The sequence below is a fragment of the Heterocephalus glaber genome, unplaced genomic scaffold, assembly GCF_053883595.1.
Source record: "Heterocephalus glaber isolate CG9 unplaced genomic scaffold, H.glaber_assembly_v1.0 deba00001429, whole genome shotgun sequence".
Classification (NCBI taxonomy): domain Eukaryota; kingdom Metazoa; phylum Chordata; class Mammalia; order Rodentia; family Bathyergidae; genus Heterocephalus; species Heterocephalus glaber.
This window is the reverse complement of record NW_028258294.1, coordinates 4,255,943-4,832,658: the sequence shown is the minus strand read 5'-3', so window position 1 is coordinate 4,832,658 and position 576,716 is coordinate 4,255,943. Positions and strand designations below refer to the sequence as shown.

Here is a 576,716-nt window from a genome sequence, read left to right as displayed (position 1 = left end):
AAATCTTCACCTGCTCTTCCTCAGACAAAGGTCTACTACCTCAAATCTATAAAGAACTTCAAAAGATCAGACCTCCCAAATTTAAAGACCCAATCCAAAAATGGGAATCTGAAATGAACAGACATTTCTCACACAAAGAAGTAGAAATAGCAAATAAATACATGAAAAAAATGTTCAACATCACTGGTCATTCAAGAGATGCAAATGAAAACAATGCTGAGATTCCACTTCACTCCAAAAAGAATGGCTGCTATCATAAAATCAACTGATAACAAATACTGGCAGGGCTGTGGGGAAAGAGGAACCCTGCTCCACTGCTGGTGGGAGTGTAGACTGATGCAACCACTGTGGAAATCAGTATGGAGATACCTCAAAGAACTAGGCCTGGAAGTCCCAATTGACCCTGATGTTCCACTGCTGGGGATCTTCCCCAAAGAATTAAAAGAATCATACCACAGTGATATATGTGCACCCATGTTCATAGCAGCACAGTTTGTAATAGCTGAAACTTGGAAACAGCCCAAATGCCCATCAACTGGAGACTGGATCAAGAAAATGTGGTTTTTTTATAAAATGGAGTACTACTCAGCCATAAAAAATGAGAAATTACAGACATTTATAGCTGAGTGGATGCATATTGAGGCAATACTCTTAAGTGAAATGAATAGGACACACATGAATAAATACCGAATAGTTTCTCTGGTGTGAGAAACTGAAAGTGTAAATAAGGACTAAATGTATAATAGGTAATGTGAAATAGGAAGAAAAGGGGCAAAGGGGAAGGAAGTGGGAGGGCTAGGGCAAAGGATAGAAGGGAATGGGATTAATATGAGAAAATGAAAAAATAGGAACAAAATCTTTGTAAATAAGGAGGAATGGAGGGGTTGAAGGGAGGGCTGGGCAAGGGTGAAAAATAAGAACCAAGAGAGATTATGTAAAGGTGCAAATTTCCAATGATGAATGTCATTATATTGTATACCTAAAAAGTACCAATGATTAGAATGAATAATCAATAATGTAAAATAGGAAGAAAAGGTCCAAAGGGGTAGGGGTATTGGGAGGGGCAGGGGAAAGGAAAGAAGGGAAAGGAAAAATGCTGAGAAATGGAAAAAATTGAAATAACGTCCTTGTAAATACGGAAGGGTGAAGGGGGTGAAGAGAGAGCTAGGAATGGGGAAAAAATAAGAACTAAGATGCATTATGTAAAGGTACAATTCCCAACGAGAAATGTAATTGTGTTGTATACCTACAATGTACCAATAAAAGAATTTAATTTAAGAAACAAAAGAAATAGTTGAATAGAATGCTTGTGATCAGATCTTGGTTCTACCACCTAACACCCCTATGTAACCTGGCGCAACTGACAATTTCTTTGACCCTGGAATTTCTCAACTGAGAAAAATATAATAATAATATTACATCATAGTCATTGTTAAGGAAGAATTACACAGAAAAATGAAAGATGAACTTGTTAAGGCTAGTGCTTAGAATACAGTAGACAATGCATAATAAATTGTAACTTACCATTAAATATCATCTAACAAGTGCATATCAAAAGAGAATAAATAAGCACCAAGAATGAAGATCCATAACTTTAAAGTTGGAGAACTAGTGATGTCTACAGTAATCAGGGAAAGAGCTTTTCTTTATTGCTTTGTTCATTTCACCTGAAAAGTCCTAAATCTGTGGAGAAGATAAGGGAAAATGAATAAGATACATTGTGAAATATGTGATGGGAACATGGGCACTCTGACAACATGAAATATACATTTAATGCATGAAATATATGCCTACATATAAGCCATTACATATTTCTTTTGTATATACACACAAACTAGTGGGCCAACACATAAAAATATGTTTGGAATTTTGCATAGTTTCTAAGTGAGATATCACAAAGATTTGAAAGAAAGGTACTGTAAGCAGGAATGAAAAGGAGAGGATAAAAGCAAGAACTATTTGGCAAGTTGTTATTATTGAGCATGCTCAACTCTATCCTCATTTAACTTGTCAACAGCATTCTACACAAAGTTGATCATTCCTTCATCATTGAACGCCGCCCCCCATATTGGGATCAACCCAGAGCCTTGTGGCTACACAAGTGCTCTACCACTGAGCCAAATCCTCAGATGCACTTTCTTCTCTGGATCACATTCTATGTTTCTGCCTGCTGTACTGACAGCTCCTTCTCAGTAGAGTTGCTGGGGGTTTTTTTCCTCTTTTCCCTGTTTTCTTAACCTTGGAACTTCTAAGGTTATGTACTAGTATTAGTAATTCTCTTCTATAGTAACATAATCCCTTTGAGATTCCCTTCAATCTCATAGCATTGTATTTCATCTGTATATTACTAACTGTGTTAAGTCAGTTTCCTCTTATTGCTGAGACAAAAACCCAACATCCAAAGTTAAAAGAGGAAAGGTTTATTTAGCTCACAGTTTGTAGAGGTTTCAGTCCATAATTATCTGGCTCCAAGGCATGGTGGCACATGGCAAAGGAGAAATAGTTCATGGCAGCTGGCAGAGGTAGAAAAACAAGAAGGGAAGACAGCTCCCAGAACAGCAGAGACTTTCGGGTAGACATGCCACAGCTTCCAGTGCAGAGGTGGCTTCCGGGTCAATGAGCCACAGCTCCCAGCACAGAGGAGGTGATCTGCACAGATGCCACCAGCAACCCCCCCCCCATCGAAATGAGAAGACACATAAACAAGCCTCAGAATCAGACTTCCAGGTAACCTACAGCAACCCCAGAGGGAAATAAGATGAAACACTCTGATACTCAAGCACCTGGACTCCCTGAACTGGCAACAAAAGAGGATATGGAAAAAATGAAATCAGAAATAATTTCTTACATAACAGCAGAGATTATGCTCTTAGTGCAAGACATGATTAATAAAGCTAGAGAGGACACAGATTAAAAAAATAGAGGAGCTGAGGAACATGATGGAATCTCAACATAGGAAACAAATGGAATCCATAACACAGATACAAACAGATTTCCAAGAGATTAAAAACTCCATCAAAAGTCTGTGCAGCAGAATGAAACAATGTGAGGATAGAATTTTAGATATAGAAGATAAGATTGCAATTAGTGACCAGGAAGAGAAAAATTTCTTTAAAATTGTAAGGGACCATGAGAAATCAATCCAGCAGCTGCTAGACAATGGAAAGAAGAATAACATAAGACTGATTGGAGTCGATAAAGAAACAGGAGAGAATGCAGATGACATAAAAAAACTGTTCACAGAAGTGAGGGCAGAAAACTTCCCAAATAGGGGAAAAGAAGTTGACATACAGATAAGTGAGGCATATAGGACTCCACATAGCCTTGATCAAAAAAAAAATCTACACGTAGGCATATACTTGTTAAGATTCCAGAAATCTAATGGAAGAACAAAGTTCTACAAGCAGTAAGAGAAAAGAAACAAATCACATACAAAGGAAAACCCACCAGAATTACAGCACATCTCAATGCAAACCCTCAAGGCAAGAAGAGCTTGGAGTGATGTATTTCAAGCACTAAAGGAAAACAACCTCCAACATAGATTGATGTACCCTGAAAAACTATCTTTCAAAATCGATGGTGAAATAAGATACTTCCATGATAAAGAGCACCTTAGGAACTTCATGAATACCAAACCAGCACTTCAAAAAATTGTAGACAAAATCCTAGGAAAAGACAATGAGGATCACAACCCCAGGAAGCACAGCAGAATGAATCCACTGGGAATGACAAGAAATTAAAAGCTAAGGGGGAGAATCCAACAAAAAGACAAAGTCATGACAATGACAAGTCAATATGTATCAGTTATAAGCATCAATGTTAATGGTCTCAACTCTCCAATCAAAAGAAATAGACTGGCAGAACAGGTCAAGAAGCAATATCCAAGAACATGCTGCATGCAAGAAACACACTTAATTCAAAAAGAAACTCATAGACTCAAAGTTAAAGGGTGGAAAACAATACTTTTCATGGCAGGAACCCGAAAAAGAGCAGGAACAGCTATTTTCTTTGCAGGTCAAGTGTATTTCAAACCCACACAGATTAAGAGAGACAAAGAAGGATAATACATACTTGTAAAGGGAAGAATCCAAGAGGAAGAGATGACAATCATAAATATCTATGCACCAGAAACTAGTGCACCCAACTATAAAAAACAAATGCTAACAGACATGAAAGATCATATAAGCACTAATTGAGGGGGACCTCAATATCCCATTGACACAAATATATAGATCAACTAGACAAAAAACAATCAATTAAATACTAGAACTCAATCAAACTCTTGAAGAAATGAACTTAACAGATGTTTACAGAGTATTCCACCCCACAAAATCAGAATGCACATTCTTTTCAGCTGCACATAGGTCGTTCTCCAAAATAGACCACATACTCACTCATAGAACATATTTAGGTAAGTTCAAAGGAATTGAAGTTATCGCCTATGTATTATCAGACCATAGTGCAATGAAATTGGAGATCCATAGTAAAGGAAACCACAAAAATTTCATAAAATCATGGAAATTGGACAACACACTTCTGAATAACCAATGGGTCACAGAGGAAATTAAAGAAGAAATCAGACAGTTCTTTCAATTAAATGACAATGACAATACAACATATCAGAATCTATGGGACACAATGAGAGCAGGCTTAAGAGGGAAATTCACAGCAGTTAATTCTCATATTAGAAAAACAGAGTGAGCCCAATTAACCAACCTGATGCTGAACCTCAAGCTTCTAGAAAAGAAGAGCAGGACAAACCCAAAGCCCATAGAAAGGAGGAAATTATAAAGACCAGGGCAGAAATGAATGCAATGGAGACTAAGAAAACAAGACAAAAAAATCAATGAAGCCAAGAGTTGCTTCTTTGAAAGAATCAACAAAGTTGACAAACCCTTAGCCAACCTTATCACAAAAAGGAAAGAGAAGGACCAAATCCATGCAATTAGGAATGAAAAGGATGAAATTACAACAGACCCAGCAGAAATCCAGAAGATCATCAATATGTACTTCGAGAACCTATATGCCAGTAAGATGGGAAAAAAAGAAGAAATGGACGGATTCCTAGACATGTATGAATTACCAAAGTTGAACGAAGAAGACCTAAAAATCCTAAACAACCCAATATCAATCAATGAAATTGAAAACATAATCAAAAACTTACCAACTAAGAAAAGCCTAGGTCCTGATAGCTTCACTGCCGAATTCTACAAGACATTTAGAGAGGAACTACTGCCACTACTGTTTAAACTCTTCAATGAAATTGAAATGGAAGCAATACTCCCAAATTCATCCCTGGAAGCAAGCATCACCTTGATCCCCAAAGCAGAGAAAGACCCAACCAAAAAAGAGAACTATAGGCCAATCTCACTAATGAACATAGATGCAAAAATCCTTACTAAGATACTGGCAAATAGAATGCAGAAGATCGTCAAGAAGATCATACACCATGACAAAGTGGGATTCATCCCAGGGATGCAGGGATGGTTCAACAAATGCAAATCAATAAATGTAATACACTATATCAATAGAGCCAAGGACAAAAATCATATAATCATATCAATAGATGCAGGAAAGGCATTTGACAAAATCCAATATGCATTTATGATTAAAAAAACCTTATAAAAAATTGGAATAGATGGTCTCTACCTCAATTTGATAAAAGCCATCTTTGAAAAACCAAGAGCCAATATCATACTAAATGGTCAAAACATGAAATCCTTCACACTAAAATCAGGAACAAGACAAGGATGTTCACTATCGCCACTCATGTTCAATATAGTTTTGGAAACATTAGCCACGGCAATGAGACAAGAGAAAGAAATATAAGGAATAAAGATAGGAAATGAAGAAGTCAAATTGTCATTATTTGCAGATGACATGATACTCTATATAGAAGACTCCAAGAATCCCACCAAAAGTCTTCCAGACTTAATAACCAAATTCAGTCAAGTAGCTGGATACAAGGTCAACAACACAAAAATCAATAGCTTTCCTCTACACGAACAACAGACTAATTGAGACAGAAATAGGGCAAATAATTCATTTTACAATAGCATCCCAAAAACTGAAATACCTAGGAATCAACCCAATAAAAGAAATCAAAGACCTCTTCTCTGAAAACCATGGCACTCTGAAAAGACAGATTGAAGACAATATCAGAAAATGGAAAGACATCCCTTGTTCCTGGGTAGGAAGGATCAACATAGGGAAAATGGCCATACTTCCAAAACTGCTATATAGATTCAATGCAATCCCAATTGAAATCCCAGCAGCATACTTCATGGACCTTGAGAAAACAATCGAAAAATTCATTTGGAACAAGAGACCCAGCATACCATAAGCAATTCTAGGTAACAGAGACATGGCAGGGGGTATTACAACCCCCAACTTGAAACTATACTACAAAGCTACTGTGATAAAAGCATCTTGGCACTGGCAAAGAAACAGACCTGAGGACCAGTGGAACAGATTAGAAGATGCAGAAACAACGCCAGACACACTCAGCCACCTCATCTTCAACAAAGGAGCCAAACACCCTCACTGGAGGAAAGATAGCCTCTTTAATAAATGGTGATGGAACAATTGGGTTTTAACTTGCCAAAGACTAAAACTAGACCTATATCTCTCATCAGGCACTCAAATAAAATCAAAATGGATTAAAGATCTAAATATTAAATCAGAAATGCTGAATCACCTGGAACAGAGATTAGGTAGAACTCTTGAAGACATTGGTGTAGGAAAAGATTTTATAAACTAAACCTCAGTTGCCCATGAACTAGAACAAATAATCAACAAGTGGGATCTCTTCTTACTAAAACACTTCTGCACAGCAAGAGAAACCACCAGCAGTATGAAGAGATAACCCACAATGTGGAAAAAATTTTTCACCTGCTGTTCCTCAGACAAAGGTCTACTATCTCGAATCTATAAAGAACTTTAAAAAATCAGACCTCCCAAATTTAAAGACCCAATCCAAAAATGGGAATCTGAAATGAACAGACATTTCTCACACAAAGAAGTAGAAATAGGAAATAAACATATGAAAAAATATTCAACATCACTGGTCATTTGAGAGATGCAAATGAAAACAACACTGAGATTCCACCTCAACCCACAAAGAATGGCTGCTATCATGAAATCATCCAATAACAAATGCTGGCAGGGCTGTAAAGAAAGAGGAACCCTGCTCCACTGCTGCTGGGAGTGTTGACTGGTGTAACCACTGTGGAAATCAGTATGGAGATACCTCAAAGAACTAGGACTGGAAGTCCCATTTGACCCAGCTATTCTGCTGCTGGGGATCTTCCCCAAAGAATTAAAAGAATCATACCACAGTGATATATGTGGACCCATGTTTATAGCAGCACAGTTTGTAATAGCTAAAACTTGGAGACAGCCCAAATGCCCATCAACTGGTGACTGGATCAAGAAAATGTGTTGTTTTTTTTTTATAAAATGGAGTACTACTCAGCTGTAAAAAGTGAGAAATTGGAAATATTTATAGCTAAATTGATGCACATTGAGGCAATACTCTTAAGCGAAATAAACAGGACATACATGTAAATACCAAATAGTTTCTCTAATGTAAGAAACTGAAAGTGTAAATAAAGACTAAAAGGTATAATAGATAATGTGAAATGGGAAGAAAAAGGACAAAGGGGAAGGGGAAGTGGGAGGGGTAGGTGAAAGGAAAGAAGGGAATGGATTTAATATGAGAAAATGAAAAAAAAGCAAACAGTCTCTGTAAATAGGGAGGGATGGAGGGGTTGAAGGGAGTGCAGGGGAAGGGGGAAAAATAAGAACCAAGAGAGATTATGTAAAGGTGCAAATTTCCAATGATGAATGTCATTATATTGCATACCTAAAATGTACCAATAAAAGGATATATAAAGAAAAACAGCAGTGCTTGCCCTCGAGAACGTCGTGGGGCCAGGGTGCTGGTCTGGTGCTGACCCGTCCAAAGCCCTAGCCAGGAGCAAGCCCCAGTTCTCAAGTCTCCCAAGTGTCCTGTGTCTCCAGTCTTGGGTCCTGGTGGAGTCACGTGGCAGTTTTTGTTTTGGGGTCCCCACACTTGAAAAAAAAAACAAAGGAAATTTAACAGCATCTTTCTGCCCCTTTTATCTTATCCGAACTACCAGGATTAGGGTGGTTCCAAACCAATCAGTGTACTGGTTTAGTAATCACATGCCTTTAATCTCAGCATTATGCACTCTAAATTTACGTACTTCTGAAAAAGCCACCTATGATCACATGAGGCTTTGGAGGGACATCTAGACCCAAACCATAACAGTAACACATAAGTTTTTATGTGTTAAAACTTGGTCAAAACTTTCCCTTAAACTCCAGATTTGTATGTCCAATTTCTCTATATACATATGCACATGGATAGAAAATAGATGTCTCCAACTTGGCCCCAAACTAGCTTCTAATCTTCCACCCTACATGTGCTCTACCCAAGGTTTTCTGCAAATCAGTTATTCACAATGTAACTTTTTAAGTTGCTCAAAACATCAATCTCAGAGTGGCCTTTGACTCTTCTATTTCTTTCATACTCATATCCAATGCATCAGAACAAACTATCAGTTCTATCTTCAATCCATTCCCCAAATTCCCATCTAATCTAAAACAAATTCCCATCTAATCTAAAACTATTATCCTAGTCTATCTAACTTCTCATCATATCTCATCTGAATTTTTGCAGTGACCTTCTACAAGGTCTCACTGCTTCCACATTTGGTCACCTTTGGGCTAGCCTTCCACCCAGTAATCAAAGTCATCCTTTCTAGATTTAAGTCACATAATGCCTCTCCTTTGCTGAAAAGATTCACAAACCTCTGACTTATTCAAATTCCAAGTGAAAGAATTTCCAATACCTATAAGCCCCTAATCAATCTAATCTTCATTTTCTTGTCCATATGTTCTAATTCCCTCAACTCCTCCTTACTATTCCCCCTTTTCTAGAGATAGCCCCAAAACACACCTTCCTGATGGCTTTTGCTCCAGTTGTTCTATTTGAATCTTCTCCTTCACTTGCTTCAAATCATTCCTCTGATGTCATCTTTTCAATGAGAATGTCCCTCATCGTATCATTTAAAAAGAGCATCCCCACCCCTTCCATTCTCTTCCTTCTACCCCTTTCCTGCTTTCTTTTCTCCATAGTACATAACACCTCAAACATTTATATAACTTGTTTACATGATCTACTTCTCCCATAAGATGGTAAACTACAAGAAGCCATGTATTTTATCTCTGGTGTTCATTGAACATTTTCAGAGTCTCCAGTGGTTGCTGAAAGGAGTATTTAATACACAGATAATAGATGCTCAATAAAAAGTTACTGGATGAATAAATTGGTTACTAATTGAATGTGAAGAGTGAAGGTTGAGAGATAAAGATGACTCTACAGAGTATGTTACTGTTATTGAATAGAGAAAGAACGTCAATTTAAGCATAGAAGATGGCAAATTGAGTTTGAAATATTTTTATTTGATGTTCCTTTAAGCCATTCAAATAAAGATGGCTATTTTGACTAAGAAGTACCAACCAAAGAAGAAAAATTGTAGAAACATAGTGAGAATGATGATGGACAAAAATCCAAGTACAAGAAGGAAGAAGCCTGAGGACACACTTTTTAGTGACAGCAGAGAAAAATGAGCTAAGTTGTCTTCCCCTCCACTCAGTCCCTAGTGCTTACTGTAATACATTCATTATTGACCATCACAGTTCAGATATGCTCCCTTCTGAATGAAGGAGTAACAGGGACGGAATTTATCTTTCAATCTTTAGAAACACAAGGAAAATTTATGAAACAATGAACATTGGACAACAAGTTAAGCAGGACAATTAATCCCTAGTGGTGGGAAACCAGCTACATGAACCCTATAATAATTCCATTTACTGACTAGAGAGAGTCTGCAGGCTGTAGCATAGTGATGGTGTACCCACAATTCTATGATCTCCTAACTTTAAGAAGACATTCATGGAGTTCAGGATTCAGGGAGGCAAAGGTGGAAAGAATTTGCAATGCAGGGAACCAAGAAAAGAGTCACACAGAGAATCTTGGCAATTTGAAAAGAGTACACCTCAAAATTTCAACTGAATACTAATAATTTATTTGTGAAAAATACCCTAAGTGTATGTGTATGTGTGTGAGAGAGTGGACACCAGATAGTGTCAGACACGATAATCCAAGGAGCTCACATATGGCTAGAAATAGTTCCTGTTCCCACCAGCCTAGGACAAGTACACAGGTGGACATTCTGGTTACATGATATACCAAGCAGAGTTTTCAAAGTAGTATTGCCTCGGTAAAGGGGAAACTGCTAAATTAAAGAGAAGGAGAGAAAATTATTCTCCAGAGCCATCCAGATTTTTCTGTTTTCAAGAAGAAAAAATGTTAAGTGCAAGGTAGCAGCCTAAGAGAGTTCCATGGCTCTGGCTATTAAGAAAACTACTGACTGTAGTAATAATAAATTTAGTAGGATCTGGGTAAGCATAGGGGAGAGTGGCTGGTGTGGATGAAACGGGGAGCATGCTGAGTCCACCAAACTGTACAGAGCAGTTGTGAAAGTATGAGAATCAACTGGTTTATGACTCCAGTTTACATTAACAAGGGTCGAGCAAACTTCAGTCAGTCTCTGTGAGGGATAAGGCAGGTAAAAATGGGATAGGATCCATGTAGTTCACAGGGAAAGTCTCAAGCTAATATTTGAATTTTTATTTCAAGCAGGCACAAACAACAACAGGTATAATTAAAAATTCAACTGATATTTTGAAATCACTACAAGAGAAAAGCAAATAAAATATATAATTCAGAAGAAAGTATAAGAAAATACATAAGCATAAAACTAGGAGACAACTAAATCTCAGCTATGACAATGAATGTATTTCAATGAAGACATCAGATTTTGTTAAAGAAGAAACTCTTTTTTTTCAAAAGAAGGAAAATTACAGCAGAACTGCAAATTTTATCTTAAAGTGATTGCCCAAAGGGAAAGCAGAAGTGGCTTTTGTGCAGATCTCTTTGCATAGATTCTATAAATGGTTCTGTTAGTTCTTCTGGCTAAAGGTAGAAGAATTGATTAAATGACTTTCAAACATTCCTTCCATCTGTGATCACAACAAAATAGATGGAATATAAACAATTAAAATCAAATATACCAGTACTTCCAGGATAGCATGTCAAATTTCTAGGAGAAGTAAATCTGAGAAAGAATATCTTTTGGAAAGATTTATTGTATTGGAGAAAATATCCATCACATGAGAAGGCAAGATATCCATCTCAAATAAACAGCAAATGAATTACAATTGAATAGTCAACAATTATTATTATTTATTATTGCTGAACAGTCAACAATAATAAATAATATTGCAGCATCATATGCCAACTGTTTGAACATTTTAGAACATGTTTAGTTGAAGAAAAAAATAGATTTCCCTAAAACAAAATATCAACTGCAAACCTTTTTATAAAAAAGTAATGATGTAAATTTGCTCCAGTGTGGTTTATGTACTCATTAAAGAAGAAACAAAAAAGATCTAGTTGTTTTAATTGTGCATCTCTATAGAGGCAAGAACAATAGTATAAGAATTTTCATGTTGAAAATATGTCTCATTTCAAAATGTGGAGCAATGTAAAAGAATGAAAAATCAAAATGTCTGGAAAAGGAAATGAAAGAGTTAAAACACATTCTTGTTTGAAAAGTATCTGAAAGAGAAATAACCAAAATCGTGAATTTGCAAGTATCAAGATCATAATTTATTCCATTTGTCCCCAGGGGGACACATAAATACAAAATTAGTATAGATACAATATGCTTTTAGTATGACATTTTGGCTCTAAATCGTTGGCCCTAATGTTAAGAATCACAGTGATTCAATACAATAAGGAATTATTTATATACCATTTGGAATAGGTTAATGGTTTTTCCCCCAGGAAACAAACTTTCAAATAATTGTATAACAGTTTAACAGAAAGCATTTTGGCCTGGATTATGCTCCAATTAAATATATGAAGTGCGCAAAGTTGCTTTTGTAACACAAAACATCAATAACAGGCTGGAGCTTAAATCTATTTCTCCCCACTCTAACTTTCTGGTGTCCTGAAGAGCAGCCTGCATTAATAAAAGATTTATTCTGCACCATACACATCAAGATGATGTGTGTGCAGTTGCTATTGATCCAGAGGAGACGAAGTCAGTCAGCTGTGAGAGAAGCCAGGGGAATAAGTTAGGGGAACCCAGAGGAAGAGATGTGTGAGCCCAGGCATGCTTCTAGAAATCTGTTCTAAAATCAATAGAGGAGCCAAGTTTTATGGCAGGGCAATTAGAAAATCAAAAGTCTGATTTGAAGGTGGGCATGTGGTTAAAGATATGTCTTTAAGAGAGAAGTTAAGAAGCTACCCAGAGTTCAGAAGGGCTAACTCAGAGATAACAGGGTTTTCCCATATTAAGTTAAAGGGTATCTTGCTACTCATTAGATGGGGAAACTGAGGCGTAATAGGGTTTGGTGAACTATCTCTGGCAGTCAGGGACTGAAAAGGGAAAAGTACCCAATTCTACCATCATTATGTCAATAGAATAAAGGTGAAATAAAGAGAAAATGCAAAGTATGCAGTAAATTTTTATATCAACTCCTTCTACTTCCTGAATAGGGTCTCAGAGATAAAAGGAAACAGAAAAGTGTTTTATTCTATAGCTGAGTAAAGCCTAGTGTTATGTACATATACCAACTCCTCACAAGAAATATAATATTTTATGCACTGCAAATATATACCAATAAATATAAAAATAATAAAAATAGATAAAAACTATGGAGATTTGGATATTTTATTAGTATTTGCTTGGTTATTTCAGAATTATTTCAATATGACTATTCATAGGTTTGCTCTCTTTGCTTTTCTATGTGAAAAAAAGAAACTAAGGAAAAGTCAAGGTAGACATGGGAAGCAGTGTCTTCAAAGGGTGAGATTGGGATAGAAGAGATGACACTTGCTCACCCAAACAACAGGTCAGAGTATGATTTGGTTACCTTTCTCTATAGTTTTTGGAGAAAAACAACTTTAAGCAGGAAATACTACTACCAATGTGGGGTTAATTATAACAGAGAAAAAGAAGCCAGAGTAAAAAACAAAATGAAGCCTAGGAGAATGCAGGCTGACCACCAAGGGATAGAAGAAAAATTAGACTGGGAAACTATCTTCCAAGGGAAATTAGAGGAACCCCATTGCTGGAGTAATTAAAACATACACATGGTGCTTTACAGAACATACTTGAGGTGATAGAGGAAAAACAGTACGGCTCATCTGAGGATCCTGAGCTTTCTCATGAAAAATCATGAAAAGGAAAACGCACTGCTTGAAAACAGGTTTATTACAGATAGAAAATAATCCATCACTTCCACTGAAGTTGCTCTGACTTTAAGATGCATTTCACACCCACAGCAACCAGCTTAGCCAGGTGGGAAGAGAGCTCCCTGGCTGCCTGGAGCCCCGCTCCATCCAACCCATGCCACGCCCACAGCAACCAGTTTAGCCCTGCAGGTGACTGCAGCCCACCCCTGCTTCCTCTGGTCTTCTGGCTATGCTACTACCTAGTTCCACACTACAAAGTCACAGGGGGGCAAAAAGGCCATTGTTCTGAGCTCCAGAAGATAGAGCAGAATTGAACAACAGATAGAGGGCCTCTCTCAGGCTCCTTGGTGAACACAGAAGCCCAATGGAAAAGTGAAGAGAATCTCTGCAATAAGGGCACACCAGACCTCAGTACTTAGTAAGTTGGAGGGATCATCACCTCCCATCAGAACCTGAACTATCCGCAGGGGAAGGGCAGCTGGAACCTGCAGTAGAACCTTGCAGAGTTCAACCCTGCAGGAGGACAGGAAGCTCAACTTGGGACTTGCAGCCAGAAACCTGCCTGAATCTCACAGATCTGTAACTACCTTGCTGAGACTCATTGACTTATATCTGCACACTCCTGCTCACGTTGTCTATTGTGACAGCAGAGACATACCCTGAAGGAGGCCCTTCATTTTTATTTTTTATTTGTTTTCAAAAAATATTTTGCTCTTATTTTTAATTTTTTCTTTTTCTACTCTTTTCAAATTTTTATTTTTCTCTTTTTTCTTTGTCTTCTCTTTTCTCTCTCGCGCGCGCACGCGCGTGCTGTCCCACATGGTTCATCTCCCTTTTTGTTCCTGTTCTGGCCATAATTCAGATTTGTTCTTTATTTTTCTTCTCTTTTTCCTTCTCTCAGTTGTGTCCTCTGGCCTCACTGCTAACCTTCCCCTATCCTTCTACCTAGATATCACTACCTCCCCAACTCCTTCTAATTCCCCATCATGAAGGGTAAAGTTGCTACATTGAAGAGTTTATCCACTATAAACATATGTTGGGATGGTCCTCAATTTTGATTTAATTCACACAGTGAAAGATGATAGGATAATAACTACCACAAATTGTCATTTTCTAAGACGTACTTGATGCTATGGTATTGTTGACCATATCACTTGGGCTAAGGTGTTGTCCTTAATCAGTTGTCCTTCCTGGTATAATGAAAATGAGATGGCCTCAGAGCCATTCAAGACTCAAAACCTAAAAACCAGCTATATGTGGAAGACACCTCTGAGAAGCAATCATTCCATAAGGGTTATAAATGCATCAACAAAGATAATTACAATAAGCAATTTCAAAGTGTCAACCCAGGAATTAAACCAAGGACAGTACCAAAAACAAAACTGAGAAGACAATTAAGCAAGGCACAAATTCAGACTTCTACCTCACCAAAGGCAAATTTTGGGGGAAACAAGATGGAAAAGTCTCATAATCAATCTCCTGGACACCCTGAACTGATAACACAGGAAGAAACAAAGCAGATGAATGAGGCTCTAGAAAAATTCAAAGCAGAAATAATCTCCCCGATAATTACAGAGATTGTGAGTAGAGTGAAAGACATGATTAGAAGCTCTAGAACAGAAACAGATAAAAAAGTAGATGAGCTCAGAAACATGCTGGAAGCCAGGAATACCCAGCATAAGAAATGAAAACCATGATTGTCCCACATAAGAAAGAAATGGAATCCATGAAACAGATTCAAACAGATATTCAGGAGATTAAAAACTCCATTGAAAGTATGCACAACAGATTAAGGGAATGTGAAGATAGAATATCAGATATAGAAGACAGGATTATGGTTAATGACCAGGAAAACAGAGATTTCTTAAACATAGTAAGGGACCATGAGAAATCAATCCAGCAGCTGCTAGATGATGCAAAGAAGAATAACATAAGACTGATAAGAATCCACAAAAAATAGGAGAAAGTACAATTGACATTAAAAAAAACTGTTCACAGAAATAATAATAGAAAACTTCCCTGGAGAGTTGGACATAAAGATAAATGAGGCATATAGAACTCCAACTAGCAACAATCAAAAAAAATCTCTACACCTAGTCATATAATAGTCAAGATCCCAGAAACCCAACAGAAGAACAAAATCCTACAAACAGAGAAAACCAACAAATCACCTATAAAGGAAAGGCAATCAGAAGCACAGCAGACTTCTCAACACAAACACTCAAGTCAAGGAGAGCTAGGAGTGAAGTATTTCAAGCCTTAAAAGAAAATAACTTCCAACCTAGATTGTTGAATCCTGAAAAATTATCTTTCAAAATTGATGGGGAGATTAGATACTTCTATGACCAAGAACACCTGAGAAATTTCATGAACAACAAACAAGCACTCCAAACAATTCTAAGCAATATGCTAGAAAAAGACAATGAAGGCCACAACTCCATGAGTCTCAACAAAGGGAAGCCATCAGGCAAGGTAAGAAACTAAAGGGAAAGGGGGAAAAATAAAAAATAAAAGAGCCAACAACAGTAAAACATCATGACAAGGATGAGTCAATATCTATCAATTATAGCCATCAATGTTAATGGGATAAATTCACCAATGAAAAGAAATACACTAGCAGAATGGATTAAGAAGCAAAATCTAACAACATGCTGTATACAAGAAACACACCTAACTCAAAAAGAAATTCATAGACTGAAAGTAGAAGGATGGAAAACAGTTCTCCACACCACAGTAGAAAAAAGCAGGGGCAGCAATCTTATTTGCAGACAAAGTAGATTTCAAACCAAAACTAATTAAGAGAGACAAAGACGGTCACTACATCCTTGTGAAGGGAACAATCCAAGAGGAAAACATGACAATCCTAAATACATATGCACCAAATATGAATGCCCCCAACTATACAAAACAAATATTAATGGACATGAAAAATCAAATAAGCACTAATACAATTGTAGTGGGCGACCTCAAAACCCCACTATCACAAATAGACAGATCATCTAGACAAAAAATTAACAATGAATTTCTAGAACAGAACCAAGCTGTTGGACAAATGGCCTCAATAGATGTTTACAGAGTGTTCCACCCCACAAAATCAGAATACACATTCTTTTCAGCTGTACATGGCTCATTCTCCAAAATAGACCACATGCTAGCTCATAGGACATGTCTAAGTAAGTGTAAAAGAATTGAAGTTACCCCCTGTATATTATCAGACCATAGTACAATAAAATTGGAGATCAATTACATAAGAAACTGCAAAAACCCCACAAAAACTTGGAAATTAAATAACACCCTCCAGAACAACCAATGGGTCACAGAGGAATTTAAAAAAGAAATTAGATAGTTTCTACAAGTAAATGATAATGCCAGTACAACATACAGGAATCTATGGGACACAATGAAAGCAGTTCTATGTGGGAAATTCATAGCAGTGAATGCCTATATTAGGAAAACAGAGAGAACTTAAATAACCTAAGGCAGAACCTCAAGCTCCCAGGAAAAGAAGAGCATAACAAACCCAGAGCTAGTACAAAAGAGGAAATTATAAAGATCAGGGCAGAAATCAATGCAATGGAGACTAAGAAAATGATACAAAAAAATCAATGAATCAAAGAGTTCGTTTTTGCAAAGAGTAAATAAATTCAATAAACCTCAAGTCAACCTTATCAAAAAAGGGAAGAAAAAACACAAATACATGAAATTAAGAATGAAAAAGGTGAAGTCACAACAGATCCAACACAAATCCAGAGGATCATCAATACCTACTTCAAGGACCTGTACTCTAATAATATGGAAAACACAGAAGAAATGGACAAATTTATAGATACATACGAATTGCCAAAGTTCAATGAAGAAGATACAAAAATCCTGAACACCCAAATTACAATAAGTGAAATTGAAAATGCAATAAAAATTTACCAAGAAAGAAAAGCCCAGGTCTGGATGGCTTCACTGCTGAAATCTGCAAGACATCTAGAGAAGAACTATCACCATTACTCTTTAAACTCTTCAATGAAATTGAAAGGAAAGCAATGCTTCCAAATTCATTCCTGGAAGCAAGTGTTACTTTGATTCCAAAACTAAGGAGAGACCCAATCCAAAAAGAGAACTACAGGCCAATCTCCCTAATGAACATAGATGCAAAAATCCTCAACAAGATACTGGCAAACAGAATACAGAAGGTCACCAAGAAGACCATACACCCTGACAAAGTCAGATTTATCCCAAGGATGCAAGGATGGTTCAACATACATAAATGAATAAATGTAATACACTATATTAAAGAGAGTCAAGATCAAAAACTATATAATCATCTCAGTAGATGCAGAAAAAGCATTTGACAAAATCCAACACCCATTCATGATAAAAAAAAAAAACCCTACAGAAAATTGAAATAGAAGGTCTTTATCTCGACTTGATTAAGGCTATCTATGAAAAACCAACACCCAACATCATACTAAATGGTCAAAAACTGAAAACTTTCACACTAAAATCAGGAGCAAGACAAAGTTGCCCACTATCACCACTCCTGTTAAATATAGTTCTGGAAACATTAGCCACAGCAATTAGAAAAGAGACAAAATAAAAGGAATAAAGATAGGAAAGGAAAAGGTGAAACTGTCATTATTTGTTGATGATATGATACTTTATATAGAAGACCCAGAAAACTCCACCAAAAGAGACTTAATTGACAGATTCAGTAGAGTAGCTGTATACAAAGTCAACACTCAAAAAATGATAGCCTTCTTATACACAAATAACAGACACACTGAGAGAGAAATTAGGGAAACAATTATTTTTACAATAGCATCCAAAAAATGAAACATCTAGGAATCAGTCTAACAGAGGAAGAAAAAGACCTCTATAGTGAAAACTACAGCACTCTGAAAAAAGGAGATTGAGGAGGATATAAGAAAATGGAAAGACATCCCTTGTACCTGGGTAAGAAGAACCAATATAGTGAAAATGGCCATACTTCCAAAACTGCTATATAGATTTAATGCAATGCTGATTGAAATTCCAACAGTATATTTCACAGAATTAGAGAAAACAATCCAAAAATTCATTTTAAACCAGAAGAGACCTAGAATAGCAAAAGCAATTCTAGGCAACACAGATATGGCAAGGGGCATCACAATTCCCTACTTGAAACTATACTACAAAGCTACTGTGATTAAAAACAGCATGGTATTGACAAAGAAACAGACCCAAGGATCAATGGAATAGATTAGAAGACACAAAAACGACTCCAGACACACTCATCCACTTCATCTTTAACAAAGGAGCCAAGCACCCTCATTGAAGGAAATCTAGACTATTTAATAAATGGTGTTGGAAAAAATGGATCTCATCCTCCCAAAGACTAAAACTAGACCCATACCTATCACCATGCACTAAACTAAGATCGAAGTTGATTAAAGATCTAAATATTAAAACAGAAACACTAAACTTGCTGGAAGATAAGTTAGGTAGAACTCTCAATGACATTGGCATAGGAAAAGACTTTATGAACAAAACCTCAGTAGCATGGGAACTAGCACAAAGAATCAACAACTGGGATATCATCTTATTAAAAATCTTCTGCACTGCAAGAGAAATCACCAACAGAGCTAAGAGACAACCTACAATGTGGGAAAAAAATTTTAGCAGCTGAACCTCAGACAAATGACTATTATCTAGAATACATTAAAAAACTTACAAAAATCAGTCCTCCCAAATTCAAAGACCCAATTCAAAACTGGGCATCTGAAATGAACAGACATTTCTCAGACAAAGAAGTAAAAGTAGCAAATAAACATATGAAAAAATGTTCAACATCACCGGTCACTCAAGAGATGCAAATGAAAACAATGCTGAGATTCTACCTCCCCCCAGAAAGAATGGCTGCTATCATGAAATCAACTAACAAATGCTGGCAGGGCTGTGGGGAAAGAGGAACCCTGCTCCACTGCTGGTGGGAGTGCAAACTGGTGCAACCACTGTGGAAATCAGTATGGAGATATCTCAAAGAACTGGGACTAGAGTTCCCATTTGACCCAGCTATTCCCCTGATGGCTATCTTCCCCAAAGAATTAAAAGAATCATACTACAGTGATATATGTGCACCCATATTTGTAGTGGCACAGTTTGTAATAGTTAAAGCTTGGAAACAGCCCAACTGCCCATCAACTGGAAACTAGATAAAGATGTGGTTTTTTTGTAGAATGGAGTACTACTCAGCCATAAAGAATGACAAACTAGAGACATTTATAGCTAAATGGAAGCATATTGCGGCCATACTCTTAAGTGAAATAAATAGGACACACGTGTAAATACCGAATAGTTTCTCTAGTGTCAGAAGCTGAAAATGTAAATAAGGATTAAAATGATTAAAATGAATAATTGATAATTTGAAATAGGAAGAAAAGGTCCAAATGGGGAGGGGAAGCGGGAGGGGAAGGGGAAAGGAATGAAGGGAAAGGAAAAATTATGAGAAAAGGAAAAAATGGAAACAAAGTCTTTGTAAATAGGGAAGGGTGGAGGGGATGAAGGGAGCACAGGGAATGAGGAAAAAAATAAGAACCAAAATACATCATGTACAGGTACATGCACCCAATGATAAATGTAAACGTATCGTGTACCTAAAATGTACCAATAAAAGAAATTAAGCAAAAAACTAAAATAAAATAAAAGAGATTCAAGTAGCAGTCTCCTACCCTTTTGTTGCAGATCTTTGAGTTCAAACTATGTCTCCTGATTGTATCAACATTCCATATATGTTCATCCCGCTTCTCAATGATAACTATTTATACAGTAGAAACCAATCACAAGGTATAGCCTCATGAACTTACGATAATCAGAGAAACAAGTTCTAGAGTTAAAATTCTAACTTCCCTATTTGTGATTTTTTTGCCAATCTCATTAACCTTGCTGCCATTTATTTTATGACCATCTCTAAAATGAGTATAAAATATCTTTCCTTTAAGATTACTATGAAGAATAAGAGAGATAACAAATTTCTTTAAAAATTAACACAATAACTGGAAAAGGTTTGTCACAAAACTTCTTAATAAATACTATTGATGATAAGGAGGAGGACTATGATGATGAAATATGCAGCCCCAGACATTAAAGATTAGAGAAAAAAATAAAAATACTTTTAGTGCCTAGAACTAGGTAATAAAATTGGATTATATTCCGTGTTAAGTGCTGAAAGGTACTCAGTGACTATTGGATTTTGTCATATACAGGGATTATAGAAAAGTATTATCATTCAAGCATTTTTACCCAGGGTCATTTTAGGAAAGATATGAAATAAAGAGATGAGAAAATGTAGTTTTTTGTGTAGCTATGGGTAAGATAAAGTTATATGATGACTTTTCTCTTCCCAGTTAAAATCCTGGCTAATATCTGTAACACTAATAAACATAAAGGATTTGTTCATTTTTACTGCCGATACAATCTTGGCTCTTGTAATAAGTTTGTAATCAGAGAATGGAAGTTTGTGTCCAAAGACCATGACTTCCTCCTTAGTTTAGTCAAAGCTTTTGTGATCTCTCATTATGCTTATTACAAAACAATTAATTACCTCTTCCTAAATACTCTGAGTTGTTATGAGAATATAATGCATGTGGAAATGCTTTGCAATAATGTCAAAATATTGATAAAAAAGTAAAAATATTACCACATTATTATCTCATATGAGAGTAAAGATCATTCTTTTTAAAAAAAAATAAGGATTCAATATGGTGGACTCAACATGAAAACTGCAGTCTGGTATACCTACTTATGACAGGTGATCCACCCGTACAATCCCAATATGTAGAAGTACAGGATGATTGTAAATCTAGTTATCTACCTCCACTCTGCCCTCCTTCACCTAGTACATAACAAGGATCTGATACAAGTTTCTTGAATAGATTTCAAAATGATTTCTCCTAAAGACACATAACCTAGCAATTTCTGCTCTTATAAGGGTCTACTTTCTAAAGTCTGAACATTGTTTGGTGTGTTGGGGACATAAGTGTTTATTGATTGAATGAATACACAGCCTACTTTTTACAGTGTACTGGTTTTGTGGCTCATGTGAAAATCTGCCACCTTGCTTTGGTCTGTTCTTCACACTTGGTTGACATGAATCAACATTTAAGGCACAGCAGATGTAAAAATTCAACATAAATAACAGATTGTCTAAAACAAACCACCTTCCTGTAAGTAAAGCAATCATTGGAGTAGTGAATTTTTAATATCTCTTTTTCAGTGATTAATTGTCCAAAGCAGAAAGTCATTCTCCTAGTCATTTGAGTTAACTCTTCCCTATTTATTGTCACCTACAAATCCTGTGTTCATTTTTGTTTGTCAAATAGGTAATAACATAGTCTCTGTTTAAAGGCACTGACAAGAGTGCTAATATGGCCATTGGTTTCATTCTCAAAATGGAAAATAAGAATTATGTTATACATTTTTTGACTCTTTACAGAGGGAGAAAATATCTATACCATGCATTGGTAATTTAGTAGATAGAATCAGATATATCTTACCAAAAAATAAAAAGAAGCTACATGCTTAGAATGTAGTGCAAATCATTGTGATCATAAGAAAGCTGGCTTAAACCTTGAAGAGGTTTATTAATAATGCCCACACCTTCCCTGAAACTATCTCAACACTAGTGGGGAAGAATGTTTTTCACTGACCATGCTATAAATACAACTGGAAGGAGAGGGAGTTTTATGGCCTCTGAATGATGGTATGGCTCACTGTGAAAAGTTGCTCCCACAACCAGAGGGAATTAAACCCACAGCTCTGAGAGTTCTCAGAAGGCCAAAATCTGCTGATGTGCCTATATTATGTTTCACAGTTAATGCAGGCAGTCCACTGCTTTCAGCTACACATGAAAACTAATCAAGTTTGGCCATTTAAATGAGCCAATTTAAAGGCAGCCTTGACAACTTTCATGGGATTTACAAACTTGAAATCAGGTCATGCCTGCCAAGGTCACAGCATTGTCAAGGGGGTCCTGATCCTTGAACATAAATAAACTAAGTAGGCAACTCCATGTGAGAAGTACTAAATAAAACAATAGAGGGAGAAATTAAAAAATAACCAGAAAGAAAAATTACATTCAGTTGTTGCTTTAGAAGGCTTTTGGAAGAGTGGAATGTAGGTGGGGCCATGAAGGACGAGTATACTTTGGCTGTGTGAAGAAAAAGGCTGAGCATTGCAGAAGCACATCACAGAACTAGTTAATATGTTAAAGAGAGATGAAAAGATGTATAGGAAGAGAATTAAGCTCTATTTGGCTAAAATATATTTTCATGCAGAAAGCTGTGAAAAGTAAAGCTGGAAAGGTAACTAAGACTAGAGGCAAGGGCCTCAGACCTTTCCCTGTCTCTCTCCAGTGAATGTTCTTGTGCCTGGAGTCTCTGCCTTGCTTTGATGGCTTTCTCCTCAGTGAGAAAAGACCAAAAGCTCCATGTACTGGGGACTATACTGGAACATAAACACAAGCACCCAGATATCAGTAGGCATGGAGAAGCTACTGAAAGTAGCAGTAGAGTGATTAATTTGTTAGTTGTTCTGTCTGTTTCAGAAGAGCAATGTTTTTCAAACTTTCAGAGCTTATGAAAGTTTTAGTTTGAATGAAATTTATGTGTAATCTCAATAAGCAGAATGGAGTTGCCTTGCATGAGCTCAGGACAGGGAGTCCCGAGGACACTTAGTTAGCCTTTCTTGCATAAGACAGCATGGAGGGGGGGGGAGGTGATCTGAAAATCTCCTATTGCCTATAGAACAGCTATTATAAAGTACTTCCTTGAAGTAAAGGGTATACAACAGTGTAATAGAAAACAGAGGTTTGAGTAAACCTGGAATTCAGGTTACATGTTTGCTCTCTATTCTGCAAGAAATTGGTATAATTATTGAGACTTCTTCAGGTAACAGGTAAACATGAGTGAGGTATTTATATAATGGAGTATTTTTCAGCCATAAAGAAAGATAAATTCAAGTCATTTGTAGGAAAATGGATGGATCTTGAAATAATAATGTAAAGTGAAACAAGTTAGACACAGAAGGTTAATTATTACATGGTTTCTCTTACATAAGAAACCCAAAATATAAATCAAGCTTAAAATAGATATGGTAGGAAACAAGGAGATAAACTTCTTGGAGATGGAGAAGGGGATGAAGGACAGGGAAGAGGGGGTAAGGGTATTGGAAAAAAAAATATATATATATATGTATATATTAGGGCTATACATATAATTCCTAAAACATATGTAATTATCTTGTATCACAAACATATATCAATTTTTAAAACACAAAAATTTAATAAAGAAGGGCAAAAAAGTGATAGAGGAGATAATAAGGAATTAATAGTAGAAGGAATACATCATTGAGAAGAAAAACTCGACAAAATTTAGGAAGGGAATTGTGGAAGGCAAGGAACCTGGAGAAGTCCTCAAGATAAGATGAGACTTCACCTTTGATGAATGAAGTAGTAGGGAAAGTCAGTGAAGGGCACAGGCTGGGAGGAAAACTGGAAAATTCTGTTCAGGACTCACTGTATTGCACAGATCAGGCACAAAGGTGAGGATGATCAACCAATAAAGAGATGCGTGACACTGGACCTTGGTAAATGCAGTCAGCACTTCTGGGGGTGATTTCAGCTTGTAAAGTACAAAAGCTACTGTGCTCTACATGTAAAAGGGTCCATGTGTGAAATATAGCTTCTTGGGAACAAAATGGTGGAGTGAGTGATCCCCACACACTGAAAAATGAGCTTGTCTAACAGTTCCTCTTTCCATGGCTCTCTTTTGTTGCCTGATTGAATTCCTCAAACTTAAATCTGTTTCTTTATATTTCCTTCTTTCATTCATTTATTTGACCTGTATTAACTAATTGCCATTGGGTCTTTGATATCTTGTTAGGTACTGTATACAACACAAAATGTGATGTTGACATTTTTGGGACAGCCTAGAACAGTATGCAAGAGCACAGTTGCCAATATGGTGGTGCACACCTGTAATTCCAGGAGGCAGGAGGATCCCAAGTTTGAGCTCAACCTGAGAAACAGGAACTCAGTGAGACCCTGTCTCAAAATAAAAGACAAAATTAAAATGGGGCTGAGGATGTAGCTCATTGCAAAGGCCCTTGGTTCAATCTCCAGTACCACACATACACACACACACACACACACACACACACACACACACACGCACAGATATGAACATCAGAGACATCTAGACTTGAATCCTAGCTCCACATCTAAACATCTGTGACAACTTCGCCAAATTAACTTCTCTGTAAAATGATGTTTGAGTCTACAGTTCAGGAAGACACCAGACATCAGATACAAGCAATATGATAGAATGAGGTCAATTCAGAGAGTGTATTGGTAGAGAAGACAGTACAAAAGTCTAAGCCCCAGGGCCTAAATACCCCAGCTCCTCTATCCTCTCTTTGCTGACACATGACACGTGGTTGTGCATGTAACAGTACAGTAGTGGTTACCAGTACCAGCATTGGAGCCAGACAGTCTCAGATGAAAATTCCACCACGTTGCTCCATTTCTGCTGGTAAACCAGAAAGTGTAAACAAGGTGCAAAATATCTCCAAGCCTCCCAAATTCCCTAATCTACACAATGTGTGCAACACAAACTTGTAGGGCTGTCATTAGGTTGCAGTAGGATGACATACCTACAGCACTGAGTACAGGCTTGGGGATAGTAAATGAGAGTTTACCTTCTGGGAAGCCAGTCTCTGGCTTTAAGGCAAAGGAAATCTCTTGCCCTTACTTTTACTTTTGCTAAGACAGACAGAACTTCCCTTGCAGCTGGAGAAGCCTCAGGGAAGCTTTGTGAGGCTGAAGCATTTCAGATATCATGAGGCAATGCAACAGCACAGGCACAGAAACATCCTTATGAGACATACAAGATTCCCAGAAGGGATTCTACCACTCTCACCCCTCTACTAAAGCCCCAAGCCTCTGGCTCTGACTCATCCTCTGGATGGAGCAGTGCTTGTGCATGTCCTTTTCTCTGAGCCTCTCCCTCTAGCATCTCTGATGTTTGCAAAGAAAAAAAATCAATGGTACTTTCAGGCGTAATTTTCTTTTCTCATCTATCTTCTTCATTCAAGGTGCTAGATATTTCTACTTATGGCATTCCAACTAGCACTGTTTTTTTTAGGACTACCTCACCCAAGAATTGATGCCTAGATGGCCACACTTGTGTTCTACAAATTAGAAAGTGTAACAGATAACATTCAAATTTCCAAGTCTTTAGTTCTGTTGGCCCAACTTACTAGAATAATGAGAGGAAAATTGATTCCCAACACAAGTGAAATATTCCCTGTCATATAAGTACCTGTGACTTCTTGTCAGAGCTCAGGAGTCCTGACTTCAAAAGTTGAATCAAATGTGCATCATTCCCAAACTCCCATTGCCCCAGCCTTGAGTTCAGTTCTATTCCAATAAAATAGATGATGACATTTTCTCCACTTTGTCACGTGAACTTGCTATGTTACCATGAAAATTGTAATTGCTCCATAATTAGAAGCCAAGGCAAAATGCCCCCGAGAATATTTTACTACAAATTGATTGGTATTAACTTGATTAAGGCTGCTATAGTGTTCTAAACTTTACACTGCAAAGTATTCCTAAGCTTTTGTTTCTCACTTATCCTTTCTTCTTTTCTGTTAAATGTACTTGCTTTCCTTCTCTTTAGATGAATATAAAAAGTTTCAAGTTAATCAGAATTCTTTCCATTCTCTCAAATAATACAAGAACCTTAGGACTTTGTCTGGAAAGCTTCCTCCACTCTTAGTCCTTTTTTTTTTTTTTCTGTAACAAAATGACGAAGGCTAGATAATAAATGAAGAAAAGAGAGTTATTTAGCTTATAGCTTTGGAGGCTGAAGTCTGGATCAGGCCCCGAGTAAGGACCTCCTATGGCTATATCACAACAAGGCAGAGTAGCAGAAAGAGAAATGTCTGCACACAGAAGAGGAGAGCAGTCACATGGAAAGTCAAGAACCCTGGGAGATTCAGAGATGAAGCTTGCTGTTTTTATAACAACTTCATCTCACCAGAGCTAATTCATTCCTTAAGATGTACATTATTTCCTTTCAGGGGCAATGCCTCACATAAGGTATAAATTCAGTTCTGACACATCACGCGTTAAGTTGTAGTCTCTGCTAACCATAAAATGGTTTCTACACCTTTCTTCTGACTTTATAGTGAGTTTCTCTGTACCATCAGTCAGCATCATCCCTCAGACCCATGTGCTCAACATGCAGAACGCATGTTGGAAGCTTATACTTCTCGCTCAGCATTAGAGAAACAAGCCACTGTGACACGATTCTGAGTATTCTATAGTTCAAAGATCCTGGGTGGGCACAGCATGCAACTTTTGTGTCAGTCTCAGTTCTCCTATTCTGCTGAGACCTGGAAATCTGTAGGAAATCTTACCTGCCTCTTTCTAAAACTATTCATCTCAGTCTCTCTTCCAATATATTTCCTGCCTATAACTTTTTTCTTTTTCTACCATCTTTGGTCTCTCCCATGCTTTACTATATATTATGAGTACACTAAATTGTAGGATGAAATTTTTTGTTTTGTTATAGGAGAGAAATTCAATCACAGTTGCACAGACTTCTGTAATCTCAATACTGTTGCCTCTGCTTTCTTAAATTCATGCTTTTTGTATTCACACAAGAATTCACTTCCTATTCCATACAGTCTATAGAATGTGAAATTCAGTATGGCTTTTCTTACTACTTCTCTCCTAGCAGGGAGCCTACCAACTCAGTATGTCTTTTTCTGGCTTCCCAGGTAGGCTGGGTTTAAAACATAAAGGATTGGAAATGAAGAAATAAATTTTGGGCTTGGTTTCTTATACTTTCTGACCCAAACTATAGGGTTTATAAAATTCCCGAAGGTAGTTTCTGAGAATGAAGAGAAGCCCAGATATGTTGGCATTTTGGCTGCAAATAGCTCAACTTGCCAGAGATCTTCCAGTAGTGGATCAAATATGCAAAATTGCGATCTACAGTGATGAAATTTCAATGCAACCTATTATAACTATGCTGACTATGTCACCATTTCATTGTGAGAACTGCAAGGTGAGACAGTGGGGGCTGATGACTTTCTTTCACAACAGGTAACAGAAAATTCCTCCCTTTTACATGGTCCTTGAGCGGGAACAGTGGTGAAGAAAAATATTCAGAAGAATATAAATAAGACCCTTCAGGCATTATGAAGCCACACTGATGTTTCCCTTACGTTATAACTGTCTTTTGCCACTGCCTCCTTAATGACATATTGCCACAGATTGTTTTCTCATTTATTCTTTATAAGATTTGCTTTATCTCCCAGGCAGCATATAATACTGGACCTTAAAGACAAAAAAAAAAAAAAAAAAAAAACTGGAGCTTCATTCATTCTTTGGTACTTTTTTAGTAGAGATGTGAAACAACTGACCTGAAATAAACAACCTTTAACTGATCTGAGACAATAGTCATTATCCTCCACAGAGATGTGCTCGACTGGACTCAGCAGGTTTTAGGAACTTCAGAGGATTTGCCAAACTAAATTCTGGAAAAATGACAGAAGTTAAAAAAAAATTTTTTTTCCTTATTTTCTTCACACTGAGAAATGTTTCTCATTTTCCTAAACCATAGGAACTTGGAACACTTAAGAAAAACAAGAGAAATTCAAATGCTAACCCATTTTGTGCAGCAGTGGGAAGCCAGCATATGAAACCATGGGGCTCAGGGTCCATACGTAGAAAGATGAATTTTAACATTATTACTTGATTCACATTGAAAGGAAAAAAATGTATTTGAGTAACTAAGAAGTGATTATAGATCCTATTATTTACAAAATGAGGAAATACTAGCAGGTATGAAATGATTCTATGTCAAAAGAGATAATACAAGATATTATTCTAAGTGAAATTTGTATCATTTAAATCAGACCTAAGGGTCCAGAAAAAAGAAAATAAATCTAGATCTTATACAGAAAATTGGTTATAGATGTAGAAATCTCTTTTCTTTTTTTGGGGGGGGGGATTAAGGGGCAAGGGGACCAAACACATCTTCAGTGACAATAAGTAAACTTTTGAGTGGAGAATAGGCCATATAACAACCCTTCCCCTCTTGCCTTTGGCTGCATCCTCAACCCAACCAAAGCTGAGTGGACCGTGAATAGAGAACTGACTCAAGCAGTAAATTTGCTGACTCCTCAATGACCAGTTTCTCTTTATTCTTATTGTCTATGAGACAAAGTTGAGCAAATGTGAAGGTGAGGGACACAAGCACTGTGAGGTCATGAACTTTTTTCCTCCAAGGCAAGCTATAGAGATAAGAATCCCCCTTCCTCAGAGCTAGCCATAAAACCTAGAAATATTATTCTAACCTTTTCCTGCCTTTCTTTGTAAGAGGTGGCCATAAAAAATTCTCCAAACTACTTTGTCTGATAGTAAGTCTGAATACCTTTACTCCAGAAGGGTTCCTTCCCCACACCTAGGAGAAAAGAATGCTACAGAGTCCAAAAGAACCTGAACTGATAGACTTTGCTGGATTCTCCACAACCACTCTCAGTCTATCCCCATTAAATCATATGCTTTTTGTCTAATCACATTTTTAAACTGCTGTTCATGCTTCATCAAACCTAAAAAAAAATTCTCCCTGTTTTAGAATCTCCATCTCTGAAAGCTCCTATGTAATATAAAACTATGATTAAATAAATTCATTTTGCATTTATCTTGCCTTTTGTTATACAGATGTTAACTGTGACTTTTATACCCGTTTTTATATGGAAAATGAGTCACCATTTCCAATATGGGGTCTTTCTTCATGATTGGACATTCAGTGCTTTAAATACAATTGAAGTACTCTGTCTTAAAGCAAAGCACTAGTCAAAAATGCCCAGAAAGGCTTTTCAGAGGAAAACAAATGAAAACTCATTAATGAATTTACTAGAATAGTACATTCCACAAGAATTTTGGAATAGAAATATGAAATAGGAAACATCCCTGCTCTTTCTGAGTTTATATTGAGAGACAAATAAAAGGTACATGTGTGTGTTTATGTATGATGCATTATATTGTTATTTATACAATGTATAAAACATCATTTTATTCTATAGATAATGAATACAAAGAAAAGCACAATCTTTACATGTATTCTTCCCCCAAAGATCTTTTCTGCATAATTTTACCTGGTTATACTAGATATATTCCTTAATTTCTCTGAGTCTGTTTTCTGAACTGTTAAAAACAAACAATTATAATTACTTTACAAAGTTTCTATGAAAATTGAATAAAGATAATATGTTAAGAATGTTTGGCATTTAACATATGGTAAATACTATTGTTATTCTTTGCTTTATCATTTTTATTATTACAATAAATAACGAATTTTATTTGCTATCATTAATGTAAACTGATCATGACCGTAAACTCAACAAATATTTGAGTACCTACTCAGTGCCAGGCACTGTGATAAGCAATACAATATAAGCAAGAAAAATAAAAATTGTTACAAAAAATAAAGTTAGGATGTCCAGCAAAGAGAGAAGGGGAACAAAATCAACAGCCAGAAGCTCTCCCAGATTCCACTGGTAAATGCGCACAGATCCCAGTGAGAAGCCAGCAAGAACTAGAGCTGTGCTGATGAGGGCAGGTCCCAACCAAGGCCCCACCCAGAACCCAGAAGCTAGGGCCCAGAAGCCCCAGCCAAAGGCCGGTCTGGAAAAGAGCTACACAGGTGAGCAAGTAACAGCCCAGACACCACTGGTAAGTGCCTGCAGACCCCAACCAGAAGCCCACTCAGACACCAGCAGCTCAGGTACAAGGTCCCCAGCCAAAGGCCCTGTCAGACAACAGCTAGGCAGGCCACAGCCAGAGGCATGCTCAGTTACCATCCCGAGTGTGCACAGACCACAGCCAGGACCCCACTGGGATAACAGGGCAGTGCAGGGATCCAGAAGGACACCATTCTAAACGCAGGAAGTGGCACAGTGGTGATCAGCAGAGGAAAGACCCCTCAGTGGCTTGCTGAGCATTGAAGACCACTGGGTGAGCAAAAAGTTCCCTCAACAAAGGCACAGCAGGCTGCATCTGTTGAAATGAGAAGATACATAAACAAATCTCAAAGCCAGATGTCCAGATGACCTGGGGCAATCCCAAAGGGCAAAGAGATGGAACAATCTGATACTCAACCACCTGGACTCTCTGAACTGGCAACAAAAGAAGATCTGGAAGAAATGAGAACAGAAACAATTTCTTAGAAGACAACAAAGATTGTGTCCATAGTGTGAGAAATGATTAATAACTCTAGAGCAGACACAGATAAAAAAAAATTAGAGGAGCTGAGGAACATGATGGAAATCCAGCATAGGAAACAAATGGAATCCATAAAACAGATGCAAACAGATATCCAGGAGATTAAAAATTCCATAGATAGTTTACACAGCAGAAGGAGCCAATGTGAGGACAGAATATCAGACATAGAAGACAGGATTGTGATTAGTGACCAGCAAACGAAAAATTTCTTTAAAATAGTAAGGGACTATGAGAAATCAATCCAGCAGCTGCTAGACAACACAAAGAAAAATAACATAAGACTGATTGGAGTCAATGAAAAAAAGGAGAGAGTGCAAACCACATAAAAATTTGCCCACAGAAGTAATGGCAGAAAACATCCCAAGGAAGGGAAAAGAACGTGACATACAGATAAGTGAGGCATATGGGACTCCAACTAGCAGTGAACAAAAAATATCTACACCTAGGCATATAATAGTTAAGATTCCAGAAACCCAATAGAAGAATAAAATTCTACAAGCAGTTACAGAAAAGAAACAAATCACATACAAAGGAAAGCCCATCAGAATCACAGCAGACTTCTCAACACAAACCCTCAAGTAGAAAACAGCCTGGAGTGAAATATTTTCAAGCCCTAAAAGAAAACAACCTCCAACCCAGATTAATGTACCCTTTAAAACTATCTGTCAAAATTGATGGAGAAATAAGATACTTTCGTGACAAAGTGCACTTGAAGAACTTCATGAATACTAAAAAAAATTTTATACAATATCCTAGGAAAAAACAATGAGAATTATAACACCATGAAGCCAAGCAGAATGAATCCATCAGGCATGACAAGAAATTAGATGCAAAGGGGGAGAATCCAACAAAAAGAAAAAGTCATGGCAAGGACAAGTCAATATGTATCAGTTCTAACTGGTCTCAATTCACCAGTCAAAAGAAGTAGAATGGCAGAACGGTTCAAGAAGCAAGATCCAACAATAATCTGCATACAAGAAACACACTTAATTCAAAAAGAAACTCAATGACTGAATATTAAAGGATGGAAAACAGTACTCCATGGGACAAGAACCCGAAAAGAAGCAGAGGTAGCTATCCTCTTTGCAGATCAAATGGATTTCAAACCAACACTAATTAAGAGAGACAAAGAAGGCCACTATATCCTTGTATAGGGAACAATAAAAAAAGAAGAAATGACAACCATAAATATATATGCACCAAATACTAGTGCACCCAGCTATATAAAACAAATACTAACATGAAAAATCAAATAAGCACTAATACAATAGGAGTGGGGAAACTCAATACCCCACTGTCACAAATAGAATAGCTAGACAAAAAAATAAACAATGAAATACAAGAACTCAATCAAAGTCTTGAACAAATGGACTTAACAGATGTTTACAAAATCAGAATATGCTTTCTTTTTGGCTGCACATGCGTTGTTCCCCAAAATAGACCACATCCTAGCTCATACAACATATTTAAGTAGGTACAAAGGAATTGAAGTTATCCCCTGTATATTATCTGACCATAGTGTGATGAAATTGGAGATCAATAGCAATAGAAACTGCAAGAATTTCATAAACACATGGAAATTGAACAACACATTTCTGAATAACCAATGAGTCACAGAGGAAATTAAAGAAGAAATTAGACAGTTTCTACACCTAAATGACAATGCCAATACAATACATAACAATATATGGGACACAGTGAAAGCAGTCCTATGAGGGAAATTCATAGCAATGAATACTCATATTAGGAAAACAGAGTGTGCTCAAATAAAAAGCCTGATGCTGAACCTTAAGCTTCTAGAAAAAGAAGAGCAGGACAAACCCAAAGCTCGTACAAGGGAGGAAATTATAAAGATCAGAGCAGAAATGAATGCAATGGAGACTATGAGAATGATACAAAAAAAATCAATGAAGCAAAGACTTGGTTCTTTGAAAAAAATAAATGAAATTGACAAACCCTTAGCCAAACTTATCAGAAAAAGGAAAGAAAAGGACCAAATCCATGCAATTAGGAATGAAAAGGGTGAAATTATAATGGACCCAGCAGAAATCCAGAGGATCATCAATACCTACTTCCAGAACCTATATGCCAATAAGATGGAAAACACAGAAAATAATAGACAGATTCCTAGATATATATGAATTACCAAAGTTGAACGAAGAAGACCTAAAAATTCTAAACAACCTAATATCAATCACTGAAATTGAAAACATAATTAAAAACTTACCAACTAAGAAAAGCCTAGGTCCTGATAGCTTCACTGCCGAATTCTACAAGACATTTAGAGAGGAACTACTGCCACTACTGTTTAAACTCTTCAATGAAATTGAAAGGGAAGCAATACTCCCAAAGTCATTCCTGGAAGTAAGCATCACCTTGATCCCCAAAATAGAGAAAGACCCAACCGAAAAAGAGAACTATAGGCCAATCTCACTAATGAACATAGATGCAAAAATCCTCAATAAATCCCTGGCTAACAGAATGCAGAAGATCATCAAGAAGATCATACAACCTGACCAAGTAGGATTCATCCCAGGGATGCAGGGATGGTTCAACATATGCAAATCAATCAATGTAATACACTATATCAATAAAGCCAAGGAAAAAAAACATATGTTTATCTCCATAGATGCAGAAAAAGCATTTGACAAAATCCAACACTCATTTATGAAAAAAACTATATAAAAATGGGAATAGACAGTCTCTAACTCAATTTGATAAAAGCCATCTATGAAAAACCAACAGCCAATATCATGCTAAATGGTCAAAAACTGAAATTCTTCACACTGAAATCAGGAACAAGACAAGGACGTCCACTATCACCACTCCTGTTTAATATAGTTTTGGAAACATTCGCCACAGCAATTAGACAAGAGAAAGAAATAAAAGTAATTAAGATAGGAAATGAAGAAGTTAAATTGTCATTATTTGCAGATGACATGATACTCTATATAGAAGACTCGAAGAGCTCCACCAAATGTCTTCTAGACTTAATAACCAAATTCAATGGAGTAGCTGGATACAAGGTCAACACACAAAAATCAATAGCTTCCCTGTACAAGAACAACAGACTCACTGAAAGAGGAACTGGAGAAACAACTACCTTCACAATAGCATCCAAAAAATAAAATACTTAGGAATCAAACTAACAAAAGAAATCAACAACCTCTATTCTGAAAACTATAGCATTCTGAAAAAAGAGATTGAAGAGGATATCAGAAAATGGAAAGACACCCCTGGTTCCTGGGGAGGAAGAATCAATAGAGTGAAAATAGCTATACTTCCAATACTGCTATACAGATTCCATGCAATCCCAAGTGAAATTCCAAAGCATACTTCACTGACCTTGAGAAAACAATCCAAAAATTCATTTGGAACAAGAGAAAAACCTAGAGTAACAAAAGCAATTCTAGGCAACACAAACAAGGTTGGAGATATCACAATCCCCAACTTGAAACTATACTACAAAGCTACTGTGATAAAAACAACATGGTACTGGCAAAGAAGCAGACCCGAGGATCAGTGGAATAGATTTGAAGATGCAGAAACAACTCCAGAGACATTCAGCCACCTCATCTTGACAAAGGAGCCAAGCACCCTCAGTGGAGGAAAGGTAGCCTCTTTAATAAATAGTGCTGGAAAATTGGGTTTCAACTTGCCAAAGATTAAAACTAGACCTATATCTCTCACTATCTGCTAAACTAAAATCAAAATGGATCTAAATATTAAAACAGAAACGCTGAAATGGCTGGAACAGAGGTTAGGTAGAACTCTTGAAGACATTGGTGTAGGAAAAGATTTCATGAACAAAACCTCAGTTGCCTGTGAACTAGCACAAAGAATCAACAAGTGGGATCTCTTATTTAAAAGCTTCTGCACAGCAAGAGAAACCACCAATAGTGTGAAAAGACAACCCACAATGTGGGAAAAAAATTTTACCAGCTGTTCCTCAGGCAAAGGTCTACTATCTAGAATCTATAAAGAACTTTTAAAAAATCAGACCCTCCAAATTTAAAGACCCAATCCAAAAATGAGCATCTGAAAATAACAGACATTTCTCAGACGAAGAGGAAGAAGGAAGCCTTACCCACTGTTGATGGGAGTGTAGACTCATGCAACCACTGTGCAAATCAGTATGGAAATACCGCAAAAAACTAGGATTAGAGGTCCCATTCGACCCAGCTATTCCCCTACTGGGTATCTTCCCAAAATAACTAAAAGAATCATGCTACAGTGATATATGTGCACCCATGTTCATCTCGGCACAGTTTGTAAAAGCTAATACTTGGAAAGAGCCCAATTGCTCACCAACTGTAGACTGGATTAAAAAAACCTGAGTTTTGTTTATATATATATATAAAATGGAGTACTACTCAGCCTTAAAGAAGAAGAAATTAGAGACATTTATAGCTAAATGAATGCAAATTGAGGTGATGCACTTAAGTAAAATAAATAAAACAGGCATGTCTATATACTGAGTAGTTTCTCTGGTGTGAGAAACTGAAAGTGTAAATAAGGATCAAAAGGCATACTAAATATTGTGAAATAGGGAGAAAAATTCTAAAGGAGAAGGGGAACTGAGAGGGATTGGGGAAAGAAAAGAAGGGAATGGAATTAACATGAGAAAATGGAAAAATGGAAACAAAGTCTTTCTAAATAGTGAGGGGTTGAGGGGTTGAAGGGAGGGCAGGGGAATGGGGAAAAATAAGAAATAAGATAGATTATGTAAAGGTACAAATTTCCAATGATAAATGTCATTATACTGTATACCTAAAATGTACCAATAAAAATAATTTTTAAAAAAAGACAGAAGGGGAGAAAGCTGGATAAAAGGTTTGGAGAGGGTTTAGGTATTAGAGTCAACAGCAGCCCTACTCCTGTGTTATAAAGCAGCACAAGTGGTTTCTTTGCTGTTCTAGGTCCCCTGGATGCACAATACACAACATGGCAGAGCTCAGAATTCTAATGTGAGGTTATGACTCTTACAGTCGTTTGTAGAAGAGGAGTACCTTTTATCACCTGGGATCCATGAGAATGACACTAGCATTGCTTTGCTGGCTTCTTGCCTCCAGAAATTGTTATTATAATTCATTCAAATGAAGCTATTTACCTGCTCTTCCTCTCTGTCCTATTGTCTGTGTTTCATCATCATGTACATTCAATTAGGATTGATATCTATACTAAGGGAATCTGAGACTTCACCAAGCCCCAAAGAGAAATCAATCACTGGAAATCAAAGTAACTATGGCTCAATTGTGTTCTGGGGTCAAATAGCAGTTGAATGATAAATTACATACTGTATTTATTTGTGGTTGTAGTGAAGTATATTTCAAATGATAATCAAGATAAAACTCAGCTAAAGCACATTAGTAACCACTGTAAAAAGGCTACTCTATTAATGGATGTAGGTCCTTACATTCTTTTCCACTGTATTTTACAATTATTTTCTCTAAAAACAAGAAAAATTAACTTTTATTTAGGCATATTTGAATTAACAAGATATATTTCCTTCTCAATAAATTATGTTGAATTAATCCTTTTGGACAGCACCAAGAAGAAAATATTAGATGAGCTACTTAATCATGAGCCCTGTCAGAGCCTCAGTCCAGCCCAGACTTACTAATGGTAAATTGGGAGAATTGTGTCACTGCTGACAGAACAGATGAACCCCCAAGGACATGCGAGAAATGCCCCTTTAGAGTGTGTTTCAGACCTTTGCACACACATTTGTTGTTATAAGTTAGGATAGTGTATATTCACAGTTACAAATTCAGGTTTGAGGGAAGTTTGAACCTTATGCAACTTAGGAGGATTTTTTTTTAAGACAATTGAAAATACAAGTGGGATATTAGGGTCAAATTAGAGATTTAGACTTAAGAAAAACCCAATAAAATTGGGATTTCAAAACAAAAATTTTTATTTTTATTTATTTATATATATTTTTTGTACCAGGAATCAAACTCCGGTCCTTGTACTCGCGAGGCAGGCAGCAGAACCACTGAGCTAAATCCCTGGCCCAAAACAAAAATTTTTAAAGTTTACAAATACCACAAACCTTACCAAATTCAGAAAAAAAATACTATGTTTACTTAAATAACTGCTTGATGCACTTCAATAATACTTTCTTCATCCTTTTTTTGTTTTTGTCTGCTTACTCCTTGATCAAAAGATCACTCCACAGACTGGTTTCTAGCTGCCTCTAAGGACCAGGCATGGTTGGACATACCCACACTGTGTTGTGATATCTAGCCTTTCTCACAGTGCTTGTTACAGTAAGTTTTAGGAATATTCCTGGAAATCATACCTCTGCCGGCATGGTTAACAACTATTTAATTATACACAGAAGTGGTCTTTGTCAAGAAAAAGCTATTAGCAGCCCTAAGGACACTGGTGACAAATACTGGTCTAGATCCCACACATGGCACATTGAGCCTCTTGTTTTCCTCTGAGTATATATCCAAAATATTTCTTGTCCACAGCATCTGAATTCAGACCCATTGATTTCCTTATTGATATTTTTCCCAATCTTTTCTAAATTGAGGAATCAGCAATAGTCACAAAGCCTTCCTAAGCAGAGTATTCCTGATCCCTATAATAGGATTATCCTGTAATCCATTAATGTCAGAGTGCATATTTCTGATAATTACCACAAATATAATCATTGAAAAATATTTTCATTAAAGCTACTATCTTCAGGTCTGGGATTTAGCTCAGTGGCGCAATGCCTGCCTCACAAGCACAAGGTTCTGAGTTCAATCCCTGGTACAAAAAAAAGTACAATCTTCAAATTAAAAAGGTAAAAAATGGCAAGAAAAATATGATTTTTTTAAAGCTAATACAGCATTTGACCTGTGAATGCAGCTGACAAATTCTTGGATGATTAACCCTATATTAAAGATTGTGCATCTTAACTTTGGCCTGAAATCCTCAAATTTTAAAGAAAATATGGTCGAAACCACTAATCTTCAAATATCTGATAATTACATGGCTTACAGCCTTTTCTTCCTTTTCTCAAATTCCCTTGATAGTTTTGTAACCTTAAACAGTGCTAGATTTGAAAGCAGGGATAAATTTAACACTTACAAAGAATTCCTTAATGTCATTTCTTCTACTAACAAGCTTAGTGAGAAATGAAAAGATGCAAGAAAAGATATTTCTTACTTTCCTCCAAGCAAAGCAAGAAAATACTTGTAACAGAATCCAGGCATTTAGTGAACACTCTATTACCCCATTTTGTGAAGAATCAAATCAAAAGGGCCATCTGTTCTTGATAGATTCTTTTTCTTATGTCCCAGCAAATTGTCCCCAGGCTTGGAGGAATTCCACAGCACCATAAAGAATTCCTCTGGCTTCACAGACCATTGCATGAAGGTCATGTCTATATACTTACCAAAATAGTTTATGCAAGAGAAAGAAAAGAGTGGATGACAGCTAACCTTCTATTACTCAGAATCCTCAAGAAGTCTCGTTAAGTTGAATTTTGCAATTAAGTGAAGAACAACATCCTTGTTGCTGCACATTCCTTTATAGGATCATGCTTCTCAATGCTTTTAAACCTGAGCCCTCTCTTGATAAACATTAAAAAAACCTCATACCCCAGAGCTTCTGCTCCAATTATTATCAGTTGAGATCTTGCCATCATCTCTGTAATGGAGTCACTGACAGAGTTTATTTCTCAGCTGCTTAAAAGTTTCCTTCAGCTTTTCTGATATTGTTTACTTTTTAAACATAATGTATTTTTATGCTGCTTCAATTTTAAAATTTTATAATGTTAAATATGTATTTTTAATACACCCTCTGGGGGAATGTGGTATTTTCTTGGGGGAGGCATCTCTCAGTGCCCTCTCCACCCTCAAGTGAAAAACATTGCTCTAAGAGTAGCGATTCCAATTTTATGCTTTAGTAAATAGGATGGAGAGAACATAATTGAATTCCCATTTAGTGCTTTACAATTTAATCATGCCTCGAGCTTGGAATGATAAGCTTAAATCTTCAACATACGGCATTATGGTTACAGATTCACAAAATAAGCAGACTTGACTAAAAGGTATACCACAAAATCTGGAAACAGCACAAGGAACTCACCCCTCTCCTATTTTTCAAGAGTCTCAATTACCATAACCATTTTTCGTTCAGAAAATACATCAGCTAAATTACACGATGCATCTTATCTTTGGTGATTTTCCCCCACAGCATATTCTGTCATTTATGAAGAAAGAAGCCAATCTCTTTTTATCACTGCTTTAGAGCCCTCTTATGTTTGCAGATATGTGACCACTTCCCATGTTGGTATTTGTTCAAGCTCTGAGTATTAACTGCCATAATTCTTCTCACACACTCCTGGCAATTAATCCCTCATGCAATATGCATGTTTTAGTGCCCTTCTCCTGCATAATCTCCACCCTCACATCTCCCCCAGCTTATGTCATGCTAACACTTGGATTCTGCCTCCCAATTTTAAGAGATATTGAGTTAAGAAACAAAATTAGAACAGGCTTGAACTGTTCTATTTTCATTTCATCTTTTAATGATCCCTTTGAGTTTCATCTTGAAATTAATTAAGAGAGGACAGTGAGGTGAAATTGTTCCATTTTATCTAGGTGGTAACCTGCTTCCTTTCCTTTTTGGTTGGCTCCTGAAATGCTAAGATTTCAGATTTGATATTCAAACAATAATTAAAGGATCATAGTTTATTACAGCATCCCTTGACCATCCAAGAATGCACCTCCTTCTCAATTTATTTGTTCATAAGTACATAGAATTATGATAATAGTATAAGTTTGCCAATAGGGGAAATTTTTTAAAAAGTTGTTTGTGAAATGAAAAAGTGCAGTTAACTTTCGGTAGACAACACAAAAGAGGGTTTGGAAAGGAGTGACTTTAAGAGAGAAACAGATGATCCTGTATCCCATAAGAAAGGATTATTATATTTATTACAGAATAGGGGGCAATGGTGAATGAAAACTTGTATCTGCAAAGAGATAAAGAAACTAAGATATTTCTGCTATTATTCACAGATGAAAAGGGCAGCAATTAGGTATACCTGAATATAAAAGCACATGGCAGTGAATCAGAGAGACAAAGTTAAAAATGTTTATCTCTTTAAGAATCAGTAATGACAGTTATGACACCAGCTTGCTGTTTTCAGTTAAAAACCAGTATTAAAAAAAAAACAGACACAATAATATCCAACAAGTTCATTTTACTAGGGAAAGTAGTTGCACTTCACAAGACTGTAAACAGTAAAAGTAAAGAAATCAAAAAATGTAAATGAGCTGTGACTGTCCATTATTGGGAACCCTGAGAGAATCTGGCATCAGCCAGATCAGAGTATGACTTTTAAACAAGCAATGCTAAATGATGTACAAGGCAGGCTTTCCCAGAAGATTCCCTCACACTCACATTAAGCCTATTTTAAATTCTCCAAACAAAGGTGTGCATGCTCATTTGCAGAACACGGTGGCCACTCCCCAACTTACACAAGATTATTGAAAGACCACCACTCAGAGACCTGCACTGTGCTGGCCATGGGTGAAGTGGAGTACAGATCTTGAAGCAACCAATGACCACACACTGTCCTGAATGAAGTCCCAGGTGCCAGTGAGAGGAAGAATAAACTCATTCTAGCAGGATCAGGGACAGCTACAGAGGTGATGTTTTTGAACTGGGTTCTGACCATATGGCATAGATTATTTTTGCTTACCAACAAGAAGAATAGCATTTGGCTAATTTAAGCAGTAAATAAATTTATCAGAAGAAGGCTGATGGCATTTCTAAGAGTATATGCAGCCAGAAATAACACCCTGAATCTCATCATGAAACTGCTCCAGTGAACACACCATTGCCACCTCCCTTGGATTCCAATCCCGCCACTTGGCCACAGGAACTGAATGATTACTGCTTCCAGGAAATGGATGAAGCTGCCACCTTGCACCAGAGTGGTCCCATGCCACAGCTATTTTTGCACAGCTCTGACCTTTGATTCTAAGACTGTTGATAGAACATTTGATTGAAGGAGCCTTAGCCGCATGCCAGAGGGAATTGGAAACCAGGTTTTCTAAATTTGGAACTTAGGAAGTACAGAATATCTTTTTAAGAAGAGTTTTGGCATTTCTGGCCTTTCAAAAAGAGCAATAGTTTACTGTTGAAATCTAAAAAGATAAAGCAAAGAGGCATAGCAGGAGTGAAGTCATCCAGAGTGGAAAAGCATGACTTTATAGAAGAAGTGAGAAGTCATTGCTTTAGACTTCTCATGGTATTAAAAAGGAAATTCAACAAGGAACAACTCAACCATGTATAGTTCAGAGATGAAACTTTGCTGTTATTATTTGTACTATTATTCCCAGATGACTGATACATCTTTTTTTGAATGCTCTGCCAACAATACAGTGTCATTAACCAAAGGCTGGTATTTAAGTATCAGGATCTGAGACAGCAGAGACTTCATCCACCGATCTCAGGGCCTAATATATTTGAAGCTATGAAAGCTAAAAACCTTTAGAATCATTAAAAAACATTTCCTTATGCCTCCTCAACTAAAGCTGTTTTGTAAATTTTTCATATTAGAAATTTAAAATCAATTGCACGTAATTCCATGCTCTACAAACGTGTTTTTATTGACTAAGACAGCAGGTATGTTATATGCATTATATAACTACCTGCTACATAATCCAATCACAGTAGACACTTGCTTAGTACAAATACTTCATCATCATAAGCTATGCTTCCTCTGTAGTAGCTGCCAGTGTGGTTTGCATTTACACTCCCATAGCTATTCCTTTTCCGGTTAGGAAACAGGCAGAGGAGGATAAACAGGGAGAGAATCTTTTCTATCTGCTCTAGCTTTCTCACTGAAAATGTAATGCTGACTCAGATAGAAGACTTTCAATAGATTAATGACCAATCAACAATTTTATACAATGTCAAATTGCATAACAGCTCAGCATAGACACTGGCAACACCTCAGGGATCAGCATAGTTTATTACTTGGTGTGCACACTTTTGTCTGGTTTCTAACACTTTAGAGCTGGCTAGTAGAATATCTCCAGTTACAAACCTGCTTCATCAAAAAGTATTTCTCATAATGCTAGAAGCAAAACAAAACCTTTATAACTTCCTGAAGTTTTCATATTTTTAATAGTTGACAACTTTGAAACAATCAGGAAAGATGTGTAATTATAGAAAGACAAATTATACTACACAAAATAAAAATATGATATAGTTTAGATAAATTGCTCTCCAAACATTTACTAAAAATTCTGCTAAGACCACATTAGAAAAGAAATGTAGGATCATTTTAGGTAAAATGTTTCAATAAGTCTATTCTGTGCTTACCACAAGGCACAATTTCATATTTTAAAAGAAAGAAATCTAATTAGCAAGGAAACAAACCCACCTCACCTTACCCTACTCACAAAGATCTCTAGCTTCATAAGATAACTTGAGTTTTATAAGGCACATTCACAGAAACTGCCTCATCTGATTCTCATATCAGGCAGGTAAGATCTTCTACTGTACACTTCAGTGACAAAGAAGCTAAGTTCAATATTATTTCCCCTGATTTCATAGATAATTAATGAGAGAGTCAGACCTATAATCTTCAGTCTTCTCGCTTCTTAATTCTGCCCATTCTCTTTCTCCTGCCCCTCACACTGACATTTACCATCATTCATTTCATAAGAGCTAAGAATCTTATTATTCTGGGCCCCCAAGAAGAATTTAAAGCAACCTCTGTCCAGGTCTTCCACCTTTGGCACCACAGAGAATGAAGGGAATAACAAAACAGTCCATCACACTCCAAACACAAGACAAGGCAGCCAAGAACATATTTTCCTTGCTATCATTTTCTTAGTCATCTTGCCAGTGAAAGGGGTCTCAGCAAGAGTACTTCTTCAACCAATCTTAAAACTGCATAGTGCCTGTCACTACTCCAAGTCAGCTCCTTTTACCAATTTTATTTCTCTAGCTTTTTATCCAACATTCTGTTTTAGTTGACTCCATTTTACAAAGATTATATTTCCTACTTGTTGTAGTCTAGAGATAAATATTTAGAAAAATAAAGGTATGTTTATGAAATGAGAAGGCCACAAAAACTTTCACTTACTTTAGAAGCAATAGCAATTAAAACCAGAATCTACTATGACCTTGAGGAAAATTCAAATGTCCATCCACTATCCATCTTGTGCTAATGGATTTCTCTCTTTGCAACAGAAGATCTTCAAAGAATACAGAAATGTCTCTTGCCTTTTCTAACTTACCATTTAGGTCTTAACAAAGAATCTCTAAGAAATATAAAACTGTGTTACCTTTGGCCTCTTAAGTCACCACCCTTTGCCTTGTCCACTTTATGCAAAATGAGTAAAACACAGCCTATGTTCTCATGCGACTTATTTGAAATTGAGCCCATGAAGAAGACAAATTTTGTGTGAATTATCAGTGCCTACTCAATCCTAATACCATGCCCTCTATTTATAACTCACTAAATATGTATTAAAATGAACTGTAATTATGGAAAGAGCCAGGCATAGACATTCTGTTAAGATGTTTGTTATAATCACAGCTCCAGGAAAAATATAAGGTGGTTGTTATATAGCATAGAGAAGAAAGCTGACGATAAGATTTAATGAACTGCTGAAAAGGTTTAAAAGTTAACCGGCTAACCTAAAATGCTTCAGATGTCTCTCATTACTGAGTTACCTCATTTGTTCTTAAAAAACAGTTTTATACAAATGAGACAAATAGTTCTAAAACTCATTTTTTAAAACAAATTTAAATAAGTTTTTCCATATTTGTTTCAGAAATCTATTTTTACTCTTTAGTTTCAGCCACTTCCTTCTCATTTTTCTAAACCTTTCCTTTTTTGGTGGGGGTGGCACTGGGGATCAAATTCAGGACCTTGTGCTTGCAAGCCAGGTGTGTTGTCACTGAGCTAAATCCCCGGCCCCTCTTCTCATTTTTAATCATTTAATTTGCCTAATAGTTACAATTTTGTTTTCAAGGAAGCAAAATCTCTTTTTTAAAAAAATTATAAATTAAGTTTTCTGGTGTTAATTTTAAAGCCAGCAATGATTTTCAAGGTTGCAGACGTTTTTCTTCACTATCAAAATTTTTTTTTTTTTTTTTTTTTTGGAAACAGGGTCTTGCTATGTAATTCAGGCTGGACTGAAACTCACTGCATATCCCAGGTTGGCCTTGAACTCACACCAATCCTCCTGCCTCAGAGTCCTGGGTGCTAGGATTACAGGCCTGCTCCACCATACCCGGCCACTTTCAAGAATTTTATAAACCGTGACTAATACCTGTTTATCAGATTTATGAGAAAATAATCATTAAGGAATTTATTTTTTAAATACCACATAAATTATATCCTTATATCACCATCAAGCAAGCCCATGAGTTAGTTTTGTTATTCCGAAATTACTGATGGAGAAGCTAGAGCTCATGAAGAGACTTCTCAGATGATCCTGAGAACAGCACTTAACGAAGATGGTGACTAGATGCAGTGAGATGGTAAGCAGGACAGTTAAACACTCCAGAAACAAGAAAACCTGTCTCAGTATAAGTGGAAATGTAGGGCTGAAAACACTCCCAACTGGCCCAGGGTCTTGCAATCCTCCTTTGTCACCAGGAGCTATCTAGCTCCAAGGCACTATCTTGTAGCTCTTGTTCTGAATGACAGATTTAGGACTACTACATGAAATATAATACGTGTCTGCTTGTAACATGTTATAAAGGCAATAGAGAAAAGGCTCCTGTACTCTTTTACCACTGTGATCCAAGTCATAATTTGTGCCATGATACATAGAATCAATACATGAGTTTATCTTGTCTTCTGTGACTAATAAACTACATAACTTTATTAAGACTCACCTATGAAACAGAGATAACACATGCTTCATATGGCTGCTGTGATCATGACACAAGGCCTTAGTCCATGCCTGCCACAGAGTATTGGCTTTGTCTGCTAGCAATGAATGTTAGCGCCTGCCCTTGATACCCTTGCTCATCCTGACTTTTCAAAGATCTGCTACTGTCTTTGACATTGAGAAATAACTAGTGTCTACAACTCCAGCCTAAAACGGGAGAAGAAAGACAGCAAGTGGAGGCTTTATGCAATAACTTTTGATAATCCTTTTTATTTTGTTTTATGTTTGTTTGTTTTTGCTTCTCATTTTGATACAGTCTCTTGCTAAGTTGATAAATTGCCCAGGCTGAATTAGAGCTTGCTGCCTTTCTTCCTCAGCCTCCCAGAATAATGAGATCACAGGTATGTGCTACCTGGTACAATAATCCTATTTTTAAATCAGTATCTAAGAGAATAAATTATGCCCACTGTTTTTGAAAGTTCTAAAATATTTTATATTTTCCTCCAATATTGTACTGACTTCTACAAAAGCACATTTAAAATTCTGTACACAATTGTGTTGGAGTAAATGGCTTAAATATTTAAAACTTCCCTTATGATGCATCAGCTAAGCAATAACACCAAGGGAAAATATGGACTTCTCTCTAGGAGTCCATCTGCTCCCCAGAACCTGTTTTAAACCATAATATACTTACTCTAAAGGGGAGATGTTCCTATAACATTAAGCTAATATGTTATAAACAGTTTAGGGCCCAGTTATGCTGGATGAGAACTTAAGAAGGAGGATAATTTCAACTTCAGGTATATATACTGGGAGTTGAGAGGAGTAGAAACAGTCTTGTAGTACAGATCAAAGTCATATGTCAATTAGGAGGCACTGATAGTCTAAAGGAGCAAACATAAAAAGGAACAGGAAAGGGGCCAGACGGGAACTAGAGTCCAGCAATCAACAGATAAGTCAAGGGTGAAGAAGGCAGAGACTAGGAAGCGAGACAGAGGCAGGGAGCAGACTCCAGCAAGGACATAGTTGATAAGGTATTTGCTGGCAGAAGGTTCCACATTCAGTGATAAGAGTGGTTGAAAGGTAGCATTTGAAATCATCCCAATGGAAGATTCTAAAATTGGGAGGAAACAGTTCCTAGCCAGGGCCCCTAGCCAAACAACTAGAGGTCTACTGGCTATAAAATTTAAGGAAAAATTCAGTTTTATGTCTCTAATCTTTATTATCTGGCCTTAGCTTAAAAAATTCAAACACTTCTTCTGAGAACCTAAGGTCCTCAAGCTGACTCCAAGCTTTTCTTTTATGGCTCTTTTAACTGTCAGCCAGATTCTAAATAGGAGTGTTCCTCCTACTCACCATGGATGATTTTATAGCCCTCAGGCTTTGTCTACCACCTATTCAGAGATCCCTTCCAAATTAGCATTCCTCCCTAGATCTCATTCCTGAATGCCAGTCCTATTTATCAAGTGTGTAAAGAAAATCACATGTATTTCATTACCTCTAGCTCATATTTCTCAGAACCAACCAATCACTGTTTTTCTCTTTCCCTTCCTCTTTTACTTGTATCTTCCTTATCCCCAGTCTAGCTTCTCCTTCCATTTTTCCCATTGCTAACCCTCCACCATATCCTTAATGTGCACACACACCTTCAAATACTTGTATGAGGAAAACTTGTATGAGTAAAAGCTCAAAATAATATCAAACTCTTCTTCTTAAACCTTAATGTGCACATAAATTACCTGGATATCTTGCTACAATTCAGATTCTGATTCAGAAAGTCTGGAGTAGGGTCCCAGATTCTGTATTTCTAAAATCTTCAAGTTTCACTTGTTCTACTGATCCTTGGGCCACACTTAGAGTAGCAAAGTAAAGAGAATTAGGCTACCCAAATTAGATTTTCACCTCTGCCACTGCCTGGCTTCAGACACTGAGATATTACACTTCCCTTTCTGACCTTCAGTGTCTCCATCTGTAAAATTAGGAGACTGGGCTCAATTCCTGAGGTTTTTATCCAGTTCTAACAACACAAATGAAGAACTGAAATATATAAATGCAGTAACCCCATGAAAAAGTAACCAGGATTGACTAGAAATGTTAAACTAAACTAGGATTTACTAGTGATACCAAATTGAAAAGAAAACTATCTATAAAAGATAATTCCAGAAAACACACATTTTAAAAGGCATTAGACCAGGGAAACATTGGCACAGTTAAAACATAATGCTTGACCAAGGATTTATCTCAGTGGTTCTGCTGACTGCCTCACAAGTGCAAGATCCCAAGTTCGATCCCTGGTACCGAACAAAACAAACAACAGCAACAACAAAAAACCCATAGTGCTATTTTGTAAAATTGTAATAGTCTGAAATTACTTTTCTCAATGGATCTATAAATCAAATAATAGCCATCACTAAAATCACTAAAGATCACTAAATAAATAGTACTAAAACAGAGCTCAAAAATAAGGTTATTTGAGATCTAATGGTTATTTTTATGGCTTAGGAACAAGGTATTTGGAGTTGTTCTGTATTTTTACCCTGGTTTGTGTATGACACACAGGGTCTGTGTTGTTTGTTATTTTCTTTATGATGATGGTGCATGGAAAAAACTGGACATGACTTAGAGTACTATGATTTGAGTTCAAGTATAAATTCTGCTTCTTATTCAATATATAATCTTGGACAAAGTATGTAAGCCTCTGTTTCCTAGTCAATAAAATACAAGTAGTAACAATACTTGTATGTTGCTTTGGGGTCGAATTACTTAATGAAAAGAGAAGTTTAACCAAACTACAGAACTATAAAAATGTGAGATGAGAAAGAGGTGAGAAGAAAGAGGGAGGACGGAGAAAATATGGTATTATGTAAATAAATTGGAAAAGGAATATGTTCTTATTATTCCCTGCCTAAAGAACTTTCAGTTGTTCCCCTCTCATTTTCTCCAGAAGAGCTTATTCTTCAAGGACCACCGTGATCTGATTTCTGCCTGTGTTTCTGCCCACTTTCTCATGTTGCACATTGGCCTCTCCATGCTGAGTAATGACTGAGTTACTAAATGTGTTCTGCTTTAAGAGGAAACTGAAACTACCATTTAGAATTGCCTACCATGTGCTAGACATTATATATTAGTTGTTTAGTTTTTACAGCCACTCTGCGAGGGGTTGCACATGGCCTCGGGGCTAATACGGAGCAGAACTGAGATTTCAATCTCTGAACCATATTACATTTTATGGTTCCTTTGGTGTAATGACAGAATCTGCTCCCTAATACTGTTAATTGCCTCATTTTTTCACTGTGTACCTTCTCTTTGGTTTAAGTACAGGGTTTTGTAAACATTTCAAAGTTTGGGAATGTAATTTATTTTCTTTTCATTATACGCCAATGAAAAGAAAACTTCTGTCATGCTCCTCTATGGACAATTTCTACAGCTAAATCCCTGCTGGATTTATGATACCATTCATTTATTTAACACCTAAGTATGATGACACACCTGCTACATGCCAGGAAGACTTCTCAACATATACCTTCTGGGAACACTGGGATTTTCTGAAAGAATCACTTTATGCAGATGAAGATTCATACTCACATGTTCAAGATAATGTGTTGTTTCAGCATTCAATGTCCATTTGGACCAAGAAATTTACCAATATTTAAATGCCATCATAAAATGATAATAAATTTGACATCTGTTGAGTCTTTTCATGTTTTAAATAATTTCTGTGATCAGTAATTTCTAAGAAAACCATCAACATGCTTAAAAAGATGATGATTATTTCTTTACCCTCCCTGATTTTGTCAGCCAGAAAGAGAAAAATTCATAAATGCAATGGGGAATGAGAACAACACATGAAGTGAGGAATTAAGAACTCTATAACTCTTACCTCCAGGTTTTTACAAAAGCACTCATCTATGCTCTTGATTTACAGATTCATATGCGGCAGAAAAGAAACCTGGAAAATGGACTCCTGGGAAAAGATATCTTAAACCAGGAAGGAAGGTCCTAGAGTATGTGGTTAAGATTATGATCACAGAAGCTAGACTACATACTTCATAGTGTCCGATTCCAGGTCTGTCACCTAGTAGCTGTGAAGCCTTGAACAAATATTCTATCTTCTCTATGCATCACTTTTCCCACTGCAAAAGAGTTTGCTATAAAGGATAAATGAAGTATAATGTGTAAGATGCTTGAAAGAGTACTGGGTAAATAGTAAGCATTGTTTAAGTACAATGATTATTACCACTCCCTGATGCAACAGCAGTACATAGTAAATTCTCAGTCCCAGTAGGTTTGATCCACACTCCTTGACCTGACATCTGCCATCCTAAACCACATCTTCAGCTTTGTTTCCGACTATCAATTTAATAGTCCATCCTGATCAATCACTTCTGAGCTCTTCTTGTGTGCTTAGTACTGTATTCAACACTAGAAGGACAGAGAGCATGAGACACTCACTAAACTCATAGTTTCTCTGGTCCAGCCATCCCAGCCTCCTTGTTCCCCTTTGATGTGTCTTGTTTATCTTGAACTTTCCACAAAACACCATCCACATGGAATGCTTGAGAAAAAGTTAGGACTCTCTTCTGCAACTCATCCTCCTCTGTGAGGCATTCTGTAACATTTCAACTAAAAGCACTCTATTCTGATTTCCTATGTCCTAGCACTTAATTAACTACTGTCTTCTACTCCTACAAAAATATTTACCTATGCTATGGACAGATCATGGCTTTACCAGTCAGAAAACCTTGGGTGGAAAGTCCAGGTCCACCTCTTCCTAAGTATATGACCTCAAATAAATTTTTAAATCTCTGAAAGCCTCAGCTACATCATCTCCAAATGGAAATAAGAAGACTTTCTTCACGGTGTTATTGTGAGAAATGAACGATGTGATTACTCTGATTTCTGATATGTACAAGGCACTAAATAAATATTGGTCTCCTCCGAACTCACATATGAGTGTCTTTCCATCTAATAGGCAGTCCTCAGACTTGGCAGACAATGTTTACCATAAATATTATAATACCAACAACACATACTCCAATATAATACATTATATTAGGAACTCAAGAAATAAGAGGCAGAAGAGAAATCCATCTTTCTATCTAGAATGGACAGAGGACACTTGTGCCCTGTCTTGACAATGTCATTCTCTTAGCTAATAGCACCTGCTGTGAAACACCTTCACAGGACAAAAGTTTACATGCCAAGCACTGACTTTCCAATTCCCACATCTCCACATCTATAACAATAATAATAATAATAGTAACATGCACTTAATACCTTAAGCTTTGCCAAGATAGTTTACATATATGATTTCCTTTCATATTTCTACAACACTGTAAGATGATACTATTATTTTCAATTTATAGATAAGAAAATAAGCTTAGTGAAGTTAATATACATATGCTAACCAGGCTAGAAAGCAACACCACAAGAATTTAAATATAGTGTCTGGCACCAAAGCCATAATAATACTGAACATCCATATTGCATCAAATCTAAGATGCACTCTTGCATAATTTTACATCTCTGGGATCAGAATGAGCTGTATAACTGATAATCTTTCATTTCAATTGTTAACATTTTTATTTCTTACTGAGTCATAAAATGGAGCATATTTCTCAATCAACAATGTCTTTGATTCAACAAAACATATCAATAGCACTTTTTATGCTGCAAGCATCATTCCAAGTATTTTACATTTACAAATTCATCTAATCCTAACCCAAATCCTTTGAGTTACTCTATTATTATCATTTTGATCCTCTAAGTGAGAAGACTGCACCAAGAGGCTATTAAGTAACTTGCCTCCCTTTCCCAGTTAAACAGCTAGAGTATATTGAAGCTAATATTTAAAGCCCAGGAATTCCTGATCTAGACTCTGTGGTCATAATCACAAAATTCTGTTCTTTAGGCTATAACTCTTTATCACTATGCTCTTTCCACCCTATTCACACTGATTTTCTATTCCAAGATATCTGTATGAGCTCTTTTACACTCTTTTATATTGACAGTGGATTTCTTCAGCTTTCCATAATTCCACAGTGCCTAGCACAATCTCTTATTCATTTTCTCATAGGCAGATGTGCAATATTATGTTTATTAAGTCTAATTAATTTTAACATCAAATCAAAAATTTTAAACATAATCATGGATTGAATCCAGCATTTTAGCTTTCCTGACATGTTTATTAATTCTTTCACTTAATTCAGTAGTTCTCAATGGAGCAATTTTGTCTTTCAGAAAACATTTGTTGATGTCTAGAGACCTTTTTCATACTGGGATTGGGGATGGCATCTATTAGGGAGAGTCTAGGGATGAAGTTAATTATCCTGGACTGCAGAGGCTGACCCTGACAACAAAAGATTATCCAGTGCAAAATGTCAAAAGTGCTGAGATTAAGAAATCCTCTATTCCTTAAAAACTATGAAGACATATCTCAGACTCACTCTTGTCTAAAATCTTGAAATTCATAGTACAAAAACAACCTTTCATCTGAAAATATTCCTATTTAATGAATGAGTTTCTTTTTCAGCAACTATATCAGGCAGCCTTTAGCCTCTACCTGAACAGCTTTAGGAGCCAAAAATGTATAATGAGTGAGCCAAGAAAGCACACACATTTCTGGAACCATCAATTACAATTCATGATGGGGATGCAGAAATGCGGTGATGGTTCTGTTTAATGGGCATCAAATAAACCAGCCTCTACTATCATGGGCCAATAAAAGTACTATATTTAGAAGTTGCCTATGACATTTTCCAGCAGGTTTTCTTTTAACATCCAGTCTCAGTTCACGAGCTAAACTCTTCCTTTATCTTAAATGCAATTTTTAAAGCAGAATCTTCCTGACAAGTATTTCTTAGAGAATGCTTTAAAATGTCAATATACTTCAGTAATTCAAGATACCAGGGGAAAGCAAAGCTCAAATAAGAAAATTTCAAATTTATAAAATTATCTCTTCATTACTTTCCAATGTTTTTGCTCATCCATGTAATGAACTATTTTCCAGCCCCATTTTGTAGCTGAACTTTAGAAATATAAAGATAAATATTTAAAGATAAATATATCTCTTTATATGAACATAAATATAAAGATATGAAGGTATAAAGATAAATAAAACAAAATCCTTGTGCTTATGTAACCCTGAGACTATTGGAGGAAACACATATACTTTATGCCTGCAACCAAGAAAAGCAGTGAATGAGGGATCACCATCTCTGCCTGGGGAGCTTGAGCAAGGTACTACAGAAGAGAGAGATTTGGAGGATTGGTAACACTTTCCAGGAACAGCAGGGGAACAGCATGTGCATAACCACTGAGTCTGAGCGGGGGTAGGAAGCTTGTTCAGCAAGGCTGGCACTTAGTCCTATGTAGAGACTGAGTGAGGCTGTGGCAGGAGAAACTGTAAAATCTCTTATGTGGCTCCCTGAAAAGCTTGGACTATGTCTGTGGGCCTGAGAGCCATCCAAAGTGAAGAGACAAAGTGAGAATCAACTTTCAGAAAGATCATTGGCAAAGTAAGGATGCAGATTGGAACTGGGAAAGACTTGTGTCCTGGGGTCACGATTATATCCAGACGACCTAGCAGAGAACAGTGCTTACTACTGCTACATTTGGGTTGCACAGCTTAATGAAAACTAGGGTTTATTTTAAGTTGAACGATCAACTGTTATCACTGTATTAAATTGTAGAAGGCCATGGAGAACAATTTCTGATTTTATAAGGAATCAACTGAGGCCCATGGAGGGAAAGTGGTATATTTAAGTGACACAGTTGTTAGGAAGGAGCTAGGATAAGGACTCAGAGCTCTAAACATCCAGGCTTTACCATTATCTGCTGCTCTGAAATTGCTCTTACTGGTTTGTAAAAGGCTGTTTTTATCATGAGAGCAATTAAATGCTTCTTTCTCCTTCAGCTTTTTTTCTCTCATCATTTACCTGACATTCTGTTTACCCAATTAATTTTCACTGTGTAGGAAGAAAGCCTTTTCAAAGCAAAGGTAAATTTCAGCCTAGACTATTGTCAGCCTGATGGCTGATTCCTAATTAACTGAGTTGAAATGAATAGAGGTTTATTGTTATTGAGCTTTTCAAAGCCCTCTGCTTAGATTGGATTACCAAGCATTTGGCAAGGGGAATGTGTGTTTCGTCCTCCTAGGATCTGGAATTGACAATGGCTAGATGACAGACAGCAAGAGAATCATCACTGGGCCACAGGACCCACCCTGTCAAGGTGTTTCTCAAATCCCTTACCAAATACTGCAATGATATAGGGAAACATTCCAGAAAATGACATTGTTAGAGCCATGTCTGAGTTCAAACATCATATTGGTGACATCCCTGTGTGTATGCCAGAAGTGAATAGGTCTGAGAATCTCAACATTAGGATAAGACAGGATTTTTGTCTGTAGAGAGGAGAAAATCAATGGCAACTTTATTACCACTGTGATTTTCATTCACACAGCTGTGAAGCTGGTTATGATTCTGTGGAGGTGCGAAGTAATGAGGCTATCACAATTTCATATGCCCTTATAAGCTGGTATTATCATAACAAAAGGACAGACAAAAAGAGAAGAAAAGATAGAGAAAGACAAAGAGAGAAAGAACATGCACTACATAAATCACCAGAGAATGTGGGACAGCTTCAAATAAGAAACAAGGCTAGGGGAACGTGTAGTTCAGTGGTAGAGTTCTTGCCTAGCATGTACAAGACCCTGTGTTTGATCTCCAAGACTACAGAAATTTTTTTGAAGTTTTAAAAAGAATAAGATTAGGAGTTAGTTTTTCCAAGGTTACTCGAGAGACCCAAGACCCACCTGCTCCTAAGACTTCTCTCTTCATAAGTACATTTATATTCTCCCCTAGTTCCCAGTTGGGGATAATATTTAGAGTGACATTTGATGTCTCTTTCAAAGGATGCATTCAGCTTGGGAGGAAGATATTTGCTTATCTGGAGAGTTTGGGAAAGAATCTCCACCAGTCCCTTCTTCCTTATTTTTATGACACTTCCCTACCTGCCTCAATCCACCTTAAGTTGGTCAACCTTAAATTGCAGGTTTGCCTTGGTTGGGCCTTGAGGCTAGCCTATTTCTGTTCAGGATACCTGTGAATGGCTGGCTAAGTCTATCTAAATTAAAGTGAAACATAGTAAGCTGCCTGAAAACTTTAGCTACTGCTATAGTTCGGTTATTGAAGACCCATGTGCTAAATGCTAGGACAAGAGAAGTAATGGACCCTTTATGAATTGGCACCTAGCAGGGGCATACCTCAAAGTGGACAATTGGAGCCCAGCCCCCTCATCTGTCTGTCTTTATATCTCCAGCCATGGCGTAAGTGGTTTTGCTGCAGCACATGCTCCTACCATGCTTCACCATAGATCTAAACACGATGGATCTGCCTAATTGTGGACTGAAACCTCTAAGGCCATAAGCCTAAATAGACAATTTTTTCTTTATTTGTTGATTATTTCAGAAAGCTGACACAGCTACTTTGTCTAATTTGATTTTATCAGAAAGATATGGACCTCATAATCTCCATCTCTCTACTCTAAAACTATCCTAATTCATTCTAAAATGAGCAAAGAAAAGATTTATATTCACTAGTTGTTCCTAAAACACTTAAATTTTTGACTACTATACTTTAGGATACCTACTGCCTTGAAGAATATGCACTCTTTCCAGTTGATATAGAATATTCCCTGAAACAACCAAAAGTGGACAAAATGTATAACATAATTACTTTTAAAACACTGGAAATCAGTGGAGGTCAGTGGTCCTCAAACATGAGAAATAAATCAGGTAAGGGCTACAAATGTCCCAGTCTCTTGAGGTGATTCAGTGAAGGAACAAAGAAACCAAGGAGAATTCACTGAATTGGAGAAATAAGGCTGAGTCCTAAGGGATGGAGGCAGATGGAGAACAGACTAAAGTAAAAGAGAGAACTTCACAGACAAAATTCCAGAGATCTGAAACAGTTCCCTGTAGATTATTTAGCTCAGTACCAACCAATTTATGCCTGTGAAGAAACCACCTGAAAGGCAGGGGACAATGATCTGAAAGGACTAGAAGGAGCAGACTCAACCTCATGCAGGTAGACTGGAAATCTCCATATATCATGCAGGATTGAGTGTAACATTAAAAAATCTAGCATCAGGAGTGAAAGTTGTGATCTTTAGACTGAGCAGGGCTTCAAACCTACCTAACAAATCTTAAAAGCAAGACTCTAAACAACACCACTGCATTCCTGAACAAAGTTCAGGAACATTTAGAGGAATATAAAAAAATTCAGCACCCAATAAAACAAAACAAAAAAAACCCATATCTGCCATCCAGGCACACATATAAAGAACAGGAAAGTATACTCATAATGAAGAGAAAAATTAATTATTCAAAATCAGCCCAAAACTAAACTAAAATGAAGGTTAAAGTCAGCAGAAAAAGAAAGTACAGCAGTTCTATAACTGCATTCCATATACTAAAATTTTAAGTAGAAAAATAGGAGCTATTCTTAAAACACCCAAACTGTTCTTCTAGAATTGAAATCTAAAAAGTGTGAGATGAAAAATATACCAGTTAAAACAAATAACCAATTAGACACTGCAGAAGAGAAAACTAACAAAATGGAAGACATGTCAATAGAAAGTCTTTTAAATGAATCGAAGAGAAAATACATAGGAGAAAAAAGAGGAAGAGGAAAGGTTCCAGAGGTCTGAAAATATTTTTGGTATTTGGCTAAGTACTGATCAGTACATGCATATACGGAAACTACCTGAAAAGGAAGGAGGAGAAAGACAAGAAAGTAGGAAGAGAAGGGAGAAGAATAAGAGAAGAGGAAAAGAGTAGGAAGATGAGGAAGTAGGGGAAGAGGAGGATATGGAAGCAAAGAAACCATCAAAAGCTCTAAAATTAGTCAGTACAAATATATGGCTTTCCAAAAGAGAAGGCAATTTTTGAAAAATAATATTCATTTTTTTATATTTGATGAAAGCTATAAACTCATAGAGCCACACAACTTATTGAACTTTAAGACAAAAAAAATTTTAAACTACATGAAAGCAAATCATAATCAAATTGCTTTTAAAACCAGTGATGAAGAGAAAAATCATAAAAGTAGCCAGAAATAATTCATTTTATAACATTAAAGTGGCTAATTAATGAAGAGGACATAACAATCTAGACATTTATGCAACAATATGAAGCAAAAACTGATAGAACTGAAGGGAAAAACAGATACATCATTATGGAGGTGACAGGGAGGGGCTAGCAAGAGAGATTACAAAGCGCAATGAGGATAAATGTACTCATTATTTTTTTTTTTAGTTCTTTTATTGGTACATTTTAGGTATACAATTCATTTACATTTATCATTGGGTGTTTGTACCTGTACATGCTGTATCTTGGTTCTTATTTTTTTCCCCATTACCTGTGCACCCTTCACCCCCTCCACCCTTCCCTATTTACATAGATTTCATTTCAATTTTTTTTCTTTTCTCATAGTTTTTCCTTTCCCTCTTTTCCTTTCCCCTTCCTCTCCCTTCACTCCTTCATCTTTGGACCTTTTTTCCTATTTCAAATTATCAATTATTCATTTTAATCATTTTAATCCTTGTTTACACTATCTGTTTCTCACTCTAGAGAAACTATTTGGTATTTACACATGTGTGTCCTATTTATTTCACTTAAGAGTATGGCCTCGATATGCATCCATTTAGCTAAAAATGACTAGTTTTTCGTTCTTTATGGCTGAGTAGTACTCCGTTTTATAAAAAAAACAAAAAAAAACAAACAAAAAAAACACTTTCTTTATCCAGTTTCCAGTTGATGGGCACTTGGGCTGCTTCCAGGCTTTAGCTATTACAAACTGTGCTGCTATGAACATGGGTGCACATATATCTCTGTGGTATGATTCTTTTAATTCTTTTGGGAAGATACCGAGCAGGGGAATAGCTGGATCAAATGGGACCTCTAATCCTAGTTCTTTGAGGTATCTCCACACTGATTTCCATAGTGGTTGCACCAGTCTGCACTCCCACCAACAATGGAGAAGGGTTCCTTTCTCCCCACACCCCCACCAGCATTTGTTATTGGTTGATTTCTTGATAGCAGTCATTCTTTCTGGGGTGAGGTGGAAACTCAGTGTTGTTTTCATCTGCATCTCTTGAATGACCAGTGATGTTGAACATTTTTTCATATATTTGTTTGCTGCTTTTACTTCTTTGTCTGAGAAATGTCTGTTCATTTCAGATGCCCATTTTTGAACTGGGTCTTTGAATTTGAGGGGTCTGATTGTTTTCAATTCTTTATGTATTCTAGATAGTAGTCCTTTATCTTAGATACAGCTGCTAAAAATTTTTCCCATATTGTAGGTTGTCTGTTAGCTCTGTTGATGGTTTCTTTTGCAGTGCAGAAGCTTTTTAATAAGATGAGATCCCAGCTGTTGATTCTTTCTGCTAGTTCCTGTGCTGCTGAGGTTTTGTTCATGAAGTCTTTTCCTATGCCAATGTCTTCAAGAGTTCTACCTAACTTATCTTCCAGCCAGTTTAGTGTTTCTGTTTTAATATTTAGACCTTTAATCCATTTAGATTTTAGTTTAGTGCATAGTGATAGGTATGGGTCTAGTTTTAATATTTGGCAGGTTGAAATCCAGTTTTTCCTACACCATTTATTAAATAGGTTATCTTTCCTCCAATGGTGGTGGTTGGCTCCTTTGTCAACGATGAGGTAGCTGAGCATGTCTGGAGTTGTTTCTGCATCTTCTAATCTATTCCACTGATCCTCAGGTCTGTTCCTTTGCCAGTACCATGCTGATTTTATCACAGTAGCTTTGTAGTATAGTTTCAAGTTGGGGATTGTGAAACCCCCAGCCATGTCTCTGTTGCTTAGAATTGCTTTAGCTATTCTAGGTCTCTTATGGTTCCAAATGAATTTTTGGATTGTTTTCTCTAGTTCTGTGAAGTATGTTGTTGGAATTTCAATTGTCATTGCATTGAATCTATACAGTAGTTTTGGACGTATGGCCATTTTCACTGTATTGTTCTTCCTGCCCAGGAGCAAGGGATGTCTTTCTATTTTCTTGTATACTCTTCGATCTCTTTTTTCAGAGTGCTGTAGTTTTCATTGTAGAGGTCTTTTGCTTCCTTTGTTAGATTGATTCCTAGATATTTCATTTTTTTGTATGCTACTGTAAAAGGAATTATTTCCCTAATTTCTCTCTCAGTGAGTCTGTTATTTGTGTACGAGAAGGCTATTGTTTTTTGAGTGTTGACTTTGTATCCAGCTACTCTACTGAATCTGTCAATTAAGTCTAGAAGTCTTCTGGCAGTTTTTTTGGTCTTCTATGTATAATATCATATTGTCAGCAAATAATGACAGTTTAACTTCTTCTTTTCCTATCTTTATTCCTTTTATTTCTTTCACTTTTCTAATTGCTATGGCTAATGTTTCCAGAACTATATTGAACAGGGGTGGTGATAGTGTTCCTGATGTTCCTGATTCCTGTCTTGTTCCTGATTTTAGAATGAAAGTTTTCAGTTTTTGACCATTTAGTATGATGTTGGCTGTTGGTTTTTCATAGATAGCCTTAATCACGTTAAGATAAAGACCTTCTATTCCAATTTTCTGTAGGGTTTTTATCATGAATGGGTGCTGGATTTTGTCAAATGCTTTTTCTACATCTTGAGATGATCATATGGTTTTTGTCCTTGACTCTGTTAATATGGTGTATTAAATTTATTGATTTATGAATGTTGAACCATCCTTGCATCCCTCGGATAAATCTGACTTGATCAAGGTGTATGATCTTCTTGATGACCCTCTGTATTCTGTTTGCCAGTATCTTCTTGAGGATTTTTGCATCTATATTCATTAGGGAGATTGGCCTGTAGTTCTCTTTTTGGGTTGGGTCTTTCCCTGGTTTTGGAATCAAAGTAACACTTGCTTCCAGGAATGAATTTGGAAGTATTGCTTCCCTTTCAATTTCCTTGATGAGTTTAAAGAGTAATGATGATAGTTCTTCTTTAAATGTCTTGTAGAATTCAGCAGTGAAGTCATCAGGACCTGGGCTTTTCTTTCTTGTTAAATATTTTATTACATTTTCAATTTCACTCACTGTAATTGAGGTGTTTAGAATTTCTATATCTTCTTCATTTAACTTTGGCAATTTGTATGTATCTAGGAATCTGTCCATTTCTTCTGTGTTTTCCATTTTATTGGAGTAGAGTTTCTTGAAATAGGTATTGATGATTCTCTGGATTTCTGTGGATCTGTTGTGACTTCACCTTTTTCATTCTTAATTGCATGGATTTGAGCCTTTTCTTCCCTTTTTTTGATAAGGTTGGCTAAAGGTTTATCAATTTGATTTATTCTTTCAAAAAACCAACTCTTTGATTCATTGATTTTTTTTGTATTGTTCTCTTAGTCTCCATTGCATTGATTTCTGCCCTGATCTTTATAATTTCCTCTCTTGTACGAGCTTTGGATTCGTTATGCTCTTTTTCTAGGAGCTTGAGGTTCTGCCTTAGGTTCTTTATCTGAGTTTTCTCTGTTTTCCTAATATGGGCATTCACTGCTATGAATTTCCCACATAGAACTGCTTTCATTGTGTCCCATAGATTCCTGTATGTTGTACTGGCATTTTCATTTACTTGTAGAAACTGTTTAATTTCTTCTTTAATTACCTCTGTGATCCATAGGTTGTTCAAGAGGGTGTTATTCAGTTTCCATGTGTTTGTTGGGGTTTTTCAGTTTCTTATGTTATTGATCTCCAATTTTATTGCACTATGGTCTGATAATATACAGGGGGTAACTTCATTTCTTTTACATTTACTTAGACATGTCCTATGAGCTAGCATGTGGTCTATTCTGGAGAATGACCCATGTGCAGCTGATAAGAATTTGTATTCCGATTTTGTGCAGTGGAACACTCTGTAAACATCTATTAAGTCCATTTGTTCAATAGCTTGGTTCAGTTCTAGAATTTCCTTGTTAACTTTTTGTCTAGATGATCTGTCTATTTGTGATAGTGGGGTATTGAGGTCACCCACTACAATTGTGTTACTGTCTATTTGGTTTTTCATGTTTATTAATATTTGTTTTGTGTAGTTGTGGGCATTCGTATTTGGTGCATATATATTTAGGAATGTCATCTCTTCCTCTTGGATTGTTCCCTTCACAAGGATGTAGTGACCATCTTTGTCTCTCTTAATTAGTTTCGGTTTGAAATCTACTTTGTCTGCAAATAAGATTTCTACCCCTGCTTTCTTCTGGATTCCTGTGGCATGGAGAACTGTTTTCCATCCTTTTACTTTCAGTCTATAAGTTTCTTTTTGAGTTAGGTGTGTTTCCTGTATACAGCATATTGTTGTATTTTTCCTTTTTAATCCATTCTGCCAGTCTATTTCTTTTGATTGGTGAATTGAGGCCATTAACATTGAGGGTTGTAATTGATAGATATTGATTCATCCTTGTCATGATGTTTTAATTTTGTTGGCTCTTTTATTTCATATTTTTCCCCTTTTCCCTTTAGTGTTTTACCTTGCCTGGTGGTATCCCTCTGTTGGGCCTCATGGAGTTGTGACCTTCATTGCTTTTTTCTAGGATATTGTTTAGAATTCCTTGTAGTGCTCGTTTGGTGTTCATGAAATTTCTCAGGTGTTCTTTGTTGTGAAAGTATCTAATCCATTTTGAAAGATAATTTTGCAGGATACAACAGTCTAGGTTGGAAATTATTTTCTTTTAGGGCTTGAAATCCTTCACTCCAGGTTCTCCTTGATTTGAGGGTTTGTGTCGAGAAGTCTGCTGTGATTCTGATGGGCTTTCTTTTGTGGGTGATTTGTTTCTTTTCTCTAACTGCCTGTAGGATTTTGTTTTTCTGTTGGGTTTCTGGGATTTAGACTATTACATGTCTAGATGTAGATTTTTTTTGATCATGGCTAGTTGGAATTCTATATGCCTCACTTATCTGTATGTCCAATTCTCTACCTCTGTCTGGGAAGTTTTCCACTATTACTTCTGTGAACAGATTTTTTATGTCAATTGTGCTTTCTCCTGTTTTTTCATGGACTCCTATCAGTCTGATGTTATTCTTCTTTGCGTCGTCTAGCAGTTGTTGGATTGATTTCTAGTGATCCCTTACTGTTTTTAAGAAATCTCTATTTTCATGGTCTCTAACCACAATCCTGTCTTCTATATCTGATATTCTATCTTCAGCTTCCCTTAATTTGCTGTGGATACTTTCAATGGAGTTTTTGATCTCCTGAATATCTGTATGAATCTGTTTCATGGATTCCATTTCTTTCTTATGTTGGACAATCATGGTTTCCATTTCTTTCTTATCCTGGGCATTCCTGGCTTCCAGCATGTTTCTGAGCTCATCTATTTTTTTATCTGTTTCTGTTCTAGATCCTCTCATCATGTCTTTCACTCTGCTCACCATCTCTGTAGATATCTGGGAGATTATTTCTGCTTTGAATTTTTCTAAAGCCTCATTCATCTGTTTTTGTTACTTCCTGTGCTGTCAGCTCAGGGTATCCAGGTGGTTGGTTATGGGACTTTTCCATCTCATTTCTCCCAGGATTTACCCATGGTAGGGTGAAAGTCTGAGTTTTTGCCTTGCTTAAATGTCTTCTCATTTTTGTTTTTGGTACTGTCCTTGATTTAACTCCTGGGTTGATAGTTTGAAATTGCTTATTGTAGGTATCTTTGTTGCTTGTAATTAGAACCCTTATGGAATGATTGTTTCTCAGAGGTGTCTTCCAGATATAGCTGGTCTTTAAGTTTTGAGTCTCTAATGACTCTAAGGCTATCTCATTTTCCTTATACTAGGAAGGTTCATTGACTAGATCAATAACAACACCTTAGCCCAAGCGATACAATCAGCAACACCATTGCATCAAGTACATCTTCAAAAATAACATTTTGTGGTAGTTATTAATTTATCACCTTTAGCTGTGTGAATTAAATCAAGATCGAGGGCCAACCCAACATATAGTGAATAAACTCTTCAATATAACAACTTTACCCTTTGGCATGGGGAGTTAGAAGGGTTTGTGGAGGGAGGGACAGATGGGAAGAAGGATAGAGGAAGGTTAGCAGTGTGGTCAGAGGACACAGGTGAGAAGGAAAAAGAGAATAGGAAAATAAAGAAGAACTCTGAATGAGGACCAAAACAGGGACAAAAAGGAAACAATGTGGGAGAGCAAGAGAGTGAGTGTAAGAGAGAGAGAGAGAGAGAAAGGGAAGAGAAAAGAAAGAAGAAAAGAAAAAAAGGAGAAGAAAAACAAATAATTGCAAAGAGTAGGGAAAAAATTACAAGTAAGAGGAGGAAAAGAAAAGAGAAAAAAACAAACTAATAATACTAATTTGGGGAATAAAAAATAACAATGAAGATGAAGGGCCTCTTTCAGGGTATGTCTCTGCTGTCACAATAGACAATGTGGGTAGCAGTGTGCAGATATAAGTCAATGAGTCTCAGCAAGCTAGTCATAGACCCGTGAGATTCAGGCAAATTTCTGGCTGCAACTCCCAAGCTGAGCTCCCTGTCCTCCTGTAGGGTTGACCTCTGCAGAGTTGTATTGTAGTTTTCAGCTGCCCTTCCCCTGAAGATAGTCCCGGTCCTGATGGGAGGTGGCTAATTCATTGTGGTCCACAGGACTCGCGACCTTACTGCGGCATCCACAGACCTGCCTGTCTGCAGCGGGCTGATTCAGCGTGTTCTGCGCTACTCTCATTATTTTAATTATAGTGATAGATTCATGGTTATGTGCTATGTCAAAACTTACAAAATTGTACACTTCATGTCTGGTTTTGCAAACATCTATCATACCTCAATAAAGCTGTTAAGAATATAAGGTGTAAGGAGGAAATCATGATCTATGCGAAAGTCAGCCAAAAGCAACATGAAAGGGCCCATAAAGCACAAGCACTGTGTTTGCAAAGAAGCATAGATACAGTAATTCTGTAGTGACCAGATCTTTTTCTTTCTCTGTATTGATAGCCAAATCTATTCACAAACTCATCTTGCTTAGTCTCTGAAAAGGGCAAACTCTGTATTTTCACTATATAATGTATTCAATCACATTTCCATTTCCGAGAGCAGATGAAAAGTAGAATATTTGGGATCCTAAATTGATTCCTTTTATTCTTTTTCAAGACATAGCTTCTGTGCTGTATAACGGTATTACTGTTCCCTTCTCATTTCTTATTCGTAAGTCAAACTCTCCATCCAAATAATCTCCAACTCTTCCTCAAAGCTAAACAACTTCAAAGAAACTAAAGTTTGGCACATCTTTTGTAAAATCCTTACCATTTCACTCTTTAAGTACTCATATTTACCTTGGAATTAAATAAAAAGCAAGTAAAGTTAGTACATCCAAGGATAATTCTATATCCCTACCACAGTTTGTTATTTTGACTACTAGCTCAGTGTGTTGTTGAAACAGTCAAAACTCTTTGACTGAAAGCTATAGAAACCCAACTCAAATTTGTTTACTCAAAGAAGGAGAATAAATAAAATGACAGAAAGCAAAAAGCCTCAGGAAGAGTTGTGTCCAACCCCCACCCCCACCCCGCTTCCATGTGCTTGAGTGGGTGCTTTAATCATGCTTGCTTTCCCTCTGTGTTTTGGCCTGTTCTCCTCTATTAAATGTGAGGCTTGTTCATAAGCAACCCTAGGCTTACAGTCTTCCAGTTAATGGCCAGAAATAAAAGAGAAAGCTTTCTGCTCACTTCTAATTAAAAGGATGCTAGGAAGAGACAGATTTCTCTACCCCCAAGACTATTATGTTATGATTTTCAATCTCCACTAGAAGCACATACTTTGGATGAGGAAAGGAAAAAAAGAATGAGGAAGGATAAGGGGAAGGAAAAGGGGAAAACAAAGGAGAAGGGTAGAAGCAGTTAAGGTGGATAAGACTTCTAGAATAACAGAAATCACAAAAGCAGTCTACTATGGTCATTGGTCTTAGACTTTATAAGTATGTCCTTAAAACTGACTGAAATTATTTACATGTTTAGGTTTGCTTATTCAATTTACAGACCTTTTTGACCACCACAAAAGGTAGCACTGACTTGTAGGCATGCCGTATGATGTGTGTGTCAAGAAATGGTATGTGTCTTAATCACATGCCCCAAAGAAATAGTTATATTGGCACTCTTATTTGAACTACAGATAAGAATTTTCTAAGAGAACAATAAAAAAATTAATGAAGCCAAGAGTTGGTTCTTTGAAAGAATAAACAAAATTGACAAACCCTTAGCCAAACTTATCAGAAAAAGGAAAGAAAAGGCCCAAATCCATGCAATTAGGAATAAAAAGGGTGAAATTACAACAGACCCAGCAGAAATCCACAGGATCATCGATACCTACTTCGAGAACCTATATGCCAACAAGATGGAAAATACAGAAGAAATGGACAGACTCTCCTTAACTTTTTTAAGTTGAAAAAGGCCAAAATTATGGTACATAATTATGGTACATAATATGGTATGATAATATATAGAATTTATGTTTCAAACAAAAATATAACCACTACATAAAATTTGATACTCCTTCAACTACTTCATAACTATTAGAATTCTAAGGTTTCTGCCTTCTTTGACTTAATAATTTCAAAGAGCAAAATAGCTTCTCTCATATTTGCCTGTAAGTCTCAAAACTTTATAGTGTGAACAGCAATTTTCCACAATACGTTTTTCATATTGATGGATTGTGGGATTTTTCCTGCGTCTATCTCAGTTGTGGGAATAATGCTGTCTAAATGAGAAAGCGCTGTCCTCTGTAGTATTTGAAAAAGGCACAAGAAACTCAAACTCACCAAGTACCATTATCTTTGCTATGTCCTCCCATTGGATCCTCCATCTTCTTATCTGGAGTGAGACATCCCTTCCCTGGGGGACACATCCAGTAGATCCTGTGGCAGCTCATACACACACACACACACACACACACACACACTATAACACAATGATACTCCATTTGAAGACAATTCCTTTTGAACATTTGTAAGTTATATTAGCAGAAAGGAGCTAACATTGCTCCTTTCATAAACACCTATTACCTTTTTCAGTACAAAATATCATAGTAATCTTTACTCTTTATGTAAAAAGTTTGTTGTTATAAAACACGGAAAAAATACAGAAAATAGAAAGAAAACATTTTATGACATAATAAATGTTAACTTATTCTCATTATACTGTAAACATTTTTATGCAATTAAATTTTCTGTGAAAATATGACAGTATTGGCTGTAAACTATAATTCAGTTACATAAATGTCATAATTTGTTTAATTATCATTGTTCAATATTTGCTGCCAACACTTTCTATCATAAATAAGCCTATTAAATATCCATACTTACAAACATTTTCTGTAGTACTGAGTATTACTTTGGGATGAATTTCTAAAAATGGAATTACTATTAGAAAAGATAATTTTTAATCTCTTTATATATATATTACTAAATTCCTTGCCATCGATTAATCTTCACTCTTACTAGCTAAATGTAAGTGTGATCATTTCCTATTGTCTTTGCTATCACTGGTATAATTGTGTGAACAAATATTTTAAGCAAAATATTTTAAAAGAATTTTTAAAAGGAAAATTAACATGGATTCATATTTTACCAGCTGGTTTAATTTCTACTGTGACTATTATTCCATTAATCAATATTTATTTTAACTACAAAATTACTTATCAACAATGTAAATGTCTATCAAAGAGTGGATACCTAAATTTTAGTACATCTGTATTATGAGACAATACATAATGATTGAGGAATATCTGCTCCTTCTAATGTGGAGAATATCCATGCACTATCATTCATAGAAATTTTTTAAAAATGTCTGAGGAGATGAAGAGATGCCAAACTACTATCAATGGTCTTGACTTAGGAGTGAATTTGTTGAGCAAGGGGAGGGATTTTTAAGTTGGAAACTTCTATTTATATTTTTAACTATGAGCATATGTTATGTTTGCAATTATGCTCCAGGGAGAGTAGATACAACTATCCTCTAGAATTAATAGATATTTTTATTATTTACTAAATAAATTATATTTTATAAATTTTGAAGCCATGAAAAACTCCTGAAAGGAATGGAAGAGAATGTTAATTTTTTTACATCTATCTTTACAATCTTGTAAGAGCCACCTGGCAAATTTAGAAATAAAAATAAATTGTGAAAACAATTTGATTTGATCTTAAATTAATACTACTTAGTATCTGATCATGAATGCAAAAGGAAACAAAAAAGATTTTTAAAAAATTCTCTTGTTTTGGAGTATAACCAATCATTGGAAAGGGATCAGGACTTTAAAAAATTAAAGCTTTGGTGCTTCTCAATTTTTCTTTTCTCCAATTATTTTCAAATATTTAAAAACAGTGCAACCTGAGGATAGGGCACATGTTAGAAATTAAGCCAACGTGAGCTGGCAGGAGCACCCACTTGGGACCTTAGTGAATGGAAAACATTCTCAGGGATTCAGACAAACAGCCTCCTCCATTCATTTACTTAACTCTCTAGGAGTGATATTGACTTTGACAAATTAATACACTCTCTTTTTGCAACAAGCCAGCTTCACTAGTGATTTTTCATCCACAAAAGACATCTTGGAGTCACCATTAGAAAGTTTACACAGTAACATGAAATATATGTTAGTGGACATCATTTCTCTATGTCAAGAATAAAAACTATCCTCTGAATTTATATATATTATTTTATTTGACCATCTTTTTAATGGGGACTGCTAACCTATCCTCTGAATTTGCGTGCCTTTTTCAATACACAGATAGCATGCCACCACTTATTTGCTCTGTTGCCTTCTTAGACCTAACAAATCCAGAAGAGAACTTCTTATCTCTCTAAAACTAGTTTACTGCCTATTTTTGCAAGAGACTTCCAATCTTCTCAACTGTTTTGGGTATAAACCTTGGCATTACTTTCTATTCATTTGAATGCAATACTGGGTTGGCTACCTTGAAGAAGCTATGAAAGAGGCATAATAAATCATAAATTTCCAGTCCATTTCCTTGCACCCATTCACAGCAGTGAAAAATGCAGATGGTGACAAATGAGTGTATACAGGACAGGATTTGTGAGCTTGGCTTGCATTGTTCACAGTAATCATTGTCCTACTTGATATATTCATAGGAATTCTCACAGCTACCAATATATTCATGACATTTCTAGTACTCACATGACATATTCCTGAAATTTACTTATTTTCAGTCCCACAGTGGTAACAAAAGTTATTACAAATAGATAAGGTGGGAAAGGTAACCTGAGGCCAGAATACATGCACATCCCTCAAAACTGTTAGTATCTAGTCAAGAGCAAAAAATATCCAATGAATTTTGACTTCTCTAGATATCTAATACCATGCTTCACACACAATAAAGTTTTATAAGATTATATATTTGATAATCAAGTCATTTCTATTAGACATAAATGTTACCAATAAAGGATGAACTGACTATGTCACTGAAAAATTATTCTCTACAAAATGCCAGTATTATCAAAGCAATGATGTGTGAAAAAATAATTAAACATACATAGTTACTAGCCACATAAATTTGTTCATCCTGTTTGAAAAACAAGTTAAGAATTTTTATCAGAATTTTACTATACATATTCTGGGATCCAGCAATTCAACCTCTGAAAATTAATCTTACAGATAAATATATACAAAACAAAAAAGAATGTCCAAAAATATAAATTTTTGCTGCGTTTTTCAAAAGCAAATGAAAAATAACTTCGGGGTCCACTACCAAATTAAACTAAATAAGTAAATTATATTACTTCCACAGTTTTAGAGTATAATACAGATATTTCTATGTAATTGACATGAACCAAAATATGGAAGTATATAGATAGATTCATAGATAGATAGATATAGATATATAGATATATAGATACAGATATATCTTGATGTAAACAGTTCTTCAAAATAAACTGGTACTTGAGAGAAAATTAAGAAACTAAGACATGGAACAGACCAGGAATAGAGGCTTATGCCTATAATTCCAGCTATTGGAGAAGCTGAGGTAGGAGAATAATAAGTTTGAGGACAGACTGAGCAACTAAGACCCTGTCTCAAAATTTAAAAAATAATTAAAAGGTCTGAGGACTTAGCTCAGTGGTAAGGTACTCCTGAGCTCAATCATCATTGCTGACAAAAAAGATATAGAATAGTATTTTTCGAGTAATATTATGTTTTTTTCATAAAAGTAAACACATACATACATATACGCACAATCAGATGGTGTGAAATTTTCCTAAAAGTATACACAAAAAACAGTTGATAGTGTTTAACCTAGAATTTTGTTGAGAAATATCCACATTCCCACTCCTGTTTAAATTTTCATTCTGTATTATTGTCTTTTTAGTATTTAAAAAAAACTGGCAGCAAGCCATACCATTGCAAAGGTAGGAGGGACATTAATGGTCAGTACTTCAGGAAGGAGAAGTAATAAGTACCGTATTCAAGGGCACATAGCTATTTAGTAATAAAACTCCAGTAGGACCACGTCCTCTGACTTCAAGACCCTTAACCAAATTTCCTAATGTTATTCATGCTTGCTACCATTAGTTGAGCATCTACTATGTGCAAGCCATTATGAGCACTTTCTAAATAAAATCTCTGATTCTTATAAGAACCATTTAAAGTAGGCGTTGAAAGTGTTACATTACACACTTGCAAAGAAAATACAACAAATTATTAAAAAGATCAAACATCATACTGAGACGGTTTCATCCCAGGCATGCAAGGATGATTCACCATATATAAGTCAATAAATATGACCCAGCTATTCCCTTGCTGGGTATCTTCCCCAAAAACTTAAAAGAACCATACCATAGTGATAACCCATGTTCATAGCAGCACAATTTGTAATAGCTAAAACTTGGAAACAGCCCAAATACCCATCAACTGGAGACTGGATAAAGAAAATGTGGGGTTTTTTATACAATAGAGTACTACTCAGCCATTAAAAATGAGAAATTAGAGACATTTATAGCTAAATGGATCCACATTGAGGTGATACTCTTAAGTGAAATAAATAGGACACACATGTATAAATACTGAATAGTTTCTCTAGTGTGAGAAACTGAAAGTGTAAATAAGGACTAAAATGTATAATAGATAATGTGAAATAGGAAGAAAGGGGGCAAAGAGGAAGGAAGTGGGAGTGGTAGGGGGAAGGTAGGAAGAGAATGGAATTAATATGAGAAAATGAAAAATGGAAAAAAAGTCTTTGTAAACAGGGAGGGATGGAGGGGTGGAAGGGAGGGCAGGTGAAAGGGAAAAAATAAGAACCAAGAGAGATTATGTGAAGGTGCAAATTTCCAATGATGAATGTCATTATATTGTATACCTAAAATGTACCAATGATTAGAATGAATAATTGATAATGTGAAATAGGAATAAAAGGTCCAAAGGGGAGGGGAAATGGGAGGGGCAGGTGAAAGGAAAGAAGGGAAAGGAAAAATTATGAGAAATGAAAAAAATAGAAACAAAGTCTTTGTAAATAAGGAAAGGTGGATGGGGTGAAGGGAGGACTAGGAATGGGGAAAAAATAAGAACCAAGATGCATCATGTAAAGGTACAGTTCCCAATGAGAAATGTAAATGTGTTGTATACCTAAAATGTACCAATAAAAGAATTTTTTAAAAAATAAAATAAATATATATAAATATAATATGTCCCAAAATAGGACAAAAATCACATGATCATTACAATAGATTCAAAAAAAGCCTCTAACAAAATCCAAGATCCACTCATGTTTTTAAAAACTATGTAATAAAAATAGGCATAGAGGCACCATAACTCAAACTGACAAAAAGCCATTTATAGCAAACTCATGGGTAATATCATACTAAATTCAGAAAATCTGAAAACTTTCCTTCTAAAATCAGAAACAAGACAAGGGTGTCCACTTGCACTATTCCAGTTCAATGTAGTATTTAAAACTTTAGCCATGGCAATAAGGCAAGAGAAAAAATAAAAAGGATATGCATAAGAAAGGGAAAACTATCTTTTTCTGCACATCATATAATCCTTTATAAAGATGATCCAAAGATTTCACCTAAAGATTCTTAGAAGTAAGAAACAAATTCAGCAAAGTGGCAGGATAAAAAATCAACACACAAAAGTCAATAGCATACTTGTACACCAATAATGAACCTACTGAAAAAGAAATCAGAAAAATGATCCCATTTACAGTAGCTCTAAAAGAAAATTAAACACCTAAGAATCAACTTAATCAAGGAAATAAAATACCCCTGTAATGAAAACTATAGTACTCTGAGGAAAGATCAAAAAAGACCTTAGAAAATTGAAATACATCCCTGTTCCTGGATAAGCAGAATCAATATTGTCAAAATGGCCATATTACCAAAAATGATGTCAATTTAATGCAATTCCACTCAAAATACCTCCAGCATTTTTCACAGAACTACAAAAAAAAATAAAATACTAAAGTTGATATAGAGCTAGAAGAGAACTACATTAGCAAAAACAATCCTAAGCAAAGACAGCAAAGTAGAGGACATTACAATTCTGGATTTAAAGTTATAATACAAAATTACAATAATAAAAACAGCATGATACTTCCATAAAAGAATAGACATGTAGACCAATGGAATAGAACAGAAGACACAGAAACAGCTTCATACACATTTAGCTATATGATCTTTGATAAAGTGACTAAAAAGAAATGCTGGAGAAAGCACAGCCTCTTTAACAAATGGTGCTCGGAAAACTGGTTATCCATATGCAAAAGAATAAATCTAGACCCATATTTCTCACTTTGTATAAAAATCAAATCAAAATGATGGAAGAGTATGTATAAAAACAGAAACACTTAATCTGCTGGAAGATAGAATAGGTAAACACATGAAGACACAGGCATAAGTAAGGTCTTCCTGACCAGTACCCCAATTGTACAAGACATAATATCAAGAATCAACAAATGGGATTATATCAAACTAACAAACTCCAGCACATTGAAGGAAAAATTTAACAGATTGAAGAGATGACCTACAAAAATGGGAAAAAATTATACTATCTATGCCTAGGGCAGAGGACTAATATCTAAAATACAGAATGAACTCAAAAAATTAGAGCCCCCCAAACATAAAAGACCTAATCAAAAAATAGCCAATTTAAATGAATAGATACTTCTGAAAGGTAGAAGTACGAATGGCCAACAAGAACATGAAAAAAAAAGTGTTCAGCCTCTTGGGCCATTAGAAAAATTCAAGTAAAAAAAAAACAAAAACCACTGAGATTCCATCTTACTTCTCTTAGAATGGTTATCATCAAGGACTCAAAGAACAACCAATTCTGGTAAGTACTGTATGTAAGGAAAAAGCAACTCCTCTATATTGTTGGTGGGAATGTAAACTAGTACCATAGTAGAAATCAGTATGGAGTTTCCTCAAAAACCTAAAGATAGAAATTTCCTTTGAATTTCCTCTCATGGAATTCTTCCTGAAAGAGTTTAAGTCATCATATTACAGTGGTACATGCAAACCCATACTTATAGCAACCCAATTCACAAAAGCTAAATCATGAAACCAGCCTAGACATCTATCACCAGATGAATGGATAAAGAAATGTGTGTGTGTGTCATAAAGAAGGATATATTTGAATCATCTGTAAGAAAATGGATGGATCTTGAAACTATGATGTTAACTTAAATTAATCAGACACTGAAAGTTAAAGAGCCAAATATAAGTAAATTTAAAAGAAAAATAATGAAAAGATATTAGAAAACAGGAATATAATATTTTGGAAATGAGAAAGATCTAGGGAAGGGGGAAGGGGAGGATCCAAATCACTGTTATATATCCTCTGTTGTATCTGTCATATATCCTCTGTTGATCCTATGTTCTACTCCTTGAGACCATGAACACTCTGAGACAACTTGATTTTTTTTACTATGGTAATTTGTGAGCTGGATGTTACCAAAAATTCATCAGTATTGCTCCTCTGTGTTCTATATACTCTATTCTGATTTCTTAGCCAAAATCTTCGGTCACAAGCATTGCTAACATACAAACCCCTGGCTTGCTACAGGAAAAAAAGGAGTCCTAAAAATACTGCACATTCTAAATCAAATTCTGTGTGCCCATAGCTACTTCTCTTTTTTGGAAGGTATTGCAAAAAATCACAAAACAGAAGTCTTCATGTTACAAACTAATTACTATACATCTGCCACAATAATTACTATATTCAGCAATTTACAATTACAATTCAATTCCTTTATAATTGGGCTCCACACAGTTCCCAGTGATAGTTATTTTAGTTTTCAGACTTAAAAATTCAACTCAACAATTTTGTTCATCATTAACAGTATGAAAAAGCATGGTTCCAACTATAATACTGACAATGTGCCAGGGGAATCTAAGGCATCAGCTCCTTGAACCTACATTTTTCTGCTTTCCATCTTTAAGCCTGAAATCATACTATCTGACTTAGTCTTATTTCCATATAGATTTTAAACAATGATAATATTTCCAAACTTGGTTAAATTTATTTTGCCTAGCATATATCTCTCTCTTCAGTCAAGCTATGTATAATTAATTTCTCATGATATTTGCACAATTTTAATAATTTCTCTAGATTCTTGTTCTATTTTCATACATTTTTCTTTGTTATCTACTATAATTCTAATACTACATGATTATTTTTATTTCAGTTTTAGGCTTTAAATGCTTGGTAAAGATTTTGAATAATAAAAAAAAAATCTCATATACATTTATTTAGTTTCCAGATCTAATTTTCTTCATTCCTTTGTGTGTATTTATGTTTTTATCCAGTATCATTCAGCTCTTGCCTCAAGGATGCCCTTTAATAGTTCTTCTAGTGCAAGTTTGCTGGTGAAGAATTCTTTTCAGCATTTATATATAGGAAGAAGTCTTAATCTCATTTTCATTTTTAAAAGATATTTTTTTCTGACTTCAGAATTTTAGATTGAGTTCTCTGTTATTTTGAAAATACTTTATGACTACTACTTTCTCATTTGTCTTTCTTGTGGTGAGAGGCTGAATGTTTCTCATCTTGTCCATCTGTGTGTGATTTGTCCTATATTCTCTGGACAATTTTAAGGTATTTCCCTTTACCATTAGTTTGGGGAAACTTGACTGGATCTTGTTTTATGTAGTTATTTTTGTGTTTCTCATGTTTGATTGAGCTTATTGTATTGACTGGTTTTTAGTTTTTCTCAAATTTGAGGAATTTTTTGTCCATTGTTTCTTCAAATTTTTCTGTCTCCCCTCACTTTTTTTTAGGGATTACAATTACACATATATTAAACAACTTCAAATTGTCTCCAAAAATCACTGATATTTTGATGAGGTTTTTTTTCTAATTAGATCTTATTTTGTGTAGTTTTTATTGCTATGTCAAGTTCATTTAAGAAGCGGTCAGCAGGTTCACTGGAATATCTAAATGTCTACTACAGTAGAGTTTAGGTGCTTTTAGCTCATAGGTTCTGGAACTAGAAAGCCTGAATTCAAATTAGAGAAGTAGTGCCACTTCTGCTTAGCAATTGTAAAAAGATAGGAAGTTGTTTTACTTCTCAATGCCCCTATTTTCGTATCTGTGAAGTGGAGATAATGAGAGTATCTTTTTTCCAAGGTTACTCTGAGGATTACATGAGTCAATACATGCAAAGCACTGAAGGCCTACTGTGTAATAAGTATTAATTATTACTGAGGACAGGACTTTTGCTTTATTCACTATTACTTTCTCATTCAAAAAAATACACTAATATTTAATAGGGCTTCTAATTTTCTTAGTCAAAGAGTTAATCATAAATAATTTCCTCTAAAAAAATCATCATCTATTTTGCTGTTCTCCCAGGAGTCCATTGTAAGTTGTTAATAGATATTTATCAGTTGAATGGCTGGGCAGAACTTTAAGACAAAACCTGCTTTGGAGAACTGGAAATAGTTCAGAATGGCTAAACCACACAGTATGAGGTGGGAAATGGAAAGAAATGAAGCTAAAGACCAGACCAGACCACAGGCTAGGCCATACTGTCTCTCCCTCCTTTAATCTCAGTGACAAGGCTTGGTACACAAGGCCACAACACAGTTTCTTAGAATATTATTCTATGTACTCAATTAGGTGCCACTTTAACCTCTATCATCCTTTTTGTATTGTTTTAGTAATGCTTATTATTTGTACTTAAGCAAAGATTTAATGAAAGTCATTATAGAAAATATTTAAAAATTCAGAAAAGTATAAACTTTTTAAAAAGATATATGATTAATAGCCCTCTTGTATAAATATTGCTTCTGAAAATATATTATCATACTTTATTTTTTCTATGAATATATTCATATTTCACATAGTTTATGATCTACCTTTTCACTGATTGTAAACTTCATGGCCAGGAAAGAATATTATTCACATTTATAGTATTCAGAGCAAATGACCAGCACTCCCATGGCACTTTTTCCATGCCACACCCTATAGGCGTCACTTTACATGTATGAAATTATTTAAAGCCAACAGAAACTTATGAAGTGGCTATTATGTTCCTTTCACACATAAGGAATCTAAGATTCAGCTAGTAAATAGTACAGCTGCAATTGCAATTCTCCTACTTGCCATACTAACCTGACTCTCTGATTCTGATTTTATTAGAACTGACCTCCTTAACCAGAAGCCTTAGTAGGGTCGGAAAACAACTGACCTAGTCAAACTACCTATTCTTCAAGAGAAGGCAACTGAGAAGGCAACCCAGAGAGGTAAGATATTTTGTCCAATGTTACATGGCTTGTTATCATCAAACCAACATAGATATCCATTAACAAAGATGTATAGAGTAACAAATGCATATCTTGTATTAGGGGAGCTCTAGAGCTTCAGAGAGAAAGAAGAACGAATGAGGGCCCAAGACACTAGTCTTCCACCTGATAATGCTTCCTCCTCTAAGTGCCTCAAAGGAGAAGTGGATGGGGTGTGTCCAAGGGAAAGACCAGAAATAGCAACAGGAAGAATATGCATTGGATAAAAATGGGGGCAATTGGATAAATCTCCTAAGTAAGTTTTACATAGAGTCTTTGTGTGTCCTATGATGGATAGTGAGATTTGTCCACAGGAGGATCTTCTGCATAAGAAAAGGAATGTGTATATATAAGTGAAATGGAATTTACAGAATAAATTGAGACAGGAAATGTGGATGTCCTCTTGGTGGCAGTAGTTGAATTACCCTCCCCTGGATCTGCCTGATCTTCAGGTGAACAAGAAAGAATTGAGACCTTTTTTCATCCTCTGAAGCTGATAGCCAGAAGTGACCACTTCAAGTGATCAGGGGCTCACCTGCAAAGCAACTCTAGCTGAGTAGATGTCATCCTCTTTCTAAATCCTTAGGAGCACTAAGATGATCTTCACCCTCCCTAGATAACAACAGAAATTAACCCTGCTGAAGGATTAAAAATGGCGGAATAAAGACTTGCAGCAAAATATAGCCTTTTGGGGACCTGGCATCAAAACACCTGAAAAACAACAATGTGGTGAAGAAAAAGAGAAGCTGGTCTCCAGGAATCAGGAGGGAACTGATAGCAAAACTAGAAACTACAGAGAAGCTGGAGAAAAAGAGCACAATGCAGAGAAAAAGACAAAGCAGTCTAGAAAGCTGACCCTGGCTCCCAGGGAGGGGGATTTATCTAAACCCATAGGCCCTAAAGCTAGGCAGAGAAGGCTGTGACTTGGAGCACACAGTTTTAGGATGAACACTATTGACCAACCACACCCAGCAGGAGATGCACAGCAGGATTCAGCAGTCAGACACTAAAAATATGTGACTATGGAGACAAAACAGGTCTTGGTAGTGACCCACTATCTTTCCCTCACATCTGTTGGTTTCCAATACTGCAGACCCCAGGAGGAAAAAAAAAGTTATTCAAAAACATAGAGGAATTTTTTTGGATGCATTTTTTTTTTCTGCATTAGTTTTGGGGTTTTATGGGGGGGGGGTCCTGTTTTCTTTTTATCCTTAATTTTGATGTCTCACTTTCTTTTCTTTTTCCTACTTGCTCTTTTCTGTTGCTTTTATCTAATGCTATTGATTTCTTTTACTCCCAGAGCAACAGTGATAAAGACAGCATGGTACTGGCACAGAAACAGGTATGTGGATCAATGGAACATTATAAAGGATGAAGATACAACCTCAGACAAATTCAGCCATCTTTGAAAAGATTTCAAATTCTGATCTTTGAAAAAGGTACCAAAAACATGCTGAGTAAAGATGGCCTGTTTAACAAATGGTGCTGGGGAAACTGGCTATACTCACACAGAAGATTGACTTTAGATTCGTATCTTTTTTATTTTGGTGGGGGAGGGGTGGGTACTGGGAATCAAACTCTGGACCTTGCGCTTGTGAGGCAGGCACCAGCACCACTGAGCTAAATCCCCAGCCCTAGATCCATATCTTTTATCGTGTAGTAAAACAAAATCAAAATGGATCAAAGATCCTAATACTAAAACAGAAACATTTAATCTCCTGGAAGATAAAATAAGTAAAACCCTTAAAGGCATAAGCAAGGACTTTTTGAATACAACCCCAATTGCACACAAAATAACATCAAGAATCAAAAAATGGGATTATATCAAATTAAAACCCTTCTTTTGACAGAGGTAACAATGAGAGAACGAAGAGACAACTTACAGAATGGGAGAAAAATGATAGCTACTCCTCAGACAAAGGACTAATATCTAGAATATACAAAAAACTCAAAAAACTAGACTCTCCAAAGAAAAGACTCAATCAAAAATGGGCAACTAAAATGAATACTTTTTAGCAGCAGAAGTACAAATGGCAAATAAGTACATGAAAATATGTTCAAAATCACTGGCCATTAGAGAAATGCAAATTAAAACAACACTGAAATTTCATCTTACTCCAAAAAAAAAAAAGATTGCCATCAAGATACCAATAACAGAAAATGTTGGCAAGGCTCCAGGGAAAAAGAAATCCTTCTACATAGTTGATGGGATTCTAAACTAGTACAACCACTTCAGAAATCAGTATGGAGAATTTTCAAAAAACTAAAACTAGAAATCCATTCAACCCAGCTCTTCCCCTTTTAGGTATCTTCCTGAAAAAGTTAAAGATATTATATTCTATGGATATATATTTATAGCAGTACATGCATAATAGCAAAATCTTGGAAGTGCCTTACATGTCCATCAACAGATAAATGGCTAAAGAAAATAAGATATTTAAACACGGTGGAATTTTATTTGTCATACAGAAGGATAAATTTGAATCATTTGTAAGAAATTGGATGCACCTTGAGATCATAATGTTAAGTGAAATAAATAAGACATATGAGCTTAAGTATTGCATGGTTTCTCTTATATGAGAAACCTAAAGTATAAATAAATTAAATAGCAAAATAAAAGAAAGATAATAGGAATCGGGAGATGGATCTTTTTGTAAAATGGAAGGGGAACAAGAGATAGGAGGAGAGGGGAGGGAGGGGAGGGAAAGAAGACGTATAAAAAGAACCAAGATGTGTTATGTACCTGTACCAACTCCTCATGATGAGTGCAACTATTATGTACTGTAAATATGCACTAATAAAAATTAAAATTTGAAAAAAAGAGAATAGACTGAGACAGCTAGAATGGAAGCAGAAGGACTGAATTGAGGTGGAATGGAAAAGCATAGAAAAGAACTAAATGTGCTCAAATTGAATGGAATAACATTAAACTTAATCCATGGTGAATGTACAGAAATCTATGCTTATCCATCCACGCTGTCACTTTTCTCCTTTTAGCAGAAAATTTCAGAAGCCTGGGCAGCTTCTCACAGAAAGAGGTATCACATAGCATCTTAGCCTGCCAGCCTAATATAATAAACCAATGAGTGCACTAGTCCCACTTAGAAAGCACAAGACCTCTATCTAGTATATCCCAACAATATGATACTGGGGAAACAGAACTACTGAGCCTATTTTCATGCCTCTCCCTCAGCAACACAAACTAGAAACACAAAGGCATCAGGTTCTCAATCTGCTTTCCCCACACCCACTCCCCAAAAAAATTTCTGATCACTTTCTGAGGGCAACTTTATGTAGTTGAATAAGGTATTCATTAGATGAAGAAAAGTGATCAGAATTTCTGTGTGTTCTCAAGCAAGAGAGGTATGAAAGAAAGGTACCTGACAGGGGCCAGGGATTTAGCTCAGTGGTTCCGCCACCTGTCTCACAACCGCAAGGTCCCAAGTTCGATCCCCAGTACCAAAAAAAAAAAAAAAAGAAAGGTACCTGGCAGAGTCCAGAACCTTGTTCAATTTCATCTCAACCTATGTCTGGGGGCAGAACACTACATACATTTGTGTCAGGATCTTCATAAACCTGAAATCTAAGGCTGTGATTGATTCATCATTACCTCATCAAGTGTCTTTCCACACTCATTTCAAAGTTCCCAGCACCTTCTTACTTCTGCTTTGATGGCAAGAGTCACTTCATGTAAGAAAATCATCTTCATCTACACAGAGGCCTGTGGCAGCCTACCAGAGCATAGTGTCTGAGTCAAGGCAGCTTCAGACAGAGGATTATTTTGCCTTTGCTGCAATTCCTTGTGGCTATTGTGAAATACTCCTTCTGAATATTTTAGATGCTTTGTAATTCAGAACATGCTTCTTTCCTCGGAGCAAAAATTGTGTGGCAGACACAAGCTTTGACAGCCAATCTTTCTTTCCACCCCTAAAATTCGGGGTCAACTCACTGCCTGGATCAATCTTCCTGCCATGCTTTGGGGCCAGTAAGCTCTCAACAAATCCTGTATCTAGGCTGCTTTCTTTAATTCACCTATTTGCTAAGCCCTAGAACATAGTGGAACATCACTTCTCTGCTCTCCTTATCTTTGGATGGCAGCTGAGAATCAGTTTTTGCAGAGTTACAGCATCAGATGTTGGTAAACCTTACAAAGCAAAAGGATGACTCTGTTAATGGTTTGGTTTATCTTGGTGGTTTTCAATGGAAGTGAGGTGGGGCAGCAAATTTGGAGAATAGGCATTCAGTCATATCTGCACTGATCCTTTTATGATTATTACATTCACCACATTATTGTTATCTCTGCTTGTGGTAGTTCCCATTGTAGTACTTTTAGAGGAGGGAAATTCTTATGAGACTGTCTACAGTGCTTTTATCACCCTGAAGGCTATGTTAACTGAGTTACTTCCCTTTACTTTCCTCCAGACTCATGAACCATTTAGACAATGGTTTTTAACTCTTTCTAGAGTCACAGATAAACCATATAGAGCATGACTGAGCTTGATCAGAATCAAGCTAAGGAGACTTCATTACACTTATTTTTCTCCCCTCAGACACCCTAACACTTTTCAAGTTATGTCTTTTATATCCTTCCTGACATTTGATCCTAATAGCCTGAGAAACAGCAGTATCTTGTAAAATAGACATCTTGTCAAAGTAAATCAAGTCAGAAAAGTGTAAAAAGGAAAAGAATCATGAAAGTAATGAGAATATATGAGTGTCTTTCAATATTTCTGTCCAGCTATCACCAATCCAGTGTCAATCGCCTGCATTAAACTTTCTTTGAAATGACACAAAAATTCCACCTAGAATTTTCCCATCTCCACTGGTACCTATAACTGGGATTTCTACTCCTGCTGATACAAACCAGAGTTTGCAGTTCTATTTATTTTGGCAAAGCCTGTAAAGATAACAGAAAGGTACCAACAAGTCATTTGTAGCCTTCAGGTGTGTCCTGGCCTGTGGTCCTACCTGCTACTTTACTACCAAATACAATTGCTTCTAAGTGATGGTGAAACAAAAAACTCAATCCAAATGACCTACCATCCCCCATCAAGGTATACCCCATAACTGCTCCCATGAAACAATAGGTAAATTAAAGAAAAATGGCTATAGAGCCTTTGTCAATCTTCTTGTCAAGGCAGGATCTTTGTCCTCCTCCTTTGAATCTGGGCAGGTTATAACCTACCTATAACTCCAAAAGAATGTGGTAAAACATAGATCGAAGACTTCTTACCTTCTGAAGTACAAACTCCAACTTCCTTGGGGCTACCATGCTGTTGGAAAGTCCGGGTCACATGGAGAGGCCACCTGTGGCTATTCTGGTAAACAGCACCACCTGAGGTCCGGTGTGATGACCAGCATCAACTGCCAGCCATGTAAGCAAAGATACTTTCCTGTGAATCTAGTCCGAGCCATAAAGTCACCTCTATTCATCAAGAGAAGACACAAGGCACTCTCACATGCCTTGTCTAGAATTCTGACCCAGAGAATCCACTGGCATAATAAAATGGTTGTTTTAAGTATCTAACTTCTTTAATTTGTAAGTAGCAATATAGTAAGTACAGAAAACAGTGTGATGTGATGTTTAAAGCAAACAGTTCTGTAGTTAAATTTCAGCTCTACTGTTTACTTGAAGTTAGCAAGCTACATATCCTCTCTGAGACTGTTTCTGGTCTATAAAATAATTGAAATAAGTCTTCTAACAGAGCTTTTGTGAGGAATCAACTAATATATAGGGAAAAAATATTCTTCCCACAAGTGCTTGTTCCCTTGCTCCTCTGCCACTATTCCTTATTCTCAGTTTTGATGATCCAATTACTGTCAACAGTGCTAATGAAACAAATCTATTATCATTCGTCTGAAACCTAATCCATTCACAGAGATAAAGAGCAACTGAAGGGAATGCCTTACCCAAAGGAGGATTAAATAATGGGGGTGTTTCCCCTCTTCGTGGCCAATTGACAAGTGGAACTTTGGTTTGTGTTAAAATTTGCATCATTATTCAAATTAGAAGCCAGCTTCCTAGGGTTTATACTGAATTGTAGTGCTCCTTAAATATCAGGATATGTATAAATCTGCTAAAATACGGATTTTAATTCCCTGGGTCCTGGGAAAAACTCTGAGATCCTTCATTCCTAATGATCTCCTAAACAATACCCATACTGCTGACAAGTAAGTCACTTGTACCAACTGGATTTGAGGGGGCACTTAACCCTCTGAAGACCAACACCATCTTGGGCAGTGGCAGCACGTCCTAAAGAACTCTATGAAAGGTTCATAGTAATTATTGAATAAATAGTTATGCCTTCCCATTCTATAATAGTTCATCCTCATCTTCCTCAAGCTTCAGCAGAGTGTGACTGTTGGTTCCAGATTCAGACCCTGCCTCCCTGCAAGGATAGCTCACCTAGCTTCAGAAGGAACAGTCATTCCCTTCTGCAGCCTTCAGTTGGGAGGGCGTTACAAGGGCCTAACCTTTTTTTCTTAAGCATTTTCTCATGCAATCATCACAACAACCTGTAAGCAGGGATGATGCTGCTGTTTCATGGTTGAGAGGGGTTGAAGAAGAGGCCCGACTCAGCACTAGAAAATAAATCTTTTAGCCTCAGGCTAGCAGACATTAGCTTACTGTGTAGGTTCAACTACTGAGTATTACTATGCTACACCTAGTACACATGTTAACTGAGCTGATGGGTGGTAGCTATTTGGGAAAGTAGATTTAAATGAGACAAGGGCTGAAGAAATAGTGCAGAATTAGAGACTCATCAATGATATAGGTCCTTTTATGCAAACTTAGATATTGATTGTGATGGGATAAAAGATGGGATTGCTACTGGGAAGAAATATATTGAGCATTTACTATCTTATGAGTATTCTATGCACTTTCTCTGTATTAGTCATTGTAATACCCTTAACACATTTTAAAGCAAATACAGTAAATCTTGTTTTACAGATGAGGAAATTGAGGTCCAGAAGAGTTAAGTAGATTTGTTCAAGTTCCAGAAGGAAGAAGGAATGAAACAGGCATCAATGTTGATGTGTCTAACTCTAAACCTGTAGTTTATTCTTCAGCACTACTTGTTTCCAACCATAGTATTTTATTGGTGTGTTATGTCAGTCAGTGAACTTGTACAGATTTGATGGGTTGGCTGATTTATTGACAGATTAGTTGATACTGCTGGCAGAAATCAATGTATCTTTTGGCCAAGTCAACTCACAGTTTCCCAGCTGACTTTTATGGGATCAGTTTGTCCTATAATTGATGTGACTTTTGTTCTCAGGGTATTTTATACAATAGGAGAACTATACTCAGTCTATATTTTACTGGAGTCTGCTCCTTGAAGCTTTGTTAAGATGGTCTCGCTTGTTGGGTTTGGTTTGAAACAGAGATTCTAAGTAGAGGCAGAAAACCTATAGGAATTCTGAGCCTTGGAATGCAAATGATTTTTAATCTTTTTATTCTGAGTTTGGGTCATAGTATAGTCTCACTGAAGACCAAGGCTAGATGTTAACATCTGAGCCAGAAGAGGGAGAGAGAATAACTTGAGTCCAGAATTGAATAGAAAACTTATGAAAGTTAGATCCAAGATGGCAGCCTGCTGTGAGACCTCTAATGGCAAGGAGAAATGTGGCAGCAGATGGCCTTATTTATGCCAAGATCAGTGTGTAGGTCTTTCATTTGCTTGCTGTCTTAGGTGCCAAGGAACAGATTCAGGCTAGCTTAAGTCAACCAGAGTTGATTATAAGGGGCAGAAGCACTTTATAAAATGCAATAGCAGGAAATACAGCTGAGTCATATAAGAACAAAAAAGATCAAGGAGCTGCTCATCCCTTTGCCTATTGTCCATCTAGCTGTCTCTCCCTGGAAACTCCCCACTCTCTCTCTCCCTCCCTCCCTCCCCCCTCCCTCTCTTCCTCTCTCCCTGAAATCACAGAGCATAAACTTGTATGGTGCTGTGTGTTGCCATGGTGCTGGCTCTAGTTGCCAAAAGACCCTACAGTTCTCCTGCCTGTTACCATCTGACAATATCTGGAACTCTTGGTTCAAGTTTTGAGGAGAGAATTTGATATTCAGCTCAGGGTCAACTGTGACTCAAAGTTGAATTCTCCTCATATAAACATTAATCTATCTTTTCAGAGTCTGGGGTGGCAACTAGATTTGAGGGGGCACTTAACAAAGAAAGGAGCATGACCTTAGCAGATTCCCCCAATGTAATTACTACATACCCAAGTGGATGAGGTAGCAATAGCCAAGATAGAATTTAAAGAAGCATAAACAGAGCAAAAAAGATTAAGCCTAAAACACTCCCATGAGTTTATATTTTATGGTTTTTCTCCTCTTTTGTATAAACTATATTTTTGTATGAAACAGGTCTCATTCCACAGCTCTCAGACTCAAGTCTGAGTTTCTATGTTATAAATGGAGGATTAGTAAAATCAGTAAAGTGACAGTCTTTCTCCCTAACTGCCTAGAATTGTGAGGAGCTGCTATGTACCAGACCCTGTGCGTGGCTCTGGAGATGTAGTCTATACACAGCAAGTAACGGCAGGCAAAATAGACTAGCTAAAACAAATAATTCTACCTCAGAGATTTTCAAAGTGTGATGCTATGGTTTAGATATGGGATGTTCCCCCAAAGCCTCATGTGTTTGGGAGACGATTCAAACCACTCTACTCCTCAGTAGCTGAATGTGCCTTTAGAAGGTGGGGCCTGGTCGGAAGAGGTGGGTCTCTGGGGGCTGGTTTGGTGTAGCTCCCATCCCAGCTCCTCCCTTAGATCTCTGCTTCATAGCTGCCATGACCTGAGCAGCTTTCCTCCACAGCAGGCCCTTCCATCATTCTGCTTCTGTGTTTGAGTCTGCTGACAATGGACTAAAACTTCTGCAACTGTGAGCCAAAATAAACTTTTTCTCCTACAAATTGCGAGTGTTGAGTATTTTGTCCCAGGGATAAAGAAAGTGACTAAGACATAGTCAGGTGACTCCCCATATCCTATGATACACCAGTGAGGTTCCAATATAAGGTAGATAAGAATAGCCTAGGATCTGCTTAAAATGATCTGGGGTTAGAGCTCAGGAACAAGTACTTTAAATAATCCCCAGGGTAATCCTTTGAGTGCAATGTTTCAACCCCACTCCTTTATCTCACTAGAAGTATCACAAGTGAGGCCATGCCACAGTCATGGAGAACAGTGACACCCTACGGAAAGGAGTAACAGGAGACTTGTCCAAGTTGAGTGTGAAATGTGTTTACTAGCAAAGAATGGGGATAAGAGAACTCTAGGCGAAGGGAAAGGCAAACTCTACAAACATGAAAACCATGTCAGGCCTTGAAAGGAAAGAGAATATATTCATCCAATTAAAGTATTTAACACTTATAAGAAAAATAGAAAGATATGCAACTGGATTCTTATTTTTTCCCCATTCCCCTGCCCTCCCTTCAACCCTTCCATACCTCCCTATTTACAAAGACTTTGTTTCCGCTTTTTCATTTCCTCATATTAATTCCATTCCCTTCTTTCCTTTCCCCTACCCCTCCCACTTCCCCTTCCCCTTTGCCCCTTTTCTTCCTATTTCACATTATCTATTATGCCTTTTAGTCCTTATTTACACTTTCAGTTTCTCACACTAGAGAAACTATTTGGCATTTACACATGTGTGTCCTATTTATTTCACTTAAGAGTATTGCCTCAAGGTACATCCATTTAGCTATAAATGTCTCTAATTCCTTATTTTTTACAGCTGAGTAGTACGCCACTTCATTAAAAACACACACACACACACACATTTTCTTTATCCAGTCTCCAGTTGATGGGCAATTGGGCTGCTTCCAAGTTTTAGCTATTACAAATTGTGCTGCTATGAACATGGGTGCAGGTATATCACTGTGGTTTGATTCTTTTAATTCTTTGGGGAAGAATTGGGAAGGGCCATTTATGCATAGCTAAAAAACATTAAAAGGCTCAAGAGGTCCCTTAAAACAGTTTCTGTAACTTGTAGTTTTCTTTATACCTTTTCTCTGAAATTTACTTTTCTTCCCATTGTGCTGGCCATTGAAAGGCCTCTAGAATATCAAAGGAACTGCTTATCCAACAAAACTGTTGAAATGAAATAGAAATGGAAGGCCCAGTGCTGATTACATCTAATGTCACTCACATGAAGGAGAAGTCAACAGCATCCTGAGATCTGCTGGCATCCCAGGCCATCTTTTACAGAACAGAAATGGGTCCAAGGGAAAAGGAGTCCATACCTCTACCATCTCTGGGAAGATGGAGCATGTGGTATATTGCCTTGGCAGGAGGCATTGGCCTTGAAGTCCAGGAGCTGTTTTGTTTCCTTGTTAGACAGAAGAGGCTAGGAGTCTCCAAAAACCTCTCTTGCCAGGAATTTCAGCTGACCTTACCTCAAACTTTCCTCTGCCTACTTCCCTCCCACAACCTGGCATTTCCACTTAAATCTTCCAAATAGCCATGTGCAGTGTTAGGTTAAGGGCAAAAACCCACACCCAAAAATGTTCTTTCTTTTCTTTTCTTTTTCTTTCTTTTAATGTTAACAGCGACAATTTTCCTTTAAAATAGACACCTGAGGTGTGATTGACAGAAAATCAGTACTTGTCATTTCCGGCACCATGGGAAATGTCAGTTAGTCAAACTTAACTAAGCCTTTTATTTTCTATATTTGCTCTTTCATGAATTGGAGCCTGTCAGCCTTGCATTTGAGAAACAGCAGAGAGCCTATGTCCTGTGGCATTTTACATACAGCAATTCCTCCAGCCTAACAAATCAAATTTCCAGGTCTTTTGTTCTCTCTCCATTAAAAGACACCCCTCCCAGAGCTGCATGCCCAACCCTGTTCAGGTAAAATTTAGAACAAAGAGTAAGGCTTAATGTTCTGCTTTTCCCTCTCTGTTCCTTCTCTATCCACCTCCTCCACTCAGCAGCACCACAAGAAACCCAGACTTCCTAAGAGAAGCAAGCATTTTCTGAGGCCCTAACATTTTCTTTCTCATACTTACAAGATGTTCAGGAACTGCTTTTAGGGCTGCAAACGTAGCTCCTCACACCCTGAAGATGTGCACATCCAATAGTTGCTTGAGCCTCCCAGGGCTCACATGAAGGAGAGAGGCTTTGGAATCAAAAAGACTGAAATTTAAATTCTAAATCTCCTAGATATCAGCTATTTCATCTTGATCAATTTATTTCCCTACTGAAGCCTCTGCTTTTTCCTCTGTAATATTGAAATGATATTAACATCTGTCTAATTTTAATGTGAGAAGTAAATACAGTAATTGTAGCAGATACTGTTGGTTGTCTTTCCCAGTTTTATTATCTCTTGGCACCTTCTGGAAGAACTTAATACTTTCCTGATCTCCCTTTCAGCTAGAGGTAGCCAGATGACACAGTTCTGGAAAGTTTTATATAAGCAGAAGTCTGAGGAGGGGTTCTGCAAATTTTTCTGCTTTCCTATAAAAAGGGGGATGAGGTCGACTGCTCTCCCTTTTCTTTTCTCTTTTCTTCTGGCTTTTAACAAAATTATTGTATCTGGAGCTGAGGAGCCATCTTGTGATCAAGAGGATCTCTCAGTCATAAGCTCTAAAATCAAGACACAGAAATGATGCTGAAGCTCCCACATTCCAAAGTTCTCATGATATGGAGAAAGAACAGCATCTCTTTATTGAAGCCACTACAAGTTGCATTTTGTGTTTCTTGATTCAAAATGCATTCCTGATTATGTAAAAGAGAGGTAGGTTAAGGAGCTACAGAGTGACTTGTATTTTATACTTATTAGTTCTGTCCTCTTCACCTCACTCCCCAGTGTCTTCTCAAAATATTTCAACTCCTAATCTTAATATGAATACCATAACACTAAATCATTTATATTCAGAGTGGGTTCTGGGCCCTAAATATAGATGCAGACTGGCGGCTTTTGCAGCTGCTAAAATCTGCCTGCCCTGTACCCTCCTCAGTGAGACAGCCAGTCAATGAAAATCAGGCCAACTGCTTTTACCCCACAGGAATCCTACTGGTTTTGTCCTCAACTATTCTACTCTAAATTCCCCACCTTTCCTCACTCTCTTCCCTCGAATTCTTCCACCCTGCTTGACTCTTCTTCATGTTCACTTTCTGATATGGTCAGCCACAACCAGGAGAGAGAATAGGGACAGTATGGCCCCATTTCACAACTGTGATGAGCAGACAGAAAAACTTGGCTCCACGTGGAGCCATTGGAAAGGAGGGATACAAAGTTTTCATAATCAGAAATAAAAGAAAAATCAGACCTCTACATGGAAGAGGCAGAGCAGCCACTGAAGCTTGGGTTTTGGCTTTGGTAGTCATAAAAACAACAAAGAGGGAGAACAAAGATCACCTAGGAGCTATTCTGGAAGAGGTAAGGAAAAGCATCTCAGGAATACACAGGAAAAAAAAGGTGGGAAATGCAATGCAGATGGCGGTCCTAAAATTCCACAAAGTTTCTGGCCGAATACAAGAAGGATTAACTTGGCCAAAGCCTTGGAATTAGTCCACCTGCCACATGCCTCAGTTCCAGGTGGGGTGGCAGACTACCTGGAAGTTGACCAGACAAACAATGAAGGATAAGAGGAGAATCCACATCAGCCCTTCTATTCAATTCCTAGGAAGTCAGCAGCTACCATACAGACCCCTTTTGCTCTTCTTGAGTAAATTGTGACACCTGCTGGCTCAGAATGGGGAAAACCCAGGTTTCACTTCAGGAAAAAGTTGCCTGGTGCTATTGTAGCACAAATGTTCCACCCACAGGAACGTTTTGGTTTTTGGCCAGGAACATATGAAGTGAGCATCTCTGAGGGAGGGGCTGTGGCTATGCTCAGATTCCAAAGTTAGGAATGTGTCATAGACAGTGGACTGGGCACAAAAAGATCTGACCTCATGTTCTCCCTCTGCCTCTTTGTGGCCTGGAAACATTAAACAAATCACTTTTCTTTTATTAATTTTGCCATTATTGTTGTTGGTTAATTTTGCAAAGGAATTTATTCTCTTTATTTTACTTACCTTAAAGTTTTGGGTGTAAGAAATCAAATGAGATAGATTTATTGAGGTAATAAATATGTTTTTCAGTAATTGCCTGAGCATCTAATGTGCTAACTACCATACTACTGGAAATACACACATATAAATACACAAGCCTACATAAACACAGTAGCCTCCCTCTGCCTTATCCATGGGAGATTCCTATAATGGATTCCTGAAATCATGGGTAATATGGAACTATGACACCCATTTCCTAGGGTTTCTATAAGGATTAAACAAATGGCATACATAAGGACCCCCTATATATACTATACTTGTCCTATATATAAATAGGATACAGTTTAACTCATATATGAGGGACTATAAGAGATTAACAACAATAACTAGAAATAAAATAGACCAATTATAGCAATATACTGTATCAAATGTTATTTAAAATTTCTGATTGTTTGTTCCTGAAAATTTCCATTTATTTTCAGACCACAGTTGACAACTGGTAACAAAAATCTCAGAAAGCAAAACCACAAATAAAGAGATCACTGAATAGGGTTGGTACTGGTAACAGAAAAAAATGAGTAAACTGCAATTCCAATCTAGGAGGAGACACACCTGTAGACCAAGGAATCCTGTCCTCTCAGCCCAACCCCACCCACCACATTTTCTCAGCTCTTCCTTCCAGTCTCAGCTATCAAGTCACTGCCTCTGGGGAGCCCACCATTTAAGGCCCTCAAATGTCCCACCATTCTTCACAAGCCCAAGGCAGCACAGGACTGTTGTCAGGTGATCAAAGGTTTCAAATCCAGCACCATCTTCGTTGACTATGGGCTCTTGGGCAGGTATCCAAGCATCACTAAACTAGAGTATGTTCTCCTATAAAGTAAGGGCAATAACACCTAGTGCCTAGGTTTTCTATAAAGATTAAACTAAATTAAATGGTAGGTGTAAGGTACTTAGAAGAGTGTCTGGCTGTGGTGGTTAATCTTGATTTTCAATTGGATTGGTTGAGAAACACCTAGGAAATTAGTAAAGTACCCTCTTCTGGGCATTTCTTTGAGGGTATTTATTTGGGGGTGTTTCCAGAGATCATTAGTTCAGCAAATTTATGGAAGAGACCTGCCTTGAATATGAGCAAGATGATCCAACAAGCTGGAGGTCTGGATGGAAGAGGAAGCCCTCTAGTATAGGCTATGTCTCTCTCTTTCTGCTTCCGGCTGCCATGAGGTGAACAGCTTTGTTTCACCAGGCCCTTTGACCATGATGTCCTGCTTTACTAAAGGCTCAAAAGCAATAAAGTCAGCTGACCATAGACTGAAACCTTTGAAACCAGAAGCCAAATAAATTTTTCCTCCTTTAAATTATTTCTCTGTGTATTTTGTCACAGATGCGGAAAGCTAACTCACTGATAAATAATAAAGTCGTGAAAAACATTAGTTTTGAACAGTTGTTTCTAAAATTTATCATTTAATGTCTATTTCGCACAGGAGACTATTAACTTTAAGAAGGCAGAGACTCTGTCTTTGTTGTTCATGTCATGTCTTCAGTGCCTAGCATAATACCTGGAAAACAGTTTTCCCTCTATAAAATGCAAATAGTCATAGTAAATTCTTTATAGATGTCATAGCCCACTTTTTTCTATAACAAAACATCTATGGTTGAATAACTCATAAAATAAAGAGGTTTATTTGGCTCCTAATTATGCCAACTTGAAAATCCAAACATGTCTCCAGCTTCCTGGTAAGCCCCCTGACTACATCATAGAATGCTAGAGAAGCAGAAAGGAAACCAACCACATGCAAAAAGGGCCAAGTACATGGCTTGGCCTTGCTTAATAACAACATACTCTTATGAGACCTACTCCAGTTCTACAAGAACTACATTAATCCCTCCAAGAATGGTGCCCCATAACCCAATCACCTGCCTCTAGGTCCCACCTTTTAAAGATCCATTATCTCTCAATATTGTTACATTGGAAAATTAAACCTCCACATGTGTTTTGGTGAAGACAAGCTACATCAAACAATATCAATAGGTGTGCTGTAAAGATAAAAGTTTATAATTTCTCCAGTCAGCAGTAAAGCAATTAGCATATGAGCAAACACACAGGTACAGTTTATGTTATTATTATATGTTATTATTGTTATGGTTAGTCATAATAATATGAGTGAAATTAACATAGTGTTCACAAATAGTATAGAAAAGATAGTAATTAAATTTATCTGGGAACAGAGGTGACCTTGCCTAGGGGAGAAATGACTGAGAAGGGTTTTAAAGAATGAAAAGAAAAAGAATAGCCAAGCAGATTTCATCAACTCAGTTAGTCTTGATTGTCAGTTTAATTGGTGTGAGAGATACCTGGGATATTAGTAAAGTACACTTCTGGATATGTCTGGATGGGTCATGGGGGCAAGACCTTGGGGTCCATATCTGGTCCCAGGCCCCTTCCTCTCTGGCCCTTTCTTATCTCTCTGCTTCCCAGATCCATGACTTCAGCAGCTTTCCTCCACCAGGCCCTTCTGCCATGATGCTTCTGCCTTGGAGCCAGCCAACCATACACTAAAACCTCTGAAAATGTAGCCCAAATAAACCTCTCTTCTTTTAAGTTGTGTGTGTCAGGTATTTTGTACACCAATAGAAAGCTAACTGATACAGGCAAGATTGAAAAAAATGGAACTGGAGCCATCCAGAGCCAGAAAATGAAAAGCCTTATAAATCCTGTTAAGAATTTTGGATTCTGTTCAGTGGGCTTCAGGAATCATTGAGTGATTTCAAAAAGGTGGTCACATTTGTATTTTAGGTCATTCTAGGATAGGCAGGCAGTAGCTAGAAGATTAATTAAGAGCCTTTTGAAAGAGTCCCGACAGGCCATGGTCATGGCCTGACTTAAAAACAATGGAAGTGATTAGGGAAGCCTAAGTTAAATCAAAAATATAATTAAATACATTCCATGGAACTTAGGAATTCATTTAAAGGAAGCAAAAGTAAAAATGTTCCCAACTTTGACTGGGTGACCAGATAGATTATGGAGCCATTTACTGCTTCAGAGTTGACCAGCAAGTTTGCAAAGGGGAAAGGATCAGCATGGTCTTACACATATTTCATTTGGAGTGTCTACAGAGCCTATGTCAATCTTGTTCTTTGATATTATATAACACATTATTTCTTCATGTGCAGGCCACCTGCAGGATCATACAGTCATCCAAATGTTTATCTCTCTTTCTTCCAACTTACACATTGGTCCAGCATTGCCATTGGTTCTTTACAGCTTCTAAGGATTTTGTCACACAATTAAACTGTCTTCTCCAGCTTTTCCTTGGTCCACCAACTCCTCCAAGGGGTAACTTATGTTATTAGGCAACCAAGTCTCCAGGCAGTAGTTACATGAATGGAGCTGGAGCTCACAGCAGAGATCTGAGCCAGAAGAATGCATGTGAGAGTAATCAGCATGACATTTGTATAAGGGCAGCACTGAGAACAGATGAGTTTACCCAGGAACACTGTGAGAGGTAAGAAGATTTGGACACAGATGGAACCCTAAGGAAGACAAGTAGGAGAAGAGCAAGGCAGAGGGAGAAGAGCTGGCAAATGCAAATGGGGAGTGGGCCAGACACATGAAGAGAAAAGCATGAAGAATGGAAAGGAGGAGGAAATTGAACAAGCAGTGGTCAGAGACATTGTGTGCCACAGAGATATCAAAAACTATCAGAACTGAAGACCAAATATGGGCTGTGTCCTGGTGTTGTCAGAGGACTGGTGGGAGAAATTGAAGAGGGAGTAAAAAGTGAAAATCATGTTTTGTAAAAACTCAAGAAATTTGTGAGTGAGGCATATATCAGATGCTAAATTTGGAAAGAATGGCTGTTTTTCCCCCTTTCTTGAACTCTCATGTATTAAGTGAAGCAGAAAGTAGTAAGGCAGTATATTGTAGCAGTCAGGAGCTCAAGATCTAGAGCCAGACTCTCAGCTCCATCTAGAAGCTGAGTAATCTTGGGTATGATCCCTGACTTCTCGGTATCCCATTCTGCTAATGTGACCATGAATATAATAATACCAACTACAGAAAGTTGTTGTGAGTATTCAAAAAGATACATGATGTCAATCACCTAGTAACTGATTCATTGTAAACACTCAAAAAGTATTGGCTCTCTTGTTTGTATTTATATTTGATAAAAGTAAAGAGTCAAAAAAAGGAAGATAGTGACTGATGATACAGGAAAGATAAGGAGCAAAGTTCCCAAGGTGATGAAGGTGGAGCAGAGCACAGAGGGAGAGTCTAGCTTCAGACAGGACAAGGGACCACCTTCCTTGCTTCCTCTGAGAGAAAGTCAGAGGAACATACCAATGGGTTCAGATTGAGGTATATTTATCTTAGAGAAACAGAGTGCAAAATGTTAATAGCTCATTTATTTTTCTCTGTGAAGTAGGAAACAAGATCGTCTGCTGAGAATGAAGAAGCAAGTTGTGAGATAGGGCAAGAATTGGTGTCAGAAGAGTGGGGAAGTTCTGATACTGCTGCTGTAAGTTGGAGACAGAGCGTGTTGGTTTGAAGAGTGGTTCTGGGGTGAGGTCTGAGATCCCCCAGACCAGCAGTGCATGGTGCTCTCAATAGTCTTTGAAGGAGTGGCCATGGATATTGTTTGGGTTTCTTCATGGTTGAGACTTTGCTGAGAGGTCATACCAGAAGGTTAAAGGAACAAGGTCAATGAGTAGTGTAAAGTGTTGGACATGGAAGTTCAGACTGAAGGGAGAGAAAATAAAGCTGAGAAGAGAAGAAAACATACATCAAAGGAGCTGAGGTCTCAACCAGGAAGCACATTAAAATAAGAGAATGACAGGTGGGAGAAAAGGAGCTGGTAGCCAATGGAGTCAAAAATAGTGCACGTGATAGTTTATTTTATATGTCAACTTCACTGGCCACCAAATGCCCAGATGGCAGGTTAAACATTAGTTCTGTAAGTCTATTACAGTGTTTCTTAATAAAAGTAGCTTTTAAATTGGTTAACTCAATAAAGTAGATTTCTTCCCTAGTGTAGGTTAGCATTATTCTATCCATTCAGGGTCTGCCCAAATAAAAGGCAGAGGAAGGAGGAATTGAGGAAATTTCCCCTTTGAGCTGAGATACCTCATCTCTTCTGCTCTCAGCTGCTCTGGTTCTCAAGATTTCAGAATCACACTAAATTATAGTACCAACTTCCCTGGGTCTCTAGCCAGCAGATAGTGAGATCTCTCAAACTTTGTAATCACATGAGCCAATTCCCCATTTTATTCATTTAAAAATAAAATGTATTTCTATAGTTTTATATTAATATATAAAATATTTTATACTTTTATTATATCTTATTTCTTATATATTCATTTTATATTGTATTTATATATTCATTTAGAATTGCATGAATTTTATAGATATGAATTTATTTATATGTTTATATATACATATCATCTTGATTCTGTTTCTCTAGAGAACATTGACTAATACAATATATATAGTAGATTAAAGAAGGCCATAAATTCTTCCTTTCTCCACCATTGAGAGGTAAAGTCCAATTTCTCTCCACTTGAATCTGGACCGGCATAATGACTACCTGGACAAATAAAATGTGATATAAGTGACCTGGGGCTACAGAGGTTGAGTATGAGAAAGAAAGCTTTTATTTTTATTTTTCATTTTTTGGTACCAGGGATCAAACTCAGGACCTTGTGCTTGCAAGGCAGGCAGCGGAACCACTGAGCTAAATCCCCAGCCCAAGAAAGAAACTTTTTAGCTTCCATCTGGATTCCTGGAACACTTCCTCTTCTTTTCTGAGATCCTCCATGCTGAGGAGACCATGAGTCCCAGAACCATGAGACAAAAAACATGGCTCAACAGCCCTCTGCCATTCCAGACCTAGCTACTTGAATGATCCAGCGTAAGTCTCAGATATCATGGAACAGAACAAGTAGTGTTGGTTGAGTCCTGACAAACTTAAAGACTCATAAGCAAAATAAATGTAGTTGTTTGGAGGAGTTTATTATACTTTTAGCCCAAACATTTGGAGTTAAGGTTACAGGTGTGACACAGTCTAGACTGAAGACAAGACCCAAGGAATGGCCCAATGATATCAGTGGTTGAAGATGAAGGAGAATCTCACTGATGTCAAGGGGCTACACAGGAGAAAAAAGGACTCTCACTTAGGACACAGAGGAAACAGATTGGAGAGATAGCCAGAAAGAAACTTTTGAGAATGTGCAACCCCTCCTTAAGAGAATAATTTTATTCTCAAACACTATAGAAACATCTATTTTTATTTTAATGTACTTACTAGTTATTGGTTTGTACAAAGAAACACACTCAGCCACTATTTAAATTTAGAGTGTATGATGTTGCCCTAGGTGATCACTTAGAGACTTGCAATGACAAAATGGTATACTTAAATATAGATGTCCTATTACTCAACTAATTCCACCACCTCCCCCTCAACTCCCATGAATTGCCACATATAGTCCTTTTCTGTCTTATAATGAAAAATATTCAACAAGTTTGTTGAACAAGCATCTGCTATGTGCCAGGCTCAGTGTTAGTTGCTGGACTTAGACTTGTTTTAGTTGAATTATGTCCATCTTTTGAGAATGCAATGGAAATGTTTAGCAAGCACTCAATACTGTAGACTATGCACTTTAAAAGCCACTTAAGACAACAATGAGTAGGTACTGTCCATTGAGATTCAATGAAAGAAATAGATTATTGTACATATAGGAAGAGACTTCTTGCAGAGGTTTGATCTTATCAGTTGTGAAAGCTGTTGTCATCACATCTGATGATGGAGTGTGAAGGTGTGAAGTCCTTAGAGGACACAGACAGAAAGAAAAGTTGTTTATGAAGCCGGGGAGAGCAAGGCTAAGCTGGAACCCACAAGAACAGCACAACTTGGCCAGTTGTTTTCATTCTGATCTTGGTGAAATGAGGGTCCTACAGAACGGGGCCTCTCCTTCCTGTAGCTAAACAGACACACCTGGCTCAGGAGAAGAGAAAGGAAGGAAGATGCAGGGAAGAGTAGAGCTGGTGCAGGCCTGGGATCTACCTCTCCAGCCAGGTGATCCAGCAGCAAAGGAAACATCGTGTGAACTGCTGCTTCACTTCATGTTACTCATCTCCACTGGGATTGGTCTTGTGGCTCACCTTCTGTAGCCAGAGACATCCAGGGAAGAGAATTCTGAAATCTGTAAATCAGTCCCACCAGGTTGGCACATTACAAAACTGCAGCAGCTGCTATTCAAGTAGTAATCATAAGTATGCACTAACACCACCCAAATTTTAACAAAAGCAGAAAAAACTGCAGCCTTGGTCAGATAAACTCCAATCTGATGCTACAGTCTGCGCTCTGAGCCATCACATACCAGCACTCCTTGCTTGTACTTTAGGAAATTTCAAAATCACAGGTAGATAATAAAACACTGATCTTGTTAGCCCCTAGTTAGGCCCACCCTTGACCAGTGTCCTCTTAGTCTACGGGTATAGAACCTAAAGTCTGTGAGCTTTTCAGAGGTCTAAAACAGAGCATAAATTCTGACAACTAAAACACATTGGCCACAAAATACAAAGAGAAAACTTAAAAGCAAAGTGACTATGTACTAAATTTTATGTCTACAAATCTTTGACTCAACTACAATTTACAATACAAAATTTTAAATGAATTGTATATCATACAAAATTTAGACAGAATAATGTGTTTGATGTAATGTGAAATAACAGCTCCAAAACTGAGAGCCTAAGATTTACCAATATTCTTCTGGACAGAGCAACATTTGGGGAAACCTAATATTGTTAAAATTGTTTTCACCATTTGGGCAGATACTGCAGCCCTGTCTGTCTGCACAATGGAGGATTGCAGATGTGGAGACAAAAGGAAAAATGTTACCTGATATTCACTAAGGATATATTATGTATAATGAAATGAAAATTGGCAGACTTGATTTTGGCACACTGCCAACTTTGCTGATGTGTCCAGAGCATTTTAAACATATCACTGCAGGTGGCAAATGAGAATAGAAAGCAGAAATGTACAGATTAAATTTAGCAGCAGGTTGAAATGCACTCACCAAGATGTTTGCCTCCCTCCCTGTTCCCTTCTTCCTCTCAGCTCAGACTGCAGAACACCTAATCACAGAAGGCAGCCTTCAAGTGAATTCAATTAGCCACAGAATGCCTTTCATGGGTTAATGACTAAGAGAAATGGAAGTAGACATAACTTATTCACTGAAATGGCCATGAGCAGGGTGGGAAGGATTTTGCACCAGGCCAGGTAAACTTGCCCTTCTCTGGTGACCAGATATTACACAGGGTGGCACCTCTACATCACAGGTAGGGGGAGACAGGGTTCTAAGATAGACCAGATTCTTCTGATTAAGTTCTTGCTGCATCAGAACTTCATTCCATGAGAATGTATAAGCACTATTAGGTCCTGATCTTTGTGAACATGCAGCATTTGATCTGAACCCTTGAAATTCTCTCAAATGGTGATAATGGATAGCTGTCAAGGACAGAGCATTTATCATGTGTCAGACCTTGTTCTAAGACAGGCTCTCTGCCTTTATAAAAATTGCTCTCAAATACTACAATAAATGATTCTGTGATCCCACCACCACTGCCACTTACTAGGTGTTCTCTGCTTCCCCAACACAAGCACATTCCTCCACCAAGGAGGAACTTGGTGCTTCCTCCTCCTCTGGATACCCACATTCTAAGGCAAAATGGTTTGTGCCTACTTGGCCTGTCACTGGGCTGTTCCTATCTCACTTCCTTACCTTGTCTAAAATGGCTTGTGTCTCTTTTTCTTAAGTGCTCAGAAAGGGCTTACTTATTAATCTCAAATAGAATAAAATCAAAACATACTAAGAGGTAGTAGTGGTTCAAAGTTCAGTCTTTGGAGCTATACAGCCTGAGTTTGAATCTCTGCCTTTCCCTTTACAGTCTTATATGAATGATCTTTAGCAGATAGTTAAAACTCCTATTACTCTGAGTTTTCTCACCATATATATGTGTGTGTGTGTGTGTGTGTGTGTATATGTATATATATGTATGTATATGTATATATGTATATTTCTCCTATAATTGACATATACATATATGTATATGTATATATGCCTATCTTACAGGATGTTGAGAGGATGACAAATTTTATGTAAAATGTTTAGTATAGTATGTGACACATAGTCAGAAATCCACAAATATTAGCAATTTTAATTTAAATGAAGTACCACTAAATGTGCTAGATAATGAAAAAGACATTACTCCTAACTCTTACAGATCAGTAGAGGAAGTAAATATGAAAATATGAAGTTATAATATCACAGGATGAGCACTAGAATAGAAATCTGGATATATGGTAGATCACAGATTTCTTTCTGCAATAAGGAATAAGATGAACCTCTATCTGGAGCATGCTTACTATAGGAGAGGCAGGAATGATGCCTATCACGGTGGAGGAAACAGGTGGCTGCCTATGTCCTGTTTTCCACTTTCCAACCAGTCCAAATGACATGAGTAATTCTGGTGACACAATGCAGGAGATCATAGCTTTGTTTGAAAAGCATCTGTTAGAATCAAATGTATTGTTTTAGATAATGCATAGCATTTGGAATCCAGTCAGAAAAAATTGCACAAAACATTGCAAGTGTGCTGAACATCAGGAAATAGAGATGTTGGTGCCAAGAAGCTGAAAACTCTTGAGGACATGAAATGAAGGGTGGGTAGGAGTTAGTTCAGAGAAAGAAAGGAGGGGCTTTAAAAATATGACCATCAAAATAAAGATGCCTCAATATTATAATCCATAATATCCTCACAAAATTCAGATGCATAACCTCATAAAATGCAAACTGAGGACAGACTTCTAGTTCTTTCTTAATAGTTTGAACAACTATCTTAGGAATAAAACTAGCAGCTAAAATCTTAAAAGATACCATTTTAATTTATAGCCTTTAATATGGACAAGGAAAATTACAGATATATATAGTAGGTAAGTATACAGTTATACACAAAATTGGCTATAATTTCAGTCATTAACAAGAACATAAAACATGCATATAGGCAAGTATGCATACTATATCTTGGATCTCTTCTCTATACCTAGAATTTCTCCTATAATTGACAATGAACACTTTTAGCCCATGGGTTATCAAATAAGTTCATTATATATTCACTATATATAATGAATCAATAAACTAAGACTTTCTGTTTGCTTTTCCTCCTCTACTGAACTCTCCGGTCGTAAGCAAGACACTGCAATTTAAATTCCAGTGATGTTCTTCTCAATTTCTTTACTATCCTGTAAGAATTGCTGTCTAAGGCAGTCACATCCTCCCTTGCAGTCTGGGAGATTAATGGACCCATCAAAGAATGGGATAGAGGCACCATAGCAAGGAGTTTTTTCATGGTCCCTGAGTTACATAGAAAAGCAGTTATAATGCAAAAATATACAAATAATTTTGAATTAGACAAAGTGGGAGCTGAATATACAAAGGTGCTCCCACCTTTGATTCTATGAAAACAGGTTGGCAACGTGCCCAGGAAAAGGACAGCACCTCCTCATCTACCCACTGGCATGTAGGAAGATCAAGGCCACAAGCAAGTACCAAAGCCACAGGTCAGCAGTCAAGGAGACAAGAGTTTTAGAATCAAGCAGATATGAATTTAAAGCCAAGTTTTGCCAATTAGACTCTCTGATCCTGGCTTCTACATCTGAAAAAAAAAGAGAGACAGACAGAGAGAGAAATAATGTCTATCTCATAGGGTGGTCATGAGGACTATAAAGTATTTATTCAATGTAATGAGTCTTGAAATGAAAAAAAAAAAGTAGATTGCCTACAGAGGAAGTCCAAAGGGAAAATAGGCTTCAGGGACACAGATACTGTCAAGATTCTGTTTTCTCCTTTGTGCCGACCCCATCCTAGCCTATTATAGATGGCTTTGCTCCCTGCCGCAGTGAAAGGAGAGGAGGAGAATAGCTGCAAGCTGATAACCTCCTAGCAGAGAGAAGAGGCTTCCTCACCCAGTCTGTCATATAAATTCCAAGAAACAACTTGAACCGGTGCAGCTAGACCCTGTACTCACTGAAAATAGCTGCTGTTGCCTGGGATATAAGATACAAGGATCCACTAAACCAAGCCTCAAGCTCACTCTGAAGGTGAGGGGATAAGACCACTGCATTCCAATCAGTACACTCCATGAAGTATTTTAGCTTAGTCTTTTATAATTTGAAAAATGGGGTTCCCACCATATTTAGTTAAGAGGAAATCTGAAAAAACAATATCTCCCTTGATACTTCAAATTACTCACTAAATGTGAAGCTATTAATCTTAATGTCAAGATTTAAATTGTCAAATAATCACTATCTAGTAACCAAACAAATGAAGTAGATGCCTTTTACCTTGAGCTGCTCTTTTATGCATGCTTGTTATTTCATTTATTTGCCCTTTCATCATGTATTGAGCATTTTCTCTTCTTCAGGTATTATACTAAGCACTTCATGTACGGCACATCATTTAGTCTTCACAATAACATTATAAGGCACTGTTATTATTCCATTGCATAGTGAGTGAACTAAGACTCAGAGAAATTAATCAATTTTCCTACTGTTTCACAAAAGTAGACTTGAACATAGGTCAAGTCAAATTCTGTGATTTTTACCACTAGGCTACCACTTGGTAAAGCATTGGGGAAAATTAACTTTATCCAGAGTGAATCTTCACAGTGGAGAAATGACATTTGAACTCAGTCTTATAGGATGTTGGAATTTGCCCACCACAAATTATAATAAAAGACACTAAAAGCAGAGGAAAGATGATGTAAAAAGATGTAATATATGCAGCAAATGCTATTGTCCAACGTCTCAAGTCAACCTCCAATGAATCTTCCTAGCTCAAACTACTTCAGGAGACAGTTTGAATTCATAAAATATCTGAAATATATTCATCTGTAAACAAAAATAAATGCAGTTTTGTTTTATTTAGGATGCTTACAAACATAGTAAGTTTATTTTAAAAAGAAACAGACAAGCCAAAAACTTTCTCCAACATTTACCTGTTTAATTTACTGCAAACTGTTTTGGTCCCATGCATGTGAGGAGATAGACCACAACCTTTCCAAAGCCATCTTGTCAGACATGATAAATCTTTTCTCTCCTTGATTTCCCCTAGATGCCTTTCCCAGCTTCTTATTAAATGGTTGCTACATCAGTAAATCTGCAAATGAAGGGATATATTAGTAGGATACCACCTATTTCAGATAATGCAAATCAAGTCATCATTTTAACAGAGGAAAGGAAAAAACCATATGATCCTGTGACTAGTTGGAGAAAAAGTATTGGACTAAATTCTACAAATGCTCATGGTAAAAGCTATCAGGAGACTAGAAGTAGAACAGAACCTTCTCAACAGATTAAAGACATGTACTCCATACTTCCAGTGAGAATGCCTTATATGAATGGAGAAGATACAATGCTTTCTCCTGAAGGTGGGGAACAAGGGCAGATATGCTTACTCTTTATCTGTCCATTAAACTTTGAAACCTAGGCCCCACCAAAATAGTCTGGCAATAAAAAGACACAGTTAGGATAGGATTGGCAGGGTAGAAGCAAAATCTTTATATGTAGATGAAATGATCATCTACAGAGAAAATACTAAGAAATCTCTAGGAGCCCCTAGAACTCCTATTTGAATTTAGCAGGATTCGAAAACACAAGGTATATATAAAAATTCAGGTCTGTGTATACTTGCTATAAATGAAGAATTGGATATTGAAATTTAAATGTTATGTAGGAGTACAAAGGACCTAGAAAAGTTTTAAAAAAAAAACAAAAACAGTGTTGGAAGACGTTTAGTACCTAATTTTAAGACTTCTTCTAAAGCAACAGTAATGAAGGCAGTGTGGTGTAAGGAAAGACATATAGATCATTGGAATAAAACAGAGAATCTACAAATAGAACCACACATATATGGTCCACTGAGTTTTGAAAGATTATTTAACATTAGCATTTTATAGAATATAAACTTAATTCAAGAGCTGAGGAAGAGATAGTGTTTTCAGCAAATGGCACTAGAACACCTGATATCCGTACATAAAAAATTAACCTCAACCCTTTTTATCCATACATGAAAATAACTTGAAGGGATCTATGAGCCTAATAAGAAAGGCTAAAAGTATAAAACTTTAAGATGAAATTATAAGGGAAAATGTTTATGAATTCAGGGTAGGCAAAACTACCTAGGATACAAAAGACATGATGTATAAAAGAAAAAAATTGATAAATGAGATTCCATCAAAATTTAGAACTTTAAATGACATCATTAAAATGAAAAGTAGTCCTTAAACAGACCATATTTCCAATGCATATAACCTATGACCACAATATATAAAGAACTCTTACAGCTCATTAATATACAACCCAATTAAAAAGTAGACATAAGAAGATGATAAATAGCCAGTATAGCACAAGAAAAGGTGTGCAACTCTAGAATCAGAAAAATACTAATCAAACAATAATAAGATTGAATTATACACTCATTAGGGAGATGAAGTTAAAAGTTTTAAAAGCCTTGTCATGACTTTTTCTTTTTCTTGGATTCTCCCCGTTTGTGTTTAATTTGTCAAACCCAATGGATTCATTCTGCTGGGTTTCCTGGGGTTGTGATCCTCATTGTCTTTTCCTAGGGTATTGTCTAAAATTTTGGGGGTTGCTGGTTTGATATTCATGAAGTTCCTGAGGTGCTCTTTATCATGAAAGTATCTTATTTCTCCATCAATTTTGAAAGATAGTTTTGAAGAGTACATAAATCTGGTTTGGAGTCTGTTTTCCTTTAGGTCTTGAAATACATCACTCCAAGCTTTTCTTGCCTTGAGAGTTTGCATTGAGAAGTCTGCTGTGATTCTGATGGACTTTCCTTTGTCTGTGATTTGTTTCTTTTCTCTCACTGCTTGTAGAATTTTGTTCTTCTGTTGGATATCTGGAATCCTAACTATTATATGCCTATGTGTAGATTTTTTTGATCAAGGCTAGCTGGAGTCTTATACACCTCACTTAACTGTATGTCAAATTCTTTTTCCCTCCTTGGGAAGTTTTCTGCCAACACTTCTATGAATAGTTTTTTTATGTCATCTGCACTCTCTTCTCTTTCTTCATTGCCTCCAATCAGTCTTACGTTATTCTTCTTTGCATCATCTAGCAGATGCTGGATTGATTTCTCATGTTCCTTTACAATTTTAAAGCAATTTTTCTTTTCCTGGTCACTAATTGCAATCTTTTCTTCTATATCTGAAATTCTATCCTCACATTGGTTCATTCTGCTTTGCAGAGTTTTGATGGAGTTTTTCATCTCCTGGAAATCTGTTTGCATCTGTTTTATGGATTCCATTTGTTTCCTATGTTGGGATTCCATTATGTTTCTCAGATCCTCTATTTTTTTTATCTGTGTCCTCTCTAGATTTATTAATCATGTCTTGCACCATGAGCACAATCTTTGCTGTTATCTGAGTAATTATTTCTGATTTCATTTTTCCCAGATCCTCTTTTGCTGCCAGTTCAGTGGGTCCAGGTGGTTGAGTATCAGATTGCTCCATCTCATTTCCCTTTAGGGTTGCTGTAGGTGATCCAGAAGTCTGTTTTTGAGGCTTATTTATGTGTCTTCTCATTTCCATGGGGGTGGGGGGCAGGTGCTTCTGGCGCCTGCACAGCTCACCTTCTCTGCCCTAGGAGTTTGGGATGGTGGTCGGGGAGCTTCCTTCTGGGTGCTGGGACTGGCTCAGCTTCTCTGCCCTAGGAGTGTGGGATAGCAGTGGGGGAGCTTCCTTCCAGGTGCTGGGACTGGCTCACCTTCTCTGCCCTAGGAGCTTGGGATGGTAGTGGGGGAGCTTCCTTCTGGGTGCTGGGACCCGCTCAGCTTCTCTGCCCTAGGAGCTTGGGATGGCGGCAGGGAAGCTTCCTTCCAGGTGCTGGGACTGACTAACTTTCTTTGCCCTGGGAGCTTGGGATCTCATGTCTTCTCATTTTGACTGGGGGGGGGGGAGGTGCTGCTGTGGGTGCCCGTGCAGCTCTCCTCCTCTGGGCTTGGAGCAGTGGAACGGCAGCCCAGGAGCCCCTTCCTCTGGGCTGGGAGTGGTAGGAGGGGGCCTGGAAGCCCCTACATCTGGGCTGGGAGCTGTGAAATGGTGACCTGGAAGCCCCTTCCTCTGGGCTGGGAGCAGTGGATGGCAGCGTGGCACTTAGCAATTTTTCTATGAACCCAAATATGTTCTAAAAATAAAGCTTATTAATAAAAACACTTTTTTGTCATATGCATTCACCAAAGAAATCAGTTACAAAAAGTAATGGATTGTTCTGAATGTGTAAAATTTAATTTATTAAACTAGTCCTCAATTTCTGAATATTAATTTTTTATTGTAATTAATAGGACTGCAATTAACTTCCATCTACACAGATTTTATTCACATCTTTTCATATAGTTGTCTGTGTTGCCCCTAAACTGTAAGTCTCCTGAAAGCAAGACACAATTTAATTAATCTTCATAACCTTAGAGTCTAGTAAAGTGTGAAGACCCCAGAAGATATTTAATAGATTTTTTTTTTGGTACCTGGGATCAAACTCAGGACCTTGCACTTGCAATGCAGGCATGTTGCCACTGAGCTAAATCCCTGGCCCTTTAATAGATATTTTTTGATTAAGTGAATGCACTTTTATTTTCTCATGTTTAGAGACATCACAGGTTTTCATAGTGGTCTGTATACCATATAGGGTGCATAATTCCATAAGATTTTATAATTGTTAAGCACACACACACACACACTCACACACACACAGAAACTTTGAAAGTCAAACATGTGTCTGAGAGCATTACTTTATTCACAGATTCATCTAACAAAATTAGAGGCTGGAATACAATGAAACAAAGAAGCCATACAATGTGCTCTGCCATCTCAAATTCCATGTTTCTCTCTCTCTCTCTCTCTCTCTCTCTCTCTCTCTCTCTCTCTCTCTCTCTCTCTCTCTCTGTACCAAGAATTGAACTCAGGGACTCGTGCTTGCCAGGCAGAGCTACACTCTGGCCCCATGTTTCTCTCTCTCTCTTTTTTTTTAAGTAGGCAGCACATACTATCTCTGTGTTAGAGCACATGAGTTGGACGTGGACTACAAATGCCAGACTCTAGGACAGACTTAGCTGAGTTTAAAGAAGACTGGAAGGAGAATTGGAACAAATGTTAGGAGACCATTCCTTCTAGCTCTTGCTTTACTGGATGAATTTCCTTCTAACAAGGGCATTTGTGCCCTTCCCACTGCTATGAGATTCTGCTTGTTTGAAAATTCCTTCTGATTAACCTCTATTCTATAAATGCTGAATGTGTACTGAATGTTGGAAAATAGATAAATAATGTATTTTCCTTTCCCTGACTAGAATCACAGTTTTCTGGCATCTTCATATAAAGAAATCTAGTTTAATCTCTGTTTCAACAAAGGCCAAGCTTATTCATATGTTCAAGGGAGACTTTTCTGAAGGTCAGAAGACTCTTGCCTGGAGAATACTTCTCTCCTTCCTTATAGCTTTTCTCTTATCTTTGCTATGGACCTTGATGCAAAACAGAATAGGGTTTTTTTTATTCCTCACAGATCTAGACATTCAAAGAAAGAGAATATGTTCCTCCTAAATCTCCTGTACTTTAGGCCACTCATCTCAAATTCTTCAAAACTCCTCTTAGTATCTGTGTCACTTTCCATTGGCTTTTCTCTTATTGAAGGCTTGTGCTTTTGTTATGTTCTCTATGGAGTATAGGATTATTAATTTTCTTGATCTACAAATACTCTTTTATTTTTTAAGTTAATACAGACCACCAGTGAGTTGGAATTTTTGCCAACCAAAGTACAATATTGATTCTTACTGAGCCTAAGATCATAAACCTTTCTGTGTATGAATTTCTATTAATTTCTGAAATTTAAGTACAAGAAATTATACTTGAACTCTTGAGATGTATCATGTTAGACATATTTAGCCCTTAATACCAATCTATTGAAATGCTTTTTATTTTGTATTGGTCATCCATTATATTGATTAACTTTCTCAACCTCGTTTCATATTAATAGATTTTAATTAATTTCCATGATTATGAAAATGATGGTCGTGTTCCTGTTCATGCAGGAAAGATGGCCACAGTTGTGTTCATCATGTGATGCAGAGTTTGCAAACAAAAACAAAATTCTGCCAAACGATTCTGTTTGTGAACCAAATTGTTCACAAACAAAAGCATTCATGAACTGAGGTGCTACTGTATATTGAAGGATAAGCTAGTCCAAAATCACAGAGGTTAATAAAATTCAAATGATTGCTTGTTGCTTGTGTTATGTGTCCATCATGGATTGAATGAGACTCTACTCCTTATCTCCTCATTCTAGAGATCAGGCTGGATAAAACCTTCAATTCTAACTTTGCTGACCAACATGGAAGAAGGAAGAAGCCATTGAAGGTTTCACACCAGCAATTTGATGATCCATCTTGGAAGTAATATACATCATTTTTGCTCATTAGCTAGAATTTGTCTTACCAAGCATGAGGTGGTCAGAAATTGGGATTTGATCATGGGTTCAGAGCTACCTGGTGGCAATCACAGCATGATCTTTATGTTTTTGACATAGTTTTATTTAAAAAATGTTAACTAAGTAAGATAAACTCTAGAGAATATTTCTATAGTGTATTTCTAGAGATCTCTTTTAGGGTAGGCATGGAAGCATTAATAAGTAGTCTTCAGGGAAGTTCTTTCAACAAGATACAATTTCACTTGAGTGTATTCAAGTGTATTCACTTGAGTGTATTCAATCACATTTTCCAATGTTTTGCAGCAAATTTTGAGAGATGAAGGTAAAGCTGTTGCTGACATTTATATGCAATAGATTAAATGATTTGGGATGATGAAAAGGGCCTTTTTAAAAAAAATCTGATTTATGGTCTTTGGTTTATCACTGTATTGCTTTGTGAGTCTTAGCAAATAAATATACCTCTCTGTGCTTCAAGATTTGCTTTTACATTGTTTACATTTACAAAACTAAGTCAAAATATTAAAATATCTCTTATAATTCCACTCTTTAAAAAACCTTGTTTTGTTCATTTAATTGCATAATTTTTCATAAAATAAATAAGTTTCTTCAGGCATTCTTAAATGAAAGAACATTGTCATTACTCCCAGATTTCACAAGAGAGGTGAAAGACGAAGACACAGAACTTTTGTGGTGGGGCACATATGGGAGAGGATAGAGTTTATGATACTGATACCATATTCAGGAAAGAAAATGGAGTATTGTCTTCAAATAGCACCATGGGCTTCTTGGAAAGTGAATATTAGGAAGGCATTCCAAGTGCTGTACAATAGTTTACATTACTATTTCCAATTATTTATTGCCTTTCCTGTAAGATTATACTTCTGTGTCCCATTGACACTAGCTTGGACTTTGTCTCTTATTTTGGCCAATAAAATGTGAGTAGAGGGCATCTATGCTGAGGGGAATCATTAAGATATATCATATGTCCCTGTCATTGCTCCTTTCTCCACTGCACAAGAATGACATGTCTCAGATTGGTCTTTTCTTTCAGTATGGATTCAAAAAAGAAGACATATGGAGTAGAGACAACCTTCAGGTGACATGTAATATTATTGAGAAATAAACTTTTGCTATAAGCCACTGAGATAGTGGATTGTTTATCATCACAGCATGAACTAGTGAAAGCTGAACAATATATAGGCTGGCTGGTGAATGGGTAGAACATCCCAACCTGGGACCCGAGGTATGGAACTATTATAAGGTTTAAGAGAGGGGGGATTTTAAAGATTACTACGATTGGTAAATGCAATGATGAAATCAAGAAATACATTAAGAAGCCATTTGTTTTGATAGTGCAAATGAAAAGCTTTTAAATAAGTTATTTAATGACAAGACATTATCATTAAAACATCAATAAATTTTAGCAAATAAATTCAGTGTTGGTTATAGAAATATTGTCAGTGAACTAGCAAAACAGATTAAATTAAGGAGGTAAAAAAGAACACAGAAATCAAATAATGAAGATGGGCAGATGAGTGATTTTTAGGAGAATTTCTCTTCTCTTAGATTAAGAGCTTTGTGGATATAATATTTTGTGTTGAGCTTGGAGTGGAAAGATGTCTGGATCCCAGAAACTGTCCAAAGTGGACTCCTGATGCTTTTTTACCAAAATGAGTATTGAAGCCTTGCTACTAATAGCCTTGTCATACAAAGAATCTTTTTTCTTCATGCAGAGAGGCAACAGACAGAGACAGGCCATTGAGAATTCAAACATCATTCCTTGACTGATTGTAAACTCTCAGTAAGATTGGTAGAAAGTGTCATGGTGGGGGGGGGGAGGCTTTCTCTTTAGGATTAATAAGACCGGATGATAAAATATGTTCTGCCAAACGTCTTGGTAGTTCCCTTTCTCAGAAAAAAAATCCTTCACAGCCTTCATCATCACATTTCTCCTGTCATTGGAGCTATGGGGTTGAACTACATTAATCTTTGCATAGTTAGGTTAGACAGGGTCCTCAGCAACATCCAAGAGGCCAAAAGAAATGGAAATCTCAAATGGGAGAAATGCTATCTCAGTGAATGTGTGAATACAGTGATCCACTGATAGTAAGAGGGATTTAGCACTTGTGTAGAAAGCAAATCTTACCCTGATACTCTCCTATGAGGGTTCTCAAATCTTTTAAGGTAAGTACTCATTTTCCTAGAGTCAATACTTCGTGATAACTTCTGAGAGAATAGGAGAGCTGGAGAGAGGGACAAAGAATATCCTCAGAGGTCCTGGGCCCCAAGCTTCTGTCTTTAAGGGGAGTAACAGTTTGCGAGGCACATGAGTTAATAGGAAATTACTTGCAAAGACAGAGAGGATGAAATAGCATATTAAAGCATCAATTTTACCATTTACCATTTACTGATTCTTATTGGGTATTTCTAATCCACATCTCTAAGTCCAGCAAAAGACTTAACAGTGGCATACAACCTTTGCAGGATTTCAAAGTGAAAAACCATTTAAAGAATGATTTGTTACTCAGAGAAGCTCAATGATATACCTAAAGCCACACAGCTGCTGAATGTCAGAGTTGGAATTCCACCCCACTGAGTTCTTTTCACCACTCAAGGTTGTAGACATAGTTTGAAATTATTCTGTCTCTTACAGAGTTGAAATAATGTCATATAATCCCCAAATTCTAAGGGCAGATCTTGAAATCAAGCCGATCTCTATTAAGGTCCAGGTTTGTGGTATACTAACAAAGTCATTAGAAGTTCTCTATGCCTCTCATTCTTGGTAAAATAGGGGTACTAATACCTCATAGTGCTGTTAGGAAGAGTCAAACAGATGGTATGTGTGAGAGGCTTAGCACATGGTACATAGTGGTACTCTGAAGGTGGAAGCAAACAAGGTCACATGAGACTGATACCTACCCCTACCTCTTATTTGCCCCTCTTCCAAGTAGATGCTGCAGGTTTTTAAAAATTAACTTTATTGATACATTTTAGTTATACATTTTTGGATCACATTCATCATTGGGAATTTGTGCCTGTACATGATATATCTTAGCTCTTGTTTTTTTCCATTCCCCTTCCCTCCCTTCCACCCCTCCACCTCTCCACCTCTCCCTATCTACAAAAGCTTTGTTTCTGGTTTTCCTTCTTTTCTCATATTTTTTTCTTTCTGGTCTCCCTCTTCCCCCTAATTCCCCTTCCCCTTTGATCTTTACTTCCTATTTCACATTATCTATTATACATTTTGACCCTCATTTACACTTTCAATTTCTCATACCAGAGGGACAATTTGGTATTTACATATGTGTGTCCTATTTATTTTACTTAAGAGTATGGCCTCCATATGCATCCATTTAGCTATAAATGTCTCTAGTTTATCATTCTTTATGGCTGAGTAATAGTCCATTTTACAGAAAAACCATATCTTCTTTATCCAGTCACCAGTTGGCAAGCATCTGAGTTGTTTCCAAGATATAGCTATTACAAACTGGGCCGCTATAAACATGGGTGTGCATATATTGCTGTGGTATGATGTTTTTAATTCTTTTGGGAAAATACCCAGCAGTGGAATAGCTGGCTCAAATGGGACCTCTAATCCTGGTTTTTTGAGGAATCTCCACACTGATCCCACAGCCCTGCCAGCATTTGTTATTGGTTGATTTCTTGATAGCAACCATTCTTTCTGGAGTGAGGTGGAATCTCAGCATTGTTTTCATTCACATCTCTTGAATGACCAGTGATGTTGAACATTTTTTCATATGTTTATTTGCTGTTTATACTTCTTCATCTGAGAAATGTTTGTTCATTTCAGATACCCAATTTTGGATTGAATCTTTAAATTTGAGGCAGGGGTATGTGTGTCTGATTTTTTTAAGTTCTTTATATATTCTAGATAGTAGACCTTTGTCAGAGGAACAGCTGGTAAATGTTTTTCCCACATTGTGAGTTGTCTCTTCACACTGTTGGTGGTTTATTTTGCTGTGCAGAAGATTTTGAATAAGAAGAGACCCCACTTGTTGATTCTTTGTGCTAGTTCACGTGCAATTGAGGCTTTGTTTGTGAAATCTTTTCCTACTTTAATGTCTTCAAGAGTTCTATCTAACCTCTCTTCCAGCTGGTTTAGTGTTTCTGTTTTAATATTTAGATCTTTAATCCATTTTGATTTTAGTTTACTGCATGGTGAGAGATATGGGTCTACTTTTAATCTTTGGCAAGTTGAAACCCAGTTCAGCACCATTTATTAAAGAAGCTATCTTTTCTCCAGTGAGTGTATTTGGCTCCTTTGTCAAAGATAAGATAGCTGAGTATGTCTGGAGTTGTTTCTGCATTTTTTAATATGTTTCATTGATCCTCAGGTTTGTTTCTTTTCCAGTACCATGCTGTTTTTATCACAGTAGCTTTGTAGTATAGTTTCAAGTTGGGGATTGTGATACTCTCTACCTTGTTTTTGTTGCCTAGAATTGCTTTAGCTATTCTAGGTCTCTTCTGGTTCCAAATGAATTTTTGAATTGTTTTCTCTAGTTCTGTGAAGTATGCTGTTGGAATTTCAACTGGGATTGCATTGAATCTATATAGCAGTTTTTAAAGTATAGCCAATTTCACTATATTGGTTCTTCCTACCCAAGACGGTGCAGGTTTGAAATAGAGCCAGTCCTGGATGTGTTCCTGAAATACACTTGTCTTTTTGGTTTGGTAGTGCCCCAGCTAAGGTAATTTCTGTCAACCAGGAAGGCAAATTTTCCTTTGAATAGATCTGGCTGAGCTGCTTTGCCAGCTTCTTGCAATTTGGGAAATGCCCCTTTCCTAGCTATTTTTTCCCCAATTGTGTCTCCATTACTGTGGGCTGAATACTTATGCCTGTGAAAGCTTTCCACCTCTGGTAATCTAATTGAAGAGGCACTTTTGTTTTAATTGTTGGGAGGGTCTCACTAATGGCTACTTATCATCATCAGTGAATGAAAAGCTAATATATGCCTATGTTTGACAAATCTTACCTTGGGAGATTGTAATTCAACAGTATTCATAATTTATGTTTTGAAAACTCTAGCAGTTTAATGCTTTCTTGCTGAGTATTCCAGGTGCCATGTTACTGCTAGAAAAGACAGACACAGTTTTCCCCTGTTCTCATTGAGAAGAAGGCAGAAAAGTAAATAGAAGTTTATATAGCCTTGCTGAGAATCACTGAGAGAAGCATCTTGTCCAAGGAGGTTTGATTGTTTCTACCAGACATCCTCCTTTGACTATCAGGTAACTTTTTCAGTCATGGCTGTACACAGTGATTTGAACAGCAATTGAATTATCACATATGTCAGGTCATTGAATTCTTTCTACCCCATATAAGGTAGGTAATATGTATTGTCTTCATTCTACAGATACAAAAACTAAAACTCTGAAAAAAGCTGTAATTTTCATGCTATTCAGCAAACCCAGAACCCTTACACAGTTTTCCCTGGCACTAAGGCCAGATCTTTTCTTCTATATTTCAGAGATGTGAACTAAGAGGATGTGTCCATGTGCTAAGATCATGAGCTAGATCAAACTAATCTGAAAGTCATGCATAAGACATCACAGCAAGAATGTTTTGATAAGCTCAGACATTAATAATATCTGCTAAGTTTGGACAGCTTTTCTGGAAGATAATTTCTGGCCTGAGGTTTGAATGGAGGGAAATATTTGAATTGGAGGTAAAGAGGTGAGAATATGGTACAGGAGCATGAGGAAAAGTAGAATGAAAGAATCCCATATCAGTCATGACTACTGCTTTGGGAAGGGAAATGAAGAATGCAGGAAATTTTGAGAAAGTGTCAAGGAACCATATTGCTTTTGGAGTCATTTAAAAAAAAACCCTTGAAATGGTAAGCTCTTAAAAGGTATTCAAGTAACTGCTCAGCATTCTCTTTTGACAAGCTAATGGAAATGACATCTCCTCTAGCGATTTGACTGTTAGAGCACAAAAAAGCTTAATTAAATAGAACTGTTGAATTGATTTCACCTCTGTTGATATGCACAGGGGTTTCTTCCTTTGCAGTTATTAAAATACTACTTAGATGGCAGTATGTAATAATAGTTAATATTAACCTCTTTAAGAGACTTGGCTTAATCATAAGAAAATTTAAACTATGAGTTAAATATATCTATATTAAAGTGTTCAATAATATAAGAAGTGACATTCAAACTTGGTATTAGCTATGGAAATTTTAAAACAAGGAGATAGAGTATAATTTTTGAGATGTCCAAACAGAAATGTCCCTGTGTATTCATGAATTATTCATTTGGCAAATTTCTGCATGTTCCAGGTGTCACATTAGTTCTCCCTGGTTTCTTTGAGTAGAAGAAGGCAAAAAAGTAAACAAAAATTTATAAAATAGTATGGTTATTTTGCTACAATAGAGTTGGGTTTAGAGGCTAAGGTTGCACAGAGAAGGTGGTTCAGTCTGGAGAAAGCTTTTCGAAGGATCAATATAATTTACTTAAACAGATGAAAGCCTGGTTATTTACAGTGCAGAGGCCTAGTACAAAAGAAAGTATGGTGAAATCAATGTGTCTTCAACAACAGTTAGAACAGCAATTCCAACGACTAAATGCGGCCCAGTGTGTACACTGCTTTGAAGCTTGAGTATAGTAAAGACAGTGTGAGAAAATAAGATGGAGAAGGGAGACAGAAGACATGATGGCTGAGTTTGCCAGGCTCACAAGATAGTGAAGAGTCACTGAAGATCCAGGGATGGACGCAACCAGTATTATTTTCTGTTTGTTTTTCTTTGTAAGCATAAAAGTAATTTGCTGGCTTCAATAAATAGGTGATAAAGAGACAGGGGTAACATGCTGGGAAGGGGAGGAAGGACGGGTGTAAGGAGTATGATGTTGCCATTTTCCTGCTTACCCAACTGAGTAGTATTTGTTGAGGTAGGGGGGAAGCAGTTTATCTGGAAAAGAGGAAATTAAATTTTATTTCCTATCTTACCTGTAATCATTATTTAAATCTTTTCTCTGATTTTGTCCAAAGGCAATGATTGTCACTTTTGATTTAAAATTTGGGGTTCTTGTCTGGGTTAATATGTATCATTCATTTAAAATATCATATTTCAGAATTCATTAAATTACTATACTCATCTGAAAACCCCCTCACAACATTCTTAATATATAAACTGAAACATCCAACTTATTTCTATAGTCAACTTCTTTTCTATAACAAGTGCATTTTACTACTGTGACCTTAGAGCATTGGAGATGGTCAGACCTGCTCAGCATTGTCAACTACAGCTCACAGAGGCTTGCACCTAATCAGTCTCTAGGAACAAAGTAAGGGTCAATAAGCCCCCTCTCACAGTCCTGTACAGTCACGCCTCTGTGCTCATGGGTTCCAGAGCCCCAGATTTAGCCAAGCACGAATGGAAAATTGCACCTGCATTGAACACATACAAACATTTTTCTTATCATTATTCCTAAACAATCCACTATAACAACAATTTACATAGTTTAAAATATACAAGAGGGTATGCATAGGTTATGTGCAAATATTGTGCCATTTTACTTAACAAACTTGAGCATCTGCAGATTATGATATCCACAATGGTGGAGGGAATCTTTGAAACCAAAGGATGGGTATAGTAGAATAATTTTTCTGGATATTCAGTGCTATGCCTAAGTTATATTTATTAATGTCCAAGGGTTTACTTTTTTATTCTCTTTTTCAGTTATAGGATTGTTGGCTATATTGTACTGCTGAAGATCTATTATTTCCTTCATTTCACAGTTATCACCTTTCCTTTTACATACAATCACTGTCAGATCAAATAAGTAAATATGCCTTTCTTGTTTTGTACGTTTGTCCGGAGCAATTATTCGAATTTCACCATCTTCACAGACACTGGGACAAACGCAGCCCCAGGCGGACTGATCTCCTTCAGGTTGATGGGGTGCGCCAGCAGGTGGCTGAGCAGAGGTGGCAGAGCAGGACTCCATGGCAGAGGGTCTGCACCAGGTGGAGTCTCAGGTCACCTGATGGTTGGTGGGCAGCACCTTGCAGTGGATCAGCCACTGGCTGCGCGCCCTCCTTCCACGGTACCATGCCCGAGGGCTCCAGGATGCATTCTCTGTGCACCCCTCAAGTTTTGAATTAATTATTATCAAAGGTATAAGTCTGTGTCTTTTTTTTGCATGCATGCATTCAGATACCCAATTGTTCAAGGACCATTTGTTGGAAAGACCATTCTTTCTCCACTGAAGTGCTCTTGCTTCCTTATCAAAGATCAATTGACTATGTTTGTGTACTTCTAATTTTGGAATCTCTATTTTGTTCTATTGATCTATTTGTCTGTTATTTGCCAATATCATTCTATCTTTATTACAAATGTGTTCAACCTACAGACCACTTGTCCTCTTTTTTCAATGTTATAATAAAAATTATACAAAAAGCTTTTTGTTACTTATATAAGTTAATTGTATATTTCATTTGCAGCCCAAGAAAATCCCTCTTCATTCAGTGTGGCTCAGGCAAGCCAAAAGGTTAGACATCCATGCCAGTGTCACACTTTTGTTCTTCAGGGCTCTCTTGGCTGTTCTGGCTCATTTCCCTTTGCATGTCAATGTTAAAGTTTGTAAACACTCACAAAATAACTTGCTGAGATTTTTATTGGAATTGTATTAAATCTATAAATCAAATATACAAGAAATGGACATTTTAACACTACTGAATCTCTGTATCCAAGAATATGAAATGCCTGTCCATCTATTTATATCTGCTTTGATTTTTTTATCAGAGTTTTATGCCTTTCTTCATGCAGTTCCTGTGCATATTTTTTAGATTTATACCTAAGTATTTCATTAATTTGGTGGTAATGTAAGTGAAATTATTTTATTTATTTCAAGTGTTCATGGCTGGTATATATGAAAGCAATTGAGTTTTGAATATTAATAGCATATCCTGTCATTTTTATAATCAATTATTAGTTCGAAGAGTTTTTGTCAGTTGTTTGGGACATTCTATATGGATGATTCTATGACCTGCAAATGAAAATGGCTACTTTTCCTTTCCCAATCTGTATTCCTTTTATTTTCCTTTCCTTGTCTTAAAGCATTAAGTAGGACTTCTAGTACAATATTGAATAGGAGCAGAGAGAGTTCCTAATCTTAGAAAGAGAGCATCTAGTTTCTCACTATTAAGTATAATGTAGTCTACAGATTTTTTTATCACATTGAGGAAGTTGCTCTCTACTTCTAGTTTTCTGAGGGGTTTTTTTTCTTTTTAAAAAGAATGAGTATTGGATTTTGTAAAATCCATTTGCTGCATCAAGATGGCATGATTTTTATTCTCTATTATGTTGGTGTGGTAGGTTATAATGATTTATTTTTCAAATGTTTCATCAGCCTCACACACCTAGATAAACCCCACTGGGTTGTGGTGTGCAATTCTATTTTATACATTATTGGATTTGACTTACTATTATTTTATTGAATACTTTTGCATCTATGATTGTGAGAAACAATGTTCTGTAGCTTTCCTTTCTTGTAATATCTTCACCTGATCTTAGAATTATGGCAGTGCTAGATTCATACAGTGAGTTAAGAAATATTCCTTCTGCTTCTATTTTCCAGAAGACATTGAAGTAAATTTGTCATCATTTATTCTGTATATATATGGTAGAATTAACTAATGAAAACATTTGGCCTTGGTGTTTTTTGTTTAGAGGTTTATTATAAATTCAAATTCTTTAATAAATATAGGCCTATTTAGATTACACATTTCTTCCTGTGTGAGTATTGTTAGTTTCTTTAAAGAAATAGATTCCTTTCATGTAATGTCAAATTTACAAGAGTAGTTATGTATAATATTCTTTACAAAGTCTCCAGAATAAGTAGTGATATTTATCATTATATCAGATATTAATAAGTTGCATCTTCTCTCTTATTCTCGGTTAGTGTGGCAAGAAATTTATCAATTTTATTAACATTTTCAAAGAACATGCTTTTTTTTGTTGATTTTTTCATATTGCTTTTCTATTTTCATTTCATTGATTTTTATTATTTCTTTTCTTCTACTTGTTTTAGGCTTGTATTTCTTTTTGTTTAGTTTCCTAAGGTGAAGCTTAGACTATTGATTTTCTTTCTTTTCTAATGTTTGCATCCACTGCTACAAATTTTTCCCTAAGCACTTCTTTTGCTGTATTTCACAAATTTTGAGAAGTTCTATTTTCAAAATATTTTTTGAAAATTTCTCTTGAGATATCCTTGACTTGTGTGTTATTTAAAAGTTGTGACAAGAAATTGGGTTATCAAATAATCCTGCCCAAGGGATTAGTAAAGTGTACTTCTGGGCATCTCTGGGTGGGTCATAAGGGGTCCTATCACTGGACCGTGGACCCCTCCTCTTTGCAGTTGTTCCTCTGCTCTGCTTTTCTGCCACTATAAATTGAGCAGCTTTATTCTACCATATCCTTCTGCTGTTATGTTCCTTACTTGGAACTGGCTAGCCATGGACTGAGACCTCTAAAATCATAAGCCAAATAGAACCTCTCCTATAAGTTGCAGTTGTCAGGTATTTTGCGCCACCAACAGTATAGCGATTAATACACCAAGTATCTTTCTGTTATTGACTTCTATATGATTTCACTGTGGTCTAGGAGCATGTTGTCTCTGGGTTTTCTATGACCTCCTTCTTAAATAGAATGTTTCTTGAAGATGTATCTGTTTTAATCTAATATGATTATATTAGAGTGCTGTCAGGGTCAAGGGGAAGCATATGGGTATTCTTGGGGGGCAACTGAAGAGGTTTGTTTGTGAGTGAGTCCCCATGGTAAAGAAAGCACATGGAGCCGAGATCAGTAAAAGTAACAAGAGCAGTGTGTCTTCATTTCTTAATCCTTATATTAGCTGTTATTAGACATTATCTGACATTACAACATTGTGTCCTGACATAACCATGTTGTATATGCGTGATTGCCTATGTTAAGTCATTCTTACATAAGCATATCCCACTGTGTACATGTGCCTGACAGCAGGGTTGTGTCCTTACAGGGTCCTCAGGCTTTGAATCAATCAGCAGTTGTTCCCCACAAGTGCTGTTCTGGTATTAAAGTATTAGGAAGCTGAAGCATTTTATAATCTCAAAATATCTTATCAGATTTTAGTGGCCCTGTTTCCTTGAGCTATGCCATTCATAAATATTTCTTGGACAATCTAGAAAAGAAGGATACATGAGGGTAGAATTACCTAAGTAGTATTTCCCCAGATCAGAGAAGGCCTTGATAGAGTAGTTTTCTTTGGATGATAGGCCTTTCATTTGAGTGTATTTCAAAATGGTTACTTTCCCTTCCACCCTTCATGTAATTTGAGGTGATTTTTCTCCACTCTCCCCCAAAAATCTGGGGTTCTTAGAGGTAACCCAGGAAAGAAAGTGTGGAGCTCCCCTGTGCTACTGAGTCTGAGCAGTTTTTAACTTTCAAGCTAGTCTACACTCAGCCTCTATCAATTTGTTAAAATTGCCACTTAATTGTTCTTAGCAGTTACTTTGTCTAACAGTATCTGACTCATGTAAAATGATCTTGGTTATGAATATTTATATTCCCTATCTCTCCACATTTGGAGATAGTGGTTTGCTTTGCAACCTTAATTCTCAGATGAGCTTAAACACAAAACTATTTTTTCTGTTTGTTCTTTTTTCATTGAGAGGATGATAGGAATGATTTCTAAGCTCTTTATGTGTCAAAGGTAAAGCCAGAAGTCACTAGTAAACACAAATAATGCAAATGTATATTTTAAAATGTTTTAAAATATATCTCATAACAAGAAAATGTTTAATCTTCTATCTAAACAGCATATTAAAAAATAGTATATCCATAAAAAGATGAACTTTATAAACCAAATAAAGCCTATGTGTAGGGAAAAAATCAGTTATTTCAGAATTATGCCTCATCTAAGTGCTTTTCATTTTATTTTTGTAATACTGTGCTTCTTTTCAAATATGTTACAATGAGCATATATGAATTTTATAAGGGGAGAGAAGCAATGAATGTCATTTTGGTAGAAGGAAGTTTTCAAAACAAGATGGTATCAAATGCTGTGATGGAGAGTGTGCTAGATGCTATGGGAATCACATGTTCAGATCATAGAAAAGTATCACAGGACCTCCTTAAGTCAGCCCCAAAGTGCACTTGCCTCTAATAATGGTACCAAGGCGGATGACATGGCCCTTTAGAATCCCACCTTGATGGCTTGAAAAGCACATCAAACATCTTTGTTTCTATTAGCAGAGCATGCATTGCTATGTCCAAACTTTGCATCTTATTTTAGTCAATAAAATACCTTGATGTAAAAAATATCTCTGGACTTCCACTTGTTGTACAGAGTGGTAGCTTTTCTTAAAATTTCCCTTCGTATTGCCTCTTTTATTATGTAGAGCTGTTTGTTCATTCCATTCCCAAACTTACATCTAGTATGCAGTCACTTACACAGGACACCATGCTTTTCAAGTCCTTTGTAATAGACCACAGGATTAAATCAAAAGGAAGTGACACTATGCAGATCAATGCAAAGCTGGCCCATTTCAAAAGAAGCAGGTATAGGTAAAAGAAAATTTCCAATTCATAGTCAAACAGAGTAGAAATAGACTCCTAGAATCAGAAAATACTTTTGGAATAGCCAAAATTCAGTGACTAATACTAAATCAGCTGGAACTCTATTTCAAATTTATTTTTCCTTCAATATAAAGTCTGTAAGGAAGGAGGGGGTAGGAGAAGAGGAGGAGAAAGAGAAATTTAGTTAAAAGAGGAAACAATTCTATTTTACTATCATATTTGGTATGATTGTAAAGTGACATATAATAGAAAATATCTCTGGCATGACAGAATTAAATTGCTTTAATGAAATGTTCATCTGGACTTTTAGTTTAAATGATGGATTGAAACATCTATTTGTCACTCTTTTCTTCCTCTAAGCTTTTCTAAAATAATAGTACAGGAATTCAAAAAGTATAAACCTACAGGGGAAAGGAATGAGAAAGAGATAAGAATGAGAAACAGATGTCAACAAATTTTTGGAAGACAGGAAGTAAAAAACATGTTAATAGACATGAGAAAGCTGAATACAAGGTACTGTAGAAAAAGATGTCAAAAAGATATGCCCATCTGAGCTGTGCATCCGAGAGAGACTAGTGCATGGAATACCAATTTCTAAGATGGTCTAGTGAGAAGAAAGCAGGTTAATCAAGTCTCTTCGGCAAGCTATTAGAATCCCAGTGAGACAAAAGACTCCTCACTATACTAGTATAACCCAGCTCCAGAAATACTGTGGAGCAAGTATGTTATTCAAGGCAAGAGACTAGTTCCTCAGAGAAACCAAATAGCCCACTGAAAAAATCTAGAAGTACGGATATTTGAGAATTTCCCAACAGAAAGGCTGCTAAATTAATCTAGCATGATATGCACATACTAGTTCTTAACCCTGTCTCATGGATGCTTAAAACTTCTAATCACCTGTTTCAGATATCAATAAATAAACCAGGTGTGGTGGCCCATGCCTGTTATCCCAGCACTCTGGGAGGCTGAGGCAGAAGGAGGGCAAGTTCCACCCTAGCCTGGGCAATTTAGCAATGTAGTAAGACCCTGTATCAAAATAAAAAATTTAAAAGGGGATAATGGTATAGCTCAGTGGAAAAGCCCTAGGTTCAATCCTGGTACTGAAATCAGTCAACAGGTTTCAGTAAATGGACAGCTAACAACCATCATACATTTGTGTAAAGTCTTCAACATGAAAACAGAGGCTGAAATAACCATTTTTTAAAGTAACTCTCCTCAGAAGAAACAGAAAAATAAAAAAATTTTTAAACTATAAGTGATATCCATAAATATCCAGATAAAAAGAATGTGATACAATTTTATGAAAGAATATTTGTAATATAACATAGAAAGCATGATAGCAGAAGTACAACACCAATAGAATGGTGGGAATTGGAAATAGAGGATGATATCAGAAAAGTAAATCAAGTGATGGAATATATAGAAAAAAGATATCAATTAGAGGATCGACCCAGGAGATTCAACAGATAGTATTCCAGAACCAGGAGAAGAAAAAGAGGGTGATGGAAAATAATTTTATATAATACTAGAAATTTTTCCCCAATTAAATTTGGAGTATTTATTTTGAATGTTCTCTTACATTGTTTGGGAAAACTTACAGGAAAAAAAATATTACTATTAAATTTCAGAACTTTGCAGATAAGGAGATTTCAAAACTTACACAGGCAAAAGAGCAAAACACAAGTGACAAACCACAGACTAAGAATCAGTATTGTGTTTCTCATGGCAACATTGGAAGCCAAAATCCTTTCTAATTCTGAAATTCCTAGTCTAGAGTCATAAAAAGACATACTGTCATATTACTAGGGAAAAAATACATTTTCATACATACAACATCTCAAAAAATTACTTTCTTAAACCCCTTTGGTGGGAACTATCACATGATATTCTTCATCAAAGCAATAAAATAAATCCATTTTTTAAAAAGTAACATATAGGAAACAAGAGAGAGCTGGAGAGAAGTATCAGGATGACAACTGAGAAGTGAGTCTGGACAGTTACCAGAAAACAGATTGATAGAACACTTGGTGAGTTTGACCAAGAGACTGAAGAGTTTTAAAGAATTAAAAATATCATTAAAATATAGTCAAAAGAAAATTACAATTAAAAATTCCAGGGAAAATCCAAAAAACTACTCAAAAAGGTTATTTAATTACAGTGGATTATTTATCTCTGCATATAAAGAAACTCCATTTGACCCACCTTACACTGCTGCAACAATAACTTAAGACTCTTGTCATTTCCGCTCTCAAAACACTTCAGTAACTCCACATATCTTATCTGGCTCTCAGAGTTTTCAGAACCTACAGGAACTCTGTCACTTTTCAATGAGTAAATTCAGAACGGTGGCCTAACTTGTTGAGTTTGTAAATGAAGTCGGGGTAAACCTGAAAGACCTCAGGTCTCTGTCTTCCTGTCTGCTGCACTTCTCCCTCCAATGCATCTGACAAAAACACATCTCTGGTATTTATGTTACAGTGGTCTGTGTTTTGAAATTACCTAACATGTTTAATTTCCAATTAGAATATACATACAATTCTGATCTATTTGCTCTTACTCAACATAAACCAGAGGATTGTTCCTTCTGTACAGTTCTTTTAAAGCCTACAGAGAGACTTGAGAAACTATAATGAGCCACCATGAGATGTTCATTGACCATGTGCAGGCTCCTGTCAGCCTTTGTCATGTTACAATGCCCATCCTTCCACATTCCCAGTTGACCAAAGCATAAATCAACGGGTAGCTTTAAGAAAGATAAAATTTGGGGACAAGTGGTAACTGAACCACAGGGCTCATAACTTAACACTCTCTTGATCCATCTCAGAGCACCCACGTTTATTTCCCACTTGCCAAGGTCCAGGCTACTGCTGCAGCAGTAGATCACTCTAGGAATGGTGTCCTTGGAATTTACTCTTCAGACACTGAATCTTTATGAGTGTCTGCTCTGTTGAAGCAATGTGTTAGTACTAAATGTACAGTGGCAAGCAAGAGAAACATGGTCTTCTGCAAAGCTTGAAGCTCTAGTGAAGGTTGACAGAGGATACATGCGAATGTGGAGGGTACTGGGTCAGAACAACTCATATAAAGCCTCATATACCCCTTGTAACAACCATGTTCTGCCTGACCAACCTGATCTCAAGCCAGTCACTCTTCTCTACTTTACAACTGAACCATCCTCAAAGAGCCTGTTCACATGCCCTGAAATATACCAAGACCAGTCTCACTCTCTAACCTTAGTTTAGGTTATTTCCTTTACCTACAATATTCTCTCATCTTCCATTTTTCAAAAAGTATTTTTTTGATGCCACCTTTGGGCCAGACACTTTTCCAAGCATAGACAGACAGCTCCCTAACTCTCCCACGAAGTGTATATTCTAGAGAAGCAAATCAGTGAACATGAATTATAAGTTGGCATAGTGAGTAGTGACATAGGAGACAGAGATATCGCCTGTCAAATCTCAGGGATTTGGAAACGCGTCACCCAAGGAGAAGTCACTGTTCCTGGATCTGGAAGGCACATTAAGAGTCAGCCAGGCCAAGGAGTAGAAAGAGTTTTAGTGCACATCCTTCTTACGCGTCTTCTTCCCTTAAGGTCAATCTGTTCCAGGATGCCAGCACCCAGGCCTCCCATCCACTCTGGCACACACTGAGTATCCTTTTCATTGTATTTCTACATTATCTGTGAGTGTGGTTCCACTAAGAAATTGACACGGTGGGTTTCCTGAGAATTCTCCAAGGGACTGTAAGAACAAGAAAACCAGAAGCAAAAAAAACTGCAGTGTAAACTGCAGAAAGGTTCTGAAAAAAAAAAAAAAAAGAAAGAAAACTAAAAGCAAAATGCAGATATCCCATTCTATTCACACATATGCTAATATAATAGGAACTATGTTTTCTATAGTCTCCCCAGGTAAACCTAATATCGACCCAAGTCTGGGAATCAATGCAATACATCATTTTAAATTTGTAGAATGTCTCACATAAAGCTATGTTTATTTTCTAAGGAAATGATAATGTCATTTTCTCACCTCTGTTAGAATCTTTTTGTGTTAAAATTGACATCAATTTGTCACATCCACTGTCAACCCTGCTTCTAGCATGATGCTGTCATCAGAATAGGCATTCAATAATACATATCTTAAGTCAATGAAAATGAATGCCTAAGATTCAGAAAGATAGAAAAAGATAGACATTTGTCCTTCAAGACTAAAATTCAAGGCTTTTAGTGTAAAAAAAATAAATAAATAAACCAATTTAGGAACAATACTCCCCACCAAGAAAAATACAAAGGCAAGTCATTTGTACTAAAATTTCTCGATTTTTTTCTAAGTTATGGAGGTGGTAAGAGACAAAAATCAATTTTCAGCAAATAAGTTTTGACAAATACTCTGAAACGCAAGTAGTATAGAGTGAACCAAGGACCACTGGCCAAAATGAAGGGAAATTTAAACCCCAATAAATTCACCAAAATTAGCCCAGTAGTTGCATGGTCAGTTGGTACAGAACCCTGTTGCTTATTCTTGTCACTAATGCAGAAAAGGGAAAAGAAAGCAGCTATGGATATTATCTTCATCAAAATTATTCCAAAGAAAATTCTTAAGGACAGTTTTGTGAGAAACTGCTGCTCTGTCTTTTACATCAAAGGATATAAACAGGAGTGCCTCTATCTTAGACTCCAGTCCACCTTAGGTGGCCCCTCTGGAACACACTGAAATTATGGAAATGCCTGCTCAGTCTAAACTCTGGGAACATAGCTACAGACCAAGATAGCTTAGCAATAGCCAAAGACCTTCTGTTCCCCACACTGTCTACTCTCCCATTCTTCTTCCCTTAACAACACTGCCCAGCAACTGCTCAGCCCCACTTCTTGCACACTTAAACTAGCCAATCACAATAGAGGGTAAGCCTTTGAATTCAGCCAATGAATTTAAAGGACAGCTGCTTCCCATGCTAGGGCTTAAAAGCCCCCACTTCCTCACCACTGGAGGCACCTGCTGCCTCATGTCTGAGTGCACTTGTGCCTTTCTGCACAAGTAAACTGTAAACATTGAAAAAAAAAAGACCAAAATTCATACTTTGACATTGAATAATTGTGAGAGGTAAAATTTATCTATTGTTTTATAATTTATGAACTGTCTTCCCAAATGTTACTGTAATTGATCTGAACACCCCATGGGGCGGATAAGCAGGATGATGATGATGATGATTATCATTATTACCACTGTAATTTATAAATTAGCAAACTTTATTAGTTAACCTAATTTTCAAAACTGAAATGTTATTGGCCAGAAATGTTGTCTTTCCCAAGTTCAACAGAGGATCAAAGTCAAGTAATACAAATTCAAAAGACTTCCTGTCATTTCTTCCCCACCTCACCACTTTTTCAAAGGACTTTATGAGTAAAGTAAATATGCTGTTCTCTTAGTTTAGATATAGTGCAAAAATATTGGATGTGAAAATAAATCTCCTGAAAGGAATAGGAGCTAGCTGGTGATGAATTTGTGAGTACCAGGGAATCATTCCTGCCTGGCCACAGGAAGATAAATGTGTGCATTTGGCAAGAGAAAAAGGATGACTATAGAAGATAAAAGCCAAAGAGTCTCCAAAAGATTTTGTCATTGCCTTCTGTGACATGATGTCTGAAATGATTAATGGAAGCTTTTTACACAGTGGTACGTAATCTCTGAGTTTGATGAGTTAAGTTTAAACATACAAGCAGTAGATAAAATATCTCATCAAAGATGAAACCTTAGGTCACAGGCCCAGTTCATAAAAGGCGTGTAAATGGGAGAAATTTGGATGGCAAAGCAAGATTACAGAAGAATGTGGACAGTCATCCCTCAGTTTACACCAACCACTAGTTCTGATTGGATTTTTCAAGGATGAGGCCAGTGTGTCCATTTTGCCCACAGAATATTCTTATCCTAAAAGTGACATAACCATGAATTGGATGGCCCCAAATTGGGGTTTTCGATTTATACAGGAACATGTGCTTAGAAAGGGAGACTTTCAGGCATCATCAGAATGTTGCTGGATCATTTTCGTATGGAAGGAACATAATGCACTTGAGAACTGTGAGTCTCTCAGAGAGTCTAGGAGACAAACCTTCCATCAATTTAGCTAGTATGCAATTCATACCCCTGGGAGTTCCTCAGTTTCTCCCTCTTACTCAGCACCAATTGAAAAGGAAGATATGTCATCAAATCTCCTTCTTTTCTTCCTCATACTGCTCATGCTGTGGCCCTTGTTTTCACTTTAGGGTTTTTGCTTGTTTGTTTGCTTCTTGTTTTTGTTTTATTTTATTTCTGTGGTATTGAAGATTTAATTCTGCACATTGAGCTACATCTTCAGCTCATGTTTGTTTGTTTTTTATTTTGAGACAAAGTCTCACTAAGTTGCTAGGTTGCCCAGGCTGGGCTCAAACTTGTACTCCTCCTGCCACAGCATCCCAGAGTGTTGGAATTATAGGCATGTGCCACTGTGCCCAGCTTCACTTTAGAGTTCTTTGTTTTAAGTGGGGAGAGGATGGGTGATAAGCATTGTAACAACCTGCTAAGCTTTCCTCCCTTCAGGTTTTACTCTCTGTGTCTTCCTCCACTTCTTTCCTGAAGCATATCTCTGAAGCAGATATGACCAACTTGCTTCTCTACTTAAGATCCTTCAAGAGCTCTTTTATTCTGAGAGTGAGAAAGAGAATCCCAAGATGCTTATGTGCCTCTCAAGTCCTTGGTACTCTGAACCCAGGCTACGCATCCGATTGTGCCTGGCACTTGCTCTCCTGAGCTGTGTCCTTTAGTGCTCCCTGGGCCTTGTGGGTCCTGAGTTCCACTCACCATCCTTGCTATACACACACTCCTCTGTGCTTCAGGCCTTTATTTCTATTCATAACCCCATGGTCCATGATTTACTGCCTGGAATACAGCTAGATTACATTTCCCAGCCTCCTCTATAACCAGGGGAGGGAGGACACATCCTAGGTTTGGTTTTAGGAATGTTAGTAAGTAGTCATATGTGCCATTTCCAGAACTGGTCCAGAGTAACCATCCATAAGTGATTTTCCATGCTCTTCCACAAGCCAGTGACTGTGAAAACCAGATGGTGATAAACTTAAATGCATAAAAGCTTAGAAACAGAAGTCAATTTTAAGCAATGTAATTAAGTTCATCACATTTGAAAAATTCAACTAAATAGCTTAGGCTGTTTTGATTACTGGACTGTGATTCTCTGTCTGCTGTATCCCTGACGCTGAATCATAAAGCTGTTTCAAAAGGATCACTGATAATTTGACAAATTTTCAGTGGAAAAGTACTATGCCTCAAGCATTGATCTTGCTCTGGAGAAAGCAAGAATGTGACACAGATGTTGCCATCAAGATGCTCAAGTAGTAGTGGGAGAGACAAAGAAGTAACCAACTAGACAACAGAATGGGATGTGTGCTTTCATGAAGGAAGAAATCCAGTGCTCAGAGGAGATTTGGGTAATATCATGTGCCTTGACGACCCTGGTCTCTTAATATCTACCTGCCAGCTTCTGGAACTTCATTTATCTTGAAGCAGTTAATGAAACTGGGCCTTCAAGACCTCAAGACACCCTATGAGAGTAAACCCTGGATTCTTGAGGATACAGAGAGCTCACTGTTTACCCAGGCTGATAGTCACATCAACAGATGCCTGGAAGAGATACCCCATCTGCCCAGAAAAATCAGTCTAGGAAGACTCAAAGCAGTGAAAACACACCTCTGTTCTTACCAGGGCTATCACTACCAGGACAAGGTGTAGGGCCAGAGAGGTAAGGATCATAAAATAAAATCAGAGATGGTGAAAGCTGTAGGGATCTTGATCATTATCAAAGCTCAGGATTTTTGTTTGTTTGTTTGTAGATGGAGAAGCCTCCCCCAAAGTCCTATTACTTGTTGAATACATATCTAACCTTTAAATCTCAGCTTAGACATTGTCACTCACTTCAGAAAGTCTTTCCTAACTCTTGTAAACTAGGATGGGATCTCCTGATATGTGTGCCCATAGTCCCAGCATTCTCCCTAAGATTGATTTACTTCTTTGTCTGTGTGATGACCTGTCTAATAAACTTGAAGTGTCTTGTTAGTCCTGTTCACAGCTGTAGCTCTAGAACCTAGCACAGTAGCTGGTTCTTAAAAGACATCCAATAAACACTAGCTGAACCTGCTCACTTGGGAGCTGGGACTTAGGATTCAGTAATGAATGTTAGTCACAGTCTCCTTTCTGTTCACTCCAAGGCCCTTGAACCCCTCTCCCACACTGCCAAATCCTTATAGGACCCTCTGTCTTCCCAGAGACCCCCAAGGTGCCCTTATAGCCTTCCTAGGGTGACAGGCCATTCCGCAGGATGCCCCCCCATCCTTTCTGTCCTCTGCATGGTGTAAAGCCATATCTCACAGTCTCACAGAGAATAATCCAATGAATAAATGCTTAGAGGACTCCAATGCCTGATAAAACAGAAATGCCACCAGGAATATTTTCATGAAAAGAGAGAAGTTGTGGGCATAGGACATGATGCTTTCATCAATTTTTATGCTCAGTTCTTCATTCTTTATTGTCCTTTGTGACCTTAATAGCTCTGAAGTTATTTGGTAAAATGCCTCTCGGCTCATGTTTACCAAATGTTTCTTCATGATTGTATTCAGAATTCGCTTTTATTTTAGGAACAACACCTTTGCCCTTCTCAGTGGATCATTTTAGGAATTACATTATAGTGTCAAATTTAAAACTTTTATATTTCACATCTCTTCATTCAGGGCAGGCAATTTTCATCCTATTAGGCAGCTCCAGCACAGCACTGGGCTACACACAGCAGAGTAGTAAATGGAATCATGGGACCTCACCAACACTTGTGGGAGCTGGGCCAGTGCTGTCGGCCTCAAGTACAGATTACCAAGGGGTGGGGGGAGAACAGTGCCAGCATAACAAATATGCTGTCCCTACTGGAATACATCCAGTCTTGATCAAAAACCTGAGAGGTAGACAAGTCAGGAACCCAAAGCCATCTACCCATACACACTTACCTGAGACAGGCAAAGGTAGAGCCCCACATTGGCTACATTGAAGGTGGGTAGAAAGTGTGATTGAATTATGCCCATGGCAAAGCAGGTGCCCTTGTGAATGGAGGGGCAGTGTGTTCCCTTCATACTCACCAAAGGCTTTTTTGGGGGGTGAATTTTATGAACAAAGTTAAATGACCTTTCATATCCCTTCTATAAATAGGCATTTAAGGAAATGTACTATTGCAATTAAAATGAGAAAAATTTGAGTAAGTTGCTAAGAAACAAGAAACTATCTGTGCCTATAGAAGCTCATGACAGTAACATTTGGTTATAGACAGGTTTCCTTGGAAATGTTTCCAGGATTTTTAAGTATTAATGCTGAGCAAGAGTAAGGTCTTAATAGATAGAGAGGTGAACAGTAAAAATTGCTAATTGAGCAAAGGTAAAATATGCCAACAATAACCTCTTTCCAATTCATTTTCTGTACTGTTTTATTCTACTTTCTTAGATAAAAATAGTACATGTTCATGAGGAAATATTTCAAACAGTGAAGAAGAGAATGAAGTTAAAAGTAGAACTATCCTTTTCTGCTACTATCCTTTTGATTAATTCTCAGAATTAGCCACCTTTAACTGTTTTTCTTAAGGGTCCTTTGAGGAATTTTCCATATTGACACAAGCATTGCTACAATATACTTACTGTATACAAATGAAAATTGTATATCATATTCACAGAATTGGTTTTTTTCTTCTCACAACATCTTAGATATCTTTCCATGTCCAGACATAGAGATCCACTTCATTTTCCTTTGCCCCTTCACACTAGGTTGGACAAAGTTGAAAGAAAATTGTATAATCTTTTTACTAATATTGACTTAGAGTATTTTCATTATTTGACACTTATGAACAATGTTACAATGAACATCCCTGTGTGTATATTTGCAAATTCATCTATATCTATCTTTAGGACATGTTCCTAAAAATAAAATTCCTAAGTCAAATTTCATATGTATATTTTATCATTATTGTTAAAATTACTCTATAGATATAACACTAATTTATTTTCCTTCCAATGGCACAGAGGGCTTCTTATTTCTAGCCCCTACTCCCATCCCTAAGCAATACTGGTTACTATGGAACATAAAAGTCTTCATGATTGTTTACAGCTTGCATTTCTTTCATTTGGGATATTGTTATGCATCTTTTTGTTGTTGTTGTTGTTGTTGTTGTTCATTTACATGTTTCTCTCAAAAGATTGCCTGTTTATGGCTTTTTATCCACTTTTAGGTTGAGTCATTCTTCTCTTATTGATGCCTAAACACTCTTTGCTCACTAAGAAAGCTATCCTCTTATGTTTTTAAATATTTCTTTACCTGTTTTCTTTGAACAAGACTCTTAGTTCTGCCATCATTGCAGAGTTCTTGTAAGCCTTGATGAAGATGGTGTTTTTATTTATGCAAAATCCTAATTATTAAGACATAAGACAATGTACTTGTGCATAAGACAATGTACATTGTCTTATCTTGTTTTTATTACCGAACCAAGAGTACCTATAGAAAACAAAAACCATACACTTTGGCATCTGAAAGGTTCAGCTCAAATCCTGGCTCTGTCACTACTTGCTAAGGAGTGTGATTTAATGGCCCTGATTAGTAGCCTCACTGTATCTGTGCATTTACCCTTAGTAAGCTTTAGTTCCCTCTCACTCTCACTCTGGCCTCAGTAGTGTTGCTTGATTTTTCCCATGAGGCAGTAAAAAAAAAAATACAGAAACTTGGGAAATACAGAAATTCACATATTTCTGCTCCCTCCAATATTTCTCTGCCATTACTGTGAGAATATGTTCAAGTTAGGTGCTGGCTTTGGAAAGGTTTGTCTTTGTCACTGTCCAAAGACCCAAGTACTCCCACACCCTGACCCTCCTCCTAATTGTATCCCTCAACCTTCAATCAGACTGATATTTCTAAAATGAAAATTTCCTTTGCAATTAACCACTTAGCTTCAGTGGCTTTCCTTATCCTTGAGGAAGAAATCCACTTTTCAATTCTAGAAACCCCCACAACTCAATAAACCTCTGCTTCTTCCTCTACCACCTGTGCCAGCTGCACACGCAGCTCCCCAGATGTGCCAGCCTGGGGTCTCTAGGCCTTTAGAAGTGCTGTTTCTTCTGTCTTGGAGTAACCTTCCCATCATCAACTCCCCACTCCGTATGCCTGGTTAGTTTTAACCCCTAGAATCCTTTCCCAATTCAGAGTTTCTGAAGCTCAATATTATTGATGTTTTGGTCATAAAATTCATTGTTGTAGGGTTCTTTCCTGTACAGTGTAGGGTTTTTAGTAGCAATGTTCTCTGGTCTTTGTCTATGCAGTAGATTCTAACAGTAACCCCTCCCAGCTTGTGACAACCAAAAGTACTGATGACATTAACAAACATTTCTTGGCGGCAAAATCACCCAAACTGAAATCTAATACCTTACCCATCCCCAAAAGCATGTCCAATGCCCTCAGCCCTCCTGGGCCTAATTCTACCTAAGCAATTATGACAACTATGCTAAACATGTTGCCAATCTGACTTTCTCTTTAAACTAGACCACCTTGGGACAAAAAGTTTGCCTTTTATCCTATACGCTGTTTCAGAAACTAGGACTTTGCCTAGTTTCTGAAACAGGGAAAGTGTTAAATGAATATAAAGATACATAGGTAGAGATAGAGAGAGTTAGAAACATAAGAGCAATATAAAATCTGGCTGCATGTTATAATCACCTAGGAATATTTTTTAAAACAAAGTCCTAGACCTACACCATTCTTTTGAATCAGTAACTCAGGAGTGGGAGGCTAGGCATGTTTCCTGTTTAAACTACAAGGCGATTCTCATGCTGCTGGTCTATAGAACAACTGGTCCATGATGCAAATATCAGTGATCAACCTTTACTACCTTTGCAGACCATCTGACAATGCCCACCTGCATGACTGGGGGAAATAAAGGTAATATATTCCCCCAGAGAAATCCTTCTGCACCAAATGTAAGCTGGTTGTTTTATAAGGGGACAGAGGAAGTCCCCAGGAAGCCTCCAGAAAAGGCTCAGAGAGCCTCTACCTGTAATGAGAGGGAGCCCCAGCTGAAGTGACATCCACCATTTATGAAAACATTCCTCTGTGGTGTAGAGCATCTGAATCAGCTTTGATTTTCTGTCTCCATGGCTTCCCATGGCCAGCAGAGCTGTTTCTCCATAGAGCATAGATGATAGATGGCTGCTTCCATGGGTGGCCTGCTCCTTCTCAAAGGCTTTTCTTCCATCAGAACTCAGAGGATTTTGTGGTAGAGAGTACATAATGTCTTCTTGCTGCTGAAAGAAGTGGATGAGAGCCTATGGCTAAAATGGAACTATTTATTCAAAAGTATCCACCACCCAAAGCAAGGCTTAAAATACATTTAAGGCTAATGGGCTTGTGTCTATTGACAATCTCTTACCAACAAGGCTATGAAGATTAGGCCCAAAAGAATGACTTGTAGCCAGAAATTCATCTGGAGGCAGAGCACTGGGAATGTAACCAGATTAAAAATTTGACAAGCTTACAAAATCATCCCCATTCCTTCTGCCCTGACAGTCTGGTAAGAAAATGTTAATGGTATATCAGCAGTATGGGCAGGGAGCAGATCTTCTCCCTCTGGGTGTAAATAGCTATCCCTGGAATCTTTTCTAATGTCACACTCTGGATCCATCTGCCCAGGATGTCTCTATGAGTTTGCTACAGATAGTATAACAAAGTACCACAAACCAGGTGGGTTGAACAACTGAATTTCATTGTCTCATAGTTCTGGTGGCTGGAATTCCAAAGTCAAATTGCCAGCAGGGTTGGTTCTTTCTGGAGATTATAAGGAAAGGATCTTTTCTAAGTCCCTCTCAGGTGTGTCCAACTTGTAGTCCATGGTTTGGACACCCCTGTGTTAAAATAACAAATTTTTTAAATAAAGGAAGATTTATTACTTATCAATGTTAACTATATTATATGTTTACATAAGGCCCAAGATCATTCCTCTTCACTCAATATAGCACAGGCAACCCATGACTCCACATTGGACACACCTGCACAGTCATCTCGTTGTGTCTTTTCATATCATCTCTCTTCTATATGTATCTCACTCCAAGAGTCCCCCTGTTTGTAAAGATACCAGGCATACTGGATTAGGAGTCATGTGAATTATGATGATTTTAACCTGATTAGCTCTGAGAAGACCCAGATTCAAGGAGGTCACATTTTGAGATACTAGGGATTGGACTTTGACATGTGAATGAGGGTGGGGAAACACTTCAGCCCATAACAGTGTCTGATAGCTATGACTCATTTCTCTACCTCCTGAGCATGCCTGATATCTTTCTCCACCCTACTGCCTTCAGCCCCTTTAGCTCTATGGAGAAACTGTGTGGTGTGCCTTGCAAAACTGGGAACCAGCCTCATCCTGCCAATAATTGTGTTACTGCAAAGGCCATGAGCTCTTGGACAAAACAGACCTGAGTAAAACCTGTTTCAAAGCTTTACAAGCTTTGTGCCAAGACAAGTTACTTAACCTCTCTAAGCCAGGGTTTCCTAACTTATGGTAAAGACCTGCCTGGTTTCTTTGTCCCCACAGCCCCAGCAGCATTTGTTATTGGTTGATTTCTTGATAATAGTCATTCTTGCTGGAGTGAGATGAAATCTTAGCATTGTTTTAATTTGCATCTCTCAAAAGGCCAGTGATATTGAACATTTGTTTTTCATACACTTATTTGCCATTTCTAATTCTTCATCTAAGAAGTGTTTATTCATTTCAGATGCTCATTTTTGGATTGGGTCATTAAATTTGGGGAGTCTGATTTTTATAAGTTCTTTATACCCTTTAGATATTAGTGTTTTATCTGAGGAACAGCTGGCAAAAACTTTTTCCCACTCTGTGTGTTGTCTCTTACAAAGGAACATTTCTGGGGCTTAGGACTCAGTGGTGCCATACCTGCCTGGCAAGCACAAGGAAAAGAGTTTGATTCCCAGTACTGTGCAGAAAAAAAAAGGTACACTTCTCCACTGTAGGTGGCAGTGTAGACTGATGCAACCACTGTGGAAATCAGTGTGGCAATTACTCAGAAAACTAAAACTAGAGGTTCCATTTGACCCAGCTATTCTCCTTCTTGGTATCTTCCTGAAAGAATTAAGAACATCATACTACAGCAATATATGCACACCCATGTTTATAGCAGCACAGTTTGTAACAGCTAAATCATGGAAACACTGCACAAATGCCCGTTAAAGGGTGAACGAATAAAGAAGATGTGGTGTTTGTTTGTTTTTTTACAATGGAGTACTACCGAACCATAAAGAAGGATAAACTTAACACATTTCTAGGTAAATGGATGCACTTTGAGACCATACATTTAAGTGAAATAAATCATACATATATGTGAAAATACCCCATTGTTTCTCTAGTGTGAGAGATCAAAAGTGTAGGTTCCACCACACCCAGCCCAGAGGTAGGGGCTTCCAGGCCACAGTTCCACCACTCCCAGCTCAGAGCAAAGGGCTTCTGGGCCACTGTTCCACCACTCCCAGAACAGAGGAAGGGGGTTCTGGGCTGCCGTTCTACTGCTCCAAGCTCAGAGGAGGTGACCCAAGTGGGTGCCAACAAAAACCCCCCTGCATCGAAATGAGAAGACATGTAAACAAGTCTCAAAAGCAAACTTCCAGATGATTTAAAGCAACCCCAAAGGGAAACGACATGGAACACTCTGATACTCAACTACCTGGACTCCCTGAACTTGCAACAAAAGAAAATCTGGAAAAAATGAAATCAGAAATAATTTTGCAGATAACAGCAGAGATTGTGCTCATAGTGCAAGACATGATTAATAAATCTAGAGAGAAGCTCAGGAACATGATGGAATCCCAACATAAGAAACAAATGGAATCTATAAAACAGATGCAAACAGATTTCCAAGAGATGAAAAACTCCACTGAAAGTCTACACAGCAGAATGAGCCAATGTGAAGACAGAATTTCAGATATAGAAGATAAGATTGCAATTAGTGACCAGGAAAAGAAAAATTGCTTCATAATTGTAAGGAACCACAAGAAATCAATCCAGCAGCTGCCAGATGATACAAAGAAGAACAACATAAGACTGATTGGAGTCAACAAAGAAACAGGAGAGAGTGCAGATAACATAAAAAAAACTGTTCGCAGAAGTGAGGGCAGAAAATTTCCCAAGCAGGGGAAAGAACTTGACATACACATAAGTGAGGCATGTATGACTCCAAATAGCTTTGATCAAAAAAAAAATCTAAATATAGGCAAGTAATAGTTAAGATTCCAGAAACTCAACAGAAGAACAAAGTTCTACAAGCACTGAAAGAAAAGAAACAAATCACATACAAAGGAAAGCCCATCAGAATCACAGCAGACTTCTCAATGCAAACCATCAAGGTGAGAAGAGCTTGGAGTGACATATTCCAAGCCCTAAAGGAAAACAGCCTCCAACCCAGATTGATGTACCCTGCAAAACTATCTTTCAAAATGGATGGAGAAATAAGATACTTTCATGACAAAGAGCACCTTAGGAACTTCATGAATACCAAACCAGCACTCCAAAAAATTTTAGACAATATCCTAGGAACAGACAACGAGGAGCACAACCCCAGGAAGCACAGCAGAATGAACCCATCAGGCACGATAAGAAATTAAATATAAAGGGGGAAAATCCAACAAAAAAGTAAAAGTCATGACAATGATAGGTCAATACATATCAGTTATAACCATCAATGTTAATGGTCTCAACTCACCAATAAAAAGAAATACACTGGCAGAATGGGTCAAGAAGCAAAATCTAACAATATGCTGCATTCAAGAAACACACTTAATTCAAAAGGAAACTCATAGACCGGAAGTTAAAGGGTGAAAAACAATACTCCATGTGACGAGAACCTGAAAAAAAGCAGGAGTAGCTATCCTCCTTGCAGGTCAAGTAGATTTCAAACCAACACTAATTAAGAGAGACGAAGAAGGACACTACATCCTTGCAAAGGGAACAATCCAACAGGAAGAGATGACAATCATAAATATCTATGCACCAAACACTACTGGACCCAACTATATAAAACAAAGACTAACAGACATGAAAAGTCATATATGCACTAATACAATTGTAGTGGGGGACCTCAACACCCCACTGTCACAAATAGATAGATCAACTAGACTAAAAATAAGTAATGAAATACTAGAACTCAATTGAACTCTTGAACAAATGAACTTTACACATGTTTACAGAATGTTCCAACCCCCAAAATCAGAATACACATTAGTTTCAGCAGCAACAGGTTTTTCTCCAAAATAGACCACATATTCACTCATAGAACATATTTAGGTAAGTGCAAAGGAATTGAAATTATCCCCTGTATATTATCAGACCATAGTGCAATGAAATTGGAGATACATAGCAAAAGCAACCACAAAAATTTCGTAAACACATGGAAATTGAAAAACACACTTCTAAATAACCAATGAGTCACAGAAGGAATTAAAGAAGAAATCAGACAGTTCTTTCAATTAAATGACAGTTACAATACAACATATCAGAATCTGTGGGACACAATGAAAGCAGTCCTATAAGGGAAATTCATAGCAGTGAATACACATATTAGGAAAACGGAATGAGCCCAATTAAACAACCTGATGCTGAACCTCAAGCTTCAAGAAAAAGAAGAGCAGGACAACCCCAAAGCTCATACAAGGGAGGAAATTATAAAGATCAGAGGAGAAATCAATACAATGGAGACTAAGAGAAAGATACAAAAAAATTAATGAAGCCAAGAGTTGGTTCTTCAAAAGAATCAACAAAATTGACAAATCCTTAGCCAACCTTGTCAGAAAAAGGAAAGAAAAGGCCCAAAAGCATGCAATTAAGAATGAAAAGGGTGAAATTACAACAGACCCAGGAGAAATCCAGAGGATCATGAATACCTACTTCAAGAAGCAATACATCAATAAGATGGACAACACAGAAGAAATGGACAGATTCCTAGATACATATGAATTAACAAAGTGGAATGAAGAAGACCTAAAAATTCTAAACAACCCAATATCAAAAAATGAAATTGAAAACATAATTAAAAACTTACCAAGTAAGAAAAGCTCAAGCCCTGATGGCTTCACTGCTGAATTCTACAAGACATTTAGAGAGGAACTACTGCCACTACTGTTGAAACTCTTCAATGAAATTGAAAGGGAAGCAATACTCCCAAGTTCATTCCTGGAAGCAAGCATCACCTTGATCCCAAAAGCAGAGAAGGACCCAACTGAAAAAGAGAACTACAGGTCAATCTCATTAATGAACATAGATGCAAAAATCCTTAATAGGATAATGGCAAACAGAATGCAGAAGATCATCAAGAAGATCATACAGCCTGACCAAGTGGGATTCATTCCAGGGATGCAGGGATGGTTCTACATATGCAAATCAATCAATGTAATACACTATATCAATAGAGCCAAGGAAAAAAATATGGTTATCTCCATAGATGCAGAAAAAGCACTTGACAAAGTCCAACACTCATTTATGATAAAAACCATATAAAAATGGGAATAGACAGTCTCTAACTCAATCTGATAAAAGCCATCTATGAAAAACCAACAGCCAATATCATGCTAAATGGTCAAAAACTGAAATTTTTCAGACTGAAATCAGGAACAAGACAAGGATGTCCACTGTCACCACTCTTGTTCAATATAGTTTTGGAAACATTAGCCATGGCAATTAGACAAGAGAAAGAAATAAAAGAAGTAAAGATAGAAAATGAAGCCAAATTTTCATTATTTGCAGATGACGGGATACTCTATATAGAAGACCACAAGAACTCCACCAAAAGTCTTCTAGACTTAACAAACAAATTCAGTAGAGCAGCTGGATACAAGGTCAACACACACAAAAAAATCAATAGCTTTCCTCTACACAAATGACAGACTCACTGAGACAGGAATAGGGCAAACAATTCCATTCACAACAGCATCCCAAAAACTGAAATACCTAAGAATCAACCTAACAAAAGAAATCAAAGACCTTTTCCCTGAAAACTATAGCACTCTGAAAAGGGAGATGAAGATGATATCAGAAAATGGAAAGACATCCCCTTCTCCTGGGTAGGAAGGATCAACATAGTGAAAATGGCCATACTTCGGAAACTGCTATATAGATTCAATGCAATCCCAGTTGAAATCCCAGCAACATAATTCATGGACCTTCAGCAAACAATCCAAAAATTAATTTGGAACAAGAAGAGACCCAGAATAGCAAAGGCAATTCTAGGTAACAGAGACATGGTAGGTAGTATCACAATCCCCAACTTGAAACTATACTACAAAGCTACTGTGATAAAAACAGCATGGTACTGGCAAAGAAACAGACCTGAGGACCAGTGGAACAGATTAGAAGATGCAGAAACAACTCTAGACACACTCAGCCATCTCATCTTCGATAAAGGAGTCAAATACCCTCACTGGAGGAAAGATAGCCTCTTTAATAAATGGTGCTGGAAACATTGTGTTTCAACTTGTCAAAGACTAAAACTAGCCCTATATCTCTCACCATGCACTAAACTAAAATCAAAATGGATTAAAGATCTAAATATTAAAATAGAAACTCTGAACCAGTTGGAACAGAGGTTAGGTAGAACCCTTGAAGATATCAGTGTAGGAAAAGATTTTATGAACAAAACCTCAGTTGCCCGTGAACTAGCACAAACAATCAACTAGTGGGATCTCTTCTTATTACAAAGCTTCTGCACAGCAGGAGAAACCACCAGCACTGTGATGAGACAACCCACAATGTGGGAAAAAATCTTCACCTGCTCTTCCTCAGACAAAGGCCTACTATCTCAAATCTATAAAGAACTTAAAAAGATCAGAACCCCAAATTTTAAGACCCAATCCAAAAAATGTGCATCGGAAATGAATAGACTTTTCTCACACAAAGAAGTGGAAATAGCAAATAAACATGAAAAAATGTTGAACATCACTGGTCATTTGAGAGATGTAAATGAAAACAACTCTGAGATTCTACATTCCTCCAGAAAGAATGGCTGCTATCATGAAATCAACCAATAACAAATGCTGGCGAGGCTGTGGGGAAAGAGGAACCCTGGTTCACCACTGGTGGAAGTGTAGACTGGTGCAACCACTGTGGAAGTCAGTATGGAGGTACCTCAAAGAACTAGGACTGGAAGTCCCATTTGACCCAACTATTCCCCCACTGGGTGTCTTCCCCAAAGAATTAAAAGAATCATACCACAGTGATATATGTGCACCCATTTTCATAGCGGCACAGTTTGTAATAGCTAAAACTTGGAAACAGCCCAAATGCCCATCAACTGGACACTGGATAAAGAAAATGTGTTTTTTTAAATAAAATGGAGTACTACTCAGCCATAAAAAAATGAGAAATTAGAGACATTTATAGCTAAATGGATCCACATTGAGGCGATACTCTTAAGTGAAATAAATGGGACACACGTGTAAATACTAAATAGTTTCTCTAGTGTGAGAAACTGAAAGTGTAAATAAGGACTAAAAGATACAATAGATAATGTGAAATAGGAAGAAAAAGGGCAAAAGGGAAGGGGAAGTGGAAGGGGTAGGGGAAAGGAAAGAAGGAAAAGGAAAAATTATGAGGAATGGAAAAAATGGAAACATAGTCTTTGTTAATAGGGAAGGGTGGAGGGGGTGAAGGGAGGGCAGGGAATGGGGAAAAAATAAGAACCAAGATACATCATGTACAGGTACAAGTTCCCAATGAGAAATGTAGATGTACTGTATACCTTAAATGTACCAATAAAAGAATTTAAGGAAAAAAAAACAAGAAAAGAAATCAAAAGCGTAAATAAGGACCAAAATGTATAATAGATATGTTAAAATGAGGAAAAAATGTTTAAATCAGAAGGGGAATGAGGAAGAGTGGAGGAATGGAAATGAGAAAAGAAGGAAAAATGGAAACAAAGCTTCTGTAAATAAGGAAGGAAAGTGGGGTTGAAGGGAGGGAAAGAGAATGGGGAAAAAGAAGAATCAAGATATATCATGTACAGGTACAAATTCCCTATGATACATGTGATCATTACGTATATCTAAAATGTACCAACAAGCTTAATTAATTTTTTTAAAAAGGTCTGCCTGGTCAGCCATATATTTAAAATGTTGCCAGTTGTTTCTGTTTGCAATTAGAAAATAAGTCTACACCTAGTACCCTGGGGAGAGAGTGTATGAGTCCACCCATGGCCTACCCAAGTCAAGTCCTTTACCATACATCATGATGTGATCCCTGAAAAGGAGATGAACACATGTTCATAGGACTAGGAAGGACCTTTAGCCTAGAAGGCTAGAATCATCCATTCCCTCCCTTTCAAATATACAGCAGGACTTCTGAAATAACCCTTAGAGAATGACTTTTTCTTTCCAATGTACCACAGACTCATACTAAAAATGCAATTGAAATATAGTGTAGCCAGACATGGTGGTATATGCCTATAATCCCAGCTACTCAGGAGGCTGAGGCGGGAGGATCACAAGTTTGAGGCCAGCCTAGACAACATAGTGAAACCTTGTCTCAAATGAAAAAAATTAAAGGAGCTGGGAATGTAGCTCAGCCCTCTTTGGGTTTAATACCCAGTACCTCCACCCTAGCCACACTCCACCACACACAGGTATTGTAAAAAATATATAAAGGAAAAACAAAATGCTAGCCATTATTTTTTATTCTTAGATTCAACAGACATAAAAATTATCATAAAATTGCTATTCAACATTTCTCAATGGTTACTGTCAGCTTCTAAATTTATCTTTTACAGGCTAGCAACTAAAAGTTTGTGCACAGGCCCCTGTCCAAAAACTACATTTTGATTAGCACAAGTTTAATGTGTAATGGGGAAGTCTTCAGCCGAAGGCCTCTATCTGAGGCATTATGGGTAACTTGAATTTAAAATACAATATTCAGCTTCTGACATTCAAAGTCAGTTTTTCTCATCCATAGCAAGAAAACAGGATTGAAAGTCAAGATTCATCAAGGTCAGAAAAACCACAGTTGTTCCTTTCCACTTTCAAAATAGCAAGGTGCAAACACAGGAGATAAGAATACAGTTATGCTCAGAGTAAGTGTGTGAGCATTGCTATTAGTATTCAATGTCAGAATATTAATAAAAAGAGCATGTTCCATATGAATTAACAACTCCGTGCTTTCCCATCTACTATGTGCATTTATGTCTCATTTTCCCTAAAGTCATATTTGATTTCCATTTTACATATAAGGAAACTGAAGTGACAATAGAATCATGACACTATCTTCTTTCCCAGACATGGCAGGTGGATGAAGTATTTTTCAGAGTCCCTAATTGGAAGATCTTTATCAGGATGACACCTGGGGAGAGAGTATAGGAGTAACTGGTGGAATAACACAGACCTCTCATCTTAGCCCAAAGTCATTACTTGTCATCATCGCCTCCCCGACCCTTCCCCAGCATTGGCTTGGCCAGTAAACAGAGACAGTGTGAGTCAGGGCGAGATTCCTGCCCTCGAGGACCTTAGCTGTGTGCTTTTGGGCATATCACTGAGCCTGTTTCCACAACCACAAGTTGTGATTTAAAAGAAAAAGTGTTCACTTTGGAATGTTGCATTAAATAATAAAAGCATGTAAAATACTTAGCACAGTGCATGGTCCACCAGGCCCAAAAACCGTCTTCTAAGTATTTGCAAATTTGTGCTTTGTGAATTTTGACCAAATAACTAATTAACAAAATATAGATCCATTTGCTAATTAGAATGACTAGCATTTTTCATTTAGTAATTTTCTGCATGTTTTCAATGTCTTTGAAATACCTACATTTTCAAGGACATACAAAATCATTAAAGGAAGGATTCTTCCAACTGCTGAAGTTAATAAGCAAACACCAATTGAGGAGGAGAAAGACTAGAAAAACAGCAAAACATATCCCGGGAGCTTCTTTATATCATATCTGTTTTCCAGCAAGCATTTCAAAGTTAGATAGTGAGCTGTTTCCATTCTGTGTTTACAGTGGTAAAACAAGAGATAGCTGCTCCCCATCTGCCCCTCTGTGTTAGAACCAGAGTGGGGAAGGAGGAGCTAGTGAGAAGTCGGTGGAAAAGTTAGGCAAACAAAGCATCCAGTCTGAAAGGAAAAATGCATGTGGAAAACTGTAGCCAAATCTAGGGTCACAGAAGGAAGCTCCCTGGACTTCCCAGGCGGTACTGGACCTTCATACCAGGCAGACAGGAAACGGGTGGAGACAACTCTGCTGCTCTTCACTGGGAGACAGAGAACAGGCCCTCCCAGCCAAAGCCTCTTGATAGGAGCCCCTATTTCCTCGCAGAGCCTTTCCCCAACTCCACTATTTACATGTGATCTCCTTTCCTTCCATTGTGGCCATCTTGGAAGCTGGTGGTAAGAAAATCCCCTGTAAATGCCTCAGCCCCTCAGAAACTTTAATATATCCCAGGATTTTCACCACTGCCCTTACAGAGAATCATCTGCAGCATATCACTAATGCAGACCATCCAGTCTCCTTCAGGTGAGGAGACCACAACTGCACTTGGCCCTGAACATTTAGGGGAGGAGGGAATCATGTGAGTACTGAGCAGCATGGTGAGGAGGAGAGATTTCTCCAGTGAGCTCCAGCCCACTCATACTTTCATTCTCCAGGCAGAAAAAGTCTTCCCCTCCCTGATACATCCTCAAGCATCCCCTCCCATGGATTTGTTTCTCTCCAAGACTAGCTATCTGCTTTACTAACATACTCCCACCTTATCAAAATCAATCAGAAAAGAAAGGGACAGAGAAGTTTCTTTCTGAGCAGCAGGATATCTGGCTTCTGCTCCCTGCTGTCTGATTAATTTGCTATGTGTCTTTGGGTTCATTCTTTTCCACTCAGGATTTAGAAAAAGTTGAACATTATATTCCTAGTTCTTATTGTGTAACAGAATCGGTCTGAATTTTGCTTTGCTTTGCTTTGCTTTGCTTTGTGGTGTGGCTTTATGGGGTATGTGTCTGATAAGAACATTTAACATGAGATCAACCCTTCTAACAAAAATTTTGTGTATAATACATGATTATTAGTTGTAGGCATGTTATCTGGTTTCTCACCCACTCACTCATCTATCCTGGAGAGCAGCAGATCACAGAGGTCCTATGTAAGGCTGAAATAGTGCACTTTCTGCTGCTTTTCCCTAGTGTCATCAAAAGTCTCCACCTGCTAAGAGTTGAGTTGGACGTCCATCTTGACAGGGAAATATCTTGGAAGTCCTTCTTCCACCACTAGGTGTCACTGTCCTGCCTTAAATGCCCTTCTTATATTCACCACCAGAATAAATGGATACTCTCAAGGCCTTTTGAATTTAATTTGCATCTGCCTTTCCAGACCCTTCCCCAAAAGATTCAACTCTACTACTTATAGGTCTCTGCTCGCCTCACCTCCCTACCCTTCAGGTCTCTAGGCTTGACTAATAATGTGGAATGTGAGGGGCACATCTGCCCAAGCTAACTGGCCCACCCCTTCTCATTCATTCTTCCAGTCAGGAACTTAATGAGAAAGTTCTGTGCTGGGAGCTGAACTCAAAGAAAAGCACTTCCTTCTTCCTTAAGAGTTCACAGCAGACAGCACTAACACTGTAAGCTGGCGAAATGGTGCTAAAATGCAGACCTCATGCTATCTTAGTCTTTTTTTTTCTTAAATGCTTTTATTGGTACATTTTAGATATACAATACATTTACATTTATCTTTGGGTGCTTGTACCTGTACATGATGTATCTTGGTTCTTATTTTTCCCCCATTACCTGTGCGCCCTTCACCCATAAACCCTTCCCTATTTACATACTTCGTTTCCATTTCTTTTTCTTTTCTCATAATTTTTCCTTTCCATTCTTTCCTTTCCCCTTCCCCTTCCACCACCCTTACCCCTTTGGACCTTTTCCTATTTCAAAACATGAATTATTAGTTATTAATCCTTTCAGTCCTTACTTACACGCTCAGTTTCTCACACTAGAGAAACTATTCGATATTTACACATGTGTGTCTTATTTATTTCACTTAAAAGTATGGCCTCAATATGCATCCATTTAGCTATAAATGACTCTAGTTTCTCTTTCTTTATGACTGAGTAGTACTCCATTTTATAAAAAAAAACCACATCTTCTTTATCCAGTTTGCAGTTGATGGGCACTTGGGCTGTTTCCAAGCTTTAGCTATTACAAACTGTGCCACAATAAACATAGGTACACATATATCTCTGTGGTATGATTCTTTTAATTCTTTTGAGAAGATACCCAGCAGGGGAATAGCTGGGTCAAAGGGGACCTCCAGCCCTAGTTCTTTGAGGTGTCTCCACACTGATTTCCCAAGTGGTTGCACCAGTCTGCACTCCCACCAACAATGGAGAAGAGTTCCTTTCTCTCCACACCCACACCAGCATTTGTTATTGGTTGATTTCTTGATAGCAGCCACTCTTTCTGGGGTGAGGTGGAATCTCAGTGTTGTTTTTGTCTGCATCTCTCCAATGACCAGTGATGTTGAACATTTTTTCATATGTTTATTTGCTGCTTTTACTTCTTTGTCTGAGAAATGTCTGTTCATTTCAGATGTCCATTTTTGAATTGGGTGTTTGAATTTTGGGGGTCTGATTTTTTTCAGTTCTTTATATATTCTAGATAGTAGCCCTTTGTCTGAGTTACAGCTGCTAAAAATTTTATCCCACATTGTAGGTTGTCTCTTAGTTCTGTTGGTGGTTTCTCTTGCAGTGCAAAAGCTTTTCAATAAGATGAAATCCCAGTTGTTGATTCTTTCTGCTAGTTCCCATGCTACTGAGGTTTTGTTCATAAAGTCTTTTCTTATGCCAATATCTTCAAGAGTTCTACCTAACTTATCTTCCAGCAAGTTTAGTGTTGCTGCCTTAATATTTAGATATTTAATCCACTTAGATCTCAATTTAGTGCATGGTGATAGATATGGGTCTAGTTTTAATCTCTAACAAGTTGAAATCCAGTTTTTCCAACACCATTTATTAAATAGGCTATCTTTCCTCCAATGAGGGTGGTTGGCTCCTTTGTCAAAGATGAGGTGGCTCAGACAGGCAGGTCTGCGCATGCCCTACCAAGGTCCTAAGTCGGGTGGAACATGCCCAATCAGCCCACAGCCCAGCAACAATCTACTGGACACCCCCCCCCGCCCCCCGCCCCTCTGTACAGCCACCTGGTTCCACACTACAAAGATGCAGAGAACACCGGACCACCAGACCACAGTAATGAGTCCCACTGCTCCTGGCCCAGAGGTAGGGACTTCTGAGTCACCGTCCCACTGCTCCTGGTCCACAGGAAGGGGCTTCCAGGTCACCATACCTCCCGCTGCTCCCAGCCAAGAGGAAAGAGCTTTTGGGCCACCTTCTGTCCTGCCTCTCCTGGCCCAGAGGAAGGGGCTTCTGGGCCACCATCCCTCCCAATGCTCCCGGCCCAGAGGTAGGGGCTTCTGAGCCGCCATCCCACCGCTCCTGGACCAGAAGAAGGGGCTTCCCAGTCACTATCCCTCCCTCTGCTCCCAGCCCACAGGAAAGGGCTTTGGGGCCACCATCCCTACCGCTGCTCCCTGCCCCTGTCCCACCTCTCCCAGCTCAGAGGAAGTAATCCATGCAGGCACTAACAGCCCCGCCCCACCCCCCCGCCCCAGTCGAATGAGAAAACACGTAAATAAGTCTCAAAACCAGACTTCTAGATTACCTACAGCAACCCCAAAGGGAAATGAGGTGGAACACTCTGATACTCAACCACCTGGACTCTCTGAACTGGCAGCGACAAAAGGGGATCTGGAAAAAATGAAATCAGAAATAATTTCTCAGATAACAGGAGAAATTGTGCCCCTAGTGCAAGACATGATTACTAAATCTAGAGAGGAGCTCAGGAACATGATGAAATCCCAACATAAGAAACAAATGGAATCCATAAAACAGAGGCAAATAGATTTCCAGGACATGAAAAACTCCATTGAAAGTCTAGACAGCAGAATGAGCCAATGTGAGGACAGAATTTCAGATATAGAAGATAAGATTGCAATTAGTGACCAGGAAAAGAAAAATTGCTTCAAAACTATAAGGGAACATGAGAAATCAATCCAGCATCTGTGAGATGATGCAAAGAAGAATAACATAAGACTGATTGGAGTCAATGAAGAAAGAGGAGAGAGTGCAGATGACATAAAAAATCTCTTCACAGAAATAATGGCAGAAAACTTCCCAAGCAGGGGAAAAGAGCTTGACATACAGAGAAGTGAGGCATATAGGACTCCTAATAGCCTTGATCAAAAAAAACCTACACATAGGCATATACTTGTTAAGATTCCAGAAACTCAACAGAAGAACAAAGTTCTACAAGCAGTTAGAGAAAAGAAACAAATCACATACAAAGGAAAGCCCATCAGAATCACAGCAGACTTCTCAACACAAACCATCAAGGCAAGAAGAGCTTGGAGTGACATATTCCAAGCCCTAAAAGAAAACAGCCTCCAACCCAGATTGATGTACCCTGCAAAACTATCTTTCAAAATGGATGGAGAAATAAGATACTTTCGTGACAAAGAGCACCTTAGGAACTTCTTGAATACCAAAGCAGCACTCCAAAGAATTTTACACAATATCCTAGGAACAGATATTGAGGATCACAACCCCAGGAAGCAAAGCAGAATGACCCCATCTGGTATGACAAGAAATTAAATGTAAAGGGGGAGAACCCAACAAAAAGAAAAAGTCATGGCAATGACAAGTCAAAACGTTTCAGTTATAACCATCAATGTTAATGGTCTCAACTCACCAATAAAAAGAAATAAACTGGCAGAATGGGTCAAGAAGCAAAATCCAACAATATGCTGCATTCAAGAGACACACTTAATTCAAAATGAAATTCATAGACCAAAAGTTAAAGGGTGAAAAACAATACTCCATGTGACAAGAACCCGAAAAGATGCAGAAGTAGCTATCCTCCTTGCAGGTCAAGTAGATTTCAAACCAACACTGATTAAGAGAGATGAAGAAGGACACTACATCCTTGTAAAGGGAAGAATCCAAGAGGAATAGATGACAATTATAAATACCTATGCACCAAACACTAGTGCACCCAACTGTATAAAACAAATACTAACAGACATGAAAAGTCATATATGCACTAATACAATTGTAGTGGGGGGCCTCAACACCCCACTGTCACAAATAGATAGATCAACTAGACAAAAAATAAGTAATGAAATAGTAGAACTCAATTGAACTCTTGAACAAATGAACTTACCAAATGTTTACAGAGTCTTCCACCCCACAAAATCGGAATACACATTCTTCTCAGCTGCACATGGGTCATTCTCAAAAATAGACCAGACCACATACTCACACACAGAACATGTTTAAGTAAGTGCAAAGGAATTGAAGTTATCCCCTGTATATAACCAGATCATAGTGGGATGAAATTGGAGATCCATAGCAAAAGAAACTGGAAAAATTTCATAAACACACTTCTGAATAATCAAAGGGTCACAGAGGAAATTAAAGAAGAAATCAGACAGTTCCTTCTATTAAAGGACAATGACAATGCAACATATCGGAATCTATGGGACACAATGAAAGCAGTCTTACTAGGGAAATTCATACCAGTGAATACACATATTAGGAAAACAGAATGAGCCCAATTAAACAACCTGATGCTGCGCCTCGAGCTTCTAGAAAAAGAAGAACAGGACAACCCCAGAGCTCATACAAGGGAGGAAATTATAAAGATCAGAGGAGAAATCAATGCAATGGAGACTAAGAGAATGATACAAAAAAATCAATGAAACCAAGAGTTGGTTCTTCAAAAGAATCAACAAAATTGACAAACCCTTAGCCAACCTTGTCAGAAAAAGGAAAGAAAAGGCCCAAATCCATGCAATTAGGAATGAAAAGGGTAAAATTACAACAGACCCAGCAGATATCCAGAGAATCATCAATACCTACTTCCAGAACCCATACGCCAATAAGATGGACAACACAGAAGAAATGGACAGATTCCTAGATACATATGAATTACCAAAGTTGAACGAAGAAGACCTAAAAATTCTGAACAACCCAATATCAACCAATGAAATTGAAAAGGTAATTAAAAACTTATCAACTAAGAAAAGCCTGGGCCCTGATGGCTTCACTGCTGAATTCTACAAGATATTTAGAGAGGAACTGCTGCCACTACTGTTGAAACTCTTCAATGAAATTGAAAGGGAAGCAATACTCCCAAGTTCATTCCTGGAAGCAAGCATCACCTTGATCCTCAAAGCACAGAAAGACCCAACCGAAAAAGAGAACTATAGGCCAATCTCACTAATGAACATAGATGCAAAAATCCTTAATAAGATACTGGCAAACAGAATGCAGAAGATCATCAAGAAGATCATACACCCTGATCAAGTGGGATTCATCCCAGGGATGCAGGGATGGTTCAATATATGAAAATCAATCAATGTAATACACTATATCAATAGAGCCAAGGACAAAAACCATATGATTATCTCCATAGACACAGAAAAAAACATTTGACAAAATCCAACATGCATTTATGATAAAAACCCTACAAAAAATTGGAATAGGTGGTCTCTACCTCAAACTGATAGAAGCCATCTATGAAAAACCAACAGTCAATATCATACTAAATGGTCAAAAACTGAAACCCTTCACACTCAAATCAGGAACAAGACAAGGATGTCCACTATCACCACTCTTGTTCAATATAGTCCTGGAAACATTAGCCATGGCAATTAGACAAGAGAAAGAAATAAAAAGAATAAAGACAGGAAACGAAGAAGTCAAATTGTCATTATTTGCAGATGACATGATACTCTATATAGAAGACCCCAAGAAATCCACCAAAAGTCTTCTAGGCTTAATAACCAAATTCAGTCAAGTATCTGGTTACAAGGTTCACACAAAAATCAATAGCTTTCCTCTACATAAATGACAGACTCACTGAGAGAGAAATAGGGCAAATAATTCCTTTCACAATAGCATCCAAAAAACTGAAATACCTAGGAATCAACCTAACAAAAGAAATCAAAGACCTCTTCTCTGAAAACTATGGCACTCTGAAAAGAGAGATTGAAGATGATATCAGAAAATGGACAGACATCCCCTGCTCCTGGGTAGGAAGGATTAATATAATGAAAATGGTCATACTTCCAAAACTGCTATATAGATTTAATGCAATTCCAATTGAGATCACAGCAGCATACTTCATGGACCTTGAGAAAAGAATCCAAAAATTAATTTGAACAAGAAGAGACCCAGAATAGCAAAAACAATTCTAGATAACAGAGACATGGCAGGGGGGTATCACAATCCCCAACCTGCAACTATGCTACAAAGCTACTGTGATAAAAACAGCATCGTACTGGCAAAGAAACAGACCTGAGGACCAATGGAACAGATTAGAAGATGTAGAAACAATGCCAGACACACTCAGCCATCTCATCTTCGATAAAGGAGCCAAACACCCTCACTGGAGGAAAGGTAGCCTCTTTAATAAATGGTGCTAGAAAAATTGGGCTTCAACTTGCCAAAGATTAAAACTAGACCTATATCTCTCACCATGCACTAAACTAAAATCAAAATGGATTAAAGATCTAAATATTAAAATAGAAACTCTGAACCAGTTGGAACAGAGGTTAGGTAGAACCCTTGAAGATATCAGTGTAGGAAAAGATTTTATGAACAAAACCTCAGTTGCCCATGAACTAGCACAAACAATCAACAAGTGGAATCTCTTCTTATTAAAAGGCTTCTGCACAGCAAGAGAAACCACCAGCAGTGTGAAGAGACAACCCACAATGTAGGAAAAAATCTTCACCTGCTCTTCCTCAGACAAAGGTCTACTTTCTTGAATCTATAAAGAACTTAAAAACATCAGAACTCCCACATTTAAAGACCCAATCCGAAAATGGGCATCTGAAATGAACAGACATTTCTCACACAAAGAAGTAGAAATAGCAAATAAATACATGAAAAAAATGTTCAACATCACTGGTCGATTGAGAGATGCAAAGGAAAACAATGCTGAGATTCCACTTCACTCCAGAAAGAATGGCTGCTATCATGAAATCAACTGATAACAAATGCTAGCAGGGCTGTGGGGAAAGAGGAACCCTGCTCCACTGCTGGTGGGAGTGTAGACAGGTACAACCACTGTGGAAATCAGTATAGATATACCTCAAAGAACTAGGACTGGAAGTCCCATTTGACCCCGCTATTCCACTGCTGGGGATCTTCCCCAAAGAATTAAAAGAATCATACCACAGTGATATATGTGTGCCCATGTTCATAGCAGCACAGTTTGTAATAGCTAAAACTTGGAAACAGTCCAAATGCCCATCAACTGGAGACTGGATAAAGAAAATGTGGTTTTTTAATAAAATGGAGTACTACTCAGCCATAAAAAATGAGAAATTAGAGACATTTATAGATAAGTGGATGCACATTGAGGCAATACTCTTAAGTGAAATAAATAGGACACACATGTATAAATACTGAATAGTTTCTCTGGTGTGAGACACTGAAAGTGTAAATAAGGACTAAATGTATAATAGGTAATGTGAAATAGGAAGAAAAGGGGCAAAGGGGAAGGAAGCGGGAGGCCTAGGGGAAAGGATAGAAGGGAATGTGATTAACATGAGAAAATGGAAAAATAGGAACAAAATCTTTGTAAATAGGGAGGAATGGAGGGATTGAAGGGAGGGCTGGGCAAGGGTGAAAAATAAAAACCAAGAAAGATTATGATTATGTAAAGGTGCAAATTTCCAATGATGAATGTCATTATACTGTATACCTAAAATGTACCAATGATTAGAATGAATAATCGATAATGCAAAATAGGAAGAAAAGGTCCAAAGGGGTAGGGGTAGTGGGAGGGGCAGGGGAAAGGAAAGAAGGGAAAGGAAAAATGATGAGAAATGGAAAAAATGGAAATAAAGTCTTTGTAAATAGGGAAGGGTGGAGGGGATGATGGGAGGGCTAGGAATGGGGAAAAAATAAGAACCAAGATGCATTATGTAAAGGTACAATTCCCAATGAGAAATGTAATTGTGTTGTATACCTACAATGTACCATAAAAGAATTTAATTTAAAAAAAAAGATGAGGTGGCTGAGTATGTCTGAAGTTGTTTTACCATCTTCTAATCTATTTCAGTGCTCCTCGGGTCTGTTTCTTTGCCAGTACCATGCTGTTTTTATCACACCAGCTTTGTAGTATAGCTTCAAGTTGGGTATTGTGATACCCCCTGCCATGTCTCTGTTGCCCAGAATTGCTTTTGCTATTCTAGGTCTTTTTTGGTTCCAAATGAAGTTTTGGATTTTTTTCTCTAGCTCTGTGAATTATATTGTTGGAATTTCAATCAGCATTGCATTAAATCTATATAGCAGTTTTGGAAGTATGGCCATTTTCACTATATTGATTCTTCCTACCCAGGAACAAGGGATGTCTTTCCATTTTCTTATATCCTCCTCGATCTCCTTTTTCAGGGTGCTGTCATTTTCAGCGTAGAGGTCTTTTGCTTCCTTTGTTAGATTGATTCCTAGATATTTCATTTTTTTGGACACTTTGTAAAAGGAATTGTTTCTCTAATTTCTCTCTCAATGAGTCTGCTATTTGTTTATAAGAAGGCTATTGTTTTTTGAGTGTTGACCTTATATCCAGCTACTCTACTGAATCTGTCAATTAAGTCCAGAAGTCTTTTGGTAGAGGTTTTTGGGTCTTCTATGTAAAGTATCACATCATCAGCAAGTAATGAGAGTTTAACCTCTTCCTTTCCTATCTTTATTCCTTTTATTTCTCTTTTCTAATTGCTATGGCTAATGTTTCCAGAACTATATTGAACAGGAGTGGTGATAGTGGACATCCTTGTCTTGTTCTTGATTTTATCATGAAAGTTTTCAGTTTTTGACCATTTAGTATGATGTTAGCTGTTGGTTTTTCATAGATAGCCTTAATCAGGTTGAGATAAAGACCTTCTATTCCAATTTTCTGTAGGGTTTTTATCATGAATGGGTGTTGGATTTTGTCGAATGCCTTTTCTGCATCTATTGAGATGATCATATGGTTTTTGGCCTTGACTCTGTTAATATAGTGTATTACACTTATTGATTTATGAATGTTGAACCATCCTTGCATCCCTGGGATAAATCCAACTTGGTCAGGGTGTATGATCTTCTTGATGACTCTCTGTATTCTGTTTGCCAGTATCTTGTTGAGGATTTTTGCATCTATGTTCATTAGGGATATTGGCCTGCAGTTCTTTTTGGGTTGGGTCTTTCCCTGGTTTTGGAATCAAAGTAACACTTGATTCTAGGAGTGAATTTGGAAGTATTGCTTCTCTTTCAATTTCCTTGATGAGTTTAAAGAGTAATGGTATTAGTTCTTCTTTAAATGTCTTGTAGAATTCAGCAGTGAAGTCATCAGGACCTGGGCTTTTCTTTCTTGGTAAATTTTTTATTACATTTTCAATTTCACTCATTGTAATTGGGGTGTTTAGAATTTCTATATCTTCTTCATTTAACTTTGGCAATTCATATGTATCTAGGAATCTGTCCATTTCTTCTGTGTTTTCCATTTTATTAGAGTACAGGTTCTCGAAGTAGATATCGATGATCCTCTGGATTTCTGCTGGTTCTGTTGTGACTTCCCCTTTTTTGTTCTTAATTGCATGGATTTGAGTCTTTTCTTTCCTTCTTTTGATAAGGTTGGCTAAAGGTTTATTCTTTCAAAAAATCAACTCTTTGATTCATTAATTTTTTGTATCATTCTCTTAGTCTCCATTGCATTGATTTCTGCTCTGATCTTTATAATTTCCTCTCTTTTGCAGGCTTTGGGTTTGTTATTCTCTTCTTTTTCTGGGAATTTGAGGTTCTGCATTAGATTATTTATCTGAGTTCTCTCTGTTTTCCTAATATGGGCATTCACTGCTATGAATTTCCCACATAGAACTGTTTTCATTGTGTCCCATAGATTCCTAAATGTTGCACTGGCCTCATCATTTACTTTTAGAAACTGTCTACTTTCTTCTTTAATTTCCTCTGTGACCCATTGGTTGTTCAGGAGGATGTTATTCAATTTCCAGGTGTTTATGGGAGTTTTGCAGTTTCTCGTGTTATTGATCTCCAATTTTATTGCACTATGGTCTGATAATAAACAGGGGGTAATTTCAGTTCTTTTACATTGACTTAGATATGTCCTGTGAGCTAGCATGTGGTCTATTTTGGAGAATGACCCATGTGCAACTGAAAAGAATGTGTATTCTGATTTTGTGGGGTGGAACACTCTGTAAATATCTATTAAGTTCATTTGTTCAATAGCTTGGTTCAGTTCTAGAATTTTGTGGTTAATTTTTTGTCTAGATGATCTGTGTATTTTTGATAGTGAGGTATTGAGGTCCCCCACTACAACTGTATTAGTGCTTATTTGGTTTTTCATGTCCATTAATATTTGTTTTGTATAGTTAGAGTCATTCCTATTTGGTGCACAGATATTTAGGATTGTCATCTCTTCCTCTCGGTCTGTTCCCTTCACAAGGATGTAATGACCATCTTTGTCTCTCTTAATTAGTTTTGGTCTGAAATCTACTTTGTCTGCAAATAAGATTGCTACCCCTGCTTTTTTCTGGGTTCCTGTCACGTGGAGAGCCGTTTTTCATTCTTTTACTTTCAGTCTATGAATTTCTTTTTGTGTTAGGTGTGTTTCTTGTATACAGCATATTTCTGGATTTTGCTTCTTAATCCATTCTGTCAGTCTACTTCTTTTGATTGGTGAATTGAGGCCATTAACATTGATAGTTATAACTGAGAGATATTGACTCATCAAGCAGGTCCCGGTCAGGCTGCAACCGCTCGGCCCCACTCGGCCCCGCCAGCTCTGTTCAGCCCAGCCGTCAGCCGGTGGGCCTGCCCGGGGCGGGGGGTCGTCCTCACCCTGTCCTGGTGGCTGGTGGAAAGCTGGTGGAGCAAATGCTGTCTCAGTCTTGTTCTCATTGCTGGGACAAAATAACCAACACTCACAGCATAAAGAAAGAAAGGTTTATTTTGGCTCACAGTTTCAGTCCAGGTCAGCTGGCTCCAAGGCAGAAACAGCATGATGGAAGAGCATGGCAAAAGAGAGGTCATAGCAACCAAGAAGCAAAGAGAAAGGAGGAGCCAGGGAAGAAGATACACCCCTCAAAGCCACGCCTCCAGGGACCCACCTCCAACAACCCCCCATCTCCTAACATCACATTCAGCTACTGAACTCTAGTGGATGAATCCACTGATGAGTATAGCACTCTTGTGATCCAGGTACCTTTCAAACACATGAGACTTTGAGGGGACATTTTTTATTAAACCATCCTGCCTAAGAATAGACAGAGAAGAAAGCTTTGGGCCTGGCTTGGACAGGCTTCGACAGGCAGGGAGCCCTCACAAGGGAAGGAGCATTCAACCTGAAACTTGAGAATTGCATCAATTGGATGTGCAAACCATTGGGACAAGGTATCCCAGAACTATGGGACAGTGGGCCCAATAGACCAGCCTATTAGGCTGAAAGTAGGCTTTCCCTATTGAAAGACTAAACCATACTGGAATCAGCTTGGACCTAATTACCTTGCATGGGAGACAGAGCAGGATCCAATCTCCACTTGCATGTAATCACCATTATCTGACTCACCCTTGAGGACAGAGATATGACTTTCCATTTTTTGTACCCTCAAAACTGACCACAACGGAGATGTGCAATATATTGTGAGTACATAAGTGAATAATTTACTTTATCATCTGATCTCAGTCACTGAAAAGATCACCAGATCTTAAAGAGGTCATATGCAGAGGAAAACTGAGACCAGGCGCCAATACAAGAGCCATACATGCTCTTGGCTCCTGCTCACAGAGGCAGCACCGCTTGGGTCTCTTTCACTTTTAAATGAGTCTGCAGACTTCTCAGACCCAGGGAATTAGACACACTCTTTTTTAATTAACAGAGATTCTTTCTATTCTTCCTTCAGGAACACTGCTTCTTCATAGTGTAATGAGAACTTAGAAGCTGTGTGTTCTCAACTAAAGTTGAGGCAGAGCAGAGAGCAAAGTCATCTATATGCTAATCTTATAACATAAACCCCCCATGGCCTTTGGCTTTAGAAGTTAAGCAGCTCAACAATTCCATTTCTAGGGTGATATTTTCTCCCCAGAAATTATTATTGTTTGTTTCTGTCAGAATTTATTAGGAGCTTTGACAGTTAGAAAAGCTCACATTAGAGATGAGGGTAGGAATGGAATGTACAGGACAGGACAGAGGAAGTAAAGGGAAGTGTGACTACCTCTGGCTCTGACCAGGATGCTGCTGTGGATGTTGCCTGTGGACGGTTTGGTTATGGGTATGAGATGAAAGATGTCAAAGTAGGCCGAAATAAATTCTGAATCAGAGTGATCACATCCTGTCTCTACTGAAAACTTCCACAGGTAGCCCCATATCCAGTAGAATAAAACCCAAACTCCTTAGCCCAGCATTCACTGCCACTATGTAGCTCTAATCTATCCTTACAAACTTCACTCCCACTACTTTCACTGCTTGCCACCAAGGCCATACAAGTGGGCCCATGGGCCATCACCAGAAAGGCCCATTTGTACCCAGCTAACCTCAAGCTCAGCTCCCAGAAATCTTCCCATAGGCACACCTCAGACATCACCTCTTCAGATGCACCTTGCTCTCTCATTAATTATCAGGCTCAAATTTAATCTTCAGCATATATTAGAAGACTTTGCTGACCATTCCCCTAACTGAGCTTAGGACCCTTACCTTGCAGACTTTGTAATTCACTTATCATAGCTCTTAATACTCTGCTGAGAAATTGCTAGCCTGTGTGTCTCTGACCTCCTAGCCTATTTCTTAATGATGTTTGCTATGTTTTTCATCTGTTGAAACAGCAGCTCTAGCATAAAACTTAAGACACACTAGATACTTAATATTGCAGCATGGAGCTCTCAGGAACACAGCCTTGATATTATCCATCTTTGTGCCTCCAAACTTTTGACCATTATCTGGCATGGGGAAAAACTTCAACACATACTAGCTGAATTAATGCATGGAATGATACAGGAATAGTATAAAATAAATATCTTTCAATTCATTTACAGGTTTTATTACAGCTTAAGTTCTTCACTCTGATGTATTAGTTGAAAGGATTACCCACTTCTTGTGTCTAGTCTTTTCTATACTAGAGCTCTTAGCCGCCTGAGCCAAAAGGACATCTTATATAATTTCCTGCTTTCTGACTATGCCTCACATCCTCTTTTGTGGAAGACAGGGTCAGTTAAGAGAAATTGATTCTACATTTGTTTTACTACTATTTGCTGTATATACAAGGCAATATGCTGATATCAGGGGTACAGGAAGAAATAAGACAATTCTAGCCTTTGCCTTTTTTGAAATGTATAGTCTAGAAAACAAAGACATTAAACCAATAAATGAAAGTATGAAGTGTATCTCAGTGGCAAAGTAGAGGAACACCAGACAGAGAACCTAAACTGGTCTTGAGAAATTCAGGAAAGGCCAGGGAAACATACTCTAGGATAAAATGAATAGATATTAGCTAGGCTTAGAGAAGAGAGGAAAAAATGAAAGAAAGAAAAAAGGATTAACAAGTTAATTCAGTCACCACTCTAGGCTGGTCAGCTGCCTTTCTTGTTCCCCCTGCTCCATTTTCAATCCAATAATTTACAGCCACTTTTATTCTAAAACATATCACTTACTCCTATTATTTGCACTGGACATGTTTGGACATTCACATGAAAAAAGGTCATTACAGTTACAACCAACTCACACCAGGGTAAATATCAAGAGTCCCAAGTTCCTAGAAACCCCTCAGTCCTAGGAAAACAAAGCATCCCCTTACACTTGGGCCAAGCCACTTTCAGGAGGGACCAGTAGTGGTTTAGTCATGATATTTATCCATTCTTTCATTTGTTCAATCAACAAGTGTTCTGTAAACATATATAGTGTGATAAAAAATGGTGAATATTGCTCCTATGTACTGTCCAAAAGAGGATTTTTAATAGCAACATGTGGAACCTTAGTAACAGTGTGTGATGAATTTCAACTCATTCATTATGGTCAGTGAGTTATGAGATACGTTTGACAGTTATGTTTTAAAGTGTGTCATAAATCAAGGATCATAAAGTGTTAACTTGAAATATTGTCAGTTTCACTGGAGATGCTTGATTGTGCCATTTTAGATTCCAGCTTTTTGAGAAATGTTATCATGAGAGATAAAATTTGGGTCTATGGTTATTATTTTGAGAACAAGTTTCAGAATTCTCAATGGAAATCACCCAGTTCTCCTTGTGTGAAAAACATTGCATCAATCAGGATTCAATAGCATGATGATGTTTATGGTGGGTATTTTTTTAAACTTGATGGATTTGCGTGAACCAAGTTTGTGCCCAAGAAACAGTGAACTCTGAATATGACATGGGCTTACCAGAGCATTTAAGAAGCAATGTTCAGAACGAAAAGTCATACTTTTGATAAATGTGAGAATGAAAAGTGACTTTTTCATGAAGAACACATGTAAGTTATTCCTGTGTTGCTAAATTAGTTAAGTTCATTTTCATGAACACCAACTTTCATTAAAGAGTACTTATACATTTTAAAAAGAAAAAAAGAAACAATGTGCAAAGAAAATGGCCTGAGAAACGGGCAAATGATTTCACCCTGCATCGTGACAATGCTACATATCACACATTGCTTCTTGTACAGCAAGTTCTGCCACATAAAATCATTATGATGTATCCTCATCCACTTTATTCACTGGATGTGTCACCATGAAATGCCTAGCTCTTCCTCAAAGTCAAAATGACCATGAAAAACAAACATTTTGAATCTATTTGGGACATAGAGGCATCCAGGACAATGCTTCAACTGGAAAGAGGGGACTACTGTAATTTAGTGGGTAGAGGTCAGGGATGCTGCCAAAATCCTACAATTCACAGGACAGCCCTTTATGTCAAAGAATTGTCAAGCCCAAAATTTCAGTAGTACTGATATTTAGAAATCCTATCTTAGGATGGTTTTTGTCTCTTCTTCTGATTTGGCTGTGATAGAATGCATTCTTGTCTATCAAGCATATGTTTCTACGTGTAAACTCCAAAGTGGATAGAACTGAAGTCAGGGCCCCAGTCCTTGACCCTTATATAACTCAACAGATAAAAATAGTTAGGTAGTAAGGCTTTCTCCTAACACTCTTACCTGACACATCTAAGTTCCAGCCCTTGCCCATCTGAGTTATATTCAAAGTAAGTCATTTCAGATTCTTTCCAACAACTATTCTATGAGTAACTATTATAAGGTTGGCATAATATTAATCACTAAATATAAAGAATTACCAGAGAGCCCCTGCTGTCATGGAGCTTCCAGTATGGAAAGAAAATAAGATAGTGAATAAATTCATAATTACAAATTTTAATACATGCCCTGAAGGAAATGCATAAGGTATTATAATGGCAAAAAAAAATGAAAAGGACAAAATTTAGGAAAGGCAGAGAATAACTCTAAAGAGTCTCTAGGTTGAGTCTAGAGGAAGCATAGAAGTTAGTCCAGTGAATAAAGAGGGACAAAAAGAAAATATACAAAAGCTCTTGTGTAGGAAAGAGATTGACATCATCAAGCAGCATGAAAAAAGAATGTGTGGCTGCCTGCAATGTGATCTCATTTATATTTTTATAAAAATCACTCTGAGTGCTGTATGGATGACAAGTTAGAGGGTCACAAATGGCAGTGGGAGATGTAGGAGAAGGCAAATGCCATGGTGCAGGACCCAATGGAGGTGGTCTTGTCTGTAGGATAACAGAGCAGATGGGACCAGAGGTCTTTAATGAGGTCTCCCCTCTAGGGTAGAAGAAGACTATATGCAGGGATTGGCAGTGGCTGAGACACTATTGCAAAACCAAAATATCACCATTGTCTGAATAACTTCTCAGAGTTGCAGTTGATCAAAAATCAATACTCACTTTTCCTTCTTAGCAATTCTACTGGGGAGGAACTGCACATGTCAAGAGTAGGTATGTTTTCCTACACTGCAGTTGTTCATTTTTTTTTTTTTGCTACCTCATCAATTGGTTGAAATTCTGAGTGATATGTATGTATGTACGTTGTGAGAATAGAAGGAGGGAGGAAATAAACAACTTGTCACAAAACCCAATTTCCTATGTCTTTAAGAGCCATTTATCGCCATCTTGACCCAGTTCCATTTCTTTCTCAAGTCAAGCTAACCAACAGCAGGCCATAAGCCAGGGTCTTAGGTTCTTTTCTCAGAAAGCCTTAGTGTTGCACCTGGCTAAGGCCTTCAGAGAGTTAAGCATCCTTAGCTTCAAGTTGAGCTCCAGTGTGAGCAACTTGGTGGATTATAGCTCTCAGTGTGATCCTGGCGAGCCTACTCTCAAGGGAGCACACCAGCACCAAACAGTCTAAACTTAAGAAAATCAGCTCACCTAACTATATCAACAAGGGTGGCAATGTCACCACTACAGAGGGCTCCATCCTTCATGTCAGGGCCATGCTCATCCTGGCCAAAAGGGATAAACAAGCATGGACTGAGATTTATAAGACAGGAAAGACTGGCTCCAGCAGGGATGACCTACCTAGGAATCACTGAGCCCCCAGGGCAGCATGCAGAGGAGGTCCTCCCCTCATCACTCAGCTGTGCTCAGGAAATGGGAAGCTTGGGCCCATTAGGGGGACATCTAGGAAGGAAGACTAGGTGAACATGAACTGATAGCAAGAGTAGATAGAAGATAAAAAACTTTAGTTCCTGCCCTCAAGGAGTTGACATTTAGTATATGAAACAGACAAGCAAATTAATAGTGCCAATATAATGACTCTAAGCTGGGAGTGAACATGTAGTAGTGCAGGGAGTGGTAGGAGAGAAAGGAAGAAGATCCATTTCTGCCTGGAGAGTCACAGAGACTTGGGAAACAGTTAAAATGCTCTGTACCACAGATGCCTCACTGTAATCCCCAAGTTTAATTAAGAGCACTTAGGAAAAAAACAACAACGGAAATGCTAACAGTACATTTTTAAAGCTACACCTGCTGTTACCTATTTAAAAAGAACGATCAAGTGAAGTTAATTTCCTTCATGTATTTTTTCTATAAAATTATTTCTGAAGGATAGTTTCCACTTAGAAAATAATTTCTTTTAAGGTAGATTTCTTTAGACTTGGCATTTAAATCCAAGCTCCAGAAGTATTGTTCTATGCCAAAGCCTGTCATTCAGGAGTACTTGAAGACAGTTCAGGAAACAGGAGGCTAGATGGGAAGAGATAACAGACAGATAAAATGTGGACCTCTCCCCAGCATAGGTATCCTGTTTCCAGGATTCATGATGTGGAGCGGGTTTGGAAAGCAGTAGTATTTTCCACTGGGTGCACATGGCCTTGCTGGGACACCTGAAATTCCTGGAGCCCTGATCTAAGGATCCTTTTCAGAAGTTAGGAAATTCTGCAATTATGTTTTCCAAAAGGATATTTTAAAGAAAAACTTTTAAGTGTTACGTGAACTTCATCATGTTTATCCTAGAGAGAAAATGTGACCCAAACTTACATTGACAAAAAGGAATAATTATTCTCTTCTCTTCTCCCAGGGTTTAGAAACAAAACCAGTAAATCAACTCATAGATCTTTACTTCTCACTTACAACAGGAGTTGCACTCTGCTGAGTCCCAGGGTATGCAAGAGGTAGAGGGCCTATGGGAGAATTATATCAATGAATAAGCCATAACATTTTGTCACTTTTAAAAAAAGCTTTGTCACTCACATAACTCTATAAAATTCTCTCTAACACCTCCCTCAAATAGTAAAATCAATACAGATCATGGATTTATTAAAGAACTGAGAGATTTAAATAAATAAATTGGCTAAGGAATCAGTAAAAATTATTCTGACATTGAGATGCAATTACAAGAAAAATAAAATTAAAATGGCAAGAAAATGTAGTTAATTTTGAAAGGGACAAGATAAATTTCAAATAGAAATAATAAATAGGCTTCTAGAGTATTTGATAATCAAATTAATAAAGAGGAGAAATTATGAATGCATGGGAATTTTTTGCTGATTGACACATTGACAATGACAATATTAGACATTGATAACAAACTAAATAATATTGTCATTTCAGAGAGTGTTTAATGCTAGTACTGTGCAAGAGTAATTGAAATCTTACATACATATATACAGAAATTTTGTGTGATAGTTAATTGTAATGTCAAGTTGAATAAGAAGTGCCTAACAGATGAATCTTATCATTATGAATATCTAAAATGTACTAATAAAATTAATTTTAAAAAAGAAAAATAAATGCTTAACAGATTATAGTTTAGCACAGTTCTGGGTGCATCTGGATGATGGACTTATGAAGAGGGAAGACCCACCCTGGATGTGATTGACACAAACAAATAGACTTATAGCCTGGATGGAATAAAAAGGAAAAGAAGAAAGTTTCTCCTTTATTCCTTGTTTGGAGGAGCTACAGTCTTTGCTATTGCCTTTGGACATCAGTCTCCAGGCTCCCAGCTCAGACCCTTCACCTTCCAGATACAGACTTGCCTAGGACTCTGCACTAAGATCCAGGCCTTAGACTTTTGACCACATCCTCTGGCTCTCCAGTGCACAGACAGCCTTTTTGCATTCTTCCACCCCTGACCATTGTAAGCCCACCTTGTAAATCCTTTATATATCATATCTAAACCTGTTCCTCAAGTGAACCCTGACACAGATTTTATATAATATGTATGGCACCAGTTCTGAATTAATGCTGACTCTAGGAGATCCAAAATGTCACTGTGGCCCTCCAGTAAGAGTAGGATCCTATGGAGGTCAGGTGATCAATGGAGTTTTAGCAAAAGTCTGACTCAGGTGGATCCAGCAGGTCCCTGAGTCCACTCTAATAGTCCCCCATTCCAGAATTCATAATTGGGATAGGTATACTTAGCACTTGGCAGAATCCTCACATTAGCTCCCTAATTTGTACTGCAAGGAGTATTATGATTAGAAAGGCTGGATGGAAGCCATCAGGGTTGCATTTGCCTGGGAAAATAGTAAAGCAAAATCATCACATGCCTTGAAGGATTACAGAGATTACTGCCACTATCTAGGACTTGAAAGATCCAGGGATGGTAGTTCCCACCACATCCCAATTTAATTCTCTTATTTTGCCTCTGCAGAAGATGGATGGATCTTGGAGAATGATGGTGGATTACCATAAATTTAATCAAGTGGTGACTCCAACTGCAGCTGCTGTACAAGATGAAGTTTCCTTGCTTGAGCAGATTAACACATCTCCTGGTAATGGATATGCAGTTATTTCTTTGGCAAATGCTTTCTGCTCTGTACCTATCCATAAGGCCCACAAGAAACAAATTGCTGTCAGCTAGCAAGGACAGCAATACACCTTCATGGTCCTGCATCAGGGTTATATTAACTGTCTAGCCATGTGTCATAATTTAGTTCACAGGCATCTTGTCTTTCTCTTCCAGAAAGTATCCTACTGGTTCTTTACATTGATGATATTATGCTGATTGGATCAAGTGAGATAAAGGCAGCCACCACTCTAGGTTTGCTAGTAAAGCATTTGTGTGCCAGAGGATGGGAAATAAATCCAACTAACATTCAAGACCCTCTACCTCAGTGAAATTTCTAGGAGTCCAGAGATACCTCTTCAAGGTGAAGGGTAAGTTGTTATATATGGCTCCCCTAAAACCAAAAAGGAATCACAATATCAAGTGGGCCTATTTGGATTTTGGAGACACATCACTCACTTAGGTATTTTACTCTGGCCCATTTACCAAGTGACTCACAAAGCTGCTTAGTTTTGAGTGGGACCCAGAACACAAAAAGGGTCTGCAACAGGTCCAGGCTGCTATGCAGACTGCTCTGCCACTGGGGCCATATGAACCTGCAGATCCAATGGTACTTGAGCTGTCAATGGCAGATAGGGATGCTATTAGGAGTCTCTGCCAGGTCCTCATAGGTGAATCATTGTGGAGGCCTTCAGGATTTTGGAGCAAGGCTGTAACATCATATGGAGACAACTACTCTACTTTTGCAAATCAGCTCTGGGCCTGTTACTTGGAAACTGAACACTTGACCCTGGGACACCAGGTTACCATGTTACCTGACTTGCTCATAATGACCTATGTATTATCTGATCCAGCACGTAATAAAGTTGGACATGCACAGCAGTAGTCCATCATTAAAGAAAATCATACGTACATGATAAAGCCCAAGCAAATCCAAAGGGCACAAGTTACATGCAGAAATTTCCCAAGTGCCCATGGCTCCTACTCCTGCTATATTGCCTTTTGTCTACCAGAATGTGCCTATGGCCTCATAGGGTGTACCATATGATCAGTTAACAGAGGAAGAGAAGACTAGGGCCTGGTTTAGAGATGGTTTTGCATGTCATGGAGGCCCCACACAAAAGTGGACAGCTGAAGTACTATACCCTCTTTCCAGGACAAACCCAAAGGACAATGGTAAAGGGAATCTTCACAGTGGACAGAACTTCAAGCAGTGCACCTGGTCATACATTTTGCTTGAAAGAAAAAAAGGCCAGATGTGTGATTATATACTGATTGATGGGCTTTAGTTCATTGTCTGGCTGGATGATCAGAGACTTGGAAGAAATATGACTGGCAATCTAGTGACAAAGATATTTGAAGAAGAAGGATTTGGATGGATTTCTCTATGTGAGTAAAGATATTTGTGTCCCATATAAATTCTCACCAAAAGGTTACCTCAGCAGAAGAAGACTTTAATAATTAAGTGGATAAGATGACCTATTTTGTAGATAACAGTCATCCTTTCTCTTCAACCACCCCTCCCATTGTTCAATGGGCTCATGAACAAAGTTACCATGGTGGCAGAGACACCAGGTAAGCATGGGTTTATCAACATGAACTTCCACTCACCAAGGCTGATCTGGCAATAGACCCTGCTGAATGCCCAATGTGCCAGCAGCAAAGATCAACAGAATCACTGATGTGGCACTATTCCCTGGGGCTCAGCCTGTGACTTAGTGGCAAGTTGACTATATTGGACAGCTCTCATCATGAAAATGGTAGTTCTTTGTCCTTACTGGTATAAACACTTATTCTGATATGAGAATTTGCCTTCCCTGCACATAATGTTCCTGCCAAAACTATCATCCATGGATTTATAGAATGCCTTATCCAATGCCATGATATTCCATATACCATTGCTTCTGGCCAAGGAATCCATTTTACAGCCAAATAAATGAGCCAATGGGCTCATGTTCATTGAATTCATTGGTCTTACCATGTTCTCACCATCCAAAAGCAGCTTGCTTGATAGAAAAATGGAATGGCCTTTTGAAAATGCAGTTACAAAGCCAGCTAGGTGGCAATACATAGCTGGACTGGAAATGGTTTTTCCAAAAGACTGTATATGTTTTGAAACAGTGTCCACTTGATGGTATGGGGTCTCCCATTGCCAGGATTTATAGGTCCTGGAATAAAGGGTGGAGGTGGAAATGGTACCACTCAGCATTACCCCCAGTGACCCACTGGCAAAATGTTTGCTTCCTGTTCCCATGACCTTATGCTGTGCTGGCCTAGCAGTCTTAGTTCCAGGGGGACTGCTTGTACCAGGAAACACAATAATGATTCCATTGAACTGGGACCTTAGACTTCCACCTTATCATTTTAGGCTCTTCATACCTCTGAGTAAACAAGCTAAAAAGGGAGTTATGGTGTTGGCAGGGTGATTGATCCAGATTATTAAGGGTAAATTTGACTATTACTCTATAATGGAGGGAATAAAGAATACAGTTAGAGTGCAGGAGATCCCTTAGGGCACCTCATAGTATTACCATCCCATTATTAAGGTCACCAGGAAACCAAGCAGGATCACAAATAGCCCAGAACCTTCAGAAATGAAAGAATGGGTCACCCAATGAGAAAAACAAAGCCCAGGCCTGCTGAGGTGCTTAGTGAATGGCCAAGGGAGTGCAGAATGGCTATAAAAGAAGTTAGTTATAGGAGCAACAGGAGGACCCCGGCACCCAGCATGGCCACAGCTTAGTGCTGTGCCACCAGGGAGGCACCTGGTGAGGTTCTACTGCTCCCAGCCCAGAGGAAGGGGCATCTGGGCTGCCCTTCCACAACTTCCAGACCAGAGGAAGGGGCTTCAGGCTGCCTTTCCACTGTTCCCAACCCAGAGTAAGGGGCTGGGCGGGCCACCATTCAATTACTTCTAGTCCAGAGGAAGGGGCTTCCAGGCCACCTTTCCACTGCACCCAGCACAGAGGAAGGGGCTTCCAGGCCACCTTTCCACCACTCCCAGCCCAGAGGAAGGGGCTTCTGGGTGGTCATTCCACAGCTCCCAGCACAGAGGAGGTGAGCTGAGCAGATGCCAACAGCAATCCCCCCATGCCCCACCCCCATCAAAATGAAAAGATATGTAAACAAGTCTCAAAAGGAGACTTCCAGATTACCTACAGCAACCCCAAAGGAAAAGCTGATGGAACACTCTGATACTCTACCACCTGGAATCCCTGAACTGGCAACAAAAGAGGATCTGGAAAAAATGAAATCAGAAATAATTTCTCAGATAACAGCAGAGATTGTGCCCATAATGCAAGACATGATTATTTAAATTTAGAAAAATCAGAGATTAAAAAATAGGGGACCTCGGGAACATGATGGAATCCCAACATAGGAAACAAATGGAATCCATAAAACAGATACAAACAGATTTCCAGGAGATCAAAAACTCCACTGAAAGTCTATAGAGCAGAATGATCCAATGTGAAGACAGAATTTCAGATATAGAAGATAAGATTGCAATTAGTGACCAGGAAAAGAAAAATTGCTTCAAAATAGTAAAGGACCATGAGAAATCAAGCCAGCAGCTGCTAGATGATGCAAAGAAGAATAACATATGACTGATTGGAGTCAATGAAGAAACAGTAGAGAGTGCAGATAACATAAAAAACTGTTCAGTGAAGTAATGGCAGAAAACTTTCCAAGCAGGGGAAAACAATTTAACATACAGATAAGTTAGGCACATAGGACTCCAAATAGCCTTGATCAAAAAAAACTTCACATATGCATATAATTATTAAGATTCCAGAAATCCAACAGAAGAACAAAGTTCTACAAGCAGTGAGAGAAAAGAAACAAATCACATACAAAGGAAAGCCCATCAGAATCACAGCAGACTTCTCAGCGCAAACCATCAAGGCAAGAAGAGCTTGGACTGGTATATTCCAAGCCCTAAAAGAAAACAGCCTCCAACCCAGATTGATGTATCCTGCAAAACTATCTTTCAAATTGATGGAGAAATATGATACTTTCATGACGAAGAGCACCTTAGGAACTTCATGAATACCAAACCAGCACCCAAAAAAATTTTACACACTACCCCAGGAACAGACAAGGAGGATCACAACCCCAGGAAGCACAGCAGAATGAACCTATCAGGCATGACAAGAAATTAAATGTAAAGGGGGAGAATCCAACAAAAAGAAAAAGTCATGACACTGATAAGTCAATATGTAACAGTTAGAACCATCAATGTTAATAGTCTCAATTCACCAGTCAAAAGAAATAGACTGGCAGAATGGGTCAAGAAGCAAAATCTAACAATATGCTGCATATGAGAAACACACTTAATTCAAAAAGAAACTCATAGATTGCAAGTTAAAAGGTGGGGGTCGGGGATTTAGCTCAGTGGTTTCCCACCTGCTGCACAAGCGCAAAGAACTGAGTTCAATCCCCAGTATGAAAAAAAAAGAAAGAAAGAAAGAAAGAAAGTTAAAGGGTTGAAAACAATACTCCATGCGATGGGATCCCAAAAAAAGCAGGAGTAGCTATCCTCTTTGCAGAGCAAATGGATTTCAAATCAACACTTATTAAGAGAGACAAAGAAGGACACTATATCCTTGTAAAGGGAACAATCAAATGGGAAGAGATAACAATCATAAATATCTATGCACCAAACACTAGTGCACCCAACTATATAAAACAAAGACTAACAGACATGAAAAGTCATATGCACTAATACAATAGCAGTGGGGGACTTCAGTAACCCACTGTCACAAGTAGATATAGATCAACTAGACAAAAAATAAGTAATGAAATACTAGAACTCAATCGAACTCTTGAACAAATGAATTTCACAGTTGTTTACAGTGTTCTACCCCACAAAATCAGAATACACATTCTCTTCAGCTGCACACAGGTCCTTCTCCAAAAGAGACCGCATACTCACTCATAGAACATATTTAGGTAAGTGCAAAGGAATTTATCCCCTGTATATTATCAGACCATAGTGTGATGAATTTGGAGATCAATAGCAAAAGAAACCACAAAAATTACATAAACACATGGAAATTGAACAACACACTTCTGAACAATCAATGGGTCACAGGGGAAATTAAAGAAGAAATCAGACACTTCCTTCAATTAAATGACAATGACAATACAACATATCGGAATCTATGGGACACAATAAAAGCAGACTTATGAGGAAAATTCATAGCAGTGAATACTCATATGAGGAAAACAGAACGAGCCCAATTAAACAACCTGATGCTAAACTTCAAGCTTCTAGCAAAAGAAGATCAAGACAAACCCAAAGCTCATACATGGGAGGAAACTATAAAGATCAGAGCAGAAATCAATTCAATGGAGACTAAGAGAATGATACAAAAAATTAATGAAGCCAAGAGTTGATTCTTCAAAAGAATAAACAAAATCGGCAAACCCTTAGCCAGCCTTATCAGAAAAAGGAAATAAAGGGCCCAAATCCATGCAATTAAGAATGAAAAGGGTGAAATTACAACAGACTCAGCAGAAATCCAGAGAATCATCAATATCTACTTCCAGATCCTGTATGCCAATAAGATGGACAACACAGAAGAAATGGACAGATTCCTAGATACATATGAATTACCAAAGTTGAACAAAGAAGACCTAAAAATTCTAAACAACACAAAATCAATCAATGAAATTGAAAACGTAATTAAAAATTTACCAACTAAGAAAATCCTGGGTCCTGATGGCTTCACTGCTGAATTCTACAAGACATTTAGAGAGGAACTACTGCTGCTACTGTTTAAACTCTTCAATGAAATTGAAAGGGAAGCAATACTCCCGAATCCATTCCTGAAAGCAAGCATCACCTTGATCCCCAAAGCAGAGAAAGACCCAACTGAAAAAGAGAACTATAGGTCAATCTGACTAATGAACATAGATGCAAAAATCCTGAATAAGACACTGGCAAATAGAATGCAGAAGGTCATCAAGAAGATCATACACCCTGACCAAGTGGGATTCATCCCAGGGATGCAGGGATGGTTTAACATACACAAAGCAATCAATGTAATACACTATATCAATAGAGCCAAGGAAAAAAACCATATGATTATCTCCATAGATGCAGAAAAAGCATTTGACAAAATCCAACACTCATTTATGATAAAAAAAAAATTCTACAAAAATTTGGAATAGATGATCTCTACCTCAATCTGATATAAGCCATCAATGAAAAACCAACAGCCAATATCATACTAAATGGTCAAAAACTGAAACCCTTCACACTCAAATCAGGAACAAGACAAGGATGTCCACTATCATCACTCTTGTTCAATACAGCTTTGGAAACATTAGCCATGGCAATTAGACAAGAGAAAGAAATAAAAGGAATAAAGATAGGAAAAGAAGAAGTCAAATTTCATTATTTGCAGATGACAGGATTCTCTATATAGAAGACCCCAAGAACTCCACCAAAAGTCTTCTAGACTTAATAAACAAATTCAGTAGAGTAGCTGGATACAAGGTCAACACACAAAAAAATCAATAGCTTTCCTCTACATGAACAACAGACTCACTGAGACAGAAATAGGGCAAATAATTCCTTTCACAATAGCATCCAAAAAACTGAAATACCTAGGAATCAACCTAACAAAAGAAATCAAAGACCTTTTCCCTGAAAACTATAGCACTCTGAAACGAGAGGTTGAAGATGGTATCAGAAAATGGACAGACATCCCCTGCTCCTGGGTAGGAAGGATCAACATAGTGAAAATGGCCATACTTCCAAAACTGCTATATAGATTCAATGCAATCCCAATTGAAATCCCAGCGGCATACTTCATAGACTTTGAGAAAAAAATCCAAAAATTCACATGAAACAAGAAGAGACCCAGAATGGCAAAAGCAATTCTAGGTAACAGAGACATGGCAGGGGGTATTACAACACCCAACTTGAAACTATACTACAAAGCTACTGTGATAAAAACAGCATGGTACTGGTAAAGAAACAGACCTGAGGACTAGTGGAACAGATCAGAAGATGTGGAAACAACTCCAGACACACTAAGCCACCTCATCTTTGACAAAGGAGCCAAACACCCTCACTGGAGGAAAGATAGCCTCTTTAATAAATGGTGCTGGAGAAATTGGGTTTCAACTTGCCAAAGACTAAAACTAGACCTATATCTCTCACCATGCACTACACTAAAATCAAAATGGATTAAAGATCTAAATATTAAAATAGAAACACTGAATCACCTGGAACAGAGGTTATGTAGAACTCTTGAAGACAATGGTGTAGGAAAAGATTTTATGAACAAAACCTCAGTTGCCCATGAACTTGCACAAACAATCAACTAGTGGGATCTCTTCCTATTAAAAAGCTTCTGCACAGCAAGAGAAACCACCAGCAGTGTGAAGAGACAACCCACAATGTGGGAAAAAATCTTCACCTGCTGTTCCTCAGACAAAGGCCTACTATCTCATGTGAAAAAATGTTCAAAATCACTGGTCATTTGAGAGATGTAAATGAAAACAACACTGAAATTCCACCTCCCTCCAGAAAGAATGGCTGCTATCATGAAATCAACCAATAACAAATGCTGGCAGGGCTTTGGGGAAAGAGGAACCATGCTCCACTGTTGGTGGGAGTGTAGACTGGTCCATCCACTATGGAAATCAGTATGGAGATACCTCAAAGAACTAGGAAGTCCCATTTGAACCAGCTATTCCCCTGCTGGGTATCTTCCCCAAAGAATTAAAAGAATCATACCACAGTGATATATGCACACCCATGTTCATAGCAGCACAGTTTGTAATAGCTAAAACTTGGAAACAGCCCAAATGACCGTCAACTGGAAACTGGATCAAGAAAGTGTGGTTTTTTAATAATATGGAGTACTATTTAGCCATAAAAAATGAGAAATTGGAAACATTTATAGCTAAACAGATGCACATTGAGGTTATACTCAAGTGAAATAAATAGGACACATGTGTAAACACCAAATAGTTTCTCTAATGTGAGAAACTGAAAGTGTAAATAAGGACTAAAAGGTATAATAGATAATGTGAAATAGGAAGAAAAGGGGCAAAGGGGAAGAGGAAGTGGGAGGGTTAGGGGAAAGGAAAGAAGGGAATGAAATTAATATGAGAAAATGAAAAAATGGAAACAAAGTCTTTGTAAATAGGGAGGAATGGAGGGGTTGAATGAAGGGCAGGGGAAGGGGGAAAAATAAGAACCAAGAGAGATTATGTAAAGGTGCAAATTTCCAATGGTGAATGTCATTATATTGTATACCTAAAATGTACCAATAAAATAAAATTAGAAAAATAAATAAGTTAAAAAGCAAAAAACAGAAGTTAGTTATAAATACCAACTATGACCATGTGACTAGTTTCAGACATGAATATTATAACTGTAATTGTTCTCTTTAATTTTGTTAATATGCTTGAGCATATATACACATATATTAAGCAGGTATCTTTATCTTCTTCCCTTATAACAAAATGTTAATAGGACTTCATGTTGGTTTTTAAGTATTATTAAATTTACACTGTAATGTTTAAGTTATCAAATATTAAGAAAAAGCATGCCAAAAGAAAACTTTTGTCTTCTATTCTGGGGAGGGAATTAGTGCACTTCCATTTGTATGCAGAATAGTTTGTATCATGTTAGGTGTAATTACAAAGTTGCTACTGTATCTTGAGATTATATACAGTTTAAGAAAATGTGTTTAGTTGTCAATTTGACAAGGGTGAATTGTGATAGTTAATTATAGTATCAACTTGAACAAGAAATGCCTACTGGCTTAATTTAGCATAGTTCTGTATGTTTCTGGATGATTGACTTACTGAAGAAGGAAGACCCACACTGAATGTGGGCGGCACCAATCAATAGGCTTGTAGGTAGCCTGGATGGAATAAGAAGGGAATGAAAGAAGTTTCCTTTTTTGTTTTTTGTTTGTTTGTTTTTGGTTTTGTTTTTGTTTCTTTGGAGGAGCTCCAGTCCGCACCATCACCTTTGGACATCAGTCTCTAGGCTTCCAGCACAGATTCTTCAGCTTTCAGCAGTCTCTGGCTTCTCAATATGGACTCTCACAGAACCCTACAATGAGATACAACCCTTCAACTTTAACTAGATCCTCTGGCTCTCCAGCACACAGACAGCCCTTTTGCATTCTTCCATCCCTGACTCTCACCAACTCTAGAAGTGGGCATTGTTAGATTTTCTTGTAAATCTTTTACGTAGTGTGTGTGTATATAACATTAGCTCTGTTCTGCTAATGAACCCTAACTTACACAACTTGATATAGGGTTTTTTTTAATAAGTGACCATTCCAAATATTTACACAATAATTATTGAAGCTAAAAAACCTCTCAGTACTTTCAATAACAAATTTAAAATTTTGATCAGCATACATGAGGAAAACATACACTATCCTTCTATTCTTTCTATAGACAAGGAAATTACAAAATCAGATGAGAGGGTAATCATCCAAAGAAAGTATTATGGATATTTGTCTAATAGTTAAATAATAAAAATAGTATACTGTTTTCTAAATTATACAGTATTTGTGGTGTTTTTAAAAAGTTTTAGTTTCTGTTGACATCTTTTCTTATTCTAAATGTAAGTTTTGTAGCCAATAGTGTACTTCTAATTTTTTATTCCTTTGTTTAGAGAGCCCCCACCCCCACTCCAACTGCATAAATTTCAGGCTCTACAAAAGCTGGGCCTTGCCCTGATTTATGCCTAATTTTTGGATGAGAAAACAGACTCAAAAAAAAAAATCAAATGCAGGTTCACACTGTGAGAAAGTGACAGAGTTTGGACTACAAGTCAATGTTTTTAATTCTCCATGATGTTGTCTCTGAGTTAGAGAGCCTAATGCATAGGACAGAGCCTCACATATTTCTTTTGGTGAGGCAAAAACAATATAAGGTAGACTTCTAAAAATCCACAGGATTCACTCATGTTTCTCAAGAGGGGATCAAAGGGGCTTACCATAAATTTCTCATATCCTCCCTCCAGGACCTGTTTCTTGATAGAAGAATTCAAATTACAATTGGCACCAACATTCCAGGCTCAAAATAACTCCAGTTGGAAGTAAAGATGGGTCATATCAAGCACAGCCTGGAAGTACAGGCTAACTATATCTTCCCTAGAATCTATGCATGTCAAGCTTTAGTACCTGTATTTTTCTTTATCTACATGAGCAATTCTCAAGTTTTCTAAGAACAAGAAAATAGAAACTCAGAAGGAATTTGCCCAATCATCATAGAGGTTGTTAAAAAAAAATAGTCACAAGCTACAAAGCCAGGTCTCTTCTACCCCCAAATCCATCTCTAGTACTCCAGGAGTAGTGTTTCCTCTATAATTAAGACAGGTACAAGCACATCACTTCTAATCAAGTAAATATTGACCATGCCAAGGATCCTTGTCTCTTTGTCCCACACATGTCAAAGCAATCAGGTGGTTGGGATTTGCTGCCAAGCCAATAGGAGCAGATGAAAACAAATCCCTTTAATCCACGTCTGCCACTGACTTGTCCACAGACATGGCATGATTCCTCCCTACATAAACCAAGAGCAGAACCCTCTGTACAGGGTAAGAGGCACCAAATCACAAGGATAACTGCAGTGTCCTCAGGCCATGCTATTGTGATCAAGTAGGGTCACATTACCTACAAATAGTAGCTCTTTGCCTTCTTTCCACCTAGAATAAAAAGTGAAAGGTCAGACTCAAAGCTTTGGTAAATATAGCCTCACATTATTTCTGAGATTCCCCAGGGACTTCTCACTAGTTTGTCCTCTCAGCTTGCTCTTTCCTGGCTCTTACCTCTTCTGTTATGCTGTGGCTGTCTTAGCAGACTGCATGTGAAAGTGCTCAAAATCCCAGCAAAGAACTATCAGTGTCTTCTCTTGACAGAGATTCCTTCTGTGCTAGTCTTCAAACTTCATGTTCCTCAGTATGCCATCCAGGACCCTTGTCATGTCCAGTACACCTTCCCTGGATGACCTGATAATTGGCCAGGACTCTAATCACTTCAGGTACCTTGATGACCCTCAGAACTACCTTGCTGGAAGCACTCTCTTGAATGGTTTTTAGTCATCTCAAATTGGGTGTCCTATTGGTATCTCAAACTCAGATTATCCAAAACTATCCATATTCCTCACCAGTTTGCTTCTCCTTGGGTATTACCTACTTCAAACAATGATACCTTTCTTAGCTACTTTCTTCATTACTGGGGTAAAATACTCAACACTAACAAGTAAAAGAAGAGGAGGTTTATTTTGTCCCACAGTTTGTAGAGGTTTCAGTACATAGTCACCCAGTTCCAAAGCAGAATGGCATGGTGGAAGGAGCTGAGTGGAGGAAAGCTGCTCACAGCATGGCATCCAGAAAGCATACACCAAAGGAAGGAACTAGGGAGGAAGATCAGGTCAAGGGCTAATGATCCATCTCTTCTGACCAACCCCAACACCTAACAGCAAGTCAGCTAGCTAAAAGCTCCCATAATCCTGGCCTTCCAAATGCCTTGCCATGATGGATAGCATGAGGCACTAGGGAGATATTGAGATATAAACCATACAGTATCTCTCTCAACACAGATACTGACTATCTAGGCCAACCTATGTCTTCTCAGCTTTTCCTAGAGGTCCCTCATGTTAATAACATTTTTTCTCACAAATTTTCTTGGTATATATTATGTCATCAGCTTCAACTTCCTAACCAAACTTTATGAGGAGGCCCATTCTGCTTTGCAGAAGAAGTGTAAGCCCTGATGACCTACATTTGGCACACACATTTACACAGCTACACTGGAATCCCTTTAATGTCACACAATTTGTTGTCACTTTCAGTTCACTAGGTATATTCCCATTTGTACCAATTTGGCCAGGAATGGATTCTCACTAATTACATTTCTGCCGAAATGAAATATTTGACAAGAAACAATCTAGGAAGTTTAGAAAATGTCTCAGGGACAGGGCAGTGACTAAATTTCTTCTTGTGATATCCTCTCACTCCTACCTTCTAACTACATATCCTGAAAGAGGCTGTTACCAGCCGCTTCAACAATTAGTAAGAATAATGGCTACACAAAACACTTAGTGCCAGATATTGTGGCCAGTATTTTAAACATATTGATTCTTTACATCTTCAAAACAATTCTCTGTGGTAGGTACTATGATAGTCATTTACATTGTATGAATTGTAAATGAGCATTAATGAGATTTTAAAAGTAGTTTAAGGTTTTCAGCCAGAAAAAAAAGTAGATCCAGAACTCAAACCCACCCCAACTTCAATGCGTGGACTTATAACCACCATGTTCTGCTACACCCGCTAAGACATTTTGGAATCCAGGCAGGAGGGACAGGGACTCCTTCAGTCTTATATATAAATGTATGTAACAGGAAACTTTAAGCTTAATAGATTAGAGCCTTGTTCCCTCTAGGATGCAAGGCCCTATCACTGGGGCTCTGACCACCCTCCACTCAGCCCTTGGGTGATAAGTGGCTGATGTCTAATTGTGAGCTCAGGCCTAACCCCAGGCCTCCTCTTTAAGATGTCATTAAATAGACACCACAACCCACAAGAAGTATAAATGTCAGCAAGGGGCTTAGGTCACTTTCTGTCAGTAGGCACTTCTCACTCCACTGCTGTCGTACTGTGAATCTTCGTCATCTCCATTTCAATTGCTTCAACCCTTCCTCATCTCTTCACCTCTACCCTTATCCCCCATACACTGTTTCTATGATACAGCAGCAAGAATAATTTCTTTTTTATTGTGGCAAGAACACTTTTGATTAGCTATTCCCAATTTCCCTTCCCCCTACCACACACCTGGCCACTGGTAATCCCCATTCCACTTTCCATCTGTATGAGTTTGAGTATTTTAGATTCCTCATATAAATGAAGCATCTCATGCAGTATTTGTCTGTCACTGGCTTATTTCACTCAGCATAAAGTGACATGAAATCACTCCTCTGCTTAGAATTCTTCAATGACTCCTTAGGATAAAAACTGAAAGCCGTAAGTTATCCCTGCTTGCTGCACCTGTGACCTCTGTGACACTGTCTCATCCCACCTCAACCATGCTGGCCTCTGCTAATTTGTGACCCTGACTGTGCTGTCTTCATGCTGGCGGCCCCTTCTGCCTGTAACCTTCCACCTCCAGGTAATCTCACAGATGTTTGCTTCACCTTTGAGTTTTTGCTTAAGAGTCACTTTCTCAATGAGACCCAGCCTGACCGCCCTAATTAAAATGGTATCCTGGATACTCTTCACCTTCCATTTCCTGGCCCCCCATTTGTTTGTTTTTCTTTGCTAATTTCTTTCCATGACATTTATCACCCTTGATGTGAAATCTCCAGCAGGACAGTTTTGTTGCTTTGTTTTGTTTTGTTTTTTTGTTTGTTTTGTTCTATATATGTCAGACTCCTAAAAGATAATATAGCACATAGTAAACAATCAATAGATTGCTATTAAATGAGTACATGGTGGTGTGAAATATAAGAGCTCTGGCTCTGAAGTTCTAATTCTGTCACTTATAAGCTGTGTGATTTTGGACAAATATCTTGACCTATTTGTGCTTCCGTTTCCCCAAATAAAGGAAGTCCTGTTAGCTTAAAGAATGTTAGTACATCAGCTTCCTTATTTAATCCTGAATACTACCTACCTTGCTTCAGTACTGAGCAGAATGATTTTCTGAGATGTTATGTAACCTACACAGAGATCCACAACTAGAAATTTATGGCTTGGATTTGTCCTTTCTCATGCAAGAGGTTGCTATTGTTCCCTCCATAACATATTAACTTCATATGTATCTTAAAGGCTCAATACAATATAGACTTGTAAACAATACTAATAATCATTGACATTTGCATAGAATTTTATAATTAGAAGAAGGCAGCAGTTTGGGGTAGATTGAAGTGCATCTGAATTACCTAGAGAAGTTTTATCTAAATGCACAGGGCTATTTGCACCTCCAAGACTCTGGGGTGGGAATCTATGCACAAGCATGTTTAAAAGTTTCTCAGATAACTTTTATATCCTTCCTGGATGAGAATTTCAGCTTTAAGACACTCAAGTAGGTCCTAAGTGAATCTCAGGATTTACCTGGTTGTTATCCCAGGTTTAAGAATTGGGAAACCAGGAGTCAGGAACGTGAAAGGATTAATGTCCAACTGAAAGACAGAAGAGTGGTGGGGCTGAGCAGCCCAACTCTGCTCATCTGGTTCCAATGATGTTTGCTAGAAAGTTTGAGATCACAAATCCGTAGGTCTGTGCTCAAAAGCTAAGTGAATATAGCAAGTCATTTAACTGCTCATGCTTCATCTTCGGGGAAAGGAACATATTTTTACTTCTTTGAGATAAACACAGTGAGGAACAAATGGGATAATGCTGTAAAATTATAGACAGTATTTATCGATTGCCAATCAAAGAAGATAAACAATGCATTATTATAATTAATCTTCATGTAGACAGAAATGTAAGCATACAGCCAGTGTGTATTATAGTGTACATTATTATTACAATGTATCATTATTATTATTATTATTATTATTACAGTATATATTACATATTCAAATGTATGTCCTTTGGATCCCAAAGCCTCAGTATATTCCAATCTACCATACTCCTATCACAAAGGAGATGGAGGAAATTAATAGCTGCAAGATACACAATAGATATAAAAGGGTTGGCAAGCCATATCTATTGGTGAGAGCACATGAACAATGACTTACAGTCATAAAGCATACCTTGTTAAATTCAAATAGCATTTACAGAGGACCTTCTAAACTCTGTGGTGGTTCAAAAGATGAAAAAGATTTAATTCTTGCTGTAACTGGCCTAACAAATTTTCTCAGCAATTGCATGTATAGCACAAGTCCTTTTAACATCATTCCCTTGTAACTCTTTCTTAGGAATAGCAAATATAGATTTGTTGGCTGACTTTAGAAAACAACTGTTTCCCGATTGTAGGATTCTATTAGACCTCATGATCTCTGACCTATGTCCTCTGAAGCTGTAGGGTTCAACAAGATATTCATCTAACTATACCTGAAGACTAAACCAGGAACTACCAGTGGAAGACAGAGCTGGATAAGGTGAATATTCTTTCCATTATCTCTGGCTCCCATTCAGAGGCTGAAGCAAACTCAAGACTGGCCATGACTTTCAAGGTTCTCAGAAATCAAACAGGAGCATAAGAACCCTTTACCAGGAGCTAACCAAAGCCCACAGCCAAGGGGGATCAAATGAGTTCTCCACAGGGCTGATGTAATCATCAGTCTCTGATGGGAGTATTGAGGATTAAGACCAAAATCAAAACAAGAAAACTTGAACTGGGTTCAGAAACAAGTTGGAAAGAGAAGTCAAAAGTTTCAGAAAGCAAGTTGTCAGTAACTTATCTTTCAGAAAGTCATCAGCCAATAATTTCTTGGTTTTTGGTGGGGTGGGATGGGGTGGGGCAGAGATGGAAATCAATATGATGAATACCATGTTTCTGCAGATAATGGAAATAAAGAAGATGCTTTGTTTTCCATTAAGTAATGGCCACCCATGAATCTTTCAGGCTGATCACATAAGGCATCGTGAGGAGTGTTCTACTGGGCCTTATACTTACTATAACCCATTAAACATGGACACAGGGAAGGTTGCGTCAGGACATGTCCATGGAATACCTTCTCTCCAAAGAATCCCAAGGCTAAAATCATGAGATTTGATCCTCAGTTCATAATAAAATTTTCCAGTAACTCTATGGTCATTTTTACTTGTTTTGTCCAGTGCTGGCCATGTTCCTATGGTCTTATTAATGATACAAATCCCAGTAGATACCATGGCCTTAATAAACACTCCTCAACTGGGCTGAACTTAATGCAGTGTTTGCAGACTTGAAGTTAGAGCCATTGGGGAGACAAATAACTGACTTCCAAGTGCCATAATTGACACATAACCTTGGAATTCAGACAAGAAAAGCCTGCAGGGAGACATTACTCTGTAAGGGAAATGGAAAAAGGCCTGGGAGCCTTTCCAAGCCTGAGGAACTTGGATAGATCCAGGGGATGATGAAAGGTCATTCCTTTCCAACCCTAGCCAGAGCCCTAAGACAGCTTGGGGACCTTGACAGTCAAGGTCAAGAAAGGAACACTTTGTCCTCTGACAGAGTCAAGTAGGAGCTGTTTTGTTTATATTTTCCAACCATTACCTACCAATTCAGAAAGACTTTCCTTCTTCTCTATTAGCAGCTTTGTGGGGCAAAAGGCTGGTCCTTTGCTTTATAGCTTCAAACTACTCCTAGGAGAAAGAAAAAACTCCAAGTATTGTGGGACATACTGCCTATGGAAGCCATACTACTAGGTATGTGAAATGCTTTAACCCACCACTCCCCAAAAATTTTATACTTTTATCTTTCATGTATTATTGGTTTGCTGCAAGAAAATAATACAAATGAACAATATTTTTCCAATTGATAACAAGAATTAGTGATAGAAAGAATCATCATAAAACACAACAATAAAACTGATGATAATGAAAACTCCATAGGCTAAAGTTGTTATAGGGAAAAACTAACTGAAAAATCATGTATTATTGAGCGTATCATAAAATTCAAAAATAACCTAGTTTTGGAGAGGAAAAAATCTGATTAGAAGATTTCAGGGCTGAGGGTGTAGTGCCTGGGTAGAGTGTGCTTGCCTACCATATACTAAGTCCTGAGTTCAATCCCAAGCACTGGAAAGATAAAAAATTTAAAAAACAAATAATCCAAAATAACAAAAAAATAAAACTGTCAACAGCTACAACCAAACTCAGAAAAACTCGCAAGAGGACAAAATCCTCTTGCAAAATTTCTACTTCAAAAATTTTATCTAAAAAATTGACTTTAGTAAATACAAGGCCTTAAAAGAAGGGGGAAGAGATAGAAGACATGCTGATCAATACAATTTGACAATAATAGAACAAAAGACATAACAGAAATTATTGACATTATCAAAGTTATTATAAAATATGTGTAGAAAAAAAACCTAGATCAATACCAGTAAAACTAGAACTGGTTTAACTGCATTGGATAAAAACATTGATCAAGGAATTAAGATAGATTAGTGCAGAACACTCCAAAAGAAAAACTACTTTTTCAATGGATATTCACTTATTAAGGCAAAATTCTGATTTAGATTTTTTAAAATATGGACATTAAATATCCTTAAAGCCAAAGCAGCCAGATTAAAACACCCAGGCAGTTCAAATAAAAGTCAATATCACAGGATCAAAATATCTTGCACTCAACTCCTGTGACTGAATCTTGGCTCTAAACACATGATTTTGATACCAGTATGACTTGGAGAAAATTGTTCAATGCCTCTAAGCCTCCATTTCCTTTCTGTAAAATGAACAAGTTAATTTCATAATACCTTTCCTTTCTGGGTCTATACTGGCCTATGAAAATAGAACCATGAGCAGCTTTGTAAACATCTGAGAACTTCCTTATCCCTAAGTTTCCATACATTGTATGATATAACCTCTGGTTCTAACTATGACTTTAGAACTAAAGATGGGTTACCTCTTCCAAAGATAGCTAGGTTTAGATTGGCTAGTAACCTGTCAAAAGCATCATCAAACAGTATACTTTATACTCAGTGGTCACTATTTAATACAGTGCATTAAAGCCACTCTTGGGAAATTTTAATCAAAGATGTTCAAAAAAGTGAGGAAAGAGTAGAACTGGCAGAAGCAAAGAGAGGCAGTGAAAGAGAGAGAGACAGAGAGAGAGAGAGAGAGAGAGAGAGAGAGAGAGAGAGAGATGAAGTGAACTGATGTGTTAGTAAAAACCATGAGTAAACAAACTAAAACCAAAATGGTTGAGACAGAAGAACCCATCAGGAATGAAATAGGAAAAAGATGATGGAAAGTGATGCAGCTATAAAACTGCTACATTGGCATATTAGGGTTCTCTAGAGAAATAGAACCAATTGAAAAATTGTACATATATAGGGGAAGGTTTATTGTGGGAATTGGCTCACAATTATGGAGGTTGAGAAGTCTCAGCATTTGTCATCTTCAAGCTGAAGAATGATGAAAGCCTGTGGAGTTATTTGTCCAAAGTCCGAAGGTCTAAAAAGAAAGAACTCTGATGTCTGAGGTTAGGACAAGATGGATGTCCCAGCACAGGAAGAGATGGGGAATTCACTCCCTCTCTACCTTTCTGTTCTATTCCTTTATTCAGACAGACCTTCAATGAACTGTATAATGCTCACCCACACTGGTGAAGGTGAATCTTCTTTATTTGGTCTACTGATTCCAATACTAACTTCATCTGGAAACACTTATGGATATATCCAGAAAAATATTTTCCTAGCTCTCTAGGTATTCATAAAATAATCTAGTTGTCAAATAAAATTATCCATCACAGTCATGAGCTCAGAAAACTTCAAATTATTATCAGAGCCATGAGCTACTAACAAAGTCATGCTGTTACGGCTGAATAATATATGGGATACACAATGTCTCAGGTCTCCAGAGTCCCACTTGTAAAGCCTTTCTGCTTTTCCCATATGTCCTTGAAATTAACCTCCATGGCTAGGGATACAAAGAACAATAACAACAAAAGCAAATGATCTTTAAATACATAAAAATGCATTCACCCTTTCTCACAAGATAAGAATTAAAAATTAAAACTTAATTGAGATTTTATTTTTCACCCATCAGAATGGCAAATATTCAATAGTCTAATAAGTCTTTTGATCAAGTCTATGCGAAAACGGGCATTTCTCTGCTAATGGGAGAACAAAATAGTACAACTTCTTTGTAGGAGAATTTGGCAATATCTAGCAAAAAACAAGGGGTGATCAAAAATGAGGTGAATGCTTAATTTTTTACATTTATTATAGTAAAAAACAGATGACCACTAATCTCCCTCAAAATACTCCCAGTCATTTTGAACCAGCTTATTCACTGTTGCTCCCACTTTCTGAAGCAGTTCTCCTGGAAGGCCTCTTTTGAGTTTCTTTACCAGATGTGATCAAGAATGAAGTGAGTAGGAAGTTCCCTGCCTCCATCCCAGGCTCCTAGGGCAGAGAAGCTCAGCCAGTCCCAGCACCTGGAAGGAAGTTCCCCACCTCCATCCCAGGCTCCTAGGGCAGAGAAGCTCAGCCTGTCCCAGCACCCAGAAGGAAGCTCCCCTGCTGCCATCCCAAGCTCCTAGGACAGAGAAGGTGAGCCATGTGGGCACCAGAAGCGCCCCCCCCCGCCCGTGCAAATGAGAAAACACATAAACAAGCCTCAAAAACAGACTTCCAGATCACCTACAGCAACCTCAAAGGGAAATGAGATGGAACAATCTGATACTCAACCACTTGGACTCTCTGAACTGGCAACAAAAGAGGATCTGGGAAAAATGAAATCAGAAATAATTACTCAGATAACAGCAAAGATTTTGCTCATGGTGCAAGACATGATTAATAAATCTAGAGAGGACACAGATAAAAAAATAGAGAATCTGAGGAACATGATGGAATCCCAACATAGGAAACAAATGGAATCCATAAAACAGATACAAAAAGATTTCCAAGAGATTAAACACTCCACTGAAAGTCTGCACAGCAGAATGAACCAATGTGAGGATAGAATTTCACATATAGAAGATAAGATTGCAATTAATGAGGAGGAAAAGAAAAATTGCTTTAAAATTGTCAGGGAACACAAGAAATCAATCCAGCAGCTGCTAGACAATGCAAAGAAGAATAACCATAAGACTGATTGGAGTCAATGAAGAAAGAGGACAGAGTGCAGATGACACAAAAAAAACTGTTCGCAGAAGTGATGGCAGAAAACTTCCCAAGGAGGGGAAAAGAACTTGACATACAGATAAGTGAGGCATATAGGACTCCAGATAGCCTTGATCAAAAAAAAAATCTACACATAGGCATATAATAGTTAGGATTCCAGAAATCCAACAGAAGAATAAAATTCTACAAGCAGTGAGAGAAAAGAAACAAATCACATACAAAGGAAAGTCCATCAGAATCACAACAGACTTCTCAATGCAAACCCTCAAGGCAAGAAGAGCTTGGAGTGATGTATTTCAAGCCCTAAAGGAAAACACCCTCCAACCCAGATGGATGTACCCTGCAAAACTATCTTTCAAAATTGATGGAGAAATAAGATACTTTCATGATAAAGAGCACCTCAGGAACTTTATGAATACCAAACTGGCACTCCAAAAAATTTTGGACAATACCCTAGGAAAAGAAAATGAGGATCACAACCCCAGGAAACCCAGCAGAATGAATCCATTGGGCATGACAAATTAAATGCAAAGGGGGAGAATCCAACAAAAAGAAAAAGTTATGACAAGGCTTTTAAAACTTTTAACTTCATCTCCCTAATGAGTGTATAATTCAATCTTATTATTGTACTGATTAGTATTTTTCTGATTCTAGAGTTGCACACCATTCCTTGTGCTATACTGGCTATTTATCATCTTCTTATGTCTACATTTTAATTGGGTTGTCTATTAATGAGCTCTAAGAATTCTTTATATATTCTGGTCATAGGTTATATGCATTGGAAATATGGTCTGTTTAAGGACTACGTTTCATTTTAATGATGTCATTTAAAGTTCTAAATTTTGATGGAATCTCATTTATCAATGTTTTTCTTTTATACATCATGTCTTTTGTATCCTAGGTAGTTCTTGCCTACCTTGAATTCATTAACGTTTTCCCTTATAATTTCTTCTTAAAATTTCATACTTTTAGCTTTTCTTACTTAGGTTTATAGATCCCTTCAAGTTATTTTCATGTATGGAAAAAAAGGGTTGAGGTTAATTTATATATACGGATATCAGGTGTTCTAGTGCCATTTGCTGAAAACACTATCTCTTCCTCGGCTCTTGAATTGAGTTTATATTCTATAAAATGCTAAAGTTAAATAATCTTTCAAAACTCAGTGGACCATATATGTGTGGTTCCATTTCTAGATTCTCTCTTTTATTAAAATGATCTATATGTCTTTCCTTACACCAACATTGCCTTGATTACTGTAGCTTTAGAAGAAGTCTTAAAATTAGGTACTAAACATTTTCCAACACTGGTTTTGTTTTTGTTTTTAACTTTTCTAGGTCCTTTGTACTCCTACATAACTTTTAAATTTCAATATCCAATTCTTCATTTATAGCAAGTATATACAGACCTGAATTTTTATATATACCTTGTGTTTTCTGATCCTGCTAAATTCAAGAACAAATTCTAGGGGCTCCTAGAGATTTCTTAGTATTTTCTCTGTAGATGATCATTTCATCTACATATAAAGATTTTGCTTCTGCCATGCCAATCCTATCCTAGTTGTGTCATTTTATTGCCAGACTATTTTGGTGGGGTCTAGGTTTCAAAGTTTAATGGACAGATAAAGAGTAAGCATGTCTACCCTTATTCCCCACCATAAGGAAAAAGCATTGTATCTTCTCCATTCATATAAGGTGTTCCCGCTGTAAGTATAGAGTACATGTCTTTAATCTGTTGAGAAGGTTCTGTTCTACTTCTAGTCTCCTGATAGCTTTTACCATGAACAGCTGTAGAATTTAGTCCAATACTTTTTCTCCAACTAGTGACAGGATCATATGGCTTTTTCCTTTCCTCTGTTAAAATGATGACTTTTGGGGGTGGATCTTCCAATGCTGAACCAACACTGCCATCCCTATAACAAAACCACTTTCTACATACTGCCAGATCTGACTTCTAATAGTTTGTTTTGTTAAACAAATTTCTACCTACGTTCATACTTTTTCTTCTATTATCTTTATCCAGTTTTAGGATTACCACAATGTTGAGTTTCTAAAATGAGGGGAGAAGTGTTCCTTCTTTTTTCTGCTTTAATTGTTTGATATAATTTATCAGTTAAAGTGTTTATGAGCCTGCTGTTGTCATATAGGTAGGTTTTCAAGCTAGGAATATTCTTTCTTTGTTAAGTGCTATTCAAATTTTATATTTCCTCCAGAGTTAGTTTCATAAATTTGTCTTCCAAGGTACTTCTTAGAAGTTGTCAAATTTATTTCAAAAAAGATTTTTGTAATATGCTTTCTATATCCTTTTAAATTCTGTAAAATCTGTGGTAATGTCTCCTAGATCTTAATATTGTAATTTAAAAAATGTATAACTGATATTGTGTAACAGGAAGAAAAGGTCTAAAAGAGTAGGGTAATTGGGAGGGGTAGGGAGAGGGAAAAAAAGGGAAACAAGGTCTTTGCAAATAGGGAATGGTGGAGGGGGTGAAGGGAGGGCAAGGGAAGGGGGAAAAAAATAAGGACCAAGAGACTCATGTAATGGTACAAGATCCCAATGATGAATGTAACTGTATTGTATACCTAAAATGTACCAATAAATTTAATGGGGGGGGGGGGAGAATGAAGTGAGTGCTGCCACCTAGCACCACCCAACAGAAAGGCAGGTTGTAAAAGCATTATGGCCTGTCCTTAACTACCTTCCTCACTTCTGCAACTTCTGACTCTTCCTCAAAGTCACGCTGATTATGAAAGATGAAAGTTGAAATAGATTCAGGACACCCAGGCAGCCACAACAGCACAACTCACAAAGGGACGTTTAGAACTGCTTCGGAAAGTGATGAGAATGATGGGATAAGTGTGTTCTAAATAAGAGGGCATATTTTGAGGAAGATTAATAGCGGTGAGTCTTTTACTGGAATAAACTTTTAAAGGTTTTTAATATCCAGCATATTTTTCAATCATACCTTATACATATGTAGTATTTGTACTTTGACCTAGTAATCTTACTTCTAGGAATTTGTACAAGTATACACTGACAAGAATATAAAAAGATGTATACATATATTTTAAGCAATAAATTTTAAGTAGTGAAAATTATCACTGCAAAATAAATGTTTATCAATAGGGATTGATTTAATAACTGATATATCCATATACTTTTGAGTAAAAGATAATGAACGTTTTATGCCATTGAATGACTATAGGATTTAATATTAAATAAAATCAAGGCAAAGAAGAATATATACAGCATTCTATTTGTTATGTTTAGATATAGAATGTCCCCTAAATGGCTCATGTGTTCAGAAGTAAGGCTTTTGGAAGGTGAATGGATCATGGGGGTTGGGATGTTCATCAATGTTCAAAGCTGAATGTGCTATTAGGAGGTGGGGCCTGGTCAGAAGAGATTGGCCCCTGAAGATGTGACCTGGGAGAGTACATATCTCTCCCCAGCTCTTCCCTTCTCTCTCTGCTTCCTGGCTGCCATAGGTTGAACAACTTTCCTCCACCAAGCCTTGCTACTATGCTGTTTCAACCTTGGAGCCTGCCAATTATAGATTGAAACTGTGAACTAATATAAACCTCCCTTCCTCTAAGTTGTAGGGTGTCACATATCTTGTCCCAAGGACAGGAAAGTAACTGAGATACTATTGTTTTTCTAAAAAGGGTGGGTATGAAGTATGCACATGTGCACATCCACACATAAGTATACACACACACAGTGAATTCTCATAAGTATACACACACACACAGTGACTTCTCATTATTTATAATATATAAGCATTCTGTCTGTTTAAAGAAAGAAACAAGAAATTTGAACCCTAACTAGACATTTGATGTTATTAAATGCAGTTTAGGTTATCTTTTAAATTACTGATATAATATGATATCTGGGACTAGCTACAAAATCCAACTGTGTGGTAGTAGAGAATGAGAAAGACATAAATAAATAAAACAAGGACAGCAGTGAATTAATATAAGAATTATAGTGGATACACAGGTTTTATTGTACTGCTCCAAGTTTAGCATTAGTTTGAAATTCTTTGTATTAAAATTTTCATTTAAATTCCTACTTAACAGCAAAGTGACAATATCCCTGAAAGAAACCAATTAGCATAGAATTGTCAGATTAAATGAAGAAGCTCTCATGTAAAATGTAGAGAACAGAGTGGCTGGCAAAAAAAAAAAAGACAAGGGGTCCAGAAATGGTGGTTAAATGTTGTTACAGGATTTAAGTCAACCTCAAATTTTCCTGTGCAATTATTTTAAGTTCCAGATTAAATATATGCATGTAATATAGACAAAATGGAATTCCCATACATCTAGAATACATTAAGAAATAGAGTATGAACAACTATCTCTTTAGTTGCAAATAGTATTCAGTGTTTTCCTGCCAGGTATCTGGCCCAGGGAGGCCTAACCAATGCATACTTTATTCCCCAGCTCAACCCCTAGTAATTCCCTGAGTAGTTTTGACATCACTAATTTCACTGCTCCTTTTCCTACACAACAAGCAGCTGTTCATTGACTTCAGGCTCAACACACCAAACTGCCTTTCCATCTTACCTTGTCTTCTCTCAGGACTAATCTAATTTTCCTACCTAGGTTAGGACAGGCCTTCCAATTCCTAAGGCATGGGAAGCTCTATCATTGGCTTCACCCTGACTTCCCACAGAAAAGCTGATACATCTTCAAAACACCTCTTTCCTGCCTGTCTCCCTTCCCCTCACCCTGTTGTCTTGCTATCTGACTTGAGTGGGGTCAAGACTTCAAATCATCCCTGTAACACCTCTCACTCTTTCTCTGCTGACACTTTGCTTCCACTTTCCCATATACTTTGTTCAGATTTTGTGATCACCAATGAGCTCAGGACAAGAAGTACTGCAGTCTCATATGGCCTCCCTAAGAAGAGTACCATGTTGTTTACCCAGTTATTACATTTCAGTGTTACCAGAAATCAACTGATTAAGCAATTTGGGAAAATTTTTTTTTAATTTTATCTGAGTACAATGACCTTCTAGAACTCAATTGGTTATTCCCAAAAGTAGGCCTAATGGATGGCAATCTTAATGCTTATGTAATTTCCAAGAAAGCAGAATTCTGTATTCTCTTGGAAGTCAAAAATGCAAACCTCTAATTTTCCACCACTGTCAGTTACAACCGGACCAAAAGATTTAGAATAATTTATTACCCAAACAGGCAATATATTTAGCATAGAAATAACATATTAACATTAAATCTTTGATAAATCATATCCACTACTCTACAACTCAGGTTCATTACCAAAAATGTGTATCTTTTTTTTATCTATACCCTAAAAGCCTAAGAGTCCATTAAGATCAAGAATTTTAGGCATTAGATTTATCTTGGGTGGATGAATGAGTATCCAAGGTTGTGTGAAATGACGTCTACAGTAATACCTCAAAGCTTTGACACCATCAACAGCTCTACAGGACAGTTAGAGACAATTATTTATGGTGCAAAAAAGACCTCGTGACATTGCTAAACACACTTAGTAGGGGCTACAGCAATCTACTTTATGGAACATGGTGATTTTACCAAGGGATTTAAAATGATCAGATCCCATTTCATGGAGCCCATGCTAGCAGAAGTATCCAAGACCAAGAGATCAGTTTAGTGGGAGTTGCTTTAACCTAGAAAAGAAATGGTGACAACTTAAAATGAGAAAATCTATCAGGAAAATAGGAGGAAATGAATGTGAGAAGTATGAAAGAATGAGTGATACCATAGGGATGGGAGAAACACAGAATCCTGGGGTCTTACCTGCTATGTATGAAAAGTGTGAGCTGTATCTTCTTCTGGGACAGTCAGGGACTTAAAAGTCATTTGTGGTAAAAACCGTGATTTTTCATTTGGGCCTACAGTTGGCCCAAACAGATCCAAGTTTGATCATTTTGTATCCTTCATTACTGTAAATCTTGGGTCAAATCTCTTCTCAGCTCTGCCCAGGGGTATGTTGATCACTTAGGGAGTGTCTGTCTAGGAACTGACCAGACAAGGCTGATTAGCCCTGAATTTACACGATCTCATCAGCCTTCAAGACTATGGACACCAAGATAAGAGATGTACAGGGACATTTAGCCATGCCCAGAAATCTCCAGCAATTGTTCTAAACCCGGGATTACCTGGATTCAGGAAAAGAGGAGCCCTATATGACTGAAACCACCACTGAGACAATCCTTTCAAGGGAAAGGAACTACCCTTCCCTATGAGTTATGAAACTGGGATGAGATAATGGTCAACCAAACCCAGCCCACCAGCTAATCCTTGAAAGCTGCTTCCTGCCTTTTCAGGTAGGCTGATCTGATCCCCTTGATTAGTGTGCCCCTCCAGCTGCTTGAGCTGGATTTTCTTCCCATTTTTCTTACTTTCTTGTGTTAAGGGCCAGCCTGGTTTTTGTCAGCTCCCAAAACTAGAATCCTTTACCATTTACTCTTACTTTCTAATTAAAGCTTTCCTTGTAAATTTGTGCATTAGTTTTAATTTCCATATTACTAAAATCAAGGGCCCCTACTAGCCAGTGACATTAGAATCACATAATCAGATGTGGGAGATAAGAAAGAGAGGTTTTCAGAGAGCATAGAACAGCAGAACTGAACATAAGAACCAAGAAAAATGACAAGCTTGAGTGAGGTTGGGGAAAGGAGATAAACTAAGGTATCATATTTTAGAGAAAGATATCAAAGTAAGGTAGAGAAAGGATGGCATATAATGATCAGTTAGGAACACATTTCTAATCATATTATTGTACAGATTAATACTTTTCAGGGACTTCTATTACCAAGAATAAAAATCCAATCTCTTATGCATGTCAAAGATCTTCATTTTATAGCCTCTGGCTATTTCTCCAGCCTAAGCTGTAACCACAACAGCAACAAAATAGCTGCAGTTCCCTGGGTGCGCCACCTTCTCGTGTCTGCTCCACATGTTCAGACAACCTGTTTGCTCTGCCTAGAGTACCCTTCCATCTTTAGCTGCTTTGATGCTCTTTGTCCTTTAAGACAGCTCAAAACACTTTACCTACCCAAAACTGCCTCACATGCTCTTTTCACTTGGCTACCTCTGGACTCTTCCTTCCTGGCCCCAAACAAACTGCTAAATTGCAATCTCTGACATTTTGTTCTCTCTCCCCAGACTATAAACCCATGAATTCAGGAAATGCCTCTTGCATTTCAGTATTCCTAATGCCTTGGCATAGTAACACTTAGGGAATGTTTCTAAACAGCTGTCTTCAGTGAACTCGGTGAACTCCCTGCTAACAATCAGCTTTTCCTCACAAAACACCTTTTCCTGATTCTCCTGTTCAAGCAAAACAAATATTCTTATCCTGTACTTACACATTTGTAATGCACACATTTCTCGGTGTACTTATGCCTTCTGACTCCCCAGAAGAATGTTGTACAGTGAAGGGGGTGGTGTGTGCCCAGTCATAATATCTGACAACATTTGAGTGATGTTAAATGAGTGAATGAGGAAAAGAGGAGCCATTGAGCTTCAAGATCTTGAAGATGGGTAAGAAGAAAGGCATGGGCCATTTTGTGCTGAGAAAGATGGATGGGCTGAAGACTGCAGGGAAAATAGAACCATCCAAAGCAGCCTCTGCTGGGAATTCAGTGGGAAGGTAATTAGAAATGATGACAGGATTTGGAGGCACAGTGAGAGCCTAGCTGGAGTTTGCATGCCAATGGCATCAATTAATAAACAGAAATCCACAGAATTGAAGTCCATGGTTTTCCTGTAAAACAAAAAACAACTTATTTCACACTGAGTCAATAGCTTTATCTTGGAAATAAATTAAGAGTACTCAAGCAGATTTGTGAGACCTCTGAGGCAGAGTGCCTCAGACAGCTGGAACTTTCTAAAAGGCACAAATATCCATATTCTGTCCAAATCCATGATCAAAGGCTTGCCAGACTCACTCATGAAGAATGAAGTGCGATTAACAGGATTAAGAAAAACTTGAATTCTTAATCCATTGCTGTGTGAAAATATGAGTTTTGTCCATCAAATAAAATTAAGCATCAATTAAAATGGGTTTAGAAATCTGTATTGTAATTATGATGTAGCAATATCTGATACTTATATCTAGTGACAAATCATCAGATTTAAATCTACTATAAACTTGAGTGAACTTTTCTCATTTTATTCACTTTCCTGGAATTGTATAATCCCAGAACATCACAGAATGTTAGAACTGTGAGAAACCTTGAACATCTAGGCCAACACCTTCATTATACAGTATTAGAGGTAGGGTAGGGTAAAAAAGTGAATTTCTTAGGCTGCCCACCTTGTTAGTGATAGAACTGAGCCAAAAACAATTTTTCTCGTCTTTATATTAAATGGTCTTCTCTCTAGCATGTTATGAAAATAAGGTTAAATTATGTTCAATCTTCTTTTTTCAATTAGTGAATTATTCAGTATATTTTTAAAGGTTTCTCCTCCAAAATATTAAGCTAAATAATGGTATCATGTGAACAATGAAAAGTTCACATATAGCCACAAAAATACTGTTTTCTGGAAGCATTCATTGTCTAAGAGTTACAGAAAGTAGAAATTTTACTGAACAAACACTAAGTCCTCTAATGGTTTTGAAGCACAAAACTATGATTGACATAAGAGATGGTAGGTAGATTATGGGGGAGAGAAGGATTGAGCAGAAAGCATGGAAGAATGGATAGAATCCATGGGATATAAGATAAGGAATGGCATTCCTAAGATAAAAGAAAGTATTACAGTGAATGATTTAAGGGAACCCTATTACCAAATCTAAATTAGAATTACTTTGATGAGAAAAAAATCCTCAGCATATTCCACAGAACACCATTTCAAAAATATGCTCTCTTAAAAAAATAAAAAAGGGGGAATTCTGTGTTCAAACAAGATTGTGAAATGCTGTATACCCTCTTTAAAAAATCTCAGAGCACACTGACATATTAAATGTGCCAAGTTTTCCTGTACTGTAATCAAGAAACTTGTTTAATATATTTAAAACTTGTGGTTGAAGTATGCAGACCATATGCTACTGCTTAATTGATTTTCACAACTGAACATACCCAGAATTTAGATTATAGAACAGCACTCCAGAAGTATATAGTCCTTTCCAACCAATTCCAAAATGCATTTGACCATAGAGCAGAGGACACTGAAGTTTTTCTGTAAGGGATATGATGATAAATATTTTAGACTTTGCTGCTATATAAGGCTCTGTTCTTTCTTCTCCTTGTCCTTCTTCCTCTTCTTCCTCTTCCTCTTCTTCCTCTTCCTCTTCCTCTTCTTCTTCTCCTTCTTCTCCTCCTCCTCCTCTTCTGCCTCATCCTCCTCTTTCTCCTTGTCCTCCTCTTCCTCCTCCTCCTTCTTCTTTTTTTGAAAACATCTTTTAACATTGAAATACCATTCTTAGCTCAAGGGCCACACAGGAAGAAGCCACTGTTTAATTTGTAGTTTTTTGCCACAGGCCTAGCTTTCATGCTTCATTTTTTAAATGATACTTATTAATATCCTATTACTTCTGGTTTTCCTATAGATACTTTAGAACACATACCTTAGAGAAACTGTTTTTAAACATTGAACATAATCACCAATTAAAAGACCAATGCAGATTCCTGGACCTGAAATCTGCATTTTCCTCAAACATCCCAAGGGATCCCCACACAGATGAAATGATACATATAAGGGAAAGTTAACCTTAATGGAAAAACAAGGATGATGGTGACCTCGGGGTTGTCAATCAGGGTCACAAGGAAAAGAGGAAGGAGGGGCTCGGTGATCTCAGAGGGTATTTTCAAACTAGATCAGAAATGTGAAAGCCCTGAAACCCCACGATTCCTGTAACTTTGAGGACACCTCACTCACCATCTATGCCTCCATTGTACACTGGTGGTGGCAGGCAGGGGGAGGCTTCCTCCTTTTCCAGAATTTATCGCGGCAGAGTTGAGCAAGAAAAACCATTCATTCCAGGTTTCAGTAAAGGCTTCTAGAACGTGACGTAAAAAGAGCAATAGATACCAAAATAAATTATTAAGATTTTATGTAACTCCATAACAGGCTTTATTCTCCAGAACTTATAGCTGTCACCTCTTGGGAACATCTAGCTTATTCCTATGGTGTGGATGACTGCACTGCACACCAGTAGCGAACTGTCACCAACTCCCTGTCCAGTGAGTACCTTCACAGTGGTGGCTTGAAGTTGGTCACAATGGAAGTATTTACCCTACAGAAATTGGTTAAAAAAATCAAGATTTACTTATTTAATTTATTGAAATCTGCTTGTTAAACAAGTACCACCACATCATTTTCTCCTACCCAATGCTCAGAATGCATAACAGCTCCATGAATAAAAGTGTAGGTTATATGTTAAAGTAGACTTTGTCTGGCTTCGTTTTGAGCTTTGAGAACATTCCTTAGTAACTGCAGTATCCTTAAGCTCTCAGTGTTTCAACTTACTTGTCTGTAAAAATGGAAACAATAATCCCTTCCATTTTACAGCTGAGAATATTGAAAGGAGTACTCTATGAAAGCTGCTTGATGCTGATGAGGTATCCACAGGTGAATTAGATATGTTAACATGTTAAAAGGACAACCACGAGAGGCCCTGAGAGGGATGGGAAGTCTCCATGTCACCTCCCTAAAGCCTTCTGAGGTTACTTTCCTGTGTGAGAGAACTGCCCTTTCTTTGAGTTACAGTGAGAATACCTTCAGAGAGCTCTCACCCTATACTAAAGACCTTTTCCTACAGACAAAATTGACTTCCTTTCCAAAAATGACCCAATAAACCCCAGTTATCACAAAAGAGATACATATATATAGTAGCAGATGGAATGTATTTTATACAGCATCTCCAAATCCGTAATTATTCCTGCTCTGGGACACTTCCTACTCCATTCATGACATGTAGACCTCAAGATACTTTTTGGTTCCTCTTTGTATACCATTCATTCAAGAAACTGGTAAAGCAATTGATATAGAAATTAGTGAGGAAAACATAAAATTTTCATAAATTTTGATACAGATTTACTTTTTCTACTGAAATAGAGCATTCTGCATCCAATCAAGTTATTCTCTGGTTAATAAGGGTAGAATAGAGTCTCCAGGTCCTCAGGGTCAGCATCAGCTCACTGCCTGGTGCAGTAGCTAGAGGAGAAAACTGCAGGGAAGCTCTACAGACAGCACTGAGAAGCTGATTGTTGACACTAAATCCCTGAAATCCAATTGTGGTCCTGCTATTTGCGTCTCCTAAGGGCTAAAATGAGCCAGAGTGGATTGGGAAGTTCAGTTCCACAATCCAAATTAATTAAGGTTTAAAAACTGACATCATGTTCACTTGCCCCTTCCTGGAACAAAGCAGAGCTGTAGGACCTGCACGGTGACTTCGTTCTGTCCCTTCCATCCCTCTGCAGGAGTGTAATTGTCTCCCCTGAGTCTCCAAGAATTTCTTACATCTGATCTAAAAGGAGAAAGAGTTTTTTCCATGGGACCCTAATTGATTTCAACTAAAACATCAGTATGCAAAACACAGTCTCAGCTATGTAAGCAGTGAGACTGATCCTGTCACTTACTTCATTAGGCCATAATTCAATTATAAGCAGAAATTCTTTTCCGTTTCCCACAACCTTTGATATTCAGAGTGCAAGGACAACCTTATTTGGATGAGGAGGAGTTACTGAGAGAGAGAGAGAGAACTTCCAGAAATGTAAGCTTGGAAAATTCAGGTGTCCTAGTTAGTAGCTACTTGTACAAAGTCCACCAGGCATATGGCATTGTCATAGTCCACTTTATGATGCTATGACAGAATACTACAGACTGAGTAATGTATAAACAATAGAAGTTTACTCCTCTCACAGTGCCAGAGCCTAGGACATCTGATATCAAGGTGCCAGCATGTGATGATGGCCACTTGCTGCATTATGACATGGTAGAGAAACTACAGAAGAGGACAAGAGGGCACAAGAGAAAGCCAAAGAAGCTGAACACATTTCTACTCAAACTAATCTATTTCTTCAATAATGCCCTTCATTCTTTCATGACCTTATAAGCTCTGAAAGATCCTACTTCTTAACGTTGTCACAATGGCAATTAAATTTCAACATGAGTTTTGTAGGGGACAGTCAAAGCAGACTGTCTTACTAAGCAGACTGCTGAGGGCAGGGAGTCCTGCCCCATGCCAAAGCTTATATTCCAACGAGACAAAAATACTGAAACATAAATAAACAATACTATGCACTAATAAATATATGATGTTAAATTGTAATGAACATAAAGGAAAAGTATAAAGAGCCACAAGAGAAATTGATTTACCTCTGCAGGAGTTAGGTATGGTTCTTTGAGAAAGGGATATGTAAGCCAGAACTTTAAAACTGGGGAGGGATTGTCTTACTGTGGCATAGAGAATATTTTACAATAAAGTGATACCATCACCAAAAGGGTCTGCAGTAGAAAAGAGCAAGTCATGGAACCAAAGAATCAGTGTGGCCAATACCCAGAGTGAGGGCAGGCAGGTGCTCCCATGCAATGGTGAAGGCAGGGATTCAGGCCATTAGCTTAAGAGTAATGGGGACCATGAAAGGTCTTTCAGGGACAAGTGACATCATCAGCTTCACTTTTAGGGGGATACTGGGGATTGAACTCGGGACCTTGCCCTTGTGAGGCAGGTGGCGGAACCACTGAGCTAAATCCCTGGCCCATCAGCTTCACTTCTTAAACTCATCCTAGCTGCTGTATGGTGAATGGGCTAGAGGAAGGCAGGAGAAATTCTAGGGGCCTAGTTAGGAAGCATTGCTGCAATGGGGAAAGTAATCTAAATGTTCTCTCAAGCACCAGAACATGAGAGGGGCAGTCCACCCAAAGGAAAATCCTATTTATTTGTTGTCATTTGAAAACCTAAAAACAAACTCTTACTTGTGGAGGAGGGATAGAGGAGATTCTATTGAACAGGAAGTTCCAGAGGTACTAGGGAGGAGCTGTGCCCTGTGGCTCCCTGACAGATTTCCAGACTGTGAGACTCACTGTCCCCAGAGTCCCTGTGGGAGGGTGTGAGAGACAGCTACAAGCTGTCCCAAATCATTCGTCCTCGAGCAGACACTTATATTGTGCTGTTTTGTCTTTTGGTGAGTGAAGGGACTGCAGGCAGAGAAGATGGAGGCACAGACAGAGATGGGTCAGACGTTGAATCTATTAGCCCTGTGACCTTACACTAGCTGCTTCCCCTCGTGTCTCAGTTTCACCTTAGTGTAAAATGGACTAATATACTTGCCTCATCAGGGTTTGGGATGGTTAATTTAAAGTAAGTGAACATGTATGTGTCAAGAGTTATTTTGCACAGAATGTGGCCTAAGAAACCCTCAATAGAGGAGTAGTTTCTGATTTTCTTATCTGGATGGTGCTGTGAACTATCAGGGAATTTGGACCCAGGCTCATGTTTGTTTGATTCCTACTTCTGTAATTTAATCTTTCTGATTTTGGACATGCTAATATAATTCGTCGCATCTCAGTTTTCTTGTTCTAATAGGGATGGTAAAACCTACTCAAAAAGATGGCGGGATTTAAAGAGTTGATGCTGGGCCTGGGGATTTAGCTCAGTGGTTTCACTGCCTGCTGTGTAAGCACAAAGACCCGAGTTCGATCCCCAGTGCCCCCCCAAAAAAGAGTTGATGCTATTCACTTTTATTTCTACCTCCACTTATACACAGGAAGCAGCCTTTTCTCAGAACAAGAGGGCAGCTGCAAAGGCAATGGGTGGAGGGACTTGAAGTGAAACAAAATGAGTACAGATCAGAGGCAGTGAAAAGCATTCAGGTAACACTCTCACTCCATACCTGCATCTCTCTGCACAAAAAGAATCAAGATTATTCAGAGTGAAATTGAATCATTTTGCCAGATATCCTTTGGGGGAGATTCTAATTAGCATTTAAAGAGATGCTGGAAATGGATATTGCTGATAAGGCAAAACCCTGTGGCTTGGAACTCTCACTAAAAATGTGCATCCTGCTCTGACAAGGGAAAGAAAGAAAGCCTCCACAAATTGCTTTCCTGTTTTTCAAGTGAGGAATGGTGACTTGTGCTTATTCTGCCAGCTCCAGACTCTGCAAAGCAAGCTTGCTCCATACACTTTTATTTGCTTATTCAATACAGTCATGGAACACCCACCATGCACTTGGCATCTTGCTATATAGATGAGTGAGACATGATGTGTACCTTGAGGAATTCATAAGAGCAAACAGACCAAAACAGTGCAATAAAACCCTTAAGGGCCAGTAAATTGAGCTGCAGAATACACCATATTACAGATAGGAGAAGGGACCATACACTTTTATTCACTTATTCAATACAGTCATGGAACACCCACAATGCACTTGGCATCTTGCTATATAGATGGCTGAGACATGATGTGTACCTTGAGGAATTCATAAGAGCAAACAGACCAAAACAGTGCAGTCAAACCCTTAAGGGCCAGTAAACTGAGCTGCAGAATACACCATATTACAAACGGGAGAAGGGAAAGCAAAATGGGCACTCCAAAGGGAACGTTGCACATATATCATTTCAAAGTTGGGAAGAAAAGCAATGCAAGTAGAGGAAACCATATGGGCAAAAGCAGGGAGGTGTAGAAGCAGATCCCACCCTGGGCTGAGTGACAAAACATCCTCAAGAAGAAAAGTCAGCCTGGAAGAGTAGAATAGAAGGAGAGTGACATGATAATTCTTCATACAAAGGCAAGTTAGAGATGAGATAAAGCTAGAGAACAGCTAGGGGGTTTCATAGATTAGCCATTCTCTCAAATCACCTCAGAAAACAGGGGTTCAATGAAGGGAGGCATATGCTTAGTATCACACAGTGGCTAAGTGACAAAGTAAGGACTGGAAGCTAGGTTTCCTCTTTGTCACCTAGCCCTGGATTTGGTCTGGTGCACTAAAGCAAAAGTCTCATGGGAAGGGGACAAAAATGTCTATTCTGGCCAATAAACCAGAGCTCCCTGCACATCTGAGGAGACTCCTGGGAGTTACACACCCTGCAGCTGCCACTGCTCATGCAACTGAGTTAGCAGGATGCTTCCAAGACCTTCACACTGTGATTTTATGAAACCTTTCAGTGGCTGTGGGATATACAGTATCTCTAATTCCCTGTATTCCATCCCTTCCTACTGTAATAGCTGAAGCACTTCTGTTCTAACCAAATCCTAACATAGTCTTCATATTATGAAATACAAGACAGAGCAGACTGTGGTGTTTCTCAGGCTCTAGGGATGGTACCAAAGTCAGAATCACAGGATTCTTTCTAAGCCAGGAGAACCAACTAGACATGTAAATTATGTATGTGTATGAATATTTCTCCTTCTTGGTTATTTCATTCAAATATCTCCTCAGTCCTTCCCTCACTAATTCAAGTTTCTCTCTCCCTTCTCTATCATTAGGACATATGAGAAAATCATGTCATGGACTTTTGTTAATAACAACTGCAAATAAATATTGATTCTCCCCAAGAGGATCTCATTTGGGCAATTAATAGTTTAGTTTCCTACCAGGGGTGACCAAAACCCTGAGGTAAGCTTAAGGAAATCTTTATAAAGTCAGTGCAACATCTTTAGCCAAGGCCACCCATTTCCAGGGATGGCTTCCAGGTGAATACAGCCTTTTCATCCACAGGGACTATAGAGGGGTGACACAAAGTCCACCCCAGTCTGCCAAATCTACTCCAGACCAAGGGCAACTTTGAACATCTCATTCTTATTCATTTCTCATCCATTCAATATATGTGCTAAATATCTAATATGCACTAGCCTTGATGGTAGGTAACATGGTATGATGCACCAAGTCCCTGAGGGACTCAGACAGCCTAGCACAGCAACAAATGCTAATATTTTACTCATAGAAAGGTACTTATTTGAGAGTCAAACAGTGTTTTAGCCTAAGTGCTGTTATAAAAACAAAATAAAAATCAAGCATTTGAAGTTTGAATGCTGAATGGAAACAATTTTACTTTCAAGCAGGAAATATCCCACAGACTGCTGAGATTTTAAAGGAGGAAGCCTGGGAAAAGGAAATGAAATTGGTCTTTTAAAAACAAGAACCACAACCGTCTCTGCCCCATTTATGATTGCAAAGCCTCTGAATGCCACTGACCAGCCAAGTGAAGCTTGGACCACCTTCAAATGCATCTCCATGCCAAGATGGCTGCAGTGGTTTCTGCTATGTGTAGGATGAGCCTACTTTGGAGCTATGCCTTTCAGTTATCTTTGCTCCTTACCTAGAATTGTCTAATTTGGGATTATGGTTCCCAGTTGTCATTTTATCAGAAGTCAGGTTTGCGTTGTTGCACTGCACTGTTAGATGTCATATCAGGGTTTACAAGTGGGACAAAAATTTAATTCCTCATCCCAACCCAAGCACCATTTTGAGTAAAAGAGCACACTACTAATGTAATTACAACAGGACACACAAGAGCTGTAACCAAAACTGCCCCAAGGAGAACCATCGCCTACCTAAAATGCAAGTAAAGGGACACAACATGTGCTAAGCATGCTATGTAATATTCTGCCAGTTGTTTACATGTGCTTTCTATTTTTAATCTTTATCATTTTATGAAATGATGTTAATTTCTCTCATTTTACAAACAAAAATTCAAAACTCCAATAATTAGGTAAATTGTCCAGGGTTGAAAAACTAGTGAAAGGTGAAGTTGTAATCTGAACTCAGCATGGTCTAGCTTTAATATCCATTCTCATCACAACGATTATACTGGGTCTAAAAAATGGTGACAGTGGTCGTCGGAGGCCTTCACTAACTTTAGGCTAAAGATACAGGCTTTTGTTGACAAGTGTGATGTGCCTGTATACTACTGTGTTCCAAGACTTTGTTGAAATTCAACCACCAATTGATTAAATGCAATTTGATACCCATTTAGACTGAACTTGGCACTGTGGTTACATGGTTTAAGAGGTGGTTCTGACCATGAAGTATCTCATAAAAGACTGGAATGATAGACAAGGAAAGCAATAGCTATAGACCCATGTAAGTTCTGAGATAGAGAAACTCCTGAGGTCTCCTGGAACTACCACAGGAGAATCTGCTCCACTGAGGGTAGGAAAGAAGCCTTTTCAAAAGAGATGACCAACCTGATCATAAAAGACAAACAAGAACCGGATAAGAAAACACTCAGGAATAAAGCACTGGTGCAGAGGACCATAATATCAATTATCCCCAAAGCTGGCTGTAAAGAGTTAACTCCACAATTGGCTTGAGAAGTGAGTCTGGCCAAAGCCTACATGCCAAGGTCAGAGTAACTCACACCCAAATTCCGTTCCAACAACTAAAACCTTCTGACTAGAAGGACAACATTCTAATTACAACCATATATTTTGTCTGTTCTGTTCCTAATTCGAGAATGCATTGTCTTGTCCTTTCTGAGCCTTGTTTACATGAATTTCCATAGAAAATGCACATACTTTGCCTTTACCCCCATAGATTGTCAATAAAAGTCAGTGCCTGGGACTGCCCAGGGGCTTTGTTGGTTGCACCACCACTGGTCACTGGCACCCTGCTTTCTCTCTCTTAGTTCTACCTTTTAGTGTATTTTTTGTCCTCAGGCCTGGGTCATATACTGGACAGGTGGGTACTAGAACCTAACTGCAGGGGTCTCCGGCACATTGGAAGTATTGTGTGCAAAGGAATAGTGATGCAAAAGACTCTTTAAAGAAACAAATAAACAACAAAAAAAACCCCAAATGATTGTGTTCATCTGGAGGGAAGGGGACAGAAACCATATACCACGTCCAGGGGTCTAAGCTCAACCTTTCCATAGAGGAGCCCACCTTTACTCGGACATGTTAGCTGCAGCACTCCAATCACAGGGCATGAGTTACCAGTGGCCTGGGACTCTAGAGAACCAATAGTAATCTTCCTGGAATCTTTTCTTCCAGTTCTACTGTTTTTTAAAAAACCTTCATTCAGATAAGGTTGCTGATTTCGTAGCATATGAGTGGAGGCAGCTAGGGCCATCTTGCCACTGTGCAGAGAAAGTCTGCTCCTGATTGAAGCCAAGATGAGAACACTGAGAGATACACAGAAATAAACAGAGCCAGAAAGAGCACCCAGAGAATACAGCTTGAAATCCTGATCTGGGTATGCCTGTTATTTGGAATTTGCACATTTTGGGATTTCCAGTAACATGCATAATTTATATTTTCACTTAAATTCAATAGGCTCTTTGTCCTAATAATGTGAGCTCCAAATATTTCCAGGCCATCCAAATGGGGGTATCTAAAATATGTCTATAGCTCAAGAGATAAGTCAGGAGGCATCAATAAATATAGAGCTATCACCATGGGAATGGATGCCTTGGAGCAAATGCCTCATCAACAGAGGGTACAAGTATTTAGTCAGCTTTCTGTTATTGTAACAAATACCTGAGATTGTCAATTTATAAAGAGAAATGGTTTATTCTGGCTCAGAATTTCAGAGGTTTCAGTCCCTGATCAACTGGCCTTGTTGCTCTTGTTTCTGTGATGAGGCAGCACATAATGGAAGGAGTACATGGTGAAGCAAAACCACTCATCTCATGACCAGAAGGAAAGGAAGAAGATAAAGGGCTGAAAGGGGCTGGGGTCCCAAATCCCCTTTAAGAGCATAATTGCAACGTCCTAAAGACCTTGCACTATTCCCTTCCTCTCACAGATTCTACCACCTCTTGATAGTGCTACCTAGGGGACCAAACCTTTACCACATTCCAGATCAAAACTATTTCAAGAATGAAAGAGCAATAGACCTTCTCTCTGTAGGGTACATGACTAGCCTTAGGGGGAAAAACAAGGAGAAACTTACCCAGTAGACTACCATCTGAGAAGTAGAAAGAGAATGAGAGTGTATGTTGGTAAATGAAGGGGGACAGCATGAGAAAGGAGGTATTGCTCATCAGGAACAGTGACAGGAACTGCCATCTCAGGAAAACTGGAAAAACTCCTCTCCCTCACCCTCTTGCTTGACTTCAATGATGTAAGGTAAATTAAGACTGTGGCTGTAAGAGGATCAGAATATAATCACAAATATAAGGCCAAATTCCATGGCCCTTTCTGTTTCCATCCTGCTTGACTTCCTGTCACCATGTTAACAAATCCCCCCCTTGACTGTCTCTTATCTTGGTTTCAGTGCTACCCCTTCTGATCCCTCTCTCCAGTATCATGTCGCTACCTTCTCAGCATTCTTTAATAATTCCTCATTTCTACCCAACCTCTTAAATCCATGTTTCTTCAGGATCTAGGCTTTTTTGGTATACATTACTCTGGAGCCATCCCATTCATTTGCTGGCTTTGCCTCAGTCATATCTGTGAAATCTCCTCCTACAATCTCAAGGTCCCCAAATCCACACCTAAAGGATAGGAGCTGCTAATGCTGTTCAGTCGGGGAGAGAGTTCTATGCTCTGACACACCTCATGTATGTCCATAGAGGATTATGAACAAAGATCTTCCCAGAAATGGGGGTCAAGGACATCCAGGGCCACCTACAGATGTACATGTTCAGCTTCAGTACTATTCTCTGAAAACACCCAGTTGAGGGACAAGTAGGGGCTGAAACTTAGCATGAACTCACTCTCCAAGCCACTCTACACAGTGCTGGTGCACCTGAGAGAAGGACTGTCATTTCCTCTTTAGCAGAAAGGCACTAGATAATTACCTCAGTCACCCAGCAGGGTAGCAACAACCAAGAGGTTCACCTTTTTCTTTTTTATATAAAAATGAAGTCTGGACCATCATTAGCTCAGGGGACCCTTGAAACAATGAATAAAGGAGATTTTTCCTGAAAGCAGACTGGAGGGCTGATAGATAAGACAACCAAAGAATTTCCTCCTGTTCAATGGTAGTGAGTCTCCAGAAATCCTATCCAGTAGGATTGACCATAGTTTCAGACCAGCGACTATGCCATGTCCTTTCTGGAACAATGTCTATAGTGATAACCCTGTTACTACTTCACTATTATGTACCAGGTATGCTAAGAGATGCTAAGATGATGGACAATAAAGACACCAAATGTATGGGAAGTTGTGATATTATTACATTCTGTTCCTAGTTCTTTTTTTCCCCTTAGATTCTTTTACTGGTACATTTTAGGTGTACAGTACATTTACAATTCTCATTGGGAACTTGTACCTTTACATGATGCATCTTGGTTCTTATCTTTTCCCCATTCCTAGCCCTCCCTTCACCCCCTACACCCTTCCCTATTTACAAAGACCTTGTTTCCATTTTTTCCATGTCTCATCATTTTTCCTTTCCTTTCTCTCCTTTCCCCTACCCCTCCCACTTCCCCTACACTTTTGGACCTTTTCTTCCTATTTCCCATTATCAATTGTTCCTAGTTCTTGACGCAATGTTCCTAATACCATTGTAGATAGGACCAGCAAGAGAAACTTTTGTCCTAACATTTGGCCTTTTACCCTAGTTCCTAACACATTTCCTCTGTGATTTCTGTATTGATAGGAGCATCTGACACATAGCTTCTGAATCCCTTGGAATTTCCTGGGTGAAGGGAGCACGCTTTGTTCTAACCATGGAGTTCTTGATGGTGTTCTGGACAACATAGGATGGTACTGGTTGCCAGGGAAACCAACCATTTGATCAGAGGTTGGGATTTTCAGCCCATTCCCCTGATTCTAGGGAGGGGAGGGGAGTTGGAGGTTGTGTTGATCAGCAATGGCCAATGGTAATTAATACATCCATGAGGCCTACATAACGAGTGAGGCCTCATAAAACCAAAAGAGTCTGGGTCCAGAGAGCTTCCTGGTTGCTGAACATCTGAAGGTACCTGGTTCGTGGCTTCCTCCGATAGCTAAGAGAAAAGGAGAGTTAAGTGTGCATATTTAACACCTAACCTGCAAATTCCCAAAGGGCCTTATAGCATGGGGAGGCCTTCTGGGTGCTAAGTCCCTGATCCTGAGGGGAGTGGAAGTCAGGAGCTCATTCTGGATGTCTAGAGACACTGGGGAAGCTGGCATTCATTGGAAGGCTCAGAGTGTGTCCTGCTGGGGTGGACCTTTCTGGGGCCAGCACCATTCCTCACCCCTCTCACCCAAGGCATGCCAGGCATGGAACAGACTGATTCCCCGAGTCCATCTCCACCCTCAGATGAGTCTGTTCCTCTAGGGGTAAAGGTCAAGGAAATGAAGAGCTGAGAATCAATAAGCACAGGGTCTCAGAGAAAGGGACATGTGCCAATGTCACTGGGTGGGGGGGGGGGTGCTACTGCTCTGCTGGAACTCACAGCTACCAGAATCCTATTGAGATCATAAACTTGGCAACAGTAATGAATTAAAGAGGCAGCATTTAAAATAAAGGAAGACGATTTATTCGGAAAAGAGTAGAAAAAAAAGAGAAGCTAGATAGCTACAGTATAGCCCCAGAGAAATCACATTTCAGAGTTTGAGGCCTCAATCTTTTGCAGATTTTTCCTTAGAACCTAACTAATAATTTTTTGCAGAAACCCCCGCAATTTTGAGGACACCTCAAATATACTCCCCAATGCGGGTGGGGGTCCAAGTAGCCAATCCAGGAGTGTTAAGTTCTCCTTGCTGCTGATTGGCTGCTGCCCTGTGACCTATCTGCAGCAGATGCACCAGTATTCCCCTCACCATAACAGGTTGCTGTGCTGCATGTAGCTATCTTGAGTGTCCTCAGTTTTGTTCTTCTTAAAGCTCTAGGATCCCTAAGATGCTGCCAAAACGCCCTGCACCTTCTAAGGCTTCTGGCAATGAACCTAAGTGCCAGAAGAAATTTAAAACACTCCAGGAATTGAACTACTGTACAGTATTTTTATTAAATTAAATTAAATTATTACAATACTGTGTACAGTATATTATTAAATTACATAATTGAGGAAGACATAGCATATTTAGGATTTAAACTATAAAGCATTTTTCTGGGGGTGGTTTCCTTTGGCTTTTTGAGACAAGGCCTCAATAGGTAGTTCAGATTGACCTTGAATTCACTGTGTAGCCTAGGATGGCCTCGAACTCACAGTGATCCTCCTGCCTTAGCCTCCCAAGTGCTGCAATCAGAGACATGCACTACCACTCCTGACTATAGGCATTTTTCTGACCATATCTGAAATTCAAGGTTTTCACAATTCACGGATGTTCTAGAAATGGAGCCCCTGTGAATTTTGAGGGTCTACTGTACTTTGGAAGAGTAAGGAGTGTCAGAAAGTGAATACCCATGGATTTTTGTCCTCAGCTCCTTTTTATTTAGGACTAATTTCTCCCATCTCCCATGTGGGCACCTGGAAGTTGTCACCATCTGATTGGCTCTCTGCCTTTGATCCTAACCTGGGTACCTCTGTCTACATTCTTTCTGGCCATTGATTCCTTCCTGCCCTTTTGTGATGGATAAGTGTGGGGCAAGGGAGCCTCATAGAAGGACAGCTTAGAGTTAGAAATTAAGTAAAGGGGACCTGTGGATATCTGGTGCAGTGGTACAGTGATGTTAAAGCGAGAATATAAATGTAAGTATATATGTATAGGTGTGTGTCTTTTATATATTAGAGTCCTTAGGTGGCTGCCCCTTATCTCCTTTGTATTTTATCAGGTGAGGGGGTCGGGGTTACCCTGGCCTTTTATGTTCCTGGCTACATCCCTGTTTTGCCAGTTGACTCTTCCTGTTAAATTCTTGTGTTGTGTTACCTAATGCCTTTCCAGATCTAGTTTCTTCCTTTTTCTTTACCTTTGTCTTTCTAATTGCTGGAGACTAACTGCAGAGGCAAAAGCTCCCTTCAGTAAGATTTCCTATTAATTTGTTTAATAAAGCTTAATGAGATTCTATTTTATCTTTTTTCCTCCCTATGACCCCTGTCCCTACACCAGGACTGGCCACTTGGAGCAAATGGATGAAGCATTCCCAGACACAAACCAGGGACCTTCCTGGACTAAAATTCCACTGGGACTCATGTCAAGAGCAGTCTTCTCCACACTGAGGGCCTAAGGGTTGTAAATGTCCACCATGAGTAGGGGGAATCAGGATTAAAAGCCTGCTCGCAGGAGCCCCCATATGTTCTTCATGAATGTGAGAAAAGCACAGGCTAGTTATTACCACTGGAAATGTCCACTAATACTTTATGAAGAAACAACTATGGAGGAAATAATGAGAAAATCTCTGAAACATGTGACACAGGTAGCAGCTAGAAAATGGCCATGGATTCAGATTGCTGGGCTTGAGTAAGAGACTGTAGGTGTTATGGCACTTGTGCTCCACTTGTGTTGGATGTGGGCAGTGTGTGCACAGTGTGAGCATCTACACCTGTGCAGGAGCCTGCTGTGTGTGCAGAAGGTGAGAGTGGAGAGGGGTTGCTGAGCAGAGTAGTGAAGAAGGCCAGTGCTGCCTGCCCCACAACAGCTTCTAACATTGTGATAGATAACCTTTACAAAGCATCTTTTGTCTACACACTCATTTGGGATTCATAAAAATGTGTAAAGAAGGGATTAATATTGCTCTATTTCTCAGTAGAGTGCCACTAGAAAGAACCAGCTTCATGAAGGCATCACAGTGCGGGCTTCCCCCAGGTGGGCAATGTGAAGGGTAGTAACCCTGAAGAGAGGAAGCATCATGCATGTCATGGAGACGCTAAGTGTCCACTTGCCTGTCCAGTGCTCTCTTATCCACCCATACATCCCTTCATTCTCACATGTGCAGTCTGAAACACAAGTGCAGACTTTCTTGCAGGTCAGAGACACACATTGGCTGTGCAAGGAAGAAACAAGGTGAACCCGGGGTCCACAAGGTGACCCTAGGGAAAAGAGGCACAAGTGGGAAGTGAGAAAAGAAAGGCAGATGAGTTAAAAGAGAGGAGGTAGAATTTAATGGAATCATGAATACATTCCCAGCTTTCTTTTCTTCACATTCAGATTCTACCTGATTGAATTTCAGAACCCTAGAGTTTGTATTCAAAATGCCTTCTAAAATTAAGCATGCACAATTCACCTTGCAATTTCTCATTACTAACAACACCTTCCCTGCGCAGACACTGCCCACTTTTGCAGCACTCTCTTCCAGAAGGAGAGGAGTGGAGAGTTACCAGGCTCTAACGTCAACTTTGTCAAGAAGAAACTTTGTCAAGAGAAACCTGGGCAGCTTAGGGAGGAGACTCCTCCTCTCTGGCTTTCCATTTATCCCAAGTAAAGTCAGCAAGAAAGTAAAGCTGCTCTTTCTTGGATTTAAGGTGAAAGCACATTGACCTTGGTGTCAAGCCTATTGGCCTCTGGCCCAACAACCACAGACCTTTGTCTTGTTGACTTTCCATGTGCCTTCACATCTTTTCCTTAGGTCCTCATCTTCCCTTCAGCGTGGGGATCTTTTCCCATTCCATTCTAAAAGTGAAGTTCTAGGCTTGCTGGAGGCCTCAGTGTAAGTCAGGGGAGCCCCCAGACAGGGATCTAATCATTTCTTCCTCCCTTCTTTCCAGTTACTGCACACCTTCTATGCATCAGGCACACAGCAATAAACTAGTCCCTGTGCCTGCTGGCAGAGGGGTGCCCTCTAGGGGTCCAGAGGCAAGAGCACGGGCAGTCACACTGGGACAAGGACCTTTCCAGGGCGAGACAATTAGCAAGCTGTAGGGATGCAGGAGGGGGCTTCAACTCTATCTGCCCAGGGGCTCTAGGAACCACTCTGTGAGGTGCCTGGCACCCCTCACCTGATCCTGATCTGAGGAGGCCCATTGCAGCAGGCCTCAGAACCTCCCAACACCCATTTCCCTATTTTCCCCCAGAGTTCCCAGACATGTAGGATGAACCCTGGCCTCCACTACCACCAGGAGCCTCTGTTTGCAGGAGACCCCCACCCAGAAGACCTCTCCATATCACAAGGCCCTGGAGAGATTTGGAGAGTGGCTATTAAACTGGGAATGTGCACACTTGCTCCTCTGGCTGCTTGGATTCCTGGGAGCATTTTCTCTCCTTCCCTCTAAGTCATTCTGAGTTTTCTTTATAATTTCATTTGTTATTTTTCCCAGCTCAAGTCTTTCACCTACATCAAAAGTGTTGAAAACATTTTTGGATTCTTCCATGGAAAAGGTTATGAGGTGAAAACCTTATCTTAGCAGCTGGCCCCGAGTTCTCCTTAGGAAAGGGACCACCTCTATTTTGGGAGACGCCTTGACAGTACCTTGGGATAGAGGAGAGACTGACAGAAACCTCAGCTACAAAGCCACTGGCTAATGTGACCTGTGGAAAAAGAGAGGAATTTGTTTTTTTCTGGAGAGAAAGAAGCATATTAAACCAGGGAAGGAGACTGAAAGGAGAGGAAGAAGGAGAAAGAATAGAGATTAAGAGAGGTTAGCTCAGTGGTTCCGCCGCCTGCCTTGCAAGCACAAGGACCGGGAGTTCGCTCCCTTGTATCAAAAAACAAAAAAAGAGAGAGAGAGAGAGGCCTACACATTACGTCAAGGCCACTGTATTCATGCCCCTAGGCAGAGTGAAGCCCAGATCCTGATGGCAGATATAGTTTCCTACCAACAAATGGAAAGAATAGGGATGCGGATTGTTCTGCTTGAGAGTGAACTGCTGCTATGGAGTAAATCCATCTATCTCCCCACAAGCCTTCAGGAAACTCATGCTCAGGAACACTTTGTGGGCAGGCAATTTTTTTTTAAGACCTTGAAGGAAGGGCTGAGTTTCACTGTCTGGATCCACGCCAAGTTAATATGTGACTTCAATAAGTGTTAAGCAAAGATTAAAGAAAGTGATACAGACCATTGGGACACGGATCGACTTGACTAACCCTCGCCAGTGAGTGAGACCAAGGCTTTCCAACTCACAAAGTGCCTTCTCACTTGGCCTCACACTTCCCCCAGGAGCCACCCCAATGGAGGGGAGGTTCCCTATTTCATGGGTGCACAAGACTTGCTCTCTTTCCATACCTGTTCAAATCTGAACTTTCTCACAGAGGGAACGGATCTCCTTGAAAGTTCACCAGGAATAATGTCAAACAGCTTGTTGGGCCACAGGAATTATGAAGGGGCAGGTATGAGGAAGGACTGATATTTTCTGAAGTCCTAAAACATGTTTTATTCAATTGTAGTTTGGAAAGAAACACTGCCCATTGTTTCTGAGTTTTCCCAGGGTCCATTTTGGACCAAGGCTCCCCTGGTCCCAACATCCCAAAGTGAGCAGTGGGTTCTAAGATACACTCCCAACTCCTCCTCAGGGCCTGGGAGAGCCCTAACACTCCTGCCCCAGAGACAACTCTGCTGAGGTCCACTTCACCCTGGTGGGCCCTGAATTCTGCTGATCCTCCCTGGGCTGGACTGCTCTCCCATCCCTCAGCATTGGGCATCCTTGAGGGGGATTCACAACAAGAGCTCTGCTTCTACTGTTGCTTTCTCTCGGGTTCAGCTGTTTGTCCTCAGAGCTGCTGGGGGTTTGCTCTTTCAGGTTCAAGGCATGGTTGGCAGACACAGTGCTATCTCCAAACTGTGTGTCATGGGTTTTTTTTTCAGATGTATTTACATTCTGCCAGTTTTTTGGTGGGGGAGAAGAAGGTATTTTAAGCTGTTGGCAGGGGTAGGGGTGGACAGAAGAGTAAATACCTGATTGTAATCTGGGCTCTAAATGGCTTTCTATGCCCTATCTTCCCCCAGTCCTTCCATGACTCCTCATACCCCAAGGCAGGACCCTTCCTAGTTGGCTCTTCCCGTACCAGGGTGTACGGATGTGGGATGGGGAGGCATTCAGCCCCTTCTGCCATGTCATATCAGCCACATCCCCACCTCAAAGGCATCATCTCTTTCCAAACTGTACACAGTGGTTCATGCAATACACAAATGAATATGAGGGCTCTAACCACTGTGCCTTGAGCTGGAGCATGAACTGGACTGACTAAATCTTTTTATTTCCATGAGCTCATTTGCACTTGGAATACAAATTCTGTTTTTCAAATCAGAGCCAACGGTTCCTAACAGCCTTCATCTGGGAGGTGGGCAGTCCACAGAGACTGTGCCAAGAGCTGAGGGACTGCTACCATTGAGCACAAGGTCTAGGTGTCCACAGAGCCTACTCCCTCCACATACAGGCCTGGTGTGGCAGAGATGGGTCCAGTGTTGAGATGGCTCTGTGGCCAGCTGGTCCCAGCAGCTCACCTGGTGCAACTCATCTGAGCACACTCGTTGCAGGAGGCCACCTTGACTTTCCCTTCAACTACGCTGACAGCCATTTCTTGTACAGCATCTGTTGTCAGAGCAAAAGCCAGGTAAGGGCTGGATCATGAATGACACTGGTGCACACGCGCGCGCGCGCGTGTGTGTGTGTGTGTGTGTGTGTGTGTGTGTTCTGAGGGTGGAGTTGGGTGCAGAGAGGCAAGATGAAGGAAGGCTGCCGACAGAAGACATTTTCCACATCTGGGACTCTTGGTATATACTACTGGAAAGGCTGACTCCATGACTGAAAGAGCTTTTGTCTTGTCAAGGCTGAGACTGAGATCTCTGCGCTTCCTGCCAGCCCTACAGTCAAGCTGTCAGGGAGAGACGGTATCACCCAGTCTGCAGCCGGCAGCAAATACAAATCAATTCTGTGGAGGCAGGTGGAGCCTAAGGTTATAAATGTGCAGAAATGCAGTGGGCTCAGTGGGGTGTGTGGTTCGGAGAGTCTGGGGCTGGGTTTGTGACCCTTTCAACCCCAGGCACTACTGTGGGGCCAGGCTAAACCCCCACCTAGCTCGGCAGGTGCCACTGAGAGGGAGCCAGAAACAAACATTAAGGTTGCGGTCTGACCAGCACTCATGGGGCGTGGGTGCCACCTGGTGGCCGGAGTTGGCATGACTGACGTGACCACACACAGGACTTGGGAAGCAGCCTGAGCAACAATCACAATGGTCATCCTCCCAATGACTGTAAAGATGCTCACACACAATGTCTACAGTGCACTTATTTAAGCTGTCCTGCCCTCTGTCCTCTCTTGGATTTTCTCCAGTTGGTCCTTCTGGCTTCACAATCCCATTAATCACAGTAAGGGTAGCATCTCTATCAAAAGTAGCTACGGCTGGGGATTTAGCTCAGTGGTGCCACCACCTGCCTTGCAAGTGCAAGGTTCTGAGTTCAATCTCCGCCCCCCCCCCGCCTCCCGCCAAAAAAAGTAGCCAGATTCTTCACTTTGTATTGGACACTCACATTGTGTAATACTCTGAGCTGCCAGGAGAGATTAAAAATTACCAAGTTGTTGTCCCTTTCTTCATGGTATTCATGGGCTCATATGTTTTTCATTAACCAAAATACTAGACATAGGTGACAAAGCAGATTCAATAAGCTGTGGGGACACAGAATAAACAGGCAACAACCTGCTGAAACTGCAGATCTCTCATGGTGCATCCAGATGTGAGGAATCTGTCAGATCTTAGGTGACAAAGGAAAGGACATGTTCCAAGCATAGAGATTGTTCATGAAACAGTAAACCCAGCAAGCAGCAAGTGTGACTGCAGATATTATTGTGTGGCAGGAGAGAGAGGCTGGTCTACAGAACAGTTGGAACTTGAAGGATATCTTGTGATGTAAGCCAGGTTCCAAGCATGACCATCTTAGGGCTAAGATAAGCCACTCAAAAGTATGAAGCAAGGAGTAACTGAGTTGATGTTTTATTTCAGAGGCAAGCGCGAAGGGAGACTGGTTAGGGAAAATGCATTCCAATGATGACATGACTCACTCAACAGCCAACACAGTGACAAGACTATTTTTTTTGCCAGGTGCTGTTCATACACAATCCCTTCCCTTAGGAAGCCTACAATTCTGGAGCCTGATGAGGCAGTGGGTAGGAAGAAGACAGGTACAAGATGCAGAAATCACATCTGCAGGATTTTGATGCTCAATGGGTAAGAAAGAAGGAAGAGTCAAAGATCTCACCTACATGACAGGGAGAAAAGTGAGGCCACCCAAGGCTGTAACAGAGGAGAAAGTGAAAGCCTCTCAGAAAGGAAAGGAGTCTGCTTCTGGAGGTCATAAGTAAATATGACAAGACATTTGGAAACAACAGTATTGAGTCCATAAAAATCAACAGTACAACAGTCTGTCTCTCTCTCATCCCATCCATTCAGGGCATGTTTCCCAGAAAATTCTCTTGCCACTAAAGGTTAAAATTGTGTTGAATCACAGAAAAAGAGCATTCCCTTGGAGAAGAAATGAATTGTTCAAGTTCACCAAAGGAATGATAAGCTGCCTGTGAATAACTGGAGCTGGAGACCCCTAGAAATAATCTAACTCCTCACTAGCAGGCCCAGGGTGCCATTCACTGCCAGCAATCCATATCTTTCTTTGGCTAATTCCTGGTCCTTAAAAATTCATCCCTGTTTCTGTCCTCTAGAAAGTTTTGTCTGAGCATCCTTCTTCCCCTTTGCTCTTGATCATGAGCTGGATGTAGTGCTTCTCTCCATCTCCAGTAGTACCCTGAGCTTCCATCTCTCATGAAAACTTTAACACTAGACTCTAATGTTTGCCTGTGTGATGGCAATTTTATGCCCGTGTTGTAAAATGTAACCCTAAAATTATTTGGCATCTCCCTGTCAAGAGGTGGGATCTATCCAGGCAAGCCTATGACTACTGATAAACACTGAGTTACTCAGTGACTTCTGAGGCTAGAAAAGACCTGGAAGTATCTGCCTAGTCTTCTGGAACACTAGCTTTCCGGGGATGTTCTTTTGCAACTCCCTCTCTGAACTCAACTGTCATGAAAGAAACTCACACTGTAGAGAAAGGCCACAAGTGGGTGTTCTGGTTGCCAGGCTCAGTTGAATGAAGAGCATATGAATCATCCCAGCCCGGTCCTCAAACCTGTGGGTGAAGCCACTGTGGAAGGGGAACATCCCCCTTGCCAGCTGTCTGGTTCCCTAGCTCAATTGAGGGCTCACATATCAGAGAACATGTTTTCTGTGGCCTTTCTGAATTTCTGATCCACAAAGTATGTGATTATGAAAAAATTGTGTTACACACACCAGCATTCCCACAAGAAAAGTGTTTGTGCAGCTTCCCCAACTGGAAGGCAGCAAGTCTTGTGAAGAATTCTAGCCAGCCACGCAGGGCCCGGGCCCTCCTGGCTTACAACTCAAGGAAAAATGATGCTTGAGTCTTACCTGAATTTCTTATCTTTGGCAGTTTCAATTTCCCACTCTTCTTATTTTTATTGTCATACTGAAAAGATCAATAAAAAAAAAATACTGAAAAAAATATAATTGAGTGAAGCCCTTATAATGATAGTGATAATAATATATACTTAAAATAACCTCCAGAAAATTTAGAAAGCCTGACCTTTATGAGTTACTTCATCAGTATAGAGAATAAACATGGTCATATTCCTTTTTCTTTTTTTTTTTTCTCCAGTCAATTACTCTTGCAGTTTAGCAACTCCAGAAACCATTTACCAAATACCAGCTATGATCTCAGATGCTGGGGATGTGTCAGTGAATGAAACAAAGATCTTTATCCTTAGGGAAATTTTCTTTAGCAGAAGGACTTAATCAAACAATAGATATAATAAGTAGGTCAATAATTAACATATTGAAGGGTGATCAGTGTTAAACATTGAAAAAAGTAGAGCAGGTTAAATGGGTGTGAGATGCTAAAATGAAGCAGCCCTCACTGAGAATGTGACATTTAAGCAAAAGCTTGAAGGTGACTGTGGCCTTCACGAAGCTACAAAAGTCCTAGTTATATCCAGTCTCAAGGACAATGAGTGTGCAGCATGTTAGAGCTACACTATTAATGGATCTCTCAAGTGGTGGTTGGTTTTACTCTGAAAAGACCTGCTGAATAAGCTTACACCAAAAAGTACCATGTTTCCCTCACTGTAAAGGTCAAGTACAGTATTGTATTGTTGGTTGGAGTGATCTATAAATATCAATTGAATAAAGATGGTTGATAGTTTTTATCTACTTACTGATTTTCTGTGTTTTATCAATTATTGAGGGCATTAAAATCTCCAACTATATGTCTGAATTAGTTTATTTTTCATTGCAGTTCTAATCTTTTTCTTGTTTTATTATTATGCACATAAACACTTAAAATGGTAAATTTTCTCTTGTTGAACTGACCCATTTATCATTATAAATGATAAAGTATTGTGTTAATTCTTGATGTTGGTAATATTCTCAGCCCAGAAATCACTTATTACTATATATATATTTTTTGTTAGTGTTAACATGATATTTCTTTCTTAAACCTTAAAACCTAATTGTGTCTTTATATATAGTAGGCCTTTTTTTTTCTTTTTCTCAATCCTACAATCTCTGCCTTTTAATTGTATGTTTAGATCAGTTATGGTCAGTGTGATTTTGATTATGATTAGGTTTAAATATATCATCTTTCTAATTGTTTTCTTTCTGTCCCATCTGTTCTTTGCTCCCTTGTTCTCTCTCCCCTTTTCTTTTTAACAAACTAAATATTTTAAATGATTTTATTGTATCTCCTTTATTGAGTTATTAGCTATAACTTTTTGGTGTGGGGGAGAATTACTTTGGGGTTTATGTTATACATCTTTAACTTATTGTTGTTTTCCTTTTTTGTAATATTATACTTAATATAATAACCTTCCAATAGTATAACTCCATTTGCCCTTTCCCGAACTTTGCGTGATTGCTGTTTTATTTGGCTATACGTTGCAAGTTCCATGATAAATTGTTACTACTTTTGCTGTAAGCAGTTATCTTTACAAAACATTTAAAAATAATAAACATGTATATTTATCCATATATTTACCTTATTTCCACTTGGTATCATTTCACATCTCGGTTTTTAAAAACATTTCTTGCAGTGCAGATCTTCTGGTGATATATTCACTTAAGTCTTTGGATGTTCAAGAGTCTTTAGTTTTTGTTGTTTGAAAGATATTTTCACTGTTGCCAGGCATGGTGATGCACACCTGTGATCCTAGTACTAGGAAGGCTGAGGCAGGAGGATCACTGTAAGTTTGAGGCCACCCTGGGCTACATAGTGAGACCCTGTCTCAAAAGAACAAAACAAGGATACTTTCACAGTGTATTGAACTCTATAGTATTGATGTTTGTTTTTTGTTAGTTTTTGAAACAAAGTCTATGTAGTTCAGAGTAGCCTGGAACTCACTGTTTAGCGAGGCTGGCCTTGAATTCTCAGTGATCCTCCTGCCTCAGCCTCCCAAGTGCTGGAATTACAGGTGTACACCTCCATACCCAGCAAATAGGTGGATTTCACAGATTTTCTTCTGACTTCTACTATGTTACAGATATTGCTCCATAGTCTTCTGGCTTCCATTGCTTTTACTGAGTATGTTCTGTCATATTTGGGCTTCTCTATATATAGTATGCCTTTTTCCCCTGATGTTATTAATACGTTACTCACTTAAAGCAATTTTGATTCAGGTGTACCTTGATGTAGTTCTCTTCAAATTTTTTGTCCTTGGTTCACTGAGCTTCTCGAACCTGTGAGTTTACAGTTCACATCAAATTTGAAAAAACCAAAGTTGGCCATTATGTCTTCACGCACTTTTTTCTGTACCTGCTTCCTACATCGACATTTTTGTTAAGCAATTCAGTCTCTCATGTGTCAGTCTGCCTGAAGCTGACCCTCTGCTTACTGCAGCTCTGCTCAGAGTGCTGTTTTGTTTCCAGTGCTTTGTCTTCAAACTCTTATCTTTTCTTTTACTATCTAAACTATTAAGCCCAAACAGTGCATTTTAAAATTCATATACATTAGTTTTTCTTTATCTCTTACAAGATATTTTCTGGTTCTTATTACATCTTCATCTCCACTTACACACAATCTGGCCTCCACCCTCTCAACTTCTACTTTCCTATGATATTTACTACTTTCCTATTACATGTTTTTGTAGTAATTCTGTTACCTGTCAGAGCTTAGTCTATTTCTATTTATTTCTTCACCTTGTGGCTTATATTTTTCTGGCTTTCTGAATATCTGGTAAATCTTGATTGGATGCCAAATATTTTTAACTGTTGTATATTGAATATTTTGTATTCCAATTAAAATTTTTTTGTAGTTTGTTTTAGGAGAGTATTCTTGAAACAGGCTAACATTATAGCTTCAACAGGTAAGATCTGGACAGCTTTCAGTCTAGGATTAATTTTATTTCCCTCATTACTTTTCGGACTATACAGTGTGCTTTGAATTATGAAATTCTTACTCTGGCTAGCACTGCTTTCCATGAATTTACTATTGGATGTGGTAGTGACCAGTTGGTCCTTTCCAAGCTCTTACTGTTCTGTTCAAAGAAATGGGCAGAACCAGTGATGAAGGTGAAAATTTATCATTTATTTAAGGCTCACAACTGCCATGAGCTTAATGGTTGCCATCTTTTATATCCTTATTCTGATATCAGATCTAGGCCACCCATGAAAAACCCACTTTATCTCGTGCTAGAACACTGGCACCAGGTGCAGGGCTCAGGAACTACTGCTCTGCCCACCTGTGTCTCCGTAGTTAACAAGTCTCTGTCACTGACAGGTCATGCCCAACTGCCCCAGCCACACTGCTATACCCAAGTCTTCTGCCTCAGATTCAGTGATTGTTCCTTCAGCTCCTTTCAGATGCTTCTTTCTCCAGCCTTGGTGATTTTCTACCCAAGCACTAAGTACTCAGCTTGAGTACCAAAAGAGACCCATTAGATCACCAAGCTTTCTGTTCAGCTCTCTCCTCTTTTGGGCTCTACTTGCATTATGAACCCATTTTGGCCTGTGTGGACTTGCAATTGTTTTCTCAACTCAGGAAAACCTCTGGATTCTGCCTTACCTCTTACTCCTCGAGCTGCCATTTGGAAGCTCTCTCCTGGCACTGGCTGGAGCAATAGTAGGATTCAGCTCATTTGTGCCCCTTGTTTCAGGGATCACTGCCCTGCACTGCTCAGTGACTGGTGTCTAAAAACTGCTGAGAGTCTGGTTTTCAAGTTATTTTAGGTGAAAAAAGTAAGTACTAGTTTCAGTTCTATCTAGACTGGAAATCAGTATCAAAACCAGTTTTGGAGACGAAGTTTATATTTCAGTGTTAGATGATTATTTTTAAGAGAAGCAGGTAAAAGATGCTATATCAAACTTTCAACTCTTGAGACTCTGAGTTCAAATTCCAGTTTTGTCCCCCCGGGGCAAAATACCAGCTTCTTTAATTCCCACTGAGAAGTAAAAAAGAATAAGGCCTACCTATAGGGTGTGAGAAATGAAAGTGACACAAATAACCTGCCATATAAGAGAGGCTCACCTGTTACATCTTCTTTCTTTTCCCCTAAAAATGAGTATCAGTAGAAGCTATTTTTGGAGCCTAGTCTATATTGGAAGGTGAGCCCAACCCTTAACTTTTTTTTTTTTGGTACCAGGGATCGAACTCTGGTCCTTTTGCTTGCGAGGCAGGCAGTGGAACCACTGAGCTAAATCCCCGGCCCCCCAACCCTTAACTTCTAATATCTAAGATCTTGTTATAGAAAAAAATGATACTTGATTGAAAAGCCAGACACAAAATGCAATTCTGGGAAAACTGCCTGTAAGTTTTACCCTGTGAAACTGAGTGGGAAGGGAGAATTTTGTATCCCACCCTGTCTACTTCTGATTTGGCTCTGGCAGTTTTTAAGTGGAAAACAATCCAGAATTCCAGCTCTGTCATAAAAAAATCAAACAGATGACAAATCATGTGTCTAAGACCTGAAGCCAAATTGGCTCCAGTAGCTGCTGGAATAGTGGTAGGAACCAATTTCCTGGAGTGTTTACAAAATCATTTGTAAGGATAATATTTTCCAGATTTTCACAGGTCTAGCTGAAGGTTGATTTTTGGTCTTCCGACCATAAAGTTAGTGGCCATTTAAGAGGCAGGTTCTGAGAACATCTCCCATCCTAACTTTACTCCCCATATGAAAGTCTTACATAGGAACTGAGACCTAAGATGTAGCCTTTGGTCTTAAAATAACCACAATTTAAAGGAGCAATAGGTGAACTCAGTGCTCATCAGAATCAAATGAAATGTGCTTTATGGGGGTTACTAGCAAGCCACAACAATAAGACAGAGATAAAAGATCAGTCAAAGGGCTTCTGAGTAAAGATGGCAGAGCGTGAGTATAGCGTTTCACTGGGCACTTTCAGCCTCTCTGGTAAACTGGCCCAAACTGAATATGCTTCGACTGCTGTAGCCAGAGCAGCCTCTTCATTGGGCATTAAGTCTGCAAATGGTGCTGTATTGGGAAATGAGAAGAGGAAAAATTCCTACTATATGATGAGGCAAATGTCCACAAAGTGGAACCAATGACCAAGCATATAAATTTGGTGTATGGTGTCATGGGCCCAGAACACACTGCTTGAGCACAGCACTCAAAAAAGCTCAGCAGTACTCTCATGTTTGCTTGCCAAATACCCATTCCCACAACTCAACTAGTATAGAAAGTAGATTCTGGGATGTAAGAACACTTCCAGTCAGGTGGGAATGGTCCATTTGGACTTCCTTTGCATTTCTGTGGTTGGAATATACTGCCAGTTTTACCTCAGCCAGATATACCCAGTTTTCTTTGCCTGAAAAGCTACAGCAATGGGAAAGAACTATGTGAATGGGAAAGAACTATGTGAATGGGAAAGAACTATGTGAATGGGAAAACTCTCCTTGAGAAATGACATAACAAGGATCTGTTAAGATACTGTTATGTTCTTTATCTATATGAGCCACATGTGCTCAGAATTGGGGCTTTTTAAAGGGGACTACAGCTAAATGTGATGTTAGGAGGTGGGGCCTAATGGGAAGATGGCCCCCTTTGTGTGTGACCTGGTAGGGTGCATCGCTCTCCCTGGTTCCTCTCTTCTCTACTTCCAGGCTGCCACAACATGAGCAGCTTTCCTGTGTCCAGGCCCTTCCACCATGCCTTTCTGCCTTGGTGCTGGCCAACTATGGACGAAAAATGTGAGCCAAAATAAACCTCTGCTCCTTTAAGTTGAGGAGGTCAGGTATTTCATCCGAGGGGCAAGGAAAGTGACTAAGACACATGCTATTCATATGACTATATTAACCCTAAAGGAAGGTTATAAATGGCAAATGACAGAATTTAATATAGAACTTGTAATCTGCAAAGCAGCTAATTTAGGAAATATACTTCAACAAAAGTGAAGACACCTGGCTGTCACGCCATGACAAAGTGACTGAAAAAATCCAGAATTTCAGATTATTTATTGTCTCAAAATGTTAAGATATGTGATTATTGGCATCAATTCAGTGGCTAAAAGTCATCTGGAAAGCAGGTTCTTTCCATTTTTCTTCCCTGACATCTTTAACAGAGTGGTTTTTCATCTTTGTATGTCTCACCTCATACATATAACATTGTTGCTACAGATCTAGACTCAATAACAACTAATGTCCTAAACAAGGGGAAAAAAGGCACTGAAAACAGCTTTCCTTTAAGAGAGGATGGGGCACTTTTTCTAAGATTCTTCCAGATCTTCTATCACACAGCCAAAACTGGGTCATATGAACCTTTCCTTTTAGGAAAGGCTGTTTGGAAAAATATCTGAACAAGAAGAAAGCAGTGGATGTGAGGGCAATCTGGATGTGACATCTGTCACCCCATTGATAGCCAGGGTTGATTCAGGTGATCTGGTTGGCTAGGTAGGGGTCTCCTTCTTCCCTCACCACTCCAGGTGCACCATTCCCAAAGCTCTGTGCTGGGTGGAAAAGGACAACTCTTCCCCATAGAGGAGGACCATTTCCTCAGTCGAGGGTATATGAGTAGCTGCGTTCCCCTGCTAGAAAGCAGTGATGTAAAAGACCTAGAATATCTTTTCTCACATTTCTGCAATTATCCTCCATGCCATCTATATATTAAAAAAAAAAATCAGTGCTCCCAGAAATGTTTATTCCATTGTTATGACCCCCTGTTATGATCAAGAGATCCTCACTTGATCAGCTGGTATCAAAGGTTGCAGAGGAGCTCTTGATTTCAAGAAGCATAGAGTAACACCAGAAAAATGAAGATGGGCAAAGGAGCAACAAGTGGTCAAGCATAAAGATTTGGGCTGAGGATGCAACTCAGTAGGACACATGCCTGACATGAGCAAAGCTTGGGGTTCAATCCTCAGCAATGAAAAGAAAAACCCAAACTTGGGAAGAAGCAGAAAGAGAGGGAGGGGAAGAAGGAGAAAGAGAAGAGTACAGAGAAATAGATATCCATAGAGACAGACACAGGGAAGTTAAAAGAAAGGGCACATCTAATCAATGTTAGCCTCACAAAAAATTCATTCATTTATTTTTCTTACATGTTTTCTTAGTCACTCATTTTCAGTGACCTAAATTCTTCATGAAATTAAAATGAATACTAGGATATAAGCAGCAAAAGGTGAGGTCAAGGCGTTAGCAGAGATAAAGTTTATAAGTTAACAAGGCCAAAGTTCAGAAATGAATACTTTTGCCTTCATGGAACAAAGAACAACTTCATTGCTCCATCACACTACTTGATATTTATATAAAAATAAATCATAGGCAGAATTAAATGAATTTGTGGATTGCTAGCCTCTCTACTCCAAATGCAATGAGAATATCTGGGTCCTTATTCTCGGTGGACACTTCCTCTCTGCCAAGAGGCCTCTCAACCACCACCGTGGGAGGGATTTGACATCAGCAACTGGATGAAGTTTCTTTAGAGTTAAGGACATTGATTTTCATTACCTGTGCACTGGCAGAGGATTCCGAAACTTAGGAATATGATAAAAATTAAGCAGAAACTTTGAGGGGGATTATTAACTAGGTCAAATGTTAGCTCAGAATCTACAGGGAGATGTATATTCAGTTGCAACAAGAAAATACTGTGCAACCCATACCCAATGTGGGTTGTGTCATAAAAGATATGTTCATTCTGGATAAAAGAATTATAAAACCTGTGGGCAAACAATACATTGATAATATTGTAAAGTAACATTTGACTAAACAGCAAATGAAGGCAAAAATTAGGTATAAACTAAATGACAACTATGTCTACAGATCAAGAAGTTACAGAACCAAGACAGAATTCATGAAAAATGATAACAGAAGCAAAGATATTATTTCAGAGATGAGTAATAGGATACTGAAATTAGCTAATAAAAACCTGAAAGAATCTAAAGGGGATATTATTGGTTGCAACCTCAATCTTGTTTGGGACCAGTTCTTGGATTTTATTAATACAGGAACTAGCAAGGAAATGACCTCAATACTACTGCTCCAAATGCACTGTTTTCAGTCCACATGATGATGCTGGAAAGATTAAGGGGGAAGATTATTGTTTACTATAATCATGTTTGGTGGAAACTTACTAAAAGCATGATTTATTCACAATTTAAAAAAACTTAAAAGATGATTTGTGCTTTGGAATGGAGATATCTAATTGACTTTTTTTATGAGGCCAAGAAACTGTCAATCAATACCTGAGTAGAGGCAGAAAGATTCACTTTGTCTTTCAGAAACACAAAATTTGTTTTATGTTTGCTAGAACAAGTACCTTGAGTCTATCCTAACAAAATCAAACTGAACTGCTTGATTCATCACTGCAAACTAGTTAACTACCCATTCAAGCTACATATTCTCTTGTTCTCTTCATGATGGTTATTTCATTTTACATTTTATATAAAATAAAAACATAAGTGCAATTTATTAAAAAAACTCACTGAAACGCAACTTTTTGACCAGCAAATTTTTACTATACAATGTCACCAAGTTGAAACAGAATTTGTCTTTCAGTATCAGTCTTTAATTCAGTGAAAATAACAACTTATGGATTAAAATATATTTTTAACCTAACAGGAAAAATATTATAAACATAAATTCTGAACAGAAAAAAAATGAGGTGTAGGTAGCTGTGCTTTTTCAGTGCTTTAATACTTCAATTTTTAAATGTAAACACAGTACCAATCATCATTTTGATTCCAGTGAATAAAAATTTAAATTTACACTTACTAATCAAAGTTGAAGTCTGAAACCAAAATGATCTTTTAACAGTATTGCCAAAGAGATAAGTCCACTCTCAAAAGTTAATCACTATGTGAAATTTTCACAAACAGCAGCTCTCTGTTACCATAGGAATAGAGTCTGTCTTTTTGCTGGGTTTCAATTTGCCATAGCAACCAAGGGTAAGATTATATAGAAACAGAAGTGTACAATGCTTGATAGAATCAAATATGGGATTAATTATTTTTAACACCTGGATTATCATTCCTGCTGCAACACATGTTCTACTGAATAATTTACAATGGCCTAAAACTTTTAGCAACAAAATTATATTTAAAAAAAGTACCACCATTCTTATATGTTACATTAACTGTAGACATCACAACCATGTAAGCTTCTTATTTAGAGATGTATAACCTTTCCCTGAAAAACTTGAAATGGTGATCATATTTCCATCAGCTGTCCTGAATTACTTTTATAATCAACAATGACTATATTTTGTCACTTCTTTAATCCACAGTAAAAACAATGACAGTGATTTCTGAAAAGGAAGCTGGAGAATATGAATCCAATTAATAATAAAATGGACTTTTTAATAACCACTGGATTTGAATACTGTTTTTAGTTGTAAAACATCCATTACTTAGGAGAAACAGTTGAGAAGGTACAAACTGCTAAACTTGACAAGACTTTTGATCTATAGGACTTTGATCTCTTCCAAAACAACACCATACAAACTGAACAATAAAGAATTCAGTCTCTATAAATGAAAAATATATATATATATATTTCTGTAGGTTTAAAATATTTGTTTTAAAATATTCAAGTGTAATCCTATTGTAAAAGATTAAAACATACATTTCAACTATATCAGATGTGTGGCTTTCCATTTGTCTCTAACCAATCAATATGTAGGTTCACTGGGCTGCCAAACAGCTTAGCTGGTCATGGAGAAATGGTGTTATCAGTTGACAGAAATAGTACGGATACCACAACATTCACCTATATGGGATAAGACCCATTTTAACATCCCTGAAATACAAATGGCTGCTTTCTTCTCCAATTATATTGCTCTATACTGAAGCAGCACTGTCGATGGAGATTCCTTCAAACCTAACATTCCACTACTACAAATAACAATTCAAATTTAAAAAAATACAGACCAAATCCATGTACCCGTGATCCTTTGTAAATCCTAAAATGTATAAATATTCTTAGTTTTAACCAGGAATTATATTGGAATGAACCAAAAGTATCTTTTAAAGTAATTTTAAGTATACTCTACATAGATCACTCCAGATTGTTTGTGGACATAATTTAATCAATAATACATCATAATGTCAACCACTATTGTGATTTCAGAATTATATTCTGGCTATAGAGGAAGCTTAATTATTAAGCAACACCTTCCTAAAAAGCTTCTGTATTTCTGATTGGTAAAAAAACAACAACAAAAAGATCTCTCAATGAAATAACACTGAAGTTTGAGCTTGGGCCCCCTTCTTTGTGTTAAACATAATTAACTCTTCAGCATAAAATGATGAGACATATAGCCACATAAATAAATTATAGTTGTCTTCAAGAAAACTCTATGGGTAATTCTGGTGTTACAACTGTATATCTTGGATCCAATCTGGGGATGAAATCCTGAAAATGTTTAGATGCACCAGTACCAAAAACATCAAGGGCTTTTCGATTCATTATAGCAAATCTGTAAAACAGAGGACATAATGAAGAAGTATTTAGCAAAGTTTACAAACAATGTGGTTCATTGTATGTGACTTAGTTTTCCTGAAATGGAGGAACAGAAAGAGCTGACTTGGCCAATGACCCAAACTCAGTGGCAGGTTTAGGTCATATGGATAATTAACTAATATTTTATTTAAAGTGATAATTCTTAAGACATGAAACCACAGATTACAATCATTATTTTTAATCTTTCTGGAGTTCTTTTCACTATACCGTACCAAATAGAAAATTAGGCTCATTACTATTTTTCTTTTTTTTTTTGTATATCCTTTTATTGGTACATTTTAGGTATACAACATAATGACATTCATCATTGGAGATATGCACCTTTGCATACTCTCTTGGTTCTTATTTTTCCCCCTTCCTCTACCCTCCCTTCAACCCCTCCATCCACCCCTCCACCCCCCGCCTATTTACAAAGACTTTGTTTCCATTTTTTCCTTTTCTCATATTAATTCCATACCCCTCTTTCCTTTCCCCTACCCCTCCCACTTACCCCTCCCCTTTGTCCCTTTTCTTCCTATTTCACATTATCTATTGTACCGTTTAGTCCTTATTTACACTTTCAGTTTCTCATACTAGAGAAACTATTTGGTATTTACACATGTGTGTCCTGTTTATTTCACTTAAGAGTATCATCTCAATATGCATCCATTTAGCAATAAATTTCTCTAATTTCTCATTGTTTGTGGCTGAGTAGTACTCCATTTTATTAAAAAAAACCCCACATTTTCTTGATCCAGTCTCCAGTTGATGGGCATTTGGGCTGTTTCCAAGTTTTAGCTATCACAAACTGTGCTGCTATGAACATGGGTGCACATATATCACTGTGGTATGATTCTTTTAATTCTTTGGGGAAGATCCCCAGCAGAGGAATACCTGGCTCAAATGGGACTTCCAGTCCTAGTTCTTTGAGTTATCTCCATACTGATTTCCACAGTGGTTGCACCAATCTACACTTCCACCAGCAGTGGAGCAGTGTTCCTCTTTCCCCACAGCCCCGACAGCATTTGTTGTTGGTTGATTTCATGACAGCAGCCATTCTTTCTGGAGTGAGGTGGAATCTCAGCGTGGTTTTCATTTGCATCTCTTGAATGACTAGTGATGTTGAACATTTTTTCATATATTTGCCATGTCTCCTTCTTTGTGTGAGAAATGTCTGTTCATTTCAGATGTCCATTTTTGGATTGGGTCTTTAAATTTGGGAGGTCTGATTTTTTAAAGTTATTTATAGATTCAAGATAGTAGACCTTTGTCTGAGGGACCACTGGTGAAAAATTTTTTTCACACATTGTGGGTTTTCTCTTCACACTGCTGGTGGTTGCTCTTGCTGTGCAGAAGCTTTTCAATAAGAAGAGATCCCACTTGTTGATTGTTTGTGCTAGTTCACAGGCACCTGAGGTTCTGTTCATAAAGTCTTTTTCCTACCCCAATGTCTTGAAGAGCTACCTAACCTCTGTTCCAGCCTGTTCAGTGTTTATGTTTTTATATTTAGATCTTTAATCCGCTTCAATTTTAGATTAGTGCATGGTGAGAGATATAGGTCTAGTTTTAGTCTTTGGCAAGTTGAAACCCAATTTCTCCAGCACCATTTATTAAAGAGGCTAACTTTCCTCCAGTGAGGGTGTCTGGCTCCTTTGTCAAAGATGAGGTTGCTGAGTGTGTCTGGAGTGTTTTCTGCATCTTCTAATCTGTTCCACTGGTCTTCAGGTCTGTTTCTTTGCCAAGTATCATGCTGTTTTTATCACAGTAGCTTTGTAGTATAGTTTCAAATTGGGGGTTGTAATACTCCCTGCCATGTCTCTGTTACCTAGAATTGCTTTTGCTATTCTGGGTCTCTTCTTGTTCCAAATGAATTTTTGGATTGTTTTCTCAAGGTCTATGAAGTATGCTGCTGGGATTTCAACTGGGATTGCATTGAATCTATATAGCAATTTTGGAAGTATAGCCATTTTCACTATGTTGATCCTTCCTACCCAGGAGCAGGGGATATCTGTCCATTTTCTGATATCCCCTTCAATAGCTTTTTTCAAAGTGCTATAATTTTCAGAGAAGAGGTTTTTGATTTCTTTCATTAGGTTGATTCCTAGGTATTTCAGTTTTTTGGATGCTGTTGTGAAAGGAATTGTTTGCCCTATTTCTCTCTCAGTGACTCTGTTGTTCATGTAGAGGAAAGCTATTAATTTTTGTGCATTGACCTTGTATCCAGCTACTTTACTGAATTTGGTTATTAAGTCTAGAAGACTTTTGGTGGAGTTCTTGAGGTCTTCTATATAGAGTATCATGTCATCTGCAAATAATGACAATTTGACTTCTTCATTTCCTATCTTTATTCCTTTTATTTCTTTCTCTTGTCTAATTGCTGTGGCTAATGTTTCCAAAACTATATTGAACAGGAGTGGTGATAGTGGACATCCTTGTCTTGTTCCTGATTTTAGTGTGAAGGATTTCAGTTTTTGACCATTTAGTATGATATTGGCTGTTGGTTTTTCATAGATAGCTTTTATCAGATTGAGGTAGAGACCATCCATTCCAATTTTTTTGCAGGGTTTTTATCATAAATGCATGTTGGATTTTGTCAAATGCTTTTTCTGCATCTATTGAGATGATCATACGGTTTTTTCCCCTGGCTCTATTGATATAGTGTATTACATTGATTGATTTGCATATGTTGAACCACATTACTATTTTTCTAGTAAATGAAATCATAGGAAACCAAGTGAACAAGGAAGAAGCTAACATTTACCAATGGAGCCAAGGTGTTAAATTTAATTTCTCTCATAATTGAGATTGTAATGTCTCAAAATCATAATGAAACACATTCAATTATGCAAATGTCTAAAGATTAAAAAGCAAACAGCATACAGGTTTTTAAATTTCTAGTAGATACAGCACAGCAAAAGTATAGCCTTCTTACCCATTGCATACAAGATACACATTTTAAAAGACAAATATTTAGCTAATGTACAGGATGGACCTTTATGCCTCTATCCCTATTCACAAGCATTTCCTTTCTTGAGGAGAAGACAAAGTAAAATTAGTTTTGAATCATTGTCCAGCAGCAATATTCCAGCCAATAAATGTGACTTTCAGTTCTTTTCCAAACTAAGTTCACTTCTAGAATAATTAACTGGTAAAACTCATTAATGTGAAGAAAATTATATGACAAAAAATGCTGAAACAATAGAAAAAGAATGCTGAAGCCAGACTGCTTTTCATTTATTAGCCTATTTAGTATCCCAGCTCTTTCATTTATTAGCTGTGTGACTCTGGTAAGCCATGTAACCTGTGATCCTGTTTCCTCATATGTAAAACAAGGATGATAACAGTACCTATCTCAGGAAACTATTTTAAGGATTAAATATTGAGGTAACATGTATGTGTATCTTAAAATCATATGTGGGACATTTTAAGCACTATGGAAGCATCTGCTATTATTATTATTGATAATAATATCAATAGCCTCTGTAATTTAGTGTCTATAGAGTACTGACCACTGGTACAAACATCCTAAATTTCCCACAACCATATAATAGTATGAGCTGTGGTTTAGATATGGTTTGTCCCCCTAAGGTTCATGTACCAGAACCCTGGTCTCAGTGTAGCAGAATTGGAGCGGTGAGACTTTTAAGTGGTGGAGCCCTAGTGGAAGGAAAATAGGTCACAGAGACTCTACCCTCAAAAATGGATTCATGCTAGTCCTGGAAGACTGGATTAGTTCCCACAAGCACAGGCTACTACAAAGCAAGTCACATCGTGTGCTTGGCCCCTCTACATGTGGCTAATTCCCTTTCTGCTTCTCTGCCACACTGTGACACAGACAGAAGACCCGTACCAGAATGCCAGTGTCATGGTGTTTGGACCTCCCAGCTACTAGAATCATGAGCCAAATTAGCCTCTTTTCTTTCTACATTACCCTGTGTCAGGTATTCCATTATAACAATGCCAGACTAAGACAACATAAATTATCATTTCATTATAGAGAGAAAGAAACTTAGTCTAAATAAGTAAGTTGTCCACAGAAAAAACAACTGAAGGTACTAGTATTGCAGTCAAACTTAGGTCTGTCTGACCTAAAGCCCATATTGTTTCTGTGAGGTCAAGCTGTCTCCCCAAAAATTAGATTAAGACTAGGAAAAAACGGAAGAGGGAAGGGGAGAGAAAAGAGAGGAGAGGGAGAAAGGGAGAGAAAGGGAGAGGGAGGGAGAGGGAGGGAGAGGGAGGGAGAGGGAGAGAGAGGGAAAGAGAGGGAGAGAGAGGAAGGGAGAGGGAGAGGAGGGAGGGGGGAAGAGAGGGAGGGAGGGAGGGGGAAAGAGAAAGAGCAGAAGGAGGAGGAGGAAGAAGAGGAGGAGGGGGAGGAGGAGGGGGAAGAAGGAGAGGGAGGAGAACAGGAGGAAGGAGGGAGAGGAGGAAGAAGCAAGGGAGGGAGAAAGAGAAGAAGGAGATGAGAACATGATAGGAAAAGCCGAGGAAACTACACTTACAATAGAAAAAATATAAGTCACTCAAAGGATGTCCCATTTATTTCTTGTAAGTTGGTAATACTGAATTTGTACATAAGTACCTACAGTGCTACTGAAAGGATACTCCTTCAAGAAGACAAAAAGTTTTATAATCTTTTCATAGAAGTTGCTATTTTTCTATAAGCATTCAAAGCATCTCTGTCACTTACCTTCCCTTGGTGAGCCTTAAAAGGAACTTCCAGTAAGATGGTCGCAAGTTCTGAACTTCCATTACAGCCTAGGATTATTCAATTTGAGATTTCTTTTAGTAAACACAAATATTATCCACAGTCCTAGGCAATAGGACTAAATCTATTTCTAGATTTATTGCTCGCTGTATTATTTCAATGATAGTAATGACAGTAATAATAAAAACATGCATTTGTGTTTAAGTCAACAGCCATCAACAATCTTTGAAAATACACCTTAATCAAGTCAACTGTCATTATTATCAGAAACCATTTACTGAATCCCCATCTAGGTGACACTTCACTGATTTTTATGAGTTTATCAATTTAGTAGCATTCCTGTGAGAAAAGAGCAAATAAAAGCTCTCCCCAAAACTCTGCAACAGCCCTTTACCATTAACACAAATGATCATTACAGAATAAAAAGAGATCAAACAGCACAACCAGTTCGTCCCTCATCATTCTCTAAATCATGTTGGGAAAATGTAATCATTCACATTTGTGCCCAACGTATCTTTTTTCTTGAAGAATAATTAAATTATGGCATTCTACTCACTGTATTAGAAGAAAGGTTTATGTACAGACTGTGTTCTATTTTAAGCCTAAAAATCGGTCTGCTCATAAAACGAGGCCTGGCTAATGTTAATAGGTGTAATGATTTGAAACATTTGAGCTATCTTGCTGGGAAAACAACAACAAAATAAACATAAAATAAACATAAATATGTTTCCAAGTTGTTATTTTCCCTCACTGGATTGATGTAGATTAAAAACAAATTTCTATTTCTCCTTTCAAAAGCTATACTTACTGCTTGGAAACAAATTGCAGTAGAGATCGAGTAAATGATAGTATCTGCATGAGGAAAATAGGGAACCTTCCCTGCTTGGATGCCTTTGAAATATATTGTCTGCAAAACAAGCATAAGGCGAGAGTTATATAAAGAATAGCCTTAACTACTATTGGACAGTATGTCCCCTACCCATAACTATGTCCTCTACCTTTCTGAATCCTATTCCTTCCCTCAGAGCTCAAATCATGTTATATTCTCTATGACAATGTCAAGTGTCAGCCCATCCCTTACCTTCATTCCTTCACTCCAACCCCCAGCTTCAAATAGCAATACTTTTCTGTGAAATCAATAGCACTTTATTACTATTGACTCTATTTATTCTCCAGTGCTTTTATAAGTGCTCAAATCCTCCCTTCCTTGTTAGATCTGTTCATTCTTTTATTCATTCATTCAGGAAGAATTTAGTAGTATTAACAACATGCTGAACACAGCATTAGGAACAAAGGATTTAACATGAGCAAACTACAATGCATAGTAAGTATCACTAATGCATGAATTGTGTGAGTGTGTGTGTGCGCGCATGTGTGCATGCACATGCATGCATGCAAGTAAAGCTTGGCTCCTCAGAGGAGGAAGTAACTACTTTTTCTGGAACAGAAGAATTACAGAAAAGACTACATTTGAGAAGGAAGAACCACTTTTTTCTTTAACTTATAATTGTCATGACTTGATGTGATTACAATACAATAAAATGAATTACTAGAAAAATAAATTTTAAAAAATGAGAAAAGAAGGAAAAAACAGAAACAAACCTTTTATAAATAGGGAGGGGTGCAGGGGTTGAATGGAGAGAAGAGAAATGGGAAAAAATAAGAACCAAGATATACCATGTACAGGTACAAATTCCCAATGATGAATGTGATCATAATGTATACCTAAAGTGTATCAATATATTTAATTAGAAAACACATAATTGAGCCAAATTTATACTATGAAATTCAAAAGATAAAACACTACTTGGTCAAATTGCCATAAAAGTTTTTCAATGCTTAATCTCTACTACTATGCTTATATTACCATGGAATGGTAGTAAACAGTTCATGAACTAACACACTAGTCGGCTGTTGACACTTTTTTATAGTATTGCCTTATAAGATGCATTGGGATTAACTAGATAAGAGAGAAAATGTAGGGTTAAGCAGCAGGCATGAAATGTACATCTTATATACATATCTCATCTCTCTCCCTCTCACTTCCTCTTTCTCTGAGCCAAAATAAATCTTTACTTTTTATAAATAAATTATCTCAGATATTACAGTCACAGAAAGCTAACACAATGCAGCTGATTTGATACCATTTTCATTTTCACTATATAAAAATTTTTTTATTCATTAGCTTTATTGGTACATTTTAGGTATACAATATGATGACATTACCTAACATTAACTTAATTCATAGAAAAATGATTGCCTTTAAGACTATTTTAATTAACTTCACAAAGGGCATGGTAAGCTTACATTTCTATTTTTCTTTAAGAGAAAATCCTCATCAGCACATTCCATACAAGTTTAATTTGCCAAAATCAGCCATGACCAGGTGACATAAAAAACAGAGCTAACATTAGTTAGCTTAAAAAACTCCACACACACAAGGAAACAACTATAAAACACCTCTTACAAACCAGATTTCAATATTGGTTTCCTCTGTGTCAAAGAATGTATTTTACTGCCTTGGAGTTATTTTCTACTTCTTATTCCTCTTTTCTTCTTCACTAGCAGGTTTGATAACTCTACTCCTAAACAAATGCCAACTCTGTGTAATTCTGTTTTAGTTTTCCATCGCTGTGACAAAATAAATGAGAAAATCAACTGAAAGGAGGAAAAATTTATTTGGCTCATGGTTTCAGTCCATGGTCACTGGACCTGCTGCTGTTTCTGAGTCTGTGGTGAGGCAGAGTATTACAGTGGTGGAGCAAAGCTACTCACCTCATGGTGGCTGGGAAGCAGAGGGGGCAGGGAGGAGAGAAGGAGGAGAAGGAAAGAGAAAGAGAGAGAAGGGGGGGGGGATGCAGACTGCCAATATCACCTTCAAGAGAAAAGAGAGTAGAGATCTCACTTCCTTACCACGCCTTTAGCACATGGGCTTTGGGGCACATTTCAGGTTCAAACCATAACAACTTCTCTCCATCTCTGCAACTGGAACAAGCTACCATCTCCTGCAGGAGATTATGCTCTCCTAGCTTCCAGAAGTCTTATCTCCCTCTAATACACTCTATATAATAATCAGAATGACTCTTCTTAAAATGTGAATTAAATCATGTCATTTCATCTTTTGAGCTCTTCAGGGCCTTCCAACTACATTGAGAATAAAACCAAAGTAGTTACTCTAGCTTTTAAAATCCTACAGGATGTGTCTTTGTCATCTTCCTTATTTCATGATGTATACAATCTCTGCCTCTGTCTCTCTGTATCTGTCTCTGTCTCTCTCTCTCTCTCAGAATAAAGGAGAAAAAAGGATTCTCTATTCTCTAGCTCTGTTTACTGAGAAGGTCAAGAAACAATGAATAGGCACCCAGATTCCCAGATTGAAGTCTCTAAATAGCTTTTCCCACTAAAAGAAACTAGGAGCCATTAGAGAACAGACTAATTCTATGTCTGGGAGAGAAAATATCCCAGATGAGCCAGAATATCTTGATTTACAGCAAGAAAAGTATCGAAGATAATGGTCTATGTCAAAAAATAGGAGTAAAGCCAGGCATGTAGCTCGTGCCTGTAATCCTAGCACATGGGAGGCTCAAGCAAGAGGTCAAGGACAACCCGAACTACATAGTGAGACTCTGTCTCAAAAAAATAGGCAAAGATGGGGACAATCTGAGCATAATAAATACAATAGGTTAAAATAAACCAGGTATGTTAAAATACACAGCTTCATAATAGTACCTGAAAATAAAGACTCACAGGTTGGTGAGATGCTAAGGTACTCATTCTGAATGCTGATTAAAAAAGAGAAATAATTAAGCATTTTGTTTTCACTTTCCTGAACAAACTATTTCAGAGTAGCCAAATATTTGAAAAGGGAAAGTTCTTTTAGGGCCATTTTAGCTAATGAATACAGAAGAGACAATAATAGTAGACTGAAATAATAAATCCCAATAATGAGCATTAATGGCTGCTAAAACTATTAAATGAAAGGCTACTGGGGAACCTTAAATTGCTTCTCTCAAGACCTGGTCCAGTGATTAATCTTAGCCATACAAAAAGAGAGACAGCCAGACATTACTGAGGTTCTTAATGCAGTGAAATAGGACATTCACACACAAAGTAAATGTGAACTATTTCCACCACCTTACCCCCTAAAAAATTACATTTGAATTTGCGTAAGCCTATAAATCTGGTTAACAGTTTACAGGAAACAAGTGAGTTAAAGAAACATAATAAACACCAGCAGGAATGCAATTAGCAAAAACCAAAATGTAGGAAATTCCATGGGACTAATTCTGTACTTTCAAAAAATAAGTGGCAAGGAAAAAAGAAAGGAAAGGAGAAAAGAGAAGGACAAAAGAGGAGGGGATATTATTACAAATTAAAAGAGGTTTCTTGAACCTTGATTCAAAGAGATTGCACAGACATTTATAAGATAATCAGTGAAGATGAAATTGTTTAACTCAATATATGATAATATTAAGGAATTATTAGGATTTTCTAAAATGTATGATAATGGTATTGTGTTTATATTATGGTGGAATTATTGATTTACTTTTAAGAAGTCTTAATCCCAAATTTTTTACAGATGAAATGCTACCATGTCTGAGATTCACTTTAAAATAATTTAGTGCCTGGGGGAGTAAGTACAGATTAAAGGAGATGGGCCAAATCCTGATATTTAGAGCTGCATGATGGATGCATGCGGGTTAATGCCACTGTTCTTCCTACACAAGTGTATATTTGAAAATAGCACAAACACACACAAATGAGAGAACTGACTTTATAAATACTTTTATAGAATGTGAATTTGTTATTGTAAAGCGGATACATGTATTTGCCACTAAATACATTAGCAACTAAAAACACTTCAAATTTTTTTGAGATTCTTTTTAAAAACTTTTATTAATACATGCTTGTAGTACACACGTAATGATTACTGTGAGGAGCTGGTGGGAAGGGGATAAAAAAATGTAAAAGCTCTATTCTTTTGGAACTGTTCATGCATAAAAATGTTAGCTTACCTCCACCAATTTGGAAGCTAAATACATGGAAATTGTTGTGCTTTTATAAAACATCATTGATATTCCTGCCAAAAATCCTGAAACAAGTAAGGAAAAGCTGATCAGATTGTAATGCATTCAATCAAAAATCAAAAAAATCAAAAATGTTAATTTACTTATACAGGAAAGAAATCACTTGTACCACTGCTTCTTGTTACAGCATAATCAAATATAGTAATACACCTGATAACACTAAAAGACTGAGTCCTTATACTCACACATTTTTAAAATTTAAAAAAACTGAATTTCAGTTAAAAATGAACAATTCTAACTTACATAGAACAAGAAACTTTACATTTCAAGAGTAACTTTAAAAAGTTTTAGTCTTGCCAAATACAAACAATTTTTCAAAATAAGTTTTATAAAGCTATTGGTATCACTGCTGATTTTAAGTGAGAATATTCATCTATAAATGGAAAATAAGGGGGCAAAATATTAATAGTAGCATTATCACTAATAAATTATCTGATAAATGACCTATTTAACAAGTAGTGTACATACAGTACTTTGAAAAATAATCTTTAGTTTTAAAATTTATAAAATAATTTAAGTTTCTTATAAAATTAATAAAATATATCATTTTCCACTGTTAAAAAGAAATTTTAAAGAAATCTGCCTGAAATCCCATTAATCACTTTTACAATATTTAACCTTTTTGCCCTTTTGTGACATCTTCTCTAGGATTTCTGTCCTATAACAGCACAGATCCCATAGTCTCCCACTGCCTACCCAAAACACCAGATGAGAAGACTGCCTTGATATGATTAACTGTGCAGACAAAATGTTTGGGCAAGTGTCTCCAGAGTGATTCTATGCAACAGAGAAAAGAAGATAATAGAAACTGGAAGAACTTGGAAGCATTCATTGCTTGCACTGACTTATCCAACAATAATCATTCTTTTTTATTATTATTATCATTGCTTTACCAGCTATAATAGCATGTAGTTCATCATCCAGATTTCTGATCCAGCGCAGGAAGCAACTAGTACCCTGTGTTAAGGAAAAAATAATACAAAGACTTCAAAGACTTCAGTTATTTTATTTGTAAAAACTCATGAAAACAAAAACAACTGGTATGATTCACTAGATGGCCTTGGAGACAAACTAGTGATCTTATATCAATTAAACTGAATACATGATTGAGGAAACTATGAACAACAATCTGTTTAAGTCATTGCTCTGGATAGACTCTATGAAGAAATTACATATTACACTTTTATTGCCCTTATTTTTCAAAATAAACCCATAAATTCTACTTTTGCCCAAATGTGGAATGCTGAGGAAAATGTCATTTCCACCTATAAAGGGAAAAAAGCTAGATAAACTAACTAGGCTGTCAAGCCCGAATTCTATATTCACAGAAAATATATTCTTAATACTGAGGGTGAAACAAAGACCTTTTCCAAACAGATAAAAGCTGGAGAAAATTCATCAGCAGTAGATCTGTGCTACTAGAAAAGGCAGTTCTTCAGGCAGAAAGAATATGATACCAGACAAAAATTTAGATCTATAAAAAGAAATGAAGAGCTCTGAAAACAGAAAAATAAAGGCAAATTTAGAAGACATGTTTCTCATCTTTAATTGCTCTAAAAGTGAATTAACTGCCTAAACCAAGGTCCAACAAATTATGTCCCACTAGCCAAATCTGGTCTGCCACCTAGTTTTATATGGCTCAGGAGCTAATGCTGTCTTCTTGTTTGCTTGTTTTATTTGGTTTTATAAGACACAGTCTCACTATGTTTCCCAGACTGGCCTTTAACTCTTGGGCTCAAGTGAACCTCCTGCTTCAGCCTCCCAAGTAGCTGGACCTGCCCCAGCTTTTCATATAGCATTTTATGGTTCAAGTGGATGAAAAATAAATCAAGAGTAATATTTTGTGATATAAAAATTATGTGAAATTCTAATTATAAAGTGATAGAGTTTTATTGGAAAGCAGCCATGTTCATTCATGTATGTATTGTCTATGCCTGTTCTTGCACTATAACAGCAGAGCTGACTAGTTGTGACAGTGACCACATGATCAGAAAGTCAAAATATTTACTATCTGGCCCTTTACCGAACAAGTTTGCTGATCATTGGTCTAAAGCAAAAATAGTAACCATGTATTGTGGAGTTTATAACATTTGTAAGCATAAATGTACGGCATAAAAATGGAAAGGAAGAAATATAAGTATAGTGCTGTAAAGTTCTAAATCTATATATGAGGTGATATAATACTAAAGATATATTGATAAATTTCAAATGTGTATTCCAAAAGTTAAGGGAAACACTAAGTTAGAAAAAGAAGTATTAACAATGAGCCAACAATAAAGACAGAATGGAGCCATGCAAAAATACACAATCAATCCAGAAGGCAGAAAAAAAAGAGAAATAAGAAAAAATGGGACAAATACAAAACAACTAGTAATAGACTAAACATACCAATTAAAGATATAGATGACCACACTTGATGAAAAAGGAAGAACAAACTATATACAGTGTAAAAGAAACCAACTTTTTAAACAAAGACAGAAATATTAAAAGAATATAAACACTATACCATCAAACACTAATAAAAGAAAGTTGGAATAGCTATATTAATATCAGACATAGCACATTTCAGAACAAGGATTATTACCAGAGATGAAAAGGAACATTACAATCCAGACATGGTGGCACATGCCTGTAATCCCAGTACTCTGGCAGGCTGAGGCGGGAGGATGGCAAATTCGAGCCCACCCTGGGCAACTTACCAAGATCCTGTCTTAAAATAAAAATACAAAAAGGGATTGGGATCTAGCTCAAAACCAAGGCTCTGGGTTCAATCCCCAATACCAAAACCAAAAATAAATAAACCAACAAACAAAACCCAAAAGGAACATTAAAAATGAAAAAAGTCAGCTCACCAAGAAACAGATAAAAAACAGTGATTTATTTGCCTGTCCTTACTTATTTATATTTCTATAGAGATACAGTGCCATGGAAAATTTGTTTCAAAAAATCATACGTAGCTTTGGAACATAATATATGAGTATGTTCCATGAAATTTTTTGATGCAGTTGTATTTTCTTAGTTCATATTACCTTAGCAAATAAAGAGTAAAAGAAATTTTTTTAAATGAAACATAATATACACTGAGATTGTGGAGATGGTGGAGAGTAATGAACCTGGGACTAAAAATATTTAAGATAATCCACAAGGAAACATATAAAGGTTTGTGTATGAATAACACGGGAAAGGAAAATTAATGTGAATATAAACATATAATTACCAATAATCTGTCCGTAACTCATATATTCAAAGAGATGAGTAATGCTTCCTACTCAAACTGTATTTTATATCACTGATATTTTAAAACAAATGATAAATTATCTGTAGTTTATCTATAGTCTGGTTGCACCTTTCCATTTCAAGTATTTTTTCATACCTACCTTTTTATGAATAAAGTTTTACATAAAATGATATATAACCTTTTTACCTAAAATAACTCAATTTGAATTCTTTTCAGCATTAATTTTGAGTTTAACTACAGTATATATATAATATATAATTATATATATACACTGTATATGCATTTTTACAAGTCAATCTTAACACATTTTATCATTTAGAACCTATATTTAGGTTCTGAATCTCAATTTTATGTAATAGGATATGTCAGTAATATTAACATATTAGTGATTCCTATTAAACAAAAAGCTATCACTGACAATATGTTAAGAATGATCTTTGTGTTCAGGTGTGGTCTTACACCTATGAGGGCACATTTAAAGAAACAGAAAGGAGTACAAGAATGTTAACTGGTTATTTCAAACAATGTAGCATGAATAGTGACTGGACAGAAATGAAAATCAGTCACTGCTTATTTAAATTACAATAGAAAATTTTTATTCAATCAATTATTGACTTGAAGGGTCTGAAGTAATAATAACCAGATAGTAAATAGGATTAATAAAAACAGCTAGGGCCAGGGATTTAGCTCAGTGGCACTGCACCTGTCTCACAAGTGCAAGGTCCTGAGTTCAATCCCAGGTACCAAAAAAAAAAAAATAGTTATCTTCAAAAACACCCCAGGTGTATTACCATTTTTGCCATTAGAAATATCAAAAACTTCCTATTTTCTCAGTGTCTGTGTATTCAAAAAAGAAAACAAGTCTGGGAAGTTTTAGAATTACATATAAATATAATGTGTCTACATATTCAAGCTATTAAATAACTCCCTAAAAGAAGAAAATTCTCCAAAATAAATTCCCCATATATTATATATTTAGTCATGTAGAGATATCTGAATGACAAAAGGAAGCACTAAATAAAACAACAGCTGAATTAAACTCATATCTCATTCTAACAACAGCCACATTATTTATTTCTCACTTTTCTTTTCTCTTCTGACAACCTTACCTTGTATATACTAACAAAAGAGCCAAGAAAAGCTCCGAGCTGGAAGTTTTCTTTATTGTAGAATAGGGAAAGTAGCCGGGATGGCTGTGTAAACAGATGCCTGAATGCAGAGGGGATTCTGAGGCAGCACTGGATCAAATATCCCACACTGAACATTCTGATAAAGCCCTAGAGAAAATTGGAAGGAAATTCTGATTTACAACCAAATTTTGAAGTTTGATAGAATATGAACTTTACTATCTCAAAATCAAAGCAAAAGTCAAAAATATTCACTACAACATTATATAACAACAATTTTCAAAATAAAGTCTTAAAACTTGAAACAATAATTTTAAAATAATGACCTACAAATAAGGAGAAGATCTTGGAGTAAACTTTCCTGGATTTACAAAGACTCAGCAAGTCTCATGAGCACTGCCAAAACTTGCCTGTGTACCAAAATTCCATTTCTTGACATTTTGTTGACAATGATAATAATTTTAAAAATTTCTAAACCATAAATGAATTTTAGAAACAAAAAAAAATAGTTAACAAAAACAAACGCTTTTGGAAATTTTAACAGAAAACTATTCCTAATCATTCATACAAGCAGGGATTCTTCTGATAGATAATTTCATCATTTGTTTAGATCTCTGATAGCAAAATTTTAAATTAACAGAGTTGAAGAATCTTCCAGGGAATAAAAACTGTATCTAAGTTTTTATTCCTGTGTTCAACTGTGTCAGGTTACAACATCTCTAAGGAAAGGCTGCTTTAATATATACTAAACTAAACTGAAAACAACAGTGTAATACTGTTCTCACATCCTCCTGCTCCTCTCTCACCCACAACAGAATGGGGAAAGTGTCAGCACTCCTAGCCTTGCTTCCCTGCTAAGTTCCAAAAGTCAGTTTTATTTTTACCAGATTGCAGCTTTCTTTTTTAAAAAAATTGAATTACAATGAAGTAATATTGGGTAGTCTAAAACCCACCTACTACCCGATTAAAACACAAAAATTAAATAGGCCAATTACAGTAAATTACCAAGTATTTGTATAGCTGTAATTGCCTTCTATTTGTTCACTATGTAAAATGATCACACTTTTATCTTACCAATGATACCCTGTAATATTATTCTAGGGCAGTGATGGCTTTTTAGAGTTTTCAATGATACAAGCACTTGCCTGGCATGTGTGAAGCCATGGGTTTGATCCCCAGGACAAAAAAAAAAGTGAAGCAGAAGACCAAATTTGGAAAAAATATATCAGAAACCACTGTACAAATGAAAAAAGTACTCTATTGCTTTTAACCCTTCTCATATCTTTGGGGATGCTAAGATAAGTGTGGGGTTGGGTAAATGCCATGGTAACACTAGGCTTCATTCACATTCATAAGCACTGAAGTGGTACAGTTCCTCCTTTCTATAGTAACCATAAGAGACTGTTTGGGGGGTCTTGCACAACTTAGCTCTTCTCATCATCACAGAGTGGGGATTAGACACTGCAAGAAATTTTTTAAAAATAGCTTTTAAAAGCACCAGAAACTGTTAGAGGGTCATCCAAAACTAAGGAACTTGCAGCAGGTGTTCCCACCTGTGCCAGAATAACGGCAGTGAAGTAACTTTCTTCCCAGAGCTGGTGGTGATGAGAGAAGTGGGGAGAGCAGAGTGGAGGGAGAGGAAGTGTCAGACCATTAGGAAGTAGGGGATTTATGCCACTGGGCACAGCTAACTTTCTTAATGTAATGTAACTGTGAACATGCTCTACTTAGCTTGATGTCTTTAAGAACACATAATAAATTTATTATTTTATTCATTCCAAAACCAAAGACCACTGTGCCAGATTGGACAGTGTATCTAGTGCATGTCAATGTATACACTCATCCAGTTAGCACATCACATAGTCCAAGAGCATTTTCTAGGATGTGCTTGTAAGAGAACACTTTAGTATAGATTTTAATGAGTTTTTTGTTCTTACTTCATTATCTCTTACCTCCTAAGTTTTAGATGAGTTTTGTTTTTGCTTTTGTGGTTCTAGAGATCAAACCCAGGGGCCACTCACATGCTAGGTGAGTGCTTTACCATTCGGCTATAGCCCCAGGCCAAGATAAGCTAATTTTTAAACAGGCTAAATTAAAATTCTTTAAGGTTCTGATAAGTGAGTATTAAAAGGTAAATTATTACCTGTTCTCACAGAGTTATTTTTCAAGTCAAATGCAATGAATGATAACAATTATTAATCTTAAATTTTCCATTTACTTGGTAAGTATTTTAATAAGTATTATTGCTACAGATATTTTTCTATTGTTAAGAAAATAGACACTTTTATGCACTTACTTTAATGCAATAAGAGATGCAATTATCTTCATAGTGTTTGCAACACCTATGCCTTGGTCCATGCTTACATCTGAAATTAAACCGAAAAAAATCTAATTAAAATTAATACATGCATGTGGGAGCACCAGTGTGAGTATTTGTGCCTGTACATGTTCAGAACTACCCTTAAAAGAGAAAAATCACTTATTTCTAATTGTATCTAAATGCAACTAAATGTAACTTTTGTATTTTAGAACATACTGAAGTAACAGCTTTTTGTGGATTTTTTTTTATTGCTTACCATTTGACACATTGTATAGAATGCATAACTACAGTAAAAATACTTGAATGTGGACTATAAAACCACATTAAGTATTTGTGACTAACTACGAAAACTATGTGTATATTGCGTATATATACTGCCAAATCTTTGGAAGCTTTAAATCGCTCATTGCATAGTATAATGGTCATAAATCATCCATGAAGCCCATACTTGAGCAAAAATTATAATGAGAATGTGCTCATGTTACAGAAATATATACTTAATTATATTTGAGAGAAAACATCTGGAAAAGAAACATAATACAGTATTAGAATTCAAAATTCAGTTTTTAAATAAATATAGAAATAGAAATCATATGAGACTTCAAAAAGTAGGTTATTTGTAATTTAACTGTAAGCCACTTAACCCTCCAGTGTTTAATAAAAACATTTCTGATGAGAGGACTACTGTTCAAGACATGTTCATTTTAATTGTTTGGTGCAATGGCTCCACCCTTGGCATAAAAAAATAAGTAGGCTATCTAATGTGGGTCTAGCTCTCTCCCTTTCTCTCTAAAGGGTTCATGTTCCAAAATAAGCAGCCCTTATAACTTCTTTATGACTGATTAATTATTTTCATGGTTGAAATACATAATCCCTTTCCTGTTTATAACAAAAACTCACAAAGCAATGTTCTGGCTCTGTACCTCTCTCATTTGCAAAGTGATTAACATCTTTCCAGAAATCCCACCCTCAACTGTAGCTGCATTATACAGGCAGATTTTCCTTGTCAAAGGTGACAGTAACAGTTCACAGAGATTTAAGTGCCGATACTATTAGAATGATATGACAGATCTGGCCAAGAAAAGTTGTTGAATGATTAAAGCTGGAAGCATGAGAAGAGAAGAATAAGAGGATGCCTCATGCAAACTATCACTCTTCATACTTCTAAGTGTCCTCTTCAAAACATTTCAGTCTGTGCTGCCAGAACTATACATAAATTATTAAACTCTGACAGTGATTTACTACTGTCATTTAATCTTTCTTTAGCCACCCATTAAAAATGGCTTCCTAAGTCCTGGACAGTTTGCCTCTTATACTGCTTTGCTTCTGCATTATTCTGCATCAGGTTTACTCTGGGGGACCCACTGAGACAACAAGATCTGCCATGACCCTATCATTTCTGATATCCAAGCCATCATTTACTGTATGATTTACACTCTCTGATTTTGGTTGAAATGATTCCCATTCATGGGAATCCTTTCTCACTTTTCTCCACTAAAGTAACTCATAACTGTTTTTGAACTTAATGAACCCTTTCATCCATCATTCCTTTCTTCACTCCTATGTTCTGAATGCAGTATATGATAAAATCAAGGAAACAATATTTAAATTCAGTAAAAATCTGAGTACTCACTCTCTGCTTATACATTATTATCGGGTGATTTTATCTTATTTCATTTAAGGCTTACAACAATTGTTAATAGCAATTATTAACCTCATTTATATAAGGACGCTGAGATAGACAGGGGTTAAATTACTTAAAGTCACAAATCTCGGAGGGGTAAAATAAGAGTCAAAGGCAGGTTCTCTGATTTCTTAAAGGGCTTCATCTCCCTATCAATGATCCTTCACTTTTAATATTGCCTACATTTTCTGTCCTCTCTAAAATAATCATTACCACAATTATTTTTACTCATTGACGTTCTAAACTTCAAACCATTAAATTTATTAAATGTCTACACTGGAAATTACATGAATGAATGAAACATAAAGATTTCTTTTTCTGAATAGCATAAAAAGAAAGATTTATTTCAGTCTGAGAATCCTAAAACTTTACACTCTTACAAGATGTCTTTACTTAAGGCTTGTTCCTTATTATTTCTATATCTTCTGAATTCAAGAACTTTTCTTTCTCCTTTCCATAGGTGGAATATTCAATTAGCACATACTAATACGTTTCTTGAAGTTCTTGCCTAGTTTGAAAGAGTATTTCAATTTCATACAAATCTACTTAAAAGGCATGTGATGGTTTACCATCCTGTGAGAAAGACTAAAACACATTTACTTGCCATTATCTGCCTTTTTAAAAAATAAAACTTTATACCGTTTCTGGTGAAAGAAAAAAAGTAACAGTGTTGCCCAAAAAGAAAGCAAAAACACCTTGGCATGGTACAAATATCATATAAAACAGTGACAAAGCATGCTAAAATATTAAAATAAAGAACTCACATTGAATCCACAAATTTCTTAACTACAGCGATTATATTCATTCTTCTTGGTTTTTCCTTATGTTCCTCTCTCTTTTGTTCCATTTTTGCATATGCTGCCTCTGGTGAATAAGAATGTGTGGGAATTTCTTCCTTCCCTACAATAAACCTAAAGAAAAGAAGAAAACTATAAGACATTTTTCATTGTTGAAAAAAAATAGGGGCTGTGGACCAATGAAATATGAAAATTTAAGCACTTAGAATGTAAAAGCCATTACTATCAACAATAGCAACCCATTCTGTTGGACAAACTTGGTAAGACATCCAACTTATTAAATCAAAATGGGTGTGCAAAGGATTTGTTTGTCACTTGATGTTATCTGTGAAACCTTGGTCCCTGTTAGCCCAAAAGAATTGGTTTCTTACTCATGGGTATGCATAGAGAGTTTAAGATCTGTACTACTATTTTGTTGTTGTGGCTGCTGTTGCTGTTTGGAGGGTTTTATTTGCTTTAATTTTTATGGTACTGGGGCTTGAACCCCAAGCCTTTGTGTAGGGCTACATCTCCAGTTCTTTTTTTTTTTTTAATTTTTCTTATTTTGAGACAGGGTCTCACTAAGTCACTAAATTGTCCAAGCTGAGCTGGAACTTGTAATCTTCCTGTATCAGCCTCTCAGAGTGCCAGGATTACAGGCATTCACCATCACACAATAAGGATAAAACTATCCAGAATAAATGCAACACTTTTTCATGTCTTTCACAATAACACTGTTTCTCTTTTGGCCAGCGCTGGCTATCTTGGATTAGTGGTCACTCCCTTGGAGAAGTTGTTCCTGTCTCAAGGCAAGAGGAGTTGGTGATCCTTCTTCTATGTTCTCACAGCCAATGAACCTCTATGATGGTAAGCCCCACTTTAGTGGTCTGCGTCCTCCACTGAACTGTGGGGATTGTGAGACTAGCATGGCATCTGACGTAAGTAAATATTTAACTAATATATACAGAATGAAGGAATGTAGTAGTAGTTAGCATTTTTGGAGTACTTACTACACAACAGGCACAGTGCCAATTGAGTCTTTTACAAATATTAAATTATTTCAGCCTCATAGAAACACTATAGGCATCATAACTCCTATGAGAGTTAGTATGAATAAGTATCTTGTCCACAGGCAATAAATCGTTAGTAATTATTTGAACACAGAACCATCCAACTCGAAAGTCTGGCCCCTTAATCACTGCACTAAGTATACTTCCAACTATGTCTTAAACTGTGGTGAGTCCACACAGTACACCTTAAGATACTATACTGTTTTCTCTCTCATGGTTCTGTCCTTGACTGTTTCTATCTATCCTCATGATTTTAATCTATAAGGCAGATAAAAGCCAAATCATCCTAGATACAATTTTCAGAGGAAGCTTCTTAAAGCATAGATCTGCATTTGCTACTTTGACACTCAACAAATTTCACTGACTTATGACCTACTGAATTAACTATAAACTTCAAGTTTAAAACAGTACCTGGGACAGAGAGAATGCTCACTATGTGAGGTATTATTATACGATACAGTTAAATGAACTACTGGCCATACTCCAAAAACAAAAAACAACAACAAAAAAACAGTGCCTCAGTCCTGTTCTTTTTATCTAGATCATTCTTCACTACATCTGTGCTAACATCTTATCTGTCTTTTGAAATCCATCTTAAATGCTCTTTCATTTCACCTTCTTCTGCCCATCCTCCTTACAGAAAAAAAGTAATTTGTGAACTCCATAGCACTCAGTTTCTATTCTCTCATAGCACTGAGCTTTTCTATTCTACAAATATTTCTGTGCAGTTTTTGCTTCCTTCCCTGTCTATTTCTAGACTTGGGGACAGACAGTAAGCTAGGTCTGCCTAACATATATTGCAGAAATAACCTACACTTCTCTTTTGTAATATTTGGCATAATTACAATTGATACTGTCTTCCTTACTAAACCATAAATACAAAAGACAGAGATTGTATCTGACTCATTCACCAATGTATTCTTAACGTACAAGTCCTGGGGTAAAAAGTAAAAATATACCAAATAAACACTGAATGAAAGTTATCTTTGTAGCCCACATATTATCTTGCAAATGTTTAGCACTTAAAATATAAGTGCCGAGGGGCTGGGGATTTAGCTCATCGGTTTTGCCGCCTGCTACGCAAGCACAAGGACCCGAGTTCGATCCCCGGTACCAAAAAAAAAAATAAGTGCCAAACTGAAGTAAAGATTAGTATTATAAAGCTACTCTATGTCTAATTAGGAGATATTAAACTCGGATATTTTGTGACTACCCATACTTTGTGATTAAAGGATAATTTTCCTTAGTTGAAACAATGTGTTTTCATGACAGAGTAATTATGATCTGTATAAATTAGCACTTCCTCCAAGTGACTGTATTCATTTAAATTTGGGAATGTTGATCATTGTCCTATGTATCAGACACTTTATTTCAATCTTTTTTTTTTTTTTTTTGGTACCGGGGATTGAACTCGGGTCCTTAAGCTTGCGCAGCAGGCGGCGAAACCACTGAGCTAAATCATCCCCGGCCCATGTATCAGACACTTTATATCTTTTCTTTATCAAAGTTTAATATTCCCAGGAAATAGTATTAAATTTGGCTACAAGTATTTTTTGTAACCTCTCCTTTTTGTAATTACTACTAAATGTTTTATTTACATGGTATAAACTTATAGCATATGTCTGCATAAATATCAGGACAGCCAAAAAATGAAAAGATGTAGAGTTAGAAAGTCATGTAAGATAATACTTCTTGGAAGCCTACAAAAACAACAAACAATAACCCACATAACTTTTTGACAATGAAATTTGACAATAAGTACATATGGCCTTTGGTACTACTCTTCTGAGTATGAATTTAATATCTTTGAGAATAATCAATTCTCAGTGCAGGAAATCCAAAATGAAATCACATCTGTTTAATGAAAGGAGATATACAAAATAAATAAAATGACAATTCATAATACTTAACAATTTTCTTTGACAACAAGAATACTACCATGAATAAACATTTTCCATAACATTTTTCTATAATAATTTATAGAGAAAAATTTTAAGGGCAAACAGTCCAAACTACTCTCTTATTACAAATGGATTTGAAGAAGACACACAAAAAATATATCTGACAAATGCTGAGTTGCTGCATAGTTTCTGAGTTTTCATTTCAGAAAAATCACCTTTTTGTTTTCTTACCAACTCTCAGTTAAAACAGAATGCTTTAACCCAATCCAAAAATGGGCAATTGAAATGAACAGACATTTCTCAGATAAAGAAGTAGAAAGAGCAAATAAACATATGAAAAAAATGTTCAGCATCACTGGTCATTCAAGAGATGCAAATGAAAACAATGCTGAGATTCTACCTCACCCCAGAAGGAATGGCTGCTATCAAGAAATCAACAATAACAAATGCTGGCGGGGTTGTGGGGAAAAAGGAACCCTGCTCCACTGTTCGTGGGAGTGCAGACTGGTGCAACCACTGTGGAAATCAATATGGAGATGCCTCAAAAAACTGGATTAGAGGGCCCATTTGACCCAGCTATTCCCCTGCTGGGTATCTTCCCAAAAGAATTAAAAGAATCATACCACAGCAATATGTATATACCCATGTTTATAGCAGCACATTTTATAATAGCTAAAACTTGGAAACGGCCCAATTGCCCATCAATTGTTGACTGGATAAAGAAGATGTGGATTTTTAAAAAAATAAAATGGAGTACTACTGAGCCATAAAGAATGAGAAACTAGAGACATTTATAGGTCAATGGATGCACACTGAGGTCAGACTCTTAAGTGATATAAATAGGACTCATGTGTAAATACCGAATAGTTTCTCTGGTGTGAGAAACTAAAAATGTAAATAAGGATCAAAATGTATAACAGATAATGTAAACTAGGAAGAAAAGGTCCAAAGGGGAAGGGGAAGGGGATGTAGAAGGGGTAGGGGAAAAAAAAGAAGGGAAAGGGAAAAATATGAGAAAAGGAAAAAATGGAAACAAAGTCTTTATAAATATGGAGGGGTGGAGGGGTTGAAGGGAGGGCAGGGGAATGGGGAAAAAAATAAGAACCAAGATATTATCGTGTAAAGGTACAAATTCCCAAGGATGAATGTCATCATATTGTATACCTAAAATGTACCAATAAAATTAATGAAAAAAAAAACCAGAATGCTTCATAGTCAGTGTAAGAACAACAGCAATAAAGTTATTTTCTAACAAATGTATGGGTTTTTAGTGAAAAACATAAGGTAAGAAAATTACTGTTGTGGATTATGACTTAGAAAGTTTTTGTTACCATAAAGCTTCCACAAGTAAAACTACTCTAAATCACACAGTGGACTTGATTTTTTTTCCCCTCCAAAACCAGTTTCCTTGCATGTCATCTGACTTTGTTAGTAAGACTTTCTTTTAAGTGCTTCAGTATTTTTCTGGAATTGAGAGGTACAGGTAAAGAGAAATACTGAACATATCAGTCACTAGGTCTTCATTTCCTTTCAAGTCTCAAGTTTGTCTTTTTTTCTTTAATCCTCCCCCTGTCACTCAAATTCCAGTCTTTATTATTTTGTCTTTCTACCTTGAAGTTCTCTCTTTTTCAATGTCCCAAAGACTGTGGCTAGACTAATCATTCTGCAAGACTGTCAACAACCTGCTCAAAATCCTTTGGTGGCTCCCTACTGACCACTTTATCAAATCCAAGTTTATCTTCTCCACACACAACCCCTTTCTGCAATCTGATTCTACTCTACCTACCCAAAATATCTTATATTCCTTAATATAAAATTTTCTTACTAATTAAATAGATTTTCTCACTCCTGTGCCATATTTCACGTTTACAACTTTCAACCTTTTGCTAATATAATTCACTTCCACCTAAGGTGCTTTTCTCTTTATCTAAAATCCTCCAAATATAGCTTAAGGCATATAATCTACAAGATTGATAGCAACAATAATGGCCCACATTTTTACTTATAATTTGCCAGGCACTGTTCTAAATATTTTCATGTACTAACTCATTTGACCCTCAGAAAAATTTTATGAGACAATCACATAAAACTTCTCCAAATCCTGAGGACAACCCTAATTTTTCCCTCTAAGACTTGTAGTAAATACCATGTAAATAAGCTTCACTAAGCGTCTATCACCTACACTTTGGAGAACAAAATAGCGGAACACTTAGAACATAAGCAGGAAGATCGCTGGGTTTGGTGTCAATGTATATAGTTACTTGTGTGATGTTAAATTAGTCAAACATTCTAAGTATTGCTTTCTTCATCATATTTCATGGGGATAAAAATATTCATCTCACAGAATGGACGCAGAAATTGAACTTTCTAATCTATGTAAAAATGCTTGGTGAACTACAAAATATATTGCTAATGCTAACTAACATTTATAGCTTATATACCATGTGCCAATTACTATGCTAAGAGATGGAGTATGAGGTAAAGAAAAGACTACCTATAATTAAGATCTAACATGCAATTGACAGAATGTCATACTCATAATTTGGTACCACATAATCAATTCCTTAAATTTTTGGTAATTGTTCATGTGCAGCTTCATCTTTCAAGCTCCTATTAATATAATAAGAGGGTTCTTGTCTTTCTTTACTAGCAACTTACAACACAAAGCAGACAACAGGCCCAAAAAGTAGTGGGTGATTAATTTTTAAGGGACAATAATCTAATAAATTGCTCTTTCAGTGAACTATCCATAAAGGCTTGTAATTATTGATATGACTTTAAAAACTGCTATTGACTTAAAAATGTACTCAACAAATATTTATTATAATCATATATATTTTAATAGTTAACTCACAATTTCTCACTCAATATAAAGGTAAATAAAATGTTACTTACCTAAGTGCTGAAAATGTAAATCCTTTCAAACCATCTTTGCACCTAAAACAAAAATTCAGTTATAAAATGTGTTTCGAGATATAAAGTAGTAAATTTGTATATATCAAATTTTTTTCTAAGACTGATGCTCTAAAAGGTGTAACTCTTAGTATAATGATCTCAGCATTGCAAATGGTTAAACAAACAACGAAGCAACTCATCTTACACAGTTATTAATATAATACTTTGCTACATCATATTAACGTAACTTAGGGCTCAGTTCTCAGATCTTCTAATTGCTCTATCTGGACTTAAAATGATGGCTGAAAGCAGAGAATTCTTCATTTTACCCAATCCCTTGGGGAGTGATTTTTATGACTATAAAGGCTATATACACTTTCTGGGTATTATATACAGATCAATTCAAGGTCCCTATTTCTCTCTTAATTCAATAAATGCAAAGCAACATAAGAGTTAGCAGGCTCAGAAAAGCTTCAAGTTCAGTGCAACCATTTTACCTTCTGATTTAGTCCAATCAGAACAAATAACATAGCACAGGGAACAGGATTGGGGTGAGGGAGCGGGCACAAAGAGAAAATTCCAATTAGTATTTTGAGCGCTTACTCTACGAATTGAATTTTCTCTACTCCATACCTGTACAGAGGTTCAAATAATGCAAGACCTTCCCAGAGGTCACAATATTAATAGCAGTCAGAATTTAGTGTGGGAGGAAAAAAACTTGATCTTACTTTAAAAGTCATGCTTTTCTCCTACCTATCCTCCTAAAATTGTATTGTTTTTAATTGGGGAAGATACAAATTACATTGCAATTAAGAAAAAACAAAAATTCTCAGATTTGCAAAAATAAAAATATTTAGGATCTGATCACCTTACATAAAGGGTCTCTGAGATTTATTATCAAAATCCCTTAATGAAATCTAAAAGACTAATGATATAATAATCCTTATACAAGATATGAGCAAAACATATGGTGCATGCTTACATTTTTTAGAAACATTACAATAAAAGACATTGCCATTACTCCTCCTCGCGATAGTTCCTTGCTTCAAAAACACTTCACCTATGTTTCTTGCCACTTTTTGAAGTAGTACTAGAGGTCCTCTTTCATGAGTATCTTTAGTTGCACTATTATGGTTGCCTGAATGCTTAAACTGATGCAAAATATTTACCTTTCATGGTCATTTTGACTTGGAGGAAGAGCCAAAAGGCACACAGAGTCAGATCCGGTGAATAAGGTGGATGAAGACATACCACAATGTTTTTGACAAAAATTGCCACAAATGCATGATCAATGTGGGATGATCATAAAATATGGTGTTTATATTTAAAAATTTATTACTGTAAAAGGCACATTGCCATTAATCCCTCTCAAAATATTTCCCCTCGCTTTCAACATACTGATCCCACCGCTCTTGGCAATATGTATTTTATTGTAATAAGAGTTTTAAAAATTTAAACATTCATCATATATTTTCATCATCCCTTGTATGTTAATATTAAGACCTTGGGTATCCTTGAATAAACAGTACAACTTCAAATATAACTGATCAATTCTTTTTGTATGTCTTTGGTATGAAGGGTCACAAAGGAAATGCACAAAAGAAATCTACATTACTTTAAAATGTATATATACATATATGTATATGCATATATATGTATACCTACATATACACATATACACACATATATACATTATATGTGTGTATATATGTACATGTATGTATATATTTTACATAAATATATGTATATAAAATATATGTGTAAAACGTAACAATCTCAGAAAAAAATTAACCCATATGTTATAGTTTGTGTTTAGATGTCCCCTCAAAACCTCATGCAGATGAGATGGGATTTTCTTTTTCAGAGGTAGTTGAGTCTGGAATGTATGCTACTGGGGTTAAGGGCATGTGATTACTAAACCATTACACGAGTGATTGGTTTGGCATCGCCCTAATCCCAACAGTTTGAATAAGATAAAAGGGGCAGAAAGAGGCTGTTAAACTCTCTTGTTGCCTTTGCTACCTTCTGCGTGCCATGTTGTTTCTCCTCTGTGATGTCTGTTTGCCATCCCTGTCTTGGAGCTAGCCGATTATGGACTGAAACCTCTATGAACTGTAAGCCAAATAAACCCCTTTCCCTCTAATTTTGGGTGTTGGGTATTTTGTCTCAACAACAAGAGAAAAGTAACTAACGCAGCATGCACACAGAAATGTTTTAAAACACTTAAGGATTTATTCCAGTTAAGGACATGGTCTCCCTTGTGGTCATGTTAACAAAGAGAAATGTAACCAATGAATTGCAGAAACATACTACATAATTATCTTCCCGACACAGAATGAAAGTAAAGGCAAAAGAATTTGTATGTCCAGCTAGAAGATGTGCATGGGAAATTATAGCATTAAAATTCTTAAATTTATATTTTCTAATCTGAATAAAGTGTTTCACAATAATATAAAACCCGTCAGTAGTATAGCCAGGCTTGGTGGCCCACACCTATAATACTAGCACTCTTGAAGGCTGGAGTAGGAGGATGGCAAGTTCCAGCCCACCTGGGTAACTCAGGTATTCTGCAAGACAGTGTTACAAAATTTTAAAAAATAAAAAAGGGCTGGGGATGCAGCTCAGTGGGAAGGCCCTGGGTTCAATCCACAGTACACAAAATTTAAAAATCCAATATGGGCAGAGTGGTAAAGCATAAACTAGGTGCCTACTGACTAGAAAAAAAAAACAGTAGATTAATTAAAAGATTATGTACATCTGGGAACCAATTTTGGCTTTGGTATCTTATTGTTAAAAACTTCCCATTTATCTTTGTGCAATGCTGAATAGATAAAAGATTCTGCCAACTCTGTCTAGTCAATGAAGCATATTTGTCATACTGAACAATAAATTTAATCGCAGACCAAAACATCAAAAAATAGCTTTCAAGTACAAAAGGAGCATATACTATTAAGTCTGCAGTTTCATTATGATGGAAGTTTGCTTCTTTCAGTAGAACCCTGTGGGAAGCACTTCGTATTGATAAAGTCTTAACATGGATTCTAAAAGGGCCATTCTTCTTTCCATTCATGTGTATAGGTTTGTTAATGTAACTGAGGGTCAGATGTCTATGTCAAAAGAACAAAAAAGTAATTATTCCCATGAAAAGAATCTTTAAAACAGTAATAACATCCTACATTTTCACATAAAGAGTACTGTCTGACCATCATCCTATGAAACACTATTGTATTCTGTGAAAAATGTAGAAAGGATGATACAAAGATTTAAACAAACCCCACTGGAAGGTTCCTCATCGTTCTATAGAACTAGTTTTTACAATGTAAATCAAATCATAGTCTTCATTTAAGAATTAATGCTAGCTGACTTATTCAACTATTATTACTAAGTGTTATTATGTGTAAGTGCTGGTTTTAGTTCTAAGAATGTTAACACTGAACAACAGATCATCCCTGCTTTCATACAGCTGGCATTCTAGAAGTGGGAGAGTAAAATAAAAGACAGTCATATCATGAAAATTGCTAATATAAAAAAGCTGAAAGACAAGGAGAAAATAGTGAGGAAGTCAGGATTTCTTATTTTACAGTCAAGAAGGGTCTCTCTGAAAAGGTAAAAGATGGTAATCTCATCAGAAACCTTTTTGAACTGAGGGAAGGCATTTCAGTTTGTGGTAATAATAACAAGTGCAAAGCCCATGATGAGTATGCAGACAGTCAGGAAAACAGCAAGTGGATTATTTAACTGGGGCAGAGAAGTAGGTATAGGAAATGAGGTCAGGTTATCACAGTAATAGGGGTGGAGGGAGAGAATGGTCTACAATGCATGAAGACCCCTTAGGCATTATAAAGGTTTTGGAATGTTCTCAGCAAAGGAGTGACATGATCTGTCATAAATTTTAAGAGAAACATTTTGGCTGCTGGACTGAATATAAACTATAGGAGAGTAAGTTCAGAGTCAAGAAGAGTAGTATGGATGAGAAAGATAACTGTGGTATGAAGTGAAGGGAAGTATTAAAAATTGGAATATATTTCAAAAGTAGAGCTGGCAGAATTTCTTGATGGTACAAATGTGGGGTAAAGAAGATTATTAATTATTAATAACTACAAGTAACTGAAATATGTTTCCTTGGACAAAACAGGAAGATAAAATGATCACTTACTGAAAGTTAGGATACTATTGGATGAATAGTTTCAAGGAGAAAATCAAAGGTTTGTTTTGGACATGTTAAATCGGAGACACATTTTAGTTAATTAAATGGAAAAGTGGTTATACAAATCAGGGATCATGGAAGAGATATGCTTCATTTATAAGTAATACTTAAACTCATGAGACTAAACACAATCATATAGGAAAGAAGTGTAGATAAAGGAATTATATAAACATTGAACATATTTTATTCCTCCATAAGCTTTAATGAAAAAATTCTCTTCTTAGGAGAAAAGCAAAGGTAATTTTTTTCTAATCAATTCACTCGCTAAGTCTTATTTTTATTTTCAAGTGTACATTATGTAATGTAATGTACATGGTGTAATGTACATAATATAAGATAATGTATTTGACTCGTGTACACAGACTTCTCCATTTAGTTTATGCACATGACACAAAATAACTACTATAATTCAGTCCATATTTACTGAACCTCTACTTTGAAAGATCTGGTGATAAGGTAAAACATAACATAAAATAGAGCCAGAAAGAAAACAAAGAGGAAAAGGAACATGAAGCATTACACCAAAAAACTTAAGTCAATACACAAATAATTGCAGAAGTTTAGATTGGAATTACATACTGTAAACAATTACGAAGAAGCTTAACACCATCATTATCAGCATATTATTCTTGGTCAAATTGGAAAATTTTGAATTAGAAGTGTAAATGATAAGTAAAAGAAACTATTCTGCCCTTAAGACTTTTTTCTCCCATGATTAATTTCCATGATACTACAGTGCCATGTTCCCATGAGCTATTCATTTTATTACAATATTGTACCAGTAGATGTCGCTATAATATTGTTTTTGGAAGATTTGCAGTCCAATGTGATTTCTGTATCAACACTTTTCACAGATTTTCTTCTGCTAAATATACATTTATAGAGAATCATAAATGTTACTAATCTAAATTATTTCTTCAAGTAAATATTATTATATTAGACTTTTAATGGTGGGTGATGTCCTTCTTCCCATGCCCTATCATTCCATACCATTGTAAATGTTTAAGGATACCTTTTGACACCAACATAAAGCTTGATGATGTCAATGTGGTGCATCACTATATTTTCTCATGAATGAGCTGAAAACAATGAAAAGAAATTACTTTGATTCTTTTTAAAATGTTTTTTCTACTGAGCTTCCATTCATTTAACACAAATGGATGTAAAAAAACCTTTAAACAGTCTTTAAAATATTTCTTCAGAGACAATGGACTGTGGTGGTATAGTGGAAAGAATTTCGATGTTTGTGAGAATGTAGATACTTGTCAAACTTTCTCTCATGGGCCAGGGATTTAGCTCAGTGGTTCCAGCGCCTGCCTCGCAAGCGCAAGGTCCTGAGTTCGATCCCTGATACCAAAAAAAAAAAATTTTCTCTCACATACTATTTAAAGGAAAAATAGAATGAGCACTGCTAAATCACTTATGTCAAAAGCATGCAAAAGATCTCACTAATATCAAGAATAAAAACAAACACAAATAAAAACTAAGAATGTATTTTGGAATTAGTGGTTGCTACTAGGATTATTACATTTGTTTATAATTTTACAATAATTTAGATGGAACTTATTCCTGTAAAAGTTCAGAATATTTTTTAAGTTTAAAGTTAAAAAATGATAAAAAAAAAAAGGTTGAGGACTTATCACTAAAAAATAGATTAAAAGATCAACTACTGAGATATAAACTACTATATTACGAGCCATAAGAAACACTGTTAAACTTAATTAAAAAAAAGGAAAAAAAACTGTTAAATACAAAGATGCCCTGTATAGTCTCATTAGTAATGAATTACACTGTTGCTGTATTTAGCATAAGTGCTAAAATATTAATATTGTTAATGTAAAAATATAAACTTGGTTATTATATGCACATGGAACGTTATAGAAAGTGCTCTACAAGGATACACATGACCAATCTGTGGTTAGTAAAGTACCTATTGAAGTGGATGGGTTAAGTGATGTGAGAAAAATGTAACATTTTACTCTTTCTAATGCTATTATCAGTTTTACAAGAATAAACTCATATTTTACCTTAATTTTATTGTGTAAATTCTTTACTTTAGAAAATCAATTCTTGAATATTTAGGAACAGATTACACACTGTGCACAAATTATTCATCTTTATTTCACCAGAATAGTGGTAAACAATGTAAAATTCAAAGTAATCATCATTACTAATTAACGGTACTGTGTTTTGTTAGGAAGACACATACGAATATTAATTAAAATAAATACTTTTCTAGAATTTTCTGAAATTGTGATCCCAGTGAACATGGGTTAATTAAGCAACTACAATGAAAAAAGGAACAAGAATCAACTGTGGCGGTTCTTATTTATTTTCACTTTTTACTCACTGACTTAGTTACAAGGAAACTCAAATATTGGTTAATATTATATTAAATATTATATATAATTATCTTTACTGTCTCAATGATCATTAATTGATCACTAATATTCAAAACACACTGTTGTGATCACTTGAGAAAAGGCAAAAATAGCTTTTTAGTAACTGCTCTGTACTTCTAGAGTTCAGCCTCAAACCTCTTAGTACAGTATTTTCTATCATCTCCTTAAATTATCTGATTTGAGAAAACTATCATATACAAAAACATAAAGATGCAAAGATTTGAAAAAGATAAATTAGATTTAAATAGTTGTACGTATTGATAATTCTTAAAATATTCTATTTTACTCTGATTATATCAGTCACCTAAGTATCACAAATAAAACTTACTGTATGTGAACAAAATTATTTAAACAGAAAATGCTCAAAGTTCAAGAGATAACATTAGACTAGAGATAAAAATACTGACCTATGAATACTAACAGACAATAGCTGGATCTTCAGATTTTTGGTTTATTTAACTATAATATCATTGGTACCAAAAGCATAAATATATTTGGAGTGTATATAATTGAAAAGTCTAATTCATCTATTTAAATCCCTCAAGTTTATGACATAGTTTTCTTCATTCTAACAAAAACTCATGTAATTTTATGTAGCTTGTTTTTAAATTAAACTAGTATTATTTTGCTTTTTAAAATCCCACATAAATGGTTAAAACAGTTTTGTAATTAATTTTCCTAACTCATTTTCAGTGGTAGAAACTGACATTAATACTGTTATAATTTAGTATTTGAGGTCTAATCAACAATCATAAATTTTTATTACCTTTGTTCATCTTAAGAATACCAATTAAGAATATCTGAATTAAGTTCAGACTTTTATTTTTCATTTGTTCTTTAAAATCTTCAATCCACTAATCATATATGCATATTCCAATAGATTAAATCAATTATTACAATTTACTATTTAAAACTTGTTGAATATGGTTAAAATACATTACACTGCATATATAATACACAACAGGGTTTTTCTCTCTTACTATTATTTGAATGATACAAGAGGCTAAGAACACTCCATCTCAGCCTATATATGGCACTTTACATATTAAATGCAGGGAAGATTATTTTATTTGTTCTATAACACTTATATCTTCAAATATTTTCAACAGGATTCTACTAGTGAATTTTCCCAATATATTAAACATATTTTTATTCTTATACTTTTCACCATATTCATCGCATACAGAATGGAACACTAGTCATTGGCTTTGTCCTCAAGAAACCAAAGAAAGTTACTGAAGCAGGCAGCAGTTATGGGTAAGTCCCCAGATGATTAGTGTGCATTTTTTTCTGGTGTGTCCTCAATATAAATTGGAAACATTTGGACTCAAACTTACAGTAACAACCCCAATAGAATCATATTTCTCCTTAAACTTGCAAAAGCTGGAACTGTTTTTGCTTTAAAATCCAAAGTAGGAAGGTCATGCTCCAAGCCACCTTCAATTGCTAGAGAACCAAGAATCACCTTCAGATTGTTTCTTTTAAAAATGTTAATTGGGATAAATTTCCCTCTCAAGGAGGGCCAGTAAAAGGAATACTAGTTGAACTTTAAAACAGTTACAAAATGGGACCAGGGATTTAGCTCAGTGGTTCCACTGCCTGCCTCGAAAGCAGAAGGTCCTGAGTTCAATCACCAGTACCAAAATAAAACAAAAACAAAATAGTTACAAAAGCAGCAGATATGATTTCACAGGACTTAAAGTGAAAGGCCAGTTTGCAGTTCCCCTGCTAATGGCATGTGTTTAGACTTGAAAAACCATAGGCAACAATCAACTAAGATCAAAATGGTGTTTCATGTAAATTCAAAGAAAAATTTAACAAGTGTTTTAAAACCATAGCATTTCTAGGAATAAAAACTATTTACATTAAACAAAACCATAACCATGATACTGAACCAATCTATTTTTTTAAAGACTTCAAGACCTGCAAGTATTTTCATGTTTTTTCCCTTCCATAATGGTTGTGAAAAAGGTGAAAACAAATGTTTTCAATTAAATAGAATATTTGAATCAACATTAATTTATTTTTAAATGCATACTGGTATCTATGTCATTAAAATAATGGCAATTAGTTTTCATGCTGAACAAAATTAATGGCCATTTGATGGCACAAGATTAAGCTACAATTTTTCACAAACTTTTGCTTATTTAATACCAAAGTTCAAATCTAAAATAAGGAAAATATGTATCTTTGAGTAATAGAGCAAAAACACTTTAGAAGCTTTTAGAAACTACTATTTCCTTCTTAACTGAGGACTCACAAAGTATTCTGGCCCAAAAGAAAAACATTCATATTAAACACTCCAGCTTACTTTCTCTCAAAGATTATGAATCTAATTGATGGTATATACAGTATAACAGAAATTGGGAGAGTCAACACAATGCAGTCCCGCTGGTCAAGAGAATGGTATTTAAAAATGGAATATTGAAACTAAAGCAACCCCAGTGACGACATTTTATCAATTAAGAAACCACAGCCCAGGGAGATAAATGATCTGTTCAAAGGAGTTTAGGCCCTAGATACCCTCATCCCAATCATCTAACTGTGTACCTGCTCAAGTCTCAACTTGGACAGAAGAAATATTACAGAGATGTAAAGGGATCATGGAGTGTATAAAAGAGACTACTCTACATACAAAGTAGATGAAGAAAGCACAGAGGGAAAGCACGGATCACAAGATAAAGAAAAATGACCTTTCAACTTATATTATGGAGACTTTTAAAGGGACAAAGGGCATGGGTAATCTTAAAGGAACCAATGTTCAGGTCCTCATTTTCATATGTTCTCTACATAAACATGATTTGTTTAAAGGAGTAGGAGAAGTGGGAGGGGAAGGGGAAAGGAAAGAAGGGAAAAGAAAAAATATAAGAAAAGGAAAAACATGAAACGAAAAGTCTTTGTAAATAGGGAAGGGTGGAGGGGGTGAAGGGAGGGCAGGGGAATGGGGAAAAAATAAGAACCAAGATACATCATGTAAAAGTACAAGATCCCAATGATGAATGCAACTGTATTGTATACCTAAAATGTACCAATAAACGAAATGGAAAAAAAAAAAAAGTGTACTTTGCTCAAAACTCAATGCTGGCTTTCCTTACCAACTTCCCTTCACAATAGCTACTTTTCACATTAGAAAAACAAAGCCATGATTCCCACACCCCAGACCTACCAAATTCATAAACTCTTTAAGAGTGTGGCCCAACAATTGGGGCAATCAGTGCTTGTACAAAATCTCTACATAGTGATGCATGTTAAAGCTTGAGAACCACTGGCCTCGGTTTTGTTACAGTAACGACATTTCAAGGTGGTTTTTTGTTGTTGTTTTTACATAAATGTGTATTTCTTGTTTATGTCTTATGTCAAAACAAGGATTGGGTTGGCTCAAGTTTATGTAATCTTTATTTTGTGTCTTAAGCTGATGGAAACATATGTATCTAGAACTACTACTAATTGTCAGCAGGGGGAAAAGTCATATAAGAAACTTTGTGAGTCAAGGCTTTTGCTCATAAGTAAACATAGGTCACTTCTACTCATATTTCTTTAGTAATACCAAGTCATAACTCCAGGCATAATGTCAACAAGGAAGGGAACTATATTGCTTCTGCAAGGATGGACAACAAATATTCTGAACAATAACATAGTTTGCCATATAGCCCAAAACACCTAATTGTTAGAAATCAATTGTATTTGTTTATAATATTTAAAGAAATTCAAAACACAATTCCCTTTCCCACCTAAAATACTATCATCAGTCCTCTTCACATTAACTTCAATCTTTCACTTTTAGTGTCATGTTATTAAAGATCTTTCTGGCACTGGCTTTAGAAATAAACTTGTTTATAATATATTAAATATTTTATAATTATGCATACCAATAAATATGTGTGTATATTCTGAGCTTTACTCTAATTACTAAAGCTTTTAGAAATTTCACATTGTTTGGTTACATGATTCAAGCCCATTATACGATGCACAGCACAAAAGTCACTTAGTAAATATATGCTGAAAGAAATATTATCTGTGTAGTAACTAAGAACAACAACAAAAACCCTGCATTTGAGTAATTATGTTCCTGATTGGGTGCCAAGATTATTGGATTCTTTTTTTTTTTTAATCTTTTTTTTTTGGTACTGGGGATCGAGCCCAGTTCCTTGCACTTGCGCAGCAGGCAGCATTCATTTTTAACAACAATTCTAGAGGTTATATTCTCATTTTCAGTTTCTAAAGAAATTTATTTTTCCATCAACCACCTTGGTGCTCATTAAGAGCTCCCAAGGATTATCCTTAATATAAAGTTCCATTATATCGATAATTTGGTATTAATTTACACTTAGACATATGTATGCATATCCTAAACAGAGGTCTACAGTCTTTTAGAAAATATTTTACATATCCTGGATGAAATAGTACAGTGATTATACTACAAAATTCCAAATCCAAGGCCGGGGATTTAGCTCAGTGGTTCTGCTGCCTGCCTCGCAAGCATAAGGTCCTGAGTTCAATCCCTGGTACCCAAAAAGAAAAAAAAAAAAAGGGAATAAATGTCTTCCAACACTCTTTAAAAAAAAAAAAAATTTCAAATCCAAAAGGTGGGAATGGAGATGCTGCTGATAGGCACCATAGGGATTTGTAATCCAGCAAAGATCAGACCATAAAGTTTGTAAGTTGGGGCATTGTTCACATTCCTTCATTTATTCACTCAAATGCACAGTTAAATATTCATAAATATTTACTAACATTTGATTATCTATCAGGCAGGCAGGCTGCCAAGTGTAATTATCATTCTGTCCAAATTAAAATAATTTTAATACAAGTGAAAGAACTAAATAGCCAAATATTAAAAATTACATTGTACCTGCAAGGTAGCTCATCTACTTAAAATTATGTTTCTATATATGAAAATTATCTGAGTTCTGGAGAAATACAGCAAATAACAAGAGTATACTGTATACACTAATACATGTATTTTTTAAAAGGTGAATTTCTGCATCACTTTCTTGTTTTACCAGCTTCAAATGGTGAATTATACAAGTGCAATATTTTATAGAAAAATCTTAGAATATTTAATACACATGCTATTTAATATTTTAAAAACATATCTTAAAATATAGAATGAGCCTATTATCAAGAAATGTTTTCAAACATTTTAAAGAGGTTAACAAAAGTTAAAGATGTAGGTCAGGGGCTCGGGATTTAGCTCAGTGGTTCTGGTGCCTGCCTTGCAAGCGCAAGGTCCTGAGTTCGATCCCTGGTACCAAAAAAAAAAAAAAAAAAAGATGTAGGTCAAAGGTAGTGCACATGCTTGGCATAACCAAAGGCCCAAACTCAATGCCCAGTACCTCACAGACATTCATTCACACACACACACACACACAGAGACACATACACACACGGTAAACAAGATCATAAGTAGATATGTACTTCATGTACTCTGCGTGTATATGTATATAATCATATATACACACACAAACACACACATATATAATTATAAATACACACTTTCAGGAATATGCATTTTCCATTTTAAAGATGGATAAAGGTGATAAATGGGCACAACCTAAGCAGTTCTAATTTTTTTTTTTTCAAAGTTTGAGGTAAACAGTTTTCTGAGGATGCGTTATAACACATGTAATGTTTGTTCATTCTAAGGAATCCTGATCTTGGAGCTTATGATTACCAGTTAGCAGTAGCATCCACGTTTCCCAGATCTGGTCATTATTTTTCTCCTGTTTGCATAGACTTCTTCTCATTAGCTGTCTTCTGCTTTTGTTGCATGATCTCAGAGTCCCTCTGCTTTCTTTGAGAAGTAGTCAAGCTATTCTCTTCTTTTTCCCTTGCTAATTTCTTGGGTTTTCTTCATATTCTTCTGTCGGGCAAGCTCTCCTTGATTACCACGGGCCATGCCAACCCTCGGGCAGGGCCTAGAGAGCGACTCAGACAAGCAAGAGCTCCCTCACCAGCGGCTGCCGCCACCTGTCAATCTGGAAGCCCGAGCCTGAGCAGGTCCTCAGGGGGGCGATGCCTCCACTCCCACAGCCGGCGGCTCCGTGCCCCCCCTTCTAATTATATCTTAATCCCATCCTAAAATACTGTCCTAGGTAATGGCCAGTCTTTGTAAATTTATTTATTTCTGAGTATACGTACATTAAAATGGTGCTAAGTCAAAAACAATACTGTTATTTCAAAATGTAGGTAATAATCCACTTTTCAGTGCTATATGATTAGGGATCCCTTGGGGAACTTGGCAGTAGGAGAAATTTGGAAGAAAATTTTGCCATAATTCTTCTAAATCATAGGAAGATATTTAGCATATTTGGGCCTCTCTAAAAATGTCAGACTAGCTTGGCTCTTCCTGTTCTGCAACTCTTAACACTTCGTGAAAAAAATGTACTTTGTTTTCCAAAATAATTTGTATGTGTGGGCTATATTTCAGGTTTTCAGTATCCTGCCACACAAAAATTTAATACACAAAGTGATTTTTTTAATATATTTTTGGCACCACCCTTAAAGCTGGTCAAGTGCCCTTGCCTAAAACATATAGTTCACACAACAGCCAAGGGTCTAACAGGAAGATTTTGGCTTCAAGAAGCTGTAATGGTTGCCAGCACTTAAATATATGAATTTACTTTTGACTTCATGCCATTCCTTGTTCTGTTTCTCAGTTTTGCAGGAAGAAAAAAAGGAAGGAAACTCAGTTTCAGGGGCAAGATTTTCAAAAAGGATAAAAAGGATAGTGAACTGAAAATACAAAGGACGACCACATAGCAGAGCAAAAAGAATAATTCTTAAAGAAATGTTTTAGTTTTTTGAGATAAAATAACCCAAAATAATAATAACACTTCATGTTTTTTTTAATGAAAAAAAATTTAGGGGCCTGAACATGGAGAGGACTTCTGTAATATTCATTTACTTAAATAAAAAATAAAAATAAAAGACAAGAAAAGAAAGAGGGAAGGTTAAATAAAGATTATTTAATCAATCTAGAAATATGAGTTCTTTAGAAGCTAGTTTACTTATAAATCATAATGTATGAATATCTTATCTAGCCTTGTATGATATGCAATTGAAAATGTGGTACTTATTTTTTAAGAGTTCAGTAACTACTTATTTTATATTTAAGTCAGTGAAGAATTTTTGCCATATGTCTTCTAAATCATAAGAAAATATTTAGCATATTTGGGCCTTTCTAAAAAGATCAGAGATAGAAATGTTTGGTAAGACCTAAGAAAGATATGTAGGAGCTAAAAAGCAGGACAGTGTAAACAGTGGAAAAAAGCTTTGATGGAGGTGAACCGACACCATTATAAGCCACATTTATGAGGATATTTCACTAAATCTGAATTTAGCCCTTAAAGTCATGGCACAATTCATAGATTCATAATTATCACTTTAGCTTTGCCAAGGAGTAAAAAAGAATAGCTGGCAACATAGTGAAAGCTGGGCCCTAAGGAAAAAGGGGAAAGAAATATCAGACATTGGGAAAGGCTTCATTTTTAGTGATCAGCAGCTTTCAGACCTGAGATTTTTGCTGACATTTCTAGGTTGGAAAGAAAAGGCTTCCTGAATTACCCCTTCAGCCCACTCTAAAGACTGGTCTGAAAACCTGTTTCCTAAAACAGTGCTAAATGCATTTCATAAATCTCATTTGTGGTATCCATGTTTAAAAACACTCACACTTTATTTACTTTTGGTAGAACACTTGAGACTAACTCTATCTACATAATTAGCCCAGAACTCAAATGTCCAAAGTAAACAATGTTGACTGTTGACAGAACAATGAGGGTAGATAAATAATAATGGACTCAAATAAACTAAGAGCAAGTTACTAATATGGCTGTTATTCAATTTCCTTCTCCATAAAATAAAATATTAAAAGACTGTGGTGCACATAAAATAAAATGAATCATATATAAATAATCTATTAAGAGCAATCGCTAGAATATGGTGAGTATTCAACATATGTTGCTCTTTTGTTTTCCTTGGGTCTCATTTCCTGCAATTTGTAGTATTTTGTCTCACCTCTTGGTGTTTTGAACTCTTTTGTGAATCTATTTTCTCAGTTGTTTAAAAATTAGGTGCAAGATCCAAGTGATGATTTCCATTTTAGGAGAGACAATTTCTAACTTACAGTGGTTCAACTTAAAGAGTTTTCAGCTTTATGATGGCACATACTCATTAGAAACCATAATTCAAATTTAAAATTTTGATCTCTTCCTACACTAGTGATAGGTGGTATGACACTATCTTTCGATACTAGGTAATAGTAGCAAGCTACAGCTACTAATCAGGAGAGAAAACAATCATTACTGTACAGTGTACTGTGTTTGATAACCAATGATGTTCCATAGATTAGATGTATTAAATGCATTTTCAACTTAATGATATTTTCAACTTACAATGGATTTATCAAACCATAACCCATGAGTCAATGAGCATCTGTATGTTTGTTCTATTTTTCTTTATAACTGCAATTATTAGAACCAAAGAGAAAAGGGAGTATCAATGGATGAAGGAGAAAAAAATACTTGAAATTATAAGACAAAACAGCAAAGAATAAAAGATACAAGAAAAGTATCAAAGTCAAATACTGTCGGGTAGATTACAAAGAGCTCTGAATAACACCGTGGATAGGTAACAACAGTATCTGCTTTAGTTAATCCTCACAATATTCATTTTGCAGGTAAAGAGAGGAAGCTCTGCAAAAAAAAAAAAAAAAAGTATCTTGCTCAATTTGTAAGAGAAGGAACTCAAAACATAACTGTGCTGATTCTAAACACTACATTCTTTCTACTTTACCATTCTAATCCTAATCTAGGTAGAATCCAAACTATTAAGAGGTCAAAAGCTTTGGATGGAATACATGAAATCCCTGAGATAAAATTAGTAAGTCTGAATTCTTTAAAAAGGATGAAGAAAGGCAAGGTAGTATTTATACCAAGTGGAAAGGTCCAGCTTCAGAAATGAGAAGGTCTGGGCTTAAGGAAAAATTTAAATGCTAATTTTTTTTTCATGGCGAATGCAATTTGGTTCATGCCCTGAGATTAAAAAAAGAAAAAAAAAAAAGTATTTTCCAAGAGTTCTATGTTCCAAAATAGGTGGCTGAGGGAAAAAAAAAAATCTAATTAGAAAATTTAACATCACAACAATCAAAAATAAAATGCAGTTCCAGAATCAGAGTATCAATCAGTACCGTTACAATTTTGGGACTAGAGGGTCCACAGAGACCATCTTATATCTTCTAGAACAGTGTTGTCCAACAGAAATATAATGCAAGCTATCTAGGTAATTTTAGATTTTCTCATAGCCATATTTTTTAAGTAAAAAGGTAAAATTAATTTTAATACTATATTTCACTTAACCAAACTAGCCAAGATACCATGTCAATAAATAATCGATATAAAAGAATGTTACATTCTTTTTATATACTAAATCTTCAAAATCTGGTGATTTATGATAGCACTCTAAATTTGGACTAGCCACATTTCAAGTCTCAATGCCACACGTGGCTAGTGGCTACCATATTGAGCAATGCAGTTACAGATAATCACAAAAGTAACTGCAGCCTGCAAATGTCAAGTGACTTTCTAAAAATTCAAGTTAACAGGGTGCTAATAGGATGTATGATACATCTTCTTTTCATTGCTATTGGAACCATGAAAACTTCATAGAAATTCAAAATAAGTTTATGTGACCACACTATCATTCTCACAGGCTGGTTACTGATCAAACTGAACAGCGCTTATACCCAATAAAACTACGATTATATACATTTGGGGGCAGATCATATTCAGTGGGGCTTTTCTTCTAAGCATTATAATTAAAAAGGAAGCAATCACAATGACCTTCCTAAAAGTAAACTGATACGTAACTTGACATAGCAAGTTTCAAGAGAAGTATTTATACTGAAAGTTCACATGAGAGAAATAGGATTTTTACAGATATTCCTTCAGGTATATATGATTTGAATCTAAGGAAAACAGTTGTATTCTTTAAGTACAAAGAAAGCTTGTCAGGGAGAATAAGCAGAAATCTGCAGTCTAAGGATAGAGATGAATAATACCTTACTAAAAAATGTTCTTTCATATTATTTTTTAAACATGACATTGAGCAGGTTATAAAACTTAAATAGGAAAAGTCTGACAAGTACTGTAAGTAAAAACTGTATGTGAAACTGCTTACTTCTTGCTGGCTATAACAGAAGATCAATAGTTCATGGGAATGACGGGTCATGATCAGTATTTTTTTTTTTTTTTGGTACCGGGGTATAGAATTCAGGACCACACACTTGCCAGGCAAGCAACTGTGCCGTTGAGCTAAATCACCAGCCCTAAATACTCTTAATTCTCTAAAGAACACCGAGTGCTCAGGAGTAGCAAGATAGCTATGTAAAGCCTTCCTTATTTTCAGGGGTAAAAGTAAATATGCCACATCGTATAGTATGAACAGGAGTCTGTTTCTTCACATTAATAACAGTTATATCGTATGAATTAAAAGAACTAATGAAACATTGTTTTGCTATACATTGTAGCACTATTCTTATGACAACCTACAAAATGTTACTTATTTGGCTAACTGATATTTTAAATGTAGTTTTTAAACTAATAAAATCCTTCCTTAAAACTAGTCATTTTAAAAGCAAATCTTAGAATATATAATCATACCTGTACAAAAAATTATTGCATAAATCATAAATTTTTAACATGAAAATCTATAATTAGCTTAGAAAAACAGACAATTTACACTGTTAAGAAAGACGAGGATAGGCTTCTTAAACAGAAAACTGTTCTTTGATTATAGATGCTATCTGAGATTATAGATGCTTTCTTAGAGAAAACTCAAACAGCTGGAATCCAGTTTGAGTACATAAATCACTTCAGACTGAAATCCACTCACAAAAGCTTTAATCAGGTTTATACAAGCAACACAACAAATCAAGTAAAGAACAATATCAACACTAGTAAACTAGGTTACTAATTGTGCAATGAGAGAGATAGCAAAAAAGAGATAGAATTCTTTGTTAAATCCATGAGTATCCATCCATTCAATACCCTTGACCCTGAAGGTAAAAATTTTGTTCCTGATATATTCTTAAAGATTTTTTTAAAAACTCAAATTCTGGGTCAAATTCTTAGATAATTTTTTTAAAACTTAAGGCATTTAAAATGTAATAGTTAATAGACAAAGAACATATAATGATGTAAATATTCATATTTAAACCATCTTTTAAAAAGAGAAGGTTCTTAATCCCCTGAAAGAAAATTAGACTTTTCTTAGCTATTCTGTACTCCAAAGCCCACTGTCTGATAGGAAAAGAAGAGTACTGACCATAACATTTAGTTTTATGCATTCATTTTTGAAATGTGTATCATGCATAAAATTTTCTATTTTAATAAAGTTTTGATATAGCACCCAAAATAATCATGAAATCTAGGCTATGAGTAAAACAAAATATAAGGTTAAGTAACTATTTTAAGCTTAGTATTGTTTTCAGTGGACAAAAATATATTTCCATTGAACTGTTTTTTTCTCCAAGACACTTTTCTTTTTCTATAAAACGCACAACTACATGAAATCATATATAGTATGTCTTTCATTCTTTAAAAGGGAGATGGGCTAAAACACTTATTTTCTGTAAGAGAGGAGTAATTACAAAGTAACATCCTCCTTATTCATTTAGGACATTTTCAATTTATTAATCATTCTCTGTATATATAAATAAATGAAACAAACAGATCCATTCCTTTTCCATGCAGAAAGTAGAAATCCACAAAACAATACTGCTTTTGATACTGAGACAAATATTTTATGTGAAAGTATAACTTGATTCATCACTCAACAGCAGTTTTTTTTACCTTAAAACCTGGAAGTAAATACAGCTACAGCAAATATGATCTATTCCCTCTTTAATTTGAATTTTGAATTACCTTCCCTATAAAACATATATATCCCATTGCAATTTTTCCCAGTTCTTGTCTTGATGTATCAATTATTTAAATTCTCAGTTCAAATGATACTAATGTAAATCAGTGTTAAAATTCCATCCGAAAAGATGTAGGACACCAAGGATGATGTTTCACAGCAATGCCATCCACTAGATAATTATCCTAATAGGCATTCTCCATTTCTACTTCAGTAAGAGAAACCCAATTTCTAGTCAGGCATGCTGCTATCCAGAATAAAATAAATAATTTCCCAAATAGTAAGGCCGGCCCAGTGACTAGCTTCGAAAAATGACATCCAAACACAAGTGCTGTATAGGGCTTTGTTTAAAGAAAACTAATGTAGACCGAAGGACCCCTTTTTCCTTTTTTCCCATTTACCATCCTCTGGCCTATAAGACAGATATGATACCTACAGTTTCGGCAGTCATCATAGTTCATAATAAGAATGAAACTGATTCAAAAGATTAGTAGAACAGATATCAGATTAGGACATAATGATATGATGTTTGCCTTACAGGCCTTGGAATCTCACCTATAACCTTTTTTTACATAGTTAAGTAAAACTCTTTTGTTTAAATCACTACATTTTTAATTTTTTAATTGTTACCACTGAACCCAATCCTAAGTAGTCCATATAGTTTAAAAAAATAAGAAATCAAATGAAGGAAAAAGAAAACTTTTATTTTTTTATTACATATATATGCATATATAGTAGAGGGTTCGAGACAGGGTCTTTTTATGTGGTTCCTTGAATTCACTATATAGCCCAAGTTGACTTTGAGCTTGCACGGATCCATCTGCCACAGTCTCCCAAGTGCTGGGTGGACATATTCTTCTTGAAATCATGTAAGTAACATTGGATAATGATTAAGAGCACAGAATCTGGAGCCAGACAGGTCAAAGTCCTGGCTCTGCCATTTTCCAGCTGTGGGGTATTGGACAAGTTGGTGAATCCTCTCTTTAACTCAGTTTGCTCATCTATAAAAAAATGGGACGGTGATGTCAGGCAGGCATGGTGGTATATGCCCATGGTCCCAATGACTTGAGAGATGAGACAAGGAGATAGCTTGAACCCAAGAGGTTTGAGACCTACCTGTGCAACACAGAAAAACCTGTTTCAAAAAAAATTAACAATGGTATCTCATCATAAAGCTGTTTTGAGGATTAACAATGAAAATATTTAAACAGTGTGTTACATAATATAGGTGTAGGTATTTGTTAGTTACCCAGATTACTATGAATACCTTCTAAAATAATTGAAACTTTTATTACTTATCTATATTTCAGTGGACTTGAGGAAACTGCTAACGCAAAGAGATTATTTCAAATACAGAGTCCATCAAAAAATGTACACATACTTTAGGAAAGGCAAAATAGTATGATGTTTTTTCAACAGATGGTGTTACCCTGGTATGGGGGAACCCTAGAAGATGTCATATATCACAGAAAACCCATTACACTGCTGGCCCTTAGAGAAAAATTTGAAAATGATGTACAGCAATCTCAATGATCAAGGTTACCCAAGCAGCAGTTCACCATACTAATAAATACCTGGAAACTAATGATCACTACTTTGAGCACCTCCCATAATTGTAGAGGCTAAAGGTAACTTGTATTAATCTCATGATATCTCAAAATATTTAGTGTTAAAATACTTATTCAAGTTTCTCTTTTCCTGAAGTGTGTGTATATGTTTTTGGCAGGTTCTGTATATGGGTCTAAAAATGGAATATGATGAAATCAAGTATATTTCCTTAATAAAAAGTAATTTATTAGGAATGTGGAGAAGATATTTCTAAGGAGTAATATTTCATAAGAAAACAATTCTACTTAGTTTTACCACTTAATAGAATGTATAAACCATTATTTTAAAGAGAAAGCAGTTTTATAAATACTATTCCAATAATTTAGAAGTATGATTATAGGACCACTAATTCAATATAAAACTTTGAACCCATTTCTTTAAATAGTGTGAGATACTTAGGGAAACTTCATTTCAATATATAATCAAGTGGAGCATGGTGTTGTTTCCCTATACTCCCAGCACTCGGGAGGCTGAGGCAAGAGGATTGCTGCAAGTTTAAGGCCAGGCTGGGTTATACAGTAAGTCCAAGGCCAGCCTGAATTATACAGTCAGATCCTGACTCAAAAAAAAGTACATAATCTATCACATTTATAAACCAAATTCTATAGTCCTTATGCAGCAATTGTTTTGTTTGATTTGCAAATCTTACAGTTATACCCATACCAGTATTCAACCTCATCTTGTTGATGCTGAGTTTACTAAAACTCACATGTAGTTTGTATCTTTCATTCTAAACACTAAAACAAATGAACAACAAAAAGGATATGGGGATATTCGGTTTTAAATGACTTTTTCTAATTGATTAAGAAATAAATGGCATTACCTGCATACCTATTACCTCTTTGATTTTGGTCTATATTCTCAATCCCATCTGAGAAAGTTTTCTTCATCTCTTTGCATCCAGGGAGAAGTAGCTATCCCCTAAGGACACTAAATGAAGACATATTTGAGTCATCTCAAATGAAGCTATATGCTTGTTGATCACATTCTTCTTTGCTCCCTATTTCTACTTACATAATTATTTTCAATACTTTTATGAAGGTCCTGATCATTTGAGTCAGACAACCCTCTGCTTCCTTGACACTGTGGTATCTACTAATCTGTCAATTTTCCTTATTCATGAAAGGTTTTGGAACTTCCATTCTTCTTGTTAATCCTCAAATGGTCCATTATTCTGGGTGACTTCAATATGTATGAGTGTGATTCAGGCAGTTCTCTGGACTTCTCATTTCCAATACGTAACTCCACTTTACTTCAGCAATCTACTTCTCCATAATTTTGACACCTTATCTGCTCCTGAATAATTTACTCAAGCAGTTCACCTTCTAATTTTACTTCTAATTTTCTTGCTGATCTACTCCCACACTGAAGGTTCTTGGACCTCAATAAGAGATTTCCAGTGCATTGACTTCGTATTTTTTCCCATATATCAATAATTTCTTTTTCACTATTGTCCTTATCCAGTCTAAATTCCATGACCTAGAAAATATTACCCTAAACTCCTTTCCCATTTAGTCTTCACATCACCCCCATCTGGCATAACTCTAACCCTGGATGAAACTACCACTTTCTCTGTTCCTTTAATGATGTAACTGTACGCTGCTAAGGAAAACCATACAACAAAACATGATCATCACAGTCAAATGCACCCAAATGCAATTAGCAATCCTATCATTTTGCTCTAAGTATTTCAAATTCTATAAACTGTGTTTAGGCCACTGACTTTACCTTTAGTTTTAGTAAAGACCATGGTTCCTACTTTACTAGGAGTCACAGGAACTATCAGATACAAACTTCTAATGGAAAGCTGAGGAGATTCATAGTTTCTGCTCTGTACTATTTTTTTCTCTTTCTTCCCTCCTACAACGTAAATGTATCAGTCACCTTTCCTGTTACTTGGGGCAAATACCTTTTACCCACAATTTAAAAAAGGAAGGGGTTGCCAGGTGTGGTGGTGCATACCTGAAATTCCAGCACTAGGGAGGTTGAAGCAGGAGGATCACCATGAGTTCCAGGCCAATCTGGACTACATAGTGAGTTCAAGCCCAGCCTGAATGCATAGCAAGACCCTACCTCAAAAGAAAAAAAAAAAAAAAAAAAAACACAACAAAAAATACAAACAAACAAAAAAGGAAATGGGTTTATTTGGCTCACAGTTTCAAGGAATTCAGTCCATGACATTTGGCTGCCTCCAACACAGGAACATCATGGCTAAAGAGCTTGGCAGGAAGCCAAGAAGCAGAGCAGGGGAAGAGAGGGCGAGGCCAGGGACCAAATATAGACCCCAAGCTCACACCTTAGAAATGCCCAGAAATACACTTTATTAATTCCCTATGTAGCACCCAAGACAATCAAGTTGACAATTAAGCTTAGCAGTCACAAGAAGATAGGAGTTAAAGCTCTGAGCATGGGTTAAATTGTTTACAATGACAATATACACAGACACTACTACAGCCTAAAACCAATCACTGAAAACTTCCATAATTTGATGGCCAGGTACAAGAGAATGAAGTTTCAAATGAAGCTTCATATTTAGATGAAGCTTCATATTTACATTATATATATCCTTCATATTTACCTTATTTATATTATATATATCCTTCATATTTACATTATATATATATCCTAATAAGAGATTTCCAATTCATCAATTTCAATTTCTTCCCATATATCAATGCCTTCTTTTCCCTAGCCTCCTTATCCAGTTTAAATTCTATAACCTAGAAAACATTACCCTATATATTTGACTGAAATATATATACATATGAGACAGAATACAGCTGATATGAATACACACAAAAAATGATCTAAGAGAAATATCAGTGCAGTGTTTTCCAACAATATTAAACATCAGTCTTTGATAGAGGAAATTTTGCAGTGTTATTATTGCTGAGGTCCAAATAAGCCTTTCCCTTGAGGGTATAAAATATCCTACTTGACAGATTTTTAACAGCCTAGGGTGGGGGGAAAAGGGTGGGGAGGGTAAAATTATTACCCCTTGCAGACACAAACTTTCTAGTTGGAACAAAGATAGCTCAGACTCATCAAAAGCATATGCAGATTTAAAATCCTTAACTATAAACAGTAGGTTTCAGTTCTGGGTGGTCTGTGTCATGTCCAATAATATATAAATTGGCTTAGCCTCAAAATAAATATTTCCCTTTTATTACTTAAAGTTATGAAAAATATTTAATCTTTGTTCAAAACAGAAAGGTTTTTAATAAAACCTTTTAGCTATATGTCTATATTTTCAATAGACAGTTCAGGGTACTACCACTTATTAAATTGCATGTAAAGAGATCTTGAATGGCTTTCTCAGTGTCTCAAAGACTATTCTAAGTAAACCAGAAAGATGGCTAATTAGAAATAAGTTGTCCGGGGCCAAGGATTTAGCTCAGTGGTTCTGCCACCTGCCTCGCAAGCACAAGGTCCCGAGTTCGATCCCCAAAAATAAAAAGAAATAAGTTGTCTCAATGCATAGGATGATCACTGATATTTTCTGTATGGTGTTTAGTAATGTGTTGGGACCTAAAGGATGATATGATACACCTGAGCTCCTCTTTTATCTCAGAGATAATCTAGCATACTATCCAAGCCACCTAAAAACTATCTTCATATTGAGTGTGTTTCATTTTCTTTAAATATTATACCAAAATATTCCAAAATGACAAGTAATGATATTAAATCTGTCTTTAAGAGACTACTTGAGAATTTTATTAAAATGATACCAATTATTTTCCAGATATCATCAGACCCATATTAAAATTTATTCTATAGTGTATTCAAATGAAAAGAAATAGATTTGCAGGGAGAATGAAGAAGAAAAGAGAAAACACTGAGGAGTGATACACTGTAATCATGTGCAATGATGGCACAATGGCTCTCTGCAACCATCCAAATAATTATTCTCTTTCGGGATGAAGAAGTCCAGCATTCTTCACGGATGACAGGAACTTAGTCTAGCTCAGGATTTTCTTCCATACCTGCTTAATGAGTTGGCCAGAAAATGTTCTCAAGTCATAACAAAGACATATCATCAGAGTATAAAGATTCCAAAATCATCACGACCAGATGTTTAGGGCTAAAACTCTTGGCTTCTGGCTAGATTTCTCACTATTGGTTTATAAAGTGAGCATTAAATATTATTTGCTCTAGCTCTACATTTCTTCCTTCCAAAAGAGCTGACCTAAGTGTGAAACACTTTCTCTGTGGAAGTTAGTGAGCGTTACAAGGAAATGTTTTAGCTCCAACTGGCTATTTTCCATACAAGACAAATGGACTCAGATGCTCACTCAACTCCTATGTAATTCAATTCTCAGAACAGCAGTTGTTGAGTACCACAAATACTGCTTTTTGTATACAATTAATATGTTTTTTATTCTATCATCTGACAAAATGTTATCTTAGATTTTTGTAACACTGTAGTTTCTGTAGTAATTTAGTAATTATAAAAATAGCATGGCCATCTTATGACTATAAAAATTTATTTTGAGTAAAATAAGTGGAGAAATAGGTGCACTATTAAGGAAGACAAAATGTAGCTCAGGTCTGAATGCACATAGTGTGCTACTATAACTGAATATATTTAAGTCCAAATGAGTAAAAATCTAATATTAGGGAAAAAGAAACATTTTAAGAAAATAGCTATATAAATTTTAAAGGACAATAATAAGAAGAAACCATATATGCTATCTTCAAATTATTTTGGTTATAATAATTGCAAGACATTATTTATTACCAAAAGTCAGGGGCATACAATACAGGAAAACTTCCACATAACATGAAGTAAACTTGACTTTAAAGTTATAATTTAAAAACTAATGATTGCTTTATAAAATAAATATCTCACCGCCCCTTGGATTTATTCATTTTGATGCACATGTTTGCCCTTATACATTTCTTAAAAGATGGTACTCTTAAATATTTATGTCACATATACTCTTTATTATATAATATCCAGATGTTTAATATAGAATTAAGATAAGTTGATAATTAGAATTTTATAATTTTTTTTCAGTTAGGTCAAAATTCTTTTTAATGTACATTTTATATGCTAGTCAAGAGCAATTTTTATATATGCTACATCATATGCTAATCAAGGGCAGATTCAACAACACTAGAATCCTAAATACTGCCTATAAAGCTGTCTTATTCGGAGCATCACCTACCTGTCCAGTTTCACTATTAGTTGCAAGGACCTTTCCCTACATGCCTACGTAACATCTTCACTTGCTGTGCTTCATTATTTTGTATTTCTTAAACATCTTTTAAGACCAAATTTCTAAAACACCTTGCCCATAAAGATTTCATCGAGCCCCAAATGGCCTGCACAGCAGCTCACACATCCATGGTGGCACAGTGCAGTGGGGGCTCAGCTCTTATTTGAACTGGAATTCTTACAGATTATCTTGGGCTGTTCTTGATAAGATCCTTTATACAATTTATTTTGGAACCTTTCTTTAATTTGTTTTTATAACCACTGCCAGAAGTATAAACAACTTCGTGGTGGAGATAGCCTGTTTTTGACTGGCAAAGCTTTAGCTCCATCTTTTCACCAGCCTGACAATATCATACTTAAATGACTAAAAATAACCCAGCAAGAAGAATGTTTAATAACTTTTTTTCATTAAACATGGTCTCCTGTCTCCTCCATTCCTTTCCCCCTAAAAATTCTTATTTTTAAATATTTGATTATTTAGTGGTTAAGTATTTTCTGCTTGAATAGGAGATACCTTGGAATCATTTGCTGTGTCATTTCAGCCTGTGAAAAGGAAGAAGGGACAAAGGCTTTTGAAGGAAACTTTTCGTGTGTGTAACTTTTTCCACTCTGGCCTTCTAGTGTAACCAGTACCCTCTACAATCATCTTCTCAGTGGTCACACTCTTTCCCTCTCTCCCAGTGGAGACAGGAGCTAGAATCTTGTATGATTCTGCCATTGGCCAGCCACTCACATGGATCAAAAAGCAATGCTCTGTGAACACTATTCCAAACAAAGCACTCACCATGTGCCTGTTTTTTATGAGAGTCATTTAGCTGCTTTGTATACTTTCTAGGCTGACCTCTTTTAGATTCTAAACGGAACTAGCTTCTAGAGCAAAATCAGTCCTTTCTCCACAAGATCTTACATCCTGACAGAATACGTCACTGTGACTCAAGAGGTGCCAAAAATCATACAGCCAAGCCCATCTAAAATCTGCCATCTTCCTGTTGCAAAAAATCAGTTATACAATCAAGATCCTTAGGCTCAACTTAAAAGGTCCTGGAATAATTATACTACTTATCTTCCAGTCCCCACGAAACCACAGAAAACGGGATGGGCAATATCTGAGAAACAGTACACAGTGGTTGAGGCTACAGTCTTTAATCAGACCTGGCCTTGCCTTTCCCTTGGATTAAGACCCAATCTTTCCTTATCACTATTTGTCAGGATTCAGACTCTCAGACTCAGTGAAATTGAGATATAGATACTTGACAAAATCATGCAATATTCTGAGACTCTGAGATAGGTTCTCCCAAAACTTGTCAGTGATATTAGAGAAAGTCTACTGAAAAACTGGAGATATTTGTAATAAAGATTTATTATGCAAATGTTGATCTTACTTCATCCACCTAAAAATGGAAGAGGTGTGCTTTCCCTCATCTTTATTTGATTAAGATATAATTCACATACTATAAAATTCACCCTTTTTAAATTATAAAATTTGTGGCTCTTACTATACTCAAAATTGTGCATCCACCTTCATTATAAAATTCCAGAGCATTTTCACCATTGTAAAAAGAAATTCTGCACCTGTTAGGAGTGGACTGCTTGTTCTTGACTCCCAGCCTCTGGTAATCATTACCTACTTTCTGCCTATGGATCTGCCTGATTGGGACATTTTATTTCAATGGAATCACAAAATGTGACCTTTTGTGTTCTTCCCTTGTCCCTTTAAAGTAATGTTTTCAAACTGCATTCACTTTGTAGCATGGATTGGAACTTGGTTTCTTTTCGTGGCTGAATAATGACATTGTAGTGATGTACTATACTTTTTATTTATCCATTCAGCTGATGGATACTTATGTTGTATCTGCTTCTTGGCTATTAAAAAATACTACAACTAGGAACATTTGTGTACAAGTTTTATGTGGACCTAAGTTTTCATTTCTCTTGGTTGTGTCTTCTAAGCATCTATCTTATCTTTTTGGTTCTTACATTTAGGTCTGTGATCCATTTTTGTATGTAGTACATTTTAGGGGTCTGATTTCATTCCTTGGTATATGGATATCCAGTTGCACAAACACCAGTTAGTGAAAAGACTATTATTTCTTCATGAATGGTCCTGACACGCCTGTCAAAACAACTGACCATAAATACAAGACTTTCTTTTTGAACTCTAAATTTTATTACATTGTTCTATACATCTATCCTATGCCAATACCACACTGTCTTGATTACTGTAGCTTTGTAGTAAGTTTTGAATTTAGGGTGTATAAGTCCTTCAACTTTGATCATTTTATCTATTCTGGGTCCCTTGCATTCCACATAAATATTAGAATCAATATGTTAATTCTCGCAAAGAAACACCTGGGATTTTGATAGTGATTGTGTTGAATCTTAGATCAGTTTGGAGAATGTTGCTACTTTAACAGTATCAAATTCTTCCAGTCCATGAACATGGAATGTCTGTCCATTTGTTTAGGGCTTTTGTTTCTTTCAGTGATATTTTATAGATTTCAGTGTACAAGTCTTGACCTCTTTGGTTAATTTTTCCCAAGTATTTTATTCTTTGTGATGGTATTACAAACAAAATTGCTTTCTAACTTTCATTTCTGGATTATTCATTGTTAGTGTCTAGAAATAAACTGATTTTTGTGTACTGACCTTGTATATTGTTGCTATTCTGAACTCATTTATTATATCTATTTTTCTTCATTCCTTAGTATTTTCTATTTACCAGGTCATGCATCTATGAATAAAAATACTTTTGACATTTTTTTACAATCTGGATTCTTTTTAATTTCATTATCTTGCCTAAATGCCCTGGCTAGCCCCTCCAGTACAATATTGAATATAAGTGGTAAGAATGGACATCTTTTCCATTCCAGGAAAGCATTCAGTCTTTCACCACTAATTACGATGTTAGCTGTGGGTTTTTCATAGATACTTCAAGTTGAGGAAATTCCCATCTATTTCTAGTTTGTTGAGTGTTTTTATTAAAAAGGGTATTAGAAGGGCCAGGGATTTAGCTCAGTGGTTCCGCTGCCTGCCTCACAAGTGCAAGGACCCGAGTTCGATCCCTGGTACCAAAAAAAAAAAAAAGGGTATTAGATTTTGTCAAATCCTTTTTTTGAATCTATTAAGGTTGTCATGTAGTTTTTGTCCTTTATTCTATTGGTATACTATATTGATGGATTTTTTTGTATATTAAATCAACCTTGCATTCCTGGAATAATCTCACCTGTTTATGCTACACAAATCAGTTTCTATGCTGCTGAATTTGGTTTGCTAGTATTTTGTTAGAATATTTGCAACTATATTGATAAAAGATACTGGTCTGTAAGAAAAAAAAAACCCAAAAAAATAAAGGTGTTTTACCCATACAAAGTATGAAATCTAATTCTTATATGGCATTAAATTCATAAATATATTATAAGGCTATTCTAACACAAAGCAAGGCTATTTCTAAGACTAAACTAAAATTCATTTTTAAAGCTTTTATGTTGACATTTGTCACCGCAGATGTTTCAACAATGTATTTACTAAATCTATAAATGTGATCACTACAGAATTTAAAATGTATACAGAGATTAAGATAAACCTGTAATTGTGTGGTTTTTTTATCCTCTGCTCCAATTTCAGGTAAATACTTCCTTCAATCTAAGTGGCAACAACATTCAGGGAACCATTAACAAGCAAGACTTTCAAATATAAGGCAATGGGGAAAATATCATTTGATATAGAGAGTATGCTTCATCAGCAATTTTGATTATCAGATGAGTATGAGGCAAACAGCACTTTGGCTATAGGCTTTTTGGTCAAATACTTATATAGACAAGTCACTGTATGTAAGAAATAGTATCTCTCTGACATTAAACGTAAGCATTTATAAGTATAAACACAAACATGATCATTATACTGCTGAATAATTAAAGAAGAAAATTCAACCTAATCTTTTATTTATTGAAAGCTTGTATTACTGAAGGGAAATGAGGACGAGTTTAGACAGCATACTTTAGCAAGTCTTTGTAACAAAAAAAAGTCTATAGCCTTCAGTAAATCCATAATCTAGTGAGTGCAATATTGAGGAAAATAAAGGAATTTCATAAAGGCTACTCATCATAAAAAAGAGAAAGTATTATTTCCCTCTAAAATCAAGTAGTAAAAAGAAACTTGATAATACATCAGCAGTCATCCCAAAAAATGACAGTTAACGAGAGTGACAACAATTTTTTGCATCTTCTAATCTGTATTTAATGTTATCCCATACATAATAATCTGACATGTTTACCTTATCAATAGGCATTAAAACAATGAGCACAAAGTGCACATTTTCACAAGTATATGCAAACTGTTCCAATCTACTGAGCTGCTTTCCCTCCTAATCTCCAAAACATGCAAAGCAGATGTCCAGATAGATAATCACAGGAGCAACACAAGTGACAACTAGACATTTAAAATGAAATACCATTAATCTTAATCTACAGTAATTAACCCTCTTTGCTCTTTTTCTCAGAATTTATTCAGTAGTTTTAAACAGCCATTCTTGCTATCAGGGGGCCTGGAGTGCTCTACATTACATGAAATTCAAAGGCTCTTTCTTCATTCACTCCATTAAGTGTACTCATCAAAAATTTACCTTTCAAATTCCAACATGCCTCTTGACTACCACATTCTCATAAAATGTATTATGTTTTCTACTCAGAATGTTCGAGATGAATTTGGAGCACTAGAACTGTCATTAGTAATCTGTATATCTTTCCTCAATTAGCAAGACAGTAATACAGAAATAAGGCAACTGAAGCATAAACTCTTAAAGCTTCCAGCAAGAAATGACATACATCTCATTTGCTTACATTCCTTTAGTCATAATGAAAATGAAATCTGAATCCAAATTAATCTGGTTCTAAGCCTGGACTCAGCTCACTATAAAAATATCAAGAGTAGCTGTGAGACCTTGTGAAAGAGAAATATAAAACTACCCATTAGATTAAGAGTATTTTTGATAACCTCAATTTAGAGACCTCATGAAGTAGAAATTAGTGACACACACAGTGACACACAAAAAAGCCAAACAGGGCCAGAGATTTAGCTCAATGGCACCATACCTGCCTGGAAAGTGCAAGGTCCCAAGTTCGATCCATGGTACAAAAAAAAAAGCCAGACAGCAGAAAGAAAAAAAAGACAGTGACCAACAGGAATAACGGGGCAAAAAAGGGTTTTCTCTTTCTCTCCTTCCATTCCTTTCTTTTTAAAAATTTCATTTTATTAGTACATGTTTGCAATACATTAAGTTTCCATTTATCTTAGAGAGGAGTGCATGTATACAGCACAACTTGATAAATTTTAATCCCCTTCTCCCATCCACCTCCCTGTCTCCATTTCTAAGTCCCCTTTCCCCATTTTCATTCTTACTGTCATTTTTATTTTCAGTTCATGTTGATGACATTTAATATTTACATTCATTGTGAGTATTTGATACATGTACATGACACATCTTAAATCTTTATACTTTCCCTTTCCCTCCCGACCTCTCCCCTCGCCTTTAGTTTCCTGGACCTCTTTCCCATGTGCAAAAGATCCATCTCCCTTCTTCCTTTGACCAACTCCTATTATGCTTTTTATTTGCCTTATTCAAATGAGAAATACCAAATGGCTATTCTTTCCTGATGCTCTTCTACATTACTGTCTTTATCATCAAACCCTTAACCTTTTGTGTTTAAATTCAATTATCTTGCAGGTCTCATATACAATGCTTACTTATTAGTGAAGCATATGCTACACCCTCTAATTAAAACTGTCACAATGTCCTTCCTATTCACTGTATTTTGTTTATACTATTTTATGACACATCACATCAGACCATATAATTTATTGACAAATGTTTTCTCCTATAGCAAAAAATGAGTTTGTTATCAAAACATGTAGCTCAGTAAATATTTTGCAAATGCGTGAAATTTATCCACCAATTATATACTGTTATTACTATAGGAGGTAGAAAAAGAGAAAGGAACAGCAGACATGAGAACATACCATCACCATCCAAACTCCAACTACCTGGCCTGTGATAAGGGGAGCTAGAGGCACTGTTACATTGAAAAGGGCACTTCCTCTCACCTTCATATTTGGAAGGAGACACTGTAGTGCTCCCAATATGTGTGTGCCATAGCTCACAGAATGACTACTGATCCTGACCTTACTCTGACTTGACTTGGTAGCAGGGAGAGAGGAAGCTTCTAGCATAACTAAATTCCCAGGTCAGTTGCCTCCACCTTAAGCAACATTAGACATTGTCCTCACTAAGCTATACAAACAAATACATGACATAATGATGAAAAATAATGGAAAGTACAGGTTTAACCAGGTAGACTGACTGAAGAGAACTGGCTCGAAGGTTGGAAGGGACACAATTCAAATCCAAGTTTTATTTCTTTCTAGTTATTCAATCCTTTGCAAATTAGTTGGCCTTGCAGAGCCTCATTTTCCTCATCTGATAAATGGAGAAGTCAGAGTACAAACCTTCTTTGGGTAATGATAAGGAATAACCCAGTACTGCTTATAAAACAAAGCCCTCTCACAGAGTAAACAATTGATATTAGCTAGCTGCTATTTCTTCACTTTTCCTCAAAGCCTTACTGACCAGCGGCCTTTCTAGCTACAAGAAAAAGATATACTGACTCTGAAGCTCTGGGAGAGAGGGACTAGTATTGTGGGTTATTTAAATCATAATTTGCATGTATGTAATCTACATGAAAAATATCATGCATATATGAGTCCCTCAAAGTTGTTAACTTTTAGATAAGTATTTATTGCTCAGATTTATTGTATACATTATATCACAGGTGTATCCTTACTTCTTGGCATAAGAATTAAAAACTTTTTCCAATTGAGTTGCACATCCAGAAATCTAACTTTCTGCACTGTTTTCTGTAGAAAAATGTAACGAATACACTAAGAATATAGACAGGTTCTAATTAGGCTAGCATAGCATTTTTTAGAAATTATATATACTCCAAATAAAATTGTGCAGTGAAAAAAAGTATGCTGGGCCAAAAAATGTGGCCCATAGGATTGATTAGTCCCAACTTATAGATGAGAGGAAATATCACCTGCTCATTCTCATAGAGGACATAACTAAAAGGTGAAAAACAAAGCAGAAAGAGGGTGCTGAAAAGAAGAGACATGCCAAATTAAAACAAAAAGTTTGACAACCAAGACTAGGGAACAGAGTTCAATTGTAGGAAGAAACAGTGCAAGAGGTCCAGATCACAGCACTGGACATTACTACCCAAAGAAACAAACACTTAAACCAAAGAAAGTATGGTTTGGAAAGAAAACTTTTAAATGGAAGACAATCATACACAATGTAGATGTGATCACACTAACAATAGCTATTTAGTTCATGAACTGAGCAAGAAAAAACTGAAGAGAGATTAAGCAACTAGAACTTAAAATCTGTAAACTAAGAGATGGGACCCATGAGAAGATAATGTTTTAGACATCATAATTTCAAGTCAATCTCTTTTATAACAACAGTTGCTAGTAACATTTTGATGTTTTTATTATGTCAAAGTTTCATATTTCAATTGAAGCTTATATTATTAAGGTATCCAATTTGATGTAGAAAATAAGAATATAAAGCCTGTATTCTATACCATAACTCCAGACCCATCTTGTGAAATTGCTAAAAAGTACAATCTTTTTTAGAAATCAATTTGCAAATCTAGTCAACTATTTTTCAATAAAATAAATTTTAATATAACAAGAAATGTCTTCAAAACTAATAAACAAAAAAATTTCAGATGTTTTTGACTTCCTAGGTGAAACTAACCTATCATAAATTTGAAAGACTGAATTTGAATGACAAGTAACCTTATTGGTGAGTTTAACTCTAGATTAAAATGTACAGAACAAAGAGCTAAAATTCTTAAAATGTACATATTGCTATTCATATAAACCTTCAATATATCTGTATATATTTCATAAAAACATTGATCAATTCATGATAAACATCAGAAATAACTATAAATATATGCTAATATATAGTTCTCTTAGAAACAAATTATGAATGCATTAGGAAACAATAATAAAAGGTTAATCCAATTCTAAAAGGCCAGTCACGTTTGTCATACTTAAATGACATGACAGCTAAATGTCAGGTGCAATAATTCATTATTTGTTTTTCCCCTGACATTATAAATTAAAACAAAGGCAAAAAATAGAGTGATACATGGGAGGGAGAAGGGAGATACTGAAATAGAGACAGACCAAAGCCATCTGACTACAAAGTAGCATTATCTTCATTCTGGTCTAAAACTTAGTCATAATGAAGGAATTTCAATAAGTTCCAATGGCAATAATCAAAAATGACTACTAATTGAAGTAAAAGTCCTATAAGATGGTATTTCTGATACAGTTTAAATTATATCTTATACAAAATCCAACATGTGCTTTAAGAAAAGTTTTAACTTCTGTCTTCCTTAATTTCTAGGTCATTCTGTTTAATAACATCTTTCTTCGATGGCAGGCTTCATATCATATTGTAGTTATTTAAGAGTACAAGAATATTCTTGGACTTCTGCCATGCCCCTCATACAAATTTCTAAATATTCAGTTGTCTTAAAATAATTCATGGTATTCTAAAGTAAATTATTCACAACTCTACTTCAATCTCTAGCACTAATTGCTGTAATGATCTAGAACAAGCTACAAAAATTCTTGGAGATGCAGTTTCTTCAAAAAAATGATAATACTATGTTACAGAATCTCTTTCCTTCTCTATAAATCTATGTTCCTCTGAAAACATATTGGTCTTATTCATGTTAAAGATTAAAACGTTTGTTTACAAAATTTTGCAATATATTAAAGAAATTTTGAACACTAAACTGACATCCAGTCTATGAATTTTTGAAATAGTTATTTTTAGACTGGGATATATAAGCATCAAGATATTTGTGAAAAGCCAGGAACATGCATATAATCCTAGCACTCTGGAAGGACAAGTCAGGTGGTTAACCCCTCCCTGGGAAACTTACAGACTTAGCAAGACCCTGTTTCAAAAAACAAAACAAAACAAAACAAAAAATCAGAGCTGGGGCTATTGACCAATGCAAAAGCTCTAGGTTCAAACTTCAGTACCATTAAAAACAAAAGATATGAGACAAATATACCAACTGGTTCCTACAGTAACAGTATGAATGCAGTTTGGTTCTATTAGGATAAATAATATGCCAAACAGAAAAAAAAAGTAGAAACCAAATCTTGAAATCTTTAAGGTATACAAAAAATTCTGAAAGATTGAAGACACTGGTAATGATACTGTAGTGACAAAAGGTTAGGATGTGTTATGGTTTGCATCTAGATGTCCCCTCAAAGTCTCATGCGGTCACTGGCTGGGTCTAGAGTGTGTGAAGCTGGAATTGATTCATGATGCAATGCTAGGCTCAAGGGCACTAGGATTAAGGGTTAGTGCTACTCGCCCTAAGTAGTCTGAGTAAGACAAAAAGGGCAGAAAGATGCCGTCAAAATCCCTTGTTACCCTTGCTGACTTATGCGTGCCATGTTGTTTCTGCTCTGCTATGCTTATTTATCATCCCTGCCTTGGAGTCAGCCAATTATGGACTGAAAGTTCTATGAACTGAAAGCCAAATAAACCCTTTCCCTTTTAACTTTGGGTGTTGGGTATTTTGTCCCACCAATGAGAGAAAGTAAATAATGCAGGATGCAACATTAATGTGCTCTTTAAGGAGAAGTCCTCTTTTGATCCAGTCTCCATTTAAGACTATGTTTAATAAGAAAAATTTACCTCAGCTTTCCTATTTTTCTGTCAAACATGTTAATGTTCACATTGATTGCTCAAAGATAAAAACACCATTCACAAACATGACCACATATACTTCTTTTCATATTCATTGAATACACTTGCCTAGTTAGCTGTGTTTGTCCCTAGATGCATTTATGTCAGCTGTTAGTAAAATTATATAACTGACTTACTTATTACATAAACCAAAAATGAAGAAACATTTTTTACCATGGAAAATGAGCTGGATGTTTTGGAAAGACGGTATCTCATAAGATTAGTTATGCAACTAAAACAATTTAGAACTCTAGGCAAGGAACTCATCCTCAAGAAAAGAAACGTCTTAGCAAATAAGCAGATACCTATGTACTAGGTTCAAATGAAACACAGCACACATCTGTATTTTGTACATAATGGTAGTGAATACAAATTTTATGAGTGTCATGAGCACAGCTTTCCTTGCATAGCTTCTGTCTTGTTACCTTGCAGCTCAAAATGCATATGTAGGCAGCAGAACTTCCTCAACAGCCCCACAGAACTGCAGTGTGACACATAGTTGGTCCACACAACACTTGAGATATGGATTGTGTGATCATTTACAACAGCTGATTGATACAACACCACAGGAAAGAATAACTATTAATAGCATAAACTGTCCTACAAATCAGCACAATAAATTAAAGGTTTGGTTTTTTCTGTTTGTTTTTTTTTTGGTACCAGGGATCGAACTCAGGTCCTTGAGCTTGCGTAGCAGGTGGCAAAACTACTGAGGTAAATCCCCAGCCCAATTAAAGTTTTTTTAAATGGAGTAAAAACTGATGAAAAGATTTCTCACCTCACTAATTATGCAAATACAAGCTAAGGAAAAACATGCATTTGTTTTTAGCTCACCAAACTGACAAAAATAAAAATTACCAACATGAACTAGAACAGAGGAATCAAAAGTACATTTAGAGGAAAAGTAAATTGGTATTGTGTGTTTTGGAGGATAATCTGGTTATATGTATTAAAAGCCATTAAGTACATTGACCCAGAGAATTTCTTTTTTAGGTAAACACATTGCTTGCAGAAATACTGGAGCATAGACATAAAGATACTTTAAAAAAATGTTCACAGTTGTACAGTTTATAATAGTGAAAAAGCACTAAAAAAAAGTCTCTTGAAAGTTTAAAGAATTATTTATATATATTTTTTATAGTACCGAAAAACAATGAGATGGCTCTACATGTACTGGCACATGGACATAATTCTACCAGACATTATTAAATAGAAAAGTACAATACAACAATATGTAATATATGATCCTGTTTTTAAAAACATACAAACATAGGTACATAGGAATGTATAGAAAGAATATCCATGCACACTTGGATGGATATATGCAAACTGTTACGATGGTTTTAGCTGAAAAAAGAATATCCAAAATGTTAAGATGGTTTCAACTGAAAAGAGAAGTAGAAAGTAGATAAAAAGGGGAGAACTTTCAATTTTGACTCTATGAACTCTACATTATGTGAACTTTTAAGAGAACTTAGAAATATATCATTTACACAATTAACAAGTTTCTTAAAAGGAGAAAAGTTGAGGCTTGCTTCCACTAGTGCTTTGGTTTCACAGATTGATTAATGATAAATTTTGGATAAGAGAAGTCTCTATTTTATCAATTTACCTAAAAAATAAATACATAGTCATGATTTCAACCTTATACAGATGATTCTCAATTAAAACTGGGTAAATAAATCAAGGCTATGCATATATATGGAGTAAAGAAAGTTTATTAATAAGTAGGCACTTAGGAATTAATAAAAATATGTCATTTGATAACAAAACCTTTTTTTTGCATTATTAGTACTGTTTTATTTCTACTTTTCCAAAGAGCAATAAAAATTAATACTATTTTATTATGCCTATATTCTTTTAAGAAAATAAAAATTCCAGTCTCACTTTTATTCACAGATCTTCCTAATCATTAAAATATAATAAAATTATGAGATGCACAATAAAATGAAGAAGCAAACATAAATTCAGCATAGTGATAAAAAATTTCAAAGACCACAAAATTCTTAGGACTCTAATAATTTCACAAAATAACCTTGCTATAATAAATCTCTCTATATGTTTCCTATCAGTAGAAATTGGTGGATTTTAAAAGGGGAGGAGAGCATCACCTCTCATAAATATCTCTGAAAATGCCTTAAAGTGAAACCCTGCAAAAAAAGTTTATCCACAATAAATATTAAAATTCAAAATTTTCCAATTCAAAAAGTATTTTTCAACATTAAAAGAAGAATCAAGTGATTTTTTTTTTGGTACCGGAGATCAAACTCAGGTCCTTGTGCTTGTGGGGCAGGGGTCAGCACCACTGAGCTAAATCCCCAGCCCAGAAGAAACAAGTTTTGATATCAATCATGCTTTCAATATTAGACCTTGAGGCTTTTGCCAAACATAAAGTAACCAAATCTGATAAGCTCAGTTGCTTTCTATATCTGATTTTTAGTATCATTTTTTTCAGCATGCCTAAAGAACACAAAACCATTAAGAATTGCATACTGCAGTCCAGTAATCAAATCACTTCAGGAAGCATTCCATGGCAGTTAAGATTCAGGAGTCCTGAGCTGTCACAAGGCATGAGAATTCAAAGCTGTATTCTCTTCCTCCTTTCATTTTGCATTTTAGGATGACAGCAACATGATAAACAGCCAGCATTCAGGCACAATCAAGGCTTATAAGTACAAAGAGGCTTTGTGATTGACACACTGAAATATAAAAAAAAGCAAAGAGAACCATTTTTTTTTTCTTTCTCTAGGGAAGATTCTATACAGGGGCAGCTGAAATTTTAGTACGTAAAAGTTTCTTCCTTTTCTACTAGCTCACCTTGCAGGTAAACACCCTCCTAGTTAAATGACTCAGTCACACATGGGAAACAAAAACTGTACTTGGTAATGGTGGAAAAATATTCTCTATTACAGTAAATTTCAGCAGAGCTTCGATGTACACAGTGTAAGCCCAACCACTGAACTTATATAGGATGAAAAATAAGCTTCCAAACATGGATATTTCATTTACAGTTTTAATTTTTTTTTTTTTTTTGGTACCAGGGATTGAACTTGGGTCCTTGTGCTTGTGCGGCAGGTGGTGAAACCACTGAGCTAAATCCCTGGCCCTCATTTACAGTTTTAAAGATATTCACTGGAATAGATCCACATCTCTAGTTTTTGCTGTGGTATTTCTGAAAAAAATGCCTAACTTAGATGATGCAAGACAAAAAATATAATACAAATAATATATAAATAATGTAATAGTATAATTTATTGCTGTATATTTCTATTCATTTCAAAAACTATCCATAGCAAGTAGATCAAGATAGTGATTTCACAATATTCTTTCCTCAAAAAAAAAGAAAATAAAGTAAAATCACTGTTCTTCAAAATATCATCAATATCAATACATACTAAAATATAACCTATGAAATATATGATAAACATTATGAAGTAATAATTTATATTTCCAAAGTCTATAAATATAAAATCCATTCAAACTAAATTGTATTGCATTATAAGTAAGAGACTTCATAGACTGATACCTGAAATCCATTCTCATACTTACAATCTGTAGCTGGTAACCTGTGACTTTTAAGTTTGATCAAGAATACACTAGATTTATATTTGAGACTACATTCACATAGTTACTGAGATAAAAATCACATAAGGCCCACTATCTAAAGGGCATCAGTCAATGGTTTTTAGTATATTCACAGATGTCTGAATATAATTGGTGAATACAATCACCCTAATTACAATTAAAACATTTTCATTGGCCCTAAAACAACCCACATACCCAGTGGTAATCATTCCTTATTCCTACAATGGCCCTAGCCCTTGGTAACCACCAATATAATATCTATACATATGAGTTTAGTTATTTGGAAGATGAAATATAATTGGAATCATATATGATCTTTATGATCAAAATTAAATAATAAAATGACATACTTTTTGAATGCTGTTAAATACTTAAGAGTAATGCAGTAGACATTTAATACAAGAACACTATGAAGTAAGCATTATTATGCTCATTAAGATAAGAAACCTGAAACACAGGGAAACTAATTTACCCAAGTTTAAAAAACACACAGTTCAACTCCAGAGCTTACACTCTTAACCCATTCTGCTATACTATAATTTCCTTTGACTACCTCTGAGAAAAACTAAAGCAGTAGAAAACCCGAAACAAGGTCAGGCTTGAAAAAGATTTAGTGGATCATAGCATTCCTCAGGAATTATAAAGGAAGCAGTTAAATTTAACTGCTACAAGTTTGAGCATATATCAGCAAATTCTAGACAAGAAATTTCCATGATCAGTAATGGTACAGAAGCATTACATTAAGGAAGCAGACATCTTTATACACAGAAGAGGATTCTAGAATTTGAAAGACTATAATATTTGAAGTCATATTTAATCAATTCAGAGTATTAAGAGTTATCAGGAGTATCTTAGTGAAGAACTAAAGACTGGTATAGAAATGCACTGCCATGGCTTATTTGGAAATAAAAAGACATATCATGATATAGTCCACATGGGATGATTTCATCCGTGACATTGATAAGAAATGATATAAGTACATATGTGGAAGACGAGACAAAAGATGTGAAGTGAGAAGGGCAGAAAGAGGCAAGGAAAGGAAAGAAAAAGGAAGAGGGGAGGCAGACAAGAGAGACAGCCATAAAAGTGACCTGTAAGGATATTTTTCTACAATGAACAAAAGACTTTTTATTATCCCCCCCAAAACTCACATCACTATAACTTAAATCCATTTGTCCTCCAAAATGCTACACCAGCCTATGGCTATCTACTTCATTAATTCATAAGATGTCTTGTCTCTTTAAAGGTAAGTTCAATCATTCTCAATGGATCTTTTTAGGTTCATCATAAATTCCCAAATTTAAAATTTCTCTAGGCATATTACACTATTTTCTCATAATTCAAGTAAGCAAAGCCAAAAAGTGACACTTAAAAATATGTGCAAGTGGACTGGAGATTTAGCTCAGTGGCATTGCACCTGCCTCACAAGTGCAAGGTCCTCAGTTTGATCCCTGGTACCAAAAATATCTGCAAGTGTGTCATCTTTTTAAAGCCAGCTTCCAACTTCAACAGCCATACTTTGCAAATTATACTCCAAATAATTTTAATTTCATATTTTGACAAAAAGATTTTATTTATATCTTAAGTGTAAAGGATATGTAATAAGTTGTAATTGTCACTGAGGTGCACAGGTAAACAAATTTGTATACTTGGAATTCTGAATTTTGGCTAATTAAATGGACTGTCTACTAACATTTTACAAAGTAGATTTGGATTAAGAGTAAATATTAAATTAATTCAAAGAAGTTTATAATTTAACTTCATATTAAAAAAATTTCCATTAAATGACTGCTTTTAAAACAAAAGCTTAACTTCTTCCTTTCCTATCTTTATTCCTTTTATTTTTATTTATTCCTTTTATTTCTTTCTCTTTTCTAATTGCTGTGGCTAGTGTTTCCAGAACAGTATTGCACAGGAGTGGTGATAGTGGGCATCCTTGTCTTGTTCCTAATTTTAGTGTGAATGGTTTCAGTTTTTGACCATTTAGTATGACGTTGGCTGTTGGTTTTTCATAGATAGCCTTAATCAACTTGAGATAGAGACCTTCTATTTCAATTTTCTGTAGGGTTTTTATCATGAATGGGTGTTGGATTTTGTAGAATGCCTTTTCTGCATCTATTGAGATGATCATATGGTTTTTGTCCTTGACAATGTTAATATAGTATATTACATTTATTGATTTACAGATATTGAACCATCCTTACATAACTGGGATAAATCCAACTTGGTCGGGTGTATGATCTTCTTGATGACCCTCTGTATTCTGTTTGCCAGTATCTTGTTGAGGATTTCTGCATCTATGTTCATTAGGGATATTGGCCTGTGGTTCTCTTTTTGGGTTGGGTCTTTCCCCAGTTTGGGAATCAAAGTAATACTTTCTTCCAGGAATGAATCTGGAAGCCTTGCTTCCCTTTCGACTTCCTTGATGAGTTTAAAGAGTAATGGTGATGGTTCTTGTTTAAATGTCGTGTAGAATTCAGCAGTTTCACTCATTGCAATTGGGGTGTTCAGAATTTCTATATCTTCTTCATTTAGCTTTGGCAATTCGTATGTATCTAGGAATTTGTCCATTTCTTCTGTGTATTCCATTTATTATAGTACAATTTCTCGAAGCAGGTACTGATGATGCTCTGAAGAAGTTAAACAGTCATTATTTGCTGATAATATGATACTTTACATAGAAGACCTAAAATACTCTGCCAAAATACTTCTAGACTTAATTGACAGATTCAGTAGAGTAGCTGGATATAAGGTCAACACTCAAAAAACAACAGCCTTTTTATACACAAATAATAGACTCACTGAGAGAGAAATTAGGGAAACAATTCCTTTTACAATAGCATCCAAAAAAATGAAATATCTAGGAATCAATCTAACAAAGAAAGCAAAAGACCTCTACACTAAAAAACTGCGGCACTCTGAAAAAGGACATCGAGGAGGATATAAGAAAATGGAAAGACATCCCCTGCTCCTGGGTAGGAAGAACCAATATAGTGAAAATGGCAATACTTTCAAGACTACTATATAGATTTAATGCAATGCTGATTGAAATTCCAACAATATAATTCACTGAACTAGAGAAAACAATCCAAAAATTCATTTAAAACCAGAAGAGATCTAGAATAGCAAAAGCAATTCTAGGCAACAGAGACATGGCTGGGGGTATTACAATCCCCAACTTGAAACTATACTCAAAGTTACTGTGATAAAAACAGCATGGTACTGGCAAAGAAACAGACCCGAGGATCAGTGGAATAGATTAGAGGATGCCGAAACAACTTCAGACATACTCAGCCACCTCATCTTTGACAAAGGAGCCAACCACCCTCATTGGAGGAAAGATTGCCTATTTAATAAATGGTGTTGGAAAAACTGAATTTCAAACTGCCAAAGATTAAAACTAGACCCATACCTATCACCATACATGAAGCTAAAATAGAAGTGGATTAAAGATCTAAACATTAAGACAGAAACACTAAGTTTGCTGGAAGATAAGTTAAGTAGAAATCTTGAAGACATTGGCATAGGTAGACTATGAATAAAACCTCAGTACCATGGGAACTAGCACAAAGAATCAAAAACTGGGATCTCATCTTATTAAAAGCTTCTGCACTGCAAGAGAAACCAACAACAGAGCTAAGAAACAACCTACAATGTGGGAAAAAATTTTCAGCAGCTGTACCTTAGACAAAGGACTAGTATCTAGAATTATAAAGAACTGAAAAAAATCAGACCCCCCAAATTCAAAGACCTAATTCAAAAATGGGCATCTGAAATGAACAGACATTTCTCAGACAAAGAAGCAAAAGCAGCAAATAAATATTATGAAACAATGTTTAAAATCACCAGTTATTCGAGAGATGCAGATGAAAACAACACTGAGATTCCACCTCACCCCACAAAGAATGGCTGCAATCAAAAAATCAACCAGCAACAAATGCTGCAGGGTGGGCGGGGGCGGAGAGTAAGGAACCCTTCTCCATTGTTGGTGGGAGTGCAGACTGGTGCAGCCACTGTGGAAATCAGTATGGAGATACCTCAAAGAACTAGGACTAGAGGTCCCATTTGACCCAGCTATTACCCTGCTGGGTATCTTCCCAAAGGAATTAAAAGAATCATACCACAGTGATATATGTGCACCCATGTTTATAGCGGCACAGTTTGTAATAGCTAAAGACTGGAAACAGCCCAAGTGCCCATCAACTGGAAACTGGATAAAGAAGATGTGTTTTTTTTATAAAATGAAGTACTACTCAGCCATAAAGAATGACAAACTAGAGACATTTAGAGCTAAATGGATGCATATTGAGGCCATACTCTTAAGTGAAATAAATAGGACACACATGTTTAAATACCAAATAGTTTCTCTAGTGTGAGCAACTGAAAATGTAATTAAGGATTAAAATGATTAAAATGAATAACTGATAATTTGAAATAGGAAGAAAAGGTTCAAAGGGGTAAGGGTGGCAGGAGGGGAAGGGGAGAGATCAGAGTCACAGGCTAGAATCTGGAAAGAATCCATATATAGATTGTGTTTAGAACTATACGAAGAGATGTAGAGACTAGGCTGGAGCTCATCAGTGGGTTGGGAAGGAAGAGTCACTGAGATCAAAGGAGAAAAAGGTGTATTTCCAGAACAAGCACATACAACTATGTACAGTATACAGTACTCGATAGTGTGATAAATGACTGTTACTGTTTTGTGTACTTATCATAACATGCTGTGCTTTTCATCCTTTAGAGCATAATCCTACTTATGTAAGAGTTTAGTGTAAAACAGTGTGCTGCTATGCCAATGGTTGCCTCATGTTTCTTGTGTTCAACTGCATATTTGGATAATATCAAGGGGCCATCCCAGATGACTGATGTATACCTTCTCAGTCTGCACTTAGAAGTTGGCACTCTATGTGGTATTTTGCGATACACTCGGATGAAATTGCCTAATAACATATTTCTCAGATTATATTTCCATCACGTGTCACATGACTGTATTGAAATTGAAATTTAAAAAATTTGGCCTATGTGGCACCTACTAGATAATTAGAATTTTTTTCCAGACCACTATTTGTTCAATATTAGTTTTGAAAATCTTTCTAAAACAAGTCACATCCTTTGATGTCTTGTTAATGCTTGAGATTTTTTTTTTAATTATATGGAAAAATGTTTAAGTACTTTTCAGTTTTGCTTTGGTTGAGTTCTATCATATCTGAGTATTATTATAGCTTTTTCCCTTGCATTGCTTTTCTTTGAATAATTTTAATTTTTGTACATATGTGTGTTTAGTAAATGATAATAAAGTTATACATTAAAAAAAAAAAAGAAGCTTACATGGAGACAATAAGTAGCCTATACATTGGGATAACAAGCAAGTGCTCAGGTTAATTTTTGCAATAGACACCTGGAACACTAATACATTTCATTAGAGAGTTGGAAAGTCCTTTTCAAATTTATAATTTAACAAGCAGATGATAACTACCAAATTTTAGGCTAAGAGTATCTTATAACTAACTACACTGAAGCCATACACAAAATGAATGTATATTTTTTATATCCAAAGGTTATTCTAGCAAAACAGCAAAGGCCTCCTCTTACCCTGCTGGTTCAAGCAATTACTTCCTCTCTTACCTTGGCTGTCATCCCTAGAGAAGGAAATGAGACAGCTGCACGCAAAGAGGGTCAAATGGATGCCAGCTCTTTGGCTTGGAAAAAATGATGAAACAGTGCTTGCACATATTTTTAAGAGTCACCTATGGCTTTCTTTAGTTGTGTCAAGATATGATATAATGCCTAGAGAGATTTATAGAGGGAAAATGATATCCTGTTTGATGGTATTCATTACCTATCTTAATTTTTCTAGATTTTTAAATCCAGTTTTCAATGGCTAGACTTGAGAGTAAGCCTCGCAATAGGGAGGAGGGTAAAATCCTGTGGCTGTCTGTCCATGTTAAGGGTCAACACATTTCTCTCCTGCCTATCCTCCTTCCACCTCTCCAACCCCATAGTGCTCATGTACCCTATACCATTAACACCCCTTCTTCTCCAGTTCTGCTTTACTTGTGCTGCCCTAATATGTCTCTAGTCAGAATGGCCTCAGGGAAAGAAAGAGATGAAGAAGAAAGAAAAAAAACAAAAAAACCCAAACAAACAAACAGAAACATGAAAGGGAAAATCCCACTTTAAAACATAATCCCAAGCTCTTGGCTCTCCAATTTGCAAGTTTAGCCTGTGTTGTACCATGCGCTCCCTCTAAGAATTCCAATTCTGCGCTTACTTCCCCTCACCTTCCATTCTCCATAATCTGCCCTCTTTCTCCAAACGGCTACTTTCTCCATAAAGCAACTCAGAAAAGGGTAATTCCCAAACTGTATGCTTAAACTCTAGCATATTAAACATACACCAATATATTTTTCTCGAAGAATATTATCATAAATATCATTTGTTTCTATAGTACTACTGGCACCATACTACAATTACATTTTATAGATTCATTGAGAGGTTAAGTAACTCTTACAGATAGACTTAAAATCAAGAATGCTATTAAAAACCATTATTTTCTTGTGGGATTATTTGTTCTAAATTCTCATAGCCTCAGGGATCATTTTATAGTGAAAAAATAAGATAAAGAAGGCTTTTATATTAGTAAAAATAAAAAAAATTCATGTTCAGAAAACCACCTAAAATATCATTGTTAATGTCATTAAAAACAATGCAGCAAGTTTTTGCAAAGCAATTCATCGCTTTTGACATGACTGTGTAAAATTAAGCCCCTACATTAGGGAGTTACATTTTCAGTTCATACTACTTATCCACACAGTATTTCTCTTTGTCTCCTTCTGAAAACAGTGAAATAGTTATATTAATTATAAAATGTTTTAGTAATTTTTTTAATCTGGGTACAATTATCTCAAAACCTAGTAGACAAAAAATGAAAACAGATTTGCCATATATTTATTATCCTTAGATGGAATATACTTACCATCTAAGCACACTAGTTTTCTCCAACAAAACAGTCATATGACTTAGCAACAAACTGCTAATCACAGAAGAATTAAAACATTTATGAATCTATGATTTCTCTCTTGCATTTGTTTTGAGGAAAGCAACAGTTCTAAGAATCTCTATATTCTCATAGTACAAATTTTGTAGCTTTTGTGAAACTCCTAAGTGTTGTGTCAATAATAAAAGGATATCATTTCACCTATTTATAATTTTTTTTGTTGGTACCAGGGATTGAACTCAAGACCCTGCACTTGTGAGGCAGGGGCAGCACACACTGAGCTAAATCCCCGGCCCACCTATTTATAACTTTCGAGGAATACTGACTTCATATGTCCATTTCTATTTTTATAAGAAGTTCGTTACCACTTAAGGATGGCCATGTATTTAGGAAATCAAATGCACTAGATTTTCTATCTCCTACCTCTTCTATCAGGGCTCTTTCCCTTCAACCGTGTCCCTAAGGCCCTCAGTTTTCAATTTCACCCTAATCATTTATCATGATCTCTCCCAGACAAGTCTAACAATCTACCTACATATTTTGACATTTTGAATCATATTTTAGATCTTTTTGTTCTTTTTTCCATACCCCAACTTGTCAATCTCTCCTGCTTGCACAACCTTTTTTTACCTGCTCAATCTTCCCCACAGTCTAGTCTTTCCTGTGCAAAAATAGAGGGAAAAGGACAAAGCAGAGAGGTGGAGGAAAGAGCGGACAGAAAGAAACAATAAAAAAAGAACCCACCCTCAATCCTCTAATAGTCTATCTGTGCTATTGTTCTCTCTTGCAAGCTCCATCAGTTTAATAAACTCAGTGTCCTTATTTATTTTGCATTTATTTTTTTAATCTACTACCCCAATCCAACTACAGAAATTTCTCTAGCAGGTTACGACTGGCCAGTAGGTTGCTAAAGCAAATAAACGGAATTTTAGCCTTACTTTACTAGACATATCTATATAGCACCAACACTAAGAGATAATCCTTCATTCCTGAAATTCTCTTTTAATGAACTTTTCTCCTAACTTAATAACAACAATCACTACTCTTAACTCTCACTTTGTAAGGGTACAAATCCATCACTATATCTGCTAGGTGTTCAACTGTATTAGCTCAGTATTTTCATACTGCTGGCTATTAGTTATTACTCATTAGAAAGTATCTGAGTCAAAGCAGATTTATAAATAAATTAGAATGAAAAATATGTAAACATATCACAAGCAGCAAGATTATTATTTTTAGAAATATATATTCATATTATATATATTATTTTTGGATTATGACTGAAAATATTTAAAAGACATGGTTTCATATTTATTCCCCATGGGTTTACCTATGAAGTTTATATATTAATTTACACATTTTCACAAAGAAGAAACTGAGGTGCAGAGATGTCATTTAATTTATCCAAAATCAAACAGTATAAAGCCAAGAATAATCTCTTACCCTTATATGAGATATTTATATTGCTCCTTGCTACTACTCTGCCTTCATTAACTCCTTTCCCACCACCTGAGCTTCAAAGAAAGCATTCTCCAGTTTCTTATTCTCCATATTCTTACCAAAGAATACTACCTACCTGCATGGTTTAAACACTTTTTTATATGCTGATAGTTGCTAAATTTTTATTCCTGGGTCAAATCTATTTCCTGAGCTTCAAAATGCCCATTAATTGATAGCCATATTTCTCTATCTAAATGCCCTAAAAGTGTGTCCACCTCACTAAGCAAAACACATTCAATTTCTACACATTTTCTCTTTCCTCATAGCTCACATTCTAGCAGTTTTTCCACTTTCACATCCATGTAGCAATCCTCAAATCTTATATAAATTCACATTATCACCAACATAATTTTCAGTCAGGTTACTATGGTTTGAATGTGATTTGTCCCCCAAGGGTTCATGTGTTAGAAGCTCATTCCCAGTATATAGGTAGTAGAATCTAAATGTAACTTTTGTGAGATTCTGGTTAGTATCCATGAGAAGGTTATTATAAAAGAACAAGATTATTATTGCTTCTTGGCCTTTTGGCTAAGAAAACAAGCAAAAAGACAAGACTGGCCCCTTCTTGTTCCGTAGGTTCCTGTTTGGCCTGTGATCTCTCCCTTTTGCTTATGGCTTCACATGATACTATTTGCCATGAGGTGATCCACCCAAAGGGCCTTTAACAGAGGCCAAATTGAGGGGACTGCCCAGTCTTGGACTTTCAGTCTCCAAAACTGTGCTAAATAAACCATTTTTTCTGTAGACATTAACCAGCTTCAAATATTTGGTCATGGTAGGTGAAAACTAATTCACAAGCTCTCACTATTTCTCTCTTGGATAACTGCAACATTATTGCCCCATTATCTGACATATGCCTCCTTCCAAATCCCCAATTCATTTTCTCCATAAAATCTAATTCTTGAGAGAAAATTCTCCTAAACCACAGGTAAAACTTTTAACCTCCAAATGTCATATATAATCTAGGTATTTTAGAGAGGGATTTGGTATATTTTTAAGCGATACTTTAAAAAATAAAACCTAATTGATATTTAAATGAATTTCACATAAATTTAGTAAATGGGTAAAAGACCAACATCAAAAATTCTTTACTTGTTATTATTTCAAACATACTAAGGTAAGCTTAGGAAAGATATTCAACAGCAATCACAAATGTCTTTCACTCAAGAATTGTAGGTTATCCAGCAATAGTTTGGTTTTCTTGCACACAAAAGCTAAATCTGTATGAGACTAATGAAATAATTTATTATTTGTGCCTTTACAGAGAGTTAATTAAAAATCATCAAATAGTAATAATATATACTCTAAATATGTTCAAAATATGATAAACTTTCATTCGCACTGGGTTTTTTTTGGTTTTTTTGTGTTTTTGGTACCGGGGATCGAACTCGGGTCCTTGAGCTTGCGCAGCAGGTGCCGAAACCACTGAGCTAACTCCCCAGCCCACACACTGGTTTTTGACCCAAAAAATACAGTGTTTTTCCACGTTGACATCAGATTATCTAAGATACATCTATTATGAATGAATCCTACATGGTAGATTAACTGCTATGACAAGTCTGAGCTTTGCAAACTATATGTTTAAACAAACTGCTGAATTTGTTGCTGACTTTGCAAAGGCATGTGAGAAGAATTTCTAGGTAGTACTTACCAGGTTGGAATCAAATTTGTTATATGCACCAGGATCCTGTCTATTTTAAATTAATTTAAAGAACGATGCTGAATTACTTCCTTTTTCTAAAATGTTAGTATTCTTCATTCACAGATACTTAATGCTGAAAATAAAATCAATCATGCTTTAAAATACTTCACTTTTTTGTCTCTTTTTTTCTGTAATCAGAATTAAATTCTATTACATTCTACTTAATGGTTGGTATCACTGATTCTTTCCTTTGATACTCTATTAAAACAGAAGACAGCTAGTGGCCAAAAACAAAGCAAACAAACAAACAAAAAAACCTCATGACTGTGGAGAAGATCCTAAAGAAGCCTGAATGAAGAAGTATGATGAATCTTCTGGCCTGAAAAAAATAGACTGCTGAGTCTGTTAAAAATGCTAATGTTAAATAATCTTTCAAAACTCAGTGGACCATATATGTGTGGTTCTATTTCTAGATTCTCTATTTTATTCCAATGACCAATATGTCTTTCCTTACGCCAACACTGCCTTGATTACTGTAGCTTTAGAAGAAGTCTTAAAATTAGGTACTAAACATCTTCCAACACTTTTTTTTTTAATTTTTCTAGGTCCTTTGTACTCCTACATAACTTTTAAATTTCAATATCCAATTCTTCATTTATAGCAAGTATACACAGACCTGAATTTTTATATATATCTTGTGTTTTCTAATCCTGCTAAATTCAAATACAAGTTCTAGGGGCTCCTAGACATTTCTTAGTATTTTCTCTGTAGATGATCATTTCATCTACATATAAAGATTTTGCTTCTACCTTGCCAATCCTATCCTAATTGTGTCATTTTATTGCCAGGCTATTTTGGTGGGGTCTAGGTTTCAAAGTTTAATGGACAGATGAAGAGTAAGTATATCTGCCCTTATTCCCCACCTTAAGGAGAAAGCATTGCATCTTCTCCATTCCTATAAGGCGCTCTCGCTGGAAGTATGGAGTACGTGTCTTTAATCTGTTGAGAAGGTTCTGTTCTACTTCTAGTCTCCTGATAGCTTTTACCATGAACAGCTGTAGAATTTAATCCAATACTTTTTCTCCAACTAGTGACAGGATCATATGGCTTTTTCCTTTCCTCTGTTAAAATGATGACTTTTGGGGGTGGATCGCCCAATGCTGAACTAACACTGCCATCCCTATAACAAAACCACTTTCTACATCCTGCCAGATCTGACTTCTAATAGTTTGTTTTGTTATACAAATTTCTATCTATGTTCATACTTTTTTCTTCTATTACCTTTATCCAGTTTTAGGATTAGCACAATGTTGAGTTCCTAAAATGAGGGGAGAAGTGTTCCTTCTTTTTTCTGCTTTAGATGTTTGATATAATTTATCAGTTAAAATGTTTATGAGCCTGCTGTTGTCATATAGGTAGGTTTTCAAGCTAGGAATATACTTTCTTTGATAGGTGCTATTCAAATTTTATATTTCCCCCAGAGTTAGTTTCATTAATTTGTCTTCCAAGGTACTTCTTATAAGTTGTCAAATTTATTTCAAAACAGATATTTGAAATATGCTTTCTACATCCTTTTAAATTCTGTAAAATCTGTGGTAATGTCTCCTAGATCTTGATATTATAATTTTAAAAATGTGTAATTGATATTGTGTAACAGGAAGAAAAGGTCCAAAGGTGCAGGGGAAGTGGGAGGGGTAGGGGAAAGGAAAAAAGGGAAAAGAAAAAATATGAGAAAAGGAAAAAAGTGGAAACAAAGTCTTTGCAAATAGGGAAGGGTGGAGGGGGTGAAGGGAGGGCAGCGGAAGGGGAAAAAATAAGAATCAAGATACTCATGTAATGGTACAAGATCCCAATGATGAATGTAACTGTATTTTATACTGAAAATGTACCAATAAACTTAATGGGAAAAAAAAAGTAAAGAAATGTTTTAAAGGGATACCCGAGGCAAATTTTTCCATCAAAATTTTAACCATAATTTCTGCTTGGCCTGCAGGGATAGTGCCAGACAATGCCCTAATACTGAGGTAGGACAGAAGCACATATAATTATACAGTAGTTGAACAAAGGCAGAGGCAGCATCATCAAGTACAAGGCCCAATGGGAGTATACAAAAGGTTTTCTTCACAACATCTTCAAAACATTCCATCCTCCCTTGTGTCCCAATTCCTAACAGAGTCCATAGCAATCCATAGCAATAGACACCTTGATGACAGGGTGGCAGGGCAGCTGGCTAAAAAGTAGAACTAAACTACAGTGCTCTTTACACACATTATCTTTCCCTGCCCAAACCTCTGAAATATTCAAAAATTCCATTTGAACATAAGTTTGGTTTTTTGTGTGTGGTGTGTAGCTTTAAAATTAGTCACATGCAAGCACTGTAGAAATCAGTATGGAGATACCTCAAAGAACTAGGTCTGGAAGTCCCATTTGACTCTACTATTCCACTGCTGGGGATCTTCCCCAAAGAATTAAAAGAATCATACCACAGTGATATATGTGCACCCATGTTCATAGCAGCACAGTTTGTAATAGCTAAAACTTGGAAACAGCCCAAATGTCCATCAACTGGAAACTGGATAAAGAAAATGTGGGGTTTTTATAAAATGGAGTACTACTCAGCCATAAAAAATGAGAAATTAGAGACATTTATAGCTAAGTGGATGCACATTGAGGTGATACTCTTAAGTGAAATAAATAGGACACACATGTGTAAATACCAAATAGTTTCTCTCGTGTAAGAAACTGAAAGTGTAAATAAGGACTAAATGTATAATAGGTAATATGAAATAGGAAGAAAAGGGGCAAAGGGGAAGGAAGTGGGAGGGCTAGGGGAAAGGATAGAAGGGAATGGGATTAATATGAGAAAATGGAAAAATAGGAACAAAATCTTTGTAAATAGGGAGGACTGGAGGGGTTGAAGGGAGGTTTGGGCAAGGGTGAAAAATAAGAACCAAGAGAGACTATGTAAAGGTGCAAATTTCCAATGATGAATGTCATTATACTGTATACCTAAAATGTACCAATGATTAGAATGAATAATCGATAATGTAAAATAGGAAGAAAAGGTCCAAAGGGGTAGGTGTAGTGGGAGGGGCAGGGGAAAGGAAAGAAGGGAAAGGAAAAATGATGAGAAATGGAAAAAATGGAAATAAAGTCTTTGTAAATAGGGAAGGGTGGAGGGGGTGAAGGGAGGGCTAGGAATGGGGAAAAAATAAGAACCAAGATGCATTATGTAAAGGTACAATTCCCAATGAGAAATGTAATTGTGTTGTATACCTACAGTGTACCAATAAAAGAATTTAATAAAAAAAAAATTAGTCACCATATATGCGATTAATGTGAACAAACTATAAAAAAATATTAAAAGCTATGCAAAAGTAAAATATTTCATTACACATTTTGTTAAACATAGTTTCCAATATCAAAAACATTGTATTGCTTTTTAAATAAACTCACACTAACCATCCCAGCCAGTAACTCTTTTAGAAAATACTTATGGCAACTACTTCCTCAAGTTCTTTCATTAACGGAAAATAAGAAAAACAAACAAATAAACTTTGATACATTTTCTCTGTATAAAAACAGGTTTTACTTCCCTTTTTATCATTTACAGATTAGAAGAAAAACACAAGCTGAGTCATTTAAGCATACTATTTTTCGTTTATCCTCTTGCCAAAAGAGGCTAACATAAAAGGAGTCCTAAGGACAATATTTGATATCTAATTATCCAATTTTATGCAATTAAGTTAAAATAATTAACAATTTGAATAAATGTCTAAAAATATCTACACTTATAATAAAATTTAATTTCAAAAATATTCAAATGCAATGGACTTTACCAAATGGTATGTATAATATTGCTTGGTTATTCTAAATACAAGCCACAGTTCAGAAAAACATAACATTGTTTTGTTTCATTGTGGTACTACATAAATGGTTTTATTTCACCATTCACCAAATCTCTTTTGTTGAGTTATTCAAACTAACTTCTGCCAAGAACACTAAGAATTTGGTGATAGTGCTTTTTTTTGTGAGAAAAACAACTCCTTTTCCTCAGAAAATTGAAAGTGCTTATCTTGGCACTTAAACCTTGTATTGAGCCTTCTGGAAAGTATTTTAAACTGTTGTTTTTAACCCAGACTTTGTGACTGAAACAGGAAAAAGTTCCATAGGTCTGTACCAAAACACATATTTACAGGGCTGATTTTCTTACTATACTAAAAATACTAGGTTGATGGCAGCAGTCTTCAAAATATAATTTCCTAGAACCATTTTATAAATTGAGTATTTATTAATGTATTCAACACAAAATTTTTCTGTAAATCTCAAAAACTTCTTATAACTAAGAAATGCTAAACATTAAGCATACATTTGTTGCATTTAAGTGCCATGTTGGGAAGGATTGTTTCACTTAATTATGTGTTCTGTTAAGAATTTTCAAAGAAAATTTACTTGACGTTATACTTTACTCCTATGCATGTCAACAAAAGTTGTGTTTCTAACACTGTAACTTCTATGATTGTATTTCCCTTAGTAGGAATGCTATATCTTTAGCATGAACAGTACATAAAAATAAACCATGTGAACTTTTTTGCAATACTGTCCTAATGATATGTGTGAATATAACTATAAAGTTTTTGGATGAAATGATGAAACTGATTAAATGAAACCTACTCCTAAAGTATTAAAAAATAGCAGACTCTATAGTCTAGTGCATGGTATACTAGCCTAATGCACATTGTAACACCAGAGTGTGCATGAAGATACAGTAAAAATAGCATGTCATAAAATTTGGGGCTGGGGCTAGGAATCAGTGGTAGAGCAGCTCCCTATGTCCATCCCTGAGGCCCTAGATTTGATCCTAAGAGCTCTAAGAAAAAAATTCTCAAAGACTACCAGGAAGCTCTAATAATTTTTTAGTCACTAATGACTAACATAAAATTTCTGAATCCTGCTACCAATGTTTTGCAGATTAAGTTCTATCTACTTTGTATGTTTATATGTTTTTCTATAACAACCTAGCTGTCTCTTTATAGGAAAACAGCATTTCAGTAATTTGTTTTTGCATAAAATACTTTTTATAAAAGTCAAAACAATTTCAAATCATATCATTGTGCTATATCAAACATCTATTAAGATATTCTGGCCTGGAATCAGTGGCTTAAACATACAGCTATGATTAAATTGTCTTATTTTTTAAAAAACATAAATGTATTTTATTAAAAACCCATGATTGCCTTTGCAAATTAAGTAAAAAATTTAAAAGTCTGATCATTCTTGCTGTGACTGATTCTGCCCAGACCCAGAAAAATCAAGAAACACTTAAATGAGTTTAATACAAGGATATAAATAGGAATCAACTGGTAGCTCTGAAAATAAAAATTATGGAGTTGTGGACTCTTTCTGATCAACAATCATATTTCCCTACTGCTACAGTTATATGAAAATGGCATACATTATATGGTTGGCATTTCAAATCATGAGGCATCCTAACAGTCCTCCTAGGTTCCTCAGAAAGGAATCATGTCAAGGAAAAGTATACCTTTGACATAACAAATAAACTTAACATTTACAAAGTTTGATTAGTATGCTGGGTCACCATCACAGAAGGCTTAAATAGAACCCTACAGGCTCTTTTTCTTATTTAAATTTAAAAGGTTGATTGTTTCATAAACAAAGAATAAATAGAATCATGTCCATAAGAAACAAAAAATTCATTTATCAGGATTTAAGTACTATTAATTGACTATTAATAGCCAAAAAGGGAATATAAGGAAAAAAAGTAAATCCTCCCTCCATGTCTTTCTCTTTTCCCTATTCACAAAGGAGTTGAGATTCTTCTCTAACCACTGGGGGTGTGGGGACATGCCATTTGTGGGGCACAATTATTTGGGGAATACTTTAGTTTCATAGTTGAAAAATTACAAAAGATAGCACTTTGAGTATTAAAACAAGTAAGGATAACAGAACATACCTGAAAAAGAACATATACATGGCCGCTGTGATGCAGAACAAAAGGACCTATAACAAGGAGAAAATACATTACTTGCAAAAGAACACTGACATCATCAATTGTGTGACTCATATAGAAGCAAAATATCCTGTTAAATCTTGTACTGGAAACAATAAGAAGATATCCAAAATTAATCACGTACATTTCATATTTTCACCTTTCAAATAAACTATAATGCTATAATAAACTATAATAATTATATAGAAAGAATTATAGATATATTTGTTTCTCACTATCTATGAAGAACAACATATCCTAATCCATGGATACCAAATTCCATAGATGTTCAAGTCCCTTATACAAAAAGGTATTGCACATAACCAAACACATCTTCCAGCACACTTCATTTCTAGATTACTTATAATACCTAATACAATGTAAGCACTATGTAAAGAGTTGCTAACACTGTATTCTTTAGGGAATAATGACAAGAAAAGAAGTCCATACGTGTTCTGTACAGATGCAGTTTTTCTTCTCAATATTTTCAATCAGGAGTATGTTGAATCTATAGATATGGAACCCATATACATGGATCGAAAACATACACACATGCATGCGCGCACACGCACACACACGCACACATACACATGTTATGTCGATTGAATAGAACAGTTTCAAAAGTAGGAATAGGTGACTTTTCAACTTGGCTATCAGAATACCCAAAAAGGTAAGTAACTTCAGAACAAGGATAATAGGTTTTATAAATTCAAGTCAGTGGATTAATCTGAAAACCTATTAACCATTATATCAAAACAAGAAGGACTTTTAACTTGTAAAATACAGTCCAACTGGCAGCCAATTATAATTAATAAGAAAAGGTCATCATAATGACATAATCATTCTTTATGGAATACAGACTAGCTATTTAAAAATTCCACTAAAAGCAGGCTTAAGAATACACACTACAAGGGTGCGGGGATTTAGCTCAGTGGTTCTGGCGCCTACCTTGCGAGCCCAAGGTCCAGAGCTTGATTCCCAATACCAATAATAATAATAATAATAATAATACACATTACATCTGAATTCTTCTGAAGGTTCCCTCAAAAATGTCATAAACATATTAGACTGGTACATGGAAGGAATCCAGAACACTAGATCTAATTAAAGGCTTAGTTATCTCAACAAAGTGGATCTCTATAAAATTGTTTTTAACATATGAAAAAGGAAAAAGAAATGAAAAGGAAGTTGTAAAATGTATTCTTATATTAACAAGTGTAAACTAAGTATGAGGATTACCAATGGCTTCACATCTCAGACAAGTAAGAAATGAACAATCTTTGATCTACAAAAGACTAAACACAAGAACAAGAAAAAGGAAAATAGTAAAAAACAGCATTTTGCTATTCCCAACACAAACATCTAGTCAACTTGAGGAAAGTGCAAGGTTAGCTATTACAAATTAAGCTTGACAAGTATGCAATCTTAGCCTAAGATAAGTATTACAAATACAACCTGAATAGCTTAGAAATATATAAATATAACAACCCTCTAAAATGGTATTAATTACTGCTAAACAAATATGTATGTTTATATAACAATAATTAAATAATTTATATAAAATCTTTCCCTTATAAGCAAACTCCTTCCTTCTCCTCACCCTTCCTCTACCTCTCCTTTCCACTGCCTTTAAAAATACACCACCTATAATACATGTTTTACTAAAGTTTTTAGAAATATATGGATGTGAAATAATTTTAAGTCACAGATTAATTAAAATTAAAATCCAAATAAGTTTGTTTAATAGTTAGAATTTTCTGACCAAAACCCAGATCATGAAACTCTACTTATTTTCCATTATTCTATCCCCACGGGGTAATGTCAGCCTTCCCAGTTTTCCAGTGTTTCTTGTTTTCTGTGCATTAGTCATTGCCTCTGGAATTCTCCACATGCCTCACAAATCTTTCCCCTTTCTCTACCTTCTTTAAAGAAATATACAAAATCTCTTTTCCTCAAATTGTAGCTATGCTTTATCCTTATATGCTAACTTGTTTGCCCTTATATTAAACTGATAATTATCTTTACAAATAATACATCTGAAACTGAGAGAATAAAAATTATGTTTAAGGATGTAAGTTTAGTAAGATGGAATTAGGTTTGAATCCTTGTTCTGTATAACTTTGGGTGCTTCTTATAATATCCCAAAAGCTTAGATCCTCTTATCTACAAACTAAGAATAATTCCATGCTTTGAACTAATGAGAAGAATCAATAAGATAATGCTTATAAAAGTGCTAGATATTGTTTTTGTTTTGTTATTAACAGACTAGTGATAAAATCTAGTCCAGAGACATAGTCTGGAAAGAAATTAGTTTTAAACAGGTACCCCTCTTGAAATTTCTCAAATTTCCAACAACCAAAACTTGATTTTTTTTTAGAGAACAGAGAATCAAGACGTGAAAATCTGTACAAGCAGAAGAATAAATCTAAGAGAGCAATTCATTCCACAAGTATTTACTGAGTACCTACTATGTAACAGGTGTTTTAGTTTATCTAGAACTTACAACAGTACATAGTATCAATAAAAAGTCTCTGTCCTCATGAAATTTAACTTCCACTCAGGTAAAATGGGATAATTAAATAAATTAATATGTCAGGTAGAATGTTTGGACAAAAATATGGATAAAAAAGAGAAATGCAGGAGAGTGGAGACTGTTTTCTATAGAGTGGTCAAGGAAGCATAAACTTATTAGCAAGGACAATAAAATGAGTAATAAGCTAGGGAATCAAATCAACAGTCACTGCAAGGACTCTGGATTACATCAAGAAAGATGGAAATTTAATGTAAAATATGTTTAAAATTATGTCAATTAATTAAACATGCTCAAGAAAAAATTTATTTTTAACCAAGTGGGTTTGTCACAGCTTTCCATCACTGTGATAAAATACCTGAAACACTTTTTCCTACCTGTTTTTTTTAATTAATTGCTTTTTTATGATTTCATTTTCTCTCCTTTATTGGCTTATTTTACTGTTTATACTACATAGCTTTAAATTGCTATAGTCTATATTCAAATATTACACCACTTACCATATGGTATGAGAGTTATACAAAAATATATTTTTATCTCTAGTTTCCTGACCTTTCTGCTGTTGATACTATCTATTGTGTAAGAGTGTGTGTACAAAATAAACTCATTGCTACATTTTTATCACTTTTAAAATCTGGGGCTGAAACTGTTTGTACTTTGTTTTGAAACACACTTTTGCTAGGTATAGGACTCCAGGCTAGTGAGTAGGAAAGTGATCATTATGTACTGTAAAAATGTACTAATAAAAAATAAACATTGAAAAAATAAAGACGAGGTTGATGGATTGTTTTCTTTCAGCATTTTAAAGTTATCACTCTAATGTCTTTGCTCTCATCATGTTCCTTGTACTAGAGTTTCATCAACTTTTTTGGATGGGAGTTTACAGTTTACATCAAATGTGAAAAATTTTCAGCTGTTGTTTGATAAAATATTTTTTTCTTCTCTATTTTCCCTTCCTTCAGGGACTCTAATTCATTGCCTGAATCTGTCCCACAACTTATTCTGAAAAAAATTCTTTTCCCTTTCATTTTGGATTGTTTTCTATTGTTGTATCTTAAAATTCACTAATAGTTCTTCTGCAAGTATAATTTGCCATTGATGCTATCTAATAAATTTTGCACCTCACTGTAATTTTCATTTCTAGAAATTTGATTTAGGTTATTTTATTTTTCATATCTCTAGCTTCTTTAAACTATTGGATTTATAATTCTCTTTAATGTCTTGCCTGTTAACATCTTTGTCAGATGTGACTTGGTATTAACTGACTGATTTATCTCTTCATTATGAATTAAATTTTCTGTTTCTTACTGTACAATGGTAATCATGTACTTGATGTCAGGCATTTTGAATTTTACCTTGATGGACACTAGATATTTTGTATTTCCATAAAAACTTCTTAAGCTTTGTTCTGAGACACAGTTTAATCAAGTCCTTTTAAGGACTTGTTTTTAAAATATTTTAGGAGTTCCTGCAGTAGAGCTCAATCTAGGGCTAATAATTGTCCATTACTGAGATAAAACCTTACTTGTTCTTTACCCAATGCAACAAGATTCTTGAGATTTTCTAGCATGGTTTGCTAAAAGGAATAGACACTATTCCTACTTCTGTTTGAGTACCAATCACTCAAAGACCTCTAATCCTTTAGAGGTTGTTCTTTCCTTGGCCTGGGTTAGTTTCCTCACATGCATGTCCTAACCTTTAATGAGCTGAGTATGTTCTTCCCTAAACTTCTGTTCTGTGAACTCTGTCCGACATGGTCTGCCCACACTTTCAAACTGATTTCCTTAACCAAATCCTGACTGACTCCTCTTTGCCCCATGACTGGAAAATTCTCTCGAGGTATAAGCTCTGGTACTAATAGGGTTCCTTTCATTTGTTTCTCAAATCTCAGGGATCCTTGTCCTTCAGTATCTATTATCTAGCTTCTTAAAAACCACTGTATTTTTGTTCACTTTTTCAAATTGTTCAGTTGCTTCACTTGGGACAATAAATTCAATCACTGCTAATATATCTTGGGCAAAAGTAGAATGTGGTTAAATTAAATAATATTAAATTCAATTTCATACTATCCATATTATCATGTAATATACAGCCATAGGGGGTAATGGCTACCGTCAAAGACAGAATGGAACAGACCATCCTTATCACTGCAAAAACTTCTACTGGACACCTATACTAATGAATGACTTTTTCACTGTGTAGTTTGGCAATGTTATATAGCACTTCATTTATTTTAATTCTGACTTTAAAGTATATGCCTGCACACACACTTTTATATTTATATCTTTTTATACATTTGGTAAATCAACACAAAACACAACATCACTTAATTTGTTCATTTGTAGTAATAATACTGCTTATTACATACATTCCAAGGATTAAATGCTACAAGGCCAGAGATTTAGCTCAGTGGCACTGCACCTGCCTTGTAAGCACAAGGTCATGAGTTCCATCCTCAGTACCAGAAAAAAAAAAAAAGGATTAAATGCTATGATATAATATGCAAAAAGCCTAGTACAATGACTGATACATCACAGGTATTCAAGAAATGGTAGCTACTAACAAGAAATAATTCCTTTGTAGTTCCCAACCAATTCATAATACTTGTGCAATATACTTAAAACAGGATAAGTAATTTTAAAATTTAAAATATTTTAATTTTTAAGATGTTTATCATATTACAATATGAGTGAGCCACAAAAACATCACATGCCGGGGATTTAGCTCAGTGGTTCCGGTGCCTGCCTCGCAAGCGCAAGGTCCCAAGTTCGATCCCCGGTACCAAAAAAAAAAAAAAAAAAATCACACTAAGTGAAAGAAATGAAGTACAGAATACTGTAACACATGTTGTATGATATTATTGTATGAAATTCCAATATAAGTAAATCTATTTACACAAAATAAAACAGTAGGTGCCTAAAGCCAGGGAAGTTATGAGTGATGCAGAGATACTACAATGAGTACAATGTTCTAAAATTACACTATAGGAATAGATACATACACAACTGTAAATAAAAAACATTAATTCAAGCTTTGTCAAATTTTATAGCATCTCAAAAAAAGCTGTTAAGACTTAAACAAGATAAGTAATGCATGCACACACTAAAAACAAAAATTCAAATAATAACAAAAGGATAATGAAAAAAACTCTAGTCTGTGTCAAATTTTGAATATATGTATATGCCTTTGTACATATATAATAGGGATACTGCCTTCTTCTTAAAAAATTTATACATACATACAAACATATATATGGAAATGCTGAGATTTAAAACTTTCTATGAATAGATTTTGAAGTTGATGCAATAAATATATTCGAATATGAAAATATTTTGAAGATGTACACTTACATCTCTGGAGATAAATCCTTATAACTAGATTTACTATGTCAAAAGACATATTTTTAATTATTTTTAATTGATGCATAAAAACAAAAAACAAAACTTGAACACATAAAGGGTATCAGATGTTTCAATACATGTATATATTGTAAAATGGTTAAATAAATTTATATATCCTCAAACATTTATCATTTCTTTATAGTAAAAACTTTCAAAATACCTAAGTGAAAGGCACAGTCAATACTGTTATCCAAAGTTGCCTTTCTGTGCAGGAACATGAGAACTTCTTAATCCTAACTGGAACTTACTATCAACCTACCCCACCTTGCCCTCCCTACTTCCCTCTCTGAGCTCTTGTAACCACCACTCTATTCTCAACTTCTATGAGATCAACTTTTATAGATTCCATATATGAATGAGACCATGCAGTGCTTATATTTCTGTGCTTGTTATACTTCATTTAAAATATCTCCAGTTCCATCCATGTTGTCACAAATAACAAGATTTTACTCTTAGATGGCTGAATATTCCATTGCATATACATACCACATTTTTTAATCTATTTATTAGATGATGGACACTTTGGTTGCTTCTTTTTGTTGGGTTTTGTGAATAGTGGTATCTATAGTAATTATGTCTCTCTGAAAAACTGATTTCATTTCCTTTGGATGTACTCAGGATTGAGACTGCTGAATCACGTGGTAGTTTTATTTTAGGGTTAGTTTATTGAGAAATATCTATACTGTTTTCCATAATGGCTGTACTAATTAATATTTCCATTAATACTGTGCAAGGGTTTCCTTTTCTCTACTTTCTCTCTAACACTTGTTATTTTCAGTCTTTTGATACAGGCATTCTTACTAGACTGAGGTGAAGGATACGTACATTTTTGACAAATATTGCCAAGAATATTATGGTAATACACACACTCCACCAATAACATATGAAAAGTAGTTATATTCTTACACTAGTTATTTCCCTATACCCATAAAAACTGTTTTACCAAACTGTTTTATCTTTGATAATCTGATTAGTCAAGCAAATGCTAACTCATAGTTGCATTTCTTCAATAAGTGAAGCTGAGCCTCCTCCCAGGTTGGTAACCTTTATTTGTTTATTTGTTCATTCATCCATTTTCACTCATTTATTTATTACATTTTTGTTTTGTGAAGCTAGATATATGTAATGAAAACAGAATTAATTTCAATATTATCACAGAATGTAGATGTTAAATAAAAAATAATCATCAAAGGTAGTTTCATAATATACTAAGCTAAAAGAACAACTGGACACAAACCGTAACAATATGAAAGCAAAGTTCATTCAGCTGAACAATACTGTTCTCTATGGAATGACTTTGCAGGGTATGACAGATTTACAATACATTGTTTCCTGCTATAGAGCTTACAAAATTTTCAGGAAAAACTTTATTATTGCTGTCATTATTAGGTCATGTAAAATTATATGAAAACCATGCTTTTCAAGGCAGTAACAAACAAAATCACAATACATGGTTACTTTTAAATCTTTCAAATAACCAGAAATATAAATACCTAATGTAAATATGGCCCAACAGGAATATGGCATGATAAAGAAAGTGGTTTTATCATTTAAGCCTCAAAATGGTTAAAACATATACTGGAGTCATTTTAAAGCCTACTAAAGACCTGACACATGGTCCACTTTACTACTTTCTGGCATAGGACTCTTCTGCCTTTCTTTAACATGTTCTTTGTCCCCAGTGCCTTTGGCCACTCCTTCTTCTTTGTGTTCAAAGACAATGATGTTCCTTGCTACACCACCTTCACTACCCCCTTATATTCAATGAGATTCTCTTTCTTCTATTACTTAAAAAAATGCTGAAATTCATGTCTCTTTTCTGGAGAAGCAATAAATTTCCACTTGCCACATCTGTACTTCATTTATATTTTAGACATATAACCACTCATTCATTCAACTAAAATTGATTTGGTGTCATATGTTTCTAATACTTTAGCTCAGCAAGTCAACAAAACAGAAATAGAGAGCTAAGCTCTGGATTGTCAGGAGCCCTCATGATCTTGAAGTGAAACAGAACAAAAAACCACACATTCTCACCCTCCTTTATTTATTTACTCACTATCCACAATGTTCTCAGAATATTAAGAAAAGTTACCTAATACTTGATGGCTGATAGAGGAACTCCATGTGGAAGGGAATATAATAAGCATATCAACAAATCATTCTAATATAATATTCTAGAAGTATTTATCCTACTGGCAGAACTCACCAAAACACCAAATAATATTGCTATTTTAATTAATCAATGTATTTAAATAATAATTTGGAAGTTCTATACACTTTATGTCACTACTACAACTTATTTAAAATATAAAGTCTCAGAAGACAAAGTCCTCACTTAACAGACGGGTAGTCTTTTGATTTATTATATGAAGTTTTTAATAATGATGTTAGTTTCTACTTACAACTGCCATCTTTCAAGGAACTGAACAGAACTCCCATTTATAGACTTTTAAAAATCCCAAACAATGGGCCAGGGATTTAGCTCAGTGGTTTCGCCGCCTGCTGTGCAAGTGCAAGGACCTGAGTTCAATCTCTGGTACCAAAAAAAAAAACCAAAAAACAAAAAAACCCAAACTTTTGACAATACTAAGCATTTTCAACTTTTCTGAAAAACAAACTATTGTCTGGTCTCCTGGCAAACAACCCTTACTAGATGATGAGAGTATTATTACAGTTTAAAATGTGTGTTCAAAGATACATAATATAAAATATATATTGTACATTTGTATCAGTATATACAAATCATTAATATTGAAGTTCCAGTTACATATTTTAAATTGTTTAAAATCATTATTGTAATACTGTATTTTCTCTAGATAATGCATAAATTTAAATAGCACTATTTTCAACTGTAAGAGCTATGTACTGCCTTACAAATTAAATAATCTTTGTATAATTCATATTTAACATTTTTTTAAACAATTCACTTATTTTGAATTAGCAGCTTAAGTTCCATTCCTTGATAAAATAAATACAGGAAAACTACCAAAATCTTATGGAGAATTTAGAGCCACAAATGTCAGACCAAAAGGAAGAAAGAAGTCTCAGGTTTCCAGAATAAGTCTATAAACTTACACACATCACTTCCGTTCCTTAAGCCTTAACTTTTCATACGTTAAAAAAGTCATATTAACTTATAGAATCCATAAGACCTCCGAAATTCTATCATTTTATGAATCAACATTTTTCAGTGTACAGCAACTTTATTTCAAAGTAAACTGTCACTAACATATACTGACATAAACCTTAGAATTTATGTTTATGCCAAGCAAATAAAATTCCTTACTTTGACTGAATTAAGTATAAGGAATTAAATATAACAGAAACCTGGGTCTAGTCTCACCTTTCACTGCTCACATTCTTGATTTGTATCTTCAAGGTCAGCAAAGAAACTCTGGCAACATATTAACCTTGAAATTTTCTAGTTGTATAAACAGCAAGGTTAGATACTAGCTGGGAAGTACAGCCTATAGCACACTCTTTTATGGTAAATAGGTAAGCTGTATCTTCTGTAAAAATTAAAGAATTTAAAATATGTAACAGAAATTTTCAATATTCAGTAAATAAAACAACTTTATTAAAAATTCTAGTTCTGCTGGCATATATTTTTAAAATACATAGTTTAGAACAGCCCACTAATTGAAGAATTACAGATAAATATTTACATTATGTACAAATCCAATCGATATTTAATAATTTAAAAGAAAATACAATCATCAAATAAAATACTCATTGAAAGCATACTCTCAGAGATGTAACTACACAACCAATTAGACGTTATTATCAAATACCTACTGCACTTTGTGCACATCTCCATTACTATCCTGTAGAAGAAATACAGTTAACTGGAATAAATTATATTTAAAAGTCATCAAGATAAATTCCTGTATGTTATGGTTAATTAATTGGCCACATGACAACCCATTAAAAATGCAATTCAAACCAGAAGAAGAGGGGCACATATGTAATTCCAGCACTGTAGGATCACAAGTCCCAGCCCAGTCTGGGCAATTTAGGGATTTAGTGAGACCTTGTGTCAAAGTTTAAAACTTTAAAGGGGGCAATGGGGGGTGATGAGCAGTGAGTGGTGATGCCACTTAGTGCAAAGGCCCTGGTTTCAATCTTGAATAACGCCTCCAAAAGAGAGTAATTCAAAATAAACAAGGAAGGAAATACATGTAAAAAGGAAGCCTGACGAGACAAAAGGAAGTGTGAGATAATTAAAGATTGTTAGTTAATGAAGGTAAGTAAAAATAAAGAGGCCAGAAAACAGAGAAAAGGGAAAGTAGAGAAAAAATAAGAATTATTAACAGTGCCAAGCACTGGCTATTTTTTAAATATTGTCTTTAACCTTCAAAAGAGCCCTTGTATATAGATTTTTACCATTTACATTTTAAATGTGAGGCAAATGGACTCAGAAGATAAATTACTCACCTAAAAATCACAGAATATTTATGGGGCTGAAATAAAACTCAAACTATTTCACTTCAAACCCGAGGCTTTCAATTATACCATTCTACTTCTAGAAAATATTTTATTATTGCTGGTTTAGTGGCTACTGTGCTTCTACAGTAAAAATAATCCTTATAATGTTTCTAATATTTTTAATAGCAAGATGTGAGGCAGAATATTTCAGAATTCAGTATAATTAAATTAAGAGTGTAAAGACATCATTAACTGTCAATGTTATTGTCATTGTATATCTCACGTGTTGTATTACATACATGACATACAAGGTTTTATGTAATACTCCTCTTTACAGGTGAGGTTTAGAGATATAGTTCTGTAACATGAGCCAGATTTTGAAACCAGGTGAGATTCAAAGCCCCTGATCTGTCAAGAATTTCAAAGACTTTTTAAATCTCATTAAGGACTTAACAGCTTTTACAAATTTCATTCAACTGAATTATGAAATATCTACTATAGTACTGCACACCAAATAAGACATTAAATTAAGATACAGTATCTGTGTTACATAAAGAGCTGGATTTAACAAAAGTGAAAATGATAAGAAAATTCCATAATCCTCAAAACTTCTGTAAAATATTTATTCTAGTGAAGAAACATAGATCTAAAAAATACAATTTTTCAAATTCCAAAATAAAGAATCCAAATATTATAAACAAAAGCTAAAAACCTCACTTGTTTACATATGGAGTGAGACAAAAAGAGAAACTGCATGCACCAGTTTCCCAATGTGTTTATATAACTCTATAAGGGAACATTTTTTTATCCTAACACTACCGAACAGTTTTATTTTTTCATTTCAGGAGAAAAAATGGAGGAGCCAGAGGAGAAAGGTGCTATATGAACTCAGGGCAAAGTTACAGCTGAAAAAATATTGTGTTTTCAGCAGGGCAAAGTAGACAGGTCACTCAAGTGAAGCCTCCTTGTTACACACAGATAATTTGTAGTAATTTTGTTATTTTCATCCAAAGGGTGGTATTCCCATTAACCTCAAATAACAGTAAGAAAGAGGCTTAGGGTGATATGTCTTCCTTCAGAGACTTTACAAAAATAAATAAGAGCTTTCAGATTACTTTTTAAAGGTCACAGGAGGGCCACATACAAATAGCACGTATCAAGTGCAATTCAGATTTTTACCTTTTGATAAAGGTAAGAAAGACCATTAAAGTGAAGACCACTGTTCAGTAAGGGGGACAAGTAAGACAGCTCTCACTCACTATTTTACCCAACCATATTAGTTTGTGGACAAATGGCCAACAGCTGCCCTACAGCTTAGATCCACATTTTTTAGGTGTCTACCGAGAGCCAATTACCAGTACATAATCCAAGAAGAAACTGCCACCAACAATAAATAAGATACACCATTCTCCTTAATGTTTTAAAAACAGCATACGGGTATACAATTTGTTTATTAATATAAGTAATGGAATGTCACTTAGTTCTCCTACACTCATGCCATCTGCCAGTTCATTGGGCACATGCTCATTCCGAATTCACGTAAGAAAATCCTTCCTTGATTAGGCATGGTATTGCTCATATCTAGTTTGGTTCTCACTATTTCTATCCAGCTGCAGATTCCTCTCTGCATACTCAATTCCCACTGATTACCATTTCTTCAGGCAGCAAAGGTCATGAACTAATTTTTTTCTCTAATGAACATTAAAACAAGCCTTAAAGCACAATGAGTATATGTGTTTGAACTCTGAATTAGATGAACTATCAAAGCGCTTTTCTACTCAGTCTACTGTGGAACTTAGACTTTTCATTGGTATCTTTCAAAATTAAGCTATACACAAGATTTCTTCCCTCAACCCTTCCATTCTTATTACAGCAAGGAAACAACAGATCCAGGCTCTGCACTGTGCTAGGTAAGCTGAAGAAAACTTCATTTTCTTCACTGTTTTTTCACTCTCTCTGATCAACAAGACAGTCTCAGCATCTAGTGTATCATTAAAAAACACAAGGATATTAAATGGCGTTTTTCAAAATACTGATATTTTAATAGTTTATAGATAAGAGAGATAAAAGAACAAAAAAAGTCACCACTGATATTTAAAGTCAACTTCCTTCAGTATCTAATGAGTTTAGAACGATAAGAAATTTAAATGCTCACCTGGACTTTTTGTAACATTAAAAACTAATAAACAATAAGCAAAGTAATAAAATACAGTGCAACTATAAAATCAAGTTTATCTAACATTAACTCTTATGGATTCCAAAATAATTAGAGAAGCAATTTACCGAATTATCTCTACCACAGAAATCTTTCTTCTGCTTTCTAATTCCATGACATATGGTCAAAACCTTGCATAAAATTTGTGTATAGCCAGTTTCAAGGACAAATCTGGTCTATATAACCTAAAATGCAACAAGGCATTCTACCTCTGCTTAACATCAAACACATAACTTGAGGCACCAATATTTGGAAATGTTTGTACAAGCATTACTTTTATAATGATGATGTCAATATTCAGTATATACAAATAGGTGTACATGCACAGCTTCAGAATCCTCTTAACAAAGGATTCTCTGAACTTTGTAAATTAATTCAAAGTAATGCATTAACAAATGTCAATACAGTCCCTACCTTACGTGCTTTTTTATAATACTTAGATCTAAGAGGATTAGGAAGTTTCAGAATGACAGATGTGATCCTCACATGGTATTTTAGTCCCTTAATTATGTTCACAGCCTGGTAATATTCATCCACTTCAATAAAAACTGTCATGAAAGGAAAAATTTAATTTTTTTCTATTACCTTTTATTTTCCTCCAGAAAATTTCATTAAAAGACTTAGGAAAAACTGGACAACATTTTTCTTAAACTTTCTCTTACGTGTTTTTTTAATGTTTCCATAGTCTCTTTTGATAGCAATTAGCATAGCTACAGAGTTTTAGCTTAATTCTCTTAAATTCTTTTTAAAATATATCCATATTGATTTTTATTTTAAAATACCAATAACATGATTGTATACTTGCTCTAGGTTATGTTCCAAAGTATTAACTTCAAAATGCAAATTACTGTACACACAGACATACTGTGTTAAGATCATCATTAAGATCAAATATATTCATTTTACTCATATAAATTACAGTTTAGACTTAGCTATTTTTCTCATCTATACACATAAGTGTCTGATTTTAAAGGTATCTTATAGTTTAGAAAGCTGAATGTTTCTTAAACAAAATTGTGTAACTCACAGCACATTGAAAATCCTCAGGATATTTCTAAAACACCATGTCTAACTACCATTGTTGTCTTCACACACTAAGAATGAGATGAATAAGCGCTATCTCATTAAGAACAAAACAACTCCATATCACCATGCTAAGATGATTAGGAATAAAAAAAGGAAAAAGTTGTAACCTGAAAAATAACTCCTTACAATATCCAATGCATTTTTAAACTAATATGGCTTGATCTTCCTAGTTTTCAAAGTTTAATAAGCTACAATAAACCTGACTACTAATAAGGGGTAAAAACCAGAATGTTTGGAAGAACATTTCTAAATGTACTTTTTCTAGTGTATTCAATATAGGGCAGAGCAAATATGAGGTATAGGTATACATTAGCTAATGTTTTCACATGGAAATTCTGTCTTTAACAACAAACAGTCTGATTAATGTTTTAATAGAAAATACCCTTAAGGAAAGCAGGTGGTTCTTGGTATATACTGTCTCAGTGTCTGAATTATCCTAAGCATACTTAACCTCATATTAATCAAATTAGGAGCCAAAATATAAATAGGTATGTGTAGAAGCATGATTTCATTTTTATAAAAAGGAAAGAGTGTAATAACCAGTTTTTAATGAAAACTAAACATTAAAACACTGCTAATTATAGTGGTACCTTGGTTCACAAACTTAAGTGTTTCCACAATTCTGGTCAGAAACCAAATTGGATGAGAATTGAATCAAATTTCCCCATAAGGTCAACAATTAAACTAATCATTGAATTTGACTCGGTTCTCATCCAATTCACTTTGAGATCAGAACCATAGAAAGAATTAAGTTCTTGATGTACCACTGTACTCTGCTTCCAAAACTGCATTAGAATATAGATCTTTATAGTGTATTGTAACATATGTGAGCAAATAAATTCTCCAATTATACCCAATACTTAGTAGTATGATGATTAGAAACATGAATAACTAGAAGAAAAGTTTTCTCATTATCTACAACACAGTGACACTTTTCAATTGTTATGGCACTAAACTACAAACAGCAGAGTAGTTTCTTTACACCAACTAAGTTTCAATAAAAAATACTGCCTCATCATTTCTCTCTCTCTCTCTTGATGATCAGTGAACTTGTGTTATGGACTGATTTTGTCATCTCCAAAAAATTTTATGTTAAAGGATATTCAGAGATAGAGCCTTTAGGGAAGTTACTGAGGTTAAATGAGGTCTCAAGTATTGGGGCCCTAAACCAACAAGATCAGTGACTTTGTAAGAGGAAGAGATACCGAAGATCACCCTCAATCTCTCTGACTCTATCTGCACAGGCACAGAAGACAGTTTAAGTGAGGAAACAGCAATAAATCTCTGCTGTGTAATCCATCCAGTCTGCATTATTTTCTAATGGTAGCCCCAGCAGGAAAACAATACAACCCTGAAAGTTAAGTGATCTTTAGCCAGGTGATTGTGTATCATTCTTAACAATAATAATTTATAGTACTCAAATTGCTTCCATTAATATTTTAATCTACCTCTGAGTTGCTATCTCTAATTGGCTAAATACAAATGCATATAAATATTTCTATCGTTTGAATTTAATTTTTGAATAGATATTAGACAAGAACTGCATTGTCTTGGTTTAATAAAGTATGTGTGCATGCTTTGTATGAAAGACAACTTACCAATTTTACAGCATATCTTATAGACCTGTGAATAGGTAACTGCTAATCTTGGAAGGCTGTAGCAGGATCACCATGAATCATCCAGAGAAAAGAAGAGGCATTGTCATCATAAAAAAAAGAACACTAAATAAACATTTGTTGGAATACTCATTTTTCAGTTTATCTAGGCAATGGAAGAAACGAGGCCCAAGGGAACTAAGCTTGATGAGACCAAGAGTTATTAGAGAGAATAGACCCAGAAGGACTGTACAGAGGCACACCCTGCATAGACAACATAATAGCAATGAAATTGATGGTGTGTAAAACACAGCAAAAATTACTGAAAATAATTGTTTCCTAATTCACATCTGCTGGCTTAATAACTTCAGGCACAAATTAGTAGTAAAAATCAAATGGACCACCATCTAAGTCACTCAGCCAAATCATTTTAGCAAAATTCTTCAACTATAACACTTCTAACTTTTGGAGGTGAATTATATCTTGTTATTTGGCTACAGGGAAGTATCCTCTATTGCAGGATGTTTAGCAGTATTCCTGGATTCTATATGTTAGATAATATATCCTGTACCCTTCCCTCAAAGATGGAAACCAAATATATCTCGAAATATTGCAAAATATCTTTTAGAATATGAACAACACTTAAACCAGCTGGAATCACTCCCTTATACAAAACCTCGAGACTTGGAACACTCATGCAATCTCAAACAATAAAAGAGCCCTGAAAACTATCTAATCTAACTACTTTTCTGGTACATGAATTCACTCTGTAATGACCATAAATAAATTACTGTTACATACACATCTCATAGAATAGAAAACTCTCAATTTTACCAAGCAGCCAAATCCATTTTTAGACAGTTCTCATTAGGGTATTAAAATATGCCATATTCATAATTCCTAGTTTTATTCATAGTTTTAAAAGAAATTAATCATTTTTCCATAAAAGTACACCTTCAAGTGTAAGATGATAACCTCCATAACTTGATCCCTTTGTAGGTCAGAAGTATAAGAGACACATAAACGACCTCCACATTCATTTACAGGAAGACAGGAGCAGTAAAAAACAACAAACCAATCTCTCTGAGATTCAGAATCCAGACACTGAAATATAAAAACCTGAGGAAGAAAACAAGGAGGGAGGTGGATCCCAGGGACCCAGGAAAGACCTCAAGGGAAAACTGGAGCCCAGAAAGAAAGTGAAGAGACAAATTTCAATGAAGAAAAAAGAGGGCAAATTGCACTTTCTTCCTGGCTCCCAGCTCACAGCTAGAGGGAAAAAGCTCAAAGATACGGAGACACAGTGAGGCCAGGTAACTCCAGAGACCTCCAGAGGAATGAGCTGTGGATGCTGTGAACTACAACTGCTGGTGAGTGACTCTGGTCCAAGGGACTTCCAAGTCCCCTGGACAGGGAACTTGGACAGATGCCATTTTAAGGAGGGGCCTACTGAACCCAGGACTCAGAGCAGCAGTGGGCTGGCTTCATCTCAGGATTCCTATTGATTGTGTGAGGGACAACCACAAGAGACATCCAGGGTCAGGGAGCCAAGGTCAGGCCAGCGAGAGACACCCAGAGCTCTGTAGGCACCAACCCTACAAACAGAGGCCATAATCAGCCTTAACTTCTGCAGAGCACAAAGCATCATAATCAACACCCTCCCTTAAATAAGCAACACCCTCCCTTACATGTACTGCAGGTTTGCTAGGATTATCTAGCACCCTACCCTAATCCTATTGCAGGCTTGCTGGGATCATCCAACACAGATCTGAGCTCTGTGTGGTTCCTTTGTCTACCAGTGACAGCAGAGAAACGTCCAAATGGGCACTACCACAAAACTGTGTACCCCAGAAGATAACCACAGGCTTGAAATCGCACAGAAATCTCTTCTTTTCTTTCCTTTTGGTTTTTTCTTTGATTGCTTGTTTTTGTTTTTTCATGACTGAACACTGGTTTTAGTTTTTTGTTTTATTTTGTTTTTGTTTTGGCTTTTTCTACCTTTCTTGCCCTCCTATTTTCTTCTCCAGGTTCCCAAAGCCTAAGTAATCTTCCTTTGTCCTTCAGCCCTTCTTCTAATCTCTTTCTCTTCTTTTGTTTCTCTATTTTTTCCTCTTATCCCTTTAAAAAAAGAAAGACTCAAATACATGCAATTAAGAATGAAAAGGCTGAAATCACAATGTGTCCTGCAGAAATCCTGAGGATCATCAATACCTACTTCAAGAACTTGTATTGTATTAAGATGAAAAATGCAGGAAAAATAGATAGACTCCTAGATATATGTGAATTACCAAAGCCGAATCAAGAAGATTTAAAACTTTTAAATAATCCAGTATCAGTCAATGAAATAGAAGAAGTAATTTAAAAATTACCAACAGGGCCGGGGATTTAGCTCAGTGGTGCCATTGACTGCCTTGCAAGAACAAGGTCCTGAGTTTGATCTCCTGGTACCAAAAAAAAAAAAAAAAAAATTACCAACCAAGAAAAACCTAGGTCCTGATGGATTCACTGCTGAATTCTACAAGAAATCTAGAGAAGATCTAATGCCACTACTCCTCCTCAAACTCTTTAATGAAATTGAAAGAGAAGCAACACTCCCAAAGTCAAGCCTGGAAGCAACCAATACCCTGATACCAAAATCAGAGAACACTCCAACAAAGAAAGAGAACTACAAGCCTACCTCTTTAATGAACACAGATGTAACCATCCTCAATAAGATACTGGCAAACAAAATGCAGCAAATCATCAAGAAGATTATACACCATGACCAAGTAGGATTCATCCCTGGGATACAGGGATGGTTCAACACATACAAATCAATAAATATACAACAACACATTAACTGAACCAAGGACAAAAACCACATGATCATCTCAATAGACACAGCAAAAGCATCTGACAAAGTCCAATACCCATTCATGATAATTAAAAAAGAAAAAAATCCGTACAGAAAATTGGAATAGAAGGTCTTCATCTCAGTATGATAAAAGCCATTAATGACAACCCAACAACCAACATCATACTAAGTGGTCAAAAACTGAAAGCTTTCACTATAAAATCAGGAACAAGACAAGGATGCCCACACTCCTATTCAGTATAGGTATGGAACTATTAGCCAGAGAAATTAGCCAAGAGAAAGAAATAAGAGGAATAAGAATAGAACAGGAATAAGTTAAATTACCATTATTTGTGGATGACATGATACTCTACATAGAAGTCCCCAAATTCCAAAAAACTCCTCCAAATAACAACTAGATTCTGCAGCATAGCAGCATACAAAGTTCAACACTCAAAAATCAATAGCATTCCAGTACACAAAAAACAAACTCACTGAGAGAGAACTTAGGAAAACAACTCCTTTCACAAATAACACCAAGAAAAATTAAATACTTAGGAATAAATCTAATGAAGGAAGTAAAAAGTCTTTACATTGAAAACTACTATACCCTGAAAAAAGAGACTGAAGAGGATATCAGAAAATAGGAAGACATCCTTTGTTTTTGGGTAGGCAGAACCAATAGAGTGAAAATGGCCATACTTCCAAAATTGTTTTACAGATTTTATATAACCCAAATCAAAATATCAATAGCATACTTTACAGAACAAGAGAAAACATTCCTAAAACTCATTTGTAACCAGAAGAGACACTGAATAGCAAAAGCAATTCTGTGCAACAAAGGCAAGGTAGGGAGCATCACAATCGCCAACTTGAAATTATACTACAAAGCAACCATGATTAAAAACAGCACGGTATTGGCAAAAAACTAAAAATAAAAAAGCAGCCCTAATGATCAATGGAACAGAACAGAAGATACAGAAACAACTCAAAACACACTCAGCCATCTTAACTTTGACAAAGTGGCCAAATAACTTCACTGAATGAAAGACAGCCTATTTAATAAATGGTGCTGGGAAAACTGGCTTTTCACATGCCCGAAGATTAAACCTAGATTCCCCTATCTCACACCATGCACTAAACTAAAATCGAAATGCATTGAAGGTCTAAATACTAAAACAAAATCAATCTGCTCCAAAATAGAATAAATAAAACTCTGGAAGACATAGGTGTAGGCAAATTTATAAACAAAACTCTGATCGCACAGGAAATATTACAAAGAATCAACAACTATTAAAAAGCTTTTACACAGTAAAAGAAACCACCAACAGAGAGAAGAGACCACGCACAGAATGGGAAAAAATATTCACCAGCTATTCTTCAGAGAAAGGGCTAATATCTAAAATAAAGAAGTAAAAAAAAAAACAAAACCCAGACCCCTCAAATTTAAAGACCCAGTCCAAAAATGAGCATCTGAAATGAATAGACATTTCTCAGATGAAGAAGTACAAACATCAAAGAAATATATGAAAAATATCCAGTATCACTGGGCATTTGAGAAATGCAAATTAAAACAACACTGAGACTGTATCTCACTCCAGGAAGAATGGCTATCATGGAGAAATCAACCAATAACAAATGCTAGCGAAACTGGGGGAAAAGGAACCCTTCTCCACTGTTGCTGGGAGTGTAACTGGTACAACCACTATGGAAATCAGTATGGAGATTCCACAAAAAATTAAACTAGAGGTTCCATTTCACCCAGCTAGTCTCCTTCTTGGTATTTTCTCAAAGGAGTTAAAAGCATCATACCACAAAGATATATGCACATCCAAGTTTACAGTAGCACAATTTGTAATAACTAAATCTTGGAAAAAGCCAAGGTGCCTGTCAACAGATGAATGGATAAAGAAAATGTGGTTTTTATATACAGTGGAATTGATCTGGGAAGTGGCAAGAATGCTGCCTTATTCATTTGTATTTAATTTTTGCAAATCTTTTTTTCTTTCAATTTTTAATATTTATTAGTGCATGTTTGCAGTTGGCTAATCACATGCAAAAGTTTGACTCCGGACCCACGTATCTTATTATGTACTAAACTAAAATCAAAACGGATCAAAGATCTCGATGCTAAAACAGAAACACTTAATCTGCTGAAAGACAGTTTGTTTTACTGGTTCTCTTCAATACACTTTTTAGCCTATAGCTTTCACTATGTTTATGACAATAGGATTCCTAATAATAAACTTCCTATAGAACTTCATAATAGCCATGACAGCTTTACTTTTAATATAGTCTGTGAACTAAGAATGTTTTAAAAGTATATAGCTTTGTGATGGTAAGAAAGATTATATTTACATAAAATAATAAAACCAAACTTCATTAAAAATTCCATATTCCAAGAGGTAGTATGTTACTTTGCAAAATGCTAAGCCTTTGAAGTTCAATTCCTTAGTGTGAATGATCCTGCACAAGTTAGGCCTCCCTTAGTCTCAGTTTTAAATTTATTAAATGGAACTAAGAATACATACTTATACAGCTGTTTAAGAATTTAATGAAATAATAAATATATGTAAAGCATTTAGCACCTTACTTGGCACAGTGAGATTTAATAAATGATAGAGATTATTAATATAGTTTGGGAAAATTTACGCTTTTAATTAAGTAAACAATGCTGCCTAATGACAAATTCTTAAACTGAAACATATGTCCCTAAATCCTGCAGAGAGATCTAAAAAACACCTGGAAAGTCTACTGAGTCTATTTCAGGTACAACAAAGATTGCAAGGTATAAGAGAACAAAAGCCATGATGTAAGAGGTTCACAGAAGAATGCCCACAGGCAATGCAAAAGCAGAATTATTCATTTCACCAACTCCACATATAATTCTGTAAGTAAAGTTTAACCTTGATGCTGCTTTCTGAATCTTTCCCAAGAGTCCAAAGTCTACCGCAAATACCTAGGGTATGTTTTCAAACTGGAACATATCTAACCAGTGTGTTCTAAAGCTTTTCCTACCTCTCTCTCTTCAACCTTTGTCTCATCCCCCAGCATTCTGTTCTGTACTAATCATTGAGTTTAATCAGGAAAAAAAAAAAACCCCACTAAAAGTACTGGATAAGCCCTACTTCGGTAGGTTAGCTATCTTACCTCATGATGGCTTGACTAGATAAAATGCATGCCTTCAGGATTTTAGGTATTCATATCAGGATAGGAAGAATTCTAATTAATGTTACTTCTAGATGGGCTACTCTGACCAGATTCTACCAAATATACTAAAATAAAAGTACATATTAAAATAAAAAATCCAGGCATGGAGATAATTTCAAGTTTAATTAACATAATTACAAGTGTTTGCATAAGACTAAGTAGTTAAGGAGAAAATAAAATGTCTGTAATAATAATTCCTACTATAACAGTTTTAAAACTGTCAAAATACCTTTAAGGTTTAAACATATTTAGAGTAAACATTTTAATTCATATAACAGCATTTTATATATATAAAAGAAATATTCTTTAACATTAAATTGTAATGTTCTGAACAGATGCTTCTGATTAGCTTCTTAGCAACACTGCCACAGGTTATACTATGGATACTTCATAGAAATTTGCCCTCATTATGAGATTCATTTTACATTGTTTTATTAATAAATCTCCATCTCTGAAGAGTCAGTAAATTTGTTCTGTGCTATAAAAGAAAAAATATTTTAAATTCGTCAATTAGTTACAAGTACCACTGTTTGCCTTTCTACAGTCCTGGAGTAATCTGAGGTTAATTATAACACATTTTTGTAATTCTCAAATTGTATCAACAATGTACAGACATATATTACTAACATCACTAAACACTAAATCACAGCATTTCACAAATTACATATTGTTTTCTGAAGTCTTGCCAACAATTTGAAACAGAGTGCTGTATGGTCTTTTCAAATCAGATGCACGACATTTCCTTACTTTATGAAATGCTACTACTAAGTCAGTTTTCAATAAAAATAAAATTAGAAAAGTAGTTCACAACCACTAGCATAGATAGACAAGATAAACATAGTGAAATGGAAAAGAAAGAAAAATTATTAAAAGCTGACTATAACACATAGCTTGCTGTACCAAACCTTCAAAGAACATAAACTATGATGTTTAATTACACCTCTGTACAGAAATGGCAATGCCTCCAACCTACTCTGTCCTCTGATCCTCCTCAAGGCTTAGTTTGGACACTAGGATATCTGTAACAACCATCCATATCTACATTACTATAAGTATTTTTCTAGCAGGATTCTTAGTAATCACTTCTCTCAATCAATGAATACCAGATGTGATTCTAATAAAAGTGGTATTTCATCACACAATTCTTACTCAAATATCTACAGTACTTTCTTATTTTCCACTAAACATCTGCAGGCATGATTCCACAAAAATAATCTTATATATGTCCAATATTATCTTACATTACTTCATGAAACGATCCCATGCTTTAAGCATACTCCTACAACTTACTTAAAACTATCTTCAAACGTCTATTATTATCTATCTATATGATATCTCATTTGTTCTTCTGAAGCTCATAGCTACCACTGCATTAAGTAGAAGACATACAATGAACGCAGATGATTTAGTCTCTGACTTTTGCCAAAATAAGTAAAAATGAATTTAATTAGAAAATGATTAGCATTGAATGATGAAGTACCGATTTTTAAAAAAGAGTAGACATGCACAGAGAATGAGAGTATGAGAATTTCATTGAGAAGGCAGAAGAGAATGTAGAATTTAGAAAAGAACTAAAATGGGAATTTCTAATAGAAGAAGTAATATAAAGAATGGACATGGAGTATTATATAATTGCCTAAATGGAACAGAAGATGATCTATAGGGAAGTAAAAGAGAAAAATTGATGAAAAAGGAAGTAACAAGAAAAACTGAATGGACAAGAAATGATCAAATGACTGGAGACCTTGAATTCCTGGCAAAAGGGGCTTGGAACTGGTGGCTCATTTGAACAACTAGTATTCAATTCATCCACTCATTCAACAAATGTTGGCTAAGTGAACCCACTATAATTTCATAAAGAACATTCAGAAAGAGGTATTTCATACAAAAACAAAATGAATAAAAGGGGAGTAAATGTAAGGTAAAAGAATTACTGGTAACTGAGCCAAAAGAGGACAGGGATCATGAAAAACCAACACCCAATATCATACCAAATGTTCAAAAACTGAAATCCTTCACACTAAAATCATGAACAAGACAAGGATGTCCACTATCACCACTCCTGTTCAATATAATACTGGAAATATTAGCCATGGCAATTAGACAAGAGAAAGAAATAAAAGGAATAAAGATAGGAAATGAAGTCAAATTGTCATTATTTGCAGATGACATGACACTCTATATAGAAGACCCCAAGAACTCCACCAAAAGTCTTCTAGACGTAATAACGAAATTCAGTAGAGTAGCTGGATACAAGGTCAACACACAAAAATCAATAGCTTTTCTCTACACAAACAACAGATTAACTGCAACAGAAATAGGGCAAACAATTCCTTTCACAACAGCATCCAAAAAATTGAAATACCTCGGAATCAACCTAACAAAAGAAATCAAAGACCTCTTCTCTGAAAACTATAGCACTCTGAAAAGAGAGATTGAAGATGATATCAGAAAATGGGCAGACATCCCCTGCTCCTGGGTAGGAAGGATCAACATAGTGAAAATGGCCATACTTCCAAAACTACTACATAGATTCAATGCAATCCCAATTGAAATCCCAGCAGCATACTTCATGGACCTTGAAAAAACAATCCAAAAATTCATTTGGAACAAGAAGAGACCCAGAATAGCAAAAGCAATTCTAGGTAACAGAGACATGGCTGGGGGTATCACAACCCTCAACCTGAAACTATACTACAAAGCTACTGTGATAAAAAACAGCATGGTACTGGCAAAGAAACAGACCTGAGGACCAGTAGAACAGACTAGAAGATGCAGAAACAATGCCAGCCACACTCAGCAAGCTTATCTTCAACAAAGGAGCCAAATACCTTCACTGGAGGAAAGATAGCCTCTTTAATAAACAGTGCTGGAAAAACTGGGTTTCAACTTGCCAAAGATTAAAACTAGACCAATATCTCTCACCATGCACTCAACAAAAATCAAAATGGATTAAAAACCTAAATATTAAAATAGAAATGCTGAACCGGCTGGAACAGAGGTTAGGTAGAACTTTTGAAGACATCGGTGTAGGAAAAGATTTTATGAACAAAATCTCAGTTGCCCGTGAACCAGCACAAACAATCAACAAGTGGGATATTTTCTTATTAAAAAGCTTCTGCACAGCAAGAGAAACCACCAACATTGCAAAGAATGTTTTTCCCACATGTGGGAAAAAATTTTCACCTGCTATTCCTCAGACAAGGGTCTACTATCTAGAATCTATAAAGAACTTAAAAAGATCAGACCTCCCAAACTTAAAGACCCAATCCAAAAATGGGCATCTGAAATGAACAGACATTTCTCAGACAAAGAAGTAGAAATGGCAAATAAATACATGAAAAAATGTTTAACATCACTGGTCATTCGAGAGATGCAAATGAAAACAATGCTGAGATTCCACCTCACCCCACAAAGAATGGCTGCTATCATGAAATCAACCAATAACAAATGCTGGCAGGGCTGTGGGGAAAGAGGAACCCTGCTCCACTGCTGGTGGGAGTGTAGAATGGTGCAACCACTGTGGAAATCAGTTTGGAGATACCTCAAAGAACTAGGACTGGAAGTCCCATTTGACCCAGCTATTCTCCTGCTGGGGATCTTCCCCAAAGAATTAAAAGAATCATACCACAGTGATATATGTGCACCGACATTCATAGTGGCACAATTTGTAATAGCTAAAATTTGGAAGCAGCACAATTACCCATCAACTGGAGACTGGATAAAGAAAATGTGGTTTTTTAATAAAATGGAGTACTACTCAGCCATAAAATATGAGAAATTAGAGACATTTATAGCTAAATGGATGCACTTTGAGGCGATACTCTTGAGTGAAATAAATAGGACACACATGTGTAAATACCAAATAGTTTCTCTGGTGTGAGAAACGGAAAGTGTAAATAAGGACTAAAAGGTATAATAGATAATGTGAAATAGGAAGAAAAGGGGCAAAGTGGAAGGGGAAGTGGGAGGGGTAGGGGAAAGGAAAGAAGGGAATGGAATTACTATGAGAAAATGGAAAAATGGAAACAGTCTGTAAATAGGGAGGGATTGAGGGGTTGATGGGAAGGCAGGGGAAGGGGGAAAAATAAGAACCAAGAGAGATTACGTAAAGGTGCAAATTTCCAATGATGAACACCATTATATTTTATACCTAAAATGTACCAATTAAATAAAAGTTAAAAAAAGAGGACATGGGGCCAGGGATTTAGCTCAGTGGTTTCGCTGCCTGCAGCGCAAGCGCAAGGACCGGAGTTCAAGCCCAGGTACCAAAAAAAAAAAAAAAAAAAAAAAAGAAAGTTATAAAAAAAAAAAGAGGACATGGATCTAGAATTGAGTAAAGTAGTGAAATTGGAAAGAAAAGTATAATTATAAAAATTATTGTGAAACCTAGAAAATGCTCTATAGAGTAGAAAAGGAAAAAATATTTCACTTGGGAAAGCAGTGAAGCCACTATACTGATGAGAAAGAACAAAATTCAGAACGCTAACATCAGCAAATGCTGGCAAGGATGTGCAGTATCAGAAAGTCTCACTCACTGATGGTGGAAACATAAGGCGGTACAGTCACTTTCGAACACAGCTTGGCAGTTTGGTACAAAATGAAACATAGTCTTATTGTAAGACCTTGCAATTGTTCTCCTTAGTATTCACCAAGAGTTCAAAATTTTTGTCCACACACACACCAAAAAAAAAAAAAAAAAAACCCTTCACATACATATATTTGTAGAAACTCTATTCATAACTGCCAGACCTTGGAATCAACCAAGATATTCTTCAGTTCGTGAATGGATAAAATAGCACATCAAAACAATAGATTATTCAGCTTAAAAAAAATGAGCTATAAAAGACATGAAGTAAAGTAAAGTGAGAAACACTAAGCAACAGAAGCCAATCTGAAAAGGTTACACATACTTTATGAACAGCTAATGATATTCTGGAAAAGGCAAAACTGTGAGAAGAGTGAAAACATCAATGATTGTCAAAGGTTATAGGGGAATAAAGGATAAACAAATGGAGTACAAAAGATATCTTAGGGCATGGAAAATACTATGCAATTATAAAGATGGCTACATGTCTTTGTATTTGTTGAAAGCCACAGTAAGCATAACATGAAGAGTACACTCAACTATAATCTACAGACTCTGGGTGATGATAATGTACTGATGTAGGTTCTTCAATTGTAACGAAATACCATTCTGATGGAAGGAGTTGGTAATTACAAGAGGCTACACATATGTGAGGGTCAAGGGGTATATCAGAAATCTCAGTACCTTCTGACCAATTCTGCTGTTAATTTGAAACTGACCAAGAGATAAAATCCTTTTCAAAAACAATTCACTTGTGCTAACAGTAACAAAGCAATTCACTTTTTCAGCTTGCAATATATTATTGTGGGGATAGTATAGGCTTTTCACATTTCTGTGCATCTTATAAAAAAGGCATTCTAAAAAAGTTTGTTTTCATACTGGGGATGGAACTCAGGACCTCGAACTCCCCAGGCAGGCACTGTGCCCCTGAGCTAAATTCCTGGCCCTCAAATTTTGATCTACACTTGTACGTGGTGAAAAACTTTGGAAGATATAATTTCATGCTCTGGGCCAAAAAAAAGGATTTACTGCCCAATACAAAAGAATTGAGTTCTTCAATCTCACAGTTCTTTTACTGTAATGTAATCTAACACTTTTAGCTGTATCACTTGGTCTTTGACATTTTGCTCTCTGAGGACTAGGGTCAGGGAACCATCAAAATATACTGTCTACTGCTATTGCTATGATTAATCAAGTCTTTCATATCTCAGAAGAAATCTCATGTCTTCTGCCAACATTAATCAAAAGTATAGGAGGCTCATCTGTTACTCTACAAATACAGTAAAATCTCAGATGCTATAATTCTTGACAATAATCCCATTTACCAATCATTTGCCATTTAATTAGTATCATACCATAGTTTCCTGTAGAATCTATTTTTCAGCACTTATCAAGCTAGATAAGAAAATTCATATAAATAATTTATCAAAGTGCTTCAAAAAAATCTTTATTTATATGCAATGTATTATAAATATACATCTGTACAATATATGTACACAATACATTTTATGAACATACACACATATGATTTGCCCCTGTCTCTCAACAGTTACAGAGGTTAATAAAAATACAAACTACTAGCTAGGTGTGGTAGTACATGTCTGTAATCCCAGCATTCTGGGACAATGAGGCAGGAAGATCATTGCAAGTTCAAAATCAGCCTAAGAAACTTAGTAAGACCCTGTCTCAAAATAAAATAAAATGAACTGAGGTTGTAGCTCAACACAAAGGCACTGGGTTCAATCCCCAGTACTGAGGGTAATGGTGGGTTGGGGGTGGGGGTGGGGGCAAACTACTAAAAGTGATAATGATAGAATAATTTTTACAAAAGTTTCTTTAAAATAAAAACAAGAAGTGTATGTATCTGTGCATGTGTTTTTAAATATCCTACTATGTCTAATGTAATCATGATAGAGTTCATTTCAAAAACCAATTGAGTATGGCATTTCATGTGTGCAGAATACATGTGAAATGCCTCTTCAACTATCATTAAAGTAGCTAGATAACTTAGTACACAGTTGATATTTTAGCAAAGCAAGTGAGTTTTTTTTAACTTATTCACTATATATGTAATTTTTTCCAAATATCAGTAGTTTGAAAACATGCCGGGGAGAGGGGAGAGAGAATACATAAGAGACATGAACAAAATTTGCTTCTCACATTTCCCAAAACAGAAGTTTTCATAATGTACTGCTGACATGAGCTGTCATCATATGATAAAATTAACTCCTCCAACTCAGGAGCATGTTAACAATGACCTTAACAATTACAACATTAGAGTCACTAACTGCTTCAGGAAAGCTATATAATGAAAAGATTATAATGAAGGCAAGGATTACTTTGTACTGAATGAAAACTTAAAGGTGGAGGAACAAACTGCATCTATTTAAATCCTAGTTAAAACTTCCCCAAAATGACAATACATACAACATACTCATTACATTTTCTTTTCCAAAAGTAATTTGTTTTTTATATTAAAAAACTAATACAGGGGCCGGGGATTTAGCTCAGTGGTTTCACTGCCTGCTGCACAAGTGCAAGGACCCAAGTTCGATCCCCGGTACCAAAAAAAAAAAAAATAATAGAACATATATGATGTGAAAAGACAATAATTGTAATGAAAATTAAGTTGCATTTAATTACAACATATATACATATATACAGACATATATACATATATAGCACATACACATATATACATATGCACGTATATACACATATACACAAAATACACACACACACACATATATGCATTCCTTCTTTAAGACAGGACAATGGACCAAGAATATGATCTTCCAGGCTTCAAATCCTGAATCTGTAATTCCTACTTATATGGTTTTAGGGGAGTTATAATAACTTCTCTGGACCTCATCTTCATCTTGGACAAGTAGGAATAATTGTACTGTATTTACCAGCAAAAATTTAAATTTTTAAAACATAATAGCTACTTAGTAAAAGCTTTTTTCCCTTTGTAAAAATTTTTTAAAATATCATTCACCACCAAAAAGAAATGAGCTAACAAGCCAGGATAAGACATGGAAGAATGTATATTGTAAATTAAGAATGTTAATTAAATATTTTAAATGCATATTACTAAGTGAAGCCAATATGAAAAAGTCTACATACCATATGATTCCATCTATATGACATTCTAGAAAAGGACAAACTATGGAAATAGTACAAAGATCAGTGGTTCCTAGAGGTTTGGGCAGGTGGAAGAGTGGGGATGATCATACAGGTGGAGGAAGGGAGATTTGAGGGGTGGTGAAAATATCCATATAAAACTATAATGGTGGGTATACATCCTTATATATTTGTCAAAATGCATGTAAGGTACAAAATACCAACAGTGAATCATAATGTAAACTATGGTCTTTGGCTGCCAGTGAAGTGTCAATGTAGGTTCTTTGATTATAACAAATGTACCACTCTGGTATGAGATGTTGATCTTGGGAGGCTGTGCATTTCTGGAAGCAGAGGGTACAATGGAAGCTTTCTGTATTTTCCAGTCAGTTTTGCTGTACATGCAAAACTGCTCTAAAATATTAGTCTGTTAATTAAAAAGACTTAAAATAAATCATAAAATAACCTAAACACTATCCAGAAAAATCATTATATAATTTTGGTCTGCTTGATTTCTAAAATAACCAAATGCTTAAGATAATTCACATACCCAGTTAGATTACTTTACTATTAAATTTTTGATGTATTTAGACAAGATCAAAATCCTTTTAAATACCCATGTTAATTACAATTATGTTAAATGGATAAACTATTTTCAATCAAAATAAAAATTAAATATTATTCCAAAATTTAAAAACACTATTTACATCTCTGAGACAATTATTGAGTAAAACTTACTAATAATTACAAATTTTAGTGATTATTTTTTAACAATTGTTAATAAGACTAATGGGAGAAAATTAGATTGAGGACTAAATTAAAATTTCATTGTAAGTAAAAGGACTCAAAAAAAAGGATTCAAACGTTAATAATGGCAAATTTCTCTCATGGCTTTACAAACCTAAATTCATTTATTCTCTCTTCTCATTACTCAGACAGATTGGAAGTTTCCTCAAATGACTCAAGCAGGAATCTGTACATATCTACCTCAAGCCTTATGAGCTCAGTAATTTTTAATTACTACTGTATATACAATGGAATAAATTATTCATTCAAGTTCATAGTACGTAGTTCCAAAGTGGGTGCTTATATCTGAAACAGAGCTATGAGCAGAGGTCATAGCTTTCTATGTTTATAGCTTCCACACACAATTAATCTTGCAGCTGGATTTGACTAGTTTTTGAGACAAATACACTGTCTCAAAGAGGTCAATGTAAGAAGGTTTCCATCATTTAAAACTCCTAACACAGCCTATTCAGAAACATTAAACTACTTGGAATACCACTCCCGGAGTTCCCTCTGTCTAGACTCTAAGAAATTTCTGTCTTCAGTGCTACTTTACTTAGCAAAAAGTAGTTTCAATGTGTCTTCTTTTGCATGAGTAGCTCTTTAAAAAAAAAAATTAAGTTCCTTATCAAGCAATATTCCAAATCTCCAATGAAGATATTACACCGTTCCAGTAAAAACACAGCTAAAAGAAAAACGCTAATGAATACAACAAGTTGAGACTAATTTCTTCTCCCTCATTATATGAACTAATAATGTGTCTTCACAAAAGGAGAAACTATGTAAAAGTACATTTGTACCAATAATTACATTATGCTACTACAACAAAGATATTGATAACATGAATATGAAGTCCTTGAAGTACTACGGTATAAATTAATTTCCCAAAAGATTGTTTCCACAGTATTTCACAATTTTTTGCAAAGATAGAAAAAAAGAACACAGTTCAAACATTTTTTTTTATAACTGGCTTCTATAAACTGATGTTTTTACCCCCTCAAAAGTGCTGACAGAACACTATCACATTCCAAGTAATAGTTAAAATGGGCAAATTTTAAATATATGTATTTATATAAAGGCAATCACATAGAAAACATACATCATTTAGTTGTACTTCTCTCATAAAATTAGATGGTTTATAAATTAGTATAAGTGCACACTGATAGGAAAGACATACCTAATTGCAAGGAAACACTTGTTTATAATTACTTAAAAACAACAGCTTGATAACACTTCTATAGTTAAAAAAAAAACAAATTATTAACAAATAATGGCATTTTCATGCCCAAATCTCCATTTTTGTTTTATAACGTGGTATGACTTTAAGTGATCCTAATTAATTGACAATATTAATGCCAAGTGTCCTTATCTCAGTATTTGTAAAGTGTCATATGCCCTCCATTCAGTTGGTAAGCCTTTAGTGGAAACAATTTGATAGGGGAGAGGAAGACCATGTACTCCTGAGACATTTTGACAACTGTTAACTTTCTTGAATTAATAGATGTAGTTATAAGGACTTCTAACACTGCTATCAACTGCAAATTTTAACTTTCAAAATGTGGGGTGGTGAGATTTTTAAAAATCACCACCATAAAAGTTTTTTGTTAGTGTGCTTGTTGTTTTCAGTGGTGTTAGGGATTGAACACAGGACCTTACGCATGCTAAGCAAGCACTCTAGACAACCCCAAGCCCCATAAAAGAATGTTTATAGAAGATATATTTTGTCATTATTCAAAGAAAATTTTAATTTACAAGGTCATCCTACAACTTTGTCTTTTACCCTATATAGTAAGCCATTTTTAAGTTATTATAAAACCTAAAAAATTCAGACAAAATATTTCTTCTAATATATATGATTAATCTATCATCACTAATTGTATCCTATATATTTCTTCATTTAAAGTATTATAAATTCATTTATAGAAATAATTGAAAACATATACACTTATAATATACACTTAATAATTTAAAACATATACACTTAAAATATAATATACACTTAATAATTTGAAACATATACACTTAAAATATAATATACACTTAATATATATTATAGAATAAAATACATACTTAATAGAAGGTGGATGTCTAAAACGAATTTATCTATCACCCCAAACAGGAAGTCAATGTCCTTAATTGAATTTTCTTCCCAATTTATGAAATCTTTGGTCAAAGAAAATGGGATGACAGCTTAAAAAAAAAGTTGACAAAACTAAATATTCTCAAAGTTGTGTTTTTCTGGTTAAATGATCAGTATTAGTTACACTGAAACCAAATACTACTGCTTGGCTTGGATTTACTTCTATTTCCCTGAATAATTATTTGTCTAACTGAAGAGCTTTTGTCTTTTCTCAGTGTTAGTCATTCATACCGTGTGTTAAAATATTCTTATCACTGATCTTTATAGGAAATTGTGTTTAAAAATAAGTGGTAGCAAGAAATTAAAGCCCATGTTAATATCCTTTAAACAATCTGTATTTGTCCAAAGTCTTTGAAGTAAATGAGCCAATAATATGTTATTATGACATGAAAAGAACATGTCAAATATCCAGAAGAAAATCAATTTATAAGAAAGCATTAATAGAGAATCTAACTTTATATATTCTTCAGCAATCTACTATAATGTGCAAATGTTTTATACGTATTCATTTACTTCTTAGTGTTATTCCTTATGAATAACAATCCAACCGGAGTTTATTCCAAATTTTGTTCTCAACTATAAAACCTTATCAAATAATATACTCCTACAAAATGTCTGGAAAAACAGATTTACTCAAGTTCCCAAACTTCTTTTGTAGTTTTTCTATTTCAAATTCCAACAAAATGCTAGACATAGCATGAAGTTTAGAATTAAAAGTAATTCAATTGATCACTATCTCCAAAAGTAGAAGTTAATTTATCATTATGCTAATTAAAGTCTGATTTTTAATAGAATTTTAAAATATTTTTTGGTCTTTAAATTAGAAGAGAGATCATAAGAGAATAGAGATAACTGGACACATGCCTGTAAACGGAGCACTGTGGGAGGCTGAGGCAGGAGGATTTTAAGTTTGAGCCCAGTTTGAGCAATATAGTGACTTAACGAGCCCCTGACTCTGTCTGAAGATAAAAAAATTTAAAAAGGAGAAGTGGTGTAGCTCTTGTAGGCCTTGGCTTTAATACCCAATACTGTAGGAGAGTATGGGGAGAGAGAGAGTGAGGGGAGAGAGACAGAATGGGGGAGGCAGACAGAGAGAGAGAAGGAGAGAGAAAGAGAAAGAGAAATGAGGATGACTACTAATCTTCATATGCCCTATGAATTTTAATCAGTGTTTACTGCACTTATCAATATAGCAGTCGTTTAACATTTTATATAACCACATTACAAAGTATTTTTTTCAAATTTAGTGCATATCAGCTATACAGAAATGAGTTTTATTTTGCCATATATATGCCATGTATCTCTCTATCTATCTATCTATCTATCTATCTATCTATATATATATATCATATTGTGATCAATTCCTCTTGCCTTCTCTATAGTCTCCTTCTTTCATATAGTCTCTTTTTTTTTTCTGGGTTATTGTTATATTTTAAATTTTGCCCTGATTTCTTCCATGACCCATCATAGATCATGAAGAAGTATACTGTTCAATCTTCATGTGTTTGTGTAGCTTTGTCAGTTTCTCTTACTGTCAATTTCTAGTTTTCATTCCATCATAATTTGATTCCCCGTGAGGAATGTAAACATTATGCACTACAAACATGTACTAATAAGAAAATAAAAACAAAAACATAGTACATTTGATAGGAAAAAGCAAGTGATTATTTCACTTATTGTATTTGTTAAGATTTGCTTTACAGTCTCAAAATACGATTTGTTTTGGAGAAAGTTATGAACCGCTAAAAAGAATATATATACCACTGTTCTTTATGGTGTTTTTAATAATTAATTTTCTAACCATCAGGACATTTCTAAGAAAATAATTGTTAATAGTCAAAAATCTTATAACAGAAACTGGCTATTTTCAAATCCATTGGAGAGAGAGAGAAAAATGAAAGCAGACAGGCAGGTAGAAATGCTTATTTGTAAGAAAGAAAAGGCTACACTAAGTAACGGTAATTTGTTATTTGAAATGAACTACAATGATTCTAGATACCCTAGAAGACTTAAGTTTAGCTGTGCATATAATTCAGTGCCAAATAATACTTTAGCTACTTAACAAAGTATGAGAACTGAAAGCACCAGATAAAAGTAAAAATGTGTTTTGGCTTTTAAATATTTAAATACCTTCAATGTATAATTTATCCTTGAAACACTGTCTTTGGCTTTGCACTGATAAATGGAGTGGCCATAAAACTGCATTTGCCAAAATGCAGGCTCAAAATTTTTAAGTTCTACTATAAAGTAAATCCAAATTCATAACACAAGAGGTATTTCTACTAGGTTTCCAAATACGAACATGAAAATATTTTTTGACTAGCATGTTCCTTTCTGTTTAATCCCGTGGTATTTTGTACATGTTCATTATAGCCTTAAATACAATTAAATTATGAGCCTCTTGAGAGAAAATCCCTAGTATCTAGCACAATAAAAAGATAGTTGATATTTAACATTTGTTGATAGAATTTACAAAACTAGGAACTTACTGAAATCTTCATGTCTAAGCATCTTTTCAAACTATTTCTATTACTTACACTTCCTGCTACCAACTGAAATAGTGCCTTTATGTGGTGAATGTTTAATCATCATTTGTTATATTCACTGAAGAAAATTACAGAAGAAAGAGGAGGAAGGGATGGAGGGAATACAGGAAAGGGAGTAAAAGAATAAAATGAAAGAAGCACTGAACAACCAAACAAAATAAAGGATAAAACTATTTCAGTTCAGAAAGTATTCACATTATCTTGTTTTGTTTTGTTTGTTGCATTCAGTTTGGTTCAGTTTTTCCCTGGAATACTCCAATGGTTTTCAAGGGATTCCAAGGTTTTTAGTCAAGTGACATCCTCCTGTCTTCCCCCCAAAATATCAAATCTAAAAGAGATATGCTAAAAGAAATGCATAGTAAAACAAATTTTAAAAAGGTTTTTGTGATGGAATTAATGTGTGCATTCTTAATTACTTCTCCCAAAAAATACAATTTCTGTTTTCTTCTCTAATAATATACAAATAAAACAACTTTTGTATTCTAATTATCACTGTATTTATATGACACCCCTGACAGGTAGATTAGTAAGAAATATTCCAAAAATTAAATATGAAATTAGACTCATGCCAACCTTAGTATGCCAAGTGACATTTTTGCACCAAGAGTCATTTAAAAGGGGAAAGGAAAGAAGGGAAAGGAAAAAATATGAGAAAAGGAAAAAATGGAAATAAAGCCTTTGTAAATAGGGTGGGGTGGAGGGGTTGAAGGGAGGGCAGGGAAATGGGGAAAAAATAGGAACCAAGATATATCATGTACAAGGACAAATTCCCAATGATGAATGTCTTCATCTTGTATACCTGAAATGTACCAATAAACCTAATGGATTAAAAAAAAAAAGAAAAAATTTCCAATTGTCATAAATAAACTATGAAAAACTACTAACTTAAATGAACTGGCAAGTAAAATCATTTTAGAAATCTTTATCACATTAATAGTAGAAATTGGGCAAACTGTAGTTCATGACTCAGAGACAAATTATCACCTTTTTTGATTCTGATATGCAGATATTTAGGATTTAACAGACTTGTTTTATAATTTAAAGAACAGTATGCAGTTAGCAGAGCTAAGACACTGCAGATGTTAATATCAAGGACAGAATTTTGTATGTTTAACCACAGCTATCACATGCCTTGTGGCAAAATTGTCTTCATTTCAAGAATATGTGCAAGAAGCCATAGCATACATCTATAATCCCAGCACTTGGGAGGCTAAGGCAAGAGGATAGTCATGAGTTCAAAGACAGCCTGAACTACACAGTGAGACCTTGTATCAAAAGTAAATAAATAAATAAGAGAGAAAGAAAGAATATATGCAAGAAATTGCACTTTTCCCAGAACTTCAGTCAACAAAGGTCTACATTTACATTTTATTTCTTAAAGAAAAATGTTTCCTTTTTTGTGAAGTCACAATTTTTGTTTACATTAAATCAAATCCAAGCTAAAAACTATTAAAAGGATTTAAAATGTGCATAGGAACAAACTCTTTTAGATGTGTTTAGCTGATTCAAAACATTCTATGGAGATTTTTTTAAAGAAAAAGCACTAATGTGATCATTTTTCCATTACCTTATTAACCTTCCTTGCCAGTAAGTAAAAAAGCAAAACTAAGTATCACAAATATGCCTTATCTTTTTCCATAGCAATGCTTCAAAGTATAAAAATTAAATACAAATTTAAGTTATATTTACTGTGTCTTGTGATTCTAGGCCCATTAAAAATTCAAGACAAATAATAAATGCAGTGGATCCCCAAAATTTGTGGAGGATACATTCCTACAGCACCCAGAAATTGTGAAAAACCACAAATTTTAGATATGGTCAAAAAATGCCTATTTGTATAGTTTAAACCCTAAATATGCAATGTCTCCCACAGTTATGTAATCTAATTTAATAAAATACTGTATTAATAAAGCCTTAGAGGGTGCAGGGCATTTTGGCAGCATCTTAGGGATCTTGGGGATTTAAGAATAAAACCAAAAGTGCTCTAGATAGCTACACATGGTACAGCAACCTGTTATGATGAGAGAATGCTGGTCCATCAGCCGGAGAACTGATCAATTTCTAGTTTAAGTATATAATTTCATTTTGATTTCCACTGACTTATAGCCTAAAGATAAGAAATACATCCTACTGAGTATAAATACGTTTTTATAATCTATTCTAGGAACTACTGAAAATGATAGGTGAAATGGCCTTACCAGAGACAAGAGGTCTATGTATCAAGTATGAAAGAAACAGAAAACCTAGTAAGACAGCTACCCCCCAAATACCCCATATTAACATGGTTTCTAACAAGAATTCTGCATACTTTTAAAATGTACACATTCATTGGGCCAGGGATTTAGCTCAGTGGTGCCTCCACCTGCCTCACAAGTGCAAGGTCCTGAGTTCAATCCCTAGTATCAAAAAACAAAAAAATGTATACATTCACAATGTACTTAAAACTACTCTAAAAAATAATTTTAAAAAAGAAATCTTTTAAGATTTTTCTATAAACACTGATCCCAAAACCTAAAAGTAACTTCATCAAAAGAAATTATACATACATCCCATTTATTAACATTATTGTAAAAGTTCCAAATATAAACTCTAATCAGAATTTTTAAAAATTTTGTATCATGTTTGTAATGGTTTGTTATGGTTTTAAAATATATACTAAAAAAATCTTTACACTCTTTCCAAAGGTAGAACCTAATTCTCCCCGCTTCACTGTTAACTGTACTTAATGAATCACTTAAAATAGCAGAATATAGCAGTGTGATTTCCATTCTTAGACATGAAAAACAAAGGTTTTCGTCATTGCTGACATGTTATAAAGACATTCAACCAAATCTGTGGAGAGGTCAACATGGTAAGGAGGTGAAGCCTTCTAAGACCAGCCAAAATATACAGTCTTCTAAGTGAACAGCTACATAAATAGCTATTTTGGAAGCAAATCCTCCAAAACCAATCAAGCTGCTATTGCAGCTTTCACCAACATCTTAACTGCAACCTCATTAGAGACTTCGTCAGCCTCCTTAGCAAAGCCTCTCCCAAATTCCTCACCTTCAGAAATGGCTAGGTGATAAAAGTTTATGACTCTAAATCAATACATTCAGGGATAATTTGTAATGTAGTAGATGACTACTACAGTGACCAAGTAGAGTTTTTTACAGGTAATTTAGTATTATGAAAACTATTAATATAGTCCATTATATCAAGAGTGCTTAAAATAAAAATCACATGACCATCTCTATACATTCAAAGAAGACATTTGGTAACAATTACCAACAATTTGTTTTAAAAGGCAGTACATTAATTAACAGAAACTTGCTTATTTTCTCCCTCTCTCAATCTCTCTCTCTCTCTCTCTCTCTCTCTCACACACACACACACACACACACACACACACACACACACACACACTTCCCTTAACCAAACTCCAGCATCTTAATAACACTGAAGGCTTTTCTGCTAATATCAACAACAAAGCAAGACAAACACTATATTTCTATTTCAATTTAGCTTTGCCTTGCAGGTATTAGTCACAGCAACTAGACAAAAGAAAACACAAAGAAGAAAGAGTAATTTAAAAAGGAGGTAAAGTATCTCTACTTGCAGGATAGATAGATAGATATATATATATATATATATATATATATATATATAAAAGAATTTAAAAACTGCTAGAGAGGGAGGGAGGGTGACATGGCTAAGAGAAGGGGAGAGAAGGAGAGGGGAAAAAAAGAGGGGGGAAGGAAAGAAGGATGGGAAGAGGGGGAGGGAGGAAGGGAGGGGAAAAAGGAGACAGAGACAGCGAGAATGAGAATTTAACAGGAACAGACTGTGAAGTCCACAAAAATCAATATGCTTCATCTAAAATAAAACCCAGGTAAATGAAAGAATTTATGATCCTTTTATGTCGATTTATGATAGCATAAAATAACAAATACTAGGGTAAACTTAGATATGTCTGACACCTACATGAAGAAAACAATGAAACATTCCTGAAAGACAATAAAGATATAAGTAAGCAGCCAAGCTTTACCCAATAACAAGCATCATCTGATTTGACCATGTTCAAAAAGACAGTAATTCAACTTTAAGCAAATCCTTATAAAGAATATTGAAGATTTCTGGAGTTGAAAACAGAAATAGAAAATATGAATCCTGCCCTGGAGAGTTTATTATCTATCACCTTAGCTTAAAACAAACAAAAGAACCTTCAAATAAGATTAAAAATGTTTAAAATGAAATGAAAATTAATCTAAGGTATAAGTTTTGAAAATGTGCTATAATGAGCTCATTTCTTCATAAATCAATAATCTTCTAAAACCTCAAACAATATAAAAATCTGAATGCTAGCACAAGTGACATCTTTTGGATGTTTAAACATAAATGTAACAATCAATGCACATTTCAACATAAAAAGCAAATAATGAAGTAACAAAGAAATCCTTGAAAACACCAAGGAACTTTACCCTTGTTACCCATTTCTTTAGCAGAATCAATAACTACAACCTATATTCTCAGTAAATTTTCAAAGACAGAACAGAGGAATAATTCAGGAAACCTAAAAAGCAGTTTGAAATTTAAAAAAAAAAAAGGGGAAAAATAGTACAACTTTCCAACCAATTAAAAAGTCCAAGGATAGAAATACCAGTATTGATAAATTATGAAAAAAAGAACATTAATACATGACAGGATATAAACTAGTCCTAATTTGGTGGAAGGCAATTTGGCTGTATCAACTGATTTCTTAATTATACACACCCTTTGACCTAGCAACTGTTCCTCCAGAAATCTACTCCATGTAAGAATATATAAAAGTAATGAGAAAAAAATGAAGAATTAAGATATATCATGTACAGGTACAAATTCCCTATGATGAATGTTATTATATATATATATATATAAAACATATCAATAAAATTAATTTTTAAAAAGAATATAGAAAAGTACCTCAGTATATGCATAAAAATATTCATCTGAACATTATTAGAGAAATTAAAAAACTGAAACCTGAATGTTCAATGAGAATAAGGAATAAATTATGACAAATCTATACTATAAAATACAACAGTTATAAATATAATAATACAGTAGAATATAAAGAATGAGTTGAAGTTGGGCTTGATGAATCATGCCCATAATCCCAACTAGTGAGGAGGCTGAGACACAAGGATCCTAAATTTGAGGTTAGCTTGGTCAACTTAGCTAGACAAAACAGCTCAATGGCAGAGCACTTGTCTAGCATGCCTGAGGCCCTGGGTTCAACTACTGGAACTGAAAAAAAAAATTAGATTGACAAATGTACCAACTGGAAAGATGTTCCTGATCAATTTAACGTGAAAAGACAATATGAACACTGTGTATGATCTCAATTTTATTATTAAAATAGCATTTTATACATGTCATTTTTCTATGCATATATAAATATATGCATATATGTGAGGCTGAATACAAGACAGCCAAAAAGAACACAGCATCAAAGTGTTAACAGTGAATGGTTAACGCTGAGGGCAACGATGGAAGAGAATGAATAGAGGGGACATTTATTTTTTACCTTATACATTTCTACATATTTTGAAACTTTATCAAACTTTTATAATTTTTAATTACCTATTAGAAACATTGAACGATAAAGATAAGAGGAGGAGGATTAAAACAAAACAAAATGCAGAATGCTAGGCCATAAGTTTTTTTATATCTGCATTTAAATCAGATTAATTCAATTAACCAAAAAACTTCATGACTTAATCTTTTTTTATAAAGGCCTCCATATGTGATTAAAGGTGAGGAATATACACAAAATGATGACTATATAAATTTCACTGGTTCCCTTTCTACAAAATTAAAGAAACACCCTAACACCCTGGAGTGATCCACTGAATTTCACCATCACAACAAAAAGAGGTTTGTGAAGATGTTGTATCTCACTCCTTGCTCAACTCTAAATTTGTTACTGAGAATTGTGGATAAATAACTTTGTATTTAGTGAAATATTCTGCAGCATAAATACAATGCACTCTTACTAAACAAAGGGATAAAGACAAAACTAACAGTTTCAGACTGTAACAAGAGTCTAAGGTTTAACTATGAATGACTGGTAAATAAACAGCTCCTGGCCACACATAATGGTTTACTAGATGAACAAATGGTAGAGGAATCTGATTTCATTTCCGTTAATTAAAAAAAAAAAAAGAAATTGTTAAAACAGCTAGACATTCTGGTTCTGGCAGTTACACTTCTTTATAATTGTACAGCTGGTTAAAAAACACTTCAATCTTTGAAATCTACAGCTGCAAAACATCATCAAAAGATTTTCAATAGTCAAAATATAAGCATAAAGCAAGTCAAAATGGAATTACAAGGACATGCAAGTGCATACAGACACACACGTATAAAGCATGTTTCAGGTCATTTTACCACAGTCATTATAACAAACCACAATTCTGACAGGGCTCAAAGAGAATGTGGTTTAAGGACCCATGGTGATTAAGGTCAAAATCTTCAAGATCCCCAAAGCTCAGAGGAGGGTTACACTGAGTTCAACAGGATCTGTTAGAATTGGCAGTTAGTGTTCCAACACAACAATAATACTTTATGACAGGCAGTGACTATTTCTCCAGTCCCTGTTTTCACCTCATGTGAACACACTAATCAGAATCTAGCCTGAGGTATTTTAGTCAACTAAGTATCTATATTTTACATGTCTGGCCCCGCTATCCTATTGCTTTTTACCTGAGAGACATTTTATGAGGTATCACTACATATGTTATAACACATTACAAGATAACTCTAAGTGGGAGATAAATTGTAACAGCTTTATTAATGAATTCTTAACTTTGTTCAATATAAGCTCTTCATGAAACACAAGCCATGCACTAATATTTCTAAATATTTAAAATCTAAAAGCTCAAAACAGTTGGAGAACCCAGTAGGATAAAATATTCTTAGCTAATTATGTAAGCATTTGGTCAAACTGTAAATTTGGCTAAACCCCATTTAATCATACATTATGAATTCAAAGTATCCACAATATTAATCACACATCAGTAATTATGTCTTCTATTACATCATATTGAAACATTATTTTATCCTTAATTTTCTCCGCTCTTGTTTTATGAAATAAATTTTTGCTCACTCCTTTATCAATTTTAAATCAAAGTCACATATCACTGAATGAAAAATACTGGGCCATAAATCACGTGACTAAAATTACTGAATTTCAAAAAGCTTCACAAACAAAAAAAATAATTTTTATAAATCCCTGTCTTTATAAAATAGAAATAATTTTATAAATATATATAGGAGACTACTTGAGTATTGCAATGCTAATAATCTTTCAAATCTTCCACAAGAAAACTTAGATCATCTAAAGATAAACTTTATTATAAGAAGAAGAGATTTCTGAAGGAAAAAACTAAGCCCCAGACTGCTAACTTCAATTAGCAAATAAATCTTTAAAAATCATTGACTCACATATTCTACACAGACAAAACTGTAAATCAAAACTTAATTCTTGAGGAAGGGGCTACTTTTAAACAATGAAACATTTGTAAGTTAAAAATCCTTTTGCAAGATAATCAGAGCTCTTTGGAGAAATGATTGATTTTCTCGGGCCAGGAAGTATGAAAAGTGAACCTAGAAAATTATATTTTATAGAAATACTAGCAGATTTATATCAAAAGAATTCAGAAGTCAAGTTTTTGAGGCTTCTATTAGCCAAAGAAAGGACAATTTGACCACCAAGGATAACTACAATGCATTAAATTGAAGCACATAAACAGTTTAAATCTATGACGTTGAGGAAGGGGTACTACTGGGGCATGAATCCTGAGTCTTCACACTGAACTATATCCCCTGCTCTGTCTTGTTTTGAGACAAGGTATCCCTAATTTGACCAGGCTGGTCTCAAACTTGCAATCTTCCTGGCTAATCCTCCCAAATTGCTAGGATTACAGGTGTGCACCCCCACACCTTACTTCATAGTAATTCATTATTTTAAATACTGGCAAGTAAAAGGACAAAAATTAAGTCTTTATCTGCCTTTACAATATGCAAGACAATCGTAACAATTACGCAATGAAGTTCTCCCACATCAAAAGAAAAATGAAAGAAAATTTCCATTACACAAGTCTAAAAATATAAGCAATGACATGCAACGGTTATGAATGACTGCTAACAAGGCATTCATTCACATGAAGCAAACTAGATATTATGTAACTCTTGATGGAAGTAAACACATATGATGTATTTCTGGGAAGGAAAAAAAAACAACTAAATTTAATCAAACCTCTACATCTCACTGATTTGCAGAAAATACAAAGAACAGAGGATAATCACAGGGATCAGCAAAAACCAAACGGGAATTTTATAGTCTGGTTTCTTTGAAAAATAAATTTCTAGGAAACTAAAGAGATGGATGGAGGGGGAACCAATCAACTAAAACAAATTTAAAGTATAGTAATCAAATGGAATACAGGGTCCTTACTTAGATTCTGATTGTAACAAACTATAAAAAGAGAGAAAGGTGACTAAGCAAATATGAACACTGCATAAATACATAGTGGTATTATTAAGGAAATGAGCTTTTTGTCTAGTTTGGTTTGGTTTTTGGTGTTTTTCTGTTGGTGGTGTTATTTGGGGGTTTTTTGTTTGTTTGTTTTAGTACCAGTGATCAAACAAACCCAGGCACAAATACATGCTAAGCATATGCTCTACCACTAAGATGAGCTTTCCCCAGCCAAAGAAAAGATTTTGTGAGGTAAATGACATTGTGTTTGTATTTTAAAAAGAAGTCTTTATCTTTTAATGATAACACACTGAATGATGTTATGAGTGATATAACATCTGAAACTTGCTTCAAAATTATTGAGGATACGCAGCAGGAAAGTAGGTAGGGATATGGATAAAAAGACAGGTAATCAGTAATTATTAAAGCTGGATGATGGCTACAATTTGGATCATTGTCCTCTTTTGTATAAGTTTGATATTTTTCATTAAAAATTTTTAATTGAAAAATCATTTTGTAATTAATAAAGGGCACCTAAATTTTTATTTAATAAAGAGGATGTTTGCATTCTGAGTTTTCATAGAGATAAATTGGTGTGTTAATACTGCCATCTTGAGTGCTCACTTCGGCAGCACACATACTAAAATACTGCCATCTTGAGTATATTAAAATATTACAAATCAATACTTATAACAGTGTTTAACAACATCAACATTGTAGACAATGGGCTAGAAGCTATAGGTATTGATAAAGTAATAAATACAGAATAAAGACAATAACTTTATGATAGGTACAGCCCATTATGTAACACATTTTTAAGTGACCGCAGGCATCTAATTAACACTTATGAAATATACCACACAATTTATTATTTCTAATAGGGGTTTTAAAAATATATTTAGCACTAAAAACTCCTTCATTTAATATATGGACTGAACAATAATGCTCTAAAAGTTTCTATCCATTGATTTTGCTTTTAAAGACCTAGAATAATCAGATCCTTCCTTCAATGAAATTCTCACTCAAAACCCATTCTCTCAGACAAAATTATAGGATAATTCCTCACTACCCATGTTCCACAGAGCAACATTAAAAGCCATACTCTATTTAATTAAAATTTTTATTGAATAAAAAATAATTAATTCAATTATCCAGGTGTCAAACAGAAAGTCTATCCAAAATCAATTGTCAATGTAAAACATCTATGTGATATTCATGCAAACATTCCTTAATTTTTCTGACAATTCTAGGTATGAGACAATTCACAAATAAATACCAAAGAAAAGGTTTCAATTTCTCATGAATAATTTTCAAAAAACAAAGTAACTGTGACTCATTAAAACTTAACTCACTAACCTCTTGAAAGTTTTGAACAAGTCTTAATATAGCATATAGAAAACAGATCCATTCACAAGTTTCAATATTAACATATATATTTCCTAAGAAATCAATTTATAAAACAGTTTACATTTGTGAAGTTTTTTCAACTGTTATGGCTTTTAAAAATATTTTTAGAAATTAAAAACATTAAGATCTAAATTATACTTGTTTTTTCAACTTTATTATAGAATGTAGAGAAAACAAAAATTTTGATGATTGCTGACTTATCACATGTGAAAAAAATCATTTAGACAACTACAATTCAGATGCAATACAGCTTTTAGCTTCAATCAATAGTTTTGTCATTGCCACTTCTCAATCTCAACTCTGTAGATTTATGTTCTATAAGGATTAATACCAATAAATCTGAAAAGGGTAAAACTTTTAATGAGATAAAAGAAAAATCCCATCAAATAATATGGTAAGACCAAATACTAATTCACTAATATTCTATTTAAAAGTAAGCTATTTCTCAAGAGAAAAATCACATTTAAAATATTTAATAGTAAATACTCAAAAGAAAAAAAGAAACACAAATGAAATACTCAACTTTCTCAAAGTGAGATCTATGAAACTGGGGGCCCTATCTTATTTATCATTACATTCACCTGCATCTGAACTAGTTTAAAAACATACTTTTCTGAAAAAGAAAGTATCTCCCAAGGAAATATGATTTTCCTGAATTACCAACAAGTAGTCAATGTCAGACACCCCATAATATTAACACTAAAATTAGCTGTTTTCATAATCAAATATGATAAAAGAGTGGGAACAGAAGTATCTGTCATAACCTAAGGTGATGCAGACTTAAGGAGACAAATTTCTGCTTACAAATGCATAATTCTCACCATCTAAAACCCATAGCACCCTGGGTTAAGATGTTGCTCCTTAAATCATTTTATTATAACAAGTATATACAAGTACTACAGTTTCTATTCAATAACCTACAATATATGTAAGAGTCATTACAAAAATAAGAAATAATAATTAAAAACACAAACAAGAGAGCACTTTGGTTTTTCTCTTGATTTACACAAATTTTTCAAATGGCATGTAGGACAAATAATATGTACTATTCAGACCTATTATTAATAGAAAATAAAAATCATTTAAACACGTAAACTTACTAAGCAAATTTGCACAAAAAGATAATAAAGACTTCTTTTTAAATGATACATAGCATTATATAGGAAATATATGGTCTTGAATTTTTATTTTTGGCAAGTGCTTCCCAAGTACATTCTTACATTTTATGAAGAATAATAAGGCTTGCAGCACATATTTCAAAAATATCCCAGCTTGATTCGAAAGGAAATAGAACACTGTAGAATCACATAAAAATATAGAATCAGTGACATGCACCTGCAGTCCCAGCTCCTGGAGAAGTTTAGATGAGAGAATTGCTTAAGTCCAGGAGTTCAAGGGAAACCTGGGCAATATATCAAGATCTTGTATTAAAAAAGAGAGATAGGTAGGAAATAGAGAGTACAATGATTCATTTCTCCCAAAAGACACTGGAGAACTAGTCTTCCTAATTGTGCTCCTTACATCTTTACATCCCAGGAAAAATTATACAAATTTTTGAATTTGAATGAAATTTGAATTATGAATGAAATCAGGAGGGAGGGAGAGAGGGGTAGAAAGAGTCAGGGGAGAGGGGAGGGAGGGAGGAAGCAAGCATACATTTTGAAGTTCCTGAGCTTTATGAATCTGAAAATGTATATCTTTCACCAAAATTGGAATTTAGCAACCAGTATTTCTTCAAATATTTTTTTCTGCACTGATCATTTTGTCTTCTTCTTTGGGTCTCAAGTTGGACCTTTTCTATTAGCCCATAGATTCCTAGGCTATGATCACTTCATTCAGTCCTTTCTTCTCTGTTTATTTTATACGACTCCTATTTATATTTCTTCAGACTCTTTCAACCTCATTAATCTCTACTCTAATATTGAATTTATCTTGTAAATTTTTAGTTATTTTAATATTTACTATTAATGTTTGAATAATTTAAAGTTTCTATTATAAAATTTCAATGTGGTTCTTTTTATACATTCTGTTTCTTTTCTGAGGATTTCCAGTAATTTTTCAAGTGTTACTCCTCACCTAATGGTGCAGAGGTGCAACTGCTGCTGTAAGAACCCTCCTTATCTTATAATTTAACATCTAGGTCATCTCAAGGATGACATTTTTTGTTTGGCAATCCTAGGGAAGATACCCAGTTCAGCCTTTTTTTTGTTTTTGTTTTTGAATTTTGAGACAGGGTCCCACAGCGGCTAAGTTGCCTAAGATGAGCACAAACCTGTGATCATCCTGCTTCAGTTTCCCAGGGTGCTGGGATTACAAATGTGTACTACCACACCAAACTTGGTTTTGTTAATGATGCTGTAGCTATTGTTGCAGGAACAACTCTCTGTTAGGTTCAAACTACACCTGCAAACCTACCTTCCATAAGCTATGGTTTCAATGCCAGCTCATTTTCCCAAGTCTTTTCAGAGCTACCCAGTCTTTCCTCATCTGTGTCACCTAAAGGCCAATCTCGGATGACAGTTTTCAAATGCTTTATTATTTCTTTGAATAATTTCAACATGTGCTTAGCTCATGGAACAGTCTGGTACTTTATATATAGACAGGCCATCTTTTTCTACCTCCTTCCATTCTGTGATTTCTTCCATACTCTTCATCTCCCAAGCCCTTTTCACAATTTTCTGGTTGCAATACTGCCATTTTTTTTTTTATCTTCATCCTATCATATGTTTCTTGCAACTATACCTGCCAAAGAGGTGAAGTGACAAGAAAATTTTTTTAAAAGATCAAAAAATAACAGATCTTCTCTTCATGTTCTTTGAACTATAGGAATCCCTTTATTCAGTTTCTCTGATCAAAGAAAAGATTATCTTTCAGAGTTTTGGATTTCTGAACTGCAACCACCACCACTTCAGGACAGCCTCATGATCAGAGTTTCTCTGGGGCCCCACTAGAAGAGTGAAACAAAAACCAAATCAGAAACAGTGATCGTCCACATCATCTTCTTTATGCACAGGCCATTCTTTCCAGTCCTCTGACCATAAACAGAAAAAGAGGATTTCTCTTGGAGATTTTTCTCCCTGGATCCATTGTGCAGACAAAGAATGGGGAACGCCCTGGAGTCCAAACTGGGAGATAAAGGCAGGCTTCAGGCTGGGGATTGCCAATAGGAAACTCTACAGTATCAGTTGCACCTCCAGTTTTGATCTCCCTCCTAATCCTCTTACTATTATGTACTCTTCAGGGACCTCAAATAGTTGCTTTTTGTAGTCTGTTTAGGACTTCTAGTTGTAATCTATGGGAGACATGGATAAACCCTGATTTATCTTAACAGAATCAAAGCCACAAAAATTCCAGAAATGAAACCTGATATTTATGGCCAATAGATTTTTGAGAAGGGTGCCAAAGGAATTCAATGGGCAATGGGCAGATTTTCAACAAATGCCACTGAGAAACAAAAAACAAAAAACAAAACAAATGCTGTTTGGTACAACTGAATATCCATATGCAAATAAAAATGATGATGATAACAAACTTGGACTTTTGTCTCACTCATTCAAAATTAATCTCAAAATGTATCATATAAAATGAAATGAAAACCAAATACTATAAAACTTTTAGAAGAAAACATAGGATTGAAAACTGTAAATTTGGACTAAGCAAAAATTTCTTGGATAAGATATCAAAAATACAGACCATGAAAAAATTATAGAGAACTTTCACCAAAATTTAGAACATTTTCTCTTAAAAAAATATGATTCAGCAAATGGATAAATAGGCCATAAACTGAGGGAAAATACTTTTAAATTCTGTATCTAATTTTTAAAATGGATCTTAAAAATAAAGAGATACCTCCTACAACTCAAGACAGTGAACCTATTTAAAAAATGAATTAAATTTAATAGACATTTCACAAAACATTTGCAAATGACAAGCTCAACGAAAAAAGGCAAAACATCACTGGTCACTAGGAAAATGCAAATTATAACCACAATTAGATACCACTATTCTTTCTAGAATGGTAATAATAAAAATGTCTAATAATACCAAATGTTAGCAAGAACACTGACAACCTTGACTCCTCATATATTTCAAATGGGAACATAAAATGGTACAGCAACTTTTTTTCCATAAAAGTTATTTATATGACCTAGCAATTCTACTCTTAGATATCAAGCTAAGAGAAATAAAAACATCAACATAAAGATTTCTATGCAAATGATTATAGCAGCATTTTTCATAATACCTGAAAACTGGATACAATACAAATATCCATTAACTGCTTAATGAATAAACAAAATGTTGTCCTTATAATGGAATAATGGAGTACTATTTTGTTGTGAAAAGGAAAAACTGATACAAATGGATCACAAAAACATTTGCTAAGGAAGTATATCTGACAAAAAAGGTTTAAATTACTTGCTGAACTCACAATAATGTTATATACAAATTCTTTTGTTAACGTTTGTACAAAGAAATATTCTCTATACATCCAAAGACCTAAATTTTAAAACAGAACCTGTATTTTCCAATGCATACAACCACATTAAGCTAAATAACCAATATATAAAAATTTAAGTTTACTAAACATTTGCTATAAGAGAAACTGCCCTTAAACAATGCAGAAAAAATTACTTTCCTGGCCTAAAACTCTTATTAGGACCAAAAAAAACTGATGCTTAAAAACCCTTCCAATTTTTGACAAATAAAGCTTACATTGTTCCATAGTTAGACAGATACTGTCCAGATATTGTTTGACTTATTTAAGGGCAAAACTGTAGTATATTTATTTTTATATTTAAATCAAAAGCAGAGTTATTATTATGAAGCAAATAAGGGTATTTCGAAGATAAAGCCAGGCACAGTGGCTGACAATACTGTACTCCCAGCCACTTTGAAGGCTGTCAGGTGAATTACTTAAACTTGGCAGTTTGAAGGTAGCCAGTGCAACATAGCAACGCTCCATCTCAAAAACGATAGTAATAAAAAAAAAATAATTAACTCAGTATAGAAAGTAACACACAGAGTTGGTACAGACAAGACCACCAAACTTAAACATTGTGATCTGAAATTTTTAAAAATCTCACTTTGGTACTTGACTTTCTCATCACCAAAGTTTGCTAAATAAACAGTTCATGAAAAGTATGTAAAAAATGTTACACCATATAACAGGATGAGCTATTTAAAGCAGATTTAATGACAAACATAAAATGTTCCTGCAAGAATAAAATATAATTTCTCAAGTTCGATGTTATATGGTAATTCTTGCATGAACTGTAAGTTTCTTAGCTGGAGCGTAAAAATTTTAAATATTTTAAGCACCTGCCAAAATATAACATTTTGATTCACAAAATTGGGAGACTAAAAAAAATATTCCTTAGACCAATTTCTATACCATCTAAATTAACAGCTTTCAGAAATAGTTTTTTCATGAGCAAGACAGAAATCTCTTTTAACCTCCTTGAAGCCTATTTTGAAGGGATGACCAGTGGCTTCGGTTATCTCAAACTTTCTGTTCTATGATCAAAACTTATTTCTTCCCACTACATTATTAGAGATAGGTCTGGAACTTCTTTGCATATATTTTGCATGTTATAAATACTCCCTACCCCTTAACATTTCTCCTTCCTTTCACTCAAGATCCTTTTTCATACTTTATTCTTTTCTCCTCTAGATGCTATTTATTTCCCTCATATGTTTTTGCTTACAGCTTTATAGGAGCTGCTGCTTCAAAGCATTATGCCCTTGTGGACTAAATTCTAATAATTGTATAGCTCATCAAAAAAGATCCAACACAATTGAGAAATTATCCTCAAAAGAAAATAGACTTTAAAAAGTAATTTGGGAACACAGAATGCTCAGCACTGTTTTTATTTTTTTCCTTTCCTTAGGTGATATGGCATTATGGGAGAAAACTAATCAAGATCATATTTCAATGTCAATGGACATAGATAAGGAAGCTTGATGTTTTCTTCCTATTAAAATACAATAAACTTAATGAATAAAAAATCATTTAAAATCATCTAAAGTAATAAACAAATCAAAGATCTTGCTGTAGAAGTGACCATCAAATTTTCTTATCAGGACTCATAGACTGCACTTCTGGGAGGTCAATGTTTCACCAATCTCATTTTGACTTTTGCACAGCTAAGACTTGCAATTATTAGAAGAATTAAGTTTCATCATGTTGTAACTTTACCCTGGTTTGCTAACAGGATTACTGTGTTTGTTTTTACTTGTCAGTTTTTTCCTATTATTGTCCTTCCTATAAGATATTTATTGTATGTAAAGAAACAGAAACACAATCAGGAGAATCTGAGTAGGACACAGCAAATATTTAAAGGGACATATAGCCCATATTTTTTGTTTTGTTTTGTTTTTTTGGTTCCAGGGATCGAACTTGGGTCCTTGCGCTTGCACAGCAGGCGGCGAAACCACTGAGCTAAATCCCCGGCCTAGCCCATGTATTATATTACTAAGATACTGGCAAAGGTAGTATATGCCAATCTAAATATCATGACTGACACAAGAAGGAAATAATAATTCAAAAGTATCAAGAATATTACAATGAACAGTGTAAAAAGATAATGCATAATGTACATTATGCAAATATCAACTTACACACTGTTATAAATAGCCAAAAGACCTCCATTCATTCTCCCTAACATAGAAAATACATATAATAAAATTAAATATAATTTTCACATAATTTCAACAATTATGAAAATTGTTGCGAATGTTAATAACCAAGTAATGCTTATTAAGAGGAAATGTTAAATAAGTAAATTTCATATTCATCAAATATTTCTTAAGTCATGAAAAACTGTGATATCATAAATACTTACCATTGTTTCATAAACTTTATGATTGTAAAATAACACAGCACTAGTAGTTATACAGTACTTAGAAATATAAACCTATAGAGTTTTTTTGGGGTGATACAGAAATACATTTTATTATCAAGCTTTTTGAGAATATTTACAAAAAGTGGCATGTAACAAAAAATATAAAAACATACTGAACAGTGTCATTATAGATGACTTTGTACATTATCAAATGTTTCTAGCGAACAATTATTTCTTATACAAACACAATTTGACTTCAAGACATTTTCTTATCTGGAGTAATTACTCAACTCCAAATTATCTTACAGTGCCTTTACAAAATTAAAAAAAAAATTTCTTAGGCATTCAACAAAAAGTGCAACTAATTTCATGGCTTGTAAAGTTTGATTATATAAGTATAGCAAATGAACATAATTCCAGTTAATTTTCACCATATGCAGTGAAACTAGAGTAGGTTGCCTAGTGTCTCAAAACTACTCCATTTTTGTGCATGTTGATAAAGACTTTGGAGGAATTTGGAGAAGTCATCGTCCATCACAGGGAAAATCCATTTATAAAAAGGATTCTCAAAATTAATTTGGTTAAATCTTTGCAACTGCTATGTGAAGACAAATTGAAATTGTGCAGTGTCTCCTAGAGATATAGATCTATAATGTAGCATAATGGCCATAAGGGTTCATACTAACTGTGAACTTTGACAACAAATCTCCTGTCCCTCAATTTCCTTATCTCTAAGATTCATAATGTATTTCCAAAGTGACTACTGTGAGGATAAATTAAAACATATTAAAGAACTTAGAACAGAAGGATTGGGTAATATATTATTCTCTTAAGGATATTTTTAGTCGTAGATGAATAGCTTCAAAGATCTCTGAAGGCCTTCTTAGTCTATTCACATATAAGAACATACTTTTCCTTTGCTCTCCCAAATTCAGTGGACAAATGAACACTTCTATACTTTTACTATTATTAAATACTATTACTAAATATATTCATACATATCTAATCTCTATGACCACACTTTCAGGAAAGTGGAGGCAAGAATTATGATCTTCATTTCATATATCGAGAAACTAAAGAGTCACATCTGCTCAGGTCAACAGAGCTAATCTGACTCTACATTTTTTCTTTTACTTATAGTAGAGTAGGAAAAAACAAAAACAAACAGGTTCATACTGATTACTGAGGAATAAACAAACAAAAGGCCACTATACTTCTTGTAAGTGGATGGTCCTAGATCTTAAAGATTAAGCATCCCTAATGTGAAAATCTGAAAACACCACCACTTTCAAAAAAGTTTTGGATTTTCGAGCATTTCAGTTACAGATATATGTAAATATTCCAAAATCTAAAAAACACTGAAATCTGAAACACTTCTGGTCCCAAGCACTTCATACAAGGGATATTCAACCTGTATTAGTAAATATTTTTAAAATAGTTCAATGCTGGAGCTGATATGTAAAAAGTTCTTAATCACTGTTTAGTTTGGTATATTGATTATATAGTTCAACTCTTATAAGTTGTTTCATGTCTATCTCTAATCCACTCCCCTAGACTGCTTAAAATTAAATAATTTACAAACATTCCAGAAATCTTGTGGCTAGATACTTGTAGAATTTCTGAAAGTGGAATTTCCTTATAATACTTTAATCCAGATTCATTCTGAAATAATGTTACATATTTGCTGTCAAGTCTCCAATAATGCCTCCTTCTCAGATTATCTCTGCTGGTGTAATGGACCACCCATCCTTCCTTCACCATTGTGTTGCTCTTCCTCTTTGTATGCTTGACAGACTATACAACCCTAATTAGTGGAATGTTATTGTATGTTGATGGACTGATGGTTTTAACAGCTTCTTCATCTCTTCCACATCGGGAACAGATGGATCCAGGAAGAATATTTTATCTTCTGGAGGAGATGGCTCTTCTGTGTCATGTAAACTACGACTACCGTCAGTGTTCATGTCATTATTATCAATGTTCACTGGTATATCTGTATCTGTTGCCATATTGGAAGGTTCTCCATTGAAAATAACCTCCCCAAGGCAGTCTCTTGGTACTTTTGATGCACAGCGTTTATGGTAATTGAATTTGCAATCTTTGCACTGCATTCCTTGGTGAAAAAGACCTTTCAGTAGCTGCTTGCAGTACTGACATATTGTGGGATGGACATAAGAGTGAACAGCAAACATGTGTGCAACTTTTACTCTGCACATTACCATCTTTTCCATCCAGATTGGGCAACCACTCCAAGATGGAATTCTCTTGCTTGGTTCTTGGTGGATATGTGACTCTTCACTGAGCAGGGGTACGCATTCAGGCTGGAGAGGTCTTGGAACTGAGAGGCCAGGTCCTGGTAGATACATTTGACAGAAGTCTCTTTCTTATTCTGCTAGTAATGTGGAATCTTGAAGGCACATCTTTTATGATAATTTAGTCAAAAGCCTTCACATTTTAGCCCCTGACGTACCAATCCCCAAGAGAACAACTTCTACTAGCTCTCCTTCATGTATTTCATCTGCTGAGGTAATCAGCTGCAAAATATTTTCAGAGTTCATGTCATGGCGAAAGAGAGGAATTTTGTCATACATGCCAAAGAATCCACACTCTGGAAACTTTTGATAAACACTGGAACACACAAGATCCTTGACAGCAGATAAAGACAGTTCTTGGGCTTCAATGGTAACACTCTCCCCTGAGAGGCCAATCTGCAGTAGAAATGAAACTGTGTGCACAGAGCCTCTGGAGTTGGTGAGACATGGTGCACTGCAGCTGCCATTAGAGAGTCGGACAGAGAATCTGGTTTTAGGACTTGAACACGGAGAAGGAGTTGCAAGCACAGCAGGACTTGTTCCAGGTAATACAGACTTCTGGGCTGATGGAAGGGAATTATTTGCAGACATCTGCCTTTCTTTAATCTTTAAAAATAGCTGTCAATTCTTTGTAAATGGTTCTGAAGAGGTTTTCAGAATTAAAGCAGCACAAAAATGACTGCACTTTTGGATTTAGATGAAAGCTTATTTCCTGCATTAAGCCATTCATGCCAAAGATTACAAATTCTGTCACTGTGCTTTGAATGAACAAAAGGTCCTACTTCTCTTAATGAGTCCCATCAAAAAAGAGTCTTGTCCATCCTGCTCTGGATCTTGGAGCTGCTCAATTTGAAAGTTGTATTTGTTTTGCTCAAGTATACTAAACTTCATTAGTATAAAGAATTTTCCTTTTAGAAGTGGGAAGAGTCTTTATCTCTAAAGAAGGATAGATCTGCAGGGCCCCATGCAGGCACATACACAAACCTAGCATTTCCAATAAATATGCCAACAGTCGAGGGGGATGGGAGCAGAGAGAAAATCATAAGAGCGAGGAGGGGAGTCAGCTTGCAGTGGTGAAAGCAGAAAGTACGGCGTGAAAAAGCACTGGTGGGCAGGTTGGCCTTGAAAAGCACTCTGCTGTTTGGTGGAGATGGGCCACTGAGGAACAGTGCAAGCCAGGACAACAAGAATACCAATAAAAGCCCGACCTCATAGGGCAGAGAAGGTGACCCGGTCCCAGCACCTGGAAGGAAGCACCACCGCCACCATCCCAAGCTCCTAAGGCAGAGAAGGTGAGCCGGTCCCAGCACCAAGAAGGAAGCTCCCCCACAGCCATCCTAAGCTCCTAGGGCAGAGAATGAGCCACGCAGGCACCAGAAGCAACACCCCCCCACGTGGAAATGAGAAGACACGGAAACAAGTCTCAAAAACAGACTTCCGGATCACCTACAGCAACCCCAAAGGGAAACGAGATGGAACAATCTGATACTCAACCACCTGGACTCTCTGAACTGGCAACAAAAGAGGATCTGGGAAAAATGAAATCAGAAATAATTACTCAGATAACAGCAAAGATTGTGCTCATGGTGCAAGACATGATTAATAAATCTAGAGAGGACACATAAAAAAAATAGAGGATCTGAGGAACATGATGGAATCCAAACATAGGAAACAAATGGAATCCATAAAACAGATACAAACAGATTTCCAGGAGATTAAAAACTCCATCAAAAGTCTGCAAAGCAGAATGAACCAATGTGAGGATAGAATTTCAGATATAGAAGAAAAGATTGCAATTAGTGAGCAGGAAAAGAAAAATTGCTTTAAAATTGTAAAGGAACACGAGAAATCAATCCAGCAGCTGCTAGACGATGCAAAGAAGAATAACATAAGACTGATTGGAGTCAATGAAGAAACAGGAGAGAGTGCAGATGACATTAAAAAAACTGTTCACAGAAGTGATGGCAGAAAACTTCCCAAGCAGGGGAAAAGAATTTGACATACAGATAAGTGAGGCATATAGGTATGCAACTAGCCTTGATCAAAAAAAATCTGCACATAGGCATACAATAGTTAGGATTCCAGAAATCCAACAGAAGAACAAAATTCTACAAGCAGTGAGAGAAAAGAAACAAATCACATACAAAGAAAAGCCTATCAGAATCATAGCAGACTTCTCAATGCAAACCCTCAAAGCAAGAAGAGCTTGGAGTGATGTATTTCATGCCCTAAAGGAAAACAGACTCCAACCCAGATTGATGTACCCTGCAAAACTATCTTTCAAAATTGATGGAGAAATAAGATACTTTCATGATAAAGAGCACCTCAGCAACTTCATGAATATCAAACCAGCACTCCAAAAAATTTTAGACAATACCCTAGGAAAAGACAATGAGGATCACAACCCCAGGAAACCCAGCAGAATGAATCCATTGGGCGTGACAAATTAAACGCAAAGGGCGAGAATCCAACAAAAAGAAAAAGTCATGACAAGGCTTTTAAAACTTTTAACTTCATCTCCCTAATGAGTGTATAAGTCAATCTTGTTATTGTACTGATTAGTATTTTTCTGATTCTAGAGTTGCACACCTTTCCTTGTGCTATGCTGGCTATTTATCATCTTCCTTTGTCTACTTTTAATTGGGTTGTCTATTAATGAGCCGTAAGAGTTCTTTATATATTCTGGTCATAGGTTATTTGCATTGGAAATATGCTCTGTTTAAGGACTGCTTTTCATTTTAATGATGTCATTTAAAGTTCTAAATTTTGATGGAATCTCATTTATCAATTTTTTTCTTTTATACATCATGTCTTTTGTATCCTAGGTAGGTCTTGCCTACCCTGAATTCATAAACATTTTCCCTTATAATTTCTTCTTAAAGTTTTATACTTTTAGGCTTTCATATTTAGGTTCATAGACCCCTTCGAGTTATTTTCATATATGGAAATAAAGGGTTGACGTTAATTTTTTACATATGGATACCAGGTGTTCCAGTGCTGTTTGCTGAAAACACTATCTTTTCTTCTGCTCTTGAATTGAGTTTATATTCTATAAAATGTTAATGTTTAATAATCTTTCAAAACTCAGTGGGCCATATATGTGTGGTTCTATTTCTAGATTCTCTGTTTTATTCCAATGATCAATATGTCTTTCCTTACACTAACACTGCCTTCATTACTGTAGCTTTAGAAGAAGTCTTAAAATTAGGTACTAAACGTCTTCCAACACTGTTTGTTTTTTTTAAACTTTTCTAGGTCCTTTGTACTCCTACATAACTTTTAAATTTCAATATCCAATTCTTCATTTATAGCAAGCATACATAGACCTGAATTTTTATATATACCTTGTGTTTTCTAATCCTGCTAAATTCAAATACAAGTTCTAGGGGCTCCTAGAGATATCTTAGTATTTTCTCTGTAGATGATCATTTCATCTACATATAAAGATTTTGCTTCTACCTTGCCAATCCTATCCTAATTGTGTCATTTTATTGCCAGACTATTTTGGTGAGGCCTAGGTTTCAAAGTTTAATGGACAGATAAAGAGTAAGCATATCTGCCCTTGTTCCCCATCTTAAGGAGAAAGCGTTGTATCTTCTTCATTCATATAAGGCGTTCTCGCTGGAAGTATGGAGTATATGTCTTTAATCTGTTGAGAAGGTTCTGTTCTACTTCTAGTCTCTTGATAGTTTTTATCATGAACAGCTGTGGAATTTAGTCCAATACTTTTTCTCCAACTAGTGACAGGATCATGTGGCTTTTTCCTTTCCTCTGTTAAAATGATGACTTTTGGGGGTGGATCGTCCAATGCTAAACCAACACTGCCATCCCTATAACAAAACCACTTTCTACATCCTGCCAGATCTGACTTCTAATAGTTCGTTTTGTTATACAAATTTCTATCTATGTTCATACTTTTTTCTTCTATTACCTTTATCCAGTTTTAGGATTAGCACAATGTTGAGTTCCTAAAATGAGGGGAGAAGTGTTCCTTCTTTTTTCTGCTTTAATTGTTTGATATAATTTATCAGTTAAAGTGTTTATGCTGTTGTCATATAGGTAGGTTTTCAAGCTAGGAATATACTTTCTTTGATAGGTGCTATTCAAATTTTATATTTCCTCCAGAGTTAGTTTCATTAATTTGTCTTCCAAGGTACTTCTTATAAGTTGTCAAATTTATTTCAAAAAAGATTTTTGTAATATGCTTTCTATATCCTTATAAATTCTGTAAAAATCTGTGGTAATGTCTCCTAGATCTTGATATTGTAATTTTAAAAATGTATAATTGGGGCTGGGAATTTAGCTCAGTGGTTCCGGCGCCTGCCTCGAAAGCACAAGGTCCTGAGTTCGATCCCTGGTACCAAAACAGGAAAAAAAAATGTATAATTGATATTGTGTAACAGGAAGAAAAGGTCTAAAGGAGCAGGGAAAGTGGGAGGGGTAGGGGAAAGGAAAACAGGGAAAAGAAAAAATATGAGAAAAGGAAAAAAATGGAAACAAAGTCTTTTCAAATAGGGAAGGGTGAGGGGGTGAAGGGAGGGCAAGGGAAGGGGAGGAAAAAAAAGAGTTGTCTTAGGACCAAAATCATGGATCTGCAAAGGATTTCACATCATTGAGTTATCTTCATGAGAATAATGATTGACATTGCTTTTTACTAGTATCTTCATCTATTTTCTTTTAAGTCTGTTCTTGTCTCTCACTCTTCACTTCAGAAAACAAAGTTCTTTTTCTCTCAAGGTAAAATCTTCCCAGGTGAAAAACAGTACTTGGGCGAATAGTATTCTTCTGGGTACATATAGCACATTTTCTTTATCCATTCATGTAATGCATACCACTTTGGTTGTTTCCATTTTTCGGCTATTGTGAATGATGCTGCAAAGAATATAGAGTGCAGATGTCTCTTTAAAAGAGGGATTTCATTTCCTTTAGATCATTCCCTTTGGATACATACCCAGGAGTGAGATTGCTAGATCACATGATAGTTGTATTTTTGATTTTTTGGGAACTTCCACAATGTTTTCCATAATGGCTATTTACCATTTCCACTGATATTAGGCAAGGGTTCTCTTTTCTCCACATCCTTAACATACTTGTTATCATCTGTCTTTGTGAAAACAGACATTGTTACTACAGTGGGTGATAAGTCACTGTGCTTTTGATCTCCATACCTTATAGTAGCAATTCTAAGCATTTTTTTTCATGACATTGCTGGTCATTTCTGGGACTTTTGTTAAATAACTCTTTAGGTCTAATACCCATTTATTAATCAAGTTTTATACTTTCCTTATTTACTACTAAATGTTGGCATTCCTTATATATTCTGGATATATAGTTTACAAATATTTTTATCTATGCTGTAGACTGTCTCTTCACTGTGATGATCATTTCCTTTGTTGTGAAGGAGTAGTTAAGTGTGACGTAATCCCACTTTTCTATTTTTGCTTTTGTTTCCTGTGCTTTTGGAGTCTTATACAAAAAGAATTCCTGTCCATTCCAATGTCCTGAAACTTTTCTCCTATGTTTTATGCTAGTTGTTTCAGGTCCTACATTTTAGTTCTTAATCCATGTTAAGTTTTGTAAATACCAAGGAGATAGAAGTCTACCTTCATTTTTCTGCATATGTGTGTCCAATTATCCAGGAATATTTATTGAAAATATTTTCCTTTCTCCACTGTATGTCTTTAGTATTCTTATAAAAAATATCAGTTGGCTATGGACATAAGGGCTTTTATCTAGGTTCTATATTCTTTTCCATTAATCTGTATGTCAATTTTTGCGTTTATACCATGCTGTTTTGATGATTATGGCTTTGCAGTATTTTTAAGTTTCAGTAGTGTCAAGTCTCCTGCTTTGTTCTGTCCACTAAAAATTACTTTGATTATTCAGGCATTTTTGCAGTTCCATCCAAATTTTATGATTTTCTAATTTACTGAAAAAAATGTTGTTGATATTTTGATAGTAATTACATTGAAACCATACATTACTTTGGCTAGTAACAATCAGTTACAATGTTGATTCTTCCAAATGATGGAGAGATGTCTATTTTTCTATGTCCTTTTTAATTTCTTCCACAAATGTTTTGTACAGAGACTTTTGTGGTATATGTGGAGCATGAAACATCAATTTGATTGGATTTGGGACTCACCCTAGAGATTGGAAGGGCACATTTCTAGGACTGTTTGGGTTAGTCATGGAGGTATGCATCTATATAGCATATTTTGATACAAATATCAAAGACTGATATTTGTAATTTGAATATACCGATCTTTATTCCTCCCACCTGAAATTATTATGACATGATCTATTAATCTCTACTTAACAAAATATTTTTCAGTACAGTTAGCACAGTACAAATCTAAGGACAAACTCCTTATACTACTCTCCTCCCTTGGCATATCAGAAATTTACCAAAGGTGATGTCAGTTTCTCTTTTAAATAATATATTAAATTATACATTTTTCTAATGTCCTACTCCCACATAGATTCTCCACTATTTCTCTGATGCTAAAACAGAGTTTAAATTCAGCACATGTCAAGTGGAATCTGAATGCTAGTTAGTTCCAGACTCAAACTAAATACATTCACTTACTCCTAGATTATTCTTGCTCAGTTAATATACTGATGCTATTTTTTCGACCACCAAAAAATATGATCCTCTGAAGGCAATAATCATTTCACCTATTTCTATAGAACTTAGCCCACCATCCCCAAACTCTATGCCATCTGAGTGTGTGTGTAAACCTATACAACTTGTGTGTGTATTCAAGTCTCAACTTTATACTTCCCAAAGTCAAATTATTAAAGTTAAAACTAATTAACGGCCTATTTACAAATGCTCATTACACGTCATCCTACTCTTCCTAAACTGTGAAATATTTTATCAACCCTAAAATATCATAGACATATAGGAAATCTCCCAATTTAAGAGGTGCTGATATAAAAAACAGCAGATGATGAGTATGAGTACCACTGATTTAGATGACACATTCCACTTTCAGAGTTCTTAGAATATGGGGGATGGTGTTAGTTATTTTAGAAACTGAAGGTAAGAGAATACTTAAACACTTTGCCCACTGTAAATATAGTAACTGTTAACTAGGTTGAACACATAGAGAAGCACCAAATAAGTAGGAAAGAAATGGATCAAAAGTCTGTACATTAAACATTTCCTCCCCATTAAGGAAAATAAGGACTTATACAATATTAATGATAAGTTCAAATGATTCTACATATCAAGCTGTGCTACATGTTTCCCCAACCTTCTGATAACAGAAGATAATGTTCAAAACTTCATTGTACCCATGAATATATAGTAATTCATAAGACCTGAAATTCATTTTCAGACCTTCAAGGCAGATAAATATTTCTGACCTTATTATTGGTAAAATTTTCTTTCCTCAACATAGCACAACATGCTTCAATTTGTTGAAAATACTAAAGAATCAACTTTACAGAAGAAACATATGTTTAAAATTGTAACAGTAATTTGCCAATATAAAATTAAATATTTAATGGTGTATTACTTTTTAAATGCCAGCACATATGTGTATTTAAAAGAGCAAATATTATAAACCAATCAAATATACAAACATACAGTAATACACTTCCACTTCACTCCTTAGACAGTCAAAATATTAAGGTTACTGAATTACAAATTTTGCATTAAGTAACAACTTAATTTCAGAATAGTAAGTAGCAAATCGTTTATTCTAAAGTATTTGTTAGTAGAATAGAAAAAAAGAACATAGCACCATAACATTACATTCAACCTCAAACTAAATACATTATGTTTTAGTGAAGGAATAAATTTAAAAAAGGACAGAATGCTACTCAGGCCAGTACTAACATTGAACTGCAAAGGTGATAGTTTTTTAAAGAACATACAAGAGCATTTAAAAAGTAAAACCACAGAATCTACATCTTAACACTGCCTCGATACAAAGCAAACAAAATTCTCTCCCTATCTCTAAAATTGGAAAAATTAGTATTTCACATGATTTTATCATAAGAAATAAATATTAATTCTGTACAAAAAAAAAAGAAAGAAATAAGTTACCGGGGGCTGAACCCAAGTCCTTCACAATGAGGTATAATGCCCTACTTTCCTTTTAATTTTCAGACAGGATCTCACAAAGCTATTAAGTTACCTTGGCTGAGCTTGAACATGGAATCCTTTAGACTCCCAGAGTAATGAGGTTGCACACATGTGCCACCACGCTTGACTTACAGGACTTGTTATTAATAAATTTGATTTTCTCTTAACAGTAAAAACAATTGGTAATCACAAAGATTAAGAGATTCAGCAAGTTACTTTCAATCAAAGATTTGGTTACATAAACTATGAACTAAAATAGATTTGTACATTAGGTACATTTCATCTTATTTGCACCAAGTATTTCTCTATCACACAAAGCACCATACAATTCTGAACATTTTACACTTTTAAAATTGCAAATGACTCATCAGCAACGGATAATTACATCAAAATATTCATCGTACCTCTCCATTTCTTAATGTTGTAATGGTTCTTCTTGCCACCCCCATTCTAAATAGTGTTTCTGTGGCCTGTGAAGAAAGAAAAGTAAATGTATGTAATTTGTTTACAACTACATATCCCTCCCCAAAAAAGGTAAAAAAGGAAAAAACCTCAAACCACTACCCCCAGTGGCAAGGACAAGAGCTTTGCTGGCACCAGCAGCAAAAATCCCCCTCCCATCCTCTCCCACATCCCTCTCCCCTTATCCACGCCCCCATTTAAATGAGAAGACATGTAAACAAGTCTCAAAACCAGACTTCCAGATCACCTTAAGCAGCCTCACAAGGAAATGACAAGAAACAATCTGATACTCAACAACCTGGACTCTCTGAACTGGCAACAAAAGAGGACCTGGGAAAAATGAAATAAGAAATAATTTCTCAGATAACAGCAGAGATTGTGCCCATAGTGCAAGACATGATTAATAACTCTAGAGAGGACACACATAAAAAAAAATTGAGGAGCTGAGGAACATGATGGAATCCCAACATAGAAAACAAATGGAATACATAAAACAGGTGTAAACAGATTTCCAGGAGATTAAAAGCTCCATTGAAGTCTACACAGCAGAATGAGCCAATGTGAAGACAGAATTACAGATATAGAAGATAAGATTGCAATTAGTGACAAGGAAAAGAAAATTTGATTTAAAATTATAAGGGTCCAGGAGAAATCAATCCAGCAGCTGCTAGACGATGCAAAGAAGAATAACTTAAGACTGATTGGAGTCAATGAAGAAAGAAGAGAGAGTGTAGATGACATAAACAACTGTTCACAGAATTGATGGCAGAAAACTTCCCAAGCAGGGGAAAAGAACTTGACATACAGATAAGTGAGGCATATAGGACTCCGACTAGCCTTGATCAAAAAAAATCTACACATAGGCATATAATAGTTAAGATTCCAGAAACTCAAAAGAAGAACAAAATTCTATAAGCAGTTAGAGAAAAGAAACAAATCACATACTAAGGAAAGCCCATCAGAATCACAGCAAACTTCTAAATGCAAACCTCAAGGCAAGAAGAGCTTGAAGTGACATATTTCAAACCCTAAAGGAAAATAGCCTCCAAACCAGACTGATGTAATCTGGAAAACTATCTTTCAAAATTGATGGAGAAAAAAGATACTTTCATGACAAAGAGCACCTTAGGAACTTCATGAATGCCAAACCAGAACTCCAAAGAATTTTAGACAATATCTTAGGAAAAGAAAACAAGAATCACAACACCAGGAAGCCCAGAACAATGAATCCATCAGGCATGACAAGAAATTAGATGCAAAGGAGGAGAATCCAACAAAAAGAAAAAGTCATGACAATGATAAGTCAATACGTATCAGTTATAAACATCAATGTTAATGGTCTCAATTCACAAATAAAAGAAATAGAGTGGCAGAATGGGTCAAGAAGCAAAATCCAACAATATGCTGCATACAAGAAACACACTTAATTCAAAAAGAAACTCACAGACTGAAAGTTAAAGGGTAGAAAACAATACTCCACGTGACAGGAACACAATAAAAAGCAGGAGTACCTATCCTCTTTGCAGATCAAGTGGATTTCAAACCAACACTGATTAAGAGAGACAAAGAAGGACACTACATCAATATAAAGGGAACAATCCAAGAGGAAAAGAGGACAATCATAAATATTTATGCACCAAACACTGGTGCACCCAATTATGTAAAATAAATACTACTGCACAAGAAAAATCAAATAAGCACTAATACAATAATACTAGGGGACCTCAATAACCCACTGTCACAGATAGATCAACTAGACAAAAAATAAATGACCAAATGCTACAACTCAATCAAACTCTTGAACAAATGAACTTAACAGATGTTTGGAGAGTGTTCCACCCCAACAATATCAGAATACACATTGTTTTCAGCTGCATAGGGGTCATTTTCCAAAATAAACCTCACATTCGCTCACAGAATATGTTTAACCAAGTGTAAAGGAATTGAAATTATCCTGTGTATATTATCAGACCATAGTGTGATGAAAGTGGAGATCAATACCAAAAGAATCCTCAAGAATTTCATACATACATGGAAATTAAACAGCACACTTCTGAATAACCAAAGGGACACGAGAGGAAATTAAAGAAGAAATCAGACAGTTCCTACAATTAAATGACAATGACAATATAACATGTCTGAATCTATGAGACAATGAAAGCAGTCTTACGAGGGAAATTCATAGCAGTAAACACTAATATTAAGAAAACAGAATGAGCCCAATTAAACAACTTAATGCTGAACCTCAAGCTTCTAGAAAAAGAAGAGCAGGACAAACCCAAAGCTCATACAAGGGAGGAAATTATAAAGATCAGAGCAGAAATCAGTGCAATGGAGACTAAGAGAAGGATACAAAAAACCAACAAAGCCAAGAGTTGGTTCTTCAAAAGAATAAACAAAATTGATAAGCCCTTAGGCAACCTCATCAGAAAAAGTAAAGAAAAGGCCCAAATCCATGCAATTAGGAATGAAAAGGGTGAATTACAATGGACCCAGCAGAAATCCAGAGGATCAACAATACCTACTTTGAGAACCTACATGGCAATAAGGTGGAAAACACAGAAGAAATGGACAGATTCCTATATACATGTCCATTACCAAAGTTGAACGAAGAAGACCTAAAAATTCTAAACAACCCAATATCAATCAATGAAATTCAAAACGTAATTACAAACATACCATCTAAGAAAAGCCCCGGTCATGATGGCTTCACTGCTGAATTCTACAAGACATTTAGAGAGAAACTACTGCCACTACTGTTTAAATGCCTCAATGAAATTGAAAGGGAAGCAATACTACCAAATTCATTCCAGGAAGCAATTATCAACTTGATCCCCAAAGCAGAGAAAAACCCAACTGAAAAAGAGAACTACAGGCCTATCACACTAATGAATATAGATGCAAAAATCCTTAATAAGATACTGGCAAATAGAATGCAGAAGATCATCAAGAAGATCATACATCCTGACCAGGTGGGATTCATCCCAGGCATGCAGGGATGGTTCAACATATGCAAATCAATAAATGTAATATACTCTATTAATACAGCCAAGGACAGAAATCATATGATCATCTCCATAGATGCAGAAAAAGCATTTGACAAAATCCAACACGTATTTCTGATAAAAACCCTACAAAAAATTGGAATAGATGGTCTCTACCTCAATCTAATAGCCATCTATGAAAAAACAACAGCCAATATCATACTAAATGGTCAAAAACTGAAATCCTTCACACTAACATCAGGAACAAGGTAAGTTCACACTATCACCAATCCTGTACAATATAGTCTTGAAAACATTAGCCACAGCAATTAGACAAGAGAAAAAAATTAAAGGAATAAAGATAGGAAATGAAGAAGTCAAATTGTCATTATTTGCAGATGATATGATACTCTATATAGAAGACCCCAACACTCCACCAAAAGTCTTCTAGACTTAATAACCAAATTCAGTAAAGTAGCTGGATACAAGGTCAACAACACAAAAATCAATAGCTTTCCTCTACACGAACAACAGACTCACTGAGAGAGAAATAGGGCACACAATTCCTTTTACAATAGCATCAAAAAAACTGAAATACCTAGGAATTGACCTAACAAAAGAAATCAAAGACCTCTTCTCTGAAAAGAGAGATTGAAGATGATATTAGAAAACAGAAAGACATCCCTTGGTCCTGGGTAAAAAGAATCAACATAGTGAAAATGGCCATACTTCCAAAACTGCTATATAGATTCAATGCAATCCCAATTGAAATCCCAGCAGCATACTTCATGGTCATTGAGAAAACAATCTAAAAATTCATTTGGAACAAGAAGAGACCTAGAATAGCAAAAGTAATTCTAGGCAACAGAGACATGCCAGGGGATATCACAACCCTCAACCTGAAACTATACTACAAAGCTACTGTGATAAAAACATCATGGTACTGGCAAAGAAACACACCTGAGGACCAGTGGAACAGACTAGAAGATGCAGAAACAACTTCAGACACACTCAGCAACCTCATCTTTGACCAAGGAGCCAAATACCTTCACTGGAGGAAAGATAGCCTCTTTAATAAACGGTGCTGGAAAAATTGGGTTTCAACTTGCCAAAGATTAAAACTAGACTCTCACCATGCACTCACCTAAAATCAAAATGGATTAAAGATCTAAATATTAAAACAGAAATGCTGAACTGGCTGGAACAGAGTTTAGGTAGAACTCTTGAAGACATTGGTGCAGGAAAAGATTTTATGAACAAAACCTCAGTTGCCTGTGAACTAGCACAATGAACAAGTGGGATCTCTTTTTATTAAAAAGTTTCTGCACAGCAAGAGAAACCACCAACAGTGTGAAGAGACAACCCACAACATGTGAAAACATTTTCACCTGCTATTCCTCAGACAAAGGTCTACTATCTTGAATCTATAAAGAACTTAAAAAAATCAGACCTCCCAAATTTAAAGACCCAATCCAAAAATGGGCATCTGAAATGAACAGATATTTCTCAAAGAAGTAGAAATGGCAAATAAACATAAGAAAAAATGTTCAACATCACTGGTCATTCAAGAGATGCAAATGAAAGCAATGCTGAGATTCCCCCACACCCCAGAAAGAAAGGCTGCTATCATGCAATCAACCATTAACAAATGCTGGTGGGGCTGTGGGGAAAGAGAAACCCTGCTCCACTGCTGGTGGGAGTGTAGACTGACGCAACCACTGTGGAAATCAGTATGGAGATACCTCAAAGAACTAGGACTGGAAGTCCCATTTGACCCAGCTATTCCCTTGCTGGTTATCTTCCCCAAAGAATTAAAAGAATCATACCACAGTGATATATGTGCACCCATGTTCATAACGGCACAAATTGTAATAGCTAAAACTTGGAAGCAGCCCAATTGCCCATCAACTGGAGACTGGATAAAGCCATAAAATGAGAAATTAGATACATTTATATACAGCTAAATGGATGCACATTGAGGCGATACTCTTAAGTGAAATAAATAGGACACACATGTGTAAATATCAAATAATTTCTCTTGTGTAAGAAACTCAAAGTGTAAATAAGGACTAAAAGGTATAACAGATAATGTGAAATAGGAAGAAAAGGGGCAAAGTAGAAGGGGAAGAAGGAGGGGTAGGGGAAAGGAAAGAAGGGAACGGAATTACTATGAGAAAATGAAAAAATGGAAACAAAGTCTTTGTAAATAGGGAGGCATCGAGGGGTTGAAAGGAGGGCAGGGGAAGGGGGAAATAATAAGAACCAAGAGAGATTATGTAAAGGTGCAAATTTCCAACGATAAATGTCATTATATTGTATACCTAAAATGTACCAATAAAATTAATTTAAAAAAAGAAAAATCTTCAAAACTATTACATGCTCCGCAACTTCTAGAGAACCATTAAAAAAGCAGAATCAGACCAAGAATTTCTGAAATATACCCTAGAAATATTATTTCCATTCTTTTATTGTTATCAAGACTCTAAAATGAACTGTCTAAAAAACTTACTTAGATATGCTAGTATATTTTAGGTGTACAGTTTAAAATTAGTTTATGTAAATAAGTTTAAACAAAATCCCAATGCCATTTTTTACATAACTAGACAAACTCACCCTAAAATACATAGAGAACCCTGTGGCTATGGGGAAAAAAGAAAAGCTGTAGTAAGAAGAGTTGTATAAGGGCTCACTATAAACAATGGGTCACTATGAACAACAGTTACATACTTTTCATAAAATATGACACATATTAAATACTATTTTAATCAAAATGTGTACGTTGCCATATTGTGACTATTACCATCCTGACCCTTTGCGTATCAAGAAAATCAAATTTCCATCTTCTGTACTGTGAAACCAATGCTATATAAAACTGAATTAAGAATAGCAGTGGAGGAGACAAGATGGCTGAGCAGTGAGTGCCAGCAGCTCGGCTTCTCCAGGGCAAATTGTCTGGAGAGTAGTGACTTGAAGAGGAACCGAAGTAAGGGGAGGGTACAGAGGAAAAGGGAAAGAACTGATAGAGGAAAACAAAACAGGATTAAGTGAAACAGAGGACATGACCCATGCCACAGAGGAGAAACCAAGGTGCAGCCAATGGCAGGTGGCTGCCTGCCAGCAGAGGCAAAGTGCAACTAATAAATTCTCTGCTCACAGAGAACTGCATCAGGACCAGAAGAATGTTATGCAGTTGGAGACACTGCTCCAGAATGGGAGACACTGCTGCCCAAGTGGCACTCCTTCCCAGGTGACACTACTCCCCAAGTGGCACTCCAGAGACAACAGTTGGTGGGTGACTGCAGTACAAGCACCCCAGGATACTGTCGCACAGAGCAGGAGCTGGCAAGGATGCCACTGCGAAGAAAGGCTGAGTGTGTGAACTCCAATCCCAGAACAGCCCCTTGGTGGCTTCACACTGTCAAGTTTCCAGAGTGGATAATGGAAGGATGGTCATGGGAGACTGCTGATAGCTAGAGAGCAGACTGAAGGGGAGTTCCACTGAGAGGCAGGGACTGATGATGATAGACTGGCTTCCTGCAATCAAACCCCACTTTCAGCCTGAGTTACACAGGACTGGAGGCTCACATTGGCGCCATGTTCCCATGGCTAAAGGGGGACCAAAAACAGGGTCTTATGATAAGTTATTTCTCAACTAGCCCTGATACATTCCACTGTAGTGGATTAGCCTTTACAGCTGTAGTTGAATTGATTGTATACAATTAATCCTGACTTGATGGACAATTTAGTGCCAGTGACCATGTCTGCCAAATCCACCTTTGCACTCAGGGAGAGGGACAGCAAGAGTTCCTAACCCAAGAATTCTGACTGAAACTCTGCAGAATGCCTGCCACATGGCAGAAAAAGGTCCCGAGTCTGAGTTAACTTCAGTTTTATAGTGGAGGGATCAGAGTAGTAATTGGGGTATGGGCACTCAGACTTTCTGGCAAAGAAGCTACTTGGGAATCACATATGCAATGTGTCATTGGAATATCTAATCTGTGTTCCCATTGAACATCTTATTGGTTTAAATGTCTGTATGTTTCTTGAATTATATTTAGTAATCTGTTGCATTCAAGAAACTCAATTCATCCAAAAAGATATTTGTTGACTAAAAATCAAAGGATAGAAAACAACATTTCATGCACCAGCACCCTGAAAACAAGGGGCAATTCTAATATCAGACATGGTAAACTTCAAGTTAAAATTGATCAGAAGAGACAAAGAGGGCCACTATATACTTGTTAAAGGAACAATCCAACAAGAAGAGGTAACACAGATAAACATCTGCATCAAATACTAGAGCACCTATCTTCATAAAACAAAAACTGTTGAAATTAAGAGATCAAATAAACATTAACACATTCATAGAAGGGGAGTTTAACACCCCACTTTCACAAAGAGATAGATCAACTAAACAAAAAACCAATATAGAAATTTCAGAGCTGAACCACACCCTTGAACACATGAACTTAATGAATATACACAAGAGTGATCCATCCCTCTACAACAGACTATACATTCTTTTCTGCAGCACATGGTACTTTTTCCAAAACAGATCACAAACTAATCCACAAAACCTACTTAAGTAAATATAAAAGAACTGAAATCACTCCATGCATACTATTCAAACACTGTGGAATGAAAATACAAAAATCAACAACAGAAAAAATTTTGGAAAAGGCAAAAGCTCCTGGAAAATTAATAACATACTCCTAAACAACCAATGAGTCACAGAAGAAATCAAAGAAGAACTTTAAAATTTTCTGGAAGCTAATGACAATGACTGTATAACTCAAAGAAACCTCTGAAACACTATGTGGCCAATGAAGGCCCACATTAGGAAAACAGAGCAAGCGCAAATAAATAACTTTATGAGAAATCTTAAGATACTTGAGAAACAACAACAAACTAGCCCCAACCTGAAATTCAGGAGGGAAATAATAAAGATAAGAGTGGAAATCAATGAAATTGAGACTAAAAAAAATCAATAAATCTATGAGCTGGTCCTTCAATAGAATAAATAAAATATATAAGGCCTTAGCAAGATTCACCAAGAGAGTAAACACTCACTCCAATGCAATTGGAAATGAATAAGGTGAAATCACAACAAACATTGTCAAAATCCAGAAGATAGTGACTACTTTGAAAAATATTATTCCAACAAATGAGCAATTTTGAATGGACAGATTCTTAGATACATACAAACTACCAAAACTAATGCAAGAAGACATAAATATGCTTAACAACCCAATAACAACCAATGAAGTTGACTTGGTAATAAAGAATCCACCAACTGAAAAAAGCCCAGGACCTAATGGATTCACTGCTAAATTCTGTAAAACCTTTAAGGATGTCATATTACTAACATTCCTCAAGCTCTTCAAAGAAACTGAAAAGAACAGAGTGCTCCCAAATTCATTTATGAAAGCCAGTGTAATTCTGATCCCAAAACCAGATAAAGACCCCAATACAAAAGAAAACTATAGACCAATCTCTTTAATGGACATAGATGCACAAAGATAAATACTAAATATGCATTTATCAGAAAAATCCATTCTAAATATTTTAAACATTTTGTTTGTTGTTGTATACTTATGTTTTTATAAGTAATAACTTAGCAAATACAATTTCAGCTCAATGCTAATTTATGGCAGATAATTTTATTGTCTACTACAAGCTAAACTCCCTTAATCCAAAAATCCAAAATACACGAAAACTCAACACCAACATGACACAAGTCAAAAATTCTACACCTAGCCTCAGTCTGATTACAGTTAAAACACAAGCACACTAAAAAAATATTTTTGAATCTCTGATAATACAAATATTAGATTATATCTTTTACTATTATCCCACAGCTCTCTGGGACTCCATTCATTTGTTTTTCAATCATTTCCTCTGTCTGTAATGTAGAATGGATAATTCCTACTGATTTATATTCCTGTTCATTGCTTCTTTATCTCATGTCCACTCTATTATTGAGCCCATCCTTTGAAATTTTTAATTTCAGATATTGTATTTTTAGTTCCAAATACTCTATTTTTTAAAATAGTTTCTACTTCTCAGTTGAAAACCCCTCTTCTGTTAATATATAAATGTGTTTTTTCCATGGGCCAGGGTTAAAATTGCTTTAGAGTTTGTCTAATTTAATCATACTTAATTTTCTGTCTCTTAAAAAGTAGTCATCTCTCTTTGTTCATTTAAGAATGAGTGATTCAGACTGATTCAGCACAATACGGGTATCATGTGAGACTGTGGGCCCTGTTTAAGTACTGTAGAAAATGCTGATGGAGGTAGGGGGTATTAACTAATCATCTGGTTAGGGTCAGACTGAAAGTTCTAACTAGTCTTCAGTGGGCAGTGGCTCAGCATGGGTTCTGTCTTTCCTGTGCTGCTTTGGATCTGTTCCAAATCACTCTTGAGTCTTTTTCAGAATGACTGAGGTAACTGAGACTTACTTGCATGGTGATTTTAATTTTAGTTTTGATCTTAAAGGTGTTGCTTTGCTGCCTGACTCTATTGTAGGCACGTGCCAATTAGAGGTAAGAGTTGTACCAGTTCAAATACAGATTTAGTTAGGCTATCCTTTTTTCTGGCTCTTCCTTTCTGATATTGTCCTCATACTGTCTGGCTCATTAATATTTTGATTGGTTTTGTTTCATTTTCTGGTTTTTGGGGCGTGTGTGTGTGTGTGTGTGTGTGTGTGTGTGTGTGTGTATTACTGGGGACTGAACCTAAGGGGTTCATACTGAGTGACATCCCCAGTCCTCTTCTAATTTTTTAAGATAAGTTCTCACTAAGTCATTAAGATGCCCAAGCTGTGCTCAAATTTGTAATCCTTCTACTTTAGCCTCCCAGAGTGCTGGGATTACAGGCATGCAGCACCACACCCAGTTTTAACTGTTTGCAGTGGTGCCACAGTTACAGCCACTCACGGGGGACATGCCATTGGGACAAAGTGACAAGAGAAAATAGAAAGTAATAATGGGGATCCTTCCTTCTACTAGAACTTCAGAGTTCCCTTTTCCATATTCCTTTGGTCAAAAAATGCAATTTAATTTCCAGTTTTATCTACCTGCACTGTTCTTGCTTGATCTTGTAATCAAGTCCTACCCATGGGTCAGTGTCAATAGGAGAAAAAGACAAAACACCAACATCAATGGTTTTGTTTCCTTCACACTCTGCGTTGTATGGACCCTTTTCCCCCGTTTTCTGGCTAGAAAAATAGGATTTCTCTCAGAGCTGTTGCGACACAGGTCCTGAAGTTATAATAGCAATTAGGAACATGGAAAAGGATTAATTAAGCCAGAAGCACCTGGACCTGAGGAAAATAAAGTACTAATGGTTTTGAGACTTCACAAACATCGTGTTGCTATGCAAATAAACTTATTTTCAAAGTATTATTAAATTACTGTCAGGTACTGATTCCTATGTGAGAAACATGCAGATAGCCTTATGTTCAGTTTTTTTATTTTCTGGTACCGAAAATCGAACTCAGGACCTTGCATTTGCGAGGCAGGTAGTGGCACCACTGAGCTAAATCCCCAGCCTGGTTTTACTATTTTTTAAACTTACATTTCATATTTTTATCATCATAAAGAAGAAAAGCAACTGGTGCTTACAATAATAATATTTTCATTTTTTTCTTCTATGGCCAGGATTAACAATTAGGGAATGAAGTTTTGCATATGATTTCTGTAGATTTTTGCTAATTTAATCATCTTGAAATCATGTGTGTTTTCTACTTATCTGGTTGTCTTATCAAGAATTTTAGCATAAATAAATGACCATGTAGCATAATATGCTCATTCTGGTTGATTTTTTTTTATATACTATGCTTTTTAAATGCTAATGTTATCTGCTGAATACCTTTTAAAGTAGAGATGGAGGGCCGGGGATTTAGCTCAGTGATTCTGCCGCCTGCCTCGAAAGCACAAGGTCCCGAGGTTCGATCCCCAGTACCAAAAAAAAAGTAGAAATGGAATTCTGCACTTCCCGTAGTTCCATTAATAGTAATTAAATTATTATCTAATGAGCATTTACATTAGATTACATTGTGTGTGTCTGTGTGTATGAATGTGCTTCTGTCTGTGTTTGTGTGGTAATGGGGAATGCCATTCCCACTAAGGGCCTTCCCACTAAGTCACAATCTAAGCCCTTGTTTTTATTTTTTATTTTGAGTAGGTCTCACTATGTCTCTAAATTGCCAAGTCTGGGATACAACTTGCAATCCTCCTGCCCTAGTCACCCACTATGCTGGGATTACAAGTATATGGTACCACACCCGGCTTTCTATGATTTCATATATCATTATTATTCTTATTTTGTTGATGAAGAAGATCAAAGAAGCAAAGTTACTCTCTAGAGGTCACACGAGTTGCAAATGTGAGAGCTAGATTTTGAACTAGACAGTCTGTTTCTAAAACCTGCTCCCTTAATCTTTATTTATATTGTCATATATTATGTATGATGCTGGGAAAACATAAATAAAAGATGTCAATTTTACCCCCAGCACCTCTCTGGTGATCTAGAATAAAGAGATAGTCATTGAAAAGTAATAAGTAGTTCTTTCACACAGATTTTGTCTTTCATGTACACAGCTGTGGTTGTGGCTCTTTGTTTTTACGTCTTTCATTAATCCATTCCATAGGTTTCTATTTAAAAGTTAAAGTACTTCTCAAATATTTATTTCACTAAAGAAATGCTGTCCTAAACTAGACCTGGGATTCAATATTTTACATCTAATTCTTTACAAAGCATTTTTCACATGTTGATGTCTGCATTAACCACCTTTTTCCTTAGTAGATCAGTGCTTCAAGAATTTAAATGCCCTGCCTAAGCAAGGTTGCCCAAGCAGTAAATAGTGGAAAAAAGATAAAAAGAAACTTAACTGCATGACAAATGAGAAATAAAATATACTAAGTATGATCAGGTTTTTTTTTTTTTTTTTTTGGTACTGGGGATTGAACTCGGGACCTTGCGCTTGCGAGGCAGGCACCTGAACCACTGAGCTAAATCCCCAGCCCATGATCATCTTTATATTTATATTTATGAACTGAATATTGTCAATCCATTGAAATCTTTCCGTAAGATGATCTCAATAACTAAAGGTAAGACAATCCGTTAAAGTTACATAGTGTATTAAATGAACATTCTTGTTAATCTTATTAGTTTAATGAACTACAAAGTATTGACTGTAACAACATGAGTCTCTGTTGAATTTTTATTTTTTTTATTTTTTTGGTACCAGGGATCAAACTTGGGACCTTGTGGTTGCAAGGCAGGCGGCGGAACCACTGAGCTAAATCCCCAGTCCCTCTGTTGAATTTTAATTACTTTCACTTTAGCATAAAATACAGCACACAATGTCCAGTCCCCTACCAAATATAGCCAGACAAAAAAGAAATAGAAAAGTGTGGTCCACTGTCAAGGTTTAAAAAAAAGGTAGGGGAAGGTAGACTATCAAAACAAATTAACTCCAAGTGGGTAAAGATGTTGCATTTCAAAATCAAAGGTTTCAAAATAGTTGTTCTTAATATGTGCAAATGTTATAAGAAAACTATCGGGGTTGGGGGGCTGAAGGGGTATTTTCACAGATGAGGTCCCCCAGTAAAAGAAAGCACATGGAGACAACATCAGCAACAAGAACAGAAAGCGTCTTTATTCCTCATAGTGGTAGACTATACTAAGTCATGTTAAGTGTGTCCCATTCTGTGCATGAGCTAGACAACAGGATCATGTCCTTATGAGTCCTCGGGCACCCCAGGCTTTGAAGCAACCATATTCAAAAAATTCAGAGAAATACAGAATTAATGACAGGTAAATAAGGAGTCTCAATAGAAAAATAAAACTATAAAAAAACCTAACAAACAGAAATACACCAGCTAAAAAAGAACAGACAGTGAAACAAAAATTAAATGGGTCAAAAGAACAGCTGAGTTCTCAGAAAAAGAATAATCAGTGAACTTGAAGATAGATCAATAGAAATTCCAAGTTTGAAAAAAAAGGAAGAAAGGACTGAAGAAAAATAAAAGGAAGAAATCCAAAGAGACCAGGAAAAATGTTTCAAGCAATCCAATAGCATGTAATTGACACACCCATAAAAAAGATAAGCAGAAGAAATACTTGAAAAACTAATAATCCAAAACTTCCACAATAATGAAGAGGAGGATGACAAAGAAGATGAACAGGAAAAAGAGGAAGACAAGCAGAAAGAAGAGAAAATTGTAATAGCAGCAGTAGTAGAAGAGAATCGAGAACCCCAGAGAACCCCAGGAGGAAAAACACAAAACAGTCTATACACAGGAACATCACATTCAAATTTATGAAAACCAAAGATGAAGAAGGTCCTTAAAGTAAAATAAGAAAACTAACATATTACACTTGGGGGTAGGGGTGCAGTTTAGTTTCAGAATTTTCAACAGATAAATTAGATCCAAGATTGTCAACCCAGAATCTATACTGAAGAAATGTTTTTTCAAAACTGCAAAGGAAATTAAGGCATTTCAGATCAAGAAAAACTAAACTCCACTGCAAGCAAACCAGCCCTCTTTAACAGAGACTTCCCAGGACATGTACACTGCATCTGCCAAATGTCCTTAAACTATGCTATAACTTGTATCTAGATGTCCTCCTAAAGCCTTATTCGATCTTAGGTGGAGCTTTTCAGAGGTGGCTGGATCTAGAGTGCATGACTGATTTATGATGCAATGCTAGGAATAAGGGTGTAAATGCTTTCCTCCCTAAAGGTGGGTAGCCTGGATACAACAAAAGGGAGGCTTGCTGCTAGATACTTGCAGTTGGTCTTTTCCTTGCTTTACTACCTTCTGCCCACCACTGAACTCTTTCTCCTCTGCGATGCATGCGTGCCATGCTACTCTGCCTTGGAGCCAGCTGATTATGAACTGCAACCTCTACAAACTGTTACCTAAATAAACCTTTCTTCCTTTAACTTTTGATATTGGGTATTTTGTCTCAGCAACAAGGAAAAGCATCTAATACAAACCAAGTTTTCCTGATTCTGTAAACCCCTTGCAGATGCCTTCCACATATCTCAGCTACACTCTCAGGACATGTTATTATCCCTTAGTAGCAGCTAAACCCCCACCTTTCATACACACAATGAAGCTAATTTAAAGTCAGGCATTCTCTACAGATAATACATACTCTAGCTCATCATACTTTAGCAACATGGCAGAACATGGTCCATACTTTAGCAAGTTTCCACACTAATGGCAAATCCTTTGGGTATCAAATACTCTTTAAAGAAATCAAAAGTGAGAGAGCAGACCCACACCAGAGGAGAGCCCTAACCCCAGAAAAGCATGGCATGGGGCAGCAGAAGGAAAGACTAACCAACTGATGTGATGCTGGATGAAGAAAACATGCAGGGAGAGAAGGGAACAAGCATACCGCGTAAGCGTCAACATTAAGTCCAACATCTCATTCGAACCCTCCCCTGCTGACTTGCAGCTAAATCAAGCAAAGAAGAGAGGATTAACAGGTTCCCCATCTATCAAGGAGAGCAAGTACACACCTTGGCTTGGACTTTAATTACAGTCTAAGGGGAACAATCACAGGAATCTATACGGCAAGGAAGGCACCTCAAACAACCATAGACCTAAAAGACAGGCATAGAAAATCATGACCAACGGATCCCAAGACTGCAGATTATGGAAAGAAACCATTCATTCAGTAAGATATGAGATTTTTTTCTTTAACTCAATCTATGTTTGATTTTTATTTTCTTTTGTTGAGATAAGGTCTCACTATGTAGCCCAGGCTGGCCTCGAACTCACGGCGATCTTTCTGCCACAGCCTCCCAAGTGACAGGATTACAGATGTGTGCCACCATGGCCTTTGATTCTTCTATTTTGTATTGTTTTTATCTTTCCTTCATTGGGCTTTCTGGGGACTTAGGGTTTTTCTTTCACTTTCTCTTCTTCATTTTTATTCTTTTTATGCTTTTTATCTTTTTCTCTTCCAACTTTTTTCCTCTTCCTTCCTAACTTTCATTTACCTCCTATTTTTGCCGTTTATGATGTTTTGTCCTTTCTCTTGTTCATTCTTCCCAGTGAATATTCTCTATTAGTTCCCTTTTACTCATCAATAGAACTCCTATCTTAATTTTCTCTCCTGCTTCTCATATCCCATTGATTAATTTTTCAAATCTTGCTTTTTCCATTCTTCAATTCCTCATCTCTTCCACTTTTACTAGTATCACTACTAGGTTTTGTGAATCCCTAGATAAGAATTCTACTGCTGTTGAATATTATTTTATTATTAACAGAGGAAAAGTTCCATTTAATAGATATTTACTGCAGGTCAAAACTTGCTCAGTATTTGCTTTGTATAAGGTTTCTTGTAATAATTATAGATCACTTTTCTATGGACAACAATGGTACTTTACGGGTCCTTGGGTTTGTCAATATTTAGTTTGTATTTAATGCTATAATTGAGGCTGATTTTATTACTATAGTCAAAGTGACATAGCTGTCGCTATTAACTGGTGTTCTTGAAAAGTCAATATCTAGATTGCCTTGGGGTCATTAACAGTACTGTGGTATACTTCAGGAGAACTAGGTAATGAGCCAGAATTGCTGCAACCTCCAAGATCAATTAAACAGAGGTGGCTGGACCCTGAGACAGAAGCAAAGTCCAGTAGATAACTACATACAGAGGACACATGACTGAAAAGTAGACAAACTAAAGAGAACTCCATACTAGAAACAAAACTTTTCACTACAATAAACCCATAGGCCTCAACAAAAAACAAAAATAGAAACACGAAAACACAAGACAAATAAATTACTCCAAAAACTCCCAACTCACCTAAACTGAACCATGTGGCATCAAAAGGGGGGAAACCAAACCCTTCACCCCCAAATTACTTAAAATGTTAACCAGGGAGACAATAAAATAAGATGATTGCAAAGATCACAGAAAATATAAGTAATAAGATATTGAGCCAATTAAACAAAAGCATGAGGGAATTTAAAGAAGACAATGATAAGATAAAAAGCTAAGCAAAATGATCCAAAACATGCATTGGCCAGTACAGAAAAAATTATAAATAGAAATTTGGAAGACTAAAATTACTATTGAAAGAACTGCTGCAGAAATGACCCATGTGAGGACAGAGTCACAGAACTAGAAAACAGGGTTGTTGTCAGTGTTAGATACCATAAAAACAAGTGAACCTGAAAAATGGATCCAAAAGATTTTAGATGATACAAAGAAAACTAATCTAAGATGAATTAGAATTTGTAAAATAATCAGAAGGTAGCACAACTGGCATAAAAAAACCTGCTTACTGAATTAATAGCCAACAACTTTCCAAATAAGGTAAAAGAATTTAACATACAGATAAGTGAGGCATATAGTATGCCAAATAGGCATGATTAGAAAAGAATTCCTCCAGAGTACATCTCAGTCAAAATTCCAGAAGTCCAAAGGAAGAACAAAATCTTAAAAGCAGTTAGAAAAATGCAACAAATCACTTGTAAAGGAAAATCCATTAGAATTACAGCAGATTTCTCAACACAAACCTTAAAGGCCAGGAAAGCTTGTAGTGAAGTGTTTCAGGCCCTAAAAGAAAACAATTTGCAACCCAGACTGTCATATGCTGCAAAACTACCTTTCAAAATGAATGGAGAAATAAGATACTTTTATGAGGGCTGGGGATTTAGCTCAGTGGTCCCACCACCTAACTTGCAAGCACAAGGACCTGAGTTTGATCCCCAGTACCAAAAAAAAAAAAAAAAAGATACTTTCATGATAAAGAAGATCTAAAAAAATTCATTAACCACCAAACTAGCACTCCAAAAAACTCTCCAGTATATTCTAGAAAGAAACAATGACGCTAACAATGACAAAAGGATCAACAGAATGAACATGCCAGGAAGTGTGAGCAGTTAAGTAGAAGGAAAAATTAGGGAATCAACAAGAAAATAAGGCAATGACAGAAATAAGTCAATAACTATCAATAATAACTCTCACTGTGAATGGTCTCAATTCCCCAATCAAAACACACAGACAGAATGGATCAAAACACAAAATCCAATGGTATGGTGTATACAAGAAACACATTTAACCCAATAAGAAGCTCACAGACTAAAACTCAAAGGATGAAAACCATTATCCCATGCAACAGGAACCCACAAAAAAGCAGGTATAACTATCTTATATTAAAAACAAAGAGGACTTCAAGCTAAAACTGATTAAAGAGGAAAAGAAGGTCACTACATATTGGTTAAGAGAAAAAAATCCAACAGGGAGAGGTAACAATATATCTGCAACAAACAACATTGCACCCAACTTCATAAAACAAATACGACTGGACATAAAAGATGAGATCAGCATAGACACAATAATAGTAGGGCACCTTAATACCCCACTATCATAAATAGACAGATCAGCTACACAAAAAATTAACAAGGAAATGCCAGGATTGAAAAAAAAAAAAAACCTTAGAGCAAATGGGCTTAATAAGTATCTACAGTGTTCCACCCAAAAAAAGAATACACATTCTTTTCAGCTGCATATGGAATGTTCTTAAAAAGATATATACAACCCAATAAATCAACCTTAAATGTAAAATAACTGAAATTATACCATGCATATTATCAGAGAATAATACAATGAAATTAGAAATCAACAACAAAAGAAAATTTGCAAATGCACAGAAACTAAATAATGCAGCATTAATAGGTTATAGAAGAAATCAAGGAAGAAACAAGACAGTTTCTAAAACTAAATGACAATGCCAATACAACATACTAGAATATACGAGACAAAATGTAAGCAGTCCTAAGAGGGATGCTTATAGTTGTGAATGTCCACATTACAAAAACAAAGTAAGCCCAAAGAAATTAACAATATACCTCAAAGTCCTAAAAAACCAAGAAAAATCCAAACCCAAAGCTAATACAAGGGAAGAAATTATAATGCTCAGAGCAGAAAGCACTGAAATTGAGGCCAAAAGAAATACCCAAAAATTAATGAATCTAAGAGTTGGTTCTTCAAAAAGAAAAAAAATGAAGAAAATAGACCAACCCTTAGCCTATTTAAGAAAATGAAAAGACCCAAATCAATGCAATTAGAAATAAAAAAAATGTGAAATCACAATGGACACTGTCAAAATAAAAAACATTATTAGCAACTATACACAAAGACAGTATGCCAAAAATTGAACAATTATGGGTGTGGTAGAACATGCTTCTAACTTCAACTACTAAGGAATGACTAAGGCAGGAAGGAGGCTGAGTTAGGAAGATCCCAAATTAAAAAAAAAAAAAAATTGGACCACTGAGAAGAAATGGATAGATTCCTAGATACATACTGAACCAAGAAGATTTTAAAACCCTGAATAATCCAGTAACAGGCAATAAAACTGAAGCAGTAATAAATAACTTACCAAGAGAAGCCCAGGTGCTGATGAGTTCAATGCTGAATTCTGCAAAACTTCGCAAAAGTTCTAACACCAATATTTCTCAGAGAAAGGGAAAGATACTCCCAAAGTTGTTCCTAGAGCCACTATTACGCTGATTCCAAAACTAGATAAAGATGCAACCAAAAACAGAGAACCACAGACCTATCTCTTTAATGAATATAGATACAAAAATCTTCAACAACACCACCTGCCATGCAAGGACAAGGTCCTGAGTTCGATCCCTGGTAAGCAAAAGAAAAAAAAAATCTTCAACAAGACACTGGCAAACAAAATGCAACAAATCATCAAAAAAAATCATTTCTCATGACCAAGTAGGCTTCATCCCAGGGATTCAAGGAAGATTCAACATACACAAATCAATAAATGTAACAGCACACAAACAGCAGCAAATATAAAAATCACATGACAATCTCAGTAGATGCAGAAAAAAATGCAACATCCTTTCTTGATAAAAATCACTGAAAAAAAAAAAAAAGGTAAAGAAGGATCTTAGTTCAATATAATAAAATATAGGCTCAAAATAATACAAGCCTTTTATGACAAACCCACTGCCAAAATCATATTAAATGGTGAACAACTGAAAACTTTCCCTCTAAAATCAGGAACAAGAGAAGAATGTCCATTACCACCATTCCTGTTCAACACAGTATTTGAAACATTAGTAAGAGCAAATATGTAAGAAAAATAAAAGTGAGGGCCAGGGATTTAGCTCAGTGGTTCCACTGCCTATCTCGCAAGTGCAAGGCCCCAAGTTTCATCCCCGGTACGAAAAATTAAATTAAAATAAAATAAAATAAAAATAAAAGTGATATGTATGTATAAGAAAGGAAGAAGTCAAATTATCATTATTTCAGATGACATGATCTTCTTCATAGAAGACCCCAAAAAATCCACAAAAAGGTACTTAGAATAACCAAATTCAATAATGTAATAAGATACAAAATCAACACACACACAAAAAATAATGGTCCTTTACACTAATAATGAACACACTGAGAAAAAATTTAGGCAAAAAATTCCATGCACAATAGTGCCAGGAAAAATTAAACACTTAGGAAATAACCTAAAGACATGAAAAGCCTCTAAAATGAAAACTGAAGCACTCTAAAAAAAGGATATTGAAGAAGACGTCAGAGAATGTTAAGATATTCTCTTTTCCTGGATGGGCAGAACCAATATAGTCAAAATGACCATACTTCCAAAATTGATATACAGATTTAATGCAATCCTGACCAAAATTTCAACAGCATTCTCCACAAAACTACAGAAAACAATCCTAAAATTCATATGGAAACAGAAGATACCCAGAATTGCAAAAACAATCTTGAGTAAAAAGAGTAAAGCGAGAAGCACCACTACCCCATACCTGAAGTTATATTACAAGGCTACTGTGATGAAAACAGCACAATACTGGCACAAAACAGACATGAAGATCAATGGAACAGAACAGAAAATACAGAAACAACTCCAGGCATATTCAGCTATCTCATCTTTGAAAAAGGGGCCAAAAACATACACTGGAGGAAAAATAGGCTCTTCAACAAATGATGTTGGGAAAATTTGCTATCCACATGCAAAAGATTGAATCTAGACCCGTATCTCTCATCATGTACTAAACTAAAATCAAAATGGATCAAAGAACTAAATGTTAAAACAGAAACAATCTACTGGAAAACAAATAGGTAAAACTCTTCAAGTCAGAGAGATAGGCAAGGACTTTCTAAAAACAACTCCAGCTGCACAGATAATAGGTCTGATAATCAGTCAATGAGAACATCCCAAATTAAGTTTCTGCACAGCAAAAGAAACAATCAACAGAGTAAAAAAGATAACCTACAGAATGAAAAAAAAAAAAAAGAACATTTGACAGCATTCCTCATTCATTCATATGTAGATATATTCATATCTAGACTATATAGAGAACTGAGAAATAGATTCTACCCCCAAATAAAAGACCCATTCAAAAGGTGAGCAAGTGAGATGAATAGTCACTTCACACAAAAAGAACAAATGACCAACAAGTACTTGAAAAACTGCTCTATATCACTGGTCATTAGAGAAATGCAAGTTAAAACAACACTGAGATTCCATCTTATTCCAAAAGGAATGACCATCATCAAGAAGTCAAATAATAACAAATGCAGAAGAGTCTGTAGGGAAAAAGAAACCCTTCTATCCTGTTGGTGGAAATGTACATTAGTAAACCACTATGGAAATCAGTTTGAAGTTCTCTCAAAAACTTGGAACTAGAAATTCCATTTGACTCAGCTATTCCCTTTCTAGGTAGAGTACCTTCCCAAAAGAGTTAAAGGCATCATATTACAGTGAACATGCATATTCATGTTTATAGAAAACCTAATTCATGATAGCTAAATCTTAGAAGTGGCTTATGTGTTCAATACCAGATGAATGGATAAAGAAAATGTGGTACTTATACATAATGGAGTAATACTATACCATAAAGAAATATAAACTTGACTCATTTATAGGAAAATGGCTACACTGTGAGACATAATGTCAAGCAAAGTAAATCAAACACACAAGCTCAAATATCACATAGTCTCTCTTATGAGAAACCCAGAGTAAAAATAATGAACAAAACGAAAATTAGTGATAACAAGAAGTACAAGATCGATCTTTCTTACGGGGCAAGGGGATCAAGAGAAGGAGGAAGGTAGGAGGCAGAAGAGGGACAGGAGATGAAAAAAACACAATTGGGACATGTTATGTACATGTACCAACACAAGGAATGTAAATGTTATGTATTGCAAGCATGTACAAAAAAAGGAAGGGAATCAAGATATGGACGGAGGGGGAAGAGAGGAAAGGGAAAAGGGATGAAAAAAGGAATTAAAATGTGTTACGTACATGTACCAACTTCCCACGAGGAATGTAAACATGCACTACACATGCGTAACAATAAACAAAAAAAATTTAAGAAGATCCTCAGTTAAAAGAACGTGAGGTATATTTTAAAATGATGAATTTGGTACAGGAGTGATAAACCTAGAAAATCATACATTTGATTAATAGGTCTCTTAATTTTTGCTGTTGGCAGTTGCAGTTGGAAAAGAGAGTTCAAAATCCTTTTTGTATTTTTGGCTTTCATTGTAATTGTATTTGTATTTTTTTTAATTCTTTTATTGGTACATTGTAGGTATACAACACAATTACATTTCTCATTGGGAACTGCACCTTTACATAATGCATCTTGGTTCTTATTTTTTCCCCATTCCTCGCCCTCCCTTCACCCCCTGCTGAGAAATGGAAAAAATGGAAATAAAGTCTTTGTATTTGTATTATTTAAATAACACGTTTTCATTGCTGCTATAACAAATTGCTACAAACATAAATTAAAATAACACATCTATTATCTCATTTTAAAAAAGAGAAAAAAAAGGAATCGAAAGCTAAGCCTGAGGACCATGAGGGAGAAGGACCCTTTCTCAAGTTCTTGGACCCTTTACTATTGGCAATTTAATTCCCACTAATCATTAGAAAACTGCTGGGTAACACCCAAATGGAAATTTTTACTTAGAAAGGACATCTATATGTTTTAGACCTAGATTTCTGTTTTAGATATAAATTTCATCTTAAATTCACATAATCTTCTTAAATTAATGTAAACTGGGAGCAGAGGTGCAACATGACCAATACAGCACAAAATGATCAGAAATATTAAAGCAAATAATAAATGTGAGAGACAGACAAGACAGAGTCCACATGTCACACTCATGCATAGACTGGAGCTTCAAGAAAAGTAAACTGCTATGAAAACCTTGATTCCATACAAAATTCTACACATATCACCAATTACAAACCACTAATCTAGTATATACTTGTCAACTAAGAAAAATAAGTACTGTATATAAAAACTAACAAACAAGCATTGCCAATCTCACCTTCACTTGCAGGTGAACACTTTTGTACCTGTGCTTCCATCTACACTTTTGTACCTATGCTTCCACTTGTCCAATCAAAAACTTAAGGGTCATACCTGAATCATCCTTCTCCCTCAACAACTACTCATACTACAGTGTTATTACTTACCTAAATATCTCACCACAATATAGATTATATTTCACCATTATGCCCCTAGCACCTATACCTAAGAAATAATAAATGTTGAATGAGTATAAAATGCAAGAACATGAGTAAGTAGTTGTTTGAACTATGTCAAGTGAGAGCTCATGTGATAATTGTTTTGGATTATGTGGTTACCCAAAGTGTGAATAAATATGTCCCAAACTATATTGCAGCAATAGGAAATGCTGTAAGCATAATCTACTTGCCCTTCATGTTAATAAAATCAACTTGGTCTTTTTAGACATCATAAATATTATAATCTGTTTTCATTCAGTACACAGGAAATATGCATTACACATGGAGACAATGAACTTTAGCAGTGGTTTAAGGGTTTCAAGAACATTACTTCTGTTTAGAAATGTGGGTTGGTAAGTTAACCAGGAATTTAAATGATAAGCAGATGGTTCACTTCCAAATTAAGAGCAGTCTTCTGCTCTAAAGAGTATACTTTTGTAAATATATGTTCTGTCATGTTCTATCCAATGTGACATAATATAATCATGTGCTATATCATGCTGCTTTTCTGCTTTTAATAAAACATAACAAAAAGAAAAGCATGTTTTACCCCCAACAATACTGTCTTCTTACATTCTGACTCAAGTAAATGAACAAAAGATAAACCCACAAATACTGAGATTTAGTTACACTTTAATTTTGTTTCAATAGTTTTATCAACCTGTAATTTGGATAATATTAAATATAGCAATAACAGAGTCCATTTCACTTCCAGGTTGAAAAATTAGAATACTTATCTAAATTTGACTTTTCATTAAATTTTAAAATACAATATTTTTAAGTACACAAGTTTACCTACTTATTAAATACTTATTGGATAGTCTGACTACAAAAATCTTTCCTCTACTTTGTTTCCATTTTAAATTATATTAAGATAAGGTATTTTTAGATAGTTCACCTTCTTTTACAAGGATACTGAGCTGACTAAATCAGTAACAGTAACTCCATGTCTTATTCATGATATTTTTACACATATAAGCATATACTAAAGCTAAAGAAAGTCATTTTACAGTAGCAAATGAGTCCATTTATCAAGAGAACATAATAAACTTAATGTTTATGGAAGTAAGAACAGGGTTTCAAAATATATGAATCAAAACAATACAACTGCAAAAAAAGTATGATAAATCCACAGCTACAGTCCATATAGCTAGCTCTATAATAACTGATAGAATAGAGAAAACTGGTAAAGATATGAAGAAGGAAAAACACTCTTAACCAACTTGACTTAATTGATATTTTCATGTGCATGTAGCACTACACTGAGCAAAAACAGACTACTCTTTGCACAACTTATTAAAATGGACTATAATCTGGAGAAAAACAAAACACAAACTTATCATTATAAAGAATGATGTGACACATCCCAAATTCTTTTTTTCTTTTTTCTCTTTTCCTTTTTCCTTGTAGTACTCAGGATTAAATGGGGCCTTTTCATTGAGTTTCATCTCAGTGCATTTTTAAATTTTTTTTTATTTTGAGACAGTCTTACTAAATTGCCCAGGCTAGGCTCAAATTCGTGATCCTCCTGCCTCAGTCTCTCCAACAGTGCTGGGATTATAGCATGTGCCACCATGCTCTGCAACCACAAATTCTTAGGAAATTAAAAGGATAATGAGGGAATATTATTAACAATTTAATGTCAATTATTTTGACAACATAAATGAAATGGGCAAACTGTTTGAAAGACACAAGCTACCAAACCTTTCATAAGAAATACCCAGCTGAAACAGCCCTATATCTATTTTTAAAAAATAATAGTCAAATACGTTTCCACAAAGAAAACTGGTCCAGATGACTTTGCTGATAAATTCAACCAAACATTTACAGAAGAAATATAGCTCCAATTTACAAAAATCTTCCAGAAAATTTAAAATGGAATATTATTTAATTTATTCTGAAGGCCTTGTTGCCTTGACATCACAAGAAAAAAGCTTCAGACAAAAATCCCCCTAAACATAGTTTTGTTAACAAAACTGAAGATTAAATGTAACTATATACATTTATACACACACACACACACACACACACACACAAACACACACACACCCCGAGTGGGGTTTATTCTAATCTGCAAGGCCAAAAATCAAGGAACATAATTCATCATATTAAATGAAAAAGAAAAACCACATAATCATCTCCATAGACAGACAAAAAGCATTTAATGTGATCAAACATCCATTCCTAACTTAAAAACGCACATACTCTCATAAAAACTAGGAATTAATATTAACTTTCTCAAAGGGAAAAGGAGTATCTATCATGATATCTATAGTTAACATCATATTTTGTGGTGAAAAAATTGAATACACTCCCCTAAATTCAAGAATACAGCAAGAGGGCCGGGGATTTAGCTCAGTGGTTCCGCTGCCTGCCTCGAAAGCACAAGGACCCAAATTCAATACCCGGTACCAAAAAAAAAAAGAATACAGCAAGATATCAGCTCTCTCTATTTCTATTCAATATTACAACTGGAAATACTAACCAGTACAATAATGCAAGGGAAAGAAATAAAAAGTATCCAATTAGAAAGTTAAAAAGTAAAATTTTCTTTTTTCAGATGATATGTTCATTTAAGCAGGAAATGTAGCACATCAAAAAATATTATCAGAACTAAAAATTAAGTTTACCAAGGTTGCATCATGTGATACCAACATACAAAACTGATATTGTGAATGTGTATGAAGAGAGAGAAATATTCAATGAATAATTGAAAATTCCATGCCAGGTGTGATGGCGCACGCCTATAATCCCAACACTCGGGAGGCCGAGGACCGTGGTGAGTTTGAGGCCAGTGCTACATAAGGAGTTCAAGGCCAGCCTGAACTATATAGCGAGACCTTGTTTCAAAAGATCAAAGGGAGGAAAAAATCCCAGAAAATTCAAGCTAATAAAACAATACTATTTACAGTGTCATTTTAAAATATAAAATACTTGTGGATGTATTTAATAATGCAAGACTGCACAGAGAAAACTAAAAACATAACTGAGAAAAATTACAGAAAATGTAAATAAAGAACTATAATATGCTCATGGGCAAAATACTCAATATTATCAAGACATAATGGATTTACAATTCAGCTCAAATTGATCTAGAAATTAAATCTCATTTTAATTAGTGGTGGGGTATAGCTCACTAGAAGAGCATGTGCTTAGCACATCCAAGGCCATACATTTGATCCCTAGCACCAAATATAACAAGCCATAATTGTAATTAATAACTCAGGAGGCTTTCAATACAGAAATTGAAAAGTCATGGTAAAATTCATATGGAAATCCAAAGAACCTAGAACAGCCAAACAACTGTGAAAGAGAAGAACAAATGTGGAAGACTAACACTGCCTGATTGCTAGAATCATTACACACCTACAATTATCAAGACAGTATGGTTTTCATTTCAGTACAGGCTAAAGTATAGATTAGTAAGTCAATAAAAAAAAATACAGAACTAGATCTACATATAATATGAAAAAATGATTTTTCAAAAATGTGGCATATGCAATCAATAGAAAAAGAATGATCTTTTCAAAATGCTACCAGAATATTTGGTAAGTATATGCAAAGCTAATGAAATAAAATGAACTGTAATTGATACATTATATCATCTACAAAAGTTAATACATGCAAACTAGATCATCAAGGTAAATAAAACAGGACAAGCTCTTTGTGACTTTGCATTAGGAAAAAATTTCTTATGTACACATCAAAAGTAAGTTAATAAAGAGAAAGATTTATACATTAGATTCTATCAGAATTTAAATTTTCTTCTCTTCAAATGACATCATTTAGAGAAAACAATCAATTATAGTACTAATAAAAATTATTTGAAAAACACAAATGCGATCATATGTTGTTCAGAAAATTTTTAATTTGATGTAATCCCATTTGTTCATTCTTGCTATTATTTCCTGAGCTACAGGAGTCCTATTCCAGAAGTGTTTGGCTCTGTCTAGGAATTCAATTTTTCTCTCTTGTTTTCTTCCAGCAGTTTCAAAGTTTCAGGTCTTATACCTAGGTCTCTGATGCTTTCTGAATGATTTTCATACAGAGTGAGAAATAAATATCTAGATTCAATCTATATAGGAATATGCATCCAGAATATATACAAAAATTTCGAAACTTATTAAGAAACAACTCAATTTTAAAATGTGTAACAGATTTGAAAAAAAAGTTCACTGAAGATGATCTAAGATAGCTAAATCTCATTTTAAAATCTTCAACACCATTAATCTTTAGGAAAAAACTAGTCACCTCTGCATACCTTTTCAATGGCTAAAACTAGACAGGTTGACCAAGTGGTGGTATGAATATGGAACAACTAGAACTCTTATATACAGTAAAGATATGAATTTAAAACAGTATAATTAATTTGGAAAAGTTTGGCCATTTCTTAAAATATTAAACATGTGCACACTATATGACCTACCTCTTCCAAAACTCACACGTTGAAGTTCCACCTCCCAGTATCTCAGAATATTTGTATTATTTGGAGATACAGCCTTTAAAGAGGTAATTAATTTAAAATAAGGTCATAATGGTGGGTTGGGATCTAACTGACACCTTCATAGGAAGAGCAAACTTGTACACAGATGCACAAAGAGGTAAGACTAGTCATATGCAGATATAAGACATCTACCTAAAAGCAAAGGAAAGAGGCCTCAGAAGAAAACAACTCTCCAAACATTTCATGTCAGACTTCTAGCTCCAGAACTGTGAAAAAGTTTCACTGTTTAAGCCTCCCATTTTGTGTTATTATGGTACCCTTAGTAAACTAATAATATACCAACCACCCAAAATTAAGCATATGCCCATACAAAGAATTATATATGAATTCTAGAGCAGCTTTATTTGTAATAGCCAAAACAAAAACAACCCAAATAATGAATAGAAAAGCAAACTGTGATACAGCAATAAAAAACTAGTCAACAATAAAAAGGAATGAAGTATGCACTATCAGATACAACTAAATGCATGAATCTCAAAATAATTATGCTGTAAGAAGCTTGGTTTTTTTTAAAGGAGAATATATATACTGTACAGTTCTATATTAATACTGCAGAAAATGCAAACTAATCCATGGTGACAAAAAGCACACTGTTGTTGTTGTTGTTACTGCTGCTGTTGTTATTGCTGTTATTATCATTTGACAACAGAGGATAGTACTGATGGAAAATTACTAAAAACAAAAATAATTTTAGGTTAATGGAAATGCTCAGTATCTTAGCTGTAGTAGTGATTTCATGGATATATATATATATGTCAAAACTTATCAATAAACTGTATATATGTATATTTTTATACATCATTATATATCTCAATAAAGGGGTTTTTAAAAAGAAAGCTAAAGAGTAAGATAGCTTCAAAAAGTTTACACAATATATGAGTTCATTTATATAAAATTCTAGAAAATATAAAACAATCTGTAGTAACCCAAAGTATCCAGTGAGTAGGGGGTAGACGACAAGGAATTACCAAAAGATATTTTAAAAACTCAGAAGGATATTTATTTTCAGTATCTTATTTGTGGTAATTGTTCATAAGCCTATACACATGTGAAACCTCATCAAAATGCAGTCTCACATACATGCATTTTATTAAATATTAAATAACTAAATAAAACTATCTAAAAACTAAATACAAATAAGCATTACAAAGATTTAGGAAGAGAAAATATTCTAAAATATCTTCATGACTATTCCCTTTATCAGGCATATTAACTCAAGACTTTGTCTCAAAAACCATAGTTTTTATTTTAATACTTGTATATATTTTACTTACTGACTTAAATTACAAAGGAGATACCATTAATTTTCTCATATGAGCCAGAGTAGCCTGAAAAACATATTCAAACCCTTCATGATAACAATAATAAATTTTTATAAAATTATTTCACTTTTATGTGCCAATGACTGCCCAAGCATGTTTTTAATCAATATACAGCATATCTTCTCATCAACATTAAATACTTATAGTAGACTTAAGCACATAATTATTAATAGATCCTTTCACTAAACACTAAGCAGTTGATATTAACTGTATGCAAAACCAAGGTACTACAAATGTAATAGTATATATAACTCATTCCCTATCCCCAGGCAATCACACTCTAGTAAGAGATAGAAGTCAAAAACAAATACAATAAAAACAAATAAACAAACTTCCATTTTATAAAAGGCTTTTGCTTGCTATCAAAACACTAAAAAAGAAAAGTGCTTGCAAGGCATTGGAGAAGGGAAATTAATATGTGAAACATGGAGAATTTTTAAGGCAGTAAAACTATTTTTATTTTATAATTATGGGTACATAATATTATGCATTTGTCAAAACCCATGAAACATTCTGTATTAGTCACTCTCCCATCACTAAGACAAAATATCTAACACCCAACACTTAAAGAAAGAGAGGTTTATTTTGGCTTATCATTTCAGTGGGTAAAGTCCATGATAGTCAGGCTCTGAGGCTCAAGCAGCATGAAAGTGCATGGCAAAAGAAAGCTGCTCAAGCCATGGCAGCTAGCAAGCAGGGAATGAGGAGAAAAGTCTGGGATAGGAATATACCCTTCCAGGTCATATCCCCAGTTGACCTAATTCTTCCAACCAGGCCCTAACTCCTAATACCACATTCAACTGTGAATTCATCAGAGGATTCATCGACCAGTAAGTACAGCACCCTATCATCCAATCACCATCCAAAAGCCCCACCTCTGAAAAAAATCAGATCTTGAGTGTACATTTTAGATACAAACCATAATACACTATGACACAGAAAGTGCACCCCAATGTAACCTATAGGCTTTAGTTAAAATAACATATCAATATCAGTTCATCAACTGTAACAAATTTATCACAATAATCCAAAATGCTAATAATATGGGAAGGTGGGATTATTATGAGAACTCTGTACTTTCTTCTCAAATTATCTATAAACCTAAAACTGCTCTAAAGAAATAAAGCCTACCTTTCAAAAGTGTGCTTGCAATTGGAAAATAGGTCATGTCAAGATTTAAGGAAAAAGGAAAAACACAAATTTTAATGAAACACATAAATCCTAAGTACCTTTTCTGAAAACAAATTAAGTTTACTATGTACAGCAAAATGTTAATATTAATCACTCCAACAATTCAAATTTAACTCATTTGGAAACATCTAACAGCTATTTATTATATAATTGAGAATCAATAGTCATTAATAATGATGATGATACTCAGATACACAATCCAATCTCTATTATTCATAAAAAGATGAATTGCTGCCTCACAAGCACAAGGTCCTGAGTTCGATCCCTGCTACAAAAAAAAAAAATGAATTGAAAGAAGGAACCACTCCCTTTCCCAAAACCATACACAGTATAACACAGTCATATGATTTCAATCATGCAATTTTGAAAATGGTATCAATACAACCTTACATTCAAAGAGTCATGTCCTAAATTCAAGTTTAGTTATATAGGTATTCCACTAAAAAAGTAGAAAAAGAAACTGTCCTTCACTACATTTACTGTCATCATTATCATGAAATTTACAACAAGTATAAAAACAAAAGGCCAATTATCCAAGGACAGCAGGGTAAAAGGATGGAAATACCCTAGGTCCTTGATTGGATCACTGAATCTTGCAACTGGCACCCTCATACTCCCTGCAAGTTACTTAAAAGAAAAAGAAAATGTATTTACATCACTTAAAAGAAAAAAAAATGTACTTATATCACTTAAGAGTACCAGCATCCTGCTTTTTTTCATGCAAACCAGTCAATAAGCTGAGTGAAGAATTTGCTTCAGAATTTGTTTAGGTGTGTGGAAAATTATGCAATAGTTTTCTAATTTATGGCTCAGTTTTTCCAAAGACAGTATAAACACTTTCATATTATTTATGACAAAAAGATTAACAAACATATAGCAAAAAAGTAAGCTATGCTTGTAGGACAAAGCTTATGGTTCCATCCAACTACATACCCATATCCCTAATAAGTTTTCTTACAGAAAAATGAGAGGCTTTAAATTAAAACATCACAAAATAAAAAGACATAAAAGACCCAGCTAGTCAGACTTATGATATAACTATGAGTAAAATAAACTTAAAGCTGCTTGATTTCCAAATAGGAAATAGCATGGGCATTTTGGAATAAATAATTCATTGGAGTTTCTTAGAACCAACATAAGCATTTATACCTGAGAGTATTCAACTTTACTTATTCACCCAACTTCTGATAGACCCTTGAGTTGAACTCAGATTTCATAATTACGAATATACTTGCCCTCAGTAGCTGGTTTCTCCTGTTTCCTACCCATTGGTAGAAATTTCTCTAGTATATACTTAAAGAATGGACTGATGAGTTTCAACATGTACACATGTTCAGTCTTATTAAAAGGTGCCAAACTGTTTTAAAAAATGGATTTACTAATGGCCCTCCTACCAACAATAGATAAAAATTCATTTCCTAACATTTTTCTTAGAGTTAACAAAGAAAATTCGTCAAGTATCCTGAAAGTAAAGATACTTAAAAGTGTAACAAATCACAGATGAACAAATATTTATTGACTACCTACTTAATGGTACCTCACATGTGGTAGTACTCAGTAATCAAAAGCATTTCCTTAACCTTCTCTTAGTAGCAAGGAAATCACAGATACTTCCTCTGGTGAAGATTTTCTTATTATAAGCAATGGAAACCTACAAGGAAAAAAGAGCATTCAGAGAGTTGGACAGCTAGAGTAAGGCTACGGAGTCAGAGAAGTACAAACCAACCAGATGACTGAAGGTCGTAAGTGTAAGTGTACATGCATACACACATGCATGCAAGCATATACGCTAACCTGCATGCACATACAAACACAATTTAAGACTTAGGAAAAAGAAAGTGTAGTCAACATGTAGAGAAGATATAGTTTTGTTTTCTGGCATTAATATTCTAGGATTTTTGGTTGGGTTAGTTTTTGTATTTTTATTGGCGTTTTTCTCTAATATTCTTAACAGGAAATTTTAAAAAGTTAAAAATCAAGAGTTTTACTAGACTATGCAACTGTACCTATGGCAATTTCTCTATTCTCTATGTAATCAATTGAGAATAACTAGAACTAGAAACAAAAAAACCCAAAGTGAGATTGTACATCAGTTATGATCAGAAAGTTGGAACTCTTCCTTGCCTACTGAAATTTAAGCCTATAAGTTCCTCCCACTTTCAAAACAGATTTTCATGTCCTCTAACATTACCTGAAACCACGTTTACATTATTGTATTTTGTTGGAAATTTAAGATTTTTTAAATTAACAAATATTTCCATTAAGTTACATATATCTCACCTTGCAAGAAACTTACAAGGACAGTAACCTGGAAAAAACAAATTTTAAAAAAACACAGAACTAGAAAGAGAGATGCTGAAAAAGGTAAGAAACAAACAAAAAAATGTTTGCTTTACCATTTTATCAGGAACTGGCCCTAACATGGGTAAGAATTAACAAAGTCACTGATACCTTGAATTGATGGAAATTTAATCCACTGAATGTCAATATCCTAAGCCAACATTATTCATATTGGCTTAAATAGTAGAGTATAACTTTCCATTATACTCTACTAAATGTCGTTCATTTGTAACTACGTTAGAGTATCATATAAATTCAACTCCATATAGGAAATGGTAGAAAGAACTAGGGATAAAAAGATAAAAAGTCATGAAAGAAAAAAGTAAAGCTTCAAATGCTAAAATTCCAGTGCCACAAAACCTAGAGGCCATGAATCTTGATTAGTCAACAGAAAGGCCAGCTTATGGAGACTGAATGGCTGGCACCCAAGGAGCAAATTAACCTGAAATGAATGGAGTCCTTAGTATTTTGTATTAATTGAAGTATATTTACGAATCTGGTACTTCAACTGGTTAGTTCACACTAATTGAACACAGTGTTAAATATTATCCTCAGACACCAAACTAAAATGTTTAACAACCTATAAACAGTGCCTGAATATTGAATTCTTTGCCTTAAGTCAAAAGGAACCAGATTACCTTGTTATGGTTTTAACAAAGTAAACAGGAGTTGGAAAATCTCCAAACTGTTCAATCAGTGTTACTTTCTACCAGGCTGGGGCTGCACATATCATTAAAAAAATAAAATAAAACTCAACTTTTTTTATTGGTACTATGTGTTCTTAAAAAGGATGTAATAGTCCAATTCTTAATCACTCCTCCTAATTCCACAATTTCTCACCATTTCCTGTACTACTGTGCCTCTATTCATTTTTATTTGCATCATAAATTACTTAAGAATTCAGATTCCAAACATAAATTTTATAAACACATATAGTACATATGCCTATTTAGTAATTAAAACCAGCCTCTTTTAATGTAATGCTTCCTCTAGCACCTCTAAATACTCTAGCTTCAACTTCATAAGAATTTTATTTTGTAAACAATTTTAACAGCAAAAATGAAAAATAAATTTAATGTACATTCTAATGATACAATCAATGAATCCCCTTTTCCTGCAAGTATGTATATAGAGAGAGCTATATAAATAAAGGTAAACCAAAGCAAAACCCTAAACACAACAAAATATATGCATTTTTAGCAAAAACTAAATATTTTTTTAAAGAACAGAACAATATACTAAATTTTCACAAGAAAGTTAATGTAATTGTGTTAATTATTATCATATTTGAACTATCATTTTTTAATGACAGGATATCAACAACTGTTAAATGGGAAACAGTATTTCATGAAAATAAACCAAGATGTAAATACTTAATAATATGTATATAAAGATACATATATATGGATAAAGTAGTCTAACCAAAGAAATAGCTCTAAAAGTATTAAGAGACTCCTCATAATAAAATGGATTATAATTATTTCAAAATGGGAAAGATACATATTGATCTTGTGAATTAAAATATTGTTTGTGTTGTTCTTTAAAAGAATCAAACCATATCATTCATATAATTGTTTTAATTTAAAGGATAGTCTCTGATTGTAATAATAACAAAATAGTCACACAAGTAAATGATTTGTTTTGTTTTGTTTTGCGTGGTACCAGGGATCAAACTCTGGACCTTGCACTTGCAAGGCAGGCGGCAGAACCACTGAGCTAAATCCCAGGCCCTGTCACACAAGTAAATGAAATGGTCACACTTCATCTAGAACAGGGGCTCGAACCCATTTTTGCATCATGATCCCGAAGGCGGCTGACCTAACAGTCCTTTGGGCATTCCCAAGAGTGTAGGTAGTTAGTGCTGTTAGCTATAATTCACCCCTCAGCTTCTCAATCAATAAAGTACATGGCACTGAATTCAGAATAAATTATGTCAGTAAAGAGATAATTCTAATGTTTTCATTACTACAGGTAAAAATTATTAGAGTGCGCTATTTTTTAAGTTTCAATATAATACTGATTCTTGATGATACTGTTGAAAACAACTTAGAAAGGGTGGATAGAAATGGCAGAGAGAGCAAAGTACTGATTTCAAGTACTTTCCAATACTGAATTCAAAATATGCTTTGTTAGAAAAGTAAAACAAACAAGAAAAGTTTAAAGAGTTAACCAAATTTTATTTCATTTAAAAAATCTGCAAAGCTTAAGTAAATGAATTTTATAAGTCATTACATAGAAATTTTCTGATCTCTTACAATTTGCTACAATAGCCTGAGAACAGCTAGCCTGCAGATACTAATCCTTCTTTTACTTACTCTTTTCCCAAATTAGCTAGGGTAACTGTTTTTAAATGCAAATCACATCATATCACTTTTTTCCTTTTTAAGTCCCAATGTTTTTCCACTACATATAAAATCTAAACTCTTTACCAGACCTATGATGTCCTAACTGTGCCCTGTCTTTTGGCTATCTTTCCAATCTCATTTCAGACCATCTGTCCAGCCCCAACATTCTGGCTACAAATGAAATGAACCAAACTTGTTCCTATTTAGGGGACTATTTATTTACCCATCTCTTTCCCTAAACACTCTTATAGAAGGTTTTTGTTTTCAAGATCAGGGATTGAAGATAGGGCCTTTGAACTGAACTACATATCCAGCCTTTTTTCTTTTCTTTTTTTGACTTTTTAAGCAATAGGGTCATGCTAAGTCACCGATCTGTGCTCAAACTTGTGATACTCCTGCCTCAGCCTGCCAGAGTGCTGGGATTACAGGTATGTATTACCACACCTAATGAAAGATTTTAAGACTTTATTCCTTCAAATCATTCAGGTCCTACTCAATGTAATCTCTTCAGAGAGGTCTTTCACAAACAAAAGAGCCTCTATTCTTTACCAGTCAATCTTGGCATACTATCTGCTTATTTTCTACCTAACTCTTCATAACTCTCCAATTATATTTTAATTTATTTACTTACCTGATGTCCTGAATTTGTTCTAGAATATAAGCTCCACAAAGACAAGGGCATTGATTATTTCATTTGTACAATGGCCCCAGCACCTAGAAGAATGTCAGGCATATAGCAAGCATTCAACAAATATTTATGAAGTGAAGGATGTATTGTCACAAAAGAAAAAAGGAAAATTGGTATTTACTCTATTTTCTGTTTCAAGCATTAGAAAATAAATATGACTAAATAAAACCTCAGCTCTGAAAAAGCTGATCAGTGCAGTCAGACAGAAGAAGAGGGAAGGAGAAGTGGGTAGAAGAAAAGGGAGGGGGAAAAAGCAAAGAAACGTGAAGGAGAGAAAACAATATTTTAGAATAATGAAGTGCCATGAAAGAACAAAAGAGAATATATCTACTCTAGAGGAAGGATTTCTAAATTTAGATTTTTGTCATTTTCATAAGTGCAGGACAAGAAAATAACAACACATAACATTTATTAAATGGAGATTATGCTAGTGACTGTACTAATGAGCCACATGATTATGTGTAATACAAAAAAATCACTGGCCAAAATTTAGTTGCTCAGTAATTCAAGAAGATTATTATAGAAGTCACATCTGAGACATGACCCCTTGCTGCCCTCCACTTGATATGGTCATTTGGTCCAGGATAAGATTATACCCAAATTAGACAAATTAGATTCTTCCTCTAGAGGATTAACATGTTAGGTTAAAGGCAAGGTGCGAAGATGTTGGAATCATTTTAATGGCAGTGTCATACAATAGGTATGTACTGTATTTGTTTTCCTGTTGCTAGCACACAATATCCAATATCTACACCTTAAAGGAGGCCATGTTTAATGTGGCTCTGGGTTACAGAGGATTCATTCCATGGTGGCTGCCTCCAAGGCAGAAACATCATGGCAGAAGCACAGAAAACCAAAGATCTTCAGTTCATGACAGCCAGCAAGCAGAGCAGGGAACAGCACCAGAGAGGAAGAAGCAGGAACCCATGGTTATGACTATGTTATCATCCAGACAAACACAGAAGTGTGCTTTACAAATTCCTTGGGCATTTCTTATACCAATCAAGTTGACACAATTGAGGTTAACCATCACATCCCATCGCTTATCCAACCCATAAAAACAAATCTGCTTAAACCAATAATAAATTTCAAAATGAAGACAACAGCAAGTTCATAATTCTATCCACCATGATACAACTATCCTGAATACAACTGAAAATACAATAATTTCTTCCCAAAGTCTTAACAGTCGCAGCATTCCTAAACGGTCAAAATCAAAGTCTCCTCTGAGACCCAAGACAAACTCATAGCTGTGAAACCTCCGAAAAAAAAAAAAAAAGTTATATAACTCAACATTAAAATGGCACAGGGAGGAATTCTAAAAGAGAGGAATGGGGGATAAAAAAGAATAAGACCAAAGCAAAAATCATAATTCAGTAGGGTAAACATTAAATCCTTAAGATAAATAATCCAGCATAAGGGCACATGATGATGAGATGAGTTCCAAAGGGTTTGGGAGGTCCCATTCCAAACCTTGTACTTGCTGGATGCAGTACACACAGCTCTCTTTTGGGCTGGCTCCACTCACAGTCTGTAGTTTTCCTCAGTAGACCATCTACATTTCTGACATCGATGACTTCCCAGGGTCTCCACTATACCATAGGTTTCATTCACATAGTTTCATGAACTGCCCTCTCAGGAGCTCCTTGCCTGGTCTCCCATGCCTTTCTTTGAAATCTGAGCAGAAGCCTCCCTGACCCAACTCTTGCAAGCCACACATTCTAGTAAGTCCAGTATCACATGGATGACTCCATGGTCTCCACAAAAGCATAAGCCAGGCACCCTTGAATGATGGCTGCAGTGGTCTCTTTAGTCCCTGGCTGTCTGAGAACAGTAAAATGAACCCCAGGGAACAAATTTCCTAGGAGGCCCTTCTTAAGCAGCAGGCTCAGGGACTCTCTGCTACAATGAAAAAGTGACACTTTTGTACCACTGAGCAAGGTGTGGACATGCTTATTCTTGAAATGCCCTCAAGGCATTTTTCTTCTTGTCCCTGTATAAAATATTTGCTTTCTTTTAAATAGCACTAATCTCTTCAGTAACTACACCTTCTTTGGCCCCAACTTCACACATGGTTCCTTCTGTACCAAAATTTAAATTTTTCAAACGTTTCTGTTCAGCCTTTTGCCTCAAATTCTCAATATAAATTTGACTGAAAGCATCCAGCAGTACTCATGCCACAGCCTGCATTGCTGGGCTGACTTGAAAGTTCCTTTGCCAGACCAATTAGTCCACCAACCATCAACCAGCCAGCCTCAAAGTCGAAATTTTGGAAAACTTTTTGCTAGTGTGTAACATGCATGGCCTCTAGTCCAACTGCCAATTTTTCAACTGAACATCATGGGCCTGGCCTTACTGTCCACAATTCCATCAGCATTCTTGTCTTCTGAGTTCTAACCAGAGTCACTTAACAACTCCAAACTTCTAAATTCCATCCACAGGCCAGTTCTAAAGGCTTCTAAACCACATGGTCAAGTACAAACACACCAATGACTCCACTTCTCAGCCACCAATTTTCTGTATTAGTCAGCTTCCCTACTGCTGAAACACAACACCTGACACCCACATTAAAAAGGAGGGGTTTGGTTCAGTTCAAGGATTCACATAACTCACTCCATGGCCAGCTGATTCCAAAGCAAAAACATTATGGCAGAAGGGCATGACAGAATAAAGATGCTTAGTTCATGGCAGCAAGGAAATAGAGCAGAAGAATGGGGCCAGGCAGGAATAGAAAAGGGACCATACATAATGCCTAAAGTCATGTAAGTCATGTCTTCATCACACACACACACACACACACACACACACACACACACACACACACACCCGTGAGTGTACTTTACTAATGCCCTGGGTATTTCTTAAGTCAATCAAATTGACAAAATTAAAGTTAACCATCACAGTTATTGCTGAGTTTCCCTCAGTGCTAGTCTTTCCTGATTAGTCTTTCCTTGATTAGCACTTCTATGAATGATTCCTTCTATCAATACTTCAATCAATATCAAGAGTCATCTAAGTGTCCTTCCCTAACTTCAACTTATTTTAAGGTGTCTAAATTTTTTTTAATTAATTCTATTGGTACATTTTAGTTATACAATATAATGACATTCATCATTGGAAATTTTCACCTTTACATAATCTCTCTTGGTTCTTATTTTTTCCCACTTCCCCTCCCCTCCCTTCAGCCCCTCCATCCCTCCCTATTTACGAAGACTTTATTTCCATTTTTTCATTTTCTCATTAGTTTCATTCTCTTCTTTCCTTTCCCCTACCCCTTTTACTTCCCTTTCCACTTTGCCCCTTTTCTTCCTATTTCACATTATCCATTATACCTTTTAGTCTTTATTTACTTTGTTTTTCACACTAGAGAAACTATTCAGTATTTACACATGTGTCCTACTTATTTCACTTAAAAGTATTGCCTCAATGTACATCCATTTAGCTATAAATGTCTAATTTTGCATATTTTATGGCTCAGTAGTACTCCATTTTATTTTTTTAAAAAAACATATTTTCTTTATCCAGTCTCCAGTGGATGGGCAACTGGGCTGCTTCTAAGTTTTAGATATTAAAATTTGTGTCACTATGAACATGAGTGCACATATATCAATCACTGTGGTATGATTCTTTTAATGCTTTTAAAGGAGATACCAAGCAGGGGAATAGCTGGGTCAAATGGGACTTCCGGTCCTAGTTCTTTGAGGTATCTCCATACTGATTTCCACGGTGGTTGCACCAGTCTACACTCCCACCATTAGTGGAGCAGTGTTCCTCTTTCCCCACAGCCCCACCAGCATTTGTTATTGGTTGATTTTATGATAGCAGCCATTCTTTCTGGGGTGAGGTGGAATCTCAGCATTGTTTTCATTTGCATCTCTTGAATGAACAGTGATGTTGAACATTTTTTCATATGTTTATTTGCCATTTCTACTTGTTTCTCTGAGAAATATCTGTTCATTTCAGATGCCCATTTTTGGATTGGGTCTTTAAATTTGGGAGGTCTGATTTTTTTAAGTTTTTCATAAATTCTAGACAGTAGACCTTTATCTGAGGAACTGCAGGTGAAAATGTTTCCCCATGTTGTGAGTTGTCTCTTCACACTGTTGGTGGTTTCTCTCGCTGTGCACAAGCTTTTTAATAAAAAGAGATCCCACTTGTTGATTGTTTGTGCTAGTTCACAGGTAACTGAGGTTTGGTTCATAAAATCTTTTCCTACACCAAAGAACTCTGCAAGAGTTCTACCTAACCTCTGTTCCAGCCAGTTCAGCGTTTCTGTTTTAATATTTAGATCTTTAATCCATTTTGATTTTAGTTGAGTGCATGGTGAGAGATATAGGTCTAGTTTTAATCTTTGGCAAGTTGAAACCCAGTTTTTCCAGCAACATTTATTAAAGAGGCTATCTTTCCTCCACTGAGGGTGTTTGGCTCCTTTGTCAAACATGAGGTTGCTGAGTGTACCTGGAGTTGTTTCTGTATCTTCTAATCTGTTCTACTGGTCCTCAGGTCTGTTTCTTTGCCAGTACCATGCTGTTTTTTATCACAGTAGCTTTGTAGTATAGTTTCAAGTTGGGGGTTGTGATATCCCCTGGCATGTCTCTGTTGCCTAGAATTGCTTTTGCTATTCTAGGTCTCTTCTTGTTCCAAATGAATTTTTAGATTGTTTTCTCAATGACCATGAAGTATGCTGCTGGGATTTCAATTGGGACTGCATTGAATTTATATAGCAGTTTTGTAAGTATGGCTATTTTCACGATGTTGATTCTTCCCACCCAGGAGCAAGGGCTATCTTTCCATTTTCTGATATCATCTTCAATCTCTCTTTTCAGAGTGCTATTGTTTTCAGAGAAGAGCTCTTTGATTTCTTTTGTTAGGTTGGTTCCTAGGTATTTTAGTTAAGGTATCTAAATTGGTTCCTATGTATAAAGCCAAAGAAACTGTAATAGATATTTCAAATACTATGGATTTGAAATAATCCTAGTGAAGAGCTAAAACAAGAAACTAAGAAGTATAGAGCTCATTCCAAGGAGCAGTGTGAAGTCACATATACATAGAAACCACAGTAAGAGAGGAAAAATGAGAAATGCTTTATTGTCACTTAGTTTCAGGTACAGATTCAAATCCTACATTGACCATTTGCTAACAATGTGATGTGAAATATGTAAATTTAACAATATTCTCAGTTTGTTTCATGAACTGCTAAAGATAATAACACCAGCCTTATAGAGTTGTCTGACAAATAAGATGTGAGATGTCAAAGAAACCAACAAAATATCTGGAAGGTAGTTACAGTATCTCAATAAATGTTCAATCTCAACCTGTTTCCCAATAAGGATAAGACATTTAATTGGAGAATAAATAAAAAGGCAACTGACTGCAGCAGGCATTAGCAAATAAAGGCCTATGACCAAATCTTCCCTTTTCTGTATGGCACACAGCTAAGAACAGTTTTTATCTTTTTTAAACATTTGGATAATGGATTGGATATTGTTCCCATGAAAGATAAGTATGATCCTGATACATGACAAGAAAAAGAACATCAAGGACTGCTGGGATCCACCAGAAACTGAAAGACGCAAGGGAAGAATTCTTCCCCAGACACTTTATGGAGGAGTATGAATTTGCCAATGCCTTGTTTTCAGGCCTGTAATCTCCAAAACTGAAAAAGAATAAATTTCTTTTGTTTTATGCGACTAAGTTTGTGGTCATTTGTTATGGCAGCCCTGAATAATAACAGATAATTTTTTTAAACATCCAAAGAATAGTATTTCTTGGCATGTGAAACTAACATAAAATTCAAGTTTCAATATCTACTAATAAAGTTTCACTACAACACAGCCATACTCATTGATTTATATGTTGTCTATGACTGTTTTTGTCCTAAAGCAGCAAAGCTGAATAGCTGCCACAAAGATCGTATGACCCACACAGTCAGCAAAATTTACTACCTGGATCTAAACAGAAAAAGTTTGCCTATTCTTGAGCTTGAGGTTTAATGCTTGAGGGGAGTTAATGCCTAAGAAATGGTTCTAAAATGCATCTTCAGAGGATAGATAGAATATGATCAATTAGTAGCTGGTAGATTAAAAACAGAAATGAACAGTCTAAAGACTTTTATCATGAGAAATGGGTTAAAGTCTTAAAATAAATCAGGATTTAGGAAAACATAAAGCCAATAGTAACAGTCATCACTTATAAGGAAGTTACATAAAGTGGAAGCAAGTGGAATTCCCTCTATTATGTGTAACTTAGTCAGAAAATATCTAGTAGAAATTCCCTGAAAATAATATCAAGTGGAAGTGAAAAAATTAGTTAAAAATTCAGATACAGATTGACATTTTCTAGTCTATTTCCTATCTATATGCCAATTCTAAGCAATTAAAACTGTTAACTAAATATAAAAACTTAATTGATCATGTTATCAAACTATCCTTAATAAAATCTACTCTTAAGATTACTTTCAGAATAATTGTCCCAATATAGAAAGTCTGATTATAATGTGGAATTTCTGCAAATTTAATTAAATCATTCTATTACGTTCAGTATCTAATGCTTTTCATAGTTAAACCAAATACCTCCTCTTCAAGTCCCATCTCAAATAACTCTTCAATATTACAGAAAGTTTACTTCTATTTAATGTTCCATACATTGATAACAACCTATGTTTCCCCTTTCGTAACATCCATTATAATTTTAATTATTTTAATTATTTACTCTTCTATACTATACTGAATTTTATAGAAGCAAGGCCATCAGGTCCTATGATAGCCACAGTACCTGGTACATAGGTGCAAAATAAATATAAGTTGATTAAAAATGAATAAATGACCAAAAATGGATGAATAAATATGTCAGGCCAATTCAAGACTATTTTATGAACAAACTACTACCTATACTAAGAATTCTCTTTCTTTGCTTATCTAACTGGTAAATACTTTCTAATGCTTCAAATGCTGCCTCTTCAGAAAACTTTCCTCTACTATACTGGTAGTTTTTCTGTCCTTTTTCCATATTATTAAAATAATATTTTCTATATCATATTGTCATATACAGTATCTATTTACTAATGCCTGTATTCATTAAACCTTAAATTTCTCAATTCATCAGGGTGTCCCCAACACTTAATGTATGGAACATGTGAAGAGACAAAATTTGTTGGGTGAATGAATTAAGATTATCCTGTAAATTTAATTCAAGAGAAGAATAAAGTTCTAATCATTGGTAGCAAACCTATGGCATGTGTGCCGCCATGGGGTGTTTGTATCACTGAAAGCTCTAAAAGGTTCTCCATCACTGTTCTAGATCATGGAACACTATACATTTAAGCATTTTACACTCTTGGAAGTTAATTTGTTTTCATTATTTGTTGGGTATTTTAACCCATTGTTCTCATAAACTTTAGTTCAAATGAAATGAAATTGCATCTCATGCTATAAATTATTTTATTATACAACTATCACATGCCCCAATATATAAAAGTATATTATTAAGAATAAAAGATGAAATCCTTTTCTACCATCATTTCATATTTCAGAGAAACTATTAAGCCATTTAGCACTTCCAAATGATTCTTTTCAGTTTTTTGTCTATGTATTTACATATATAGACTATATATATGTATATATATACATGTTTATGCACATATACCACAAAACTTAAATATTAACCATTAATTTTTACCAATCCTATTAAGATAGTTCTATTTAAGTATATCCAAAATAAATATCATAATTTAATTGTAATTTTCTAATATCTGGAATTAATTAAGTTCAGGAAAGTTTCAACAAGGCCACCCAGTAATAAACAGAAAATAAATTGTGTCTGCTGTCCTGAGTGATAATTTTTTATTGCTACTTCAGTTTCAGATATCACAGTAATGACTTCCATATTCTGATTAAAATGCAAATTGAAACCATATGTTAGAAATGCACAGGCTTGCAATATCATTGTTTTCTTATTGTAAAGAACAACAAAATTGTATTTGTGCACAACAAAAACTTTCTTCACATATTCAGTCAATTCCAGGTCTAGAAAATTTGGAATTTTACATTTCAAACTACAGCAATAGTTACACCTGCAGCACATCAATCAACAACTATTTCCATATAGATATGTTGATATAATCATTGGCCAGAATACAGTGAAAACTATGAAACAATTTTTAAAATCTTAATTGGTTTTTCTTTAAGAGAAACAAATGAAAAGTGATTTTATAAATCTATTTTTAAATGATTTTCTAAGTAATTAAAATTATCTTTATATTCTTAAAAATAGATTTGTATTTTTTATTTTATTTTGCTGACGGATTAAATAAACCAAACTCCACATAAGACAATTTAATAGTTAACAAATTTCTATAATTAAGCAATAGTATCTTCTTGCATTGAGATTCAAACATTATCACCCCAATAATTTAAATATGCCAGTCTCTACTCTTCCCTCTTGTATTTGTGACAAAATCAAAATTCCATGTGCATAAAACCAGCTTTTCATTAGAAAAGAAAGTTCTGAAAACATAAACTTCTCTTATAAAGCAATGTTCAATAAAGCCGAATTGTGAGTATTCTAGTCAAAAGTATTTCTAAATTTAGTTAGCTAATATCAACTAGATACAAAAAAATAGATCAGTGCAATTTAAAATAGATCAGTGCAATTTAAACCATTAAATTGCACAATTTATAGACCCAAAGGTAGTATGTTCAATGTAAATACATTTTTATTATAGAAGTATAAAAGTAAAGGTGACTAAAAATGTATTTATTTTAAAAGGGGCTGCTGTAAGGTTGAGGAGGAATGAACTATGCACCTCTCAAATCACATAAAATCAAATTGTTCACTTTTTTTAAAATGCTTTGGGGAAGACTGAGGTCCTTAAAAAATAAAGCCACTAAATTTATTTTCAATGTAGACACAAAATACTTATAAGCTAAAATGATTTTAAATTTAGGTTTAATTATTAAAATGATAGTAACAACATGTCTGAGGCCTTTAGCATTATTATAGTTTTTAACAAAATATCAAACAATACAGGATATTTCTCCAGGTTTGACCTATACAAATTTCTTAAATAAAATTCAACAAATTTTTAATACATTTTTATAGCTACACAAGAAATTATATCATTATGTAAATATATTATGTCATATCATTGATAATATATCAAAGTAACATATTAATCAGCTTCCATAAGGAATGTGATCATTATGTACTGCAAACATGTTATTAAAAAATTAAAATTTTTAAAAAAGAATAGTTTGGCCACTTTTATATGCACTAAGAAGTGAAGATGCCTATGCCATACCCACTCCTTGTTTAAAAACTAAAGAAATGAGGGCCGGGGATTTAGCTCAGTGGTTCCGCTGCCTGCCTTGCAAGCGCAAGGTCCCAAGTTCAATCACCGGTACCAAAAAAAAAAAAAAAAAAAAAACCCAAACAAACAAACAAACAAAAAAAAAACTAAAGAAATGAAGATAGCAAATTAAGATCTAAGTAAACATTTCTAGTCCCTGTTCAATTAACAACACGGAGCTTTCTTTAATAGTAATTTTAGTTATTCAGCTGGGTCATCACCATAAGTCTACATAATATACTTATTCATTTATTTCCTGATAGATCAATTTGAAAAAAAATTCATTGCCCTTAGGCCAGCTCTAAACTACCCTTCCTCTCAACCCATTTAATTCTTGTTATTAATTTCATTTTTTATTGGAAAGGGTTTAATTTTAAATAACACATTTTATCTATTTCTCAATCTTCAGTCATTCATTGATTCCATATATATAAAAGTATGTTACCATAGCTAAATTTTATTTCTCTAGTCCTTTCTTCTACTTCCCAGCTGTTATCAGATATAAATATTTTTATATTATCATAATTTGCACTTACAATCTGTCTGGTAACTATAATTTAGTATCCTGAACTTCTTCTTTTGATTGATGCAAAAAACTTTAAAACTACTAAATGTTTAAAATGCAAAGTATTAGATATATAAAGTTCAGAATCAGTAACTGTTACAAGACTAGTATAATTATACATCAAACCTAACAATACTAAAACTATTCAACTATACAGAATACATTTCAAATGTCATGTCAATTTTCCATCAGTTGTTCAAAATCATGTCATACTGTTTCATATATGAACTATTATGTTCCTGTAACAGCTTTTTATTTTTCATGGAATTTCTAATTTTTTTCTCTTTTCTTGTTATTGGAAGAACCATGTTTTATTACATCACTGATTTTTCCACTTCTTAATCACTAAATTTCATATGAAATTGATGTTCATTTCTTGGAGCCTCTGAATTCTGTTGAAACTTAGAACAACTCCTTTCAAGATCTGCTGAACAGGTGTTATTTTCAAACTTCTTTTTGCTGCATACCTTGCTTAATCCTTGGTTAATCCTACTGTTTTGGGGATCTATTACTTTAAAATTTGCTAGAGTGAATTCTCAATTTTTTTGTGTGTGTGTGACTAAATAAGAGGTAAACTTTGAATCCTCAAATGTCGGAAAATATCCCCCACTTTACTCAATTCAGATTCACAGTTTGGTTGGGTATAGAACTCTACTAAGTCATTTTACTTCAGCACTATAACAGCAATTCACTTTTGTTGCCTAGTTTTCAGGACTGCAAATGCTGGTAAATCACTTGGGGTTTTTTTTAATTTGTTTTTTTATCTAGAAATTTTTCTGTTTCCTTTTAGTTCTGAAACTCCATCTAAATAGTGGGGTTGAGTCCTTTCATTCACCTAGTTCAGTACCAATGACTTCTTTCAAAGTGAAAACTAATGGCTTTCTTCATATTCAGAAAATTACAACCTATTATCTATGTAATATCTGCCTTTGCCCCTATTTTTTTTTTTGGAACTCTTAATTAGGCATAGACTACCACATTTAATTCATCTTTCCGTATTTTGCATCTCCGGAATTTCTGCCACGTTTTTTTTTTTTTGGTACCAGGGATCAAACTGGGGTCCTTGCGCTTTCAAGGCAGGCAGCAGAACCACTGAGTTAAATCCCCAGCCCTCTCCCACTTTTCTGGGCAATGAGTTCTGCTTTATCTTTTACCTTTTGTTTTTATGTCGTTTTAACATTAATCATATTTTTTATTTCTAAGAACACCATGTACTTGTCCAATTGCTTCTTTTCCAAAGCATTCTAGTCTTGTTTTGCTATAACTGCTATATCTTCTCAAAATTTTCCGAGAAAGCTTGACTATTTTTTTCAGGTTTGCACCTATTCCTGAATTATGTGTTTTCTCCAAGATGAAATATTTATTCAGCATGAGCCTTCTGTTTTCTGCTGTTCATTTTCTTCAAACACCTGTTGATCTTTGGTTGTCTTTTCATATTTATGAATGAAAAACTATAAGCACACACACACCACTACAGCTATGGAATCATGTACTTTCCTCTAAATGGAGGTTAAACTGTGAGTTATAAACATGAACTCAGAATACTGTACTGACTGGCCAACTTCCCTCTGGTATTTTAAGCAGAGGAGAGCAGACAAACAAGGCAGAGATGGAACACCTCCCAGTTAATTAAAACTTTTCAATAAATTTTAGTGTTAGACAAAGTTACCCTCCATCCAATTCCAGCCTTCTCATTGCTAGATGAGTAAGTCCTCATTTCAAAATATATCACATTAATTAATGATTCTTATTGACTTCTGCTCTTTATTGAGCTCCCAGGCCCATGTCTCTTCAGAGAGCTACCAAGGATAGTTCGAACTGATAGTTCTAACAGTCACATAAAAACCCTCTCTGAATTTTTATTTAGTTTACTAAGATTCTAGCTTCCAGATAGCCAATTTCTAGTATCATTCAAAATTTTTATAAACTTACTCCTTTTTACACATATTTAATATTATTTCATTAGGATTTGGAGGAAAGAGGGGAAAGGCATAAGTAGTAAAACACTGTGACTCCCCCACTATCTTGAACATCCTTCAAGTTTTCTTTCTCTTTTTAATAGATAACTTGTTTCCAGATGCTATCTTATCTGTATTATAACCTATATTTTAGATGCACTTACCTAATCACACCTATCATCAATTATTTTCATCAGTCTATCATTCTTTCATACCTAACAGTAGTTCATACTTTCCATGTTTGTATTCATGCACGTAAGCAGAAAAACTTAAGTACATTTACACGACAGTTTCTGAGCATATTTTAAGAATACTTAATATTATCCATAACCTAAGACAAAGAATAGACCAAGGAATTAAAAATATTTTATTACCAGTTTCCAAATCCCCAGGTAAAATGAGATAACCCAAATGTGTTTCAGCAGGTGAATAAACAAATAGACTGAAAAAAGGGAAAAATAAATACCATACTCATACAATGAAACAACTACCTAATAATAAAAAGGAACCAACTGATATACACAAAAAAATGAGATAACTGAAAGAGTATCCCGTTAAATATTAAATTTTCAAGTGTTTAGTAACATCTATGAAGTGTTTTATCTTCCTGGAGGAAATAAAATTAAGTATAATTTACTACAGATTATTTACATATTTAACTCAAAATTATTAAAAATCACATAAAAATAGAACATTTACTAACTACTGTTTCATATACACATGAGGGTGGGACCAAATTTACTGGAAAGTTAAAACAGAACCTTTTCAGATTATCTAAATTCAGTTATTTCTCTATCTAGATACCATAAAGCCAGATTAAGCTATGACAACTGAGGTCTCAACACAAAGAATTTTTCTGCCTTCATAATATTCAAGCTTTCCCAAGATATATCTCTCCTGAAAATATAAACAGTATTTTGGCATGTTGTGAAGATTGCACAGATATGATCATAACCAAAGTAAATGTTGACTGTTGACTATAAATGTGTCAGTAAATCTTTGATACATATTATTTAATTTTTACATTACTCTATGAAGTTAATACTGTTATGATATCCAGCTCACAGATAAGAAAATAGACACTTAAGACAGATCAAAATCATACAAGCAATTAAGTAACAGGCAGTAGCTGGAAAACCTTTCTTTAGTGACGAAAAAAAAAAAAAGGTACTGATGTAGTACTGCAAGGATCTCAGAATTTCCAAACTAGTAAATCAGAGGCCAAAGAGTCAAATTACATGAACACTAATTAGTGTGCAAAATGCTAACAGAATTTGGCTTTCCAGATTTCATACTAATTCCATATGTTCTGTCTTTTGACCTGTACCAGGTTGCTGCTATGCTTTCAGATATAGAAAGACGATTTAGTATTAATTAATACATTAAACCAGACCTGCCACAAGTATTTGTGATTTTATGAAATAAAGTTAAATCTTTAAAGTATATTACTTCCATTAATCACCTAGCAACAAAAATAATTGTAAGTGTAAAATAATACATGACAGATCTGAAAGATTCAAGCCCAGTTGTCACAGTATATCTTTGCATAAGCCAGTTTTTTCTTTTTCACTTTTTCTTTCTTTTTCTCTATTTTTCTTTAAAAAACGGTTCCACACAAATAAATAATCAAGTTTCACAGAAAGCAATCCTTGTCTCTTTCAACGTTTTAGCAAAAGTGAAAATTTCAAAATGAACTAGACTTCATCAAATGGTATTTTATAAGCAATCTAGACCACTTTTCATCTTCTACTTTGTTAGACGTTATTAAGAGATACAAAAAGCACGCCTTAGAAACTAGAGTCTAAATAGCTATTATTCTCATAACCCTTAAACCTATTTACATTTCTTAAATTTCTCCATCGTATAGCTCATTTTATTGAACAAATTACAGTATGTCCAATGTCAAAGTATAAGAAACTCCAAGATATACTGTAGACTATATCCAAACTATAATACAAATATTAACTTAAATTCATTTTATTTCATAAAAGAATATTAAGAGGGCCAAATATTTAGCTCAGTTGTTCCGCCACCTGCCCTGCAAGCGCAAGGACCCAAGTTCAATCCCCCCGGTACCAAAAAAAAAAAAGAATATTAAGAGCCACCTCTAAATGGTACAAGATAATAACAGGAAAAACAATAATGGATATCTATTATAATATATTATTCAGCTAAATCATCTAACAAATGATGAGAACCTGTCTTATGATCACAATTAACTCAACATTCTTTGCTGTAAAAAATTTAGTATATATTGCTTTAAAAGTTAAATAATTAAGTACTTTAAAAAGTAGCTGTGTTTTTACTACATATCTTTAAATTTGCCTGAAGGGTAATTTTAGGATTGTAAAAATTTTACAGACAAGATTATAAAGATATTTTATCTTGCAGTTAAATTTGTGCATTACCATAGGAATGAGCATATAAAAACTCGTCAGAAAGAAGGAAGAGAAGAAGGAGAAGAAGGAGGAGGAAGAGTAGTAGGAAGAGGAAGAAGAGGCAGAGGAACGAAAGAAAGGAAGAAAAGGAGAGAAGGAAGAGGAGGAGGAGAAGGTAGCAGAAGCAGCAGCAGCACAGCAGCAGCAGCAACAAGTAAGTAGAGAAAGGACCCAAATAAAGTTATTCTGTTAGTCATTCCAGCAAGAAAAAGACAATTTGTCAGTGAAAGCTTTTAAATCGTAAATTTTATAGTATACAAATTATATCTCTATAAAGCGTATAAAAGATATAGATATTCTGGTGCACTACAGTCATCAGAATCAATGCACTGAAGTATATAAACACATATAAGTCTTAAAAACAGGTGTCAAGTTCAAAGTGAACATAATAATATGGATAGATTTTGAAAACACAGTATTAAATTATCCAATAAAAGAAAATAATAGTCTTAAAAGAAAATAATAGTCATACACCAAGTGATGAGAGTATTACCATATATTCACAGCATCTCATATTCAAAAATAATAAATGAAACAAAATTAAAGTTTCCACCTTATACAATCATTGATTATTTGAGATATATATAAACAGAACATAACAAGACAAAGTAAACATAAAGTTCTGCTTTGGAAAGGACATAAAATGTAACTTCATAACTCATTTTAAAATACTTACTGGTCTTAAATTTCTCTGTAAAGTTCCTTAGAATAAGTCCTGTAGGGAAACTTTTACCATCAACTGCCTCCATCTTAAAGACCATCAAAAATGATCCAATTTCTTTCCAAATAAAGTTTCAAGAGGATTCTTTTAAAGCAATAATCCTCTAAAAGCAGGTAGCAAATATCCATCTGAATTACCTGAAAAGATTTAGAGAAGAGAAACAAAGAGAGGGAAAGTGGAGGAAAAGAAGACTGAAATACTCCTAATCCTCAAAGAATTCTGATTCAGTAGTTCTGGGGTGGAGCCTGAGAATCTGTGTTTAACAGCTACCCAATTTCTTCTGATAAAGATCAACTTTGTGAACCAATTCCTTAAAATACAGCCTTGTTATATTCTTCAATCAATTTGGAACACTAAGAGAAATTAGTGAATTGAGAACAAAAATACACAACCTCCCAGGGCCTAGATCTTCAAAATTGAATAGGAAAAAGATACTTTTTTCTTTACTGCCATTAAGCCTCATCTTTCATTAGAAGAAATCAGTTGGAAAATATCCCTTTTTGTTGTGGGCTCTTTAACACCATTTGACAAGTTTTATTACTCTTGATAATAAATGAGGTCTATAAATTGTGCCACTCTTCTTTAGCAAGTTACTACATAACAGAGTCCCTTTTCCAGAAAATTACAGCTTTTTTTAAAGAGTTTATGAAATTCTTGTGAGATGTTTCTAAAAATTCCCTGTTTCCGTACTTCTTAGAATTCTAGTTATCAAATTTATTTCAAAAAAGATTTTTATAATACTTTCTATATCCTTTTATATTCTGTAAAATCTGTGGTAATGTCTCCTAGATTTTGATATTATAATTTTAAAAATGTATAATTGATATTGTATAACAGGAAGAAAAGGTCTAAAGGAGCAGGGGAAGTGGGAGGGGTAGGGGAAGGGAAAGAAGGGAAAAGAAAAAATATGAGAAAAGGAAAAAAATGGCAACAACATCTTTGCAAATAGGGAAGGGTGGAGGGGGTGAAGGGAGGGCATGGGAAGGGGAAAAAAAATAAGAACCAAGATACTCATGTAATGGTACAAGAGCCCAATGATGAATGTAACTGTATTTTATACCTAAAATGTACCAATAAACTTAATGGGGAAAAAAAATCCCTTGTTTCCTTTTTTTTTTCCATATTTCCTTCTTAATGCATCTATAAAAATAAAAAAGTTGTGACAACTACTGAGAAATCATTTCAACTGAGGAAAATGAATGTAACTGAATGTCACCACCAAAACTCAAAGAAATTATCTAATGATCCCTAATAATTCCCTTTTTCAAGCTCACAAGCTTAGCAGTAGTCTCCAGGAAAATCCCTTTTATATCTGCCTCTGTGATCAAGGTAGCTATGGTTAATTTTAAGGAACCTATTCACCTGGGATACAAAATATCTCACCATCTATGAAGTGCAGTTTAAGAACTCAACAAAGCTTAATGCTAAATGAGGCACCAGAAACTTGAGTATCTTAATGTAAATTTAATGTGATTAAAATAATCAAGGAAGAGGACTATCTTCTCTAATTCTAGTAGTTCTAAGAAAGCTTAAAAGGAGGAATCTTCAGGAATCTTCAGCTGAGATCTAGTCCACTTACTCATTTGTTTATCTGGGTTGTGTGGGTGTGCATGTCATCTAGTTAGCATAAAGGTCTTAAGTCTTGGTGCTAATGAAAAAGGGAAAAAGACTAGACATTATAGTCACCACATTAGAAGAGATGGATCATTCTCTCTCATTTTTGCCATTTTCAGAAGTATTTGTTTCCAAGCTACATTTGTTCAATAATTATTTACTGAACACACATTATATGCTAAAGTTCTAAGAAAAAAGAAAAGATTATGAATTATAGTAGAGAGATGAGAAGAAATGTCTTAAATTATGATAGCAAGTGATACTAGATTGAGAAGTAAATAAGGAAAAGATGCTAGTCAAAAAAAAACAGTGGTAAACAGATAAAAGCAAGTACAGACTACAAAAAGAAGTAGCAAGGTCTAAACTAGTGAGGCTATTAAGATAGCTCAAGTAAAAGATGTTAGGGCTTAGACCATGATTATAACCATGAAGGTGGTAAGACATGATAAAATCCAGAATATATTTTAGAAATAAGATTTCCTGATGAACTAGACTAAGTACATAAAAAGAAAAAAGAATTAAAATTCCTAAGTTTCTGGCCTGAGAAACTGGATAAATGATTGATACCATTTGCTGCATAAGAAAGGCCTAGGGGAGCAATTTGAGAAAGTGTTTATATTTGTTTTTGGAATTTAATACTCTTACTTTATTTCTTTCAGGTTTCTCTGTCAAATTTCTCCAACTAGTTTACAATCTGTCTTGTACTTCTTTTTCGAGCACAGCAATAATATACATAATAAATACCTGTTAAATTTAATTAAATTGAACTGGCCTTAGAAGAAACCATATGAATCAACATTTTCAAACCTTAAATTTGAAAAATCAAATACAGATGTTTTAATCAAAAACACTGCATGTTTAACATTAAAAAATAAATGCTACAAAATTCTACTAGATGTATGTTTATAATTTTAAAACTCATATAATGTTATATGTTTGGTAGCATAATGAAATTATAGAGAAGTTTTCAAAAGGACTTATACAGAAGAATTTTTAAATGTTTTAAATTATTTTTCTTATAATTAAGCTAAACAAAATAATTACACTTGACATCCTATTTTAAATAACTGTTAGCAGCATATGGTGAATTTTGAAAGACTAGAAACCTTAGTCACTGTCACAACCAACATAATAAAGAAAAATTATGTAAGTTACCTAATGTATTCTCTTTTAAAATATGGCATGGCAAAGCTGACTCCCAGCAGCTGGTGTTCACACAGATAATTGGTTTGGGCATATTAGTCCCAGAAAAACATTTCCATCATTTCATTGCTATTATCTTGTGCAGAAACCAGAGAAGATATTTAATTCTTTACTTTATAGCTTTTCTACATACCTTTCATTCAACCTTAACTTTAACAACTAATTCATTATTAATTTTTAAAATCCAGAAAACCATGCTTTTTAAAAATTGTGCACTCTACTGCTGTAAATTTATATATTTTTTTAAAATGCTTCTTGTCAGGCATGGTGGCACAGACCTGTAATCCCAGCACTAGGGAGGCTGAGGCAGGAGAATCCCTGTGAGTTCAAGGCCAACCTGAACTACATAGACCAAGTCTAGAAAAAACAATAACAAAACAAAACAGCTTATCATTAAAGCTATATTCCCTAGTGCTCTAATAACTATAACTTACCAAGACCTACCAACAGATCATTAATACTAAGAGTAACTGTAAGAGACCCCAAGGGAATATTTTTTCATAATAAAAGCACAGACTACAAAAAGACAGGCGTAGCAAGGTATAAACTAGTGAGGCTATTAAGATAGCTCAAGTAAAAGATGTTAGGGTTTAGACTATGGTTATAACTGTGAAAGTGGTAAGACATGATTACTTCCAACAACACCCAACTTAAACACAACTAGGAAAATTTAGATTTACAACTGCATAGTACACACATTCACAATGTATACAATGTATAAAAATACCATATTACCCCAGTAATATGTGTAATTTTTCTTTTTGTGTACCAATTAAATTAAATTTGATTTTTTAAAAAAAATCTTAAAAATAAGATGGTTTACTCCCCTTGATTCAAATATTTCTCTTCCTCATAAGTTATGAAATCTGAACCAAGAATTATATCTTATCTATTCTGATAATCTTAATTTCACTTACACTGTATAACATAAAATAGATGTTTAATAAGTGTTCTACATCCTTTTTCATCCTGAACCTTGGCCTTACTTGGCAATCCTCAAAAAAGCAGATTTGTCCTGAGGTCATCAACAACACATCTTTAAGATGTATTTGCTTCTAAGTCTTCCTCTTTCTCCAAAGTTGAAGTCTCATGTAATTTATATACCTTCTACAATTGTCCCAGTTCAAAGCTAACTCCATTTCTTCACGTTCTAAAGATGGTCCTGTATCACATATTTGTCATGTCCCTTTGTCTTGGACTGTAAATTCTCTATTCATTGAAAATCTACATTCAGGGCCAGGCATGGTGGCATACGCCTGTAATCCCAGCACCCAGGAAGCTAAAGCAAGAGGACTGCCCCAAGTTCTAGGCCAGCCCTTGAACAGCGTAGTGAGACCCTGTCTCAAAAAAAAAAAAAAAGTCTACATCTAGATATAACTTGTTTCCTCAACTGAAAAGTACAAGAAAAAGGAATGACCTATTTTATGTCCCAGTATCTAGCATAATGCTTTGCATTCAGTAAATGTTCAGTGATGAAAATAAAGACACAGATGATAAAAGAGCTGGTTCTATATATTCTTCTATCATATAGTCATTCCAAGGCAAGAGCAACGCCTTTAAAACGTCCTAGTCAAAATAACTAAGAAATGAATACCTGCCATAGCCAAAACTAACAAAATTACATTGCAATTCACCAAATAATTATTATTTCATTGTCTCCCAACAATTTGAGTAGAACTGTATGTACATATATGTATATGTGTTTAATGAAAATATAACAAAGAAATACTAGAAAAAGTGGGAGTAACTCCCTCCTCAAAATAATTTAATATCATTAGCAATAAAAACTATATAACATGGCAACACAAAAGAAATGAGTCACAAAACAACATGCTCACAACTTTAATACATGGGCACATAATATATAATTTACATATTACATAATATAATGTACACATCAGGAAAAGAAAAACATACAAATATTTTAATATTAAATTTATCAAGACATTATGAAATTAATACAAGTTACCTTTGGCCTCTACAATTACAAGAGGTGCTCAAAGTGGTGGGCATTAGCTTCAAGACATTTATTAGTATGCCAAACTGCTAAAGTGTGTGTACATCTGTGTGTGTATGTGTGCGTGTGCATGTACAATGGAGAAGAGGAATAAAAAATAAACATTGGGCTGATGACATAGTTTAGTGGTAAAGTACTTCACTTACAAGGTCTTGGGTTCAATTCCCAACAGAGCAAACAATAAAATAAAATAAACACTATAATGTTATTAATTAGTAAGCAGTAAAATTGTGGATGCTTCTTTACTTTTTTATGTTTTTATCCATTTTCCAAATCAAAAACATAGTACAATAAATATTTTGCATAAATAAACCCTCCCTAGTTCAGGGTGAAGGCCCTGGGTTCAATCCTGAAACCCACATATAAATGAATGAATGAACAAATCAATGAATGAAAAATACTCCAAGCATTTAGAAATTTTGTCATGGAAGTTATAACCTAACAATTTCTACTTAGTCTATCTTATAACTGAGTTATATGCCAAAGCTATTTCTTTAGATTAACTTCTATTCCCTCTGAAAATATTTAAATTCTTACCTATTTTATATGAACCACCCTCTCAGTATGGTAACAATTACACAGTAATGATATAAATAAATAGTTCTTTTTGGATAAAGGGAAAAGAAAGGATATTATTATTATTAGCATCCAAAATATGTTACAATCATGTACAAATTCACTTTCCCAATAGACACAGTCAAAATCTATGTGTGAAGTCTTTGATTTCATTAATTTTTTAAAATATAGGCCCTTTAGAACAGGCTGGCAAATGATAAAAGACCAATTCACATTTGCTTTTCCCAAGAATCTTTCCTAATACTGAAATTTATTAATCTGGACATAAAAATTACAAACTTACTTAAAAGACAAATGTATCCTTCATTCAAAAATAAGTTTTGCATTGAAAAAGAACTGGACATTCAAAGGTTTATTTTAGACTGGGAACATTATCAAAGTAGTATAGCCACTACTATGGAATACAATTTGATAGTTTCTTTAAAAACTAAACATACCACCAGTATATAACCCCTCAATTGCACTGCTCAGCATTTGTCCCAAACAAATGAAAACATGACCACACAAAAACCTCTACATGAGTATTTATAGTAGCTTTATTCATGATAACCAAAATGCAGATACAAGGCAGATGCCCTTCAATGGATAGATCCAAACTATGGGGTATTACAGCAATAAAACGAAATGTATTAGTGATATAAGCAACAACCTAAATGAATCTCTAGAGAATTATTTTGAATGAAACAATTAACCTCAAATGGTAATATACTGTATGACTACATTTATAGAATTTCCTTGCGATGAAAAAAATTATGGAAATACACAACTAATTCTTGGTTGTCAAAGGATAAGAAGGAAAAGAGAGCAGTGGGGTGATAAAAGCAGCATGGGAGATCTTTGATGTGACTGGTACATTCTGTACCTTGATTGTATCAATTAATCATCCTTGCTTTGATATTACACTACTAGGAAAAACTGGGTAAAAATTACCTGGGATACCTGTATTACTTTTTACAACTATAATATGAATCTACAACTATTTCAAAATAAAAGGTTTAATTTTCTTAAAATAGAATATTTTAAGCACATTCTCAAATTCTGAGTACTTCAAAGTCAAAGATCTCCTGCCCAAAAATTTACACTCTAAATCAAGAGGAAAAAAAAACCAAATTTTAGAAGTTACCATAATTTAAAGGTAAGTATATGAATACATACAGTATCTCTGTTTTAAAGTAAATACTATGTGTTAGGTACAGAAAAGTTTGTGAATGGCTAGAAAAATATATTAAAATTAAAATTCATCCTAATATGCAGGCATATGTTTTACAGGTTTTTTTAAAGATAAAAAAGGAAACCAGTACAAAAGCTATTTCAAACATTTAAGATATTTTTATACAATATACATAATGTATAACAAAGATTTATCAATTGTTTCAATCTTTCATTTTGTACCATTTATCACTTAGTAACTTAAATTTATATCTAGCCTTAGAGTAATAACTTCCACCAGTTACATATTTTTCTGGATTTTAACTACACTACCATAACTGGCAAGACAGGAATGTTCATACTCTGTTCAAACTAAGTCATGTACTTTAAGTACTATAAATACCAATTTTCAATCTTTGCATCTTTTAATCAAAAATAAAGCCAAACAAAGTAAGGTATTATGATAAAGATAAATAATATTCAAAATAAGATTTGATATGTTTCTAGATATAATTTGGCATCTTGCCTATAAATCCTTCTCTTTAATAAACATTCATGTATTAATTCACACTGGCCTAGGCATGATACAATAATGTATACGAAAGGCAAAAGCCCTATATTAAATTCGAAGGTGAAAAGATACACAATAAAAGAAATCCCTCCCAAAAGTTAGATGTTAATAAATTCCATGAGAAAAAATACATGGCAGAGGGGGATGCAAGGTGTAGATGACATGGACATTGACTTTTATTTCACGTGGGATAGATCTGGATGGCCCTTTAACAGTGACATTTCAACAATCTCAATAAATGAAAGCCTAAGACATGCAGATATCGAGGCTAAGAGCTCAAATATAGAGAACAGCAAATACCAAAGTCCTAAGAGAAAGCAAGTATGTCGTGTTCACTGCACACCAAAGTAGGCAGTGTGACAGATGTACATAGAGAATGAAGAAGAGGAGAGCAGTAAGAAGGCTAGACAGGGCCTAACAACTCCTCATTTTCATGGGCATTTTTCAAGTCTTGAAAAAAGTTCTATACATTCTGTTCAATTAATCACATTTTGATAAAAATTGCAAAACTTACGTATTAAGCACCAATGATTAGAATCACTGTTGCTTTATGTTCTGATTTCTCTGTAACACTTCATTTTATAGTAAATAGCACCAGAGTAGTCAGAGGCATGTCAGAATCCAGTTAACTAGTAGATGAGTTGGGATATACTTAGTTTGAGTTTAGCAAGATATATTCATTAATTTATTTTCCACTTGCTTCTAGGCATAAATAATTGATTGCTAGTGGTCCATGAAAGAGTAGTTATTCACTGTGCTGACATAACTTGTCATAATAAAAAAAGATCAGAGGCCATACTAACATAAAGACATGGCCCAGTGTACCAAGCCCTGAAATCTTATAGGTAATGACCAAGAAATATGATTTGAAGTTCAGAGCCAGAAGATTCTCAAAACTTCTTCCAATCACCAGACATGTAAAGTAGTAAGGAGAGCACTTGATTCTTAACAGGGAATAGTTAAAATCGAAGTTCTCCTATCAGTGGATACAATTATAATTATTATAAATGCACCAAAAATTTATGGATTTTTTTTTACTGATAGGAATTTTACTACAGATAGTTTTTTGTTAACTCTTGTGTTTTAGAACTACTGCTTGCAACAGAATTCAAAACACAGTAAATCTGTGTTAATTTACATAGTGTTAACTATTCCAAATATCAAAAAAAAATTTTTTTTTTTGTATGAGGTATTAAACTCAGGACCTTGTGCATGAGAGGCAGGTGGCGGCACCACTGAGCTAAATCTCTGGCCCCCCCTAATAGCCAAAATTTGAAAAGCATATTTGATCAGTAATCCAAGAGGAAAGACTAGATTATCTTTTCACTGTCTCTATAGAAAATATTATAAAAATTATCATAGGAAGAAATAAACAGCTTATATCGAATAAATGTTTGGAAAAGTATTACAGATATATTAGATGATTATTATATAAATATATAATTTTTCTGAATTTTTATTAAGCCTAATGTTCATCACTCTTTTAAAGTTAAAATACCATCATTAAAAGTAAATGCCTATGGAATCAATACGAGAAAAAGAAAAAAATGGAAACAAAGTCTTTGTAGACAGGGAGGGGTGGAGGGGTTGAAGGGAGGGCAGGGGAATGGGGAAAAAATAAGAACCAAGATGGATTATGTAAAGGTGCAAATTTCCAATGATGAATGTCATTATATTATATACCTTAAATGTGTCAATAAAATTAATTTTTTTTAAAAAAGTAAATGTCTGATGGGTATGGTGGCATACACCTATAATCCCAGTACTCAGCAGGCAAGTTTAAGGCCACCCTGAACTACATAGCAAGACCCTGTCTCAAACAAAATAAAACAAAACAAAATAATAAATACTTAATGGATAGGTTAAGCAGCATATTAAAAAGAAAGCCCTGAGTTTGATTCTCAATACACACACATGCAAACACGCACTCACACAGATAGTTAACTTGAAATCAGGTCTCAAGAAATAACCAAATTTCAGCAGAGATAAAAAGTTGGGAAAATGCTAAAGAGCAATTAATGATACATGGAGAAAAAAAGTTTACATCTAAGAGACATACACCTAAAAGGAGTTCCAGAATAATTAAGTATGGAGACCAAGGAGATGCAAGAATCAGAGAGAGAATGGGTAAAAATTTAATTTCAGAGCTATTAATCCTCGGACTGAAGAAGCAAAATGAGTTCTAATCAAACAATATAAAAATGAGTCTACATCCTAATGAACCCAACTTGTCAAGACAAAAACTTCAAAAGAAAATCTTAAACATAACTGACAAAAAGGGATTACACCTACAAAGTAAAACCAAATCTACAGAGAACAAAAAAGGATTATCTTTAGATCACTATCAATTTCCACAGCAAGATTATTACTAATTCAACAAGTATTTACAAAATCTTTACTAGATGCCAGATTCTATTTAGGCGCCTCTAGTGCACTGAGAAGTAAAAAAGAAATAGTCCCTGACTTCATACAACTTATATTTTAGTAAGAATTTTTCAAGAAGAATAAAAACAAAAAAGAAATTCTTTATTCTCTGCTCTCCTGGGATCCTGAAATTTTCATCTCATTGTAATTAAAACAGCTCAGAACACTGAGCTTTCTAAAGTACATATTTTTAAATAACTTACTTGATGGTATACCCCAGCTTCTCTTAATTGGTAGTACACAAAACCTCTGAAATTATATGGAAATTTGAATGTCTTTCTGTACATAAACAGTTTTCTATGAAGAACGTCCATATGTGTCATCAGATTCTCAAAGAGATCTGTGATGCAATTTCCTCTGACACCAATGCTTCCCCTCTCAGAACAGTTTGGTGCTACTCTTATGTCACCTACAGCAACTTATAATTCATCTTTCAGTACTTTCAGCCTATTATTATTTCTCCAGTGACTTCTCCAGTCATAGTAAACCATGAATGCAAGAGCTATGTTGCTCACCAGCACCTACCACAGAAACACATGGTACTAAACAAATATTATCAATAAAATGAACTACAAAATATATCTCTGAAATATACAAATACACTCCCTTGTTACAAAATTTAAGAACCCATCCTTAGAAAAATAACTCTTTATCTTTTCTTAATTGAATATTTTTTAATGTTGTCTATCAAGTCTATTAAACTACCTTAAAAGATCTTAATGTGGGCTGGGGATTTAGCTCAGGGGTTTCGGTGCCTGCCTTGCAATGCAAGCACAAGGACCCAAGTTCGATCCCCAGTACCAAAAAAAAAAAATCTTAATGTAAATATGTCTTTAAAATATGAAGTTTGTGGTAAAACTTATAAAACTTTGATTGTATTTATTTTTTATTTATTTATTTTTTGGTACCGGGGATCGAACTTAGGTCTTTGCGCTTGCACAGCAGGCAGCAAAACCACTGAGCTAAATCCCTGGCCCCACTTTGATTGTATTTTTAATGTAAGGTAACTGGCTAATAACATTAACTTCAATTCCTTAAACCTAGAAATTTGGAGACCTCGTTAGTTATATCAGTAAACATACTAAGCATTTAGAGATAATACCACTGTTGCTTCAATGTTTAAGAAAGTACATCATAAAAACACACCCTTACATATTTTTTCACATAAGAAATGTCACTAAGACATGAAATTCAATACATACAGAGCTTGATACATATATGATATATATATACATAATATATAAAATCTATCAAAAAGGAAGATCTAAATTTAAAGAAAAAAGGAGTCATGAAAGGCTTGGAGCAATGAATTACTTTCCTCCTAAAGATAAAGGGCAGTCAGTCAGTCCTCCAGGAAAGAAACAAACCAGGTGGCACCAAGGTTCTTTAAAACATGTAAGTCTATCCTTCAAAACACAGGCAGAAAATACTGTCAAATTCAAGTGGTTTTCTTTTTTTCTTTTTTAAAATGGAAATGTGATTGAGAAAAGAAAAGAAAAAGCATGTGGAAAAAACTGTGAGTTAAAAAATGAGTATTACTTACCAAGTTGGCCATATAAATTGTGAGCAGTCCTCTCCTGCAAAAGATTTAAAAAAGAAATAGAGAATATAAGCTTCAATTTGATTATCATTTTTTGAAAGAATTATCAGGAATTGAGAAACATACCGGTATCTTACGAAAAATGGGCAGACTGTGCTGAACTAAATTTTCAGTATCCTAATAGTTGGATCTAAATACATTTTGTTTTAAATATATTTGACAAATAAAATTGTATGTATTTAGGGTACACAATATCATATTTTTAGATACGATATGTTGTGAAATGATTACTACAATCAAGCTAATTAACATTATCTATCACCTCATATGCTTACAGCAATTCTTGATCTCCTCCTTTCAGAAACATTTTGTAGCACAGGTTTTAAAAAATACTCTTTAAAAAAATGTATCCAGAATCTCACTCCCAGAGACAGATTAAGACAGTTAAGTGAATACCATTCTAGACAAGTTAATATCACTATAAATTAATACCTTATTGAAAATTCATATATACTATTTTGTAATTTATTTCACTTAACTGAGTGCAATGGACACCTTTTTACCTCAATAAATTCATGTCAAAATGGTGATTTCTTAAATTTTTGCCAGCCACTCTTCAGACACAGGACTAATTTCCAGAATATACAAAAGCTCAAAAACCATTAGACCCTCCAAATTTAAAGATCCAATTCAAAGATAGGCATCTGACATGAATAGACAATTCTCAGATGAAGTACAAATGGCCAATGAATACATGAAAAAAAGTTTAACATCGCTGGCCATTCCCAAAACACAAATTAAAACACTGAGATTCTATCTCACTCCAGAAAAAACGGCCATCATCAAGACATTAACCAATAGCAAATGCTGCCCAGGCTCTGGGGAAAAAAAAACGCTTCTCCATTGTTGGTGGGAGTGTAAACTGGTACAACCACTTATGGAAATTAATATGGAGATTCCTCAAAAACCTAAAACTAAAGGTTCCATTTGACCCAGCTATTCCTCTTACTGAAAAGTATCTTCCCAAAAGAGTTAAAGTCATCATATCAGAGTGATACATGCATACCCATGTTTATAGGAGCACAATTTATAATAACTAAATCTTAGAAACACTCCATATGTCCATCAACAGATGAATGGATTAAAAAATGGTATTTATATACAATGGAGTACTACCCTGACTTAAAGGATAAACTTGAGTCATTTTTAGGTAAATGGTTACACCTTGAGACCATAATCGTAAGTGAAATAAATTAGACACACACGTTTAAATCTCATTTTGTTTTTCCTATGAGAAATCCAAAGTATAAATAAGGGACAAAATTTTTTTAAACAGGAAAGGGAACAAGGGGAAGAGAGGGAAGAGAGAGAAGGGAAAAGTAATTTAAAGGAAAAAAACTGAAGGAAAAAATTGGAAAGAGCCTTGGCAAATGAGGAGGGCGAAAAGGGTTGGAGGATGAATGTGATCACTACGTACTGCAAAAGTGTCAATAAAAAAAACATGATTTCTTAAAGATACAATTAGTAACTCTTGTTTTTCCATCCTCACATTACCCTCCCTTATTTGCTCTTCCTCCTCATTCCCTTTTCCTTTTCTAATAAGAGTCTCCATTCTACTTTCATGTCATCTTTCTTAGAATTAGGGAAACCATATCTTTCTGAACCTGGCTTATTTTGTTTAACAAGATGATCTACAGTTCCATCTTTTTTCCTGCAAATGACATAATTTCATTCTTCCTTACAGCTGAATAATACTCCATTGTGTATATATACCATATTTTATTTTATAATAAATATACTTATATATAATATACTTTAGAAAGATATACTACTGTACATATCATTACTTGATACAATACAGAGAAGTGGTTTTGCAGGGGGTTTTTTGCTTTTGTTTTTACTAGTGCCTATTAGTTTTTAAAGTAACAGGTTTCAATACATATATTTTAATTATACATATATATATATATATATCCTTCCTATTACACTGCCTTCCACATCCTCACTCTCCCCTTTATTCCTTTCTTCTTGTCTAATAATAGCCTCCACTCTGATTTCATTCACCTTTTTTAGATTCCACATAATAGGGAGAATATGCAATATAAGCCTTTCAGAGTCTGGCTTTTTTTATTCAACATGATGATCTCCAGAGCCAATCATTTTCCTGAAAAATGCCAAAATTTCATTCTTCTTTAAAGCTGAATAATATTACTCTATTGTATAAATATACCACATTTCCTTTATCCATTCATTTACTAATGGACATCTAGGCTGGTTTCATATCTTGGCTATTGTGAATTATGCCACAATATACATGAGTATGCAGGTATTCAGCCTACATGAGTATGCTGACTTCCTTTATGCATATAACAAGGAGTGCTACAGCTGAATGAAACAGTAGTTCTATTTTTAAATTTTTTCAGGAAAGTCATATTGATGAGCAGTTGTACTAATTTACTCCCAACAGTAGTGTAAAATGGTTCTTTTCTACCCAAATCCTCATCAGCATTTACTGTTTTTATATTCGTGACGACAGCCAGTCTGGTGGTGGTCAGATGGATTCTCAATGTAGTTTTGGTTTATATTTCCCTGTTGGCTAAAGATGTTGAACATTTTTTAATATACTTATTGTCCATTTGTACTTCTCTTAAAAAGTACCCATTCAGTCCATTTGCCTATTTAGTGACTGGGCTATTTGAAGAGGAGCTAGCAAAGACTTTTCTCTCATTCTGTAAGCTGTCTCTTCACTTTGTTAGTTGTTTCTCTTGCTATGCAGAAGCTTTTTAATTTGATATAGTTCCATTTGTTGATTCTTGCTATTATTTCCTGGGCTACTAGAGTACTATTTAGAAAGTCACCAGGCTTTCCTTTGAAATCAGTGGAAACTTTCCTGACTCAACAACTCTTGCATTCTACGTGTCAGTAAAATCAGTAATATGTGCATGATGCCAAGGTCTGTCACCAGTTCAGAGAGTGGCCAGACAACCTTGGACCATGCCAGCAGCAATGAGTGCCTCACTGGTTGAATCTCAGGGAAGCAAGTCCTTGGTCAGGCCTTCTCAAGAAGGAGACCCAGAGAATCTTCCTAAATGAAAGCTTTACACTTTTGCACCTTAGAACTTTCAATGGGTGAGGTCTAGTGGGTTCCTGGGATGACCTTGAGGCATCTTTCTTCTAGTCCCTATACTAAGTAGTTCATCTACTGGAACTAATCTCTACAGCAACCATACTTGCTTTAGATCCAATTTTACACATGATTCCTTTGGGATCAAAAATTTCTGTCTTTTAAAATTCTTCTGCTCCTGTTTCTCACTATAATTCTGACTAAAAGCAGCCAGTAGTACCTATGCAACCACCTGAATGTTGGACTGTCTTGATTTTTCCTCCATTAGATCAATTAGTCAACCATCTTTAAATTCATCCTCATACAAAGTCTTAGGACATGGACAAAACAAAAACAAATTGTTTACACAATGTAACATGCATGGCCTCTAGTTCATTTCCCAGTAGAGTCCTCATTCCAATCTAAAACCTCTTGAGCCTGACTTTTACTATTCAAATTGCTATCAGCATTCTGATCTTCTACTCTCTGACCAAAATCACCCATCAAGTTCAGCTTACAACATCCTAGGGCAGTGATGGCAAACCTATGGCAATGTGCAACAGTGGGTATTTGTTATCACTGAAAGCTCTAAAAGGTTCACCATCACTGTTCCAGGGTTTCTTCAGCCTGCTTCTCCAAACTTTTCCAAAAAACCTTCTGCAAGCCAGTTCCAAAGGCTTGTACACCATATGGTCAGGTATAGTGACAGCAATGACCTCACCCCCCACCCTCAGTACAAATGTTTTGCATTATTCAGCTTTCCTCAGTAGAGATACAATATCCAACACACGAAACTTAAAGGAAAAAAGGGTTAATTTGGCCCACACTTGCAGTGGATATAGTCTATGGGCAACTGGCTCAAAGGCAGATACAGTGAACGAGTGTGGTAGAACAAAGACATTTAGGTAATGGTGGCCAGGAAACAAAAGAGGGAAATAGTGCTTGAGAGGAGGGGACAAGGGACCAGTACTCAAGGTCATGGCTCCATAACCCACACAGACACAGCCAGACATGTGTTTCACTAATCTTCTCAGAAGCTCCCAAGCCAATTAAATTAATACAATTATGCTTAACTACCACAGTTAGTTACTAAAAAATCTTAAATTCATCTTACCAAAGAGTCAGGTCCAGAATAAGTGTGACTGAATGCAATTTATTGCAAACGATAAAACAGATTTTCTATTTGTTTTATACACTATTACTTAATCATTTCATTAGACATCATTACAAATCATACTAAATTATCTTGGTTTTAATTTCATTCCTAGTGAAAAGTCACAAAGTGAGTTTTTAATGGCAAAAAAAACACACAAGTTTCATAAACACTACTTTACCAAAAAACTGCATACTTATCAAACTTATTTAATAAAACTTTAGTAACTGAAAGAACTATTTTCTGCTCTTAATCAGTTTAACTTAACTTACACTGCACAAGGAGAAATAAATGAAGCATATCCTATTTTCTAGCAAAAAGGTCTTTAACATGCTTTAAGAGTTCGAGGAAAAGTTCAGATAACAAACTCTAAAAATTATAAAAGCTTATTTGAGCTTGAATGATGAACACATTCAATACTCAAAGAAAAAAAAAATATAAAACAAGTACCCATATGAAATCACTTTCATTTAACTATGATTCCAGATCTATATATTAATATTGTCCATGAAATATTCTTGATGTCAAGATCACATATTGTTTTGAATGTTTGTTACTGAAAATTGCTAAGTTTTACTATTCCCAAAGCCACATGAAGGCAGTGTGATTTAACTGAACAGTGAAGTTAGAAAGTCAGGGTCCTAGTGAACTTTACTACTCTGGCACTCAGTCATTCTGTCATTAAAATGAAGGAACAGGACTAGTTATCTACTCACACTTTTTAACATAAAAATTATTTAAACAAATATTTAGCACCAATATGTAATATATAATTGGGTCTACTCAAATTGGAAGGGTAAGGGTGTCCAGGGTCCACTGTGCCATATCTCCCAAGGTATTATTCTCCTTAGCAGATCCTAAGCTATCTCAAAAAAACTACAGGGCCCTATCCTGAGTAGATTGGGCAACTTAGCAAGACCCAATCCAAAAATACTAATACTAATAACAGAAAAATCCCATGGATACAGCTCAGTGTGAAGGCCCTGAATCAAACCCCAGTACTGAAACAATAATAAAATTTTACAGCTACAGCTGTGAAGAGGAAGGGAGGAAAGATACTGCTTAGCATGGAGAGTGTCATAGGGGTAGAGAAGAGTGCTGGGGCCAAGAAGTACAACAATTAACTTTTCAAACTTCACAAGAGACTCTGATGCACATATACTCCCATTCTACTGAGAATCACTAGGCTAAAAGATTGGTGAAGCTCAGCAAATAAGCAATTTGATACTTCTTCAAACCATGGATAAACCTGCCCTCTCTCATTCTTTCTCTCTGAAGAGGATGAATCTTACACTTAAATATAAAATCTAGGTGAGTATGGATAGAGGTATTATCTAAAAAAATTAAGAATCATTGCTAAAGGAACTAATTCTATAATCAGAGTATCAGCATTCCTATAGAAAAACATTAAATTTTGTAAAAAGCTTAGTTCATTAAAAATTATTCTCACATTTTGCTCAAATTTTAAGCATTACCTGCTAACATCACTATAAATCAACCAACAATAATGCTTATTTGAAAGCTAAGTATACACATTCTTTAAGTAACCTCAGAGTTTTGAATGACACTAAGTAATACATCTCATAACTGAAGTTCACCAGAGAGTACACTGGAAATGTAACTTCTAAATTCTATAAATTTATATATCCTATAAACACATATGAAATATTTGTATGTTTTACAAGTAAGGAGAAACTATAGACAAAATAAAGGTGAAAGTTCCTAAACATTGCAATTATACTAAGAAATGACATTTAATCCTCAGAAAATCTTTCAAGATATATAGATTTCCAATTGTCAAAATGTTTTAGAAAAGCATAAAAATACTCCCTTAAGGTATAAGGAATAGGCATTTCTTAAAGCATAGGACTGAATGAGATAAACTTCCAGTCTAAAGCAAGAGTCTATGATCATACACTTTCATATGTAGTACATAACACAGAGTAAATTTTTCAAAACACTAAAGTCTTTCCACTGAAACTTGATGACATCAAGAACTGACAGACCATATTGATGATACATATTCTTTAATTTGTACATTATATACTTAATTTGCCATATTTGTTTGAAGTTATATAACTGCTGTAATACACTCCACTATCTTGATTCCTAAGTATGTTTGAAATAAATATAGAATTTTCAATATTTTAATCTATGTTCATGGTTAAGCATACTACAGTTATTAACATATATAAATATCAAAGCAAATACCACAGCAATTCTACAAGATAAAATCCATCAGAACAACATCTCTATGAACCATTAACAAGCACTTGCTAGAAAAAGTAATGGAAGACTAGATCTTAACAGCCTTCCTAGGGACCAACTAGATATTATTAATGCTTCCTGCTGAATTACTATGATCACAGTTCATGACACAAAATTTTTAAGCTACCCTGGAAACAACTTTAAAGCTTTCTTAGAACCCTACAATGATGAGATTAAGATTTAAGTTAAGCCTCTCTCATACCAGGTATTAGTAACTAGCTGGCAAAGCATGCTTAACCTAGAAAAAAAAGGAAAGGAAGGAAGGAGAGATGGAGGGATGGATGAATGGGTTTGAGAGGGAGGAAAAAGCAGGAAGGAAAGAGAGTTAAACCATTATAGATGACATATTTATGAGTACAGATAGATGCTCAATTATATCAACATGTATATCAACATATATATGTGCACACATACATATAAATGGAGATCAGGAGTGTATGTTCTCATATCAACTGCTTCTTGAAAAACTAATTATAGAAGTGCACACAAAATGTATATAATCTTAGAGTAAAGAAAAAAATCACTACTGTATCCTTTAGAAGTTTAAAAATTAGAACTATCATTATTAGCTATTATTAAAAAAACTGTAATCTTCCACAATGTTTCTTCCATTCTTTCTAAAATATTACTGACATTTACAGACAGATGACTGTAATTTCCAATATATACCAGAGCTGCAACAACCACCTATAAGAAGGAGACTTCCAATTTTATCTAAGTAACATATTTCCCTTGAATCTAGAACCACATTTTCAGCTGCCTACGGGCCAGCTCCACAGCATATTATTGATCTTCTATGTGAGTTAAAGGTATAAATATAAACTCCTTTTTCTTATAAAAACTACAATAGAAGAGGACCAAAAGATAGAGGGAGATAAGGAAACATAAACATAATTAAGATCTGGGGTCAGGGATTTAGCTCGGGATTTAGCCCAAGTTCGATCCCCGGTACCAAAAGAAAATAGTAATAATAATAATAATTAAGATCTGGGTGAAAAAAACAAAACTATAGTATTATTATGCTTCTTCTTGGCACTAGATGGAATACATTTACACTTGATCTTAGCCAAAAGGGCTGAGAAGCGATTGGAGTAAGTTTAATACATAACTTCAACCTTTGTAATGCTGACATCTGATGAAATCATAATATAAATTTGTGACAATTAAGGTAAAGTTTTCAGAGCAAATTCAGTCACTATGTTAACTTTTATAGATTTGCTTAAAACAAAGCACACTACAAGGCAACTTACACAGAGATAAAGCAATAAGATTTGCTTTTCTCTGTCACAAAGTCAAACTCCAAAAAAGAAAAAAATACAAAACTGGCTTTTTAAAAATGTCACTAGCTTTAGAACAACACAAAAACTAAACTTTAGAGGTTTTAACAAAACCCAACCAGGAGTTATACTGATATGTGTAGACTTATAAAAATCTTAACAGAAAGAACTACAGAAGTATTTCTCAGTATTGCTAACTTCATCATATAAACAGAACTAAATCAATATAAATCACAAAACTCAATTATATAAAAATCAAATTAAGAAAAGAAACAATTTTTCTTCAGGAACTATGTAACAGCAGTTATAAAGAAGATAAAGCTAGACTTAAATTTTTTATTAAGTCTTTAAAACAATAAAAACACTTCAACTGATATTTAGACTAGGTCATATTCATAACACCAGAAATTTCCCATGAAAACTGAAAGTTTCTAAGAATAAAACACTAGTGCAAATGCTCACTTGCAGGAAGAAAACAGAGGGCAAAAAAAATCCACCTATCAAAAGTGAACAGAAAGCAGGAAATAAACTAGCAACCCAAATCCATGTTATCTCATTTCCAGGAAACCTCTTCCTGCTCTAAGTTACTGCCTGGAACACGGTGTGATTGTAGTTGAAATAATATTAGTTTTCAGTTAAAAAGTGGAAAGAAATTTTTTTAACTTTCTATAGTAAGCAGTATCAAAGACGGACCTAGATACTTTTCTATATTTTGTGAGTTAGTAAAATATTAACAGTAGGAATCTGTAAAATTAAAAGTGTATATAATAATTCATAAAGTAAAGATGGAAGAAAAAAATCCAAAAAATGTGGAATTTTTAAAACTGAAATAGTATAAAGAACATAAGGAGAAACACAGAAATGGCAAACAGAAAATAAATAATAAAAATTAAAGACCTAATCTAGTCCTATCAATAAATCAAATATTAATGGATTAAATAATCTCATTTAGAAGCAAAAAAGAGAATGTAAATAAAAGTAAGAAGAATGCTTTTTACATTTTATTAATATCTACATGTATTAAATTAAAATTTAAAAAGGAAATAAATTTGGACATAAAAACTTCAAGTGGTCACACAGGAAAAATATATTTATATATACTTTAAATACATAGACATAGATACTTGAAATTAACCAGAAAGAAAAATATAGTCTACACAAATAGTAGCATGAGAACACTGGAATCTCTATATTAGTATCAAATAAAAACAGACTTCAGAACAAACAGCATTATCTGAGCTAAAGAAAAACAATTCAAATTTATAAAAGGTTCAACTTGTCATGAAGAAATGGCAGTCATAAATGTACATATACCAATAAAAGCATCACAGCAATTAATAGACTTAAGGAAAGAAATAGCCAATTCCAGAACAACAGTTGGAGATCTTAAACCTTTCTTTCAGCAAATAATAATCCTAGGCCAAAGAAATTAGTGAAGTATAGATAAATACTTTTCAGCAAAGTCTGATTTGTCCCATGGAGACAGTTGGCAATTTCTGAAGGCATTTTTAATCATCTCAACTTGATGAGGAGAAGACAGTGCTTATGGTATGTGTGGGTACAGTGCACAAGACAGCCTTCCCAATAAAGAACTATCTGTATTAAAAGTTGTCATTAGTGCCAAGATTGAGAAACCCAACTGTAGATAATCTTGACCTCCTTGATATTTAAAAATCATTAAAAATCAGTTAAAGAAAAGCATGACTACAGTATATCAGAGCACCAAAAAAAGGCATTTAACAAAATGTACTTTTTCATGATGAAGATTCTCAGCAAATTAGAAATAAATACTAATTTTCTAAATTTGATCAAAAACACCTAAAATCACAATTACAGATAACATCATACTTAACGGTGAAAGCCTGGGCATCTTCCCCTAAGATAAGGAACCAAAAAAATGGATGTACTACTACAAGGCAAGAAAAAAAAATAAAGGATATACAAACTGAAAAAGAAGAAATAAAATTTTTCCACATCTAAGTAACAGAAATGTCTTTATAGAAAATCTCAAGAATTGCACCAAAAACTCCTATAACAAATTGAATGAGTTCAGCAATGTCACAAGAGTCAAGATCAACACACAAAAATCACTGGCACTTACATACAGAAGTAACAAATATGTGGAACATAAATATAAAACCAAGTATTCCCTTTTCCCATATTATACACAAAAAATTAACTCAAATGGATGAAAGAGTTACATGTATGAACTAAAACTATAAAACTTTCAACAAAAAATAGGGGTAATTCTTTGTGTTGGTAAGGATTTCTTAAACATGACACCAAAAGCACAATCAACAAAGAAATAAGCTAGACTTTAACAAAATTTAAAACTTTTGTGCTTTGAAAGATATGGTCAAAAAAGTGAAAAGATAAACACAATGAACATGAGAAAACATTTGGAAATTATATGTCTGGCAAGGGACTTATATCTACAATACCTAAAGCACATTTACAACCCAGAATTAAAAGATAACCCAATTTAAAAATCAGCACAAGCCAGGTGTGGTGGCACGTCCTTGTAATCCCAGCACTCCAGAGGCAGAGGCAGGAGGATCACCATGAGTTCAAGGCCAGCCTGGGCTACACAGTAAGTTCAAAGCCAGCCTGGAATACATAGTCTCAAAAAAAACAAAAAATAAACAAATAAAAATCAGCAGAGCAACTGAATAGACATTTCTCAAAACAACGTACAAATGGCTCAAAAGTATAAGAAAATATGCTCAATATCACTGGTCATCTAGAAAATGCAAACCGAAGCCACAATGAGATAACACTTCACATTCATTAGAAATGACAATCATCAGAAAAATACAAAATAACAAGTCCTGACCAGGAATTGGGGAAAGTGGATCGTTCATATACTGCTGGAAAGAATGGAAAATCTACAAGCACTTTAATAAACAATTTGGCAGTTCCCTCAAAAGGTTATAGGGTTACCATACAAGCCAGCAATTTCACAACTGGATGGAATTATGTCCACACAAAAATGTGCACCCAAATGTTCAAAGCAGCATTATTCATAACCAAGAAGTAGAAACAATCCAATATTCCATCAATTAATAAGAAAATTAAACATGCTATATCCATATAATGGATTATATGGCAATAAAAAGGAATGAAAAATAATTATAGGCCAGGGATTTAGCTCAGCGATTCTGGCACCTGCCTTGCAAGCACAAGGTCCCGAGTTTGATCCCCAGTACCAAAATAAATAAATAATAAATAATAATTATACTACGTCAGCAACTAGAAATCATTATATTAAGTAAAAGAGGCCAGTCACCAATGACCGTATACCGTATGATTCCCATTTATATAAAATGTCCACAATATGAAAACATATAGACAGAAAATTGATAGTGGTTGGCTAGGACTGGGTAAGGGTGGGGATGGATGAGGTTTTAGTGGATGGCTCCTAAAGGGGTTTCCCTTTAAAATTTAAAGATTTTTTTCTTGTTCCAAATTTGGTTGTAGTGATGGCTGAACACTTCTGTGAATACATTAAAAACAAATGAATTGTACACTTTTTAAAAGGGTGGACTGGATGGAAAGTATGAATTATGACTCAAGAAAATTACCAAAAATAGTATCATTTGCAATTGGTCCTAGAAAGGGAAGTAGCTGTAAATATAACAAAAATATACAGGATACATATTCAACAAATTATACAAATTCATGAAAAAAATTTAACATCTAAATAAATGAAAGGGCATACCATTTTGAAGAGCACAGACAGCAAAAATGGAAACAATAGAAATATTCTTAAAACAGTGAATGGTTATGCTTAAACAAACCCTGATACACTCCTATATCTATAGTAATAGTACTCAGTGTTAAAAAAAGAATAAATTAGTGACATACACATAACAACATCTTGGTAAGATCTCAACAGCATGACAGTTAAAAAAAAAAGAAAGAAGTAAAATTGTATGATAAAGGTATAATAAAGCCTTCCATAATTGTATTTATATAACATTCTCAATTCCCCCAAATGATATAAATATAGAAATAGAAAGTAGATTAGTCATTATAAGGAGACAGAAATTGGAAGGGAAAAATACTACAAGGAAGAGCCTATGTGGTTAAAAAATAGTTTCATATACAGATGGTGGTGGTTAAATAAATGTATACATGAGGACAAATGAGATAGAATTACAAATATATACATAAAAGTGCATGTAAAAACTGGGAAATGCTGACTGCAGTATAGTTTTATTCTAATTCTCAACCTCCTGATTTTATATTTTTATATAAAGATATCATTATTAGGAAGAACTTGGGTGAAGGATTCAGGCACCACTGCATTACTTGCACGACTTCTTAAAAGTATAATCAGTTCAAAACATAAAAGTTAAAAACAAACTATATAAGAGAAGCCCACATGGGCCAGAGCAGTGCAGTAATGGGCAGATCTTAGACAGGGCCCTGCCCTGACCCCACCAGCTCAGACCCACAGTCCCAGGAAAGGTCTGCATGGGAAAGAGCTGCACATCCACACAATCAACAGCAAGAGGCCTCCCTAGATACCATTGGTTAAGTGCATGAAGCGGGCTCAGACAACAATACCTGGGGTGTACAACCCCCAGTCAAAACCCCTCCCAAAAAACAGCTACGCAGGGGGGCAGCCATCAACCAGAGGCGCACCTAGATACCATCCCAAGTGTGCACAGGCCCCAGCCAGAACACCATATGGACAACAGGACAGGGCAGGGATCCAGAAGGCCACCATTCTGAACCCAGGAATGGCGCAGTGGTGAGCAGCAGAGAAAAGGCCTCTCGGTGGCTTGCTGATAATTAAAGACCACTGGGATAGCAAAAAGCTGCCTCCACAGGGGCCAGGGATTTAGCTCAGTGGTTTTGCTGCCTACTGCCCAAGCACAAGGACCAGAGTTCGATCCCTGGTACCAAAAAAAAAAAAGGTGCCTCCACAAAGGTGCAGCAGACTGCAACTGTTGAAATGAGAATACACATAAACAAGACTCAAAACCAGACTTCCAGATCACCTAAGGCAACACCAAAGCACAATGAGATGGAACAAACTGACACTCAACCACCTGGAATCCCAGAACAGGCAACAAAAGAGGATGCCGAAAAAATGAAATCAGAAATAATTTCTCAAACAACAACAGAAATTGTGTCCATAGTGAAAGACATGACCACTAACTCTAGAGCAGACACAGATTAAAAAAATAGAGGAGCTGAGGAACATGATGGAATCCCAACATAGGAAACAAATGGAATCCATAAAACAGATGCAAACAGAGCCAGGGATTTAGCTCAGTGGTGCCGCCACCTGCCTCAAAAGCGCAAGGTCCTGAGTTTTATCCCCAGTACAAAAAAATAAAAAATAAAAAAACAGATGCAAACAAATATTCAGAAGATTAAAAACTCCACTGAAAGTTTATTCAACAGAATGAGCCAATATGAGGACAATATATCTGATATAGAAGACAGTATTGCAATTAGTGACCAAAAAATAAAAATATTTTAAAAATACTAAGTGACCACGAGAAATCAATACAGCAGCTATTGGATGATGTAACCAAGAATAACATAAGACTGATCAGAGTCAATGAACAAACAGTAGAGGGTGCAAATGAAATTTTAAAAAAAAAACTGTTCAAAGAAGTAATGGAAGAAAACTTCCCAAACAGGGGAAAAGAACTTGACATACAGATAAGTGAGGCACATAGGACTCTAACTAGCCATGATGAAAAACAACTACACCTAACATATAATTGTTAAGATTCCAGAAACCCAACAGAAGAACAAAATTCTACAAACAGAGAAAATGAACAAATCACATATGAAGGAAAGTCCATCGGAATCACGGCAGAATTCTCAACACAAACCCTCAAGGCAAGAACACCCTGGAGTGAAATATTTCAAGCCTTAAAGGAAAACAACCTGCAACCCACACTGATGTACCCTGCAAAACTATCTTTCAAAATTAATGGAGAAATAAGATACTTTCATAACAAAGAGCACCTGAGGAACTTCATAAATACCAAACCAGCACTCAGATAAATTTCAAACAATATCCTAGGAAAAGACAGTGAGGATCACAACCCCATGATGCCCAGCAGGAATGAATCCATCAGCATGACTAGAAATTAAACACCAAGGGGGAGAATCCAACAAAAAGAAAAAGTCATGACAATGATAAATCAATACATATGGGTCATAAGGAACAATGTTAATGGTCTCAATTCACAAATTAAAAGAAACAGACTGGCAGAATGGGTCAAGAAGTAAAATCCAACAATATGTTATACACAAGAACCACATTTAATTCAAAGAGAAACTCACAGACTGAAAGTCAATGGGTGGAAAACAATACACCATGCAAAAGGAACCCCAAAAAAAGCAATAGCTATTCTCTTTGCAGATCTAATGGATTTCAAGCCAACACTGATTAAGACAGACAAAGAAGGACACCACATCCTTTTAAAGGGAAAAATGCAAGAGAAGAAATGACAATCATAAATATATATGCACCAAATACTAGTGCACCCAACTATATAAAACAAACACTAAAGGACATGAACAATCAAACAACCAGAATACAATAATAGTGGGAGACCTCAATACCCCACTATCACAAATAGATCGATCCACTAGAAAGAAAATGAACAACAAAATACTAGAACTCAATCAAACTCCTGAACAAATGAACTTAACAGATATTTACAGCATGTTCAAAATCAGAATACACGATCTTTTCAGCTGCAAACAGGTCATTCTCCAAAATAAACCACATACTTGCTTATAGAACATGTTTAAGTAAGTGCAAAGGAATTCAAGTTATCCTCTGTATATTATCAGACTACAGTGCAATGAAATTGGAGATCAAAAGCAAAAGAAACATCAAGAATTTCATAAACACATGGAAAGTGAACAACACACTTCTGAATAACCAATGGGTCACAGAGGAAATTGAAGAAATCAGACAGTTTCTACAATAAAATGACAATGTCAATACAACATATCGGAATCTATGGGACACAATGAAAGCAGTCTTAAGAGGGAAATTTATAGAAGTGAATACTCATATTAGGAAAAGAGAGCAAGCTCAAATAAACAACTGATGCTGAACCTCAAGCTTCTAGAAAAAGAAGAGCAGGACAAACCCAAAGGATTTTCATACAAGGGATGAAATTATACAGATCAGAGCAGAAATCAATGCAATGGAGAGTAAGAGAGCAATACCAAAAATCAATGAAGTCAAGAGTTGGTTCTTTGAAAGAATGAACAAAATTGACAAACCCTTAGCCAACCTTATCAAAAAAAGAAAAGAAGGGGCAGGGATTTAGCTCAGAGGTTCCACCACCTTGCAAGTACAAGGTCCCGAGTTCAATCCCCAGTACCAAAAAAAAAAAAAGGAAAAAAAAAGTCCAAATCCATGCAATTAGGAATGAAAGGGTGAAATTACAACAGACCCAGCAGAAATCCATACGATCATCAATACCTACTTCCAGAGCCTATATGCCAATAAGATAGAAAACACAGAAGAAATAGACAGATTCCTAGATACGTATGAATTACCAAAATTGAACAAAGAAGACCTAAAAATTCTAAACAACCCAATATCAATCAATGAAATTGAAAGCATAATTAAAAACTTACCAACTAGGAAAAGCCCGGACCCTGATGGCTTCACTGCTGAATTCTACAAAACATTAAGAGAACTACTGCCACTACTGTTTAAACTCTTCAATGAAATTGAAAGGGAAGCAATACTCCCAAATTCATTCCTAGAAACAAGCATCACCTTGATTCCAAAAGCAGAGAAAGACTCAACTGAAAAAGAGAACTACAGATCAATCAAAACTAATGAACATAGTTGCAAAACTCCTTAATAAGATACTGGCAAATAGAATGCAGAAGATCATCAAGCAAATTATACACCCTGACGAAGTGGGATTCATCACAGGGATGCAGGGATGGTTCAACATATGCAAATCAATAAATGTAATATAATATATTAACAGAGCCAAGGACAAAAGCCATATGATTGCCTCAACAGATGCAGAAAAAGTGTTCGACAAAATCCAACACACATTCATGATAAAAACCCGAAAATAATTGGAATAGACAGTCTCTACCTCAACCTGATAAAAGCCATCTATGAAAAAGCAACAGCCAATATCATACTAAATGGTCAAAAACTGAAATTCTTCACACTAAAATCAAGAACAAGTCAAAGATGTCCACTATCATCACTCCTGTTCAATATACTTTTAGAAACATTAGCCACAACAATTACACAAGAGAAATAAATAAAAGGAATAAAGATAGGAAACAAAGAGGTCAACTTGTCATTATTTCCAGATTACAATGATACTCTTACACAGAAAGCTCCAAGAGCCCCACCAAAAGTCTTCTAGACTTAATAACCAAACTTAGTAGAGTAGCTGGATATAAGGTCAACACACAAAAATCAATAGCTTTCCTGTACATGAACAACAGTATCACTGAAAAAGGAACTGGAGAAACAACTCCCTTCACAATAGTATCCAAAAAAGTGAAATACCTAGGAATCAACCTAATGAAAGACCTCTACTCTGAAAACTATAGCACTCTGAAAAAGAGATGGAAGAGGATATCAGAAAATGGAAAGACATCCCCTGCTCCTGGGTAGGAAGGATCAACATAGTGAAACTGGCCATACTTCCAAACCTGCTATAGAGATTCAATGCAATCTCAACTGAAATTCCAACACTATACTTCACAGACCTTCAGAAAACAATCCAAAAATTCATCTGGAATAAGAAGAGACCTAGAATAGCTAAAGCAATTCTAGTCAACAAAAACAAGGTAGGGGTATCACAATCCCCAACTTGAAACTATACTATAAAGCTACTGTGATAAAAACAGCATGGTACTGGCAAAGAAACACACCTGAGGACCAGTGGAACCGACTAGAAGATGCAGAAACAACTCCAGACACACTCAGCCACCTCATCTTAGACACAGGAGCCAAACACTCTCATTGGAGAAAAGACAGCCTCTTCAATAAATGAAAAAATTGGGTTTCAACTTGCCAAAGATTAAAACTAGACCTATATCTCTCACCATGCACTAAACTAAAATTGAAATGGATTAAAGATCTAAATATTAAAAAAGAAACGCTGAACCAGCTAGAACAGAGGTTAGGTAGAACTCTCAAAGATACTGGCATAGGAAGATTTCATAAACAAAACCTCAGTTGAACATGAACTAGCACAAAGAATCAACAAGTGGGATCTCTTCTTATTAAAAAGTTTCTGAACAGCAAGAGAAACCACCAACAGTGTAAAGAGACAACACACAACGTAAGAAAAAAATTTTACCAGCTGTTCCTCAGACAAATGTCTACTATCTAGAATATAAAGAACTTTAAAAAGTCAGACCTCCCAAATTTAAAGATCCAATCCAAAAATGGGCATCTGAAATGAACAGACATTTCTCAGACAAAGAAGTAGAAATAGCAAATAAACACATGAAAAAATGTTCAACATCACTGGTCATTTGAGAGATGCAAATGAAAACAACATTGAGATTCCACCTCACCCCAGAAAGAATGGGTGCTATCAAGAAATCAACCAATAACAAATGCTGGTGGGGTTGTGGGGAAAAAGGGACCCTTCTCCATTGTTGGTGGGAGTGCAGACTGGGGCAATCACTGTGGAAATCAGTATGGAGATACCTCAAAGAACTAGGATTAGAGGTCCCATTTGCCCCAGCTATTGCCCTGCTGGGTATCTTCCCAAAAGAATTAAAAGAACCATGGGCCAGGGATTTAGGTCAATGGGGCTGCTGCCTACCTCTCAAGCGCAAGGTTCTGATTTTGATCCCCGGTACCAAAAGAATTAAAAGAATCATACCACAGCGATACATGTGCACCCACATTCATAGCGGCACAGTTTGTAATAGTTAAAACTTGGAAACAGCCCAGCTGCCCAACAACTGGAGAATGGATAAAGAAAATGTGTGGTTTTTTAATACGGAGTCCTACTCAGCCATAAAGAATGACAAACTAGAGACATTTACAGCTAAATGGATGCATATTGAGGCATTACTCTTAAATAAAATAAAAAGGACACACATGTATAGATACCAAGTAGTTTCTCTAGTGTGAGAAACTGAAAGTGTAAATAAGGATCAAAATGTATAATAGATAATGTGAAATAGGAAGAAAAGGGGCAAAGCAGAAGGGGAAGTAGGAGGGGTAGGAGAAAGGAAAGAAGGGAATGGAATTAATATGAGAAAATGGAAACAAAGTCTTTATAAGTAGGGAAGGGTGGAGGGGTAGAAGGGAGGGCAGGGGAATTGGGAAAAAAATAATAATCAAGATATATTATGTAAAGGTGCAAATTTCCAAGAATAAATGTCATTATACTGTATACCTAAAATGTACCAATAAAATTAATTTTAAAAACTATATAGTGATATAGAAAAAGTAACAAAATGCTGTAATGTGGCAGAACAAAACTAAACATATTAATAGAATCAATGAATGATATCAATAGTAGCAGTAAATGCAGATGGGCTTAATATTAAAATAAAAAGATTTTCATATTTGTTTACAAAAAAACTTTACAATATACTGTATATGAACAAGACCCATAAAGCAAACTGTTTCAAAAGGTAAAGACATATAAAGCAAACACAAGCAAAAAGAAAGCAAGAGTTGTGATACTGACATCTAAGAATCTGTTACACTCAAACTAAAAGGCATTAAATAAAAAACCTCAAAATGAAAATACAACCTAAATCCCATAGATCAGCTATGAACTTTTGAACTCCAATAATTTATTTCTTTGAAACATTTATAAAAGTCACAAAACCGTATATAAATTAAGCCACAAAGAAAACCTTAGAGTTCTATACAAAAGAAATATCACAAACAAAATTCTCAGGTAAGAATGCAAAAAAAAAAATAGAAATTAATAACAAAAAAGGTTCCTTTATCTTTTTACTCTCATTACAAAATAATTCTTATATCAAAGAAAAATCATAAACTAAAAACTGCAGAATTCTGAGAAAATAATGATGAATACAATATGCATCACAATCTATGGGATAAAATTAAAGCAATGATCAGAAGAAAATCCATATCCTGAAATACTAATAGCAATAGAATTTTAAAAATAAAAAGTAAATTAAACATCAAACTAAAAGTTATACAGAAGAAACAAATTAGCCAAAAGAAAACAGAAGTAAAAAAATAAAAACAAAAATTGGATTAGATGAAAGAAAAAAAATGAAATTGAAAGAAATGAAAAAAATGAAAGCAAAAAAGATTTGATCTATAGCTCAGGGGTACAGCACAGGCCTAGTACATGCAAGGCTCTAGGTTCAATCTCCAACTCCTCAAAAACAACAAAAAAAAGCAAACCTAGGAGACTCAGATAATTCATTGAGGAAAAAGAGAATGGGACAATTATATAAAATAAACAAAGTAAAAAACAAGTATAAAAAACTGGTGATTCAGTCAAATCATAACAAACTACTTTGTTCAATACCAACAAATATAAAAGTCTTTTAAAATGAGTAATTTCTGTAAAATGAGTAATTTTAAAGAAATAGGTAACTTTCTAATTCTTAGAGAAAGTGACTAAAACTCTCTCTTGTATGAGTTGAAAACTTAAACAGAGCTAACTTCCAGACAGGAAACTGATACCTTTTTCTAGAACTACTACCCAAATGATGAATCATACTGCCCGGAAGATCTTATAGAGGAAATAACCAAGCATTCACAGGCCAGAAAGCGCATTGTTACCTAAAGTATTCTAGGACAAAGACAAAGGAAGAAAATGGTATATTTTATAAAGTGAATATGACATAGTGTTATGGTTTGGGTCTAGACTTCCACTCAAAGCCTTGTATGGTCATAGGCGGGTCAATCTAGAGAGTGTGATGATGCTAGGATTAAGGGCATGTGATTACTAAACCACAAGAGTGACTGGTCTGGCACCTCCCTAATCCCGGTAACCTGAATAAGATAAAAGGAGCAGAAAGACAACGTTAAAGTCTCTTGTTCCTTTTGCTGTCTTCCGCTGCCATGAACTGTCTGCAATGTCCCTCTGCCTTGGAACCAGCTGATTATGGACTAAAACTTCTACAAACTGTGAGCTAAATAAACCCCTTCCCCTCTAACTTTGGGTGTCAAGTATATTGTCTCAGCAAGGAGAGAAAAGTAATTAACACACATAGATATCCAAGCAGGATAAATATATACAAAATGAGTAGCTAATCTCACAAGTATTAACATCATGATCAAGTGAGGTTTATTCCAGCAAACCTATGATCTAATTCACCACAAATAATAAATTTAAAGGAAAAAATAATAATAAATTTACTAGAAAGATCTGGAGATCACAATCTTCATAAATTCTAACTGGAATTACCAAGCAATGGCTCTCTTGATGGTTTCAGCATCATGTATGACGTATATTCTTACCATGAATGTTTAATTTTAATCTAATCAAACCTTTAGATCAAACTTTAAGTTTACAGAAATATATTACATAAATGAGTCAATTAAACAATTCCACGAGAAAACAATTTAGACAAAACTAGACAAGTGTTACATGAGATAAGCCAATATTATGAACAAAAAAAGTGAGGAGACTCTCCTAGACTAAAAGAAAATTTTAAAAATATAATAACATACATAAGCTTTGACTGCATTCTACTTCAAGAAGCAGCTGGGCCAGGGATTTAGCTCAGTGGTTTCGCTGCGGGCTGCGCAAGCCCAAGGACCCAAGTTCAATCCCTGGTACCAAAAAAAAAAAAAAAAAAAAAAAAAGAAGTCATAAGTCATTTTAGGCCTATGTGGACTAGATGGTATTACGGAATGTTAATTTTCTTATGTGTGATAATGGTGGTGTAGTTATATAGGAGAACAACCTTATTTTAGGAGGTGTGTGCTGAAGTATTTAGAAGTACAGTGTCATCATGTCCACAACATTCTTCCACACCAAAACACTATACATGCATACATACAAATACATTCACATACAAATACAGTAAAAGTGGCAAAATATTAACAACTCTTGACTCTAGTTGATGGTTAGAAAGGTGTCCATTTCAACAGTTTCTGTTATAAAGCAGGCATATAACTATAAAAATGTTTTCTTATACAAGTGCTAAAAATAAATAAATCATGGCAAACTTAAAGGATCTTTAAAGTTTCATATATAGTAGTGTATTTTTTGAACACGTATTTTCAAAAACAGTACTCAATTTACAATTGATCAGGAAGTTACAATCATCATTCTCTCATTATTTATGGGCAAAAAGCAGTAATACAACTGAACACATTAGATAACATTACTATGGGCCAGGCACTGTTCCATATTTTTTTACATATATTAATTCAATTATCTGAAAAATAATATCATTACTATTTCCACTTTTCAGGTAAGCAATAAACCACATAGGTGACACAGTGAGTGACATAGGCAAGCTTCAAACCAGCAGGTACAGCTCCTGGATCCACATTTATCTACCATGCTGTACTGTCTTCTCAGATGGAAAAAACTATGTTTGTCACATTATTAACTTGATTGTACAGAGGTTATAACATCTACCAGGTCTTTGAATTCAGTAATTCAATAATCCAAAAGTATCATGATAAATCCAACAGAGAAAATTTAGATAAGATTATGCAGTACTTATAAGAATACATTAAGAATGGCTTCAAATAGTTTAACTAGGGTACCTCATATGACTTATTCATACTCTTCTTAGGAGGCCCATAACTATTATGGCACTTTTATAAACTAAAGTTTCAATACATTACTCCATTTTGAATCTCTGGGACAAAGGTAGATAATTTCTCAACAATAAAAATAATCATTCATTGGATCACAAATTTTCTCATGCAAAAGATTCGACTTCAATTGTTTATCTAACTGAACAGTTTACATAATTTTACAACATTCTGTAGAAGTCATGTTCACATGGAAAATTTCAGCTTGATCATAGTAAAATTTTTTTTAATAACAAGATGGCTCAAAAATAATAATCAGTATAACAGACAATAGGCCTGAAGCAAAGTACAGATTTAGATGGTAATATAAAATTACTACTAATTTTCTTGTCAGCAGTATCATAGAACCCTCTAATTTTTCAGTAAATAGAAGTTAATAAGTAATGCTGCTTTCTAATATCTTTATATTTTTAGATTTAATAAATACAACTAATTCTGTAAAAATTTTAAGTAAATATCTGCAGAAATGAAAAAATGTCTGGAAATATTTCTCATTTTTATACTGCAATAAGTGATATGCCAAAACACACACAAAAAAAGTCTAGTTTCAGTGAGGGACAGGTAACCAGTTCTATTAAATATGTGGACATGTAAAATTTTACCTGCTTTTCCTTTCAATTAGAATGGCTATGTAAGATGCTGGTAAAGCGGCACCAAAGCCAGGAGTCCATGAGTAGAATCTTCCAAGGATCTTCCTGAAATTCAAATTTGGAATTTTTATGTGAAATTCCTAGTTAGCCATTTCAGTTATTACAAACAGAAGTATCCTTCTCAGACCATCCTCTATCCAAATGTCCCGCCTTAAATTCAATGTGCCCAAACCAAATTCATCTCTCTCCCACCAGTACCATCCAGGGCACATTGTAAGAATTCAGAAAGTACTAGCTGTTATTACATTTATTACTTTATTATTATTATTATTTTTAACACCTGCTATTCAACAAATATTTTTCCTTCTTTGCTTCTACAACCCTTGGTGACTTTTTCTTACAGTATTTAACTTAAGTATTTAGTATTTTAGTTTTAAGTGTGCATCATTTTTCATTTAGTAGAATATATTACTTGAAAGCAGAAACCTGGAGAGTACCGCAATATTATAATGATTATTAGCTGGTTGAATTTTATAAAGAAAAATGAATTGCAGATGTTAAGATTTTTTTTTCAGGGCCAGGAATGAAGCTCAGTGGCAAGCTCAAGGTCCTGAGTTCAATCTCTGGTAATGGGGGAAAATAAATTTTTCTTCATTTCTAAATAATATGTTCCTGACAAAAAGAGAAACGGCATGTAAAAATTATAAAAAATTATCTGGACAAAGTTGGTCAATTGCTAAATGAGGCATGACAGGAGAAAGAAGAAAGGAAGGGAGGAAGCGAGAATTAGAGATGAAATGATCTTTTTAATTGAAATTTAGATTTAAAACAATTAGAAAAAATATTGTGGATATTTTCTGCCTGTGAAGACGAGACAGTTTTCCCTCAAAAAAAGAACACATTTTTTTTTTCAGTTTCCAACATTGCTTTTATTCCAAGTAAACCTTTGTTTTAGGAAAATAAGAGTCCTGTATCCCCAAGGTTGATATATCTGATAAAACCTCTTTAAGCCTCAATATATTCTCAACATTTAAAATTAAAAAAAAGAATGAAGACATGCACCTTTCAGCATTTGAGGTCATCTTAATGTGAACTGCCTCCAACACAAATCAAATACTACAAATCACCCCTCAAAGTTTTCATCCAGGGTTGTCTTTTTTGAAACTGAATTCTTTTCCAGTTGATGAATATAGGGTTGCCTTTTTTGAAACTGAATTCTTTTCCAGTTGATGAATATTTCTCACAATAATAATTTGTTTTTACTTTGTTTCATTTCACAGTAAACTACTTGGAAAGAGTAGTGCTCTAACTTTTGACAGATATTTGGACCAGACGTAAGCTTTAGTTGGGGGCTGGAAAGCCAAAAATGAATATGTGAGAAGTGATCATTTTTCATTTTTCACTTGTTTTATCAAAATAATGGCTTCTTTATTTTACAAAAGGGGAAAATCATAGATGTCCCCCTCTTCTTTATTTTTAAGTGCAGAGTTAGGCTTTAAGACTAGAATAAAAAGGTGTTTTATGTCTTGGTTTTCTTTTAAAGTAAATTTAACTCATTCCTTGGAATAAAGAGATACTTGATAGAAAGGCTATGGTCTCGATTACATTTTCATGGTATTTCCACATGGTTGCCTCCAACTCACCCCTGTTTGGAAAAATTATGAAATACATTGAAGAGAATTGAAAACATTACTGGATATTTTAAATAGAAAATAAGATGTTGTCTAATGTGCCCTTCCAATTCTTTGGTGTCTCTATATCTTTTTTTTTTTTTTTGTATATCCTTTTATTGGTACATTTTAGGTTGAATGTAAAATAAAGGAAAAGGACTCATTGAATCAGTAATAGGAAGACACTGAAATTGCCTAATTTTCAATATTTTATGCTTCCACAATTAACAAACAGGTTCATAGAACATAAAGAAATATGCTACACAATAGCAATTTATATTTAGCACAATTTTTTAAAAACCATATTATTTGTAAACATATTTTTAGAGTTTTAATATGTCTTAGAAACTTTCTAGAGATGACATGATAGTCACTTCCAAATTTTCAAGTAAACTTCATTACATGATATGCTCAACCATACAGAACCTGATCAGCTATTTTTTAGATATCATAAGCTTATAAATATTAATACTCTCAGCAGAAAAGTATATAAAATATATTTTTAATTACATGTTTAAATGTAGTTTAAATACTGTATATAGAATTACTTTAGACAACAACTATGAAGATAATGTGAAATGAATATTTTAATTTGATGCTATTTAAAAGTTATTTTCAACAACCAGTGGAAAAAAGACAAAAAGTAAGTATATAATAAATATGTTAGGTTTCTCACAGCACTCCAAAGACTGAATTCTATCTTCACTTACAATGTGTAAAGGCAAGTGTATAGGTAATGAATACAAGATTGAATCAGAACTAAATGTTCCAATAGTAGGATATACTACTAATTGTATTTGTTTGATACATAAATAAATGCACTTTATAGTCCTTCTGCGTTCTGTTCACTGCACATAGCTCTCTGTCATAGAGTTGTTTTGAATTTCTAATCTATACAATTGAAAAGCAAGAAATCTTTACCAACAACTCTTGAAATACAGCAGGCCTCAGAAAAATATATGATACATTAAAGTAGTTTTGCTATATAATCATATCAATAATTTGAAATTTATATTACATCTTGAGCCACAGGGGCCCACAGCCCTGTTTTTATAAATTTTGGGATAAATGTCATTTCATAGATTTAAAATAGAAATAGTGGCAGTGACCTCCACAACAATTATGTAAAAATCTATTTGTTTCCACTTTAACAAAGAAATCTGTATTAATTTCTTTAATGATTTATTTAATGTATTAAGTTTTTTAATGGTGATTATGAGTACCAACCTGAGAAGGCAAAAGAAAGCAATATAGAAGGCCCCATTAGCAGTCAGAAATGAAGCAGATTGTAGGATCTCAGGGAGTAGTTTGTATAAATAATAGTCAATTTTTCGTTTCCGGAGAATTGCTGCAATCTGGAAAGAAAAAGGCTTTTCTGTTTAATTCAATCAAATGTTCCCACTTAATTTAGCTCTTACATGGAAACTACTGAATAAAAGCATATATTGCAAAATAAAAATAAAAACTATGACATTTTACTGGCTCCTGTATAAAAATATAATTTCCAGGACAGAAAATAAGGCACTTCAATTTACTGAGGCTAAAATAAGTAAGGAAGAAGATAATGTGGAGCTTACTCATCATATGACCACACTGTAGTTTTGTATTTTGTAACTTTGTATTTGTAATGCCTTAAAAAGTTTTAAACTGAAAAATGAAACATGCTTTTAAATGGAAAAAACAATTATAATTCAAATAAAAATGGATACTATAACAAAACTACATCACAGATTTTATCAGCCTACTATTCATTATTGGAGAATCTCAGTGATAAAAACCAAAAAAAAAAATTTTTTAATTTCAATTATTCAAACATGACTACTGTGAGACCAAAAAACAAAACAAACCAAAAACACTAAGAATACAAAAGTAACAAACAGAATTAATGATTTCTAGCCTTATGGACCCCATAAGAAGGAAAAAAAATCTAAATAAAAAAAAAATTAATAATTAATAATAATAATAGTAGTGGTAGTAGTAGTAGTAGTAGTACAGGTAAGTAGCATGTGCTATACTGAAACAGGTACAAGTTCCTAGATAATAGATTACAAAACTCTATGCCAGGAATTTTTTACTTAAAAAAAAAAAATCAACCTAAATCAGTCCACGACAGCTTTTGAATTTCAATTGAAAAACATTTTTGTGGACATCTAGATTAAAGTTACAATTAAATTTAAAAGGTGAACATCTAGACTAAAACAAAACCTAGGAAGTTCTGACATAATTTAATTAATAGTACATAAAAATCAAGACATGATATCTAATTACTTATTGAGCACACTTAATAGTATAAAAAATAAAATAGAAAACTAATATTCTCAAGATATGGGTCCAGATAGTTAAGAATAATTAAATATTAATAACAATACATAGTGTCGTGGAAGTTTAGCCCACTGAGGTTATTATAGGGTTAGAAGTTTCATGGAAAAGGGGATATGATCTCAATTTGGATGAACAGTGGAATCCTTACAGGTCATGGGAAAGAAGATTTTCCACCATGATGAAACAGTTATGAAAGGAGTAAAGGTTAGAATAACATAATTAGAGAATGAAGAAGGTACATTGGTACCTTGGTTCACAAACTTAATGCTTTCCACAAATCTGAAACAAATTCTGCGACCACTCATGGAAAGCATTAAGTTCTTGAACCAAGGGACCACTGTATAAGAAACTTCAAAACTGACAAGAAAAGCAAGGCTATAAAACTCTCCATTAACTCCCCATCTTTCAATAGATAGTAATTTCCCTAAAACCTCAGTAATCAAATCTAAGAGCCTTGTCTAAGTTCTTCTCACTCCACTTTAAAGCCTCTGAAAATGACCACCTCTTATTTCAATTCAACTGTCATACAGAGGAAAAACAATGACGAATAATACCTAATCTTTGGCTTCAAGGAAGATAAAATCTTTAGTTTTTTGAGACAGGGTCTCCACTGTGTAGTTCAGGCTGTTCCTGAACTCATTATGCAGTCCAGGCTGGCCTTGAACTCCTAGCTCAGCCTCTCTGAGTGCTGGGAGTGCCCTGAGAGCCACCATGCCTGGCAAGGAAGAAATAATCTTGATAAGGGATAAACACAAATAAGAAAGTACAATATGGCAATGTGGTGAATGCTAAACTACCAAAAGAAGAAACTGCTATGGAAACACATAGAAGGAAATGGCTAAAGTGAGATGGGAAAGGGCAGGCAGTGATGGAGGACATATCTGAATTTTCTGAGATAGATCCTGATAGGCAGAAGTCTGAGGACAGAAGTTTCTATGGTTTGTGTGACAGTGCACTCTTTTCATTCTACTATATTTTTAAATCCTATTCCTTTTTTAGCAATTTGCCATCATAGCTCTACTTATTCTAAAAGCACCCTCTTCGATAACATCATCCATCATCTGATCCCCAAATACTAAATTCATACTTCAAATGTCTATCGGGCATGTCAACCCAGATGTTCTATAAACACCAAAAGAATCATACGTCCAAAGTACAACTCACTGTATTTCCCAAATATGATTTTACTTCTGTGTTCCCTACTTCAAGTGCAACAACATATCCACCCAATCGGGAATAAGATGCTATCATTTTTAATTCCTCCCTGGTCTTCAGTCACTTATCCCATTAGTTCCTACTATCTTCAGGATTTGGAATGTAACAGATATGTGAAAAATGAAACCCTTCTACACTGGTGGTGGAAATGTAAACTAGTTGAACTGTTATGAAAATAGTATAGAAATTCCTCAAAAAAACAAAAATAGAAATTCCATTTGACCTAGCTATACCTCTTCTGTGTACGTATCTTCCTGAAAAAGTTAAAGACATAATATTACAGTAATACATACATCCCCATGTTTATAGCAGTACAACTCATAATAGCTAAATTAGGAAGTAGCCTATATGCCCACCAACAGATGAGTAAAGATAATTTATACACACAGATGAGTAAAGATAATATATGTACACATGTAGTGATTCTCGGCCACAAAGAAGGGTAAGTTTGAGTCAATGCCCCTTGAGACCATAATGCTAAGTGAAATAAATCAGATACACAAGCATAAATATCACATGGTTTTTCTTATAAGTGAAACCAAAATATAAATAACTTAAGGAGTAAAACAATGTAGAAGGTAGGAAAGAGAGAGACTTTGTGGAGATGGGAAGGGATTTGGAAATGGGAGAAGACGGAAGGGAGGGAAGAGAAGGAGGAAATAAAAAAGAAGCTGCTATAGGGCCAGAGATTTAGCTCAGTGGTTCCAGTGCCTGCCTCGCAAGCACAAGGTCCCGAGTTTGATTCCCAGTACCAAAAAAAAAAAAAAAAAGAAGCTGCTATACGTATACGTACCAATTACCCCACAAATGCATTTATTATGTATTATAAACATACTAATTAAAAGTGCTCCTTTAAAAGAATAAGATAAAATAAGCAAAAATAAATAAATACATAAAAGCTAGTGATATATGAAACAGCCTTGATGAATTTCCAGAGAATTATGCTGAGTGAAAAAAGGTAATCCCAAAGAACGACATACTACATAATTCCACTTATATAACATTTTTCTAATGAAGAATAGTTTAGGGATTAAGGGGAAATTAATGAGTAGGAAGAAACTGCATATGTCCATAAAAGGGCAAAATTAAGGATCTTTGCCATAACGGAAATGTTCTAGGTCTTGAGTGCATCAATGGCAGTATTTTTGTTGTAATCTTGTACCTTTATTTTGCAAGATGGTATCACTGACAGAAACTGCACTTAAAAAATTCATGGAATCTTTATTATTTCTTACAACTGCATATGCATATCTCAAAATAAAAGTTCAATTTTGTTTTAAAAAGCCATTTATTCACAATGCTAATGGGCATATGAAATGTTCTCAGCACCATTAGTAATCAGAACACTGCACAACCAAATACCACTACACATACCCCTGAATGGCTGGCTGAAATAAAAACGACAGATAGTATACCATACCGGTGAGAATCAGGAGCAACTGGAACTCTCTCACATAGCTGATGTGAGTGTAAAATTGTACAATTACTTTGGAAAACTGATAGTAACTAATTAAACTAATTCTATGACCTATTCTATGACCCAGCAAATCTATACCTATTCTATGGCCCAGGAATTCCTCCTCTGGGAATATGCTCAGCCACCAAAAGACATTCATAATACTACCTGTAATTATAAATACAAGAAAAACCTAAATGTCCAATAACAGTAAAGTGGATACATTTTACATATTTACAATATAGCAGAACAAACTGTACAGTCTATTATAAGAAACAGGGAATATCTGATACAAAATGGAAGAAATAATCTAGAATCTTATCATTAGAGCTTAAAACCAGGATTTAAAAGTGGTTAAAATATTGATCTTCTTGGTAGTCTGGTGGCCAGGCCAAACCTATGATAAAGACCAGAGCAATTACCACTTTGGTTTCCCCACTGTGCAACACCTTATTATCATTTTTTTCGGCATACTACAACATACTATAGAGTGAAAAAGAGAAAGTACTAATTCAACTGAACAACATAACAGTAATTAACCATGTAGTGATTTTTAAAAGTCCTTGCACTCATGTATAAAATCATAACCACACATCACCACACACCTTCTGAAAAACATTTTATATGAAAAATTTTGTAATCTTCATATGCTTTAATCAAATAATTTCACATTAATTTTTACGAATTTTTCAAACATGCATATATATTTAGCTAAAAGCTAAATATATCATACCACTGTATATATATCATACCACTGTAGCTAAAATATATACATTAACTTATCTATATTATCCTTTTTAGAAGATACTTAATAACTTTGAAAAAATACATAAAGTAAAAAGACTACAAAACAATAATTGGGAATGAACATAGAGAACAAATATTGTGCACTAGTTATCAGTGAATGCTGAATAAAAACTTATTTTAATTTTCTCCTTGCTTTTGGACATATCCTATAAGGGAAAAGGGAATAAGTATGAGAAAGTAAGGATTAATTATTATAGAAAAATGTGAATAGGGAATAGAATTAACCAACAAGATAAGAATACAAAATAATGAAATCTGATGTTTAATCTTAATTCTACAACTATTTCTATGAAAGATCGCTGTTTAGATGCTCTTTAGGTTTTATAAATAAAGAAGTTAAATGACACAAAGGGTCCCTTTTTTTCCACTTCTAAAATTAAGTTTTTTTAAAAAAAATAAGTGATGATAGAAGAATTAGGTATCTCTATGGGAAGAAAATAATAATAATTGTGACCCGTTAATGTAATTGTAATAAAGAAATTATTCCAACACATTTGCAAGTCTTTCTTAAAAAGTTGTATTTAGTTCTTTGTCACACAGTCACTTCAGTTAACACCTCATCCCTAATTATCATCTAAGTGCCCAGTAAGTACTCAATAAATATTTGATGAATAAAAGATCAATCACTTTCAAAGCTTGTTAGATTGATTTATGGAATAATAGTTGTACTCCACCCTTTTAATCCACAGCATCTGGTTTGAATCAATAAAACCAATATATACATTATATATATATATGTGTGTATATATAGTATATATATAGAATATATATATATACACACATATATATAGTAAGTCCCTGACTTAAGAATGAATTCCATTCTGGGACAAGTGTTTGTAAGTGGATTCATTCATAAGCCAACAAAATCAGCTTTATAAAAATAGCATACTTGTGAGAGTTAGCAACATGAATGTTCGTTAAGTCAGGGACTTACTGTATATCTTATGCACAAACTGAGGCACAAGTGTTTTTCTCAAAATTGTAACTCATAAAAAAGGGAAAGTCATATATGCAATTCTTAGAAATGCTTATTTTTTAATAATCTGGCTTCTGTCCAATTTAAAATTTTTCCCAGAAATCAAGAACTACCTGGTTTTGATAACATAACTCTTAAGATTCAAAACTACAAGTATGTAATTAAATCTGGATCAAGGGAAATAAGCAAAGGGGAAAATGGTATGAGATACAATCAAACAAGCAGCAAATAAATCACATAAGGCTCTACAACCATGATTAAAAACTTTACATTTTATTGAGCTATACAGTTACCAGAGAGTTAGGAGCAGACAAATAACAAGGGCTAACTTGCATTTTTAAAGAACATGAAATAGGTATTTTACCCCCCATATGACAGACAATGACACTTAAATCCACAAAATGTTAAGAACCTTGCTCAAAGTCACAAAGCTAGTAACTGGCAGTTAAGACTCGAGCCTCTGCTCTTCACCCCTCTTAACAATACCTTCCAAAATTCCCTTCTCAAGACATCTGCAACAATGTCTCCTCAATCCAACACTCTTTCTTCAATGTCTTCATACCTCTGTCTGATTCTTTTTTTTTTTAACCTTCATCCCAAATATGAGCATTCCTCGGGCTGCCTTCTCTTTCTAAATTATTTTCCCATTGACCTACTCCACTACCACAGATACAATTTTTATCTATGCTTATGAGATTTAACCCTAAGTTTCCACCCTGACCTCTCTAGAACAGCAGGGCTACTTTCTCAATGCCTCCTGGCCATTCTCCACTTATATATTGCACTAGCAGCTAAAATTCAAATGCACTACAGCAATACAGTATAGTTCACAAAAAAATATTTTTTCCAAAGCACTACCTGACACACATTAAAAAGATTTAAAATTTTAAAGCTGCACATGATTCTTCCTTATACGTTATATGTGAGTCACCAAATCTAATAGTTCTATGTACAACTCCAGATTAAGCTTTATAAACTAATTCCAAGCATATCATTCATTCCCTGTTGGCAATCTTTAATGACTGGCTACAACCCAACAAATATAATGTGCAAATTCCATCTTCCATTCTCCCATTCATACCATATCTTATTTTATGTGTATGTCTTTGTTCAAGCCAGTCCTCTCCCTTATCTACTCCCTATTTCTACCTTTCTGAATTTCTACTTTTCCTTCAATGCCACTAAAATATGGCCTCTTCCACTAAGTTTTCCCTTTCCTCCTGAGGCAGCTGAAAACGTGACAAACTAGCTTGGCAAGTGGATGTGACCTCTCAATCACAGAGATCCAGGGCTTGTACCTAAGCCCTGAATTCTTCTTGAGAGAACTCAAGCAGATTTTTGAGAGGATATCCTAGATCTGAGGTCAGCCTGAGGAATAGAAGATACAAAAGACAGCAGGCATTAAGCTTGCGGCCACTGTGCTCTCCCTGTCACAATGACCTGCTCTCACCCTGTACAGAAGGTACTTCTTTTCCTACTTTTAATTGGCCCGCACTCACTCTGCAGGGCATGTTTCTTTTCCTACCTTTAATAAATGTAAAACCACACTACCTTTTGTGCTTGTTTTGTCCAATTCTTTGTTCAGGACAAGAAGAACCTAGAAAGAATCTCTAGGAGTCCCCAGAATTCCAGAACCTGGTAACAATCCCAGCCAACCAGCCAAGGATTATTCCATCTAATTAACAAATTTCAGTTTCGGCATTGGTAGTACAGTGGTTAGCATAGCTGCCTTCAAAATTTCAGTCTCATCTGTGTAATGTTTTTCATCAACATCAGCAAATAACTCCCTGAAAACTTTTTAAGCACCTAAAATTCATGATGAATATAATATTCTAAATAGTAAATAAAAGATCTGTTTATTCAAAATAATCTATACCACAATTAAACCAACTAGAAAGTTGGATATGAAAATCTAATGTAAAAAATTGTCATGGATCATCCGCATGGATATGGCTCTTTCTCTACAACAAGTGGGTGTCTCTCCACCTAAATGTATTAATTTTTCAAATATAAAATAGAGGACCATTCCTTTTGATATGAAGACAATTTTCTAGTGACTGCAAAAGGAAATAATGCTGGCATTGAAAACTACTAGGATTTAAAGCCATTTTAAGCTTTTTTTTAAACAAACATTTTTTGATGAAAATCTACTGACTCAGAAACATGATCAGTAATGATGCATAAAATTTAGAAACTATATTCCAGTATTTATTAATTTTTATCCCTCATCTATGATAACTAAAGAAGAAAATGATGATAAATCAGATTTGGCCAACTATACTCAGAGATAGCTGCTACAAAAAAGGGTGAGTTGAAAAAACTAAAAAGAAAAAAGTGAATAGAGAAAGTGTTTTCTGCAATAGTAAGCCTTCAACACTCAATCAAAAGTGATATGCTGGATTCCACCTCTCCTGGGGCAGAGGAGGTGAGCCAATCCCAGAGCCCGGAAGTAGGCTCCCCGGCCGCCATTCCACCACTCCCAGGGCAGAGGAGGTAAGCCAATCCCAGTGCCCAGGAGGAGGATACCCAGCCACCATTCCACCGCTCCCAGGCCAAAGGAGGTGAGTCAATCCCAGTGCCCAGGAGGAGGCTACCCGGACACCATTCCACCGTTCCCAAGGCAGAGGAGGTAAGCCGCGTGGGCACCAGCAGCAGCACCCCCCACACCATGGAAATGAGAAGAAAAGTAAATAAGCCTCAAAAACAGACTTCCAGATCACCTACAGCAACCCCAAAGGGAAACGAGATGGAACAATCTGATACTCAACCACCTGGACTCCCTGAACTGGCAACAAAAGAGGATCTGGAAAAAATGAAATCAGAAATAAGTTCTCAGATAACAGTAGAGATTGTGCCCATAGTGCAAGAAATGATTAATAAATCTAGAGGACACAGATACAAAAATAGAGGAGCTGAGGAACATGATGGAATCCCAACATAGGAAACAAATGGAATCCATAAAACAGATACAAACAGATTTCCAGGAGATTAAAAGCTCTATTGAAAGTCTACGCAGCAGAATGAACCAAGGTGAGGACAAAATTTCAGATATAGAAGATAAGATTGCAATTAGTGACCAGGAAAAGAAAAACTGCTTTAAAATTGTAAGGGAACACGAGAAATCAATCCAGCACCTGCTAGACAATGCAAAGAAGAATAATATAAGACTGATTGGAGTCAATGAAGAAAGAGGAGAGATTGCAGATGACATAAAAAAAAACTGTTCACAGAAATGATGGCAGAAAACTTCCCAAGCAGGAGAAAAGAACTTGACATACAGATAAGTGAGGCATATAGGACTCCAACTAGCCTTGATCAAAAAAAATCTACACATAGGCATGTAATAGTTAGGATTCCAGAAACCCAACAGAAGAAGAAAATTCTACAAGCAGTGAGAGAAAAGAAACAAATCACATACAAAGGAAGGCCCATAAGAAGCACAGCAGACTTCTCAATGCAAACCCTCAAGGCAAGAAGAGCTTGGAGTGATGTATTTCAAGCGCCCTAAAGGAAAACAGCCTCCAACCCAGACTGATGTACTCTGCAAAACTATCTTTCAAAATTGATGGAGAAATAAGGCACTTTCATGAAAAAGAGCACCTTAGTGAATATCAAAGAATATCAAAGCAGCACTCCAAAAATTTTAGACAATATCCTAGGAAAAGACAACGAGGATCACAATCCCAGGAATCCCAGCAGAATGAATCTGTTGGGTGTAACAAATTAAACACAATGGGGGAGAATCTAACAAAAAGAAAAAGTAATGACAGGGCTTTAAAAGCTTTTAACTTCATCTCCCTAATGAGTGTATAATTCAATCTTATTTTTGTACTGATTAGTATTTTTCTGATTCTAGTGTTGCACACCTTTCCTTGTGCTGTACTATTTATCATCTTCTTGCGTCTACTTTTTAACTGGATTGTCTATTAATGAGCTGTGAGAGTCCTTTATATTCTGGTCATAGGTTATATGCATTGTAAATATGGTCAGTTTAAGGACTACTTTTCATTTTCTTAATGATGTCATTTAAAGTTCTACATTTTGATGGAATCTCATTTATCAATTTTTTTCTTTTATACATCATGTTTTTCGTATCCTAGGAAGTTCTTGCCTACCCTAAATTCATAAACATTTCCCCTTATAATTTCTTCTTAAAGGTTTTATAGCTTTAGTCTTTCCTATTTAGGTTCACAGATCCTTTCAAGTTATTTTTATGTATGGCAATAAAGGGTTGAGGTTAATTTTTTTATACACAGATACCAGGTGTTCTAGTGTCATTTGCTGAAAACATTATCTTTTCTTCTGCTCTTGAATTGAGTTTTTATTCTATAAAATGTGTTTAATAATCTTTCAAAACTCAGTGGGCCATAAATGTGTGGTTCTATTTCTAGATTCTCTGTTTTATTCCAATGATCAATATGTCTTTCTTACAACAACACTCCCTTCATTACTGTAGCTTTAGAAGAAGTCTTAAAATTAGGTACTAAACGCATTCCAACACTGTTTTTTTTTTTCTTTTTCTTTTTTACTTTTCTAGGTCCTTTGTACTCCTACATAACTTTTAAACTTCAATATCCAATTCTTCATTTATAGCAAGCATACACAGACCTGAATTTTTATATATACCTTGTGTTTTCTAATCCTGCTAAATTCATATACAAGTTCTAGGGGCTCCTAGAGATTTCTTAGTATTTTCTCTGTAGATGATCAGTTCATCTACCTATAAAGATTCTGCTTCTACCTTGCCAATCCTATCCTAATTGTGTCATTTTATTCTCCAACTAGTGACAGGATCATATGGCTTTTTCTTTTCCTCTGTTAAAATGATGACTGTTGGGGGTGGATCATCCAATGCTGAACCAACACTGCCATCCCTACAATAAAGCCACTTTCTACCTACTGCCAGACCTGACTTCTAATACTTTGTTTTGTTAAACAAATTTCTATCTATGTTCATAATTTTTTCTCTTATTATCTTTATCCAGTTTTAGGATTAGCACAACGTTGATTTCCTAAAATGAGGGGAGAAGTGTTCCTTCTTTTTTCTGCTTTAAATGTTAGATATAATTTGTCAGTTAAAATGTATATGAGCCTGTTGTTGTCATAGAGGTAGGTTTTCAAGCTAGGAATATACTTTCTTTAATAAGTGCTATTCAAATTTTATATTTCCTCCAGAGTTAGTTTCATTAATTTGTCTTCCAAGGTACTTCTTAGAAGTTGTCAAATTTATTTCAAAATGGATTTTTGTAATATGCTTTCTATATCCTTTTAAATTCTGTAAAATCTGTGGTAATGTCTCCTAGATCTTGATATTGTAATTTTAAAAATGTATAATTGATATTGTGTAATAGGATGAAAAGGTCTAAAGGAGCAGGGGAAGTGGAAGGGGTAGGGGAAGGGAAAGAAGGGAAAAGAAAAAATATGAGAAAAGGAAAAAACTGGAAACAAAGTCTTTGCAAATAGGGAAGGGTGGAGGGGGTGAAGGGAGGGCAGGGGAAGGGGAAAAAAATAAGAACCAAGACACTCATGTAAAGGTACAAGTTCCCAATGATGAATGTAACTGTATTTTATACCTAAAATGTACCAATAAACTCAATGGGAAAAAAAATGATATGCTGGAAGTTGTACTTTGTTCTCAACAGAAAACAGCCAAAGAATAACAAGAAGTACAAAAAAATAAGTTCAACAAACTCAAAATGGCAAATTAATGCACAGGAAAACTAATCATTTGATTTCCCATTTGAAAGGAAAAAGACCAAATGATTTTGTTCCATCTCCAAGGGGGTAACAAATCAAGTAAAAAATCATTATGTACTTATTGAATAGAGAGATAAAGCCAGCCACTCCCTTACAAGGGTAAAACAGGCCTCAAGCAAAATCAAAAAGTGATATCCACAGATTTGCATACTATGGTCTCAAGACATCAGATAATCCTGCCACATATTCTCAGTAGTTTGCATTATTCAGTGATGCTGGGTTTCTTATTTTATTTTTTCAAACAAAAAACATAAATATCTATTGCCAAAAAACTCAAAAAGCCTCAAGATCATGGCTAATCTTGTTTATTTCTACAAAACCTGCTAAACCACTGCAGGACTCTATACCACTGAACTTATTTCTTTAGAGTTGGTGGTTTTCAAGCTTTGACAAATAACTACAGAATGTCCATAATTGTTTTTTATTCCTAGGAATTCCATCTCTAGCTTAAATGTTAATTCAAGGCCTAGAGGTGATGAACATATCCTTTATAATCTGACAGGCAGATTACAACAGGTTTGTTAGATTATAATTACATATTTGTTAAATTATATGGCTCAAAGGGAGGAAATATTGAAAACAGTTTTATACTCTGAAAAAGGACCTACATATCTAAAAGTGAATGAAAACTCAAGTTTTCAAATCATTCCTTCCCAAAAGTATAAATATTCTATATATTTCTGATTCAGTTAAGAATAAATACTAGCACCCCAATGTGGAAGTCCTAAACCAAAGGACCTAGGAAAAAGATAATTAAGAGTGGTCTTAAAACCACCTGAAGTTAGTGGACACATGTTCTTAGGGAAAGCACCCAAATATCTGAAAGCATAGAATTCATACTTCCCAAATGGACAACTGGGTATTCTAAAATTTGCCACACTTCAAAATGGCTTAGGTAGAAGGTACTATAATTGCAGATACCAAGATGAAAACAAGCATGAGAACAGATGTATACAACAAGAGAGTAAATATGACAGGAATGGAAAGAACCCAGTTAGTATGAAACATGATAAATTCCAAATGAAAAGCAGATATATAAGACCCATCTTGTAGACTCCAAAAACTACTCCTGATAAAAAGAAAAAAAATCTTCCCCCAAACCAGCTTCCCTTCAGAATTCTTCCATTTCTATCAATAATGCTAAGTGCACTAATGAAACTTGAAATCCTAGAAACATTAAGTCCTCATGATGCCTCAATATTCTATTCATTCTTCCTGTGAAATGCCTCTAGGACTGCCTTTTCATTTTCTCTGGCAAGCCATGAAAGTATCTTCTCCCTCCTGCACTACTGGTGAGCTCATTCATTTGTTCATACCTGCTGCACTCATTCAGACATTTAGAGTGTACTCACTGAATGCAAACTACCCATTCTAAGAGAAGATGGAGACACAGATCGCATTAATGTAAGATTGCACCACTTTATTAGGGCCCTATTATATGTCATCAGCCATTCTTACACAATATTACCCTATTTAAATCCTCAGGACATCCTAAAACATATGATTATCTTTTGTAAAGCAAAAAGTCTAAGACATAAAGAGATAAAGTAATCTCCCTGAGATCACACTGGTAGTAAACTGCCAGGTGAATTTCACAGGAGCCCTCACTCTTTCCACTTTCTACTGCCCTAATTCCTAAGCAGTCTTTCCAATCTACCCCACCTAGTGCTTCCAGATTCATCATATTGCTAAACACTATTCTTACTTGTAACCCCTTGGCTCAAAAAATTCTTTGTTTCTTTTACCTGATTTTCATCTGACTTTGTCAGACAAAAGAACTGAATCCTGTTTTTTCCTTACTAGTACTAACTCTTATAAGTCTCTTAATTTCTTTAACCTTCAGTTTTCTTATCTATGAAATGGGGATAATAAGCTGGAATTGTGTGAGGATTAAATTAAAATATGTAAAGAATTAAAGATATTAAACAAGTTATTCATAACTTCTATATAAAAACCTTCGGTTTTAGACAATTTATGCCTTGATTCTCTTACAAAAACATGTAGATTTTTACTTCAATTCACATTATTACCTTTCCACTAAAATTAAGCGTTCTATAAATATCTACTACAGAAATCAATGTCCATCCTTATCATCAAATCAATCGTTCCCTGTCCACGTTCAATGAACTTTATTCCTAAATGCCACTTGGGCAAGGGGAGAAAGAAAAAAAATGCTTAATTATTCAGGTCCTGCTATGAACTAGAAAATATTCAATATGTTTTTAATACATTATTTTATTTCATTTCATTCTCACAGAGAAAGTTAAAGTAATATACACACAGTCAAACAGCTGGTAAATGATAGAGCTGAGATTCAAATGTAAATCCCAGATTCCTTTTAAAAGCCCAACTTTTTCTCTTCCCATCACCTTGTATCCTGACACATGGAAATATATGTTTAATCAACAACCATCCAACACTTACAAAGGCCATAGTGTTGCTATATGCTCTAAGTAGCCCCATCCACATATACACATATAACTGAAACAAAACTATCATGAAATAATGCTTACCCATAGTAACTTCAATATGCTTTAACATTTTCTAATCTCTTCCTTTTCACTTAAAATAAAGTGCTACTAATTTCCTACTAATTTCATTTCACAACCACTGAAGAATAGCAAAAATTTGAAATACTCAACTGTAAAAGATGCAAGATCACATGAGGTGGAAAAGTTATCCTCACGAAGTATTTAATCTAGTTGGAACTTATAATAGTAAAATACAACTCCTTTTCTAATCCCTCCACCTGGCAGAAGTGAGAGAATCTATGTTCTGTTGCTCCCCTGAACTTTCCTATCATAGAATATAATTAATAAATTGTCTAGGCTGGGGATAGAACAAATACCAGACGTTCAACAAACATTTGTTGAATAAATGAATGAATGAATTTGCTATGCATTTTGAGGAAAAAATTACATAGCATAAACTCCCTTCTTCTCTACTTCATAATCCTCTGAGGTCAAGAACGTTATCTTTTTGTTTGTGGTGCTGGAGATCAAACCCAGTACCTTGCACATTCCAGGCAAGCACTCTACCATTAAACTACATTCCCAGCCCAGGAACAGTCTTTTTGTACAGCTCAATTTTCCAGAGTTCATTGTACATAGACATACAATTAAGAAGAAATCTGGGGTTGGAGGTATAGTTCAGTTAAACAACACGTGCTTAGTATGCACAAGGCCCTGGGTTCAATCCCCAACACAACAAAATCAGAACCACAGACTGGCCACAATACATGAAGAAAAGAAGATAAGCATGAATATTTGCCAACGAAAATCAAGGAAGCTATTTTCAACTCCAATGAGTCTATACTGACCTCTACTCTAGACTTTTACTCTTTAAAGTGTGGCTCGTGCCACATCACTAACTTGGAGTCTATTAGAAAAGCAGCTCCCCTGCCTCCTCCCCCATACCTGATTCAGAACCCCCATTTTAACATGATCCCTAGGGGACTGCTAATACACGTTAAAGTTTGAGAAGCACCATTCTATAGCATAGGGCTATGAGGCTCCTGTAATCTCAGAGAAGTCACTATCTCCTCCCATTTTATCTCTGTAAGAACTAATCAGACTTTTAAAGTGGTATTACAGATATAGTCATAACACACCTTTGGGCATGTTAGAGTCCAAATTATCATTTCAGTAAGAAGAATTAACTGACCATCCATTGAATGGTGAATGGAACTTCTAGGCAACACACACAACCAAACAAAAAGCAAAAACAAAATAACAAAAGAAAGACCTTGCCTTCTTAGGATGCAGACTCTAGAGGCAATAAAAAGAGACAATGAAGTTCAGTGACCAAAGTAATAAATCTTTAAACCAAGGATGAGATTATAGAAGGAAAGCTGTTGGCAAGAACATTTTAAGAACAAACTTCTCTAATAGTTCTCTAGTCAGGACATATACATGTTTCTGAATATTCTCTATTAATTCCCTACATGTAAAGATGTATAATAAAATGACCTGGATGTCATAAATCAGATCTCCTAAAACACCTTCAATGATTCAAAGACTGGAACCACTCTTTAAATCACCACGAAAAATCTAAAATCAGGAGCCTATTTCATAAACCTGCGAAAACATTTGCAAAATCCTCAAGTTACAATCCTGTCATTCCACACAGTGAGACAAGATCTGCGGCCACAGGGACAGGGACATAGGGTGAAATATGCCTTTTTACATTCAAAGGGGGGCGGGGAGAAGACAGGGAAAAGAGAGGCAAAACAGCCTTAGGTGAGGAAAGATTGCAAGCAATCTCATCGTCTCACTGATCTACAAACATCTTTCCAAAACAAGCCAGGAAAGGAAAAATAACTCAGGTCCTTGAACTCAGATTTAAGTGCCCTACATTTAATCCTAAAAGTTGGGGGCCCATCCTTTTCCTAGCAACAGGCAATTGAGATGACAGCTCAACCTCTAATCCCCCCCTCCTTCTCCTACAAGTGTGGGCGCCGGCCCTTAGGACCGCCCCCTCCCAGCCAGTCACCCACCTTCCCCCAAAGCTGTGTGCCTTTCCAAAAGAGAAACCCACCCCAGACGTGTCCCTAGAGCCCCTCGGGGCGCCGGCTACCCCGGCCAGCCTCCCCACTAAAGTCCTCCTGAGAGAGAGGCTGATGGGTCTCACCAAGTACAGAGGGGCATAGATCTTCAGGGACTCCTCCAGGGCGTCCCTAGTGATCTGCAGGAAGGAGACCAGGCAGGAAGGGCTCCATGTGTGGCCGATCTCGTAGCAGTTATGAGGGATGGACTTGCTGAGGGCCGCCATGACGAGAAGCACGGAGGGCCCGGGAGGGGGACGGCTGGGGCTCGGGAGGGACCGACACCGGCGCCCAACCGCCCACTCCCCCCACCGCCGGCAGCTAGACTTGCGGGATGAAGGGGAAAGGTCACTCGAGCCCAGTTACTCTGGGCCAAAGTCCTCGGATGTTGGGCTCTCGACGTATCCCAGCTCGAGGGGGCGGGGCGCGCACGCGGGGGGCGGAGAGAGGCGGAGCGCGCGCGCTCCCGCGGCGGGTCTGCACAGGCGCGAGCCAGCAGAACCCGAAGCTCTGGCGACGCAGGATGTGAGGACCTTCCTGCCGAGAGCGCGCACTGCGCCGGCCCGGAGCCCGGCTTCAGGTCTCGCCTGTGTTTCTCTCCCCGCGCTGGGCCTGGCGCTCGAGTGCGAGCTCGGCAGCCTGAGTGTAATACCGTACGGTAGGTGACTTGAGTCAATTTTACTTCAGTCTCTGTCCCTTCAAAGTCCGGCCAAGTAGAGCTGAGAACAGTAGAACAAAGAGCTTAAATGTCTTTGTTGGGAGCTGGTGGAGGGAGAAGTTGGCCAGAGGAACGCCTGGGGGAAATATCTTCAGCAGAACAGCCAGTTCCCCTTCCCTGTCGGAGGGAGCCAGGTTCAGATACCGAGGCTGTCTGCTGGTTACAACAGAACTGCTCCCAGTTGCTGCACGATTTAAGCTCTGTGGTACCTGGGGAGGCTTGAAAAATCTGTTAGCTATGTTCTGTGTGAGGAAAGAGCAGTAAGCCATCTTGCCCAAACGCTAAACCCATGGGCAGTCTTGGCTACAGCATCCTTAACAGGTGCTCTTCAACCGAACTGTACACACAGTGGAAGCACCAGTGGTGTGTTACTTGGCTAGAGAGCTTTACCAGCAACTGATTGGCACGACAAGAATGCTGTGTGACCTGAGTCCTGTAATTCCCTAAATGTCAACTGCCTCTTCTGTAACCTTTCAGTTTCTTTGCAATTCTAAATTTTGTTTTCTTAAAGCAAGAACTCACTGTCTTTATAAGAGACTCATCTAATCGTCTAATCAATCGTTCTACAAATGCCTACTAAGTCATTACTATTTTCCTAGCACTATTCTAAGCCCTGGAGGGACAGATAATGAACAAGAGTCGATGTTTCTATTTTCATGAAACTAGCACTCTAGGGGAAAAAGTCATACAATTAAACAGGAAAACTAAATCAGTAAGTCAGATGTAAAATGTCAGAAAGAAATGAAAGAGGAATACTCAGATGAAAAGCCCCAAATGACAATGGTAAAAAAATAAAAGTGTATCTCAGATAAAGATAGGCCATCCTAAACTGGGCTCCACAACCATCAGGGATCCCAGGCTCCTTTCACATCACCTAGAAGGGCCAAAGGGGAAGAGGACAAACTTCTCTTTAAGGAAACTTCTCATCCCAACACTGGGGAGCCTGAGGCAAGAGGATCATCATGAGTTTGAGCCCACCCTGGGCTACATAGTGAATTCACCACTTACATAGTTCACCACTCTGAACTGCATAAGACCTTGTCTCAAAATGAAAAAAAAATCTCAGAAGATTCATATAAACCATTTCTTACATCCCTTGGTCAAAGCTTAATAATAGGGCCATACTTTGTTCCAAGAGAGGCTGGAAAATGTTTTATTTATTTAACTGGTGGGAAAAATGCCCATCTGACATTCAGGATTTTATTACTGAGAAAAATGGAAAGGACAGATATTGGGGCAGCTGGCCTATCTGCCATAGCTTTATGTTTGGGGCTACAAACATCTGGGCTCATTATTCTTTCAACAGAGAAACATATTTTCCCTTCCCAAAAGATACAATCTAAAGTCCTGTGTAGTTACCATGCCCTTATCAAAGTCCAGGATCTTCCTTAGGACCAGAATCCACTCTCATGTTCATTATCTCCCCCATCAACACACCCAGTATACAATGGTGGAATAGGAACAAGATAATCACAATTATTTTAACGTTCTCCAGTTCAGAAAATGAGAAGATCAACATAAAGCACAGCATAAACTTGTCCTAGAAATTAAAGAAATGTCAGTGCAGGTTTATCTCACTTAACTTCAATCATTCGTTCTTAAGAACATGATAGTTGGGCAGGGGCTTCAGCTCAGTGGCACAACCTCTTCCTCTCAAGCACAAGGTCCTGAGTTCAACCCCCAGCACCAAAAAACCTAATAGTCCACAAGAAAATAGTAAATGAGAGCCTGCTTTTAAGTGGGAAAAAATAAAATTCATTACACATCAGCCCCCAAAATTTTTACAGATATTTAAAGTAAATTGTCAAATATAAACAAACCATCACATTGGGATGCACAATACTTAAAAACAGCATTTTAGTCTTGAGAGTATACAGCTCAGTCGTACTGCTTTTGGCCCCACATGCCTGAGGCTCTGGGTTTGCTCCTGAGCACCACAAAATTTAAAAGGAAATAAATACATGGAAAAATAAAGGAAAATGGCATTTTAGTTGCCATTTTCTCCACACAATTTGATTGCTGTCAGTTGCTTCTGAATGTAATAGCACATATAGTTTGCATGCCTCATAATAACAATACTTTTGCTATGAGGAGCAGCAAATACACATCAATAGCTAAGGAAATTTTAAAATTACAATTTTAAAAAGTCAGTTTATTTAGGTTAACTGTTAAATTGAGACTTTAAGGAAATTCATGAAGAACAAAATTATTGTTGTCACTGGTGCCAAAGGTAACAGCGCTGATAGGCTGGGTAGCAGAGGAGCAATTTCAGGCAAACTCTTGGGATCAAAAGCACAGATCAAAGGAAACAGTACTTTATTTTTTTTATTTATATATTAATTGGTACATTTTAGGTATACAATACATTTACATTTATCATTGGGTGTTTGTACCTGAACATGATGTATGGAAACAGTACTATATCTCTTCTAACACTGCTATAGAGATTTCAGAATAGGGAGGCACTGATAAATCCTCAGAGGAGCTGATCTATGCTTTAAGATTTTTAAAAATGTTTTACAGGAAACCACTTAGTTTACATTGTGAATAGAGAGATAATAAGATATATAATATATATATAATAATATAATATGATATTTGACTGTTTTTCAAAAGAAAGATGTCTTAAGTTTAAGGGTAATGTTAAAAATTTCATTTGTATGGGCCATTTATTCTTTTATTCTGTGATAGCAGTTTGACTGGATAACCCTCTTGGGTCTTCATTGTTTCTTATTTTCCTTAAAAAAAAAAAAAAAAATTAAGAGTTCATCCACAAGATGAAGCAAAAGGTTCCTCCTAAGAAGGTGCACAGTGGGTGAAAGAAACTAATCTGGCAATTTGTGATGCAATTTAAAGGCTTTGAAGAGATGCCAAGCTGAAAATTGTTGCTCTTGCAATATTCCAGCTTTGAAGATGTCAATGAAAAAGAAAGAAAGAGCTCTTAAGATCTTATGCAAAGGATTCAGCAACACTGATTTTGTTCAGATCTACATTAAGCCATTGTAGAAATGCATATCAGGCACAGGCACAATAACAAAGCACAGCTCACACTAAGTATGACACTGTGGTACCTCTCAATTCCCACAGCATTCAAAATACACATTCCTAGCCAGGTCTGGTGGTGCAGACCTGCAATCCCAGCACTCTAGGAGGATGAGGCAGAAGAACTGCAAATTCAAGCCTACCCTGAGCAATTCAGTGACTTAGCAAGATCCTGTCTCAAAAAATAAAAATAGGATCAAAAGGGCTGGAGATGTAGCTCAGTGTGAAGGCCCTGGGTTCAATCTTCAGTACCAGAAAGAGAGGGTGGGGAAGGAGTCTGGGTAGAGGGAGGAAGGAAAAGAAAAATACAAAATCAACATATAATAGGTAAGACCAGATGTTTAAAGTGAATGTCTCAGAGGCCAGACACATGTCTAAAGAAAAGTCTGTTAATAGGATTGGAATCACAAAAAGGAAGAGCCACTGAGACAATTCAGGCATATACTTAAGCCTGAGAACTATCACCAGGGACTTGAGGTATTCTGCATTCACTAATGAAACATCTCTACAATGAAATTGATTCATAGGCCAAAACATAAATAATTTTTTTTAATCTAGAAAATAGTACCTACCCTAGTATATAGGCACACTCAAATTTTTACTTAATTACTAAAATTTAATTTTAAAATATATTTTATAGGTAACCCTCTCTAGTTAGCACTCTAGTCATTTATGTTTTCTCTAAACCTTTCACTATTTGTTTCTCTAAGATCTTAACTACATGTATAAACATACAATTGATATTGTTGCATATCACAAATATTATAAATTCTAAGATGATGTGATATGTTTTAGCGAGGATCTTTTCACTGTTGTGGTACAGATCAGTGTTCCATTATGGTTAGAGCCAAATACAAAAGCAGAGTTAGGGTCTCCTCATTAAGATAAAATGTAGATAAAATTATCTGCAAGAATTTATTTCATGATCTGCTTTTAACAAAATAAGTCCTAACTGAATAACTGAAGACTTCCTTGCTTAACTAAATCTCTTTGGATTCATTTGTAATCTCTTTTGAAAAAAGTGTTCCATGTGGTCTGGGAAGACAAAGCCATCTGTCCTATGCACTCAAAATAATGCATATTTTCTGTCTCTTTTGAAAAAACAAATCTTTCAACCAAATTCTCTCTGTATCTAGTTTCATGTTTGAATATTCCCTTCCTTAAAATACTATGCCTCATATACTTCTAGTCTGACTACAAATTAGCAATGTTTTAGAAGTTATTTGGGCAGGATCAGTCAACATTTTAAATGTACATATCCTGTGATCCAACAATCCTGAAATTAGGCCATTATTCTACAGAAATACTGACAAATTAATTTTTCCAAACATTATTTATTAGAGCAAAAAATGCAGTAAATATCTAAATGTCCATACTAAATGGACATGTATGAATTATATACTGTAGATAGTAAAAAATAGATCTGCATGTGCCAATGTTACATTAAAAGCAGATAAAAGCACATTATTTTATAGCATTGTTGCCTTGATGGATAAAGAAAATGTATTTATACATGATAAACTGTGACTCTTTAGATGAATTTGAGTCATTTATAGAAAAATGGATGTACCTTGAGACCATAAGTTTAAGTAAAGTAAATTAGACACAAGCTTAAATAGCATATAGCTTCTCTTGTAAGAGAAGCCCCAAGGTATGAATATTTTTTTTTAACTCTAGGAAACAGGGAGATGGATCTTTTGCAAATGAGAAGGGGATCCAGAGATGGAGGGAAGAGCAAGATAAATAAAAATAATTAAGATATGTTAAGTACATGTACCTATCTCCTAAGATGAATGTAAACATTATGTACTGTTAACATATACTTACAAAAATTTTTAAAGAATAAAAGGTGTTTGTAAATATATATTTGTGTACACATTTACATAGTTATTGAAAAAAGTATAGGAAAATATATAATAAAGCAGTAAGAGAGTCCTCTCATCTTTTACTTTATATAATTTTTCCAAACACTGTACATTATACTTGCATTTCAGTGCTTCTTTCCATATGAATTGTTTTTCTTGCTGCAGTTTATTTTCTGCTCATAGCTGCTAATTTTTCTGAATCTTTAAATGTCAAAATGTGTCATTATTTTACCCTCACTCTACTTCAAATTAATGATGGTTTGGTTATGTATAGAAGACAAATCTAAGTACGTTTTGCCTCAGCATTTTTAAAGTATTCCTCTTTCGTTTTCTTGCATTGAATTTTGCTAATTAGATATCCAATGTGACTGATTATTCTTCTTTTGCAAGTTATCTCTTTCTACTCTGATGCTTTTCAGGATTTTCTCTTTATTTTGATTTTTTGATGTCTTACTCCATGATTTAGTCTTTTTTTTAGCTCCTTTTTATCATTCTGCTAGCATTTTATGAACATTTTTAATCTAAAGTATCACATCTAATATCAGTTTGAGAGTATGAAAGTTATGCGTCTCTCCTGTTCTTAAGAAATCTCCCAGAAATTCTATTAGACCAGAGCTTTTTAACTTAGCAATGTGTGGTTAGAATTTAAGGGAGTCTATGAACTTGGGCAATGACAATTGTATTTTCAGTAACATTACAATTAACACTTTTATTTTTACTAAGCTCTAATAGACATAATATTTTCCACCATTTGAATATGGACTACAAAGCAGAGTGATATTGGCAGTATCTGTGACATTACCAGCAAATAGAAATCACAGATACTTATCATATTATAGTATAGTATAATGTGGTTCTCACTACCTGAAATACAGCATTGAGCAAGACCCAGTCCCTACCCACATGGAACTTCCAGTCAGTCTAGTAAGATGGATAAACATCAGACAGATGTTTAATTCCTCTCCTCTTCCTTTTGTAACATTCTATTCACATTTCAATGTCTAACTCAAATGCATCTTCTCTGAAATCTGGGTAGAATAACTTACTTTTCTCTGTGCTTTCACAACATGTAGTCTCAACCCTGCTGTCAACTAAGAAGAGTCTTTTTTATTTTAATATTTTAGTTAACAGTTTCCAGCTCACCTCTATCCCCTGGCTAAGTAGTAAGGACACAGCATGTTTGTTCATTCATCTTACTATCAAGGCCTAGGCATTTAGCTCAGTGGCACTGTGCCTGCCTCACAAGTGCAAGGTCCTGAGTGCCATCCCCGGTACCAGAAAAAAAAAAAGTCACATCTTGCTGTTGATTTCAGGACCTAGTACAGTGCTTGGCACATTGTGGGCAATACATACTTGAATCAATAGAACTGAAAGCAAGAAAAGAAAATAGAAAGTTCTCTGAGCCTCTTGCTATATTTTGTATATCCACGTGCACTTTAAATTTTAAAATGGTAATTCCCAACTAGTAATTTTTAAGTTTATGATTGGCAAACCCTACTTTTGTTTGGGCTAGTTGCCAGTATAAATGGAAATAAACATCTGAGCACTTGCCAGCTGTTGTTAATTGTAAAATCATAAAGTCTATTCAGGAATGTATTAAGAAAATGAACCTTTCTTTTCCATTTATCTTAGTTGACAGTCTCCAAAACTTAAACCCCCTAAAATCCACACCTCCAAATCCATTTAATTCTGTATGACATATGGCTACAGAAATAGAATCCCTAAAGAATCTCAATTTCACAATGTGGCTAACTTTAATTCCTTAGCCTTTAGAAAAGTCTTCTTCAGTCATTATTGACAAACTAGATATGTATGTCTCAAGAAAAATAAATCAAAATTACTGCCCTATTTATATGACAGGGAAATGGCTATGTTCCCTGGAAGGGGCAGCAGTTTCCCTTCCACCCTCATCTTGGGGCTGGACTCCCCTTTGTGAGTTATACCCTTAAGAAAAGCAAAGGTTGCTGGAGTAGACAGTCACACAGGGTTTCTAAAAATGTGCCAACTAAAACTGAGCCTGAGACCTGAAGCCTGGGTTGGGGACAGTGGCTTGAATGACATAATTTCAAATCTTCAAGTAGTTTTTGTAAAATAGAAACTTTCGTCCATCTTGAGGCAGATTCATCCTTGATTTGGGGAAAATTATCTAAATAGACCAGATCATGTGTGCTTATATTGAACCAGACTTTTCATGGAATGGAAGTTTGACAGTTGTGTCTTTAGAGAGCTGAACTTTTCTGTATAATGATATTAAAAATTCTCTTTATTATAGTTAGCTCTACATCTCTGCAGCTTACTGTGCCTTTGTAGAAATGTTTCAAGTGTGGGTGTAGACAACCCCACCTACATGGTATTGTTTATTTGAGAAGAAATGTACTTCCTGTTTATATATCTTCTCACAGCACATTGGGAGTGAAGACTTTAGGACTATAGAGAAACTACTGTTCTAATTTTGAGATCATGCTGGATAAAATTCCATATAAATAAATGGAAGTGGACTATGCCTAGTGTAAAAAGACTGGCCTTCTATTACTCTCATATGTAATGATACCCAAAGGCAGACTTTGTAGAATGTGCCCAATTGAATATTTTTCTTCAGTGTGATGGTCTCACAAAAGCTACAGGGTCAAGCCTGACCCTAAGGCTAGGGGAAAGCTGGAGATTCACAGAAGGAATACACAGGAAATGTAGATAGGGGAGTCAGGCCTGAGACTAGAGGAACCAGAAGAAGAAATGTGGTCTCCTCCTGGGGCTACTGAACTAGGTAGAGATTCACCCTCCAAGGTCCCAAGGTAGCCTGTGCTGTGACTTACGAACTCTGAGAATATTCAGAACTAGAAGTCATTTTTAAATTCATCAGTTTTACAATTTCTTTCTCATATCTTTAAGCAATCTGCAAAATTTTATTAAATATTACAGCATGGTCCTCATGATGCTGTGGGAAATTGGAAAGTCTGTGTCCACCTTTGGGAAGGGTCTGTGTCCACCATCAGGAACATCCTTCAAAGGGAAGAAAACCCTTTCCTCTCCCCCTGAAGCCAGGAGAACTGATGGTACTAATCCTGGGGATTCAGGAGCAACAATGGTGGAGCTGTAATAACCAAATCTAGAACCACAGGTATGTAGGGCGTTATAGATTTTGGAACATGTGAGCAACTTGGAGGTGTAAAAGACCTACTTGTGGAGAGAAGCCTCATAAAAGACACGACTTCCTGTCATTGGGTGAGATGAAAGTTTAAACCACAATCATTTGGGCATTACGAGGTAGACTTGACCTCATCTTTAATCACAGGCTGGTGGGCTCCAGGTAGATGCAATATGTATCTGGAATGTACTATAAAATATACTCTGTGTATCTTAGTAACCTGTTTAACATAAGGCTTGAAAAATATAAAAGGAAGCCTAAATGTGTTCCCAACTGAATATGTGGAAATCTTACTGATCAGTATATAATTAGGTTGTTTTTAATCTGCTTTTTAGTAACAAGGTAATGAGTCATCCATTTTTTTAGTAACAAGGTAATGAATCCCATGATGCACAAAGAAATATGATAGAAAACAAAGCAGATCCACTGAGGTGCAGGTGGTATACACTTCTCAACACTCAATGTAGAATTATGATCATATATTCAATTCTTCTAATTAAACAAAAATGATAATGACTTGAATCTCCTTAAATTAGTAGATTCTGGTAGTACTTTCTTGGAGCCCCTTTTCCTTCTAGGTTTTCTGAGGACACTGGAATGGGTACATTGTCATATTAGGAGTCTATTTGACTTTCACTTCAAGCTAAGCCCTGGAATCCAAACATCACTGCTGTTCCTTGATACCTCCAGGTGTTCACTGTTAAAAGTTGGCCTCCGGCTGTCAGCCTGGCCATGTAGCAGCTACATTATGTGCTGGTGCTAGTGGGTCAGTTCAGTACCTGGCTAGTGTGGTACTTTGATGGAAGATGACTTGATGAGACTAGATGCCATGGTCTACATAGAATGTCTGTGCTACATCTCCCAGTCTGCAGCTTTTATTGCTCAGTCCTTTCCATCACATACAACCATTCTCCTTCAAGCCCCACTGTCAATCTTGTGACACCTCACTCACACTGAAAAACCTGAGGCAAACACACTTTCCACTTCAACCATAAAAATACAAAAGTTCTATTTTCATTCCCCTCTCAGACAACAGGCCCTTTCATAGCCTCAGCTAAAGTCACTATTTAGGTGGTCTCAAGGGCCACCACTCTCCTGGCAGCATTTCTCTGATGACCCTTGGACACCAAACATGCTTCTTTGGCAATAGGATTTAGAAAGCCTGCCATAGATGCCCAAACTCCAGGATTCTGTTCTGTAACCTCCTGAGAGGCTACAGCTTTTTTGCCGCAATAATTCATCCTTCAAGGTCCCCCAAAACAGAAACAAATCATCTGTGTTTAGTCCTTTTCAAGGCATTCCTTTATTAAAGAGTAAAATACAATCAATCTTTGCTTTTGTAATTTCTCCTGTGTAAGAGGGAAGGTAAATAAAGAAATTAAAATTCAAAGTATAATATTAGATATATGGGTTTAAAAGGTAGAGGCAGAAGTGCCTAACTTTTCTTTGGGTTCTGGAGGAATGGGTCAGGCGAGATTCAAAGAACTTGAAATAAGTCTTGAAGAAAGAATAGGAGTTTCCCTAGTGAATAAAGAATTAAAACACATTCCAGGTATGCAATCGTTCCTTATTAATTAAACAACTACCTACTGAATATTTATAATGTAAGTGATACTATTCTAGCTGTTGTGGACAGGGTAAGTAGCAAGATAAAAGACTCTTCTGCTATCTTGTAGATAGAGGGTTGTGCAAAGAGCTATGAAAGAGCAGTGTGTTGTCTGTGTTCTTTTTGTGTGTCTAGGTCACTTGGGCTTCCCACCCATCAGGCCATCTTTCATGGCGAATTTTGCCCATGACAGCGATCACTTTCCTAGAAATCTCCACCAAAGTAAAGTGAGAAAATATTTATTTAATGTCTAATTCTCACAACCACCCTAATCTCATTTAGAAAGGAGGAAAACAAGGCTACTCATCATCAAAAGAATTGCCCAGGGTTGTAGCTTAGTAGGTAGTAGGGCCAGGATATTAATCCAAGCATTTTGATTCCAGAGTCTGGGTTCTCAATCACTTACCATATTTCCACCAACAAACATTCCTCCACTGCCTCTTCCAATTATACCAGTTTCCCTTCACTCCCCAGCATCCCTGTCCACAAAGCCTCATTTTACTTTCATGTCTCCTCCCCTGTCCTATGCTGATGTACAGTCTTAATGGAGGGGACAATCTGCCAGAGAGGTAGGCAGAAACTGCTCTCTAGTCTCAGGAATGAGAGGATTGAGGGGAAATGAAGAATAAGGGGATTTACTTCCAATCAGAAGTTCCTGCCAAAATACCATTCTTAGGAAAGGAGTGTGACAGTCCCACATACACTAATCAGAACAAAAGGCAGTTTCCAAAATCTCTGGGCATGTATTTAACAAATGCCTGCTGTTTGTCATTCCCACTAGATTATGATCGCCTTGGAACCTGTTTCAGGATCCTAGATAAAGACAAAGTCCACATCCTGTCAGTGCCAATCTCAGAAGGCAGGCATGATGTAATGCTTTTTTTGTAAAATACAAAAATATAATTAAATTTTTAAATTATTTTATTTAGATGTTTTATATCATTAGTGCAGTTATTGATTAGAAGTTTACAAGAGTTGATAATGGAAGAAATATATTTGGAAAGGTTTGGGAAACAAACATCAACAGAAAAAGTTAAGAATTGCAGAAAGAATTAATGATCATGTTAACAAAAATACCAATAATAATTACCACTTTATTGAATTAGATACTATTTTAGGTATTTATGTATGCATAACATTTACCCTTAATCCTTGAATCATTTTATGAATGAAAATAGAAAAAGACTTGGACAGTTTAAGAATCTTAACCAAGAAAAATAGTAGCTGTTTATTTCTGAATAAATAGTTACAACTGAAATTTTGCTAACTGCATATTAAAAAAGTCTGCTGTATGCTTTAGTTTACATTCAATAGAGTTGCCAAGGGCATCAGTGAAACTTCATCATTACTTAGGATCCAGAATAATCTGATCCTTCAGAGCCCTGCAAAGAACACAAGCCTCTGCTAAGCTGGGGGGCTAGCAGTCAAAACATGCAGCACATACAGACTTCAACAAGCGTCACCAAGCCCCCTCTGCCTAAACCCTGCTGTTTCCAGTCTGAGTTTTCAGACTTGCCTGGCAGCCATCAAGAAACAGAAAACTGCAGACCACCTGCAGAAGTGTCAGAAGGCACTGCCATACCTTTCCTCTGACTGCTTTGGCCACCTAACCTTCCTCAATGCATAAATATAATTTACTATTTTGATTGTAAACCACCACCTGCTGCTTGCATCCCTTGCACAAAAGGCTCTCTGCTGAATCACAGTGTCTCCTCCACTTTTCCGAGTTTAAGAACTACTTATAAATAAAAATATCCAGGCCCATGCTTTATCTCTGGAGATCCTGGTCCAGTGGATTTCAGGCTGGGCCTAGGAGTCTATATTTCCTAAACACCCTCATATGAAGAAGTTTATATAAAAAGGGAGAACCCATGTTAATTAATAAGGATCCACTCACATTATTTAAAACATAGTAATTTCCAAGACTAATATTGGAATATCTGGGAAAAATTTTAATTCAACTGATACCCTAAAATTTTTATTAATTTTTTTACTTCCTATTCTGAAATAACGTGAGTAACAGAAAAATTGTGAGAAGAGTAGCTTTTGTCTGAATTATTTAAATATTGTTGCCCTGTTGCTCTAGCACTCTCTCAAATATTTTAGCATTTCCATGTAAATAACACTCTCTTATATAACAGCAACAATAAAAAAAATCTAACCAAGGAATATTAACATTGACACTTTATTACACTCCTCTCCTCAGACTCCATTCAAGTTTGTGAATTGTTCCCTCAAAATTTTTAAAATAAAAAGAGAGTACGAGTCATGTCTCTTTAGTCATATCTTTAGTCTACTTCACTCTAGAAACAGTTCCTTGGCCCTTCCTTGATTTTTATGACTTTGACATTTAAAATTACAGGCCTTTATTCTAATGACCTACAATCTGGTTGTCCAAAGTTTCCTCACCTTTAAGATTCTGGTTATAAATCTCTGAAAGGACTAACATAGATGATATCATTTTCCTCTCATTGCATCCAGCATGCAGCACATAATTTTGATTTGTCTCATTACTGGTGTGGATACTGTGATCACTTGATTAAGATAATGTCAGCCAGATTCTCCACTATAAAATTACTCATTTTCTTCCTATAATTCCCATGAGGCATAATGTCAGTTTTGTTATAAAGGCATAGAAACATGGGTGTATAATACCCACATTTATTCTTTAGACTATTTCTATTGATAAGCTATTAATTTTAATTTTATGAGTTTTATTATATTGAATAATGAGTACTTAACAAGAAAAAATATCAAAAAAGTACTGAATTTTTAATATATTGAGTGTTTATAAAAAAAAGCATCAAAATTTTCCATGGTTTTTTGGTGTACAAAATCTAAAAAATAACAGAAAAAAAGTCTATATGAACTACAATGAAAATAAAAATAGCACTATAGCAAAAAAAGTCTTTACTTCAACTATCATACCTAAAACAGTCTTCACACATAACAACAACACGTTCCATACACATGTATTGCTTACAGTGACAGTACATGTGTTTTGTTTTCCTGGCCTTTTTGTAAGACATACTTGACATCTCAATGGTCTTGCTGTTTTGTCATAAGGTTCTTACTATATTATACAATGTGTAGTTAACAGGAACACAAAATATCAGTAAAATAAAGTATTAAATTCTTAATATGTATTTTGCATTTAGAATAAACGTCAGCATTTTCACATCAGCTCTGTATTTGCTTACAAAACCTAAAAGATAACATCAAAAATAAATTCCTTTATGAACTACAATGAAAATACCAATAGAACTCTGCAACAAAAATAATCTTTTCTTCAATTGTCACATCCAAGACAGTCTTCACATATGACAACTGCATGTTCCATGCACACATCTCACACTGACAGCAAATGTGCTTAGCTTTCGTTTCCTGTGTGACAGGCTTCTGTTTTGTTGAGGTTTCCCTATCAATATTTCTATCATGGTCCAGTGTTGACCTTGACAGTACTAGTTTGTTTCTCTTTGCCATGTACAAAGCCAATGTAAATCTTTCTGAAATCGAAAGATTGAAAAATACAATTCTCTGTTTTGAAATTGCAACATATCATTAGGAATTTGTTTTGTTCTTGCATACAGTTCCTACACCTGTCAACTTGTGTTCTGTTAGCAAATATAACATCAATTGGAAACTGGTAAAGCAACTGTCAAATGTCATTCTGATGAGTTTAGAAGATGGGAGCAACAAGTCTGTTCACAACATCATTCAGTTTATTAACACACAAATAAGGACCTGGTGGCTGAATTCCAAGATAAATTTCTAAATTAAAAGCATAATAATCCTTCGTATCTACAAGAACATAAATTGTTATGCCATATTTTGACTCATTGCTTTTCAGTAAGTAATCACATTCCTGTGATTACCATGAGAAATCCCTGCTAAGTACAGCAGACCTATGAATGCTTTCAGTTCAGCTAGTGAGGTGTCATAATACATACATTTTTTAATATGGCTATTGGTGCATACAGAATGTTTTACTTACATTTCAGCCTTTATGTATTTCACAATATCTTGTAGCATTTCATCTGTTACAATTTCCAACACTGAATGCCAGTGCTGACATTCTGTCCAATAGATTTCACCCTACCAAGATCCTCACTGTATTTTCAGACCTAGTTCTAACATTGGATCATTCTATTTGATTGTGTGACCATTTTGCAACATTTCAACTAGTCAAACATGCACTCACATTGCTGTTTTCTTCATCATTTGAATCAAGGAGGTCTGCATTCCCTTTGTATCAGTCGATTTTTGCTCCATTTCACTGTCACAGGAACTTTGACTCACATGACCAACATCAAAGTCATTATCATCTTCATCATCCATGCATGAGTAATCTGATGATTCACTTTTGACCTCCTCCAAAACTTGCAAATCTGATTTTTCATGTGTCATTGTACTGAATTAGGCTACTTCTACCAGAATAATCAAAAGAAAACTTTTTTAAAAAACAAATCCTAGGGGCTAGGGATATAGCTCAGTGGTTCCAGCGCCTGCCTCACAAGCGCAAGGTCCCAAGTTCGATCCCCCGAAAAAAAAATCCTAAATGCACAGAAATTTAGTGGTGAACATTTCATGCATAAAACTCACCTGTTACTGCTTTAGAGATCCTGTACACACCTTGCCATTTGTCTGCTAAGTGGGTGAATGCACAGATGGGTTTTTGCTTTTCCCAGGTGCAGCTACTGTGAGTCACACCCACATTCCATTTGGTAAAATACATGTTTTCATAACAGAAGTGTGGTGTGGGTATATTTTAACCCCTGTGATGCTCAGGTAAAGATACACAAAACTTGTTAGAGTATTATGTGGGTAAAAATCCCAGTTTGACACTTTTACACATGTGCACAGCTTGCCATTCGTCGTCATCAAGTGGATAAACACAAAGATTTCTTAGTATATCCCCTAGGCACAACTACTGAGCTACACAGCCAGCTACTATTATGCTAAAGTACAAATGTATAGTAGAAAAGTATGGGATGGGTTGTTGTAACCCAGTTTATGTCCCACAAGGAAGTACCTTAAGGCTGTGTGAATATCCTGTTCATCAAACTTTCAACTTATTCATTTTATTTATTTATATTACTATACACACATGGATTCCTATTTTATCCAGTGATTATAGTCCACTAATACTCTTAATCATCTTGATGCTCAAATTGTCCCTGCTATAACCAATAGAAGCTACTTTAAACTGGATTTTGTGCTCTTTAGACATGTGTATTCTTTGAGTAATCTGGGGATTTTTTGCACAAAATGTCCAAATTCATGTTTTACTTTCACTGCCCTGGCACTAGAATCAGCCAATTTTTCAAAGAATTCTGATTCCCTTTAGTCAACTATGTAGACATCAAGATAACAGATGCTAAATCCCAAGCTATTGGGGTGCTGCTGTTTCCAACCCTAGAAGTGGACAAAGATAATCACACATACACACACACACACACACACACACACACAATCTGTATTTATTTCTGTATTGAAAACTCTGTAATCTTACCATTCTAGTCCAACACCAGAAGATTCATTTTAGTTTTATCTATCCATTAATTATGGTTTTCTCCTGTTTCATATTTATAACTGTTTGACAATAAGAGATCTCTTATCAATAAATTTACTTACTAATTCTCTCTCCCTGGGTCCTCAATACCCATGCTGATAACTTTCTTACTCTTCTCAGGCACTAACATTGTATCCAAGCAGAAAGTTGCTATCCACAACCCCTCATCTAGCTTGGAGTCACCTTACCCACATGGGGATACCCTTCTGACCTTTAGACTATGGTACTCCATTCCAGGCCACCACTGCATCACTTCCTGTGTGTATGCTGTGTTTACTGTGCTCAGGATCTGACATCATGCCTCATCACTTTCCCATGCAGATAACCTCTCACTCAGCTTAGGCTTTGGTCACCCAAGGCTGAGTGTCCATATATACCACCAACATGTCTATGAAGTTCAGATCCAGTTAATGACTTTGAACTGAATTGCTTAGGATGGAAAACAAAGGGAAAGGAAGAGGAAAGATGAAGACAAAGAACCATCTATTAGATTTGGATTGAGAATAGCTATAGTGGGGTTTTAGTATCTGCATTTTTTATTTGCTCCCCTAGGTAATTCTGATAGTAGCCATGTTTGAGGTTAACTGGATTTAAAACTTCCCTTACAAAAGCCTGGAGAAACAAACCTTTTAATTAAACACCTGCTATTTATTATATTAAGATCTAAGGCAAATACTTAGAAAAGCCAGTTACTATTCCTATTTTGAGTAAATGACACTTCAGCAGAGGAGCCAAGGGTTGAGAAAAAGAGCTAGAATATGTGGAGTAATTTGTAGAAATAGACACAGATGTGAAAGCTGGAATCTTTATGAACATTATCATTACCATGAACATAATCTTTTGAATTGAAGTGTGATTAGCTCTTTATGTTAGTCCATTAAAACTAGCCAGGAAGTCTTTTGAGGTCAATATCAAGTAAACAGGGGCATAATACTATTTCAGTCAATTACTTTGTTAGAAAAATTAATATATGCTACTACTGAAATTTCAGATGTTGTAGGTACTATAAAATGGAATGTTAAAATCTCCTTTAATTCCATCACCCAGAAATAATCACAGTTATAATTTCTTGTCTGTTCCTCACTTTTTCTACGCATATACTCTCAGTGTGTTTATAATTACTTATATTTTCCCCAATAATTGAATTTATGATACCACTTTAAACTTGCTATTTTTAACTTGACATTTCTTGGCCAACTTTCTGTATTAGAACCTAGAATTCTATATGGATCTTTCAAAATTTTTATTTTATTGTAATTAGTTTCTTTATGTTTAATTACACACTACAAGAATACATTCTCAATGTAGAAACTAAAAGAAAGAGATCTACATATAATTCAAGAGTCTGCCTTTACCCCCATCTAAGTACACTTTCTTTTTGAGAGCTAACCATTGTTATTTGTTGGTATAAGTCTTCATATTTTTTTCTCTACACACACACAGAGTGCATTGTGTTTTCTTTTTTCATATAGGAGATGGACAATGTTGAGTTTCGGGCCTTATTAAATTTCAAAGTCTGAAAGAGCACACAAGAAAGACTGGATTCTATCCATCATTCCAGGACATTTTTCTCAAGGGCCACCAATCTCACTTGTATTTTAGCCACTGCACACATATCATAGTCACTGGGAATAAAGCCATTATAAAGAAAGAGATATTTCAGCAAGATCCCTGCCCCTGTGATTATCTCCTCTTATGATATTAGCATTGCAAAATCAAACTGAAAAGAAAAAAATGGAAGAGGATAAGGAGGGAGAAGTATACATACAGAGTTTTCAGACCCTTGGGTGCCTGAGCCTTTACAATATAGACATCTTCTCTGTAGGGCTCTAGACTGCTTGCTGCTTTGTAGTCAGAGGGCTGGGGTTTTAACCATGTGAGGTCCTGGAAACAGTGCAAGTAATCATCAGTGATTGGAAGAGAAATGTGCACTAAGATCCAAGTAGAAGTTAACTCACAGGCATTTTAAAACTTTGTTTAGGGAGTTGGAATTGCAGCCTTTTGTACTTAATTTCTCAATAAATACGCTATAGGAACTTTGTAAGCCCCTGTGTCTTTATCCAGTGTCATTTAAGGCAATTTTATGTGTGTATTTGTACAGATTATTTGCTAACTTTTGAGAAAGAAATGATCTCAAAATCCCCTTATGTCTACTGATATTTCAAAGTAAGGGAATACTCTGGAATACTTCCCATTTTCCAAATGTAATATTTTCCAAAATAAATGTTAGAGTAACTGCATGGTTGATAGCATGTGAACGTTTTAATTTATGCAATAATATTCTGGACTTTGTGGATGCTCGGCCCTTTTCCAAGAAGTTTTGGAAGTCCAAACATTGGCTGTTTCTTCTCTGTGGGAGAAAGAGGGAGCATGTGAATCAGAATTGGTAAATTGGAAAGGAGGTCACAGGCTACATGGAGTTAAGGAAAACTGCAGTGCAATCTGCAGTGGGAAAAAAGCCAGTTGTATGAAGAAAAGAACTGGTTACCATTAAAGGCTTCAAAATGAGGGCCTCAGAGGAGAAATGAATAGGAAAGTTAACAATCCTTGTTTCTCTCTCCCAGAGGATGGGGCTGGTGTAATTAGATACAGGTGCAACCCTCGTATACCAGGGATCTCCACCCTGGTCCATTCAGAAGACCTTCAGTCCTTCAATGCTTGTAGCTCACATGCCACCCCTTCCAACAAGCCTGCTCTGATGGCCTTACTTCAGTCATCAAATGGCATCTCACTGTGAAGGTTATCAGTTTCCTTGCCTTTTTCTTTTTGGTGTATGAGATTCCTGAATCCAAGATATAAAAGACACACAATTATTATATGGTTAATATTGATTGAATAAGCCTCTCTTGTTAGAAATAGTCCCTCCCTCTTCTGAGATCCCTTGATGCATACCACTTACCCCACTCATGTAATCCTTTTTACCTCCTACCTTATACTATAATTTCTGTACATTTTAACTTCACTACTAGACTCATAATTCTTCAAGAAAGATGAGATAATGCATGTAAAGTATTAGTACCATGTGTGCAGAATAAATAATAGCTAGTATTTGTGTAATTTGCCTAGAGGACCAGAAAATATATTTTAATAAAAAATTTTAAAGCTTCAGGAAATCACATTGTAACAGATATTCTTTATTTTGTAAGAGTCACTTGGGTGAATTATGCAATGACAAGAGACCCACTGCCTTGGAATAAAGTCATAATAGAATGACTTAACTTATTATTCACTTTTTCATTTTGAGCACAAAATACTTGACATACACAATTTAAAGCAGGAAGGATTTAATTGGCTCATGATTTCAGAGGTTTCAGTCTATGGTATTCTGAGTCCATAGCAGAAACATCATGATGGAAGTATATGGTAATGCAGCTGCTCACTTCATGGTGGCTGGGAAGCAAAGGACAGGGAAAGAGCCCTGAGAGAAAGGGAGCAGGAAACAGATATAGTCCCCAAGATCATATTTCCAGGACCAACTCAGGCAGTTCCAGATGTATGCTTTACTAATGCCCCTCTTCTTCTCTTAGCCAATCAAGTTGACAAGATTAACCATCAGTCTTCAGATATCTGTTCTTTGCCATTCCCCTTGGATAGACAGCTAGGATTTAGGGTTAGATAGGGGAATCACTGCTGAGTTGCCCAACTTCCCACCACTCATACTGTAATCTGTTGTGATGATGTACTGTGAGAGTCTAAAATGTGGATGGTGCCCCTGGTGTTGTGCAAGAAGGTAGCCTTGGATAAAGGAAAAAAGAGGCTCTGACTCATTTTTGTTGTAGTTCTAGGTTATTTGACTTTAAATGGATTAGGATAGTATTCACTGAGATCTGTTAGAACAGGAGCTCCAGAGAGGCTTGCTTGCTTTCTCTCTCTTTTCTTTTCTTTCTTTGACAGTGTTTGGCCTTGAACTCACTATATAGCCCAGGCTGGCCTCAAACTAACAGCAATCCTCCTGCCTCAGCAATGCTAGGATTACAGGCATGCACCATCACACCCATCTTCCAGAGAGACTTTTGCTATAAAGGAAGGGCTGCCTTTGGAGTGCTGAGCCAACAAAGCTTCCTGACTGAGGCTGGATGCCACTGAAAAACAACAGTGGAATACACTGAGTGCATGCTTAGAAATCAGACGAGTTGAAACTTGAAGGCAAAGCATGAAGATCCCTGTAGTCTGTATAGAATCTGGAACAGCCATAGTACTGTCTAGCAGTAGATAAGCCCAGTAGATTGTGAAAGCACAGAAAGGATCATAAATAAGGTCATTATAGTTTTATCTTTTATTTATCATCATTATTAGCTAGTTTGATACCCTCAAATTTGGCACATAGCTGGCATATGATCTATAGGTGCAACCTCAAGAAGTTCACTTTTATAATAAAATTGAGATCAGATTTTTTTCAGATAGAGTCTGGAAAAAATCCTGAGTTGCAAAGTAAAACAAACTCTCAAACCTACCAAAAACTGGACCTGAATCACTGCAGGGGCACTGTAACCAAAATATTTTTCTGGGCTCCCTCCAGGACAGGTCAGAACACCAAGGTATATCTGGAGCTCTCCCCGCTATGTTTCACCTGCTGTTCTTCATGGAGGGTCCAATAAATTGATGCTGATATTTTAATTCCACTTCACAATCCTGTATAGTGTGTGCTCAGCACATGTTAATGACCAACCAGCTAGGTGGCTGAGTACAAAATTTTGATATTGAAAGAACTGACATCACTCATTATTGGTTGAATGGCAGCTCAAGGAAATTCAAAGAAAATAGTCCCTTGTGATTTTTGTGAAATAATATGCATGACTAAAAAAGTCAACCTATAATTTCATAAGAAATGTTCCTTTTATAACTTTATAACCATATAAACAGGAGTACTCCCTAGTCCTACCTTTTCTTCCGGCCCTAGTGTAATGATCAATATCTTGGATTTGAGTTAGTCAGCAATAGATTTGAATCATGTTTTGCAACTTATTAGTTGTGTGACCCTCAGCACCTCTCTTAACTTCCATAATATTTTTCTGATGTATAAAAGGGATAACAATTATACATAGTTTATAAAAGTAAATGAAATGTTATATGTCAGGGACTATGTCTAGTGCAAAAGAAACACTCAACAAATGTTAGATATCACTAGTTATTATTTCTTTCACCATAGACTCCCGTCTGCATTCTTTTACTCCTTATCTTATATGAACACTCAAACACACTAAAATCCAGTGCCCATACTCTATACACTTTAATGTTTTTTCATTTTAAATAGTTGTTTTCTTTAGTGTATATTTAAAGTATACAACATGATGTTTTGATATACACATATGTAGCAAAATGATTACCATAGTCAGGGAATTTAACATATCCATCTCCTCTCAGTTACCTTTTTTATTTTTGGAAAAGTTTTCCAGTTCTGTTGAGATATACTTGACAAATAAAATTGTATAAATTTAATTATATAAATTTAAGGCAACATGATAATTTGATACATGTATACTGTGAAATGATTAAGCAAATTGGTTAATACATCTATCACTTCACCTAATTGTGTTTGTGTGTCTGTGTGTGTGGTAGGAACTCTTAAGATCTCTCTTAACAAAATTTCAAGTATATAATAGAGTATTTTTATAGTCACTGTACTGTACATTAGATCCCACCCCTTGATAAAATTATACCTGGAAGTTTATATCATCTGATCACTGTTTCTCCATTTCCCTCATTCCCCCAAATTCTGGCAACCACCATCCTACTCTCTGTTTCTGTTGGTCTAACATTTTTAGATTCTACTTCAAAGTGAAATCATTTGTCTTATAAGTACAGTATTTGTCTTGTCTTTCTCATGCTTATTTCACTTAGTGTAACACCCACAAGATTCATCTATACTGTCAAAAATGATAGAATTTCCTTCTTTTTTTTTTTTTTGGTACCAGGGATTGAACTCAGGACCTTGCACTTGCGAGGCAGGTGCAGTACCACTGAGCTAAATCCCCACTCCAAAATTTCCTTCTTTTTATGGTTGAAAAACATTCCATTGTGCACATGTACCACAATTACTTTACCCATTCATCTATCAACAGGTACTTACAGTTGTTTCCATGTTTTGGGCTCTCTGAACAATGCTGGAGTGAACATGGGAATGCAGGTATCTCTTTGAGATATTGACTTTATCTCCTTTGCAGATTTACCTAGAAATGACAGGGTTGAGTTATATGGTAACCTTATTTATAATTTTTTGAGGAAAGTTCACCATACTGCTGTCCATAATGCAGTACTAATTCACATTCCCACCAACAGCAAAAAAGGGTTTCCTTGCCTCCACTTTTTTTACCAACACTTATTTCTTGTGTTTTTGAAAAGAGCCATTCAAACAGGTATGAGGTAATATCTCATTGTGGTTCTGATGTGCATTTCCCTGATTATTAGTGATATTGAACATAGTTTTATGTACTTGCGGGCCATTTGTATGTCTCCTTTGAGAAAATTTAACTCCTTCTTCAGGTCCTTTGTCCATTTGTAAATTGGATTATTTGGATTTTTTTTTTCTTTTTTTTGGTACCGGGGATCTAACACAGGACCTTCTGCTTGCGAGGCAGGTGGTGGAACCACTGAGCTAAATGCCCAGCCTGGGTTTTTTGCTTTTGATTTGTAAGAGCTCTCTATATTTATTTTGGATGTTAACCCCTTATCAGATATATGGTTTGCAACTATTTTCTCTGAATTCCCTGGGTTGCCTTTTCATTTTATTGATTGTTCTCTTTGCTTGTACAGAAGCTTTACAGTTTGATAGATCCACTTGCTTATTTTTGCTTTTGTTGGCTGTGCACTTTGATCTGCTTTTAAAGGTCTTCAAAAACTTTCTTCTTGCCAAGGCCAGTGAATACTTTTCATTGTTTCTCCTGCTTCCTTTGGGGTATTTGATGTAACCAAATATTGGTTTTTTTTGGAATTCTCTCCTCTCTTTGTTTCCATGACAATCCATTTTCCTGATTTTCCTAATGAATCTCAATGTTTCTTGTCTCAAATTTCTTAGCTGATTTCTTCCTCCAGTGTTCAGCCCTTACATTTCACTACTCTCAGATTTAATCCTTCACTTGTTTTCCTTTTTCACTTTGTACACTGTTACTTTTCCTTCAGTTATCATTCATAATCCAATTACTCTTAAATGTATATTTATACTTCTGACTTATTCTCCAGACCTGTATTTTTGACATCTTCCTTGGCATTGCCATTGAATTTCTTTTGGGAAACTCAAATTAGGGTATAGAAAGTACAATGTGGCCTCTTTCACTCCAAAGTAGCTCATTTTCCTGTAATCATTTCTGTTTGTGTGTCACTATTTCCCCATTCATTCAAATATATGTCATCTATAATTGCTTTGTCTTATAATACCCTGCTCCCTAACCCAGCCCCACCAATATCCATAAATTTTATTAATTATGCTAATCATCTCTCAAATATATCCTCTTCTTTCCATTTTCACTACTATAACTCTAAGCCATCACTATCTCTTGACCAAATATGGCAGTAGTATTATGTATAACTGTCTATTATGTATAACTGCTAAAATCCTTTACAGATTCCCTCTCAAAACTAGACAGAACCAGACTGAGGCTGCTAGAAAATAACAAAAGTAATTTGCTTTTTAAAAAGTAGAACAAATTGAAAATTATCTCCACAGAAAACTTGTACTCACTTGTATTTTGATATGCTTTCTTAAATGGAAAAATTTTTAAATGGAGCTAAAGCTAGCATATGGGGAATTCATATCAGCCTGGGATGTCCATAGGATCTATGCATGTGAACACCATTCACCATGTATATTGTAGAATAAAAGCTGAGAATTATGGCCTGTGTCACAATGATCACCAGCTTCTAAGAGTTCAACCTCTCCTTTGCCAATACACAGTCTTGCTGTGATCAACGCCCAGGGACAATAGAGGTCTGTTAGTCTGACTCACAATAAATAAAATTTGCATGACCCCAAAAATGGACATTATGATGCTTGTTTAATAATTGTCAATAGGAGACTTTTGGAAAAAAGCCAGAGCAGTAAGCAGCAACAAATCAACCTCTATAAGATTTGGAATCCAGATAATGGAAAATAACAACTTGGGGAAGAAAAGGAGGGAGGTGGATTCCTGGGACCCAAGAAGGATGTGAAGGGAAAAATTGGAGCTCACAGAGAAAGTGAAGAGACAGACCTCAATGCAGAAAATGGAAAGGGCAATCTCCACTTTCTTCTTGGCTACTGGCAGGTGGTGTGAGAAAGGGAGATCAAATCTATAGAGACACAGTGAAAGCAAGCAATTCCAGAGGCCTTTAGGGAGAAATGCACCAGTGGAATGGAGCAATGGATGCTGTACATTACAACAGCTGGTGAGTGACTCCAGTCTAAGCAACTGCCATGTCCCCTGGAGAGAGTGCTTGCTTGGATTCCATTTTAGGGAGGGGCCAACTGAACCTGGACTCAGAGCGACTGTGAGTGGGGTTCATCTCAGGGCTGTCAGCGCTAAACTCCCATAGTGAATAGGTGAGGGACAACCACGGGAGACATACAGGGTCTGGGAGCCATGGTCAGGCCAGCAAGACACCCAGAGTGTTATAGCTAAATGAGGTGGGCTCAGTCTCATGACTGAGGTCAGGATCAGTTTTAACTTCTGTGATTTGAAAGTACCAGAACCAGCACCCCACCCCCAAGCTTGCTGGTGATTCTGGTGATTATCCGGTATGGATCTGGGCTCTGACTGACTTCTTTGTCTAGAAGGGAGAGCAGTGACACCCTGCATTAGACACTGCCACAAAACTGTAGATCCCAGAAGATCACCACAGGCTGAAAGAAACCAAAGAAATTTCTCCTTTTCTTTTTCCTTCTCTTTCCATTTTTTTCTATTTGTTTGGTTTTCTTATCTTTTTGGATTTTTTTTTCATGAGTGTGAATATTCTTTTTAGTTTTTTTAAATTTTGTTTTGCTACTGATTTTGTTTGTTCCTTCTTTCTTTCTCTCCTATTTACTTCACCAGTTTACCAAGGCTTGGGTAATCTTCCTTTGTACTTCACCCTTGCTTCTAATCTCTTTTTCTTCTTTTGTTTCCCTACTTTTTTCTTCTTATCCCTTTTAAATTATCTCCTGTGAGGGTAAAACTGCTCAATTGAGTGGCTACTTATTGTATATAATTTTGTGATTTATCGTAGGTTTTGTCATATAACTACAAATCTTATATCTGTGGTTAAAGGTAGCAAGGTATTAGTTATCACAGTTTGTAATTTTCCAATCTGTGCTTGATGGTATTGTTATTACTAATTGTACTACTTTAGTGAAGGTGATTGTTGTGATCAATTGATCTTTCTTGTATATCAATACCTAGATTGTCTAGGGGTCATAAACAATACTAAGGTCCAATACCAAAGAACTGAGTGCTAGCCTGAGCAGGCTGCAAACTTTCATCCCTAATAAACTGAAGAGGAAGGATCCTGGGACAGACTCAAAAGCCAAAAGCCAGCTACACCTAGAAAATATCTCTGACAAGTGGTCACTTCCTAAAGAAGTCTCAATACTAGTAATAAAGGTGCCTACCATAAGCAATTTATAAGCCTCAACACAGAAAACAAATAAACAAAATAATAAGAAAGAAACAAACAAACAAAAATGAGAAAACAAGAAAGAAAAGAAAATGAGAAAACACAGAAGCAAGATGCAACCCATAATCCCCAACTCATCCAAGGAAAGTCCAGGAGGCAATGAGGTGGAAGAAATCAAAAGACCCCTAGGTGAGTTTTCTGAAATGGTAGCAGTGTAAGTAACAAAACAAATAAGACTTGACAAAACCAAAACAGAAGTAATTACACAGATAATTAAAGAAATGATGACCATAATGGAGGTAATGGTTAGTGAATCTAGAGTAGATACAGATAAAAACATAGAAGAGGACCGGTGATTTAGCTCAATGATTTTGCCACCTGCTGTGCAAGCACAAGGACCAGAGTTCGATCCCCGGTACAAAAAAAAATAGAAGAGCTTAGGAAAGACATGCAAACAATGAATGCCCAAAATAGAAAAGAACTGGATTCCACAAAAAGACTCAAATAGAAATCCAGGAGATCAAAAAATGCTGCTGAAAGTATACGCAGCAGAGTTACCCAATGTGGAGAAAGAATACTAGATCTAGAAGACAAAGTTGTGGTTGGTGACCATTAAATGAAAGACTTCTCACAAATAGCAGGGGACCAAAAAAAAAATTCAACAGTTGCTAGATGATTTAAAGAAGACTAATATAAGATTAATTTGAATTAGTGAAGAATCAGAAGATAGCACAGAGTATGTATATATATATATATATATATATATATACACACACACATATACACATACATATATATATATATGTAAAGGTTCACATAACTAACAGCAGAAAACTTTCCAAGCATGAAAAAAGAATCTGACATACAGATAAGTGAAGCATATAGAGCATCAAATAGACATGACCAAAGAAAAACCTACACCAAGACATAATAATCAAGATTGCAGAAATTCCACACAAGAACAGAACATTAAAAGCTGTTAGAGAAAAGAAACGAATCACCTATAAAAGAAAACCCATTAGAATCAATTTCTCAACACAAATCTTTAAGTCAAGGAGAGCTTAGAGTGAGGTGTTTCAAACCCTAAAGGAAAACAGCCTCCATCCCAGATTGATGTACCTTGCAAAATTATCTTTCAAAATTGATGGAGAAATAAAATTCTTCTATGATAAAAAACACCTAAAGAGATTAATGACCACCAAACCAGCACTCCAAAAAGTTTTGAAGGATATTCTAGAAAAAGACAATGAAGAAAACAATTCGACACATCTCAACAGAGTGAATCCACCAGGCAAGACAAGCAATTAAATTGAAGGGAAAGAAAGAGAACCAACAATAGGAAAATAATATAATGGCAAAGATAAGTTAATACCTATCAGTTATAAGTATTGATGTGAATGGTCTCAATTCACCAATCAAAAGAAACAGATTGACAGAAAGGATCAAGAAACAAGATCCAAAAATACATTGTTTACAAGAAACACATTTAACTAAAAAAGAAATTCATAGACTGGAGATTAAAGGATAGAAAACAATACTCCATGCAACAAAAACATGGAAAAAAGCAGGGGCACCTATTCTATTTGCAGACAAAGTAGGTTTCAAGCCAAGACTGATCCAGAAGAGAAAAGAAGGTTGCTACATACTTATAAAGGAAACAGTCCAAAAGGAAGAGATAGCAATCATAAATATATATACACCAAATATTTGTACACCCAACCATATAAAACAAACACTAATGGATATAAAAATGAGATAAGAACTACTATAATTTTAACAGAGGACCTTAATACCCCACTGTCACAAACAGAGCAACTAGACAAAATTCAACAAAGAAATATGAGAGCTGAACCAAATCTTTGAACAAATGGACTAAGTAGATATCTACAGAATGTTCCACCCCACAACAACAGAATACACATTCTTCTCAGCAGCACACAGGACTTTCTCCACATACTAGCTCATAGAACATTCTAAATAAACACAAAGGAATTAGAATTATCCCATGCATCAGATTACAATGAAATTGGAAAACAATGGCAAAAGAAACCACAAAAACTACACAAACACATAGAAAATAAATAAGTCCCTCTAGAATAACCAATGGATCACAGTTGAAATTAAAGAAGAAATTAGACAGTTTTTACAATTAAATGATAATCCCAGTATGACATACCAGAACTTATGGGATATAATGAAAGCAGTTCTACCAGGGAAATTTATAGTGGTAAATTCCACATCAGAGAAACACAGCAAGCTCAAATAAATAACATAATGTTGAACCTCAAGTTTCTAGAAAAAGAAGAGCAAGTTAAACCCAAAGTGCATAAGAGGAAGGAAATTATAAAGATTGGAGCACAAATTAATGTAATTGAGACTACAAAAACAATACAAAGAATCAATGAATAAAAGAGTTGGTTCTTTGAAAGATGAAATAAAATGAAAAGGGAAAAATCACAACAGATCCTGCAGAAATCCAGAGGATCATCAGTACCTACTTAGGGAACCTGTATTCTAATACAATGGAAAACTCAGAAGAAATGGACAGATTCCTGGATACATATGAATTACCAAAGCTGAATCAAGATAAAAATTCCAGGTAATCAAATATCAGTCAATGAAATTGAAGAAATAATAATTTTTAAAACTTCCAACAAAGCAAAGGACAGGTCTGGATGGATTCACCACTGAATTCTATAAGAACTTCAGAGAAGATCTAATATCACTATTCCTCAAACTCCTTAATAAAATTGAAAGGGAAGCAATACTCCCAGTCATTCCTGAAAGCAAGCACTACCTTGATACAAAACCAGAGAAGGATCTAACCAAAAAAGAGAACTACAGGCCATTCTCCTTAATGAACATAGCAAAAATCCTCAATAAGATACTGGCAAACAGAATGGAGCAAATCATCAAAAAGAGTACATAGCATGACCAAGTGGGATTCATCCCAGGTGTGCAAGGATGGTTCAACATATGCAAATCAATAAATGCAACACACCACATTAATAGAACCAATAGAACCAACATACCACATGATCATCACAATAGACGCAGTGAAACCATTTGACAAAGTCCAACACCCATTTATGATAAAAACCTACCGAAAATTGGAATTGAAGATCTTTATCTCAATCTGATAAAAGCTATCTATGAGAAACCAACAGTCAACATCATACTAAATGGTCAAAAACTGAAAGCTTTCACTCTAAAATCAGGAACAAGACAAAGATGCCCACTTTCACCACTCCTATCCAATATAATTCTGGAAACATTAACCAGAGAAATTTGACAAGAGAAAGAAATAGAAAGAATAAGGATAGGAAAGGAAGAAGTTAAATTATCATTATTTGTGGATGACAAGATACTCAACATAGAAGACCCAAAAACTCCACCAAAGGATTCCTAGAATTAATAACCACATTCAGCAGTGTAGCAGTATACAAAATCAACACTCAAAAATCAATAACATTCTTGTACATAAATAACAAACTCACTGAGAAAGAAATTAGGGAAACAACATCCTTCACAGTAGCATCAAGAAAAATGAAATAACTTAGGGATACATCTGATAAAGAAAGTGAAAGACCTATACATTGAAAACTATAGTACCCTGAAAAAGGAAATCAAAAAGGATATTAAACAATGGAAAGATATTCCCTGTTCTTGGATAGGCAGAACCAATATAGTGAAAATGGTCATGCGTCCAAAACTGTTACATAGATTTAATGCATTCCCAATCAAAATACTAACAGCATACCTCACAGAACTAGGGAAAAAAATCCTAAAATTTGTATGGAACTAGAGGAGACCTAGATCAGCAAAAGCAATTCCAGGTAACAAAGGCAAGGCAGGCGCCATCACAATCCCAGATTTCAAGTTATGACTACTAAGCTATCATGATAAAAAAAAACAAACAAACAACAAAAAAAACCCCAGCATGGTACTAGGAAAACAACAGACCTGAAGATCAGTGGAACAGAATAGAAGATGCAGGAACAACTCCTAGCACACTCAGCTACCTGATGTTTGACAAAGGGTCCAAACACCTTCACTAGAAGGAAGATAGCCTCTTTAATAAATGGTGCTGAGAAAACTGGCTCTCCACATGCCAAAAATTGAACCTAGACCCAAATCTCTCACTATGGAATAAACTAAAAACAAAATGGATCTAAGATCTAAATATAAAATCAGAGACAATCTCCTAGAAGATAGACTAGAAAAACTCTAGGTGACATAGGTGTAGGTAAAGTCTTTATGAACAAATTCTGATCATACAGGATATACTACAAAGAATCAAAAACTGGAATTACATCAAATTCAAAAGCTTTTGCACAGCAAAAAAAAAAAAACAACAGAGTGAAGATACAACTCACAGAATGGGAAAAAAATTATATCTAAAATATATAAAGAACTAAAAAAAATCATACCCCCTCAAATTTAAAGACACAATCAAAAAATGGGCACCTGACATGAATAGACACTTCTCTGATAAAGTACAAACATCAAATAAATATATGAAAAAATGTTCAACATCAATGATCATTTGAGAAATGCAAATTAAAACAACACTGAGATCCCATCTCACTCCAAAGAGAATGTGATCATCAAGAAATTAACCAATAACAAATGCTACTGAGGCTCTGGGGGAAAAGGAACCCTTCTTCATTGTTGATGTTGACGTAAATTGTACAACCACTATGGAAATCAGTATGGAGAGTCCTCAAAAAACTAAAACTAGAGGTTATATTTGACCCAGCTGATCCTCTTATAGATATTTTCCTGAAAGAGTTCAAAGCAACATATCAGTGATATATGCACACCCATGTTTATAGCATCACAATTTATAATAGCTAAATCTTGGAAATAGCCTATATGCCCATCAACAGATTAATGGATAAAGGAAATATGATGTTTATATACAATGTAGTACTACTCTGCCATAATAAAGGATAAAATTGAGTCATTTTTAGGTAAATGGATGCACTTCAAGACCATACTCTTAAGTGAAATAAGTCAGACACACAAGTTTAAATATCACATTGCTTCTCTTGTGTGAGAAATCCAAATAAATAGTGAGCAAAATGGAGGATAGATATTGAGAAGTAGGAAGAGCATGTTTAAATGGGAAGGAGAACAAGAGAGGGAGTGGGGGAGGGGGGAAGCAAAGAAGGGAAAAGGACAAAAAGAATGGAAGGAAAAAATGGAAACAAAGCTTTTGTAAATGGAGGGGGGGGAAAGGTTGAAGAGAGAGGAGGGGAATGTGAATAAAAGAATTAAAATTATTATGTCCAGGGTGGGGGATTTAGCTCGGTGGTTTTGCCACCTGCAGCTCAAGTGCAGCGACCCTAGTTCAATCCCCAGTACCAAAAAAAAAAGATTATTATGTCCAGGTACAAATTCCCTATGATGAATCTGATCATTATGTATGACAAATGTGTACTAATAAAAAAGTGTGCAATAAATGTGACTGAATCCAAAAATATTGTCAATATAAAAACAAAACTGGCAAATAGATTAGAATATTAAAATTATTGTATCTTGAAGTGCACTTTTGTTCCTTATTATTAAGGCACATAGGAAGCCAAACTATAATCATGTTATTATTTTGGGGGACTTGGCTAAAATACTATATTATATCATTATCATGATAAGCATGGTTTTGGTAATGAGACTGAAATTGATAATCCCCTGTATCTATCTCTTTACTAAGAACAGTTTTTTAACTAGACCTGGAAATATTTCAAATTTTACCTCCAGCAAGGAAGTTTTGCCTTTTGGAGCAATGCTAGGATGGAAATTGCTCACATTTGCTTCTCACATACTTTTCTATGCTTTGCAACTGAACAGTCTCTCTGAGAGTTCTAAATTTTTTCTTTCAATCAAATTACAGTCATGTCCTATAGGCTTGGGAACTTTCCTATCTTCAAGGTGATTTTTTTTGGTCTGCTCTGAACCACTATTCATTGTCATCTGGGTTTCAATATTATGCAATATTGAATCATCTGGCTTATTTCACGGGTTTACAACTTCTTGACTTATGATAGACCTCAAGTATCAACAACTGGTAATAACAACAAGTATGGAAGAATTCTTGGGAGATTCAGAATCTTCTAAGAAAGTAATGAGGAACTGAACAAAGGTGACATTCAAGTTGATTCTTATAAGGATAAGTAGGGGTTTTCCAGGCAAAGTGATTTACATTTCCAAAGGCAAAAAGGTTTACAAAATTATGGTGTGTTCTGCAATCAGAAATGTAGTGTCATTTTGTTGACAGAGGGTGGGAAGTGGTAGGAGATCCTGAGAAAATGGGTCAGGGTCAGATTATGGAGAGCTTTATATGCCATGGTAGGTAATGGGTATTTGACAGGGCCATGTTAGTAAAAACTGGCTCCTTATATCCACTCCAACCTCAACTTTAAAAAATCATTCCCTTCTTTTTTTTTTTGAATAGTGAGTAAAAACAAAAAAGCATGCTTATACATAAATAAGGTTTCTGAGAGAAAGGAGAGAATATGTTTTTGTGCTGTGGTAGAAGCAACCTGACCACAAAAATGAGAACCTGGCACATGGCAGATATTCAGCCCTTGCTGTGTTAAATGGATAGCTGGACAGAAGGCAGATGTACATAATGGACCCAAAAAAGTTTCCAAAGCTCTGAAGTTTGTGGTGGGTTCTTCAATAAATGTATATGCCCAGGCAGCTACACAAATCACAAGTCAGGAATGTGGAAATCAGTCTCATACCACTCAATGCTGCCTTGCCTTTTTCCTCTTGGGATCCAAGCCATGAGACTTGGCAATGCTGCCACCACCACACATCACAGAGCCCATGTTCACATTGCAATGAATTGGCCACACTACTTGATTTTATCTTGATTTCATTTCTGGTTCTCAGACTCATTCCTTTCCTTAAAAAGTTTACGTCTTAGTTACTTTTCTCATGCTGAGACAAAATATTTGAAATCCAAAGTTAAAGGAGGAAAACCTTACAGTTTGTAGAGGATTCAATTCATAGTTGGCTGGCTCCAAGGTAGGGTGGCTTGGCAGAAGGGCATCACAGGGGAGAAACAGTTCATGGTGGGCAGGAGGCAGAACAGCACTGAAGTAGTGAAGAAGCAGCAGCCAGCCTGCCTTCTTTCTGCCTCTTTACTATATATTCATCCAGGTTACCTACACTTTGGGTGGTGCCACTCACACCTAGGATGGGCCTTCTCATTATCCACATTCAAAACTATGCTGGACCAATCAGTGGACTAATTTAGTAATCATATCCCCTTCATTCCAGTATCTCATACTTAATCATAGCATTATACACCTTAGATCCAGCCACCTCTGAAAAGCCCCACCGATGACCCCATGACTTGAATCTTGAAGGGACATCTAGATACAAGCCAAAACAGCTTATAATTCTTTTTTCCCCTCTTAATGTTCATTTATTACAAAAATCTATGTTAAAAACAACCAAAATCTAAGAAAACATTTTTTCATACAATTATCATTCAATCAAATTGATGTTTAACATTTGTCCTTTTGTCCCATGATTTTTCCTAAATGCATATACAATTACTACATATTTGCAATAATAGTTTGGAATTTTATATTTGACATTTTCATTTTATATTATGCCATGTTTATTTTTCCATGTTGTTTTAGTCACTGTTTTCATACATTTCCTTGTAACCACTTTCCCCAACCTCCAAATGCTAACACACTGATGTACCCTAATTTCACTCAACCCCAATAATATGATATGTATATAAATTTGCTCATTACTTGATAAAAATGTATCACACTCTGTAAAGTTCTCTGCTATATGTTTTCCTTATTTAATGATACACCATGGATAAACCTTCAGGTTAATAGATCTAGATCAAGAACATGACAAACATGATTGTACATGATTGTATCACTGTTAATTCAGGCTTTATTTATTGATCAACATTCAGAATGATACAATTCATGTTGACAATGCTGCAGTAAATATTCTTGTATGTAATTTCTTCAGCACATGTCTATTACTTCAATAGAATATGTTCCTAGATTAAGTCCAAAATAAATGTAATTTAAATTTTAATAGGTATTGCAAAATGACATTCCCAAAAATCTACATTCCTGCATTCTCTCAAGCTTATCAACTTGTCTGTGCAAATATTCTAGGAAGCAGTAAAACATAATATTTAAAAATGTAATCTCTGAAGCAAGACCAGCTATTATGAATCTTAGGTCTTCCATTACAACCTGTATGACCTTAAACAACTTAAGTAATTGTGCTGTTCCATATCTGTAAAAATAGGTGTAATAAAATAGTTGCTACATGCTATTGACATGGAAGTACTCAGTATGGATGAGCCACAATTATAGTTATGGTGAACTGGAACATTATTATGATCAATTAATTATATTCATCTAGTGCACTATGCTACAAAGATATGGTAGAAGACTCTACCTATTTCAGTGAAAAACTGCCAACTCAGCAGTTACTAATACATGAAAAAAATCAAGATTTCCCACCTGTTCACAGCTATGACACATCATTTAACATCATTGCTCAGTATGTTCTGAAAGTATTTTTTTCTATCTTCATCTTTCTGCTTTAGTGAGTCTAGCCCAAAAGAGCAGTGTTCCTAAACAGTGCACAACAGCAATAGTTCATGACCATTTTGGTACAGAATTGCTGCCAAGTGTTCACAGTAATAAACAGAAAAATGTCCTATTTTTCTACCCCTTTTTTATTGTTGAGGATGTCAGTAGCCTTATGTGAAAGGGATCAAGCTCCAAAGAAAAACATTTTTTATAAACAAAGAATGGAAAGAAAAAATTTCATTTTACTGAGCCACTGATTCAAGAGCGATACACTCTGCATCTTCCCATCTGTTTTGTTGGAACATGCAGTGAACATTCCAACTACATATTTACACTAAGTTCCAGTTTAAGGTGGATTCAAATAAACAGAAAGATCAAATATTTGGAACTTCTTCTATAGATTACTTTTATGATTAAGAGACAAAAGTAGCAGTCAGCAAGCTTGCAGACAGAAGGCTTTGCTAAAGCAACTTTTAGGGAATGTTGTAGAATCAGCCCACATTCAGAATCTACCAGCCATTTGCTGAGTGCTTGCTACATACAAGACACCATCCTAGGCATTGGTGGCTATGAAACATAAAAACAGATATGAGAGGATTAGGGCATTGTTTTCCTAACATTTTACTGGGGAAAAAAATACCATGCGAGCAGTAATAAGCTAGTCATTAGGTTTCTCTTGGTATTCAATGACAGAAAACCCCAAATAAATGAACAAACAAACCAACAAAAATTATTAGTTCATGTAATGAAAAGTATAAAGGTGCTGGCTTCAGACAGGGGTTGATCCAAGGGCTCAGATAATATTATTGGGACCCCAAATCTCTCCATGTTCTGGATATATTTGCCTAAATGTAGGCTTTACTCTCAGATTCTATATAATAGGAAGAAGCTTTACCAAATACAGCTCCAGGTCTTTGTCCTCTCAGATTCAAGTCCAACAAACATAGGATTTTGATTTCACAATAATAATGATATAAATCTTGGATGTGACTCATGGTGGCCTGAATTTGGCTGCCAGCTTATCGGCAACCTCAGCACAGTTTCCAGGGGGATGCCATGTTCTAACTGGTCACAACTGAACAATAGAGGTGAGGTCAGCACACAAAGCCTTTATAAAACATTACTGTTGATCTGGTGCTTAAGATTTCTTTCTGATTCTTAGACAAGTCCGGGTGTGAAACTTAGATCTGCCCTATACATGACCTTGTGTCTCAAAGCCTGTTTGCTCATCTGTAAAATGGGGGTGAGAACTGCCTTAACTTCATAAGGCTTTACAAGGATTAAATATGATGATGTATATTACACCCACAGGTTGGGACTAGACCCCCATGACTTGAGACAGTGTATGTCTTTATACCATCATTTCCTGTGTTCTTTTCAACCCACTGAAATTGGGCCTCCTCATACTTAAAATATGAATGACATGTTAATGGTTAAAGCCAATGGACAATTCTCTGTCTTTGTTTGAGTTGACTACTATATAGTACTAGCACTCTTAGTTACTCCCTCCTTGAAATGCTTTAGCTCATTTCCCAGTGTTACTGGGACGGGAATTTCTCCCCCTCCCCCACCCCCGCCCCACCCCGCCCCACCCCCGCCCCACCCCGCCCCACCCCGCCCCGCCCCGGTACTGAGGATCAAGCTCAGGACCTTGTGCTTGCAAGGCAGGAGCCATGCCACTGCGCTAAATCCCCGGCCCCCTATTTCTTTTCTATCTATACTACATGTCCTTCTTTGTCTTCAGCTGTGGATCCTCTTCCTCTTTTACCCCTAAGATTTTAGACTACCTTCAATTCTATAGAATCCATTAGGGATTTGCTAACACTTGCTACATACAAGACACCATTTTTGGCATTGGTGGGGAGGAAGCATTACATTTAATTTCTGTAAAGCCCTATGAGGTTAAGACTATTATCACCCCTATTTTCCAGATGAACAAATAGGCTACCGCATAAAGGGCAAATCTAGGTCTCACACCCAGACTTGTCTGACACTATAGTCACAAAGAATTCTTTTTTTTTTGGTACCGGGGATTGAATTTAGGACCTTGCACTTGCGAGGCAGGCAGCAGAACCACTGAGCTAAATCCTCGGCCCCAATCATAAAGAACTCTTAAGCACTAGATTATATTGCTAACATTTTATAATAACTAAATGTTTTAGGAAAATCCTCAGAATCTCTGATTCTGAATGGGAAAGAGAGTTGAACTATATTCTTCTTAGTTCTAATTAAGTCGTTCTTATATCCTTAAAGTTTACTCCTAAGATTTGGGATTTTCTAAAACGTCTATGCTGTGTTCTTGTAGTAGGCATCTGATTAAAATGACTGCCCATTATCTATTGAATAGCTTTCTAATATTAGGGAAATTCCTATATTTACTTGGTAAATTTTACAATGCAATTAGAACTCAAATTCCCAGTCTCTTATTAGTACCATCAATACAGTCAAACCATGTAAGACCTAACTAGAAACACTGTGTCTTTAGTTATCATTCTTAACTCTTTCCAAAATCTAAGCAACCAGGAATCTGCCTTCCATCTGCATAGATGCATCTATTCTGTATATTACAAATAAATGGAATAAAACATATGGTATTTGGTGACTTGTTTCTTTCACTTAGCATACTTTTTTTCCAGGTTTATCCATGATGTAGCATATATAATACTTAGTTCTAAGCAACCAGGAGTCTGCCTTCCATCTGTACAGATGTGTCTATTCTGTACATTACAAATAAGTGGAATAAAATATGTAGTATTTTGTGACTGGTTTTATTTCACTTAGCATAATTTTTTCAAGGTTTATCTATGTTGTAGCATATATAATTCTTCATTACTTTTTATGACCAAATGGTACTCCATTGTATGGATATATTTTATTTTATTTTTGTATGGGCATTTGTATTGTTGTGGCCACTATTCTTACTCCTATTTTATTTTAGAAATAAGGATGCTTAATTTCAGGGAAATACCCTGACCAACATAAGACACAAAGTGGCAAATTTGAGAGCCACACAAAACCTAGTGCATTTGATGCTATAATTCTTACTCTTAACCACTATACCACTGACTGTTATTATGCTATCCAGTCTTGTAACCAATGCGAAAGGAGATGGGGAGGGGGCTCAGGTGTGTACCACCCATTCTGGGTACAATCCCCAGCATCTGGGGGGTGGGGTGGGGAAAGACAACAAAATCTTCATTGGAAACCTTGTTAGGAGCATCACAGAAATTTCATCAAAAAAAGCAAGTAGGTGAAATTATCCAAATATTTGAAAAATGAACAATTTTGAAAAATAGAAAAATTGAACTTACTGTAAAAGGGTGGTGGCACACACTTGTAATCTTAGCACTTGGAAGGCTGAGGCAGGAGGATCACTGCAAGTTCAAGGCCAGCCTGGGCTACATAGGGAGTCCAAGGCCAGCCTGAACTGCATAGGGAGACCCTATGTCAAAAAAAAAAAAAGATATTAAAACAGTGTAGATATACAAAGGGCAATCAAAATATACGGTGAATGTTTACATTTTTAAAAATTTTATTGCAGTAAAAAAAATTGCCATTAATCCCCTTCAAGATTCTCCCCTCACTTCAAACACACTTATTCCATTATTCTTGCCACTTTCTGAAACAGTTCTGGAAGTCTTCTTTCATGTGTTCACAAAGTGTGATCAAAAATGTGGTGAATGCTGTTTTTGCATACCATCCAAGGAAAGGAAGGCTCATAAAATCATGAGTGTGCCCTTATCCACTTTCTTCACTGGACCTGCCACAGTGCACCTTCTGACTCTTTCCCAAAGTCAAAAGGACCATGAAACATAAATGTTTTGAATCAATTTAGGATATCAAGGCAGTCATGACAGTGCAACTAAAGAAATGGAAGAGGACTTTCAGAACTGCTTCAGAAAGTGACAAGAATGATGAGATAAATTTGAATCAAGATGGAGCATTTTGAGAGGAATTAGGGGCAATGTGTCTTTTACTATAATTAAAAAAAATTTAAACATTTGCTGTATTTTTTGATCACACTTTACAATTTGTTAAATACCAATAGCCATAGCACTTACTATATAAGCTTCTAAAATGAGAAAATCAAAGCACCCGGGGTTTAAATCATCTGTCCCCCCAGCAGGACAGAGCTGGTGATTGGTAGAGCTGGTGTTGGAATTTGGGCAGTTTGACTCTAGATTTGGGGTTCTCAATCACCGAAGTCAGCCAAACAAACACATTGAGTCACTGCAAACAAACAAAAAGAATAATTATGAGATCTCTGGGAGGGATACCATTTAAGTGGAAAAAAAAATAAAAGTAAAAGAATATAACACAATGTTATAAAGCAATATATTGAAGTACAAAAATAATTTTTATTTTGTGCACCAGACTAACCAAAATCAAATGGAAAGTAAGCTGGAAAAAGTATTTTCAACACATAGAGAAAATAAGAATTAATTCACACAAGGGCCAGGGATTTAGCTCAGTGGTTCAGCCACCTGCCTCTCAAGCACAAGGTCCCGAGTTCAATCCCCGGTACCAAAACAAAAAAAGAATTAATTCACACAAAAATTAACAGGAAAGATATTAAAGTACCAAATAGAAAGGTCGAAAAAGACATGAATAGATTATGTAAAAAAGAACTAACTTACATGAAAAAATATTTAATGAGTAATTATGAAAGAAATCTAAGTTATATGTGATGAATATTTTTCTCTATCAAATAAAACTATACAAAATTGAAGGAGACTAGTCTTAGTATCTAAGAGATTGGCATTCTCAAACATTGCTGATAAGAGCACAAATTAGTAGAATTTTTCTGTCAAATTGTCTTGCAGTATCTGCCAAAAACCTTAAATAATTTTATCCTCCTGGGAATCTAGTCTAAGGAAATAAGTATAAATTTAGAAAAACTTTATGTTCAATGACATGCATAACACTTCAGTGCTGGAAACCATCTAAATATCTAACAATGAGAAAATAGTTAAATAACTTATTCTACATATAAACAATCACATAGTCATTGAAATTATGTTTATCCAATAGTATACAAATTTAAAGAAATATTCCCATTATATCTTTAAATTTTTAAAAGTCGGTATAATTTATATTATTAGGAATTAAACATAATTATAGCTATTAAAGAAATGTATCAAATATACTAAACTGTTAAGAAATTTTTTTCTTTCCACTTTTTGTCATTTGCCAAATTTTCTATAAAGAGCACTAGTCAATGAGGGAAAATAAACTGTGCCTTTAAAAAAGTTCATGGGTTGACTTGTATGTGTTAAGTTGACTGTTCCCAAATTACTCCCTCTCCCACTGACACAGCACATCTGACCCAGGGGAATGGTGTGCACATACCTCTTTGAAGAGCCAGCTCTGGAGATAAGACTCCAGTTGACCAGCGAGCTTGCTGATTTGCTAGCAATGCCAGATAAAGAGTTTTAAACACAGTAGGAAACTACAGACCCACTGGCTAGTCCACATCAGGAGAGCCCAGTCAGCTCAGTTTTGGTTTCCCCTGGTCAGTGGCCCTGAAACAAAGAGAGATTACATTGTAGTTTTTGCACTCTATCCAAGATGACAGGCTCCACCACTTAAACAGCTGTGATGGAGGGGGACTGCCCTGGCTGCCAAGATAGAGGAAAACGACACCCAGTGGTGAGGCTTACAGATAAGATCTCCAAACAGGAACACTCTTGCTCTGGTTGACAGTTTCCAAGGTTTGAAGGGCAAATAAGAACCTCGAGGGAGTAGCAGGGAATCAAATGTTAAACCCCTGGCCTGACCCATTAGAAGGGTTAGGGGCCCTCTGAATTTCTACACCTCTTCCTTATTTTTTCATTGGCCAGTTATTTATTGACTGCACTGAACAAGACAGATGTGGCTCCTCATAGGCTTTGCTTATAGACTCAAACAAGGGACAAGCAGGCAGACATTAGGTCCAGGGTACAGGATGGTATGTATGGCTGTGATAGCAGGGCTCCTTTGACTACCAAGGAAGGATTTTAGAGGAGGCTGATTCTAAAAGCTTCAGAAGTCAGCCTGGTGATAAGAGGAGTGGGGAAGAAGGATCTTCCAGGTTGAGGAAAGGGCTAAGGCCTGCAGGACTGAGAGATGGACAGCAATTGAGGAAGCTTCTGAAGTTTGCAATGGGAGACAGAAAGAGGGAAAGCGGTTTTTCATAGCTACCCTAGATTGAATTACAGAAAAAGGGGAGAAAAAAAGTAGATTTTTCTAAAGGCATCGTCTTTGTTGTCTCAAAACCTGGCTTTTTCCCTTTGTCCCAGAGTATGCGCTTCCTGCTTTCTGATCTGTTGTGTCACTGTTTCAGGTTGTAGAACAATTTATGCATGTTTTGAGGGCAGAGTGGGTAATTCACAGCCTCACTGAGACCTGTGCTGATTACTTGATATGAAACAATAGTAGGGTGGGGATACAATAGAGTTTATACAGTATTGTGTGTTAGGTGTATGCTAAGTGCTGGAGAAAAAAATGTGGGGGAAGAAAACCTATCTTAAAGTAGCTCAGGGCCTAATAACCAGTATACATATGTAGGGGAAGGAGAACAATTTGAAAAACGAACATTGAAATGCAATTTAAAAATAAGTACATAATTGTCTTGTGAATTTGTTTTGATAGATTTATTAACCCTCTGTCCTTCAGTATGACTCATTGAAGGGTGGAATACAATAACAAATGGGTATTTCATAGGTCCTTCACAGATGAGAAAGCCCCCCAAAATATGATATACTCAAAAGGACATGAAGCTGGGCATGATGGTGCTCACCTGTTGTCCCAGTTACTCAGGAGGCTGAGGCAGGAGAATTCCAAATTTGGGGCCAGTCTATACAATTTAGTGAGACTGTGTGTCAAAATTTAAAGAAAAGGGCTGGGGGTGTACCTCAGTGCTAGAGTGCTCCTGGATTTGAGCCCCAGTACCAGAAAAAAAAAAGTACATATAATCAGAGAGTCCTGAATTTGAACTTTGAACTTAGGACTGCATTCATTCAATTTTTATCCTTGAGCAGGTTAAGCTTTCTGGGCCTCAGTTTCTTTACTAATGTATAGCAGATAACATTAGCAGCTAACATTGACAGTGTTCCTTTCTTTTTGTATTAAAAGCCCTTCCAGTTTTGTTTAGGAGAGGGAAATGTCTAATCTAGGTGACAGCTCTGTAGTGAAATAAAGTTGACATTGGCAAACTTTTTGGTAAAAGGTCAGATAGTAAACATTTTAAATTTTGCAAGCCATTCAGTCTCTGACACAACTCTGCCATCGTAGTGTGAAAAGAGCCACAGAAAATATGCAAATGATTGGGTGTGGCTATGTTGCAATATAATTTTATTTACAGAAACAGTGATCCAGATTTGGATGTTGTTTGCACACCAGTAGTCTAAGACAACCTTGAGAATCCTGTTTCTTACCTTCCATGTGACCCAGTTGTGGCCAATAATACCCAAGTAGAAGTCTGGAGAGGGAGTTTTGGGAAAAGATATTGCTTTTCTAACAAACTGAACGTTACTGTGCTGGACCTGACTTTCTCCTTCAACTGAGAGATGTTCAGGTAATATCTGGAGCTGATGCAGCCATTGTCCGCAATCATGGGATGACAGGCATAAGACTAAATGCTAATTTGCTAAAGATAGTGATATGGATAGAGACTGCTTACAAATGTCATTCTTGAGAAGCTGAATCAATGTCCGCAGCGCCTGTGGGACTCATAATTTTTTTTTTTGTACCAGGGATCGAACTCCAGTCCTTGAGCTTTCAAGGCAGGCAGCAGAACCACTGAGCTAAATCCCCAGCCCTGGACTCATAATTTTTAATCTACTGTGGATGTATTTTCTGCATTTTCAGCCAAATCTATTCTTAAGTAATACTGATATATCACAGGCTTATTGTGAGTGTTAAATGAGATTAATATTCAAATCAAATGGCATATAGCAGAACTCAGATAGTTCTTTTCACGGAAACTTTATAGCATTCTCTTTGTGATCACTATTAACATTTTACACTAACTCCTTTTAAAAACAAATTCCATAGTATAAAATATTTTTCAGGATCATCTCTAGTTTCACCCTAATTTTAAGTTTCTGAGGCCTCAGAAAGACCAGAAAAGGGGAGAACTAGGAAGAATATCTACTTTAGCAGGAATGTGATTATGAAAAGATCTCAGGTGATTGTCAGACACATTGAAGGTAGTTTCTCTCCTTGTAAATGTGTTAGCTTTCTCATGGCTGGACACAACACTCTACACTCACATACTAAATGAAGATCAAAAGTTTGCTCATGCTTTGAGTCCATCATCGGTTGGCTCCAAGGAAGAGGTATCATGATGAAAAGAGGTAGTACAGCACAGTTGCTAAGTGCATATTGTCCAGGAAACAGAGCAGGCAAAGAGTACCAGAAAGGAATGGGCCACAGACCATATGTAGGACCCATGTAGGACCATATGTAGTGATGACCCCCTCCCACACTCAGTAGCTTCCTTTACTAATCTGCTGGGTGTTTCTTAATCCAATGAAGTTGACAAATTAGGATTAATGGTCAGAGTAACTATTAATGAAAGTCTCCTTTTGCAGTCCCCTTTGAAGGTGCTTCCCTTAGAGTCCTTATGCTGGTCTGAAACTGACTTCAGTTGTGAAGACAGAAAGCCTGTGGATGCCCTTTCTTTTGTCCCTGCTCACACTCTTGGTCTAACTTTACTAAAGAAGCAGACTCATTGTGGAAGGAAGCCCTGTGAGGAAGACATTTTTATCATGAAAAATAAGGAAAGGCCTGACAATGAGTAGTCCAAGTATTGAGAACAACAAGGAACAGTTTAAGTAGTTCAGCCAGTTTCCAAGAAGCAGTGTCTGTTTGGGATTTCTCTCTCAAAGCAGTGCGTGTGTGTGTGTGTGTGTGTGTGTGTGTGTGTGTGTGTGTGTGTAGCTCAGCTTAAAGTTACCATACAGAGATTCTCTGTATCCAGTAAATGTTCATGGAAACATGGGCCAGTGAATGGATGGACAGATGGATGAGTCATTAAAAACAGGAATGAATAAAATAAACAATAAGAAATAAGGATCTGGCTATCTCTTGTTTTAGTCCAACTTTGTGAGAATTTTTCAATTTCTCTGTTGCAACTATTGAAATCTACTGTTGTAATGTGAAAGTAGCCACAGAAGATATGTAAAGCAATGCAGATGGATGTGTTTCCATAATGCCTAATCCAAGGGTTACAGTTTGCCTATCCTTGCCCTGGACTATGTCCACATCTATGCTCTGGACTATATTCTCATCTGCCTCATAGAACTGCAGCATCCTTTTGCTACCAGTCTGAGGATGGAGAGAGATTCGTGCAGATAAGAAAGAAGCTGGATCCTTAATAGGAGCCTCCAATCCTGATACACCAGGAACTCCTCATTCTGTACTTTTCTGTACTTCATTGGGTGAGACATGAGGTTTCCTCTTTGCTTATGTTTGGTATTTTCTATTACTTGCAGCTCAAAGCATCTTAGCTGGCATACTTTCCTAAGAGGAAATATTCCATCTTGTCTATTTCAGGAATAGTAAAAGTACTAACAGCTTGTAGTGCTAAAGGTTGGTAGAATTGCCTCACCTACTGTAGACCTTCCAGAATAAAGATTCATTTTAATCTGGAAAACTTGAAAATCCTCTGCATGAATGGCTATAGTGTTAAATGCTCTGAACTATTAGAGATCTGTTACAGTACTGTTTAAAGAGGTTTAAAGATGATTAAGCTATACCTCATTCCCTTGTTTAATGGGCTAATTCCTCTGAGCCACTTAATACTACACTGTCTTTCATTTGACTCTGCTTTTTCATGCGTGCAAATTTTAGGTCTAACACTGGTGCAACCACTGTGGAAATAAGTATAGAGATACCTCAAAAAACTAGGATTAGAGATCCCATTTGACCCAGCTTTTCCCCTGCTGGGTATCTTCCTAAAAGAATTAAAAGAATCATACCACAGCGATATATGCACCCATGTTTATAGTGGCACAGTTTGTAAGAGCTAAAGCTTGGAAACAGCCCAATCGCTCATCAACTGGAGACTGGATAAAGAAAATGTGGGGTTTTTTTTTATAAAATGAAATACTACTCAGCCATAAAGAATGAGAAATTAGAGGCATTTATAGCTACATGGATGCACATTGAGGCAATACTCCTAAGTGGAATAAATAGGACACGTTAAATACCGAATAGTTTCTCTAGTGTGAGAAACTGAAAGTGTAAATGAGGATCAAAATGTACAACAGATAATGTGAAATAGAAAGAAAGGGTGCAAAGGGGAAGTAGGAAGGGTAGGGGGAAGGAAAGAAGAGAATGGAATTAATATGAGAAAATGAAAAAATGGAAACAAAGGCTTTGTAAATAGGGAGGGGTGGAGGAGTTGAAGGAAGGAGGGGGAATGGGGAAAAAATAAGAATCAAGATATATTATGTAAAGGTACAAATCTCCAATGATGAATGCCATTATATTGTATACTTAAAATGTACCAATAAAATTAATTTTAAGAAATTTTATGTCTAACAATCTAGATAGAAACTTTTATGGCAGGAAACTTGTAGCTCTCATAGGACTTGGCACTTAGATGTACAAAATGTGCATTATTAACTGAATTTTCAAAGGGATATTTTTGTAAACATATCCTAGAAATAAGAACCATTTAAAATAGTCCCTGTCTGATTTAAGCTACCTACTGAAAAGAAAGGTTATATTGAGTTTGTCTGGGAAGTGTTTTTAGAATCCAGTTAATGTTTGAACCATTAATTCCTAATTTTTTCTCTCAGGCTAATTGTTCCCTACACTGAACTTGTACAGTATGAACTTGTGTGATGGCCATAGGCTGCAGGCAACATACCACAACAAGCATGGGTTTATCATTCTCTTTCCAAAAAAACCCAAAACATTTATTGTGTATAACTATCAGACTGGCCTATACTTTCAGGCCAGATTTCAAACACAAGCAAAATACGTTAGAGGAGTAGAAAAGTAGATGAAACTAGATTATTATGGGAAACAGGAAAATAAAGAAAAAAGATTAGTCTAGACTTGTCTTAATTATAGCCTACATGCAGTGAAATGTGGTAATTCGATGCTAGTCGATTTAGTGGTATAATCTTTTTTTTTTTGCACTAGTAAATATCCCCAAATTGCCTTTTACATGAATTATGATAAAAGAAATATGTAATTCTATCAGAGAGTTTGCTTAAACAAAGGGAGTAAAAATTTAAAGGTAGGCTTAGAAAATGGGGGTATTTTTCCTTTTGTAAAAGCTCTTACAGACTCTGGGCACCTTTAAAAAATTATAGCTTTTCCTGACTGCAAAAGTAATATTTACTTATTATAGAAATTACAAAGAAGAAACTGAAAATTATGCATAAGATTAAAACCCAATGATAATCACTGCAGAAATTCTGGAATAGTTTCTTCTACTTTCTCTTTCTCCTCCTCCCTTTAAAATAAGATATATTTTTAATCTATTATTAAGATATTATGCATCATAAATATTTCTCAGATTATGAAGATTGCTTCAATAGGTTTTTTAATATTATCTTCTATCTTAGTTATTTTTTCCTACACCCTATACTCTCTAGTTTAGTTTAAAAGATAAATTTATAGCATTTTAAAATATTTTTCAAAAAGAAATTATTCATAATTCTATTATTCTATGATAAGTATTTTCATTTTACTTACTCTTTCCTTTACAGATAGCTGAAGTTATTTGTCTTCTATTACACAGTAAAGGCATCTCAATTTGGATGCTTTCTTTGGAGAGCAGATTATGGAAGTGGTTCTTGAAATGTGGATCCTAAACCAACATTAGCATCACTTAGGAATTTATTTAAAATATAAATTCTTAGGCTCCTACTGAATCAGAAATTGGGTTGGAGAGGGCAGCAATTTGTGTGGTGTGTGTGTGTGTGTGTGTGTGTGTGTGTGTGTGTGTGTGTGTGTTTAAGCCATCCAGGAAACTTTGATTTACACCAAAGTTGGAGAATAACTATCTTATAGGATCAACAATCTATAGATAATCTTTAATCTTTCTGGAAACAGTTTGCAAAACTGCTTTTCTGGTCAGTCTCTATATTTTCTGGAAGGATTACAAATACAAACTGTTGTTCCCTCTATTCTCTCAAAGGTAGAATTAGCTACCTTACAGATAAGGATTAAATATAAGAATTAGTAGGTGGGTGTGGTGTTGCATGATTGTAATCCCAGCACTCCAGGAGGTTGAGGCAGGAGGATCACAGATTTGAGCCCAATCTAAGCAACTTCGTGATTGAACAAGACCCTGTCTCAAAACAAAAAAGTAAAAAAGGGGCTGGGGACCTGGCTTAGTGTGAAGGCCCTGGGTACTGGAACAAAAAGAAAAAGAATTAGTAAAAGTGTCTGTAAAGTATTAAGTGGTGAAGTGGTACAGAGATATTAGTTATTGTTATGGTGACCCTGAGTTTAAGCTGAAAGATTTATATTACTAAGCTCTGGGGAAAGCCAAGTGGTATGCAGACACAGATGTTTCTTAGCTTTCACATATTCAACTTTATACAACCCAATTTTTCACACATTACACATGCCACCTCCAAAATGCCTTTCCCACACCAAATCTGGAATGCCATACACTTGCAATTTAATGAGCAATTTGAGGTATCCCATGGCTGAACCACCTGCCAGTCCGCAGCTCTGCTTTGGCAGGGCCATGTCTTTTTCTGTTCTGTAGGTCTTGTGGATATTTTCTTGTCATTACTGTTTACAAAGAAAATGAGAGAAACTGTCCTCAGCCATGCTTAGTTTCTATTACATTTCTTTGGCAGTCTTAGGCTATGATTGTTCCTGTTTTTATTTTATGAACTTGATGCACTTTCAGATACTTCCTAGTTCATAAGTTAATATTTTTTCAAGTTTTCTTGTATTCCCTGAGTCATCTCTGCATCCTCTGGTCAGTTTGTTCTTCTCCTCCTTAGTCTTGATGTCTGATGATTCCTAGTTGTCTCTTTCTGCTTTTATTATTTCAGATATCTGGCCTGGGCTCTTTCTATAATTGTTCGGGCTTGTGTCTTTCAACAGGGCTTTACCCTAAAAGAAAGTATGACTGTGATCTGCATATATAAGTGTGCAGGGACTTGTCCAAGAGATAATACTTTAAAGAGCACAGGCATGGAGCATACACAGGACTCCTGGCCCTGCTCACCTTTGCCTTCTCCCCTCATTGCCAGAATAAAGATGGCTTTGTTTTGGCATGGGAGGACTTCAGTGAAGTTTTTTGCTAAGCAAAGATGACATATGTTTTACTCCATCTGAATCCATTTTGGAAGTTTCTATTTATTTCTCTCAGTTCTCTACTTCCATGTATCACTATCCTTCCCAAATAAGAGGTTCACATTACTAGGATAGTCTCCTGGGTTTTCAATCCAAAGGCTAAGCCTGCTCCTGCTATTGTTGGGTACTCAGTGGTAGTAGTGATGGGAGTCAGGGACACAACTGGTCTTGCTATTCTAGATGCAGGTATGTAATTAATTATCCTAATGATTCTGCTCCAGACTTGTACTCATCCTGGCTCTGAGCTGGGACTTTCTTTGAATCTCTTTTTGTCTTTCTTTCTGATCCAAAATATTCTCCCTCTCATCCCTTTTTATTTACCAAAGACCTAACTCCCTATTTCTTACTGTTTATCTTTTTTAAAAAAAGATTTTTTTGAGACAGGGTCTCGCTAAGTTGCTTAGTTGTCCAGGTTGGGATCCAACTTGGACTCTCCTGCCTCCATCTTTCCGAGTGCTGGAATTATAGGCATGTTCCACCACATCTGCCTTCTATATATTTCTCTTAAACAGTAGTTCTTCAAGTATAGTGCCTGAACGAGAAACACCAGTAACACCTTTGATCTTATTAGGAAGCCAAACTATTTATCCAAAATACTGCTGATGAATTATTTGGTTGTTTCTGCATTTCTGACTGTTGTGAGTGAAGCTGGTGTGAACATTTTTGTAAAGGTGCTTTTATGGATATATATTTTCATTCTATTCAGTAAATACCTAGAAATAGAACTGCAGGACAGATTCAAAATGATCCAATTCAATATGATCCAATCCAATAAATTCTTCCTAATTATGACCTACTGATGGTAGACTGCCTATACTCTACCAGTGAGCTTACCCCTAGTCCTGGATTTATTCTTTTTAAGATTGCCAGATAAAATATACTGGTTCTAAAATATTGTGTTTGGGATATGCTTATACCAAAAATTATTTGACATTGATCTGAAATTCTAATTTAACTCAGTGTGTCTTATATTTGTTTTATTTGTGTTTTTGCTAAATCTGCCAACCCTAGTTCTTTTTCATTATACCATACGTGTATGACATTTAAGGTCTTTGGAGGGTGGGAGAAGACTGACTTGTATGATTATTCCACTATTTTAATCCAAATAAATTTGGTGAAAGACCGATAAACCACCTCATTTAGCATCATAATCTACTGATCAGTCTGCATATTCCCTTGAAAATACCCTGCCCAGTGAGTGAGAAACCACCATCAGAAAGTTCTCCTTCATAACACTAAATCAATACTTTGTATGTAGATGTCATTTCAAGTTGACTAAGAGCAGAATTTGGAGTGAAAATTACTTTCAATAAGAAACTTTATTGTCTATTATTTAATGTTTAATTTATGTTTTGAACATTTTGAATAATTCCAGGCTGGGTGTGGTGGCACATTTCTATGATCCCAGCACTCGGGAGGCTGAGGTAGGAGAATTTCTGAGAGTTCAAGGCCAGCCTAGGCTATATAGTGAGTTCAAGGCCAGCCTGAACTACATAGTGAGAACTTATCTCAAAAAACAAAACAAAATTCCATATATGTGACACAATACTCAGATTTCTATTTTTAATCCAAGATTAAAATTTATATACAGTGTATACATACTAGGGAATTTGTAATTTTTTGGCTCTAAGGGATAAAATTCCTTACAGAATAGGTAAGCCTATTGCAGAGTTTTATATATTACACTTTTCATATAAATTTTCAGGAACTCATTAAACACAAAAATAGAACTGCATCCGAACACATGTAATGAGCAGAAAAATATTTAGAAATAACCATTATTAAACCCTTGGGCTAGAAAAACATATCTAGGTACTTTATTAGCTTTCTAGCAAGCCCGCACCAATCTTGTTATCCCCACAGCATTTACTGGATATATTATCCCAATGTGTTTATTTGTCTCTCAGCAGTTATGGATGTTATGAGATTATTCTTCATTCTGCCTATATGCACTTCTGTTTCTTTATCCTATAATTTTTAAAATGTGGGCTCTGAACCCACTGGTTTGGTAGAATCTCTTGTGGTGAGGTGGTGGAAAGACACCACCCTGGCTTTGAGGCTTCTGGCAGAACACTATCCTGTTGGGGTTGTGGTTGCTCTTGAGTTATTGCTGGGGAATTGTGTCCAAGGCTCATTCCCAGTTTGGCTTTTGCCTATGCATTAAATACTGTCCGTGGTTTTATTCCCTTCACTACTCCCATTTGAATAAAATGAAAACTGTTGTGAAACAGAATTTCTGTAGGTATTGGAATAAGATCTAGGACTGATGAAGTTCAAATTGCTTTGCATAGATTGGATTAACTTCTGTTTTATTCAGCCATGCTTGAGAGTGAGAGAAATTCTACATCTAGATGGATTTCCATATCTGATGAAAACCATTGGTGATATAATAATCATCAGCATTTACTATATACCAGGTTAAATACTAGCCTATATGCTTAACATGTATTTCTTACTTGATAAAAGTCATAATTATAACCAATGTAATTTATCAAATCCCACCAATAAGCTAGGTGCTTTATATACATCAATCAATTTCACAGATTTCTGAGAATGGTATTTAGAAACCATGAAGGTGAAGCACTACCAAGTGAAGAAATATATTCAGGAATATATACAAGTGAGGCCAGGAGTGGTGATGCACACCTGTAATCCCAATACTCAGGAGGCTAAGGCAGGAGGACTGCTATGAGTTCGAGGCCAGCCTCGTCAACGTAGTGAGTTCAAAACCAGCCTAAACTACATAGCGAGACCCTATCTCAAAAAAAAAAAAGGAAAAAAGAAAAGAATATATAAGTAGTAAATCATAGAATTGAGATTTAAACCCAGATTCCAAAGCCTTTTTAAAAAATACTTGATCACATCATTTTATATCACTTTCATAAACAAGAATGTTTATGAGAAGTAAAGAAGATACTGTTACTTCCATTTTAAAGATAAGAAAAATAAGAAGTTAAATGACTCGCCCAGCTTCTCACAGTAATGACAGTGTTGGCTTGGAGTTCCCATTTTTTAGCTGTTAATAAAATAACATTTTTTGTTATTCATGCACCCTATGACTGGGTGAAGTCATGTTAAGAAAAAATAAATTTAAATCCTTCCACTCAAAGCAAATCTTACAAAGGTCACCATCCTTGAATTCTTAGTTTCCACATATGTCAATATTTATACCTAATATAACTGTAGCATGGAAAGAGGCAGTTGTTAAATTACTAAGAACCCCGAAATCCTCAGCAAGTGCCAGCATACATCTTCAAAGATAGACAATCTTCAATAGTTTTACTTTCCAAACCACACTTCCCAATAAAAATTATCCTTCATAGAAAGTTCCAAAGTAAGCTCCAGGCCTGAATGGCAGGCCACCGGTTTTAGGGCAATTTGGCTCATTGTTTAGGCTCTCCATCTCTAACAAGTTGCCCTTGATGGCAAAGCCAGATAGGCTTCTTTGGATACCACTTGACATTCTCTTGTTCCCCTTTACAGGGCTTGCTTCTTTTACCTTTCCTCTTCTCCAAGCCACTAGTTCCCTGCACAAATGCTTCTCCTTGACAAAAAAAATATACATTCACTCAAGTGACAAGAAAAATATGCTAATAATTTTTCTTGACAAACCAACCCCATGCCACTTTAAGTCTCTACAGATTTTATTCCAATTACTTGATAGTCCTATCCACTTACAATCAGAGTTCTTAAAACCCAGATGCAGGTTGAGTCCAGATTCTAATTTCAAATCTCTATTGGCTCACTCTTGGGATATGTTCTGTCTTCCATTTCCAGCTGGCCCACTATCGTGCCCTTTCCTCTGGAATGAAGACTTCCTCACATGCATCTCCACATTCCTCATACTTATTCTAGTGGAATTTATAGCTTGTTAACTCAACTTGCCCCCAAAGAGAAAGCAAAATGGAATTAAGTTCAGGGCCTGCCTATGGGTCAAGAAGTAGGCAGAACTCCAGGTTTTAACCTTTTCTCTCAATTTTTCCTTTTTGCCCTCCATCCATATTTTAATGACTTGCCTTCTAGGTCTCTGTTTAACTTTCTCAACATCTAGAACTTGATCACTGCCTGGTTAAGGTTCAGAAAAAAAAAGGCCAAAGGGAAGTTTGTGGTGTCAGATTCTTTCCCTGCTTCAAGCTACTCTCTAGAAGTCCAAGGGAGGCATTTTTGAAACATGCACTAACCCTTTCAGACCACGAGAGTGGCATTAAGGAAACTCATACCTATACAATGACCTGTGAATTTTGGTAAACTTCTACATTGCACTAAAAAATAGTGTAGAAGAGCATAAGACTTTAACTTCTGAGAGTTCCAGAACTTAAAGAGAGGGCAGCATCAGGTGTGTTCCTATTTCACTGAAAGCAGAAACTTGTACTCATTTATTCATTCAATAAAATTTGTTGAGCCAATTATAGGTTTGGTGCTAATGGCATACCAGATAAACACAAAATGATAAGTTTCTCTGCCTTCAAAGAGTCCCAGAACTGGAGCAGCAATTTAAACCTCAAGTTCCATTTCTATTTCTGATGGCTCCCAGTGATGGTGAACGGTTTAGAGACTGAGTGCCTGAAATGCATCCCAAAACCCACTTATTTAATGCAAAGTGTCAACACTGTAATTAAACCTGAATACTGAAGTTTTAGTTTAGAAAAAACAACTGTTATCCAGTGCTCAGCTGCTGGGCAATTTGGTTTGTGTGCCAACAGAAAGGGCTCTTCATGCCTGCCGTGGCACATGTGTCATAAGTTCGCCACTGGTTTAGACTGTCCTGATCCAACTACAGGCTACAAAAGTATTGCCCCTCTCTGCTCTTTAAATCCTCCACCCTAACTGTAGTGTTGTAGAAATAGGGACAGATGAGGTGCAAATTCCCCTTCCCTCTTAGGTTCATCATTTCTTAACTTCTAGTCATCTAAGTTTCCTCATCCATAAACAAGTGAATGAGATTTAATATCTACTTTGCAGAATTTATGAGATGATTAAAAATAATGTAGGTAAAGTGCCTTGCACAAAGGGATTGATAAATAATCATTATTCTTATTTTAATAAAGAATGGAATGAAATATAATAGCTATCCCATGAGTAATAAGTATTAATATGGCAATTCTTTGTCTAAACTCAAATCTAAGACTCAAAGACTGATGTGTGAAGATGGGGAGAGTTAATGGATGTGCAAGATTATGTTCCTTGGCTTCTTTCTCATTCTCTACCATGCAAACCCTGTTTGTGCAAGCCTCTCTGTTCTAACCTAAAGAGCTCAGGGTGTATCTACACTTCAGGCTGGTCAGGTTCTACCTGCTGAAGTTTCCCGTGTGGCCAGGGATCAAGCAATTGGCAAAGTCCAGCCAGCCAGCTGCTGTGAAGTGATACTTTTGAAGGAAATCCTGGATGGGTCCTGCAAGGGAGTTGCAAGCTGCAGCCTGGATTAACCCGGGCTGTTTATCAGCAGCCTCAGCTGCTCATCCACTCTCTTCTGGGCAGCTGGGCAAGAGCTCCAAGACCGCCACTCCCCACTGCCTAGAACAGCCAGAGAGAACACTGGGAATTCCTGATCAGCACATGCCCTCTTTCCCAGAAAAGGGATTAAGTGTGCCCTCATAAAGTTTACTCTTCCATCCATTCTTTCTTGGACACTTAGGTGGATAAGAAATGGAACCTGCACAGTCCATTCCTCACCCTCCTAAAAATCTTTGTTCTCCTGTCAAACATGGTATCTGAGCAACAAATCTGGCATCAAATATATCTCTGTCTGTGATCTTGGTAAAATTAGGATAACAATGGTGATCTCAGAGGGTTGTTGTAAGTAAATGGGAGATCACATGTGAAGGCACTTACCAAATTGCCTGACACATACTACATACACAATACATGGTGGCTTTCCATCTTACTTAATTCTGTACAGTGCCATTGCAGTGTGAGGAAAACAAGCCCTTAAATCCCTATTAGAACTTTATCATAGGTAATGAAAACCTCACTCAGACTAGATTGGAGGAAAAAAGAGTGCATTGGCTCATGTAACTAAGAGGCAAAGCCAGATCTAGAGGCTCATATGAAGTTTTCGGGACTCAGTTTCTCTTTCTTTATCTCTTAGCTGGCTCTGTTTGGCTGATTCCGTTTGCCGTTAGCCTCATTCTCTTTTGCCACAGTCAGAATGTCTCCATTTGAAAGGGAAGATGGCCATGGGAATCATGGTCCAAAAGAAAGAAGCACATAGTGTCCCTTAGAGTCCATGTGTTAAATCTCATGACAAGACTTTGGCCCTTTGTGAGTCACATGCTCATCCCTTGGGGATAAATACATAATAAACTATGACCTACAGACCCAGTCCAGCCTCCCTCCTGTTTTTGGACAGCAGAGTAGCTAAAAATGGTTTTGCCATTTTAAAGTAAATTTTTAAAACCAAAAATATGGATATTTTATAATGCCTAAAAGTTACATGAAATTCAATTTTTATTTGCTTATGTATTATCTATGGTTGTGTTTCCACTGCCAGCTTGAGTAGGGGTGTCAGAGATTGCACAACCCATAAAATATAAAGTATTTGCTATCTGCTCTTTTTTTTTTCTTCTGGTACTAGGGACTGGCCTTGAACTGGTGATCCTCCTATTTTAGTCTCCCAAGTCACTGGATGCTATCTGCTCTTTATAGAAAAATTTTGCTGCCCTTGTCCTAGACCAATCATGGTAAATAAGAAGATAGGACATGCTAATTGGCTAGACCTGAATTAAGTTATGCACCCATCCCCGCATTTAGGAGATTGGCGGGGGGGGCATAAGGGCCATAAGACTACCTCATACTTGTTGAGCACTTATGTATCAGATGTTGCTGTAAGCACTTCATGTGTAATAACTTATTTAATCTTTGCAAGAATCAAAGTGGCAAGAATTTTTGTCATCCCTCCATGTGATAAATGAAAAAACTAAGGTACAGCAAAAGTAAAGAGCCTGTCAAAAGTTTCACAGCTAATAAATGGTCTGGCTAAGATTTGAACTAGACCTTCTAGTTACTCTTCACCTCTGTTGAATCTGTTATAACAAAACAAAGTGGGGATGAAAGGGAGGGAGTAGGATAGTTTCCTTGGCTTAATAAGGGTTCTGAGGGAAAGGAGCAACATATATCCATAACAGTGTCAGAGCAATTTGGGTTTTAGCTTCTTAGAACCTTAGACACTTTAAAATCTGGTGTGAAGTATGTAAGATCTGCCTTTTGGGTGATTATAATGATGCTGGGTTAACATTCATGGAACACTGACTCTGGGGTAATGCTAAGGACTTTACATATGCTGCCTCATGGAGGAAATGAAGTTTAGGAAGGTCAGATAAATTTTCCAGAGTCATACAGTGAGGCAGAATCAAAGCTCTGATGTCGGACTCAAGAGCCTGGGCACATGTCCATTACATAGCACAGTTTCCTATCCCAGGGGATGAAGGAGATAAGATAGCAAGTGGACCTAGCAGAGGACCTCGAACATTGCAGGCACTCGATTAAGATTAGATTTCTTTCTTCTTCTTTTCTGATTTCTCTTCTTTACATTATGGAGATGTGTGTGAACAAGGAATCCATGTGTATCCTTAAAGAGTCCACTGCCTCTATTTTTCAAGTAAAAAGTAAAACAAACAAGCAAACTTCCTTAACTAGCTCTGCTGTCAAAAAGTCAAAACAAAAATAGTAAGGCTTAGAGAAGGGCAGTGAAATAATTTTCAGTATGCATGGCAGAAGAGCATGCGATATAAAGAGAAATTCCAAACCTTGCGATCATTTCATTTAGAAAAGAAGGCTCCCAAAGGCACACTGTTTACAGCATAATAAGCTGATGACAGGTATAGGAAAGGCTAATCAGGACCAGGTATTTACTTTTTCCTCAAAATACAAGAACCAGACTGTTTAATGCATTGTATAACAGCCGTGTCACCTTCCACTTTGGAACACTATCAAAGTGAGCTTTACCCTCCCTTCCTACTGACTATTGTGCCAAGCCACACCTCCACTCCCAGTCAGTACACAAGACACTACACTCAACACGTACTATTCAGAATCTGGAGATTTCTAGCTGGAAGGTGCCTTGGAGCCATGCAGTTCAGCCCCTTAGGTCATAGATGAAGTTGAAACCTAGTGAGGTGAAATGACGTGTCCAAATTTGCATAACTAGCTGAGAGCACATCTAGATTTGGTCTTGGCCTTGGAGTTAGAGAAACTAAATTGGTGTCCTGGCTAGCTTAATGACCCTTTTGAGACTCAGTATCCCCATCTTTAACATGGTCAGAGGGTCAAATGATTACAAAAATACTTACTAAACATTAAGTGCACTGTGGCTTGGTTCTCCCAGTTCAGTGCTTTTTTCCTTTAAGTTATCCTGCTCTTAGAATAGTGTGTTGTAGGAAAAGAATGCAAGGCTGGATTGCTGGGGGGAAAACATGGAAGATGTAGTGCCCCTCTTGCTTTACTTCCCTTCATCAACAATAAAGCATGAACTTCAAAAGAAACAAGCTTGAAAATGGTGAATGCTAGACTCAGAGACCTTTCCCAGATTGGAACTCTGTGGTCAGATACTGGCCAGGGCAATCCTTGAACAACTTGGTTGCCATCCAAGTCTGTTTTCAGTAGGGAATAAAGTTCATGTTTTGTAGGCAGTATCCTTGACTTTTTTATCCTGTTATTCAAATATTTCCTAATAATCTTCAGCACTTATACACTCAAGAGACCTTGAAGGAAAAGGATGCAGGGCTCCAGTCTTTTTTCCTTCCTTTTGCTAATGAATAGATGTTTTCTTTCTGAATTCACTAGCCCTATCACCCTATTTTTTTCACACTCAACCCTATGAGAAAGAAGTCAAATAGCAAATAAGAAGCCGCAAGTTACCAAGTTTTGGGTTGGATTCAAAGCTAAGAGTTCCTTTTGAATATGAAAAACCTAAGTAGAGAGGGATTGAAGTTTTAGCACAAAACCTACATATAGCATACATTAGTTTCAATAATTATGGCTGTTTCTGGTGCCATCTATTGGTCATACTCTAAGATTAAATTGTATAAAATATTGTTGATCATGAAAATAAATACAAAATGGTACTTCGGGTTTAACATTCAAAATTACTTATTTCAGCAGACTGGCAGAATATTGACATGAGGTGACTGCTTTACTCATATACTACTAGGAACTACAGAACTACTTTGTTTTGTGATTTTTGCCTTAGTTTATTCATTAATTAAATGTACAGAAAGGAACACGTCTCTAGAAACTCTGAGATTAAATGAACCAGTACTCAGATTCAAATAATTATCTTGTGATTCAGAAAAGTTGCTGGTGCCCTAAAGATCTGTTTATCAGCCAGTGTACCCAGGCAGTTACTCCCAGCCACTAGAAGAGTTGGCTCATACTACTCAGAGCTATTGCCTTTTGGGGAGAATTGCATTTGGCCAAAAAGAAGACAGCTTGAGCAAATAGGAGTGACCCTAGTCAGCAGGCTAAGTGCACACCCACAAGTATACATTTGACTTCCATAGCCAGTGGTCAATGACCAGTGGCCAGGGCCAATGACCAGTGGTCAGGGGTAGGACTAACTCTGTGGTGGGCCAACCCCCCTTATCTTAAGGTGGAACCAATTCTGTGGTAAAATTTGTGCTTCAGAGCTCCCCATGGGATCAAGTTGAAGCTAGACATTAGCTGAAGCCATATTCTTATTTAGCCCCTTTCCTTATCCTATTCTGTTTCTCTCCTCTTTGAAAACATTTCTCAGGCTTTGCTTCCAAGAAACCTGACCTAAGACAGGAACTATCCAATGGAAAAATGTATCTCATGAAATCCATGAGAACAAAATATCCCTTTGGGTTTTGTAAATGTAGTTTTCCCAAAATGCTTAGGAGGTAAACACTGAACAAAGCAACTTCCTCACAGGCAGCAGAACCAGTCTGAAGGATAGCAGGGGTGATGCTGCCCTGTGGGACAATACTATCAAATATATCCTTGAAATGGCACTCTGCCTGAATTTTCTGAGAAATGAATTTAGTTTCAAAATAGTATATCCATGCTGGCTTTAATATGGTGCTTCTGAGGGCAATTAAAAAAATAACTTGGGAGTTGTAGGATTTGAGGCTACATCTGCTTGAGGACCTAGCCTTTTAGTTTGCGGCAAAGGAGAACCTGAGGGAAAGAAAAAAAAAAATCTTCCAGAAGACAACTTTGGAAATCTCATGAAAATGTTGGTTGATACATGAAACCCAAAGATTCCCAAATAGAGTAAATACAAATAAATCTTTACCAAGACATTATAATCAAAGACTCAAAAGTCAAAGATGAAGAATCTTTAAAGCAGCAACTCTCTTCTCTTTAACAATCATCTTGGGAAAACTCTATATCTACATGCAGAGAATGAAACTGAACCCTTACCTTACATCACATTCAAAAACCAACTCAAAATGGAATAAAGTTTTAAATATGAGACCTGGAACTATAGAACTACTAGGGAGAAGCTTCTTGACATTGGTCTGGGTAATGAATTTTCAGGTATGATTCCAAATGCACAGACTAGAACAGACAAATGGAACTGCATCGGATAAAGAGGTTCTGCATAGCAAAGAAAACAATAACAAAATTAAAAGACAACTTACAGAATGTGCAAAATATTTGTAAACCATACATATGGCACAGGGTTGTTTTCTAAAATATATAAAGAACTAATACAATTCAACAGCGAGAAAAAAAACTTGATTTTATTTTTTTGGTACCAGGGATCAAACTCGGGATCTCGTGCTTGCAAGGCAGGCGGCAGAACCACTGAGCTAAATCCCCGACCCCCCAAAAAAACCTGATTTTCAAAACAGGCAAAAGTCCTAATAGATACTTCTCAAAAGGAGACAGCCAGGGATTTAGCTCAGTGACACCACACCTGCCTCATAAACACAAAGTTCTGAGTTCAATCCCCCAGTACAAAAAAAAAAAAAGGTTTAAAAAAAGAGGGCTGAGGATTTAGCTCAGTGGTTTCACCTCCTGCTGCGCAAGCACAAGGACTCCAGTTTGATCCCCGGTACCCCCCCCCAAAAAAGAAAAAGAAAATCCTGTTATTTATGACATGTATGAACCCATAGGAAATTATACTAAGTAAAATAAACCAGTCACAGAAAGACAAACACTGTATGGTCTCACTTATACGTAGAATCTAAATAAACTGATCCCAAAGAAACAATATAATGATAGATGCCAGGAGATGGGATACTGAATTAGGGAAATGTTAATAAAGAATAAACATTTCAGTAATACAGAATGAGTAAATTCTACAGATCTAAATACAGCATTGTGACTATAATTAATACTGTATTGTGTTCTTGAAATTTACTAAGAGATTGAGTCTTAAGTTTCTTGCCATACACTATAAATGTAACTATGTGAGGTGATGAATAGGTTAATTAGCTTGATGGGTAATTATTTCACAAAGTATACATGTGTCAAAAACATCACATTTTTCTCCACATGTGCAATTTTTATTTGTCAGTTATGCCTTGTATTAGTCACTTTTCTATTACTGAGATACAATGCCCAACACTCACAACTTAAAGTTTAATTTGGCATATGGTTTAAGGAGATACAGTTCACAATTGGCTGACTCTACGGCAAAAATATCATGATAGAAGGGTGTGGCTGAGCAAAGATGCTTAGTTCATGGTGGGTGGGAAGCACAGCAGGGAGCAGTGCCAGAGAAGAAGGGGTCAGGGGCCAGATACATATGGTACCCAAGGTTATGGCTCCATGATCCACCCAGAAGAGTGCCTTACTAATCCCCTTGGCAACCCCTAAGCCAATCAAGTTGATGCAATTAAACTTAACCACTGCCTACCTCAGTAAAAGCTGGGTGGAGGAGGTAACAATAATTTTCAAATACAGCGGTAAGGACTTTTCACATATTTGTCAGTTTAATTCTCACAAAATCTTGGGGATGATGAAATTTTATTTTGCTTTTATTTTTCCTGTAGAAGTTTCCTATGGTGTAGCTTTATTCTAAAGAGGAAACCAAATCTCTTCATTTCCTCAGTGAAAGATATTGTGGCTCTGTCAACACCCTTTCCTGGGGACTCATTGTGCCCCATGCTCTAAATACCAAGGTCTCTTCATGGACTGAACTTTGAAGTAAATACTGAACTTTGAAGTCAGAAGACCTGAGTTCTAGCCCTAATCTGTGTCTGGCTAGCAGCATCAATGTGAACAAGTATTGTTTCCCTTTCTCTGTGGTTCCTCAATTATCTGCAAAATAGACTGATAAAATAGACTCTTTGGGCTGAGTTCTGACATTCTTTAAGCCCCATATCCTCTACCACTGTGGGCTACTAAGGATTCTGTAATTCCAGCCTCATTAGATTGTGCCCTCAACGAAGGATTGAATAGAGTCACAGAGGCATAAATGAGAAAGTCATTCAACACAGTGTTTTTCTGAAATATGATATTTTAATAAGGAGGAAGTAGAAATACAATGGCAGTGGTAGAGTGGTTGGCAATTGCATGGCAGACAGGTGGGGCATATCCATTAATTCGTAATGAATGATAATATACAGCAGTATTATGACACCAGGAAAAGGACTGGTTATACTGAGCAATCTATGACCTACCTCCCTATATGTAGGCTGCAGCCTCAGGTCTATGTGATGGATCTTTGCTATTTACCTACAACCAAGTTTCCATAGTAATCCTGGTTTTGGACAAAAGACAGAGTGAGATGGTGGAATAAGTCCTCAAGGGAAGGTAGAGAAATCTAGTTCTAAACTTGTCTTAAATGAGTCATTTCAACTCATTGGGTGTCAGCTTCTGTATCTGTTAAGCAGGATTCTGCAGCAGAAGATCCAGAAACTTCCTTCCTTCTTTGGTAGTTCAAAAGATGTTAATCAGCAGCTACTGTTTCTTTGCACATATCTGAAAACTGTTTTCTTAAAAGGCATCTGTTTCACAGACCTGAGGACCAGTGGAACAGATTAGAAGATGCAGAAACAACTCCAGACACACTCAACAACCTCATCTTTGACAAAGGAGCCAAACACCCTCAGTGAAGGAAAGATAGCCTCTTCAATAAATGGTGCTGGGAAAATTGGGTTTCAACTTGCCAAAGATTAAAACTAGACCTGTATCTCTCACCATGAAGTAACCTAAAATTGAAATGGATTAAAGATCTAAATATTAAAATAGAAACACTGAACTGGCTGGAACAGAGGTTAGGTAGAACCCTTGAAGACATCGGTGTAGGAAAAGATTTTATGAACAAAACCTCAGTTGCCTGTGAACTAGCACAAACAATCAACAAGTGGGATGTCTTCTTATTAAAAAGCTTCTGCATAGCAAGAGAAACCACCAACAGTGTGAAGAGACAACCCACCAGGTGGGAAAAAATCTTCAGCTGCCGTTCTCAGACAAGGATCTACTATCTAGAATCTATAAAGAACTTAAAAAAATCAGACCTCCCAAATTTAAAGACCCAATCCAAAAATGGGCATCTGAAATGAACAGACATTTCTCAACAAAGAAGTAGAAATAGCAAATAAACACATGAAAAAATGTTCAACATCACTGGTCATTTGAGAGATCCAAATGAAAATAACGCTGAGATTCCACCTCACCCCACAAAGAATGGCTGCTATCATGAAATCAACCAATAACAAATGCTGGCAGGGCTGTGGGGAAAGAGGAACCCTGCTCCACTGCTGGTGGGAGTGTAGAATGGTGCAACCACTGTGGAAATCAGTACGGAGATGCCTCAAAGAACTAGGACTGGAAGTCCCATTTGACCCAGCTATTCCCCTGCTGGGGATCTTCCCCAAAGAATTGAAAGAATCATACCACAGTGATATATGTGCACCCATGTTCATAGCAGCACAATTTGTAATAGCTAAAACTTGGAAGCAGCCCAATTCCCCATCAACTGGAAACTGGATAATGAAAATGTGTTTTTTTAAAAAAAATAAAATGGAGTACTACTCAGCCATAAAAAATGAGAAATTAGAGGAATTTATAGCTAAATGGATGCACATTGAGGCAATACTCTTAAGTGAAATAAACAGGACACACATGTGTAAATACCAAATAGTTTCTCTTGTGTGAGAAACTGAAAGTGTAAATAAGGACTAAAAGGTATAATAGATAATGTGAAATGGGAAGAAAAGGGGCAAAGGGGAAGTGGGAGGGGTAGGGGAAAGGAAAGAAGGGAATGGAATTAATATGAAAAAACGGAAACAAAATCTTTGAAAATAGGGAGGGCTGGAGGGGTTGAAGGGAGGGCAGGGGAAGGGGGAAAAATAAGAACCAAGAGAGATTATGTAAAGGTGCAAATTTCCAATGATGAATGTCATTATATTGTATACCTAAAATGTATCAATAAAATTAAATTTTAAAAAATTACAAATTTATTTTTTATGAGTAATGATGGTACACTATTGGTTCTTCTGGTTTGTCAATATCCAGTGTGTCTTTGATTCTATTATTGTTGTGGATTTAGCTGCTATTGCTAGGGTCGCATAGCTGTTGTTATTGCTAGGTTTTCTCTGTATGTCAATATCCAGATTGCCTTTGTGTCATTAACAATACTACAATTCATCTCCAGAGAACTGGATTCTGGCTAATTACACAGCATCTTCCCCTCCAACATTAAAGGATAGATTGGGATAGAGGCAAAGGCCTATAGTTAGCCATGCCCAGAGTGCATCACTGAGAAGTAGACACTAACTAAAGAGATCTCCATATTAATAGCAAAGTCTTTCCATTATAAGTACCCACAAACCTCAGGAAAAGAAAAATAGAAATATAGGAAGATAAAGCAATGAAATGTCTCCAGAAATTCCCAACACTCCCAAATTTGATCCCTGGGGCATTAATGGGGAGAAAATTTTAAAAATCACATAGCTGAATTATTCGAAATGATAAAAGAGGAGATTAAAAAATAGATCAATTATGTGCTCAGTGAGCTGATAAAAGATATACCTAAACAGATAATGGATTTAAACAAAACAATAAGCAAGTTTACAGAAGATATTAATAAAAATACAGGTAAGTGATCGAATAGGCATGATCAAAAAAAGAACTTCTTCATAAGACAGTAGTCAAAATCCCAGAAATCTAACACAAGGACAAAGTCTTAAAAGCTGTTACAGAAAAACAATAAGTCACTTAAAAGGGTAAGCCCAAATTACTTCACACTCCTCCACGTAAACTTTAAAGGCCAGGAAAGCTTGGAATGAAGTGTTTGAAGCCTTAGAAGAAAGAAGCTTCCAACCCAGACTGACATATTCTGCAAAACTGTCTTTCAAAATTGATGGAGATATAAGGTATTTCCTTTTCTATTATTCATTAAATTTATTGGTACATTTTAGGTATACAATATGATGACATTCATCATTGGGAATTTGTACCTTTACATGATGTATCTTGGTTCTTTTTTTTCCCCCATTTCCCTGCCCTTCCTATTTATAGACTTTGTTTCCCGTTTTCCCTTTTCTCATTTTTTTTCCTCTCCCTTCTTTCCTTTCTCCTACCCCTCCCACTTCCCCTTCTCCTTCCCCTTTGGACCTTTTCTTCCTATTTCACATTATCTATTATACAATTTGATCCTCATTTACACTTTCCCATCAGAGAAACTATTCTGTATTTACACATGTGAGTCCTATTTATTTCATTTAAGAGTATGGCCTCAATATGCATCCATTTAGCTATAAAGGCTCTAGTTTCTCATTCTTTATGGCTGAGTAGTACTTGGGTGGGAGATATAAGGTATTTCTGTGACAAAAACATCGTAAGAAATTCATGGCCACCAAACCAGCACTTCAAAAAATTCTTAAGGATATCTTAGAAATAGACAATGTAGCCAAAAATGCCAAAACATCTAATAGAATGAATGCACCAGACAGGGTAAATAGTTAAGTAGAAGGATGAAGAAAGGAAATCAGAAAAAGGAAAATGATGCAATAACAGGAATAAGTAAATACCTTTCAGTGATAACTCTATGTGAATGGTTTTAAGTCCCCAATCAAAAGATACAGATTGGTAGAACAGATCAAGAAACAAAACCCAACAATATGTTGTATACAAGAAACACATTTAATCCAAAAAGAATTCACAAACTAAAATTCAAAGGATGGAAAACAATAATCCATTTAATGGGAACCTGAAAGCAAGCAGGAGTAGCTGTCTTATTTTTAGATGAAGTGGACTTCACGCCAAAAGTAATCAGAAGAAGTAAAGAAGCTCACATATTGGTTAAGAGAAAACTGCAACAGGAAGAGATAAAAATTATATGCATATACAAAAAATATATGCACCAAACACCAGTGTACTCAACTCCACACAAAAAAACCACTATTGGACATAAAAGATTAGATAAACATCTACACAAATATAGTGGGGGAGCTCAATACCCCATTGTCATAAATAGACAGGTAAATAGACAAAAAAATCAACAAAGAAATATCAGAGTTGCAGCAAACCTTCACAAAAAAGAATTTAATAGATTATCTATAGAGTGTTTCACCCAACAAAATACACATTCCTTTCAGCGGCACATGTGACTCTCCAAAATAGATCACATGCTATCCCATAAAGCATGCTTAAGTAAATGTAAAAGAATCAAATTATATGATCCATATTACACAGAAACTATACTGATGTATGGAAATTAAGCAATATACTCTTAAATAATCAATGGGTCACAGAAGAAATCAAGGAAGAAATTAGAGAGTCTCAGAAACAATAATGCCAGTACAAGATACTAGAACATATGGGGGACACAATGAAAGTCTTAAGAGGGAAGATTATAGGAATGAATTCCAACACCAGAAAAACAGAGTAAGCTGAAATAACCTAATGATGAACCTCAAGGTCCTAGAAAAACAAGAAGCCTCCAAATCCAAAGCTAGTACAAGGAAGGAAATTATGAAGATCAAAGCAGAAATGAATGAATTTGAGACTAAAACATATATTAAAAGAGCAATGAATCAAAGAGCTGGCTCTTTGAAAGAATAAATAAAATAGACAAATCCTAGCCAATCTTACCAATAAAGGAAAGAAAAGGCTCAAATTAATGTAATGAGAAATGAAAAAGGTGAGAGGCAGGAGTATAGGTCCAAGTTTGAGGCTAGCCTGGACTACATACAGACCTTGCCCCCACTCCAAAAAAAGTAAACAACAATAGATACCATCAGAATCCAGATGATTATTAGTAACTACTTTGAGCACCTGTAATCCAATAAATTGGAAAATCCAGAGGAAATGGACACATTCCTAGATACACACAAATTATAAAAACTGAACCAAGAAGATATAATAACCCTAAATAATCCAATAATAGGCAATAAAACCAAAGCAGTAATAAAAAAAAAAAACTACCAACTGAAAAATGTCCAGGACACAAAGGATTCACCACTGAATCAAGAACTACAGGGAAGACATAAGTCCAACACTACTTACTCTTTGGTGAAATAGAAGGGGAAGGAGTATGCCCAAAATCATTCCTAGAAGCTAGCATTACCCTGATTCCAAAAGCAGAAAAGGACCCAACCAAAAAGAAATCATTAATGAACATAGACACAAAAGTCCCCCAGAAGATACTGGCAAACAGCATGCAACAAATCATCAACAAGATCATAAATCATGATCAAGTAGGCTTGGGATTCTAGGGATGCAGGAATAGTCCATTATATAAGAATCAATAAATGTGACACATCACATAAACAGAAGCAAGGACAAAAATTACATGATCATCTCATTAGATATAGAAAAAGCTTTGAAAAAAATCCACCACCCATTCATGATTTTTAAAAAACCTGAAGAAAATAGAATGTTACCTTAATCTGACAAAAGCTATTTATAAAAAGCCAACAGCCAACATCATAGTAAATGGGGGAAAAACCAAAAGCTTTACCTCTGAAATAAGGAACAAGTAAAGGATGTCCACTATTTTCACTCCTGTTTAATATAGTACTTGAAACATTAGCCAGAGCAGTCAGGCAAGACAAAGAAATAAAATGGATATGTATAGGAAAGGAAGAAGTCAAATTATCATTATTTACATATGACATTGTCCTCTGCATAGAAGACCCAAAAATTCCACCAAATGTAAACTATAGGACTCTGAAACAGGAGATCAGAGGACATAAGCAAATGGAAAGATACTCCCAGTTAGTGGATAGTCATAACTAATATTGTCAAAATGGCCATACTTCCAAAACTGATACACAGATTTAATACAATCCCAATCAAAATACCAATACCATTTCTAACAGAACTAGAGAAAATAATCCTAAAATTCATATGGAACCAGAAGAGACCCAGAATAGCAAAAGTAATCCTGGGTAACAAGAGCAAAGCAGGAGAGGGATCACAATCCTGGAGTTCAAGTTATATTAGAAAGCTACATTAAAAAAAAAAAAACAGCATGGTACTGGCACAAAAACAGACATGTGGATGAATAGAACAGAAGAGAGGATGCAGAAACAACTTCAGGAACATAGAACTACTTAATCTTTGACAAAGGTGCCAAAAAATACAGTGTAGAATAGAAATAGCCTCTTTAACAAATGATACTGGGGAAACTGGCTACCCACATGCAGAAGATTTAATCTAGACCCATATATCTCACCATGCATGTACTATAAGCTACAATCAAAATGGATTAAAGATTTAAATGTTAAAGCTGAAACACTTAATCTGCTAGAAGATAAAATAGGTAGATATGGGTGTAGGCAAGGACTTTATAAACAGAACCCCAGTGTCACAAGAAATAGTACCAAGAATTAAAAAATGGGATAATATCAAAAGAAAAAGTTTCTGCACAACAAAGAAACAACCAACAGAATGAACAGACAACTTACAGAATGGGGAAAAAATGTGCCAACTATTCCTTGGACAGATGACTAATATATAGCATACATAAAGAACTCAAAAAAATAAGACCCTCCAATAACAAACCCAATCAAACAGAAACAGGCTATTGAAATGAATAGACACTTCTAAGAAGAAGAACAAATGGCTAATAAATAAATACATTTAAAATGTTCCTCTGGCCATTAGAGAAATGAAAATTAAAACAACACTGAGATTCCATCTTATCCCAGAAAAAATGTCTATCATACAAACATGTATCAATAAAAATTAAAATTAAAAGACTAAAAACAAATTTAATGAGTAACTTTACTATAGTAACTAGGCAAAGAACTAGCTGATTATCAAAGGGTCCTTGTAGTTCTAATAGCCTTTGATAAGTTTTGCATCCAGTGGGGCTCTGTGGAGGCAATGTAGCTCTCTAAGTGTGTACAATGGTTAAAAGCACAGATGGGAGAGTCTGATGGACCTGTGTTAGAATAGCAATTCTGCCATTTACTGGGACCTCAGGCAAGTATCTTAATCTCTCACACAATGTTTCTTCAATCTGTGAAACAGAGTCACATAGTTACCACACAGGTTTGTTCATTTCAAAACATTCACTAAGCACCTACAAGGCACCAGAGAGAAGTATGCTAGTGAATAAAATAGTCAAGACCTTGACTCCAATGAGTTTACATTCTAGTTAGGAAAGAAAATTAATAAGTAAGGAATTAAATACCCAAGACAGTGTTATGTATCAATGAGTGCTGTGAAGGAAAGAAAACAGGGCTAAGAGTGAGCGAAGGGAAGGATGAGACATAAGTGCTCATGGAAGACCTCAGAAGAAATGACATTTGTCACGAAGGAATAGAAAATCAATCTAGGAGAGACATTCTAAGCAGAGGGGATAGCAAAACCCTATGGAAGAACTAGTTAAGTATGTTTTAGAATACAAAGGAAAGTCAAAGTGGCCAAAATATAGTAAGCAAGGCAGAGTATGACCCAAGCAGAGAGAAGAAGCCAATTCTCACAGGTCTTTGTAAGCCTGACCAATTTTATTCTATTAGCAATCGAAAATTACTGATAGTTTTAAGCAGGAGATGAACATGATCTGGAGCTGATTTATAAGATGCTTCATGTGTAGAAAATACATCACTGATGAGCAATGGTGGAAGCAGCGACACTAGTGAGGAGACAGTTATCACTATGAGAGCTGAGGCAGGCTGAACAGTTCATGACAGTGGCGATGGAGAGAAGTAAATCAGATTTGGGATATATTCTGGATATAATGTATGTGAAACAGTGGGTACTCACTGAAGGATTTAATTGCAATAAATTAATATGACCTGATATAGCAGAGTAGTTGCAATTCCATGGGTCAAAGAGGAATCTGGAAAATACCTAGGTCAGAGACCTGAGGTGCAGATTATCAAACTGATTCAACCAATCATTATTTGTGTGCCACCTGGGTAAGTGGCATTTGGGACCTCAGTTTCCCCATGCATCAAACTAGGCATGGATAAGACAAACTCCATGGTTGCTTCCCAGAGCTAACATGCTATAAACCTTTTTAACAAGATTCATCAGTCAGGATCTGATCAGAGAAACAGTTACTTTGCATGAGGTAGAGGAAAAAAGGACATTATTATAAGGATTAGACCTGTGGAAGGCAGTGAAGTATTCTAATGCAAGATGTTGCCTCTCTATCTGTTGTTGTGCTTCAAGTCACTACAGATCAGTTGGGCTTGCAAATCAAGAAGGAAAGCTGTGTATGAAGTTTGGGGGGTGGAGGTCAAAGGCAACCCATAGAAGCTATAGCCCTTGGTTACAGAACTCCTTTATGCACCTAGCCCAGGATTTGGGGAGGTGACAGAAGAGATCTTCAGAACCAGGAAGAGCTATAGTTCTGACTGCTGCCCCATGCTGACGGATGAGCCAGCAGATCAGTGACAGTGTTCATGTGCTGTCATGGTGCCCAGCACTAACACTGACCTTCAGAGAATAAAAATGCTACTTCACTTTTATTTCTCAGTCTTGAGCCATTTTCTCTTGTGGTCAACCCTAATCTGGAGCCATGTAGGGAAAGGAATTCTGGGAAAGCTGGTTCAGTTAGGCTAAACTGATAGGATACAAAGCTACTGGATTCCACTCCCTGTCAGCTTAACAGTCACACACACTTCAGTTAATCATACTTAACTTCAGATGAAGATAATATCGAAATCATGCTTCTACTTCACATTACATAACTGTCCTTCGTGCAACTAAAAACATGCTATCACTCTCTTAAGAGAAGACACATGCTTTTTTAATATCTTGTTACTTAATTCTATTCTGGTCATTTGTTGAACAATAAACCAATTCATGGGCAGGGGATTTAGCTCAGTGTTTCCGCCACCTGCCTCGAAAGCGCAAGGTCCTGAGTTAGATCCCCAGTACCAAAAAAAAACAACAAAAAAAACCCAATTCAAACCTATAGGCATTAAACAATAACCACCACAGATTTTGTGTGGCAGGAATTTGAAAAGGCCACAGCAAGGATGGTTCTTCTGTGCTCCATAATGTCTGTGCTGAGATCAAACAGCAGGCAGCAGAAACAGCTGTGGCCAGAATCCACTGTCAAGATGGCACTTCAATCACCTTTCTGAATCTTGACTTGGGTTGGCTCAAGGGCAGCCTCATGTGGAATGATCAACTGGAGGCTCTGCATGTGGCTTGCCTACACAGCATCTTAGAATAGTTAGCCACTTACAAGGATGCTCAGAAACCCAAAGTGAGTTTTCCAGAAAACAAGGTAGAGTCTGTATGGCCTTTTATGATATAGCTTTGGAACTTAACTAGTGTTGAAGATTGGAAAGTCACAGGAGTTTGGAAGTTATCTACTAGTTCAGGAAGTCAGAGCCTCCCAGATTCAAGGGGAGAGAATATAAACTCTGCCCTTTGATGGGAGGACTAACACAGAATTTAAGGCCATGTTTTAAAATCACGACCTGGGACTTTCTCTAGCCTATCACACTTATATACAATATTGGCTAGTTCACCTGTGGATCATTATTTAGCATAATTTTAAATCCTATTCATATGTCATCTGAATAAACTGATGAGAGCTCTGATAAGGAAATATTTCATGTGCCTTGCTTCCTGTGTTTCACTAGGTCTTGTAAAAACTCACCCACTTGTCAAGGCTAAGCTCACATTCCAATTTTTCTAAAATTTATCAAGAAGCAATACCTTACTGACAATGCCTGGGCTCGAGACCCCTGGTCTTACTATTTATCTTGTGGCACATAGGATTCTTAATGGCTTCAGCTGACAATAATGACATGAGGGGTAGAATAGTCAATGAACAATGATTTGAAAGTGTCTTGGGCTAATTCATGAAGTTGAGAAACTCATTGGCTTTTGAATCAAAGAATTTTGGCCAAAATATTGTTCTACCTTAAAAATGTTTAAGAATTAGTATAGTTAAATAAAAAGGAAGATAAATGATTGGCAAACATCTGACTTCAGAAGAAAGCTGAAAGTTTTGAATTATGCCTGACAGGAGTGGCTTATAATCTAATTGGTTGTACTTTGGTCATTGCCTATATCCAGCCCATAAGGAAAGCTCTCTTCTTCTGAAGAATCAGATCAATTATCAGCTGAATCACCCATTTATTTAGTAAATAAGTACCAAGTGTCTTCTTTTATTTTTTGAGAAAGGATTTCACTATGTAGTTCAGGCTGGTCTTGAACTCACTATGTAGCTCAGGCTGGCCTTAAACTTGTGGTGGCCCTCCTGCTTCAGCTTCCCAAGTGCTGGGATTGCAGGCATACACCATCATGCTTGGTTATATTGAGTGCCTTCTATGACTCAAGTAATATTGTTCTATGTTGTTCAGGAGCACAAAGGTTAGTAAGCACAGGTTAGTGAGCAGAAAAAAAAACCATGATAGTGAAACATATATAACAATAAGGGGGAGTGTGTTTAATGGAGTCCAAGAAAAAGCACTTAATCATAAAAAAATGTATTTCACTTTGGGGCTCATGTTTTGATCTCCCCCAGGGTAACTATAATCTCCTGGAAGGCAGAGATCATCTTTTACTTGTCTGCCTACCCTCACCCCAGCATCCAGATTAATCGCACATCAACCCATCACTAAATATTTGCTAATAGCTTGACTGACATATGAAATGAGGCTACAGAGATACAAAGTGTGTTTGCATCAATTTTTGCCTCTAAGGGAGGTTCTTGGTTGCCCATGTGTACCTTACCCCATCACTACCAATAAATAAAAATACTCAATGTACATTTTATACTTCCTAAATATATGAGTGGGGAGAACAAGAGGACTTCGAGTCTGCTGATGTCAAAATCTCCCTGATGGATGATGATTCTTCTCTGCTGACTGGCGGTACAACGGATAAAGAAGGGACTCAGGCTCTGCTCTTAATAGCTGCTACTTAGCCACTCAGGACCTCTCACTCTTCAACTTGGAACTAGATCACTGTTCTCCTCCACCTTACCCAGTAGACCTATTTTTGTTTTATAACTAGTTTGGGTGCAGGAGAAGATATAGTACCTAGCCTATTTATAAACGGATGGAATGTGGCCTGACTTCTCCCTATAGTTCTGTTGCTCCACAATAAATTTTCATTACCTACAGGGCTGTAGTCTTGGTGCATTTTCTCCTCAAAAACCAATCTGGGTAATAATAAACTACTTTTTGCATTTTCTATCAAGACAGCTCTTTGTGACTTCTAAATGTTCTGTCTAGATTCAAAGAAGCTAGTTTCTTCATGAGTAGTTGGAATAAGATTTCTTGGAAGCTACTGAATATGGATTAGTTTGGATTGTTTCACAGGAAATAAAAAGCAGGCTCTGGGGTGACTACTTCAACACTTAATTGGGTTAGCAAAGAAGTGCAAATGAGAGGTTTTCCTTAGGAGGGAAAAGATGTTTATAGCTCCCACCCCCTTAGGTGGTGGATTTTAACCTAAACACTAATCTTCAAATGCAGCTTTTAATTTAGGAACCATTACAAGAATCTATTAGAGCAGAAAATGTCAGGTTGAAAAATTAACACATCACATGGAGACCCCTCTAACAATCCAAAAGCTCTCTTATTGTACCTCTTTACTACTAGGAGGCTGGACCAAGGAAACGGCCCAGCACTCAGGCCAGAGACACTAGAGGGCCATGTCTGTACCTTAGGGTAACTAAAGGTCCTATTCAGAAGTCTATTTTTCCCCCCTCTCAGATATGCTATACATGCCACAGGGTAGATATGCCTCTGCCTGGAACTGCCTCAAGAAAGTTTTTTTGTAACAAAGGCAAACATGCCATGCCTGTCACCAGGGGCAGTTGTGGACTGTGTAAACCACTCCATGAGAGGGAGGCTGAGGGGCTCCACGCCATTCAGACTTAGCTCTTAGTTGTGGTCTTTGTTTTCTTTCTACATTCAGACTGAAATGTGATTCCCCTGGCTTTCTTTTTTGGAAAATACCTGTGATGAGTTCCATGCCTAGAAAGAAAAGCTGTTGACAGGAAAAGCCTTGGATGAGGAAGGGGGTTCTTCAAGTGTCTCAAAAAAGACAGTTGCTTCAAACATGCTGAGGCAGGGATACCAGACCTAGAATAAGAGGTCAGGATCATAAAGGGCTCATCTTTAACTATGGATTAGGCTGGGTGTTAAGCAGCTTCCTCTGTAAGAGTAGTACCATGCACACCGAGTTCAGGGCCAGGCAGATACACAGTTGAGTCCTTCTCTACTGCTTACTGTGTGATCTTAAGCAAATTGCTTGATCTCTCAGAACATGTTTTCTCAGGTTTTTGGGAGAATTAAATGAAGTAATGAATATAGGTCATGGTACACAGTGTCTAGTAAGGGTTCTGTATGAGTTCTCTGTAATTGGTTTGATAATAGTATATTTTTATCCATCACTAATGATGCCCCCGCGTGTGAGAAATAGGCCCTCCTCCTCATCCTCAGGGAGTTCACTGTTTTATAAACTATGCATATCTACCTTCAGCACAAAGCACAGCCCCTCCCCACCCTGCTCTAAGAGAAAGGTCAACTGCACATCAACTTTACTTTGTTGAGCAGCTCAGAATACTGCACGTCATCCCCCTTTAAATAGCCCTCCAAATTCAGCTATCAAAGTTTACCCCAGATTTTCTCTGTGCATTTACCATACTGACTTATTGGAGTCAGTTTATTCTTTTATCTCCTCCTTTGTGGTCCTAGAGGATAGGGATCACCTATTTATTTAATCTATCCATCTCTGTAGCCCAAATGATTAACAGATCACTTGCTCTGTTCGTCTGATCATTTACTCATCTCTATCATGCATCACTGAGCGCAGGTACACAGAAGATTCAACCCTACTTCTGAGAACATTGATTTCTACTAGGAACACTTTCTGGGGAGATAATCTTGTCTTCCATCTTTGAATGGCTTCTGTTGGACCCTGGTTCGTTCATCCTGTTATTTTCTAACTATTACTTTTGTTCCAGGCTCAATTATCCAATCTTCTTAAGGGACTAACAGATCTTCCCTCACTGGAGGTGATGATAATGATTGAAGACAATACAGATTCTATGGGCCCATGCATTCTAGGTACAGAGCCAAAACCAAAAAACACTGATTCTTGTCCTCAGCCAAGTCTAGATGCCAATATATGAAAAGGAAACTTAAAAATACAAGACAAAATATAAGCACCACATGAATGGTACTTACATTTTTCCAACTAGTATCTAGCTTCCGCCGTGTGCTAGAGAACGAGCTGAAATAGAAGGAAACAAAAAGCCCCAGGGAAACAGTGGCAAGTGTTGGGGAGAAGAATCTTGAAAAGAGTAGAAATCCCTTACCCACATCCTCAGTCCTGGGTTATGGGAGATGTCTTTAGCATCAGGCTGGAAAGCAAGAGGTTGTCCTATAACTGACCTTCTCTAGTCGCAGCAAAACAAAACAATAGCCAAGTTATTCAGCATTTACTCTGTGCCAAACACTGCTAAATGACTTGTAAGCACCATCTCGTTTAACTCTTAAGAACTGTGTGAGGTAGACATGAATTTTCCTCAGAAGTTGGCCAGATGGCTAGTCTGAGCCCTAGAAAGGCACAAGAGCTTCACCACAGTCAAACAACAAGTAAAGGGTTTAGGAATTCACCTGCTGAGAGTTTCAGTGGCCCCTGGAAAGAGAAAGGGTGGACAAACTGCCTGGGGCTGGGAACGAGAGTGAGGAAAGTTAGATCGGAACCTAGGTTGCTAGCTTCCCAGGACACTACGCAGAAGCACAATAAGGAAGAAAGGGGGGCATGCTGCAGGGGAGGGGTGCCCGGGAGGCTTGGGAAGGGGCGTCCTGGTCACTGGGCGCCCCCCTCGCCCGTAGTGCCCAGGTCAAGCCCGCCCCTCCTGCCCTCTCACCCTCCCAACCTTATTTAGAAACAGTGTCCCCGAGGCAGGAAGGGCGGAGGGCCGAGAAGCACGGAGCGTCCCGGTCTCATTTCCTCTCGAATCCCCCTGTGGAATTCCATTTCATACGGTGAGGAAATCGGAGCGCGAGACTGCGGGCGGCCGGCTGCTCCGGGCGCCTCCCCCTCGGGCTGCAGCGCGGCAGCTCGGGCGCGGGGCCGGCGAGTGCGGGGCGGAGAAGGGAGCCGGGCTCCGGCCGTGAGAGCGGGGAGGGGAAACACCCCGTACCAGGCGCGGTGCTAAGCGTTTTATGCTTTATCTCTAATCCTCCCAAGTCACTTCACGGATGAGGAACTTGACGCTGAGAGGTTGGGCAATTTGCTCAAGGTCACACAGCCGGGATTGAAAGCCACCATCCGTGTAAATCCAAATCCCGTGTTCTTTTGTGTACGTTTTTCTGGTTGCTGGGGAGGTGACCAAGGGCCAAGGTGACATCTGGAAAGAGAAAGCCTCGATTAGGCAGCACGTCTCACCTGGGAGAGGAGGGGGCAGATTGGCTGGGGCCGGAGCTCCTGGGCTCCGTCGCCACCCAGCCCTAAACGCCTGGATCCGGGAGGGAGGAAGGCGAGCGACCCGGAGCTGAGAGGGGCGGGTCGCAGGGCGGGGCGGGGCACGGAGCGGGGCGGGGCGCAGAGCGGGGCGGGCCCGAGGAGGTGCCCGGCGCGGGCCTGACCCTTCCAGCAGGAGAGCTACCCCGCCCCTCCGGCCCACGGCGCCCGCCCATTGGAGGGCCGCGCTGTCCGTCCGGCCCCGCCGCCGCCCAGCGAACCTCCAACGCCGCTTAGGACTCCGGCCGCGAAAGAGGCTAGGCGCTGAGGGCTGGCGGGCTTCTCCCGGGCGCACAGCAGGCTCGGCAGGCGCCAGGTTGTGGGCTCACTGCCTGCAGCCATGACCGTCCTGGTCTGCCCTCTGGCCTCTGTCCGGGGCGTCTAATTTCCCACACAGTCGCACTCCGCTGGTGGAGAGGCGGCCACTGCTCTCTCGTCGCCCTTGGCGCCTTATCACACTCCCTTTCCTGGAGCTGGGAGCAGCGTGGGCAGCCGGCGCCCCCGTGCAAACTGGGGTGTCTGCTGGAGGAGCCCCCGCCGCCGCCGCCCCCGCTGCCCCAGACCCTGGCCATGGCCTGGCCGGGCGCGGGGCCGGCCGCCCCCCGGGCGCCCGCAGGAAGTGTCGGGCTCAGTCTGGGGCTGCTGTTGCCGTTCCTGCTGCTTCTGGGTCCAGCGCAGGGCTTCGGGGACGAAGAGGAGCGGCGCTGCGACCCCATCCGCATCTCCATGTGCCAGAACCTCGGCTACAACGTGACCAAGATGCCCAACCTGGTGGGGCACGAGCTTCAGGCGGACGCTGAGTTGCAACTGACAACTTTCACGCCCCTCATCCAGTACGGCTGCTCCAGCCAGTTGCAGGTGGGCGACCCCGACCCCTGGCGGGACCCCTTGGGCAGGGACGCCCCAGACTCCCTCTGCGGAGCCCATGCCAAGTCGAGCGCCCTGTGCCCTTGCGAGCCGGAGGGGTACAACTCCCCCGAGAAGAGATTTCCATCCCTACCAGCATTTTGCAGTCCTTCTCAGGGACTGGAAGCCAAAACGTTGTGTAAGTCATCTGGCCTGAGAAAGAACCCGCTCTTACACCCCGCCCTTCCGTTTCTCTCCCCTGCCCACCCTTGCCTGGCCGAGCCCCTAACCCCAGTGGAGTTAGGGGTTATCTGCCAAGGATTCCGGCGGCCACCGCTGCTAGGTGGGCGAGTCCCCAGCAGGGCAGCCAGCTGCCGCTTAGACTTGGAAGGAGAGATAAGGAAGCAAAAACTTATTCTCCCTTTCCAGACCCTTACTGACCTCCTCTCTCCCCTTTCTCCTCTTTTTCTGGGGGCCGGGGGGAGGGGTGAGTTATTAAATAAAATACCACTGCTCAGTTTCTGCGGAACGGCCCCTCCGCGCATATTCCCGCTCGGTTTTAGAGGTCATTGCAAAAAGGAGTGATTAGATTGGTTTGATTTCTTTCTTATCCTCAGTGTTGAAGGCAGGTTTAGTGCTTGGAGGGAGAGAAAGGCTCCAGGAAAGTAGTTTGTATATCAGAAGGGGGTCCCCCCCCCAATTTTGTCATTAAATTATTTTAAAGCTTTACAATGTCTAATGATACAGAAATTGTTCTACAATAATAACTGAAGAAAGAAATTTGCATATACAGAGTGGTTATAATCTTGCAAAGACAGCCTATTCACCGGGGAGGGGGAGAGCTGAAAGGAAAATTTAAAAAATTAACATTGTGTTTTGATTGGTGAGGCTGAGGGATTTTTAGAAATTTAGAAAAGAGAGCAGTTTAAAAAAAAAAAAAAAAAGAGGTCAGTGTCCATGCTAAAAGCTTCAGAAATCTATGGTTCTGGCTCTAAGTTCTGAGAGATAAGAAACAGACATTCTGTTTACTTATTAGCTGCATGTTTTTACATAGGTCGTTTTAAAAGTTGGATTGTGGTTTTGGAAAGATGGTTGGGATTAGACCTGTTGCTGGTGAAATATCCCTTTGGAAGTTTCAGAACTTTAGAACTAGGTTATAAAAGCTTAAGAAACGATCTTGTAGCTCTCCGTTTGGAAGCAGCGCATATCCTGACATCAGTGGCAATTTTGTTGGAGAAACAGCTTTTGCAGGGATATATATTTTTAATTACATGTATCCTGGGGCAACAGCCAAGCTGTTTTGAAGGACAGGACTGGATCCCTTTACATGCTGGAAAATAGTTACTTGTAACTCTAGACTTCATAGACAACATCTGTAAGGAGCCAAGGAGACTGTTTATCAATGCTGGAGGAATTGAGGACAGCAACTGGACTCTCCCTTGCTAGTATTGCAGTTTCAGGGACTTAACATTTACATTTTCCTATTGTGTTTCATTATCATTCATTGAAGAAACCCTAGCCAAACAAACCCTCGTTGACCATTTGCAGCTCTTTCTTGGGTCTAATTGTGTCTCAGTACATTTTCTGTTCCAATATGGACTGATTTAAAATTTTTTTTAAAGAACATTAATGGAATCTATATTTTTTAAGATGATAAAGAAATGGGGCTTTAAAAAAAAAGCACCCCCTTAAATGAGTCATTTTACTAGACTCTTCAGCTCCTTCACATAGTAACTAAGACTGGGGTGATTACATATACCTTAAACCCAGAACTCTGGGAGGCTATGGCGAAAGGAGCACAGTTCTGAGGCCAGTGTGGGCAGTTTAGCAACTTGACACTGTCTCAAAAAAATTTTTGTTTAATTTTTATTACTTGTTTACATAATGATTACATTCATTTAGGGAATTAGTATATGTACATAACACATCAAAATTATTTTTTTTCCCCCTGTTCCCTCTACCCTCCTTTTGTTTTTTCCAGCATCAGATTCGCTTATTTTATCTTTACAAAGGGCTAGAGATGTAGCTCAGTGCAAAGATACTGGGTTCAATCTCCAGCACTGCAAATAGTAGCTAAAAGGGAAAGGAATTTGAAAGTTAGTTTTTAAAGGTTTATTTTTTTAATGGTTATATGAAAAAAGAGTATGTAATTCTTCAAACCCATTTATGTATGTATATATGTATGTTTCTCTGGGGATGATTACCAGAGCCATGCTAAGAAGAGTGTCTAACAGTGATAGATTATTAGTCACCCTTGTTGGAGGTTAGAGTAAACAGACAGACTCCCAGTAGGCTGATTTAAAAGCAGGTATGTACATTACCTAGAAGCATTCACTCAGCTTTGAGCAAGCATTTGGTCAAACTTTAAGTCATTGTTTTCTTTGTTCATTTCATTACTTTTCCAGTTCTTCCTTTGTTCGGTTTATGTGCCAATGTGCACAGAGAAGATCAACATCCCCATCGGCCCATGTGGTGGCATGTGTCTTTCAGTCAAAAGACGCTGTGAGCCTGTCCTGAAGGAATTTGGATTTGCCTGGCCAGAGAGCCTGAACTGCAGCAAATTTCCACCCCAGAATGACCACAACCACATGTGCATGGAAGGGCCAGGTGATGAAGAGGTGCCTTTACCTCACAAAACCCCCAGCCAGCCTGGGGAAGAGTGTCACTCCGTGGGAACCAATTCTGATCAGTACATCTGGGTAAAAAGGAGCCTGAACTGTGTTCTCAAGTGTGGCTACGATGCTGGTTTGTATAGCCGCTCGGCCAAGGAGTTCACTGACGTGTGGATGGCAGTCTGGGCCAGCCTGTGCTTCATCTCCACCACCTTCACTGTGCTGACCTTCCTGATTGATTCTTCCAGGTTTTCTTACCCCGAGCGCCCCATCATATTTCTGAGTATGTGCTATAATATTTATAGCATTGCTTATATTGTCAGGCTGACTGTAGGCCGGGAAAGGATATCCTGCGATTTTGAAGAGGCTGCAGAACCTGTTCTTATCCAAGAAGGACTTAAGAACACAGGATGTGCAATAATTTTCTTGCTGATGTACTTTTTTGGAATGGCCAGCTCCATTTGGTGGGTTATTTTGACACTTACTTGGTTTTTGGCAGCTGGACTCAAATGGGGTCACGAAGCCATTGAAATGCACAGCTCTTATTTCCACATTGCAGCCTGGGCCATCCCTGCAGTGAAAACCATTGTCATCTTGATTATGAGACTGGTGGATGCAGATGAACTAACTGGTTTGTGCTATGTTGGGAACCAAAACCTCGATGCCCTCACTGGCTTTGTGGTGGCTCCCCTCTTCACTTACTTGGTGATTGGAACTTTATTCATTGCTGCAGGTTTGGTGGCCTTATTCAAAATTCGATCAAATCTTCAAAAGGATGGGACAAAAACAGACAAGTTGGAAAGGCTGATGGTCAAGATTGGCGTCTTCTCAGTACTGTACACAGTTCCTGCAACTTGTGTAATTGCCTGTTACTTCTATGAAATCTCCAACTGGGCGCTCTTTCGGTATTCTGCAGATGACTCAAATATGGCAGTTGAAATGTTGAAAATTTTTATGTCTTTGCTGGTGGGTATCACTTCAGGAATGTGGATTTGGTCTGCCAAAACTCTTCACACATGGCAGAAGTGTTCCAACAGATTGGTGAATTCGGGGAAGGTAAAGAGAGAAAAGAGAGGGAATGGTTGGGTAAAGCCTGGGACAGGCAATGAAACTGTAGTATAAGTCTAGCTGTGATCTGTGCTTTCCTCATCTTGAAGAGGGGAATGCCAGCATTTCTATGGAAGTGCTACTAGAAGTTTGATGCAGTGAATCTCAGTTTGAACAAACTAGCAACACTCAAAAGCAACCCCCATCAATCTACCACCCATCACCCCTACCCAACATCATAAAAAACAGTGATTTTGCTGCAGACTTTGGAATGATCCAAAATGGAAAAGCCAGTTAGAGGCTTTCAAAGCTGTGAAAAATCAAAATGATCACTTTAGCAGGTCGCAGCTTAGAGCATGGAGGTCCTGCCTAGATTCCAGAAGTCCAGGGTGATGCTGTTTTTCCTTACAGGGTGGGATTTGAGCTGTGAGTTGGTAACTTGCAGAAAGAAAGATTAATTTTTTTAACCCTTTAAAATTTTAAATACTAACTAGATCTTTCAGATAGCAAAGTGATCTATAAACACTGGAAACGTGGCGTTCAGAGAAGTGTTACAAGAGTTTTATAGTTTGGCTGATCTAACATAAACATCTTTTGTGGTGCACTGTCTTCTGTTTAAAATTTTGTGGACTGCACTCCCAAGAGGTGGTGTCAAAATATTTCAGTGCCTTTGTCATAAAACAGAATTGTTTGAACAAACAAAGTACTGTTCTGACAAATACAAGGTATCCAGTGGATTTTTTTCTTCTCTCTCCTCCTCTCTTGAATTTCAACATCTCTGTTCTAGGCTGCTGCTGTTTTCATTTTACACTAATGACTCAAAAAAGGTATTTTTATAGGAATTTCTGCAATGCAGCATGCCTAATGAGGGGGAAAAGAAGGGTGATTCACTTTCTGACAATCACTTAATTCAGAGGAAAATGAGATTTACAAAGTTGACTTACCTTACCAACCCCAGAGACCTATTGCATTGAGCAATGGGGACTTAATATATTTTACTTTGTGTGATTGCATCTATGCAGACGCCAGTCTGGAAGAGCTGAAATGTTAAATTTCTTGGCAACTTTGCATTCACACAGATTAACTGTGTAATTTGTGTGTGTCAATTACAATTAAAAGCACATTCTTGGACCATGACATAATATACTCAACTGACTTTAAAACTATGGTCATCTTGGATTCTTAGACTGATAGTGCCTTTTTCCCCCTTAGCATAAGAATGTTATCAGAGTCTGGTCTACTTACCACACTGGAGACTTACTCATTTTTGTAAAAAGAACTAAGGACAGCTAAGCCAACTACTAGGTGCATAATTGTTCCCTAGTAATTGGCAAAGGCTCCTTATAAGATTTCATTGGAGGCAGTGTGGCCTGGAGTATTTATATGGTGCTTAATGAATCCCCAGAATGGCAGCCAGGAGCTGGATTGGTTAGCAGGGAATAAAGTGTAGACCATATGAAATGAACTGCAAAATGTAACAGCACAGGTCTTAATTGCGTTATGTGGAAGTATCCAAAGCCTTTAAAATTTATGCTTTAATTTCTCTGCAAGGGGGTACCCCCTAGCAGCCTATCAAAAGATGCAGTTCTTTTAAACTTGTAGCTGGCCTTTTTCTTAATCTGCCTTAGGCATTCTAATCACCAGATCTCTGGGACAATTTGTTGTCAATGTCACAGGTTGCTCTCCTTGTAACTCATACCTGTCTTTGCTTCAGCAACTGCTTCAAAGTGACTCATTATTTATTAATTCATGCCTTTTTAAAAATAGGTAGGAAAACTTTTTTTTCTTTTTGTGGAGAACCCTTTCCAGAGTCTCAAAATTCCAAATAGGTGATCCCATTGTGGAAATAAGCATGTCTTTTTATTTTGGTTTAAGCTTTATGCCCATAGTTTGACATTTTCCATCCTTCTTTCCTCTTGTTTTTACATGTTTTTGAGCTGTCCACAATCAAGATACATATAAGGTCCATTGCATGGTTTGTAAGGGAGGGTCCTGGGGCTTTTGAAATAGAAGCTGAGCCTGGGTGGCCCCTGCTCCTTTGTGCAGTTGACTCTGGGTTAGGGGTCCAGGAACACGAGAACTGATCACTGGAAGGACCAGTTTAACTCTATTTGAGGCTGCGTTGCCCACAAAATTTAAAATGTGAACTCCTCATGCTGCTTGCAAATGGTTCCCATAGCTGTTCAGGGCCCTGGAGCATGCACCCAGGGCCAGAGTCTGCCCTTACTCACGCTCCGCCCTGGTGTCTTGGGAGTTGTGTGTAGAGTTTGGCCCAGGAAAGGGAAGGAGGATCATGCAGTGACTGAGTGCCCTTGCTGTTAGAGTATAGGGGTTTGTAATGCAATTCCTTGTAATGTTCCAGTGATTGTATGACCAAGGCAGTGCCTAGCAGAGGGCTGGGCATGGAGTAGGCATTGATTAAATAATATAACAACAGAAGAATAATTTGTTGAATCTGGACACCTAAGTTCTTGGAGCGAGTGCCATGACAATTTTGGGGGTTTCACTTCTGATCCACAGATCTATTGCCTTTTCTGGGAAAGGTACATTTGATTAGAAGTGGATGTTGGTACAGACTGGATTAGTAGCCTTAGCAATGCCACAGTGTTATCGGCCTTTCTTTCACATTCCAGCCAATGGAGAGTGTTTACAGTTTCAAGAAAGGAACTTTGTGGCTGAGGAGTTAGTTTCCAGTGTCCTTCAAGCAACTCTGTTCTGTTAAATTGATATTTAGTTTTGAAAACCAAAAGTCAATTATCATTTCATGTACTGACTGCCCACTGTGTGTAAAACCCTGTGTTAGGTGCCTTAGGGATGCCACGGAAGGTAAGCTCTGGTCTAATGGATGTAGGACAGAGATGCCCCTGGGTATGCTTAGCTTCTGGTTTCCTGAAGGTGTAGAGACCTCTGGAATTCAAATCAGTCTCACTGTATCTTTTCCACAGACCTCTTTCTGGGTCTCTGTACCTTTAACAGATCTTTCATCCTTTCCCAGGATTCCTTCTAAATCAGTTACAGGGGTTGTGACAGAAAAGCTCTGCTTCATGACAATCTCTGTGGAAGTCCCTAGGAAGACTGAGAACAGGATACATGGAAACAAGTTCCTACACCTACTATAGCTTTGTGGATAGGCAGGTTGTGTTTCAGTTATTCCTTGTGACTTGTACAGGCATATTTGAAGACAGTGTCTAACTTGGAAAAAGTTAGGTTGGTTTTTCTTTTTCCTCTAAAATCTAGAATAAAGAGGTCTGGTTGTAGCTTTTACAAAACTCTCTTGCCTCCAGAGATTTTATTAAACTGGACCAAGGGCACCTCAGTCCAACCTCCTCTCTGGCAGACTTTTTTCCTGCTTCATAAAGTTCAAACCTCAAAACAGAAGAACATGAGGTGGAATTGGCCAGAACTATCTGGTTACGCTATTTGATTCATATCCGTCTTCCTTTATGGAGCCCCATTTCCTGATTGTTGATTCTACTTCCAGGCTGGCAGCTTGCTCAGGACCCTGAAACTGGAGAAAGGGTGATACTTTTCATTTCTCTGAGATGCTTGTTGATTTTTATTTCTTTCTTTCTTGTGTCACTCCCTTACCTGCATTCCCCAGAAACAGAATCTGGAAAACCTCTGTATTAGATTCTGCATTGTGATTCTATTGAGCACTCCCAGCTCTGAACTCCCTGGCTCCTTTGGCTTCCTGGTCATGGAATTAAGTTGTTTCTTTTTATGTTGAGAACCAAGCTGGTACCTGGGGACTCGAGGAGGAACTCAGCATCTGCAGCCCAAGGGGGACAGGCTCATTTAAAGGGATTTCACCAGGATGGTGTGATCTTGGCTTCTGATCAGGTAACTACAGCAGCAGTTACAAAAGGGAACTGGAGAGCACAGACTTTGGAAGGAACCTCTTAAAATCAGACTACATCTTGAATTTCATTCTTGTGATACAGGGAACTGGAAAGAGTTACTCTTCTAGCCAGTCAAGTCCCGGGACTCTGATAATTTTCTTTGTTCCTTTATTGCGTTTGAGTTCAGAGTCCATGTCTGGGTTTGCATTGTGTCCGGCAAAGGATCTGGGTTATCATTTTTCTTCTGTGGCTAGGTCATAGATCTTGGAAACTCCTGAGACAGTATTGTTCTCCGACCAAGGATCAGATACTAGAACCTTAAATAATGGATTTTGTTTCACTGTAGCCTGGATAAAGCTCTCTGCTGCTGCCTATTGCCATGCAAATGTGGAATAATGGCACGCTTGACAGTACTGGGATGGAAGTGAACCATGGATCCCACTGACATGCCTCTTCCCCTGGTAAGCCTAGTTGGCCCCATAGTGGCTTGTTTGTTTCTTATTTACCTTATTTCACCTCTTTGTATCAGATTCCTAATATTCACCCAAGCAGTTTGTAGAGGACCTTTTTGGGATCCCATATGAGCCATGTCCTCAAAACCTTTGTACCTCTTTTTGTTTCCTGCAATATTCAGTACATGACCACTGTCATCCAGAAAGCTTCTGAAAGGAGGGTTGAGAGCAGTTCTACCCCACAAAGTTTGGGTCTATCTTCCCTCTCAGGTTGTTAAAAATTCCCAGTCCTGTTCATGGGCCCTGACTTCATTGTGGGTTTTAGGAGGAGCGGGCTGCTTTCTCCATCTCTCCCAGTGGGGCATACAGATGGTTCTGAGTTTTTCTACCTCACAGGGATGTTGTGAGGCTTTAGAAAGTCTAAAGATGAAGGCCTCTTGAGCTCTTCATAAGAAAAGTGGACTCAGGTGCAGTCTTCAAAAAGGTCAAATAAGACTCAGCCTGCATTCTGTGGTGGTCAAGCTAGTTGCTCCCTGGCCTTTTCTTGGTTCCTCGCACCACCCCATAGCTCCAGAAACCTGGAGGCCAACCTGGGGGACTTTCTGATGTTCAATATAGAGGTACCAGGCAAATTCCTGTACACATGCCCTGAATGAATTGCTGAATTTCAAAGGGAAAAGACCCTGCTTTTAAGGATGTACAAAAGTATGTCTGCATTGATGTCTGTACTGTAAATTTCTAATTTATCACTGTACAAAAAAAACCCCTTACTATTTAATTTTTGTATTAAAGGAAAATAAAGTTTTGTTTATTAACTGAGGTGTGATTTGGCTTATTTCTGGACGTATAGGATAACCCCTCAGAAGCATATATGCCTGGCAGTGAGAAAGAGGGGATTCAGTTTGCATGGAAGATTGAAAAATACTTTCTTGGAGCCTCTTTGTTTATTTTCACTGGTGCTATTTTTCCTCTCTGGGATCTCTTCTGGGTTAGCAACCCCCTACAATCCAAGATCAACTGAATTTATCACTACTGTGGTCATCAGTAGCACTCAAGTAGATTACAGGATGCTTTGGATGTAACTATAGCTCTCCAGCTGTTATCCCCATGACACCTCTTTTTGGCATTTCTAGGGGTGACCATCTTTACCTATTAAGTCCCATTAACTTAATCTGGTGGCACGGCAACATTTTCTCATTACCGCTAGAGCTTCAGGCCTTTTGAAAAGAGAAAGGGGATTTTTTAAAACATTAAATTTTTTATCTTTTTTTTTTCTGGCTACAAAAATAGTTCACACAATAGTTCTATTTTGTGTAATAAAATTTTTTTATCTTTTTTTTTCTGGCTACAAAATAGTTCTATTTTGTGTAATAGACATAGGAGTACGTTACATCAGTCAGTTGGAAAATGTCTTCTTTAGCTAATTTTATAAATTGGGTGGTCTATGTCCTCATATCCAGAAAAGTTATCAGACAAAGCAAATTCAAAGCAATTATCAGGACATTGTAATGAAGTCCAATAATATTATGAACCACACAGAGAGGAGAGCTACTGCCATTGGAGATGTCTGCCGATGTCCTGGATGAGAACAGCCCCCTTAGTTTGCTTTTAAATTTCTTTCCACCCTTTAACTTCACTTGAATACCACTCAGTTTTAAGGTGAGTAAAAAGTCCAGTGTACAAGGATTTGCAATACTACTCTCCTTATCTGCAGATTGCTATTGTACTTTTATCTCAAACCTTAAATGAAAGGAGGCATGTAATTTAAATTCTCTTCCCTATAAGACAGGCTATGTTTCTCATTCTATTACCTACTCATTAAGTAGTTATGAAGTTATGGACAAGTCAACACAATCTGGGATGAATTCATAGTAATCCCTTGCACTTGTAGAAACACTTTCCCAATAGAAAATACTTACATGATTTTACTTTATTCTCACGACATTTCTGAAGTAAGCAGGGCAAGCATTGCCTTCCTCCAGACGTACAGAGGGCAAGGGGAACACAACAGGGAGACAGGAAGGTGGATGGCCAGATCTCATGCCTCGCTCAGGGTTTGTGTGTGTTTTCATTTTACATAGGTTTTCTTTTTGCTTTCATTTCACATTCCTATGGGTTCACTTTGTGTCTTCCAAAAGATATGTTGAAGTCCTAACCCCCAGTACCTGTGAATGTGACCTTACTTGGAAATAGGGTCTTTTCAATGTAATTAAATTAAAATGAGTTCATATTAGGTTAGAGGGGTCCCTTTCCAATAGGGTATCCATCTATGAAGGAGAAAATGTTGATACAGACAGAAGAAAATCCCATGTGAAGGCAGAGCTGAAGTTGTACAGTGGCAGGCCATGCAGGAAACACCAAGTATTGCTGCGAACCTCCCAAAGCTAGAAGAGAGCCATGGGGGATTCTTCCTCAGAGCCTCCAGAAGGAACCAACCTTGCTTTCAGACTTCTAGCCTTCAGAACTGCATGAGAATAAGTTTCTGTTGTCTTAAGCCACCCAGTATGTGATAATTTGTTATGGATGCCCTAGGGAACAAATGCACACTCCAGCCCCCTGATTTCTTTACTACAAAATAGTTCATTGAATGTAGATAAGTGCTTTGCCAGCTCTTATCTCTCAATAGTGAGAGCTGGCCTTGAGCTTCTGTTTTTTAAGATTATGTAGCATAATCACTATAGCAAATATATTTCTCTGTAAACTGGTCACCTATAGTGTAAACCTCATGATCCTTTGACCCTCAACTGGTCCAAACTGGTCTTGGCTGATCTCCTACCCATCCACCCGCAATGGGAGCTCTGTGTGCAGGGGCAGGACCCTAACTGGAATGCAGCTCAAGAGTTTTTAGCATTTCTGTCCTGAGAACTGATTTTTTCTCTTTCCCATTTTAGCTTTCACATGAAATCATAATTTTAAAGTTGAGATGACTCCTGACTAAAGAGGTCAACCTTGGCCTCCTGTTTTTAGAGGTTCTGTGAACAGAAATAAACCACACTGGGAGAAGGGCTTGATCCTTTCCTCAGTTTTCTTTTGCAATACAGCTGAGTTGGTAGGACTGGGAGGATATTATTAAATATTCTGGAAATACATTGGATTTGCAAAGATTTAGTCCAAAAGGCTTTCTAAATGGGCTGTGGTATTACCCGGAATGCCTAGAGCTACCCTGTCCTATTCCTTTAGCCTCCTCATCCTAGGATGGCCCATTGATCAATCCATTCAGCCTTCATGGCAAAAGATTCCAACTTCTCTGTTTTCCACAGGGAGAAAACTGAAAAAATCAAATGTTACATTTCCCATCAATTGGCTGATTTTCATCAACTTCCTTCATGGCCTCCTATCAGCACCTAGGGGAAGTTTTAAATTCTACCCTCTGAAGAAATTTATACTGTGAAAAAACAGTATATTATATGCCTAAGCACATAAAGCAGGGGTGGGGAGCAAAGTGGCTGAGTTTAACCACAAGATAGGGGCTTGGGCTTGTGCAGGGAAGGCTACGGGAGGCTGTGGAGGAGAAGGCACACAGTGAGAAAGGGTTGCCTTCTTAATGTGTATAAAGTCTCCCATGTAACAGCCACCTGTGGTGATTTCTGACCAGGCCAGGAAGGTCAGACCCCTAACCTCTTCTTCCTGAAGGAATCTTTGCTAGGTGGGAAGCAGGGAAGGATATCAAAAAGAAAAGGCTGTGTGGAAATCAGTATGGAGATACCTCAAAGAACTAGGACTAGAGGTCCCATTTGACCCAGCTATTCCCCTGCTGGGGATCTTCCCCAAAGAATTAAAAGAATCATGCCACAGCGATATATGTGCACCTATGTTCATAGCAGCACAGTTTGTAATAGCTAAAGCTTGGAAACAGCCCAAGTGCCCATCAACTGGAAACTGGATAAAGAAGATGTGGTTTTTTAATAAAATGGAGTACTACTCAGCCATAAAGAACAACAAACTAGAGACATTTATAGCTAAATGGATGCATATTGAGGCCACACTCTTAAGTGAAATAAATAGGACATACATATGTAAATACCAGATAGTTTCTCTGGTGTGAGAAACTGAAAGTGTAAATAAGGATTAAAATGATTAAAATGAATAATTGATAATTTGAAATAGGAAGAAAAGGTCCAAAGGGGTAGGGGAAGTGGGAGGAGTAGGGAAAAGGAAAGAAGGGGAAGGAAAAATTATGAGAAAAGGAAAAAATAGAAACAAGGTTTTTGTAAATAGGGAAGGGTGGAGGGGGTGAAGGGAGCACAAGGAATGGGGAGAAAATAAGAACCAAGATGCATCATGTGCAGGTACAAACACCCAGTGATAAATGTAACTGTACTGTATACCTAAAATGCATCAATAGAAATTAAGGAAAAAGAAAAGAAAAGAAAAGGCTGTGCCTGCCTCTGCTGTCTTCTAATGTAGATGTAAATTTCTTTTCCCAAAGATTAGCTTTTCAGAACCACTCTTGTTTGCAAAGGTCTACAATTTCCCTGAATAACCAACTTGAACTATGCCAAAGAAGTACACTTGGGGTGGTATATTTTTTATCTCCCTCACATCCAATCTTGTTTTCCCCTAAGAATATTCTTAATCTTACAGCTAGCCCAAATTGTCAATGACTTTCTACTTAAGAGATGAAATGATTGGCTATGTAAACTTTCCTAAAGTGCCTGAGGAGTGCATCAAGTCAGTTGCTATGTGGTAAAAATGCATAGAGTATAAAGCCAAGAGATGGAATTGATAAGTAACATAGGAAAACTTGTCCTAGTATCTCCTAGTTTTAGCATTTTTCTCATTTTCATTTTCCTCTCATACTTGCCTTTGGATTTTGTTTTGTTTTGAAGAGAGGGTCTCACTGTATTTCTATGGTTGATCTCAAACTCAATTGCTCAAGCAGTTCTCCTGCCTCAGCCTCCCCAGTTGTCTGTGTGTGTGGTCTGTGTGTGTGTGCGTGTGTGTGTGTGTGAGTGTGTGTATGTGTTCCTTTTGCCTAAAAAGCTCTTTCCATCTTTCTTCAGCTAGGTTATGTCTGTTTTTCCTTCACAACTATAGTCTATGACACTTCTCCTGGGAAGACTTCCTGGATCTTCCTGTTTGCAACTTCCTGCCTCCCTTTCCAGTTCACTATTGGTCACTTTAAGCTTCTGTGCCTTCAACTCTGGAAGCCTTTGTGCCTGTTTGCAACAGTCCATGGCTGCATCCCTTTCCCCACTAGGCTGAGCTCCTTGAGCATGGCTCCAGTCACCCAGTTTGCCTCTCTGTACCCTCAGAGCCTAGCACATTTCCTGGAACATTTGTGGAAGGAAGGAAGGGAGGGAGAAAGAGAATGGGAAAAAAGAGGAATGTATTAAGGAAAGAAAGAAAGAAAGGAAGGAAGGAAGGAAGGAAGGAAGGAAGGAAGGAGGGAGATGATTGCCTTATTTGGTGAGAACTGAGGAACTGAAAGCCTGTGTGACAAATGTGGCCAGCAAAGAAAGGAAACCAAAGGTGACAAGAACCATCTCATCAGCACTCCTTTCTGGAAAAATGCTAGGGCACTGGCCGCAGGAAACTTTTTAGCTTCAAAGGTGGATTAGAGAATGATCACCCATTCCTCTGTGTTGCCTGTTGTGATTGTCTCTCCCTTTTTTCTCCTCTTCCTTCCTCTAACAAATGCAAATGCTGAGAGTCTACTCCATGCACAACACTGGAGTGGGAGGGGAGGCAGAAGAAGAGAGAGAGTGATTTAAAACAAGACAAAGGAAACAAACTTGAGCCAGGCATGGTGGTACACCTATGATCTCAGCACTTTGGAAGGCTGAGGTATGAGGATCTCAAGTTTGAGCCCAGCCTGGACAACTGAAAAACTTAGTGGAACCCTATCTCAAAATAAAAAAGCCCTAAGGATATATAACTCAGTGCAAAGGCCATGGTTCAATCTCCAGGACCACAAAAGAAAACAAAACATAAAACATGAAAGACAAATTCCAAGTTAGTGTCCCAAAATGCAGATGACAAAATAGAGAAACAATTCAGATATTATTAACAAGCTTAAAACTCCAGACCTGGAAAAACAAATCCTCTGCTGCTTAGTAAATATTTGTTGACTGGTGGGATGAGGGTCCATCATGTGCTAGCCACTGTGCTGGGAAGGCAGTGGGGAACACTGAGATAAATAGGACACAGTGTTCCCTCCAGAAGTTTATGGCAGGAAGCTGTGTATCTCATTCTATCCCCTCCCCAAAATCGGTGCTGCTAGATCTATCAACCTTGCTGTGTAATCTCTTCCTAACCTAAGGCCCAAGGTCTTGTTGGTTTAGCTAGGGCAGATCAGCTTCTGAGTGCCCAGTGTAGTGAAACAGGTTCTAAAGTGTTGTCAGCTCACATCTGGCCCCTAAAAGGACAGATTTGTCTCATGGAAATTTGTGAGGAGAGCACAGGGAGAGGAGAAAGGGAAAGAAGTGGAGCACAGAGACCATAACTCTTTTAAGATTGGATCTGCTCCTCAGAACAATCTTCTGAATTCAATGTGTAAAATGCAAAAGTTAAAATTTACTCCTGATGTGGTATTGGAGACATTTAGTCATTAGATCTAACCAACTACCTCCAGCTGAACATCTTTTCTAGGCACATGCGTCAATTTATATTTGCACTGGGGAGGGCATTACATAAATGCCTACATTACAGTGAGGTGAGCCTGCCTTTTGTCTTCTGAACCTTTCTTTTCTTGCTACTTTCATGTTGTAATTCTAGAAATCCAAAGTGAATGCTCTATAGAAGTTAAAAGAAGTACATGACCAGCAGTTCTACCTTACACAAAGCAAAAGGGATAAATGTGTGAATAAACTTGGCTGTGAGTTGCCAGAAGGGAGGTACACAGCTCCAAGTCATTGCAGTGTAACTGGAGCCTGAGTGCTTGGAGTGGGAGGCAAGGTGAGTTGAGGCCAAGTTATGAGAGTTCTCGGTTGGCACAGGGGGGCCATTTCCATGTAGGTATTCTTACTAACATGGCTTTTAAAATTTTATTTATTTATTTATTTATTTATTTATTTATTTATTTTATTTTATTTTCCTGTGGCTGCTGTGTGGACCATGGGCTGGAAAGATGGCAAGCTGATGCACGGATGAGAAACCATGAGCCCCGGATGAGAAACTATGAGCCCCGATAAAGGTAGAAGCAGAGAGATGGAAAAGAAGGGATGATTTTCAAAGAAAACACAATGCACTGTTTCCTCTGCAGCCCTGTTCAGTGAGCTGAATCTTTATTTCTAAAATGCACTCCAGTGTTTCAGAGGCAAGGAATTTTGTTTGCACTGTACATCTGATACAACATGCCCTACATGATCAGCTACAGATAAATAACATACAGGACCACAGCAGACTGCAGCACTGACCAGCACCCTGGGAGCTTGGATTTCCCTGCACTGAGATTCTCCCTTTGTCCAGGGTCAGCACAATACATGTATTTGTGGAAGGACAGAGTCCTTGTGGTAGAAAGTAGTATTTAATCATTTATGGGGAGCTAAAGGCCCACCAGCCCTTCAGGACTCCGAGGTTCCTATCACAGTTTCTCTCCTAAAATAGCTGACTTAATTCCATAATCAAGGCTTAATTTTATAGAAACTTAATTCCAGTCACATCTTCTACCTAGATTTTCTTTCTTGACACAGTTTTCTTTGCTGGCTACTATTATCAGTAAGTCTGGAGAGTCTAACAGTCACCAAAAACGATATTATAGGTGCACACGTTTTTCATAGTCCTCTTCCTTTTAAATCAGAAATTCTGTATAACATTTTCCATAAGTGAGCAAGAAAATCACTTCCTAGGTTTTTTTGCAACCCCTCTTTTTTAAACAACAGACCTTCCTCTTAGATTTACATCAGCATTTAGCTAACTTCCTGAACATTTCACCCATTTCCTGAACTTATTCTGAGGAAGGGAAAACATCCTCCTTCAGAAATAAATGCAAATAATCGCAGAGATTATTTCTATTAAATAAATAGTGTAAACACAATGGAATTTCCTGCAAGACATACATTGACCACAAACATTTCAACAAAAATCTATTTGTTATGATTCTATAAAACCCATCGTTTTTGCAGTTAGACTGAGGAATTATAACCATTTTGTAACTCAAGAGATATGTTACTCAAGAGGTAAGTTACAGGCTGTTGCCATACTTCCTCTTGTTAAAAATATTTTTACTGAGAAATTTGAACACCGGGAAAATTATCCTTTTGGGGGGTCAGCATTTTAAGTTGTTTCTTTTAAAACAAGATTCTCCTGACACCTAGTGGTGAATAGAGGAAGAGCAGCTTCAGGAGGGATAGCAATTTAATACAGTTGATTGTCCCCAGAAATTAGGTTTTATTTCATTTATGTTTTTGCTTAGGAGAAAACACTTCTTACCAGCACTTCTTAGTACCCCTGTTCCTAGGAATCCTGAGAAGTAATGACATGAAACATTCCCCTTATGCTTTTCTGGAGCCGTTTTCTCCTCCTGATTGACATTTCCTCTGCCAGCACCTCCTGCTATGGCTAACCTGGCTCTATTTTAAGAGTGAGTGCAAAATGTAAGGCTCTGAAGGGGAAACACATCAATATATTAAGAGAACGATTTTGAGAAAGACTCTTCCCGTTTAGCTCTCTTTTAGTGGAGAAGAGTAGTCCTCATGACATCTTATAGAAGTATTTTAGGCTGACTGCTTGTCATTTCTGAATGCTTTACAGGGGCTTCCTGTGTTGGTTAGTTTAATACTGGATGATTACTTACCTAGTTATTTGGACTGAAGCCAGAGAGTGCTGAACTATATATCCAGGCCTTTTTCAAATTTTATTTTGAGACAGGGTCTAAGTTGCCCAAGCAGACTTGCAATCCTGCCTCGGCCTCCTAAGTAGCTAAGAGTAAAAGCACACACCATCACATACTGGCAGCAGTGGCCAATGTTTCAAGAGAGTGGTGACAGGGTGTCCCTCTTCCACTCACTCCTACCTCTAACCCAAAAAGTCCACCAGGGGCAGATGGATATCTGGCCTCCTTGCCCAATCCCAAGAAAGGACTTTTTAATTCATCACACAGGTGGACATTCTTCTTTATGTCCAAACCTCTTGGTGTGATACCCATGATTCAGTTCTTCCCTTCTTCCCAGCTTCACCACCCCTCTTCTCATGCACACCCTATGCTCTAGCCAGCCCCCTGCCCACTGCTCGTGTCCTTATGCCTTTTCACCCTTCTCTGCCTTCGCAGATGCTGGTCCTCTCAACCAGAAGACTCTTATCCTCCATGTTCCTTCTGCTCACTCAAGTACCTGTGTAAGTGTTTTGTCTTCTAGGAGCCTCACGTGATCCCACTGAGCTGAAAGTGCCCTTTAGGTTACCACTAAATCCCGTCCAAACATCTGTAACTGCATGTGTCACGTGACATTAGTGTTGTTGTGTGTTTCTCTCCTAGACATCTCTGAGCATCTCAAGGAGAAGAACTGTTCCTGAGCCTAACACCTTGTCTTGTCCAGGTGCTCCACAAAGATTCACCAACACCCTGGCACACTGTAGTATTACCTTGCTCCACTGAGCTACAGTGTTTAGATAGAGCAGATTAAGTGTGGGCCAGATAGTTCAAGGGTAGAGTCAACAATCAGGGGAGTAGGTATTTAAAAATGTGCAGAACAATTTATTATCCCAAATGACCTCAGGTTTCACTCCCTCAGGAATAATTTCTAAGTTTGTCTGGTACTAACATTGTAGGATTCTATGGTTAAGGGAGCCATGATCTAAGACAGGGTGTTTAAACACCTGGAGAAATTGCAGGGAGCCTACAATTGTTAACAGAAATATTTTTAATATACATAGTTGTTTTTCTGGGGAGGTGGTCTGCACTTACCACAGAAGGGCTCTGTGGCCTCAGAAGATTGAATACCACTGGGTAAGAATCATTGGTCAAAATGATCCTCTCACCAGGTTGATAGGAGCATCTTGCATGCTGCGGGAAGGAGGTTTCTAATCCAGAAGATTTTCTTCTACCATCCTGTACAAGTCTTGGTCTGTGACTTGAAAATAGACCTTCATGGGCCAGGGATTTAGCTCAGTGGTTCCAACACCTGCCTTGCAAGCGCAAGGACCCTATTTCAATCTCCTGTACCAAAAAAAAAAAAATAGACCTTCATCAAGAAGACTTTTGGATATGTTCTGTGTGTACTGCATTAATGTAGCCCTCCTTGTGTTCAAGATTTAAGGTAAAGATATGATCAAAAACTCTTATCAGCTCAAGACTATGTACTTTTACCTAGATGTCCTTTTGCCTGCGATGCTTAGGTCAAGGACCCAGGGCTACTCTGGTAAAACTACCATATGATCCCTGCCCAGGCAGTACATACAGAAACCCCTGGGTAATTCCAGAAAACCTGCATGTGAAACACTGAAGAGTCTGGCACTCTGATCTGGGCCTGCAAATTGTTATGATGCTTTTCCTCGTTGATGGAAGATGTCATTTGCCAAGTGAATTGTGGCTGGCCAGTCCAGCTTCATGAGTGTGTAACCTGGTCAGTAATTCAGGACCCCATGCTTAGAAAGGCCTTGTATTTTCCTTCATGCTCTGCTGTTACTATTTTGAAATTTTTAATAATTTTAGAAAAAAAAGTTCCATATTTTTATTTCACACATGGTCCTACAAATTATGTTGCTGATTCTGAGTGGCTGCATACACTGGAAGAGGATCATGTAGTAGAACAGAAAGAGCATAAGCTTTGGAGTTGACAGGAGGAGGTTCAAATCCCTGTTCTATAACTTTTAATTATGTGAGCTTGGGTAAGTTGTTTAACCTCTCTGGGCTTCAATGTTTCTATATAAAAATAGTGATCATAATACATAATTTTTATGTTGTCAGGACAATTAAAATGTATGGGATACAATAATTGGTAGTGGTAAAGAATGATAACAATGATTTGGAAACAACTATTGAAGAAAAATATTAATGTGAAAGAAGAGGAAAACAAAACAAACCAACCAACCCTAAACCCTAATTTAATTTAAGGCTGGAAAGAATCCTAAAGAGAAGCTCCCATGTGGAGTTGCTTTGCCCTCTGTCCTTCCATAGCACTTTGAATAAAATACCCTTATATCACTTTAAAAAATTAAGTTATTTTCTCTTATGACACATCTATGCCCTCCATAATTTAGAGACCTGAAACAGGTACTGTGCCTATCCTTTAAAAATGTTTTTCAGCTGGGGTGGGGGGCGGTGGTGCATGCCTGTAATCTCAGCACTCGAGGCTGAGGCAAGAGGATTGCCACGAGTTGAGTTCAAAGCCTGCCTGGGCTACATAATGAGTTCAAGGCCAGCCTGAACTACTTAGCAAGACCGTGTCTCAAAAAACAAAAACCAAACAAACAAAAAACCCCAAACAAACAAACAAGCAAACAAGCAACAAACAAATACATTTTTCAGTTTCTAGCATAAGATCTATCACAAAGTAGATGCTTAATAAACATTTGTTGAAAGAATAAAGTAGTTCATTATTTTATGGTTGAAAAAGTTGAAAACTAGAGAATTTAGGTAATTTAATCAAGCTCACAAGCCTGTCCCTGGCAAACCGAGGATGGGAGTTCTTTCAGCCTTTTTTTTTTTTTTTTTTTGCAAGGGTTAGTTATTGCTGGGTCCCATGTAGACCCATTCCTTGAAGCTATTAAACACACTTCTTATTGGATGCTGAATCAGATTATCTGAGAAGTATCAGAGCCTTTACATTTGTGTGTATTTATTTGCTTCAAGTCAAAATCCAGGAAGGAAGAATGGCTGCTGGAGCTAGAATACACTCCTGACTGTTCCAGGGAACATCTTGAAAAAACCATCCATCAGATCACCCTTGCTAAGCACACAATCTGGGGACAGTTTAGGGCCCCTTTCTCCTTCCTCCAGTCCTCCCATTCAGGAGATTATCTGCTGTGATGCTGATGTCCCGAATGTGATTGATTACCCACCACTATCTTGGGGACCTGGGAGTGACCTTCTGCATGCATTTGTAAGAAATCAGCCTGGGGAAGGAAAAAAAAAAACTTGGAGGCATCCTCTAGTTGGCTGGAGATAAGGGGACCTCAGAGTATTTTTCACTAGCCTGGCAAAACAATCCAAACAATGAAAATATTCTGCTTCCAGGAGCTCAAAAGATTCTTCTTAGTACAGCTACTCAGTCACATGATAACAACCTTATGTAAGACAAATGTTTTTGTGAGTAGAGGAAAAAAGAAGAAAAGAGAGCCAGGCGTGGTGGCTCATGCCTGTGATCCCAGCACTCAGGAGGCTGAGGCAGGAGGATTGCCATAAGTTTAAGCCCAGCCTGAACTACATAGTGACACCCTGCTGAGAGAGAGAGAGAGAGAGAGAGAGAGAGAGAGAGAGAGAGAGAGAGAGAGAGAGTAAAAAGGAGGAGGGAGGAATGGAGGGGAATGAAAAGTGGAATGCAAGGAAAAAACCTCAAGAGTGAGTGAATATATCTGCAAAGAGATGTGAGACTAATATTTACCCAAATAATTCCAGGCACTAAATCAAATCATCATAGTGAATCAATCCAAGCAACCTTGCTAAACTCAGTTAGTGCAGTAATAATTCTTGTGCTCTGAACAAAGTAGTGGGATGCAGTGACTGACAGGGGTTTGCACCTTGACTCTGATGATAATTAACCACGTGACCGTGAATGTGTCACTGGAGTCCTGGGCCTCAGTTTTCCCATCCAGAAGTGGGAGAAATAAATGAAACAGGACATATGAAAGTAATTTGAAAAACAGAGTGTGACATAAGCAAACAGAGTCTCAAATTTACACTCAAGCTGAACCTATTTCACTTAAATCAAAACAGGCTTTGATCAGCTCTCCTTTTCATGGGCTTGGGAGAGTTTTCTACTTTGTTTTTCCTCCTCCAGAAGGAAGATCCTCTTCTGAGCTATAGTACATATTTTTATTCTCTGCTCTTTGTCTGTCAGCCAGTCTCTGCCTTTAAGGGTTGATTTTTGTGGCGGCGTCTGCTGGTGTGAGGTAGAACTCATCTGGCATATCAAAAATGAACAGGAGCACACACACGCACAGAGACACACAGCAACACAATCTGAGGTGGGCAACCAACTCACGCTCAGGCCATCTCATGATAGGCGAGGGCAGTGATGGAGAACCTGTGACACTCGTGCTGCAGCTGGGTGTTGTTATCATTGAAAGCTCGAAAGGGTTCGCCATCCCAGCCTCACTAAACCTCAGTTTTCCCCTTCCCTGTGGAAGCACTCCTTCCTTGTGTTGCTACCAGTAGGTAGCTGGGCAGATGCTCAGCTTGGCTCCTGGCATCTGTTCTGCCTATGTTGATCATCACCACTGTATCTTCTGTCCTAGAATTATGGTAGATGCGAAATATGCTAGACTTTCTCTTCTCCCTTCTTATCCTGGTCACATTTCCCTCATCTACATATCCTTCCATTGTCACCAGTAAAGCCTTGGATCTCAGAGTCTGAGATACTGCTTGAGAGCATTGTTCTGAAGTCTTCAGATAAGAAAAAAATTCTTATTTTATTATTGTGCACTATCTTGGGTGTCAGCAATGAAAACAGACTCTAGTTAACTTAAATAAAAGGGAACTTGTAGAGTAGGGAGAATTAATCTTAGAAATGGGTGGATATTAAGGGAGAATCAATGAATGCACCAGGACAATGAAGCACAATAGTAGCATCTTGGCAAGAGGACTGTGGTCAGCCTGCCAGCCCTGCTACTTTTGAAAAAACGATTTTTGGAGATTGCATGGATAACCACCCACCACTTCCACGTCCTTGTAGTCCTCTCCTGAGGGTCACAATTCAAAGGAGGCCCACCCTGTAGGCTGAGCCTGAATCGGTTGCCCATCCTCAGATTGTGTGTGTGTGTGTGTGTGTGTGTGTGTGTGTGTGTGTGTATGTGATGCTGACCACTTTCGAAGTGACAGGTGGGACCTGCATCACACCAACAGAAACCAGGGCAGAGATCAACCCTGAGGAAGACAGAGATTGGTTGACAGACACCAGAGAATAAAAATATCCACTGCCACTGGGAAGATCTTCAAGGGCCTGGTTCACGCAGGAATGTCTTCTCTCCGTGACTGAGGAGTTCAAGTACGGTGCCAGGCATTTAATATCCACTAGTGTGGACAGGAAGGATCTAGCTGTGTCCATTCATTCAAAGTGATTGTGAGAAAACAAAATAAACATTAAATTAAAATAAACAACTAGAGACTTATTAACATTAAAAATGCATTTAAAAAGTTGAATTCAGTTCAATAATGAGTGACCAGCTACTCATGAGGCTTTTGATTGATTTGACTGATTTCCGCACAGTTACTTTTCTAAACCTGTCTGCACTCAGAGGCCAATGCTTGCAGGCAGCCTACGTGTATTTCCCACATACTCTCAGCTCCCAGCTAGTTCTCCTGAACCCTGGGTGGCCCTGTGTCACTGATCATTAGGGTCCCTGCCTCAGGAACTGACAATCTGCTTCCTTTTTGCTATATCCTTCGAGCCCTAATTATTCAAAAAAATAAATTCAAGGCCCGAAGGCCAGCAGCTGAATGCATTTTTTTGTTTGGGAAAGCCCAATTTTCAGTAGAAAACTACCCCCAGAAAAAGCAGCTCCTGCCCCTCCTCCCTTTTGCCCCAAGGTCAAGTATTCTGATGAATCTCAGGAGTCACTGGATCCATTTCCTGACAAACTGTGACAAACCAACAAGAAGATCGTGATTAATTACCCTCAAGCCCTTCACTGCAAATAAGTCGGACTGCATCAGGGCAATTTTGGAGGTCCACTTCACTTCCAAAATTTGATATGGGTTAAGTTAGGCTCAGTCCTCACTTTTACAGAACTTCACATTTTGCATAAAGTCTATGGTTTGCATGAAACTTTCTACTTTGCTCCCATATTCATATTATTTGATTCCCATAATATGGCAACTGGGTACCATACCCTTTTCCTGGATTATTGAAATCACCTCCTATTTTTCTCCATATTCACTACTTTCTTAAAAAAATGAGGTAAACCTGACATACAATAAAGAACACACGTCTAGTCATTCCTTTTGTGAGCTTTGCCATCTGTATGCCCTGTGTAACTGCCATGTACAGGATATAAAACATTTCCATTGCCCCAGAACGTAAATTTTTCTTTGCAGTCAATGTCCCTTTCCCCCAAGCAACTACCTTCTGATTTCTATTATTATTGTGTATTTTTTGTACATGATTGCATTCATATCAATGGAAATCTATAGTGTAGAAATATTGGTGCCAGTTGTTTTTCACAGATTTAAGAATCATCCATGTTACAAGTATCAGGAATTCTTTTCCTTTTTCTTAGTGAGTGGTATCCCATGGTATAAATACACCACAATTTGCTAATTAACTCATCTTTTGATAGAAATTTTGGGATTTTTTTCAGCATAAATTTTGTTCCTATGAACGTGGCTGCTATAAAATTCTTATACAAATATTTTTGTGACCATATGTTTTCATTTAACTTGGCTAAATATCCAAGAATGAAGCTGCTGGGTCGAAGGGTAGGTGTATGTTTAACTTTATAAGAAACTGCCAGCCTTGCAAAGTGGTTTGTCAGATATGTGAGTTGTCAACATCCACTTTTGCTCCTTCCAGTCATTTCTCTTCATAGGCTCCGAGCATTCTATTCGAAACATAACCTTGATCCCAACACATTCCTGCTTCAGCCCCTTCAGTGGCTTCCCACTGCCCTTAGGATGAAGTCCAGACATTTTCAGCATAGCTTGGTCCTCTGCCCCCTCATTTGCTTTCAGCAACTGCTTCCCCTATCCCTTGACTCCTTGCTTTCTGTACTCCAATCATCCTGTATTTGTTTTTGCATCTTGAATGGGAAACTCTTTCCCTACCAGGGAAGTTGTTCTGGACAGCCCTTCATCACCCATCTGCCTCTTTGCTTATTTGTTCTTCCAGTTCCAATTTAAAAGTTACTTCTGAAGGGGCACCTTCCAGTCTCCATAGATTAAATTATTTCTCCTATTGTCCATTCCTATAGGACCCTGGGCTTCTCCTTTCTAACATTTATCACATTGTTGTTATTTTTTAAATTATGTGTTTATTTCAATTTTTGAATAGGCTATAGATTCACTCAGATCAAAAATTCTCAAAAGATACTCTGTTGATAGTATTAGTCATACCCTTGTCCATGTCATTTGCCTAGTTTCCCACCCCATGTTCAAAACACAAAAAGGATCGCCTTAATATTAGAGCTTTTCTTTTCATAGATTTTGTTATGCCTATACAACATTATATATAGATATATAAATATCCACACTGTAAGTATATACACACAAACATGTACATATACTACACTATTACAAATGTCATCTACTACATTCTATTATTTCATTATATTAGTACATGCTAGGATATAATGAGTGTGATTACTAATATTATTAGTAATTAGTAATATGAATTTTATTCAGTGTTCTACCCTTTGCTTTTTCTACTCATGGATATATCTTGGCAATTTTCCATTTAGAATTCAGCTGCCTCACTCTCTGTTGCTGATAACCAGTGCCATGGCCCACTCTATGGAGAGTCCAAGCTGTACTGATTGCCACTTACATTGTCTTTTAATCTTTTCCTATTATAAACAATGCTACAATGATAACAATAATATACATGTTGCATCTTACGATGTGAGAACATTTGAAGGATAATTCCTAGAGACCAATTTGTTGAACAAAGTGCATATAAATTTATATTTTAGAAAGTATTGGAACATCACTTTCCAGGGGGTTGTATCATTTTTTATTCCCACCTCCAATGTATAAATGTACCTGTTTCCCCTCAGCCTCACCCATATGTGTTGAGAATGTTTGGATGCTTAGACATCTCAGAGATATTTCTATTATTATATTATTTCTAATATTATTTGTATAGTTAGTTTTTAAAAAATGAAAATCCACTCTCTATTTTGGGATAAAAGTTAAACTATCCTGTAAATTTTTCATGTTGTTATAGAGCAATAGGAATAAAATTAGGAACACCCACTCCCAGCTCCAAAGAAATCACACATGCTTTAGCAAAAGGTCATTGTTATTTAGTTTACTTGTTTACTTTCGTTGTTATTTGTCCTGATTTTCTATAATTTACTAAATCATCACTGGGAAACCCAGTGGTTGGGATAACACATAATTATGCTCAAGTCTGGTTAGGAAAGTGGATTTTATTTTATACCCCTCATGGGCCAGCCATAATTTGAGTTGTAATATGTAGGTTCTTTTTGGTTATCATTGCAAAAGAAGTCATTAATTTTTTTTTTTTGAGACAGGGTCTCACCATGTGTTTCAGGCTGGTCTTGAACACACTAGGTAGCCCAATGTAGCCTAGAACGTGTGGCAATCCTCCTGACTCAGCCTCCCAAGTGCTAGGATTACAAATGTGTACTACCATGACCAACTTAAATTCTTAAAGCCTTTAAATCTCTTGGAAAAAGCAAACCAGGAGACTGATATGATCTGGACTTGGTTGGGTGGATAACATTTACCCTAGGAATCTGGCTGATATGCTGCTGTTCATATTGAAATAACCAACCCTGTTCTGGTCAGCAAGTTCTTTACCAGCCTAGCAGCCAATGATTCATAATACTTTTCCATGAAGTGTGGCTCACAAACCTCCAGCTGCCTGAAAAATTTGTTGTCCTCTTGCTCAATGCAACCTTAAAACCACAAATTCCAAAGACACAGCTGGCACTTGAAGATCCAAGGTGGTTGGTTTGCCCCAGACACACTAAGCTGCTACAGACCAGCAGTGATTATAATTTTCCTTGGCACTGCCTTAGCTAGCTACCAGGTCTTGTAGGAAACACACTGGGGACATAACCAACTGGTAAACCATAAAGAATGTACTTCATCTCCAGGGAAATGATGCAAGGTACTGAGGGAGGGGAGGAGCTGCCTGTTGCTGCCACTTCCACGTGTCCTGAAAACCCTCAGCCTCAGTGTAGTTTAAATTTGAACTTCTCATAATAGGAGCTGAGGATCTGGTAGGATTTGTGTTTCTAAGTGCCTGGCATGTGGTATATATCCAATATATCTATTGATATACTAATAAAATATATGTATCCTATATAAATACATATGAAATATGCAGTATATCTATGTCTTAATATATTAAGAATATACATTATATGTTAATTTATACATTTGTTAAATTAATGGAAAATCTAAATGATGACCAAAGAGTTTAAGTGATTTAAGGACATGAAGCTTATATCTGGAAACTTCCTGGACCATATACAGTAGACTTTCTATTAGTCTCTGCAGTCGCACAATCTTGGGTAGTCCAGAAAGTGAAAGGAAAAGATGTTACTAGAGCAGGAAGATAATATCTTAACTCTGCCTTGCTACCAGTAGTACTGTTGAAATAACTTATGATGTCATGCATCTATTTAATGTCAACTGGAAAATGCCTGGCCCAGGACCTCATAATTCTGTGATAAGAACATGGCCTTAAGCTCAATTGGACCTAGGTATGAATTTCAGCTCAGACATTTGCTGTGAGGTTGTTTCCTCCCTAAGATGCAGTTAAAGTGAGAGGAAAATACCTACCTGTATTAGAAACCCTGAGGTATATACTTAGCCCTGATTCTTTTCCTCTGTCCATTCTCTTTCTTGTTTGTATTATGTGGCTCCAGGCCTCTGACAGAGCTGACTAGGCTGATGGTGAACCAACCCAAGCTGGGTCAGTCAGAAAACTCAAAAAGAATTTGAGAATAGAATCCAGAGGCTCTGTTAATTCTTGGTCTGGGAGGTGGGGTGAGACTATGTCTGGTAGCCCTATCTGGCTACTTGTTCAAGGTTGAGGGACCTTGATAAGTAGACTCCCCTTTCCTCATTAAGGGATGGAAGAAATTATGGCAGAGGAGTAGCAACACGTCAGCTTTGTGTAGATAAATATGGTCAAGCATAGCAATGCTGATCTATAATGAAACAGATTTTTTGTGAACAACCCTGAATAGCTGGAGGCTGTCCTGCATAGATGGAGGGAGGGAGAGAGATTGATGGCTGAAGGCCTCCAAAAGAGAAAGGGAGGGAAGAATGCTGAACTATGAATGCCTGGACCTTTTTCCAAATTTATCAGTCAAAATCTAGAAGTGTAACTCAAATGGAGATCTTTGTACTGGGAAACAAGGCAGCTCACCTTAACATGGAAGTGCAGAGAGGCGCAGGATGGAGAGATGGTACACCCTTGAGAAGTAGCTCCAATCAGGGTTCTGACTTTCCAGCTTCTGCTTTTCAGGTCTCTTATGAAGCCTGGCTGTATGTCTTACATGTGAGCTCCTTCAGGTACATCACCTTCTTTATAATGCTGGTCCCCCTTTATTAAACTCTTCATGTGGTTCCTGCTACTGGTAAACAACACCCTTTATTAAGACTCTATGTTAGAAAGTTTCTGTGAATTTTAACAAGGTAAATGGTGGACTCAATATATATTCAATTTTATTTGTTTATTAATAGGAAACGGGATGAGGCAAAGCTCCAGGCCTCAATCACTCAAATAATTTCCCATTTGAACATGACACCAAGCAAACCCCAAAGTTCAAAAATTTCTACTTGAAGGTCAAACAACCATCAAAGTAGTATATTTGCCTTCAAAACATTGCTAATGACAGGTTTGTCATAGGGTGAGAAAACAGGTTAGGTTAGTAGCTAGAGGCTGACATACTTAGATAATAATTCAGGTTCCAACTCCTCTAAGCTGGAAAGTCTTATGGAAGTCTTCACCTCTGTGAGTCTGATTTTCTCAGCTTTAAAATAAAAACCTAGTTTGAGTGGTTGGTGCAAACACTAAACATGCTGCCAGCCTGCAGTAAGTATTCAGAAAGATAGTCATTGTAATGCTCTTAACAAACCCAAGAAGGGCAAAAGGACCCTCCTTTCTGACAATGACAGCTGCATGCCTGATTTGGTTTTCTTTTTTGCCTTGATTTCCTGGGAGTTCAGAATCAAATTTGAAACTCAAACAACCCTATTACTGTTAAAGTTGGCATACTTGTAAAACTTTTTCCTTGCTCTTCATTTTCTACTGCTGAAGCTTGTCAACCAATGAGAGGAAGCTTATCAACCTGACCAGACCCAGGAATATACAGACACACACACACACACACACACACACACACACACCCCACATAAACTTTAGCTAAACATTTATTTCTCAAGGCAATGCTCACTTGGATAATTTCTTGCCAAGAGAAAATATAAATCACTTTTCAGTCCAGATCCATGGGCTTTATAAACCAGTCCAAGAGAAATTTAATCTGGGTCTAAATAACAGAAACCAGGCAGTCAGCCAGGAAATTTTTGTTTTGTGTTTTAAGAGAAATGCAACATAGTCCCTGTCAAGCAGTGAGCAAGCACAGCCACACTCCACTAAGAGCTAAGCCTAGCAAAGGGTTAAGGCAACTTGGTGTGCTGTGTTACGGGAGGGCTTTTGAAAGGTCATCTCCCCTAGGTGACTTAATAATTTCAAAACATGCTAAGGAATGAACACCGAACCCCTGCATCCAGGATACTGGTTCTAGAAGTGTCACAGATCAGAAGTGCCAGGGGAGGGGTGAGGGTGGGGAGGCTAGGAGCGAGAGGGTAGCTGAGAGGATGAGCTGGATCCAGACTGAAGAGGGAGGGAAGTTCGAACCTTTCCCTGGGGGTTTGGGGAGGTCTTGGAGATTTTCAAAGGATGGTATTGTCTTTCTTACTTTTCAGTTCAACATTGTTGAACTAGGAGCCAGGAGCTTTCTCAAAGTCATATAATCACTATAACATCACTTGAAGGAAAGTTTTATTACTTTTCATTTCCAGTTGAGTAAACTGAGACTTTTGAGAGCAATTGACTTGCCTAGGATTACATAGCTAAGTGGAACCAAGACTTGAACCCGGGTCTAAGGGCCTTCAAGGCCAGTTATTGCATTTTCCAGTTTGGCTCTGAGGCAAAGGCAGTATCTTATTTGTTCTTCTTTGTTTATCCTATTCCTCACTCCCTGATCCCTGCTTTCCAAAATTTAGTAGAGTATGGTAGGTTGAAAGAGCCAAACATGACCTCACTATTTTTTCTCTCCAGCAGGTCCTGGAAATGGTTGTAGGAGCTGGCAAAATAAATGCACTTTGGGGCCAGAGGCTCTTTCCTCCCCTCTGAGTGCATTGCCTTTCCTCTCCGGTTCTCTGGGAGAGGAATTTTGCCCATGGGAGCTGTCTCAGGTGCCGAGCGTTCCCCTGACCTTTCTGTGCCTCCCTAGCACACATTCCTGCATCTAAATCAGAGCTGGTCAATGTTTCACTCCACCTCCCATCTGATCCTCCCAGCCCTATCTTCTGAGGCTAGTGAACAATTAACTACCAGCAGTCCCTGCTTGCCTGGCTCTTGATCTCCTCTTCTTAGAAGCCCCTCAATCCTTTACTGCTGGGTGTCAATGATCTACCAACACTGGCAAGCACCCAGGCTGCCTCTCCAGTCTTCAAGGAACCTCTTGCATACAATATTATAATGACTGCAGTGATAACATGAGTCTTCTAAACAAGGAAATGCACTTTATGGGACAATCACCTATGTGACTTGGATAATTCTCATGACTGGACAAGTCGGGGAAAGATTCCAGTCTCGCTGTCACTTATTAGATAGGTCACCTTAGCCAAGTCTCTTACCTTCTGTGGGTCTTTTTTTTTCATTTATAAAATGAGGAGAGCTGTTCTTCCCTCTTACACATATTGTACAGTCAATCCCAATTCATATAAAACTGTTTGACCTACAGCAGCGATTTAATCAGTATTCTGTAAGAAATATAGCCTAAAGTTTATAAAATCCTAGACTGCTCTAACTGGAAGTGACACACTTGTACATCTTTTATAAGTGAGGAGGCCCAGAGAAAGAAGTCTGGGATATATTCAGTAGAAATTTCTGCCAGTTGGTAGTGTAGTCTAGTTCATTTCTGCCTAGTAGAAATATAATGTGTAAATTGTACATTAAAAATATCTAATAATTTAAAAGCATCTAGTAATCACATTTTTTAAAAGTAGAAGGATACTAGGTGTTGTGCATACCTGTAATCCCACCTGAGCTTCAGCTCAGGAGACTGAAACAGGAGGATCACAATTTCAAAACCAGCCTGGGCAACTTAGCAAGACCTTGTCTCCAAAAAAAAAAAAAATAAACAAAATTAAATAAATAAATAAATAAATAAACAAAAGGGGCTGAGGATGTAGCTGTAGCTCATTGGTAGAGTGCCCGGGGTTCAATCCCTAGTACTGCAAATGTGAGGGGGGGGAACTAGGCTAAATTAACTTCAATAACATATTTTATTTACCCAGATGTATGCAATATTGTAATTTCAACATATAATCAATATCAAATTATTAACTAAATATTTAAAATTATTAATAAAATTTTTATACTAAATCTTCAAAATCTGATGTGTTTTTCATATTTAAAGAAAAACTAATTTAAACTAGCTACATTTCAAGTGCTTAATGTTTAATAGTCACCTGTGGCTAGCAGCTACAGTACAGGTCTAGTTTACTTCAAGTCAGTAAACATGTGTACATGCACTGTTTATGTGTGCGGGCACTGTGGTGGCTACAGGGGTGTGAAGATGAACAAACTACAGGAATAACTGAGCAGTTCTGCAAATCGCATGCTGTAGCCCAACACTGCTGGACTACTCATCCACAAGTGGTTGAAGTCAAGAAGAAAATTTTTCAGGGAAAATTTCTTTATCTCCTAGGCATTTTCTTTGCTTCAAGGAATAGAAAAGTGTTCATTTTTAAGGAACTATGGTGACCAGGTATTGTGCTCTGCCCTTGGCAGTATAATCTGATTTAATCCTCAAGTGATTAGGGGAGTACCTTATATTGCCCACTTTAAAGAGAAGGAAATAAAGGACCAGAGAGGTAAAGTGATTGGTTAAGGCCATACAATTTACCAGACAAGGGGCTAGAACTCAATTTCAGAAGCTAATCATGTTTGATTTGGTCAGTGTTGCCAGATGAAGATGTAGGAGAGAAAACTATTTCTTGACCATTGTTATGTTTGCCTGTTTATAAACATTCCCAAATCTTTCTGAATAATGTGAGTGGAGGTTTATTCTAAAAACAACTTTCCCAAGTGCCTAATGGTCCCCTTGCCTGAAGGCTCCTGCTACAAAGAAAAGATGAAGAGGTTCCGCTTCTCAGATCCTCAAGCTCCCAGGAGCTCCTCTGTGCCTTGGGGACTTCAAGGTGGAGTGGGCCCCAATAAAGAGGGTTCACTTTTTTCTGTAAACTGCAAATGTTGCCCACAGTTTCTATTTTCCAGGATGCTGGGAATGAGGCCAGGAATGGCTTTCCCTTTCCAGAGCCTGGGCCATTGTTTCTATCTCATACTGGGAATCATACATGTTGGTCGAAAGCATCCAGAATGTAAATACTCATTAAGCTGGAACATGGTCTGCTGTAGTCACAATATTTCCTGAAAAAACTTAACTGCTATGAGGGCTACTCATAAAGCACCCCAAATAATCATGAATGAAATGTTCTGCTTGAGATCATCAGTGAGAAAATCAATGGGAAAATCTCTGAGTGGAGCAGAGTGGACAATGAGGGGAGGAGAATTGGTCACTAGAAAAGGGTGAGATTTTTCATCAAAGAACAATTAAAAATTAGATCATACCCTAGAATATTGATTTTATCACACACTATGAGGCTGAACTTGAACTGGACTAACTGAACAATGAAAAGCCACAGATTTATTCTGTCATTTGAAATAATTTGCTTATGTAAATTTTACTTGGTCATTCAGTAAACAAATAACTTTTGAGTACTCACTAAGAACTCTTTTGAGACATATGAGACTGAAGAAAGTAAACATGGATTTGGCCATATGGAAGTTTCTGTCTAGCAAGACACAGATATAAAGAAGAGAAATGTCAGGGAAGGGCACCCAGCTTCACATAGAATGTAAGATAAGGCCTCAGTGGTTGAGAAGTCTGGATTTCAGAGGTCAGGTTGGAGTATGTGAAGTGAGGAGCTGACACTTAATATTAAAACCACAAGAATGAGTGAGATTCCCTAGGTAGAAAAACAAAAAGAAGGCCCAAGACTGAGCACTAGGAAATTTTTCTTCTTGGGTAGAGTAGGAACAGCTGAGATGAGAGGCCAAGCAGTAGCAGAAGGAGCCAGGAACATAACCAGGAGGGTGGATGTGGTAGAAGCCAAGATAAAAAAAGGTATTTCACTTACCTCATTGTAGCAAGTGTAACTGAGAGAGAAGCTGAGCTGATGGATTTGGGTAATCATTGATTTCCCTGCCCAAGCTAGTTACTCACCGAGGGTAGCAACAAAGTCAGGATAAATTGAAGTTTGAACAGGAAGTAAGGAAGTGGAAACAGAGCATGAGTTTTGCATTTTTGGAAAGTTTGACTACAACAGGAAGCAGGGAAATGGGGGTAATATCTGGAAAAGCATTAGATTAGATCAAGAAAATATAGGGATTTAAATTTTTGAGATTAGGGATATAAATTATATGTCTATCTCCACTCTTGTTTTCCTAGAGGACCTCCTTTGGTAAACTTCTACTCATTTTATAAGATTCCTACTTCAGTGTCCCATCCTGTGTCACACTTTCTTCCTAGGCCCAGTTAGATGTCTGTTCCTTGGACCCTATGCCATTCTGTGCCTACATTGTCCACCTTATGGCGTATCTTATTACATGGTAATTGGAGGTTTACCTGTCTGTCTTTCTATTAGACCAGAACAAATTCTTGAAGACTAGGGACTGTGCCTTCTCAAGTTTGCATTGCTGGCATGGGTAGGTTCTCAGAACTTGAAATTGGGAAAATGGTCATTAAGTATTTGATGAATGAGCAAGTAAAAGAATGAATAAACTACAAGTTTAAGGCAGTGCAAATAGCAACTTTTCCCTTTTTTTTTTTCCTGCATGGGAAACTCAGGCACAGAGCAATTTGGAGTTGGGTAATTTTATAAATTAGGAGGATTCCTAGGAAACAATAAAATCTCCAGTTGTACTCCTTTGGCCAGGGGCCCAAAGGTTCCTCCATAGAGTTGCACTGCTAGCCCCACAAAGAGCCTAGGGTTGGAATCCTCACATTCCCATCCAACCTCAGACTTTATCACAGAAGCACAGAACTTCACCTTGGAGTCAAGGTCTTTACCTTTACCTTTACATCTGCCAGAAGTGAACCAAGGGTGGAAGCATTTTTCTGAATTTGGTGGGAGACAAGGTTAGGATGGTGCTGAGTGAGATGGGTGAGCCAAGGAGGGGAGTAAGTCAAGGGGGTACTTGGCTCTCTTAGGCTGTCAGCTAGAAAAAAAGGCATGGCTCAAACGGAACCACAAGGTGTCACTGTTGGTCCTCAGTTGAACAAATCTGACTTGGGCAGGGACTTCAGAAACCCTTTGAAGATCTTGATTTTGCAGAGGAAGAAACTGAGGAACAGTGAACACAATTTGACTAAGATCATGCAGCAAGTTAGCAGCAGAGCAATTATGAGAATTCAGGTCCCTTAACTTTTGCACCAGCACGACCACCTCCCCACCTTGCTCTAAGGACAGCACTCTGAGATGAGGATTTGTTGTCTCTACAATCATTCACTCAAGACAGTGGCTTTCTATTACAAACAGAATAGATGGGAAACATGGAGAAAGAAAAAAGAATGAAAAAAACCCTGAGCATTCATTTTCACATGTGCTTTATTCAAAGTGCTGGGTGTAGATGCCACTGCCCACAATGAGAGAGTGGCACATGGGGCCTCTGTCTGTGGCATGGCTTGAATAGCTGAATAGCAAAGTATCAAGTAATGGATTTCACCCTTTTTATGGCTTCAACTTAAAAAGAGTCTGGTTCCCAAAGAAAACAAGAAGCCAGTGGCTCAGCAAAGAATGGGCTGAAACCTAAGTAGAACCCAGATTAAAAAAAAAAAAAACAAAAAAACCCACATTTGCTGGATGGACAGATGAGGATAAATTTCTGGGCCCTCTGTTTGGGGATGGGAAACTACGGGGCAGAAGACCCTTTGTGAATCAGTGACCCCTGACTTGGTATTTATTCCACTGTCTGGAAAGGGGAGGCACCCAGGGAATCCTAAGGGAGGGACTTGGTCTCCCCTACCAGGTGTTCCATGAGGTTTCCCCAGGCTACCTACCCTGGATCCTGCTCGGGCCACACTCTCTACTGTGGCTTCTAGTGGAGTCTCCTTTCTCATCTTCCAGGCAACTTTTGTTTTTAAATAGAACTTTTTTTAGATAATAAAATTAATATATGCTCATTATAAAAAATTAGATACCAAGTAGCAGAAAGAAGAAAAGAAAAACATCTGTAATCTCTCCATTCAAAATAATTGCTGCTAACACACTGCTACATAGATTCAGTGGTTGGCCTGGGGAGCACTTGCCTCACATCCTAAATAAATCAACACACACTAGACTTGGCTCTCACAGAGCCTACATTCTAGCTGGAGAGATAGTAGATTTTTTTAGAAAGTAAAATATATAGGATGTGAGCTTGTAGTAAATGCTATGAAAATAAACGAAGCAGAGAAGGGTGTTGGGATTTTAACTGTCAGGAAGTGGCAGTTTTAGGGTAGGACCTTTAGACTATCACATCTGAACAAAGTACCTGAAGCAGATGAAGGAGCAGATATGGATATTTGGTGTTTTGCCTACCTTCCATTTTCTGTGCACATATAATAACACAACTAGTATATAAGCAATATATGGCTATATCATTGATTTAAAATCTTCCAGTGATACAGAAATATATAGGAAACAAGGAAACATCCTTCTCATCACCCTGCTACCACTTCTCTTTCCAAGTAAACAGACTTTGGTGTGTTCCCTTCCTGTACTTTGACTCTGCATTTACATTCGCTTCTATATATACTCACATATTTAGCTTCATTTTATTTTTTTAACCTAAATGAGGTCACCGTTTGTCTAGCCAATGCCTTTTTGTTTTCAGCAAAGAAAACCTTTTATTATATCCTAAACTTCGAGGTTATATGACAGTTGTAGATCTCATTACTAAAGTGACATAGCTACATTTTATTGCTAAGTGTGGGTGGATGTTTTACTTCCTCCCTGGTCCTATTAACTGCATTATATTGTACTAATTTGTTTCTGCCTCCCTCTCTTTCTTACATTAGACAGTGAATTCTTTGTAGCCATTCTTCTCCTTCTTTTTTTTTTTTTTTGAGGAGGGGAAGGGGGTGCTGAGGGTTGAACCCAGGGCCTCATACATACTAGGCAAGTACTCTACCACTGTTATATATCTAGTAGAGATTATATCTTCTTAACCCTTAATTTCTAGTTCCTGGTACAATACCTAGCACATGTGTTAGGTAAATTAATACACAGCCAATTATACTCTCATACATTAGCATTGATGGCTTCTAACATTTATTACGTGGGATATTAGTTGAGATCAATGCCATAGTCTATCTTTTCCTGATCCAATCTATCTCTGTTGAAAAGTGTATGTCTTTATGGGATATAACCACTATGGGATGGCAGCCAGATGACTGTGGTCTGATCTTTCAATTAAAAAGTTCCAATTTTACCATTAAAAGACCACTGAGAGCTACCTTTCACTTCTCTTGATGAAAGAATATTAACACTTATTGAGAATACGAATGTGCTAAGCCTTTTACATAATAACTCTTGTTCAAGGGACAAAACAATTCAATGAGGTAGATTATTTTCTAAATGAGAAAACCAAAAATCAAAGAGATTAATGGGATATTATGTGATTCCATTCACTTTTTCACCATGACCATCTGGATTTATCAGATCTTAGTATTTCCTATATTTGCTTTAGATTTTTTTCCCTCAGAAATAAATATACCTGAAGGGCCATGCTTACAAATGTAATTGCCAACAATGGATGGTATATTTACAAAGCCACTTGGAACAATTTTATTGTTTTAGCCACAGATGTTAATTGAGCTAGAAACTGACCTATGGATACAGAACAGAAGCACCTTTAGTCCCTCCCTCAAGGGACTTTGAATGAGAATGACAGATACATACAGTTTTACATTCGAGAAACTGAGGCCCAAAAAGAGGCAGTGACTCTTTCACAAGGCAAAGTCAAGGCTACATACAGGCTAGGGGTCAACCCAAGCTGGCCCCTGTGAACACTGGGAGGTCCCACACATTCTGCAACAGGGTGGTCCCTAGAAGTGCCTCTTTTCTGAGTCGTTCCACCTAGCAAGGAGAGCTGGTTTAACCACAGTCAAGCAGAAACTGTGAGAAACATGCCTGAGTGTTTTTCTCTCTCTCCACTAGCCATCTTTTCGCTACAAAGACTGAAATTCTTTTCTGGTGACACATACTTCCTCTCAGAACAAGGCACACCCAGCCAGACAAAACCACCCAAAGCAAGTGAAGAAAAACCTTTTTAATTCATCTAGGTACATATTTTTGGTTTCTGCTGGCTTGTTGCCATTTTCCCAGGGGCTAAGCCAGAAGTACATTTAGGGAAGGCAAATTACAACAATACACTAAAAAGTTAACAATCACTGACATTAAAACATCCGTTATTTATGATCTTCAATTACATTTCCATGTTCTTATAAAAGCAATTCATTTTCATCATAGAAAACCTTGAAAACTACAAATTTTGTTGGTTTGTATTAATAAAGGAAACAAAAATCATCTATAATCTCTCAGCCCAAATAACAACCACTGTTAACACTTTGATGTATATACTTTCTAAAAATCATAATCATATTCGTGTTTTATCCTGCATTGTTCACATGACTTCATATGTTAAATATTTCTCTATTGTATTCTTTAAAACATAATTATAAGCAGTTATATAATATTCAATTATATAGTTGCTCTGTGATTTAGTTGTTTGATCTATTGTTGGACATTCCCATCTTCTCCTGGTTTTTGGTTATTATATTACTACAACTTCAAGCAGAGTTTTGTATTATTGAGTGAAGTCACTGACCTCTTTTCCTATATTATCTCATTTCCTCATCATAAGTCTCCAGAGTAGACATTATCAGTTTTATGAAGGAACCAGGATTCAAAGAGAAAAAGGAGCTGTCCCATGGTCACAGTCAGTTTTTGACCCAAGTTCTTTCTAACTCCTGAGCCAGCACCACCCATTACCACACTTGGGTTTGCCTGGTTCTCTCTAACCCAGGTTGTTTGTCTTCCTGGAGCATCACTACCTGGGATGGAAGAATGAGAGTGTTCTTGTGCTTTCCTTTGACTAAAATAACAACAACAAAACCCTCCTGTTTTTACTTTTTTCATGTTCTCATGGGTCCCCTGGCCCCTTAGTAACAGCCAGGCCTTCCCAATTAAATACTCCATTATGAAATTCCCAGGCAGCTGGGCTGATGCAAATGATGGTTCCCAACTGCTGTGCCATATGTTCTCTTCCGCCTTCATGCTCAGCTGTTCTCAGAAAGGCAGGCTGTGAGGATAATCACGTCTCTAGGTTGTAAAACTGAATCTTGATACACTCACTAAAGCCTTCCTGGTCATTTATGCCCCATTAGAATTCCCATTTATATTCTCAAAATTTTCCAAGATCTGATATGCTCTCAGCAACCCAGCACATTTTAAACAGAATACTAAACCTAAAAAAAATACAAAAAGCATAAAACTT

At 36.2% G+C, this 576,716-nt stretch overlaps 3 protein-coding genes, 2 long non-coding RNA genes and 2 pseudogenes across 9 annotated transcripts; 3 read left to right on the top strand and 4 right to left on the bottom strand.

Moving 5' to 3' along the window:
* Positions 1-96,993: 96,993 nt before the first annotated feature.
* LOC147827852 (uncharacterized) lies at positions 96,994-131,044 on the bottom strand. The gene is made up of 3 exons (XR_015451599.1): positions 129,572-131,044; positions 127,176-127,297; positions 96,994-99,549 (listed from the first exon to the last, which is right to left on the bottom strand). It is a non-coding gene; the product is annotated as an uncharacterized LOC147827852 (long non-coding RNA).
* Positions 131,045-159,775: 28,731 nt separating this feature from the next.
* LOC147827851 (uncharacterized) lies at positions 159,776-162,426 on the top strand (annotated as a pseudogene).
* A 55,864-nt stretch (positions 162,427-218,290) lies between these two features.
* Tmem135 (transmembrane protein 135) lies at positions 218,291-464,449 on the bottom strand. Of its 3 annotated transcripts, XM_004868215.3 has the most exons (15): positions 464,149-464,449; positions 448,214-448,341; positions 445,329-445,421; positions 423,167-423,200; positions 362,058-362,123; positions 299,984-300,030; positions 245,097-245,138; positions 239,219-239,365; positions 236,747-236,816; positions 234,433-234,600; positions 230,979-231,042; positions 230,014-230,090; positions 225,807-225,905; positions 224,981-225,048; positions 218,291-220,270 (listed from the first exon to the last, which is right to left on the bottom strand). In XM_004868215.3, the coding sequence occupies exons 1-15, from the start codon at positions 464,287-464,289 to the stop codon at positions 220,138-220,140; spliced, it is 1,377 nt and encodes a 458-aa protein (XP_004868272.1). In that variant the 5' UTR covers positions 464,290-464,449; the 3' UTR covers positions 218,291-220,137. The 3 variants fall into 3 exon arrangements, with proteins under 3 accessions (XP_004868272.1, XP_087068382.1, XP_087068381.1); XM_087212256.1 differs by lacking the exon at positions 225,807-225,905; XM_087212255.1 differs by lacking the exon at positions 362,058-362,123.
* LOC147827850 (serine/threonine-protein kinase D3 pseudogene) lies at positions 300,037-362,051 on the bottom strand (annotated as a pseudogene). Its single transcript, XR_015451596.1, has 2 exons — positions 318,453-362,051; positions 300,037-315,333 (listed from the first exon to the last, which is right to left on the bottom strand). The product of XR_015451596.1 is annotated as a serine/threonine-protein kinase D3 pseudogene (transcript).
* LOC147827849 (uncharacterized) lies at positions 464,288-491,250 on the top strand. Its single transcript, XM_087212032.1, has 2 exons — positions 464,288-464,720; positions 469,500-491,250. Exons 1-2 carry the CDS (start codon positions 464,288-464,290, stop codon positions 469,577-469,579), a joined length of 513 nt encoding a protein of 170 aa, XP_087068158.1. The 3' UTR covers positions 469,580-491,250.
* Positions 491,251-538,510: 47,260 nt separating this feature from the next.
* Positions 538,511-547,907, top strand: Fzd4 (frizzled class receptor 4). Its single transcript, XM_004868217.4, has 2 exons — positions 538,511-539,154; positions 541,548-547,907. Exons 1-2 carry the CDS (start codon positions 538,867-538,869, stop codon positions 542,874-542,876), a joined length of 1,617 nt encoding a protein of 538 aa, XP_004868274.1. The 5' UTR covers positions 538,511-538,866; the 3' UTR covers positions 542,877-547,907.
* Positions 547,908-555,366: 7,459 nt separating this feature from the next.
* On the bottom strand, positions 555,367-569,235 carry LOC147827848 (uncharacterized). 2 transcript variants are annotated; one of them, XR_015451597.1, is made up of 3 exons: positions 569,144-569,235; positions 566,250-566,457; positions 555,367-557,188 (listed from the first exon to the last, which is right to left on the bottom strand). It is a non-coding gene; the product is annotated as an uncharacterized LOC147827848 (long non-coding RNA). The 2 variants fall into 2 exon arrangements; XR_015451598.1 differs by having other exon boundaries at positions 566,250-566,454.
* Between the last annotated feature and the right edge of the window lie 7,481 nt (positions 569,236-576,716).

Excerpts from the sequence above, each read along its gene's own strand:
- Fzd4 (XM_004868217.4), top strand. The coding sequence starts at position 538,867 with ATGGCCTGGCCGGGCGCGGGGCCGGCCGCCCCCCGGGCGCCCGCAGGA. Across the intron at positions 539,155-541,547 it reads GCTGCTCCAGCCAGTTGCAG|TTCTTCCTTTGTTCGGTTTA; the intron begins GTGGGCGACCCC and ends TTACTTTTCCAG.
- Tmem135 (XM_004868215.3), bottom strand. The coding sequence starts at position 464,289 with ATGGCGGCCCTCAGCAAGTCCATCCCTCATAACTGCTACGAGATCGGC. Across the intron at positions 362,124-423,166 it reads CAATTTATATGGCCAACTTG|GCCACAGAAACACTATTTAG; the intron begins GTAAGTAATACT and ends CTTTCTTCACAG. Across the intron at positions 230,091-230,978 it reads ACTACATGCTATTATAGCTG|GATTTTTGGCAGGAATATCA; the intron begins GTAAAGCAATGA and ends TACTTGTTTCAG.
- LOC147827849 (XM_087212032.1), top strand. The coding sequence starts at position 464,288 with ATGACGAGAAGCACGGAGGGCCCGGGAGGGGGACGGCTGGGGCTCGGG. Across the intron at positions 464,721-469,499 it reads CCTGAGTGTAATACCGTACG|GAAACAGGGAGATGGATCTT; the intron begins GTAGGTGACTTG and ends TTTTAACTCTAG.